Here is a 533,959-nt window from a genome sequence, read left to right on the forward strand (position 1 = left end):
TAATGGATTGTCACCAAGTCACATCTCGCGCCCTCTACGAGGATGACGAGATCAACGACCATGTCAACCAGATCGACCAAGGAAACGAAACCAACGCAAAATCAGGAGCCGATCTAGAGAAGCAACCGACTGCAGCATCGACGGCGTCGTTCCAGGAAACGTATCCCGAGGGCGGCTTGCAGGCGTGGTCCGTGGTCGCTGGTTCGTGGTTCTCTCTATTCGCTTCGCTTGGACTAATGAACACCCTCGGCACTTTTCAGGCCTATGTTCTCGACAACCAACTCACGGAGTATAGCGAGGGTACCGTTGGTTGGATATTTTCCATCTACACCTTTCTCGCCTTCTTCTGCGGTGTGTACATTGGTCCTGTCTTTGACAAGTATGGTCCGAGATGGCTTGTCATTGCCGGCGCTGTGTTCACCGTTGGCGGTATGATCTTTATGAGTTTTGCAACTGGTAAGTTTCTCTTTGAGATTGTGGTTTTGATGTGCTGACTGTCATAGAACTCTGGCACTTTGTCGTCGCCTTTGGCCTCCTCTGTGGTTTTGGATCATCGCTGCTCTTCACCCCATCGATCGCTGCTGTAGGCCACTTCTTCAAGGCTCGCCGTGGACTAGCGACTGGCGTTGCATCTACTGCTGGTGGAATCGGCGGTATCATCTACCCCTTCATGCTGACGAGGCTAATCGAAAAGATTGGTTACGGATGGGCCACTCGAGTCATTGCTCTCATCTGCCTTTGCTGCAGTTTGATCGGTATCTGTCTTCTCAAATCTCGGCTTCCACCCGCCAAGGACGCTACTGCGCACCCCAACTTTCTCATCTTCAAGAGTCTGCCTTTCCTCTTCACCACGATCGGCGTCTTCATGTTGGAGTTCTCCCTCTTCATTCCTCTCGGCTACATCTCGACATATGCGCTACACAAGGGCTTCGGAAAGGACTTTTCCTACAACCTCATCCCCATCCTCAACGCTGGTTCGGTCATCGGTCGACTTTTGCCTGGCTACTATGCCGATGTGATCGGTCCTTTTAACGTCAGCATCCTGGCTGTGATCCTTGCCATTGTGGCCTGCTTCTGCGTATGGCTACCTCTTGGTGGAACCACAGCTGGTGTCATTATCTTCACCGTACTGTTCGGTTTCTCTTCTGGAACATCCATTGCCATTGCGCCTGTCTGTATCGGTCGACTGTGCAAAACGCAAGAGTATGGGCGTTATTATGCTACGGCCTATACAATCGTGTCTTTTGCTTGTCTCATCGGTATCCCCATTGGTGGTAGCATCGTCCAGGCCAATGGTGGTGAATACTGGGGTCTTATCATCTTGACTGGTGCCGTTTACGTGGCATCTATGATCTCATTGTTCCTGGCCAAAGTCACTCTCTTGGGCTGGCACAACTGGAAGGCTGCCCTTTGAACATTCATCGAGCGCATCAGCGTCTAACGGGATCAAACCTCGAGACTGAAGGGCTGTCGTCTTTTATCGAGGACTGAACACAAAATTATGACACCATAAAAAGTATTGCTATTATTATGGGAAAGGAGTTTGGATACTAAAAAAGAGTTGAGATTGTCAATATCATTGTTGCGAGTCTTTGTACATAGATACCATAGTACGTAGGAAAATATAATAGTTATTGTTTTGTATGCTTGTGCTCACCTCGTTGTTATGAGCCTTCTATCTGGGTATTCCTTATTTATCTTGAACCCAAGGACACGGCCTACTTCTGTTTCTGTGCCTTGATATGCTCACCATGAAGCTCTTGTACCGCGGGAATAATGAGCGATTCAATCTCAACATCTGGTTCTTGACTTGGCAGCTCCTCTGCCACAAGCGGCCTGCCCTCAGCTTCTCCCCAACCGCCCTCTCTCGGCACACGCACCCAGTTATCTTCCCTCTTAGGACTCACAAACACGACTTCCCACTTGCGCGTGGATAAAAGGTTTCCAATGACGAGGTGATGCTGATATCGATCAAGACTGTAGCGAGCCTTGCGAACAAGAAGCGCTGGGTCCGTCTCAAGCTTGAAAGACACAATCATACCCTCTGGCGCCCATCCATCCACGAGGTTCTTGAGAAACTTGGGGACAGGGTCGAGATCGATGACGAGGCGCTTTGAGCGTGGGACAGAAGGCGATGAGTCAAAGTTATCAAAAGTCTCTTCATCGTCTGGTCGCTTCTGCTCAACAGCGTTGGTTGACTGGATCTTGTGCTCGGCCATGCGATCAGGAGGAACGAAGAAGTCCGACACGGCTGCGGCGAGGTAGAGAAGACCTGACGGACCAAGAGGGCGCATGAGTCGGGCAATTTCTCGCAGCTCATGGAGATAGTCGACAATAGTGACAAAGGGCAGGGTGAGAAGCATATTGTCATCCCTCGCCTTGCGATACTTTCTCAACACCTCCTGCATCTTATCCTGCACCTCACTCCTCACACCAATTCTTCCACTTCCATCTTCAGTCAGAAAGTCCAAGAAGCAATCGGTAGCATGCGAATAGTGTCGCGAGTACGGCAGCAGACTGAACTGACGATGGAGGAAGATGACGGCATATCCAGCTTCGAGAAAGTACTCGGCGCTCGTAGCACCACGAGTTCCAGCACTGAAGTTGTCAATGTACCGAACAGTCTGCTTCTCAAGAGGGACGGTAGTGCCGCCCGATGTGACGAGGACAACACGACGGCCTGCGGCGGCGTGAGAGGAGATGAAGCCAGCGGCGAGAGCTGTGTGGGCTGATAAATTGCGCGGAGGAGGGTTCTGAGCAAAGTATGTCTGCTCGGAAGCGAGGGCCTCAGCAGCGGTGTTGGCAGGTGTAGCCATTTTGTTTAGCGTTTCTGAAGTGAACGCAATTCAGGCTGTGTGTGACCAATGATTTGGCCAAGGTGAATGATTGAACAAGCTCCGGGGCGGAGATGCGGAGGTCCGGGCGGGCGGCGGCGGGGTTTGGTCTTTGAGACCCGGATCCGGAGACGGAGACTAAGGTAGTGAGACGGAGAAAGCCTGATAGGAATGATAGTGAGATGATGATACAAGAATTGAGAGAGGATGAGGAAGTGGAAATTGAGAGTTATTTATGTTTAGGTAGTCTCTGGTTCTTTAGTAAAATGCCCCATCGACTGTGACGGATACTACTTACGCATTTATCATCCCGGTGGGTTTTGAAGCTGTGAGTCTGCTCTGCCCTGCAGCCTGCAGCTGTCAACGCCTGACCCTTCTGTAGTGTTGACCCTGTACATTAAAGTCACTCGGCTTATCTTTTATAAGAAATGACTGAATTGCTCTTACATGGGACTGAATACCTATGTCATCATTTCAATCGTTCGTCTCCAGAAGGCAACGATTACTGATAAGCTACAGTATACCTCGGTAACTAGTGCACTATCTCGGATCATATCATGTTCATTCCTGAGAACTGCCTATGAAAGCGACACTTGTTCCAAGCAATCCGATGCTGTTGTAATTGCTCTTAAGTTACTACAATTCTCAAGTTTGTTGCAAAGGCTCTATTACTGACACCCTATCAATCCGAGTTCATTTGAGCGAGAGACGTACAGGGCAGTGATGCGTAGAGGCGGAGAATGAGAGAAACCTCAGCAATCTCCAGGTAATGAAGATCACAGTACAGGCTCTTGCAGATCCGCGAGCCTACACAGAAAAGGGTCTCTCAGAGAATACATCCTCATGATGATCTCATTCTTGGAGTCAATACAATTCGTGCGTCTAGAACATGTGCAGGCTTAGCTGCAAAGGTTTTAAATGAAATTATTATGCGATAAATACTACCATTATGTGGGATATCAGACTATTAACCAATGCAAACATAAACAAGCCTCCATCCTATGCCAATAAACAACCGCAATTGCGCCCAACACCATACTGTGCTTTCATCATCCATGAAACATCACTCCTCCTTGTCCTTGTTCTCCTCATCCTCATCATCCTCAGCTCCCCAGTCTCTCCATCCCTGGCCCTGAAGCCAGCTAACTCCCTTTCGCCAGTTGGTCTCGCGGATTGCTTGGGCATCCTTCTCGTAAACAACACCAGTGACCATGAGTGCCAGCATGAAGACCCAAACATCGCCACCCTTCATGCTCTTCCACCAGCGACGCTTCACACCAACCTTCCAGAGGCTGTCGACACTGGCGCGGGCGCTGTACAGGAACAGCCCACGGCCATTTCGTCGCTCAACGAATGCCCAAAGACCAGCGAAGAAACCACCGAGGAAGACACGCTGAGTCGCGAGGACGTGGCGTGGAAGCCATTGCTGGAAGAAGCAGATCGAGGCCCAAGCTGTAGAGAGCGCACCTGTCGCAAAGGTAGACATGCGGAGGGCCTTGGTGATGATGCGCTGGAGGGTAGCCAGAGGGTTGTGGTAAAGGCTGGAGAATCGGGGAATGACGGTGAGCGCAGAAAAGACTGCGACGAAGAAGCGAGCAAATGGTGGGAAAGTCTGAAGCCAGAAAGTGAGATAAGTTCGGGCACAAGATGGGTCTCCCGGGTGCAAGGTGGCGCATGAGAGAGATGTGATAAGAGGATGAGCTCGAGATGTCAGTGGCGCAATTGCACTGAGACTGGGAGGAAGAACCTCCTTGCCAGGGAAGAGAGTGGGGGAAACATAGGCACTATGACAGTCAGTATAAAGTCTTTTTCTCAGGGCTTGTCAACTTACGGCCAGCTCAGTCGCGCCATTTGAGCCAAGCTGTCAACGATCTCAGAAGTCTGAGGCCACTTAACGCTCGACGTCCAATCTTGCGGGCGCGGATGCAAGTAAGCCGATGAACTCTTGAAGATCAAATCTCCAAAAGGCTTGGGGAAGCAATCGCGATCGAAAACAGCAGCGTGAAGAAGCTGTCCAAAGGCAAATGGCTGCAACATCCAGCTTCCGAACCACCAAGGCCTCTCCCTCTTGACGCCGTTCTTTCGGCCCCAGATGAGGCCATCAGCCTCACAGAAGTTGTAGGCAAACTCCAGAGCACGGAAGATCGTGTAAATGGCGATAGTGACACGCATCTTTTGCGCTGGGTAAATGCCAAGAGCCAGACCAGCGAATGAGGCACCGATGGCGGGTGCAGAGGGAGATGTCAGCATCGCTGCAGTTCGGGGATTGCGCGCACGGAAAGGCTCGACTTGAGGGTCGAGCAGATGTACACGCAGTCGAGTGAAGAAACGGAAGAGGATTCTGTAAAGGAGAAGAATGGTAGAAAGCGAAATAGACAGCCTCAGAGCAGGAGATTTGTAAAACGGCTTCTTTTTGCCGCCAGTGCTGGGTCTGTCAAGAATCATTAGCCATTTGCGCACTTATTTCATCAGTGAGCTACTCACTCTTCTTTGCCCATCCTCTTCGCGACAATACCCCATCCTTTCATACCGAGAAAAGTCATCACGAACACCCTGAGCGCATGTCGCACTGTCCTGGCGTTGTAATCATCACCACCTTTTGGTGGCTGCAGCGCCTTTTCAACACGGTTTGGCGTTGGTGTTGCGCGACGCAGCACGCGGGATCGAGAGAGGATGTACTTGTGCAGACTCGCATATTCGTGAGCTGAGATGGTGTAGCGCAATGTGTTTCGAAGAACAGGGTCGTTGACAGCTCTTGATCGCGAGCTCGAGGCATCGCCTGAAGAGACGGAGGATTCCATTGTGATTAAGGAGCGGATGTTGTTGTTGTTGATGATGATAAAAGGATCGTGTTTGGTTCAATTTATGGCGTGTCTGCGGTTCCACGAGCTGAGGTCCAGCGACGCATTCGAGCAGTAGCTCCGAGGAGAGGCATCAAGTAAATGAATAAACCAATTTATGTGAATCAGAAATGACCTGGACTTGGTTACACAGCTTCAGTGCTGAGGGGTCCAGATCGAAGCTCTCACATCAAGTCTGTTTGTTGATGAAGTGAAGTGACGAATGGTGGGAGGCACGGAAGGGATGAAATCACAAGAACTTGGAAATGAGCAAGACGACGTAAAGTGGAGAATTCGACCTCGGCTCTTGGTCTAAGCTGACCTTGCCCACTATCTTTTGATATCGAGACCCTGCTAAGGCTATCCCAGTTAATTAAAGCAATGCTCAATTAGCGAATGAAGACACGCGATGTCGCTGCTTATGGAGTCGTCCAACAGGGGTTCCCCGCCCTCGGTAGCTAAGTTGCTCTTCTCCAGCCGTACATCGCCATCACATGAAATTCATCTACACGTTCAACTTTCTGAACTACCTAAAGAGGCTTGACTCCCGATAACACGCCCACTATGCGCATGAAAAAAGGCATATCGTCATAAGGCACTTCACGTACAACGCATAAGTCAGTCTGGGGTATCAAACCAGTCGTAAAAAGGCTACCTAATGCTATCTCTCAAATGAGAGACATCAACGACGCATACTCCATTTAATGCCGAAACTACCGTCCTTTTTTAACTTCCAAAGTCACTGACTATCATTCATCATAACCCCTTCATATCAGTCCAGCCTGGTCCCGTCTGGTCCCGTCTGGTCCAGTTCCAGGCCATTGATGCCAGCCAGACCCACGACAAGTGAGATTGAACCACCGGCCCTAGCAATATGGAATCATTAAATACTTTTTGTTTTGTTTTTCCTTCCCGTGCCCCCCCACCAAAGTTTCCATTCGTTAAAAACATTCCTCGCTTTAAAGCAACCAATGTTGACATGCCCCCCAACGCCGTTCATCAACCAAAACTCTCCAAGAGCATCATATCCTCTCCCTAGTAAGCAGGATCACGGACGCCACCCTTTCATCCCGAAATCAAAAGTACTAGCTTTTGTCGAAAGACTGAGAAGTCAGCCTCGGCTTCGTTTGCCATGTTTCTGCATATCGCCCTCCCGATTATCCAGCATCAACATAACCCACGATATCATTCATCAAATTGGAAAATCTGTAGCGTGAACCCAGTTGCTTAGGGGTAAGCTGCTTGAGTGCTTGCTTGAAGGCCCACGAAGGGAACCCAGGTCCGACCAAGGGCCGGGCTCTCTGAGGGTCCAAAAGGCAAAATCTCCTCGCGCCAGCCCAGCGCACTCCAGAGACCGACGTATCTCGGCTCAGGACTGGAGAGCTGTTGGGTAATGACGGCCCAGGCTGTGACCTGTTGAGTCTTGACCAGTTCAACGATCTGAAGCCGACGTCGCTCTCTCTCAGCTACTGTGTCTTTGACCACGCGGTAGATCGCCTCGGCATTTGGCCATCCGTTGGCCTTGTTAGTTGCAGCCTCGAGCAGCGCTTTAAGAGTTTCGAATGGAAGGTTAAGGAGAATCCGAGAAAGTACTGCATTGAAAGGAGTTCGTTGCTGTGAACCGCCTGAAGCATCCGAACCTGGCGAGACCTTGCCGTCAGTCAAAGAAAGATCACCGAACTGAATGCCAGAAATCTGTTGAGAGAGACGCCCCTTGCCCTTGCCAAGATGCACAGATGTGCCTCGAGCAATGGGTGGGGGCGAGAGCTTGCGGGTATTGGCATTGCTAGTCAGGGCAGTTTGAGGAAGACGAGCATAGCTCGACGTGTCGGTCACTGAAGTGTCAATCTTGAAAGTAGGGCTGGTGTTGCTTGCGATGAAAGAAACGATCTCGTTGAGAATAGCTCGAGATCCATCGCCGTACTTGAACACGTCATAAGACCCCTCGTCTCGGTGGTCCTCCAGGGCAAACTCCAAAGCCTTCTCAACTGTCTGCCAGGTCAGAAGTTGCACAGCAACCTCGCAACCGCGTCGCATGACCGGATCCCAGCGGAGGAGATGGCCGGCTGCAGCATACGAAAGAGCAAATTCGAACCGGTCAATCAACTGGTTGTAATCAGCCGCAGCTTGCTTCATGCCCTCAGCAGCAGGGTCCAAGAGTGGCCATCCGTAAAGACAATGAACGGCCATGTAGAACGAGTTGGACCGAATCCACTTGCTCTTTGTCTCGAGAAGGATGGTGGGAAGAGATGGATCATTGGGGTTAGATCCGGACTGCTTAGCGATGCCATTTGCGAGCTCGGTACTGCGAGAAAGGATGATTCGGTGGCCCGGAATGCGAACTGGAGGAGCTCTTTCATCTGCGTATCGAAGCTCCAAAACGCAGTCAGCAAATTCGGGAGATGAAAACTGTTGCACCAAATGACCAATCAGACCTTCAGCACCCTCCATTGAAGACATCATGTGCGGGGGAGGTCCGGCATTCGGCATCATTCGCGGATACTCGGGTCCACCAAACATTCTGCCTGGCTGGTTGGGAGACTGAGTGTCATCTGAAGCAGGTACGCCGTTTCGCGCTGGAGCTGAAGAAAACTGGTTGTAGACACTACCATCGTCAGGAGGACCTGATGCCTGCGAATCATGATAGCTGTGTGGGGTTGGGGGGCCAAAACTGTTAGGGAAGGGGGGAAAAGAGTCCATCGGTCCGTAAGCCATAGTAGGTCTTCCGTAGTTATCGAAAGTAGTAACTGGAACCTGTTCTGCGCCATACGGCATCATAGGGGGAAAGCCGTTGGCACCAGGGGCCATGTAGGGTCGACCATCAGGACCTGTCATACCGGGAGGAGGGGCAATACCACCGGATGGAGGAGCAGGAGAGGAGCTCGTCGAACCGTGGAAAGCGCCAAAATGGATGCTGCCATTGCTGTGATGAGGCTGGTGCATGGGCGGACCATTAGGCAGAGGAGCGCGATGGCCACGCATATCGCCGTTCACGTTTGGTCCCATAGGTCGAGCAGCAGGCTGAAAGGAAGGGGGCATCTGGTATCGGCCCGGTGGGACAGCAGAAGGAGGTCGGCCTTTGTTGGTTTTTGAAGGTGGATGGTTGTCTAAATTCGAGTTATGAGAATTTGGAAGGGCTTGAAAAAAGTCTGAGTGTGGTTGCCTACCAGACAGAGATTTGATGTCGCTCTTGTTTGAAACACCATTCGGCTTCTCGTTCACTCCGCTTGAAACCTTGTCGACTGATCGAGCCTCAACATCGACCTGGTTCTTGGGGGTGGGCTGATCAGAATGGCCTGAGACCACGGGGTTTTTGTGGATGTTCTCGCTCTCGTTGATGGTGGGAGGATGTTCAGGACCAGATGCGGCTGTAATGAAAGAATTGTGGGTTAGTAAAGGGTCTCGGGGTGCATTTTGAGAATAAGCATGTCTGAATTACTTACAAGAAGGAGCCTGGGTGTTGGTCGGGTCAGAAGCGCCGTTCTTTGTTTCTTTGTGAGCGTCTGCCTTTGTTTCGGCCACCTCCTCAACTTTGGAGGTCGAGGTCGAGGTCGAAGTCGAAATTCGACTAGCAATTGTGCTTGGGACCGTAGCCACAGAATCATCTTTCTTAGCCTCAGCAGACACGTTACCATTTACATGCTTCACCTCAATGGGAGAGCGCACATCCGGTTCCTGGATCGTGGTGGAGGCAGCAGTCGAGGAAACGGGGACAGCATTGGCACGAGCAGCAGCAGAAGCGGCCTGACGCTTCACATAGGGCAGTGGGATAGCAGGCATGACAGGCTTGGAGGACTGAGAGAGCTTGCTCCCGCCATTTCGGCGAGTCTTCATATTGCCGTTTTGGGGCGCCATTTCATGGACGAGGTCGTTGACGGTTCGGCGGGGAAGGTATCGGCGGGCGATCAGCTAGCCAGCGCCAGGCCTCAACAGAGGATTCGGAGGGAGGAGGGCTCTACGGATCTAGAGGAAGAGGCATGGAGAGCAGACGTCTTCGTTATGACTGAAGTGCCCTTTTGTCGATTCTGGGCTGAAGGGCGAGGTAGTTGGCCGTGGATCGGAGGCGAACTGGCGATGCACTAGAAATGAGGGTCCAGGTGCAGCTATTTGTGCGGAGACGAAGAGCTCAAGTAGGAGCGGATTTCGATGACGGGTGTGTATCGTAAGGAGGGTGAATTAAGGAATGAAACGCAGCAAACCACAGGGCTTAGAGGAGATAAGGGTGCTGTAGGGGTTGATGAATAGGGAGTATTATGCTGTGAGAATTTCACCAACCTGGAAACCCGGATGATGATGATGTCGAGGAGGTGCTTCCAATGGCTTCCAAAGGATGGAGACGAGAGTCGCAAGGTAACAAAAATTGGGGCTTTCGTCACAATTTTTCTTATAGGTACCTAGACCAGACCTCAGACCTCCCCGCCGTGCCGTAGGTGCCCGCGTCAAGACTTGCGCTAAACTTCAGGGGCCTTGAGTGGGCTAGCGCAGCCAACAATACTCCCGCCCGCCGGATAGTAACCAACAAATAAAGGTTGAGCTTCTACGGCGAACAGTCATCAGCCGGCTTCCGACATTTAACTCTGATTGCATGGGGCCTTGTTTGAGGGTTGATAGGCTGGGCTTCTTGTTTGTCTACGGAAACTTATGCCAGTTGCCTCCCAAAAGCACGGCTGCCTGCTTGTTTCCGCCTGACTTTACGTACCTCAACTCATTCTCGCGGACGGGTACACACTTGATACAAGGAGCACTGTTGCATGTTGGTCTACATGTTTGATGAATTAGAGTCTCTACCCGATAAATCACAACAGCTGCAGGCAAATGAGCTGATGACAATCAAATTGAACCCCATCATGTAAACGCTCATTGAATGCCCTGAAACGCCAGATCGAGACGCGAGTCCTGATATCTGGCTTGTTAACCTATTGCGCCCGCCAGTCCGTCCGTAATAAAACAAAAACTAGAATTAGAAGAACAAGAAGCGCTACCCGAATACAACTCTCCCCAATCATTCTTCTCCGCTAACAAGTCTAGCGACAAGGACGTAGAAGAAGAAAGCCGCACCAGCGACCAGAAGTTTGTTGCGATAGATCCATCCTGTGCTGGCGTCTCTTTGTTGGTTGACCACATCAACAACGGCTTGTGTTTGATGACCGCTAGTCCCTGAAATACCAAGCTGAGGTCGACAGGATCCGCTGATATCAGAATCTAATCGTGTGCCACTGACAGGGTCAACCTTGTTCTTGGTCATCCACTCCCAATTCTCAGCATCCACCTCTGGCCACTCTGTTCGAAACTTGGCGCCACCATCACCAGCCTTGATGTTACCCCTCTGGACAGCAAACGTCTTGCTGTGTGTGCCATTACCAGTCGAGTTCCACCAGCGTGATCGAGCGGCGAGGGAGCGTCGTTCGGCGGCGGTGCTGGAAACGGAACCAGTTGTCATCTCTTCACTTGTCATGAATGATAGAAGGCCGATTAGGATAGTTGAGACTTCCCATGCGGGGTTGAATGACTTGGGGTGGAAGTCGGAGATAGACAAACATAGTCGCGACGAAGGCTGGAATCGGCCGGATGGCGTGTGCATGCGAATGGCGGGAGGAGCAAAAGGATAGTTTGGGGGAAACATGAGAGTTCCCCAATACTGGCCGCCATGATAAGGAGTGTCCTCAGGACCGGTAATGATGTAGTGCCATCTGAGTTGTGTTAGCAAAGTCGACTCGCGACCAATTGTTGAGCGTGACGTAACATACTCCAGGATGTTGGACTCGGATGGATGAGCGACAATGTAAGGAGGAGGGTTCTCTGAGATGGTTTTGTATTCGCGTGTCAACTATCCAATGATTAGTATTGCACATTCAAATGGTGGGAGTAGAAGTGCATACACGCTTGGTGGCGCCTTTGCTAGCCATGCTGACTGACGTTGGATTAGAAGTTGACAAAGAGAACGGGACAGATTGCGGGTCGCGTGAGTAGAGTTGAGGGTAAAAGAATTAGGGAATTAAAGGAAGGGAACGAGTATTCACGAAACTCGAGTGAAGTGAAAGAGAAAGTTGTCTCTAAAAACTCAAAAGCAGCGATATCTTATCCTTGAGCGCAAATGAAGAGTGTATAAGTTGGGATGAATGGAGAGGAACACAGGAGGAGGCACCCTTTGCCAGGCACAGTGGTCCCGCTAGGTCCGGATAGTTTGTGGCTGTGTATCACATGCCATCCTATGACGAAGTTGAAGCGCCACAACTTTGAGCCACAGGTCTCGGGCCCACACCCGCGGGAGCTTGGGAAGTACGTACTGGCGATTAATTGGAAGCTGGGCTGTCAGGGTCCAGTTGGTGGTCCGATACTCTTTAAATCGACATCGTGAGGCTATTGCAAGCAAAAACTCGGCTCTTGAGCTACCAAAAATGGCTGCAATTCCTGGGTCAACCGGGGGTCCGGTAATTCCATCCCATTATTGAGACACGAGGAGCGATCATCTAACATGAATCAGTCTATGGACCCCTTTAACAAGCTTCATTCTGACACCGGTTCTTTGTTGCATGAAGCAGAATCGAAGCCCGAATTCCAAAAAGAGCAAGATGAAGCCAAACAGCGGCGTCTGGCTCAGGTGGTATGTTCTCTTACCAATCCGAGCTACTAACCATTTGCTAATGATGTGCAGATTGGTGACCAGCAACTGGCGCCCATGACAATCAACGAGCTTCGAATTCACGGTGCGGTCAACACACGAACAAACTTCCTCGATCCCATTTTCCAACCCCTCATTGCCGATGCCTCGAATGCAAGCTCGACTGTTGGCAATGTCATCAACAGTCTCCGTACCGCAAGCAACAAGCTCGATGGCCTGCGTATGATTTCTAGTAACCCTCACCGCAACACCAAATTAACTGATTTGTAGAAATATTTCAACCTCAACCCGAAGTTTACCTGACCTCTGCCCAACAGACCGATCCCTCTACCTCCCCCACCGATGTGAACGTCGACATCCGAGTCAAGGAGCTGTCTCGATTCAAGCTCCAAACTGGTACCGATGTTGGCAATGGAGAGGGGTCCGCTTATGGTTCGCTATTATGGCGAAACATGTTTGGTGGTGCTGAGATGTTGACGCTTAATGCAAAGGCTGGTACGCGTACACGCTCAGCTTATAGCGCCACCCTTACCGCACCTGTCAAGAGTAACCCCGACATGAGGTTGTCACTCGAGGGTGTGGCTTCTGCCGCCGAAAAGCCATGGGCTTCTCATGAGGAGGTCCTCAAGGGTGGCACACTGCGATTCTCGTGGCTGAATCAACAACGCGATACACAGTCCGTTGAGTATTCAGGCATCTGGAGGCAGATCACTGGTTTGGCCGAAAACGCCAGCCCAACAGTCCGTGCAGATGCTGGTGACTCTATCAAGAGCTCTGTCAAGCACACATTCTACAGGGAAAGGCGTGATAACCCTCAACTTCCTCAAAGCGGATACATGTTCCGATCTGGACTTGAAGTAGCTGGTCTTGGTCCTCTTGCTGGTGATGTTGCCTTTTCCAAGGGTGAGGTTGAAATCGGAGGTGCCGTCCCAATTCCTTTGCCAGGCATTCGTGAGCGAACAGGAATCTCGATTGGTGGTGGATTGAGACTAGGCTTGCTTTGCCCATTGCCTCTTGGTTATGAGTTTGCTGGAAAGCTTCGACCTACTCGAATCAACGATCGCTTTCAACTTGGAGGACCAACAGATGTTCGAGGTTTCAAGCTCGGTGGTCTTGGTCCCCACGATGGTTCTGACTCTGTTGGAGGCGATGTCTTTGCTGCTGGCAGTGTCAACATGCTTCTTCCAGTTCCCTACAAGGGACCCGATTCCGGTCTACGATTCCAGCTCTTTGCTAATGGTGGTCGTCTCGTTGCTCTCAAGGACAGCAAGAAGTCGTCCAGCAGTGGTTCCACGCAGGAGCTGTCCGGGACAGCTGTCCGAAATGGCATGGTAAACGCAGTTGGCGAGCTCTTGAACGGTGTTCCCAGTGTTGCTGCAGGTGTTGGTCTTGTTTATGCTCATCCTGTTGCTCGCTTCGAGCTCAACTTCAGTTTGCCTTTGGCTCTGAGGAAAGGAGAGGCTTCAACGAAGGGGCTGCAGGTCGGCGTGGGAATCAACTTTTTGTAGAAACATAGATATCCTTATGACTGAAATACTACTCTTGCGTTTCAAATGCCAAAATATTGTTATTCCTAAGGACTGGTCGTCTATCTTAGGTGCAATAAGGGCCGCGACTGAACAAGGCGATGAGCATCTCCCGTAGACCCACCCAAATATTCATCCCATAGCTGTGGAAATTCCGTCAGATGTTACGAACAAACACTACAGTTTAGTAATCAACACTGAGGTATTTTGTCAAGCTGAAGGTCTAATAACCTAGGTAGACGTTTTGTGCGAGTTCCTACTTACAGCAGCTTGTCTATGTCGGAACTGAGAAGTGAGATATTGTGAACACTTCTAGGACTTGTGACTTCTCCCTCGACGTATCATCTGAATACACTTATTATATTATAAGCACTGATGTGTCTATCCAATTGAAGAAGGCCTAAAGTAGAGCGTTATAACTTACTGCCGAGGCTGCTAAAACGTAGAATGGATAAACTTCCCAGCCTCCAGGCTAGGGAGCAAGAAAACACCAGACCTTAATATAAGGCGTCAAAATAAACGTAGCAAAAGGCATCCTAAATTTCTATTAAATTTCTACTAAATTTAGGCTCAATTTATGCCAATCTACCTAAATCTTTTGTCATTTAGGGTCAAGGTCCTATGTTTTCTTTCCTCCCCCAGCCAGGGCAACTAGCAAATCGAGAAAGCAAAGATAACCACACGAATTGCCATCTAAACTCCAGAAGCTTCACCGGGGATATAGGGATAGTATCGATCTTGTCTATGATCCAGTTCCGCCGAGTGTCTGATCCTTTTCAAAAGCGTCCCAGATACCACGAACGTAGGCTTCCAAAGCGACCACCCACACTTGGTACTTCTCATCGCCTTCTGCCAGACGTGGACGAGAGTTGTCCATCCATTCGCGAACTTGAGCCTATATCTATTAGCGACAAGGGACACAAATATTAGGTTTCAAACTCATACTGGTTTATTCAAGGGCTGAGGCCCATTCTCGAGTGCCAGGAGTTGTCGACGCTGCAAAACATGCTCTCTGTATTGACTAGCATTCTCTGGAGTAATCTTTGTCGAATTGATGCGTTGTTGCTTGCCATGGGCCTTGAAGATGGCATCGAAAGCTGTCCAGAGATCCAAGACTACTGCGACGAGATGGACGCGGCCCTTGGGATTGATGTAATGATGCCACTGGTCCCTAGGTGCCATGTCGCCTGGGCCAGCAGGATCATCATTCTCAAAGTCCAGGAGCATCCGGACATGCGCAGTGAGCTTATGGACATCAGAGCCATTGCCGGAGAGGAGTTCATAGACCCTAATTATGTTAGATTTCATTACGAAACGGTCAAGAGTAAAGAGCTTACAAGTCGCAATCGCTACCACCATTGACATTGCAAGAGAGACATCAGGAGCTGGAAAAAGCGCCAAATGCACAGTTAATCGGTCGCAATTCGAGAGGCTTTTGAGCGGCTGGCTTTTCCATATCATGCTTGAGCTTGTTCAATGCAGACCTGAAGCGTTTAAGACTCCAGCGATCTCCAGCGAATCGGAGCCGTTCTCTGGTGGCGTTGAGTGCTGGCACCCTCGCGATTCTGGAGTAGTTGCTTGGACTGTAAGGGCAATTTCTGGGCGATACAGTATATGAAGATCGACAGAAGAATGGCGATAAAGAGCTGATATAAAGATAAACAAATGGCCAAGAAGGTACCAAATATTAATAGCTAGATCTGGGAGAAAGAAGTGCAAGAATTGTGGTCAAACACAGAAACCAGGAGATGATCAAGTGCTGCTTGAAAACGCAATGTGTTAATAGAGATGTTCTGGAATGGTCAAAGGGGCAATTGTGAGTTATTTACTTATCACAAGGGACCACAAGAGAAGTTCATTAATGTCTTATTTGAGTGAATCTCAAAGAATCAAGAACGGAACCACAAATACTTCTGAGACGTGTTTGGCGTTGAGCAGCTCTAGGTTAGCTAGATGTTTCAAGATGAGAAACGAAACACCTTCTTATCAAGTTTCACATATATGCCTACCTATATATTTGCTGTTTCTCTATTATATTTGACGCCTTATCAATATGGGATTTTAAGCTTGGTCTTTTCTTTATCGATTGTTCTGATATCTCGTGGAAATACCGAGATGATGAGTTGCGTATGATGCTGCTACCGAAACGTGGTCAACATCAAACATGACCACAGTTCTCTTTGCCCATTCTACACGAACGAGAAAACAAGACAATCGCAGCATGTGCTTGACAAAACTTGTCCACTGCCATGGTTTTGAACGGGATACTACATCATGCCTGACTTCAGGCTCAGCACGAGAAACTCGGCTGGATGTCCTTTTCACTTATTTCCATAAAACATTTGGGTTTGCCCTTATATTTCCGTCGCTCAGCAGTTCGTCTTTCTGCAGACCGCAACAGGTTAGGTCTTTGCTAATTTATCACGGACAACACAAAATGTCCATATAAGTCTCCGAAGGATTCAACCCGGAAACTTTCAATAAACAGCCAAAATAACATGACAGCACACGCATTCACATTGAACACATCCTGCAGTAAGCACACACGCGGTCAATGGCTTACGGACGAACATTATCCGGTCAGCTTCTTACCCCTGCATTGTCCACCTGCATATCAATCACAGCGTAAGACAAAAGACGTATCGCAATGTTTAAAATCTTATGGCTTGACACTAGCATGCGCAGCTTGCGTGTTGAGCACATTGGAGCACATTCACGATGCGGAGCGGACTTTGTAGTGGACCTCACTCATTAATGATCGACCAAGCCCTTGCTCGAGGAACGTTGGGCCTGCAGGGACCGTTGAATGGTGTAAGATTTGAGGGTCTTTTTCATCTTACGGTCGCAAAAGTCGCTTTCGGATTCGTGGCGCGTGGTGTGAGGTGTAATTAGACGTATGGGTCTCAACATTCCGTGGCACCATGGGTTCAGTCAGAGATTGAGGTTGAGATGGCAGATTGGTTATGAAGTTTCAGATGAAAATTTGAGGTTGTATTTGCTTTGTACAGAGTAGAGCCGATTGAGATCGGATATAAACTCTCAGCGTAGCATGCAGAGAGAGTTTGCGGCCAGCAGTTGAGTGCCAAGGTAACAATGGGCTGGAAATGAGACATGATCGTCAAGCGTGATCGGATCTCGATTGTACCGATCTAATAGAATTATCTAGAAATGACTTCTATTACGACTTGAACATGCATCAAGGTCTACCCGGGTCTTTTCATGCCATGTTTGTTCAGGTTAAACACGTCAGCGAGATGAATCTCATATTAAATAGACTTATTTGCGACATGCTGCTTTACACGCTGCATCGTTGAAAGAACTTGCTCGTATGCTCCCCTGTCACTAGCCATAAGAAGCAAAAAACCATCAATTTTTAGCTTTCACTAGGAAGCAAGAAAACCCTGCTTGATATACGCGTAGGTTCGATTGCAACAGAAGACAGAGTCATCACTGCTGCAGTCTCGTCCAGGATCGCAGTCACCCCACAATGGTAACAAAGGGGTCAAAATTGACTCAGCAACTGAAAAAAGCCTTTGACATTTCGAGCTGACTAGCGGGCCGTGTGGACGGGGGTGCGGACGGGCTGTCGGGTCCTTGGAAGACCCCGATAGAAATACGGAGTAAGCTCACGCTACCACTAACAACGAACATTAGCCGTGCGTTGGTGTTTCTCGATAGATCTAAATCAACAACAAGAATCCTGGCGCTGACGGCCAAGCTTTATGAGAATTAACAATCCTGTCAGACCGTTTGGCGAGAAGGAGAAGGGAAAACAAAGGCTCAGATAAAAGGGAGTGCATTTTCCGACACAGAACTCGAATACGTGAGACTGTCACCACCAACATGAAGCGCATTGTCCAATCAGAGGCGTCTTACCGGGGGATCTTCCATCCGCTGTAACGTGAGTAATTGGCTATCGGCCGACGGGTTTTTGCAACGACCCGAATGATGAATACGCGGTTTCGCAACCTGTTTGAAGTTGGGATATGGAAACAAAGTTTTTATCTTTGCGGAGAAGATCGGAGAGATCTGTCCTTGTTGGAAATAACAGTTTCTGATCACTGCTCCTTACAAGGGGAGACTATATTATCATCAGTCAGATCTTGCAGGGCTCTTGGTGGATAAACAAGCGCGACAAATAGGGTTTGATGCGGCGTGGTAGAAGATGAGATTAGCTGTGTTAGTCGAGATAGAGTTCTCCAGCGTTCTGTTTCAAGAGAGGGTCGGATGCGAATATTCAAGAGCCAATACTGACCGTTTGATGATCACCAGAGAATCGAATTCTCATGGTTGTGGCTGAGGTGAGCCTCTAACGCAATGTTAAATCACAATGGCTCACATCTGCGCTACCAGTCAGAATCATTGCTATGCGAGTGCAATACGACGAATAACATGGCATCCAGGGGTACGAGCACCAAGAGCGTGGAGTTAGTAGTGGGGCATGTATGCAATTCGCTCCCATTCCCGGGATCCTCTCTCGCTTAAATGGCCTGGAGTGTCGGAGTTTGAAGGCACCCGTTATCCGCCAAGAATTGTCTCTCTCACCCTCACTCTCAGGCGCTGTATTCATGTTTTGCCAGAACAGCGCACCCCTCTATGATTGCCTAAATTGTCATTGCGTATCGGGTCGGGTTGTTGGTAGTGTGCGAAAGTGCAAATTGTTTCTCAATGCCGGAGAGATGAAGAGGCGCAGTGGATAAGAGCTGCGGACTTTGTGACTTTGTGACAGCGTTGACACATTGACGAGTATGATCAACTGTTGCGGACTGAAGACTGGGAATATCATGGCGATATCTTGAGTCAGTTTGAGTTTGAAAGCGAAGAAAAGAGGTTAAATACAGCAATCACTAGAGAGCGAGGTAGGTACTTGGAGCGGCCGCCAGTACATCGTTGACAGCCCAGCCAGTAACCAACCCAGGTAGCGAGAAACAACCCCTACAGAGGCTTGCAGCCGCACCCGCCTGCACTTCTAAAAGCTGCGCTAGAATTACCTACCTGAGGTAGCTGGGCGTGCACACCCCTTGTCGTCTACCCTTCAGTTTCGGGCTTAGTCGACAGGTGGACCTTTGCTTGGACGATCCACGCGAGTTTATCTCCATCCATCTGCTCGTTCTGTTAGGCTAGCTTACCGACGGACGGACATGACGAAGTGACAGTGAGAGCTCATATATTTTACATATTCTCCTGACCTCCCTCCTGTTTTGGTTTGTCTTGCGTCGTCCAGGGTCCTCTTTCTTACACGCCTCTTCAAAGGGACTGCTTACTCCCTTGTGATCGGCTGTTTATTCATTGTCGATCCTTAATACCAAGCTTTTAATACCTTTTCTTTTCTTGTTGTTTTGTTTGAATTGGTTTGTCTTCCATAATACTCGACTACCAATTCGCATATTAAACAACATTCAACACCCAACTCACAACTCCGATACGAGATACGAAATCCTGCAGTCACTGGGGTATCACTCACCACCACGACACTCAATTGCGAGAATCCCAAGTAGATTCAGCCGTCACATTTCACCATGTCGGCGCTCTACGGGATCAACGCCAACAACGACGCCACTGCTGTAAGGCAGGGTGCTCCAGGCGCAGGCTCAACTGGTGACAATGTGCCTGTTGCTGACAAGCACACCGACGACGAAGCGATTAACGAGAAGCCCTCATCATCACCTGCCGACACTTTAGGTAAAGATGAGGAAGACGAAGATTCAGAGATGGAGCGAAGAACCTCTATTGTTCAGGCCCTCGCTCGATCTTATTCGCATGCCTCCGGCACCCACCCCAACGGACAGAATCCTTTCCAGGCTGGCGAGGATTCACCTCTGAACCCCAACTCTCCCAACTTCAACGCTCGCGAATGGGCAAAGTCTGTTGTGGAATTAGTTCACCAAGACGGCGCTAATTTCCGATCTGCCGGTGTTTGCTACCAGAACCTCAATGTTTACGGTTATGGTGGTGCTAGCGATTACCAGGGAGATGTCGCAAATGTTTGGCTCTCTCTGAGCGACCTCGTTGGAAGAGTGACTGGTCGCAAGCGACAGCGCATTGATATTCTGCGCAACTTTGATGGTGTTGTGCACAAGGGCGAAATGCTTGTCGTTCTTGGACCTCCCGGTGCTGGTTGCTCCACCACGCTCAAGACCATCGCCGGTGAGCTCAACGGTATCTACGTCGATGAGGGATCTTACTTCAACTACCAAGGTAAGTCGAATTGCAAATTTCGTGCAAAAGGGGTGTTTTGGTTTCACGGGACTCGATCTCCTGTTGCGATCGGCAATGGGCTTGTCGCGTGCAACACAACTCGTACCTACATGCGCCCAAGTAACCAATATCTCTAACATGATGTGCCACAGGTATGACCGCCAAGGAGATGCACTCCCACCACCGTGGTGAGGCTATCTACACCGCCGAGATTGATGTCCATTTCCCTATGCTGTCTGTCGGCGATACCCTCACATTCGCTGCCCGAGCTCGACAGCCCCGTCAGCTTCCTCAGGGCTTGAACAGAAACGACTTTGCCGATCACCTCCGAGATGTTGTCATGGCTATGTTTGGTATTTCTCACACCGTGAATACCCGCGTCGGTAACGAGTACATCCGTGGTGTCTCGGGTGGTGAGCGCAAGCGTGTCACCATTTCTGAGGCTGCCTTGTCTGGTGCTCCTCTGCAATGCTGGGATAACTCAACTCGAGGTCTTGACTCCGCCAACGCCATCGAATTCTGCAAGACTCTCCGTCTTCAAACCGAGCTTTTCAACAACACTGCCGTTGTGTCCATCTACCAGTCGCCTCAAAGCGCTTATGACCTGTTTGACAAGGCCACTGTCATCTACGAGGGCCGACAAATCTTCTTTGGCCGCGCTGATGCTGCTAAGCAGTACTTTATCAACCTGGGTTTCGAGTGCCCTGCTCGCCAGACCACCCCTGATTTCCTCACTTCCATGACTGCTCCTAACGAGCGAATTGTTCGTGATGGTTTCAAGGGCAAGGTTCCTCGAACCCCTGATGAGTTTGCTACCGCTTGGAGAAACAGCGCCGAGTACAAGGCTCTGCAGGCTGAGATTGAGGACTACAAGGTCGCTCATCCCATCAACGGCCCCGACGCTGAGGCTTTCCGTGCCTCCAAGCAAGCTCAGCAGGCTAAGCGACAGCGTGCCAAGTCTCCCTACACTCTCTCCTACACCCAGCAAATTCAGCTTTGTTTGTGGCGTGGATGGCTGCGACTCAAGGGTGATCCTGGTATCACTGTTGGTTCTCTTATTGGTAACTTCGTTATGGCTCTTATTATCGGTTCCGTCTTCTTCAACCTGGATGAAACTTCAAGCAGTTTCTTCCAGCGTGGTGCTCTCCTGTTCTTTGCTGTTTTGATGAACGCTTTCGCTAGTGCTCTCGAGGTAAGTCTAATTCTAGTGCCTCTCTTGACCAATACTGACAATTTCAGATTCTGGCCCTCTACGCGCAACGTCCAATTGTTGAAAAACATAGTCGTTATGCATTATATCATCCGTCTGCAGAAGCTATATCTTCGATGCTGTGCGACATGCCATACAAAATCGCCAATACGATCGTATTTAACATTACGCTTTATTTCATGACAAACCTCAAGCGCGAGCCAGGAGCCTTCTTCTTTTTCATCCTCATGTCTTTCGTTGTGGTTTTGGTCATGTCCATGATCTTCCGTACCATTGCGTCGGCTACTCGCAGTTTGTTCCAGGCTCTTGTCCCCGCCGCCATCCTCATTCTGGATCTTGTCATCTTCACCGGCTTCGTTATTCCAAAGCGTTACATGCTCGGATGGTGCAAATGGCTGTACTGGATCGACCCTATCGCCTATGCTTTTGAGGCTGTCGTCGTCAACGAATTTCACAACCGTGACTACACTTGCAACGAGTTCGTTCCTAACCCTTCGGTTCCTGGATACGGAGATGTTGCATCGGAGAACCGTGTGTGCAGTGCCGTTGGAGCTGAACCTGGAAGAGCTGCCGTGAATGGTGACCGATACGCCGAGCTGCAGTTTGGATACAAATGGGAGAACCGATGGCGCAACTTTGGTATCGTCATCGCATGGATCATTCTTTTCACCTTTACCTACATGGTTGCCGCCGAACTCGTATCTGAGAAGAAGTCCAAGGGTGAAGTCCTGGTCTACCGACGCGGTCACAAGCCTGCTGCTGTTGCCAATGCTGAGAAGAAGCATAGCGACCCGGAGGCTGCTATGGCTCACATTGGTCCTGTTGTCACTGCTGAACGCACTCGAAGCCGAACTAACAAGGATGGCGGTATGCTCCAGGAACAGACCTCGGTCTTCCAGTGGCATGATGTCTGCTATGAGGTCAAGATCAAGGACGAAACCCGTAAGATTCTGGATAATGTCGATGGTTGGGTCAAGCCTGGTACCCTGACAGCCCTTATGGGTGTTTCTGGTGCCGGTAAAACCACTCTGCTTGATTGTTTGGCCGACCGTACTTCTATGGGTGTTATCACAGGCGAGATGTTGGTCGATGGTAACCCTCGAGACATGTCTTTCCAGCGCAAGACCGGTTATGTTCAGCAACAGGATCTCCATCTTCAGACCTCGACAGTCCGAGAGGCCCTCAACTTCAGTGCCCTTCTACGCCAGCCCGCTCACGTCCCCAAGCAGGAGAAGCTCGACTATGTGGAACAGGTTATCAAGCTCCTTGATATGGAAGAATATGCCGATGCCGTGGTTGGTGTTCCTGGTGAAGGTCTCAACGTCGAGCAACGTAAGCGTCTTACTATCGGTGTCGAACTTGCTGCTAAGCCTCCTCTGCTGCTTTTCGTTGATGAGCCTACATCTGGTCTCGATTCTCAAACCTCTTGGGCTATCTTGGACCTTCTTGAGAAGTTGACAAACGCCGGCCAAGCTATTCTCTGCACTATTCATCAGCCCTCTGCCATGTTGTTCCAACGCTTTGATCGACTCCTTTTCCTGGCCAAGGGTGGCAAGACTGTCTACTTTGGTGATATCGGCGAGAACTCCAAGACCATGACCAGCTACTTTGAGCGTTACGGTGGACACGCCTGTCCCCCTGAGGCTAACCCTGCTGAATGGATGTTGGAAGTTATTGGTGCTGCTCCCGGATCTCACACTGAACTCGACTGGTTCCAGACTTGGCGCGACAGCCCTGAATATCAGGATGTCCAAGCCGAACTCGAGCGTATCAAGCGAGAGAAGCAGGGCGTTGAGGATACTGATGTCGATGACGGTAGCTACCGTGAGTTCGCGGCTCCCTTCATGGTTCAACTCAAGGAGGTCCTCTTCCGTGTTTTCCAACAGTACTGGCGTACTCCCGTTTATATCTACTCCAAGGCTGCTCTTTGCTCTCTCGTCGCTCTCTTCATCGGTTTCGTCTTCTTCCGAGCCCCCAACAGTATCCAGGGTCTTCAGAACCAGATGTTCGCCATCTTCAACTTGCTCACTATCTTCGGTCAACTAGTACAACAGTCTATGCCTCAATTCGTCATTCAGCGTTCCCTCTACGAGGTTCGTGAGCGTCCTTCCAAGGTCTACTCATGGAAGATCTTCATGTTGGCGCAGATTATTGTCGAATTGCCTTGGAATAGTTTGATGGCTGTCATCATGTTCTTTGGTTGGTACTACCCTGTCGGTCTTTACAACAACGCTGCCGATGCCGGTCAAACTACCGAACGCGGTGCCCTCATGTTCCTGTTACTGTTGGCTTTCCTCATCTTTACCGCTACCTTCTCGACTATGATCATTGCCGGATTCGAAACAGCTGAGGGTGGTGCCAACGTTGCTAACCTGCTGTTCATGCTCTGCCTGATCTTCTGTGGTGTCCTCGCTCCCAAGGGAACTCTACCTGGCTTCTGGAAGTTCATGTACTACGTGTCACCGTTCACATATCTAGTCGGAGGCATGTTAGCAACAGGTGTCGCCAATACGGAAGTCACCTGCGCCAGCAACGAACTCGTACCTATCACACCACCCAATGGTTCAACCTGTAATGAGTACATGGGTGATTATATCAAGGCTGTTGGCGGTTACTTCGTTGACCCCGATGCCACCTCCAACTGCGAGTTCTGCACTGTCCAGTACACCAATACATACCTCGCCGGCGTCAATATTGACTATGCCGACCGATGGCGCAACTTTGGTCTCCTGTGGGTGTACATCATCTTCAACATGGGTGCTGCGCTGTTCATCTACTGGCTTGCGCGTATGCCCAAGAAGAGCTTCAAGAAGAAGACCGTCAAGAAGGAGTAAAAAAAAGAAAGAAATTGGAAAAAATGAAGATCTTGTACTGGGTATGAGATTGGGGGGATTTTGTTATTTACTAGAGCTTGTGAGGGTGATGAGCCTTCGCATATAGACGGCATGGCATTGCCGAACATGTACATATGAGTTTTTACTAGACACTGTAATATGATGGACACAGATGTGGGATGGAGGAAGGATACCCATACCCCTTTCAATGAACTTTTTCTTAAAAAAATATTTGGCCTTTTCATCGAAGTGTGATGTTCTGCTCAAGCACCTCCATATGGAGTTGGATGAAGGTAGGGCTCTTAACGTCCCAGTTGTAGAGGTGTCTTCCACCCGGCGCCTGAAGAATCATCAAGTCTTCATACTCATCATACCCGAGTATTCCTTGAACTAGGTACCTCAAACATTTAAAAGTCACCAATGACAAGTCTGCCGTCTTGCTCCCGCGGCTCAGGCCCCATCGCAGTTGGTTGTCGTGTAATTGTTGGTCTAGACCATAACATATGATTTTCCGGAACACAATGCCGAGAACCACCGAATAAAGTTTATGTTGCAAGATGTCAGTCGCAATCCTGTAGAGTGGTCTCTAAGTTGAAACTCATGTTAGTATGAATTGCGGCATTGTTGCAGGCGCCGAGTATGGTCATGACAGGTGAGAATGAGTTGAGGACTGTGTAGATAGATATTTCCCAAATAGCATCACCAATTCTTCGCCTTGAGCACAGGCACAACTTGATAGGAGCACATAAGCCTAATAGCACCCAAAGTGCTATGGGCCATCATTCATCTTTCATTTCAACACCACAATCAACACCGCGCTATGCAACAGTCTCTCCCAAATCCTCAAGCCTATGTACAACTTTTCTTTTCTTTTCTTTTACAACTTTTGAAAACATCAACTTTTAAGCCTTGCCAGGCCAGATCTCCTTAGCAACGTCGTTGACAAGCTTAAGCTTGGCAAACATCTTCTCCTCAGTCATACCCTCAGCGCCGACAGCGACACTAGCGAAACCGCACTGAGGGCTGATGCCAACCTGTTCAAGGGCCTCCTCGAGACTGCGGCCCTGACCATCAGCGATGATCTTGGCAGCGTCGAGCACGCGGTGCTTGATGACCTGGGCATCCTCGAGCTCGGGCTCCTTGGTGGTGATAACTCCGAGAACGACGTTCTTGTGCTTGGGGAGGAAGCGGAGGGGCTCGAAACCGCCGGAACGAGGGTTGTCGTACTCGAGGAAGAAGGTATCGTAGTTGAGGACGGTGAAGAACTTCTCGGCGATCTTCTCGTATGAACCCTCGCTGAAGTGCATGGACTTAGAGAAGTTTCCTGTGGCGTGTAAGTGAGTGGATACAATGTCATTGAGTGAGAAACAAACCTCTGCAGACGTGAAGTCCGACGTGGAGACCCTCAGGTCGGTCGGCAATAGCATCGTTGTGAGCCTTGAGGTAAGTGTCGAACAGCTTGTCAGGATCAACACCCTCGTCTCTCAGAGACTGAAGCATCTCATCGGAGCAGAAGTAGGCGAGAGTGGGGTCATCGATCTGGATGTTTCGCACGCCCTCGTCGTACAAAGTCTTGAACTCCTGACGGTAAGCCTTGGCCAAATCGGCAAAGAAGTCCTCATCATTAGAGTAGGCCTCAGGGCTGTAGCACTTTCCAGAGGCAAGTCGCAGGTGGAAATAGCAAGGAGGAGGCATGGTGAACTTGCACTCAGCCCACTGCTCACGAGGAACACACTCGCGGAGCATCTTCCAGTTCTCGAGGTAAGGGCTCTTCTTGTACTCGATCTTGGACTCGCAAAGAGCAGCCATGGGATACTGCTTACCAGCCTTCTTCAGAGCAGCGATGGGAGGCGCAGAGAGACGGACAAGATCCCAGGGAACAGGCTCAACCTCGCGGAAACCCCCTAGACGCTCGAAGAAGCCAGAGAAGTAGTACTTGCGATCAAACTCGCCGGAAGAAATAGCGCGAACTCCATGCTCCTGCTGCTTCTTGACGATATCGGCAATAGCAGCCTTTTGCGTCGCAGCAAGCTGCTCAGCAGTGACCTGGCCGGCATCGGCTTGCTCCTGGATGCGGGACAGCGCCTCAGGGCGGATGAGAGAGCCGATGTGGTCGGCGTGGAAGGGGAGCTTTGTGACAGTCATTTTCTGAGCGCGAGGAGAGTCAATTGAGCGGTTTCATGGCTGCGGGAGTAGCCATCATGGCTCTTTTTATCATGGGCATGATGACATGGGGTCTTTCCCCAGGCAAGACCGGGCCAATCAATGGTCCAATGATGACTGCGTTGAGAGTAGCATGTCTCCATATGACCCCTCCCCCTCCGCAGATCTTCGGTTGATGGACACGGCTGTTGAGATGAGGGGAGGGTTAGGGTTACGATGTTTGGAGTTCATGTCATGATCATGAACAGAACTGAAGCGGTAGGACATATGAATTGCCTATCAAATGTTGTATGTACTCGACAGCGCAAGGCAAGAAATGCCCATAGATGAGCATGGACCAGTATAGCAACTCAATAGGTGGCCGATATGGGCATGTCACCAAGGAGTCTCGAGGAATGGTAACGATAGGCAAGGCACAACGGCCTTCGCAATGACTGCTCATGACATCTCGGCCCGTGTGTTTGAAGGTGTACCTGAAGCCTGATGCCTGTCAGTCATGGTAAAAACGAGAGAGAGCAGTTTGTGAGTTCAATTGCTCAAGGGACAAACAAAACCGATGATGCTTCCATTACCACTATCGATGCTGATGTTATTGATAAGAATTGTTTTGATCCAAAGGAAACAGGGGCAACAATCCTTTTCAAAGCCCAGGAACGACAATGTCCAAGCAACTAACCAAGGGGCAAAGTCTCGTGTGTCTCACTTGAAGCATACCACAGAACCAAGACTTGCCTGCAACATTTCACGTGTGTTTCTCGTACATTTCAGTAGTCTCATCGAGATCGGCCTCACAAGTGCTAAATCCTACCGAAGAAAAAGAAAAGAACTTACTAACACTCAATGTGCGACTATGCAAGCAAGGGAGCAAGATTTGACCAACCCAGAACACAAAACATTGTATATCTCCCTTGCTGAGCCTTGGCACAATGGGATGATTTTATTCGTACCTGCACGTCGAATAAGAAAGTTTGATACTAAGTAATTTTCTGCAAGCCATCAAATTAAGCGGCTTGCATAAGGCGACAAATAAAAGCCCTCCCTGGCATCAGAAGCGAGGACAGAGGAGATTAGTGAATCGTGAGGCGTTGTTTTTTTCTTCTCTTTTGCTTACAATAGCGAACTAACATAAGCTCCGATCAGAAGCGGGAATGGCTCCAACGGCACGCGCTGCCAACATTCCTCGCCAGGACATGTTATTGTCGCAGCTTTTACTTGGCTTTCCAATTTTAGCATTGCAGTTGGTGATCAAACATACGAGGCGCGACGTTGCCACACGTTAATTTGATCGTCAGGAACAAAGGAGCTTTGCAGTATACTGATATGCTGTTGTGTAACAGAGGCACAAATTAGGGTGTTTTGTACCTTGCATGAAATCTTGTAGCACATGATTGCAATATCAATGACTTGGCACGGCAACGATTGATCCGGAGAGCGATGATACTGGAAAATGGAGCTCCCTGATATTATCCTCTCAAGGATCAATTGACTTTAGAACGAGTGCAATAGCTAAAGCTTCTCCTCCTCACGTCATAGAAAGGTCATGATCACCATGTTATCAATCAAGAACCGTCAAGTGATTGTATGACTCGACTGGTTAGCATCAGTCTGTAAGCTCCGGAAACAGACAAGGCTATCGTCGTAGGGCTCTGGCGAGGTTCCGAGACTACCGAATGCCGGTTTGTTTAGGCTATCAGAGTGGTCCATGTCAACTCAAGCTTAACATGCTTCCTTGGATGAGTTGCATCCAAGGGATCTACTGTGGAGTTACTGATATTTAGTAGATGTAAGTCAGTTATCGCCAAGCAAGAAGTGGATTAGATGAGAATTACTGGAAAGTGTATTGAGCTATACCCAATCAGTATTTGATGTTTGGCCTCTGATACGAGCCGTGAATTCCAGTGATGTTTTCTTACAAGGTTATACGAGAACTTCAAGCTTCAGCTATAGCTCTTCCCTTAGTAGTAAACTTAGATTAAGCTTGGCAATGCCAAAAACGTCGAAATCAATATCAGCTTTGACAAAAATCCCCATTATTTTGAGGCATTTCCTGATCATTTCCCGTTGTTGAAGTGTCATGAACTTAAGAGTTGTACCGTCAAAAACTACCCTAGACCCCCACCCAGCTCGGCGGCCTCCGCAAAAACCATCGGCCCGCATAACACAATAAGTCAGACTTGATTCATGTCTCATACCAGCTCTCAGCTCTCCCTTGGTAAGACCAACCTTTCTTCCACTTCTCACGAACGCAATCTCCCCCTTGTGGATCATCTATTAGCTTCCGGGATGGATAATCTAATGTCTCGATCTTGTGGACATGAACGAGAAACCCAAAACAAAACAAAACACTCACAGCGAAATGCTTTCGAGATATGGAAGAAGCTGTTTCCCCGGATTGTGCTAAAGAATGCTCGCATCCGGCCGAAGGGAGGGGAGGGAGGGGTCTGATATGTAAACGGTTTCGAAACAGGGTTGATCTTTTGCCTTGTCCGATCTCAAGTTCCAACCGCTGAAAACGCTATGTGAGTGATACTCAAGCGAGTATAGTCGCCTTTGGAGGAGCCACAAAACACACCAGATATTGCTCTGCCTATTTCTGGTGACCAATGACGTACATTCTTGGGTGATGGAGATTAGACGCTCGTCACATATCTGCCAGATCCCACATGAGGGGAACCTTTGTGAGAAAGTGTGCTCTGATAGCAAGTGCTCTTTTTTGACGCATCCAGGAATGGGTCGCGCGCATGCGGAGAAATTATTTCTTGGCTATCAATCTGATGCCGATGGGCCGTCGGTATCCAAGAAGCGGCAGAACATGGAGGAATCCAGAGTACTTCGATTAATGTGAAATCACTCCTTTGAGGGAGGGGTAGGCCACGGCATTGGGATGAGTGTCTCAGCAGAATACCGTGTCAGCAGCCTCACGTATCAACAAGTGAGATAGAGGCTATCAGTATTAGCATCTGGAATTTAGAGTAATCTTACAACCCGAGGTGCTGCAGAGCCAAATTCTCAAGCAGCGGGGATTTTGGGGCCCAAACAAGCTCTTCAGAGTGTGGAGTGGAAGTGAGACACGTCAAGTCAGGGGCACTGCATTCTTTGCTTGTTGGACGGGAACGCCATGTCTCAACAGTCACAGCACAGCACTCTGGACTTGTTTGCTTTGGGGGCTCGATGCATTCGTCGAGGACCAGACAGACTATCGGCGCGAGGCTTAGTCTGTGGTCCTAGGAGGATCCCATACAATCTCAGCCCCAAGGCAAGGGGACCCAGATCATGTATAAAGAGAGGGCTTGATTCCGTCCAAAGCTCAACTTCTTCCTTCTCTCATCATCAAGCAACTCAAACATCCTCGATCCCCTCGCTTCTCTTCCGAGAACTGTTTTCCAGTCGTTACACACCCCAGTCATTCGCTCTAAAGAACCACCATCCAAAATGCGTTACACCGAGCTCCTCGCCCTGGCCATGGGCAACTTGGCCGCTGCCCAGTTCACCACTGGCCGCTTCTCCAACACCACCACCGGAGCCATTGAGACTGGCACTGCTACCACTGGCACCGATGTCACCGGCACTGAGACCTCCGGTGCTGCTACCAGCACATCTGCTGGCGGCATTGGCAACCCTGACGGCTTCAACTTCCTCGGATGCTTCTCTTCTGAGAACGGCTTCCCTGGCTTCACTCAGGCCTACTCCTCTGAGGAGAACGACTCTGAGCGTTGTGCCGATGCCTGCTTGGGCTCCAACTTCTTCGGTCTCTACGACAACAGCTGCTACTGTGGTAACGAGCTTGACCTCTCCACCTCTCCTTCTGTCAACACTGATCAGTGTGACATCACTTGCCCTGGCAACTCTGATGAGAACTGTGGTGGTCTCTCTTCTGGCGACCGCCTCATGCGCCGACAGGTCGCTGTCAACGTCCTCCTCTCCGTCTACGTCGCCGCCGGTGTGAACCCTGGTGAGACTGACACTGTCATCAACACCGACTTCGTCACCGAGACCCTCCCTCCTGTCACCACCACTGCCACTGTCACCTTCACTGAGGACGGCACCACCGTCACCCAGACCGTCACCACTGTTCTCCCCGCCATCCCCACCGATGTCATCATCATCTGCTACGGTAACTACTGTGCTCCTCAGGTCCACTGCCCTACCTGCACCAAGTGGCAGATCGTTTGCGAGGATGGCCTCTGCGCTCCTCGTGAATGCCACGACGACACCTGGAGCCAGCTCAAGATCTGCAACAGCGGAAAGTGCCACTACGCCGACTACACCGGTGATGAATGCAACCAGCGCATCGTCTGCTACGGCAGTGAGTGCCAGCGTGACCAGCACTACTCTGTCGACTACGCTCGCAAGTTCGTCTGCGATGTCGACGAGGACCGATGGTACTTCGATGAGTGCAAGGACGACTGCTACACCTACGAGAAGTGCTCCAAGGGCGAGTGCGAGCCTGTCCACCCTCCCGTCAAGCCTACCACGCCTGTCTCCCCTCCCAAGCCCATCATCCCCGGCAAGCCCCCTGTTGTCGTCGTCCCCGAGCCCGAGACTCCCTCCAAGCCCGGCAAGCCCGAGACTCCTGCTAAGCCCGAGACTCCTGCTAAGCCTGAGACTCCCGCCAAGCCTGAGACTCCCGAGACTCCTGCTAAGCCCGAGACTCCTGAGACTCCTTCCAAGCCCGAGACTCCTGAGACCACCGGCACTGGCTCCAAGCCTGAGGTCCCCGTTGTGACCGCCGGTGCCGCCCAGAAGACCTTCGCCGGTGTGGCCGCTGCCATCGCCGGTCTTGCTTTCGTCCTGTAAAGGAACTAATAAGCAAACCTTCTTCTTCTTCTTCTCCTCCTCCCCGGATTTGGGACCTTTCTCATAGATGCCGGAGTCTCTGCCCGGCAAGCTCAGCATTCATCACGTCTTTTGCTCTTGATAGCAACAAAACACGCAAATGTGTAACGTTTAACGTTCTTGGTTTATTCTTACACCAGTCGGTATAATTTGGGTAGATCTGGCTCTGGGATATCTTGTACGATAGATTAGGGTCTCGGCTGTCCATTTCGATGGTGGTACCTTTTTGGCGATTAGAAATCAGTAGTATTTCGGCTTTAATATGGCTTTATGACTTTATTCTTATAGAGGATTCTAATGTGACAGTGATTCTCTCTACTCTTTCTCCTTTCTGATCATTGTGACTTTTTGACTGTGGCTGAGTTGAATTCAACAGAATCGTCTAATAACTACGCTTATCTTTAGACTTATGTGAAAGTCATCCAAGTCATCTTGCAAGTAAGGGGGACTGTCGATAAAGCCGGTTCCTTGCAGATAAATATGCAAGGGACTGTCGTGTAAGTCAGCCTCGGGAGAAGCTTTCTGACAGGTTACTGCAGACAAACACAATTGGATGGTCATGAAGTGGATTCTGACATGCACTAGTTATAATTTCTTTTTGTGTCTGGAATAATACGCAGTGGAGATTCAGTATATCTCGATCTCGGTGAGAAATGATGACAGTAGACAACTTTTAGTAATTAACCGCGATATCATAACATCAATCACCTCGTGCTCGTAAACAGCTTCTAAATGGTCAGAGGTCAAACCTTGGGTTGCATTGAGTAAAAGTTCCTCTGCTCTGCTTTCGTGAAGTGTTGGCTTGGCGAGGTGATACTGATAACAACGTGACCAACAGCGTTGACAGCGCCCGCAATGGTTTTTACAGTTGATGTTGCAATCATGTCAATTGAAGTGCTTCTTACAAAGCATACCAAGTCTTTTGTTGTTGCGGTCTGGAAAGTCCAGAACGGATAAATGATAAATACCTGGTCTCTAGGCAGCCGGATTTCACGATAGTATCCTGATTGCTGGAAGAATGACGCTCCTAGCAGTGTCCAATAGAAGAAGTAAAATGACGGTAATCGATAAAGCTTAGGGCTATGAGGAAAAAGATGCGAGCCGATGGGTATTGTACCCCTGCTAGGTGATAGCATCTCGCAACTCGCTCGGTTAATATCCATCACATCACCTTGGATCCAGGGTTCAAGGGTACCCGTCCCGCATCGTGCACGGTGAGCATTAATGCAAGACCGTTTATGGCAGTTGCAAGCTCTTATCATCAAGGAAATATGTTATAGTTCTTAACGTCCGGTGACTGACATCTTGATAGAATGGCATATATGTAATGCGAGCCTCGAATAACAAGAATGTCGTGATATTGTACGGGGAGTATCGGGCTTCAAGTGTCGCAAGAGCGGAGTAAAGCCTGTTTCTGGTGAAGATGACCTTATGCTAAATGCCTGCGTGCAGCGAAATGGAACATGATGCTGTACAACAGCGGGCCTTATCCCTTGTGTCGGTACGACAAGGATGGGTACGTATGTAATTGCGGTCTGAGCTTGATTGAAGATGTTTACGAGATGTTCATTTCTTATCGTGCTTTAATTACCGTGCTGGTACTCGTTGCAACTATACCTTTGACCTGGAGCCGATGGAGAGCTATGGAGTTGGCTATATGGATGAGGCGAATGATTTCAAGAGCGGCTGAATATTCTTGTTTGTCTAGTGTCCAGAAACAGCAAGATTCTTCTTCGGAGCAAAGTGACAGGGTCCGAGATCCTTGATTGGCCCGGTTTGTCCTGGTCGGATGGTGCAAGATGCCTGACATGGGCTGGACATGGCCTGGCTACAGTACCCAAGCTTGGAATACCCAGAGCCTTGGCTTTCCGTGTATGCATGGATCTTGATGACAGGTGGTCTTAACAATACCTTGTCATCAATTACTGTATTATTTAATCGTTAACTGACCAAATAAAACAATGTAGAATAGAACATCTTTTCACAACAATTCATGCCCAAGACCCCTCATGTCAGTGCAACCCTTAATGCGCGAATGCGGAGCCGAAAAGGCAGCGGAAAAAGGTGGAGGTGAGTGTGTGTGTGTGTGACTGTGACCGCCAGACGAGACTGCATGGAAACCCTTGCTCCTGATTGACTTGAGGCGTTATGATTTGCCTGGTGGCTTCTGAGCGGTACCAACAGACTGGAACTGGTCCCCTCTTTAGGTCATCTGGGGACAGCCACACTTTTTGTTTGTGCTGTATTTTTGGAGAGCAATGGACTTTTTCCAGATTCTCAGAAGCGATGTCATCACAGTCACAGTCACCGTGATATACAGACAGACATTGCCAGGTGATAGAAGTGATGGTATGATATGATATGATGAGGTTTATATGCTAGTCATGAGCACGCTAGAAAACTGTAAAAAGTGACAATCCCTTTCCAACATCATTAATAGACGTGCATGTTTCTCCTCTTTTTTTCTTGATAGCTTCCCCTTCGCTATCGTTCTCAGTATGGAGTAACTTTTTAGTCTCTTCGGAATGGATTCTCTCTAACCCAACTTGGTCTGGTCTTAACGTTTACCGTCTCTTTTTTAAAAAGCAACTCAACTGACCTTTGCTCTACTCTACTTTACTTGCCCTGAACCCTTGATCAGTCTTTCTCTTCAACTTGACTCTTTATATGTCGATGCCAACTGAGCCTCACAGACATCAACACTAAAGCCAAGATATCACCACGCATTAGCTTAGCTTCGTCTTCCATCGACTTACACGGCCCTAAGCTTGTAGCGCCTTATCCGCTATAAGGTTACTGACGTCAGGTCGATCTACGGAGGAGAGCGCCATCCCGCTCAATCTCACCTTAGCGTCTTCCACTCCCTGACTATCTCCTGTCCTACTTCAACGGCTCAAACTCTCTCTGTTTGATGTTTGTTTTTGACTTCAACACTATAAAATCTCTGTTGTGTCGACCCTCGATCGTCACCCGCGGTATGCGCATACCCCTGTAAATGCGCTCACGATAATGAACTCGCCGCCCAACTCATTCTCTCGTCAATCCGGCGATTCTCCATCCTCCAAAACCCCCAACCCGAAAGACAGCGCCGGAAAAGATCAACATCTTGTGTCCCGCCATATGGTGCCCCCATCGCCGGCGTCTTCGACGACATCTCCATTGGCTGTAGGCTCGGCCCACGAAGCGGCTCTTATACAAAGCATTGAGCGAGGCGATTACGCGACCGACGACGACGAAACACGGAGTCTGACCGACAGTATACGACAACACATTGTAGAGGGTGGTTTGCGGTATCATAGGTACGGATGAATACGGAACGTCCCTGCTCAATGGCTGACAGAAGATCACAGCTACCATGCAGGGAAATACCTCTTCCCTAACGACGAGGCCGAGCAGGATCGGGAGGAGCTCAAGCATAATTTGACTGTGTATCTGTGTGATGATAGACTCTTCTTTGCGCCAATTGAGCAATTATTGGAAGCAGGAGCCGAATGTCTCGACCTCGGGACTGGAATAGGAAAATGGTGCATTGACCGTGAGTCTCACCCCAAGGATTCCATTCCAAACCGGGAGTCTAATTGCTGACCCGAATAGTTGCTGATATGTACCCCAACTCACAATTTCACGGCATGGACCTTTCCCCTATACAGCCGGACTGGGTCCCGGAGAATGCCATCTTTGTTGTCGACGACATAGAGCACGAAGCTGGCTGGACCTATGGAGACGAGACCTTTGATTACATACATATACGCCACACAGTTCATTCCATCAAAGACCGAGAATTGCTCTGGGAGCGAATCTGGAAGTATGGCATTTATTCGCCCTTATCTGATCACAAGCTGACTCTCACACAGACACTTGAAACCAGGGGGTTACGTGGAAGCACAGGAGTTTAACTACATCGCAGCTTGCGACGACGACTCATGCGACGGTCCGTACGCTTGGAGGGACTATTGCAAATATCTCCAAGAAGGGATGCTAGCGCTCGGAACAGATCTCCACGGCATCACTCACGTCGGGCACGAACTACACGAAGCAGGCTTCGAAAACATCACAACCAAAGCCTACAAGTGCCCACTAGGTCCATGGGCAAAGAAGAAACGACTTCAAGAATGTGGCCATGTTTTGAGAGACGTCGTCATGTTGTCGCTCCATGGTATATCTCGAAAACCGCTTCGTGATGGTCTCGGCTGGACAGCGCTCCAGATCGAGATGTTCCTCATCGAAGTTCGAAAGTCATTGACTCAGGAAGTCAATGGCTTACCCAAGTTCCATACTTATTTCCCTTACTTAAACATTCACGCCCGGAAGCCCCTGAATTCGCAAAGGCCGATCAGGGAAGACGCGTGAGAGCTAGGTGTTGCGTGCGGGAGACACCACGACGCGGAGCATATACGACATTGCATATTTCATAACGATTGGACGAGACATAACTTCATCAGCATAACAAAGCATCAACACAAATGGGAGCATGGCCTGGCGTTTGACGGATTGCATAAGAAGGCTAATTAGAGCCCGTGACGAGATATCACTTACAAGGCGTAACTGAGCAATTTCTCTTTTTTCTGTACATGGGAACTCAGCCGACACAATAGATAGCCGGCGAAATACTATCATAAATCATGAGCATTTCAAAATCCGGTAACATAATGCAAACTCAGCATGCGATGGTCTGCAGTAGCCCTAACTCCGAAAACCTTAGATCATGTAATATGACTTGATCCAAGCTTATAATGTGATCTAGTATGTTTCAAGCTGACTAGAATATCTTTTACTCAACTCTTCGTGACATGCCATATGATATTCTCAGATGATCACAAGAATAGATCCTATTCTGACCTGCTGTCATGCTCAACAGCCCAGAGATCACCAAATCGACTTCCCGGCGTCTCGACGAGTTCCCTTGGCCCACCAGACTCTACAACAGTACCCCTGTCCAGAACAATAACTCTGTTAAAAAAGTCCATTACCATCTCAAGCCGATGAGACACCATGACAATTGTATAATTCTCGAATTCTTCACGAATAATCTCTTGCATAGCCCTGTCGGTTACCTTGTCGACACTGCTGCTCACTTCGTCAAGCAATAGCAATCCACCTCGCTTCTCACCCACGGCAAGGCGATCGCGCACCCTACGACGTAGAATCGCTCTACCGAGGCTGAAGAGCTGCTTTTGTCCAGCACTGAGATCATCGGCGCTCATACCAGCGTTGAGGCTGCCTTTGTCTTGGACAAAGCCTGATAACCGCACCGTGTTGAGAACGTTGAAGCATTCCACGTCCGTGGCTGCCTTGTAAGGGTCGATGTTATCTTTGACAGAGCTGCCATCAGGAAGAAACACTGCGTCCTGGGGAATGCAAATGACGCGCTTGCGCAAGGTAGCGCGATCTATTTGATGAAGGTATATGTCGTCGATCGTCATGTTCGAATCGCAAGAGGGGAGAGGATCGATGAGACGTAAGAGGAGAAGGATCAGAGTTGACTTTCCACTTCCTGTACGGCCACAAACTGCTACTTTCTGGCCGGGCAAGATGTCTAGCTCGAGGTCACGTAGTGCCAAGCTAGAAGTAGTTTCGTCTTGCTCGTTGCTTGGAGAATCGTAAGAGGCAGAGACCTTGCGGACTTGTATGCTGCCGCTTTGAGGCCAGGTTTCGGGGGGCTCAATAACTTCGCCCGGTTTATTCTCTGTCTCCACAGTTTCACTGAAAGACCTTAACCGGCTCACAGCGCCTAGCGACGTCTCAAGAGAGGTGTAACTAGTAATGAGGTTTGACAAGGCTTCACTGAAGGTCAAGAGAGAGATCAGACTGGCGCCAGTCAAACCTGCATTGGTTCGAAGCTGAGTTGCAAGAGCGATAAGAAGAACGGCAGTGCCTGTAACAATGAAGTGAAGTAATGTGGCGAGCCATTGTTGAATCATTGCCAGGAGGTATGCTGGGCGCTGGGACGTGTCGAGAAGTTTGTTGCTGTGAGCAATGTCAAATTGTTCCCACCCAAAGGCCCGAATAGTTGCAACACCTTTGATTGTGTCCGTGAAATGTGTACTAAAATGAAGAGTTAGAACTTCGATATCGGCTCGTAGCAAACCAACACTTACTACAATGGGCTTTTAGCCTCAAGGTCGAGGAGTCGAATCTGTCTAGAAGTTCTGAGGTAGAACTTTTGTATAAAGTATAGAATACCCATCAGAAAGGGGTATCCAACTGCGAGATATGGCGACGCTGAAGCTACAACGAATGCTGTGCCAAATGCGTTAGAGATGTCCAGGGAAAAGTTGGTCAGGGCCAGTGGGAGCTCCATATCCAGAAGAGTCATATCTTGCGAGAATAAGTTCGTCACAATACCCGTGTCAGTCTTTGAGAAGAACCTCAGAGGCGCAGAAATAACAGTCAAAATTGCGCGTTCGTGTAGTTCAGTACCTGCCGATGCAGTCATCTTGATCAATGTTGTAACTCCATCGCAGAACAAGAAGACCATATAGCCAGCTCGCAGCATACCATAGATACCTACGTAGAAGGCAAAGGATCTGTTAAAAGCGTCTTCAGCCCAGAATTTGATCCAGACACTGGAAAGACTGTTGCAGACACCGGTTAACATGCCCGCCACAGCGACGATGACAACTGGCCAGAAGCCGACGCTCTTGAAGTAGTGTTTATAAATAGAAAAGTCGCCTTGTTGTCGTGCTTTATTTTCCGCCGCTGATACGTCCTGAGGAAGAATTATAGGGACAGTGGCAGCAGTGGCTCTTGCCATGGGCTTTTCATCGTCTGAAGAAGAATCCGTATCTCTGTGCTTGACGCCGAGGCTGTGAACATACTTTTTGTTCTCTATCAAGTCTGAGAAACTCCCTTCTTCGATGACTGTACCATTACCAAGAGCAATGATATGGTCTGCCAGAGGTAGATTCCTGACTGAATGTGTACAGATGACCACAGTGACGTTGCGTCGACGAGTGATACCCCCTGGTCCAAATACACGTCTAAAGAGCTCTGATTCAGTATCCAGGTCTAGACCACTTAGGATATCGTCGAAAATCATCAGATCTGCTTCAGAGTATAGAGCACGAGCAACCGAAAGACGCTGCTTTTGACCGCCACTCAACATGATACCATTACTGCCAATCTTTGTATCATGACCTTGTGGTAAAAGTACAACGTCCGGTGTGAGCATAGTAGCTTCCACAATTTCGTCGTACTTGGCCTGATCGAAAGCGCAATGGCCAACAATGTTTTCTCGGAAGCTCGCGTTGTAAAGAAAAGGGGTTTGTTCACAGTAGCCGATGCGATGCGATGGTATATACGTTCTGATGATCCCTGAAGCGACAGGCAGCTCCCCAAGTAAAGCCTTACAGAAGGTGGTCTTGCCAGATGCCACTTCGCCCACCACTATGGTGAGCTTGTGAGCCGGAACAGAAGCATGCATTTGACTAAGTGTCAATTTCTCACCTCCCCATCCGAAGCAGCCGTTCTCAACAGAAAATGCTACCTCGTTTGGCGGGTTCGATGGACTTTTCTCGGCAACGGAAGTAGTTTCATGGATTCGGAAGTCATGGCGTGGATCTGCGGCGATAAATCTTTGCACTCGAGCCATGCATGTCAGAGCGGCAAAAATGCCCGGAAGGCTCTGGAAAAGGCCGATGACGGGAGTAGTGAAGAGGAGTATGTATGATAGCGAGGTGAAGAGTGTGTTCACAGTCAACTTTGTGGACGTGAATGCAAAGGTAACGACTGGAGAGATGCAAATTGGGAAGAAGCCCAGCACCGCAGCGCTTATCAACAGCCAGCGATAACTATTCCCAACCTTGATCTCTCCAACGCGGAGCGTCTGTATGAGATCTGCAACAGGCCCAGCAATACCTGAGATTTTGTAGAGTTTCATCTGGGAGATGGCGTTGGCGGTCAATCCCACTCTATTCTGGATCTTCGCCATCCATATGCTCTGCCTCTTGCCAACGAACGTGACCAACCAGGACAGCAAAAGAGCGCAAACACCGATCACGACAAGCGGAGACAGGAACGCTAGACCGATCTTTCCATGCAGAAGCCAGCAACCGATGGCTACTTCTATACTGTTTGCCCAGATATCATGAGCTGTCCCAGCACCCCTGATAATGCGTTCAACATCAGCGCTCATAAGCGTTAAAGCGGCAGAATCATCAGCGGCCGTGATCTTCATCTGGGTTGTCTTTTGGTAAATCGCAGCGACTAGGCAGCCTCGAATCATATAGACGGCCTTTTCCTGATAGTAGCCGTAAAAGGCGGAAGAAAGTCCAATGCCTGCGTAAATGAGGAATGCTGCGCCGATCAAGCCGTAACCCATGTTTTTCGTCGCTGGCGTCTCGGGCATCTGCAGGTACTCAAGAGTAGCATCGATGAAGACGGGCTGGCAGAATTTGAAGGCGATGAGGGCAACGCGAGGCGCAATTGGGAGGAGGAACGGGCTGATGAGTGTTCTGGCCAGGTCCTTCAGAAGTCCAGACTTGAGCTCTTGGCTGTATCTATGCACCCTAATCCTTTTGACAAACTGGCTATACAACTTGCTGGAAACCATGTTCTCATCGAGGGGATAAAGGTCATCTATGGCCAAAACCCCTCGATATCCTCTCATGAAAAGCTGGTTCAGCCAGGCGAAAGCACCAATGCTGAATATGCCGCTCGACTCCTCTGGGCTATGCTCATCAGCATTCCAGTGAATCCATTTTGTTTTAGGAATCGTCTCGAGACATAGAATAATAGCTTTGACGACGACAGATGCAGTGAACAGGCGAGGCTGGATGCCATGTTGAGATGCAAGCCATGCCGTTCTCGTTTGCACAATGTCAAACAGGAGCGTGAGCAATATGTAGACATTGAGCAAAGTCGACGGTCTGCGGGCACAGGAGTGCTCGAATGAGGATAAAACGACCGCTAAGAAGGAGGCGATGGCTACAAAGATTGACCCAGCAATAGAGAGGCCGTGGACAACGCCTGGGGCCCCAGTCGCGATGAGAATTAGAATCGCAACTTGAACAATGGCATAAACGGCCAGAAATGCCTTTTTTTAGTCAGTATCAGCGCGAAATTCGCTTTCCAAGACTCACAATCTTAATCGACTGAAGAACGATACCTCCAACTATCCTTTCGCGCTGTAATAAAATGGTTATGCGGGCAACAGCTGCCGCGACGAACACCGCAGTTGGTATAATTGAAAGGAATATGCGTTCGAATTTCTGGGTGAAGTCGAAATCGCCTCGACATCCCCGTACACCAGGTCCCCAAGAGCCATCATTTAGACAAGTTGAGCTCATTTTGCATGATCTTGGAGGGGGCAGGCAGATAAGAAGCGAAGTAGTTGCCTTTTAATGCATGTCGCTCATGTCAAAAGTTCCTCTTGGGCCTGTCAGACGGCAAAAGATTGGCCGATTGAGTGATAGCCAGCATCATGAAAGGCCAAAATTACGCGTTGCACACGCGGACAAAGACACCGCATTTTGCATCATCGCATTGATGAGAGTTCGTAGGCAGGTAACGCGTGGACTCCAACTTGTTGAGGTTGATGTGATGTCTAAGTTGAAGCATTCGTGGGTTCCATTGAGTAACGTAGAATGACGACAGCGATCAAGCTCCTGCCATTTTAGGAAAGAACGCAGCTTCATACCAATGGCGATGCCTCTTGCTTGACCTGAATTCAAGCAACATCCCCCTACCATCGAATAACTGTCTCCTAAGACAGGTAAAATATGCATCAAGCCTCTTCAAAATTCATCATTGGGATGACTTAAGTTTAGAAGATATTGTGCTAAAGTCCTGTAAACTGAGGTCAGGTTCTGGCCTCATTCTCATCTTGAGCTATTCCCGTGTAACGTTCCCTTGCCGCGCCTGTTTCTCAAACTATCGCTGTCAATTAGAATTGCAGAGGTCAGCAACTGGCATTGATAGAGAAACCCATCGATACCACACACTCTGCAACAGAGGAGAGTATCGAAGTGACCTGTTAGATCCCACCAAATGCAATAGGCTCGCTCTGAATGCAGCAATTCCGAATCACAGGAAAAGAGATATTGGGGTGAGGACAGCCACTTGACTAAAGCCTGAACCCGAGTACGATGATGGAAGCTTCGTGTATCACCAGAATTAAAGATCTTATCATAGGGGACACTAAACTCAAAAATCCATTTCACATCAAGATCCTGACACGATGTATAGACCAGAGCTAAAATTACAGCTACTATTCCACAAAACTCTATGAATCTTCTAAATTATTCGGCAGAACCTCTTTGACAAGGGAGGCGGAGTTTCACTCGGCCGATGGCGGCGGACGAAGAACGGACTAGAAACCGGACAGAGGCGGAGATCGTCGAAAATCGCAGTAAACCGGACGAGACCTCTGGAAGACTGTCCCCTGAAACGCAGCTTATAGGTGGGTCTTGCCGGTCAATCCCTGTTCAGATTGATTAGAGGAATGACAAGGATCCGCTGCCATGTGAAGCTGAGATGTCATATCATGAAAAGAGTGATCGTGAACGTGAATATCCAAACGATCTTGGTAAGATGATCTCATCGCGGGGAGATTCGTCCGATCACTGCAAAGCTCTTCAAATTAAACTGCATTGCATTGCAATATCAACAAAGAATCAATGTGTCACGCCGATGCATGTCTTATAACCTCTTGACTGGCCGACATCCGTACTATTCCATCTTTGGATATGAGTCGAAATGATCGTAAAGTGCTGAATCAAAGCAGCCATTCAAAATCGTATTCTCGGACTTAAGGGACCGCGCCGGGGCGAGAGTCGACGAGATTTCTTAACCGTTGCCCTTTTTTAGCATTTGACGTTTCCACTGTTTCTTCTCCACAGAGCGAGATTGGGTGGATATGATACCCGAGCTTTGGGTTTCAATGTTGCGTTGCAGCGATGAACTCAAAACGTTGACACGGCATTCGAGTCCGAATACGTCTGTGAACGAGAGAAACAATTCATTATCAGATCCAAATTGTGTAGAGAATAGCTCTTTTTCATCAGTTCAGAGACCCCCACAACCCGAGATTTTCGGATATACACGCCTAAAAGTCGTAAGCAGAGTTAAATAGTCCCCCTAGCTTCCCCATCGGAGGGTGTCAATCCTTTACCTTATTTCACTAAACCAATCAGACTCTTTCCCACCTCGGCCTTGGGGGAGGTTCTTAGCCGAGATGAGTCAAATCCTGCACATCTGCCCCACGGCGCTGACTTACTCGTCCACTTGACTCAGGTGGAAGTTCCTTGTCTGAAGCAATTCCCAGCTGGTGGAGCCGACTTAACCCCTGCCCCTACCAGCGGACATTTACAACGGACGGCTTCGTATTGTTGATTGGTAATGCCGGATCAAATTGTTCCAAAGGAGAATATAGACCCATTTTAACTTTTTTGGCTGCACGCACCTTTGTTGACTTATAGTGCGGGATGTCGGCATCTTTTTCCCATGCGCCCTCTTCTCTTTTGCTTGTTAACGGTGAGCCTGTGATCAAACACATTGGCTGCTGTATCATATAACTTTTTATAATAATCATTCTTTATTCCTATAATCATTCTAATCAATACGCCATTTCAACTGAGCTCATCTTAGTGTACTACTCCTTTTCGCGACGGGTGACTTTGGGCTCCCAGTAAAAACGACTTACACGCACGACCCAACCGATATAAGTCACCATGGCGGAAAAAGACCTTGGAAAGGCTGAGGAGGCCATTGCTGCCAACCATCATACTGAGCAGGCTGATCCTGCTTATCGCAACTCTATCGATACCGACTCGACACGCCACGGCCCCGCTGAGCAAAACAACGGTGGTGTATCTATTGAGCAAGCTGAGGCTGAGTTTGCTGAGCTTCAGAGAGAGTTTACTGGTGTCTCGAGAGCTAGCAGAAGGAAGAGCAGAGCTAGTGTCGGCGATCCTGAAAAGAACGCTCATGCTGAAGACAATGAGGTCGAGTCCATCTTTGATCTTGAGGCTGCTCTTCGCGGCGGTCTTGATCGCGAGAGGGAGGTTGGCATCAAGTCCAAGCACATTGGTGTTTACTGGAACGACCTGACCGTCAAGGGCTATGGTGGTATGTCCAATTTTGTGCCTACCTTCCCCGATGCCTTTGTGAACTTCTTCGACGTTATCACCCCTGTTATCCGAATGCTCGGTCTCGGGCCCAAGCCTGAGCAGGTCGCCCTTCTCGACAAGTTCAAGGGCGTCTGCAAGCCCGGCGAGATGGTGCTTGTTCTAGGCAAGCCCGGCTCAGGATGTACCACATTCCTCAAGACCATCGCCAACCAGCGCTGGGGCTACACCGCAGTTGAGGGCGAGGTTCTGTACGGAAAGTGGAAGAACACCGAATTCGACCAGTACCGTGGTGAAGCTGTATACTCCGCCGAAGACGACATTCACCACCCCACCCTTACTGTTGAGCAGACCCTTGGCTTTGCTCTCGATACGAAGATGCCCAAGTTGAGACCCGGAAACATGTCCAAGCAGGAGTTCAAGGAGAGTGTTATCACCACGCTTCTCAAGATGTTCAACATTGAGCATACCCGCCACACCATCGTTGGTGACCATTTCGTCCGCGGAGTCAGTGGTGGTGAGAGAAAGCGAGTCAGTATCGCAGAGGCTATGATCTGCAGTGGTGCAGTCTTCTCGTGGGATAATTCCACTCGAGGCCTTGACGCCAGTACCGCTCTCGATTTTGCCAAGTCCCTGCGAATCCAGACCAACCTGTACAAGACCACCACTTTCGTCTCCCTGTATCAGGCTTCCGAGAACATTTACAACCTCTTCGACAAGGTCATGGTTATCGACGGCGGCAAGGAGGTCTACTTTGGCCCAGCTGCCTCTGCCCGCAGCTATTTCGAGAGCCTTGGCTTCGCCCCTCGTCCCCGCCAGACCAGTGCCGACTACCTGACCGGCTGCACGGATGCCTTCGAGAGGGAGTACGCCCCGGGCCGCTCCGAGGAAAACACACCTCACGACCCTGAGACTCTCGAGCAAGCCTTCAAGAAATCCGATGCTTTCAAGTCCTTGGAAGCCGAGATGGCTGAGTACAAGGCTTCTCTCGCACACGAGGAGGAAACGCATAACAACTTCCAGCTCGCCGTGAAGGAGGGAAAGCGTGGAACATCCAAGCGTTCAGTCTACCAAGTTGGCTTCCATCTGCAGGTTTGGGCCCTTATGAAGCGCCAGTTCACTCTCAAGCTGCAGGATCGATTCAACCTCTTCGTTGGATGGTTCCGCAGCATCGTTATCGCCATTGTCCTCGGAACCCTCTACCTCAACCTCGGAAAAACTTCAGCTAGTGCATTCAGCAAGGGAGGTCTGCTCTTTGTAGCCCTTCTTTTCAACGCTTTCCAGGCCTTTTCGGAACTCGCTAGTACTATGACCGGCAGAACGATTGTGAACAAGCACAAGGCATATGCGTTCCACCGACCCTCAGCTTTATGGATTGCTCAGATCTTCGTCGACCAGGTTTTTGCTGCCTCGCAGATCTTGGTCTTCAGTATTATTGTGTACTTCATGACCAACCTGGTCCGAGACGCTGGTTCTTTCTTTACATTCTATGTTAGTATCTTTCCGCAGTGATATTGGATATTGAGACATAAACTAACTCATTTTGATGCGGTAGCTCATGATTCTGTCGGGAAATATTGCGATGACTCTATTCTTCAGAATCATCGGCTGCATATCGCCAGGCTTTGATCAGGCTATCAAGTTTGCTGTTGTTGTAAGTTGATCTTGAATCTCCCATCTATTGTCCTTACACGAGGCGCAAGTGCGCCGACTTTTGGATCGAACGTGGTTGGTGGATTCAACACCACATCACCAAGATCAAAGATCACGACGAGGCGAAATATACGAAACTAGAGGCCTGGAAATCATTCAATTGCTAATCATACCCAGGTCATCACATTGTTCGTAGTCACGTCAGGCTACATCATCCAATATGAACAAGAGCAAGTTTGGCTCCGCTGGATCTTCTGGATCAATCCCCTTGGACTGAGTTTCTCGGCAATGATGATGAATGAGTTCAAATCCCTGGAAATGACCTGCACGGCAGACAGTCTGATCCCCGCGGGCCCCCAATACACCGATATCAACCACCAAGTTTGCACGCTTGCTGGCTCGAAAGCCGGTACCACCCTCGTCTCTGGTAGCGACTACGTTGCTCAAGGCTTCTCTTATCATGTCGGAGATCTGTGGAGGAACTGGGGCATTGTCATGTCCCTTATCGTCTTCTTCCTTATCCTCAACGTCGTTCTTGGAGAATTCGTCAACTTTGGCATGGGAGGAAATGCTGCCAAGGTCTATGCGAAGCCCAACAAGGAGAGAAAGGTTCTCAATGAGAAACTCGCGGCTAAGAAGGACTCTCGCACCAAGGACAAGTCCAACGAAGAGGGCTCCGAAATCACCATCAAGTCTGAGAGGGTACTCACTTGGGAGAACCTCAACTATGACGTTCCTGTACCAGGAGGCGAACGCCGACTTCTTAACAACGTCTTCGGTTACGTTCGCCCAGGTGAGCTTACCGCTCTGATGGGTGCCTCCGGTGCCGGAAAGACTACTCTTCTGGATGTCCTCGCCGCTCGCAAGAACATTGGTGTTATCTCCGGGGATATCCTCATCGACGCTATGAAGCCAGGCAAGACCTTCCAGCGATCCACTTCATATGCCGAACAGCTCGATGTTCACGAGCCTACTCAGACCGTCCGCGAGGCCTTCCGTTTCTCTGCTGAACTCCGACAGCCATTCCACGTGCCTATGGAGGAGCGCTATGCCTATGTTGAAGAGATCATCTCCCTTCTCGAGATGGAGTCCATCGCCGACGCTATCATTGGAACCCCTGAATTCGGTCTTACCGTCGAACAGCGAAAGCGTGTCACTATCGGTGTCGAGCTTGCTGCCAAGCCTGAGCTGATGCTTTTCCTCGATGAGCCTACTTCCGGTCTTGACAGTCAGAGTGCCTTTAACATCGTCCGCTTCCTCAAGAAGCTCGCTGCTTCAGGCCAGGCTATTCTTTGCACTATCCATCAACCCAACGCCGCTCTGTTCGAGAACTTCGATCGTCTTCTTCTGCTCCAGCGCGGTGGTCGCACCGTTTACTTTGGCGATATTGGCAAGGATGCTCACGTTCTGCGAAGCTATCTCAAGAGCCATGGCGCTGAGGCTGGTCCCACTGATAACGTTGCTGAGTACATGCTTGAAGCCATTGGTGCCGGAAGCGCTCCCCGTGTTGGAGACCGTGACTGGGCCGATATCTGGGAGGATAGTGCAGAGTTTGCTGATGTTAAGGAGACCATCATTCGACTGAAACGCGAGCGTCAGGCTGCTGGTGCCGCGGTCACTGTCAATGATCCTGAGCTAGAGAAGGAATATGCTTCTCCTTTCAAGCACCAGATGATGGTTGTTTGCAAGCGCATGTTCCTGTCTTTCTGGCGATCCCCCGACTACATCTTCACTCGAATCTTCAGCCACGTCGCTGTCGCCCTTAGTAAGTTTTGTCCTAAGTCACTCCAAAATCATACGGCTTTAGCTAACCTTTTCCAAGTCACTGGTCTGATGTACTTGAACCTTGACAACTCTCGTTCGTCACTGCAGAACCGCGTCTTCATCATGTTCCAGGTTACTGTTCTGCCCGCTCTCATCATCACACAAGTCGAAGTCATGTTCCACATCAAGCGAGCTCTCTTCTTCAGGGAGCAGTCCTCGAAGATGTACTCGCCCTTTGTCTTCTCCACATCCGTTGTCCTGGCTGAACTGCCCTACTCGATCATGTGTGCGGTAGCTTTCTGTAAGTTCTCAAAGCCAACAATGCAATTGAACCATTACTCACACGTTTCAGATCTCCCAATTTACTTCATGCCCGGATTCCAGACCGAGCCTTCTCGAGCAGGCTTCCAGTTCTTCATTATCCTGATCACTGAGCTGTTCTCAGTCACGCTTGGACAGGCTCTCGCCAGCATCACCCCCTCGCCCTTCATCTCAGCACAGTTTGATCCTTTCATCATCATCAACTTCGCCTTGTTCTGTGGTGTTACAATCCCCAAGCCTCAAATCCCTGGTTTCTGGCGTGCCTGGATGTACCAACTGGATCCTTTTACCCGTCTGATCAGCTCGATGGTCACAACTGCCCTTCACGGAGTTGAGGTTGTCTGCAAGCAAAGCGAACTCAACCGCTTCACTTCGCCTTCTAACAGCACTTGTGGAGAGTACATGGAGCCCTTCTTCGCCAATGGTGGTCGTGGCTATCTTGTCAATGACGACACAAGGGACTGCGAGTATTGCGCGTACAAGGTGGGCGATGAGTTTTACAGTACCTTTGATCTCTCTTTCAACAACCGTTGGAGAGATTTGGGTATCTTTGCTTGCTTCATCGCAAGTAACTTGATTATCATTATCTTGGCGGTAAGTAATCCTGTTTGAGGATATTTTTGAGACCAACATACTGACTTTTGTTCCAGAGCCGCTTCCTCAACTTCAACCGACGCTAGAGGGTAAAGAAGTTTATTATAGACGATGTGATGGGTTTTGCAGGATGTGTGACGGGTACGATGAAAAGTTCACCATAGACTATACATAGAGAGGAACACTGGTTACCTCATTTAATACATAACTTTACCCACTTGAGGCTTTCTCATCCTAAATCTTTATCTAAGCTTCTACGAGAATTACTAACATTAGGCTACCTAGATGCAAATTTAGACTAGTTTAGGTCTCAAGACTGAAGCAGACGACATTTAAGCCCAATGCCACTCGTGAGACGGCTCGCAATGGGGCATCGCTCAGCTGATAAACTTGCTGTGTTTGTTGGCATAATAACTATCTTCTCACAATCTTGCGCGCCATTTCTGTGTCCTCGTCGCTGAGTAACCTGCTTCTTTCTTGCCTGGACGAGCCATATGCTGATTCAAGCTCATCCCATTCATCGTCTTCCATGTTAGCAACTTCAAGAATCTCTTGCAATCGGGCAAACGGTTCGCGAAGGGCGTAGCCGTCCTTGGCGATGACACTTATGATGCCAGAGAAGTCCGACTCTAACCGCAAACCTCCAAGTGCGGTCACAAGGCCTGAGGAACTCCAAGCACGCTTCTCTAGCACCCTTGCCAATTTGTTAGCTGCTAGGCAGGCCAAGGCTGCGTATGTTCTCGGCGTCATGATGTGCTTCAGGGGTCGTGTCAAGGCCAACCACCCGCCCTCGAATCGCAACGACACTTGCTGTGATGTCTCCACATCGACATCCTCTTCGTCGAATGGCTCCCCTTCCGACACATCGTAAACAGCGTTTTGGAAAGAGGTTGTGAGGATCAGCCTGATCCGGGGCCACAAGACCTCATCAAACAGTGCAAGTATGCCATCGTTCAGAAGCTCTGTAGCTTTAGCACATAGTGCATCTTTCAGCCTCCGAAGTCCATTCGCAACCATTTCGGCATCCCTGCCAAACGTGAAGGAGTCTTTGAGTGTTTGCGTAGATGAGATAGCCATATCAGCACCTTGGGTTTCTGAGACGTAACCCTGGAGGTTAGAATACGGTCTAAGTACTCTTTTGCCATGTCAAGAGTGTTCATCAAAACCATGAAGCTGATGACTTTTTCCTCCCGTGGAAACCCACCCTGGGCGGCTGCTTTGGGATAGCACTCATCTTTCATGCGCCTATGGATGATCCCGATGAAATCCGATTCGAGGACCCTGCTGATAGCCGATGTGGTAGAGACGGTCACCTCTCTGTTTCCCGTAGACAGGATATGCTGTAGAAGATTGTCCACGACGTACATTATGTCGTCTAAGGCTTGCAGGATAAATGGTGGACTGCCATCGCATGGCGTCGATAGTGAGAGGCCACTTGGCGCAGTATCCATCTCAAAAGCCTTCTCTACTGATCTTCGGAAGAGAAATGTTGTCGTAAGTTTATATGGCTCGATGAGCTTCTCTGAAACCTTCTTGTGTAGATCACATTGATGCAGAAATTTCGGAGGCGGTAGCTTTTCTTCTTGGTCGAGGACGCCCTAAAGCCGATGGTCAGTAAGTGATAGCACATATGGATTTGTTTCTCACCTTGCATTTACTTGTAATAAAACGTTTGTAAAGCGACCAACTCTTCAGCATTGATGTCATTTCTCCCAAGAGCCCCTCAACTTTCTTCACGTCCAAGTTGAATTCATCCTTGCTCGGCTCGTTGCCTCGTAGCGCAAAATTGATGCCTCTCTGAAATGGCATCATGCTTTTCGAGAGAAAAGAGAATGGATAACTCTTAATGTCAGCCATCATCCTGGCAACGGACCGCTCTTCGTTCCAGGTATCCAAGATAATTCCGCCCTGTATGTCAGCCTCTTTTTGCGGTCTTTCAATGACCTGCACGACTTTATCAGCGCCGTAGTGCCTCTCTACAAGACCACTATGGCTGTCAATGATTTGCGCAATGTGCTCAAGCAGCCGTGCCAGGTTATTTGCGTAAAATAAATCGTCATGTCTGCCACGTTCCTCATGTGGTCGCGTTAGAGCTGATCGAGCTATTTCCGCCATACCTTAGCAGATATACTGTCCGTAGGCTTCCAGCCCCGTTTCCTCCGCACCACCTCCAATGACTGGGAATAGCTTGAAGAATCTTGCGACCTTTGTACCGTCCCCTTGTGCGGCAGCGGCGTTGAATTCCCTCAAGAACAGAGCACAAAGGCTTTTGCGAGCAGTCTGGATTGTAGCCCATGGGGGTTCCGGAGCCTCAATGCTCGGGACAACGCCTAGAGCGAATTCCCCGCGAACAATATCCTCGGGTATATTTGATACGCGTGAGAGGTAGTTGGCGGCAGCCTCCCAGTCCTGAGGAGCACCCATGCTGCCTATAATACCAGCTATACACGCTTTGAGCTCCATTACTTGCTCAATAATAATCAGCGTAGCCTCAACTCTTTTCTTCTCCATATCTAAAGTGCGCATCATGGTGGATAGTCGCTCAGCGGTGTCGCCTGCGGGACATAGCATTGCGATATGGATGCTACGAGCTGCGATGAGTTGCATATCCAGGTCTCCATGGAGGCTATCAAGGCCGCCTAGATCTCGATAAAAGTTCCTACTGTCCTTCATTGGGGCATCAAGCTTGTAGATGAGAGCGTCCTCCTGCTCATGGAGTTGGTCCAACACATGTCTGAGCTCAGCCTCCGACGAGACAGCCATCAGGTCATTGGTCTTGGCCATTGTATAGGGGCAAATGCTGGGCTCAAGTTACCAGAATGGCAGGAGTACTCGAACAAGTTACAACTTCTGAGATTATGATGGTAAAATTGGCATGCGTAAGGTAGGTAGCTAATTGTCGGTAAGTTAACAAAGCCCAAGCAACAATCCAATGTTGGCTGCAGCTCGAATGAAACGTATGTATCACGTGATTGCTTTTATGTCGTTGGACGGATGGGAAACATTATCACAATGGTGAGATAATTCTTTCGGGTCGTAACACCCTACGCCGTTGGGAACGGCTCGGGTTTGCAATTAAATAGCCTCTTAACTGTTGCGACGCTTGCAGCGACATTGAGCAATGGCTCAAGAAAAGATGAAGAGATATATCCTAAACTATGACGAGAAGCAGAATAGAGAGGTAAATTATATCCTAAACTTATCATAAGAGACCCTAAATTCATCATAACAGGCCCTAAGTTCATAAAATATTATTGTTCGAGAAAGCATGAGTGTTAACAAGGACTTAAGAGCGTTGACCGAGCTTGATCAGGGCTCTGACGATGCCAAGTTTGTGCGCGTCTTGACCATCCCGTCCTTTAGCATTTTGTCGACAGCCTTGAAAATGGAGATAATGTCCATGTAGTTGCCGTTCGACACACAGTGGAAGTTTACAAGATCAGGTACAGGAGGTTGCTCGTCCAGTTTTCCCTCGCCCTCTCAGGCTCGTGTAGGCATACTACACCCAGTTAGTATAAACATCTCTGAGATCGATTCAAGAAAAATACCGGTTACTAAGGTTCTTGTCACAGTTCGTGCACTTCTTGGAGTTGATGCAGGGAAACGTGCAGTCGAATGTGGGCACATCGATGGGCTGTCCCGGAAGAGTTGCGATGGTATTTGACGCCAATGTGAGCGCGGCGTTGAAGCATCGAAGGCAAGGAAGAGCACTCTCAAATTCAACGCCTTGTTGGATGCCCTGATTCTCAAGAGCCTCTGCGCTCAGTCTCTTGGAAGGCGTAGGCGGCTGGCCTCCTTTTCTGTAGGCGCAGAGGAGCCGGGAAGACTTGGACGGATCTGGTCTGGGAACGGTTTGGTGTGATCACCACCGTCAGACATGTTGGGTAGAGTGACCGATGCGATTAGATTTGGAGGGCGTGAAAAGATAAAGTGAGGTGATGAAGGGAAACAAGAGCATTCCGAAGGTATAAGATAGTGTATAGTGTATATAGAAAGCACGTCCTCCTTGGTCACCACTGTCAGATATGGTAGGTGACCGGTGTAAGTAGATTTGGAGAGTGTGAAAAGAGAAAGTAAGATGATGAAGGGAAATAAAAGCTGAAATACCAAAATTCCAGAGATGTGCATGGTCTATAGAAAGCTCAGCAACGTTTGCTAGTACACGCAGCTGTCAACAGCTGCCAGGAGTGACAATAGCTGCAGCATCTGTAACAATAGAACTTTTTGGAACACAATAGAACGTACAACTTTCGCACTCTGAGTAAAATAGATCCTATTGCATAAGGTAATAAATATGGAGGGGAGGGAAAACAAGCTGACACGCAAACATCAGAGCCGCAACTCTCCCACATCAACAACTCCCGCACCTTGATGCCAGCAATCAGCACAATCATAAAAGCCAGCCAGTAGCTCATTCTATACGAGTTATGTGAGTATCCAAATCCCACGAAAATATTCTACTGAATGTTTACTAACAAACCGAAGCAAAGCAACAAGATGGCTGACCCAGAGCCCAAGGCCACACCAGCGACCGCTGCCGAGGTAGCTGACAAAGACGATGCCATGATCCTCAGCGATGACGATGTCAACTTTCTGACCCAACTGGCAACAAAGTTGGATGAACTGGAGAAGACTGTAAATGAACAGCAGAAGACTGTAAATGAACAGCAGAAGACTATAGATGAACAGCAGAAGACTGTAAATGAACAGCAGAAGGCCATACAGAAACTTGTGGAGCAACAACAGCAAGGCCTTACTGGTCACAGCCAAGGTGCCTCGCAGATTGCCGAAGACGACGATGCAATGGAGAACTAGGCCGACGACTACGAAGATCAAGACCAAGACCAAGATGAGAGGGAGGCTCTCTTCCCACTGGAGTAGGGTATCTTCTACATCAGAGGCGGAGCAAGGTCAGAGCTGGTGTTAATGAATCTGCTTAACGTCACCCAGCTGGGGTCAGATTATCTAGCTCGGGAATAAATCACTGATTCTTCTCTGTTAAATTATTAATTGTCAGCTATCCCCTCATGTTTGTCCATGAGTAACAGTCTTGTTGTTTCAAACTCAGTATAAACAGTAAAAGACTGATGCAACTGTCAGTATCCCCATTCTATGCGCTCATAACAACTGTGTTATTCGTTGTTTGCACCAAAATCACCGCCGGAAAAATATCAATTATCGCAAATTTTGATTTGTTTTCTTCTTGTTTTTACTATCTACATCCAAAATGCACCAAAGTTCAAACATACATATGCAATCCCGCTTCCTCGTGTTTTCCCTAGGTACCATGTACAATCATATCAAACCCAAACATCAATCACCTCCTCCTCCATCCGTATACAGAACAGCCGTGAGAGTCACTTGCGCAGCGGAGACTTTGGTTCCGCAGAAGACCTCCTTCGTGTTCCAGGCTTCTTCTTCGTATCACCATTCGCACCTCCGTTGTCCTTTGCCTCCTCAAGCGCCTCAAGAACAGCAGCTTGGTCGGACCTGAGAACCACACCCTCGGCGATGACTTCATCGCGACAGACGAACTGCGGGAACAGAATCGCGAGGACCGTCGGCTTAGGACTTCCCTTTGTCTTGCGAGCATTGCCGACGTCGTAGTCATCATACTGGCGCGCACCTCGAGAATCTTCTTCATCGGGCATCTCTGCAGTGATCATGTCGCGAGAGCGCTGCGTATCGGCCCAAAGTGCAACAGCCTGTCTGAACAGCGTCGGGACAGCATTATAGAAGCCAGTCTGTTTGTAAGCCACGACGAGCGGGTGCAGAGTGCTTCGCACCTCGTTGCTCGCTTTGCGTACAATGTCCTCTTGGACCGTCTCAGTTTGCTCAGAATCAGAGAGGGATCCGAGAATTTGAGAGCGATACACTGTCTCTCGGCGCTCATCCCCTTTAAAGAAGCCAAGCATACTAGATGCAGTGGCCCTCATGTCGCTAGCGACGTAGAAGGGGACAAAGACATAAGAGAGGAGTGTTTCCGCGATGACAGCGTCAGCCACAGCACAGCGCATCTTGGCACTGGTTTTGGTGGTGCGAGTTGAGAGTGGGATCTTGGGGAAGCGCGCATGAAGTTCCTGTATCTCACTCGCAGAGTCCTGGCAGTTGTCAGTATAATTCAGAGAGCGCAAAACGCTGAGTCCTACCTGTGCGCCATCGTGATCGTTGAAATACTCATTGACAAAGTCGTGAACCTTCTTTGACAGCTCCTGGAGGTCAGATCGCCTATCCTCGTCAGTTCAACCCCTTTCTCACATCAGAAAAACTACTCACAGCTTCTTGACCTCCTCAGTTCCAAAGTCTCGCAAAATACCCTCCCCAAGATCACTCTGCGCCTGCGTCAACTTCTCCTTACACCCCTTCAACTCCTCGATATTAGCCTCCATCTGTGATTTCTGCAACTCACACTCCGCATTCATCTCTCTAATCTCAGAAGCATGACTGGTCAAATGCGCCTCTGCAGCCGCCAGATTCTGCTTCAAACTCTCGACCTCTCCCTCCTTCACCTCCGCAGCAGCGAGTTTCTCCCTTGCTTCTTTGACCTCTCTCTCCATGGCTTCAACGGCTGCCTTGTTAGACTCATAAGTTTTGTACTTCTGTTCAAATTCTGCAAAGAGTGTTTCAGTCTTTGCGTTGGCTTGCGCTTTGTGGTCTGAGAACTCTCGCACGATCTTGTCGTTGAATTCGCGGAGACGCTTGTTCTCGCCTTGTTTGGCTTCGAGTTCTTGCTTGAGAGCTTCGCGCTCCTCAGCTGACTTCTCAAAATCTTCAATTGAGCCGACATCTTTGGAGACTTCTTTTGCTAGAGCGAGGAGTTGCCATAGCTTGGTGTTCTTGGTGGTTGTCTTGTCGGTCGTGCCATTGACATTGCCATTAGTATGGCCATTGACCTTGACCTTTGTATCTGCCATGATTGCCTGAAGAATGAAGTATCAATTTTATCGCTAGAAATGGTGGACATTTTAAACTCGTCGCTAAATACACGATCGGGGATTCTCGATTTTGAGGCCATCGCAGAGCCTCATGGTCCGTTCGTGGGCTTGAGGGACAACTCATCAGCACACCACCACACCGGTCAATTAAGCAAGTCATCTTCCACCCCGCCCATTCCTCCTACTGGTTCGTTTCCAATCGCTGTGTCCAATCCTCGAAATATCAGGGCTGGAGGGCGTTACACAACACGCGGGGTAACCCCAATGACATTGAGCCTTTCGGCACCATCATTGTCTGCAGAGTCGAGCCTCAAAGCAAAAGTCGTCGCAGTAGCCTATTGAGGTGTTTTTTGCTGTGTGACGGTGAGCGCATTGTTTGGACAATTGGCTATCGACGTTTGGGTATGCGGTCGCCTTGCGATGAATTGCCTGAGGCCCTTTGCAGCTTCAGCCTAGTCTTGTGCTTCCTCTTCCTTCTCCTTCTCTTTCTTTCCCTTGTGCTTCTTTCCCTTATCTTCCTCTTTCTTGTCCTCCCCCCTCATCTCACCCCTGCCATCGCTGAGTCCAGATTTGTCGAATAGATGAAGCTCGACAGATTGAGGCACACCACCAAGAACAGGCTTCGGCAAGACTTGCTTGTGAACGCTGTACCAGCTTTCCTTGTCCATAAGCTCAAACAGGACGTCTTCTGATTCGTGGCGAGGCTTGGTGGCTAGGAATACTTTTGTAGTAAATGGCTCGCCTTGCGGGAAGTAGGTCAGATTTGCTGCATGGATGGCTGAGAGCGTTTCAACAAGCGCTGGCAGCATGTCGACATTGTAAGTGCAGTCGCTGAGCATCACGAGATCCCAAGGTCCAGATCGAACCTCAGGTCCAAAGCGGCCTTGTCTGCCCTCCTCCCAGTCAAGATTTTCGTAGAGCATTCGAACAGGGTTCTCCTGGAAGCGTAGATGAGAGTTCTCCAACCTCTTCATGTTGGATCTCGCGCGCTCCTCAGCTTCCGGTAGATCAGTCATGAGAATGGTGCAGTCGCCACCTTCAGGCTGCAGTCGGGGGTACACAGCGGCGAGCCCAACACCCAAGATGCCCACACCGCAACCCAATTCCAACACACGGATCGACTTCTGACGGGTGAAGATATTCTTCATTGTTCTCATGCAGGGGTTTTGACTGGACTCGCAATCGGGAGCAGTCTCGATACCTGCGAGTGCGCACGTCGCTATCACGCCGCCATCCCAGATGTGACGCGCAATACTCTCACCGATCTCCTCCTCAATCTCAATTGTTCCCAGCCCCTCAGGTGTGTCGTTCAGTTGGAGTCTTCGAATCGACACAGCATTGTCTGCTGGTGTGAGAGTTAGAGGCACCCAAGCTGGCATGACAGCGCCCTTCTCTGCAGCTTCTTTCCGATACCGCATCTTCTCGGCCGACAAGGCCAGAATGCGTGGGACACTCTCCGCGGTGTGAACAGGCTCTGATGCCCGTACACATACATGGACTCTCATTCCAGATTCAAGAGCTCGTTCAAGAGCGACGGGCATTTCCAATGCTGGCTTTGCAACGCGCATGCCGGGTTCCCAATCGAGATGTCCGGGGTCTGAGAGGAGCCATGTTGAGCTTCCTTCGGGTGAAGCGGCGATGGCGACAACTTGTAGGTCTAGAAACCTCTCTGGGAAGAGAAATGAGTCGCCGAGGTCTGTTGTGATGGTGAAGAGCAGCTGGACCAGGGTGCCGCGGCGGTTCTTAATCACCTTGGGTGGCCCCAGAAATCTGACATAGTGCATTGTGACGTGATGAGACTTTTAACAGCTCAGAAAAGTCCAGGGTATCTCTGTGTTGATTTGATCTTAATTGACTTGCCAGGCGTTGTAACTGCGGCCGTTCTTGTTGTTTATTGAACCTCGGGTTGAGCTGATCCAACCCAACCTCTCGCATGAGATGATGGGGAATTTTGACCAGCTACTGCACGCTTAGTCATCACCGCTGCATTCACATGAATCCGACCTTGAATGACAATAATGACAGGATTCATATAAGATAGGTAAGATGTGTCATAAGGAGTAGGAAATAATATACCAGAAGGAATCCGATAATTCTTTAACAATAAATGAAATGATAGGCACTTTGGAGGTTTGTGGAACTAGAGTGTTGGGTGACAAGACTCTGCGAGGTCAATCAACTTAATCTACAAAATTGAAGGCCCCAGAAATTAGTCAAAAATGTCGTCAAAATACTGGCGCCGGCTTGTAAGTCTATGAGACGACTGTCCATACGGTTGAGGACTGACCTTAAGAGGATGGTGTTGACTGAATGTTGAAAGTCAACTCGGAGTGAGAAGTCACCTACCCGAGACTTCGTGTGCACTCTCAGGTGCTGCCGAGTGGTCAATAGAAAAAGAGGAAGCTTTGAAGTCGTCTGCAACATATGAGGTAGGTTCAAACATGTCGTTAAATTGAGAGCAGATTCTTGCCTTAATCAGGATCAAAGCGGATCAAGCATATGCTCCGTTGATCACGCCTTGACGGACCGTTCATGCGTGCGCTATAAAAACATCCACTCAACTCTCGCAATAACCTATTCGCAACACCTTGAAACGTCACTGCAATGTCTTCCGTCACCGAGAAAGATGGGGGTCAGCTACACGATATCCTACAGACTAGAACCTGGTTCGGGTTTGATCTAGACGATACTCTCCATGAATTCCGCAAAGCAAGCCGTGCAGCCACAACTCGCGTTCTTACACGCATCGCCAACGACAACCCATCAACTACACTCCAAGATCTTCAAACCCAATACGGAATCATTCTGAAGCAAGGAACCGCTGATGCATTCACCGATGGAAAGACCTCAAATGACTACCGTCGGGCTCGCTTCGCTGCCACACTGAGCCATTTTGGATTGAGTCACGATAGTGTCGATGAGCTGCTAGAGGACTACGAGCGTGTTCTTGTGGATAACTTGACACTCAAACCAGGAGCTGTTTCTCTTCTCGAAGCAATCAAGGCGTCCGGAAGAAAGATCGCAGTGATTACAGAAGGACCGCAGGATGCACAGCAGCGAGCAGTGAGAGACCTGGGCATCGACAAGTACATCGACTTTCTCGCGACCACAAACTTCTTCGGCGTGGCCAAGATCGATGGACTCTTCGGCAAGGTACTTGATCATCTTCAGATCACACCGCAAGATATCGCGTACATCGGCGACTCGCAGGAGCGCGATATCGAGCCCGCTACCAGAGAGGGGATACTCGCCATTCACTTACACGAAGCTCAAACAGCGCCACTTGTGCTACAGCCTCCCAGCATCAACTCGCTCGAGGTACTGGCCAAGCTCATCTAACCTCTGCCGCACACAAGTCTGAGACGAGACATGCTCGTGTCCGTCGACAAAAACACAGCGTTGCAAGGCTGAGAAAGAATCTACCCGCATGTATATGTAGCTCAATCGATACACCCGTCAAACGTGTCCGTCTCTTACAGGATACTCCCGACTATCTGACTTACAACAACATGCTGCGTCTAACAAACAAATCAGACAGGTGCAACATTTTGTGCAACGTGAAGCATTTTCAGCTGATGTCGTACATAATAATCATCCCACGGCACTGGGCCGAGACATCCAAGTGTCATAGAGTTCTACAACAGTATCTTGCTGTATAAGAGGTTGAACTTGGCATTCTATAATTAATTATTTACTGCACGCTCAGCCTTGTATGTACTGCTTATGTTACGTTGTGCATATTTTGTCGGGGTTACATTACTTATTAATTCTTTCTGCAGGCTGAGCCTCGCAGCTTAGGTATGAATCCAGCCCGTGGGTGTTACACACCTGTCATCCCCAGGATGTAATCACGGCTACACGCATTGCAATAATCCCAACCTCCCTCACGGGATGACGGGCGTCTTAGACGCCGGCGCACGGGGGGAGGGGGACCTTTGCCGGACACACATCACATCACATCACATCGTGGTGTGGTGTGGTATCAAGGTTACGGTTACAATTGGGGGTTGCTCACAGACCACATACAGTAGAAATGTGCTCTGTAGAACCCCAACATGCAAACATTTCTAGACTGGGATATTTCTCTCACTACGGCCTCAATCGAGACCCCCCCTTCCGCCTTATCACATCACATTGGATCACATGTGCCTCCCAGATGCAAGATCCAGCATATCAATCTGGCCCCCAACCTCCCTTCCCTCTAGCCCCTCCTCTACCCTCCATATGCCACACGTGGTAAAAACCGCGAAAAAAGGGAAAAGCAAGGTAATTCACCTCTTCACTCATTGGCCTTGTAGCCGCTCGCTGCACCCACACCACCACTAACTAAGCCTCTCTCAGTAACAGCCTTCAATCCACGAAAGAAACTTTTACTAAATAGACAATGGCTGATTGTGACAGTTTCATACATGACAAAGTTCGCTGTCTAGCAAAAACTCAAGATACGGCATTCCCGGAATAACGCACGTCTAACGCCTCAGCTTCTAGCTCTCAGCTTTACGAGTCAAGGGAAAGGATTCATTCCACAAAGTCCCCAACACCATTTCTCAACGGCATCTCCACCTTTGTATGATCTGAAACCCACTGATTCCAACGTTTAGCTCCCTCCACTCCAAGCACCTGCAAGTCATTCTTTCAAAGTTTCACACATTCCAATGCCCAAGCCCCTCAGCGCGAGTCGTGCAAACTGGCTGAAACAAAGCCTCTCAAGTCTACGGTAACGATCGCTGGTCAGGTGTTCATCGTCAAATCCTGGAATATCCCAGTAAATTACATCACAGCCATGTTAATCAATCCTACAAAAGTAAATGTCTGTTGCTTCAATTCAAGGGCTCTTGAAACTGCATGACGCATTAGTTGTCCAGGGGTTGCTTGGCCATGACCTCATGCCGGATCGTCCATTCACTAACCCACGTTGTAGAAGTAAAGTGCCTCAAACCAAGCCATTTGCGTTTATACCCCTCTCGCTCATACGCGGGGTTCGTTAAAACGGAAACACGAGGGGATAATCATGTCCAAACAGGATCAGGAAACGCAACAACCAAATGCGGCACTGTGGTGCTTGGAGGTACATTGTATACAGTCACATCAAACCTCATAGACATCACCAAGAACAGAGATAGTTGTGTAGATAGTTTGCGATTTTTTTGCCTAAATATTAAAATAATCGAAATCAAAAGTATCCATCTTGAAAGTGGTATAACCAATCCTTAACGCCCCCAACCCCTCCTCATAGCTCTAATGCATGAGGACATTGCTTCCATCCATCAATGAGGAACGTTAAAGACGTCAAATCCTCCAGATTACCGTGTAGTAAATAGCCTTCCGTTCTAAGTGTCAATCACTTTTGTTATCCTAAAACGCGCTGATCCCAAAAGACAAGATAATATCCAAGCTCCAAAAACAAAAAGAGTAAAAAAAGAAATCGGAGTCTGTCACTCCTTGTCATCACTCAAGATGACTCGCTTGCTTGCTTGCTCCCCCTCGCCAACTGCTCGCGTCATTCCGAACGGAAAAAACACTGGGTATCTCGAATTGGAAGAAAAAGAAGCCCCCTTGATATCGATCCCCTCCTCCGCGCGCGCGTTTGCATTGCTGGTGGTACAGGTCGCCCCATGAGTCTTGGTGTCTTTGTTTCGATTGCCAAGTCAATAAAAAAGAAATCGCTTCCTTGGGACGAGGTAGAGATGTCGTAAAAGAAAAGATAGATGGAAATCCTTGTGATGGGTATGAGTGTGTGTCCAGGAGATCCGGGTAATAGTGGTAGTATACAACGGATATGGGCATCCAGTCCGGCGAGCTTTGGTAAATGTCACTGGCCAGTATCATAGGATCCTCAGGTATAGGTATGGTAGGGTCAACAGAAACAATCCAGGGGTCCAATGGATGATCCGCTTATTTGGTAGGGTTCCGGAGAATTTCTTCACAGTTGGCGTCAAAGCGAAGGTTGAAGAGCCTCACGTTCTGCATAAACTTCTCCGTCTTGTCGAGCTCTCGGTCACGTCCAAAGAGGGTCTCAACAAATTCGACACCAGCATTCTTGCCAAGGCCAGCTTGCTTGCGCTTGGCAGCCTTGAGCATGGGGGCTTCACAGGCCTTGAGAAGGGATCGGAGCTTCTCAGTGAGGCGCTCACCGGCCTCGATGAACTCCTCAACAAGGTCACGGTTGTCAGGAGTGCGGACGCGACCGACTGTCTCCTCAGCTCGCTTGACCTTGCCAGCGAGCTGAATGAGAAGCAGCCACATCTCACCAGCCATATCAGAGATGGGAGTGGCAGGACCTTGATGATAGACGGTCCAGTCATAGATCCACTTTCCAAGACTGTTGGCATCAAAGACACTACCTAGGAGAAGGATGGGCTCTTCGGCAGGGTCCCAGTTCTTGAGTGAGTATCCAGCAGGAATGCGGTGCTTGCGAGCATCGGCATCAGTGGCCTTGGGAGTAGAAGGGGTAGAAGCGGGCTTGCTGCGGTGTGAGCTGGCGGGACGGACAGTCTGTGGCCGGGGAGGGGGAACCGCGGTGGAGGATCGACGGCTGTGGCCGAAGCTGGTAGGAGGTCGAGGTTGAGGCTGAGGCGACTGGAAAGTGGAAGCCTGCTCTCGTGTGTAGTAGTCATCGTAGATAGCGGCGGTGGTAGCACCCTGCAGGTAGTCGTCGTAATTAGTGTACCGTCCCCGGTCATCATCAAAGTCTCGAGGTAGGAAAGCGGATTTGCGGTGATGATTGATCTTGGAGCGGGACTGTGCGGGAAGCACATATGTATGTCCCAGCGCCTCGATGATCTCGTCCTCGTCGGATTCTCCATATGGGGTGGAAGCCCGGACATAGGTAAATGAGAATCGGCGGTCGCGCTTGGAGCGCGGAGATGACTCGGAAGGCCTGCGCGACGAAGAAGTTTTGTGACTCACATCTGCCGTGCTATATTGCCCAATGCTGTTGTAGCGAGGCGAGTCCTTTGGAGGACGAGGGCTGAAGTCGCTAGCCTGAGAGTAGCTGTTGAATCGCGAATGAGCCGCTCGCGTCGCTGGCCGCCTGGGAGTCGAGTCGGCCCAGGTCGGCCTCGGGGAAGGGGTTGGAGTTGCGGACGACATCCTCGAGTAGACGCTGTCGTAGTCGTGGATCGGCGTCGATCCAGGAGTTCGTGGAGATTTGTAACTCATGTTATTGTGTGGCGATGTCCAACTGACATCCGCTGTTTCCAGGGTTCAAACAACTGGTCTCCTCCCGAGCACCCGCAGTTGTTGGGTTGTCGTGTCGCTCGCGGATTTTCGGAGTTGTTATCGTGTCTTTTTTTGTCTTTTTCTAGTGAGTAAGTTGAGTTGGCTTGTCAGGAATGTCAAGACTGCATGCAAGCAGATTCAACGATCAAGATGCGCCGGGGAAGAGACGCCCAAGGGGAGGTGATGGAATAGGCCCGTCACCTCGGTATGTAGTCGGAGGAAAAGAGGTTAGAAGATTCTTTTGCGACGGCGAACATGACCGATGGGTATTATATCTCTCCTCAACTTGGAGGAATAGGCACCAGATCCCGTGGAACCTGGTAGTAGTGCCGAGAAGACGCTGGACGCTTCGAGGGTCCAGAAGCCAGATGAGTAATTGATTGAGAAAAAGAGCGATGACGTCGATGCAACGACGTGCTGAATAAGTTTTGATGAACTTGTTTGGGGATTCAGAGTGATTGGCAATCGCCAAGATACGTGAAGGAGAGGAGGAAAGGAGGGTGAGCGGGAAGCAACAGAGATATATATTCTAAGATTTGTGTGTGTGTCTCTGGGTGTGGACACCTCACGTACCGCACCGACTCCCAAACCTGCCTACACTACCTTAGCGGGTGATGGCAGGGGAAGACGCTAGTGGGAGGAGGGGCCCGACCGGGGGTTGAGTAAAAAAAAGTGAGGACAGGGGTATCAGATAGGGGCAGGGGGTGGAAAAGCCGCAGGCAGGCTTTGTGAGGGTGTGGTAGAATTGAGTGACTCTTCCAACAGCGAGACAGGGGTGCAACCTGGCTTATGTAGGCTTCGCATTTGCACTCTTCCCGCCGCTGAACTTGATTCCAGTGGTTGCAGTGACTGCAGCGCTTTGGTGTGCTGTGCTGCTGCGCAATGCTGAGCGAGTCCTGGGTGATTAATTTAGAATCTTTTGTGCTCTTTTGACTGACAATCAGTCTCAAGTCGTGCTTTTATTCGATGTCGCTGGCGAGCACTAGAATCACCTCGAACTGATATGACTCAGAAAGAGGCAGTGTTGCTTGATTGCTTGATTGATCGCGACCGAGAACAGCACCGCACCGTATCGTATCGTATTGCTAATCAGGGTGTAAGAAGAGACAGAGTTTAACGCTTAGTCAAAAAGCCCGTACTGTACGTGCGCACAGCCAATTTGTCTCCAACCAGTCGAGTCAACGTGCGCCGCGCACTGGCCTCAACTTTGATTTTTTTGGCGAAATGAGCCAAAACGGTGACGCAGTCTTTACCAGGACCACCGCTGCAAGGCCAGACGCTGCAATGCGGCCAAGTTTTGCTGGGTTTCCGATAATTTTGTGGATGGCTGTCCCACTATATGGCGCTTTTTTTCTTTTTAAACGCCCTGCCGCTTCCGCAACCCAATACAGTGTTATCTTTTTTGGTTGGGTACTGGTATTTTCGGGTTTGATCAATTATGATTCAACTCGACTTCTCACGCGCAAACTATGACTCAGTCTTGAACCACTCGTCAGCTAATATGTTCATGAACCAAGAGGCGAAAAAGCACATCCAAGGAATAGGGGGCAGAATATGATAACAGGTAATTGTTGTGATAGGTAGGCAAAGGAGGCAGCCTTTCATGTGAAAAGGAGCAAAAAAGAGCATGAAAAGTTGACAGGCCAATTTGATTGACTGCTTTCCCATCCAATTCAGCTCTGAGTGTCATGTAATTGTCCTAGGGTGTGTATATAGTGGCGCACTGAGTGCACTGGTGCTTCTTTGTCTCTCAACAACAAGACAAGCAGCAACACAAGGGACACTGCACTCGCACACAACGCACACAATTCGACTTCCCCTTTTCTCCAGAGCCTCGTTTCTTTTCTTTTTCTTTTTTTCTTATTCTTTCTGTTTCTGTTGCCTCCTGTATCACATCGAGCCAGCCACCAAATGCAGGGAGAAACAATGCTGGGATGAGTGAAAAGTGTGCGGATCCGACAAAAAGGAAAACGAGACGAGGCCACAGAAAACTTTTCTTCAAAATGGACAAAAAATAAATAATATTTACCTGACGGAGTTTTCGGGAGGCGGGGTTCAGTGCAGTACTGGGCTCCCTGATCGAATATTGCCTGCTTGCTTGCTTCTCTTGACACCAATGTCTCGTCTCGCACGCCTCTTTCTCACTTCTCAAATTCCCCTTGTCCCGAAATTCAGCGAGCAACAGCCAGAACTCGCCAGGCCAGAAATTGGCTTGAATATCTAGACAGAGGGCGTGTGTCTCCACTGAAGAGCCAGTTGAATTTACCGGCGGGGAGTAAGCGAGATTGACGGCCTGGATCCAAATCCCAAAGAATCCCAACGTCTTGCTGCAGGCCCGGATGCCCGCGATTCTCTTCCGGTGAAAATTTTTCCTTCTCCTTGGGCTTCTAGGCGCGCTGGCGGCAACCGAACCAACAGGGGGCCCAGCTCCAAAGCTCGCTCGGTGTGATTCAAGCCTGGCCAGGGCGCTCAGTAGACCGTTACAACCCCTGGACACGCTTTGGAATATTAAAGTAACTTAGATTAATTAGGGTATTGGGCTGGGTAAGGGTATGGGAAAGTTTTCCTGAGGATACGGAAATACGAACAAAATGCTGACGCAACGGAGCGGCCAGCAAGGATGATGATGGACTTGGGGCGCCGTTTTGCCTGGAGCTTGTGAATGTGGTCCTCGTAATCCATGCAAAAGGCTATCAGCCTGGCCCTCAATAGCACTTGCTTGACACAAGTGCGACGCGAGGCTGGCGATGACTGGAAGCTACCGGTAGGCTACCACCTGGAGTCGTTGCGCCGTCAGCCAGTGAGTAACCTGGTTGGTCTTGTCGCAAGGCAGAGCAGCCGAGGACGATATCCACTGGTTGCCAGGGCTCTATGTATGTCAACAAGGCTGGAATGGATGGCGAATCATAAAACATACAGTACAAGACAGTTTCCGAGCCTTGGGGCCTTGGTACGGATACTCGACTCGGTGATATGTTGCCTGGCCTCCGATTATACGGCGTGGCACGTATTTAGGTAACAACAAGGCCTCGTACAAAACTCCGCAAGCTGTGCCGCCGTGAGAATGGAGTTAACGGACAAGGACTCATTGACAGTTGGAAAATCAGGGAAGGATGTCGACCTTTATCAATCAATCCTCAGGTTCTTCACACCATCATGATTTATCATCACACGCTTACCACCAATACTTTCTCATTGGGCAGTTCCAGCGTGCGCGTACATACATCATCAGCAGTAGTAAATGGGTGTCGTGCATTTTCCCCCAAGGGCTCTCATGCATGAGATTCTCTACCTTGTGACAGGTTCGCCTTGGAGGAATCGCTACCACTACTTCTCCGCATCACGCATCACAAATAGCCACCGTGAATTTGAAGAACCGCCAATCGGTAGAAAACAATGTGATGAATGATTCGAGGGTTGCACATCGAGGTTGCTACATGTGCATGTGATGAGTTCCTCCGTCTTACGAATACGGATGATTACGGGGTTTCTTTTCGTTCTTTCTTTTTACAACTTTCCTTTTTGAGCAGTTTTGTAGTTTTACAACCCTGTTCATTTGTGATATTGATTTCGAGTCCTAGATTTTCACGGCAAATACTGCGGTAGAAAATGAAGAGGCTGGGAGAGTCGTCCCCTTGCATTAGTGACAATCACATCAGCTCCCTCACATGAAGTCACTGGCGGTTCGAAACAAAGCTGTGATTGCCACCAATGCAGAGTGAGCTGACGAAAGAAGAATCGAGCGAACAAAAACCAGTGGATCGGATGTCAACAGCTCTTCTCCGCACGCACGGCACGGCGGGCGGGGGCCAAACAAAGATGGAGATGGAGGAGATGGAGAAACGGAAGACGGATATGGAGAGATCGTGCATTCGGTACTGGACGAGTTGGAAGCGCAAGCGCGGCAGCGGAGTCAACACATGTCAAACCCTGCACCGGAGAAGTGGCTCGCGAATGGGGTCGTTTCCTGTCGATATGCGGCCTGCCACTGCAACGGCACTAAGGTAATGCTGACGGAACGAAGTGGTAAACAAACCAGAAGAAGAGGCCTTCTACCCAGAGAGGGATAAGCGTCCCATGCGAGTCTCTCTCTAGCCCGCCTGTCACTCACTCTCCAGGTCTTCCATTCTTCCATTCTCTTCAACTCCATCGGATCCAAATTCCAATTCCACATCGAGACTTTTGTGTCACACTGAAATGCTGCAGTTCTTCGTTTTCGGAAAGACAAGATACTTGGCATTAATCGCCCTTTAACTCGAATACCTTGCTCATAGTACTCCGTAAATTACGCCGCAATGTCAATCATATTTCGCCCTTGATCCGCCTCCCACATCTAGAAACATGTCCCGATCTGCGCCGAACGAAAAAGGGAGGCCGTCGCTTTGATGAATTTTACCCTTTCTTCATGCCGATAGACTCGAGATTGGGCCTCGGCCCTAGTTCCGTGCTTTGCCTGTCACGGCTGGCATTTTATCTGCACCTTTCCGGTCTGTGGTATTGATTGGGCAGAGCCTAACTCTTGACATCTTAGATTTCCATACCTTGATCGTTCATTTCCGTCTCAGATCTGGCAGGTACGGTATCTTTCTGTCAACTCCTTTTAAACATCTTGCGTCCGTGATTCAGATTTTTTTCTCAGCTGGCTTGTAGCCATTTAAACCCCTGCCGTCGATTCTAGACCTTGAGTCAGAACGCTGAACAAGATGACACATACGACACAAAACAATTGAACAGTTTCAACATTTCATGACATTTACATCAGTTTGACTCTGACTGTTGTATGATTCAAAAAGTCCTGGTATTGTCCTCCGCATCCGGACCGATGAAAATCAGAGGTTTGATTGCGAGTGTCAACGCTCTGGCCTCCTTTACTTTCAACAACACCCAGGATCCCAGAAGGCCTTTATCCGATTGTCGTTCTCACCAAAATGGACTCTGGCTGGGATGACCGGACCGAAGATTACCTGTGCCCCGGGGCTAGGGGACAAGGGTATTGATCAAACATCCTTGAAATGACCATGGATAGGGTTTGCAATGGCCGGCGATGGGACGGACGAAGCAGGGGGTGGATAAGAATTCCTGGAGCCGGAGTCAACAGGCCTCGGAGCTTGTGGTCATTGCCAGGGGGGATAGAGTCTGGACGGGCGTGTCTAGGGGGACCCTGACTTCCCGTCCAAGATGACTGACTAGACAGACTACTGACTCCCCCTGGTCATGGTGCAAAACGCGTGCCTGAGTCCCAGAATTCGGTCACTGAGGTCTAGCGGCCACGACATTGCCCTAATGGCCGATGCTAATGGCACCCACAATGACAGCGGCTGAGCGATCCAGACACGAGGATGGAGTCCTCAAATGGGTAATTGGTACGCGGGGAGACGATTCTGGCCTTTCAGAGGCCTGAGAGTTTCTCTAGAAGCTCTCTGCTGGTGGATTCGCGGATGGCGGACAACAGCCGGATGGAGTCTGCGTCAAACATTGCCCAGCTTCAACCCCAGTCTGTCGTCGGCGTTGCTAATATTATTGCAGGATCGATGATATTTTCATGACATTTTCCATTTTGACAAAAATTATTTTGTGTGCGTGTGCCCACAATGTTAAATATTTGGCAAAAATCGGTCAGTGTGCAGCGATGAGACAAGGATTTCCCACCAGATTACACGGGCTGGGCTGTGCACTGGTCCTGGCAATAAGACCAACACATTAAAACACCCACGACAACGCAGCGCAAGCCAGCACAACCCTTCAGGAGAAAGGGTCAAGAATGCGACTGTACAGTGTGTACACAGTCGACATGGCATCTCGCTCAATAACAAGAGAGACCCGGGCGTTCGGTCTGAGCTTCCTTCACCTTGGCCTTGACCTGGGGCCCGAGATTAAGGCCAGAGACAATGGGTCACATATAACTTACACTCCCCCCCGCACGCCCCCCTTTTGGGCCTGGTCATGAATTTTAGAAGGGGGAAAACATCGCGGCCCAACGCTATCCTGTGCTTGGTGCTGGGCACCATGTTTCATACGCTAATAATAAGAGAAGCCTTGCCCTTGTCTTTTGCGAGTTTCCCTGCCGGCATGTGGTACACAGCCGAGTCCAGGTTTAAAATTATCTAGGACTGTCTGTTGTGTTTATCTCAGAATACGGATAAACATGGTGTTGGTGTTGGCTTTGACAGAGCAACAGAGGAGGAAGATTATTGCGATGGACATTTTTGGGCATCAACAGTTTGTCTCTGGTCTGAGAGTCTGGAGTTTGTATGTATGTCTTGGTCGGTGTGTTTTGCTCTTCAGCTATTGTTTCAGAGAGCATCAGAATTGCATCTTTTTCTCAATGGCTTCTGACGGTATGGATATGGACATGTATGTCCAACATCTAATCTAGACGCACACGCCCTCGCGGCGTATAATGTCGTCGGCCTTGTTGTTGGCGGCCATTGAGGTGGGCTTCCAATCCCCATTGCCATCCTTGTTCCATGCAATCCTCGATCACCCTTGTCCAACATGAATATTTTGCCTTTTTCTTACTTCAAGGATAAATTTTCATCGCGAGATGCCTTCCTTTATTGATGGAGTCTACAACAGCCTTGCTCTCTATCTGACAGCTTTGCCGCACTCTGAAATGACTGATCCATCGCATCGCTCGATATTCGGCGCTGTCGGTTGTTATCGCCATCATCTTTCTTGACCGATGTTCTTCTCAATGGCCCTCCGAGTGGATGAGCCGGTGACTCATAGCTATCCCTTCCCTTGATGCTGGCGCTGACAGTGTCTGCAGCTCGATGCATATACCCTCTGGTTTGCTGTATTGATGTCCAAACAAACCCGCGGCCCCGTCATATCGGTCCCGCCATGCACCCCGAGTTAGAAGCCGATTGGCATCCACCACACGCACTGCCTTGTCTAGTAGACGCAGACGCAGACGCAGACATACATACTCAGACACGTTGCTGTGTGCACCACCATCAATCAAGCTTCACGATAGAGGGGAGGCGGGAGAGGGTACTACCCCCGGCGTGTAAGTGATGGAGGGGCACAATAGAACAACAGAACGAGCTCTTCTCTTCTTTTGATCAGGACTTTTGCATGGCGGATATGCGTCTGCAGAACCCTGGTGCCTTTGACTTATCCTTACACAACAGCTCTCCTCTATTCGCTGCATCAAGCGACGATATCCAAACAACAAAGCCAATGCCCCTCCAAAAATAAAGTCGAAAAAATAAATGGTCCTTGGCAACAAGTTTTCCAGGTTTCCCCTCCTCCTCCAACAGCCTAGCCAACCCTACTGCGGACGCTATAATAACAAGGCGGTCTTTTTTCAGCTTTTTTTCTCTCTGCCTCTTCCTCACCGACTCTTGCAAAAGACGGTGCCCGTTGCTCGGGTGCCTACCGTTGATGGGGATGCACCATCGCGGGGCCCTTTTGCAACGACGGGCCGCTATCAGAGGAAGCACAGCGCTTCAAGGACAGGACTCGAGAGAGAAAAAAAGACGGACCCCTCGCCCTGCAGCTCCCCGAGACCTAACTCACGACGTGGACGCGAAACGGCCAAGGCTGAAGGTATACAAGGACCAGAAGCCGGCCGCATAGTGACGTATGCAGGATCCCACAGATCCATCGCGGCTCTCAGTGAAACGTTGTTGATGAAGGCTCAGAGAGAGAAATTGTGTGTGTACTACGGTAGGAAATCTGCACGTTGCCAATATCATGGCGTGCAGTAAAGTTGCTTCTCTAGTGTTTTCTAATGCTCAAGATATACACATACATACATTTACATATACATTACATTACATTTTGACTAGACTTCAAGCCGCTGCAGATGTAACCCTTCCGCTAATACAAGACAAGATCAAGCGCCGACGATCAAAAAGCACACCGCAGCAACACCGCCGTTTTAAAGATCGCGGAACTAGAATGCAGTGCCCGCTATAGCGTCCTCCACTTTGGTTGACAAGGGCGATCACTCTTGAATGAACGTTGCTTTTTCTTCCTTTTTCCCCTTCGCACTGGAAAATTCTCTTCTCCAAATGCATGAGAGCGCTTAAGGTGTGCTGCGAGGCCATTAGGGCAAAGACACGCAGCTGCATGCATTGCATATTTTAAAAGAGGGTCTTTTTTTGACATGTCTTCTGTTGGAGCGCCAACGCCCTGCCGTGCTGCATCACGATGGAGTATTATAACTAAATTTTTCCTCTTGTCGGTGACGAAATAGAAGCCTAGAATAGTCTGATCCCGGTAGTCCCGTGGACAAGCAGAACAGCAGAGAGGGGAGGAGAGAAGAGTCATACGTGAGGTGAGCCCCTCCAGTTCAAGGCTCAGGCGCGTTCATGCCCAGCGGTTCTTTGAAAGGTGGTGTTGTCTGCGTTGTCCATGCCTCGAGGGTACAGGATGGATGCTGTTTTGGTGCTGGGCCTTTCGGGTCCGGCCGTAGAACAAATGAGATCCGACCAATGGATGCATTAGCACAATCTGCAGCTCGGGAACCAGAACGACATGTTCCCGCTCTTTCACACGTCACATCACATCTCAGTTTTGGAAAAGCCATAGGCTATGTACCAATGGCGAGATTAGGGCATGGCAAAGGAGAGCAAGGGGGGTCGACATGAAGCCCTGTGTTGTTATGCGATGCTGCACGGTTGCAGTAGGTAACCAACCCTAGACCACAGAATGAATATTCGCAAATAGAAATAACAGGGCGAGCGGAGGAGTCAGTGAGAAAGTCGTGATAAGCTCTATTAGTTCGTGATATTCATCATGATACCTCAGTATGGCATGTGAAGAGGTGGTCTGCTGCCAAGGTTATTACCACCTCAGCGCTTACACATCATTTGCTCGTGAGAATAGTAACATTGACCAGCAGGCCTCAAAACATAGTGGTGATTTTTTTTTTTTTGGCTCCAACACGCACCCCTCCATTGCATGACCACTAGCCACGTGGGATGTGGCTGTGCTTTTCGAGGGTCCAGCCACAACCACTCGGCCGGGTCCGCCACCGGGGGTCCGATTCGGGTTTGGGCTGGAGTCCGCGCACGGCAACGGCAGCGGCAGCGGCAGCGGGAGGCATGTGATGGGTCATGCAGGAGACCCCGTGGTTCCCGATTTTCTGGGTCCCGCATGCGGCCCCATCGACATGTCCATTATCCATTAATCTCATCGGGCTGACGTGACGTGACAGACTGTGAGCCTAATTAACTCGAGTGACGTAGGACGATATCAACCTCGAAAGTGAATCATTTGAATGACAATTATTGCTCGTCTGTGACTGATAAGAATGACCGTGTCCCCTGCTGCCTAAATCAGGTCCATCCTGTCATTTCATCAACGACTCCCCCGCCACCCGATTTCCATACTTTCTTTGGCGATTGGGCATCTTTTGCCCCCGTTCAACATGGGCTGACAAAATCCCCAACAAATCAACCGTTTAACATTTTCTCAAGGATTGGTCATTACCTACAAGCCTACACAAATGAGTCACACTTTATCGCAAACGCTCATGAACTCGAATAGTTGGCCAGCACATCATGGAAGCCCCTGACACAGCCACACCGATATGCCAAACCGACCATCGAATCAACTGCCTTACCTAAAGCTTGGTGCAAGTCATTTGAGCAGAGTCCTAAAGTGCCAGGATATGTGAGGATATGTGATAGGCAGCAGCGCGCAAGAGGGAGCCCACGATGACGCACACGCGATATCTCAGATTCCCCATACACGAAACGTGTCGCGCCAGGCAATATCTCGCGCGAGGCAAGCACTTCTCATGTCGGGAACCAATACAAAACCGCGGGGTAAGAGGCACAGCCTTGTGAAATGTCATTCACGGTGCTGGTGAATGGTGGCGATGTCAGCAAATGGGACGGAAGACCGGGTTGATATCCGTCATATCGACACGCCTTTGTCTAAGGGAGGTTGGCATATTGGTGACATGTTTCGCAGTCAACGATTGACCAGGTTTGCTGAAGACAATTGGTGATGGCAGATGCTGGATGACCCTCAAGAGGCTGGAACAGTTGTCGGTTCGACCAATGCGAGGGCATTGTAGGACACAACGTGCTGAGGAGAGAGTCACAAGTGAATTGGCAAGGGGCAAATCAGTATTGCTCGAGGTAGGTCTACAAAGACCCAAGAAGCCTTAGAGGAGCGTCCGAGAACGTATACATTACCTTTCGATCAAGGGACACTGCGAAGCTTTGAGTGAGATACCTCAGGCACGGCCGAGTCTCGAAGTCCACCCTTACTGATTTCCTCCATATTGAAGTGACCGTACGTCATCCCTTGGCCGTGAGTAAGAGGACGATGTGGTATTGGTTGTTCCATCCTCCTGTCTCTATTGTGCCAGTCATTGGCCTGACAATTTCAATACTATGGTTCTCAAATTATCTGGCATTTTGAATGGTAGTACTTGTTCTCTACAGAGAGCGATGTCTGGTAGCAAGATAATTGGGGTTTCACACTCAACCGACATGCTTCAAGGACACCTTATATGAAATAAGTCGCAGCTCTCTTCCTTGTGTTATGTCTCCTTCATAAGCATGTACATATATGACGCAGTACCATATAATGATCAAATCCGATAGCAATTTGTACAAGTATGAGAAGCGGAATCACCAAGGCGGTGCACTACCATGCCCCCTTTTCTAGACCCTTCGTACGTTGTGTAAGAGATAACCCAGAATGCCATGTGAGGGCCAAGAGTCTATAGGCGTTGACCTTGTCGGCAGTGATACACCTGTAGACAAGAGAAGACTCACGAGCTGCACCCTTCAGGGATGCAAGCAAGGCTTTACAACCCTGTGATCCACCTCTCAATGAATGTCCCTTAAGATAGCTTTGCATCCCCGGTACCAGTCTGCAAGATCTGTCTATATTTCTTTGAGTGTAAAACTTCAAGAGACAAGCCATGTAACAGAAAAACTGGAGAAGTTCTTATTGGTTGTACAGCCAGCTTATAGAGAGGACGAGGTTCTAAGTTAGACAGCCAGGTGAGTCCCGGGTTATGGATTTATGCAGAAGTCCACCATCTTACATGGCCGAAGTTGAACAGTTTGAGATTTGGGACCTTGTTTCTGTTAAGGCCACTCTGTGAGGCATTAACGTTAATCCCCCCCGGCCTAAACAAAGCTGCAATTATCCTAGAGCATGTCTCAAGATCTGAAGTGTTTATCGTATAGGGAATATGAATGGAAACGTCTTGCTTGTTGCCAAACTCTACAAGTGTGCATATAAAACTTTATCTTACCATGACAACAACACCTGCAGATGTCTTGGTAGCTAGATACCCTGGACACGAGGTTTCCATTCTCACAAAGCTTGGAAGATCGGAGGTTCTGTTTCTAGGTTAGTAGATAACGCAGAGACCACCAAAGTACGAGTTTATTACCATATCGATTTGGCACTGCGACATGCAGCTTTACTACTCTGGTTAACCTGATTATATAGGATACATTAGTAGTGATTCTAAATCTATAGCATAAGCTGTCAGTGGTTACCCCAGTTCTAGACTCCCAAGCATATTGTATGTTTATATGACGGTGTGCTATATCCCAAAGGTCTGGTGAAGGTTGCTACGAGATCAGTGTAGACATAGAAATTGGACCGAATGGTTGGAATGGAAAAATAGGAATGAATTGATGGAGGAAGAAAAAAGTTTAGAACATCTGAATTAAGTCAAGATTTGTACACTGTCCGTAAATCGGACTAATTACTACAATATAAACCAGGGTAGTAAGAAATATCAAGAACATACTTTCCTTGTATCCTCAAAGCGTTTCTCTGTGAACCATTAAACACCCAGACCACCATAGAGCCAACTGCTGAGCCGCAGACACCAAAACTACTAGTTTATTGGGCGCAGCAGAGCAGGATGCACCCCAGGTTTGCATCTCTCATGCTTCTTCGCCTTAACCTTATTGAAGCCGCATGGCTTATGGGACCTGAGGCAACTTATGCAGGCGTACGTCCCGAGACGCTGGGGATAGCGAGCTACTCGACACTTCCCGGGCTCTTTGCAGCTATTGCAAGGAAAACGGGCTGGTACCCCGTTATCTTCCAGGTAGTGGACCTTCTCGTGGTCCTTGAAGTTGCTCATGTTGTACTCCTTGCCATTGCACCTGGTACATGTCTTCCGATTGTTGACCTTGTTGGTGCGGCCGGCCCTTTTGTTGACGACGGGTGGCCTCGCGGCCGCTTGAGGAAGAACCTCAGGGCTTGCCCTCATGGTAGCCTCTGAGTCTGTGTCTGAGACTGTGTCTGCCTCTGAGTCTGCCATGGCGGTAGCCTCTTTCTCTGGCTTAACCCCATCTCCCCCCTCTTTTTCGCGCTGCATCTTGTCGTCACAGCGACTGCACTCCGGATATGCCTTATCAAAGTGCGTACAGGGCTCCCCCAAAGGCACCATGACAACACACATGTAACATCTTCTGGCCTGAGCGCGCTTCTCCTCCTCCACCTGCCGAGCGTTGATTGGTGTCCAAGACGACATGTCTGATGGAAGGTCAGAACCAAGTTTAATATCAGGGTGGATTCTACTTACTTTTTGGTAGAAATGTTTCGATGTGATAAAGTTGAAATGTTCTTATGTGATTGAGTGTGAGAAACTCGAGATGTTTTGATGTGATAAAGAGTAAAGAGAAGAAATAATGAAGACGGGGATTGTCTCTTTTGTAGTAAGAGGATGAGAAGATAAATCAAGCCATGGAAGTTATTTACAAGAGGCAATGGTATACTTTGGTTTGCAAGTGAAGCTGGACGTGAAGTCACCACTGAGAAGGAAGCCGCTACATTGCGCGCATTTCCTGAGTAAAGCATATAATACATCCCCGAATGGTCCCCCAAGAGGATTATAGGCATCCTCTGCGCCACAGGGGTTAAATCTATTTAAGTTTGTTAGAGAAAGTATTTGATCATCAGTATATTCGTCTGTCACTTGAGCTGCAGACACAGGACAATGGATGGGAGCATCTATAGACTTTGGGCAAGCCATTTAACTTCCCCTAGAAAGACATGGCGAGAGTTCTGCTGCCTTACGCAGTTCTATTTGACCAAGCATGCTGTTCTTGTGAGTCAACGAGGCACTGCACTGGCAAAGAGTGGCTTTATGTTCAGCATCTTGGAATCATTACAAGTACTATTCGAGGCATTGTGTGTAATTGGGGACCGATCTTCCCGATGGGGAATATGAAGAGTCCCCTTTGATACGAAAATCATGGCCATAATACGAAATTGATAAGGACCCATATGGTTGAGGCTCGACGGTGCCATGGCTTCATTATAGTTCACTACCCCTGAACTTGCGCGCGATTCGGAAGCAAAACAAGAAATTGACCAACAAGCTGCCAGGCTTCTACCATAAACTTTAGATTCATGCTGTTAGAGACCACATTTGGATAAGTTTATGGGAGTGGCATATTTTCTTGACAGCCTATGAGGGCCCACCTTTCAGAACCTTCGTTGCATGGTCTGTGAATGCCGCAGCTGCCTCACTTAGGTACTTATTGTTGCAGTTGTGAGGAAAACCAGTCGCGTTTCGAAAGAACTCGCTTGAGAAAGAATATCGCATGTGATTTTACGTGGTGTTATACAAAATCTAGCATACCTGCACTCTGGTGTCATGCAGTTGAGTCTCTGTCGAGGTTCAATGATAGGCACTTACACCGGTAACTACCTAAAAATAGCCTTGGTCAATGGTGATGTTTGTAGAGCAAAAAACAACAACTACATGTTTCGCAATCGAATTGTATTCTACTTCACCAAATAGAAAACTCTCCTGCCCATGAATGATCGGTCTCTTGATTGTCAAACATAAAAGTTATACCGTTGTTGAGAGTGGTGTGATCTCAAATGACGATAAATAAGGCGACGGATTGCCAGACACAGAGTCACAAACAGAAAGGATCTGAGACCGGAGACCCCCGGCAATCTGGATCGATCTAAACGAGCAAGGATTTATATAATACTAGTATAAGTATCAGGCGTCTTTCACGTGGAATTGTCATCCCACGCACGTTCTAAGCCTCAGCTGTTCCCATTCCCCGCAGCGCAACTCGCTGGAGCTGAGGGGCGATATCCCGAAGCCGACCGCCGCAGCCCGTGAGCCGCGACATCAGATCATTTCGGCATCTAAGTCAAGTGAGGGACGCTATCTTACCGAGGGACAACTCAGGAACACGACACGTAGTAGGGGAAACTGACGTGTTTGTCATGACGAGGCAAACACGCCAAGGCACTTTTTTTTTATTAGGGGCCTGAGTCTTTAAGCTTAAAGGCGCTGAGGTCCCCCCCACTGTAAGCCATTTAACGGGTTCAACATTTATGAATGCCACTTGCGTCAACCACCTTCAACGTCCACTTCAGGAACAGACAAAATCTCCGAATCACACTCCAACAAAGCAAGACACACATATTTATTAGTGGAAAGCCACCCAAGTCATGTGCATCGTACTTCTCACTACAGCGCATCCCGATTATGCATTGATCGCCATTGATAATCGGGACGAGTTCATTCTTAGGCCGACATCGCGGCCTCACTGGTGGACTCACGGTACATCTGGTCGACCAGTCTTGTCGTCACGGGATCTTCAACGAGCAGAGAAAGGAACATGGATGGGCATTAGCAAGGACGGTCTGATGGCTGTGCTCACCAATTACCGAGAAACAGATGTTCAGGACCAGAACCACCCTATTCATGCTGCCAAAAGCCGCGGCGGTATGGTCACCGCCTGGTTGGGAACACCACCCGAAGAGAGTCTCAAGGACAGCGTCCACAAACTGGTCGAGAACAATGGCGTCAAGGGCGTCGGCGGCTTTTCCATGGTTTGCGGCAAGCTGAGGAAGCAGACTCAAGGCATCGCTATTGTAAGCAACCGGGCGGGTAACGTCGAAGAGGTGCCTATCGTCGCCAAAGAGCGCGGTGAGATTTGGGGTCTGAGCAACACTGCCTTCGATGCGACAGGGAAACAAGAGGAATGGCCCAAGATCGCAATGGGCAAGAAGCTATTCCGCGAAGCTATCGATAAATCTGTTTCCGACAAGAAAACCAAGGATGACTTTGTTTCAGACCTCTTTGATGTTCTCAGCCACGACACACTACCCAGGAACGAGAACGCGAGTCTCGTCGAATACATCCACGAGCTCAAGAAGAGTGTCTTTATCCCATTGATCGGCGACGAGAAGCATCGAAAGGCAATGGAAGCGGCCATGGCGAAAGGACCCGGTGAATGGACAGACGATCAAGCAGCTGCTGAAGAGCTGATGTCCGAAGGTCGACCCGATCCAAGCACAACACCTATTATGGGTTTCGAGACTGGCATGTACGGCACCCAGCGACAGACTGTGGTTCTGGTCGATTGGGAGGGAAATGTAACGATGGTGGAGCGGGCGCTTTGGGATGGAAATGGCAATGCGGTGCCAAAGGGAGAAGGCGATTTCAAGTTTGAGTTTGAGATCAATGGATGGAATGACGAGTTTTGTAATGGAAGCACAAATGGTACGACTGGAGAGACGAATGGGCATTTGTAGACGGTGTTGAGAAGGTTGTCAGGCAGACGATGCATTAGATAAGATGCCTTGGATACTAAAGAATAGACAGGCACTTGATGCTAAGACCACGATGAGCTCCTGCAAAGCTCGTCACCTATTTTAGTGATAACAACAGCAGAAGCTCTTCTACAAGGCAGGGAAGAACTGCCCTGGGGAACGAGTTCCTCTAGCGCAAGCAGCCCGAGGTGACGGGATGCAGCTGTCGACAACTGTTCATCACTGGCAAAGCGCAAAGCTCGACCTGACACTGACACTGGCAAAACTTGACCACAGCACATCAAAACAAACCAAACCGAACCAGACGTCTCCAGGCAAGGCGTCCAAAAAACAACAACAACAATGGAGGCTTTTCGAAACAGCACTGGCTTCCAGAAATCCTCTTCTCGACTTCGTCTACCCACTCCATCTAATGTCTTCTCACGAGGAAAGAAGAAGCGTCCTGTGATCTCTGGCCCGATTGGACCTGTCAAGAACTCTCGAGGTCCTGACTTCACTCGAAGCGAAACCCTCATCATTGTTCCCACCATCAAGGATTGCAGTGGCTCGGACGAGTCCTTGTCAGACAAAGAAAACGTTGAAGCTAGGAAAGCAACTCGACGACTCTCTGCTAGCTTCTCGGCACATGGATCACTTGCTAGTCCCCCTACTGTCGCCAGGTCTGGGCTGACTGCAACTTCGAGTTGCAATCTGAACGCAGCCTCTTGTTTAACTTCAACAAAGACACGCATACCAACAACCAAATTTCATCTGCCCACAACAAAGAGAACCCTGAGCTCCCCGAAGCCTGGCCTCACTACTTCATCTTCGCATCAGTACCTTTCGAGTGCTGCCCCAGTCAAGCCTTTGCCGACAACCAGCTCATTCCACTCCATCTATGAGGACTTGAGCCTCGAGTCCACTGTCCAAGACGAGAACGTCCCCCCCTCCGACCATAAAAAGTCAGCTCCCCCGGAACATGCTTATCAGGGCACCTTTCAGAAGAACAAAAGTCATCTTCCAAAGTCACGAACATTGGCCGTTTTGAGCGATCTTAAAACATCCATCTCCCGATCTTCACTCAACTCTAAATTCTCCTCCTCCCGCGATTCCGATGACCCATCGTCTCGCAAAACATCTGCATCTTCAACAAGTAGCCTATTCGTATCGACTACCTCACGACTTGGATTATCGCGAGCATCTCTAGTTTCTCGATCTAGCAGCAGTTCCGGCACCACGGCGACAGAAGTGCAACCAGATCCCAGCCATATCACCACATCACAACCATCTGCATATTGGTCCGGGCGCTTTGTTTCTCTGCATGATCGTTTCTTAGCCGAAGAATACAGCAATGGGGAGTCCAACGCCTTGGACTCGAGTCCTGGGCATCCCTTTCAGTACCACGCAATGACCACCGATCGCGTGGCTGTCAACTCTCGTCCGACTCACCTCTCCCACTCCACCACCACATCGGCACTTACAAGCCTAACTGGAACAAAGCCTCGCACCCCACCATGCAATAAGGATGCTAGATGCCTGCGAATTTTTCAACACCTTGAAAGCCTTTGTACTACAAGCGAAGCACGCCGGTCACTGGTAGCCTGGCAGCAGTCATATGCCCGTCGTGTGGGAAAGCCACAACTCCTCCCTCAGGGGGGTCGCATGGAGGACAAGAGTCTGATGGGCAAGCTTTTTGGCACAAACCCCAACAAAGGAGGAAGGCGAAGCCTCCCAGTTATGAGCGAATCTCGCGTACCAATCGCCAGAAAGACGAAGCCAGTTCCTGTGGTTAGAGGACGCGGGAAGCGGGTTTCCATCAACTGAACGCTCTTTGTTGAGTGAAAAGCACGGACACACATGATTGTTCTTTGTTCTGAGCTCACTTATCATTGCTTCTATATTTTTGAAGTGTATAATAGTTGAAAGGGACATGTTACAGCCAACAGTTTGCATTGTTGTACACCTCTATGTTAGCGATTTGTTTCCTGATGGAGTCGCAAGGTGTCGAAACCTGAGCTGTTCGTTTTTATTAGGGAGTTTGTATTATGATTCAAGAGAAATGAAGGAAAGTAGGCAATGCTGTAGCTATAATAATTAATTTCTTTTTGATGTCTAATTATTTGTAACCTTGTGATACGAATGGAATGCTTATGATATGTTTCCGTATGCCGCCGAACACAGCTTTTGATGACTTTAGTGCAACAAATCCTTAGCTTAGGCTATTTAGACAATTTCTAGACAATTTCAATGCAGTAATTCGACTATCCTGGGTTTGTTTCGTTTTTATCAGAGGTCCCGAGGCCTCTCATCCCTATGCCGAGATGTTTTTGTGCAGAAGAGTTTAATTATTGTATCATGGTCGGATAAAATTCACAAAGTCTTCGTTCGCTCAAGTCATATTTGAACATTCTGGATACCGAAGTGCATTGGTTCTAGCCTGAAATGCAGTCACATACAACGCCAACCGTATCTTGGCCCCCCTTTCGAGTTGAAATATCGTTTTAGTGAATCCATCTAGATATCCCATCGACGCCAAAAACTCCAATGCTGTAGATCTCTTACCCTCTCCCCTGCGTTTTCCCATCTCGCCAAAGTATTCTCATTCCGTCTTCTTGCGAATCTTCATGTAGTCTCTAATCTGCTCGTGCTTGCTCGCAAAGAACATCTGTCTTGCATCATTCTTCCACACCAAAACACCCACCTCCTCGGCAAATCTTGAAATATCCTTGTATTCCCTATCGTCCTCAAATGACTTGAAAAGGAACCCGCTTGTTGTCTTCATGCGCTCGTTTTCGAGCTGCCATAGACGAATTTGATCGACGACTGTGGGGGGGAGAACGGGTTTGTTGTTTAGGGCTGCGGTGCGGTGCATTTGATCGTGTGCGTGCGCGGAGAGGTAGGATATGATCTGTTCGGCGGTGATGCCAAACTGAATGGCTTGTCGGATGGATTGGCGGGAGATGCGGCCGGCGACCATGTCGGGGAAGCGCATTGCGAGTTTGGTGAAGAGAGCCAGGACCGCGATTTGAAGTGTTGACTGGGTGTAGGCGTAAATACGGTAGTTGGTCTCGATAATCACACTGCCGCGCTGCTCGGTATTGGCGGCTGTAACGCTGCCCCCTGGTGCACTAGATTGGCCTGGCTGAAGAGCAGCTGCCGTCGCGGCTGCAACGCCATCACTAATGCTGCGAAGACTATTGCTGCTCGAAGTGAGGGTCGTAGCCAGACGAGTCGGGAAGAACATGGATCGTTTGTGGTTAGGGATGTATATCAACCCAAAGTCGACAAGCGAGGGCAACATGTTCTTGCGCTGTTCCGTCAGCGCATTCGTGTCGTACGCGCGACCAAGCTCCATGCTGGCAAGGACGAAGAGGAACGAGAGCATATCTGTAGCCTCCAGCCCAGCCATCTTATTCACCTCCATAGCCTCCAGCCAAAGCAACAGCAGCGTCCATACTTGCGCATTGGCCTCTTGCAGCAAAAAGGTAAAACCGGCTTGTGTGATACCAACGCTACCGCTTGCTTTACGATCAACAAGACGGCCCGCGACGAGGAGTTCTTTCACGCTCTTATTCGGTCCAGAAGATTCGCCGGCGCTCTTGTAGCCAACACTAGATACGACAAAGTGCAGGATGTCCTCCCATTTCTTCCGCGCGTAGCGGTCGAGGAAGGCGATGTCGATTTCGGGCGGGATTTGGAGTGTTGACGGTACGCCGAAGGAGTTATGTGTGCCGCCGCCTGATAGCGCGAGTCGAAGGGATAGTTTGAAGTTCGTAGTAAGTTGCATTTCCTGCGGTCGTTCCTTTGAAGGCGCCGTGATCGAAACGATGTGTAGAACGCGCAGGATCGACAACGCCTGGTCCTTTTGGCGCTTGTGGCTTGGTTTCACCCAGTCATCTAGATCGCTGAGGAGTATGGGCTTTGGAGAGTAGAGAATGCGCATGACAAAGGTCTTTGCTAGGGGGGTGTTAGAGATTGGGCGGGTGTAGTGGTTGTGGTGACGAACCAAGGTGCGGTAGCATGCGACGGAAGATGGCGAACGCGGTTGACGGTTGTTGGTAGAGCTTGCGGAAGGTCGTGCCGGGGAGTTTCTCGAGATACTCCGCGAGCTGGAGGGAGGGCGCTGGGCTGACTGACATGTTGGGCGACGGGGGGAGCGCTCTGTCAGTCAGTATTTAAGGGTGCTATCGCATGATCGATGGGTGTTGGAAAGGGACAGGATGCCTGGGTGAGCGTGGTTGACGGAAGAAACGTTGTCTGTTTCAGTACTTGTTGTAAAGTACCTAGTGAATGTTGTAGTCAAATAAGCGCGGGAGTATGTTGAATGTAAAGATACTAAAAGGCCCAAGATTTGAAGTCCTTTGAAAGTTCACGAAGCTATTGAGCACGAGCTCTCCAGGCACGATGAATTATTTTCGGGCTAGCGTTTAGCGACGCGGATTTAGCGGGAAAAGCTCGGTAAACGACGTCATACATGCACCCCAGGGCGATCGATCTACAGCCCCATCATCGACTTACAGCAACTCATTATAGCTGCGATTGTAAGCAGATGTAATAGCTTAGAACCGAAGAGAAAGAGAGAATGTTGTAGTGCAATAAAGTCCAACCAGACTCTAGAAGGATTCTAAGGATTAAGGACATGCTTGGCCGTGAAGATAGGCTGCACTCGGGGAGCAAGAAAAAGATTGGACCTTAATATAGGGCGTCAAAATAAATACAGTAAAAGATACCCTAAATTTAGGCTAAGTTACCCAAGCCTTTTTGTCATTCAGGATCAAGGTCCTGAGTTTTCTTTCCTCCCCTAGGCTGCATCGAGGAGGGTTGCTTCAGACTGACATGAACTTCTATATCATTGATCCTGGTAGATAACCAACTTCTATCCAATAGGGAATCGTTTACCTTCAACTCTGCTTTGAATGTACTTTGAGGCCAACATATCTGTCGTCAATGCCTTGGCGTAGTCAAGACTCTAGCTTCTATATATTCCCGCTGTGAAGCTAAAAGTTAGAGATAGTCGTTCCAACATTTCTCTTCCTAGCAAGATCCAGGATGGCGTTTCCAGCGGCGAGATCTGTGACACTCACGCCAATGCCCTTGTAGACGACGAAGCCTTCACTAATCCACTTCTTCAACTTCTCAACGCCTCCTTCAGGCTTCCTTTCAGACTCGTCATCTAGCCAATCCAAGATCTCTCCAATTTGAAGCAATCTCTCACCCTTGAGACCGCTCTGTATCACTTCTCCCGACTTGACCATTGCTTCTTCTAGGTCGTCGACAAGAATACTGCCTTCCGTACCGTGAGGGCTGTATGAGTCGTCGCGAGAGGCAGCATGGCGAAGCATTTCTGGGTCGAGTTCAATCATATCGGCTTGCCATGAACCTATGGCGCCGACGAAGGGTAATCTGCTTCGTTGGCCGTCACCCAAGATTGTCTTGAGAGGGAACAACGGGCTTATTGAACCAACTGTGCAGAACACTGCGTCAGCTGATGATAAGAGAGATGCCAGAGCCTCATCGTAATCAGCTTGAGCAGGATCCAGAACACCCAGAGTGGCAGAAGACTTCCAGTACTTTTGGTTTTCTTCTGTGACTGTCTTGACCAAATCCTTCGCACGGCCTACAGACCGGTTCACAATGGTGATCCTTTTGATCTCGGAACCTCTCAGAGCTAATGCAAGACGAGTATGCCAAAGCCCTTGCTTCCCCGCTCCAAAGACCACAATGTTCTCGGTATTCTTTCTCCAAGTCCATGGGATCAGAGCAGAAAGTGTCGTTCTGTAGCCGGTGGGCTCAGCTGCATTGAGTATACCAGTCGGCACACCTGCTGAATCACACAAAGACAAAAGCCCCCCAAGCGGACGATTCACCGTGTTGCCATCTGCGTCCTTGATTGGAGCCGGCGTAACCACGATCTTTGTGCCTACATAGTCTGGGGAAGTGAATGTGCGGAAGAGAGTCTTTTGCCCATTCGGTCGATTGACGAAGTCTGGTGTTGGCTGGTATTTCCCTTCGCCTTTGACAGAGAAGTCAATGAGGATGTTTTCTAGAGCATTCTTGAACTGAAGGACTTCATCTTTGGACAGAGATATGAGAAGATCTCGGATTTCGGCGTCGCCAAGAACGATGAGGTTGCTGGTCATTGTGCTGTGTCTGAAACAATGAATGAAGAATCTGATGAAGAATAGAGCTGTGTATATTTACTGAATCCTGATATGGGTATATAGACCTGGTGCTTATCTTAGTAGCTGACTGCGAAGTCGGCGTTGGAGGGGCAGAACGGCCAGCGTCGGTGCCGGTTAATGGTGCCGGTCTTGACCCCACGGCCGGCCGGGCCATCCGACTACGGATCGGCACCCGATATCCACCACAGACATGGTCTTGAGATGATAAGAACTGGCATTAACTTGGCAACATGTTCCTCGTAAAAGTGATATTCAATGGACTTCTAAGGTGCTTCGCTAATAACGAATTGTGGGACTACCTATTACTCAACTGCAGTAGCATTCTTACATCCACCCTGAAAGGACTTGAACGAATACTTTCTCGTGACAATCTCATTGTCATACCCAAACTCCACACCAGTTTGCAACGTATCATACCCTCCAGCCGTTGGTTTCCATCCCTTCTTTGTCAATCCAGCATATGGATCTTGAATGAAGGCCAACCAGTAATCCTGCATGGTATGACTGATCTTATACTCAAACGGGCCAGACTTATTCCGCGCGATATCATGGGTTCCAAAGATCAAAGGAAGCTCAGCAGTGTGAAAAGCGCCCTCATCTCCGGGCATGATGTTGGTGAAGTTTGATGAATACATATATCGCCAGGTCTGGGCGTTGGTTGAGGACCGCAGAGCTGTTTCGAAGTGTGCGGGACAACCAAAGGTACTGTCTGTGTGGACTTGCTCGGGTGGTGGTTTGACTGGAGGCTCGGCTGGCTCTCCACCAAAGTTCCATTCATCTCTGTTTGTGCCGATGATGGATGGCTAAGGGAGGCGTTAGTATGGTCATCTTTTACCTGATGTAAGAGAATGCGATTGAGAGCTTACTAGCTTAGGGATCCTGGATGATATAAGACGCTTCGAGTAGTCGGAGAACCTGGTTCTCTCGTCGACTACAGGGACAAAGCTCACTCCCGCTGTATTCTCGACCTTCTTCTGGATATCCTTGAATGGTGTTTTGCGGAGGCAATCAATTTGATTGTCTTTGTCACACTTGAACGCCTTTGCAATAGAGGTAAAGTTGGAGTGCGAGGAATCAGCATTGTTGATGGGTAAGAAGACACCCCCAGAATCCTGGATGTATGCATGGGCGATTGGGTCTTTAGGATACGCGTACTGATAGTATCCAACAGAAGCACCACCGGCACTCTGCCCCCAGAGAGTGATCCTCTTGGGATCTCCTCCGAATTGTGAGATGTTGTCGCGCACCCACTCAACAGCAAGACGTTGATCTAGAAGTCCCAAGTTTTGTTCCTTGGAGTCAAGACCCGCGGCATTAGGGAACCCAAAGATCCCCAGACGATAGCTATTTTATGGTTAGTGATGCAAGTGAGAAGGGATTGTCTTTACATACTTGAGACTGACGACTATGTGCTTCTGACTTCTTGCGATCCAGCGGGGAGGCACCTGGTAGTCAATATTACCACCGCCCTGCACGAAGAATGTAAGCGACTTCCGTTTCACTTATGGTAAACCAATGGGGGATCATACGGCACCAAAACCACCACCATGGATCCAAACCAAGACCGGGAGCTTTCCCTTGTTGCCTCCCCGAGGCTTGTATGGAGTCCAAACATTAACATACAGACAGTCTTCGCTTGTACTGTTAGGCTTGATCAGAAACTCAGGGCGCCATGGGCCACTGTTGGATGGTTCAGCTTGAGGACAAGCTGCGCCTTGATGCGATGCATCTAATGCTCCGAATCGCCCTTTGGCTACTGCAGGAGCCCATCGCCGTTTCCCAACTGGAGGTTCGGCATAAGGTATACCGAGGAATTGAGCCACATTAGGAAAAGACTCATCTGTAAAGCCTTTAACAACACCGTTATCCGTCTTTACAATTGTCGTATCAAGTGCAGAGACAAATAGAGTACCAATTCCAGCCCCAACGGCCAGCAGACGAGAAACACTCGGTAGAATCATCATGCAAGGAGGTACCAATGACGGCAATCGAACTCGTGGGACATGAAGCTGGTATCGCGAGTCATTTTGTATTCAAGCTTGAAGCATCCGATATTAAGGCCGAATGTCACCTTATACCCACAACCGAGGCACCAAGAAGCGGGGAATGAGGAGTGAAGCTTGCGATCTTCAATAAAATGGCCAGTTTTGGGAGTTGAGATCTTGATTTTTGGCATGACCTGGTGATAATCTGGGGTAGTGACATTGAGCGGTCATCAGAGTTTGACAATGAGTTTACACGATCCAAGCTTCTTTCTGTCCTCAGGTCATAGATTTATTTGACCTTCAATGACAAATATGTCAATCAACTGATAGTATTCAACGTCCTCATTCACTTCCATGTAAAGTATAACATCTTGCGTTCTGTCATTCGGGCTAAATTAATCCGAGCCGAACCGGAACGGGCAGTGTCTCATCCGACTACGGATCGCCAACCGATATCCCTCAACTTTACCCCAAATAAGACCCTTAATAAACCCCACGAATCTTAGTTCATGGCGGCTAAGCTAACCTTCGAATATGCGGAGAAGCTAAGCTTTCTGGAAGGTCGTCCCAGACTTTAGTCTGACAGCCAATGATGGAAGGTTTCGATAAACCTCAGATAGAAACGACGATGTCCTACGGTTGTTGATTCCGAGTTGTGATACTGTATAAGAGCTTGACTGTAAAGTTGATCTTCATCTGTAAATCATTAATTAGCGATTCAGCAATTTTTACTCACAACAAAGTGTCCTCTACCTCCTCAATATGCCCTTCAAGCGCAGCTTCAACACAGTAGGCGTCCACTGCGGCGGCGAAGTCTGCGACGTTGTAGTCGGTGGCGTTCGCGATGTCCCCGGCAAGACAATGTACGAGAAGATGATGCACTTCTGGAAACATGAAGACCACCTTAGGAACCTCCTCCTGAACGAACCCCGAGGCTGTTCCGCTATGTGCCACAACCTCGTATTGCCCCCTACGAACCCAGAAGCTGACTATGGCTTCATCATCATGGAGCATGAAGAGTACCCGCCCATGTCGGGAGCCAATACTGTTGCGACGGTGACATGCCTCCTAGAAACGGGCATGGTGACAATGCAGGAGCCTGAGACGGTTGTTAAGCTTGATGCGCCGGCTGGACTTGTTACTGCGTATGCAAAGTGTGAGAATGGGAAATGCAAGAGTGTCAGGTTTCATAACGTACCTGCTTTTGTGTTTGCCACTGATAAGGAGATCTCGGTACCGGAACTAGGTACGGTGAAAGTCGACATTGCCTATGGAGGGATGATCTACGTGCTGGTAGATGCTGCGTCAGTTGGTCTGAAGATCAAGACTACGGAGGGAGCCAAGCTTGTCAAAGTCGGAGAGCGTATCAAGAGAGCAGTCATGGAACAAACGGACCCAGTACATCCCGAAAACCCTGGTATCCACGGCGTCACAATCATCGAGTTCACGGAGCCTCTGTATGAGTACAAGGACGGAAAGGCAGCAAACAACACTGTTGTTGTGTCTCCCGGGCGCTTAGATCGAAGTCCCTGCGGAACAGGAACATGTGCAAGGCTAGCAGTTCTCCATGCAAAAGGAGAGCTGAAGGAGGGCGAGAACTTTTTCCATCGTGGTATCACTGGGACAGAATTTGTTGGCCGAGTGGAGGGAACAACCAAGGTTGGCGAGTATTCTGCGATTTATCCCTCTGTTGAAGGACAGGCTTGGATAACAAGCTTCAAGCAAGTTGTGTTGGATTCCACAGACCCCTTCCCTGAAGGGTTTCGCGTAGGTGATACATGGCATCTGGACCCTGAAGAGTAGATATGTTTCAACCTAATAAAAAAGACTTAGGTAAACTTAGGCAACTTTGATAAAATTGAGAAACCTCAAGAATAACGATACAGGAGCCGGCCGGTTTATTGCGGGTATCCTTACCCTCTGAATCCGGAATTGTGGCATCCAGTGCCAGCCTGGGACGTTTGGTGTTCTTTCAACTAAAATTTCCATCCCTCTTCTGCATCGCAGAATGAGTGGTATTCATGGCTCTTCTGCGAGGGTCTTGCTGTCAATATCCATCATCACCTGGCCGCGCCATCACAGAGGTAGGTGACCGGGGTTGGTGGTTCGAGAACAGATGGAGACGAGGTAGGCTCGAACTACGCAGTGTCAAGTGCTGCATTGTAGTTCTGTTCAAGTCCTAGTCAGTATTCGTAATTACCTTGTGGAATAGACGACTTGTAACTCACCTGGTGCTCAACGTTTCCCAAATGCACCCTAAGATTATGGGCATTGTGCTGGTTCTTTCTATGACATTTCATGCCAATAGCGCGGCAAACATACTGGCCCCCAAGCGACAAATAAACTTGTACATTAGGTAGATGGGCGTACAAGGTCCATGGAGATGCTCTCGGGCAGTCACAGCTGTTCGCTGGACTCGGACTGCTCGCTTGGCTTCGGCTTCAACTGAAGCCACTAGCTCACTCACTATTATTGGGCTTATCAGCTTCTTGCTCCAGTAAACAAGTAAATATAAGCTATTACAAGCTTATGGAAATGTGGTCGTGAATACTTACTTGGGAGAGGCGGCGGAGAAGGAGGTGGTGGGCTTGGGGTTGGCGGTTGATTCATGTCTGGTTCTTTGTCAGGAAGGACCACACCCAAAGACTCGTCAACAATCCTCCAATCTCTGAGAGCATCTTTCGAAGATTGGTTTGATATCATGGGATAGGTAGTAAAGTAGTTGTGGGAAAAAAAAAGGTTGGCAGTGTGTTCATGGATAAGGAAAAGCTGGCTGCTTATGTGGAAGGAACGATATGGCGGCAGGTACACGGTTCAATTCTTGGGGAGGAAGGAACGGCACACCTCAAATTTACGTCTAGAAACTCAGGTACCGTCCAGCAGCCTGTAAACCAGCGTGTACCTCTTCACGCTTCGCCAGTGGACGACACAAGACTTACTTATTCACTATGCCCGCAAGGACTTATCAACAATCATATTGGGGGTACATATTACCAGCGCAGTATTGGCCGCTTAAAATGTCTACGCTGTACGTCTAGAACTTCTCGAGGTGGTTGATTGCCGCTCAGCAGTATACTTTGTTCCCGGCCTTTGTCTCCGGGCGATACTTACACCAGGGCCTTTCGACGATCTTTCCGCCATATAAGAAGCCCTTTTCTGGACAAGTTAGATCACAACTGAGACAGCCCGAAAAACAGTCAAGCTGTGAATTGGAAGTTTAGATACTCCAGAGCGCCACTACACAATGATATTACATAACTCATGGTTAGTACGAGATTAGATAGAAGTAAACAAGCGTGAGTCAGGATCATATGATGTAACAATGGTGGACTAGCCCAGTAAGCAATTCTCCCTTCCAAATATCTGCTTAGACCCAATTCAGCTATATGGCTACCTGTAAAGTACACTGATACATGTTCCACGAGTACATACGACACTATCAACTAGCCATTGCATTCAGCAGCATAACAGACACCTTGTCACGCAACCTTTCCTGGATCCAACCGGGGAACCCGCGTATCATAGAAGTCCAGGCCGAGGAATTTGGTACGACGATTTGAGCTCCATGCCCAGTATAAAGTTGTTTCACAACACCATCAGCGACACACTCTGCAGATATCGTGGTATCCTTCATTTTCCCCTTGGCGATGAGGTCTGCAATCAACGGTGTCTTTACCCAAGTCGGATGAATGATGCTATGAACTATTAGTCACACTGCAAAGCAAGTACACGCACTCTATCGTAACATACCTAGCTCGCACCACTGGTGCTTTGTAAATATGTCTCAGCTCCTGCAGCAAACCCTCGTGGAACGCGAGGAGTCCAGACTTGGTACATCCGTAATCGACATTAGAAGCCTGAGTAGCAAAAGAAGCCATACTACCAACGTTGACGATGTGGCCATGGTTTCTTCGTATCATAGCAGGCAGGAAGTGTTTGACAAGTAATATCGGTGCTATCATATTCACGTCAAAGACTTTGCGGATCTTGGACTCGGGACAAGCGAGAATAGACATGGCGTTGCCAATTCCAGCATTGTTAATGAGAACGGTTGGGTCGCCATGTTCAGAGACAATCTGCTTGGAGACTTTGGAGATTTCAATGGGGTCGGAGAGGTCTGCTGAGCAGAAAGACACGTTGGGGGCTAGAACCTGTCAGTTTAGTGCTGAGAAGTCGTGATGTTGACTTACGAAGTTGATAGCCTGGAGCATTCAAATCAACAATTATGACCTTTATGTGCTTCTTTGCAAGCTTGAGGACAATCTCTTTGCCAATACCGCTGCTACCGCCAGTGACAACAACGACTTCTTTTGTCCAGTCCCAACTGCTGTCGGTAAGGTAATTATTGACCTTTCTCCTGGTTAACCAGGCGTTGAAACGCGGGATCAAGCCTATCAAGAATACTGCAGCAGCTCCGGTCAGGATATTCCTATTCTTGGCCAATTCTACTACCTGGCCTAGGGTGGCCTTGTCTAGCTTGGGTAATGACATGGTGAGTGGGTGATAGTGTGATTGCGACAACTCCGAAACAGTTGTTCACAGGGCGATATAGATCGAATAGGAACTCAAGAATGGAAAATTTTATTCGGATATAAAATTGTTAATCATTAATGTGTATTGCCCTTCTTGACGCCAAGGGGTGCGCGGCTCAGGCGATATAATTTGCCATGGTGTTGAAATGCCGAGGGATCGTTCCCGAGGGACAGCCTTGGCTAAGAATCATGCCTTCACCTTGGAGCTGAGGGGTTCCTTTGTTGGATACACCTATTTGTATGTTGTTTCGCATTTAAGTAAATTCTTGAATCAACCATTTCTGCTCAATAGACTAACCGCTAATAATTATTCTCAAGTTTATCCTCTCACGCGAAAATGGCTACTCACAAAGACGTTGATATTCCCACTTATGATGGCCTGAAGCTCAAGGGAACTCTGTTCTCTGTCGGTCAGAAAAAGCCATGTATTATCATGTCAAGCGGAGTAAGTCAGAATTGTTACTAGATTCTATCCTTCACTAAATCGCCCTTCTACGCAGTGGTCAGGACTGCGATCCCATTTTCTGCCCGAGTTTGCAGCACGATTTAACAAAGCTGGCTATGGTGTTCTAACCTACGATAACCGGTGTTGGGGAGATAGCGAAGGTCTTCCCCGGGAACAGGTCGATCCAACCTTGCAAACACGCGATTACCTCGACGTCTTCAACTTTGCGGTCACTCAGCCCGAAGTAGACCCTACCAAAGTCATCTACTGGGGGCCTAGTATGTCCGGCGGAAACGCCATCTGCGCAGCAGCAGTGAACCACAATATTGCTGGCGTCATCTTGCAAGTCCCCTTCATCTCAGGCGAGTGGCTCTCTCGTATGCCAGGCGCTTCGACAAGCTTACTCCTCGGCGAACGCGCCAAGGCCACAGCGGAAGGGTCTCCCTCCAAGATCCCCAACTTCCCCAGTTCCCTTGATGAGCTTAACAGCGGCGCCTCACAAGCTGTTCTCAAGGATCCGCAGTCGATTCCATTTATTGGTGAAATGGAACAGCGAGGACTTGACTGGTCTAAGACGTGTACGGTGCAGAGTCTAACATACGCTCTGCTTCACGAGCCACTGGCTTATATCCATCGTATCTCGCCGACGCCTATGTTGATGATCGTTGCTGATCAGGATGTTACGACGCAGCCTCATTTGCAGCTCGAGGCTTATAACAAGGCACTGGAACCAAAGAAGCTTGTTGTTCTCAAGGGCATGGGTCACTTTTCACCTTACTTTGGTACGCCTTTTGAGGAAAACGTGCAGGCCCAGATTTCATATCTCGATGAGCTCTTTGCGTGATATGGGATACGACAAGGACTGGAGAAGGTAGCATAGAGTAAAGTAGATAGATCAATCCCGAAATACGTTATTGTTATAGAACACGACTAATGTGGATTGTATTGAAGGCGATCTGATGCTAGGAGAGCTTGTCGAGCATTGTCAAGTTCCAAGGTTTTCTTCTATTACTCCTAACGTACTCTCCAGTCAGAAGAACTGGTTATTGAGGATGCCCTTTACCTTCTGGAAAGCGCAAGGCATGCCAAGGCACCCTGGCTCAATTAGAGAGGTTGATCTTTCGTAATTGCAAAACATTCTGGTGTGAAGAATATATCCAATGGGTCAAGCTATAGCTATATTTATTCTCTTAGTTATCTGTTTAGAAACAACCGCACTGAAACAGGAGAAACACTCTATTACGAGCCCAACTCATTGAAAGAACTCATTGATCGCCACCTATGACACATCAATCGCCCATGATTGACTCTATAGCTTAGGCGTAGCACCCACTGACTTCCCCTTCTCTCTTTCTTGCAAGACACGTCTAAGGATCTTACCACTAGGGCTCTTGGGAATAGTTTCGATAAACTCCACACCACCCTGAAGCCACTTGTACTTTGCCTTGTGACTCCCAACATATTCGCAAATCGCGGTCTTTACCTCTTCGTCAGACTTAGTACCCGTGCCAACATCCTTCACCACAAAGGCCTTGGGCACTTCCCCGGCGAAATCGTCAGGAACAGGGATGACTGCACAATCTGCAACGAAGGGATGAGAGAGAATATGGGCCTCGAGCTCCGCAGGAGCCACTTGGTTTCCCTGTTGTTTCCATCAGTTGTGCTTATGTTTAATGCGAATTGATGGGCTGTAGATACCTTAACTTTAATCAGCTCTTTAATTCGGTCGACAATAACGATGTGCTCTGCACCAAGAGGTGACAGACGTACGACAACGACGTCACCTGTTCGAAGCCATCGGCCGTCCTCATCCCATACAAAGGTCTCTGCTGTGGCTTTGGCATTGTTCATATAACCGAGGCAGATGTTTGGAGATTGGACGAAGAGTTCGCCTGGCTTCTCAAGCTCAGTTACTTCCTTGCCAGCCTCATCGATAACCTTGCATCGGGTACCCAATATGATTGACCCAGAAGTGCCGTGGAAAATGTCATGCTCGCTTGTGGTGCAAACAGCAGGACTACTTTCCGTCAAACCTGGAAGATCAAGTAGTGTCAGTTATTATCCCAGGAATCCATTCGGTGCACATCGTCTTTCTTACCATAACCCTGCCCAACTTTCCATCTTGGCCATGACTGCTGCATACTCTCGATTGTCTTGGCCCCGAGGGGTGCAGCACCTGAAGTAACCCATTCTATGCTACTCAAGTCGTATGAATCGCATTTCCCTTTGTTCTGAAGTAGCTGGATGGCGATAGGTGGGACCTGAACAGTTTCCAGGTCAGTTGGATACAAGGGCAGTGTGTAAAAGAACAACCTACAAGCGGTAAATGGCGGACTTTGTACTTTTGTATGGCTGCGAGCATGTGGCCTAGATTGTATCGTGGAAGCACGACGACCTCATCGCCATGCCACGGCATTATGTGAGAGATGATGACTAGTCCATAGATGTGGCTGAATGGCAGCAGACCCAGCCCGACCTGTGTCTCAATACCAGCTAATTTCCGCCCATAGCTCTCATACGCGACTTGCAAGGCAATGTTACTGATGATGTTGTAGTGAGATAGCATGACACCTTTCTAAACCCATATTAGCATTTGCCAGAAGGAACTGTCGATTATGCAGCGTCAGAAAACTAACCGGAAGGCCAGAGGTTCCGCTAGAGAAGCAAATATAGGCAACCTGTCGTTTTCCTTGCTCCTTGACCCATCGCAACGGTGGGAGCGGAGGCAATTGTCTTCCTTCATCTATCAACGCAGATAGGGCAACAAACTTGTTGTTATTTGTTTGACCAGGCATATCGAGGATGAAAATATGGTCCTTGGAGATATTTGCCGCTGCCGCTGCCTCCAGAGCCACGGGAAGGAGAGGCATACAGGTGAATAAGGCGTTTGCACTTGTCGAACGGAGTTGATGTGTAAGTTCAGAGACGCTATATGCTGCATTTGCAGGCGAAGCAATGGCGTTAAGACGATGCAATGCGTGGGTCAACGGAACGTAATCGATCTAATGCAAACAAAATCCAGTCAGTCATTACCTCCAGCATTTCCCAGGATTCTGGGCTTAAACTTACCGTGTTCCAAGAAAAAACACAAGCCACCTTATCCCATTCCGAGCCGTTCGAAACGCTCCAATCGAGTCGTTTTGCTATGGCCTTGGCCATAGAGTCCACCCTTTCTCGGACCTCAGCAACATTATACGTCTGGCCTGTCAAACCACAAGTGTATGGGTTGCGGGACAGGTCCAACGATTTGCGGCCATGTTTTTCCGAATACATGAATTCTTCGACTGTGATGCTGTCGGGGAGAGGCACTGAAGGGAGGGCTTGCGCCCATGCTGGTGATTCGAAGACCATGATAGCTTCAGCTGAACCCAAGGAAGAATCGGTAGACAATAGTAGTGAAACTGGAGATTCGTCTGGAGATACGACTATATTCTACGTCCAGACTCTTTGCCTTGGGGCTATTCGAAACGCGACCCTCGGGACTGTTGCCTCGGCATTAAGTCGACACACTCACACTGTACTGATGGATCTCGTGCAACAGCCCCGTTTCCTTTTACCTTGGGAAATTTCTGATTCTGTGATGATCTTATGATCATTATTTTGTACTCCCTCGGTAGTGCCGAGTTAGTAGAATACGATGAATGTTTCATCCAGAGACGCGTATTTATGCTTAATACCCCACACTCTGTAGGTTCAAACGACGACACCACAAATACGAGAGCAAATACCTATCAGAGAAATACGAACTACATATTAAACACAGAAAATATGATTAACGACACTGCTAAAATTAACGGCGACCATCTTGGCCAGAATGGCTATACCGCCACACAGAACGGTTCTGGAGAGAACCGGCCCAAGTTTACCTTGAAAGACACTCCTGTCGAGAATCAACGACCCATGAGGGTCGTGATCATCGGGGCTGGCTTCTCTGGTATCTATTCAACTATTCGGTAAGTCATCTGTGTACTTAAGATCGAATAACTTTGAGTAAATGCCGAGAACTAACGACTTAAATAGAATAACGCAGAGATTGAGGAATATTGATCTTACCGTCTATGAGATGAATGAAGAAACGTCAGGAGTCTGGTAAGGCATCTAGCTTCCAAATACTGGTAACATTGACCTTATTTAACAACAGGTGGTTGAATCGCTACCCTGGCCTGGCCTGTGATATTCCATGTGGGTCTCTGTCTTTGATGAAATAATTATTTTAATAGAGGCTGATGAAAGACAGCGTACTGTTACCAGTTCAGCTTCGCGCCGAACCCCTATTGGTCCTCACTTTATGCCCCAGGCGCAGAAATCCGTGCATATATGCAAGATGTCGCCGAGAGATACGGTGCCAATCGATTCATCAAGACTTCCCATCAAGTCACTTCAGCGACTTGGGACTCGGAGAACAAGGTTTGGTAAGTGATGCGAAAGGGAGGTGACTAGCCCCAAGACGGCTGACAAAAGACTTTAGGAGACTTATTGTGAAGAACTTCAAGACCGGAGAGACATTTGAAGATACCGCCAACATCCTTGTCTCTGCAAAAGGTGGTCTAAATCAGATAGCTTGGCCGGAGATCAAGGGGCTGAAGCAATTCGCGGGTAAGCTCATGCACTCTGGTGCTTGGGATGAGAGGTGAGTACATGTTCAGCTTGCGTCAAGTGAAAACAACTTAACATTGTTCTAGTTGTGACTTGGCAAACAAACGCGTGGGAGTCATTGGCAATGGATCGAGCGCCATTCAAATCGTGCCAGCCATCCAGAAACTTGAGGGCATCTCGATCACTTGTTTCGCTCGATCACCGACGTGGATCATTCCTGCATTTGGCGACACAGCTATGCAGAAATTAGGAATGGATCCTTCAGAGACTAAGTGTGAGTTCCTAGACATATCCGTCATCTGGGAGTGGCAGGCTAACATGGACAAGTCTCGCGCCGTCACCAAGAACAGTTGGCGAGGAAGCCAGAGAAGTACTACCAGATGCGAAAGACACTTGAAGATGAGGCCGCAAAAATCTATCCTCTGACTTTGATGGGCACTGATGTACAGAATGGGGGTAAAGAGTTTTTCAAACATCAAATGGAGGAGAAACTAAAAGGCAGAAAAGACCTCCAGCAGATTATCCCAAAGTTTGCCCCTGGTTGTCGTCGTTTGACTCCCGGCCCTGGATATCTCGATGCGCTCCAACAGGAAAACGTCAGCTTCATCAGCCAAAAGATTGAGGAGATCACGGAACGAGGAATAAAAGTCGCCTCCGGGGAAGAGGTCCAACTTGATGTGTTGGTTTGTGCAACTGGCTACGACGTCGAAGCACCTCCAAGCTTCCAAATCACCGGTCGAAATGGAAAGACGCTCACCGAAAAGTGGAAGCCTCACTTCGAGTCCTATATTTCACTCGCAGTCGACGAATTCCCTAACTTCTTCCTCATTGCCGGTCCCAATTGCGGTCTAGGCTCAGGCAGCTTACTTAGCGTCTTCGAAGCACAGGGCGACTACATCGTCAAGGCGATCCGCAAGCTTCAGAAGGAAGACTACGCTACGATGGAGGCCAAGCCCGAGCGTGTGGCTGACTTCAGTCAGTACATAGACGAGTACTTCAAAGGCACCGTGTACACGGATGAGTGCTCATCGTGGTATCGCTCCGGTAGGCTTGGGTCACGCATTGTAGCGCTGTGGCCTGGGTCCTCTGTGCAGTGCCTTGAGGTGCTGAGATCGCCGCGCTGGGAGGATTATGAGTTTGAGAGTGCGGACCCTACGGGGAATTTACTGCGGTGGATGGGGAATGGTTGGAGTCAGACGTTGACTGAGGGTGATCCATCCTGGTTTTTGGATCCGGATGTTGTGGATGCTCCAGACGAGGGGAAGCCTGAGGAGAGCGAATTTTATCGAAGGCGTCCGTTCTCGTATTAAGATAGGTATCGGTGCAATATGGAATAAATTGTAACGTCGATAAGGCTATCCAACTTGTTCGTCTCAGTCACTGGGAGACTTCCGATCTAAGGCGCAACGACAAGTTCCTGTGGACATCGTGAAGAAGAGAGCCTTGGGCCATCTACCTGCTTACATGGACTCCATTTTGAGGCTTGGTCGGTAGTCATCAACAAAATGGTAGTTATCTGAGTTGCGCAAAACCGAGGATGCAGTATGAAGTGATGGAGTGAAGATTGAGGTCCATACATGATTGATGTAGAGGCTGCCTGTTATGTGAATACTCACTGCGATTGAAACTGACAACGTATCATGATATTGGCTAGATGCAGCCTTTCAACATGGAGGCTTACCATATTGTCTGCATTGGATGTCTCGATAGCCTGTCCCTTTACCCCAGACCAGTCTAGAGGTACCTAAAGTGAGAATATGGGGTAAATGGGTGATATTGGACCCACAGCTATTACCACGGCAGAGCCGAGTTGCTCTACCGAGGGAGTTACAGCGCTAGCCTCAGGGAGTAAGAAAATACAAGATATTGAGATAAGGTGTCAAAATAAATATGACAGACGGCATACTGAATGTGCTCTAAATTATATCAAGTTACCCAAGTCTTTTTGTCATTTAGAATCAAGGCCCTAAGTTTTCTTTCCTCTCCTAGGCCAGCCTGCCGGACCGGTGGCTTCCTGCTAGTCATCTCAGGTCAGCACCCAATGTTACTGCTGGTGTACATCTAGGGTGAAGAACACCCCAGCTCGTTAAATCGTCGGAAATGTTTCCGTTGAATCCATTTCCCCGCAAAGTTAAGGCTTACCCCAGGTGTCCTTGACTCCTTTAACTGGTATAATCATGACAAGCCAGGATTCTGCGGCAATGCCATTCGGTATTCTTTCCCCACGTCTCCACCCAATGGCCCGTTTGCCTGTCTAAGGCACCACGGGGTCTTCATCTGAACCCCAATCCCTTACCTTGGGAGTTATTCACTTCCATCTCAGACTCGACCAACCACGAAAATGGACTCTACAGTCTTGTCGCCGCCGCTTTCCACGCATCAGAAAACAAAGCGCACTCAGCGTCGCAAAAGATCAACTCGAGCTTGTCTGTCATGCAGGTTTAGAAAGGTCCGCTGCGATGTCTCTGTTCGCGGCCAACCATGCACCAATTGCCACCTCGACTGCAAGAATTGCCTGGTAGTTGGACGCGCTTCCAGGCTGTAAGCAATCTCCCTCACTTCTTGATAACGCTGTGCTCATTTCATTCCTTTACTAACTCACCTCGACTCTAGAAATCAGCAGGTACCAAGGAACGAGTCAAACTGGTCGCCTGAGGATGATTATCAAGAGGACGACCGGCAGCTGTCGGAGCATCTGGAAGACGATGATGTTCATGAGATCAATAACTCCAATGGCGCCGAAACTGTTCCCACGGCCACTGAGGCGCTCGATGAACACCCTGGGTTATCTTTTCACACGCCCAGTATCGACCCTGGGATGTTGACATTTGGTGACGCTATCGACGACGCGGCCTTTGAAAATCGCCTCGGAGACAGCGAGACAGAGACCGCAGAGTTCCACTCGACATCATCAAGGTATGATGGCGGTCCGACCATCACAGGTAAACAGCTCATCCTCATTATTCACTCCACGGCATCTAACCAGATTCAAACAGAAACAAGCGCATCGGAACAAGAGTCCATATATAGTCATAAGACCACGGCCCCTAGAATTCCACCGGCTCAGTCGGCGGCACAGAGGACCAACACCAGTACAACGGTGCTCTTTATTCATTACCCGTATCTGAAAATTCACAACATGCACATGATTGCTCAACAAGATCTTAATTACATGGAGGCTCAGGGGTGTTTACACGTTCCAAGTCGGCCGATACTCGACAACTTTGTGGAGCAATACTTCAGACACCAGCATCCTCTCCTTCCACTCCTCAATGAAGGTGATTTCTGGGAGATGTACTCCCAGAAGGAGTCTACGGGTCCGCAGCCCACCATATCACTGCTGGTGTTTCAGGCTATGCTCTTTGCCAGTTGTAACGTGAGTTTGTCCTTCATGCCACATCGCTTGATACAGCAGCGTCGGCTAACAATATCAAAATTTGTAGTTCGTATCTCTTCACATCATCAAGCAACTTGGTTTCTCTAGTCTTAGAACTGCTCGAGCAGAATTCTACAGACGAACGAAGGTTGGTGTTAGGATAACCCAATAATCCACCACCAAACTAACTGAAGACTTGCAGCTGTTGTACGATCTAGGTTCGGAAACATCGTCCCTACCTCTAGCTCAAGCAGCTCTTCTCATGATGGGCTGGGTACCACCTTCAAACACCACCTTAAACCCCTACAAGACTTGGCTGAGCTTGGCTATCCAGCACGCCAGAAGTATCAACGCGGACCGGTACACAGAAGTGCCAGAGCTAATAGAGATGACATCCACGCAACAACGGAAATACCAAAACTCTCTTCATCGCTTATGGTGGTGCTGTGTCATCATGGACCGTATCTCGCCGCTCTGCACGCGCTTTAGCCTCAATATTACCCACGACCGATTTGACTTTAGGAACACGATCCCTTTGGGCGCCGAACACCTTCAGGACGACATATATCGTTCAAGTGTATTCACTCCAGCTACTAAACGGCGACAAATCAGCATTTTCTCAAAATTTCTTGAACTTATGATTCTCTTGACTGATGTACTTACCCTGACGTACCCGTTCGAGGATTCTGTCGAATCAAAGTCGCGATTCGCAGAGGACAAAGACCTCACCTTTGAGAAATGCGAGGCCGCCTTGAAGGCCTGGTATGTGAGGGTCTCGGCTCAGTTCCCTCCCTTTGAGAATACGCACGAAGACTCGTGTGGAAGAGAAAACGACCAGGAAAAGTCTATTGTGCTGCAGACGAATCTCATGTATATCTACTATCAGTGAGTTGTCCTATATCTTGGCGTCAAACCTGGACTAACTAAGGACATAGTACTGCATCTATTGCACTCTGTCATTCCAAGATACTGCGACAGTCTCTCACATCCGAATCCAACATTGAAGATATAGCAAGACCAGGGCGAAGTCTAAAGCTCCAGCAAAGCTCACTTGAGGTACAAGATGCTGCTCAGAAGATTACAGCATGCTATGAAGAGCTAACCCGACGTCGTTTGGCCCGCTGGCTCCCGGTATCAGCGTAAGTCCAACAAGCCGAACGTGGCAATATAATTTGCTCCTTAATTCTGGAACTAATGTTCTATTACAGCCTTGCTTGTCTAGCTACACCATTGACGCTTCATACCATCACCGCGCGATTGTCATCGCTTAGTAACCAACTATCATGCAACGAATCGGTGGAAGCCGGCTCAGCTCCAGCATCAAATCAGGATCGACTGAAAGCACTGGTCGAGACAATGAACGTTTTCTTTCCCCAGTACTATGGTGTAGAGTGGGTGAGGCAAACAGTTCGACACGTTGCCAATTTAGCCCAGATTGACAGCCAGTGTCTATTCAAGGCTAGTGGCAATTCTTTGACAGATTGGAGTCAGATTCTGAGGAGCCAGCCGAATATGTATCTGAGAATGATCTGGACAGTCGATGTTTGCATCAGTAAAGGCAGGCAGCCGGAAGAATTTGATTTCCCATCATGGCTGCGCTGCTTGTTGAAGAGGAGCAAGGGATCAAGAACCAGACCGAATCGACTGTCATACACGGCTGAGCAAGCGACTAACCAGACAAACCTCGTCGATGATGAACTACTAGTGTTTATTACTGATCCCAAGCTGTCTGCTGCCGAGGAGGATATCTTTGGGGAACAATTGCTGGAAATGTTTAACCCGCAGAAGCCTTATGATCAACAGAGTCGGAACGGACTTGTTGATTGTGGAACATCTCAAGGGGCAGTGGGTGGGATGGATTGGGGCCTGGTTGAAGCAATGCATGATGTAACAGAGAACATGCTGGATCGGCTGGGGCCAGACTTCATGGCTTGAGATTATCTTGCGGCAGTATAATCAAATTTCAAATGCTTTAAACTATTTCATGGTGCCATCTAAATTCTCTCCGCTGATTTAGGCTCTCAGCAACAAGTCTCAACTGCAAATAACACATCTAGCCCTAGTACTATCATGGATATGACTGCTCTGAATAGAGTATACCCGACAAAGCAAAGACCTTCATGGCAAATTATGAAATTATTTCTCAAAGTCTATAAGCAAAAGTACAGTCTATAAAACATTTCAGTCATAGCAAGAACCACTACTGGACCCATCCCTCCTTTTTCATAGTCTCTCTCGTCCACTCATCCAACTTCTTCACCAACTCCTCATCTTTCGCCGCCCCATTCTGCCACCAAGGCTCAAACAACCGATGATAGATCTCCATATACTCTCCACTCTGCTCGGGTTTCATGTCTGGACTCGCCGCGCAGAAAAGACTGTTCCAAGACCCCCTATCAGCAGTCCACATCAGTTTCATACATCTCAACAATGACACCATTCGCAAGCTCATAGTCTGGGCTGAATCGATACTAGATGAGAGATTTGTCTCGACGAGGCCGGGATGCACTGATGTTACCCAGATCTCGCCTTCTTTGTTACCTGAGCCGGGACCGTACTTGTTGTGGAGGGCTCTTGTGTGGAGAATGTTGGCGAGTTTGCTTTGGCCGTAACGCTCCCATATACTCGCTTCTTTGAGGGATGTATCTTCAAAGTTGATACCTCCCTTGGGGGCCATTAGATGGCCGGATGAAGAGAGGTTGACGATGCGCACAGTTCCAGGGGGTGATGACTTTGATGTTTTCAGCATCAATGGAATGAGGTGTTCGGTGAAAACCCAGTGCGAAAGATAATTGGTCTCCCACTGGCCCTCATGCCCATCTTTGGTAATCTCATATGGTGAAGCCATGATGCCAGCATTGTTGATAAGGCCATGGAGGGATGTTTCCAAGGAAAGGAAGTGCTTAGCGGCAGCGACAACACTTCCAAGATCCATCAGGTCGATTTGCAATAGATCAATCTTGGCTGAAGGATAATCTTTTTGGATCTCGGTAATAGCCTTTTTCCCCTTGTCGAGAGATCTTGAACACATATAGACGTGGGCGCCATGCCTTGCTAAATGGGAAACCGTGTAGAGTCCCCTGCAAGAAAGGTCAGCGATCTAGAGCTGTTGGTAGAAGGATTAAAGGTAGACTTACATTCCAGAATTACCACCTGTGACAATATACACCCTTCCGGTGAGATCTGGGAGGTTATCGGGGTGAAAGGTCATTGTGACGGCTGTCTTGCGAAATCGAAATAAGTATTAGGTAAACTGAGAGAGCAGTGTTGATGAGCTGTAGTAGTTTTGAAATGATATGCATACAGACTTGGGAAATCCATAATAGAACTGTCTTCTTATAGTTCCTCCTGATGAAGTCCGCAGGAAAAGTCCGACGCTTAACTCCACAGCTAATTCCATCGTCTTTTGCACATCAAGTGTTGTGAGCAGGCTGCATAAAGACAAAATGTACCTGGCCAATCATAATCTATTTCATCGGACACTAGTGCAAAGCCAGAAACGGACGAGTGAGCAGGTTGCATGACGCTAGACTATTTCGATCTAGACGATATGATATCAACCAATCATCCTATCACATTGACTCTCTACCCTTGCTAGTCTGCGCCTCAATATCCAACGTCTTTACCCGTCAGACACGACAATGTGAGCAGGCTGCATTTCCCTTCGGCATCAACACTCCGCAGTTTCATCATGTCGATTCATCAGCAAGGGCCATGCGTCCAGCTCACTTCTATGCCGCAATTGGCTGAGGTATGATCCCACAAGATGGTTCGGCGCAACTTTCTCACCGGGTATAGGCACTGAGCATAGAAGATGACTGGACCGGGACAACAGATGCTGCAGCAAGAAGAAGGGCGCAGACGAGACTGAACATGAGAGCATACCGTCCGTCACTGATCATGTTTCTCGGGCTTTCGAGCTAATTGTGGGACAGGAAAGCGAAAGGCCCAGGAAAAGAAGGCCAAGGCGTCAAAGCCTCAGGCCGAGACAATCAAACCTGAGCCAGTTGTCGAATGTTGGGATATCAACCAAGAATTGATGTCCATCGTCCCAGCATCTCATGCCAAGAGTATATATAACGCCAGACAGCCCCTGCTCGCGTACAGAACCAAGAAGAATCAGTCAAATCTCGCCTTCCCTCTAAGTTCAGATCACCTTATCACACTTCTCCAATACAACGCCCTCCGAGCCTTGGCCGTCAACAGGACTCTCGTCTCCGGCATGCTAACTACACCTCTTGACTGCGGCGATGAAGACATTATCCACGTAGTCCCATACCCAACAAACCCAGCTTCACTCCCTTCAGCACTTCTCCCCACAGTTCTCCAACAAACAGTCATGCACTGTGACTGGATTGATATGTTTCCCTCCCCAGAGGCACGAGACTGTCTGATTCGAGCTTATGGTACCTTTGATGAGGATGATTTATGGGCTGATTGTATTGGGGGTTTATACGAAGGCTTTCCGGACGATGAAATGGAAAGACGTGGTTTGATTGCTTGGTCACCGCCGTGGGATGTATCAGGATGGGAAATGTCAGAGGGGTTCGTCAAGAAATGGGGTTGGTTATTCAAAGACTTGTCTGGGCCGTTGGAGGCGACGAATCGTTGGAGGGTGGAGAGAGGTGAGGAGCCTCTTGACCAGAAAGATTATCCACCAAGTCCTCCTGTGTCTGGTTTTGTTATATCCGAAGTTTAGTGTCAACATGGATCTTGCAATCGAACTAGTCTAGGTAAATAGTGAACGTCAAGACTTGTATCCGAAACAAACGAGAAGTTTATATTGTAGAAAATTCAACATGCTATAGAATAAATACTTTTAGCAACTGAAGCCAAGCTTAAATGGTTTCTTGTTCGCTTGAGCCACCGGATTCACCTCGTCTCCCCGCAAATATAACAGGCTTGGACAGCGACATGGTCAGGCATTTCCGACAATGCCCTTGATGTCCTCAATCAGACTTCGGATTCAGAACTTGAAAATATATCCTTCTCGATCCAGCACGTCATCTCCCAGCGATTTAAGCAAAGATACCATAGTTCACGTTGACCAATCACACCGCCCCCGGCATCTATCCGCTCTTTTCTCTCCTTTAGAGCAGGAGCCCAGTCTTTCCGCAGTTGACGCAACTCATCAAGAGCAATCTTTTGTTTCTGCTGCAGGATCTCTTCCTGTCTTTCATCGATCAAATGCACCGGAGTTATCATTTTTGGCGCCCTCCAGTCGCCAACAGAGTGCTTTTGGCTCTTCCGGCAGATAGCAAGTTCCAACAGCAGATATGCACTCCGATTGCCGAAAGTACCCCAGTCTGTAATATTTGGCGCAGGACCATATCCCAACGGAATTATAATTCTCGGTCCGTCGTATGCTTTCCTAAGGTCGTGGTGGTGCATTGTCCGTAACAGGAAACTATCCTCGACTTTCACGCATTTCCAGAGATTCGTTGTATCGTAACGATGTCGCATCGAAGGAGGGTTGGCAGGATACCCTGTGTTCATTGCTAGTTCCCTGGGGAAGGTATGTCGCTTCCAGTCAACCAGAAGAACCTCCTCCAGGGCTGGAAAATCCTCGATAAGTGGATACAAGCAGCCCTTTTCACAAGGATGTACGGGGGGCGGCTCATCATATTCTATCGGGTTGTAGATACAACCTGTGGAATAATCAAGAGCCAGGCGCCGCACTCTCGTGGCTTCATCAGAATCGAGCTGCACAACGCCGCAATATGTTGGATCTTTAAACAAGACGTCTCGATCATAATTGAACCACGTTCTTGGCTCCTGAGTACTGGTCTTGAAAGCGAGCTGGTATCCCTTCTTCATAAGAAAGGCTCGTGAGTCCATGCATGTATGAAGAAGGACTGGGATTGGAGCATTGCTGTAGAAATATTGTTTCAGGGGGCATCTGTGTTGTAGCCAGTCGTAGAGGCTTCCTCCATAATTCCAGAGCCGCAAACGACAATGAGAATGCTTGCAACCGGATACCACAGTTTTGAGATGGACCACACGAGCTGGTGTGGCGAGGAGGTAGATTTCCTGCCGGATCTCTGGGGGCAGGCTTTGAAAGTTGGCCATTGCTTGTGTGTTTGAGAAATAGATGAAATGGGGGAAAGGAAATAACTGAATAGGGTATCATTTCTGGGGAGTGTAATGTATAAGTACTAAGTAGGTGTAAGAATAGAGTTGTAGATTAGCCAGTGAGTAAACCTAGAACTTGTTTTGTAAAGTTGAAAATTCCTGGCTTTTTTTATAATAACCCTCTCATTGGATCTTTTACCTTGAATTAAACAGTTTGACTGCCGTCATAAGGTTGAGAGGTTGAAAGAGACTTCAGCCACAACACACAAACTTTTACAAGAAGAGCTATTCCTCAGAGCATGTTTATATCAGGGGGTTTACGCAGAATCTACCTGCAACTTAGATGACAAGTGCTCGATTTGACCATCAACCAAACTCAAATTGAGCTAACTTCGAGATCTTGATTCTCAATAAAGCAAAATGATGACATATATCAGTAGAAATGGGGGCGTCAGTCAAACTTTCATTGGGGACACGCAAACTTTGAGTCTCATGTTGTAACAAGAATTCCACAAATTGCGGATTGTTGACATAGATCTTATCCATCTGTTGAACATTTTCTAAGTTATTGGTGAGCTGTGGAATGCCCAGTTCTTTGCTCTCCTAACAAGATCAAAGTATCAGCATTGAATGTTCTAGTATATATTTATATCATGATGCAATGATCTGTCCTTTTCACCTGTACTGACATGCTGAAGTTTGCTAGAACCCCCAAGTAAGGGCGACCTGATTGTCCTTGTTCGATCCGGAAAGCTTGTTTATACGGAACGTTGTTTGAAGCATTTCAGAACCGATACTTCGTTCTCGTCGGATAAATTGGTGTTCAGCGTCGGTGAGGAGATGTACAGGTTTAAACTTAGGCAGCTTCCCGCTTGGCCGCCCCAACTCAGCCCAGAACTGTCCCAACTCTAACTCCAGGTATTCCCGTCCCTGATCAAGAGATCTCCATTTCTCATAAGGCTCACTGAGATACTCGGCGAGATCTGTGTCTCTTGGTATGGACGCTGGAGGGTCTAGGCTCCAGAGAGCACACCAATAGCCGAGCGACAATGCGTGCGGGCTCGGATGATCAGCTTGGACAACAAGACGACCGAGATATCCATCAATTTTCTGGATCTCTGCAAACTTGTAGAGGTTCCTGGTGTCGTAGCTGTGTCTCTGCAGAATAGGGTCAGGGAAATAGCGAGGCGTGTACAAAGTTTTCCCCTCCCTGTGCCACTCAATGAGAAAGATTTCTTGAAGCTCCCCGAAACTTCAAAGAACCAACCTGATACCTAGATGGTAGACGTTGATGAACCACCTCTCGTAGGCTATTTTTCGAATTCTTTGGGCATCCTCGAACGGGAACGGATTGATGCCTTGGTACATCAAGATCAATGCCCCTCTGTCGATAAATAGGGTATCTCTTTTGAAGTTGAACCAGAATTGACTGCCAGTTGATTGGACTTGGAAAGCCAGCTTGTAGCCCGTTCTTGATAAACAAGCCCGGGACTCAGAGCACGTGTGTAGTAGAGAGGGAATGGGGGTGCTGCAAAAGACACGCCCTTTTCTTATGTCGCCTGAGGATGGGTATCGAACGTGAACAACACGGTCTGGTGTGGCCCAAAAATAAATTTCATGGCGAATCTCCAGTGGGAGATCCATCATACGGTGAAAGGACTTCAAAGGCATGATGAGATGTTAGCTTGTGATATGGAAAGGTTTGCTGAGTTCCTCAGCATGAAAGTGGGAGGGGATTCACTTTTTCTATCTTAGTTGATGTGAGTGAGATTCTTGAGTGGCTTTGGTGGCGCTTGGGAGTCGGGCCATGCCCAAATACACTGTGAACATAGCATTTCTTGTCGTCATCATATTTCCGTACATATGCTCGCGTGCTTTGCGTTGTGCCACTGGTACGAGGGCATCACCGATTTAGACTTGATGGCGAATTTAGGAATCGTGGCTCTTCCAAAGAGGGGGCCAAAATGTAAGGCCACTATCTGAAATGAAAAAAAGACGTAGGATAATACAATACAGGCTGGATGCTTTTAGGCTGCCTAATCATTTTATACCTTGATTTAGAGTCAGGAGTTTTCTTGCTTCCTAAGGCCATGACACCAAAGCTTTAAGACTGTGACTACGGATGATACAAGTTTATCTGATACATAAAGAGGTGCATTTGAAACATAGGCTAAGGATAAGAATGAAACCCGTGGCGGAATATTTTGTACGTTCTGCCGACAGGGGAGAGGGGCACAAGATGTGATAATCCGTGACCGACGTTTCACTTGATAGAGATCGGAGGCTTTATTACGAAAAGCACAAGACATAAAACTCGGCAGTAACCCAATTGCACGGCTTTGGGGAGAGAATAATTTGAATGCAATGATGTATCATCACTCAGTTCAATTAAAGTCTATACCCTCAATTCCTAGTCGATGATGATGGGACTCCGCAGATGCTACTCTGTACCTGCAGATAGAGCCAGGTACCTGGTTGCTATGTGGATTCTTTCGTAACCCACCTGAATGACCGTACCTAATGTTAATATTGAACACAACATCAATCCACAACGTACCATGTTCCATAGATGGCAAAGAATGCAGTGTCGTCATTGGTTCTGAGACGCGATTGTAAACAAAGAGCATCAATAACTCCAAGCCTTTGTTTACAAAAAGTAAAAAATGAGGCTTTGTGTACACGCACACGAACACGCACAGTGGACAAAGAAAGTTCAGGGGCATCCCTACAGGGATTAGCCAGGCCAGGTCGCCCGTGCCTTGCTTGGACTGGGGATGAAAGACGGGACGCCGGAAGCTTTAGCCACAAGTTGGTAGGGGAGGGGTTAGGAACAACACATGGCTGATTGTTCCGGAAACAGACCAAAACAACAACGATCAGACTGTTGCACGCAACTTTCCTTGATCAGGACATACTTTTTATCCTGTATCATCACAGAGAATGTAGTTTAGACCAAGCGTGAGGTGTCTGAGGCGGACCGGGCCTAGGAACACCGGGCCTGCAAAAAGCCACTAAACATCATCAACAGGTTAGCGCAATCTAGTGAGTTCGCAGCCTGTTCCCCACTGGAACCCAACCCCGACCCTGGCCCTGAAGAACTGGGCTGTCTGGGTATCATTGACTGGACGGGATCTTCTTCTCCAAACCCAAGGCACGGCACTCGCTTCAACCCCTGGAGATATCATTTCTTCTTTACATTAGCAACAAGCTTAAGCGAACTGTCACTGTCACCTTCTTTCAACTCTTTTTTTCTTGTTCGTGTCTCCAACTTGCATCTTCAATATTTCCTCTCTTGCTCTGCTGTGTTAGGTTGATGCCTTCATCGTTCGCCTCATCGTTAGTTCCCGCAAGCCCTTCCGTCCCGTCGTCCACCCGCCAACGCTAGGCCCCCCGATAAACAAAACCCCTTCTGGACCCCTTACAAACAAGAGCTATCCGTTTGTCTCGGGCAATCTGGTCAACCGCATTCCTCTTAAAGACAACGACTTCTGCTGAACACGATACTATTACCCCACGACACTCTTGCAAACACTTTCATCATGGAGGATTCCTCCCAGAAGCGCATGAGCGCTATTCCGCGACTCTCGAAGCTACCTGTACCAAGACCAACTTCAGGAATTCCAAAGCCAGCATCGGCTCTACCAAGGCCTACATCAGTTGTTCGTCCCTCGCCATCAAGGGAGAGTCTAGGCGGTGGTGAGCTACGGAATCCTCGGCTTCGTCCTTCGATGTCGAGAGATCAATTACGAACTGGTCAACCAGATCTCCAACAGCGAGCGCAAAGACTGCGACCTGCTGTTTCCAGAGAACATCTCAACACTGGAACGAGACGTACATCGCTCATCACAAAACCTACACATCTATCCCCAGCAAAGCCTATGGCTCAACGGATTCCTTCGACGCCGCATCGATCGATGGAGCGACAAGCTGATATTATTGAGGAACAATCTACAACACCCCCATATGATCCTCCGGGAGAAGCCATGGGTGTTCAATTCGACGGAAACATCTTCCCTCGTCAATTGACCCTTACAAGGAGACCATCAGAGACTTTCGCAACTTCACCGTTGTATGATCCTGCCAACAACATCTTCGACCCAAACCAATCAAGACCACGAACCGCTTCGACCGACGAGGATGATAGACCCGATACATTGAGGGCTCGGTCTCGTAAGCCAAGACCCTCTCTGAGCGAGAGGACCATCGAGACTCTTGCTTCCATTCCCTCTTCTCCTGCCATGATGAAGTCGTCAAACTTCTTCGACCAAGGACGATCAAGTTCACGTCCGCGTTCGAGGGCGGATAGCGGTGGTTCTAGACCAGGTTCTAGCTATGCTTCAGATGCTTCAGTTAGGATTTACAGGACAGAGAGTCGGCCTGGCTCTAGTTCAGAACAGTCCGATCTCGGTTACAGCAGCTTTCGAGGTTCCGCAAGTGCCTTCAGAAAGCCCCTGACTCCCATCGATGGCACTCCTCAGAAGCGGTCATCAGTGGTCGGGAGCAAGACTCCCAATGCTCGAGCAGGAGCCTCCAAGCCAGCTCCTTTCTCTGACGCGAGAAGCCCCAGCCCTGGTAAGCCTACTATGATGTCTCCCAAGGGCTCGCAGTCTATGGCTTTGCGACCTGCCAAGTCAAGGGCTCCCGTCCAGGGCTTGTTCAAGAAGCCTTCACTTCCTGCCCTCGGTAAAGCTTCTCTGAATGGAACCTCAAACCGTCGCGTGTCTGTTAACTCTGCCTCTACTGCATCCTGGGATGGCACAATCCCTTCGGCTGGCAGTTCTCACAATACGTCGCTGACAGCCGATTCGGCCGAGCCTGGAACACCACCATCCGCCCGCAAGTCCTCGGCCGCTCTGCGCGAGCAGATTGCCAAGGCCAAGGCTGCGAAAAGGGCACAGATGAAGCAAGCAGCTGAGATCGAAACACACCCAGAAGAAGAAGCACCAATTGTCCCTTCGGATAGTGGCTTCGACTTTGGCGTGAACCATGATGATCCTTTCAATACCCGCAAAGGCGAAGATCCCAAGAAGAAGGTTCTCCAGAATCGCGTCAATGCTGCAAGGACAACTGGAAGACTCAACATTGCGGCTTTGCACCTGAAGGAAATTCCTGTCGAGGTTCTCAAGATGTACGATCTGGAGAGCATTGGTACCTTTGACGGAAGCTGGGCAGAGAGTGTTGACTTGACACGCTTTGTTGCTGCGGACAACGAGTTCGAAGAATTGGACGACTTCATCTTCCCTGACAGTAATCCCTCTTCGTTCGACGAGGCACAGGCTAGTCAAGGAAATATCTTTGCTGGTCTCGAGACCTTGGATATGCATGGCAATCTCCTCGTCAATGTCCCCTTGGGATTTCGACGGTTGACTTGCCTGACCTCTTTGAACTTGGTATGCATTACTCGCATTCCTAATTATCCTCCTTGCTAACATTTTTAGTCAAACAATCGCCTCACGAATAACAGCCTGGACACCCTCTCACAAGTCACCTCTCTACGCGACTTGAAGATTGCAAATAATCTCTTCTATGGCCCCCTCAACCCCGTGCTATCGAGTCTGAATGAGTTAGAAATCCTTGACGTGCATGGTAACAACATCTCTGCACTACCTCCCAAGGTTGAAAACATGTCGCGTCTTCGTATTCTTAACTTGAGCGAAAACAGCTTCGAGTCTCTACCTTTCGATAGCATTGCCACACTTCCCATTACCGAGCTGAACATCAGGAAGAACAAGCTTAAGGGCACTCTGATCGAGGAGCCCATCGGCTGTCTGCCTCAGTTGCACACATTGGACGCTTCTGCAAACCAGCTGCAAAGACTGGTGCCCTTGGGTGCCTCGATCGACCTCCCAGTTCTGCATTCTCTATCTCTCTCGATGAACCGACTTCAAGGACTTCCAGACATGACGACCTGGACAAGTCTTCTGACGCTCTCGGTCGAAGAAAACAACATCTCCGGAATTCCTAACAGTTTCATGGGTCTCGAGAAACTTCGTCATGCTGATTTCTCTAGCAACGACATCAGAGTGATCCCTCCCGAGGTGTCTCGCATGGACAACTTGTCTATGATTCGACTCAGCGGCAACCCTCTTCGTGACAAGAAGTTCCTCTCCATCACCACCGAAGATCTGAAGGAAGTTCTTGCTGGCCGCCTTGAACCGCCACCTCCCTACCAAGAGCCAGCTTCTCAAGTCGGCATCCTAGATGTGCTGGCTGATGTAAAGGGTCCTAACAATACGCAATCGAACCCTGACGCAATGTTTGATGAAAATGACAGGTCAGATGATGATTTCGCTACACCTCCCCAAAGCCCTAATCGTTCCCGATCTCACACTGTATCAAGCCACCGCTCTCGATCGCACACGTTGTCGAACCAGACCTGGCCCGTCAAGCCTGGCGGTATCCTAGATCGATCCCAAACCCAGTCTTCATCTCTCCATCCCGTCGTTTGCTCTAAAGTCGCTGCCGAGCACCGTGTCCGACAAATCTTCCTCCAAAACAACCTTTTTGCTACCCTACCCAACTCGCTTAGCTTTTTTGCCGAAACATTGACTGCCCTGTCTGTGTCTCACAACCAGATGGTTGGCGAGGCGTATCTGACGGAGGAATTGGAACTCCCGGCTTTGAGGGAACTTAACTTGGCATCGAATCACATTACTGGTCTTGGAGCGCTTGTGCAGTTCTTGCATGCACCAAGTCTTGAGAAGATTGACGTGACGATGAACCGCCTCAACGCTCTCCCAACAAATCTGAAGGAGTCTTTTCCCGTTCTGAACGTCTTGCTAGCGAGTAACAACCACATCGTTGATCTCGAACCAGATATGATCAAGGGTCTCAAGATCGTCGACGTCAGCAACAACGACATCGCCCATCTGAATCCCCGTATTGGACTTCTCGGCGGTCCCGGCGGACTCGAGCGTTTTGAGGTCGCAGGCAACCGATTTAGGGTTCCGCGGTGGAACGTGATTGAGCGAGGCACAGATGCCACACTGCGGTGGCTCAGGGGTCGTGTGCCGGTCGCTGATATGGCTTCATGGCAGGGAGATGATGATGAGCCTGAGGTGGATTAATTATGAGCTGTAGACATGGCGCTGATTGATATGCACTTGCTATGGGCTGTTTTTCGCTTCTTGGTACATATTTTGACGTATTCTAATTTTATTACTGGGGACCATATACCATCTTGCTTTCTTGTTAATATAACTCGACCTGATGCCCATCGTGCAAGATTTCCTCGCATCTAGCGGCTCCAAGCCCGAGTGGGAAATTGGTCTTAATTGAAGGGTTCTCGGAGTGGCTCGCAATGTAAAAGCCCCATGATCGTGTGTAATAGTTATCGAGGCCCTCGGGGGGGGGGATTAAACGACCCCAAATGCACCAAAATTCGCTGGCATTCCACCCATTGAGGGGTCGTTTTTTGTTTCCCCCCCTAGCGAGGCAATCCTTTGAGGCAAGTATATTCTTTGGACATGGGCCATCGTAACATAGCGCCGACGGATTTGCTGGAGTCTACTAACTTTGTTGTTAAAAGTTGGCATAAAATCTTGGAAAGTCTTTACTGCAGTAGTTCTCATTTAATAGCCTAAGTTTTAGCTTTTGGGAATTTACCATGGTGTTGCTAGTGATTGGAGAGATGGTCTTCATGTGAAGCAGCCAGGCGAGGATCTCCACAGCGTCTTGTTAACGACGATCAACGCTCGAGGCCATTTTGAGTGGCCGAGCATGCCAAGACACGCCTAACTGCTCTTATATGTATATTTGAGGCTACTTCTCTGATGCTGAAGAGATCTTTGGCGAGCTTCTCAAGAGTAGAGCAATGCATCTGAGGAGAATCCGCAAGCAGCCAACTTACAGGGCTGTGGAACAAGGTAAGGTATGTAGTCTTGACTGTCGGTTCACCTTGACTTTCCTACAATGTTGATGTATGAGAAGACTCTTTCAATTTTGAGTCTATCCAATAGGTACACGTTTAAGGTTAAATAGGAGGGAACGAATCATGAAATCCATCCTCGAGAGCTTATAGGCTCTCAGTTACCGTGAGTCACGCACAGCTAAAAGCATCCGATGCTGAGACCGATAATTCATTTGTTAGTTCGTCTTTTCACCAACACGGGCGTATCAGAGGCCCTCGATTAGAGAGCTTCTTCAACTTTGGAAGGTGCCTGCCTCGTGACCCTCTGTGGCAAGAACCTTGGACGCCGTGAACATGAAGTCTCAATGGACGAGACGTCTCTGTCAGTATCAACACGAACTTTATCACCGAGTATAAAGCACAAAAGTAACCCTCCCTGTGAGGGAGCATTTCATCACTACTCTCAATATCGTGAAACATTCTTCGAGTATCCCTCAATCACGCCGATACACGCGCGCGAGAACTACAAGACCGGACCGAGCACCAGCCCGAGCGACACTTCACGATATCATCACATTACACACCTTACACAACCTGGAACTGCAATCAAGACCTTTCATGTCTTCAAAAATCGGCATTATGCCTCCCATATTACAAACCATCGCCCTCATGGCCCGCGACGTGGCAGATAACAACAACGTTCTGAGGGACAAAGCCCTGGGCCCATCCGCAACCATCAGGCTCGTGGCAGCAATCACAACAAGCGGCTGGATCACCTTCGGCTTGATAATCGGCCTGGTCCTAAACACGCGGGGCAAAGCTAGTAGTTTTGTCCCAGAGTGGTATCTCGACTCCAACGGCTCGGCCTGGGCAAAACTCGCTGTGGTAGCGTGGTGGATCTCTATAATTCTGTTCTGGCCTGTCATCTGCGTGGTGTATATTATCTCGGCTGCTGGAAGAGTTGTTCGGGATTTGTTTTTGAAATGTGGTGGGAAGAGGATGCAAAGGACGGAGACGGAGACTGGTGGAGTTACTGTTGTCTAAGGGTATCACGAACTGTTTGGTGTTTTTGGTGGTAGTAAGGGTTTGGAGTTGGGGAGTGCAGATTGGGATATTCTATATGACAGTCATTTGGATACAAGGTTTGATTCATTCGTTTCAATATCGAGAGATTTCTCCACTCGCTTTCATACTGTACTGTTTCGTTTGCTTCGTTTGTTTCGGCTCGGTTGGTTTGATGTCTCGGGCACTGACAGATAACGCCTGTGGATCGTTTCACAGGCAGCGATCACCAAACTTCACCTGGAACCCCTTCTAGTCTAGTGCCTAAAAACAAGCATCATCCTCCACTGAAAACACACAGGCGCGTGCCCGACGGAAAAACCCTTGTTCCCGGGTCTTTCATCTTCAACCAAGCTAGCTTCTCATTTCTTGGAAGCAACCAAAAACGACGGCGTCACAAGCCGAAGCATTTCTAACTTGTGTCTACCGTTTCCTACTTATATTGTGCTTTTATATCCCCATTGCTCCTGTTCCATTGAAGGTTCTACGATCCATTGTTTTTCCCTCGTCACAATCGCTGTTTACTGTGGATCCATATCGCGGCGCGTTGTGCGTTGCGTTGCGCTGCACGACAACGCATAAAGTTTGATTTGGAAAGGATAATAAACACACGCGCATGCAAAGCACATGTACGCATCGAAGGCACCACTAATATATATCACTCGCTGTCGAAGATCCGGCTTCCTCAGCTGACGGATCGGAACGACGAGAGCTGTTGACGCGACTTGGTTGCCTGGGGAATTATTCAAGAGCAGAACACGATTGCTTCAACATGACTTCTCCTACGGAAGCCACACAGGCTTCGCAGACCTTACAGGGCGATACGATCGTTGTTAGGCATCCTCGCGAGCGACAGAACCCCACGACACCTCAGCCTCAGGAAGCAGGACCTCAAGATCCAGCTGCGGTGACATTACCTTCGACAGAGATTCCAAATTCGCCCATCGATCCAAACGAATCCTTCAGAACCGAGATCAACGAGGATCGGCCGGCCGTCACTGTTATCCCATCGTCACTTACACCGCCCCCTTCGACCCAGGTCAACAGCCATGCCAGTCAAGCTGGTCCCGGTCCCTCCAAACGAAAGTTCTCTGGCTCCCAGCAGTCGTCGACACTCTTCTCCCCGCCAGCCACCGTGCCCAACAACGTACGCGAGCGTCCTGTAACAACGGAATTCCTCCCTCCCGCTCCACACCAGGTCCTGGAAGCGTCCGCCGACGAGCTGCGCGTCATGCTTCAAGCTGCTCTAGCAGAACAGCAAAAGCTCAAGATGGAGACAGCTCATCATAAGTTACAGTATAACTTGTTGTCTATCCAGGCCGACGACGATGCCAAGCGTGCTGCTGTGGAACACGAGATGATGCGTCGCGAGGTGGACGCGCTGCGAAATGCAGAATTCACTCGAATGGCTAGAAAGGAATTTGATCAGCCGTCCGAGGCACTACAAACAAAATACTTACAGATGAAGACGCGGTATGAGGCCATGCTGCAAGAGAATGAGATCCTCCAACGCCGAGTCCAGACGGCGAAGAAAGTCATCAAGCAAAGCGAGGATGAAAGCATTGCTCTTCATGAAGAGCGAGATATGTTGCTGAGACGAATACGCGAGAACAGAGAGCACATGCAGATGCTCTGTAGACCTGGGGGTATATTTCACGCAGTTTTGACACCCAGACAAAAAGTCTCTGCTGTGACACAAGGGCATAGAAACTCTCAACAACAGCAGACATCTAGATCCCAAGGCGAGCATGGTCTCTCGGCTTTGTTGCAGGCTATGAGCCAGGATAACAACAGCGCACCTTCGACACCGATGCATTCTCACCGCCCTGCACCACGCGTCGGGAAACACCACCGCAACTCGCAATCCATGTCGTCTCTGCCCACGACGCCTATGAACCGGCCGGTGGGTACAAACGTTGGGCTTCTTCCATCGGTGGATCTGGTACCTCACTCGGAGCCTCATCGATACTCCCAGAGACAGTTCATTCCTACGACACCTGTGGCCAAGACTGACCGCCGCCGTAGGAGTCGAGAGAGCACTATTTCAGCAGACGATAATGAGGAGCTAGCTAGGCAGGCGCTCGAGTCGGTTGCCGCAGCTCAATCGTTCACATCACAGTCACGGAACCGGAGCGACCAGGACGGAGAGGTGTTTGACAGCCAGGCTAGTCAAGCTGCAGCAGAGATGCTGCGGCGAGATCCGCGGCAGAGCTTTGAGGTGGCTGAAACCCTGAGAAACACACCAGGACCAATGGAGAAGACAGTTCGCATGCAGGAGAGATTCCTTTCCCATCGAAATGGAGACGGCGACAAGCGAAAATTCAGCGGCAACCATTCATCGACCGAGGAGATACGGCTCGATCAAGCAAGTCCAGCGAAGAAGTCCAAGGTGGTCGAACCAGTGGCAGATGGGCAAGACAAGCTAGGACTGGGGATTCAGTATAGACAGTGAAATGTCAGGCCAGAAGCAGATTGCAAATGGAGTTCGGGGTACGATTATACGACGGCATCGGCACAGGGGAAGGCGTTGAAGGCATTGCATTTGGCGAGTTTGTATATATATGTTGGCGTGATCAAAAGAGGGTAGAATGTCACAGCGGGATTTGTGTATCAATGGAAAGATTGTTTAAAGTTTCAACAGTATTGAATCTCAATCAGAATGTGAATGTCTCATGATGAGTGGTGCACAGCCATGGACGCCACACGTAGGGATGTTACCCGACGCTCCGACATTTCAAGCCACACTCGAAACATTACCCGAAGTCTGAAGCCGGTGTCAAGGATCCACTTTCGGCTCATGGCAACGGGACGGGAGTGTTCCGGCTTTCGGCGGGGGTGGAGGGTAATGGGTAATGGGATATTTACTTACCCGGCTCATAAACACTTCTCTCGCTTCTCATCATGAACCTTTGATCTCTTCTTTTCTCTTTCTTCTTATCAATTGGCTCCCCTCTAACCCCATAATCCTCCATATACCCCAAATACCTTCATAATGTCGGCCCGTCTTCACAAAGGCCTTCAAGGCGTCCTCGCCAAATCCCCTTCCGACACCGTAATCCTCTCCGCCGTCCGCACTCCCATCTGCCGCTCCTACAAGGGCCAGCTCAAGGACGCTTACCCCGAGGAGCTCCTCGCCAGCGTCCTCAAGGCCACTCTCAAAGCACACCCCGAGGCCCCCGTCGACGATGTAGCAGTCGGCGTTGTGCTCTCCGAGCTCGGCGGCTCCAAGGCAGCGCGCATGGCTCTCAACCACGTCGGCTTCAAGAACACTACCAGCTTGTACACCGTGAACCGCGCGTGCTCTAGTTCGCTGCAGGCTATCGCTGCTGTGTCGGCGCAGATCCAGACGGGCATGATTGATACAGGTATCGCGGCTGGCATGGAGAGCATGACGAGGAATTACGGAAGCAGAGCTATTCCTGTGGATGCGTGGCCGGAGCTGAAGACCTCGCCTAACCGCCATGCGCAGGATTGTATCATGCCTATGGGTTTGACGTCTGAGAACGTTGCGGAGCGATATGGTGTTTCGAGAGCGGATCAAGATGCTATGGCTGTTGAGTCGCACCGTCGTGCTGCGCGTGCGCGAAAGGAGGGTCGCTTTGCGGAGGAGATTGTGCCTGTTGAGACGAGGTTCCAGGAGGTTGATAAACAGGGTAACAAGGTTGGCGAGGAGAAGCGCATCACTGTCACTGCTGATGATGGTATTCGTGAGGGTGTTAGCATTGAGGCTCTGGCTAAGCTCAAGCCTGCTTTCAAGCCCGACGGTGCTTCAACAGCTGGAAACTCGAGCCAAGTCTCCGACGGTGCTGCCGCCACCCTCCTCATGCGCCGAAGCACAGCCACCGCTCTCGGTCTTCAAGACCGCATCATCGGAAAATTCGTCTCAGCCGTGACAGTCGGTTGCGACCCCGATGAGATGGGTATCGGCCCTGCCCTCGCTATCCCCAAGCTCTTAGACCAAGCCGGTCTTAAGACAGATGATGTGTCACGATGGGAGATCAACGAGGCGTTTGCAAGCCAAGCACTACACTGTGTGAGGGAGCTGGGACTTGAGGATGCGTGGGCGAAAGAGAAGGTTAACCCTGACGGAGGAGCTATTGCGCTGGGACATCCTCTTGGAGCTACCGGAGCGAGAATGACGAGTACGCTTTTGCATGGACTTAAGAGGGATGGTGGCGAGGTTGGTGTTGTGAGTATGTGTGTTGGTACGGGTATGGGTATGGCTGGGCTGTTTGTTCGGGAGTAGATTGATATCCGGGAAGAAAGATAAAAAGTAGATTGGGGAGTAAACAAAATTGAACATTGTGTTATACTACGCTTGATATCCTGCGAACGGGAATGCTGATGACTGTTGAAACATGGAGAGGAAACTAAAGTGGTGATATCCGTCGGCAGCTTGTAGTGTGGGGATGCAAGGGTCCGATACCTCGTTCCCATAAAACAGCCAGGTTCGGTTGGCAATCGTCTCAATTGCTGGTGATTCAATGGTCAAATGTGGGAAAAAAGAATGTGTTGCCGTTAAGCGGGTTCATATAATAGCCATGCTAGCCATGGTATGGTTGAGTCCTGATGTGCCAATGGCGATTCACTCGTGATTGGTTGACGACAAGGGCAATCTGCACATGTATGCATTGTCAGTTCATCGTATGACAATCACAAGTACCAACATTTCTTCACCAGAACCAACACTCGTCATGGCTTCTTCAGCTTCAGGGTAGTGCACATGGCGCTTATTTGGAAAAGGGGGTTTCCGGAACGCCGGTCATTAAGCTAGCCATACCAACGTTATCAATCATTGACTAGACTAACGATGTTTGAATACTAGACCCAACAGTCGGCGTTGTGTAGCTCTGGATATAATCTAAGACACTTGTCCACGCCTGGGCTTGGTTGGTCAATGGTCTGTTGCAGGGTATGAATGTGGCTTGCGTCGAAAGGCTGACTGCAGGCATTTCAGGGAGACACAAAGAATGCTTGCTTTGGCTGTTGGGTTGGGCTGGGTTGGATTATATGTATTCTAATAAAAAATATTTTCGCCCCTTGCTTGTCTTCCCAATTAACCCATCAATCACTCTAGTCATCTAAACGTAGAGACAAGTGAACCAATTAATCATGCCTGCCCCCCCATACGCCAAATAATAATAACAATGATGATACAATTCATGTTTATACGACTTCAATGTCGATAACATTTGACTTGAATGGCCCTGTTAGGGTCTCGTTTGCTGGTGTACCCTCCTCGAAGGATGTGTAGTCAACATTCTTCTTCTCCTTTGTCCACACAGCATTCCACGTCCCCTTGAGCTGCACCGTCGCGCCCTCAAACACCTTGTCCATCGGGACAACAGGTTCCTGGAGGGTGAATTCCCAAATGGCTGATCGGCCAGGGAGAATCTCAATTAGAGCATCATCAGCAGGCGGCCAGAGTCGTGATGCTTCAATCTGCATGATGTCAAGTGGTTTGCTGTCGCCCTTTGGCGTGATGTAGAGAATGCCAAGAGAAATACCCAAGGGGTCCAGGGGTGAGCCGTAGCTGAGGATAGTGACGGGCTCGTCATTGTTGTTCCTGACGGTTGCGCGGATGAGAACAGGATCTTTCTCCTCCTGGGAAATGGAGACGTCGAGCTTTTTTAGTGCAGCTGGCATCCTGAATGATAGTGCGACGTCTGGTACGTAGCCTGTTGGTGTGAAGAAGGCGATGAAGGTGAGTGCGACTGTGAGGCCGATGAGTAGGCGTACAGCTGAAGACGCGAAGATGGCCATGGCATGAGCTCGGTTTTTGAACGGAACCCGCAAGGCAACAATGAGAGAAATGAAATGAGCGAGTTGATGTCAAAGGAACAAGGGATTGTTTCAGTCCCTGTATCACGTAGATAATGGCATAAAGGAGAGTGAGTGTGAGTGTGCGTGTGAGCGTGAGGATGAATGAAGATTTGATCCCCCAAGAGAATGAAATGAGCGTGCAGAGGAGCTGAGTACAGTGCGTCCCATTAAAACAACTTAAGATAATAATTAACCTTACGCATGAGCTAAAAGGTACGCGACTGCTCCCCTAACTAACGCAGAATCCAGGGGCTGCCGGTATCTCACGTGCACTTATTTGCATTGCATTCTTTGTGCTGTGCCGCTTATCCTCCCTTATAAAGGTGGCGCGAAGAATCTGTCATTGCGTGGCTAGGACTTAGTCCAGGGTCTACTCTGAGCTATTGAACGCCGCTATGGAGACTTTTACTCTTTAATGCTATTTAGCAGATTCCATCAGTCGCTAGCTCTTGTTCGCTTGGCGCGGGTTGTGGGCGGCGTACCGAGTTTGATTGAGTGCCGCAATCCTCCGGGTCTAGCGAAAAAGTTTGAGCGCAGAATCCGTAAGCGACGTTTTGGAATCTCAATTCAATAACAAGAAACGGTCGCGTGGCCCAATGGCAAGGCGTCTGACTACGAATCAGAAGATTCTGGGTTCGATCCCCAGCGTGATCATTCTTTTTGCCAATTGAGCTTCTTTCATGATGTCCTTTTGCTGGCAAGCCAAATGGTACCGCTCACTGTCGTTTAGATGCCCGTCTTACCCGCTACGGTGCTCCCTTCAGTACCAGGGATAGGGTGATTGACCTGAGTATTATGCCACGGCAATCATCGCAAAGGTTTTCACACGCACACTAGAACCTGTAATTGTTGTTATAATGTGAGTGCTGTATAACTTGAACAGCCATATATGCGATAGAACTTGGCAATACTTGGGCTGTGGCGTAATTCATTGCGACTATTGTTGTTAACAGACTGGTCTAGGGTACGCGGTGACATTGCAAGATGCTACCAGATCAACATCTGGAAACAAGGGACAGTTTTGATAGCTTTTCCAGTGGATTAATGCTACATCTCTGCAAAAGTCTAATATGAAGCTAGTTCTTGCTTGTCAAATGCCTCGTTCTCGTTAGTCTTACTACCATAAACTGAGGCCCTCAACTAGTCCTGGCATCTGAATATCTCGACAAACGCGGCGAACCAAACAACCAAGACTCACATGCAAGTGTCCACCACCCTCTAGATTATTCAAGAACACATTACCAATGAAAAACTTCACTAATAGTGCGCAAGTCATGTTCTCAAACTGGTCCAAGCAAGCTTGTTTGACTTATATTTGGCACCTGCTCTAAAAGTTATCGAGTCAATGCTCCATGCTGATCTTTGTACGTTATATCGAGCATCATGGGTCTATTAGACCGGAAATGAATCGATCATCCTTGCAAGTCTTGTCATATATGAGAATGGAAATGATCGGAGGCTGCTGTATAAGCTTAAGTGGTAGCGTGGAGGGGCTTGTTCAGACGTTGGAAGACCTGCAGGATAGTGGAAAGCCAAGACGTCTCGAGATTCTTGACCATCGAATCTATCAGTTTACCCAAGATCTTCCGATACCGTATTTTCGGCCGTTGGTGATCATAGCTGTTGACGAAACAATTATTACCATCTCAAAATCACATGCCGTCAGCAATCTGATACACATTTATGCCCAGTTCCTCTACTCAAATCCGTAAACAATACCTCTATCCAATAATCTCAACTCATAACGCTATAGAAACAGCCCGTCAGACAACAAACCACAATCTCCTTCCTCAACGACCCAAAGGCGTCTCAAGTCAAACGGGGAGCGACCTTGTTTTAATATATTCACAAACAACCCTTCCAATCTCGTAACCTTGATTTACGACGATCTCTTATAGCCTTGACCGATCCTATTGTGGGGCATTCTCATCCTAGCTGACGATGCTACATGATGTGTTTCGAAAGGGCATGACGCCCGGACCTGGCCTTGATCCTTTTTTAATCTTGGGAGATCTTCGATTTTGTTACATCGGACAGAGTCAATTGCGGAAGTTAAGGTTAATTGCGTAAATAGGAAGATAAACTCAAAAGGCGAAAATAGCATAAACATACGGCGATGCTAGAGGATGGGTGACGCTGGGGAGTCAGTTTTCGGACAATTAATTCGAGAATCGCCGATTGAAGAGCGGAAATGGCACGTGTCAAACATATTGACATGTCCGAAATGAAACCCTGGATCGGTCCACACCAAGACGGATCAATATCGTCGCAAGTCCCCTGCTCCCGAGTCCAGACGAGTCGCAGGGTATCAACTCGACTTTCGTATAAGTATTCACGATACCTCGAGTCCCTCAGCATGTCTTCATCCTATTCACAACAGTCATTCCTTTCATTCATTCATTCGTTCTTTTTCATTCTCTTCGCTCTTTTTAAACCACATTCGTTCGATCTGGTCTATCGTTCAAAATGAAGCTGCTTGCTGGTCTTGCTCTCGCCTCCATGGCTGTCGCTGCGCCCCTAGTGGATAAGCGCGCCCCTACTCCCTTGAACGTTGAATTGAAGATGCAGGGGAACTCAAAGGTCAAGGCTGTTATCACCAATAATGGGAAGAGCAACTTGAAGCTCCTCAAGGTTGGAACATTCCTTGATACGGCTCCCGTTGAGAGGGCTCAGGTCTTTTCTGCTGGTAAGACTCCCCGAGATGAGGCATGAATGAGATGTTGGATGGAGTGAGCGTGTAGACTGTCTTGGTGTTGAGAGTTGAATGAGCTCATAGAACTCAATCTTCAACAGCACAGCAAGGAGACATTATGACACCTCCTCGACACTACCCTCACCTCAGTCACTACCCCCATAGCCACTTACTTCATAGCCACTTACTTACTAACCGCCAACAGAGAAAAAGACTGTCCCCTTTGACGGTGTTCGCATCGCCCTCGACACCACCCAGCTGGATGAGACCGCCTTCCAGAACATCCCCTCCGGCAACTCCTACGAAGTCGAGTTCGACATCGCCGAGTTCCACGATCTTTCCGCCGGCGGCAAGTTCAGCGTTCTCTCATCCGGCGCCCTCTCCTTCGCCCAGGAGAACTCCACCGAGTTGATCGGTTCAGTCCCCTTCTACTCCAACCGTCTCGACGCCGAAGTCGACGGTCCCCAGGCCTTCTCCGTCCGCACCGCTTTCCACCAGAAGCGCGCTCAAGTCCAGAGTGACTGCTCTGGCAGCAAGCTCCAGGTCACCCAAGCTGCTCTGTCGAACTGTGCTAGACAGGCTTCAGCTGCTCAGGAGGCTGCGTCTAACGGGCCAGGTGCAAAGGTGGAGGAGTACTTTAAGAACTCTGATGCTGCGACTCGCTCGACTGTCGCTGATGTCTTTGCCAAGATCGCTGCTGAGTGTGGATCGACCAACGCTGGAGATACTCGATACTACTGTACCGATGTTTACGGCGCGTGCCAGAACGGTGTTCTTGCGTACACTGTTCCCGGCGGAAACTACATGGCCTATTGCGATCTCTACTTTGAGCGTCTTCCTGCCACTACTTCAACTTGCCATGGTCAGGATCAGGGCAACACCAACTTGCACGAGATGACCCATCTTAACCAGATCAAGGGAACCTCTGACTATGGTGGTTACGGATATAACTTCATCCAGAGCTTGACTGCTGAGCAGAACATCAACCACGCTGATACTTATGCCTTATTCGCCAACGCTGTTAGTCTGGGATGTTAGAAGGTTGATGGGACAAGTAGCACATAAGTCCTACGGAAGAGTTTGTTTGAGGGTCTGGAGGATTTCGGATCATGTAGGGCACATATTAAAGGACGGCGTTCTGAAGGCGGCTTTTGTACAGGCAATCCACTAAAGTAAGCGAGTTAAAGCTGAATGCAAATGCCTGTATGAGAAAGGGCCGTTTGATGATACTCGCTTGGGAGACTAGACACTTATGTCATAACATAGGTTTTAAGACGACACGAAACAGTCTGATGCGATTATAGACTGTCTAAGTGTGCCACTTGACAAGTCACCACTAGGTGATGTGTGCTGAGAAAGAAGTCAAGCATGTCCTCTTTGACACTTGACACCAACTCGGCTGTGAAAGGAAACCTTGCTGAGAGACAAAGATTAAGTACTCAGACAGCCTAAAGACCAGCCATAGAAGTCTGCAAACGTCTGAGCAGGCTGGAAAGTGCCAGAGTCTCGAAGATACGTGGATTCAATTCATTAAGATATAGACAAAACAAACAAAGAACAGGCAGTGACTAATGAGGCCAACATCACTAAGACGATAGCACGCTTATGTCCTTGGACAGAATATCACAACGGGTCCAGAAGCTTGCACCATCCATCATAGAAGCGCTTGAACTTCCAGGGGCTGTACTCCTAAAGTGTACTGTGATCCTTCTCAAGAAAGCCGAAGCCGAAGCCGAACTGGAAAAACTCCGCGGTCATGGCTCCCTTCCAACTTGGACTTGTCACCAGTCGCTTTCTCTCAAGTTTCTGCTCTGCAACTCGGCCTGGCCCAGAATTTGTTTTTCAAGTGGCTTCAAGTCAGCAATCTCAGACAGCACCATCATCAAAGACCAGACGTGGTCGGACCAGAGAGGCTTTCCTGCTTGGGCGAGGTTCGGAAACAGGTACTATGGGGTTCAAGAGCTAGCGATCGCTTGGGTTGCAGTTCGAGCGTGCCGCGTTGCTGCAAAGCCCTTTGAAGTGTTCCATCATTACTGGCGTTTCGTACGAACGCCAACCTCTCCCTTATTAGTTGTGTTGGTCCTGGTATCAACCGAAAATTAACGTCGCGGATCTGGAAGAGCCACTAGATAAGGATCGTGGTACAAGTCAGGCTTGAGAAGCACGACACATTGCCGAAGGCCCTCCAATATTATGGGAAAGCCAAGCTTCTCCTCCCTTATCTCTCCATCCCCGCCTTCGTCTTCATGGTCGTCGTTGACATCGCTATGATCTCGTCTACCGAAGCTGACGAGATACGGTGGGCTCTTGGACTCTTGGACCAATCCAATCCACAGGCATGGACTCTTTGGGTCTCTAGGGTCCTGGCATGTTCGGTTGCTATTTTCAGGATGTCGAATGATGTCTAAAGCGTAGGGGTTCTCCGAGAGGAGATAGAAAACCGTCTGATCAATATCCATGTTCGAAATGCTTGATGGATGAGAAGATGAAGCTGGAACGAGCAGCTCAGGCGGTCAAGATTTATGTAGATTGCAAGCCACAGAGAGGAATACAGAGCCTACGACTGGAGAACAACTTTCTAGAAACATGTTTTGTTCCACATTCTTCACTGTCCCAATTGGACTTATCACCTATTAATAAACTTCCTTTATTCCATATCAGTCACCACTTTGCCTTAGATGATACCTACCAATATCCTTTGTTCCATCTTTCACCGTCTTTGCTCTGCCATTCACCTCCCTCAAATTAATCGCAGCAACATCCTTTGTTCCATTCTTTATTAACCTCCCTAACTTACCGCCTGCTAATATCCTTTGTTCCACCCTTTGCCATTCCCCTTCAGAAGTCGTCTATTAATATTCTTCATCCCTTCCTTCACCATCCCGTCGACCTAACGCCAGCAACACATCCTTCACTATTCTTTAATACTAACCAGCCATTTCCGCGTCTGTTAGCATTTAGATGGCTCCGCATACAAGCCCCAAGCGCAGACTCAACAATATGTCAACACTTTCTCCATCCGTTGAGGCCGCCTCTGACGACGTGTATCCTCTATCCAACAGCAACAACCTCGACGACAATGTCCACCCGGCTGACAATCCGGCAAACGAAGAGAGAGATACATACTCTGTATTAGTACTGGGCACAAGTATGTTGGTGCCACGAACTTATGACCCTGATACATACGATTTTGATGCACGAATGCCGTGGACGCCTGAACCAGAACCCTATGATCCTGAAACCTATTCAGCTTGGGGCAGAAAGCACTTCGGCGAAGAGTGGTACCAATTGCGGAAAGTTATGCTCGAGGAAAGGAATCCCCATGATAGGCGTGATCCAGTGTACGGGGCGCGTCAGCGAGCTCTGAGGGTGATGGAGCATCAGGCTGAAGGGCGACCTTTTAAACCAGCCTCTGGAACCTTACACGTTGATGAAAGCGATGAAGGCTGGAAGCGCTTGTGGGCTCGAATGTCCAACAACGAGTTAGGCCTTCCGCGCAGTCCCTCCCCACCTCCGGCACCTCCGACACCTTCAGCACCTCCAACACCTCCGACACCTTCGTCACCAAGCGACAGCTCTGAGTCTCGCGAACCAACGCCTATCCCGACAAACCAATGGGAATATGTAGAGTACATGCGAACGCATGATGACTTGACTGAGGAGGATTATCACTTCCATAGGTTCTTTGTAAGGGAGGAGATCATAGACAGGGCTAGGTCGCGACGTGAAAATGAGCCGGGTAACAGGCAAGCCCGCGAGAAACGCGAGCTAATGGAAAGCTTTCGCCAGTGGGATCTTGATCGGTTCCATCTTGAAGAAGACAACATCCGGGACCATATCAACCTCCCCAAGAAGGGCTGGACGCAGGAAGAGATTGTTGCTGTGTATGAAGCGGACGTGGCCTTCCTTGAATGGTCACGGGGTAATCATGTACCAAGAGAATTTGGTTATTTCAGCAAGGATGTATCCCCGGAAGAAGAAGCCGCTTCGGCGAGCTATTCCCAGCAGGACGCCTGGAATTGCTTCTACGGATCGCAGCCTCCCAAATTGCCACCTGACACTCATTTGGGTGTATGGAATTTGGGTGTATGGGATCTCTGGCGCAAAGGTACCTACGGTCGCATCTCCCGCCGGCGACGGCGAGAGGCCCTGCTTTCTGATGCTAAGGGCGATGCTGCATCATGTGCAGAAGAGTTGGAAAGAATTGAGGGCGAAGAACAGAGAGACCGTGAGGCTCTAGAAAGGGCCAGTAAAAGGTCAACAGAATTGACACAAAAGGCAGATAGAACTACCCATCTACTGTCACCTCAAGATCGGGCGGAATGGACACGTAGGCGCTGCATGTCGAATCTTACCGGTTTCGGTCTCATTCCCACCTACCTCGCTCACAAGTACGGTTCCTTCCCAAGAGTCAAAGGAGCAGAATTACCGCCGCAGCCGCCAGCAACAGTCCCCAAAGCAGGCGGGACAGGCGATGCTCCAGGTGCTCACACGCGGGAAGCAGTGGCGCAGTCGTCAGCAACGACACCTCAACCAGCGAGAGGCACTCTAGGGGGTGAGGAAATACAGCGGACGGGCTTTGGTGGGAGATCAGCGCTTTTTGGTGTAAGCCCTTGCGCTGCTCTTTCTCACCCCGAGGGCACTCTTCGCAAAACTTGCGGCGGTCGGATCACTAAGAACTCGACGCAAGCGGAAGCCTCGACACGAACAGCATCCCAACGCCACAACAGGCAGCGCAAGACGTATAAGAAGGAGCGGGCAAGCCGAAGGCTCGCGAAGCTGGAGCCTGAGTACGGGATGCTAGACAATGCTAGAAGGAAGTGAAACACGACTTGCGATCAGCAAGGCTGTGGACGAAGATGCGTTGATTAGGTAGGTAGGTACTTTATGCACTTCATCGAGCTCGGTCTCGAGCTTAGTGGCCGCTATTGTTCGCACATAATGTTAGCTTAGATGAAAACACCAACGTGCTTTTGGTACTTCTCTGTTCTTCCTCCAGAACGTGATTGCATGACAATGCTTAGACCCTATGTTCTCCGATCGTCAAGCATCACACCTCAGTCACCAGGTCCCGTGATGTAAGCTCGCGTCAAGATATCGTTCGCAGTGGCCCTCAAAACGCTAGTGTAAGCCGTGGGAAAAATTGACGTTGACGCAGCTCGAGCGGTCGTAGGCCAACGCGTCCAGCCTACCAACATCCCGACAGTCCTACGCCCAAGTCATAACTTCTCGTCTTTCATGTTACTGCCTCTCGTTTGCCCAATAACTCTGAGGATAAAACCCGGGTTGCTTTCGTTACGTCCAGTCCTCGCGCCTTGCAAGTAACCGTAACTGTCTTCTGGAGTACTGTACCCTGGAGACTTCTAGGGTACATACATGCTGATTGCGGAGCGGAGCCAAAGCAACCAGAGAAGCAGGTTGAAGGACCCTCCACCGGCCGTGAAATCTTTAGCTGTTTGCCGCTTCTCATTGTTGGACATGGAGCCATCGATGTTCGCAGCTTCATGAATTGCTGAGACGTCGTCAGATATCCCCTGGCAGTCTGTTACACCAAGCGCACAGGCAGTTCGAGCGTAGACATTGTAGTGAAGTAGAGACCGAGGTAGGAACTCAAGCGGTTGGTTACCCATGACTCTAGAGTGTGTTGGAAAATTACCTAGGTAAGTTAATGGAGCGTTGCCAAACTTAAGGCCTCTGCTTGATTTGTCACGTGAGCCTACCTTACCTGCAATGCTTCCATTGGTAGGTAGTCAGGTACCTTAGTCTGACGGTCCCATCTCATTCAACTACCGCGGGAGCCTAGATCAAAACTGATCTTATGGAGGTCGAGAAGGCTGATCAGGTACCAGGCAGTGATTGCCCAATGCAATCGGATCCTGCCGAGTCTCAGTGATCGCCTGGAGATCTCGAGTTTCAATGCCCAACGTCTCTTGGTTAGAATTTGAAAGACACGATTGGCTCGGAGATTGCGTTGCTCGTGTGGGTCGAGCCAAGGCTTGTGTCTTGGTTTCGCGACGTCATCGTACAGGAGAATCTCCCCGCGACTTGAGGTACTTGGTTGCACGACAGCTTCAGTCCAGGATAAGTCTTGAGTGGACTACCCAAGCTGACACGTCCCCGTAGCAAGTTTGTTATTTCCCAAAAGAAATTCGGTAAGAATTTGCTATTCCGATGGGCAAGTTGCACAGACCCCGATGCTGCAGCTACCCATTGGAAATTCCATCTGCTGGTGAGTGTGAGCTTTTCAGGTCCTGGGCCAAGAGACCCAAATGTAACGCAGCAGAGCCCGAGCGGCGAGCTTTAGGCTACTGTGAAATGATCAAAGAAAACACGGCTTGTGCCGTTGGTCTCGGTAAAGACGAGAATGAGAACGAGAGCCCGCCCTTTGAGGCTCTCCACCCTCCATCGTTTAAGTTCCCCTTCAGGGGAAGACCCTGCAGGTTTGAGAAACTTTGTTCCCTGTAGGCTTCTTGTTCGTCTTTGTTAACGTCAAGATGGAGAAGGGTAGGTTAACCTGATAAAGATGCCATTTTTAGAAGTGCACCCACGGATCGGCCCATGTTGGATGATCATTTAAAACACCAAGACTTGACATACATGCATTGTTTGTGTTTCCTCGTCGTATATGGGAATTCTGTTATGGTTTTACGGATTCGACCAGTTATCGAGGATTATCTGACTGGTAACAATATTCCCACAGCCTCAACTAATCCCAGTCCCTGCATTTCATGTGCCATAATCCGGCTTTTGGCTATGCCGGCCCACTTGGTTTGTGCTTGGGCGTCGAGACCGCTATCAAAGCGAATGGGCTTAAGTTACAGTAGTGGTTCTTTGTGTGAGCTTGTGTTTGTGTACATTTACGCACGTAAAATTTCCCTCCAATCTTGTGTATTGGTTCTTCGAGGTCTTCAAGGACCCTTGATGGTTTGTCTGATGTATATCAGGTGTTGTGCTGTCTCACTGCTCAACTCGGTCTCATCACAAGTCGTCATCAGCTGGACAGTACATGTAAAGGTCCTGGGCTCCCCCTCATGCAATTGTACCGCTCAGCCCCCTGTAACTGTCGCTAGACAGAGTCACAAGCCACTGAGAGTAGAGGGATCCACTTGGACAGTTCGGCCCTGGAATGTCTCGACAAGCGGGGTCTTGGATCAGTCTGTCAACGTCATCGGCCTCTTCTCACCCTCCATCATGCATCCTCTCCATCTTGGTCGTCCAATCCCAGCTGAATACTCTTACCACTAATCCTTGGTCTTCTTCCCTCCCCCTCGACTCATCAAGTATCCCGCCCACCCTCCACCCTCCCGTACATCATCTCTTTCTCTTTCTCTCCTCCATCCTTCTTCCATCATCGTTTTTGCACCTTTAACTTGCACTTGATACCCTTTCACTAAAAGGCGATCAGCTATACCACTAACACCAGAGGACTAGCCTCTATACGTTTCGGTCTGCTTTAGCAGCCATAATCACACAACACCACACTACACACAGTTATAATGGCTGAGCGCTGGGACCGCGATCGCTTTGAGCGAATGCGCGGCGAACAAAACAGAGATCGCTTCGATGACGATCGCTCTTATACACGCAGCACACGAGGCCGCGACCACTCAGATGAGCGATATGACCGCCGACCTGGTCGCGGTTACTACGAAGAAGAAGACATCCGTGACCGTCGCTACTACGGCGATGATTCTCGCTACCAACCTCAGCGAGAAAGAGAGCGAGATATGCCACCTCCCTGGGCTCGTCGTGCGGATGTTCTAGAGAGAGAGCGAGAGCGAGACTTGCCTCGCCGCGAATCTCCACCTCGTCGACCGGGTTTCCTCCGCCGACAATCATCTCTGGACACCTTTGACCGCCGACCGCGCTTCTTCCAGGACCGTGAGGAATATCCCCCTCCGGCTCGCCGTGAGGATATCCGTCCTCGAGATCACCGAGATCCTCGAGATGACTACCGTGCGCCTCCTTATACACCTATTCCCCTTCCCAAGAGCCGAGGACTGCCCCCACCTCGCAGATACGGCGACGAGTTCTATGATGACATCAAGATTGCCGAGCCTGACTATTATGGCGACGATGATTTCAGATCCATGCCTGAGCGTGTTCGTGAGCGAGAATACACTCGATCTCGTAACCGTCGTGGGCGTAGCCGAGAATCTCGGTCAACTCGAACCCGCTCTGTTCGAAGTAGTTCGTATTCTTCTTCTTCAAGCCGCTCCTCCAGCAGCAGCGGTGGCACTACAGTGAAGAGCGAGTATCCTAAAAAGGGCAAGACTCGCATTCCTGCTAAGCTTGTCTCCAAACGAGCTCTCATTGATCTCGGATACCCATTTTTTGAAGAGGTTTGTGGCCAATCTGAGAATGTGAATCATAGTCTCTAACAAGATTTAGGGCAACACAATCATTGTGCAAAAGGCTCTCGGTCAAGATAACATCGACGAGCTCCTCAAAGTTAGCGAGGATTATAAGAAGGGTTAGTTGACAATCTACAAAGTTGATGCGCTACTAACACTCCGTAGTTGAAGCTGAAATTGCCGCCTCTCGAGAACCAAAGGCACCTACTGCTGCTTTGCCTGCACCTCCACCCAAGGAAAAGGTCAGAGAGCCAACTCCGGAACCACCGCCAGCCAAGACTCCCCCGCCTCCCGCTCCCCCAGTTCAAGCTCCTCCTGCCCAGGCACCTCCCGCTGCGGTTCCAGTCGCAACTCCAGGTCCTCCTCCACCCGTTCAAATGATGCCTCCTCCTCAACAAACCCCGATGCCACCTCCGCCTGTCCAGATGATGCCTCCTCCTATGGCTCAGCCTGGACCACCTCCAGGTTTCTACCAGCCTGGCCCTCCTCCCCCGCCACAAGGACCCTTCGAATACGCTGAGGAGACTGTCATCCGCGATGTTTCGCCATCACGATTCACCACAACCACCACATCCTCCAGCTGGGACTCATACCACCATCACCACCACCCCGCCGAGGAACTCGTCGTACGAACTCGCTCTCGATCCCGAAGTGGTCGCGAGATCCGAAAGGAGATCAAAGCTCTGGAACGTGAGCTGGCTCACCGTCCTCGAGGTCGTTCCACCAGCGGCGAAATTGTCCGCGCCGAGCGCTTGCCTGACGGACAGCTTGTTATTCGAGAAGAGAGATTGGAGAAGGTGGTTGAACACCGCAAACCTCCTCGTATTGAGAAGGACAAGAAAGGTAGGATGTCCATTAGCGTACCTAAGTACCGTTAAAGGTGCGCCTTTTATGTTACTCGCATCTTTTGAGAACGTGTGGCTGACTTGGCTGCACAGGACCACCTCCTAAGCTCATGCGGGCCATGTTTGCTACTCTGACTTGAACGACATGTCATTGATTACCAAGGCGGATGAATTGAACGAAAACGATACGGCCTTGATGGCTTATGAGGGCAACCGAATATTTTCACAGGATATATCGCAAGACTGGGATACATATGAAATGAGGTGTATATTCTGGGATATTTATGTTTCAAGGATCTAGACAAGTTTGGGATTGGAGTATTTATTGGAAAACCTATAACATTAACGAATCATGACATTTATTTTAATTCTATACTCTATTCTGGTAATCTTGTTCGGTGTTTTCCATCGCAAAATGCTGCGTTTGTGAAGTGATTCACAAACTCTCTTTCGTCTTGACCACGAGCCCCAACGTCTCTTGAGCATCAGAGGTAGTAAACGGGTTTAGGACGGTAACTGGATAAGGTGATCCAGATTAGCGCAAGGGTTATTGCATGATCTGCAGAGCCAGCAAGGAACGGTTGAGCCGCAGTTTAAAAAGGCGAGCACAAGACCAGCCACAGAAGGTCACAAAGCTTTGAGGGGCATCGCATTAATTTTGACTCATTAAACTAGGACTGAAAAGCGAAAGACAGTTTCCGTTGTATCCCAACACCAACCAGGTCCTCAGCACCATGCATCAGGGTATCGTGTACATCCATCGCCAAGCAAACCTCACAAGAGTGTATCATCTAAGCATTTACTGAGTCTTCTTGTTTGCAACAGCTCGTCCCTGCGCAGTGTACCTCACGTACGCGAAAGCACCAAGGGCGCCGATAGCGAGGATAGCAGCGTTGCCTATGTTATCGTCAGCACGCGAAAGATGATGTGAATATGGAGGAGGAGGAACTCACTGGCTACAAACTTGCCCACGCCACCGGTGACCTCAACGAGGCCGGAGACAACATCGCCGATGAGGTTGAAGAAACCCTGGACGAAGGCCAGGATTGCGGTGAGAATGGAGTGGATGACGGAGTAGATGGTGTTGAAGACGGAGGCGAGAAGCTCGTAGATGGAGCTGAAGAGGTCGCTGATAGCACTTGTGATGGCCATTTTGTGTGCTGATCGCGTTGTTATTGTTAAAGTGTAATTAGCAAGGTGAGTGTTTCGTTGAGAAAAGGCTCTTTGAGAAAGAGAGCTCTTGGCCGCCTTTTTAATGCTTTGCCTCGTTTACTTTCTTGTTCCTGGATTTAAGAGTAAGTCGTGACGTCGTCATGCTCTCGATTTCGCGATGTGCATGTGACGTCACCCAGCCACGAGACGAGGTTAAAGTGTGCTTTGTGAAACATTGCGTCTTAATGAGGTAAGAAGTGTTTTGCATCAGGTCAGCCTTGTGGAAAACAGGGTAATGTGAGCTAATGGCCGTTGAGAACATGTCAATCTTAATTGATCTGTTGCTTGGCCCTTTTGGTGGGCGCTTCTTTGGGAATAGGGAGACGTCAGAGAGTGCTTATTTTGGGAGATCGTCGATCTGGGCTTGGGGGTTGTAGGTTGGGATGGGGAGGGGGATAGGAAGGTTAGCGGACGGATTGAGAATGTTCTAGATTGATGGACTTGGTTGTCTTCTACCAGGAGTACCTAGGGCTTATCGTTGTTTGGTACAGGACATGGTGGTACACCGTCCATCTGCTGTATTGTACGGAGTACTCCCTGATCAATTAAACTTAAACCTCCGATGGTCGATGCCGCATTTGTGGGACCCTGCCGAACTCGTGTGGGTCCAGCACCGGAGACACAAATTGGGTGAGAGACGGCTTCGGTGCCAATATTACATTCACTATTACCCTTCTCACCAGGCACTCAAGAACCCCGTATGAAGCTCATCACATAAAACTCATTGATAGCAAACATGTAACTGTAATGAGACCCTTGCTGACTAGTCACATCACCTCATCTCGGTCCTCACAGACCAGTGTTTGAGGTTCATCACAAGCTGCAGACCGAGTCTCATCTTGTCTTATACCAGGCTTCCCGGCGATTACCACAATCAACATCTAACTGCCGATTGACCGGGTCCGTGTGGGTACCCATCCCATTCCACCTGGTTGAGCATGGGTTATCAGATCCATAAGGTTTTATCGATGTAACCAAAATGATCCTGCAGGATCTGAAATGCCACTTTCATTTCAGATATACACCCATAAGGTGACTCAAAATCTGCAAGCGAGTTCATACATCAAGGGTTTGACGTGACAGCTGCCGGCATGGCATGGCTGTGCGCTCGGTACCGAGCCCGAGCCCGAAGCCTTCTATTTGACAATTGCCTTCTTTTAATAGTTGGCCTTCCTACACAGGTTCAAGTCCCTGACTTGAGACCGTGCCGTGCGGCTCTTTTAACAGAACATCTAGGAACGTTCGTTGGTCTGAAAGGATGTCGGAGTCAAGGTATCACGAAGTCCTCGAAGTTTACTCAGACAGCGCAGCTCATGCACCAGAGGTCAGTCCTCATGGTGTTTATAGCCAAGGCTCGAAGGACCCAATATCGGGCTATGTTCAGGTCGTCGAGGCGCGAAAGGGTCCTTTTGGTTTAAGCATGTTGAGCCTATGTGCGATTGTTGCTATCGTCACTGCAGTGGTTGTCGGGGTTGGTGTTGGAGGAGGCCTTGGATCAGCTCTAGCCAACTGTAAAAAGTACGAGACCCAGACTTACCAACAAATCCACAAATGCTAACAATCACAGTTCACAGTTGTCTGAGGCACCAGCTGCATCTACGATACAAACCTCCGCCTGTCCAACCCTCACAACCAGCGCGAGCGACACCAGCGAAACGACTGAGTCAAAGTTCTACGAGCCCAAACCAGCAGACCAAGTAACGAACCTCACCCTTCCAGACGCATGCTCCCAACCAAACGGCAAAGACGACTATACCACCAACACCGGCTACGTATTCACATACACCTGCGGGTTCGACTACCCAGGGAACGATATAGTGCCTATACTGGCTTACACAGCATTCGACTGTATGCACGCCTGCGCAATGTACACAGAGATCAACAGCGGGAAGGGAAATGCGACGCAGTGTGATGGTATCGTGTTCAATAGGGAGATGGCGAAGAATTATGAAGTCAAGGGCGGAAATTGTTGGTTGAAGACTGGGACGCGGGATCTTTTTCCGGCGGCGGATTTGATGCCGACGTTTTTGTATGCGAAGAGGAATTCATGACGTTGATTTGATGGGGGAGTATGATGATAGATGACTAATTGATCATACTACTTTAATGCTCGTCTTTTGTTCTCTTTTGGGTGTTGTCTTTGTGATTGAGGCTGCGGGTTGGACTCGTGAGAGTGTCAGCGTGGCTGAGTTGAGAGTCATGGCTGGATGGTCTTGGCAGTGAGGCCATCGCTGCGATGAGATTAGGCCCGAATGAAAACAGCAAAGAAATGAGGCTCTAGTCTCTCTTGAATCATAATTATGAGAAATTGTGACTAGAAGATACTTGAAGTATATGTTATTTGCCATTAGTTGACATCTGAATCGTGAGCTTGTTGTTTCAACAAGTTCATCTTCAACTATACGAGAATCTCCTAACTAATCAATCACGGTGCTGACACACTCGGTTAAAGTGCTTATAAAAAACAACAGTTGCTCAGCCCCAGGAGCATCGCTCGTTTACATTCTCCAAACCACGTGCCAAGACAAGTTGTTCAAGGCATTTCGCACGGTCATTACCTGTTCGAGACGGCACTGAGATGCCGATTCACCATACAATCCGCTATTGCGGCTGGGCCAGTGACAGAGTCGTACGTAACACTCCTGCGCCAGCATCACATCGCATCGTATCCTCTGGGCGGTTACGAATATTGTGGACCACCAGAATCATGCTATAAATGGGTTTTTAGAGTTTTTGTTCTTCAACGTCGGCGGTTAACAATCACTCTCCAGCAGCTCAATGATACCAAATTCACTCTATGATTTAATTAAATGTCAAAAGCATTTGCAAAATTACGCCTGACCACAGCGTGAGATACTGACCAGAAAGCCTGGCAAATTACAAAAGATGCAGAGCTCATGTATGCCAAGCCAATAGCGAAGCCCTCTAAAACGCCCGGAGAGGCAGTGCCGGGACCCCTGCAGCGCGGGTGCCCGCCCATTGGCCCTGGGTGCTTAGATGCAGGTTGCTGATCCAATTGCTTCAGCCCTGAAAACTCTTGACTGTGATGAGGAAGCTAAAGAGGTGAAGCAGCTCGGGGAGCTAAATATGAGGGGAGGGGCGCTCATGTTTGTGTTTCTGATTTCTGGTCTTTATATCTTGGCTGTTTTATTTTTATTTGTGGTGTGGTTTGACACTTATCGACACTGTTGTCTCCGAGTTTTGGCGGGGATACGAATCTTGGTGTAACTTATACACATACATCCTTGGACTGGACATTCATCGAGACACTCTAAACTTTTACAACCTCAACATACAAAGATGTATGAGCTCGAGAAATACTGGATCGCCCACGGGGCCATGGTCTTTCTTGGAGCATGGATCCCTTCGGTCGTTCTATTCTTCTGCAGTTTCTGCCTCGTCCGTCGCAAGAGGGATCCCGCGAGAACTGCATTCACATATCTCAAGTTGGCTCTCTTAGTATACGCAGGGTATGCTCCCACCCTCTACTATTTGTCTGTTGAATTATAGTAACTGACACATCTAAGCTACGCCTTCTTCGACTTCGCTTCATATGTCGTCTCAGTCGTGCACACGCGATTATGGAACAGCGGAAGAATCGACAGTGACTTCGACTCGCACTACTCCAAGACTCTACAAGTCACCGTACAAGTCCTCGCTACTCTTGCGCTCATTTACGATTTGGTCACCGACATTCTCGTCATGATAATCCTCCTCCGTCTCGGCACCGGTATCATTATGGTCCAGACAGGCCAACCCGATCCAAAGGGCAAGATTCTTCGCTTCTTGTCGTACATCGCAGCAACGATCCTCTTCGCTCTCTCCTTGGCAGCGTTCGGTCTTCGAATTCGTTATGTGTATGAAGTATTCTTCAACGATGTTAGTGTTGGTGCGGATAGCTACACCAAGTCTCGACAGATCAGCTTCTCTTTCAGTGTTTTGGTCTTTGTCATTTCTCTCGCCATAGTTGCGCGGGCAATCATGATAAAGGTGCAATCCAAGGGCGAGAATGCGCTCACATGGTGCTCAAACATGTTCATCGCCGCATCTGTTGTTTGGCTTCTGCGCACAACGTTCAACATGGCGTCGACAGCTGCTTGGACCGATCTGAGCAGTGCATACGGCGACCGTGAGTACAAGTACGCTTACTACATCCTCGAAGTCGTCTTTGGAATCTGGCCGCAGTTCGTTGTTCTCTGCTTGGTGTTCATTATCGGACGTGCTAGGAACAACGGCATTTGGTCGAAGCAAGAGCATGAGCCTGTGAAGGGTGTTGAGGCTGGAGAGCGCACAGCTTGGGGTTATGGACAGATCCCCCCTCAGGCGCAGAATTCTGTACCTATGCCTGAGCAGCAACACTATCCTCAACCGGAACAGCAGCATCTGGCTCAGGGGTATGGTCCTCAACAGCAAGTGCCCCAAGAGCAAAACGGCTACTATGCGCCCCAACAACCTCAGTACGCGGCGTATGATGCTATTTCTCCGGTGTCTCAGCCCAGATCACCACCTCCTCATGAGGAAACAGTCGGTTTGAACCACCAAGCTGATGGTACTCCTCCCCAAGTGCCGGCTCAGCCTTACCCTGAGAAGCATTAGGCGTGCTGGGATAGATAATGAATCGCTGAATGATTGATAATGGGCGTGAATGAATTTGGACAACTTCTACAGATATGATACCACCCTTCTATACTTTATGATATTTAGTACACCCAATTCTACCTCATCAACAGAATGTCTAAACCTCGCGATGTCCTCTAGTCCACGTCTGAGAATTCAGCTGGAGCAACGAATGGGCCATCTGCACCCATAGTACCCGTAACATATCTTGTTGAGTCAGTAAACAAATTCCACGTGAACGATTGAAGGCTAGACTCACTTTGTATGACTTCCTCGCGCAGCCAATTGACCCTTGCTATTGGTGAACGTCACCTGCGTAAAAGCAAGTGTCTTGCCAATCTTGTCGAGTGTGGCAGTGCCCTTGAGAAGATCTCCCGGGCGGCCTCCAGGGCTCAGATATGTCACTGCCAAGTCAGCAAAGTCGTACGTGATTGAGACAGGTGCGTACCGTTCAGATCGGTTGACACGCCTGTTGCGAAGCGACCTGATGAGGCGACAGCGAGGGATCCACCGAGATCGACGAGACTAGCAAGTGTACCGCCATGAATTGTCTGAAGACGGTTCTGGGTGAGGTCAGTGAGAGCTCAATGTGATGAGGTGAGAGACAGACGGTGTGCTCTTTTTGGATGTCAAGCTCGAAGTCGACTCGGCCTTCTGTGGCACTGGTGACGCGGAACTACAGAGATCAGCACGCGTCCCAAGTATGTTTATTCAGTGTATATACATGTTTTCCTAGAAGACTACGAACAACAGGGTCAGTACCGAAATCTTATCACGGAATGCCGAGTCTTGATCGGTGGCTTGGGGTACATACCGAGGCTCAAGACCAGAGTCTGCCATGAAAGAGCGCACGACCTAGAACACAATCGCGAGTTAATTGCCAAGCTTTGAGAAAGACATGAGTTGTATGAGTTGCAATTGACTGTGCATCGCATGCGCCTCGGGGTGCATTGGGCGTACGCACCGCTTGTGTGAATTTCGTGGGACTGAGCTTCCTTGACATTGTGACGAGCGAGATGAAGCAAGTTCTGACGGTTGTTTCAATGCCTGAGGTATGAGGTCTGAAGATCAGGAGATACTATCACGTCTGTCGTATTGCATGAGCGATGTCGAGAGAAGCTCGAGATATGGGCACGGAGTTCGAGATGGATTAGCCGAGTTCCGGGGTAATGATTGACCCCCGCCAACGGAACGGCCCCACCATCCAGATTGACGCAATCAGGCTTCGGCACGAACTACCCTACTGACGACAGACGGAGATTGATCTGTAGCGGAATGGAAGAATGGAGAAAGGCTCTGAGGTCAGAGATCTATCGAACTTCACATCGGAGGTGATTGTCTTTATCCTGCCTGCACAAGCTTCCTCTGCTTTCAGGATGTTCGACTTCGCTCACTGAACCCCCGCCGATGTCGCTCCCAGGCGTGAGGTTCCAGAGAGGACGCAGACAAATGAACCTGGTTTCATCACCTAGTGGCCATTTCCTTCCAAGTAGAGGACCAACATTGCCAGGTACCTTCACTCTCTGGATTGGTATTAAGCTTCAGGTATCCGCTCAATCAATACACTCTTTTCTCATTCTTGTATCCCCTCGAGTTCGGAGGATTCTTTAAGGAGTATTAGCGCGTTGAGCACAAGTTGCGAGGGGAGACCATGTGTGACAGAGAAATAGTGTTGTTTTCAATTTGGGTATCTGTCGATCTGATCTGTGCTAATTAGGGGGAAGTATTGAGTATCATTAATCTCATATCTCATCTCCGTGCGCCATTTTCGCCATGCAAATTCCAAAGCAAATCTTCCGTACGCCATTTTGTAGATGTTCCAAGCAATCGCCATTCTTAATGAGTCCCATTCTTCGCCCGAGACCCAATATCCCATGCGTGTCTTTCATGCGTCTTGCATCTCATCATCCCGAAACAAATTCTCCATGTCATCCCCGATTGCTTCCAGTGGGGTGTCAACAACCTCCTCCCCCTTGTCGGAGTCACTGTCGTCGTCTTCGATGATGACTTGGGTGTCTCCTGGGCCCTTAAGATTTGAACCCATGATCTTCTCATCTTTAGATCCTTGGGGCTGCCAGCCGAGTTCCCATTCCTCGACACGAACGCGGATGTCCTTTTGTAGCTCGATTTTCTTCTTCTTCAACTCCTCGCTTGCTGGATAGTTCTCCAACAGATTGTGGAGATGGAAGGAAAGTTCGTGTTTGAGCCTGTTGATGGCCTCTTGCGCAATCCTGTGCAGATCTCGTGGCACCAGCGCTTTTCTGGCCTCAAGCCTCTCAGAAAGCTTATTCACAATCGGCCTAGCGATATGCACACTGATTTTGCGAATTTTGTTGGTCACACAGTCACGGCGTCGCTTGTAAGAACCATTGCCCTCTGATATGCCAGGTCAGTAACGGTTTACAAGGTGATTATTGTCATGGTGCTGGCTATACTTACTGATGTTCAGAGCAGCTTCGAACACTGGCTCCAATTCCCGTCCATAAAGCTCGACAACATCATCGGTGACTTCAGAGGCATCTTCGGATAGTTTGTCCAGCATTTTCTGAATGTTGCTGTCGCTGGGCAGCAGACCATCGTCGGCGGTCGCGGCGAAATGGTTGAAGCTCACTTCCAAGGCTGGCAAGTTATCCCTGATGTCCTGTTTGAGTTGGGACACGTATTCGGTCCATGTCTTTTTGAAAGCTTCCATGATTGGGGCTTTTATTTCCATCAACCTTTGATTCATTTGGTCATCCCATTCTTTGCAAATAGATCTCAGTAGTAGACCACCTCTGCAGAACATGTCAGTTATATGGCTGCCCAACCATTACCATCAATGCTTACAGGTCTTCTAGCCAGTTGTACGTAATTCCAGTGCCCTTCGGGGTATACATAGAGCCATTGCGAGAGAGTATGGCTGTGTAAGTGTTGCATCGCATCATCTCGGTGTCGTGATCATCGGCAGGGTACTTGCGGGACCACTTTGCTGCAACTCTCACAGCCTCATCACTGGAAGCTTTGCAGATCCTTTTCACGTCTTCGAGGGGGTTCAGTTCTTGGATCTTGAGGGCTGCTTTGGAGAGGCTCGCTCCCAATTTCTGTTCTAGGTTAGTTGCAGATTCGGCGGTCACCACGCAAGTGCTTACAATAGAAAAGTCTCTATGGGTCTGGGCCAGAGAATCTTCGACAGTCGAACGGCTGATGTCGAAGTTTGCGTCAATGCCTTTCTCCTGTGAGTAGAACCTCATCATGGCCATCAGCCCTTGGTAAGCACCGAGGACATCATCAAGGTGCTTCTCGCGCTTGCTCAAGGTTGCCTCAACAAGCCACTCCCTTACCGCTGGCAAACCTGTCGATGATATCGTGGTATAGCTTTGAATGGGAGGCTCCTTTTGTCTCAGTCTCCAATAAGCCTTGCTAGAGACGGGAAATATGGGCAACGGAGGTGAGCCCTTGTCGGATCGATTGAGCGCTGCTTGTCGGATCGCGTGGCTTTCCTGAAGTCTATCCTTGACATATTGGTTGCGTGTCTGGGTGACTTTATTATGAAGCCAGTCCTCGATCCCTTCCATCTCCTCGCAGACTTTTTCGATGTTGGACTTCAAGGTATTGATCATATCTGAACCTCTTTTGTAAGCCGCTGTCGCATTGTCTGCTTTAGTTTTGAGTTCCTCGATATTCTCTCCGTTGGCGTTTGACTGATCTATGATAATATGTGAGTAGGTAATCTTCGCCTTGTTGATGAACTAACCTTCGCTTTCAGGTAAGAGGCTTTCCTCGGCCATGCGATGATTCTCATGCGCCTCCTTTCTTTCCCGCTCAACCAATTTGAGTTTTGCTTGAGTGTTTCTCAACTTTTTGTGGCCATTTTGCTTCCTCTGTTGGAGTGTTTCGAGGTCCTCAAGTTTCTGTGAGGTTTCAGGGTCATTCTGGAGTTCGTATGACCCTTCAACGTAAGTGGAAACATCGATCTGGTCCATCATTGACAGTATGACGCCAAAACCGCGCCCGTCGTATTTGCCGCGAATCTTCATCTGAGCCTCGTCAAAACCACTTTGCATCAATGCTTGACCTTGCTTCTCATCTGTTGCCCGGGCGATAGGACTGACCACCAGCCTAACATCCAGACGATGGGCAAATTTCTTTGCAATCTCGCCGCGACTGGCAGTCGCATCACCGCATCCTGGTAGATCGACAACAGTCATACCAGGCCTGAGGAAGTTGGATTTGACGTACATATGCACATCTTGGATCAACGGCCAGACAGAAAAAGGAGATCCCGCCCCGTGATTTACAGCCGTTGAGTCCAGGAATGGCTTGATCTTGCGATTGAGCTCTTTTCTCTTTGCGGCGTTGAACTCGATAACTCCATCTTGTAGAAAGCGACAAGCTTGAGGGTTCTTTTTTAGAATCCACTGCACGACTTTGTGGTAGGACTGGTCGCTATTGCAGGTGTCTGCAACAACTTGGAGTTCCTCTCGCTTCATTCCCCAAACAGCTTTGATCCTGGGCAGCTCCCAGTTGATTCTGTTTCCAGTGTTGGTGATTTCATCTTCTCTCTCTTCGGGGTCATCGCAATCCCTGGGAAGAGTGTTCTTGAGTTTTGAAAGGCGTTTCATGTCTTTCAGAAGATTCTTGATTGATTGTTCGATGTCAGCTTTGTCGCATAAGGTGACCTTGGCACGGAATTCGGATCCGGGTTTGTCATCCCAGTTCCAGGAAGCTTTCCCAACGACTGCAGTCGCTGCTCCCTGTTGTCCCGATGGGAACAGTTCGGAAAGCCCTACAAGTGCAGCGAGAAACGACGATTTGCCAGCACCGGTAGGCCCTTCGACACCGACGAGAATCTCGTGTTTGTGGTGTCTGTCGCGAAGATTATCTAAATACGGTGGTTAGTGGACGGAGTTTGAACATAACGGGCATCTTCAATGAACAAAAAAAATACTTACTGAGTTCTTCTATCCACTGTTTGAACATCTTTCGTTCAATCGCCAGGGAGCCTGTAGAGATGGCGTCCTTCTTGGCCTTCCCAAGAGCTGATTCCAAGACATGTTGGATTTTCAGGCAGTTCTCTTCGGCTTGTTCAACAGCCACTTCTTTAATGTTGAGTCGCATAGACTCGTTCATGTCCTGACAAGTTGCCCAAAGGAACTTGGCTGGAGTAGGTTGTACTTTGTGCGATTCATCTGTCTGGCGCTTCGCGGGAGCGATGTCGGATATCGGCGAGACTCCTGGAGGCCGCTCACGCTTGATAGCGCTCGGGGGCAAGTCACTTGCCATGGCTAGAGCAGAATAGAAGAGCTTAGAAATCTGGCAATAGGTAAGTCAGCATACGAAATAAAAGCGACTAACACCAAATCCAACCATAGAAATCGTCAAATGTCTCCACTGAATGATGGGAATGACAATATGCTCACGAGTTAAGAAAGCAACACAGGGAGAATCTGCCACCGAAGACAAGATCGGGATGAAGTGCCAAGGGGGGGAGATGAAGAGAGGTGAGACAAGATGATACGAAAGGAAAGACGCCAAGGATCTCTGGGAGTCGGGGCAGTATAGGATGAGATTTCACTGGAGAAATGAAGTACGAGAGATGAAAACTCGTGATCTACCTACCAGGGACTCTGAATGCGCGACTCTTCTCTTGAGGTTGAGTAATAGTGTTAGTGTTGTGAGGTTGTAATGGCAAAAGGTGAGGACCTTCGGTGGTGGTACTCTGAAGTTAGGAGATGGGTTGATGAAAGGTGAAATGCGGAGGAGAAGTGGGTTGATGTGGAAGAAGCGAGAGAGGTGGCAGGAGGGCATGAATCATAAACGAACGCTGCCTAAATGCGCTACTTAACGCGTCGCATTCACTGCTTTTACTTTTAAAATACATGAACAAAGAATTAAGCATGGCCTGTAAAAGAACCTTCCCATACTGCTGGTATTTGCAAGTTTCAGCCACCACTGATACCACTTGCCCCCCTTTAAACAATAATTCAGCTACTTGACCTTGCATTGAGGTAGAAAGGTCTGAGTATAATGAAATACAAACGACTCTGTTGAAGTTACTGATATAATTGATCGTTAGCACGGGTACCTGCTTCTAAATCTCAGGTTTACCAACGGCATATGCAGCCAGGCGATACGTTAATTGACGGCCACGTCGTAGCCTGAGATTAGGACTGTGGGAAAATGGACACCCGTAGCAAGGCCTATCATTGCTTAAACCACTTCAGGCACATCGCTTGTTCTTGAAGGCCATGGTGATGCACCATAAGAAGGACATGCAAAGCCAGGTCGTTGCTGGCTGTTACCGATCTCAGGCTTGACTCTGAGGTAAACTCTTCTAATATACCGTATAAAGAAAAGATGCTATCCATTCAACACCCCCGTGTAACCATTGTTCCTTTGACAACGACTTCACTCCTACCATGGCTTTATTGTTTAAAGTCGAACAAAAAGGGACGAACACCAAAAGATACACATACAACACCAGGTATTCGCTGGTCGTCACCGACCCAACTACTAATCCGGCGCTTCGCGGCTTGACTCTGGGGGAGCGAACGGGACCCCGTATTTTCCACGAGCTGTGGTCGTATGTGCCTAGCGACTCACGATGTCCAAGCCAAAAATCCATGGTGTTGTGGCTGAGGTGGGCTCGCTTATCTGACCCACCTAATTCCTGGCCCAATCTCCACCCGACAAATGGCAACGTCGGTTACTCGCCCTTCACTTCATGCACCGCCACCTATAACAGTCTGCGCGCACACTGTAATCTGTGCTTCTGCCGATATACTGACCTCAGGCTTCCTGGTGTCACCAGACACTTAAGATTTGCCTTGCGTCGTTAGAAACAACCGTTTCTTGATATGTGTCTTTGAAGTCAGCTTATTAAAAGGCTTCGGGCTGTTGTAAGACGCGAATGTGTTGTTGAAACAAACCATATGCAGTACAGCTCAGTGAGGGGATGGAAATCGACATCCGCTTTCCTTCAAAGAGCAGTTCGGGTCATATTCTCATTGCCTTGTCCAGATTGTCACCCATCAACGACGTCCAAGGCCCGCTCTTTTCCGCTCCAGCATAAAGGACACTTCATGAATGGCTGCCCTTATGCCTCGCGGATATCGCTCCGCCACAGAATATCGTTTCGATGAAGACCAGGTCGATGCCATTATTCGCACTGCCGCCTACCACCGCAAAGACTTTGATCTCTCTGTGATCTGGTTCTCGCCCGCTCAACATGTTAATATTCGTCAGTCAATAGCGACACCCTTCCAGCAGACTTCGAGTGCCGGACTCGGATCCCTCGATCGGCTACCACTGGAGCTCCTCCATGATACGTTGTTGCGCCTTGATGTGTATTCTCTGTTCAAGTTTCGACAAACGAATCGCCGATCGCGAGAGGCAGTAGACTCCCTCAAGCAGTACCAGATGATAGTCTTGCACGGACTGAACCTTTTCTGCGCTTTGTTACGAACACGACTGGCCGTTGGCACTTCTCTGCTCGACTTTTACAATGCCCTATGTCTCAAGTCTTGTAGTCTTTGCGGGGAGTTTGGCGGGTTTATGTCTCTCCTAACATGGAAGCGATGTTGTTTCAAATGCCTCAAGGAGGCTCCCGAGACTCAAGTGCAAACTCTTTCCGCAGCCCGAAAGGAATTCCACTTGACAAAGGTTGAGTTGAGCCAACTGAAGTCATTAAAAACCTTGCCGGGCATATATTCGATGGATGAATCCATACGTAAATCCCGTGTTGCGATCGTGTCCCTTCATCAGGCCAGTTTGATTTCCAGACAACAATCCCAAACAACGGATCAAGTCTACTCAGCGAGCTCAGAACGACGCAGAAAATTCAAGTTAATGGGATCGTGCGCACTTCCTTATTATGATAAAGTAACCGGCAATGTCGAACATGGAATTTCGTGTGCCGGTTGTCAGCTTGCTCTCGAAAAGGACATCATTGGCTCCAGGGGCGAGAGCTGGGCATTCGAGGCTCGAGACAAAGTATATGCACTAGATGGCTTTTTGGAGCATTTTCGATGGTGTGAACAGGCCCAGCTACTGTGGAAATCAAGTTGCGAAGGTAGAAACAGGCCAGTTGAGCTACCGGAGGGTGCTCGGAGGGGCGGCTACTTCAGTGAGAGGGTATAAGGGACATGACACAGTAGTTAGGCAAAACTTGGTTCATTCTTTGATATTCGGGTGTATTTGATATTTTTATGATGGCGTACTGGTGACTAGATCAACTCCATCTCCTACTTGCAGTTATACGTATCACGTATAAACTTGAGCGTGCTCAATTTGTGGCAGTACTGATAGAGATCAAAGCCAAAGGTTCCTTCACCAACTGCTTCTCTGCGCTACAAAGCCCTCCTAAGAATCCAACTTTGGAGCTGATTTATCTTCAGTGTTGTTCTTTACAGGTGAAGATCTCTCCGGGGTTGCTTTTTCATCTGCCCACAAAGGCTGGTCGTCAAAGCTAAACTTGAGGATCTCCGGACGTTGATAGTGACCAGCAGCATCCACCCAAACCTTGACCTGCCCAAGCTGCGACAGATCCACCTCAGCCTTGACAAGTTTCTCTTCAGCACCAGTGTGCGGCCCAGCAAGAAATGAACAAAACGGGTGGATAACAGCGGACCATCCGCCACCCGCCATGACAAATTCCTGCTTGCCTAGATTCTTCTCCATCCACTCAAGACAAGTATCATCAACATAGTTAGACGCTGTGATGACAAAGACTTGGGCCGTGAGGGCATGTGCCTTCATCAAAGCCTCGATTTGGGAATCAGCTACGGCTTCGAAGCCAGCCATGGTCGACAAGGCAGGCCAGGCACCAGCGTGAATATGTTGATGCTGGGTAATGAGCGCTTGGCGTGCCCCATTCATGGTATGCTCCCAACAGCAAAGACCACCGAGGTTGAAAGGCCGTCCCGAAGCTGTCAGCCGGTATGTTCGTAGCGTATGGCCACCACCCTGCGCCCAGACAGAGCGCTCAACATATGTTGGCTGCAGCTTGCGGTGCACACCCAACAAGGTACCATCTGCATCGATATTGACTTGGGAATTGAAGAGCGTGTACCCTTGAGCTATGCGTTCTGAAATGCCGAGGCTGATGGCTACACCAGTGCGACGGCAGGCAGCCGAGATGCGTGCGATTTCGTCGCCGTCTTGGACAACGACACTCTCATCTGCATATTTAGCGAGGGCCTCAACTTGTTGGAGAGGCGGGTAGCATTCAATCCAATACTTTGCCATGTTAGTTATACCATTGCAATACCGAGGGCGAATAGCAGAGGACGTACCGGATATCCAGGAATAAACGTCTCGGGAAAGACTAGAAGCTCGATGTTCTCTTTGCCCGCTTGCTCAATCAAGCTGATAACCTTGTCAGTAGTAGCGGCCTTATTCATAAACACGGGCGCAGCGTGTACCGCTGCGACGACAACTTTGTAATCCATGGAGGGCTAGGGACTTGATAAGCGATCAAATCACCAACGATGCAGAGCAAGGCAGACTGTGAGTAAATTCGTTGGGATAGATAATCAAATCAGGATAAGATTCCAGATTTCAGTATAGTTATGAAATGGCAACGAGGGGTCAAAGGATATTCACGGGATATTTCCGCGTTGCTAGCCAGTGAAATGCTTCTTGGCTGACCCATGAACGTATGATATGCGACAGGGGTAGCAACGACTGGGTTGCAAGCTTTTGAACCCCACGTTCTGGGAATACCTTCTTAACCAAGCCTGTTAATGCCATCGACCTGGAACTGCGATCTATAGCACGGTTTCTGCCGACTTTGGCCGTAAGCATTCCAGCCTCGTGCTGAGCTCGGATACCGCACCCCAGACTAACTAGCAGATTAAAAAGGTCCGACGGCAAGTAAACGGACGTTAAACGGTAGATAAGTCCAAGTGTCTAAGCGGCATATGGACGGTTGTAAATGGAGGTTCAGCTTGCCTCAGCAATCTAGCTGTTGTTCAGGTTCAAGGAAATTACCACGGCGGACTAGCTGTACATAAGAACGGCTCTTCGCTCAGTCTGAAATGGAATTCAATGAATGTAGAGGCTTTGAAATACCACCGCGATCTGTATAGGTATATCCAAAATGCGCATCGATATTCTAGGAACAGCTGCAGCAGCAGCTCTCTTGGGCCTCAGCATAGTACCAGTACAGGCTCTGAGCCCATGTCCCCTCTTTGGACCAGATCTACCCATTCCAACAGCGATGAGTGATGATATTTCCATCAGAGATGCCCTGTCAGAGATTCTGCAGCTTGTACCAAGCCTCAATATCGACCTTCAGAACACCTCTTTCTCCATCGACATCTACCCAGCGGCAGACAAACGACCCCTTTTCAGCTATCATCACTCAGCTCCAATCCTACAAAACCATGGATACGGCGTCAAAGTTGTCAATGACACGACGGCGTATCGCATAGGCAGCATTTCCAAATTGCCCACAGCTTATGTCTACCTACTGGAGGTCGGGGATGTGTCATTCAATCAGCCCATCACGCGTTACGTGCCTGAGCTAGCAAAGTTTTCTGCTACTCTCAGGGACTCTAATAATGAGTCAGCTTCTGCTCTCCAGTATGTGAACTGGGACGCCATAACCGTCGGTGCGCTCGCGTCGCACATGGCTGGCATACCGCGAGACTTTCCGAGCCCTGCTTCGACGGACAACCAACTACAACGATTGGGATTTCCGCCAGTCCGGGCAGTAGACTTTGCCTACTGTGGGAAAGATGTCTTGTACCCGTGCAACCGCACCGGTATGTTTCTCTCACGGCTGAGATTCGTTGTTTTACAAGATGCTAACACAAATGATAGCCTTCTTTGACGCCGTACGGACCCGTCACCCAGTCGATGCGGCCTTTTCAACACCCATATACTCCAACATTGGCTACCAAATCATGGCTTACGCGCTTGAGAACATAACTGGAACAGCGTATCCTGATATTCTATCACGACAGCTCATCCTCCCTCTCGGCTTAAATTCCACGAGCTATGCTAAGCCAGCAAACACCGACTCGTCTATCATACCTGACAGCCCTGGCAGTTCTTGGTATGATGTCGACACGCGCGATGAGGGACCAGCAGGAGGAATTTATTCGTCGACCGCGGACCTTCGCAGGATTGGGCAGTCAATCTTGACGTATGAGATGTTGTCGCCCTCCCAAACCCGACGATGGATGAAGCCCATGAGTTTTACTGCCGATCCGCAGGTTGCAGTCGGCGCGCCATGGGAGATTGCTCGTGTTCCATCCACCACCAACAGAGTCAGCTGGATGTACACCAAGGGTGGTCAGTTGGGGATGTACAACAGTCTGATGGCTTTGCTACCTGATTGGGGCGTCGGAATTACTGTTCTGGCCGCGGGAACCGACGCTTCGGGAGTTGTGAGCAAGATTCCAGCTGCGATTGTTTCAAAGCTAGTTCCTGCTTTGGAGCAAGCTGCTAAGCGACAAGCAAGGCAAAGTTACAGTGGCCACTACGGAGACGCACGAAATGGCATGAATGTAACTGTGCAAGACAGTCTACCAGGACTGGGTGTCACGTCTTGGTTTATCGATGGCCGTGACATGTTTGATTCGATCCGTCTGATGGTCTCTGGATCGTCGACTGGATCAGGGAACGTCAGCATGAGATTGTACCCGACGGGGTTGCAGACGGAAAAGGACGGAAAGGCTAGACTTGAGAGTTGGAGGGCGGTCTATGAGATCATTGACGCCGCCTCACCGTCCAGTTCTTACTGTGCTAGCTGGTTCAGTGTTGATTCAGTCACTTACGGAGGAGTGTCTATCGACGAGTTTGTCATCGATCTTTCGGCGGACGGTACTTCTCAGGGTATCACCATAAGCGCCTTTGACGCCCGGCTTGAAAGGGTACGGCGTTGATTTTGGTGCCCCCGTGATGGTTGATGGTAGTGTGCAGGGGGAACTGGCACGTTAAGCCTTAGTTGCCAAGAGAAGGCAAGACTTGCGGACTCTTTACAATGCGATAAAAAAGACTTAGGTACACTTAACATATATAAGTAGGATATTAGAATAGTTTATTTTAGCACCTTGGTTTAACATTCAAGTTCTCTGTGCTCATTCAGGCTCTAAGCCACAAGACTTGACTGCAAATAACACATCTCTGATTTAACATCCGAAGCCTTCTTACTCCCTGGGGTTGATCGGGTTGATCCTATTGACTTATGTGTTGCTTGTGGTTGTTACTTGTGTCTAAGAGCTTAAATCAGCCCAGAGAACTTGGTTCCTATCGACGCGTTTCTGTAGTCATGTTCATCATCTGTTCATATGCTTCCAGTCTTATTCCGTCACCTCGCTTGGTTTTAGAATGATAAGATTGGATGTTCATATTCTCAGGACTCATGTTGAGATCTATCTCAAGTTGTCTCTAGTCAGGTAGGTTTAGAGGCAATCAAAAGGAACTTTTACGGACGAGAATATCATTCCCCTGGCTGACAAGTCAGCCTGACACGCAGGGTCGAGCAAGTCGAACTTAAGAATACTAGTGGAGCGGCGAGGATACTCAAGAAGTGAGTTTACCGCGTTAGGGGAACCAAACTTGGACGAGGGTAGGAAATTTAACGGGATATATGACATCTTACTTCCATATTTGTTAGTGAACGGGTGTTTAAAGGATATTCAGCGGACAACGCGCAAGCAAATTGGCCCTCTACTTATCCCACCCAATCCACATACAAAAGACTCTCTTGTCACGCTTCAATTCTCAGTCCCAATGCCATACTACATCCAGTTTCTTCTTCTCTTTACTTGACACAGCTTGAAAGGCTTCTTCAATTGCTTTTCCTGCGTGTATAACCATGAACGCAACTACATCACAGCCGAACGGCATCGCAGCTATAGATTTCTCGCCGCTTCTGGCCCCAAATGCATTTTTTCTCTCTTTCTACTCGATTTTCCTTCTTCTGCATGTCCTCATCGCCATTCGCTTCTGGTGTTTCTATGGCTACTCCATTGGGATGATCTGTGGTATTCTATTGGAACTTATCGGATACTGTGGAAAAGTCCAGCTCTCACATAATCGAGACAACAAGGATGGGTACATCATGTAAATTCCACCCTCCTCTTTGCTTTTCTTCTGATAAAAGTGAGTTCTAATGGGTATGAGTAGGTATATCATTGGCCTCACACTTGGCCCGACTTTTCTATCCTCTGCCCTCTATCTCAATATTAGCACACTGCAGCGACGCTACTCATTATCTCAGTTCACGCGTATCAGCCCTCGCCTATTCGCGTCCCTATTTATCCTCGGCGATTTCATATGTCTTTGCTTCATTGGATGCGGTGGCTCTCTTGCGGCTATATTCGCAGAGAATCCAATTGGGGTAAACCTCATGATCACCGGCTTAGCTGTTCAAGTCTTGTTCACCGCCATCTTTTGTCTTGCACTTTGGGCCATCTACCGCCGTGCCTGGTATGACATTCGTCAAGATAGCAAACATCTTTATATGATAGGTGAGAGCATTCTGTTGTTATGCAATTTCAACGACTAATGGGTGTGGTTTGCAGGTCTAGCGATAGCCTCAATCTGCCTCTTTGTACGCTCATGCTGGCGATGTGCAGAGTTGAGCGGAGGCTTCAACGGCCCGCTCGCGTCAATGGAAGGCGTATTTTTCGCACTGGACAGCGTACCGATATTAGTTATGACTGTTACCCTGACCATCTTTCACCCTGAGTTGTGGCTGAGGGCCCAAAAGTCCAACTCAGGAAAGCCTGTTTGTGCCGAGAACTATAGTATGTCATATGTGCAGACAAAGGATTGAGAATTCATTATGCCTGCTACTACAGTATTTGGCTCATATTTTATATGGTTACAAAAACACTGATTAACTATCAGCCCTTGAACTTGCTAAGTAATAGCATCTTTCACGCCCTGAAGAGTAAATATATATAAACTTTCTATTATTACAAACCCCGCGATACACTGTACAGCCATCACATCTCTAGCGCTTCTTGTTTTCCCTTGCCTTTTCCTCTTGCCCCTTTTCAAGATGGCGCAATGCCAAACAACAGGGCCTAGCAGAACCACTTAACATTCATATGATGATACGAAGAAGGAACTTTAAAGAGCCATGAAGTGCATAGAAAGATCAATCATCAACCACTGTTACACTTTTGATCGCCTCGCGCAAAGATGAGAGCTGCTCATCCAACTTCTCGACCAAGCATAATGTATCATTGTGCGATCCTGCAGTTTCCACAGCATCTCTTAGTGATGCCGCCTTTGCCGCAAAGCTTTCGGTCCCTTGCGTCAGGGAAACCTCCCCTTGGCTTGCGGAATTCAAGAGTTTCTTCCCGCGATTGCACAGCCAGTAAGCAGTTCCTGCGCATATATCGCGCAGAATATCTGGGGAAAGGTCAATCAGGGGATATGCAACAGTTCCTTGAGGTGTGTTCTGGCATATTTTCTGCGATTGGAGCCACTTAGCAGCTTCAATTATATCGTTCGTCATTGCCAAGGTTTGGTATTCGATAAGGTGATTCAGCATAACCGCCTCCAGTGATATTGGGTTAGTTATCCCACGTTCTGAAGCACATCTTTCGATCTGCATGCAGCAGTTGTGTTCGAGAAACAGAAGGATAGCCTGTTGCAGCTGGCGCACTTGGGCCAGTTTCCCAGTACTGCGTTCAACAGGTAGGCTGGAGTCTCGCTTAGTGTCCCAAAGCAAGTAAAGGGGCAACGTCTTACGCCACTCTTCCAGTTGACCGTACAGCTTGACCACATCTTGGTGGCTGACATCAACACCCAGAAATTCATGGTTTATCTTTTTGACAATGATGGCCAGGGCGAGTATGGCATCTAGATATGTTCTCTCTTCATGCTCTGGTAGTTGTTCGACAATTTCAGTATGGCCGTCCCTGATACGAGATGGAGACTTTTGGTCGAGGGCGCGGAACGTATCTTTGCCATACACGTACCAGAAAAGCAACCTCTTTCGCCCTTCCGCCCCATGCAGAGGAGCGGAAAGGTCTTCCGACAGGGACGCGTGGCAAAGAATCTGATACTGTAGTATCATGAGGACCAGGCTGTCGTGTGTTAGGAAAAGGCTGCCAAGCTGGGAAGGTAACGCTGCGTTGACATCCTCAGTTGTTTCGTAGGCAAAGTCAACCATGAGAGCCAGAGCTTCGAGGTCGTCCAGTCTGATTGATTGCTTGTTCCCCCCAGCTGATCGTGCCTCGAGCCATACTCGTCTGAACTCGCTCGCCAGCTGTTGCTGTACGGACCATTTTTGCGGTGTCGATATGAAAGGACATCCTCGGCATGCGACAGCATACACCAAGGCAGGGCTGGCTCTGTGGCTAGTGTAGTCAGCCTGGAATGCATCTCTGTCTAGTATCGGAATAGCGATCGAGGTCAGGTCAAAGTAAGCGTCGATAGCTGCTTTGAGAGTGCTCGGATCAAGCTCGAGGATTTCATAGGGGTTTGATAAAGCACCTGCGACCTCCTCGCTGGTGTATATCTGAGGACTGTTGGGCATATTGTCGAAGTTATAGTTGTGCGTAAAGACACTGTCAAGAAACGAGATACTCTCGGCGCCCAGATCCCAACTGATATCTTGCCATGCAGACTCAGATTCAACAGCCTGATATTGTAAACTTGGGTCAATAGGCATTACCTGAGTCTGGGGTAGGGCGGAGACGGTCTCGTTATTGACAAGACTGGTGTCGTTGGTACTGCCAGTAGAGTTACCCCCATCGACCACATGCCCGTCATCGCGACTAGATGAGATCCGGCTAGCAGCAGAGCGGGCATCAAGGCGCTTGCTACGTCTGGCTCGATCGCGGTTGTCGGGATTTGCGGTACAAGCTATATCCCGTAACTCACAATGCGAGCAATGAGCGTGGCCTTCCGATTGACGAGACACCCAATCGCACTTGACCTTGCGCCGAAAGCAAAAGTCACAAGACTGGCGCTTAGTGCCACGCTTCAGATACATGGAGCCTTGGAAATAGAACAAATTAAAAGATGGTCAAGGTGCGGGAAGAACAGTCCTAGGTTGAATGGAAAATGGCTGTCGTTGCGCTCAGTTTTCGGGACTTGAGCGGGAGAACGACGAGTGGATGTAATAGGACACCAGGTAACTAGGTAGCTGAACAAGGTGCTAGATCAAACATGTCGTTGCGCCAGGGTTGACATTTATTCTTTTTTGATGAAGGTTGATAGTCAAAGTGTAGCCGGGTGTCTGTGCGAAGTTGCTTTCAATAACAGCCGAGTTGATCAAGCAAAACGGGAAGGAAGTACGTACGTTAGGTAGTCATGAAAGTAGAAGGAGGCTTGACCTGTTATTCAGTTTCGTGGACCAGACTCGAATTAATATGAGCAGAGCTAATACAGTCTTTAATAAGAATACCAAAGAAGATTGTTGAGCCTTTTTAATTGCCTAACATATAAGAAAATAATAAGTTACTATTGATTCGGCTTGAGGACTGTACCAAGCGTCTCTGGAACCAGGAGCTTCATATGCAGGGTAGGTAGGTTGAATCTTACCAAAACCTACTTCAGTCCCTAAACAACTCCATTAACGCGCTCCCATGACCTGCCGCAATTCATTCTCGCGTCCCAATACTTCAACGGCACCGAGATGCCAAATATTTCCTCTGAGCCCGAGGCACTCATTTCTTGTGCATCCCATCGTCCACGCCATCTCCTCGAAGCTATGATCACAATAACAGATGCAAAAAGGCCTAAAAAACCAACACTGGCTGAACGAGTCTCCTCGCTCGGCGTCCTTGATCGACTCCCACCCGAAATTCTATACATGCTCCTAGGCAGGCTTGACATCCAGTCAATTACAAGTTTCGTTCGCGTTTCTTTCCGAGGGAATTCATACATCCAATCACTGCGAGCATACCGAGATCTGGTCGCGTTTGCTCCGCAGACGCTTATGGCGTTAGGCAAAACCGGCTTGCTCAATCTACATTCTGTCACCGAGCTCCATGCTGCCTTACGACAAGAACGGTGCGCCTCTTGCGTCGAATATGGTGCCTTTCTCTTTCTTCCCACCTGCGAGAGATGCTGCTGGGAGTGTCTTCGTCACAATCCATTATTACGAGTGCTTCCACCAAAAGAAGCAAAAAGATATTTTGGTCTTTCAGAGCGGCATATCCGACAACTACCCACCATTTCCGTTATTCCTGGCAACTATGGCATTTCCCGCACCCCCTCTCCAAGGTCTTGCAGGCTCGTGAGTGTAAAAGCAGCGAAGGAACTTGGACTGATAGTGTATGGATCTGCGGATCAATTATCACAGGTTATGATGACGAAATGTAAGTCTGGAGGACTGCGCGTCGACGGTCGGTTCCTTCAAAGCGACCCAGTAACCTCCCAAAACCAGGACCGCCTCTTACTGCCAAGTCAGGGCAATATTCCCACTGACAAATTCTTCGGCATGGCTTCTATTCCTTTTCCTTCACTCTCGGCTTCGGGCAGGCTCGAGAATGGTCTGTGGTGCCGGGGCTGCGAAATCACCCTCCATCACCATGACTCCCTGCGCTTACCTCGGTGCATACTTGCGGCCCTAGTCCCAAGGCCTCGTGATGCACTGCTCGTGTTGTTGGGCCTAGAAAGGCGAGCCCGGTCAACAGAGTCATTTCTGGAACACATCAAACACTGTTATGGCATTCAGCAATTAGTCCCTCAGCTAACAATGGGAGGCGACTGAACTTAAAGTACATCAAAACAAAACTAGACACTAATTTGATAGATCGCAACAGAATCGACCAAAAAGGTAAGGACTGATGAGGGCCTCATTGGCCAGCGGCATGTCTGGCTCACTGCCAGTCTCGTGTCTGACTTCTTATTAGTTCAACCCCTATTGGGGTTGTGTCGACCCCGATATCCCGTCATGGCCTTGTCCTCCTTTGGCAGATGCTTGGGACAATAGTTTCGTGATATTCTACCCTACCTCTCTGTACGCAAGCACTGCAAATTCGATTCACTGTCGTACCAGAGATAATCCATGACGATAGACACTATCGGTTGCGCACTGGCCTGAGAGTCCGCTACCTGAGGATACCCATCGGCACATTCGACGATGATACCATGTTTCGACCATATCTCCTCATTGCCAGGCTTCCGGAGCTTCCTGACTCGCCGTAGACCGCCATGACCATCTCGAAGGCCGAAAATGGCTCCCTCACGTCTGTCATCTCCAGGGATCTGCTGCCCAAGATCCGCATAGAATGGCATGAATAGCACGTAGACGTCTTGACCCTGAAGACCACGAGGCGTTTTCGCTCTGGACTTCATGAGGTCCGATATGACGATGTACCTGCCATCGCCAAAATCGCTTGTTTTGAATGGGAGATGCGCAGAATCGAACGTGAAACGTGGGCGTATTCACTGCTGGAAAACCATCATATCCAACACCCAAATGAATTACTCATTGTACCCAAGTTCCTCGCTCATCTGACTGAGAATGGCAGGATCGTGGGCCTTCTCCTGGAAAAAGTAGACGGGGAGTCAGCTTGCGCCGACCATTTGGAGCGCTGCGAAACCCTGCTTCGCCGGCTTCATCGTGACCTTGGGATGGTCCATGGGGACGTGAATCGGTACAACTTCCTTGTTGATCGAGTTTCTGGGAGCAGCGCGCGCTTGGTCGATTTTGAGCATACAGAGGACTTTGATGAGTTGCTGGCCAGGGAAGAGTTGCTATCATTACCAGCCGAATTGACTGAGGAAACTGGGCGGGGAGCGATGGTAGAAGTGAAATGAGATCTGCGACCTGTCTGAGGCCAGATTTTACTTAGCAAAAACAATCAATAAATTTCTTAATCTAAGTCTAAAAGAATACTTATTAAATATATAAGTAATTATTTTCCAATGCCGTTAGAAATAACAAGTTATGATCTTGATTCGACCTGAGTGTTATCTATCATGGGCACCTAGCAGCTTACCTAACCCGATCTTAGTCATCCAAACAGCTCCAACAACGCGCACCCCTGACACGTCTCCTCAAGCACCACGATACCATCACAGTTCCTCCCCCGCGCTCATTCTAACACCACGCTCCTTAAAAACGACCGCCAAGATGACTCGCGCTCAGCAGACCATTTCTCTCGCCCTCTTGGTTTCTTCCGTATGTTTACCACAGTAATCTTGGTGGAATTGAACTAACGCTGTGCAGCTCTACCTTGCGCTCTTCCTTGAGCTCATCCCTCTTCCTCCTCTGATCCAGGAGCAGATTGTCCCTGTGGTATGACGCCCCCAAACTCATACTCCAAACTTCAATTATCTAACTGGCGGAATTGTAGCTCCCCTTCTGGGCCCTCGTCTCGTTCGGCGCATACCTCCTCTTCCGTCTCGGCTTCGGCATCCTCACCTTCAACGACGTCCCCAACGCACACAAGGAGCTCACGGCGGAGATTGAGCAGGCCAAGGTTGAGCTCCGACAGCTCGGCGTTACTGTCGACTAAATTGGTGCAAAGCACCCGCATACACGATGATCTAAACGGCTATAGAAGGGTTAGGGGGAATGTGGATGAGGTTACAAAACTTTAATTACAATAATCTGGTATCTTATTCTTGCGACCTGCGCAGAGGAGTTCTACACATCATACGCCTATGCTTGTGAGGTTTACCATCTATACGGACTCTATCATGATTGCTCGCCGGCAATGAGTGCTACAATTGTTCGTACAGCTGTTTCGGGTTCTTCATGTCCGTGTACAAGTTCTTCGAAAAGTTTGGGAATTTTTGCAAGCGATCCTCGTTCGTCTGTTTGGTGCCCTGTGATCGTCAGTAATTGGTAACGTTGTGGGATTCATACATGTACTCACATTTCCCTGGTGCGCCTACCAAGACGGAAAGTCTGGTTTGCGCTTCTCCAGTCCAGTCAAACTCGGTCTTCCATCCCAGTCGTACTGTTGCGCCTGACTCCCCTGCATCGCCGTACGGAACTGATATGTCAAAGTGTTGCTGGCCCAAATAGCGGATGAGTTCTGCTTTCTTGACAGATTCCACTTGTGTCGGCTCGTCCTCATCCGAATCCTCACCGCTGTCCCTCCTCCGTCTGTGTTTCTTTGACCTCATTCGAGATGCAGCCTCTAATACACCATCCTTCGAGCCTAGACTTTGTTCCAACTGGCACCAAAAGCCTGCTCTATCGATTGCGATTCGAAGCCACTCACCCATGGCCCACGACAGGATGCCGATATTGCGTTGCATGGAACGGTTGCAGTCACCTGTGCATATCTTGCGAACGAAAGGACCGAGCTCCGGCTTTGCGGCTGGTTCTAAGGCTGTGACACCGAGATCGAGAACCGTAAGCTCTGTGGCATTGACTGTCATCTCAATCTTGGCTGTAAAGATGCCTGGTATCTCGCGTGATCGAAGTGTAATGGAGTAATGCTGCCTCAATGGTTCTCCATCAGCCTCTGGTAGGATGGACGTATTGGATGTCATCGAGAATGGTGTAAAAAGCTCAAGATAGGGCAACTCCTCTGTCGCTGTCATGGCCACAGGATGATGTGACTTGATGTCAGGCTGTTTCTCCTCAACCGATGGTTGGACCACTGGAGCTGTAGGCTTGCTGAAAGGCAACAGAGCAGCGGGATTCAGTGCCGCTTGTAATAATTGTCGTGATGCTGTTGTACTCTGTCCTGTACCAGTAGACATCAGATGGCGCTCAATGAGGCCGATGACCTCGTCTTGATTTGTCGGTGCAAGTATGCGGCCAGACTGTTGCATCAATCGAATGCGTTCGTTCTCCTTTCGCGCAGTTTCAAGGTCCTTCTTCAAGTCCTGTATCTCCTTCTGAACCCTGTCTCGCTCCTTCTTCTTCTCTGCATCCGGATCAAAGGCCCGGGGTTGTCTAACCTCTGGGTCGCTGGTCTGAGCAGGTGGCGGTTCTCTCAGCGCCGATCCCGCTTGAGCGAAGCTCTTCCGTGGCTTCTCCAGCAGACGCGACGGCGGTTTGCCTAGCGGTGAGTCCCGTTGCTGCGAGAACTCGCGGAATCGAACTGGGCTGTTCTGGAAGCTCTTTCGCGGTCCTGTGTCGCGTGGCGGAAGCCGGGGTACTGGTTGTGAAGCTGATGGAGCGGCGTCTTGCGAGTTCGGTTGCACTAATGGCGGTATTCTTGGAGGCGGCATTGAAGCTGGCGGGGGCGAGGATGAGAAATCTGGCAAAGGTGGTGGTGGGCTCGGGGAGTCTCGTTCTGGTTCGAGATCAGGCTGGGGTTCTGTCTCGAGTTCTAACCCTGATTCTTGTTCTGGCTCCGCTTCTGGTTCTTGTTCTACGCCTTGCTCAGGCTCTCCGTCCGATTCTTCTTTCGCTTCTGGCTCTGGCGCTGCAGGGGCTTGAACTGAGGACGGTGATCTGATTGGAGATGAAGATCGCGCTGGAATCTCGAGATCATATGAAGAAAACGACCGAGCCGGTGACGGACTTCCAGCTGCTGATACGGATTTTGCTGGTGACGTCTCCTCCGCTGGCGCCAGCTCCTCAGATTGAATGTGAGTGCCCTCCTCAGGCTTCTCCATAGGCTCATCCGAAGGCAATCCAAGCTGAGGCTCTGGCATGGAAGCAGGCGGCGCAGGAGGCGAACTCGCCTCGATCGCAGGCGGTAACTCAGGCTGCGGCATCGAAGCAGAAGGCGCATCAACATCCATTCTAATGCCAGCCTGCGGCGATCTTCTCAAAACCTTCCCCCGAAAAGGATTAAAGTCATCATCCTCCACCTTGGCACCCGCTCTCGAAGACGTCCTCCTAGCAGCAGAAGCCATTCCTCCTCCTACACGTCTGATCGAACCTGGCGTCGTATCTTCAGGGCGCGTAGGTGTAGGAGCATCGCTAACAATCCTACTCGTCGCCAAGCGCGCTGCCAGAGCTTCTGAAGGACTATCAAAAGTGAATTGACCCGAAGCTCGAGCGCTCGGTAATTTCTGAGGCGATCTCGATCGTCGGCGCTCAAAAGCCTCGGGGTTATTTCGTGACATGCTTGCTTTCGTCGGTGATGCGTATGATGGCCGTCTTCTTTGCGGTGACGCGGGTTCTTCGGTTGCGCCGACGTTGAGAGAAGTGCGCGGCGAAGTACGCCGTCGCTTTGGCGCAGATTCCTCCATTTTGTGTGATTGATATGCGATTTCAGGGCCCTGATTATAACATTTGGCGATGTTGGATTGCCTTGTCGATAATTGGTGATCGCATTGGTTCGTGTTTACTTTCGATGACCCTGTCGCGTCTGTGAAAGTGGGCCTCACCGCTTACCGAAACGGGCAGATTGTTTTCGCGATGCCAAATGTGGATTGAGGTTACACAAGCGTGTTCCAAAGACCTGAGGGTTGCAAATTGACTGTATAAAGGCCTGAAACGGAGTTGTTAGGTTGCGCTTTTACGCTGATGTCTAAAGGAGCCTTGACTCAATAGCAATTGCATAGCCAGCAACTAGGTGAATCAACAACCCAGAATCTTAAAGAATCACGTGCTTCTTCATTATTGGGTGCGCTTGAAGTCATATGGTACAAATGACATGGCTGAGTGTCGGTTTAAAGTCTTTTAAAGCCTGAGAGGAGGTTCCATGTATTAAACGCCATTTTTGGACAATTATACGGAGTTTGAAGTGTCACGAAACTATATCGCACGCTTGAAGAGGTTGATTCCGCCCCCACGCACCCCAGTTTTCGCTAACTTCACCCCAGCCGATGACGTCCGAGGCGAAAATGACGGACTTCCGACCCTCAACACCAACTTTCTCGGCTCTCGCTATTTGCATTACCAACCCAATTTCCTCACTTTTTGCCCGCCACTCCTCCTCCTTCGACACTCAAAATTCTATTTCACCGTACCCGTATACATATCAATTAACAGCACCGATCCACAATGTCAATACCGTCCAGATTACTACCTCGGCTACGACCCTTAATACCCTCACGAAGTATCGTCAGCGCCGCACCGAGACACATAGAAGATTGGCCGCAGCGCAGTTCTCTCGGCCCATACTACGAAGTAATTCTCAATAACCCGTCCCACATCCCAATCGACAAACCAGAAGTCCTTCCCAAAACAGCAGACCCCTCGGTGCAGTCAGAGTTTCCCACCAAAACCGCTGTGCAAACACCAGAAGAAAAAGCACGTTTAGTTTTTGGCTCACGCCTCTTCGGCTCCGCAGAGAAAGACGAGCGCCTAGCAGCACGGAAAGCAAAAGCGACATACATTGCCGGCGTTCTCGTTCCGCCTAAGCCCGTTGAGCCGGATAACTGCTGCATGAGCGGCTGTGTGAACTGCGTGTATGACCAGTACCGCGATGAACTGGAGGAGTGGCAGCTCAAGAACGCAGAGGCACAAGCTGCGCTGAGGAAACACGAGGGGTCTATGGATTCGGACGGTGGAGGGTCGGAGTCGAATTGGGTTGCGCCAGAGGTTGGCAAGGCCAAGATAGCGAAGGACTTTTGGGACGAGGAGCTGTATGCGGATTTGCCAGTTGGGATTAGAGAGTTTATGAAGACGGAGAAGCTTCTGAAGAAGAGGCACGAGAGTGAGGGCACCAAGGAGAGCTGAGCGAAGTGTGAGTTGGAGAAGGTTATGTGTGTGGGTTGAGACATGATGGAAAAGCTTATACCCCCTTTTGCATTTTCATTAATGGGGCTTTGGATGATAGAGTTGATGATTAGACTATAGACATGAATATCTGTATTATACAAACTTCCATTCGAAATGGCAAAACTTTAGTATCGCAAACTTTAAACCTGGCATATAAGACTCGCGTTGACCCGTTTCTGACCCCAAGCCTTTTGCTCCTTTAAGCTTCGTCCGCGGTTCACATTCACCCCAGGGGCATTTATCCAGAAGCACGAGCAAACTATTTCGCTCCGACACCGCAGAACATGAACAACCTCCTCATCATGGTTGACGGAGCAGACACTCCCGATAACACCATGCTGCGCGCTCAAATGCGCCGCCTTCCTGACGTCGTTACACTACTTACAAAAGAAGACAGCACGACTGAGACGCAGGAAAGAAACAGAAAACATGCTCTCATTACAGAGTATGACTGTGACCCCAGAAAGCTCGCCTCATACGACGGCGACGTCTACTGGTGCCTCTGGACACCCTGGCCTGTAGTGGAATACCAACTCACGAAGCTACCCTCCCACAGCGACTCAAACATCTACACAGTCCAAGTCGGGTGTAGAACATATGCCGCCAGACTTTCTGAAAATCCTGAAGCTATCAAGAGAGAGGTGCAGAACCATATTTTGGTGGTAAAGAAAATGCGTCTGTCATGGGGCAAAGCTACACAGGACTTTTATGAGGTAAACGAAGATGATCCGTCGCAAAGAAGCACAGGATCAAGACGCTGCAACAAGAACAAATTGAATCCTCGTAGCAGTCGACTCGATGGGCCTCCTTCGCCGTATATCCCGGATTTTGTGTCCGAGATTATCCAGAATGGTCATGAAGGAAAAGATATCGCAACAGCAGGATACATTACCGACTTCATTCCGCCTCTCCACCCATCCACCGCCCGTGCTCTTGTCGGCACGTTTGTAGATTCCAGTATTCAAGAGTCGGTAAAAAATAACCCGAACCTGTCAAATGTCAGGCTACAAGTCCAACTCGGCATGGTGGCACCTCCAGACGACCCCCTAAGTACGAGACTCCTTTCTCGCCCCGTGTATCTCGACCAGCTCCGGCGCGAGGCAGAGCAACCCCTGAAACTATGGTGTCAGCAAATGGGCATAGCTTTGGCAATCCTCCACTGGGAGTGCAGGCTCGATGCAGCTGGCGTCAAGTTCTATCTCGCATCTGAGACGAGAGGCCGTACGAGGCTGTGGATGACCAACTTTGGCGACTGCAAGCCGCTGCAACCAGGCCAAGACGAAACAAAGTCGATGGCCGAAGCTGTCTATGACAACCCAGTATGGCCGCGATCTCCTTTGAAGCGAGACAAGGCCGATGGGAAAGAGTATCGCCTGAAGAAGCGTGCTTACAAGAGCTTCGTCCGAGCGTACATTATCGCAAGTCAGAAGATCCTGTCACAGGACTCGCCAGAAGATACCATGTGCTATCCGGCCTATTTCCTCCGCAAGTTGACTTTCATGAGCTCAGGCTCCTGTCCAATTCTGGACGAGATCCTGGACAGACTGAAAAATTTAAAGATGAAGTTCTAGGGGAGGGAGGCGACCTAAGTTTAGGCATCTAGTGTGTGTATCAGATGTTAGCAGGCGCAAGGTTTCTTCGAATTTTAAGCCAAGCAGGCTATGGCTTGTGTTTCGTGTTGTTTGGGTAGCAATATTGTATGGTAACCTTTTGAACCGATAGTTCAGGAATCTCATTCATCATGTATATGATATCTCTTTAAATCTGTGCGCCATTTTCCCAACTCCAAATTCTCATAAAATACTTAGTTGCTCTTGGTCTGCAGGCTGGCGTTCCTGTCATGCTCGTCGATGTCGATGGCCTCCCAGGGGTAGTTGATCCAGACGTCGCCAACAGTCTCGGCAGCGGAGTAACGGGTAGCGAGCATATCGTCGGGGAGCTTTCCCTTCTTGGGCTTGTCCTTGTTCTAAGCTTTGTTAGTTTGGACTTGTAGTTTTGGCATCGTGTTACATACGTGGAGGACAAAGATGCTAAACTCAGTCTTGGGAGCAGGAGCACCCTCGCCCATGCGCTGACGGGCAAGCTCGACATCCTTCTCAAGCTCCTTAACAGCGTACTCGAGGGTTGTTCGGGTATCGTCGACCTCATCAACGATAAGGATTCGCTTTCCGACGAGGTTATGCATCTCGCCGAGAGCGGTCAAGTCGAGCCACTGTGTTCGGGTGACCTTTGTACCGGGGGCCTCGACCTCATCGTTGCCGAGAGACTCGTAGAGAGAGAGACCGATGGCCTGGATGGGGATGTTGGGAGAGCCGGCCTTCTTGAGGAAAGATCGGAGGATTCTGGCGGGAACGTAACCACCGCCACCGATGGCGATCAGAAGCTGGGGCTGGAAGTCGGCGAGAAGCTTCTCAGCGGACTTTTGGCACATCTTGTGCACCTGAGAAGCACGTCAGCAGCTGATCTTTTGTGTATCTTGTGCCATAGCTGGTGATAGAGAGCTATTTACTATAGCTGTCCCGTGTCCAGCAACCAGTGTTCCATCAACCTGGCGATACTGTCGCATAGCTTGACTTTTCATGATGCGCATCACAACCCATCATCAAGGCGGGGTGGCGGGGTAAATTCTCCTTACATCGTTGTATGTGACGTAGAGCTTCTCGACCATTTTTGCGGTATTTATACGTCGCACGGAGCGTAATCTAGTATATAGAAGAATGAAAAGAAAAGAGTTGCGACGGGGACAGACGAAGAGATATTAATGCCCAAGAGGAAGAAGGAAGGAGGAAAAAAAGAAGGAAAAGAAGAAAAAAAGTAGGGCCGAGGCAACCGCGCCTGCAAGAATTTGGGATCTTCAGGCAATTTTTTTGACATCTCCACATCATCACTGGGCGGATCCACTGTAATATTCGGAGTCCGCCGATGCTTAAAAACGACCTTAAATTAATCCGAGAACTCCAAGAATATTCGCAAATTGTATATAAAAGCGACAATGACGAAAGTGGTTCGCAAGTTACCTCTATAGGAGGAAGTACAGGAGATCAGAAAAGGGAGCTTTAGGCCCAAACTTGTGTTGCCTACAAGCCAAGTGTAGATGTTGCTGGCTACAGAGGCAGAAATAACTTGATCGACTTGAGCCAGCTGGTGTTTAGATCACGACTCTTATATACTCGACGAACGCTACATCAAGTGCTCAATTATGATGCATTTTGACGTGCGATCGAGAACATATCTCGTTCTTCTCAATCTGGATGTATCCGATCCTCTCCTCCATATAGAGCTTATGGTAATATAGGGTGATCCCTTGTAAAAAAACAACAACTGTAGTATCACTCTGCCCAACGAGCAGAATTGCAGCCTGGCGCTACTCTTAGTGTGTCTTTATGTGTATGCCTGGGATCGCATCTACGAATAGAACGTCGACTATTTACAGCGACCATGGTTGTGTTCCCATAGGACAAAATAATGTCCTAGACTGACCACTGAGGCAGATATCTACGACGAAACTAAGGTAACCTTGGTGAAAGAATCCACATCACGGGCGCAACAGGACACCATGGCTGCAATTTCCTTTATTAGGTGTAGAATCGAAAATGCCTTTTCAGCTCGTGTCTCTATTCTGTGATAGGGCTGAGGGGTCAAAAAGAGGCTTCAGCCTCAAGGCCACAAAGGTAAAGAACACCAAAAAAACACATACGGGCAAAATACTCGTCGCCCTCACTGTTGCCTAGGATCTTGCTTTTGGCTGGTGTCTCTATTCAAGCTCTGAGTTTGTGACGGTCAGAGCAATCACTGGTCATTATGTGTCAACAATCATGACTTCAAGGAGCATGCTAACAAACAATGCTTCCTTCTGCCTGTCCTGCTTCACAAAACAACAAATTCTAGCAAACATGTAACCCATGAGCCTGCTCCTATTCTTCAAATCCAATTTTAGACAAATCGATAGCTCCAAGAAACAAGTCCAAGCTTCTCTTCCTGACCCTCAGCCTCTTACACGCAATCCCATGTCTACCCCGCAAGATTGGAGATGCCTCGCAGTCCGCCATGTGCCACTACGGCCAACCACAAGCCCCCTCACCGCAAAAGTCTTACCTGTTTCGGGCAAGTATCATGTCTGCCTTGGCCCACCAGCTCAGCCCATGAAACAGTGTTTCGCCCGCAAAAGGGATCCGACAATCTGGTGCCATATCAAGGCAGACATTTATCTCCCCAATCGCTCTCTTTTCTTTGTTAGTGCCAATGCTACTCTCTCCGTATTCGTGCGGCCCAAACAATCTGCCTGGCGAATTACCTTGGCGTGCCATGTGGTCCGTTCGGTATGACGGGCGGATCGTGACATGGGGCTAGCTTACAATCGGTCAGACTCATACAATCCTTCTGTAGGACCATAAGATTGGCATTCACTGGGAAACATGCTACTTATGTATTAGAATGCTAGCTTCCGCTGTCTAGTCAGCTTACACTTAGCATCTCAACTCTTTCTTCTAATCTCTCTGAGACTCTGTGAGATCTCGCATCCGTTTGACACGGTCGTAATAGCCCATCATGGTTGTATGTACCAGAGTCGCCAAAGGATTACTGTAACTGACAATATGCAGAGAGTACCCATCTTTCGCAGTCTCGTCAGTGGCTCTAAGAGCACCAATGACGAGACGCCCAAAGAAGACCCCGAAAAGGGCCAAGTTCAACCCATCGGGACCATCTCTGATAAAGATGCTATTCTTCGTCTAGAGCCTGTATCACACAGAAAAGGTCTCTGGGTCAAGATTGAACCCCCAAAGGAGCCATCCGTTAAGATCCCACATGTCCCTTGCGATATCGTCCTTGTCATTGATGTCTCCGGGTCCATGGTCTCCGCAGCGCCTGTCCCTGGAGAAGGCGACGAGAGCAATGGTCTATCAGTTCTTGACCTCACAAAGCATGCTGCACTCACCATCATTGAGTCGATGAACGAGAATGACCGTCTTGGTATCGTCACCTTTGCATCCAAGGCCAAGGTTCTCCAACCTCTTGTCCCCATGAACAAAGAGAACAAAGCTCGGTCGCTCAAGAATGTCAAGAGCATGAAACCTCTCGATGCTACCAATCTCTGGCAGGGTTTACTTGAGGGTATCAAGTTGTTCAATACTGGAGAGTCATCTACCAACGTCCCTGCCATCATGATCCTCACCGACGGCATGCCAAACCACATGTAAGTCCTCATCACTCCCCACAAACGTAGATGCTCATTCTCGTAGGAACCCTGCAGCAGGCTTCGTCCCCAAGATCCGCGCAATGGGTCCCCTCCCAGCCTCAATCCACACCTTCGGCTTCGGTTACAGTCTCCGCTCCGGGCTCCTCAAGTCCATCGCCGAGATTGGCGGCGGTAACTACGCCTTCATCCCCGACGCCGGCATGATCGGAACAGTATTCGTCCACGCCGTCGCAAACCTCCAAAGCACATTCGCCACGCGCGCGGTTCTTAAACTCTCATACACCAGGCCCTTGGAGTTGTACGAGACAACTGGGCCGTCTGTGGACCAGATCGTCCCTGTGTATGCCGATGATTCGGAAGATAGCCAGGTTGAACTTACGATAAACCTTGGGAACCTGCAGTTTGGACAGTCTCGCGATATCTTCCTCAGCACTAATGGTCTCAAGGAGCTTGAGTTCTTGAATGAAGAAAAGCCCACTCGCGCTCTTGTCGATGCGCATTTGACATACGTCAAGCCTGGGGACTGCCTCAAGAGCCGCAAGGTTCTCGAGGCAATGCTATCAAAAGACGCTGACTTTATTGCTATGGCGAGTAATCAGTGCAACATTCTGGAGTACAGCGATCTGCCTGCCTCCGAGATCGCATACCATGAATCGAGATCTCTAATCTGCAACTTCATCTCGACCATGTTTCCTATTGGGGCGGATGGTGAGCACGGTATAACACGGGGTATGAAGAACAAGCGCGAAGAGCTTCGAACTTGGATCGATACCCTTCCCGCCAAGAACTTCGATGACGAGAAGAACAAATCTCTCATGCAAGACGTATCAGCCGATGAACCCCAAGGCCAAGTCTCCATGGCAATTGAGAGCAAAGAATACTTCAACAGATGGGGATGCCATTTCCTCCCATCTCTCCTCAACGCCCATACGCGTCAAGTCTGCAACTCCTTCAAGGACCCCGGTCCTCTCCAATACGGAACCGAGAGCCCTCTATTCATCTCCTGCCGCGATGCACTTGACCAAATCTTCGATAATCTCCCCGCTCCAAAACCTTCGCGACACGTGCATGCTAGAGGCGGCAGTCGTTCGCATGGTTCAATCACCGGCATCAGCATGAGTTCCTACCGCAACTCTCACGGCGTCTGCTTCGCAGGCTCTACAGTCGTCGCGCTCGCTTCTGGACGAACAGTACAGATCCGAAAACTTCGACGCGGCATGAAAGTTCGTACACCTCGTGGCTCACGCCGTGTCGCCATGGTTCTCAAAACTCCCGTTGAGAGTGAGATCCTGTGTCGCGTGGGCAAGGTTCTCGTCACACCATGGCATCCTGTTTCTTCCAACGGAAAACGCTGGGACTTTCCCGCTAATGAAGCTGATGGCGTTGTGATGTACACGGGATGTATTTACTCGGTTCTCTTGGAGCGCGATGCTAGTTCTTCTGCGCATGCTATTCGTGTTGGAGATGTGTGGGGTGTGACTCTGGGACATGGGTTGACCACTGGTTCTGACGTTCGCGCTCATACGTTCTTTGGGGACTATAATGCTGTCGGTAAGGGTTTGTTGAGTCTTCCGCGCCGTGCACACGGCATCGTCATCGGTGGTGGTGTCGAGAGGGATGAGGAAACTGGTCTGGTCACCAGCTTCAGACAGCCCAACAAGTGAACGATAATCAATCAGCATTAGTAAAACATCAATCAAGACAATCAATTTTCTCACGATCAAACTTCTCATATGTTTTGCCATTTTTATTTCTTATTTGCAATCTATACCCGGCCCTTTTTGATCCCAAACGCCTAAACTCCAAACTCCTAAACTCCAATACTCCTCAGCGCCTCAACGCCTTGACTCCTAAGTCCTTGACTCCTAGACGCTTAACTCCTAGAACTCCTAAAGCCCAACCCATGAACTCTTCAGATAGTACAAACCCTCAACTTCTTTCTCTCGATACCCCAATCCAAATCATCATCACTCTTTCTCTTCAGTGTCTCCACTGCTCTACATACAGACATCTTAAAATACCCCATTGGTGAAGGGGCATGAGAAAGCCTTTGCTTTGCCTGTCTCTCCACCCCCTTCGATCTCTTCCTCTCAATTCCACCATCCAAATCTTCTTCACTCTTCCTTTTTAAGCTCTTCTTCGCTTTAGATACAATGAACTGAGGCTCCTCCACTGGTATAGGGACATGGAGAAACTCCTGCTCTGTCGATTTCTCCGTCCCAGTGAAGCTGTATCCATTCCATGGAGCCTCAAGAGGATCGCCGAAAAGGTTCCCAGGTATAACCTCTTTAGAAGCAGGTTGAGTTCGCCATGGGGCACTGACCCGTTTCGACTCTTCCCTGTCTGGAACAACTGCTGGACTGGCGGACACGTCACTAGGGTTCATGTAGCTGTCCTTCGGGGGCATGACCCTTTGAACCACTCCCTCGCGCGGAAGGCTCCTCGGGCTCATGGGCGGTTCGATAATGGTGGTGCAGTTGTGCCAGTCAGTGTCCTTCCATCCCATATCTGGTTCCTGACCATAAGGAATGACCCACGGAGGAATCTCTGGCCCAGAACTCGACGAAAGCGACGTAGGCTCAGATTCAATCTGAGCCATCCTTCGAGCCCTGTCCTCAAACACTTCGGTCCATTCTCCCGGATACGGCAGCGGCCCAATCTGCTGCTGAACCTCAGGGGCCCGTGGAAAAGTCCTTTCAAAGAAACCTGGATCGACGCCATATGGCGCGGGCGATGTCCACAGCGCATCGTCCTTAATAGACGGTTCAGGACGAGGTGGTATCTGGTACTGAGAGTAATAGGGATGCCATCGCAGAATATCATCCTGCCGTTCGACATTTTCGACCCAAGCAAACGGAAGATAACTAAACTGCGGAAACCCCTTCTGTAGCGTAGGATATTCCTGGAAGCAATCTCGCCAGGGATGAACGCGCAGGAGAGAAGATGGGCAGACTTCCATGCAGCCTACATTCGCCAGAATCTCCCACGCCTCCGTCAGCCCGACGAAGTGGTGATGCGCTTCACTCCACATCTCATAGAGATCTCCATGCTCGAGGAACAGCTCTGCCTCTTCCTCGGGACAGCTAGTCCGGTTGCGCAGGATATACTCAACAATCTTCTCGGCGTCCTGCTCAAGCTCATACATCAACGCACCGGCCTCAAAGAACTGATACCGAATATCCTCCTCGTACGCGAAAACATCCGTGTTCATCTCGAGGGCCTCCCAATCTTCAATGGGCTCCATTTGGTGAAGTACACCGGACTCATACATGTAGTGCGGATGGATGTTTATGTGATAGGCCTGCCTACCACGACATATATCCCTAGGGCCCTTTGCGTTGCAGAAGAAGATCTGCCCGGGTGAGCAGCAGTCGCCATGGTAATGACACGTTGCGCCGCCAAATGGCCGGTGGTGCTCGCAGATCCCAGGTGGTTCGAGTGGATGGTAGACTGTTTTGCCAGTAGTAGTGTTAATTATGGCTGGGCGACGGGTCTCGCAGCGTGTGATGTGGACGACCTGTATGTAGCACATGGTGTTGAAGCGTATCTTGTAATCACAGTGAGTAACGTAGTGTAGAGACAGTGAGTAACGTGCTGTGAAGCTTCAAGATATTAGTTGAAGCTGGTAAAGTAAGAGAAAGGTATGGCGAAGTGCTTTTAACGATTGGTAGTGAGGTATGTGGGTGAAATGATAGATCATGTTCTGCAAGTTTATCATTGTTCAGGTGGTGAAGACAAAGCAATGGTCGGTTTTGCAGGGGTTATCAAAGAGTCATTCATTGAAGAAAGGGCCCTGTCTTTCAGGCCAGTGAACATTGCTCTGTAACAACGCCTGAATGAGGCATGTTCGCTTGTTCACTCACTCACCCACAATGGTCGTTTCTGATTCATGTCAATTGTCTCTTTGACCAACGTCGCTGACTCAAGTACTACCTCCTCGGAATGACGACCAAAGGGTCCTGTCCCTTTCTCAACGCCGTCATGAGCAATTGCATTCTCCCATCAACGCGTCTATCCAAAATCTCACAAGCCTTTTCCGGCGTCAGTCCCTTCTGCTCGCACATTTCCTCCACCTTTCTCACAACCTTTTGTCTCACACCGACGTAATTGCTCGCATATTTGCGCTCCTGCAACGTCCCCATTCGCCATCTCGTGCTGTACTTTTCCTCGAGTGATTGGATCGATAAATTTCCGTTACTGCCGTGCTTCCACTCTTGCCATACTAATGCGACGGACTTGGGCATGCGGTGGTATTTGAACTTGCGACCTGGTGGACCGCTTGCGTACCGATATGCGACGGAGCGAGGGGCGGAGTATCGTGTCTTTGTGGTTTCGAGATCTTCATCTGAGAGGGATGGCGACGGCGTTGCTGGGGCATTTGGTATGTCCTCCATCTCATCGTTGCTATCATCCTCCACCACCTCCTCCTGCTCTTCATCTTCCTCTTCGTCATCGTCGTCAACCTCGAGATCAGGAGTGAAGTCAAGGTCCTTGTCTTCTCCATTGCTCATGTCAGCACCTGCATACGGAGAATTCCTGGTGTTGATGGCAGTCCACGATGAAGTGTTACGAAGTCGAACGCTCCGCAGATTCGCCCTTGTTTGTCGCTTCACCTCACGATGTGGCCTTAAAGGGGGATTCTTGCGCTTTGGTGCTCGTCGTCCAGTGCTTCGTACAGGAGGTGCCTCCAGTGCTGGCGTTGATGGCGATTCATCAAAACTCACATGTCGAACGACCGCCGCTGTTTCGTGAGGCTCGTCTTGATCACCAAAGACCATATTCTCAGTAGATGGCTGCTCCACGCTTTGTTGAACTGGCATGTAACTCTCCGCCACAAGCCCTCTGACCTCATCAAGATGCTCTCCCCCAAAGGACTTTGCAATCTCAAGTTCAGCACCTCCACCAGTTGCGAATTTCCCTTCCTTCACATCCCTCATAAACCCAACAAATCCATCCATGAGGACCACATGCATCTGCAGTCTCCTCTCCATCTCATCCATCTTCCTCATCATTTCCTCATTCTGCCTCGCCAAGTCTTCCGTTCTTTGTCTCTCAGCCTCCAACTCCGCCGTGTAATGCTCTTGCATATTCACTACAATCCTCGCAAGACTCATCGGCACTTTTTCCACCTCCCGGTCAATTCCCTCTTCCCTGGCCGGTGGAGCCACCAATTCCAGGGATTTGCGCCGGATCGGAAGTATCGTCTGACAAGGCTCCGAAGCTGACCTCCGGAGTGGGCCCCCGGAGGCGGAGCGGCTTGTGGCCGGCGTTTCATTCGGCGAGATGAGCATCATGGGCAGTTTCTTGCAGATCGGCTGCGACGTTGTAAATCGGCTGTTAGAATTACAGTATTCAGAAATTGGGCGGTCAATCGAGAGGCCCGGTCATTATATCGTCACCAAGCTTGTGAACAGCGCTCGGTCCAATCTATTGAACACCCGGAGAACAAAGAACAACGGGTCACGGGCCTCATCAGGTTGAACATGTTTGCTTGCCTAAAAGTCAATCATTCTTGTCTTTAAACAATACTAACTATGCTTATGGTGTAAATAGTAATAAATGCCGAAAATATCTGTTAAATAGTAACGCGCAGGTAAAATAAAATAAAATAAATGGAGAATAAATAACTTCCCTCACCAGAATAGAAGCTTCATGCGACATCTCTTCATCTAGATCATACTTTCTTGCTTTCCTTCTTTCTTTCGCTCCAAATGCTATCAAATCATTATCTTCTTGTATCATGCATGTGTTCTTTCTGTAAAATTAACTCGATGTAAAAACCAACGGGTATATAACGCCAACGATGCGATGTGATGCGATGCGATATGCGGGGTGGTAGTGTTTCTTTGTTCGTGGATGAGGGGTGTCTAGATGTAGGCCGAAGGTTGAGCATCGACCTTTCTGCGGCACCAGAATTTCCATCCCTTGCGTCGCCGCACAGACTTGCCTCCCGCCTTCTCAGCATGATCATCCTCAAGTTCAAGTCTATACCTTCTCACGCTGCCCGAGTCATCGTCGAACGAGACATGTTTATTCTCGCACGACACAAAACAATCAGGCACGAGATGTCTCAGCACCCAGCCCTTCACACCGCGCGTCGCAGCGTCGATGGCGGCGTATTCAAGACGGCGGGTGCGGTCGCTGGTCCAGTAGTGTGTTGTCTGAGGCGGTGGTGAGGGGATGGCGTGGGTTGCACGCGGCGGTCGGGAACGGTGTCGGCGAGCTGAATGGGATCTGGCGATGGGAAGTGGAAGAATGCGGCGGACTGCTTGGGGGGAGAAGTAGCTGTTGCGGTGCGTACGAGGTGGAGGGATTGGTTGGATGTGCGTGTTGGTTGAACGGGGTGAGTCTTTGCTGCTCGACGGAGCGAAGGGCGACGATCTCTGAAACGAGATCTAACTCCTGAGCCGTTGCTGCTACCACTGCCGCTGCCATCCTTGGAGGAACCATTTGACGATCGTCGGCCAACGAGAAGGTGAGCGTTGTTAATAGTAGATCCTCCATGGGAGGTATTAGAAGTAGAGGTTCGTCGGGGCGTGTTTGACTCATAGCCTGAATCTTGTCGCTGCATCTTTGCCGTGCCAGGCCGACGTTCTCTCACCCAGTCCCTGCTACTCGGAGCTTCACGCTGCTGGCGCTGAAGCTCATGTTGAAGATGTTCGAGGTGTTGAAGACTGGTTGTATCGTGGGTAACTGGTGGTCGAGGGGGAGACATGGGTTCAAACAACTCCGTGTCTGCAAAGCTATGGTATGTTGTACCTGAAGCTCGCGACTCAGATCTTTCCTCCATGATGGGCGAACATCCGACGACACCAAGCTGACCAGTCCAAGTATAAGGCAAGGTGAATTGAAGGTGAGATTGATTTGTGGCGAGTCGTTCCAGTAAAAGAAGGTAAATGGGCGTATGGTGAGGTAGAGGGTATTCACAACAGCACCCGTTTACTAAGAATCCCCCAAAAACGATAGACACAAATCTCCGACCCAGTCCAGCCAAGGTCCAAGTCACCAACAACAAAAAACGAAAGACAAAGTAATGAATATATAGGAAAGGAGAAAAGGGGATAAGCTTTCCACTTCTATTCCGCGGTGAAGCGAAGCGAAGGCGAAAAAACCTGGTTGCGGGAGAAACAAACAAAGAGAACCAAAAGTTGCGGTCTGCCCTTCTCTTGTTATTTAACTTAACCCAAGTTGAACCAAAGACACCCCAGTCGAGAAAAGTTCAGGGCCCTAGCAGGGGCTCTAAGCGGGATGCTGGGGACCAGGGGTGTTGGATTGGCCTCTGGGCGGTGAAAGGATATGCACGACGGTGGTGGTGTCATGTACCTAAGGAATAGCGTTGATGAAATAGGACGAGTTGGTGTTTTGATGGTGGATAATGGTTTGTAATGGGTACTGAGAAATGTCGGGAGTAAAAGCCGGGTATTTGCGATTTGGTGGGTTGGAGAGAAGTGAGGTTAATTATGAGTAACAATAAGCTTAAGCGGAACAGCGAGAGCAGACAAACAAAGACAAGATGAGTGTCTGTCTACTGGACTCTCAATCTGCTCTGCCTTGCTCTATCACAAGTCGTCAATCCCAAATCGAATGATATTGACGATCTCAAGCGGTGCGTTGCTTTAGTCAACTTCGGTCCTGTTTTTTTCTGCTCTTCAACAAGCCCATCCCGTTAGTCCAAACCGTCAACCGATCACCACGAGAAAAATATCACCTTACCCAAACTTTGGCCAGGCCAGTGGAGCTTCTTTGTTACTCAATTGGTGGAGTTGCGGTATGACCCACGACGGCTTTGCGCGTTGACGATCGGCTGCGGGACCGGAAGAGAAGAGAAAGTTATGGGGCTTTGCAGGAGGTGGACCGAGAGAAAGCGAAAATGCAGAGTGCAGAGAAGAAGGGGAGGATCTTGAGGATGTTTCTATATGAAGTATGGAATGTGAAGCAGGGAATCATATGACGTGGACGGCTTGTAGGACCAGTGTTGGATATTCATCTTCACATGCTCAGGTTTTGCTCTATCAGAGTGAAAATGAGAGACATGGGCTTGTATCACTGTATACCCCGACACAAACGAGAGTCCGAGTGTCTGGGGGTGGCCCGGCATGATGCCCGTCTCTAGTGTCTCTCACTCGTCTAGTCTCTGTGTTTTCATCAGCTCAGGAACAGCACAAGTCGGCGGGTTACGGAACAAACAAACCGAAAGGAATAAGCAGTCTATCGATCTGGCCTGCAGGGACTGACATTGACATTTTCTGCCTCTACACCTCTTTTGACACCAAAGAGTTAGAAGGGGTCTAGCAGGGTTGGTCCCACGTCACGCAGGCGAGCGACAGGGGTTAATTGGGACTTGGCTTTTGGGCGGCCCGCTCTCACGCTGCTGCGCCTTTTTTCTGTCTGTCTGTCGGTCCGTCCGCTGGCGTTTACAACTGTACGCCGAGCTCTGTTTGTCTGTAGGATTGCACAAGACTTGAAGCCTCACCGCAGCAGCTGAATAATGTACTCACAACACCGACTGAGTGATATTCATGATCAGAGTCTCAATTTTATTATGCTTCATGGTATCCACGTGTCAAACATCAAGTGGGACACAAATACCGATGCATCGTACATAACCCATCCATGCGTGCATACGTCGACCCGTCAATAGCTGAACCTGATATGCAAATCATCCAAGGTCTCATTTTTCGTCCGTTCTTTTTCGCACTGATCCAGCAGTCACAGACCAGTTTCACAGAGCGCCTAAAATCACTCACTCACTACAATCGCGGGGGTGATCCCAGCGTCTGAAACACAGACCTCTTTTTTTTGTACGCCGGGTCTTCCCGTGGCTAGGTATTTGACGCCGTCGCTGAAAATGGGGTTCTTTTACGAGAGGAATCGTGAATGGGGTAGAGGGCTTGGCGAGCGCTTGAAGCCTGTTGATAACTAGTCCCCAGAAATAGAAGATGCATGACAACTCACTTTGTATCTTACTTGTGCCTGTGCCTGAATCATCGAGAACCTATCATCAGTGTATTTCGCAGCATGTGAAAGATAAGATGCGCTGCCGAGGGTCTCATCCAGATCAGATTTCTGTGCATCTGATGCAATAAAACGACAACACCCTCTTTTTGCATGACCATTCCTTGTCGTGGTAGAGTGATCTCGTGTTGCACATGATAGCCTTGGGGGGTTCTTGGGGTGCCTCGCCCAGGAACGAACAAAAAGAGAACAGCCTGACAGCCACCTACGAGCTGTGCCTCTACCAAGCTGCAAGTTAATCTCCAGCCACCAACAAATCGCTGCATGTTCCAAAATCCTTTCTTTTTACAAACGCCTATCTCTTCCTTATGCCCATTAAAGAGACACTGTTTAAGACAAGATGATGCGCCCGACATCGGAACCAATAGAGTCGTATCGATTGCGAAAATTGAACTTCACATGTTTTTAACAATGTGACGCTGCTTATGCAGCTTGACGATCGGTGGCTTGGTCATGTGCACAAGTGAAGCCGGTTACGGATGGGTGATCGGCAGAGAGTGCTGAGAATGGCAGTGGGTGAGGAAGAATGTTGATACGGGCTGAGACATTGGACGCCTTGCAGGTGATGAGTTGGACGTTTGAGTTGGCGACGTCGGTCAATGCGCTTACGCTTGGGAGTTGCGTCATGACATTCGGTGAGGGTCTTGGGGAGGATATTACGAATACAATGGGGATGGATTGAGGTCTCGGCTTTCTGGGCATCTTGGCCTTGAGCATGAGGCAGAGCCAGCAGTCAGAGCAGCGGCATCTCGATAATTAGGAACAATTCGAGGGGTCTTGTTCTCTGGTCTCTCGGCTTGGTCAACGTATTCCCTTTCGTAAATGCTGCCACCAATCAATAGAAACTGCGCTGACCGCATCGATGTTGTTTAGCATGCTGCTCAGGGGACGTGAAAGAGCTTGACACCTGGATCCTAAGCGATAAAAATATCTAGGTGAATTGAGTATGAGCTTAGAGGACTCTTTACCGAGTTTATTTTGGCATTCATTTCATGGTCTAAAGTCTGCTTGCTTCCTGACGAGAACTGCATAATGGTCCCAAGCAAGTCAGATACTCGATGTACCCTGTTGGACATCGTATACGAGCTATCCAATCGCCGACAAGACATTATTCGGAAAGCTTCACTCGTAAACCCAACCCTCGGAAACCAGTGGTATAGGGTAATACTCCCAAAATAGCATCGTCCCAAAGCTGAGATTGAGTTCAGCCGTCTCAATGCAGAAGATCATTCTACCAATTGTACACAGCCCATTTGGTGTCGTCGCTCATCATCAATGCCGTCCTTCGAGACTCTTCGTGGCTGAGTCCATTTGAGCAAGATTCCCTCCCTCCACCAATTACGACCCGGCCCATCCGGAGATTTCGCATCACGTAATCTAACCTTACCCTGTTGACCAAGCTAGCTCTCATTCCAATACGAGGCATCTCACTTCCTCCTCTTCTTCATGTTATCGTTATGGATTTGTTAAGAAGACACGGCGGTCATGGACACGGTCACGAAGAGGAGGAGCATGGCCACGGTCATGGGCATCAGAGCGAGGATTCAGTGAGACAGCACTTTCTCGCGTGTCTGTACTGGTATGTCTTGGCGATGGTGGTGATAATTGGTTCTGTCTCACGGTTAATATCTATTTTCATCGCTAAACAACGGTATGTTGACTCAAAAAACGTGGGATTAAGGCTGAGACATGGCAGGATAAAGAGAAGAGATGCTGGGGCCAGTTCGGATACGTCATTCTCGACGGTAGAGAAATTGGCTGATGCGCCAAAGGCTCTTGTATCAAGAGTATTTCGACTTCCAGTCCGGTCAGCAACGTTGCCAGTTCGCAAGACAATTGTCATTGTCGCGTACACGGCGTTCGTGGCGGGTCTTGTAACTTACAAGTCCATTCACCACGATGCCAATTTCCACGAGCGCATTGCGTTTCGCGCAGCTTGGATAACTGCGACACAGACTTCACTACCCTTCCTCCTAGCTGTGCGCGTCAACCCAATTGCTCTGTTACTTGGAACTTCGTACGAGAGGCTCAATTGGTTCCACAGATGGGCGTCAAGGGTCTTCTTCGCAAGCGCAACCATCCACGGCGGCTTCTTCGCATGGGAATGGCTAGCCGCCAGCTTCTTCTGGACCGAGGTCAAGACCGTCAAGATGGTACTACCGGGCATTGGAGCGTGGTTCATCCTAGCTTGGACGGTTGTGTCGACGCTGCCCTTCTTCCGACGTATGAAGTACGAACTCTTCGTGGTACAGCACATCATCTCCGTCGTACTACTTCTCGTCTTTTTGGTCCTCCACGTTCCAGACCATCACCTCTTTAGCATCTGGTGCGCTGTGGGCGTTTTTGCATATGATGTAGTAACACGCTCGGCGAACCCGATCTGGCGGAACCTGCGGCTTCGGGTTTCGGCGAATCCATCTGTGCGATACGCATACGACGCCAGTATCCAAGCAGTCGACGACGAATTAACTACTATGACTATTCGAAATGTTGGGTTCAGCTGGAAGCCGGGACAGCATATTTTGATCTGGTTGCCGACTTTGCGATGGGAGACGCCGCATCCGTTTACGATTGCTAATATTCCGGATTCTGAAGGGAAGAGTCAGAGTCAGGATATCCAACTTACGATCAAGACGAAGACGGGATTGACAAGGGATCTTAATGATTGGGCGAGAAGAACGGGGCTGAGGGGTGATAATGGGAGTGCGAGGGTTATGCTTACAGGGCCTTTTGGCGCGGCGCCCAATTGGAAGCAGTATGAGAATGTTGTTCTTGTCGCTGCGTCAACGGGGGGATCGTTCACCACGCCTGTTCTCGAAGATCTGCTTTCGACGCAATCGCCGGGATGTGTTCGCAAGATCAATGCTTTGTACATTGTTCGTCGGAGGGCGCATGCGGAGCCTTATCTTCAGCATATATCACGTGTGCTGTCGAGGGCGAAGGAGATGGGAATATCTGTGAATGTCCAAGTTGCTGTCACGAAGGGCGCTGGCACTGTCTCCGATGCAGTTCTCCACGACGAGGCGAATGCAAGCCACGAGAGATTGATTGAAGAGCCCTCAAGAGGCCCAAGTGTTGAACTGGAGCGCTTCTCGATAGACTCTAGTGCCTCTTCGGAAAGCGGTAGGGAGGAACAGCTGCTGAAGGAGGAAATGGACATGGACTTCGATGGGGCGCACGCTTCGGCCATTGAGCACACAGAGGGTCGACCCGAGATCGCGACGTTCATAAGAACGGCGGTTGGGAGTGTTCCTGGTAACGTCGTTGTCGCTGTGTGTGGCGGTGATGCGATCGAGAAGGTCGTCAAGACGAGTGTCGCATTGATGAAAAGGGAGAGGAGAAGGGATGGAGCAGGCGTTGGGGACATATACTTGCATGTGGAGCGATCTGATATTTAAGCGCAGGTAGTTGAATGTTAATTTGTATCAACGATTCCATGATACTCGACTCCCAAGCAATAGGAGGCTCCTGGAGATGTCCTAAGGCCTCTTCTAAGTGATGACAACCCTTAGTAAATTTAATACATCTCATCAAGCCTTGAGACTAGCCTATTTGTGATCCTGACTTAACATGAGGCGCTTTCTTGCTCCCTGCCAGGTTGACCTTGGTGGATAGTTCATCGCCAGTTCCATGAGGTAGCCCCAGAGTTCTATCCTCAGGCTCCAGGCATTCCATGACGGCTGAACTCTGAACGAGCCACTGGCACCTTTATGTGCAGCCGCGCGAGCTGCGAGGGCATCGCAGCTGCCACTGCCAGAGCAGCAAGATGAATCATCTCCTCCCTGAACAATATCTCATCACCACAACAAGACGGGAGGATCTCAAACTTTTACTCTTCCCCCCACACAAACTTCTCCTTGGAGTTTTATTCTTCACAAACCACCACAATATCCAACCCTCATCAACACAAGAATACACTACAATCAGCACAAACATCCGTCGCTGCAGCAGCTCGTCATCATGTCTACTCAGCACAACTACCTCGACGACGACGATGACTTCTCGGAGTTCTACAACAACCCCCTCTACAAGCGCGTCTCTGAATTGACCCCCCACGAGCGTAAGAATGCTTGCCCACCTCCCCCCCTTCCTACTCCTCGTCGAGACAATGGCCCCAGAGTCGTCGCCCGAAAGCGCTCCTCTCGTCACCCATCCCCACGTCCGCCATCCCCTCGTCAGCCTTCCCCTCGCCCTCCCTCTTCAAGCAGGGACGCCGCTGCTGTGAGAGCCTCTATCCGAAGACACTCCTTCACAAAGCCTCGACAGACTCCAAACAAGGAGAATGCCCCCGAGCCAGAGGGCACCCATTCGCCAATCCTCCGCCCACGTGCCGACCACGACTTCCAGCAAAATGTCGCCCGCGTCCACGGCCCCGAGCACGTTGACAAGTACGAAAACTGTGCCGACATGTCGGAGAAGGCCAAAGAGGAGCTTGAAGACAAGCCTGAAGGAAGCCTTCGGTTCGGACGTCCCTGGACCCAGGAGGAGTTTGACAAGGCTGTGAGATCTATGTAGTAGGGAGCTGATTCAACGACTGTCAAGACGCTCATTGGGTCTTCCGACGACTCGATCACGGACAAGGTCGAGAAGGAGTTTCAGGAGAATATGGACGACGAAGAGATGACTTTGGAAGGATACGAAGATCTCAAGGAGGGCGAGACACTGGAAGATGACGAAATTCTGGAGGAAATCGAGATCGTGGATTGGAAGAAGCCAAACTCACGGAAACTGATGACCAGGGAACGAAGCAGCGAGGATCATAATGCGGATCTGGCAGGTGAACAGCAGGCTTAGCAGCGTTCAGGAACGCTCAGCCAGGAGTACTTGATGTTAGCTATTACGATAGCTCAAGCCAGACAATTGATCTCGTAGTTGGCCCCAACTGTAGGCGTTATCGAGAGTGATGGTTGCATTGACTAATCTAGCTCAAGCTTTGGACAGTAGAGTTTCGATTGAGCTGTGAATGACACTCAAAGGTTTGGGCTGCTTCGCGAATCACAGCCCTCTTCTTGGTGCACTGAATGAACTCGGGAGAATTAATAGCCGTGAGTTTCGTATCGATTGGTAGTTTCATCACAGTCGAAGTGGAATTTCGGTAGCATGATCACCTTCGAATCCTCCCCGATAAGACACGAAGTGAAATTAGCCGTTGATCAGAATTGGACATGCAGTCCTCTGGTTCCACTGCATCACTCTGAACCCCCATCACAAGGATAGTTATTCATGGGCAGTTAGCTCACAGGAATAGACGATATAAGGAGACTTTGGGTGCCGTAACAATGTGCTGGTCCATCAACACAAGAACCATACTACAAAGACACTATATCATCACAACGAACTCAAGAACCATGTCTAACAAACAATCTCTTGACGAGGAGGCCCGCATGATTGCGAAGATCTACTCGACCGACTACTACAGGAAAGTCAGCGATCTTGCCCGCAACACCGGCGGTACTGTCTATGACCCCGGCATGGGTCCTCCCCCTCCATCCCCAGCCCTCAAAGAATTCGCCCCTATACCCCCAAGCTCTCAAGCTCCACGACCAGACACACCCCACCCAAATGAGACCTACATTGACAATTCGCTCATCCCTGGCAAGACAATCGTCAACGAGAACTGGGACGAAAACCTCAAGCGCGTCTTCCGCGGGACATACAGCAGAAGGGACTGGAAGGACCTAGAAGACATGACGAACAAATGCTGGAAGTACCTCCGCGGGAAGAAAAACCGAAATCGAAGGACTGAGAGGTGGGATATGATCGAGATTGAGTGCTACGGGAGACTCTCGGTCTGGGGTGTTCATAATGATATGATTGCAGCGCTCATCGGCTGGCCGGTCAATGTGCAATGGACCCCTGAGGAGGAGACTCACTCCAGAGCCGCTATTCTTGATGAGTGGAAGTACATTCATGTGACACCGCAGGAGGCTGAGGCCAACGTCAAGGAACGTCAGAAAGAGCTCTCACCGGAAGTGTGAGCGAGTCGCATATGCATTGAAGGGGGATTCAGAAAGGGATTAGACGAACATGGTGGCCTATGGCTTAATACAGTGGGAGAGAAAGACAGAACTCTAGCCTAATGAGATGCCAGAAAGGCGGATAGATAATTAGACTGTTTCTTGACTTCAAATCGCCTGCTTCCAGACATGCTCGTGGCTGTCACTGTCAAGATCTCTTTGCCGAATCAGTTACCGCTTGCTGATTGACTTGCAAAGACCTGGCGCAAAGAGACTCAAGACCTTTGTCTGTGTACCCAGGGAACTGTAGAAATTACGCATGTAAAGAATGGAAGTCTTCCATAGACTCGTGCTTGAATTCTCTACCCTCTATTAATGCCATGTGGCCCCATGTACTGATGACTGCTTCACCAAACCTCAGAACTCTCTCTCTCCAGAGACAAATATCTTGGGACCCACGCTTCAAGGGTCTGAACCATCCCACTCCGACTTGTACGGGTTCTTGGTACTGTTGCCAACACTCCTGGATCCCCCCTCTATTAACTTCTTATTTAGCTTCTTGAGCTGTTTTCGCTCGCTGGATATCTCCTGTATCCAATCCTTCATAGTTTGTTGGAGCTCTTCGAGGTCGGATATCATGTCCAATGTATACGAGGCCGTCTCGTGCGGCCTCTTGGTACAGTTACCAACACTCCTGGACCCCTCCCTTCGGACACGCTTACTTGGCTCCCTATACCCGGAGTTGTCGAACCCTTCCAGCCCATTTATCCCCTCCGATATATTCGCTTCCGTTTCGTATGACCTCTTTCTACTGTTGCCAGCCCGACTGGACTTTTCCTCCCGAGGAAGATTACCCTGAGGTACGGGCCCAAAGTCTTCAAGTCCTCCCGATGCGTGTATCGCTCCCAAGGGCCCCAATGCATTCTCCTGTAGCCTATACGGAGTCTCATAAACCCTATACTGAACCTCGGTATGACTTCCAACACTGTTGGATGCCCCTGCTTGGGATGGATCATCTTGCTGCTCATGCCAAAAGTCTTTCACCTCCCCCAATATCCTCTCTTCATCGTTCTGCCATTTGCTAACCAATTCGGAATCCCATCGACTCTCTTCCGACGGTTTACCCAATAGAGCTAAAGCGACAAACGCTGGTACCCCCCATACTTCCAATCTCGCAGACAACTCCGCATCCGTAGCATTCCAAGGCCTTGGTAACGAAACAGACCTGTCGGTCTCAGCAAGATGTAAGCACCAGCCTATCATCATTGATGTGTTTTGCCACTTGCTGTGAGATTTGGGGCCGAGGACACGTCGCATGTTCTGTTGCTAAATCACATCAACTCGCCAGTCTGGAGAAGCCATATTTGATGACGCTGTTGAATGTGCTTGTGGGGTTTTCTTGTAGAAGATATGGCGGAGTAATGGTGTTGATGATAGTCGTGATGATGATGATTGAACTGAATGCTTGTCTGGCTGAGAGGGGTAAAATGAGGAACCCATCGTGCCTAGATCGTACTTGCTTGGTCGACGTAAATCAACATTCTGAAGTTGAAGCAAGTCAAAGGTCTACTAAATCTGGACTGAAACAGCCCAAATTTATATAACTTTACTGAGATCTTTTTGTCATTGAGGATAGGATAGAGTCAGAGGTTCTTCCAGACCTCTGTGACCTTGGTACAAAGCCTTTGGGCATTCAATTGGGGTGCGAAAGACAATTGCTCCCTCCGTATGCAAGGGTGACAAAGAGCAAGCTCGACATATTAAATGACACTAAACTTGCACAGTTGTTTCTGTTCGCGAGTCAATTCTTGGAATTCCCATACAATACCTACAGTCTAACCATTGAATGCGCACTCTATACTTTTACCCCAGATCTTACCCTTGTCCCGACGAACCTAAGGGTATATTCAAGCACGGTGATTCGAGAATGATTGCCGACCAAATTTTCCGGGGTAAGATAAAAGGGCACCGAGACGCTAGACCCCGGATGAAAAAGAAGCGCCGTCCTCAATAGGGCCTGTTCTAGAATTTCCATGGCTTGCCATCTGTGTGTGTTTGTCTGTTTTTGGAGGCTGATAACCGAGTGATGCCGATGATGGTCTGTGCTCATCTCGGCCGGGCGGAAGATGGGGCGCATGGGGTTTTTGGAGAAGATGGCGGGGATCCACAACACGGACTCGGAGGTTCTCGACGGCGGAAGAGCCGGTGTACAATTACAGTTGCAAAGCTCACCGGAGAAGTATTTTGCATAATGGAGATTGCTAGAAGTAGCATCAGGTCAAGAATGCTAAGGTGAGCAGTTGTGAGGCCACGAGATAGAAAGTCAAGGATGCGTAGGAGAATCAGGCCACACGCATGTATTGCCTAATAGTGTCATGACCGATGCACTCTCCTCTCGGCAACGTCGGTAGATCTGGAGATCAACTGCATCAGAAAGTTACTCTCTCTGCGTAGTTTACACTCTTGCTCCCTATGATATAACGGAATTATAAATCCGGTGCTTGGCAGAACTTCCCTTCTCTCCGCGTTGTACCTCTTTGCTGGACCAAGAGGCACAATGGTACCTGGATGCAAATTTGGAGAAGGGACACGCTGAAGCGTCCACTATAACCGACGGGCCAACCACTGAAAGGGATGCATCCCCGCTCTGAAGACTCAGTGGGTTTCGGTGATCCACCCCTCGTCACCGTCACCCCGACGAACCCAATCCAATTGAGTGGCCTCCACTAACCAAGGTTGGAGCTCTCTTCTCTTTCTTCCCTCTTATTTATCCTTTCCTCCTCCTCCTCTTTTTTTACTCTCCCTCTCTGAACGGAACAATCTCCCCTCTGTCTTCTCCTTTTTGTACATTCCGCTTTCAGATCATCATGGCTTCACCTGTTGCTTCTGCCGCCCTCAAGGCGCGCGTTCGCAATCCCGCTATGCTCAAGAAGCTTGCGCGACCTGAGGATCTGATGCACCACTTTCCCAATGGCTCTTATATCGGCTGGTCTGGCTTTACAGCTGTTGGATACCCCAAGTACGTTAACTCAACTCTCCTGCACAATCGATTGCTCTGTGATTACTCTGAGTGTCGAGTTTCAGACTCCGCACCGGCTATTATCGTCATTACCCGAGCTTGGCGCAAACAGTGCAACTGACAATCGCAACAGGAAGGTTCCCGCTGCTATGGCCGACTACGTCGAGCAGAACAACCTCCAGAGCAAGATGAAGTACTCCCTGTTCGTTGGTGCCTCGGCCGGTTCCGAGACTGAGAACCGATGGGCTGCTCTCGACATGATCAACCGACGAAGCCCTCACCAGGTTGGCAAGGACATCGCCAAGGGAATCAACTCTGGACGAATCAACTTTTTCGACAAGCATTTGTCCATGTTCCCCTCTGATCTTGTCTATGTACGTAACCGCAAAAGCACAGAATGGAAATTTGTTGATTGCGGCCCCACCACTCGGCCTCGCTTTAATCTCCCACCGAGCTATTGCGGCTCCGATGAGACAATCGGCTGACAATTTGACTCTAGGGCTTCTACACCAAGGATCGATCAAACAGCAACCTTGATGTCACCGTCGTTGAAGCGACAGACATTCTCGAGGATGGCAGCTTTGTTCCCGGTGCCTCTGTTGGTGCTACTCCCGAGTTGATCCAGATGGCCGACAAGGTACGTCACCGCCAAGCTTGAACCCGCATCGCCAACTTTTAGTTACTGATAATTGCGCTTGGTAGATCATCATCGAGGTCAACACCGCCATCCCCTCTTTCAAGGGTCTCCACGACATTACCTTCACCGACGTCCCTCCCCACCGCACTCCCTACAACATCACCGCTGTCGAGGACCGCATTGGTTCCCCCTCAGTCAAGGTCGACCCCTCAAAGGTCGTCGCTATCGTCGAGTCCGATTACTGGGATGCCACCGGCCCCAACGCCGATGCCGACGAGTCGTCTCGCCAGATCGCCGGCCACCTGATTGAGTTCTTCGAGCACGAGGTTGCCCAGGGTCGCATGCCCGCCAACCTTCTGCCTCTTCAGTCCGGTATCGGCAACGTCGCCAACGCTATTGTCGGCGGTCTCAACGAGTCCAAGTTCAAGAACCTCAAGGTCTGGACAGAGGTCATCCAGGATACTTTCCTCGATCTTTTCGACTCTGGAAAGCTCGACTACGCTACTGCCACGTCCATCCGCTTCTCCCCCGATGGCTTCAAGCGCTTCTACGATAACTGGGATGCCTACGCCGACAAGATCCTCCTCCGAAGCCAGGCTGTCTCCAACGCTCCCGAGATCATCAAGCGTCTTGGTGTCATTGGCATGAACACCCCCGTCGAGGTCGACATTTTCGCCCACGCCAACTCCACCTGCGTTAGCGGAACACGCATGCTCAACGGTCTCGGCGGCTCAGCCGATTTCCTCCGCAACTCCAAGTACTCCATCATGCACACACCATCCAGCCGACCCTCCAAGACCGATCCTCACGGTGTGTCCTGCATTGTCCCCATGGTGACACACGTCGACCAGACTGAGCACGATCTCGACGTTATCGTCACCGAGCAAGGTCTCGCTGATGTGCGCGGTTTGTCACCACGTGAGCGCGCCCGTGTCATCATCAACAAGTGCGCGCACCCCAAGTACCAGCCCATCCTGAGCCACTACTTCGACAAGGCTGAGTCAGAGGGTCTGAAGAAGGGTATGGGCCACGAGCCTCACCTTCTCTTCAACGCTTTCGACCTGCACAAGGCTCTGGCTGAGGAGGGTAGCATGCTCAAGGTCAAGCCTTGGTAAAGATTGGCTTTATCATAATGAAAGAGAGGGGAAAAGAAATACAGCGGTTGTACTCATATGAATGACATTTTGCGTAGCTATTTTTGGGATATGTTTTTGTTGGTCTACATAGATGATTTGGATGATAATTCCCCAGCAATTGAGCATTGAAATCTTGACCATCTGTATTGATCATTGAAGTGTGACATCATTGCTGGATTCTTTGTGCTTAGCGGAGTCGGGATCAGTTCTGGGTCCGACGCTTTTTGTGGTGGCTTGAGCTTGGAGATGGAGGGTTGTCGGGGGTGCGGACAAATCTCCGCTCACCTGATGGACAGGATGAGATTTCAGTGAACAACAGGGTTGAGAGACGTGTTCTATCTAATTAACGTACCGCTATTGTGCCGAATAAGATTTTGGTGAACAAAAAGGTGACTACAAAGCTGGCAGTGGTGTTTAGCAAGGACGTGAGCCCACAGAGCTAGTTCGGTGAGCTCAGAGAATGTCAATGAAGTCGATGTTATGAAGAATTAACAGTTCTAGAATGAAGGATAAAAATGAAAATCAACACAGATTTATAAGATATATGAATTATCTACGATAAACATCCCTAACTACTTTATTTAATTTTATATCTCTTGTATGGCTTAGACTGCTCATCCTTCCTGCAACCTCATGAGTATAGGGTGCGTCCAACCGGCAATCATCCCATGTCAATGTATAGCATGTCAAAAAGTATTACAAGTTCAAATACTTGTGTATGATTTCAGAGAAGGGCAAGCTCCCATTGCCCATCAGATACGCAGCGCGTATTTGCGAATATCTTTCAGCTTTAGTTATCGTCAATCTCATTGGCTTCTTCAACACTGCCTTGTCCAACTCAGCTTTAGCGCCAAGGCGTTTTCGTCCTCACAAGGCATAATCACCACTTTATAAAGACCACTTCAAACAGCAATCCTTCTCCACAGATCGACCAAAACCCTGTAACAAATGTCAAATACAACAGAAACCCTCAACCGCTGGGCCCTCGTATCCTCACTCTACGGCCCCGGCACCTTCTGGAGCTGGCTCATCATCGTAGCCTCCGTCTTCATAAGCTGGACCATCAACCCAGCCACGAAACGCCTGGACACAATCACAAACGACACAATCGCCGCGCTTACACTACCTGTAGTCGCAGCTGTAGATGCGCTCTACCAACTCGCCAAACATGATCGACCTGATCGTCCGCGGTTGCTTTTGAGCGATTCACCGGAAGATATCCAACTCGTCGCTGCGCTTGAGGCCCCGCTTGCTATTTGCGAAGTCTACGTTGTGCTGGCTATTTTCCTACATAGCGCTGCGTCGAGGCGATATCAGTGGAAGCGGGTGGGCTGTGTTACTTTATCTACTCTTATGTGCTTCTCGCCGCAGTTGGTTATCTTCTTTACATACCCTGATCTTCCTGTTTCAAGAAGCACATTCGCTCGACCGTTTCTATTCAACTTTGTCCTAGCGTTGGGCTTCATTTCGGGGATCATGGCCATAATGACTGGTATCTCGATAATCCGGACCGTGGTTGTCACCATGTATCGAAGAGCCAAGCCTCCTAGCACTGAAGCCCAGGACTTGTCGAAAGAAAGACGCAGTAAGTTCGAGAAATGGTCGAATGTCTTTGCCTCAGTTCTCATCGCAAGTATCATCTCCATCGTCAAATATGGGTTTGCTGGCAACACAATGGCCTTTGCTGCGGGCGTGCTCGGATATCAGACTCGTATGATACGATTTATGCCCAAGAGTAACGTCTCTCTTACGGACTTGGATCAAATTGTTGCGCTGGCTGGTGGAGAATTTACGCTTTTGTTCAGCATTTATGATGCTGCAAAGGGGTGGCGATCATCCGCCTGAACTGGAAATGATAGTTAGGCCAGTGCAGCTCCTCATATTGATACAGTCTTGAAGTGTTTTCGACGTTCTCAGTCTATAAAGATAGCATTGACTAGTGCTCGGGCTTACATGAGATCTAGGGGCCAAAACTCTATTTGACTGGGTGATATATGAAACATCACTGCTGACAGAGGCCCAGCCTTATATCTTATTCTTTCATCCTCCAAATTATTAAATCTGCAATAGGCTTCTGAGATCCAAGCAACAATGAAGCTATATGACGCCCCAGCATCCAACCCAATGGTTGTTCGCCTCTTCGTACTTGAAAGAGGTGGCATAAGCCTTGACGTCGAGACTATCGACGTCATGAACATGGAAAATAGAGGCCTTGAATACCGAAATATCAACCCCCGAGGGGAGGTTCCCGCGCTCGTTCTCGATAATGGTTTTATCTTAACTGAAGTTACCACCATCTGCGAGTATCTCGATGAGATAGCACAAGGCGGAAAGTCACTCTTCGGCGGAACACCCATTGAACGTGCCGAAACGCGCATGTGGCTGAGACAAATGGACCTCAAAATCGCACAACCTATTATCTCGTGGGTTCGCAACGATCCGGGCTCTGCGGACTTTTACATAGGACATCGGATTCCTGTCCCCGAGGAGAGATTGGCACAGAAGGTTACTATTCAGCAGTATCTTAACCTGTTGGATGAACAATTGGAGGGAAAGAAGTATCTCTGTGGTGAGAGGTTCTCGGCGGCGGACATTCACTTCTACAGTCTGATGAAAGGAAAGACCACTGGAATGGCACCATGGATACTTCATCCGGGGGGGAAGAATGTTGTTAGTTATTTTGAGAGAATGGATGCTAGGGAGGCTAGCAAGAAGGCGTTGGAGGTCTTTGGAGCAAGATTTGAAGCTCAATAGATAAGTGTGATAAAATGGTCACGAATGGATATCCATACTGTCCAAAGACAAGTGTATGGTACATATATTCATGACCTCAAAGAAGACCAGTTAGTTGATCGAAATACGAATAAGCAATATGAAGAAGGCCTGAGAGATTCTTGAGATAATACTTAATAATTTGTCAACAGGATACAAGGTGACTTGGAATATCCTTTCATGAATCACAGAAAGTCTGAGGTAAATTAGGATAAATTGAGTAGTTGGGCATCTAGGCTGCCTAGTTCATTGCCAAGAGCTTGTCCTACAGCCCCTGAATCTCGATAAGAACGACAAGTTGAATCTATCGATAACCAGCACAAACGTCCTGGTAGACATTCTTCTCTAGCCCAGCAGCATCAGTAGGAATGTAATTCAGATAAGTCGCATAAGAATACGTCCATCTCGGGTCATTCGTCTCTGTCTTCCAAGTCCAGTAAATCCATCCCGCCATACCAGGCTTCTCATACAGCTGCTGCTGAGCCGTAAAGAACTTGTTAAAGAAAGTCTTGTCGTGCCAATCAGCGTTCGAGGTCATGCTCCATTCACCAGTGAAAGTAAAGTCCTGACCGCTAACGACCCGAGAATCGGTACAAGCGCTGTGCATGAGCTTGTACTGATCGCCGTTGCTGTCACCGAGAGCAAAACCGATGTAGTTATGATCGTCGAAAGCAGTGTAGGGATCGTTAGCCACGGATGATACGGAGCGGGGGTTTCCGGAGTCCCATTTGCTGGACATGAACTGAACGTGAAGCTTCTTGTTGTCGGGGACTTTGAGGGAAGCTTCGGTGTCACGAACGGCCTTGAGGGCGGCAGGGTAGTACTTCTGGATCAAGCCTGGGTCCTCGCCGGGGGCAGGATAGCGGTTGTTCGCATCATGACGAGAAACAGGCTCGTTGAGGACCTCGATCACACCAACGGTAGAGTAGGCAGAGTTGGTGTGAATACGGTTCGTCATCCAAGCAAGCCACTTCTCCGCGCGGCCAAAGTTATAGTCATTGAAGAAACCAGCTGGTTTGTTGTTCTGGCCAGTGAAGACATCTTCTTGCTGACCCCCCGGGGCGCCGTGAAGATCAATGATGACATAGATGCCAAGATCAGCAGCCTTTTGGACGACAGCGTCGAGGTAAGGAAGCATGCGGTTTCCGTCAGCGAAAGGCTCACTGGCCTTGTCAACGATATCAGTGTAGGACCAATATCCGATGGGGATTCTGATGGTGTTGAGTCCCACGTCATGGACTGACTGCACAGTTGCGGGGTTGATCCAGTTCTTCCAATGCTGTTCAAAGCGACTGTTGCCAGTCTCGCGGTTTGATCCCAGGTAGTGATCGCGCATGCAGTCAAACTCGGATGCAGAGTCGCCGCACTTGAGGACGTTTGCCCATTCATCTCGCTGCATCCAGGGCTCACAGACAAGCCAGCCTATACATGTTAGCGGATGCAATGGGAGGGATATTGGGGACTTACCTCCAAAGTTGACTCCGCGGATCTTGGTTACACCACTGGGCAGGTTTGGCTTGAATCGTTTACCCAGCTGTTCGTGGCGAGCAGTCTGGTTAAATGCTGCTAAGTCACGCTCATGGGGAAGCCATGCTGAGGCAGAGCCAGCGAGGACCAAGGGAAGAAGAGTAGAGTAATGCATCTTACTCAGAGGCTGTGGCGACGATGGCAAGATGGGGTTGAGTATCACTAGACTATCGTGAAGGATAGTGAAGATATATAGTGAGAGTAATTTATTTAGCCTATGGCCCATTTACCTCAGCCTCACATGATGCCGATCAGTTGAACTCCGCTTATTTGTCTCAGCCTAGGGAGTACTTTCTTGCCATTTCTTGCCTTCAACCTACTGCATAGGGCCGGCTGATCAGGACATTCAGCTTATTCGGCCCGTTAAGCTGCATTAAATTACCCCGGATCATGCCATTGGGGAAGGTCAAGGCCATTGAGTAAGCGGGCACCTCAACTTCTCGTGAGACCTCATACATTTTTGATAGCCCCAGGATGAACTGACTTCATAACGAATGGATACGAATTGCCTGTTTGCTGTGAGTTGCTGGGTTCAGTGTTTACAGTTCATCCCTTCGAATTTCAATGCACGTTTCGAAACGTGCTTGGGTATGGATATGGGATACTGGATTGGGCTAGCTTCACCCCGGACTATACGAAGGAACAGGAGAATTTCCAGTAGTTTCAGCATTAAAAATGGCCATCGATTGGCTGTTAATCTCCAAAGAATATGCTACGTTACGAATTACCTATTGATGCCGTCGAACGCAACCTTGATGATCAGGCTGGGCGGCCGATCCCAGGGGAACTATTGCGCGGAGAGACAATGGAACTTCCTCTTTGAGCAACGATCATACCACGATGATCATCATCCCGCATATAGATTGCCGAGTGGAGGCCGACGTCGCATTATAGCCGGCCTCTCCGGATTTCTCGAAACTAGTTGCTACCCGCCTTGCTCGTCTAGTCTACCTCTTAGGATTGAACTAGTATAACCATACGTAGTAAGCGAATATTTGATAGCCCGAGGTCCAATGCGGATTACCAAGTAGGGACATGCCGAGGGGATGGTCCGACAGCTGTCTTGACTTGTAATTTCTTTTCAGCCCCAAACAAGCTTTACAGGGGTGTGTTGGAGTGACTAGCTAGAAAAGCCAGCGGGCCGCTCGTAATGCTAAGGGCAAGATCAAGACGGGATGAATTTCTTGGGAGTTCCGGCCCCTACTGATCTCTACCCATATAGCTTTGGCTGCTCTATCAAAACAAAATTCGTTTTGATAGTCACTAGAAGAGCTTGAGTACAGCTTGATGGAAGTAAGAATATTATATCCTTGTCATTTATTTGGCCGCCTAGACTTAGACTTAGGACTTGTCCTTTCTCCGATACCTCATATTGAACTGGCTGCCCTAAAGAGAGAAAAACCGGTGCCAAGGAAGGATAATCGTCCCATCGGCAGTTAATGCCGGCTGAGCTAAGCTAAGAGAAGCACGTGGAACTTTAGTTAAACAACTACCGCAGATTCAAGGCTCGACTTGGAACCTAAGGATCTTTATACTCCAACGACTATCACTAGGGCTTATCGGGCCTTCTATCGATAGATCCTTCAAGAACTTGCTGCGTGTTTCACGATGTCAACGAGTAATATGGGAGGCCTTTGCTGAGGGGTAAATTTCTATGTCTTGTCACTTCGATGAGCTTGAAGGTATGACCTTAACGAGAAGATCTAGTTTTTTAAATATGCTAGAAAATTCCCCCTTACAAAGAGTTTAGTCCCGATTGGAGCAATGTGAATATGTCTGGCAATACCAGTCACATGTAAGCCGAACGAAACAAGCTGAAGACATGGAGTTACATATTAGCGTTCCAGGGTTTACGACAAGTTTATTTCCGTATTCTGACCAAAAGACTCCAGGGGCATCCTTTGACTCTCCTATTAGGGTTAAGCGGTCAGAAAGTCAAAGCACTCCGGGAGTTCGGCAGTTGGATAGACCTGAGATATGTCGATTAGGTAAAATGCCATATGGAGATCTTGAGACTGGGACGGGGTGTACTTGGTCATTATTAAATCATAAAAGGGAGTTGACTGTAGATTAGATATAAAATCTTAAGAAATCCCTTCACATTCTATGCAGAACCAGCTCTCACATCTATCAAGTGAGCAATTTCTTTGAGCCAGGCACCAAGACAATCATGCATTCTTATTCAATTCTTACGGCCGTCACCCTGGGAACAGTAGCTTCTGCCTACCAGTTGCCCCAGAACCTGAAATCAATTTACGATAACCACAAGGTAACTACGCTCCCATATCTCACAGATACAACCCTAACAATACAACAGGCTGGCTCGTGTTCCAACCGCCTTTCCGACAGGTTCCCCGAGGGTGCTAGGTACTGCGGTGATATATCAGGAGCCATCTACCTCAAAGGCTCCAATGGAAACTACGATAACATGGATATCGACTGTGATGGAGCGAATAACCATGCGGGTGCTTGCTCAAATGATCCCTCTGGACAGGGAGAGACTGCCTTCAAGGACACTGTCAAGAAGTACGGTATTTCCGACTTGGATGCCAATGTCCATCCCTACGTGGTCTTTGGCAATGATGGAGCCTCGCCATCCTTTGACCCCCAGCAGCACGGTATTAAGCCACTGAGTGTCATGGCTGTTGTTTGCAATGGCGAAGTGGCAAGTATTCCACAGTCAATTATAGATTTCCTGCTAACATTGAATAGCACTACGGCATCTGGGGAGATACTAACGGTGGCACCTCTACTGGCGAAGCTTCGATTTCTCTCGCTGAGCTTTGCTTTCCTAACCAGGGTCTCAATGGAGACAATGGCCATGGTCAGAAGGATGTTCTATATATCGCCTTTAAAGGTGACGAGGCTGTTCCTGGAAAGAATGGTGCTGATTGGAAGGCTGCGAGCCGTGCCGATTTCTCCAAGAGTATAAGGGCTTTGGGAGATAAGCTGGTTGCCAAGCTGCAAGGATAAGGAATCGACGTACGCTTGTCTATAGTTATCTTCAACGGCGAGACGTAGTTATAGCCGTGCAGCCTATGTGAAACTCAGGCGAACATAGTGTTTTTGCAATACTATCCGCTGCTTGATCCTCTATACAAGCTCACACTCAATAAGATTTTCAACACTAGCAACCCCACACTTCCAAAACTTGACGATCTTGAGATTCAATCCGCTTTGCTCGATCGACTGGTGCCAATTGTCCTCTGTACGCTCCAGAGCCGAAAGCTGCGTCATCATGAGGATATCACCGCTGTAGCCACCCAGTACGCACCCGTTCGTGGAATGACGCAATCGAAAATAAGAAGTTTGCTACAACCAGGCTTCATGGCTTCTGCAAGACGAGCTAAGATCTTGCGACATACATCATCTGGCCAGTCGTGGAGAATCGAGTGCATGAAGTATGCTCTTGCGCCTGTCACGGGTTATTCGGTCAGAAAGTCATGCGGCATTAGTTCTATCGAAGGATCAATGTCCTTCACGTCGTTGATCACGACTGGGAGGTCCTGAAGGATCAATTTCTTGGGTGGTCTGTCAGTAGTGGTTGTTCTTATGGTGAATGTGAAACTCATTCCTGGGTGTTCAGGGTAAAACTTCTTGAACTCGTGGATATCGTGACCGAGACCTCCGGCGACATCGACTAGTAGAGGGGCGTCAGGCGCTTGGTCTGTTCCTGGGAAAAGGGTCTTCTCAACCGCGTAGAGCGAAGGATGCATCCAGAGCAATCGACCTTGTCTGTAGCCTCCCACTGTCTAATATTAGTCTTCATAACCTTTATTCAGCGGAATGATTAGATACTGACTGTGATTATTTGTTTGAGGGCCTAACCCAATAGACCTCAAGTACTCAAATCAGTTTGGTAATTTAGTATCGTAAGATACGTGCATTGCAGTGTGACTCGCATCGGTTGGGTTCTTCCACTGGGTTTGGCGGAGAAACTTGTAGAACTCGATTGGACTGCGACCAATCCCACCAAGCCTTGAGAATATCAGTTATTTGGCTGTGTAGGACGTCTGATAGTACTGGTCTGTCTCTCACAGCCATGGTCACCACCTTGTTGTTGCAATGCAGTCCCCCACGGGCCTTGTGGACCTTGACAATGACAAGACATTGTTTAGCACCATCCAAACTGGTAGGGCTGGCGTTTTGGGCAAGCTGTTAGCACTGTGATCTCATTGCAATATGGAGGCATAAACCAACCATTTCTTAGCAATGTCCGCGTTTCTGGACTTCTATCTCGCCGTGTATCCAGCCATCACTCTTTGAAATATTTTAATGCCTTTGAAGAAGAAGCTGATTCTCAGTCTTGCGCTCGGCATGGGAGTGGTGTAAGTAGAAGGATAGCTTCCTCTTGACTTTGGACTGACATATGAAGGTGCGGCGCTATTGGAATAGTGAAAGCAACAGGAGTTCCAACACTGGCCAGTCAAGACGTTAGCTGTAAGTTTATATCACAAGACTAATATCCCAGATACTGATGACAAGCCGTAGACAATTTATGCGATCCTCTGTATTGGACATCGTAAGCGAATCGAATCGCATACTGGGGCCATCAAATTGCTCACAACCTTTCAAGTGTCGAAGGAAATCCAATAATCATAGCGGCCTGTATACCGGTGCTTCAGCCTGTTCTTGAGATGTTGAGGGGACGCAATATCTGGAGCACCAAGAAAGACTCTGGTCAGCACCATTACGAAGACTACAATAAGCAGAGCGGACAGCAGCGACCTGGAATCGAGCTGCAAGACAAGCCAAGAAAGAAAGTTGATACTTATGGCTTTACGATCCAAGGAAAGGAAGGAAGCGAGGAAAATATGGTTGATGCCGACAAGGTATCCCGCACTACTTCGTCTAGGCCAGAGAGTCCTAAGGATGGCATAGTAAGGGCTGATCAGGTTACTATTGGCTATGATGGAGGAGAGGGGGGACCAACATCGGCGGCCAAGAGATGGGCTGCTGTATAAAGATGTCACTACCTTGATCCTTTTATGTATGTGGAGCTAGCTTTATATTTCACCTTTATCATGATTTAATGACACTCGAGGCTATTCATAACACCGCCTGATAGTGAGGGTTCATCTCTGATAGATGTGCCTTAGTCGTGAATTAGATCAAAGCAATTTTTATCAGTCATATAATCAGCTAACCAGAAGCTAAACTCGATCACTTCTCTCTACAGGCGTCTTCTGGTCATCGTCCCTTGGAATAGTCTCCTCCTCGTCATGAGCCTGGGCACTTTCAGGATCCAGTCCCCAGGTAACGATATCAGGATATTTCCGTACGTAAAACCACATTCCCATGATAGCCACAATGCTCCCAACACTGAATGCCGCCGCTAGCGGGAAACCAACTGGATATCTAGGTGAATCACTAACCCGCCAAGCACGAAGTGGGATAGAAGCGTGCCCAGCATAAACAAGTGTAACAGCAATAGCCACCAAAATAGACCTCACCTCCGGCTCTTTCCTCAAAATCTCCGCTAACCACGCGAGGAGAGCATAGCCCCAAGCAGCCGTAGCAAATGTGAGAAAGTAGAAAGCCATGATGGTCTTCCACGAATCAGGCCACCCGGAGAGAACCGAAGTTGCGATGAGCTGTAAAGTGGCGGCGCCAACGCTGACTTGCCAGCGCCAGGCCTTCCAATCACTGAGGGCGTTGAGACCGATGTTGCAGACTATGCTTATAGCGTAGCCACCAAGTGGGATAAGGTTGACGGTGTAGACTGAATAGCGGGGTGTTCCGTCAGCATTTTGGAGTCCTTTTAGGAAGAGGAGAAAGTAGGCGTTTGCGCGTTGACTCCATGCGAATTGAAGATAACCTGCCAGAAACAGATATGAGAGGGGACTGAGGGCGAGGAGTTTCATCTTTTGAACCAGAGTCTTGAAGGGGATGATTCTGGAAGTTTTGACGCCGCTGTCGCTCATTCGAAGACGACAAAGTTCTCTCTCTGATTCTGACAGCCAGAGAGCTCGAGTGATGGCAGGTGAGTCTGGAATGATGACAAGTCCGACGAGACCCCAGAAAATAGTCATTATGCCGCTGATAATGAAGAGCCATTGCCAACCAGCAAGGCCAGATACGCCGTTGAGGTTTCTGTAAAGGGCGGCTTGAACAATGCCGAGAAACATGTTTCCCGCAACGCCGCTGACGCCAAAGATCGCCAATCGCTTTCCCAACTCCTCGGGACGATACCTAAAGGGTTGTTAACGACATATGGAGCTAGAGGTTTGTGATTAGTGATCATACCAATTGAAGATCAAGTTTACGATGCCGGGCCATGATGTAGACTCAAAAACACCGAGGAAGAATCGTAGCCCAAATACGGTCTTTGCATTTGGAGCTCTGTAGGTGAAAAGTGTGAATAAACCCCAAATAATCTCGCAGAGAGGGAGGAAGAGAGATGGTCGAACGCGAGTTTGGATGAGTTGTGATGGGACGATGAAGAGGGCGTAGCCGATGGAGAAATATGTCGTGAATTCCACCAGTTCATTTCCGTAGAGCTTGAGATCCTCTTTCATCCCTGAGACATACGCAGCTGTCGTCGCAGATTGATCCATATCCTATAGAGTCATCAATATCACAGTTCACAAGAAAGATTGGGTATGTACATACCTTGAAAAGACCTGCGATGAACGCCCATACCAGCAACAAACAATCAAGCTTGAGGACCAAAACATGAGCTGGATTTTTGAAGTATGGGTGAACCTTTGCCAACCACGACGTCGACTCTACATCCGCGACATTCTGCCTCTCCTCCGAGGCAGAGTCATTCACAGGTGTCGACATCTTTGTTGCTCCAAAGACCGCTGAAAAGTAAAAAGAGGAGTTGAGAAATGATCGACACTTGGGGTTCTCTGGAATATTTAAAAAATTCCCGCCCGCCACATTTGACTCCAAGCTAGAGACGTTCTAGAGCCCCGGCAAGTATCGTTTCTCAGCGAAAACTGCAGCCATGACGAGCTTAGACTATAAATATCGCAAGATCACGAGTCAGTGGTACTAAGATCGGAGCCGAGCAGTAAACTACCGTGTTTGTCGTGATCAAGGGTCCGATTTAGCAGAAACACCATCAGATTACCCCACTGCTTATCTCAAAACACAGCAACTACAATTGGCTCGATCTTCAGAGCGGGTACATTCACCCGGCTTGCGTCTTCAGCCCTGCAAATAACGAGTCCCCAAATCTCCTCTTCTAGCTAAAACCATCGGACAAGCCCCGACAGGCTCGGATTACACTATCCGAAGGCGGAGATATCTAAGACGCAGCCTGCACATCCAATCCAGTCGCTAACAAAGGGAAAAAATGTCTTCCGAACCGCTGTATCCCGATTATCTGCCCACCCGCTCGAACGGCTATAATGCGCCGGTAGCTTTGCCCCTCTTTGAAGCGGAAGAGCCAGGGCTTCGGGCTGATCCCGCCAAAGCGAATCTGCTAAAGGGCACTACGACGGTTGATATTACCCCACGTATTGGCACGGAAGTCCGGGGTGTGCAGATTAGTGCATTAGGGAGGGAGGGGCTTGATGAGCTGGCTTTGCTAGCTGCTGAACGAGGTGTTGTGGTTTTTGTGAGTCTGTTTGGTGGCTGTGATGATATTGAGCTGACTTCTGTAGAGGGACCAGGATTTTGCGGATGCAGGGTTTGATAGACAGAGGGAGATTGTCAAGCATTATGGACCGCTTCATCAGCATCCTACGATGGGGTATCCGAAAGGTACTGGGCCAGAATTTCACGTTGTCTATGCCGATGAGAAGACGTGAGTATCTTCACAAAGTCTTTTCATTACCAACAAGTGTATTGATTAAATGCAGCGGCAACTTGAGAAAGCTTCTGGGACCTCGAACGACATATGATCTCTGGCATATTGACCAGACATTTACACCAAATGTGCCCTCGACCACTTTCTTCTGGGTCCTCGAGATCCCCGAATCTGGCGGCGGCGATACTGCTTTTACGTCCCTCACAGCAGCCTACGAAGCTCTCTCGCCTGCCTTTAGAGAAACCCTTCACGGCCTGAATCTTCATCACACATCAGCTTCCGAAGGCGAAGTGCGACGAGTTGGCCAAGAGCGTGCTCTTGCGGAAGCAATCAATGCGACGCATCCCCTTGTCATCAAACATCCTGTCACTGGCAAACCATCGCTGTTTGTCAATCCCACAATCGCTCGGCAGGTTGAGGGCTTTCTGCCAGAGGAGTCAGATCACTTGCTCTCGTTTTTGAAAAATCACATTCGAAGCATGGACTTCAGTTGCAGGGTCAAGTGGGAGAAAGGTACGGTTGTGGTTTGGGATCAACGAGGAACGGCACATTCTGCTGTGCCCGATTTCCGAGATAACGAGAGGAGGCATATGGTTCGGATTATTCCCTACGGCTCCAAACCGGAGCCTGCTTTCGAGTGATCGACTTCAATATGTTCCTGTTTCTGCCATACGTAAGCTAGCTCACTATCACCCACCTAGAGGAGGCAAGAAGACTTAAGATGTTGACCCTAAGCGACGAAAATATTTAGTCAAGTCTTCAGTAAGGTTAGGGGACTCGTTGCTAAGTTTATTTTAGCATCCTCTGGTAAAATCATAAATTTACTTGCTCCCCGAGGCTCACTGCACCCGCGTAGCACTGCATGCAAAGTCCCGTGTTTGTTGATGCCTTACGGATTGACTGAATCACGGCTTTCGCAGGTTAATGTGATTGGTAGATTGCCCCCTGTCATGGTGGAGTAACCTGCCTGGGCAGGATTGGAGCCTACTGCTCCCGTCCTCTCCGTTGTCCATCACTCAAGACTCTTCGAACAAACTTGTTTCCTCAAATTGCTTTGCGCAAAACTCACTTCCTTCATCTCAGATCGTGCGCTGGACTCACTCTTAGACACCTGTTTCTATCTCTGTGGCTTGGCTTCAGTCTTCAAACAAATCTGGTCGTCCTTTTGATCATTCGGTCAAGATGACTCAGACTGGACGAAATCCGCGATCCAAAGCGGATGATACGTCCAATGCAAAACCGAAACTAGAAGAATTTCATCTCTTTCGATTTCTCCCATATGATCTGCGACACACAATTTATACCCTCGCCACCCCTCCACGGGTCGTTCGTGTTGAGGAAGGGCCAGTAAATCCCAAGGAGAAGCGGGCATGGATCGACCAAGACTACGAGAGCTATTTCGACTATGCATTCGAAAAGTTTTACAAAGAGAAGCTAGCCAAAATGCCAGTTCCGAAGCTACACCCCGATCTGGCAGCATTTGCGCATAACTGGCGACACAGAATTCCATGGGATTCATATAACCGCCAATACAAACAGACATGCCTAGAGACGTACGGTTTCACCTCCAATCGACCTGTTTACGAGCCTTGGCAGCCATCAGAGGAAACACCACGTATTCCGACAGACTGGCTCGTCGACTTTCCTGAGCTCGCATTTGAATTGACCCGCAAGGGTGCTCTGTACAGCGACGCGGAGATACCTGTGTTCTTGCATGTGTGCTCAGAATCACGACAAGCACTCGTCAACTGGGGCTACCAGCTCTTCTTCGCAACTAGAACAACAGGTCCAAGAACTTGGTTTCATCCCGAGAGAGATCGTCTCTACATCCCTCATACAGTAGAAACCTTTCCGAGGGCATATGACAGGTATTACGGATCTGGCCTCCCGGGGGAAGCTCACACGCCATACCCATGTCCTGAGTACAGTCTGCTACTCTCGGGTTGTCATTGGGATATAGGCCAATACCGCGTGGATGACTTGAAAAAGGTCAGGAATGTCATCCTTGAAAGCCCATCGACAGGGAAGGACCAGGATGCATTGGTCCGTGAACTTCAGTCTCTTCTTCCTCTCCTTTCGGGCCTAAACGAGCTGCTCCTTGAGAACTGGGGACTGGAAGAATTTGGGGAGTGGTTCTATCCATTCCGTGGTTCGCACGCTGTGGAAGTCAAGACACCTGCCAGCTCCGTCACTTGCATCCCTGTTGAGGACATCGATGCTATAGGATATGCTTTCTGGGAGCGTTCCCTAGTAAACGACGATAACAGGCTCGGACCATTATGTTACACCGGGTATCGCAACAGCGACTTCAACGAATTTCTGGAAAACCCGTCTCGACATGAATCGTACCACGAGGCACACTCCGAAGCAGTAAAGACTGAGCTTCTTGAATGGAAGTCTGACCTTGCAACATCCCAGAAGCCGCGAATCCCTACCATTTGCCACGTCAATATCTGCCCGGACTCTTTTTCAAAGGTCTACTTGGCCAATAGACACAGGTTCTGGAAGGCTCTGGAGTCTCTTGACCATATGCAAGTCCAAGACTTGGACTTTCGAGAAAAGTTCTCACTGCGGATGAGTAATTGCCCACATCCTTTTAGGATTCACTGGCGACAGTTGGACTGGGACCGCGACTGGCCAGACACAGTTGAGATTGCTCGATTGACAGATGCGATGGGGATCGATTGGTACACAGAAGGGACGCTTCAGGCTTGGTACTTGACGCGGTTTGAGGTTCCGGAACCGCAGTGTATTGAGCTGTAACAAGGGAGGTTGATTGTGATGTGAGGAGAGAAAACTAAGGACCTAAATGGCAAAGGCTTATGTAACTTAGTAGAAGTTCAAGATAAGCTACGGGTATCTTTGGTTAAGTTGATTTTGACACCTTAAATTAAGGTCCGGTATTCTCTCACATCCTCGTGGTTTGTAGTTGCGTCATACATGACGCTGAAGTTGCTTTCTGATAAGCCTTTGTCCCTGCATTGAAACGAAAGCCCGCAGCTGTTATACGCTCACGCTGATCAGAGTCTAGTCCAGCCGTTGCTCAGAGCCACTAATGAGCGACAGCTATACTGAAGCCTTCAGACAGTATGGATTGGCGATCTGGTGTCGCTTCTATTGGGCGGCTATATACCTGGCTAAATCTATATCTCATCAGCCGTCAGGCCGCCGCGTCATTTTTGCGGCACGGTTGATCAGGTCGTACCTTGTTAGGAACTCAGGGTCTAAGCTGATGTCACTGTGGCGATGTCGTCGAATCGTTGTGATTTCTGTTGAAGCTCAGAGAGTTTCTGGGGGAAACGATGATCGATATGACATCGCAACGGCGAATTTTCACGGCTGAGGTACGATCGTTGATGATATGGTTGTTTCTTTGATTGGTATCGATCACCACTTCCATTTCCTATATAACAATGGCTTCAGCCTGCTCAAGTCGAACATGAAACCAAGAACATCAACAACAATCTCTGCACCTTTACGACACTGCTTCGAGAAATCTGCACTTAAATCATAACTACTATCTCCTATCACCATTGTAATAACAAAATGGCTCCCAAGTGAGTCTTCTACCATTGACGAAACGTATCTCTGTACTAACACTCGTTCAGCTCCAAGCGTCGCTTCTCCCTTAGCGCCCTCTCTCCCGCATCCAGGAGATACAATAAGGTCATGAGCGAGCGACCCGACAGCCGTCGATCTATCGACACTACAGCCACTACCTCAACAATGGGCGGCATGCCTGTCGTTGAGGTCGAGAACCATCTTGTTGACCCGGCGTATCGCTGGACAACTGCAAATAGAATCGGATAGATCCGGCAAAAAGCAAATGGTTTTCTCTTTGACGCGACAGCACGATGATATCAATGTACATAAGTTTTCAATTTAATTTGAATTTCCCTTTCTATACCATGATACTTTTACTCAATGGCGGCGTGCGATCCATATGCTCTAGTATGTTGAGGAACTCAGACAAGTGTTCTGTAACTTGGGCCCTTGATACCTGATGTACTATTACGATCTCTCGAAACCACCCGTGCACAAGATGACGAAACACTGAACAAGCAAAAAGTATGTTTGTGCACACCAAGGCAAACAGCTCAATACGCTGTTGCCATACATACGAGCGGTAACCACTGACGCCACGAGCCGCAGAAATTTACCGAAAAATCTTTGGACTATAAGCTTTCGTTATTAATACTAATACGCCATCCGGCTCTTCGTTTCCTCCACTTCAGGACTCGCAGTCTCGTTGCAGAATGTTCGAACAGTCTCAACGAGACGCAGCCTTGTCGGTTTGTGATCAAAGGCCTGACCGTGGTCCAAGTCCTCAAACCAGATCACGTCCAGTTTACCGTCGCTTAAAATCTCTCCTGTCTCTTTATTTGGGCCTTGCGCCCAATCTTTTGAACCTACAAGATATGCCCTAATCGATTTCGTATCGATGATACTGTCTCTACTGGCCAAAGCCACGGCAACAGGACGATCCTGTAGGTCTTCCTTCCACAGTAGATTATCGGCCCAGAAGAAGCGCCGAAACAGGGTATGAGCGATACCTATGTCTTTCGAGCCAAAGTAGGAGAGTAGATGCTCCTTAGTCTCACTTGGACGTCGACATATCTGGAGAAAGAAGTTAGTGAGATCAACTGGTAGAGTACATTGTCGATAGACGTACAAAGTTATATGCTACATCAGGTAGATGCAACAGGAAGGATACGGGATCAATGAATATAACGGGGCCGATACTGATGGATGTCTTGGGGTCTCGGAGAAGCTGTGCGGCAACAACGCTTCCGTATCTTCCCATGAGAAATATTAATAACCCGAGTTCAAATCGTATCATGGCACTTACGAGTGAGAGACCAAGACGCATTTTCCCCACCCATATGAAGACAATATTTGATGAACTTCCTCGCATATTTCATCTTTCAACATAGCCGGGTCTGTGATGCGAGAACTCACTGACAAAATCTCCACAGCAATGATCCCAATGTCTCCATCGGCGTCGTAGCGGGTATTGATGCCAGCCAGGAAATTTATGTACGGATAGAGCCCCACGCCGATGCCGTGGATAAAGAGAATCGGTAGTTTTGTTTTGGACGTATGTGGCCGGTGCCAGTAGGTAACCCTCTTAGCAGGAGATTTGTAGGGCGTAATCAAACTTAGAGGCCGAAGCGGAAAAGTGTTAAACCATTGGGAGACTGATGTTCGGTGAAAGCTGAAGGAATGGTATAGCAAATAAGTAGATGCTATCGTGTCGACAACAAAGATGCACTGAATAGTAGAGAGTTAAGGTCAGTGGTCGATAGCAAGTGTAACTGAAATGCAAATACTTTGATAGAGACTCACCAGATACCATGTTAAACTCCGATGAAGCATCTCGACCTTGTCAAGAGTCAGGCGTAGGCATTTAGCATCCCCCCTGCCAGGCTCCAACCTTCTCCCGAGCAGCTCCTCTAGTTGCTTGACGTAGTCCTCTAACTCGTCATCATATGTCGAATCACAATCTTCCATATTTAGAAAACCCCATCGAAAGAATTCTTTGACGTTCTCACGCTTGATTTCATGCTCTGGCGCATCACGGAACCACCTCCTTAGATACTGGCCTGCGTCTGGAATATTGTCGTGACATTGTTGGAATAGTCTTTGGCGATCGGCTCGACAGGGTGCAATGGGGTGATTTGCGGGTTTCTGAAGGTGGCTGTTCAGCGGAAGGTATATGAAGATATAGAAACTTGCTTCAAGAATAAACCATGCCTTGAGGAGCCTCGGAATCTGAAATGGGAGCGTGACTAGTGATAAGGTGAGAGAGACGACAATGCTGAGGGGCGCGATGAGGTGCAACAGAAAGATAGAAGAGCGCATAAAGACGTAATCCCATAGTGATTTTACCGCCATCACATCCGGATGGTGTTTTATTTTGTAATTCTCCAAAGGATCAATTGCTTCTGGATATTGCTTTCGATGGATGAACAATGCTGCTGGCGATAAGTATGTGAGCCATAATCCAGATCCTAGTCTGCTTTGAATATTTGATTTTGTTGAATTCCACTAATCCCGTTTTGTTGGGACAAACTCTGCCAATGATTCAGTTGTTTACGTCTTTACGCCGAGGTAAATTTACCATGTGCTCAGCTCAGCATGTGAATTGGTAGTCATGATAGGATCGACACACCGTGTGAATCCCTAACTTTAATGCCCATGCCGATATGTTGTTGACGCCAAAGACACTCTTTATTTTACTCGGAATTGACATTCCGCGTTCTGACATCACGGGCAGAAATATCACTATACGAACAGAGGCATAGTTTCATTCAAGACTTTCTATTAATTTGGCTATGTAATTACAAGAGCTAAAAGTGCCATCATTTACCCCTTCAAGCGCGTTTCCTCTTCAACCCGACTCTACTTGCGAGGCCGTCCCCAACTGTGGGCTGAAGTTTGAGACCCACAGTGCAAGGCGGGTTCTTGGGAGAGAATTTGAGAAATGGTCCCTTTGGCTCTGTATGACGATCGAACAAAGCTCTTCTCTGTGCTGCTGAGTGGGTGTGTTCGAGGCCAACGTTCCTAGACCACATGCCTGTTCTGGGTCTCGCTCTGCGACGTGAAATGTCGTTGCACGTTCCCCCCCGTGTGTGTTCATCTGCTTTAAGCGTGATACCATTGACAAACCCGGCGTCTGTACTTACTTGACTAACTTTCCCAGCAGTAGCAGAGAAATGCCTTTTGTTTAATCTTTCACTGCCGTCGGGGCCTGACAGGACAGAGTCTTGACTCAAACGCAACGGGTACCAGCGGTGTTCTCGGGGGAGGTATGATGCAAAGTATTGAACGAGCGAGTCGAGGGAGTTGGTACGAAAGAGTTGAACGGCATGCTCCCACTAAGGGGTCTCGATGAGCCTCGGATTGCCAATAATCTCGAAACTTGCAGACTCGAGGGCCTCGTTCAATTCGTTGAGTCGCTGTTGTCTTCGACCGAGGGCTAGACGATGAAACTCGGCAGCAGAATGCGCGGTATGGGCGATTTCGGAGATGTCGTGATAAAAGGCTTCGGGGCTTTGGATCGGCGCAACATAAGTGTTGTACTGGTCGTGAAGCTTGTTGGACAGAACTTCCTTCTTCAGACCGAACTTCCAGGCAGGCCATGCGTATGCTGGATCATCCATAATAAAAGAGTATTTGTAGAGAATACCCGGGAACTTTACTTTCAGAAAATAGATTTGAGAGGCTTGAAAATTGGTAGGATGAAGGGAATACCTACAGAACGCTGATCTGATTTTTGAATGGGGATCCTAAGACCCTGATTTTCATGGCGGGTGAGCCATGCCGTGTCAGTGACGTACGCCTGACACAATACACATGATGGGTGCGCGCTAGTGCTGCAGGCAGGGTCTTCACCGTACACTTCAGGCCTGATGCCGCTACAGCCCCCTGTTAAAACGTGAGTGAATTGTCTAGTGTCTTTCAACACGGCCTGTATATTAGACCGGATCATTCATCGATTTCTTTTAAATACGATGCAGTTTGACCTGCAAATACCACAAAAGATAGATCGCCAAAGCCCTCAAACAGCATAATGACCACAAATACCATTTCTTCTACTCGCGGAGCTCACATCACGGAAGCTCCCCTCAGCTTGCCCTTTGTTAAACAACACCCATCTTCTCCTCCACTTGGAGATGACACAGCGCGAAAGAATTACTCACTGTGGCTATCCCAATACACGATGAACAGAATAGTCGATCTTCTCAATTCTGGTTCTCTTGACCCCTCGCTCCTTCTGCAAGTCTCGATTCCTAGTAGTTGTTCGTGGAATCGACCAAATCCAACAATCAATTGAGAAGCAAGCCCTGATGTGCAGAATGTTGCTCCCGGCTTGCGAGAGACCACGGATGTGGACTGCGAAGTGTTTCTTTGTTCTGCTTGTTTTGGTGCCACTTCTTTCAATTCCTTGCGTTTTCTACTGTCTGTCTTATCTATGCTTGAAGTTTTTTTTTGTATTTGCTTGAATAATTCTACCAGCATTGCAAATATTGAAAAGTTTGGCACCAAGGGGCATTGCCTTTTAGTGTTCTAGGTGTTAGGTAACCTGGTGGATGGTCCATGGAGTGGCTATGACCAGTCAAATTTTGTATGTTACCTCCAAGACATTGGGTATTGATAGAATAATTTACAAAACAATATTTGTTGTTTCTATGACGAGCAAACGTTAAAGTATACCATCTTTCGGCAGTTCAGATGTGTTTGTTCAAGTTGTCGTTCTAGAATTCGCTGGACACTGTAGATCTTGAAAAGAGTCATCAACTGACAAAGCCTTGTCACGCCATGAAACCCTACCCACCTCGCTTACAAGGTTTCGGACCGAGATCCGCTGGTTTTGATAGGCACGGAGCTCAAAGTCACCCGTTCATCCCTGAACGTTATCGGCCACTTGGCCCTGTCAACTGCTAGCGGGACAAATAGTGTGCAGAGGTACTTGGATCAATGCAAGTGGCAGATTTACCGGTAGTTTCGTGGGCCCATCCGCGGGGTGACATATTATTCCCCTGTAGATCTGTGTTCAAGTTGGCAACGCAAGGAGTCTCTAATCATTTGAAGATCCGGTCAGAACATACTGTAATAATTGCGCTCAGAGCTCCCAGCTTTAAATACGATGAGGAATCACAAAAGCTAGCTGGAGTGGAAACAGACCACGCATACAATAGAGACACTGGCGGTTAAAACAGTCTTCGAGTAAATGGGTAGTGTTTATCTACCTCACATTCTATTTGTTCCAGGGCACTCGATCGAAGATCAGATCATCGCCCAGCGCTTGCTGCTTGTTTGAGCACAACAGAAATAACAAGCAGGATATAAACAGGTTCAACCGTAGGCCCTAGTCCAGTCCATGCACATGAGTAAGAAACGTCGATGTCTTTCACTCAATAGACAGGAGAGAATCTGGCAGAAAGATGGAACATGTCTGAGGTTCTAATCGCAGTGAGAAGTCAAGACGAGTGGCATTATTAAGAAGGTTACGTATATGCACAAAGCGGTGTACTTAAAAAATGACACATTGATGTAGAAAGCAGAGGAATATAGTAGAGACAATGTGGTTTGCTATTGTTGAATACATTGATAAGAAATCTATGGCTGATGAATATATCAAGAAGAAAGTTATGCAAAGTCTACATAGATAAACAATCTGATGGATCTTCATGATGGATGCCAGTGCTCGCCAATTTTAAGGAGTTTAATAAGCCGAGTTGCGTAGAGCGCCAGTCACTCACCTCCCTGTTCGGTTAATTGAATATAGGTACAGATGAATACGTCTACAATTCCAATTCATCTTGTACTGGTAAATCTTCTCCCCTGTCATAAAAGAATCACTTCAGTGTCAAAACTGAAAAGATCGCCCTCCAACCCAGCATCTCCCCAGACACTCCGCGCCGCCTCACGATGGCGCCTCAAGGAGAAAAGGGTTTCTTCGCCTCTCTGAAAGAGTAAGGTCAAGCGAAGCTGCCGCTGTGGTTAGGTTCTCTGACAATACCTCTAGGTACTACAATACTGATGCTCTCTCCGACGTCACCGTTACCTGCGGCGTACAAGTGTTCAAGGTTCACAAGATCATCTTGTCAGCCCACTCTAAGTGCTTTGCTAAGGCGCTGAAAGACCACTGGAAGGTAAGTTGAATTCTTTGGCCCGAAGTATCGGCTTCTGACACCACGTAGGAGGGCTCCGAGGGAAACATCGATATCGATGATTTTCACCCAGGAGTTGTTGATGCCCTGCTCCGATTCATGTACTCCTATGAGTACGACAACGATCAAGATACTCCACGCATGCTTTTCGACGTCAGAGTGTATCAGATTGCGGACAAGTACGGCATCACAGCACTGAAGGATGAGGTGAAGAAGCCTTTTGAGGTTGCTGTGAACCGTGAATGGATCACCGACGATTTTCCGATTGCCGCCAATCTTGTCTATGTGACAACTCCTTCCCAAGACAGAGGCCTTCGCGACATTATCGTGGAGGTTATGAGGAAGAACATTGAGCATCTTGCCGGTGCCAACAAATTTGACGAACTTCTCAGAACGACGCCAGATTTGGCCGTAGATCTTGTTACTTGCCTAAGTGGAAGAACAGCATCACCTGAGACGCAGTATCAGTGCCCTGATTGCGGCGCGCAATTCTGGGTAAATGATGACCCTGAGGACTGGAGCTGTCCATGCTGCACTTGGAAGACTTCAGATTGGAGTGGGTATAAAATCGAATGGGTTTGATGATGTTGATGAAAGACTGGAGGATCTGGGCAAAGCATGGCCGGATAGCAGAGACTTTATCACGAAGGATGCAGTAGTTAAGATCTGATAAACAGGCTGGGATTGCGCTACAACTCAATGGTAGCCCTTCTATCAAGTTAAAACTCAGCCCGTCTTTTCCACGACTCCAACGCAATTCCGCCTTTCACATTAAGGTTCCTCTGCTCCCGACGGCCGTTCCTCCTTGACCATTCCGTAGCTTAGCAGACCTTCCACCAACAAACTCATCATAGACTAAACTCAATCGCCGTTTCTCATCTGCTTTGATGCTAGCCCGTGAAACACGCAAGCTCCTCTCTAAATGCTCCCAAGCAAGTTGGACCTCCGGCTTATGTGACACTTTGTCGTCTGATTTCTGATTTCCTTCTCCCTGAAGCCCTCGTCGGCTTGACTTGCCCTTGGAACGTAGCTTCACAACCGTTTCTTCATACTCGGCGAGTTTCCTGAGCTGCGTGCGTCGGTCGCTAGAGTTGGCATCAGAGCGCAGCCGGTCTTGATCTGCACCGTACCAGAACTGTAAGATACTAGGCTTTCGAGAGTCTTGGACTCGGGCTTTGCCATTCGTCTTTGCTGCGCTAACCCCTGTGTCTTTGTCTCCTAGGTACTCGTGAACGGCCTCAAGTTGCGCATTGGAGACAAGGGCCTGTAAGTCGGCTCCTGAATAGTCTTGGGTCCTCGAAGCGACGTCCCTCAGCCTATTGTCAAGCTCTCCTTGGAGGTCCTCGTCAAGCTTTAGCTTCTTCAAAAGACATCGCAGAATATCAATTCTATCGTCCAGGTTTGGCAAATCACATAAGAGCGACTTATCGAGGCGGCCGGGACGGAGCAGCGCAGGATTAATAAGATCGGGTCTGGACGTTGCAGCAAGGACATAAACGCCAGACAAGCCCTCGACACCATCCATCTGAGTTAACAGTTGATTGACGACACGGTCTGTCACCCCAGTTGAGTCACTTCCACGCTTCGGTGCTATCGAATCGATTTCATTAAAGAAAAGAATGCAGGGCTTTAAGGCGGTCGCTCGCTTGAATAGATCCCGAATGGACTTCTCAGACATGCCGATATATTTATTAAGAATCTCTAGGCCTTTAATAGAGATAAAGTTTAATCTATACTTACTAATAATAGTGCTAGCTAGTAAAGTCTTTTTATATCCTAGATATTTATAGAGAAGTATACTAGAATATAATTAAAGCAGGTATTATATAAAGGTAGGTATATAATATATTAGATATTTAATAGTCTTTAAAAGAATTTTATAGGTTTTAGTTATACTGCTAATAGAGTTAAATATTATAGTTAAAATCTTAAGAGATATATTTTATAATATAATTAATATAAATCCCTTTTAGGCTTCCTTAAAATATTCTTTTATAAAAGAGATATTAATCTTACTGCTATCTTTTAGGTTATTTAATATAAAGTAGGCTAAAGTAATATATTTTACTTATTCTATAAGTAAAATAAAATCTTAAGGTATATAACTTTCTATAAAATTTATAAAATCTATAAAGTTAATATTAGGTTTAAATATATATAAAGTATTAATATTAGGTATTAAAACTGCCTTTATAGACTTAAAAATATCTATTCATAATTTACTAGAGGTCTCTAATTAGGTATTATTAGCCATTTCTAGATAATTAATATTAAAGCCTTTTTTTTCTTTTTCTTTTTCTTTTTTATTATTATTATTATTATTCTTTATATCTATACTTTATTATATTATTATATTTAAGATCTTCTTTCTATATATTTTATTTAAGATATCTAAAAGAAGGGTTTTATAAAATATATAGTTTTTAATAATAATATTATATAGAGATTCTTTTATTTATATAGTTATAAGTATTATTACCTTACTATTTAGTATAAAATGCTATTTTATAATTAAAGAAATTATCTTACTTATTTACTTTAAGTATATATTATTGCCTCTAACTATAAGTTTAATTTTAATAAGGTATAGCTTATTAATATTATTAAGTATTATTAAAGTATAACTATTTAATTTAATATTTAAGGCTACTTAAAGGAAGGATTATTTAAAAGTATCTTTAATATTAATAATATACTTTTTATTTACTAATATCTTTTAATAAGAAATATATATAATATAAAATAATTACTTAAATCTTAATTTATATCTAATTAATAAGCTAATAGAGTTTTTATTAGTATTAAGGCCTCTTATAAGTAATACTAAAGACTTATATATTAAGTATAACTTAATATCTATAATAATATCTTTAATGCTAATAAAGATTAAGATTAATTTATTTAAGAGATTTTTATTATAATTTAAAATTAATAAGGAAATTAGCTTTTTAACTTTAATAAAAGATATATAACTTAAAGAGGAATTAATTATAAAAGGATTTTATAGGTTAGGTAAGGTTAATATTAAATTAAAGTATTTTACTATTTTAATTAAGAAGTATAGGTATTATAAAAAGGAGACTTAAAATTATACTATTTATAATAAGGCTATCTAAAAGACCTCTAAAAGTATTAAGTTATTTATATATATTAAAAATAGATCTTTTAGCCTTTTATTGGCCTTATTTTATATTAGGTTTAAGTTTAAAAATATCTATTAATTCTTTTATACTATCTATAAATAGGTAAATATAGACCTTTTAAGTAGCTAGGGTATATTCTATAGAGGCAGCCTTAATCTTAATAGGCACTTTAATTATGCCTTTAGAAACTAATACTATATAGAGTAATAAGGATAAAGTGGCATACTGGTTATCTAGAGTATCTTACTATTCCTCTAGTTTAGCTATAACTTTTAGAGAAACCTAAAGTAAGGTCAATTTATCTATACCATCTTAGCCATATTAGGGATTTACCTTGGCCTAGAATGTTAGTTAATAGAGGATTAATATGGATACCTAACTGATTCCTTCCAAGAGTGCGGTGCATTGCGTATTGCTATCAACCTAGACCTTCAGGCCCTCATTCGCATCTTGTTGGCGATTAAATAAATCTGGACGGCGTGCTCTATTAACTCCTCTGAGAAATAGCTTGATTTGGGGGGCTCCACGAGCTCTGCCATTGCTGCCTGCTCGTGAGTGACTACGAGAAGGCCCCTGTCTTGATTTTGGTGCAATAATGACTTCTGCATTGGGGTCCAGCTCAGCATATGGTGAGTCTGTTTCGGGTTGGAGAGAAACGACCCTGATATTTGCTGTTGTTGTTGGGGTTAGATGGAGAGTGATTGGATGATCTGAATGGCGAACACCATCGGAGCGATGGTAACCTGGATTAGGCAAAGCGCGAACTTGTCTGATCAAATTCAACTCCAAGAAGCTGGCGTGAAGCTCGATAATCTCCCAGTCCTCCGGCGTAAGAGGCTCGATATTGATGGCGCTAACCGAGGGACTTTCCAAATGCAATGTGATTTTGGTCTCTTGTCCTTCAGAAAGCCCCAAGGTCTGAGCGAATGCGGCATCAATGTCCACCCAAAATGGTTCTCTAGCATTCGGGCGGTTTCTTTCACTCCCCAACCTTTGTTGTTCCTCTGATGGGTGAGATCTCTGTCGGCTCTGCAGCCCTGTCCATCCAAGAAAGACGGATCTTGATTTCACATAGTCCGGTGACTCGGATACGCCAGCCGAAGTGGAATCATCATACGAAAGTTCGATCAAGACATTTTGCGACGGCTGGGTTCACATCAGCATGTATCCAAACCCGACACTGTTCACGAACCGTATTCAGACTATCAAGCGAAGCACACAGAAAAGGCGGCAGATTGGCAAAGCAATTCTGAAGATTGGCGAGAGATATCTTGGCTGGTATAGCCTCTGGTAGATTCGAAGGTGCCATGTTTCTGCGTCACGATTGAGGGCGGAAGAAGCGTTCGTTGAAATCAGCAATAAAAGCACATGCTTGAGGTGCTTGCATCCTAAAGTTTCACGCGGGGTCGGACCAACTGCCGAAGCGCCCCGAGTATTTATCCGAGCTTGGAAGAGTCTCACTGTGTTGATTGTTGGTCGTGTTGGTCGTGTTGGTCGTGTTGGTCGTGTTGGTCGTGTTGGTCGTGTTGGTCGTGTTGGTCGTGTTGGTCGTGTTGGTTGTGTCGGGCAGTGTCTGTGGCTTGATCGTCATTGTATAACACGTTGTTGCAAGTATACTTGCTGTGCAATGCATTGTAGAAGCCGTGAAGTAAAAGTTAGCTCAAGTATACAGTAGACTGAAACAATCTACAGGATACTTGCGATAAGTTCAAATAGTAAGTGGTCGAATAAGATGTTTCTGTTCCTTGAAGGTTGAGGTCCTTGTTTGTTGGCGACAATTCTTGTGGCTAGTAAAGACAGGGGTGATTTGTGAGTTACCAGTAAAAGCCACAAGAGGCCAGAACACGATGTTGAGATTATAGGAAAGGTTGTACCACTCGGTCTGTCGTTCATTTCCATCTTTCAATTTAATAATGCCTTGCTCGGTCCCTTCGATCTTATGGACAACGTTCCAGCTCAATTGTTGACTGTGATGCATTCAGATCCCTTGCGGATAAGTTTGTGCGTATTCCGGGCGCTCAACGTGACAAGGTGAGACTATGCCACTTGGTTGGTTCTTTCATGGCTTGAGAAAGATGTTAAGTAATACTTTTGGGTTATAGTAACCCCGCAGTGACTTTCATCGACTTCTTGTTAAGTATGTGTGCTGCTTGAAATTGAACAGGGGTCATTGGCATGGAGTTGCAACCTGCTCAGCTCAAAAAGCCACATTATGCACGTAAGATCTGGAGCCAAATAGCGGTGGAAGTGTATGATTCATTGAACCAGGGTTCTGAGACACTCTTACCCCGCTCTTGATCATAGAAAAAGAGTGAAAGAAGCTTGAACAAGATCCATTAATCGGTCATTTTGTGCTCACATCAAAGCTAACCACCACAACTTCGCCATCTACCTGAACTACTGACTGTCTCGAGGCGGTTGGTTGTCTTACAGAGTAATACTACGGAAACTCTCATCAGTTTTCAATTACAATCTCTTCTTATTTTTGTATCGCTGCCCTCAATCGTCAGACATCATGGTTGAGCAGGCTCCTACACAGCTTACGATTCCCGTTCGGCCTACTACGTCCACTCAAACGACAACCCCAACGCCAGGACCAATATCGAATTTTCCTGTTGCAGATCCACCGACAAATTGGTCGAACTACTCAAAAGAAAAGAAAGTCCAGTGGCTGAATGTTCATGGACTCAAATGTGACAGCACAGTAAATCTTGGGGATTGCTTTCGTTGCGGCGTCAAACTGTACGATACAATCGTCCTGGTAGTCAGAACGATACTTGACATTAAGGCACAGGTCAATGCCAACCATCCAGATTCTCCGCTGCAGGAAGATCTTCAAGTATTTATCGAGGCCTTAACAGAAGGCGTGATGGAGCTATTGTATGCTGTCAACCAAAATGTCTACAGTCTAGTCGCAAATGGCCAATTCGAGAATGAAGCACAAGCAACAACTCCGGTAGTCATTCCCGAGTTCCCGACCCTCAGTGATGATAACTCCCGGAAACCGCCTGAATCCGGCAAGGTCTTTGATACGGTAAGAACCTGTTGATTTGGTAGACTCAATCTCTTGAGTCAGTGTCATCTTTTGACAGTTAAGCTAATCAAATCGTGGCAGTCATTCTGGTGGATCTTCGTCGATACCTTGGACCTTCTCATCGACAAATGGCCATGGCTGCAGGTCAACAGACCAGGCAAGGAAGTTACATGGGCACAACTCATACAAGATACCATACTTACTGGCCAGGAATTCTTCACTGAGTATGAGAGGCTCGGTAGCGGCAGCGAGCCTAGTGATGACGAAGGCAGTAATATCTAAAATATTATCCCACTTCTTTTTTTCCCTCAATAACAACCGATTCCTGCGCTTAATTACAGAGAGACAAATAGACTGAGCTAGGTCTGGTCTGATCAGCGGTTCAGTTTGAAAGGGTATTTCTTGGTTTCGCTATGGGAGCTTGTCGTCACAGCAATTGATACTGAGGGGGAAAACAAATTCAACTGCTTGAGATATTTGATGAGCACTTGCAATTCACTCATTACCGAAAAGACTAGAATCATCAAACAATAGCTAGCGGACATCTGCATTACTTGATCATCTCCTCCTGGCCATCGATGTACCGCTACACTTGACCGAAAACCATAGCTTAGACGACTAGATTAGTCTACATGGAAAGAAGGTTAATGCAGATCGTCAGTCTCAGGATACACAATGTCAAGCTTCCACCCAAACTTGTCCAACAGGTCTCTCACTGCAGGTTTACCGATTTGTACAGAATTTCCATGCTCTCTGATAAGTCTGCAAAACTCAGCATCAGAATCCTAGTCCTCTGCGTCCGTATCCCACTCCCAAGTGTTGAACATTGTATCCTTGAAGAAACATTGGGCAAAGTCGATGATGAAAACCTGGTGCGAGGCTTGTTCGACAACCACATTGCGGGGGGCGCTGTCGTCGAGAATGATGCCTCGTTTGTTGATCTCGTGTACTGAGTCGACTGCATCCTGTACGATATATAACCACTCTCTTTTGGTCTTAGGGGCGCAAGGTTCGAAGATGAATTCATCTAGAGAGTAGCCGTCGATGGACTCAAGTAAGATGCCAAGTATATCAAAGTACGAATGTTCCCCAGTGTTTTCCACGCCGGTGGTGAGACGCACCGCAGCGTAGAACTTGGGGATCAGAACCCCCTGAAGATCCTGCATACGCGTGTATGCCTCTGTCTCAGTTTTGAAATGCTTGAAAGTATATGTCCAAAGCAGAGCTTCGAAGCGGGCGACTCCGTCGGGCTCATCTCGAATCTGACATGCGGTTCGTGGCATCATATTGGTTGTCGAGTCCTCGTCGTCCATCTCTTTGAGGAAAGGTTCCATGGCGCCTCGCTTCAGGAATCCGTGAAAAGCAGCCTTGGCTTGGTCGTCGTAGGGGATGTTTTGGTACCCGCAGTCGCGGAGTCCATTGCCAAATCGACGGTCGTAGAGCTTGAGGACGGCACAACCTTTGTCGAATTTGACACGCACGACGGTAGCCATAGTGCAGGTAATGAACGCAGTAATCTCGACCGAGACTTTCTCGTGTTGGGGCAACAAGTCGTTGTTGCTCTGGAGGATTTGCAACTCCAGGACGTCGCCGACGTCGTATCCTGCTGTTGTGGTCATGCTGGTCAGCGGTCTGGGGCAAGAAGGCGGGAAATAGGGAGAGGGATACTCACGAGGACCTTCGGCAGGGTTGTCCATGATTGAAAAGGAAAGGAAAGAAAAGGAAAGGACGGAGGGAAGACAACGGTTGATGATGCTTGTTGGTTTGTTGTGAAGAGAAGTTGTGAAAAATACAGTCGTGCAGTGCGGCTATGTTCTGGGGGATGGCTCGCGGAACTCCTTCCTGCACTGGAGTTTGTCGTGAAATCCCACTGTACGTAGGAGTTGTTTACTTGTGGCAGGCAGAACTAGCGGGCACAGCTAGCGGGTGAGGATTCGTCCGAACGCAAGTCCCCCTCCCCCTCGTTGACACTGGCCCGTATTTGTCACTCCGTCCCCTCCCCTGCTCCTTCAGCCTACACTGCCTCAGGCTCCCAACTACAGGAAGTGACAGTCGTTCAATTCAGACCCTTCCTTGAAAGAAACAGTGCTGTTGTTCCTGCTGAACATGTCCACATACCATGTGAGTCTGTTCCTCCGCCTGGAACAGGGAACTCGCGCGAACACGCACCTTGCCAGACCCAGCACGAACACGAACTGCTCCTGGCATCTCTCCATCTTCATCTTCAGCAATTCGGAGACCGCAAGACATGCTCTTGCCTCTGATTCCTCTCATCCCGCGAGTATAAACCCCCCCCACCCCCTCGGATCTGCTCAACGCAGACTTTTCAAGCGTCACGAACTCGCCTCCCAACCTCCCAGCCGTCAGCCAATGTTTTGTGATCACCAGGTGCATGTATCCATCTCCAGTTCTCGCTCATGCTCTCCTTGTGAGTTCTCTCGGCATCGTGTTTTGGTCTTACTGCAGCTTGTTGACAGTCGCCCATTGACCGAGAGAATGCAGTCCAGGATCGGAATATTTTGCTAACATGTTATTTGACAGTTTCAGCTGTATCATCCTCCATCACATAAAGTCTCCATCTCGAATACTCCTGGCGCAAGCTATCGAAATGATCGACCAGCCCCTGACCACGGTCCGACCACCCACCCACGTCTTCGCACCATGTCTACAAGTCACGATACCCGCCCTTCACAAATGCAAAGCCAGAGTGTATCGACCACTGTAAGTGAGCCGTCGCCTGGCAGGATGCTCATGGAGAAGAACGTGCCAGCGACCCAAGCAACAAGCTTCTACACTACCTCAACTACCAGCGAACGAGCGATCGCGAACGTCGAACCTTCCTCGCCGTCAAACTTTCCTGCATCCAAAGGCAAGAGTAACATCACTACCGAGAAGTGCCTGGCGAGGAGCAGCCATTGGCAAAGCATGTCTTTGGGGCCTACCGCGTTCAGTGGGGCATCTCAGCGACAAACCTCAGTCCAAGGATGAGACTGAGTAGTTGTTGTGCGAGAAGGGAGCAAGTCCAGACGAACCTCAAATGGTGAGAGGGAGCTGGGTAGACAACCTCTAAGTAGTAGATCTTGCACACTTTGAATGGCCTGTCCCCTTGTACAGCTTTGCAGGCTCCGGCCATCACAGCGTGGATAGTGGCCGTTGACCTCCGAAAAGCTCCATGTTCCGACGTGACAGTGTACTTGGGATGCCTGTGTAGGTGCAATCTGTGCTTGCATTGACACTAGCTGGCGGTGGATGGTAGGGGAATAAACTTGAAGCTGGGAGTGCATTTTTCTAGTCTCCTCTCATTGCGGTACCCGACAGATCACAGCATGTCATCACTTCTTGGGCCAGAAGGTTCAATAACTATAAAGGTAGATGCATTTGCACTTAGTCCCCAACGCTGGAACTCCAGGAATAGAGTGTCTATAGATTTACAGGACGCACAATAACACCAAGCTGACCCATGTAACCGCCATGAAAGAGCCCCTGACTTTACCAGCACTGTTATCGACTGTTTCGGTCGCTGAAGCCGCGGCAGCCGTTGTTGTAGCTATCGGCGTAACTGTGGCAGCGGGCTTGGTAGCCTGAACCTCAATGCCAGAGACTACACTCGTTGCTGCGCGGACGTAGGAGGTTGACGAGAAGGAGCATTGCGACATGACTTTATCAATATCTGTTTCACGAAACATCAGCGAGGAGATCGATACCATGACGCACTTCGACCAGTTACCTTCTGTGTCCTTGCTATTCTGCGCCATGCAGCTCGCGCACAGTCCCATCACGCCCTCGACATCGAAGCTCTTGTTCGTACAGATACAAGCCGCTTCGATGGGCTCGTCGTCGTCTTCGTGGTCAAGGATGACAAGATTCCTTCGTCTGTCGCTGTGCTTCTCGGGGCCCTTGGGGTCAATGTCGCATGCGTTGGTGAGGTTGACGATGGGCTGGCAGATTGTCTTGCAAGCAGTGGGTACATCATCTGCGTTGAGTTCCTCGGCAAAGGAAGCAGGAAGAAAGAGGGCCAGTGTGGTGAAAAAGATTGCTGAGCGCATTGTGCGTCGAGTTTGTTAAGGCTGATGGATTGTTGATGGTCTTGATACTCGTGAGTTGGAATGGATGGAAGCTGGTCTGGGTGAAAAGGGCCCTACTTATAACGGATAGTAAATCTATCTATAGAGACTAAAGATCTGCATGATCCCAAACGCTCTGTAGATATCGGCAAAGATCAGCCTTGTTGGTGGTGTTCCAGTCGTTTCATAAGTTGAGACAAGCATCATGTCCAAAAATAACTGGAGCTTGAGGACATGGGCCACAGAGCTTAGTCAAAACAACAAGAACATTTGGAAAAGACGAAACCCCTGCTATTGCTTGCCGTTGTTTCAGTAAGTCATCGCAAAGCATACCGTCGATTTGAAATGGCTGGTAAAGTGTTGATGTTATTTTTAGTCTTGGCTTTCTCGGCTACGAACAGCAACATGTCACACGATCTCCGAAAAGGGACTGGACGAAACATGCAGGGTCGTGTTCCCATGTTTCCAAACAAAGATTGAGTCTCGGAACATTACACTACTGCCAAGGGTTGGGACTTATTTAGATCCGGAAATTCATGCTTAAATTTAGGACACTTCTCAAGAGCCAAGTAGACGCACGAATGCAGTCTCGTGAGAGGGTTGAAAACAAACTGGGATTCATTGGTCGGAATGATTGATCCCCGACTTACGCGTCTTCCCCGCACAAGCAACGAGGCATCCGCTAACAAGACCATCTGACCTCGAAATACCAACAAAACAGGTTCCCTCTTGATTCTATTCTCGCCATCGCTCAGACTGTTGCGGCGTCGATACTATGATGAAACTCCAGACGGTGCTCCAGGCGCTGTTAATCGCTGGGGTCTTTGGGGAACCCTTGACTAGTGCGTGATGCCCCACGGCACAGAGACGGCAAGGCACTAACAATAGCAACAGATTCGACCCACGATGTTTCGAGCGGAGACGATGACCCGAGCGTAATGAAGAACCGTGCAGGTTGGGTCAACCCGGAGGACTTGTCACCAATGCCGCAGTGTATCGCGCAACAGGAGCAGTCCGCTTGGTTGGATGCCATGACAAAGTGCACTCGCCACCGCTGCACTTCGTACTTCATCTTTTGCACGCACTACCAGTGGCTTACTGAACTGAGCTGTGAGCGCCGAGTTCTCGCCCAGCGTTGTTAAGCGCTACAGCAAATACTGTAGCAGGTCGGTCCTCGCAAAGGCACAGCTTCATCACTGGATTCAGGCGACAACTGGTAGAAACTGGCTTGTTGATGTTGGAGATACGAATAGCTTGCAAAGCCTATCACCCAAAAGTCTGACCGACGGATATGCATCCGTAGACATTGCCAATAAAGCGCCAGCGTGCCTGAGAGACTCGCCCTCCGCCGGGACCCGAGAGACATTCGACCATGTCATCGGCTCCTGCAGCTTCACGGCTACGACACAACATACCGGGAATGCAGCTCGTCCATGGGAGTACAACAGCCGGCGAAACTCCATGACATCTCTCAGTTTCGACACCGCAAGCTACGACCTGACCAGCGATCATGTTCCCACGGGAGAGTATTTCGACAAAGCCTGTTTTTGCAACACCTTTGCTATGCCCCAGCACGAAGAACCATGCTCTTCATCGAGCCCGGAGGATCTCGACACCCAGCGGCGATGGATGAACGAAACTTGCGGTTACACGTGGCGTGAGCCGCCGCGACTTCAACCTCGTGATATGATCCCATGGCGATGGAGGATCTACCCCAGATCCGCGGAAGGCGATGCGCAATGCCCTTCCAATGAATGGAAGCTGATGAGTATCGGCTTGGTCAACTTGGTAACATTCTTTGCTGTACTCCACGCCAACAATTCACGGCAGAGTCACACCACCAATTCCCGTCCGCTATTCTACAACTCAGCGCGATGGATCTTGGGAGGAGTTCTTCTCGGGTGCATCCACCTGCTCGCCAATTTAGCCAACACAACCATCGTCCAGAATACCCCTGGCTACAAGGACGTTCCCGCCATACAGCTCATGTTGCTTTGGTGTTCACTACCTCGCCTCAGCTGGCTTCCCATCTCGTCTCACGGCACCAAGAATCCGGAGTTCCAGGACATGACTTCCTCGATGTCTGCAATGTTTGCGGAAGCGATCCTTCAGGCCTTCTCATTCTACCACATAAGTTTGACAGTGAACTATGGTCGTATCCACAACTTTTACTTCGGAGCTTTGTCAAGGGCGGCAAGATCACCATTTGCTGCACTCATGTTTGGCGGTGCACTTCTATGGCTGTTCGTTGTTGCGATGATGGCTGTACCTGTCATACGTACGATACGAACTCCCGGCAAGCTTACTGAGAAAGAAGATGGTGAATCGGGTGCGGACTCGAAGGAGTGCACGAGACCAAAGGAGGAGGAATGTCTGTTACCAAAGTCGCAAACGGGATCTGGAGGTCACAACTACGGGACCCTTCCTGCTGAAGTCGAGTCTCTTGCTCCGTTCATGAGACGCCATTCACGACTTCACATGACCTTGGCCATGGGAGTACCTGTTCTTTGGCTTGCGCAATGGTTATTCTGGATCGGATTCATCGGACTGAGCTCCCATGATTTCTGCCTTCCATCGGTAGAGACTCTGACGGGCGTTTGGCTAGCCTCCTCTTTGGGAAGCGTCATTATTAGATCTTATCTGTGAGTGGCGAGCCTAGGTGCGCACAAGTTCTATATCAAACAGCAGAGATTTACTTCTCATGAATATTTACCGTCTTGCAACAAGAATCTTAACCTTAAGTTATGCTTATTTGTGTGATCGTTCGGGCTTCAAAGGCGTTCCCAGGACGCTAAGCTCAAAGTAGCCTCAGTTGGTTCTAGTTGGTGATCCTTGGACTCAGCGACCTACGAAACAAAGAGGTTGAAGCACGTGGGCGAAACCACACAAAGAAAAAGCCCAGTGGCGCAACAACAAACGCCCATTCGTATAGGACCATGATCTCAGCCGCACTACTTCGTATATAAAGCCAAGGTCCAGCACTACTTCTCATTCACTTCACAAGCTCATCTCATATCGTCGCCATGGGTCAAGAAGAAGTCGGTCTGGAGGTCCTCCCCCCTCCTCCGGGTTACTCACCCTCAAATCAAGATGTGGAATTTGTTATGCCGACATCTTTCACCATCCATAAACAAGGCGATTCCGAGGTAAAATTCAACATACGCGGCAACTCCGGCAGCACGCCACTTTCAATCGCATGCACATACAAAAACACAGAAGACGATTTCGAAGCAAGAGTGAATCTCCTCTCACGAAAAGCTGAAAACGCATCGCCCTTAGCGACAGTAAAATACTCCCGCCACAGCGCTGAGCTCGAATTCACCAACACATCTCCTCCCTCGAATATCACCATGTACTACCGTCTCCTGGGCGATAGAAACGCAACACACTCTTTCAACGTCAACACTCCGGAGCGAACAAGTTTTGAGTGGAGAAATCTTGGTGATGGCGAAGGATGGAAATTGTACATGGGCTCAAGGCCTGAAGTATTGGCGGTAGGTGCGCTGAATATGGGGTCTGATAAACCTACGCGATTTGAGTTTACGGATTTGGACATGGCGAAAGAATTGGATGAGCAGTGCAAATTGGTGATTGTTGCGTCGTGGTTGAGAATCTGGGACAAGGTTAGGATCCAGTTTAGACGGCCGCCTGATGAGGGCGAGACAGAGATGATATTATGTAGCTGCGGCCTCTGCGTGATTCTGTAGGGCCAGCATATTTTTTATTGATCTTTACTTCTTTGTGTGGGCTCCGCCCGGTAATAATTCCTTTGTCTATCTTTTATTGATGTACTAGCAATCGTTATACCAGGTACTCGAATGCATAATCAACAGTTCAATGGATATCGTTGATCCGGCCCGTTAAGATTGCCTGGCCAAGCGAGATGCCCTAGCAAAATGCAACCAATGAACAGACACGGAGGCTCATCCGTCTTGCATTCCACTCCCGAGCCTGATCGACAACCCAACAAACCCATTTCCCCATGACGCAACAATTCGCAAATCCCCCTTCAACATGAACGAATCCATCGATGGAACCCAGCCAAACACGTCGAGTCCGTGCATGAATTAAGTTACGAGTCGAATCTACCATGAACTACCCTCCACTTTTACCCCGCGCTCCAACCAACCCATCAAATGAAGCAGTCCCTACTCCCGCACCCAAAAGACGCGCTGTCGCTGTCGCTTGCGACTCATGCAGGGGCCGAAAAGTCAGGGTACGTCCCCCTTTCGCCCCCTTTTGTGAACAGGTGCTTACTTATAAATAGTGCACTGGCGAGTTTCCTACATGTGTTGCGTGTCAGCGCCGTGGGGGCGAGTGCCGCTATGCTGATATTGCTAACGACCGTGAAATGCACTCGAATCAGCTCAAAAGGAGGGTCAAAGAGTTGGAGGATGAAAATAGAGGCTTTAGAACTTTGTTCGAGAGTTTGAGGACTCCAGGCGGGAGGACGAACCAGGAGATATTGCAGAGCATACAGGCCGGTGATGATTTTGGTACCGTCGTTGGACACACTCGAGATCTGGACAACGGGAAGCGGAAACGATCCCCGTCGCCGAGTTCAACAGCTAGACAACGGCCATCTGAGTGGACGACTGTGCGGGGAATTTTACCCAGAACACCGATGGCTTCTCCTGCAGCAATCTATCCTATCGTGCTGCCTATTCCCGCCTCACCATCTCCGCCTCCCTTTCCCTCGCCCCCCATTGATACACCAAGCTCACCGAAAGATGCTATCCTTGGCCTATTGACGCTCTCCCAAGACGTGAAGCCGGATCTCGTCTTGCTCAATGAAGCCCGCCCCAAAGAACATTGCGATCTTCGCTTAAACGACCTTTCCGTCTCGTTCTGGACACGTGTACCGATCAGTAACCGATCCGCATCGACGCTCATCTCAGCTTTTCTCGAGACAGACAACTCGGCTGTTGGCTTCATTGACAAGGACTTGTTCGTCACAGATTTGGTACAGCACAACCCGACATTCTGCTCCGCCTTTCTCGTCAACTCAATACTGTACCTCGCTTGCGTAAGCAACCCTCTTGTCTCCTTGTTCCACTCACTAACGCCTCGCCAGTTTGCGCACACCGCATCCGACGGTAGAGCAGCTACACTCGCACACAGCTTTTTTAACGACGCAGAGCGACTGTATCGCGCGGAAAGGTTATCTGACAGTCTCACGACCCTAGCAGCCATCAACATATTCAGCTTAGGGTGCTTCTCTCATGGGAACGACAACTTGGGCCAGGATCTCCTCTTATCGGGACGTCAGATGGGGAAACGTATGAATCTATATGGTCTTGATCCTACAAGCTCAGAGGTGAGGGGGTTCCAGGAGTTATCATCTGATAGTCCAGCGTCGCAAGCCTCCTGGGGGACTTTTAATTGGTTGACGGACGTGAACTCAAACTTTACTGATTGATTTCAGCTCACCTTCCGATGGGAATGTAATCGCTCGATATGCTAGGTTCAGATCAAAAGCCTTGAGCACTTCGAGCTGGAAGTTTACCGTGGTTATTGATTACGTGTTTGAACATTTGACTTTCCCTCCCGAATCCCCACCCAGTGAAGGTTATAAAGCCAGCCACTCGCCCTGCAAAATTCGATTGGGTTCTTTTCTCTCCAGTTTTCCCTCTCATTCCAATTCTCTACCGTTCTCACATCAACAGCATGGCCTCCTCTCCAGAGACAACAGCTTTGTCGGTCTCCACACCACATCATACTCTTCCTTTCGACGTCGAGATCATAATAGTCAATGATTTAATAGAGCTCTACAAGAGCACCGACAAACGCCTGGCACCTTTGGCCACAGTCTCTGAAACCTGGCAACGCCTCGTGGAGAAGCACACTTTTCAGGACTTACGACTAAGTGAACGGGACCTTCTCGCCTTCGAGAGGTATACTCATTCAGAGCGGCTACAACTTGTCAAGTCCATCACCCTCAAAGTCATTAGAGTTGTCCCCTCGCGTAGATCCCGCGACTGGAATTCCCTACCAAGTTTCTTCCATCACGTAGTTTCCACAACTACAGCTATCGAGTCTATACACATAGAGAAATGTTGGAATGAGTTTGGCGTGTGTGGCGGTCGTGGTATGTGATTTCCTCCCCCTCTCCCGACTTTCTGTGATGCTGAGACTTGAAAGCTTTTCCGATCTGTTTCAAGTTGCCAACTTCGGTGAAACAACTTTCCTATTTCCACGGCGTTAGCAGGGACTATCAAATGAATATCGAGCCGACCAATTTGGAGCTACTGGGCCTCATTTCGCGAGCCGCGGATCATCTTGAGCATATAGCCGTGTCTTATGCATTCAGCGCGAACCACTTCTTTGATCACTGCAAAGAAATGGAGTTTAAACGGCTAAAGACACTGGCACTGACCTATCGTTTCAACGGAATTCCTAACATTGGGCTCTTGAAGAATGCTTCAGAAGCAGCCAAGAGAATGCCCGCGCTCGAGATGCTGGAAATATGGGAGTTCGGCCTGCCAGGACCGCCAGTTCATATCTTTAGGTACGAGAAGCTCGGCGAGACCAGGGGTCGTATTAGTTGGCAGAGCTGCGGGAACCATAGGCTCCCTGACTGCATATACAGCGCGTGGAAGAAGAAGTCAACTGGTGGGAAGGTTTACGTACTCGAGGTTGTGGAGGACCGATTTTCCCGCCACGATGTCATAACCTTCTCAGACCTTGTGCCACATTTGAGGCTAAAGGGGCAGATTCTGCGTGAATCTACTATGAAACAAGTTTTGGAACTCACAAAATAAACCAGATATCTTAAATATATGAATCGCAAACTGCCCACTTATATCAAATTGTACGCCATAAATCTCAAGAGCTTCGCCTCATTCTTTCTTCTTCTTTTTTTTTAGCATACAAGTAACCTACGGTTGAGGGCTTACGAGCTTTGATCACTACCTAGGACTTGGCTAGTATCACCTTGATTTCTAACTCATTTATCTTTTTGTGGTTATAAACTCTCAGCCACAGGCCCCAACAGCGAATAGCATATCTCTTCTCTATCAAGACACGTGCTGAGTCATCTGGGGGATTACTCGGAGGCTTTCTATAGGTGTCATGGATGTGTCGAACATCAGAGTTCTCCAATCAACTGCACAGGGCGTAAACCCACAAACTTAGTTTTCAGAGTATCCTACCAATATCGTGGAATTGGTTTCCTCCCCTCTCTCTTAAAAGCTTAATTTCAAGTATAAAATCACTCGATACCCCAGAGTAACAGATCTCTAGATCACTCATCACGTCTCAGGATAACCATCCCTTATGCCGATATTTACGCTGGCAGATGGCAACATGAGTTCTCCCACCACAGCCGTTATGTGCAGTACGGCACCTTACGCCAGGCTCCCTCTCGAGATTGAATTATATGTCGTCCAGGCGCTGATAGAGACTCATAAGAGATCGGAGAAGCCAGGGTTTTGCTTATCGACCTTTGCTAGCGTTTCCAAACCTTGGCAACCTCTCATAGAGAGGGAAACATTCAACCGTATAAAGATAGCGTCACACGAGCTAGACCTATTCAAAGACCGTGTCCGATCCTACCGAACACGACTTGTCAAACATATTCTTCTCGAAATCCCATATAACGTCTCCTCGAGTGGCGATGATGACCAGGTTCAGTTTTCGAAAGCAGTCCACGCTCTTTGGCGTATCCTCTCAACATGGAAGACACACCGTGTAACAGTGGAGCTGGGCATCTTCTCTACTGAAGCAAAGCAACTCATGGAAAAGTGTGATCGAAACGGCGCCCACGACTACCCTTTTAACTTTTGGAAGACCCTCAACCCACACTTCTTCCTTACCATTGACGTTTGGAGACATAAAGGTCAGCAATTCTTGGGCAGCGAGCCTCTTGGATTCGACCGAGCTTCCTTATCGCAACAAAGTGCTACGAGTTTGCCTCAGGTTGACGCCATCACTGAGCTAGTGATCCGTAGAGAATATCACCCAAATATCGCTCCGATGACTCTCCATGAGATCATCTCGTCGGCTCCCTGTATTGAATCTATTCATCTTGAGAGATGGCTATATGCCATTTGGGAACAAGACAGAGATTGGGATAGCGGTATGTATCTCTTCTTTCCTGCAATTTTCCAATGTCCACAATACCAACATCTCATAGCCTTCCAGCAGTCAGGGCTTTTAGTGCCGGAATCGACGAAACGGTTGGCCTATTTTGAAGAATACCTTCCTCCATATTATCACTGGGCTGGGGGAATGGTAATACCACGATTAAACAGAACAGTTCTGGAATCCGTCTTCCACGCCGCAGATCGCCTTGAGCATATTGCTGTCTCTTTTGCTTTCGATGCACAAATATTTTTCGATGAGCTCATACAACCGAAGTTTAAAGTACTGAAGACTCTCGCACTTACATCTTCTTTCAGCGATACTCTCAACGATACATCTGAGAGTCTCTTACTTAATGCTGCAGAGGGAGTAAAGAAGATACCTGCTCTCGGAATTCTGGAGATATGGAATCTCAATAAATATCGTCAAGCCGATGTTTTCCGGTACGAGAGACTGGATCGACGCAATGGCCAACTCACTTGGCAGAGCACCCAGGACCGCCGGATCTCGTCACGCGTACAAAAGGGCTGGAAAGATCTGTTGGGTAGATTTCCGAGTGTTTTGGATGTAAAATGCAGCAAATTTCCGATGGAGATGGAAAGTCTTCAGGATATTCTACCATATTTGAAGTTGAGAGAGCAAATTCTTCGTGACTTCACCGAGAGGTAGAATTAGGTCTTAGGGACTATGATCAGGGCCTTTGGTTAGAAGCTCGGGTCGGTACTGGATGGGGTCTTCATGTTTCTGTTTTCTTTGTTTTCACTGCGGAATAAAATCTTCACTGAGTTCCTCATATCCCGAACGCTGTAAATTATGTATTAATGACTATACTGACATTGAACATCCAAGACATTGCGACCAATAACATGAATCTTTACATCTAAACCATGCTGCTATGTACTAGTGCCAAAGATCTCCATCGCTTAGTTGGGAAGGTTGGCAGGGGTATAAGACTGATCAGGCTTAACAACCTTTCCGCTCTGGACCTGCTTGTCGGTATAAGCGGGCCAGACGATCTGTCGCTTGGAAGAAACAACAGAGAAAGTGGTGAATCCGTTTCCAGGGCCGAACTGGCCGCTCCAGCCAGAGGTGATGGTGAAGTCACCGCACTTGACTGGTCCTCCGTTGCGCTGAGACGCCTTGCTGCCCTTGACGACATACTTGCAGCCGGTGGCAGCACCCTTGTGGGTGTCGATCTTGAAGTTCCAGGTGCAGGAGCTGTCGTCCTTGGCGCAGCTTCGCTGCATGTTCTCAATGGTCCATTGGGGGCTGGCGGCCATCATGTTGACGGCGGGAGCTGGGGCAGCGGAGACGCTGGTGGCCAGAATGGCAGCGAGACAGGCGAGAGAGAACTGCATGATGATGGTTGAGGAAGGTTGTTTGGTGGTTCTGGAAGATGTTAGTGTCTGGGAAGCTAGACTGGCTTGAAGTCGCTTACTATTAAGGTAGTTGAGTGTTGGTAGCGATTGTGATTGAAGCGAGTGAAGAGTGATTGAGTTGAAGCTGATGAGGAAACAATTTACCAGCAGTGCATCACTGTCCTTATATACTTTTTTCTTCTCGCGGAATGTAACATTTCAATCATGAGACGATAATACGACCTTTCGCAGTATACGAGTTTGAGGCTCTGAAGCCCATGGCATGACAGATCAGCCATGAGGATCTCGAAGGGTCCTTTCAAGCCATAGTGCCGCTCCGCCCCAGGCTACGACCCTGAATTACCACGCTAAATCCCCAAGTTAAGCCTTCACGTGGTCAAAGGCGAGAATCTCGTACGGAGCTATAGCATGATCTACCTAGAAGTGGTTAGGGACATCTCGTATTTTCCGTTTGACAACCAGTTAGAACCGTCGCTATTTTTGGCCCAAGCCTAGTCCCCTTACAGGCAAACCACGGGGACCTTGAGTGATTGTTCGTATTGTTCACCGATCATTCCACGCCGTAGATTATTGGAAAGGCTTATCCCAATGCGTAGACAATGTGCTCAGAGTAGGTCTATTTCTGAGTACCACGTTCCAATTAATGACGCCGTGGCTGGGGAAGTAGATCGTCTCTTCGGCTCATCGGCATCAATCGTGCCAGGGGTCAAGGGTCTCGGGCTTACCCGCTCCCCCAGATTTAGCCTTTATTGCTACCCTGTGACGTTACAGCTGCTTGGGCTTCATGTTACGTTGGCTTCTGGATGAGGAAAATGCCGTACATATTTGCGTTGCGCTTTGCAGAGTCACAATTGCCGATGTTTTTTTTTTGTCTTGATTTACAGCTTCTTCGTAAATCCAACAGCTTATGAGCAACAGTAGCTGAACCCAGGGCGTGGAGTGTATGACGGGATCGTTCGATATGTGCTTTTTTGGGGGGCGTCATGCAGGGAGAAACGCAGGGATAAAAATTCTCGTTCATCGACAAATTTATCTAGTGAAATGAATGTCCACGCATTTATTCGGCGATTAAGCCTCACCATTTAGGGTTAAGCATATCACATTGCTGAGACATGTTTGGCGGAGCCGTTGCTCCGCTTGTGTCCAGAGTGGGTGCCGTGAGCATTCCAACGATGGCTCAGCTCACGCCCTGACAAGCCGCCTTCACCGCCAACAACTTCAACCCAACAAACCATCCGAGAAATCTTGCAGCCTAAACTTACTTCTTGGGCGTAAGGGTAGTCCAGACTTTTCATAAGCCATATCGATCATTCTCGCCTGCGCAATGCTATCTTCATGGTCAACCCAAAGTCCAGAGCCATTACTCCCACGAACACGATTGACGAACTGCTCCAGCAGATGACGATATGATGACCAAAATGGCTCACCCGGTTGATCAATCCCGGCATCTTTGAATGCATAGACTTTCTTGGACTGTTTGACTGTCCATTTCTTCAAGTCCTTCGCATTCCTGTCATCCCGAATGGTGTACTCGTCCACGATGTCAATGCGGTGCCAGAAGGATGATATGAGGAAGCTGCTTATACTCAGCTTCCTGACCTTCCATTTAGTCTGTTCTTTCGGGAGTGTCATATCCTCCAACTTCACCTTTCTATGACACACCGATATGTTGAATGTTGGGAAAGTGGTAATTGATGATCGCGTATTCATTGTAGCATTTCCAACTCGTCCACCCGGAAAACGAAAGCTTGCCTCAGAAAACTCATCGCAGAGGTCTCCAGGAGGAGGACCACTTCTGAATTTGCACGCAACACATTCCTCAGGCTCATCACCCATGATCTGACGCAGTGCATACATGGGGTATGTGCCAAGATGAAGCATGGTGCCGCCACCCAAGTTATACTCGAGCTGTGCACTTCCCTTGGGTATAATATACGACGGCAATGCTGCAAGACTATCGACAGTTTGTATGTCCTGACAGTCGACTAGGCTAAGAAAGTATTGCCAACTCGGCTGGAAGCGAAAGTGCATTGCTTCGAGAAGAACAGGTGCATGGGGCTGCCGTAGTAGTGGCGACCGGAATAGCTTCTCTGCCTCGGATGCATTGACCGTGGCTGGCTTTTCAAGTAGCACATGCTTTCCTTTGGCGATTGCTTTGATGGCCCATTCATAGTGTAAGGTAACGATAAGGGGGATGTAGACGGCATCGATGGAGGAGTCATCGAGGATTGCTATATAGAAAAAGTCAGCCAAGTAAACAACAATGGATAACTGGAAATTTGTACCTTGGTAACTGTCGAAAACGTGTGGGATATTATGCTTTTTGGCACATGCCTTGGCCTTTTCTTTCTGACGAGCCGCTACAGCATAGATTTCAACATCCGGATGAGATTTCGCTGGAGTTATCAAAGCGGTTGCACTTGTAAACCATCAGTATTAATGACTGTAATCTTGAAATGCCATAGCTAGTTACGCAATATTTGCTGCGCCAAGAATTCCGAGCTTTACAGGGTTGGCGTTCTTTGGTGGCTCTGGGGGAGAGTAAGCCTGCCAATTACGGCGGAGGAAGCCGACGACTGAGGACATGGTATTATTGAGTCAATCTGTGTGAACTGATGATTATGGCATTATATGGGCTTTTATATATACTCATATTTCCATGCTCGACAAAACATGTCTCTTACTTTGCGTAGTACATCTTACAGGACCTGACCTTTTTACCAATCTAAGCCTAGCTCCAAACTCCTGCTGGTGTCGTGAATCTGACATTTTTGCCTCTTTCGGTATAGCCTCAGATGATCAACGACTGTTCATGACAAACTCCTCAACATGCGAGTTTCCTCCTGTATTCTCCTTTCGCCTTTACAAATCTAACTTGTTAATTTCTGAGAAGACTGACGCGTACATCGGATCAGTCATGCCAACTTCAGCGGTAGAGACCGACTCGCCTGATAGCGCCACGCTATCCAAGATTGGACTCAGTGACGTATCAGATGAAGCGGCCAAGCAAAGAAAGAAAGTCCAGAATCGGCTCTACAAAAGAGCTTCCAGTACGTATCGGACTTGTATTCATTGACAAAAGTCTTGATCACTTCAGTCTTACTGTTTTATGTGCTCCAAACGTCATCAGAGGACTAAAAGCTCATCAAGCTGACCACGTATAACAGGGTTACGTAAAGTGGCAGGCAATAACTCGAAAACAAGAGACGCGCGATATAATTATCAAGTCAATCGCTGGAGGCTTGATGAGCTCGGTGTTACCAAAGCTCAGGGACCCCTAAGAGGGCAAGGCATGTCTATCGAAACCCCAGACATGACAGTGCAATTCAGAACAGAAGAAAGCAGTACTGTGACTATACTGAACCAAGAACTATGGTTCCCTCTCCCAGACGACCATCTATTATATCTTGTCAAGTGTAATGTGTTTCGCGGACTTTGGCGGAACAAATTCATGGTGGATAGCTTGACAGTGCCTTATTACGCGCCAGGTCCCTCAGTCGCCACAAGCTTCGCCTTTCCCAGATATTCCTCTTTGCTCCCTAAGACACCAGAATATCATGGCTCATTGGCACCAACTAAGAGTCAGATGAGACTCAATCACTTCTCATGGATCGATTGTATTCGTTGTCCGATAATGCGGGAGAATCTCATCAGCCATGAGTTCAATTTTAGCCATGTTGATTTTCTGAGAGATCTAGTTGGGACTTTGATCAACTTGGACCTGTTCAAGGCACCGTTTTTACCTGGTACTACCCATGATGGAAATGTTACGTGCGGTTTGGATACAGTGGCTGCAGGCTCAGGACTTATTCTATGGGGAGAACCTTATCTGATAGACAGTTGGGAGATTACACCAGACTTCTTGCTAAAGTGGGGGTGGACGATTATGAATTGTCAGGAATTGGTTAACTCGACGAATTATTGGAGGATGTCGAGAGGGGAAACACCACTCCTGCTACCATGAGCCCGATGTGCTCAAATCAAGATGTTGGCTTTAGCTCATCCTTCAACGTGCCGACAGGATCTTGTGTCTGATGGTCACCCCAACTGGCATCCCATCCATTCTCCTCGAGATAATTTTTCCAGATCTGATCCTCCTTTTCGAGATGCTTCTCACCGTCTTGGACAACGAACCATGCATTAAGTGCGCCCAGAACCGCGAAGGCTGAGCCAATCAAGAAGACAACCTGATTGCCCTTGACGGTATCAGTGTATGAGCTGAGGATGGCAGTGAAAACCTGATCAGATTAGCAACTGTAAGAAGCACAGAGACAACGGGCACGACTTACCTGAGTACCGATGGCAGCACCAGCTTTTGACCATGCAGAGATGAAACCGAGGGCATGTCCTCGAACAGAAGTTGGGAATGGCTCAGTCGCCACGATGACAACAGTGCTGCGATGATATTAGCTTGACAGGTCCTCCTTGGGGCTCATGTTTGCACTAACCTTCCAGGACCGACTTCGCCCAAGGTAAGGAAGATACCGTACAGAACCACGAATAGTGGAAAGACCTTCTGAATCTGCTCATTCGCGCCACCGAGCACAAATCCGAGAACAGCTTGAAGAGTGTAGCCCAAAGCCATAGTCTTTCTTCTTCCAATCTTATCAGACAGGTATCCGCCGATGAAAGGACCTGGGAGGTAGAAACTATTAATCAACGCTCCCCAGCCGAGGTTCTGGACAAGCGAGTTCGAAGCATTGACTCTTGAAATGATAACAGAGCTGAAGATACCAAAGGGAATCGAGATCCAATTGTACAGGAACCAGCTCAGAGCCGCGCCAATGATGCGCCTCCAGTACTTCTTGAAGATTAGGAAATACGGCGTCCTTTGTTTCCGAAGAGCTGAATTTCGGTACGCGGTCGATACCCTCATCCTCAACCGGAACCAAAAGATTGACAATGGCGGGACTGCACCCAGCGCAAGTGCAACTCTCCAAACAGTCTCGTATCGATCCGTTCTCTGATGCACACAGAGAAGCAAGAGCAATGGAACGAGCGCACCGAAAGTATATCCCAGTCCGGCAGAGAGATCGGCTACCATTGCAAACATGAACCCTCTCGATTTGCGAAATTGCCCATCTTCATCAGAAGCTTCCATTGCACCAGCTCCCGAAACGGGATATTCTCCTCCAGCACCGACACCAGCTATTCCACGGGCGATGACGAGCATCCACATCAGCCCGGTGGTGGTCAAACCGCTTGCGCCAGCGCTCAATGCAATGCCGAGGAGGAGAATGAGCGTTGTCATGACGGCGCCGGTTTTGCGACCCAGTTGGTCTACTACCACGCCAAAACCTATCATGCCGACAATCATGCCAATGAGAAAGGCGTTGGAGAGGCGGGATCGCATTGTTGATGTTAGGGCTTCGGGGTAGAGGGTTGCGAAGAGGAGCTCGAGGTTGCCAATCACCGCAGCATTGCTTGTTTCTTGTCAGAGATTGCATGGAGAAGAGCATCGTGGGGTGATTATGCTTACTAGCCATCTGATCCCAGGGCAAGACCCGAGAAGACCATGGTCAGATACACCGAGACCTTGCTGTACAGATCTGGCTTCCTGACATCTCCAATTTCGACATCTTGGATATCCTCTACCTTGGCCTTCTTTGTGTCGTCAAGCTCATGACCCGCCGTTGCGGGTGTAATCTCAAGAGCCGACATACTGTAGACAGAGCGAGTGTGCACTCTTTGGCATAGGATGATGATGAGAGAGAGATTTGTTACATACGATCAGAAGATCGACAAAGCTTAGATACCGTGGTCACCTTTAATCTAATACAAAACATTCAGCGATCTTATCTGAGACCTGGAAATAAGGAACCAAGCTAAATACCGTCTTATCCGACGGCAGCAATTCTATACGCCGGTTATACGTGTTGAGAGATACTGTCTTGCTATATAATAACTCATCGGCGAACTCTGCCCGGGTATTAAAAGTGCAACCGAAGGGCCTGTAACTGACGATAAAGCGATGCTCAGAAGGGTAATTGTATCCTTGCTTCAGTGATAAGCATCACTATCAGTCCGTATGGAGACGTGATCTGCATGAATGGGGGCGGGGTTCGTTTGAAGAGCGGGGAATAACATGATAATCGGTCGCGATGTAACCCGGAACTCGGCCGCTCGGCGTAGCAAATGGTTTTTGTGAGATTGAGATATTTAGGTGGTTGGCCGACGGTGATTAGATTGCCTTCCCAGAGGAGTAAGCTGCTCTGTCAATTGAGGCGGACTTTTCTCAGCTAGCTTACTCTTGAAATCGTTTCTATATCCATTTTCAAGAAAATCGAGCAAGGCAGAACAAAGTGAGGCAATAGCTTCATCCTTGAAGTTGTACCAGTACTCAAGCTTGTTTCACAAGCAGCAACAATGCAGCTTCCAGCAATTGACATCATCTATCATGAGCCCATCACCTTGAGTGATGGGACCGTCTTGTCAGCCATGATATGGCTACCCAAAAACGCCAAATCACAACCTGTCCCAGCGATCCTCGAATACTTACCATATCGAAAGCGAGACATGACTGCCGTGCGTGATGCAATGAATCATCCATACGTTGCAGCCCATGGCTATGCTTGTGTCCGCGTTGACATGCGAGGAACTGGTGATTCTCAAGGTATTCTAAGAGGCGAATACCTACCGCAAGAGCAAGATGATGCTTTAGAGATTCTGAAGTGGATCGCTGCGCAAGACTGGTGTACGGGGTCAATAGGCATGATTGGCATCTCTTGGGGCGGCTTCAATGGATTGCAAGTTGCGGCTCGTCGACCTCCTGAGCTCAAGGCTGTTATTTCTATCTGTTCAACTGATATGCGCTATGACGACGACATTCATTACATGGGCGGTTGTATCTTGACCGAAAATCTCACCTGGGCTGCTTCTATGTTTTCAATCAACTCGTCGCCTCCCGATCCTGCAATAGTTGGTGATCAGTGGCGGGATCTCTGGCTAAAGCGACTTGAATCAGGCGGACTTTTCGCTGAAGAGTGGCACCAGCATCAGAGACGTGACGATTTCTGGAAACATGCGTCCATCGGAGAAGATTACAGCTCCATCCAATGTCCTGTTTATCTCGTAGGCGGATGGATGGACCCTTATACCAACACCATCTTCAGAATGTTGGAGAACCTGAAAGTTCCGAGGAAAGGTCTTGTTGGTCCTTGGGGGCACAAATACCCTAACTTCGGATATCCTGGGCCTCAAATTGGGTTTCTGCAAGAGTCTATTCGGTGGTGGGATAAGTGGTTGAAAGGAAGCGAGACGGGGATTATGCATGAGCCTATGCTTCGATGCTATCTTCAAGATCCGACCCTTCCTGCACCGTATATGGAGCATCGTCCTGGGCGCTGGGTTGCTGAGGATGATTGGTCCGATTCCAAGTCTTCCTTGCTGCGTTTGAGTCTCTCGCCTGGCCAGTTGACAATCGGCAATCCAAGCAGTGATGAAAAGCTTGAGATCTGCTCTCCTCAAACAGTGGGAATTGCAGGTGGCAGATGGTTAGTCTTCGGCGTCGAAGGTGAAGGGCCTGGTGATCAGCGTCTTGAAGCTGGAGGAAGTCTCGTATTTGATTCACCAGTTTTATCCGAGCCTATGAACTTTCTCGGAGCCCCCGTCTTGAAGGTGCGCGTTGCGAGTGATAAAGCAAATGCTCTGGTAGCAGCGACCCTATCGGAGGTACTACCCAGTGGCGCAGTAACCAAGGTCTCTCATGGCGTTCTTAACTTGACGCATCGGCATGGTCATGAAGATGTGCAACCTCTAGAGCATGGGAAGTTCTATGACATTACGCTCAAGTTGAATCACTTTGGGCAGCGCATCGGCGTTGGAAGTCGACTCCGCCTTGCCTTGTCCTCGACATACTTCCCCTTGGTCTGGCCATCACCCGAAGTCACAACCCTCACCATCAACTGTGCCCACAGTACTATAGATCTCCCCAAGCGGGGCGATAACCCTCAAGACTCGTATCTCAAACCTTTCAAACCAGCAGTCAACCGATCCCTCTCACAAACTGAGCTTCGACCAGTTAAGCACAGAAACTACGTCACCAACGATTGGGACTCTGGCGAAACAGCTCTTTGCGTTGACTGGGACGATGGTATGTGGGAAGTCAACGAAACAGGTTGGAAGTATGGATGGTGGACAGGCTTGAAGTCGAGTGTGAAGCCAGACGATCCATTGTCCGCGGAGGTTGAGCAGCGATTTGAGAGGGACTTTGAGAGGGATGATATTGTTATCAAGACGAAAGGTTGGACGAAGATGAAGATGACGAAGACTGATATGATCATTACAGCTCGTCTTGATGCATACGAGAATGGGAAGGCTGTCTTTGGAAAAGACTTTTCTTACACGATTGCTAGGGATAATGTCTAACATTTAGATCTTCTAAGATTAAAAACTTCGCTTTCCAAGATATTAGTACTTACCACCGTCGACTTTGTGACTGCAAGCGTTCCCGAGCTTGTCATTAGGCAGATCACGTGTCGCTAGGCAGCATCGCACATGACTAGCAACTAAGTTATTCATGCACAATGGGTTCTTTGAGGCTCTTGCGTCGGATAATCAAGTCCTTACATGTGATCATGAGCCGCCATCATCCCGAGGAACTGTGCAGCGGAATAGGAGATGGTATTTCGATTTATATCCGCTGGAATGATGCTCGCCTTGTTGTCTACCTAAATCGCTCCCAGACAAGCATGGGTGTTTCCTCAATCGAAAACAGTTTCCTCGATAGTTATAATGAGGCTTGTAACAACGACGACATCGAAGAAGCCGAGTCTCTATCCGATGAAATCCTTGATGCTGTCGTCGAGGCTGGAAGAGACACCTTCGACCGTCTAGCCCCACCGCCTTCCCCTTGCGACAAGTCTTCCCAAGATCTACATACTCTACTTCTTCCCAAGGAATATTCCTTTTCATTCCAAGCCTTGAACGGAATAGCAGAGGTGGTGCAGAAAGACTGTGGTGCCGGACAGGACACTGTTCTCCTTGGTCAATCTGGCCAACCATTCCACCTCAACATCGACAAAGATTGCAAGCTACCAATCTATTCTACTAAAGAACTCCATGTCGTCGAAAACCTTCTTAACGCGGGTTACATCGCCGTGTGCAAGTCGAAGGGAGAGAGATGTGTTCAAAGGCCGGAGACAGCAAGGGCGAGGACGCCACGCAGCGAGAACTTGAAAGCCTCTGGCAGATTACGAAATCCCCTCACGCAGCTGCCATCCGCGTGCCCAAGCTCCTAGGCTTAATCGCGAATCCCCAAAATGGCAAAACTATTGGGTTTCTGGAGGAATATATCCCTGTCTCCGAAACCTGGGAGTTGTCAACACTTGGAAGCATCGATGATGTTTCTGCAATTGACGAGGGCCGTCGGAGGAAGTGGGCATCTCAGGTTCAGGATACTGTTGATCTCCTACATAAGATTGGGATTACATGGGGTGATGGCAAAGCATCTAACGTATTGATTCATCGCGAAACTGACGACGCATGGGTCATTGACTTCGGGGGCGGATGGACGGAAGGCTGGGTAGATGAGGAATTAAGCGGGACGGTGAAGGGAGACGAGGTCGCAGTCAAAAAGATCATGGAATACTTGCAAGTTTCGTAGTTAGCAAGTAATTGTATCGTAGCATCATTGCCTATCGTTTGCTCTGGACTGCCTTAGAAGTTATCTTGCCACTCATGAAATAGAATTGAGCCATGAGGCAGAATTTTCAAAACCTGCAGTGTTGAGAGCGCAGTGTATTTGTCCTGGCAGGGACAGCTCAGCGGAAACTATTTAGTGGTGTGTGAGCTACTATGTTATGGGTAGTTCAGGCGACCGTTTCTCCCTCGTCCGAAGCCACATTGACATGGAATGCTATTATTACCCACCGGCCAGTCGCAGGAAAACATAGTATAGTATGCCTTGGTCGAGCTGCAGCAATGACGACTCGGGGGACTTCACCGACAGGCATCTCAGCTGCTGTCTCACCAAGAGCCTCCCTGTCTTCGCACCTAATTCGAGGTAGCTGCATCTTGACGGGTGTCGTGGTTGGCCGAATCTGAGACACGGGTCATAGCGGGCGGCTGAAGCCGCGGGGCCGAAGATCACCTTCCTGCATGGGACTGATCAGCTCGGAACTATCGAAAGCCACATGTGCTGCTGTCACTCACTAGGTTGGGCTTTAATGCATCGAGATATTTCGTTTCACAGAGCTCCATACCTAGTCGCTAAGAGCTGGGACTTCGGTATACATGACACCAGATACAGTCCATCCATGAGACCGAGCAGGAGTAATTCTCAAATCCCAGTCCCGCGCATATTGTAGCAATGCAACTGGCCAAGCCTTTGTCGCTATTTTGGCATGCATCATGACCTCAATGACTTGACAGGAATACTGCCTTTGCGGATCCCTTGCTGCAATTCTCACCGGCCGGGTTCGTTCCGACCTGCAGGTCTCAGTTTTCGTGAAGACATGCTGCATATCAACCCCACTACCAAGTCTTGCAGCATTCCGCGCTGTCTGATGAGACAATATTTTACGTACGAGTTGTTGATCTTGTTCATCGATCTGCCAAGGGAGAGAAGTCATACGTCAGTCAACCGGTAAAGATGTAAGTCCGAAGGATATATAAAATGGCGGCATGTAGGCTCATTTGATGGGGTCCAAAGCTCTCTTCTTAAGATTACCAGATTAACAACTTTGATAAATCAGTCATCATGCCTAAGGAAAACGACGATATCCGGGACCAGGAGTTCGATGCTGTCCACGCATACTTCATTGGCCCGAAGGGTTCCAACCTCCCGGATTTCCGAGCCAACATCAACACCATTCTCGATGAACTCCTCGCCGCTCGTCAAGCCTACCACCCAGAAGACCAAGTCAGCACCCTTCATCTCCCCTGTTTCCCCCCTCTAACATCCCCAGGCCTTCATCTCCAAAGAATACCGCCGCTCCCCCGTCTTCCTCAAAGCGAGATCCGATCTCCGGCTCGCCACCGAAAAGGTCGCACAGCTTCTTGGCGAGCACTCAGCTCCCTTCTGGTCACCCCGCTATGAAGCGCACATGTGCACTGACCTTACCATGTCATCGCTCCTCGGGTATTTCATGACCATGCTGTATAACCCGAACAATGTCGCGCTAGAAGCTAGTCCCATGACGACGCTTGTTGAACTTCGAGTTGGGCAGCAGTTGTGTAAGCTGTTCGGGTACAATACTGATGTGCAGAAATCTCCGGTTTCTTGGGGTCATATTACCTGTGACGGGACAATTGCTAATCTTGAGTCCATTTGGGTTGGTACGTATTCTCATGCCCGTCGTGGTGAAATGGAAGTTAACAAGGGTAGCACGAAACCTCAAGTTTTATCCACTCAGCCTCTGCCTTGCACTGCGACGTGGAAAGCTCCAGTTCATTGGGGACAAGTTCTACGCCACTCGTTGTTTTCACGCAACCAAGAAGACACTCTTCAAGGATCTCAAAGGATGGGATCTGCTGAACCTCAGCTCCGAAGTTATTCTTGATCTTCCTAATGAGCTGAACAAGCAATTTGGTATTACCAGCAAGTTCCTCGAGAGCGCTCTTAATGAGTTCAACATCCAGACCATTGGGCGCGAGGTACTTGAGAGGGAGTTCAAAGTCAAGAACCCGATCAAATACTTCGTCAGCAAGACGCGCCACTATTCTTGGCCTAAGGGTGTCGGTAAGTTATTTCCCCGCTGCATTCGAACATGAACAGGTACTGACTAGTCCACCTGTAGCGATTGCTGGCCTTGGTTCGGGCAACGTGATCGGCGTCGACGTCAATAACGCTGCACAAATCGACATCAAAGTCCTTGAGAAACATCTCGAAGACTGTGTCAAGACCGAAACAGCCGTCTTCGCAGTCGTGGCCATCATCGGATCCACTGAAGAGGGCGCTGTCGATAGACTCACCGAGATCCTCCGTCTTCGTGACAAGTTCCAAGAGGAGCATGGCCTGTCATTCCTCGTCCACGCTGATGCGGCCTGGGGAGGCTACTTTGCCACCATGGTCAATCCTGATCGACGCTACAGCGTTGAGGACCAGGGTTCATCTAAGCCAGAGCCTGAATGGTACCTGGATCCCAAGACTGTTGAAGACATCAAAGCCATGGCTGAGGCGGATTCGATCACTGTTGATCCGCACAAGGCTGGGTATATCCCATATCCTGCTGGGAGCTTGGTGTACAAAGATGGACGGATGAGGCATCTGGTTACATGGTCCGGCCCGTATCTGTCGCAGGGTTCCGCCGAGAACATCGGTGTCTATGGCGTTGAGGGCAGGTAAGTATCCCGTTACTTCCAGTATCTGACAGTGACTAAGTCTCTTTTAGTAAACCAGGTGCTTCAGCAATGTCAGCATGGTTCTCCAATTCAACCATCGGCCTCAACCATCATGGCTATGGCAAGTTGCTCGGTGAAGCAACCTTTACCAGCGCCAGAGTAAGCCTCCAAACTCCTTCTATCATTCCTCGTGTGCTTAGATCTCTATAGCTCTCGGCTCACTACGCAACCATGATCAACGACGACTTCATCTGCGTCCCCTTCAACATGCTCGCGGCCGAGAACAACGGTAGTCGAGGGTTCCTTTCCAAGCCCGTTGAGAAGCAACGCGACAAGATCCGTGATCTCATCGTCGGAAAGAAGGACCACGAAATCTTCGCCTCCAAGGACGCAATGAAGATCATCCGCGATCTCGGTTCCGATACCAACATCAACTGCTTCGCACTCAATTGGAAGGACAAAAATGGTAATCTGAACACTGATCTTGAAGAAGCAAACTATCTCATGAAGCGAGTGGTGGATAGACTTTCTATCACTTCCGCCAACACTGACCCCACCGAGATCCCAATCTTCCTGACATCAACCCAGTTTCTCCATGAGGACTATGGCTCTTGCGCTCATAAATTCATGGAGAGAATGGGAGTTGGAAAGTCTAACCAGAGTCTTTTCGTGATTCGAAACGTGGTCATGAGTCCATTCCCTACTCGACAGAACTTTATTGATAAGTTGATGCATGAGTTTGAGGAAGTCATCCGCGATGAGGTTGGCAAGGTTCGCAAGAGGAATGATCCTGGTCAGAAGAAAGTCCAGTTCCTTGTGCAGGGTACACCCGGCTCCTCTGAGGTGTTCCTATCGTTCCAGGCTTCGTTTCATAGCGCGACGAAACGGCAGCAGATTATCCTGTCTGCGACTCTTGATAGTACATTGAGGGACTTTCACAAGGAGCTTACTGGGGGTAATCAGGATAGCATTGTGATGCTTGAGTCGACTGAGAAGGTGTTCATTGAGGATGTTGTCGAGGTGCTTGGCGATCTGGATGTCGTCATGTACGAGAAGGGAACCAAGTAAGTACCCAGCCCACCGATCATCGTTAAATGATTACTGACGTCCTGCAGGAAATACCATCAGAGAGACGGAACTATCACCCTCAACTCAGTAGTCAAGAGTCGCCCTCTCAACTCCATCCACCGCGAAATCGACTACCCCTCCGAATTCATGCCCTTCTACCTCTACGGCAACGAGAAGGAAATCCACTGCTCACACATACTCGTCAAGTCTCCCAACATCTCCCTTGCAGCCAACAACATCACCTTCAACCCCAGCCTCTCCTCCGAGATCAACCATCGCCAATCCATCGCTGAGCTTCTCACGGAGGGTATGATCCTCGGCCTTGTCGAGATCCCCGAGGATTCTATGCAGCCTTTCGCTGAGAAGAACCAGGACTTGGCTGAGGAGTTCTTTTTCCGACAGGGTCAAAAGTTCAAGGTCAAGATTTGGAAGGATCCTAAGGATGCTGCTGCTCATGGGCCGGGTTTACTTAAGGATCTTGGAAAGCATTTGTATGAGGGTGAGATGACACTCGGTGAGAATGTGTTTGTGGATGCTGAGGGGCCGAATGAGGATAAGTTGAAGGATAGAAAGGTTGAGTCTGACTCGTGGCAGAGAAAGTTGGATGAGGTTGGTAGCTTATTGGATGGCACTCACGTCAACTGTCAATAATGCTTCACCACGAACAACAGGGATCATCAGACCAGCTTGAGGAATACGGGTATAAATATCACCTCAATCTATTTGCATTTTGTCTCTATTCGGCCGCTTTAGGCTCCGGGATTGATCTCGATAGCATATCCTTCATAGCCACTGTGAACTCTTCAACCCTGACCATCAAACTCATATGGCTTTCCCCCTTCATGACTCTCAGCTCTGCACCAGGCATGAGCTGAACAGCCTTCTCAGACACCCCAATCGGAACATTGACATCTAGATCTCCATGCCACATTATTATCTTGCCCCTCTCAACTTTGACATCTTCCAGCTTGAAACCCCAATCACTTCCAAATAATCGAGCTTCCCACGCAGTTGCATATCCGCCCTGCTTCATTGCCTCTCTCGTAGCTCTCCCTAGGGACTTTCTAAAGTCCGGATGAGTCTCCCAAACCTCCTTATCGCTTGCTGATCTGGCACTTATGTCTTTATCCATCATTTCCTCCAACTTCTCTGGGTGCTTGGTGTCTCGTGCTGTGTTCCCCAGTACTCTATCGGTAATCCAGCCCACGACTCCTGTAGCGTAAGGCGCTACGTTGAACATAAGTCGTGTCATTGTAAGCATTCCTTGTGTCGAGAAAGACATTGGCATGACGCCAGCGACGGTGCCGATGCCTACCAGACGGTCTGGCGGAATGTCCTTGAGGCATGCAATAGCGTAGGGTCCACCACCAGAGACACCCAACACAGCGAACCTCTTGATGTTGAGGGTATCCGCTAGTTCGAGTATCTCTTTAGGATAGTCGAGAATCCTTCTGTTTTTCTGAAATGTCGAGTCGCCATACCCTGGTCGCGTCGGGGCAATGACGCGTACGCCGTGTTGAGCTGCAGCGCTGCTAATCACGTAACCCTCGTGATGAGACCCCGGAAAGCCGTGGAGATAGAAGAAAGTGGGTGCATCATCATCCTGGGCTCCATAAACTGCATATGAAACCTTTCTCCCGTCGGCTAAAGTGACGATCTTGTCTTGGTGGTCATCCATGTCGCGTACATTGACCTCGAGCAAAGGTCTCCAAGTTGTTGGATATTGAGCGCAAACTAATTCAGGGATATTTTGGAACGGGCTGTCGGGTAGACTTTTCGATATTGAGATCGCTCTAGGCTGGTCCTTCAAAGGATCTGGATTTGAGTTTGGTGATTGAACTACCGATAGCTGACAAAAATAGAAGACAAAGAATTGCGAAGGTTGTATTGAGATCACGTGTTGAGTGAAACAGAGTTGCACAACAAGGCCAACCAACAAGCGGAATAGTCAAATTGAGTTTGACTAATCCAACGTCCTCTGCTCGATATTATTGATTTTATATAGGAAAATCATCATAAAAGTCACTTGAAATCTTAAATGTCATCTCTTTCTGATGGTTGTGTTTATTAGCTGGAGCTGCGTTTTCTTTGCTTCGTTCCCAGGGTAATTCTTGGAATAACTGCAGGCTTCGGCTTGGTGTCGTAACAGAACAATCATTTTCTTCAAAAACCGCTACTTACCCTAAGCTTCACCAGATGAAGTATCAAGCTCTCAAATCAATTGTCCCTTTCGGGCCGTTTCCAAGCTGTTCTTAACTTCTTCCTATCTAGTGTTGGTTTAGGTACAGGGTAGTCTGGCCCGACAAGCCGACAGAGATCCCATGAGCCTGGGGAGAACGGGAGCTGAGAGGATGTTCGTTGACGTGTATCTTGTTCCTTGAATGTTGTAACCGATCGGACTCTGGTGTCTCAGCTGATGCCGATGCCGACAACAAGGCAGATGCTGGTGATGAGCCGCATTCCCCCACGCGACGCTGACAGGAAGGGATGGCTCGAGCGTCGTTCCGCCTCGTTCATCCCGTATTTGCAGGATCCCGCTGCTGCAGGAACCGAGTAGCTTATCTACGAGCTTAAATTACTCACATATCAACTTGTCCTTTTTGACAACCCCAACAAGTTCACGTAGAGTATAATTCATGTCAATTCGGACCAGAAATCATCACCAAATCCTCACGTCGAAATGGCACGACAGCTTTTACCCGCAACCGACCATCTTCATCTCCCAAGGTTCGACCATCTGCGCCCAGACTCTTAGGTGAAACCCCTCGACCTTACCGAGAATATGGATTACGGCCCGACAACTCTCTGAGCGGAATGATACCCTCCAAGCGTCCCCATCTCGGCGAGACTCTATTTATCCAGTGGGGAAGTTCAAGTTCCAAGACCAAAATCATTCACATGACTCTCCATTTCAACGGCTCAATACGTCTCTTCCCGACGGTCCGCAGCCAAAGTCGTCCGTTCAAATTAATTGCTACTGGGATGGTAGGTGGGAAAATCTGGAGAAATCCCCACACGATCATGAACCTGACAAGGGTTCTGAAACCCATGAAATTTTAATCAATCACAACGTGGGCTATATCATCGCGGTATTTCGGCCCGCCCTCCTCGGTCGCACTAATCGACAAACATGGGTCAAGCCCGCGAAACTATTTGAAACTCGGCACTTGTTTCTTTATTGGTTGGACTTGGCATTTCGAATTAGGAAAACGGAGGGAGCGGAGATATAGGGATCTTGATTGGTTGGCGTTGTATAACGCTGGAGTCGTGACCTGAGAATTCGGAGCAGTGTCGTTGAGCTTCCGTGAGGACCTTCATGGCATTGATTTTCGGAGTGAAGCCGAAAGTGGAAGACCCCTATCCGTAGAGTGAAGTAGAAACGAAGAATAGATATAAACCGAGTTCCGGCGGCTCTTGACGATGTTTCTCATGCTCTTCATCTCGCCATTCCTTAGACAAGTCACTGCCTGGTCTCTGAAACTCATTCACTATGAAGTCTCTCTCATTCATCCTCTCAGCCCTGGCTGTTCAGGTCGCTGTTGCTCAAACCCCCGACAAGGGCAAGGAGCAACATCCCAAGCTCGAGACCTACCGCTGCACTAAGGCTTCTGGCTGCAAGAAGCAAACCAACTACATCGTCGCCGACGCAGGTATTCACGGCATCCACCAGAAGAACGGCGCCGGCTGCGGTGACTGGGGCCAGAAGCCCAACGCCACGGCCTGTCCTGATGAAGCATCCTGCGCCCAGAACTGTATCCTCAGCGGTATGGACTCGAATGCTTACAAGAACGCTGGTATCACTACCTCTGGGAACAAGCTTCGTCTCCAGCAGCTTATTAACAACCAGCTTGTTTCCCCTCGAGTGTATCTGCTTGAGGAGAACAAGAAGAAGTATGAGATGCTTCATCTCACCGGTACTGAGTTTTCTTTTGATGTTGAGATGGAAAAGCTTCCTTGTGGTATGAATGGTGCTTTGTACCTTTCTGAGATGCCTCAAGATGGTGGTAAGAGCACGAGCAAGAACAGCAAGGCTGGTGCGTACTATGGTGCTGGATACTGTGATGCTCAGTGCTACGTCACTCCTTTCATCAACGGAGTCGTAAGTTCACTTATTCCATCTAAATGATAGCTATACTTACCTTTACAGGGCAACATCAAGGGACAGGGTGTCTGCTGTAACGAGCTTGACATTTGGGAGGCCAACTCCCGGGCAACTCACATCGCTCCTCATCCCTGCAACAAGCCCGGCCTGTACGGCTGCACAGGCGATGAGTGCGGCAGCTCCGGCATCTGCGACAAGGCCGGCTGCGGCTGGAACCACAACCGCATCAACGTGACCGACTTCTACGGCCGCGGCAAGCAGTACAAGGTCGACAGCACCCGCAAGTTCACCGTGACATCACAGTTCGTCGCCAACAAGCAGGGCGACCTCATCGAGCTGCACCGCCACTATATCCAGGACAACAAGGTCATCGAGTCCGCCGTCGTCAATATCTCCGGCCCTCCCAAGATCAACTTCATCAACGACAAGTACTGCGCTGCCACCGGCGCCAACGAGTACATGCGCCTCGGCGGTACTAAGCAGATGGGCGATGCCATGTCCCGTGGCATGGTCCTCGCTATGAGTGTCTGGTGGAGCGAGGGTGATTTCATGGCCTGGTTGGATCAGGGCGTTGCTGGACCCTGTGACGCCACTGAGGGCGATCCCAAGAACATCGTCAAGGTGCAGCCCAACCCTGAAGTGACATTCAGCAACATCCGAATTGGAGAGATTGGATCTACTTCGTCGGTCAAGGCTCCTGCGTATCCCGGTCCTCACCGCTTGTAAGAACATCAAACAACACCGATGTTCAATATGGATCCTGAGTGTCCACTTGCTGGGAAGCTATTGGAGCACATATGCAAAACAGCTGTCCACTAGCTTGACACGTATGTCGGGGCAAAAAAAAAACTCTTTCTAGGATAGAAGAACATATTGGGTATTGATAAATGTATATAAATGATAGTCTTTTTAGAGTATATTATTTTCAACATATTTTATTTCATCAACATCGCCAACACCAGATCTTGATTTCGTACCCCGATATTAACCGTCCCGAGTGGCTTGCATTAGTGGACTCTTGAGCATCATCCATGTACGTCATCTTCACGTGTGGCTGAGATGTCGCTGATCAAGGGCTAATCCAAGTTAAAAAAAAAACGTCATGGGTCTTCTTGCTTCCAACAATCATCATCAACTTCATCTCAGCCACTTAGAGCATCGCGTTCCAATGCCGCGCTCGTTATCAGCCGTCTCGTCGCTCGAGATCCGAGACCTTAACAGAGATCAGATCCGCTTTTATCATCCTGGCTATCTCAAGCCGTTGAACCTTCTTTTTTGCCTCCCGCGTGTGGACTACAACACGACAGAGGGGACTTTTGGCGTGCACTATTTGACGGCTCTTACCGCATGTCAGATCATCGCGAACAATGCTTTTGAGAAAGGGTACCTAGCAAGGGATGAAAGAGGAAAGGATAGGGTGTCTGACGATGAAACGATACTGCTGCAGCGAGACTACTGGTTCTTCGTCGAAGGCGATGGTAATTACTAGACCCTCACTCGTATCCTGAGGATTCTTACTAAACCCTTTCAGATCGATATGCAATTGTTCCAAGCTTCAGAGACTGGCAATTTCCCCATGACAGACTACCTGAATGGTGGAGTGTCCCAACCTCCAGAACATCACTTTATGCAAAGCGATGCGCCGTCACAAACACAAGCTATGCTTTCACATGGGCACATCTGATCCCCAGGGAAGAACAGAGTTGGTTCAGCAAAAATGGCATGGGTCTTTACGGCGGTGGATCACATACCATCGATGACCCGCACAATATCCTACCGCTCAAGGCAGATCTGTACGTTTGCTTTGATCAAAGCGTATTTGCCCTGATTCCAAAGCAAAGCGGCCAAGCAAACGGCGTGGAGGCAAACAGCCAATACGTTCTTCATGTACTGGATGGAAGAGAAGCGGAGTTCACAGCCTTATATCAGAACAGACCCGTTGAGACTCTTGTCGAGGGAAGCCGGGAATATCTCTTCGCACGATTTGCTTGGTCCATCTTCTCATTCCTCAAGCCCTTCCTTTCATCTGGCGTCGGACGAAGAGTTGTCAGATTCCGACTAAGAGCCTCCGACGATGATGCCGAAGAGGAACACTTGATCTCCGAGATGCAGAATATTTTCATGGATTCCAGAAAGCTTGAGTCGTTGTATGGAGGTGGAAACCGACGGAAGACAGTGTCTCTAGAGGATTCTTATGTGGATGTTGAGGATGAATGGGATGATGAACACCCTGGACGGACTGAGATGGAAGGGTAGTGTGACTTTTTATGACTTATGTATTCGGTCAGCGTGAGGCGATTGCTAATGTTTTGTTCTGATTTAGGAGAAGAAGGTGGTAGTCTATCATGGACGGATCTGTTTAAATTGGCTTCAATGAATTTAATGATTTATGAGTTCAGTGCTTCTGTGATATCACTTAGTGTAATCTAAATATTGAACAAGTCTTCTGATAATGGTCCTTCACTCTACTTCGAAGTCATCGGCATCCTCCTCCACCCGCCAATCAACTCTATCAACAACGACCAGTATCTTGACCCTAGTAATCATTATGGTTACCCTAAGGCCAAGTCCCATAATAGATTCTGTTTGTCAGATCCCTTTACTGGTGATGGCGTCTAATATAGGTTCAGTGTGGGGAGTAGCTCATCAAGTTGTCTTTTACTCTTGCAAGCACTACGTTGCTATAACAGAAGCTCCTAACAACTGGCGGCGAACTGAAAATCACCTTATATAGAGCAAGAAAGAGATGTGATTCAGACAAAGAACGACCGTATGGCTAAATTACATGAGAAAGTTGAATTGGCTGCTGTTCGTGCTGATGGTCAAAATGGGTACTCGTGTAGTACAACATGGCTTTGAGCGGATGTTCTGGGACTCGGAGGCTTCCTTGCAAATCACAGACATTAATGCCCAACTCTCCTGCGAATCCTGATGGCACTGCTCTCCCTTGGAATTCTGTATTCCCACATGGTCGTCATTGGAGGCTCCTCATCCCCAAACTCAACATCATAATTCATAACCAAATAAGCCAACACGACCTTCATGACGTGCGAACCAAAGAATCGTCCCGGGCAGGCATTCTTCCCATAACCGAAACCAAGAAAGCTCTCGTCAAGAGTCACAGCTGAACGAGACGCAGAAGTTCCATCCGCAAAACGAAACGGCTTGAAGGAGCCTGCATCTGCGTAAGAGTCCTCGTCCATGTGTATACTATGCATCGGGACTTCGATATGAACACCAAGTGGAACGTGAATGCCATTGTCGAGAGTTATACCGGGAGAATTGACGCGACGTGGGAGGGCAAAGAGGCCAAAATCGGACCAGCGCATTGACTCGCGAATTGCTGAGTCTGCGAGGACGAGCTTGGATATGGTGGTGCGATCCCAGATCTTGGTAGATGCCAGGACTGATGTTGCCTCATCGCGGAGTTGGGAGAAGGCCGAGGCTGCGTGTTCACCGTTGCAGATGTCGCTGAGAACAGTGCTGAAGGGAATCGATCCGCCTTGCACGAGATTGAAGTTGAGGATCATCATGCGATGGCCTATTCGGTAAGGGTCGAGTTGAGCTGGGTCGCCAGTCGCGGCGCTCGCTTCTATGATCCATTGGAGGATGTTGACCTAGATGACCTTTAGAAGCAGTCCGAGTCGGGAAATGAAGAAATTACCGGCTTTTCTTGCAGAGGATTCCGATTCTTGTCCAGATACTCTTGTATGATTGGAGCACAGTATTTGATGCCTGCCTTTGTGTCCCGCCTGGAATTCCATGATATCAAGGGAGCCAAGATTGGTTTGAGGATTTTCGGAACTAGGGTTATGAATAAACCCTGAAATGGCATGTCGATAGCAAACCGGCGCATGGTCTCAAGGAACACTGCGTCTCTGCCTGTAATGTTTAATTTTGATTAGCCATACTGACTGCTTTCTTGTCCGTGACAACAACTCACATAGTGGAAATCCCACAAGCACTCTGTTCAGGCCTCGGGTGAATATTCTCTGCACGGCTGGCCAGAGCCTTACCTCTCTCCATTCTTGGCTCATGCCGAACTGTTCATCCACGGCAAGACATAGTTCCTCCTGCAATTCAGCTGCAAACTCGTCGAACCTCTTGGTGATCCACTTGCGAATCACATCGACTGTATAATTGCTCGGATAAACCTCCTGATCGCGGATGGTCCATTCAAAAGATAGAGCTTCCGAGGCTGGATCATGGGCTTGCAGCTCATTCTCACGTTTGTTGTAGATGGCCTTTAGTTGGGCCGGGGGAAGAATGACGACTTTGCCTTTTCGAAATGAAGGAATGATGAATGGTTGATTGTGTCGTGAGTACTTAGGCACGGGTCAGTGAGCCCATGTCTTTGTTGAATGCGTTACTCACTTTCTCGTATCCCTCCTTCATCCACTCTTCTGTTTTTGAGAAGCTACGGAGTTTTGCTCTGGTCCATGCAAACCATTCACCTTCTCGAACACCAACGCATGGTATTGTGTCGTAAAAACTATTGTTTCCCGTATTTCTTCGCCATCCGAACCATCCTGTGACAAGGAGGATAAGCGCCAGAATCACGGAGATACCCATAGCACAGCTTAGATATTCACAATTTGAGAGGAGCTTATGCAGCCTGGAAAGTCTCCGGAAATAAAGCGAAGATTAAATGTGAAGAAGACAAAGTTGCGAGAAAGATGCGACAAAGGGAAGCATTATAAAAGTGTCTGAAGGATGAAACGAGAGTAAGCGCTAACTCAGTAGTCGCAACCAATCGAATATGGATCGACAGACCTAACTCATAGCCTGTAAGCAGTTGAGGCTGTGTATTATTATCCAACTAGTTTAATTGGCTACGTCGGTCTATGGGCTCGCATTTCATGCATGGATATTCGGATTAAGAAACGCCAAGAAGTGTGCTCAAATATGTTGTTGCGATAGCTACTGATCCACCCAATGTGACAAGCACTCAGCAACTTTCGTCAATGCCCTGTGTTGAGGAGTCTGCTGGTTGTGGTTTCATATAAATCTAGTCGAGGGCTCTCCCAGTTTGTTCTGGTGTTCAAGATTATGGTGCCATAATCGCCTTCATCATTTCTCATCACCAGCGCGACTTGACTGCAACAACAAGTCAGGCATTGTGGTATCATGTCTGAGTTGTGAGGGAGATGTGCTTTTTGCAATTGAGACTTGTGGCACATAGCTTAAATCAGCAGAGAGAACTTAGACTTCAACAAAGGTATCCGCGGCAATTATTGTTAGGTGCATAACCGCTGCTCTCGTTTCTGCTGTGCCTAGAGCACCTGTCAACGATGGTAGAAGGATCAAGATCACTCTTATGGTGGTTATAAAGTCAATTTGATCTTATTATCTATACCATAGTTATGCCAATCTTTATATTCTTTAGGAATGCTCTAACTCTCACTTGCAGGTTTTTCTTCTATTGGCGGTCCGAAACCTGGTACATAACAATTCAGCCCTGGGTTTTACTCGTCGCCAAGTGGACCAACATAGATACTTTTCTTCATGGGCAATCCGTTGGTTGACAGTCCTAGTCCTTCCATCAACCTTGTCGTCTCGGCCAGTGGGTTTTCATCATGTTGTTTCTCAACGGTTTCCATTAATTCTCGGAATCTTCTGAGTTCTTTCATCCTTCCAGAGGACTGATCATACTTGACGTCCCGAAAATTGAGCTCCTCATCTTGATGCCATGTTAGTGTTTATTTCTTCCACTGCGTGCTTTACATACCGGTGAAGAGGGACTGGAAGACGTTCGCAATCGCCGAAATGTCGGACTGTCGGCTTCGCAATCCCAGTAACATCAGTGCAAAGGGTACAAGAAATCGATCTCCGACACAATCCTTCGCCACGAAGATTGCAGATCGAATTTGCTTTTGATCCACGATATGGTTTTCCCTGATACCGACTCGAAGTTCGCAGACTGGTATTGCCCAGTCTGCCCACTTATTGGGTTTGTTCAATGCAGGACATATCACCGTAAAAAGGCCCCCATCAACGAGCTGCTGCATTGTCATTTCCACACACTTGCCTTCGATATCCAAACAGCCTTGAGTAAGGTATTCTCCAAAGTAAAACTGGCCACGTCTCTTTTCGTGAAGCTCTGTAAGGTCTAGTTCTTCACGCAGCCACTCCAACGCATCAAGGTCGCGAAGGAATGTTTTTTTGGGAAATTTTCGGGTATCAATCATTATGATTTTAGTATCTGCGAATTGTGGTTTTGGTTCGAAGTCTCTTGTGTGACGGTACAAGGCATATTGGAGAAGGAAGAGAAGAGAACTAGACCAAGACATGAGATTGCAGGGGCTCTTGTTAAAACGGTTGCAGTGCCAAAGTAGATGGTCTTTGAGTCTTGAAGTAGCCTTTTGGGTTGGCAGCTGCAAAAGATCTTGGCTGCATGGTAACCCATCTTTATGATATGCTGGTGGCCCGAGGAAGGCTGGAGCCATGACACGCACGGCACTCGTATCGCCCTTTGAGCGTGGGACATGGAGTCGAAAAAGATAAGTTGGGGTTTTTTCGGATGTAAATAAATTCTCCTGGCCAGGCTTTGGCTCAAAAGGCTGAGGCATGTTATAAGGACTCCGAAGATTGAGTCAGATTGATCGTTGCAGAGACTCGACCGTGTGAGGCGCGTGATGCAAGCCAACAACACGATAAGGGAGGATGTAAGAAATGAGTAAAAGTTTAATGGTGCTCCATGATTGCATTGGATTGGGCTATATACTCCTGGGCCTTGATATCAGGTCCGTGGCGCGGGTACCTTGGCAGGCAACAAGGCTGACAGCACTAAACTCTTTAATTGCGTAATGGGTTGAAATGAGGTCGCATAACAAGAAATCAAGTTTCCTCATTGGTCTCTGGATTTAGTTCCCATTGAAGCACCAACCAACAAGGTCGAAATATGGCGTGATAAATCAGCTGTGTGTGTATTTCAAGAATGCCTAGCGGACGGCTGACAAGGGGTCAATCACAAGTGTAGGGAGGCCTGTCAGACTATCAAGCACGCCGGTAGAGACGGTCTTTGACCGCTGATGGGTAAGTTGAATTCTGACTCGCCTTGTTGCGCGTTGCGAATCCGGCGAGGTCGATCCAGGTCAAGATCTACGATGCTAAAGACGTAAGGAAGAGCCGCAAGATGACAACAGCGATCGACCTAGCTGCAATTGGCTCTTTGGTTGAGCTCAAAAGACTCATTGGTATTGCCATGAACAGGAAAAGAACCTCCTTTTCTAGGACGTTGGATCCACTGCCTTTCCTCTTTTTGCATCAACTGACACTGGATGCTCCGCTCGCGACATTGAAGCCATCGCCAAGCAATCCATGCCTCTGGTATAACTAAAACTATGTATGAAATAATATCTAGTTGGTATTTTTTCCTCTATTGCTATTCAATAAGTCTATTGATATTAAACCAATATTATCTAGCGTGTGACCCTGTTGTAATAAATGTTAGCATCTCCATAGGAAATGATACCGATTATGCAGCATAATTAAGGCCATACGTACGCAGGTAGCAAACATTCCGACAATTCGGGATCCCTTAGGTTGGACTGTCACCCAACCTTTTTGTATTCCATAAGGATATCGCGGAGTTTGTACATGTCGATTGAAAGTAGTGTTTATCTAGAAGAGTAAGCAACCGATTTTTGACGAGCGAGGTTTCGTTTGGCTTGGGTACCTTCATGCCCACGACAGTCGCTCCTCGTTCTTGAACCTCAAGACTCTTTAGTCGTTCTCCAGCACCTCCATCTATTATTAATGACACATTTGAATCATGTGAGTCCGAGAAGTTTCGTCGTCCAGGGAACTCTTCGTCAAATGGACCAGTGTGACCAAGCTGCCGGTTATGGGAGGGATTAGCAAAGCGGAATTCCATGCCGGAGATATAGCAGACATCAAAGATCCAAGCAACGATCTCAGTAAGGGTTGATGAATACATGTCATCAGCTTCACCAAAGAAGACGCCTGTGAAAGGGAGTCTAAATTCGCTTGGTGGCTTATCGCCCTTGTTCCAATCGTAAAGAAGTCCCATCGGTGGAACTTGAGGATACCAGAGGCAGTTCTTGCGCCAGCTGAGCTCATCAAGTGAGCCTTGTCGGCTAAGTTTGACGAGCTTTATGGCCTGTAAAATATCAGAAATTATATCTCAGTTCATGAAGGCGTAATTGATAAGGAGAAGAGAGTCCAGTCAGATAGAAACTTACATCAAACTCAGCTTTGATTGCTAAAAGGCCGGGGGCTCCAGCTAAGCGCCATCGTGGAGTACCAGCCGGGTCGCCGGCCCAGCTAGATAGTACCCCATCCTCATAGATAAGAGCCATTGCTTTAACGCCAGATGTATGCAAGGCAAGCTCCCAGCCTTGGATATGTTGTGCATTAGGAAGATGAATGTCAACCATATTACCCCCATGTATGTACCCGATAACATAGCGCTCATGGCTGTGATCGATCAGGACCAGGCCAGAAACAAACACCCCCTCTGGTAGATTCACAAATGATACAGACATCCTATGCATCATGAGTGTTGGCGAGAAACTGAGGATGCGAGCTCGTAAAACTCGATTGCCATTGAGGAATGAATCATTCGGTTGAGTACTTGCGCATGCCGCCGTGTGCCAGCAAGCTGAAGTATCATCTAAATCCGCAGAAGTCTCAAACCAAGTTTGTAGAGGCCTCCTTGGCAAGGTATGTCCTCCATCTGAGACACTAGGCCATGCAGTGTTTTCGCAAGGCTCCAAATTCGCTTGCGATTAGCCACATGAGGGTCATTTAGGGCCCAGATTTGGAGTGATAAGTAGAAGGCTCTCCATGATTCAGGCGGATGATCTATGACCTCGGGTATATACTCGAACTCGTGGCCTGGTTGGAACCGTGAGGCCCAGAATCTTTCAAATAATTGAAGGGAGGCAAAGACCGGGGATGCAATCCGAATTACATGAATTTCTGAGGTTGATAGCAATACAGTGATCAACTGTAAGATGTCTGGGGACAAACGAAAGAAGGGGTCTTTAGTAAGGGCCTCAGTGTTGAATATGACATGACTTAGGAATATATCGTTCTGTAGGCGAGCTGTTTGTTGGATTGCATTGGCTAGGGCGGGGATATGAAACGGATCTGATCGAAAGGGATTGGGTATAGTTCGTGGGTCAGGGAAGCGAGTATCTTGTGTCGGCACTTTGAACTCTTTTTCCAGTATGCTTGCTCCTCCATAGTCATGACCCCAGTTCAGGAAGGCTTCTTGACCCGTTGGCATGGACAAACACGCCGCAAATAAGTGGCCCAGGTTCGGGATGGAATACTTTGTGAAGATACTCCAGCAAGATGCGTGAAATCCATAGCCCCAAGCCGAGACATCTTCATCTAGGGAGCGTGTGAAAATGGTCGGTCTGTTCGGTGTCAAAGCCACATCGATAGTGGTACCTGGCCCAGTATCGTCGTCGTAGCGCTTCTTTGGATCATCCGGAGCGGTTCCAAAAATTTCATCGTCGTTGCTGCTCCGTCGGCCGACACCAGAAACATCGACATGGTCCACTAAATCGCTCTCAACCCAGACTTACGTCAAATTAGAATCTGGGTACTGCAGTCGATAGTGACAGGGACTTACTCGCTCGAAACTCCTGGAGCCATGTTTCGCCAAGCTGTACAGTGATATGAATTCCGCAAAGAGAACAGTATATCATGGCTTGTCGAGGATTTCTGTGTGACACCTTGTGTGTTGTATGAAAATGGAATGAGATGAGCGATGAATTGATGTTATGACCAAAGAGCCCCGCCCCCAGCCTGAACCTTAAGGCATGAAACCGCCGCCATGCCAAGCGCCGTTGTTCTAGTTGTCACGCATTCACAGTTGAATGTGCCTTGGTCGCAAGGTCGGAATTGGACTATGGCCGAGAGCTTAATCTGCAGAGAGAACTCAGTACACCAAGACCAAGAAAATAAAGGCGGATAAAGACGGGTGAGCACTCTCCAGAGGCCATGCCGGCAGGCCTCCCTTTCTTTCTTCCTCGTTCCATTTACTGTACCAGACTAACATTACATAAATCAATTTATTGATTTCCCGGTTCTATTGTCAAATAAGCAACTGACGATGGGCGGAGCACAAAAAAAAGTCCCGAGCCTATTAATCTTACCATCCCGCGATACCCGATATTGCCGTTCCTCCACCTTTTAAGCATCTGGGGTATTTACAGTGACTACGCAACTTTCATCACTCATTAGGCGCATGGTGGAGAGTTATTAGAGTTGTTCAACAGTCAATCGATATACTTCGCTGCCACAGGCTACCGATACGGGCAATGACTGTCATCAGAGTTGCCGCATGCCATGTTTCTCCCATCTTCCTCTCCGCGAAGGCTACAAGCTCAAAGGCAATCGGCCTGATAAAGCAGGCGGCAAAGAACAAAGCAAATCTAGTCGTATTCCCGGAAACATATATCTCAGCGTTCCCAATATGGAGTTCGATACGGGCTCCTACCGAGAACCACGATCTGTTCAGGCAAATGGCGCATGAGTCCATCTTTGCCGATGGCGATGAAATCCACGCAATTCGCAACGCTGCAAAACAGGCAAATATCATGGTGAGCTTAGGCTTTTCTGAAAAAGCTCGCTTCAGCAGCGCGACTTTATACAACTCGAACCTCTTTATTGGAGACTCTGGAGACGTTCTGATTCATCATCGGAAATTAATGCCTACGTTCTTTGAGAAGCTTACTTGGGCACCTGGAGATGGACACGGCCTGCGCGTTGCAGATACACCATTCGGAAAGATTGGGAATTTGATTTGCGGAGAGAATACCAACCCTTTGGCTCGGTATAGCCTCATGGCTCAAGGGGAGAACATTCATATCTCGACTTGGCCACCGATCTGGCCAACGCGAGTTGCTCCTCCAGGCAAAACTTTAGAATCTTCTGAGGGGACTTCAGATAAGCCTAACTACGATAACGTTACCGCAAACACAACAAGGGCAGCTGCTCATTGCTTCGAAGCCAAGTGTTTCGGTGTCTTGTGTTCGGGCGTCCTGGGAGAAGACGCCATTAACGCAGTTTCTGGAGGTTCAGCGTACTTAACCGAGGTGCTGCAGCAATCCCAGCGTGGCGCGACTCAATTTCTTGATCCAACTGGGGCTCCATTGAAGGGATTCACCATCGACAGTCAGACCGGGGAGGCTGTAGCCACCGACTTCCTGCAGCATGATGAAGGAATTCTTTATGCTGATCTTGATATCGAGGATTGCATTGAAGGGAAGCAGTATCATGACGTTGTTGGAGGATATCAGCGCTTGGATGTTTTCGATCTCAAGGTGAACCGTACTCGAAGGGAGCCAGTTACTTTCACTGAAGACGTTGGCAAGGTTCCATCTCAAGATTGGCAGCCCATTGACTGAGGACCCTGTTTAAATGTGGGAAGAGCTAATTTTACCTATCTCACTGGATGATCGAAAGGTCAATTGAGTCGATTAACCCTCTCTCCAACATGAAGGATTTTGACTGCTTACGCTCGTGACCTGCCCAATCCGGGCAGCTTATGTCATTCAATTTCTCTCTCAAGTGAGGGGCAGCATCAATACGATTTTAAACATCTAAAACTTGTGGATTTTCATGATAGTCTTCTCACCCGGGGACGTCGAAATGGGCGATCAAAAGATCCCCAGCGCTATTGAGCGCCCGCTTCCCAACGGCGTCATCTATGACATGTCAACGGTCGGTCATGTGCGCATTACACTTCCTAAATCTTCAACCTGGTCAAGCGGACTTCATTGGCATGAGACTCATGATGAATACTTGAAAGTGGTCAAAGGAACAATTCGAGTCCGGCTGGGAGATTCGCGACAAGTCATCAGCGCTACAGATGGCAATCAGCCTGAGATCAAAGTGCCACGCTACGCTCGGCATGAATGGCAGCGAGCCGCACCAGACGGCGAAGAGGTCCTCGTGATTGAGAGGACGGATCCGGATGACAACGATAAAGCCATCTTCTTCTGGAATCTGAATGGTGTCATTCTCAACAGCCCCAAGTTGCTGAATGATAAGGCCTCGGTGGTTTCTCGCTTACCTGCAAGACTGCAAGGGCTGTTTCTCGATATTTGGATCCCTCTCAACTTGTTCATCATCTTTCGAACCTTGGACAATATCCCTGTATTCTTGAATTTGCCTGATATCTCTCGAGCGCCTCATAGTAGACTGAGGTACCTGTTACAAAATATCGATATGGCAGCCTCGCATCTCATTCTACTTGTTGCTTCGTGCGTTGGTTGGGTTCTAGGGTTGCAGCCAGTTCAACGGAGATATACGCCTGAGGATGCATATGCGTCATGGCATTCGCGACAAAAGATTGCCAGAAAGATCAAATAATCCATCCACAGATTCAGGGGATTCGAGGCTGTGATCAAGTTTATCTACTCCATAATAAAATGAGCCACATAGCGACAGATCATAATTTTGAGACAGCTGTATTATTGTAATATACTATCTCAATATCCAAATGGGATATAAAACGAGTCTATATGATCTCATGAAAAGAATAACATTTTATTATGCATCGCCAACTGAAACAAATTTTATGCCGCACCATTGATAAAAGAAAACACCAACCTAGTTCTCAACAATAGGTCCGTTATACTCCTTTCGCGCCCATGCGAAATAGTAAATGACACTGAAGATGACGAGGCCACCAGTGACCACGACACTGTAGTTCATCATATCCACGGTAGGTTCCACCATGGGAGGCCAGAAACTGAAGAAGCCCACTACAACGAGGTAGCACATGGCGAAGATGTTGTTGGCAATGCCAAAAGCACCCTTGAGATGGAACGGGCCCCAAACAAGCTCAGCGCCAGTGGTGTTGGCCAAAGCTGGCAGATCAGATGCGCCGGGCAGCGTGAAGCCTTTGGTGAGGCGACGGTAGAGCAGAAGACCGGCGGCGATAAGGTACGAGGAGTAGAGGCAAGAGATGGATAGAGAAGTGACATTTTGGAACGCGACAGGTGATCCAATGTTGATGAGTGACAAGAGGATCGAGATGACGGCAGTGCAAAGGACCGAGTATACGGGAACGGTGGTTCGGTCGCTGACCTTTGATAGGGTGCGCCAGCCAGGAAGACCACGGTCGCGGGCAAAAGACCAGAAGACACGAGAGGTCGATGCAAGCATACCGACAGTGGCGCAGGCAGCAAGAAGGACAATAATGGCGGACATGACGGTCGCGCCGGCCCTTGAGTTTGTCGCTTGCTTGAAGATGTACATGTAAGGGAAGCCGAGCATTCCGGGGCCTGAGGCCATCGCATCGTCGAGGTTGCCCATACAGAACACCATGGCGATGACCATGGCGAAGCCGCACGCGCCGTTGATGCAGAGACTGAGAAGGATGGAGGTGGGGACGACGACGGAGGGATTGACGGTTTCTTCGGACATCTAGAGACTGTCAGTGAAAGCTCATGGAGGCGAGATGTGAGAGCTTACGTGGAAAGCGGCATCAGTTCCAACGAAGGAAAAGGCATTACCCATCATACCAACCATGAACGAGATGCCGTTAGTCGACCATCCACCGTTGTTAACAAATGTACCAAAGACATCCGACGCAGACGCATGAGGTCCAAGAGTAACAAGAGGGATCAAGATGGCAAAGAAACCAAGAATGTGGAGGATCAAGATCAATCCCTCAAACTTGGGTAGCACAGAACTGACGAGGGTATTGATGAAGACGGCAAACCCAAAGATGGCCCAGAACAGCAATGTTCCCTGCCAAAGCTCAGGCTGGAAGTCGGGATAATTGAGCGTCGCCATTCCCAAGATCATGTTTCCGGTGAGCAGGGCGCTGGACGATACTGAGCCTTGCCATCCGCCGACCGTGAGCATGCCTGTGAGGTGACTGAGGAATTTGGAGCACGATCGCGGCGCCATCATAGCGACCCTAGAGACGATGTTAGTTGGAATCTAGAGGTAGAGATGATGTGACTTGCCAGTGATATTGTCCTCCAGATGTAGGCGCCATCGAGACCAGCTCGCACATGGTAGCAAAGACACTAAAGTTACCGACCCAAACGACAAGGAAGCTGTAGATAACACCGGCTGTACCACCATTATTGAGGCCCTGGGCGAAGAGAACCGTGATGGCTTCCCAGGTGATGAGAATAGTGCAGCTAAATCCCAGAATCGTCATGAACCCAAAGTTGCGCTGAGCTGTCAGTCGATGCACCGCAACGAGGGAGGGTGTAACATACCCGGAGGACCTGCTTCTTCCCCATCCGCTCCAACTGGTCCTTATCATGATAATTGCTCGTCGAGCTCCGTCCAGAATCTGGCTCTGCCTTTGCTGAGACATTGACATCACCTGCCGCCTTGACGGTGGCATTGTTGCCCATCTCAAAGCTGGGTTTGTTAACACTCTCCATGATGTCGCACCGGAAATAACAACGGGAGAGAAATTCGAGAAGAGAAGGATTGAGGAGAGAAGAACAAAAAAGCTAAAAGGAACTGCAGGAGGAGAAGGAAGGGGAAAAGAAAAAGGTACAGGAATGTTGGTTGCACCCCTGGGAAAGGTCGCGACTGCGGTAGAGTAAGCTAAGGTAGCATGCATTGGGGACGGCCGCCACCAACCGAGGCTGGGAATAAGACTGGGTATGATATGTTACAGAATAACTCAATCGTCTTAGTATGAGTGTACTGTACATTTACAGCGACGTTGCGTTGCGTTGTGTTGCTCCGCTATCTGTCCCGTACCGTATCATGCCGGACATCCCCTCGCCCCTCCTGTTGCTGATCCGGCAGAATGCACCGATGCCCCCCGGAGAGTCCACTAACAGGGCCTAACAAGGGTTCCCCCCTCCCACCGGGCTTTTTGTAGGGCCAGGGTCCCCATGTCTCTTCAGTAACTTAGCGGCGTTACAGGGGACAGCAATCAACGAGCCAAATTGACAGGCGTTTGACGGGGAGCCATTTTGCGACATAAACTGTCAGCATAAATTGAACATTTCTTTTTTTCTCCGTGTCTCCCCACAAATAGGATCGCCGCCCCTCCGTTTGACCATTTCAAGGCTAAGACGTTCCGGTGAGGTTTACTGGCTTAGAGTTCTATTGATTCATAGCTCGTTATAAGCGAGCGGCACAGAGCGACCTGAATAAACGCCACAGACGACGATTTGAGAGATAGGTTCTCGCTCGACAGCGGAAAGGGGGGCCCGGGCGTGCTCAAACTCTGGAGCCACCAGATCTGGATAGATCAGGGCCGGCTTATTTTCCTCTTTCCAGGTGCCTGGGTGCAAGGATCCAATCTGTTACGTACCGTGCTGTTGGCTGACCTGCTCTATTCGTTATGGTGATGTATCATAATCATACGCAACCGAGCGAACCACTGAGCCCCTGTATGTCAGAAAAAAAATGTTTTCTCTTCACCCTTTCTTTTTCCAAGTGGTCTTACGTTTGTTATGCTGTTGGTCAGAGGGAATTCATGCGCGCCTGACAAACATTTCATCTTGCTTTTTCTCAGAGTGCTTGCAGCTTTTCTGATACAAAACGTTCTATATTTAACACAGCCAATTGGGTTTTTTTACTCTAAATTCGTACACTTGCATAAAACGTTGCTGCGCTGTAACCAAAATCTCGGAGAGATGAATAACCGAGCAAACAAACATGACTGAGAAAAAAAAAGAAATTACCTTGCCTCATGTTTGTCGGGATGCTGCATCCTGCGTGGTCTCTATGTCTACCTGCCACGTCTGATGGATCAAGATCTTCTGACTTGAGTGGCTGGAGCGACTCTGTCCATCCCAGCTCCTCTCGTGGTCATGTTTCGGCTTGTTAGCAAAGTCCTCCATCTCGTGAATCTCACTGCGCTGCGTCTTGGACGCATGATCCAGGGCTCGCGATCTGCTGCTCTGCCCCGTCTTTGACTTGTACCCCGCGTAGCCGGGCCTGTTTGTCGGGTAACCGTTGCTGCTCGACTTGCCCTGCCGTCGAAGATCGTCGACGCGGATCTGCCCGGACTCCAGGCTGTCGAGGAAGGGCTTGAAGTTGGGCAGGCATACGGTAAGGATGGCGAGGCACTGCACTAGCTGGATGGTGATGGAGGCGGGCCAGATGCTAAACGAGTGATCGGCAGAGTCGAATGCCTTGTTGGAGTAGTGGATTTGCGCTGCGATTGCCGGTGTCACACTATTAAAAGGTTGTTAGCCATGGCGTGGAGAACAAAAGAAAATAAAACCACGCCGTACGTACAATATTCTGCTGCCAAAAACGCTCATTACAAGGATCTTTTTCGACCACGAGGTCTGGATCTTGACCACGTTTTCTGCCATAATGATAACGATGACGATGTCGGTGATGATGTTGGCGGTAGAGTAGTACGTCCAAAATGCTTTGAGATTGATGCATTTATCGTTATCGCCGTAGAGCCATGGCGTCGGTGGTTGGCATTGGAAGAAATTGACGAGGAGCGCCGTGACGCCCCAAACACCGACGACGGCTTCGCAGGCGATGATGATCCATTTTTGGCTCTTGGGCGCCATGATTCGTAGACTCATTGTACCCGATAACTTGCAGCAAAGGAGCGAGGCGATGAGCATCGTGTTTGTCGTATATTGGCTCTGTACGAGGGTGTATTAGTTGTTTGTTCTGTTGTCGCGGGGCTGTCTGTCGGGTGTTACCTTGAAGAAGGTGTCTCGATCGCTGGCGCTGAGAACATCAAAATGTTGACCGAGTCCATGCTCGCACGCATTAAAGACAATCGCTGTCTGACAAGCCGCAAGCACCTGTGCGCATAAATATAAGCATGTTGGAATGCATAAAGTGAGGTGGATGTCTTACAGTTGCGACAATGATGAGCACGTCGTCAACCCTCAATGTCTTGATCATGTAAAGCTTGGTGCCAGTCCTAACTAAACATGATAATATCGCAATGACGAGAAACATCAACGACAAGACCTGAATGAGTGGTGACTTGTTGCTGTCGGTGATGATTCGTTGGTTCGAACTCATATTGGACCGATGAATGCAGCAATTGCTGCGCAAAAAGAGCGAAAAGATATTACGAAAAGAGAGAGAGATCCACGAAAACGATATTAAATTCGAACGACGATGAATTCAGAGACAAAAAGGTATCACAGTTAAAGCTAAGACACAGCTGACAGTGGAGCGTAGATTAAGGGAAGGGAAGCTTCAGCTAAGGTACAGTTACGGTACTTCAAAACCATGGTGTGAAGGAAATCTCACAGGCACAGGCGCAGGTACTGGCGCGGCAGAAAACTGGTATTGGGCATATCCCGGAAACGGTGATTATAACGGTTATTGACACCCAAAAGCAGTTTGGAACCTTTTTCGTGAAACGGGACGTGAGGACCAATAAATGGGAGGAATGAAGCTATATCACAATTACGTAGGAATCTCCCCCCTCTCCTCAGACCAGCCTGTGAGGCCATGTCTGCAAGAGAAGAAAAAGCAAATCTCCAACATGGGTAGCCACCCCCCCTGTATTCTGCGCTATAATTCCATGGTCCTATTGATGTGATGTGAAAAAGGCGCCAATGATGCTTGATATCGCGTAGAGGAGAATTATGCAGCTGAGCGGCTCAGCAACAACGAGCAATCCGAAACAGCCGGCCTCCCAGTGAAATTTCACCGGTTGGAAGTTTATCTGTACATGAAGCTGTGCATTGTTGCAGATCGCAATATTTGAAATACTGTGCAATCGTGGCACAATTATCAATACGGCTGAGGTTCTCTACATCGATTGGTAGGGCTAAGTGAGCCTCAGACTAAGAGTTAGTGTACACCCCGCTGTTAGTGTGAATCTTCATGTGAAGAGGAGCCCTCTCTCGTTATCGTCACCGAACCAGTCCGTGCTTCTACTGTACAACCCCCCTCCCTGAATCTGGGTCCGCGCGTTAAGCCCAATGGGTCTACTATCCGAGCGGAGATCGATCCGCGGGTTACAATTAGCAAAACGACCTTCCAAACTCTGTTTAGACCTTTTTTTTACCGGCGGATCTATTCGGGCGGATCATCCGGTGGAAGAAGAGAAAAAAAAATGGTTCGAATTCTCTTCGCGGAATTATGCACTGCTCATCAGAAATTTCCGCCTGCATGTCCTGGTGAACTTGCTACAGTGGCGTGGCTTGCTGCTAAAGAGGGCAAAGATCGCTGTGGACATGGGTGTCTAAGCTTTTCGACCAACCGTTTCTCGTGGGTGCCTCGGTACTGCAAGCCCTCTCCGTTGAGTGGCTTTATTGTCAACCGAAAAGGGCATCGAGCTTCCGATTGCTCGTTTTTCTCATGGTACGAGTAGAGAGGAAGGATTTGGATTGCGAGTTTTGATGGGCTGATGGGGTTTGCTTATTTCCGCCGTGGGCTCCACTGGGGATAAATTGGCTGGGTTGATGCTCTGATTAGCTCGGGTAGGTTGTTTGCTGTGGCAGGCCTCTCTGCCACTGAATGCGACTTAATTCAGTAGATTTATCCTTTTGTGCTACCATCTCAAACGTGGTGTCACATACCCAATACAACGGCAAGATGACTCTCAAACTCATCGAGGTCGACACTGCTACTGATTTTGAAGAGCTCATCGCTTGTCAATGGGCATCTTATGAGAATCCCCTCCAGCCATTCTTTCGCATGTTCTGTCCTCTCAATGCTCCAACACACGCAGAATCTCTCAAGGAGTCAGTAGCTCTTCAGCTCAAATGGCACAATGAAGACCCAACGAGCTACTGGGCAAAAGTGGTAAACGACGATGGCAAAATCGTGGGCGGTTGTTTATGGAAGATTTGTTCCGATAATCCGTTCGATACAGATGAGGATCATTCCTACGCTTATTGGCAGCCGGAAGGGGAGCGACGAGAGTTTATCACACAAGCTCTGAAACAATTCGATGCGCCTAGAGCGCGGATGGGGGCTAGACCTCAAGTCTGTAAGTTTTCTATTCAGAGGATCTGAGGAATGAGACTAAACTCGATTTAGATGTCAATATCGTCTTTACACATCCAGACCATCGTCGCCAAGGCGTGGCGAATGTTGTTATGAACTGGAGCAAGCAGAAGGCTGATGAGATGGGCGTTGAGCTATGGCTCGATGCGACAGAGCAGGGCGTGCCTGTTTATGAGAAGCATGGCTTCACTGTCGTCAATATCAACACCATACAGCCTACCAAAGAGAATCCCGGTGAAGAATGGCATAAAGTTAAAGAGGAGTTAGGCCCTATGACGTTTAGACAGATGTGGAGACCTGCTGGTGGTGATTATCAAGAAGGGAAAACAGTCAAGCCCTGGGAGACTGTTGAGATCAAGTATGAGCCTAAGCTGGCGTATGTAGAGTCTCATGCAGCTTAGGCGAGATGGGGGCGATGGAGTTGACAGTTGGCATGTTCGATAGAGTTAAGCTTAGCGTCCGTTTCATGTAAATGACCGATGTGATGGGGAGTGGTGTACATGTCAGACATGCATGGAAGAAGGAAATAATTTGGTGATCGTCGTTTGGCTTGTGTCACCGGACCCGTAGCCGTCCCGCTTACCAGCTGAGCTGCGATCTGCAATAGCAAACAGTCAGTTTGGTTATCGTAATCTACAGTTTGCCTACTTCTCAATAGCAGCCAGCGAAAGTGTTATCACCATTGTCTCATCGGGGTTGAGCTAAGATGAATAGATTATTAATAGAAACACTGGCGATGCATGATGTACACAGGCATGCTTTCCACGACGTTCTTAAAGAGCTAGATATGCTAATAAACCTTGCTCAAGCATGATGACACCTTTTATGTCTTTCAAGTGATTGTTCATTGCATTAATCATTGATTGTGTAATGCTGGAAACCTCATATGGTAGTAAACCTTATCTATAGTGTTTACCCTAAAGCTGGTGATTAATCATGATTTTATGCGCAGAATCAACACACTGAGGAGAAATTTCAAGATTTTATCAAACTTGAGAACCGAAAATTGGAAAAGTTCTGGCGTTATCATATTGATCACGTTCTCGTTGCTATTCACTGGTAATCGTTTCCAAGCAAGATAATGTTCATCAGTATCATGTGTTATCTCTATCGACATTTGCTCTGACGCGACAATGCTCATGTACTTCAGATTATTACAAACTGTGAGAATTCTTAGGTCGTTCTTACTAAAATGCTTCACAACAACCATGTTGTGGTTTGGCGTTCTATGTAGTGATGAGGTTAAGCTTCAGGTGGCGAACACGTTCAAACGCGTCAATGACGCGTCGGGATCCAAGGATCGGGGTATTGCGGAGGCCGAAGGCCGAACAGCGGACTTGACCCGACGAATCATTTCGCGACGAGCGTAACCTCACATCTCGAATACCCTGGACATCTGACAATTCACGTATTCAATACAGCCATTTTCGCGTCTCATGAAGGAAAAGAGCTGGAAAGCTGGACATGGTGTTGAATCCTACGGAGAAGCGGAGTTTTCATAATCATGAGGACATGTAGTTGAATTGGAATGATTGGGATATATAAAAGGCCTGAGACGTGCGCAATTATGTGGATAAATAACAAATAAAGTAGCTTACACAAGCCTTCTCAATATGTCTACCAGATACACCGACAAGCTTGATAGCCAGCGCGTTCTCGTAATCGGGGGCTCAACGGGTATTGGCTTCGCCGTTGCCCAAGCGGCCCTCGAACACGGCGCACATGTTATTATCAGCAGCTCCAACCAATCCAAAATTGACGCTGCTATCAAGCGCCTCGAAATTCATATACAGAAAGCTCAACTTCCAATTAGGAAGATCTCTGGCAAAGTCTGCAACCTCGCCAAACCGGAAACAATCGAGGCCAATGTCAAAGACTTACTCGAGTCTGCTTCTCAGGACGGAAAACTCGATCATGTCGTCTTCACGGCTGGAGATTTCAATCCTTCACCAAGCCTCGACTCAGCGACTGTCAGTGTCATCTCCAAAATCGGCATGGTCCGGGTCATGGGCGCTCTCTTTGTCGCAAAGCATCTCTCGAGTTATATCAATCAGACGAACCGCAGCTCATTCACCATCACGGGTACGACCACTGATTCTCGTCCTGCTGGAGCGGGTTGGTCCCTGCTCAAAGCAGCAGCTGGTGGAATTGAGCCGATGACGCGTGCTTTGTGTATTGATCTTAAGCCGGTGCGAGTTAATTGTGTTACGCCGGGTTTTGTGCATACCGCGCTGTTTGATGGGTTTCCGCAAGATGTTAGGGATGTGATTTTTCCTGCTATGGAGAAGGACTCTGTTGTAGGTAGGCTTGGGGCTGCTGAGGAGTTGGCAGAGGCTTATGTTTATTTGATGAAGTGTACTTTTGCTACTGGCTCGATTGTTGTCGTCGATGGAGGCAGGATTGTTGGAGATGCCAGGAGTCAGTGAGTCTAAAGTTTGGTCCTATTGCCAGCAATCAACTACATAATTGCAAGAGTCAAGTTCTCTGTGATGATTCAAGGTATCAGCCTCAAGCCTCAAGTGCAAATAACACGTCTGTTGCAAGAGTTACCAAGGATATTGACAGGAGTAGACACGCCTGATCAAGGGCGATCAAGAAAACATGAGTGATGATACTTGTCTAGATAGCAGCAAGGCTCAAATGTGTTTTACAAGTATCTGAATTTCAGATAGTTTACGTGCAGCTTTTGAAAAATTCAACTTTGAGCAATGTTGACTTGATTATAAACAAAAATAGAAGTGTTCACGTGGAGTCTGGAACTGAGTGGAAGCTAGAGCAGCAGTAACATGCGATGTTGCCGAGCTATTGGCACTAGCGCGTATCAAATCAAGAAGATTCTCCATTATGCTTAACTATTGGGGTCTGGACCCCGAATAGCTTAATAGCTAGAAAAAGAGCTTCATAAATCCTCAGATCTCATTCGTCCTCCAACCTGGACCCCTAACGTTAGTGTCTTCGTAGTGTCGCTATGGCCATTTTCAGTGGAAATTTGCTTCAGCTTCCTTCTGAAAGACGCTGTAAAAAAGGAGACTACATAAACATAACGCTGTACTGCTAAAACCGCTTCAGACGTCATACTTTTCACTGTCACTCGTTTTAACGGCTTCTTTGCGAGCCTGTCACTCTTTCAAAATGATCGCCCAAAACGTTTTCGCTGCCTTTGTTGGTCTTGCAGTTGGTGTCCAGGCCGGCCCTTGCAAGCCTTCGTCAGTGACAACCACGACTGGCACAGCATCCACCGATGTTACTGCGTCCACCGATGTTACTGCGTCCACCGATGTTACTGCNTCCACCGATGTTACTGCGTCCACCGATGTTACTGCGTCCACCGATGTTACTGCATCCACTGATCTTACTGCGTCAACCGATGCCACTTCCATCACCAGCATGGCCACTTCTGGAGAGCCCACCACCACCACCGAAGCTGCTACTACTACCACCAGCCAAGCCGAATATGTCTGCCTTAAGGACCCTGCTCCAGTTGGAAAGAGCTGTAACGCCCAGGGTGGTGGCCAAGGTAACCTGCAAAGACTGGGCAACGCGAATACATTAACGCTGGCTTCCTGCCACAACTCCTGTCAGGACAGGGCCGGGTGTGTTGCATTTGCGCTGCAGCCTGGGTCATGGTGCGCGTTGTGGGGTGGCTCATTCACGGGTACCAGTGGTGGTGAATCGGCTTGGTCTTGGTATGACATGGACTGCTTCTGTGACGAGTCTTCAACCACCACAAGTGGCTTGGCTACCGAGACGACAGCCACCGAAGCTACAACCAACGAACTTACAACCTCATCTGTCGAACCCACTTCGACTACAGAGACCGCTCCTGCTACCACCACTACCACTGGTGCCGAGCTCACATATAGCTGCCCCGGCGGCTTTCCAGCTGGTTTTTCATGCGACGTCAAGTTCAACCATATTGGCGGATCAGTGGGACGTATCGTCGGAGAACTTGCTGGAGAAGACGCCGCGTCACTTGATAATTGCGTCAAAGCCTGCGTTGCAAACAAGGATTGCGATTTCTTTGCCTTCTGGCCTAACACGTTTTGCGAGCTTTGGGAAGGAAACTACGAACGTAATGAGAACGCGGCCGTGCAATGGAGCTGGTACGAGCTGAGCTGCTTTTGTCCACCAGGGAGGGAGACGACAACGACTGAGGTTACAACGATCGCGGCTACGACCACCGAAGCTACAACCACCGAAGCTCCAACTACTACTGAGGCTACAACCACCGAGGCTACAACTACTACTGAAGCTGCAACAACCACTACCACTGCACCAGGCGAGTCCTGCGTTAACAATGAGAAGAGTCCCGTTCCGTCCGATAAGGTCTGCAACAAAGATGGCTACTGGGAGGGTACCGCCATGGAGCTCCTGGACAGTCCAAGCGGTGTCAAAACGATGGAGTCCTGCCGCGCGGCTTGTCATGATACCAGCGGGTGCACTTACTTTGCCTTCACTCCTGGTCAATCTTGCTTTATATATAGCGGCAACATCCAGAGCGTAACTGATCAACAGACAGACTACATTTGGTACGACATGGACTGCTTCTGCGACTTGGATGAGCCAGACTACTGAGGCTGCTACCGCCAAGGCCATTATGGCGTCTGTCGGTTAGGAAAAGACAGCACTGGTGTTAGCCAACCCTCGTTTCAATGGATCAGCGGATCAGTGGAGGCATGAGCTTTTTCTTCTATGCATATATTCATAAAGAGCACGTAATAAACCTTGACATATTATGATCGCCAACTCCGCCCAAACGACCGTACGCTCGAGACTTCACGCATTGGTGCGCCTCTGAAGCTGGAATCCAGAGATGGGCTCCCATTCATCCCTCCAATGAGGCAGATTTACCTCGATCCATCGCTTAAACGTCCCCTCTTCCACCTTTAGAACCACAAGAGCTGAAAGATCCCTTGCATCCCAGCCTTTACTATCCCGATGACGAAGGATGCGAGGATATACTGCCTTGGTACTATTTTCCGGAATTTGACCGAGCCGGAATCGTACATGGTCTCGTAATAGTTCCTTTGCAGACGCAGAACCTGCCTCCAATCTGCAAAATATCTTCCCAGCACATTTTCCTCCCTTCATAGTCCTCTCCAGAGGCCCGACGTAGTAGAACAGGGATGCCAAGAGTCGTCTTGCTACTGTTTGAAGGTGTTCGGGGGCTGTTCTGTATGCTCTGTCGTAATAGAACATCTTCGTACCATCGCAAAGGTATTTCTCACATTCCTCAAGAAGGGAATCCATTTTCTCAACATCATCCATCTCGACGCGCTGTTTCAAGCCTATATTGAGGCGATGGCAGTTATGTCTAAGTCGGCGGTCTGTAACAGACATACTTCTGAACTCTTTCCAAGCCTCGTGGCAGCTAGTTGAGCTTTGAATGATTCCGAGTCCAGCCTCTACCCGCATCAGGTAGCCCTTAGGAATGTACCTCTTGAAAGATTCCAGTTTGGAGTTGTGTTTTGTCTTCATCTTTCCTGACTTGTCCACGACTATTCCTGTGCCAATCGATAAAATAATGTCAGGAGGAAGGGAACCAGGCCAGATTTTCTCAACTTCAGAATAGGCTAAAGATACTGGATTGTTGTGCATAAGAGCTCCATCGATGTATGATCGTTTTGTTTCGGGGTGGACGAAGGGCTGGAAAAATGTCGGTGCTGCAGATGTTGCTCTCGCCCTGTGAAGAGTTAAATACTGGTAGAATACTGTCGAGGGGATAACCAACGCTTCCCAAATTTTGAAATCCTTTGACTGTTCATCTTCACGCGAAAAGTAGTCTTCTGATGTAAGGAGAATACTAAGTTAGTCCGTATCAACTAGCAGAGTCACTATGCTCACCTTCATCAGTGTCTGCTCTTGGGTTTCTGGAATAATTGGCAATCAACTTTGCCTGGTTCCGTCCTTGCAAACAAGAAACAACGCCAACCTTTACCCAATCCCTCCCTCCAGTCCCTAACCTAGAGTTGTTTCTCTGATTCAAAGATGCGCCGAACAGATTTGAGCCCCCAAACGACTCTTGTAGTGACTGTTCTATGCCCTCACTGGTATAGAGAAACTCATAGAATGGCTGCGCAAGGGCTTTGATAAAAGAGTTTCCGAGTCCCAATCGAAGTGTAAAAGCTCTTCTTGCCAGTGCCCGGAACCTATCGATGGCATCGTCCGTTGACCAACGCTGGTGGAATACACCAAGGGCCACGATGCCACCTTGACGAGTGAGACATATCCTTAGGATGGAAATAATGATTTAGACGAACCTGTACTTGTTCCTACTACAAGATCGAACAGCTCATGGATTGCGATACCATAGCCAACGTGTCTTTCGATCTGACGCAAAACACAAAGTTCTACAATACCACGGACTCCTCCACTGTCCACAGTTAGCCTCAGATGAGAATAGAACATTAATAAAAGGCTTACCCATCCAGAGACAACACGCGAGGCGCTGCATGCTTTGGCTTGATTCGAATGCTCCATGTTCCAGTTCTCAGAGCACATCCAAGGGGGCAATGCTCAATCACCAAGATAGATCCACCATTCTCCTGCCGAGCAAAACGTTCAAGACAGGTCTGACAAATTCCATGCTGAAACCTCGCACATGGAAGCATGTTAGTTGGACAGTTGGACAGACAAGAGAAGCACGTCCTCTGGCTCTGCAGTTCTGTCAGCCGTATCGTTCTTGCCAAGTAAGTTAGCCTTTCCATGACTCTGCCATCTTGCTGATTTTGTGCTATCGCTTCCCGCAGACGCTTCACAAACCGATCAGGATGCCAGGAACATCTGTGGTTTGATTCACCTCCCCTTCGATTGAGACCCTTCACGTCCTCTAATTCGTCCTCGGGTCCGGTAAATTGGTGTCCCTTGGAGTGTCCATCGTAATAATTTCGACATCTTCGACCAGTTTTTCGCTCTAGGGCTTCGCATCGCCAGTATCGCCAGCGGAATTTCTGAAGACCACTTTGAGCTTCGGTCACTAGGTCTTCTCTTTTTCTCTTTCTTATTTCTTTCCTTGTTAGCGCTTTGCATATCCTACGTATAGAGGCACGGACTAACCAATGTCTCGAATACGACAGGTTTGGGCTACAATACATGCGCCGACGTAGGGCGCGAATTCGTCTACAACTCTTTCTTCGCCTCCAATCGCATCCATGCGGTCAATTTCACGCAAGATACACATCTGGCGTAGGGTGGATGCCACGTGGTCGCTCAATCTAGTCGGGATTGATGAATCATTCATTATGATATCGTGAAGATCAAGCGCGGCGCGAAGGTCCTGTCCTAGAACACTCAAAGATCTGTTCATGTGGGTGTTGAGAGTAGCCAAGTCTGATTCTCTACCACTGTCAGCCTTGGCGTTGCGGATCTTGGAAACTGATCCTCGAATTGTCTCGTATAGCTGTCTAATGCTCTTGCCAACAGAGGTCGCATCGGCTGGGGAACTCTTGGAACTTATGGCAGGGATGAGGACTACTTTGAAGTCGCTGTAGTAACAAAGGAGTAGATCAGAAGTGTTTCTGATTGGATGTTCTCTCTCTTCCCACAGAGCCTGTAGCGTTCGAAACCGTTCAGTTCTCTGGAAACTCCGAAGGAGGTCCTCAGTCGCATCAGAGGATGAGCCCTCGTCTAAATCAACAACGATATTGAGAATGACAATAAGAGCAGGTTTTGTCCGTTGGTTGAGAATTCGGTCGTGTGAATGTTGAGCCCAGTCAATTAGCTGACCCAAGAAACTATCAGAAGTCCTGCTATTGTTAATGGATAATCGCTCAATATGGTGTCGCCTTGTACAAACCTTCCATTCGTCGTGACAAAACAAACTACGTCCGAAAAGCCATAGAGGACTCTCGGGTACAGATACTTCACGATGAGCTTTCGGGTGTTGTTCTGGACAGTGCACAGTCTTCGCCCATCCGAGTCTTCCATGATAACTGAGGCTCGTGGATCTGGGTAGTCCAATTTGCCCCATTCAACATTGATTCTGCTCTCGGCACCGTTTAAGAATTGGTTCACCTGTCTCAGTAGCTTGTCCTACTTGTCTTGCCAGTATTTAAGTACTTTGTGCTCGGCTGATTCCTCACCAAATTCCCACTGGAATAGCCAATTTGGTTCAGAAAGAGCAGCAATGATCTCTTGTGCAATGGGCTTGTCGGAGCCGACAAAGCCTTCACAGTCTATCAAAGATGTCAGCGGATTGGCAGGCTAATTGAGAATACTTCCAAGCTTACCGGCATAGACTATTGGATACATTGTCGAGAGGGTGAGGGGATCACTGTAGGCGTGGATATCACTACTCGTGGATGCAAAACGATCACTTGGAGACCCAGGCACAGGGACAGACTCTCCCTCGGGGTGGTCGGGTCGAGCCATTTGGATCATCGTTCGTATCAGAGTGCTCTTTCCCGAGCCTGTCTCGCCAATAAACGAGACAAGCTTGGGATACTGGCCCGGCTTGGTGTTTCGCGACATTTGGAGAAGATCTTGAAGACGAGGCCAAACGTGGATCTGTGGTTTTTCAAACCGTTGTAGGGAGGGAACTCCGATCCATGCACACGTGGCATCCTTGGTATGTAATTGTAGTTTTAGATTGGGCGCAGGTGGTTGCAGGAGGTATCGAGTGAAAACGTAGTCGCTGTAATCAACCTCTTTGCACTCTTCGTCGCCGACACTAAGTCTTCGCCGAGGACTCATAACGTGTTGTCGATCCCTCGCTAGACATGCTCTGTGTGCTGGTCGCTTGGAATTGCCACATCCGGTGCAGAAGGCAAGCTCTCCAGCTCGACCTCGGCGGTTGCAGATGCGGCATCGAGATGATATCTGGAGCTTCAGAGCTTGTCCCTCGATACTACGCTATATTAGAGAAGAAAAGACTAAAAGCTAAGCAAGACCGACAACTCATTTGAGGGCATCCGCCAGGATATATATGCCGAAGCAGAAGTCGATTCATCTCCGTCTGAAAAGTTGGCATCGACACACGATTGGGTGATTCCCTCGAAAAACCCTATCAGGCCCTCATCCTCAGGCTCTGAGTCGGAGGTAGAGGAAACAGAGCCTTCTCGCGGTCGAGCCATGACGAGGTTGACAAATCAAAAACACAGAAGATTCAGATTAGGTACCTGAAAAGAAAGGAGGCTAAAGTACAACAAAAAGCAGAAAAGTGAACAGTGAGTGACGAGGTTTCGATTGAGGGGCAGCAGGTGGCTGCTTTAGTTTATGAGCGTCCAAAAGGTCAGCTGAAAAAAAGCGAGGTGCATTTTCAATGGTGTCTCGCTCACCTGCATCCTGTAGTCATCCTTAGCCAAGCGCCACCTTGACACAAGGCAGATTTACCGCTCTGGCGCCATTTGAGGACTATTGTAGCTGGTAGAATTAAAAGCTCAACCAAAACAAAGCTTGGGAGACAGAGATAAGGATATGAGATTGACGACAGCAACCATGCGCTACAGTGGTTTAGATTCATGAATAATATTGTGCCTTTTGTAGTTCTTTACTGCCATCTTCGATCTGATGATTTCAGCCCTTCGGCTGCTCATGCAAGCTGCAGCCTTCTCAACTGAAGGGGGTATAGCGGGCGGGGCCATCATCTGTCTACTGCAGTCTATTTGGCTCTAATTCGTTCAATTCAGTGGCCCCCACAGTACTTTGTTCATGTATTGAATCAGGCTGTCGTTCTCACAATTCGCGCTTGACAACCATCATCAAGTCATCAATGTTACCTGGCCCCCAACAAAAACAGTCATGACTATTCTTTCAACTCATGCTACGTGTTATTATCTTCTCATCACGTCGTGTCCAAGTTACATGACCCCTTGCCAGTGACTTAGTTCATTAACCAAAGGCACAACCACTCGGTCCAGGACTATTTGTCGAAACTTTAGATCCCAAAGATCAGCGTCAATGCTATTTGGAGATGCTATGCAGAACTGAATGACGTTGTAGTGCGCAAAGGATAAGTTCTCCCTCTCCTGAAATACCCACTGATTGAGGAGTTGAGATTCTCGAACTCGGTCAAACGTTGTTGGATTCGATGCTCTTTCTATATTGCTGATGGAACTCGGTCGGCCATGGAACTTGATCTGAAGAAGGATCTTTGCCAGCATGAGTAGATTTGTGCTGTCATCTGCAAGTTCCTTGGCATCGATTGAAGCGGTGCTTCGACATGGAGAACTCCCATAACTCTCCGCGATGAAAGGATGCCGAAGGTCAATCACAAGCTGATCATCAACTGAGCTTGAAGAGAAGAATACTGTGTGTTGGTTCCAGTGTTTATTGAGCCCGGGAGTTGAATGGAGTTGGATGAATGATGAAGTTAGGATAATTGACAGTCGATACCGTTGCTCCTCAGTCAAAGGAGTGAAGGACTTCATGCCAGAATGTGCTAGGAGGAGCTCCTGAAGGCTGATTAGATTCTCCGCGCAACATGCCGGTTTGATCTCGGCTTGGTAGGTCTCGTAAAGCACACCCTGGTCGTCAAGTCCAAAACCAAACCCGTTATAACAACGGAAGACGGTGCAAAGATCTCCGACTACTTTTAAACCATGAATACTTCGGATGTTCATGCTTTGCTGGCCTAGGCAACATCTCGTGGGATGCGCCTCTCTGAATCTGACTGTCTTGTATTCGTCATCGACCGCTTGATCTGGATCAATAATCTCGATTTTGGCTGACTTCCAAAGTGCAGAGCTCATTGGCGGTTTATGGGATATCGTGAAACACGGTGGTTGGCTTGACCGCTTCACCTTTTTAAGCGACCTTGGTTCGTTGTGGCGTACAACTCTGTCTTTTAAGAGCAGGCGAATTTCATGAGAAGCATGGGCTGAACAGGACCAGGCCTTTCCCAGAGTTTGATGCAGCATGGATGCGTAGTTTTGTATCTGTTGTAGTGAGGAACTCAACCCCAACCTGTCAACAGTACTTCCAGTGATACTGTTGTTACTCGGAGCCTCTGACTTGTTGATTGACTCATCCAGGCGGTTGTTGCATGCTTTCATATCTTCAAGGAGTATCCGGACATCGTTTCTCTTCATAGTTAACTTAACGGCACGCTTAAAATCGAACCTTACAGGCCACTAGCGGACGGAAGTCTCTTTTTCGCTTTCATGATCACCTCGAGATCATCTGCAGTTCCCTGTGATGATGATTCCAGTCAGTCTACATAGTAATTAGCTCATGTCAAAATTACTCACAGTATCACGATCTATATCTAAATGGCTGGCCAGCCTTTTCATACAAGCATGAATATCCTTAATAGTCGATATGTAAGGCCGGTATGCAAATTTGAGCATCTCATGCAAGGCCTGGGACAGATCTTGTGACTTGCAGAGTTCATGATGAGGGTCTCCAATCATCTCCTCAATTTCGGACGGACTAGCGACATCTTTGAGGATGTTTCTCAAAGTCAACTCGAACGACGAGTGTTGATACCAGAATTCCCGTAAAGCCGAATTCAGTCCGTCCTTCCATTTGAAGAACGCAGTTGCGCGATCGAGGCTGTCGCTATAGTGTTCTATCGCTGAAATAAGCAGAGGAATGGACCCCAGAACAATGCCAGCGATCTCAAACCTCGACATCTGGCTCGCTGCCTGTAATGTTGTCAAGTTTCAGTTGGATAAAAACAGAGTGAGAAGAGGAAGAGTTATCATACCCCGCCTTTGGATGATCAGATCAAATTCGCGGCCTTTTTGCCTGCTTGCATACCGAGAACGAGGCTACCAATCATGAGCGCGCTCGCAGCACCAGCTGAGCATCCAAGATGGAAATTGATGTCGCTTACGCATATCGAGAGATTTTAAGCAGAGATTATTCGAAGTGGGGTAAAGAATTATGCAATATCGAGAACTTGATTGTGTCTTGAGCTTGTCATCATTTCCTAAGTTCTCTATACTGATTTAAAATCTTAGCCATAAGTCTCAACTACAAATAACACATCCAGCTCACATTACCCATTTTCTTTCTACGCTTGGCGTTTCCATTAGCTGGTCATCACAGTAGTGCGTACAAGTAGACTGCACTGATCACCGCCATGAACACAGTCCAAAGCCTGAGTCAATCATGTATTAACGGCTTCCAGTATGTTTTGTCGAGTCTCAGAGGAACTGCACCTCGATTCCTGCAGCAGATGCCTCCGTTGACAATTGAGATACAGCTTGGAAAATTCAGGATTTGGTGTGGAAATTTGGGGGCTTTGCAGACGGGCTATTCCTCTCTTGATTACAGGTTGAGAGAGTCGCCTCTCATGCACAAAAACATCTCGCAACTTCTCCAACAGCTTTGCATAGCATTGGAAGAGTGTAAGCTTTAACAGCCAAGATTTGAAGAGATGAGAAGATAATGACAGAGTAGCTATCGCTGTCGTATCAGGACAAAGGCTTCCGTTCAATGAGGAGTCTATCCCGTCAGATATCAGCGAAGAATCCGGTGATGACACAAGCAACGAGTACTGTTCATCAACAGAGCTATCTATGAGGGTTGCAAGTATTACGGACATACTCAACAACCTATACCGATTATGCTACAAAATTCGCAACTCTGGTCTGCGCCCTACTACTACTACTAGGGCTAACTTGATCCAAGCGGTGGACAATGACACGGGCGTTGATCTATTCGATACGATTTATGAATTCGACTCAAGGCACCTGGTTGAGCTTTTCACAGCGATGCGTAAGGGAAAGCTTGAAGACGATGGACCTTCTAATGCTCTTCTTGAAAGACTCACAAAAACTAATATCTTACGTCAGAAGCAATTCAGATACTGGGAAAGGCATGCTAGAAAGCTTGGTGTTCAGATTCTACCTGTGCATCAGACACCTATCAGAGAAAGGCCCTCAGTGTCAGAGGCTGCAGAGGACGTGGGACTTCTACAAATACAACTGGTTGAACTCCCTCCCCGGGTTGAGGAACAAAGTCACCTCTCTGAGACTAATGCGACACCGCATGATCCTGCCCTAGATGATCGAACAGAGAGGGAAACTATACTATCGATGGCCTCGACTGCCCTCGATGCCGACGGAAAAGGAATTGAGGTCCCCAAACCTCCTAAGGAGGCACTATATGGAGACTCGTTTACCTGCCCTTACTGTTGGGTGGTTTGCCCCCCGAAAGAAGGGAAAGGGAAGAGCTGGAAGTCACATGTCCTTCATGACTTGAAGCCTTACGTATGCACGTATGAAACATGCAACTCGGCCAACGATCTTTATCAATCAAGAAAAGCGTGGGTGGATCACCAAGAAACTGTGCATCGACCTAGTTAGCGATGCCGCGATCACCCAGATGCCTGGTATGCTTCATATTCCAGTTTTCAAAGTCATCTGTTACTAGATCATGATAGAAGCCTCTCTGGCGAGCAACTCGAGGACTTAACCAACGTCTCTAAATTGGGTCGCGTTGATGACCGCAATGTTTGCCCCATATGCTTCGAAGAACAGCCGTTGCTCAAGGGACTGACCAATCATCTAGCAAACCATCTTGAGCGAATTGCACTATTTGCTCTGCCAAGGACCATCTCCAGTGATGATAAAAACATGGATGAAAGCCAGTTCTCCAAATTATTCAACATTGATTCTGATGATTCCTCCAAATCGGAGCAGTTTGAAGAAGATGATGGATACCTAAAGGATACTCAGCGGAACACCACTCAGTATCCAATTGATCCGAGTACCACGATTCTAAATACGGTAGAGCTGGAGGAGCTGTACGCCATGTTGAGATATCTTGAACAGTTCTTCGAATCACTCAAATCCCACATTGCGAGAATGGGCCAAGATCTGGGTGGCTATGACAAGTTTGCATTCGATCTAGCCTCGACTGATGCTGAAAGATGTTTATTGATGACAGAAAAGCTCTTCGAATGTAACTTGAGAGTTCATCCGACCGCAAAAGACGGAGTTACTTTGACAGAGATACTAAGGGACACACGGACTTTTCTTGATAAAACTAGCTTAGAGCTTGACGAGGCTCATGAGGGCAGCTTGGAAGATCAAGAGAAACATATTGCGATGGTTACTGAAGCAATGGGAGGACTAGGAACCTTGTATGATATTCTCGAGGGAATATTTTAGGTACTTGAAGGGTGAGCTAAATCCCGCACATTCCTTAATGAAGTTCCTGCTGACCCAGTTTAGTTCGATTTCGTTAGGCATCGGTCTGAGCAAACTCGAAGAGTATCAAAGCATTCTAACAACGCTGTGTAAGTCAATGAGAAGATGGTAATGAACAGAAAGGCTTACGCACCAAAAGGGCCTGTCGGAGAGGCATCAAATGCGAGGCATAACCAATATATGACCGGGTCGATTGAGCAAGCACTGGACGTGACCTATGAGACGAGAGAGGCACCGGAATACAATGAGATGCTGGATCCTCGTAAGCATGCAAACAACATTACCAACTTTCAAAAGCTAAGATCTCGAAATGGTACCGAGTTGCTCCATCGCACATGTTTCAGCCTGGTGAGGTATGTACAAAAGTATCACCGTGTGTTCCATCCCTGGTGTAGATTTTGCAGGTTTTTAAAACTGTTTGGCCTGAAACTGCCCCTGGAATTCCGTATATCGGCGAGGAAACACCATACCGTGATCATTATGGTGAGTTCGTATTTGTCAGCTTTCGTCGCTTCATTGTTGTGGCCAACGACAGAGGTCATTGCACATGCGTGTAAGTCAAACAATTGCGAACGAGGTGCAAGCGCTGATGAAGCAGGCCAATCACAACATATGGTGGAAAAGGAATGAAAAAGAAAGCAGTTGATCCTCAAAGTCATGGCATCGTTTGTGAGTTAGGTAAGCGCTCATCACAGCTTCTACAAGGGGAGCCTGAACCGGTATTTCCTCCTATTCGTGTTCATATGCATGAACCCGGCGAGAGGCTAGTCGGGACGACTCGAGTATGCTATGCAAAGCTGATGACCGTTGAGCATACCCTCCAAGTCCTTTTCATAGGGCGCGTTGTGTCCTTAGATTTTGACATAGTCTCTGAAGCAATGAATGTGTGCTGGGCGAAGAAAGACCATAAGATGCGAAGGAGAAGGAGAAGATGAGAGGCGCTTAGGGAGAGGGTAATTAGTTTGTTCACTAGAACTTAATATTTTGGCCGCCCTCGCAAGCTTCACTAACCTCCTTTATAAACTATTAGTTGTTGGATTTACGTGGCAATAGTCGATTTATACTTGAAATTACGATTGAGGATGATGAATTCATACGTTGAGTTTGATCTCAAGACCAAGAATACCGTTTGCATGTCAGTATATATAAGACTTAATACGTAATTATTATATTACAGCGTTGAACAAGATTTAGGGTACTTAAAACTAGAATTTGGCCCTAAGCCGGATTGACGAAAAACGATCCAAAATTAGCCAGGCGTGTAATTCAGCTCTATTTTGAACTCTGACTTGCAACTACCAGTCAGAATCCTTTCCAATATGTAGAGAACAATCTAGACCATGCAAGGTCCCCGCAATCTAACCAAATTTACTTCAAAATGTTCTTTTTCCAGATATGCGTAGTTCCAGCTTTACAATTGTCTAGACCTCCTGTGCCTAGGGCTCGGCGCTTATCAGCGTACGCTGACAGGCTGACGATAACCACTAACCAGCAAGGGCTCAATCCAGTATCCAGCTGCTATGCCTCGGTCTGTACACGTACACCGTGAGGCTTTTTGGTTCAGAAACAATCACTACCTGTTCCTTACGATTTTGTCTATTCATCGCTCTAAGATACGCTATAATGACCGCTTCGTTGGCCACCAAGCCTTTTCGGCATGATGGCTTACCTGATGTAACCATCAAAGGTCTGGGGACAGCGCTTCGGACTCTCCCCCTCTTTGATACAAACAAGGCCTACTTGAGAATCACTGACCAGCCTGATCAGTTCTCTTTTAAAATTCATGGGACGGCCAAAACTTCAGCAACCCTCCGTGATCCGAATACAAGCAACCTGGAAACTCTGACCGGTATTCAAGCTGTAGAGTCTCTGGCTGACTCCACCAGGGCCATCGGAATTGCCGAAATTCGATATGATCCGAATGGTATCAGACAATGTGTTTCTCTGGTTAGTTAAGCGCCAGTTACCAAAGCAGGCCATTATAATTCTTCGTTATGCTAATGTCTTAAAGCGCGAGGCTGAGAAATACCGCCGAGATGCTCTTACACGAGTGACCTTCCTCTTGTACGCCGATCACGTCAGTGAACATCTGGAGGAATGCAAAATGCCACCGCTCCGCAGTCTTGCTCGCTATGACGGTTTCCCCAAAGCTTTTATTGAATCACTTTCTAGTGAAGACTCAATTGAGGATATGACGGAGCACATGGGGCTTGGTGAGGCTACCTGGATAGAAGCATCCTTGTTCCTTGTGCAGTATTTCAGCCAACCGGAACGACCACAAATCCTGTCAAGTGACGATGTATGGAAGAGCCCCGTGGGCGATATTGCATTGAAATGCATTCAGCAAGCCAGTGGATCACCCTTGGCAGGTCGCGTCGCACTTGGCGCTTTGAGAGCTCTCCCAGTGTCATATGGCATTTTCGACAACGCCACCTTTCGGCCACCTGAGCATGAAGAGGTTTTGGGTCTCTTAGAAAACATGCCCTTCCACCCCGAGTCCGGTACCAAAACGGAGGAGATCCTCAAGCAGATCCAGAATCTCGGAGGCGCAGAAGGATGGCAATCCCATACCCACGAGCTCACAGTTCTCTGGGCGAAGCAGCAGCAGATTGTTTCGGAAGAAGCAGAGAATCTGGCTCGTAGTGTTGGCGAAGTCCCCAAGAACATGCTTTCCTTGCGAGATATGGCGGCATACCCCTTGCTGCACTTCGTGCCGTTGAGAGTAGAGGCGATGGGTATCGTATACTATTTGAGGAATTGTGAGTAGTAGTTGTGCCAATCTAGACGCCGCAGGGACTGACATTTCGCTGGCGCATCCGCCGATTTTATTGTGCAGAGGCCGGGACCATGGACCCAATACAGATATCAACCCCCTTCGAACAATGGGCCAGGCACATGTTTTATCGCTGGAACCAAGATCATCACAAAATCTGGAAAGAAGCCTATCGAACGCCTCGAAGAAAATGACTGGGTGTTGACTCACGGAGCAAAAGACGAATGGGGCCTTGTGTCTGACGAAAGAGTTGTCATCCCAGTAGACTCGCCTATCATCTATGGGTTCAGTGAGTCTGCGTTATCCCCTTCTGAAATCATTGACACGATTCTGATGCAGCATAGACAATGAAGCTCCATTCTTCACTGCCGGCCACGTCTTTCACACGACTACTGGTCTCCGAGCTCTCGATGCTGAGTTGGCAATGAAGGAAAACCCTTGGGCAGAAGTCGGTCGACTTTCAGCTGGTCATATTCTATACCGCCTGGGAGAAGATGGGAGAGCATACGACCAAGTTCCCATTTTAGACATAAGCTGGCGTCAAATGCCCGAGGTCACTGAGGTCTATGGTGTCCATCTTCGCGAGGGTCGGCGAAGTTACCACGCCAATGACTACCTTGTCATGGTCAACTACCCAGAGATCACACTCAAACGAATTTGTTCCACGCTTGCGACATTCTCACAGGAGGATCAAGTACGACTTCTGCGGTCACTAAAAGAGCTGAATCCTCTTTTTGAACGATTCGGAATAGCAACCGTTGCCGAAATGGTTCATCGCGAAGTCGAGGCAGCAAAGAATAGCTTGACCGCGCGGATGTACAACGTCACCGAAAACAAGCTGGCTGGTCTTTCACATGCATCGGTATGTTTCTATCCAGAAGAGATACCTGGTCAAGACTACTCCCAGCTTCCGCATTCACTCCCCATTGTAACTCTGTTCGACGGAGTCATTTCAGTAAATGGAGTCGTCTGTGAGTATGGACGTGTGGATAACGCCAACAGTGAAGTAAGATGGTCCCGCTTTATCGGCCAGGACGTGGTCGAGCATGGAGTCTTATCCATAGAAGATCCACGTTATCATTCAGGCATTGCGCGGATTTGCTACAGTCAAGACTACGACGGAGATGATCTTCTGGACCTACCAATGTTTCAGTATATGACTTATGGCTCTGAATGCGAGCTCGAGATGGACCCTCTTAGTGTCGGCGTTCCAAAGCAGGAGTTGCTTTCCAAAGCAGCATCTTTTGAGCCCGTTCAACTCAATACAGACGGGCCCATAGAAGATTCAAATGGTGAGCTGATTTTGAAGTCTATCGATGTGGAAGAGGAAAAGATGGCGGCAGTCGATGGGATTATGACATCACAAGTGCACGCCCAGACGGTCACCGGAGCTTCTGCTCCCACGAGGGATATTCGATTTGAAGTAAAGCCACGGGAATATGACGTTGTCTACGACGAAGCACCCCTGCAAAAGGACCAAGTACAAATTCAGAGACAACTCGACTTCGGTCCTATACAACTGGCGACTCAGCGAGTGATCACAGATGGAACTCCGGGAATTTTGTTCACTGATATCGCTATTCCAGCCCTGGACAACATTTTGGATTTATGGAATCGCAAGCAGAGCGACGATACCTTGAAGATCTCGCGCTTGTATGAGACGGCGACCATGATGCACAATGGGCGACTAAAAGCCACCGTCACCATTCCACCAACAACTTTGGAGAATCTGAAGACTTTGGAAGATAGGAAAGACGCTGAGGATCCTTCCAAAACATCAACGTTTAAAGACGAGCTTGGAGAAGAAGCCAAACTTCCCTTGCTGTTTGCTAGGCTCGAGCTGAATTTCTCAGACGACAAGAGTGAGATTGTTTCTGGAACATTGTGGGAATATAATCAAGATCCTTCAAGAGAGGGCGCTGAAGGAATTCGGTATGCATGGAACAATTGCGTATAAAATACTTGGCACTGACTGATACGACAGACACCTGATCATGTCACGTCCGGGCTCTGCCTCACAAAGAGTTCCGGTTAGAATAGGCCAAGGCCAGATCGTAGGAGATATACCTATGGGAGGGCCGACTAGTGGGCAGACAACGCCACAGAAGGAGCCAGTATTCCAGCCACCAGTCGGCAAAAGCGATTTGGCATTACAGAACCTTCATGCCATATTCGCAAAATACAACGATGATACGGTAAATGATTCTCTAGGGGGCGTGATCCAAAGACTAATATGAGCTCTCTTGGTTTAGGTGAAGTCAACAAGCGATCTGATATTCCAGAACCTCATGTTCTATCATATGGATCAGGGCCATGCCTCATTACTATCTTCAAAGGACAAGGAAACCCGACAACTACCGGACCATCTCGGCGGCAATCTCCCATCGAATCTATCCAAGTGGATAAAGGAGACCTTTGGCCCAGCCTATACCTGCCTTCAAATTGCCCAGAGTCTGCAAACTCGAGAATGGCGGTCCAAATTTACAGACGACGAGAAGAAGAAGATTCTGTATTTTTGGCAGGGCCAAGGTCCAAAATGCCTTGCTAAATGTCCAGAGAATGCGACTTTAAATCGCCTGTGCCTCCTCGAAGCCTTGAAGCAACTTTTCCCTGTCATCCAGAAATTCATCAATGATGGCGGGGAGAAGTGGGCACAAGCATACTTAGATCAGCTACTGAACGTCAAGATGGACGACATCGTGGAGGACATGGACGGCAATCCACGGATCCTAGATAGGTACACCACAATCCTCTGGGCGCTTTATCCAGACGGAAACTATCATGAGCGTTTCCGAGATGCTATATATACGAAGTTCCTCGGTTTCGCCATGACCCAGCGGGTTAACAAGGACGCAGTGATGGACTGGCTGCCGCACATCACCAAAGCCTTCATCGACGCAATCCTGAACGAGAATTACGACGGAATCGACAAAGATTTGAGAGATCTTTTGAGAAAGGAGCTAGATACCTTTATGGCTGCCCATCGAGACATTTTTGAAAAGAATGGGAAAGAATTTGCAGCAAAGCACTATGCTGACATGGTTCATATCCTCGTTTCTGGAGATTTGGCAGCGAAATCACTCATGATTATAGGAGTGGGCTCATGGAAGCGTGGCAAATTTGGAAACTGGGACCACCTGAAGGGGCAGAGTCTCTTGGAGGTAAATTTAAAATCTGGATGGAAAGGCCTCGGAGTAGCGTTCAAGGTATGTGAACTTAAAATATCTCAGAGACCATTGAGTGGGACTAGCGACTAACGAACTTCGCCCTTAGATGAGTCTCATTGGATTCAGTATTTATAATATTGTAATGGGAGGCAAAGATATGAGCGCAGCCCAGATAGGACGAGTCACGACGGACGTAACGAAGGGGGTTTTCGACATCCTTACACCTTTTCTCTTGAGGCCCGAAGTGAAGAATGCAAGGGAACTGGTGGCGCAGTGCCAGGTGATAAACCAGACAAGCGGCAGAAAGCTACCCGCCTATGCCCTTGGAAAGGCGAACGCTACAGAGCTTAAATTCGACGTCTATGACTTTGATGTCGAGCAAATCGCCAAAGTAGGAAACGAGAAAGCAGCGAGAGAGACAACCTGGTTCGGAAGAATGAGAAGAAGACTCTCCCTCTCATCAAGAGTCATACGCTTTCTTAGCGTCGCTATAAGTGTTGTGGTCGTCGCGTTCATGATTTGGGATTTGTGCAATCAATGGGATAAGCTCTCCGGCACTGGCAGAGGATTAGCCATTGCACAGATTGCTATTGAGGCGGCTGCTGTTGTCGTTGGAATTATTGGCTTGTTCTCTACGTGTGCCTTGATCCCTGTCATTGGACAAGTTCTTATGGTGGTTGGTTTGGTCATCTCGATTGTCTATTTGGTGTATGGCAGACCAGAGCCAGAAAAGACCCCCGGAGAGAAGTTCGTTGACAGTATGAGGGGTGACAATGGCTGGCTCAAGAAGATCGATGATCCTCCTTCGACTGCACTCGAGTATACCATCACACCAAACGAGATACCCAAGGATGCAGATTTCTCTTTCAAAGTCACGGGCAAGAACACTAAGAGTTCGAGTATTGAGTTCATCTCTGCACCTAATGCTGAGAAATCTTCATCCGAGACTGAAGTCCTCTCTATCAAGTTTGGTTTCACGACTGGGTCTGACACCGTGTGCCTGTTCAGCAACGAGTCTTTCAGCACCGCCCCGGACGCCAAAGACGGAAAATGTACCTACAGTGGTCCAGATGATATTTTCCAGACGAGGCTACACGAGCCGAATGGAAAGATCGGTGGCGTTATCTCATACGAGTACGAATTGCAACCACTGCCACAGAAAGATCCAACTTCAACTTCCAAGCGTATCTTGCCTAGTGGGGGGTCATTTTCTATCACTGTATCTGGGAAGACGAGGTCGTCGGACAAAGAGTTTACATTGAAACTTGTTGAAGAGCGCCCGGGTCCTGTTTGCGCCATCAAGGTTCAAACATTCTCTAGAAAGAAGTAGGAATTATAATTCTGAGCTTGCGATGATTATCAGAAGGTAATCCTCAGTTAACAGGAGGTGCTCTATGTATATGATCAAAGCGTATGAAGACGTTGAAGGTACGAGCAGAAATTGGATCGGCCCTAGTAATGGCAGAATAATACTTTATTTGTATCTTACGAGGGTTGAGTTGTTTAATCCTGCCACTGGCTTGACTGTTGGCTATGGCAAGAGCCAATGATAAGTAAATTCCACTAGATAATTATCGTCTAATGTATGTCCTTTGAGCTAAAATAGAAATATGATCCTACTTTAAAACAGTCCTGACTCTTTTCTTTCCTCTTAAAGAGCAGTCTTAAGTATCTGGTAAGAGGCAGGGGCTCAGAGTACTCGCCGCATCAGATCCTAGCTTCTCGGATTGCAAGTGCAAATAAACCAGCACCTCCAGGCCAGAGAACGGCTGTAGGTACTACAAGATAGACTAGTTCCTGGACCTCGTGTGGCGATGTAGACTTGTTGACCTTGAGTCCATCCCGAAGATAAAGGAACAAGTGGACAGATACCACTGCCGCCAGACACACAACGATCCAATCCCGTTGGGAAAACAGGTGGAGGTTTTCCAGCAGTGCGGCATACTCTGCCAATCTTCCCTCGGTAATCTTGAGGATCGTGCCCGGATCAGTGAAACCCGAGGCAGGAACAAAGAGTCTCGTGAGGGACGCATCCTTGTCGTGGGTTCGTAGTGCACCGATCGCAGTATATATGTGGACGGCCGAAGCGACGATTCCAGCAAGTATCAGGGACGCAACGATCCACCTTTTGGCTTTTCTGGATGATGTTGGTGTGACAGGCCGTTGAGGAAGTATTGATACAAGGCTGACATAGAAGCCAAGAATAAGGACAGGGGTCACTTGAAACAGGGCAATCAACCCATGATGAGTTTCGCTTCCACCGAAGCCCAGCCATGCCGGTGCAAAAATGAGTAGCGGCTGAAGGAGCATCACCTTAGCTGCCACTGGCATCGCCACCGCATCATGAAGTGGCACACTAGAGTCGCGTATGCGTGCCTTGCTACGGCTGAGCAGAAACATGTACAAAGGTAGAACAATAGCAGCGCCGTTGAAGTTGCAGAGAGCCATTGCCCACACTGGATACCTCAGGAATAAGGAACGCACGCCACGACGACGAGATTCAATAAGCGCCCATAAGTTTGCGCCTGCAACGACGTAATTAATGTCAAAGAACAACAAGCGCGGGCCGGAGCTGAGGGAGTTTGTGAGGACGTCGTAGAATGCAGTGACGAGAGAAAGCTGGGCATCTAGCGGTGCAAGGCCTGTGTATGAGGAGCGCAGTGGTCTGCCGTCTGGGAAACGGAGTGTCTTTGTTAGTGCATCGAGGCGGCGGAACATGCCGTTGAATGATGCATATACCCAGAGACCCCATACGCCCAGAGGACTGAGGTAGAGGAGCTGATTTCTTGAAGTCTGGAACATGGTCTGAAGTTGGTGCTGGAAAGGAAGGCTCGGTGTGTCGAACAAAGTCTTGCCGGAAGGACGATCAGGGTCTAATTAAGTATGCATCACTTTTCTTGTTCAACATTGTGAGATGATAAGTCATTAAGTTGCACTTGGTAGGCATTTCCTTGGACCGATCGGCGCTATTGGGACGGCATCCAACGGCCGCTCCCGCTTTATTGGCTACGGCGCTCCACCCGCGGCGCTCGGGACCGAAGCTCCGGCCTTCCGGTCGGGCCCGTCTTCAACTTACCATCCGAACGGCGTTGGAGGTCTCATACTGGCCATAGGTCCGAGTTTTAAAGGATGCTGGCCATGAGGAAATCCTCAAACTTCCCAGTCTCCAACAATACTTTTCGTCATGCAGGAATCCTCGGCGTTCAAAGTCATCATTGTTGGTGCCGGCGTCACGGGTCTCACGCTTGCCCATTGCCTAGCTAAAGCTGGCATCGACTTTGTCCTCTTGGACAAAGGTGTGGTGGCGCCGAGTTTCGGAACCACCATCACCCTGCAGCCTCATGGTTGCCGAATCTTACACCAATTAGGTTGTCTGGACGGTGTCCTGGCCAAGTGCGATACGATGGGCGGTGCGCATTGTCGCGATCCCACCGGCAAGATCTTTGCCTCCAACGACTTCTTTGGTGTCATAAGAAAGTTGTATGTACCATTACACTCGTTCTGGGGCCCTGTTGCTAAGTATTTGAAGCGCGGGCTACGATACTAGGACACTCGACCGCCAAGTATTCCTGCGTCAGCTATACGAGCTACTGCCCGATAAGTCTCAAGTCTACGAAAAGGCCCGGGTTGAGCAGATTGTAAAGGAGAACTCGGTAGCCCGTGTCATTCTAGCTGATGGTCGTGAGTTCGTTGGTGATGTAGTAGTTGGTTCTGATGGCGTCCATTCCAAGGTCCGTGAGATCATGTGGGACAAAGCCGACGCTCTTTATCCTGGTATGATCACAGTTGATGAGAAGAGAGGTGAGTGTATATGACCTTATTACTTCTCAGTTGCTCACAGTCTTAAGCTATGGTCACTCAATACAATGCCATTGTCATGGCAAGCTCACCAGTCCCCGGTATTGGTGTTCACGACATGGAAATCACCTCTAATGACAAGTACTCCTTTCTCCTCCTCTGCCAGCCAGACTGGATTTCTATCATTGTGCACAGCAAGCTTCCCGAAGACCAGCAGTGTACGTGGCCCACGCGCCGACGTTATACTGAGGCCGATATGCAGGCGCTTGTGAGTAAAATATCTCAGCGTCCTGTCACAGATTCAATCGTATCTGGGGAACCGCGGAAGCGACGTCTGAAAGCACAAATGATATCGCTTGAAGAGGGGATTCTGGAGCATTGGACTTTCGGCCGAATCATTCTGGCTAGGGACGCTGTTCACAAGGTCCGCGATCCCATGAACGATACTGTATCAGCGTCTTGACATGGCTAACTTATCTAGGTCACCCCCAACTCGCCCCTTGGGTGAAACACAGTGATGGAAAATGCCGTTGTAATCACGAACACGCTGCATGCTCTATTGGCGGAGCACCCAAACAAAAAGCCCAGTGACGTAGAGTTACACGATGCCATGCGCCAGGAGTACCAAGACACACGTGTAGAACGTGCTCGGGCCATAGTCAAAGCCGGAGGTGCCTTGACGAGGCACCAAGCTCACGACGGATGGGAAGCATATATCATCCAGCGATGGCTGACGCCAATCATCGGACTTGATACATTAGCACAGAAGATTGCAGGTCTGTGTGTTACACCACCTAAACTAAACTTTGTCGAGTTTGAAGAGAGAAGAGGGATCCTAGGTTGGCGAGACACGATTGAGGCTGAGAAGGGGTATGAAATGAAAGGCAAGGTGGCGAAGAAGAAGAACAAGACAGGAATTTCTTGGAATAATCGTAATTGTGGATTCGAAGCTATTTTCCCGCATATCATTGCTATCTTGGCTGCTATATCGTCGGTTATATGGCTATTTCATCTTAGCGTCTCTGGGGATCATGTGTTTGGCTTTGGAAGGGACAGGTCGGGTTCTGTTGAACTTAACAGCACGAGCTGGAGAAAGGTTTACTGAACTAAGAATAATTGTTTCAAATTTGAGGTGATTATCGAATCAGAGTTGATGCAAGAACCACTCACTACCACTGGTCCTAGTATTACCGACTGATCTGCCATGAACTGGTGGTATCACGAATTTCCATGCACGAGGTTGATGAAACGCGCTTACAGGATCTTGTGACGTTTTAATATTCGCAATCCACAAGAAGCACCTGTCCTACCTAATGGACTCTCTTACTCAGCAGCATGTTTAGCGAACAGTCAAACTTTGGACAAGTAATTGGGGTTCACTCAAGATTTTAAATCACCTCTTAGTGCAACTTATGTTTGTTCTGCTCTGTGACTGTGGTTACAATCTCATAGTCAAGCTACAAGAAATACTAAACATCCACTAATTGATGAAAGTCCTAGACAAGCCAATGCAATAGATGTTCAAGCCAATGTTCTCCATCTATGGTACTCCGAAAGGTCTCACCACCCTTTAGGCTATCGCAGTTGGTTCGATCTTCTCTCCACCAAGATTAGCTTTCTAAGTTTGGTTAGCATTATTTGATTGATATATGAATGAAAGGAGACACCTACGACTAGTGGGCAAGCGCACACGAAACTAAGGGCAGCGGCCGCCATGAAAAAAGCCCAGATGCTCTTCATAGCACTTGCGATTTCTGGAATAACCACGGCCTTCTCGTCTTCAGAAAGGGCTTTGAACACGGCGCTGCTGGTGCCCGCAATCAAGTTTCCAATCTCAGCTTCGGAGGCAGTTGGCAGAGCATTGCCCACTTTGTCAACGGCGACGTTATGGAACAGGCTGCCACTGATAGCAAGAAAAAGTACCATCCCGAGATCCTGGGCTAGATTCAAGGTCAGCTGGAGACAAACCCGAATCGTCTACCAAGGGATACTTGCAAATTGTCATGGCACCAACTGCATTAGCAATTTCGTTAGTGGGAACCAATGACTGCATTATAGCGAACCCAGCGACGATATAACATCCCGCTCCGGCTCCGACAAGTATGTTGTAGCCGTATACCTTGCCGTTAGATGTGGTTTCATCAATGGTATCTGGAGGGCGTTAGAACAGACTACCAGAATAATGAGCAGCTTACACATTAGAGCACTACCGATGAGTGCCAGAGCACTACCTCCAATATACCAAACAGGAATCAGTCCGTATCTTGGCATCAGAAAGCCATTCAACATTGATACAGCAACCATAAACATTATAAGAGGAAGTAGACGAACGCCGGCTTCGAGTGCCCCATCGCCCTGGACATGTTAGTTACAAGTACCTGATGTCGCAATCGGACCTCTTACCTTGATGAACTGAAAATACAAGGGGACAAAGTAGGTCATGGCCTGGAATTTATCAGTCAAAGCGTTCCTTTGGATACTATGTGACTTACTAAGATTATGCCCGAAGATAGAAAGACTTGGAGCTGCATGTTGATAAGAATCCACTTCTTGAAGAAGTGTAAAGGATATAAGCGGTTTTCTTTGGAGACTAGAGGATGTACTTTAAGCAGGACTATGAAAGCCACCAGAAGAACGCCAGTGACAGTCCAGAGTGCAATGATGGTCCCTGAGTGGAATGAATAGACGACACCGCCGAAGGTCAGCGCAACGGTCAGGCAAGCAGATCCCGCCAGGAAGATGGCAGCATTGATCCAATCGACGAGGCGGAGCTTTTCCGCGAGAGTTTTGGTAGGGTTGAGATCGGTACTGGGGAATAGAAGGAAGTACGCCGGGGCAAAGATAGCGCCAATAGGAAGATTGATGTAGAATCCCTACAGTATCTGGTTAGTAAGTGTCGAGTAAGAGAAAGACGAAAAGACCATACCCATCTCCAGGTCGCGTTGCTTGTTGCGAATGCGCCACCAACCTACCGAGAATGATCAGTCAATAGTCAACAGCGAAGTGAGAAGTAGAGCTTACAACAGGGCCAAGAACACTGCCAATGCCCCACACAACAGTGCTTCCAGCAAGGTATGTTGGCTTCTCCTGCTCGTTGGTGAGGACCGAGACATATGTCAAGGTGCCGGAATACATTCCAGAACCACCGATACCAGCAATGACACGGCCTATTATGAGTGCTTGAATGTTAGGTGCAGCACCGCATACAGCACTCCCGGCCTCGAAAAGGAAGATGTTGAAGATGTAGACCCATTTGATGTTGAAGACGCCGTATACTTTTCCCCAGAGAAGAATAAACATGGTGCCGAGAGCGAAACCCGTACCGATCCATGACATCAGCTCGAGATGACCAAAGTCGTTGATGATGCTAGGCTGGATGTTTGCAACGATGGTATTGTCGATGGCGAAGAGGAGCGTTGTGGACAGCATTGCTGCATAGGCGACGGCCCACTAAACGAAGTCATCCAATGTTAGCAAAACAGCTCGAAAGTCCAAGAGTTTCGGAAGCACTCACTCTCCATCCCTGAATACTACGCTGTCCGGTCCCATTGAGCGAGGCGTCGCTCCTACCACGAGTATGCGGGTTTCTGGGTGCTGTATCTGCAGGCTTCTCGAAACTTTGATCATTCATGATTATGTGAACTGAGGTAGGATCTTGATATGCTTGCGATTTCATTATCTGACATGAAAGGGGAGCATTTCCGTGAAGTAGAAGGCTTGCAGTGAGATATACAAGATCGGGGACGGACACGGGGCGGACACGGGGCCGTCCTGCCAAGAGCAGAAGGTCTTCGATTGGCCAGAAGCTATCTCCACCCTTCACGCTAGTCCGTTCAGCACCGAGGACGGCTGCTGATTGGTTCGCCTTGGTTGTTGCTCTCAGCGGACTGAAGGGAAGGACTGGAATAAGGGGATGGCAATATGCTACAATCTACGAAGCAGTGAATACTCCAAGTTCAAAATGCAAATAAATCTGTGGGTTTAGTCCCGAGAGATCAAGAAGCATCACCTACTAAGCTTCCCACTCGATGATGTCGTAGGGTAGCTAACTATCAAGGCCCCTAGAAAGAGTCAAAGAAAAGGAGTGTATTGTGTATCATCGATCTCCCCGAGCTCATTGGCCATTCACTGGGAGGAAAATAAGTCTCCTAGGTTGACAATCAGCTCTCCATTGTTGTAGAAGACATCACGCATCGTCATTAACAGTCAAATCTTTTATTTCCACCATGAACCAGCTTCCCCGAGTGACAATTGCAGTATACAGACAGAGTGAGTCAGGAAAATGTTACTCGCAAACAGCCACACAGTCAAATTGTCAAAAAGCTGCGTCTTCCATTTCACCAAGGCGCTCGGTGCAATATGAGCCTGGCCGATTTCAAGAAACCTGCTTCAATGGTAACGATTTTGAACCAAGAAATCCCTTGCTTCTCATTGTAAAAGTTCCAGAGCTTCGAGTTACAGTTGCCACAGATACTTTTGTACCCTTTAGTAGCTGCTGAGTTGGAAGCTACAAAACAGTATCTATGGAAAGCATTGACGGCAGAATTAACGGCACAGTCCCTTGGGAAGCTCATGCGGTCATTACCGACAGTCATGACTATACATCTCAAATGCAAGGTGACGGCACACGGAATGCAAAGCACCATAAAAAAAGCTTAAATCACAGGATGGTCTTCATTTCCGGCGATAAGAGGTCATGGAAATAAATACAGCGCTAAGTACTCTCCGTAAGCCACCAGATTCCCAGTCCCTGGACTCGGAAGGCCTGGGTCAATCAGAGCGCTGTGGCTTGCGCCAGTTCAATAGAGGTGCTTGGCATCCACAAGCGGCACACTCTGTCTGAATTTGCTTGACTCGTGCGATCGACAAGTATCGTGACTGTGTGGCATTCTTTCGAGCGATCAGTGGACGGCCGGGCTTAAGGAGGTCGCATCACTGTAACTACGGCTCTGCTTTGACTTTACTGGTGCCTGAATTTCGCCCGTTGATTGCATCAAGGTATCATAGAAAGACGCTTCAATATCGGCACTTGATATGGTCCAATACTCCAGTCATCGCTTGAAGTCGCCAACCAACTCATCATTGTTATCTGCAATCAATAGTGCACGAGTTGTAGAGGTGACATGCTGTTCAAACGAAGAAGGCCGTTGTCTACGCTTTGACGCTGGTTGCTTGGCGTAATCTGCGCCCGCGGTTATAGTGGGGAATATTCGCTCGAATGCAGCTTGGGCATTCCATGATTGGGGCCGGGTAACTCTATTACTGCTTACAATGCTGGCGTGGCGTGCGCCATGATGTGCTAGCACCAGATGTCAATCAGGGTCGCTATAATAAGCGGTCGCCGTGTGCCCCTCGTTGGCTTGCCGGAGACCTTTTCCTGTTTTCTTGAGTCTCTGATGCGTGATGTGACCGTATTTTCTGCATAGTTTCCTTCTTAAGAGACCGATTCCCTTATACGGGACATCGCCAGTATGATATCCAGTAGGGCTGTTATGGTACGTATTAATGTCTCGATTTATGGTCGTAGAATACTGATCTTTTCAGGGCTTTGAGTGGTCCTTCATGACTCTCGCCTACATAGCAGTCGCTTGCCGCATTTATGTCCGCGTAGTCATGAGAAAAGCACGGTTGTTCTCCGCTGACTACTGGCTCATTGTTGGCTTGTTGTCCTGTCAGGGCTTACTGATCTGCGACACTATTACCTACTCCATGGATGCGATGAATAATTTCACAATAGACAATGTCACTATTCGAAAGGTGAGTAACTAATGCAAGTATAATCTTGATATCTCTCTGTACGTACCAGCTATCGTGCATTCTAATCCCATTTGATGACTTAGATCCGATTTGCGACAAATCATTTCTTCGACACAGGCATATACTTTCCAAAATTCAGCATCATCGCCTTCTATTTTAACCTTGTGCCGATTTCGCAACCAAAAATGCGCATTGCGCTCTATGGTCTAGCCGGCCTTACAGTCTCTTTCGCGATCATCACTTTCTTCTGTGACTGGTTCTGGTGCGGGCCTGATCCTTCGGTCAACTGGTCAGTAACAATCTGGAAAACTCTAGGGTACCGTTAACGGGATGCTTAGGGCAAAGGGAGAACAGGAATGCACATCCTTCACATCCATGACACTGATGCGGCTTCTGTGGTCTATGAACTTTATATCTGAGGTGCTGAGTAAGTCCCGATTTCCGCAACCCAGCTGAGCTTGTAAACTCCGATATCTGACACTCATTCAGATGTTGCATATCCGATCCCATTACTGGCAACCCTCAAGATGACTTCAACACGTAAAAAGATCGGACTAGCTGTTGTTTTCAGCCTGGGTGTCATTACCATCGCCGTCAGCGTTGGTAGATTCATAACCATGGTCTACGTTGACAATGCCATATCTATATGCCAGTTCTCACAACCTTTCTCAAATCTAGCTCTAACATACTCTTAGACATCTGGGCGACTGCCGAGATCTGCATCTCTGTCATAGTCGTCGCTCTGACAGCAGTTCGGCCCCTCCTGCGAAAGCTCACCAACCTGAAATCTACAACGTTACTCACGAGTCAAGATCAATCAGGTATCCCAGCCGTACCATCGAATGGGCCCCGGAAACCCGGGGCCTTTACCGGAGTATCAGGGATCTACTGGCATGCAACAGGGAAGAGTCAACATAGGTATGGCGAGGCCATGGATCCTGAATTCTCAGCTGGTAGCGAGACGGAACTGAATAACATAAATGGGAACGCACTCACAGGACATGTCATGGTCTCGAGGGAAAGTAACATTAACAACATACCTACCCAGCCAGAGTATGCTATAAAAGATTGAGCTAGCTGTACGATGGACATGGAACTATAGAGATGATAAATATACGAGTTTAGACAACAAGTCATTCCGCTCATTCTTTCCGTAGCACCAGTCTTCATAACATCACATAAAGTTGCACCATGTGCATTAGATACTAATGTTTTGAACACTTTCAAAGGAGGCCACAACCATCTGTTCGAAAGTGCATTCATATTGTTCGTCAACTTTCCGCCCGGACTCTCGCGATCAATGATATTCTGTGATTAAGCGACATGGCCCATCGAACGCTAAGAAGCAATATCTGGTAGTCAGTCGCGCCTTGGTAATAGTGAAACAGAACCAAGGAAGAAGAACAGCGAACAGACTCAAGCAACATCAGTTAAAACCGTTGCAAGTATTCCGATCTTCCTCTCTCCCAAGAGTGGCTACCTCTTTATCAACCGACTTGATCCATTCCATAGTCTCAAAAAAGGATAAGTTCTGTTACAATAAGTCTCAATTCCAGTGTTGCCATCTAAGCCAATCGGGCTATAAATCTTCCGACTGAGGCATATTGCGGCTAAAGGTTATCCCAGGGCCGAGCCTTGCGAACACCTTGTGAAAGAATTATCTCACCAACACTGGCCACCTTACCTTTGGCAAAAGCACTCACTAAAGGCCAACTAATGCATTTTTAATGTACCCAGTGCCTTCTTCCTATTGTCTACGTCTAAGTTACTAAGTTCGGTCTGCTCATTTAAGCTCTCGGCCACTTTTTTAATGCAGTCATTGTTAGCTTCGGCGCTAGATACTAAGTTAGAGACCGCTCGATCTCTTTAGCTCCACCTCCGATCATTACTATGGACCCCTTCAGCGCATTGGCCATCGCGGCTGCCGTCGTCCAATTCGCCGAGTTTGGGGGCAAAATACTGAAGAGGACTTGGGATAAATACCTGATCGTCTACAAAGGCTCAGATTCCGCTTATCACGTTGCCCAGGAAAGTTCCGATTTGACTGCGCTCACAATAGAAATTTCTGAGTTGGCGAAAGCCGTTCAAATTTATTCTGATGGGGTTGTGGCTGGGGGCTCTTTAGCGGAATCCCAGTTACTCAAGCTTTGTACGGAGTGCGAGAGCATTGAGACCGAGTTTAAACCCGTTTTAAACAGGATCGACAACCGTAAAAGGCGAACTATCGACAAAGATGATAAGCGAGCTAGGAATAAGATTCCTCGCCTTGCTCTAGCAGGTCTCTGGGATAGACACAAAATCGATCAGATGGACAATCGCCTACAGGCACTTCAAAAAAGATTATGAATTGCATCGTACTCTGTCTATGGTGAATATGATCACACAGTGGACAAAGATCAAAGCTTTGCTGACTTACGCAGGGCTGACTCAAAGAAAACAGCAAAGTGGGAATTGCATTTCACAGAAACGTTGGATACTATCCTCGGAATCTTGGCAAGAGTTGAAAAATCAACATCAGAACAGGCTGAGAGTACAAGGGACATGAAGGGTAGCAAGCGTTCTGACCCTTTAACTCTAGAGTTGGATGACATTTGTCAGACGTTAACCTCAGAAGATGCTAACTCGAGATTGCTTGCCAGTGGAGTCGACGGGAAGTTAAGAGAAGTAATTTCTTCTCTGATAAAAGCTCGCGAATCTATCTCCCTTCAAAGGGTAGGCCAGGAGATCACCGCAGCTCTAACAAGTAGTGATTCCGCTGACGCAAAGAACGTCCGGGCTGAATTAGTGCGGTTGCTCTGGAATAAGAGATGGACCTTGGATAGCTCAATGGCCATGTTTGCAACGGACCAAGTCCACGGTAAACCAGAACTTACAGATGTCGGTAGGGATATTTCTCATGGCCTCTACTTCGACTCCATGTACGATCGCGAAGATGCAGTTGCCAACAATTTCGAGGCTACGTACGAATGGATCTTCCAGCATGAACCTAAGAAATCAGATGGCAAGGTTCTCTGGTACAGCTTTCCAGAGTGGCTTGCTGAAGAGTCAAATACACCTTATTGGATAACTGGCAAGCCTGGGTCGGGAAAGTCTACCATCATGAAATTGATAGCTCGCCCTGATAGACTCAGGACCTTCCTCCAGCCCTGGGCAAAGTCATTACCAATTGTCATCACCAATTATTACGCCTGGAACTCGGGCTTAAACCTGCAAAAGGCCTGGGAAGGCCTCAAGAAGACGGTTTTGCATCAAGTCCTCAATCAATACCCGAGTGCTGCGCCCAGAATTGCACCGAGACGTTGGGCTTTGTTCCAGGCACTTCGAGGAATGGTAGACTTCCCCGATTGGGAAGAATGGGAGATCGATGAGTCTTTCCAGGCCCTCATGAATGAGTGTGGAGTTTCAATGGCGATGGCTCTTTTTGTCGATGGCCTCGATGAGTTTGAGATACCCCCAGCCACGGTTGTTTCAAATATACGCTCCATGGCCAATGACGCTGCTCAAGGCATCAAGGTCTGTGTTGCAAGCCGGCCGTGGACGGAATTTGAAGATGCTTTCAACGATGGACCCATGCTTCAGATGCACCTTCTGACTGAGGATGACATGATGACATTTGTAACGAACAGTTTTCAACAGAACAGAGGGTATATCGAGCTGAAAAATGTTTACCCTCGTCAAATTGCCAAGCTCACTGACGATGTAGTGCAAAAGGCAGACGGGGTGTTCCTATGGGTATCTTTCGTAGTCATGGAGCTCATCGATCTCTTTACGGCAGGCGACAGTATGGCCCAGCTCCAAGAAACACTGGAGAAGCTTCCAACGAATCTGTCTTCGCTCTTTGATGCTATATGGGCCCGAGTACCCCACCGTCACCTACCTGATGCCTGTGCCATGATTCGACTGGCAAGGAGTGCATATGGACCCTTACCGTGGCTTTTGATGTGGCTCGCTGACGAGTCTCGATCTATAGAAGTCGACCCAAGCGCCATGTCTCCAGAAGTGAAATACCACGCCAAAAGAGGACTCAAGCGTAGACTTGCTACGCGTACTCGAGGCATATTGGAACTCAGTGGGGCCGCCCAAGAAGTCGTCAACTTTGCTCATCGTACGACGAGGGACTGGGTAAAACAAGCGCACATATGGGAGGAGCTATGTGCTTCGTGCGAAAGCAATTTCGAGCCACATCTAGTCTTGCTGCAAGCCGAAACTCTATTGATGTTTGACAGTGAAACCACTTCGGACTATCCACCAAGTCACTTCTGGCTAGCTATCATGAGAGCCTTATGGTACGCTAGCCAGTTCTCGGCTCGTAGCTCGCAAGACAAGTTGGGGGCTCTGATTCAAACACTAGACACATTGGATAGGGCTGCTTCGGAGGCTTTTTGGAGGGCTCAAGGCGCATGGCCGACAGTCTACCAACTCCAAGGTCCAGATATACACTGGTCATCAGTCCAAGACGTGTTTGACCACAGAAGAGGACTTCCCAACACATTCCTGGGCCTGGCGGCTCAATTCTCCATCCTTCCCTACTTGGAATCTAGACTACATACGAGGAGGAGCTTTCTCCAACAATGGAATTCGAAGGACGGGATAGGTCTCTTAGAGAATGCAGTTTTTGGCTACAAGTACTACATGGCGGAGAACTTCGACCCCCCTAATGGATTACCAACCATCAATCGCAATCAAAGGTTGGCTGCAGTTCAGTTCCTGCTGGATCGTGGTCTCCGACAAGCGAAAGGGCATTCTAGGCACCACCAAGTTTCCATTCGCGATGAACTAAGGTGCCTGGCAGGTGAAGAAGGTCAAGATAGCACTTATTACTCGGAGGTGATCAGGTGCCTAGACTCTGCAAGCCTGTTGCAGTCTACTTTTCGGCGTTTTAAATCAGTCCTCCATAAATAAGTGTATGGACTGCTATTATTATAATGAGATCAAATGGCTTGCGTTTGCATCCCTCAGCTGCAAAAAGGTCTAGCTACAGGATCTACCTCAATTTGGCGCTACGTTTGTTCCTAAATGGCGGATATTACATTGACCCAAAGCGTCGGAAGGATTCACTATTTCTTCTTCAAGACCCTTCTGCCCTTGCGTTTTCCCACTCAATGTCTCACATTCATTGTTCGAATTCATTCCCCTTGTCGCCATTGGTTGATGATGAATGATTATGATGTCTCGACGGGATAGATTCAGCCAAGACACTGGAAAGTCCCTATGAACTGAAGCCTTTGCGAGGTAATATGTTTATAGCCTCAACAAAGATAGTTCTACGATTCTAAACATGACAATAAACAACCATTGTACTCATCACGCGCACAACAAATGCTGAAAAGGGAGATTAATCAAGTCTATGATTAATTGGTCTTTCGCTGCGGACAGCGAGTCCGGTGCCTTCCGCACTGCACAAACAAGGGTGTACAAATAATCACGAGGCCTCTGAGAAATGCTCTGCTCATCATAGCGTAAGAGAGTTGAAGGTGTTCTTCTCTTCCCATTCCTGAAGTTTTCTCTCCACCTGTGCAACACTTCGATGCCAATGTCCGCCGGACTCCTCAATATGGTGCAGAGCGGCAAATAGTAATCTTGATGATGCAACAATGCCGTTAATGCTATCGCGATCACCACCGTTCACCAGCTCGCGATGAAACGCTTTCAAGGCCATGGTAAGCGGCCAAGCAATGAAAATGGCTTGCAGCATTATAATGTCGTTTTCTGCCTTCCCAGGCGAGGGGAGGTTTAGACGCACTGCAGTTGATACCTGAAAAGCCGCTGCCGTGGCACGACGTTGACTCTCCGCTGTCATCAATAGCGGCAGACCTTGCTCTTCGCTACGAGTGATAGCCGACTCATGGGAAAAGATCTCCGTTGCTCGCAAGTTCAGATACAGGCTGAAGGCGACGGGGTCTTCTCGGATAGATGCAGCGTTGAGGTGACGTTTCAGCATTCCGAAAAGCACGTCTGTCTTCTTCACAAGATCGCAGTAGCCATCCCAGAAGCTCTCTGAAGTCCGCTTTTGTCCATGTTCAAAACAGCGCAGTGCCAGCTCTACCATTAGGACGCAACCTGTATAGGATGAGATTTCGGTGCTGGGTTTTAAATCTATATCTGAGAGATAGGGCATCTTGAGCGGGACTAGGTCGGATCTTAGCAAGCCTGGTGATGGGAGATTGATGTAAAATTCCTAGATAGTTTAAGTTTCGCGTCGAGGCTCGCCAACAAAGTTGATAGGGTTATCTGACCTTTATGTCGCCAAGCATGCTTTGCCATCCGGTGCGTGTCTTGACGTAACTGAGCAATATGTACAAAGCCCAGAAGGTCCTTCTTCGTTCCTCTAGAAGAACCTGATCAGTCGTTTCAGGCAGGCTCAGGCCAGACTCATCATGAATTTGAGAGTCTGGAAGTCCATCGCTTTTATCTCCTCTATCCATGTAGGGCAGCCCAAGCAGCCTGGATAGCATCACTGCACGTCCCAGTGTCATCCAGCTCCTCTCGAGCTTCCCAGCCATAGCCTCATGTTTCCCAATAAAGAGAAGGGCCTGCAACAAATTGAGGTCGTTCAGCTGGCCATCTCTTTCACACCTCTCTGCATAATTCCTTGCTAATACATAGCAAGCAGACTCTTTGTTCTGGAAAGTGGATGAGTGAGCGCATCCAGCAAGTGCAACTGCGTAAATAAGTGCGCTTATGGCAAGACCGCCTCCCATAGATTCTACCGCAAAGCGATCTTGGTTCAAGAAGGGAAAGGAGAAGTAAATGGATTCAAAGTAGTACTTGTGCAGTGTATTTAGTTCCGCGTGCGATATTTCCTCCTCGGTGCCGCCGTGAGCGAGAGACCGTGGCGATAGGCGAGTGAGTAGTATGTTGTCCAGTGGTTCCAGGGCTGTAAGCGGGTTGCACCAGTCGAAGGTCATGTTGGAGTCAGCTCCTGGATTGAACAGGTCAATATCTAGCATGGGTGACCTGTTAGTCGGTAGATCGATAGCCGTGCCCATGTTTCGGTGGCTGTCTAAGTATATGGGGTTACGGCCAGTCGACGGATCTGCAGATCCGGGGACACTGGAGACACGGGATGATGCTGTAGTCGCGAGATGATACTGGGTGTTGGTATCTGGTGTGATAGAGCCAAGGGCATCAGGCCAACGTGATGGCAAGACGGGCGCAGCAGTGGTCGAGGGGGTTTGTGAATGTGAGGTCATAGAACCTGTCCTTGTTCGCGGGGTCTCAAGAGCGAGCTGAGCTTCGGTCTTGGCCAATCGCTCCTGGAGCTCCTGCAGCTGTTCATCGCGAGTACGACGCTGAGAAATCGGGCTGTACCCGCAAGGTTGATTGAGCCGGTCGCATCGTCTTTGCGGGACATCGGCCAAAGCGTCAGCTCCACATCCCCATTACGTACGTATGTACAGGCACCTTTGTTCCAGTGGACAAGATACATTGATGCAACAGACTGACTGGGCTGGGCTTGCATGGCACGGTATGGGCTGGGATGGGATGGGATGGACAGAACTAACCTGCATTTTGGCAAAGCCCTGTCACACCGGACCTTTCGCTCTCTGCTCGTCGAACCGAGTCGTCAGTTCGACTGTCGAAAAACATGCACAGTGCATATAGACACGAGAACGGGCCTGTCATGACTTGCCTGCAAATATCGCATGCGTGACGCGCCGTAAGAGGAGAACCGCCAGATGAGGATGGCCTGATCATCACATATGATCTATCTGTTTGAGGAACGCGGACAAACTGGGTCAATACGCGCATCTGGGTCAAGCAGCCATATCATCAGTGAGAATGACTGGTGAGGGGAAACGCAAGATAAACCAGATCGCGACATGCAACAAAGAAACAGGGACCAACATGAAGATGAAAAGAGCAATTTGCAGACCTCAACCCTTATCGATACCTACTGCAGGGGCCGTGCGCGCCGTCTGTCTTGGCTTTATGCTTATTTTTCCTCCGTCACAGCAAAACTCCGTTTATAAGCGACATCAATAAAAACAGCTAAAGATAAATGTTGGTATGAAAGCTGAGCTCGGCCCGCTGAACATGCGAAAGTCTCTCCGTTAGGATCAAGATGTTTGGGAAAATAGCGTGGATCTCAAATCAAAGAATTTGTACATCGCAAGACATAAAACTTGTACTGACCACTCCCTCATTTACGCGTACATAGAGGGAAAACTGATAGTCTCGGTGAATTTCACCGGCAATACATAATTCATTCACCTCCAAAAAAATAATTATCAAAATGAAGCCTTGTCTATAGGATTCGTTTATTGAAACAAAACGTATCGCTGGGATATATTCCAAAAGGGATAAATTTCTCCCGTGTCGCGTTTCCCAGAACCGCTTCATGAAGAGATCCAAGCCGGTCACGAGATCTGTTCAAGGCTCGTGCAAATATCTGCTTTCAGTTGAACGAGAAATATCCATTGACCGTGTACAGCTGACCATTGGCCTCCCATGATCCACTTAGCTGCTTAGAGCCACCCTTGGGGCACTGATTGATGATGTCCCTAGAAGAATTAGATAAGTCAGATGTAAATATCGGGTCACATACTCTGTAGCGTCCTGTCACAGCACCAATTAGCATAGTCTACCATGTAAGGTTGGAATACCTACCCAGCAGTCCTTGAAACCCTTCTTACCACCAGTGTTCTTGCGCTTGATCTCAACATTCAGGATAGTGTCAACACCAAGACCCTTGACGGTAAAAGATCCGGAGGTGGTGCAAGCTTCTTGGTAAGTACAGCCGGAGTTACTGCACATTCTCTCACGAGCATCCCAGTAAGCTGTGATGAACCTTCCTACGTCCTTGTTACCGTTGCCGAAACAGTCTGCAGCCAGGGCCGAGGTGGCGAAGACTGTGAGGGCGTAGAGGTTGATGAGCTGCATTGTGTAGGAATCTGTGGGGGCTTTGAAGTTGAGTCTTGAGAGGCTTGAGTTCATGTGAGATGACGGTATATTCAGATGGTTTTATAATAGAGGAAATATGGTAGATCGGGTTGTCGGTGAAGGAACTTCATATCCTTTCCACCAATACGAGTTTTCACTGCATGCTCGAGCATATTCGACGATGCATTTCTTCCGCACCATCCCTTTTGAGAAAGAGGTATTTTCTTTTTCCCCCGTCGACTGCTCTAGAATAGCTTAAGCGATGCCAACTGGGTGGACTCTTTGGCCACTGTTACTGTTTGGTCGGCCGCTTCGTCGATAGTCGCACCCTATTGGCTTCTTTTCACTAATCCCATTCGCTATCAATATAGGTCCACTCTGACAAAGCAGTTATTGTTGCGAATGGAGCCCAATAAAAGGCCATGTAAGCTGTTAGTAATGTTCTGCGTTGTGTTATCTTGCATATGGCCACTGCTGAGCCTCACTCATACTTCAATATTCGTCTGCAATGATATCCAAACTGACTATGCACGTGGACCTCTGTTGCTACCTGCACAAATTTGAGATTAACTCTTTGCTTAAGGTTAAATTAGTAAGTATTTTTCAACAACATAGTACCATTTCGGCTTATTGTAATCTTCTCGGCACTCGATACTGGAACAAGACCAGACTCTTAAGCGGAAGATTGTGAATGGTTACTCTTTGTTGAGCACGCATTCAGAGTAATCTATCGTGTTCCTAGGTGATGCGTCCTAAATGACATATGGCTTATCATCCTTGAAAATCAACCCAGGCTTTCTCTCGGCCAAATCCAGGACCATTTCGGCAAAATAGCTATTGGCCCAAGCAAACCACGGTCGTGTAAAAACAGAGGAGTTGTAAATATTCACACTCTCATGGATCAACCCTAGACCTGCAGTATTCTCCATGATCATATTGAGTCGCTCAGTGATCTCATCGTCATCATCTGTTCCATAGATAGCTGAGACATGTGCCATAGGCCATGGGTTAGTAGCATTCGCGTGCGGTCCACCAATTCCACCGAACTTCTTTCCAACGGCGTAATAAGGGTTAGCTCGCGAGAAAAGAGCAGACTTGGTCTTCTTGTATGTAGGATCGTCGCGCTTGAGGAAGCCTAGATATGGCAGGGATACGAGGCTAGGGACGTTGGCATCATCCATAATGTACTGGCCGCCATATCCATTGGTCTCGTAAGCGAAAATACCATTCGAAGTGAGAGTATGATTCCAAACAGCTTGTCGAATTGTCTCGGCATGACCACGCAGCGTTGTAGAAAGGCTTTTTTGGCCTCCGACTTTATCCAATACGTCGGCAACGTTATCGAGCTCAACTGACATCATGGCGTTGTCGGAAGTGATGTAATTAAAGACTGATAGGTCGTCTGACGGACGATGGCTGCACGCAACGAGACCATTGGCTAGCTTGGGCTCGCCGTTTCCGCTGTTAGGCACTGGTGGTGAGAGTGATCCGGCCTGGCCAGTCCAGTTATAGTAGCTGATGTAAGACCAATCTTCGGCCCATGTGCTCTGAGATTGCTCATCGATGACTCGAAGGATCTGCTTCATAGCAGATTTGACTGTCGGATGTCAGTAAATTAGTGAAAACACAATGAATCCGCTAACTTACAATTGTCGTTGATGAAAGAAGCGTCTTTGGTATTATCATAGTATGATCGTGCGATCTTGAGGAAGCCAGCCAGAGAGTCAAGCTCGTACTGAAAGTAGTTAGCAAATGGTATGGTAGCATGTCAGGGCAGTGACATACCTTGCACTCGAATACTGTCTGATTATCGACTGGTCTGTGGACCGATGGTGTTAGTTTGAGTCCAGGGAAAACATGGGGTCTTGGGCAGAACACACGGATTGACGGTAACAAGTGTAGCATAGTCCTGTTCATCGCGTTAGTACTGCCAGATCAGTTATGATATAACATTTCCTCGGGGTTCATACATTGACTGAAGGGCTCAAGCCACTCTCGAGCGGTGGCTGGAAGGAGCCTTGGCACTCTCAATTAGCTCATAGTCTCTTGTGGTGGAACAGCATGGCACATACCGCAATACGGGTACTCGGAGATGTATCTTGCCTCAGTGTTGATGATAGCCTTGACGAGGGCCTTCAAGTTCTTGTCTTGGGGAAGAAGCTTGTACAGATGGGCAAATTGATTGCCTGTATCGCGTAGCCATTGTGCGCTTCAGTTCTTCATTAGTGGCTATCTCTTTGAAAGGGATCTGTCTGCCTACGTGATATCCTGCATGTCTGATTAGCCAATATTCTCAAGGAAAGGTCAAGAGACCTACGCCAGTCACAATGAAAGCTAGGTTCTTCTTCGCATCGAAATATTTGACCGTCGTGTCGAGCGTCGATGGGAAGGTATTCTCAAAGAGCCGCGCCAGGTCAGGGTTCTTGACGCGCTTCTTGATGTCGCTGATGACTTTCTACCATCAAGTCAGCCATGAGGGATCTCATTTCAAGGCATTTCTGTCCGCACCTCAACAGCTGGGCTCTTGAAAGTCCTGCATTCTTCACTCGGCCTCATGAAAGGCAGCTTCAACTTGCCAGACGAAAGCGGCTTGTGCGGTTTCTGCGAATAGTCGACATAATCAGGACACGAGCTCGGCGTGCGACTCTGCGGCTTATAATCCTTCCAAGTGGCTGCATCAGCGCTCTGTAGAAGAGCTATGGCACCGCTTACAACACTGAGGAATTTCATCGTGGCACTGTTCTTGATCAAATCAACGCAAAAGGAGGAGGAATTTCCCATTTTATTTGCAGAACCAAGGAACCGTTAAAGTTTATGTTCATTTCCGACGGCCCCGGAAGTTTATGCAGATCTTGTTCGGTATTGGTTTAAAATGCGGGCGAAAGTTGCATTCGACCCTGATTCTATGTAACGTTGAGACGTTGTCGGGCCTTTTGTGAACTATGAATATCGTGACGTAGTTCGCTTGATTCTTGGTTGACTTTGTGTGAAGCTATCATGATTGGCGCGCTTAATAGAGTTGAGCTCCTCTTGGTTATGAATTGAACTGCCGAATGCCCAAGCCACATATTTACGACGATAGTCGACTTGTCAAGAATCAATAAATTGAGGTAAAGCTTTTCGCTTCTAGCGAGAAATCATCACGACGTTAAAAATTCATGATTTTATGAGTTCCCGGACTTCTCGCCGATTTATGTGGATGCTTCGGCAGTCACTTATACCGAGTTCGGCGAAGTTGAGGGGTTCGGCGACAACTTTGGACCCGCGGACATCATGCGACGACTTCTTCCTCGGCATTTCCCACGATAGCTTCAAAAGTCCTAAATTACCAATATCTTGCTTGATATCTCAGCACAATTTGTTTTAATGCCCTAACTTGATCGCACCGACCGGATGATATTCATCATGGCTGACTTCACTCAATATGGACATGCAACAGCAGAATGGCTAGCCGTCAAGGATAGCAGGCCGCCTATTCCAGGCCATCTTGACCTGAAGGAGATGCAGCGCCTCACAAACATGTACCGAGAACAACTGGCCCAGAGCGAGATGGAGAAACTCAAAGACTACCCTATTCACATGAAAGATTACACCGTTACTTCAAGAGATGGCTTTCCTCTCGAGGTTCGAACCTACAGACCTGCTTCCGCCGAAGAGGGTTCTCGTCTTCCTGTCTACATCCATCTCCACGGTGGCGGTTATGTCTTTGGAAACATTCCATCTGAAGATGCTATCTGCATTCGCATCGCAGTAATGACCAACGTCACAGTCGTCAATCTCAACTATCGTCATGCCCCGGATTATGCTTATCCCACAGCATGGGAAGACGTCGTCGACGCATTTCACTGGGTTCATGATCACATTGATGAACTTCTCGGAGTTCCGAGCCAGGTCGTTGTCGGTGGAATCTCAGCTGGTGCCCAACTAGCAGCCTCCTTGACGCTTCGTCAGAACATCGCTCCCGATGCTCTTTCACGACCGAAGCTCGCTGGTCAGGTGTTGATGATTCCTGCTCTTGTTCATCCTGATTGCTACGCACCTATCATGGAGCAGATGAGGGAACCTTCTTTGTCTTCATATGTTCAGAATGCGGACGCTCCGATGATCAATAACGCGGCACTCGACAAGTTCACTGGGCTGTTGAAGGTTCAAAATCCGGATCCTAAAGACGTTCGCTTGAATATTGGACTTGCGACTGTGGAGCAGCTCAAGAACATGCCGTCTTCGACGCTGGGTATTTGTGGCTTGGATCCCTTGAGAGATGAAGCTCTTTTCTATGGGCAAAAGCTTGTTGAGGCAGGGTAAGTCGTGAAAAAAGCGATCCCATTATCGATTCTAACCGATTACAGGACACCCACGGACGTACATGTTTTCAATGGTCTACCTCACGGTTTCCGCCGCTTCGGAGACCAATTGGCTGAGAGCAAGAGATGGGACAAGGTCATGGAGGATGGAATCAAGTGGGCGCTCTCGAAGCCCGAGCCTTCTGGAAAGTTTGAGATCAAGCTAGAGTGAATATGCAGAATACGTGCGCGAATAACATATCATATGGCATATACATAGAATTTGACGATTTTGTCTATCTGTATGAAGTATGCGTTTTCGTTTTGGGACTGTACGAGCAAGGTATTAACTAAGTCCGATATCCCGTCCTTCTTCTCGCCTCTATTTCGTGAGCACTATCATCTCTTGTCCATGTTCTATTGAAAGGTTCGGCCATGCTCCGTGACAGCGTTCTGGTTATCCACCATGATATAATCGAAACCAACAATCATCCTCATAGAGGAATGATCAATGAAGTTGTTCTCATCAGGAGTAATCACATCTCTGTAGAACGGATCAGATCCCATAGCCTGGAACGTCTCCATAGTTGGAACCCAGAATTCCGCAGCACCATCGAACTCAAGGACTGGAGCTGCGCCGGGGACGCGAAGAAGGTCTCGAAGTTCAGGAGTAGAGTGGTACTAACGAAGGAATTAGCTTGTGTAAGCAGTTGAAGCTTCAAGTTGCTCACCTGCGAGTATTTGTAAACCCCAAACCTCAAGTGAAAATCTCCAGCAGTCTTGGTATGGTTGTTGGCCCAGTACGCGTTGAACTGCTCAGGCGTGATGCCTTCCTTTCGGTTGTAGAAGAGTTTGATGTGATACACTCGTTCGAGATTCTTGGTACATGTCGGTTTGTAAGTGAAGGGGCAGCATTCGGTGGATGAGGCTGGTTCAAGAGTAGAGACTGTGCGGGTTTGGGGTATGCTTGATGCAGCTGCTGACAGAGGGAGAAGAAGCAACAAAAAATTAAAGACTTTCATCTTGAATAGCGATATTGTCAAGTAAAGTAATTCTATGAGGACTCAGAGTGCGTAGAGTAATGAGCTCAAGATGTCCTCCTATCAAGGCAATATATATCCCTCTTCCCAGTCTTGGCAATCCCAATGACGCGGCCTCAACATCGTCAATCTTGGCTACATCCCTGACTTGCCTTCTTCTTTCGGAAGACCTTTTTTCCAAATACCACAGAATTTTCAAATTCTTCACAATCATCAGCACTAAAGATCATCATCTCGCGAGTTGTCGCGCAGCGAAAAGCGAGACAGCGAGAGCGAATAGGAAGACGCGGCGTAAGCAGACATACCAAATTGGGCATGATCCGCAACGGACTCGTGCATAATATGACCTGTGAGATAAGATTATTAACATTCGGAAGCCGAGTTTCTTCGGGCAGATTTATTCGTATTTGAAATAATATGGAGTGCGTGTTAAGATAAGGTGGCCTTGGCAGGAGATGATACATGAGAGGAGACGTAATAGACGGAATCGAGATTGTGGCAAGATTTGTTCGTCGCACAAGATTTGGAATTTGCTGTTACAAAGGAATAAAGTGTGGCGGGCATGGGCTCGTGTTTGAGGCTGTCAAGAGTGGCCGTCCAGCACGATGACGTTAGACGGGAGAAACGAGATACATCCTGTGCAATGTCATTGGCACAAAATGACTCGATTGACCAGACTTCTTATTTCGTCTGACATCCCCAATCCTTATACAGTTTACCACTATCCGCCTCGAAACACAACAAATCTCAGAAGGGTATCCGAGCAATCATAATCATATCCCCATCACGAACCGCTAGTGTATCACCACCGACGTAATAGCTTCGTAGATACATCAAACTCATCGAGTTCCACTGAAATGACAGTTAGACTGCAGTAAATCCAGGAACTCTTTGTCTCGATTCCTTACTTTCAAAATTGTCCCCAGCATGACCCGAGTTGGCGACTACGTGCGGTGCAACATCTGCCATAGTCTCATCTGTCCCCTCAAGATCCTGCTCCAACCCGACATGATCTCGGATCTTGAGAAATATGACAGGTGATGCAATAATCAACGAGGCAGCTAAGAGCACCCAGTTGCTGATAAATTGTGCCTCAAACGATACTTTTCTTGCGTCTAGATTATTGGAGATGGCTGCGCCGGCTGATTGAATGCCCTTATAGAAGCCGATGTAGTTTGCGCAGCGACGGCCTGAGTTCGAGAGAGCGCCCATGAACCTTGACCATTCAGTCTCCATAAGCCAGATGAGAACGATGGACTTACCAATAAACAGTAGCTTGCCAAGCTGCATCATAAAAGCCGTAGAAGATGTAAAGGAACATGGGCCCAACATATCCGTCGTCCCTCCAATCCGTGTCAAAGCCCTCGGCCTGCGACATCTCTCGCGTATACGTTTTCTGATGGACATAACCTCCTCCCCAGACAACAAAAGTCATGACAAAAAGAACAATCAGTGCAATCTTGGCGCGCACAGATCGACGAAGATATTCCAAGTCCAAAAGGTACCCCCATATAGCCGCAGCTGCGATCTGCGCCAGCCAGTACAGGAGGCTATTCAACGCCTTGGTCCTCGTTGAGAAGTATGCACCATTGACGACATTTTGCTGATATACATAGAACCAGTTAGATGAGAAAAACATAGGAAATAAGAAGATAACGAATGGTTCATAGCGAATGGTTTCGTACAAGCCGTAGAATTCGCTTTGCCATGTTGGATTCTTCATCAAAATCACATATGATCCGTCTTTTCTTATGATATCATTTGCGTTGCAGAGAAGGAGGGCTAAGGCGGCTCCGAAAAACATCAAAACGATGAAGCCGATGTATGTGCCGTCACTAACGTCTTCATTGTTTTCAGTGTTGATGTTGCCACCCAAGGGAATCTGCAAGGTTTGTTAGCTTCGGTTGGAGATGACATGCCACTTCATTAGAGAACGAATAGGCAAAGAGAAATGAGACCGTGAAAGAACTTACAAGACTTCCGATGACAGCTCCCATATTGAAGATGCCCCAGAACCACGCAAAGTAATGACCTTTCTGATGTTCATGGGGGTACGAGATCATAATAGTTCCTTGAGCGGTCCAGAGCATTGCTGCGCATACGCCAAGTAGCACGCCTGCAACGATGTTGAAAGCTCTGACATCATTTTCGTAGTGCGTATAGAGCAGAATGCTAATGGTGTAGATGCCATAGCCAATGCCGCCAAAGGCTAGTGTCAGCTTGACCCCAAGCCTGTTGACAAACGTGCCGCCAAAGAAGCCGACAACAGCAAAGGTACTGTATAGAGCAGTATTCTGAGATTCTTTCTTAGTAAATGATGATGCTAGTCAGTGATGGCTACTCACCATGTCATTCACAAGCTTGGTGTCCTTCAGTCCTCCTCCACCCATCCCATTGAGCGCATTAAACATGCCAGGACACATAAAACATACAAAAGCAACCATACCCAACTGAATCTTCGGTGATGCATACCAAGGCAGTGTGAACCCGAAGATACGATACTGGCGGTACTTGTAGCCTTGTGGAACATCAACAACACCAGTTGAGTAGTTGTATAACGCATCACGCTCTCGATACGCGACAGCCTCCGGGTTGTTCACCGGGGCAGATTGCCCTGCAGCGGGAGTGTTGAGAGACATGGTAATCGCTGTAGAGTAACTGAGACACACGGGGAGCGAGATAAGGGAAGAGCTGGGTCATTTATGAACTCGTAAGCTTCATGGCGAATAGCTGACGTGGCGGAGCACGACGGGAGCTGGTGGTACAGCTCATCGGCAGCCCGTGTTACTTCATACCAAAAGTCCTTGACGGAGTGATGAGGCTTGCGGGATAGCTTGTCAGCTAAGGTAGGCTCTGCGGCTGAGCGAATATTCATGGTTCGGGAGATCAATTATAAAAGAGAATTCGTTGATTTGTGGTGTGCAGATGCCAAACATGGTAGTATTTTTAGAACAATTCAACCCTCCTCAGGTCTAAGGTTGATTTGAGGCCAAAGGGACATTAACATAGCCCCCAAGGAAGCCACGGAAGACACACAAACTGCGGGACAAGGGCTTCGGATAATGAGCTGATGCGGCTGAACGATTGGATCATGGATATGGCTGACTGCATAATGACAGCCAACCACAGAGGATTCTGATGAAAGAGGCTTCTTGGAGCGAATAAAATGGTTCAGTGGTGTTACACCACTTTCTCACGCGAGACATTTCAGCGAGGTCGCATGGCCCCCAACTTCGCAAGGGAGACTTGATGAAATACCGGTAGGGCTGGTTACGCTGGCTCGCGGGGTCGATGGCAGTGCTGTGAGACTGACTGCCAATCCGTAGAAGTCCAATCTGGGTATCGTGTTATGACACTAAATGCTATTGAGTGCCAAAGGGCTTCCAAGGGTGGAAATGAAACTGTTCTTGTGCTCAAGTGTTTTCGCATGACTTGTTGTTGTCACGTGACGTGATTAGCCAGGATCTCCACAATCTGGAGGCGCATGAGAAATATCTGGCCACCGACATCCATCCATTGCCGAGGGTGAAAGGGCGTTCATTACGAAGCGCCTGCCTTTCAGCCAATCCCTCATCTGAATCTCCCATCAAGGCCGAAAATGTTGCCACTTCGGCTGGGTGTGTCTTTTCGAGATGGATGGATTCTTTCTACAGTCAAACCTACCCTTGACTGGGAGGACGAGGCAAGGTGCGCGACGCAAGAATCATTTATAGGGTCTTTCAACTCAAAATAACAATTTCGAGAAGGGACTACAGGCAGATTCGCAGATTCTCACTCGGATGCCAGAGACACTTTAGGGGCACTCAACATCTCGACGAAAGTCTAGCTTTCTGCAACTATCTTAACAAGACGATGAGCGCCGAGTCGGCCGCCCGAGCCATCACTGCCGGTTTCTCGCATCAACGCCGGGAAGATGTGAGGCGCCGTAATGAACTTTGGGAGCTTCTTGCATCTACTCTCCTGCGCTTCGAAGACGATTGCGACATGGTAGTTGATCTTCTCGTCGCGATTCAATCGCTGCCATCAACGAGTAGTACGCCCTGGTGGGTGACGGATCTACAGCCCAGCGACTCCCTGTGTGAACTGCCTTCATTTGCTAGTATCTGGCAGTCCTGCTATGAATCACTTCGCTGTAAATGCCACGACGGGGAAGATGAAAGTTTCTCGACAGACAGGAATTACTACAGAAGAGCAGGGACGGCAGAAGCAAAGATGTACCTTAGCGGGATTCCAGGAATAACGGAGTTTTGGGCGTACAGAACGATCAACCTTGTCTGTGTACAGAACGAAGACTTCGAGTTCATTGTCCATGAGATTCACGGTTGGTTGCAGACTGCAGGACCGAAACTGGCGGAAACATTAGATTCAAATCAGATCAAGTCTTTCGAGAGAGCAGTGAGAGGTCGGCGTGATAAGAGATACGAGATTTCGGTCACCATGTTTGAGCATTGGCAGCATTGGAAGAAGTCTTTTTTGGAGGTCAGTTTTGATGAGAACTTTTTATCTTCTGAGGGAAGGGGGTTGGCAAGAGAGTGTCACGATATCATGAAGGCGCAAAACATCAAGTTACCATTGTTTGTATAGCCAGCTAGCATATAGAATCAAGCCGGGATATGAAGTTAGAAGCACCCCCCTACACACAGTGAAAGCAAGCAAAAGCTGGTCAAATAATCAATATCAATATTCGTCAAAGCACTAGAAATTGAGCCTATCCGATGGTATTAATGGGCAGCAATGTCTAATAATAGCATCTCACTATTGCGCCAAAGGGGTAAGAAAGGTATTCATGCTTGACGTATATGTCAACAATTAAGTAATGTACTTTGGGCTAGCTACCCTAATCCGTCAGAGGTTGGGCACCTCAGCAACGCAAGAGTTCTCAAGACAAGTGCACCCAAAGACCTCGCAGCTGTATCCATCAATGTCGGTCTTCTCGCCACAATCCTCAGTAACATCGCAGTAGTGCGCACCCTCGGGAACAGGGACAGCGACGGCACGTCGACGAGCAGGAGGTTGAGTAGTGGCGACTTCCTCGGGTTGAGTGGTTGTAGCAGGCTCCTCAACCGGGGCGGTGGTTGTGTTCTCCTCGGCGGCAGCAGTTGTAGTGGCCTCAGCAGCCGTGGTTGTTTCCTCGTCGACAGCTGCGGTGGTTGTAGGCTCGGCAGTGGTGGTGCCTGTGAGTTGCTCGCAGTTGCGGTTGATGCAGCCGCAGCGGACGGCATCGCAGAGCTGAACGAAGGCATTGCAGTCTTCGTTGGTGACGCAAGGGAAGAGGTCGGCGGGGACGAAAGCAGAGGTTGTCGCCAACTCAGAGGTGGCTGTGTCGGTAGCGGTGAAGGTGATGAAGGTGGTCACTTCGGTAGTGACATCGATACCAGAGGTGGTGAGGGTAGTAGTAGTGGCTAAGGATGTCTCAGCGGTGGTGGTGTCAGAGACAACCGCAACGGTGGTGGTCTCAGATCCGGCTTCGGTAGTAGTCTCAGATCCAGACTCAACGCTCGTGGTCGTCTCAGCACCAGTCTCAACACTGGTGGTGGTCTCCGAGGTCTCAACACTGGTGGTAGTTGTACCAACAACAGTCTGCGTGGCTGAAGTCTCAGATGCAGTCTTAGCCGTAGTGCTACCAGACGAAACCACCGCGCTGGTCTGCGAGCTAGGACGGCAAAGACCAGCGTTAACACCAGAGATAGAAAGAGCGGCAACGAGGCCGGCAGCGAAATTGGGGAACATCATTGTAGCGAGCGTGGTGATATCTAAGATATCTTGTTAAAAGAGTGACTGGTCTAAAAGATGACTGAAGAAGAAACAGAAATCGTCACAAAAATAGAGCGCGTTTGGGTTTATAACCATTGCGCATCGCAATAATAAAGGATCGGCAGCTATGATGGATATTTCCAAGCGCATAAAGCTAGGAGGAGACTATTGACTTTTGGCTCGTTTCTTTTGCGGGCCAGCCCCAACGCCGCCCTCCGTTAGGCGCCGTTTCCCCTGAGTTAACCTTGGATGAGAAATTAAGTGGCGTTCACAAGCTCAGCTAAGGTTGAAAAATGCCCAATAGCCTCATAAAAATAGTTATCGGATCAGAGACTTCCGCTATCCCGCCGTGTCTTGACGTCAAAGATGTCTTTACACTTGGTGAAGCTTGGGAGCTACGGTCTGTTATGTTCCGGAAATGCGATAAGATTCTCGCACTTGGCGACGCGCTGAGGTTGGGGTTTTCTTTTTTCTCATCGCGAAAATATCGAGACCTTACTGAAGTTGGCTAGTCCATGCCAACAAGGCATTTTCTCACCTGAGATATCCTGCCAACGCAGGGAGCAACCAACAACAAAACACTGTAATAACATGGTATAGAGCTCCATTAGACCCCAGCGATTGCGGCGAGTTACTGAGGTGGAATTTAATTGACAGCAGGAGAGTGAAATCACTACCTAAGCTTACTTGAAGAAGGCCCATCATGTGTTCACCCATCTTTGGTCAGCCGTTAGAAAAGTTCTTCAACCAAAATGTCAATCGGCACTGGGCTTTCCCCCTCAATAAATCAGATAATTTCATATGGGGAATTAATCGCCGCATATCGGTCTCCTTCATATGTCGACTTCTATAGCCGTTTTATAGCCTCAGTTTGTGAAGTATTAAATGGATGTCAAAGGCAAATTCGACGCTTTAGGGTATGGCAAACTCGTGGCGATCAGCGGCCCAATTGTCTCCTGACGCTACTGCAGGGGCACTAAAGCTTAGCGCGTACCCCACTAAAAGTGAAGATGATCGCGATTGATGAACATCTTCATGGGGTCACCATCCACGATCCAAACGCTGAGAACTGATAATCGTGTCTTTTTAAGTATTGTGAAATGAAAAGTAGATTTTAGTGTGATATATGCGTGATGGTACAGGCTTATACATGTAGAACCAGCTATCGATTAAACAATAGAGCGTAACATCAATCAATAGTCTTGTTTCTTACTGAACTCCGTGACAACCAACGTGACAGGAAATCAGGAGAAAAGATCCCCCAACTCCACCACTTCTTCGTCACATGCGTCCTTCTTTATCTTTCTCATCACACGCTTCTCTTCTTTCAACTTCTCGCCCTCTGGTGTATTCGGGTTGGCATGGATGTATCGTTGAGCTGAGAGGGTCTCGCCAGTATCTAGCACCATCCCGTCCACACAGCCAATAAAACGATCAAGATCATCTTGGCTCCGAAAAGCCACTAGCCCCATCTCACTGGACATCAGCGTAGTGCCCATCGGATGAAAATCGAAAAATTGCCGCGCAAGCTTGAATCTTGAAGAAAGTCTGAGCGGGAGTTTTCCTTCGGTTCTGACGGTTGCAGTGAAACATTCGGATGCATCGTAGAAAGATCCAATTTTGCCCGAACGAGATATTCTAAAGCATTCGTGCTCGAATCGGAGCGTTTCGTGGTTCTTCTCATCAAGGAGAGCATGCGCCAGTGCCAAGATTGTGACGACATCGTCGCCAGCATTGTCGGCTGAGGCTCTCCCTGGCTTGACATCTTGCCAAAAGTAACCAAAGAGTTTTATAAGAGTAAACAGACTTGGGGAACAGACACTCGGTGAGGAGGCGGTGTCTACCACGATGTCGCGAAGATCTATCCAGGCTGAGAAAAAGGGTATGGCAGCGGGAAAGTTTGTCGAAAGGTAAGTCCACTCCGCTTCCATCCCGAAGCCGATGAGTACCAGGTGCTTGTCCTTAGGTAGATCCTGGAGGAACTTTACGATGGAAGGCTCCAGATCCTCAATATCGACCGTCTTTTGCTCGCCAAAGCGATGGGAGCGACGAACAGGCATGCCTCTGAAACCACCGACGCGAAGAACGTCATCTCCAAGCTCCTTACTCGTGTTGACATTCAAAGTGAGTCCTTCCATGTTATTATCTTCGAAGAAATAACGAAGTCGTCGCCTTGGTTTCAACAGTCCAGGTTCACGCCCTGGGCATGCAGGATGTCTAGACTTTAGTGTCTTGGTGAACGCCAATCCGACTTGGTGGAGAACGCGGTCTCTTTCACTTGTGATCGCAACATGTTCTGTGTCGAGTGCGAGAAGATATGAGCTTTCGAAAATTTGGCGAAAACCTTCCAGTGTCGTGATTCTTTTCTTGAAGAGATCTCGCGTCGCTGGATCGCGCTCAAGTTGCTGGTAACGCACCATGCTGGCCAAATATCTAAGAAGAAGGAAAACGGATTTAGAAATCTGGGACGGCGCCTGTTATATAATTTTATTTATTAAACTTTATGCTTATGAAGTACATGAGAACAGTCAAAGTCTTAATTGTATATCTAGAGAATTGATCAGAGACTCGCGATGGCTTCAGAGGGACGAGCATTGGTACGCTTGAAGTAACACGTCCAGAATCAAGGGACTTTTGCTGAAGAAGTGTTCGAACTCATGAACGGCAAAAATCGAAGAGCAGCCTAGTGGGTGAAGATTTTTAGGTGCGGAATGAGAGAAGGTTTATAGGTTCTAGGACGGATACCACTAGACCACTCTTCGACACAGGTAACAGAGAGGTATTGATATATAAGGCGTCACTTTTGTGAGATTATTCGATATGAATGAGAGATTGCTGAGAAAGTGTAAAGAACACATGGCCTCAGAGAGAATGTCAAAGTTGTCGCTATTGAGCCTCAACTGAGCATGAGCCAATAGCAAGGCGCGGATTGTAAGCCAGAATTAGCGAGACCCTCTTCCCATCCACAAATCTCACGCCCTTGCGCCTTGTAAACGACATAGTGGGGACCATTCGCCATAAGCTCAGTCCTATATAAGTCGCCAATCACTAAATACACTTTTATTTCATCAAACTCAAACCACCAAGTTTCTCTCTCAATTCTGATATAGGCTCTAAGCCAAAAGTCTCAACTACAAACAACACGTCTCGACCACTCACATCCCCAACTCCCAAACCATGTCTCAAACAACCTCTGTTCCCGAAATCCTCTCCTCATTCACCGAAAAATGGTCCCCGCGTCTCATCGCATCAGTCAACGACCATCACGTCAAAGTCGCCAAGATCGACGGTTCATTCATCTGGCACGCACACCCCGACTCTGAAGAGCTCTTTTATCTACTCTCTGGAAAATTGACGATGGAGATCCAAGGAGAAGAGTCTGTTGTTATGAAGGAGGGGGATATGTATGTCGTGCCAAAGGGAGTCACGCATAAGCCTGTGGCGGAGAATGCTGTGATTATGATGGTGGAGAAGGAGGGGACTGTTAATACGGGAGATCAAACGGATTCGGACAGGACGAAGCAAGCTAAGGATGTGAGGGGGGATACATGAGGAACCTTGAGTGCTGGTGCTGACCGAGAATCCATATCAGACAAGAGGCGATAGAAATTCATTGTATAATGATCAGAAATAAAATTATACCCACTTCAATCTTCCCTCCCGTTCAGGCAACGCATCTGTGCTATGTCCCGGGCAGAGCAAGGTTTTCTTCTTAGCATCGTGTATGCCCTGAAGCGAATCAGGAATCTTTTTGAACATCAAGTTGTGACCCTCACATAGTTTGAAGGAATACTGATACATCTTCTCTGAGGTCAGGTGCCTCACCATATTTTGCATGCGTAGCCAGCAAGTATCGCAGAGGAGAGCTTCTCTGATGGAATCGAAGTGCCCACTGTCCATCGCATCGTCGACAAGAGCTGGCTGATGCTTAGCCAAAGCTGCAGCAATGTCCCAGTTGTTTTGCCACACTGCTTCTCGGAAACAATCCTCATGGGCATGCACTATATGCTCAGGAGCGGGCAGCGAATATACACGGAATAAGGTCTCTACAATGTAAGTCGCCATGTAGGATTTCCATAGAGTAGGCATGACGTAAACGCGAAATATCGTTGTTATGGTTTCTCCATGGAGTTTGATCAGGGCGCCAGATAAAGCATACTGCTCAACTTCCTCCTTCTTTGGAGGTAGTTGATCCAGGAACCCATCCTCCAAGAGGCTCAGAAAGCAGATGGTATATTCTGTGGGAGGTAATATATAAGGTGATCTACGAGCATATGGACCGTCTCGCGCAAAGGTTAGCGTCGGTACATATTCCATAAATCTGGCGATAGGGTCTGAGAGGGCTCTAAACCTCGCTGGGGAGCCCTGGGGAGCCCTGGGGAAGAAGAATATCTATGTTGAGAAGACCGCAACTTGCCACGAGCCATTGTATCAGAACATCAATTAAAAGCATGCCGTGGGTATTTTTGGTTTCAGTCAACGCACGTCCCTTAGCAAGACACCAATGCTCCAAATCACTGATGATGGGTATACTGGCTTTGGCCTTCATCCTTTCCACGATGATAGCGAAAGCCTGTAGATGCGGCTCGAATTCTTGTCGATAACCTGCTTCTAGCACATGGCATATATCGCGCCTGGACTCGAGAGGAGATGAATCTGCGCAATCACAGGAAGATCGTATCACATGTCCTTTCAAGGCTGGGAAGTATGGAATTCCACGGACGATTGCTCTTCTGAGCTCTTCCATGAGCCATTGATGGTCCAGGCCCGAAGGTGCAAAGCTTGCACAGTCATTTCCGCAGGCCATGTAATTTTTGTTAGCCGTGAGAATGCAAAGAAGCCTATTAAGCTCATCTGAAAACGCATATAATTCTATTGCCAATTGAAAGGATCGACATGCGAGCGCCCCGTAGTCGTTCAACTCAGCGTAGATAAAGGAACGGAGGAGGTGGTGTAGTTCTGGCACGTCAAATGAAGCCGTCTTGATGCCATGTATCTCGCCACTCAGTTGGGCACGAAAAATATCGCTAAAGCATTTTGATCTCGAGTCGTCATGATTTGGAAACCCCTGCAAGGCTTCGTTCTTCCATTCCGTACTATGCCAAGGCTCGCCTTGCGAGTGCTGAGCGGGCTTCTGAACCAATTGACCGAAAAGTCTCCAGACCTCCGTCTCCTTTTTGTTGATGTATTTGGTATGCTTGAACCAGTTCGTCGAAGCATATTCGAGAAAGGGATAGTCTGCGGTCCCTTGGGCCATACTGGTAACTGGCATGAGAGAACTCAGGGAAAACTCAGTCCCTGTTGATGCCTTATTTGGTTTTGACGCCTTGACAAATTGGCGAGCGAGGCGACCAACGCGTGTTCCAACACCACCCTGAATGGCGGACTGTATCGTCTGCTCGGCTATTCCACTTGGATCGATCCTCATAGCGGATTGAGTCGGAGGTTGCCTTTTACTCTCTGTGATTGCCGTTTGGAAGTTGTCAAGGTTGACATAAGTAATGCAGACCTCGCCAGCAAGCTTATCACACTGGTCGTGATCGATGTGGAGGGCCTCATGTTCACCTGAATCTGACGCCAAGAGAAACTCCTGAATGGAATGATGGCTGAAGCGAACTGTGTTGTCTGTTTCCTCCACATAAATCAAGTTCTCACACCAAGCAGTTAATCGTTCTATTCCGCTGATAAGATCCTCCTGTCGCAGAGTGTGTTGGCCAGGCTTGATAGATAGTGCTTCGCGGAGTTGTGACAAGGTCAATGGCTGTAATGTTGCGTTTGTCCACATGAAGGCCTTCTTGGCGGTGTCCTGATTGCGCTTTTGAACAATGCGACTAAGCGCACGGTCAAAAGTCGCCGGAAGGTCACCGGGGATATTTTGAAGTGCTTGTCGAATCTCGTTGTCGGTCTTCCCAGAGCATATATCTTCAATGACAAAAAAGGCCCACAAGAACCTAACCGCAAAGTAAAATTGTTAGTTCTGTCAGTTTTGAATTAGCTGAAGGATGCTCACATTCCCTGCTCCTTGGAAGCAATTGTTGTCAGAATCTCTTTCAATAGCCTGGGGTCACTAACAACCAGTTCGCCAGTTGACAATTTGTCAATAATGATGTCGTCAACATATGAATCGATGTCGACGCTAGTACTTTCTAGACCTGTGACCAGTCGTTGCGACTCGGGGAAAATGCTTCTGATTGTGTTGGTGCATGTCTCTCGAGAGGCGAAGACAAGACTTATGTTGCGCGTTGTATCATTCCTCGAAATAATTCCTTGGAAGAACTTTAGCAGCTTGGACTGTTGATCAGTGCTACACTCATCCAAGCCATCAATGACTATAAACCATTGTTTGATGGCTTTAGCCGCAGACAAATAGAGATCTGAAAGGAATTCGAAGGAGAACAGAGCCAGCCTGGCTTGAGAGAGCTGTTCGTCAAGTGCACAAACGACCTTTGGGTCAAGAGTGTCCATGTCGATGGCTGATACTAACTGTTGAATGCAGGAACGTATGATTGTCTCAGCGTTGAGGCTAAGCGGATCATCAAACCGCGCAAAGAAGAACGACACGAATTGTTGAGGTGGCCGAATCTGCGACAGCTTCTCAACGATCGAGGACCTGGGGTCGATAATGGTAAGTTTTGTGGGCTTGGGTACCTGGAGGGTCACTACTCACGACAAGACTGTTTTACCAGACCCAACTTGAGACAGTAGTCAGCTCCAGTCTTTCGCTCTTGTGAGTAGCAGATGACTCACTTTTTCCGGTGATATGAAGAACGGGAGACCCATTGATTTCCACCCATTGTTGGAATTCCGGAGTGTCAAAGACCCATTTGGCCGTGCCTACATGGCGCTTGTTTCGTGTGCTGTTGAAAGCCGAAGTGAAGTTGAATGACGATAAGTCCTCAAGAAGGCGACGACGTTTATGTTCTGCGACCGCGAGTTAGTTTGGCTGTCGGCAAAGATCATTCGTGCCCAACCTAATGCATCTCGTCTTCGCTGCGCTTGAAAGATTTCCATTTCGGCAGCCCAAGCTCTGAAGCGTTTCCGATGGTCAGTAGCCTCTTTGCGCTCTGTCGTCTGTAGTTGCTGTTCCTCGCGGTCACACCGAGCCTTGGCCAATTGAATATCGCCCTGTACCTCCTCTGCTTTCGCTCTGATGTCTTCCACGTAGCTTCGAAGTTCAGACTGAAAGGACTGTGTAATTGCCTTGAGAATCTGATTCTTCACTATGCGATAAATTAGCGCATCCTTCCCTTCGGTCAACTACTTTGCCATACTCACAAGGCCGTCGGACAGCCAAGACGATTTGCTGGCAACAAGTAACGACTGCCGTGTGAAACTGGCAGACCGAACTTTTGAGACGCGAGGATTCCTTGAAGATTACTTGATACTCGGCGAAGCGGGTGCATAGTGAACCGAAGCCGTGGAGAAGCTCAACAAACGATTGGAAGTAAGACGCGAAGTTGGCAAGAAACTATGACGATAATATTGTCAGTCAGCGGTACGTAGAAATCACATCCTTCCTACCATAAATGTGAGTTTGATTGAGCCCCAGATGAGCGCGGTGACATCAGGATTCGATTGGATTTATGTGTCGACGATGGGCGTGAACTGCTCAATCGTCTGCAAAAATGAAGCAAGTCTCGAGGCGACACTCTTCCCTCGCCTGTTTTTGTCGAGAAGATCCAACTCGGCCGTGAAAGTGATAATGCTTTGCGAGTCGTGCGACGTCGTTTTCAGCTGCTGCAGCTTTTTGCGGTCTTCATCGGTCAGGATGGCTTGGAACCCCGCGATAGTTCTCTCAAGCTCCCTGACAGGTGCGGCTGAAACATCGTATCCAGCACGAGGTCGAGAAGCGGCAACGATTTGTGAGTCCGCGGGTCGGGAAAGTTCCATGGCTTCAATGCCGCGTGCGAGCATCCGATTTTCTGTTGATGCAAGGAGAGGATTGAGCAAGTAGGAGGTCTTCCCTCACAGCCTGATCGGAAAGAGGCCTCACGTGCAGTCTGCGGCAGCCACCATCATCGCGCTTGCATCCGGGGTATGATTGGGCACTTCAGCGGGAAGGCGTTATTTCAAGACTCAGCCACCACCAGTTTTGTGCCTCAGCTGAAGCCACTGAATTGCGGCTTGACTCAACGGCTCGTCTTTTCCTCCGAGAAAAAAAGAAAGGAATTTTGTTGCTACTAATGTTTATATTGTACCTGCTGTGTAGGCTACTGCATGCATTACACAGGAAGTAAAATTTGTAACATGAAAGAACAAGAACCTTTCTCACTGGTCGATGCCCTGATCAGCATTGCGGCGCCGATGGAGACAAACTTGTCAAAATCATTGTTTTCCAAGTAAGGCCAAAGTCTATATAGCATGTAAAGCGGACTCTACAAGAATCAGACACAGAATCTGCGAGGCGAATTTCCTCTACCATCCATGTTTATCATCCAGTGGTGAGTCGACCATTTCGTGGATCACCGTACCACCTAAAAGCTCATCGTTCATATCCCCCGCGTAGGCTTGTTGAGCTTCGAGTCGTGCCCGGACATTACACAGCTCTGGGTTCCGCTCGAGACATTTATAAAAGGCATCAGCGGCATCTGAATGCTGGCCATTGCAACTGTCATACTGCAGCTAGTGTTAGAATACATACCGTTTGTTCAAGACAAGAAAAGACGTACCAACACGCCGAGGTTATACCAAGGCTCCCAGATATGAGCATTTAGCTCTACGGCCTTGGTCAGGGCGTCGAGGCAATCTCTACTTTGACCTATATTGAAGTATAGAATCCCAAGTGTGATCCAGAACGAGGGGCAGCGGCTCTCAAGATATATCGCGACTTGTAGGCATTGGTAGGCCCTTTCGTAATCTTCTGCTTTCATACACGCTCGGCTTAGCAGGTACCAGTTCTCGGCGGTCGAGCTATCTAAAAAGTCTTAGAACGTCAGGCTGTAAGAAGTGTATCGAGTCTTATTACCTGATTCAACGGCAACTTCTAGATGATTTCTTGCAATATCAATTTGATCGACAGATATAGTTTCCCCTATTGCAAGAAGTATTTCAAGGCCGACATATGCGTTTGCCATGGCGTGATTAGGGTCTTCGCCCAGTCGCCGATAGGCTTCTTCGATATCTTGTATAGGCTCGGTAGGTTGCAAGAGCTTAACCCTGAGGAAAGTTCCTATTTGCTCATCCATAGCTATGGAAGGTAGATGGGGCCCGAAACTTCCCTTGGTATTGTTTCGACTTGTGAATCGCTACACAGGATGGTGCGAGTAGGGAGCCTCATTGTATAGGCCGATCAATGGCGTCGTTGTGAAAGCTGTCTTTGAAGACCGGGAACAAATATTGCTGTCCAATTCTCTGATCAGTTGACGGCCGATAAATGCGAATTTCATAGATCATGTCGCTCACCAAACTTGACGGTCTTCGAACTCGAGGACTTCATCCTGAAGCATCCCGGCACACTTTGGGTTCAGGCATCTCTTGGAAGAGTGGGAACCCTTCAGTATTACCGCCTGTTCTATATGAAAGCCTGGTTTTATCATTGCTTCCCACGTCTCTTGGTCGACTCCCTTGCCCGTCTTCGCTTGCGTCACCGCGAAGAGATTCTGTGTGATGTAGTTCGCTCCGGGTCTTTTGTTTGCATACACAACGAACAAGAGCATTTCTCTAAAGGACTTTGACTATCAATCACTGGTTCTCAGTTGTTGAGACCAGTTTAACTTACTTCCCAGGTCCTACATGCCTGTAGTGGCAGGGCCCAGCTCTCTCCATGGACATCGTCTAGCCGGACAATGTCGAGTGTGAGATGAAGTGGTATGGCTTCAATGGCGCGTATCATACGTTTCATTTGCCCACGTATATCAAGTAGCATGCGCCTGGATTATTGTTAGTATAGGTTGGTTTCGTATTCCTGTCAGTGGCACCCCACGTGTTACGGCTTATCGCTTGCAGCATTTCTTTCGAGCAGTTTGCAAGACCACGAGTCAGTTAGCCAAGTAGCAAAACTCTGTAAGAGGGATATGTACAAGATGAAAAGCTTCTTTATCTCTTGCATAAGGTAAAACAAGTTTTGAACTTGCCGAGAAATGAAGATGGCCTGACGACGGACAACAGTGGTGCATTGTTCAGATTTCAGCGTCATATGACGCATGTTTTGTTCAATAGAGTTCAAGCTTTGGTTGATCTCATCTGCCTGCTTCGAATGGATTTCCGCCTGCACACTGGCCTGTAAAGCCAGAGTGTCGATTGTGCTTTGGGTTCTGGATGTAATAGCCAGGATATTGGTAGCTTGTCCCGCTATGGCATTTGTATGCTTTTCGATCGCCAACGTCTGGTGATTCTCGCTAACCTTCATTTGTAGTACAAGTCGCTGGATCCGAGCTCTGTCTCTACGTCAGTCGTTCGGGCCATGGTCTGAAATTTCTTGGGAAGCTCACTGTTGCTGAATACTCAACAGTGTGTTGATGGCGGTCATCTGGGACAGAAGAATCTTTCTGAGTCCCTCGATATCGGTTTGATCAATCAAAGACCAGTGAAGTCTTGTCCCGATACTGACAAGACTTCTAGTTGTTCTGAAGTGGCCCAAACTGCTTTCTTTGCTTCTCATTTTGTCAGCCATGGACTGTAAAGGCTGCGCACAACAGATGACGATGGCTCTGATCTGCTCCAAAGTTTCGCGCTCCGCATCACCCTCCGGTTCCAGGGACAAGACACGCTTCAAAGTACCCCGCAGTAGATCTAGTTCGGTACGGAGTTGTTGGAAGTGAGTAGGTGCGTCTTTGTAATTTCGTAGCTCGATGGCAATGCGCTCGAAGAGGCCTAGCACGGCGATGACGTCGCCGACACCGTATCCAAACGACATCTTTTTCACTGGCACTTTGCGAATGGAATTGATAGAGGAAGTTCTCCTCGATGAGAGGGAACCAGACAGGCATTATATGTAGCACTGCTGGTTACATCCTCGTTATTTGAAACTTGCGTAACAAGGGCCATTGCATCAACGGAATGCAGGCGGCGATTGACGGAACGGGACTTGATATTGTCGCGTGCTGAGAATGAAGTCATGACAGAGTCTTGGATGGAGAGAGGTGCTCCATTTCACAGTCAGGAAAGAAATAATGCAAGATGCTGATATCCTCCGCTTAATTTAATATTTAGTTTTTGATCATATATCTGTAACACATTTATCCTGGCTCGCGCTAAGAATCCTAGAGTGGTAGGCGCTAGCGGATTTATTTAAAGCCTTAACACAGGTTTCTAGTCAGATGAGTCAAGCGGCGTGGCTGAGCAGCCGCCATGACCAACAGGCTATTAAAAAGAGAGGGACCATCCGTAACCAGAATGGATCTTGCACAATTAAAAAAACTCATCATAAAAAAGCAAAAGCTGGCCATGGAGGGGTTCGAAGGAATCTCCGACGAGCTTAAGGCTCTATTGTCGCAGCATTTTCAAGTGGTCGCCACTCACTCTCAACGTCAAGACCAATGGTACAAACGCTCTTATCAGTCCTTCGTGGCAGAACATGGCAACAACCGTGAACCCCTCATTATCGTGCCACGCGAATCCCGGGAAGAATGGGCTCCCCACGTCCGCCGTTTCGCCAAAACACTGGCCGCTAAAGTGGTAGCTGCGGGCGAAGCTCAGACTTCTCGGCCGAGAGATATTACCTCAGACTCAAAGCTTTTCTCCGACACAGTTCTCGACGCCATTCATACCGTACCGCTCAGTCGAGCTGTAAAGGGGAGAGAACAGCTGCGACCAGTTGCGATGCAGATCACGCGATGGACATCAACGAACTCATATGTATTCAGCGGCACTGAACGGATCACGGGCATCAAGGGACTCATCGCAATCGGAGAAGTGGATGTACTGTTACGATTGGCAACGCTGCCGCAAACGAATCCACCTAAAGAACGTGAGATAGATCCATCGCGGTGGAGACATCTGAACGGAGAGTGGCAGAATGCCATCGATGCTATCCTTTCCATTCTGTGGTTTCTCGGAGCCATGGAATCCTTTCGTGAAGACTTCGTCTCTGAAGATGGTTATAAGTACTGGGTCCCTATAGCATTCCGCAGCTACCTTTCGCGCTTCCAGTCGTACATCGAAGCCCATGACGGCAAATTACCAAGCACGAATGAGGCAATCCAGAAAGAGATATCTCAATGCATCAAAGCCTTAGTTGCGACACAAGTATTCTCTTCCAAGGCTGCTTTCGACCCCATCCAGTGGGAAGACCGCATCATGGATAGTTTCTTGTACATTCTTGGATTTGAGGCCTGGAATCGAAGCAGAGAGGGGGCTGGCTATCTGAACTGCGATCTCAATGTCACCAAGACTGCTAAGTCGCTTCGCAGTATCAGTCTTGGGGACGGCGATAACAATATTGTGGAGGAGATGGCTAATGTCAAAAAGGGGGCAAGTGCAAAGCCAAGGGACCCCCTCAAGCTGAGAGAACCAAAGAAGGAGATGGCCCCTGAGGTGGATGAGGATGAGGAACAGGAAATAGAGAAGTTGGCCGTCCTAGAGACTAATGAAAAGGACTATGGACGGAAGAGAAGTATGAAGTACTTCACGAAGCATAAGGACAGGTCCATAGGATAAGGATAATGCAGTCAAAAAGCACTTGGTGATGTTCTATATTACATCATTGGCAACTCTCAACAAACTATTGATCTCTTACTCTCTGGTGCACCCACTGCTGTGGTGAATGCTGGCCTCAATCTCCTCCAGCCACACCTGGGTGTATCGCAGGTCGTTATCTACCAGTCTACAGGAAACCTAATTGTCCGAAATACAACTATTCTCACTCAACTCGGAATCTTGAACAAGTTCGTTAGTCTTTCATGATGATCTAAAAGGCAGGATCGATCAAATCTCTGTTCGGGTAAGGGATATCGATCTGCCTTCTGTAGAGGTCGAATTCGCTGGATCAGCAAGCATTGGATCGTAGGACAAGGCTTTGAAAGTCAGCAATAGCTGTGTACTTAGTCAGGACAGCTCTGGGATGCTTTTCGTCCCAGAGAAGATCGAGAATATTGATCAGATTACTGAGCACCTTGCTGGTGACTATAAAAAAGTGCGTTCTTTTGGCATACTGTTGACCTCAAAGGCACAGGACAACAGAAGCAAGACCTTACCACAATGCCTAGCTCCCAAGTTGGATTGACAATCCGGGAAGCATCACGAGCTAGTGGTTTTTACGACCTCTCATCCGTACTCCTCGCAGTTAACCTACAAGATTGGAAAGAGTATCTACCATTCAGTGTTGGGAATATCGAAAGCAAGACCAAAATCATCGTCCTACGACCACCGTAGAAGAATCGAGGTGTACGCCTGGAGACATTCTTTTCCATTCCTATAGACGCTAGCTCGACCAGAATTTCGGGCTCTCTAAACCCCAATGCGAAAGGCAACAAGAAATCCCTAGATGTGCCATTTTTGGCTGAGCCCCTTGGATCCTCAAAAGACTCCGAGTTCCAATTACTCTCAGGACCCAACACATGTACTTACTGCCATTTGCGCAGCCCGAATATTTAGGCTGGAAAGTACACGAGTTGTGTACGTACAGGTACAGCGGATCACCGAACCTTGAAAAAGCCAGTCCAAAGCCCCGAAGATGTAAAGACACCCTCGGGGTCTAACGCCCTCTGTACCTCGATCAATCTCCTATGATTTTCCTCACCGTAGCTCGCAAAAACATCTTGTCCCTGGTTCGCATAATTAATATAGATGAATGGATGGAAGACGCCGAGACTCTTGGCAGCTTTTTGAAAGTCTGCAGTAAAGTCATTTGCCAATGCATACGCGGCATTATCCATTGCGCTATCAGTCCAGCTCAAGGAGAATAGATTGACTAAATCATCGTCAGCTCATTTTCACATCATTGAAAGATGATGGCCTGGAGTAGACCAAGGTTGGGGGGTAATGGCTTACTAATAAGATGTCCCTCGACGTCAAGACCGAGAGCGTTGCCGCCTCTTGCCTTGGACATTGCCATTGTCGCGGCAGGTATGGAATATGTGATCAGCTGTGGATTCAAGCTAGTCAAACCTTTTCCCTCCACAAGGCTCTTGACGATATCAAGGCCCTTCTTGCTCAAGTCTATACATGGATAGTGCGTCATAGTGCTGAACACATTTCTGTTGTTTTGTCTTTAGTCGCCCGAAACAACAGAACAATTGAGCTTTCTTACCTTGTTATCCCTAATCTTTGTTGCGAACTCGTGCTATTGGCAATACTGTTGATGCCCCCGGTAAGATTCCCTAATGCCGGGATGTTGTTCAGGCTATCAAATACTGGGGGGTACAGTATTGGCTCCCCGTATCTTTGGGTAGTTGAGATACTCCAGCCACTCTGTGCAGTGTAGGTATACCGGTACTCGAGACCTACCGCGGTGTCCTCAGAGTCCTGGACTGTAAAGACTCTCTCTGCCTCTTCAAGTACTCGACCCGTCTGGTCATCGCTAAAGGTACGCGAACCGGTATACACAGGACTTTGGGGAAACACGGTGATGTTGAACGATGTTACGAGTCCGTAATTGTTACCGCCGCCTCGAAGAGCATAGTATAAATCCGGATGCAAATCTTGGGATGCCGTCACAATCGTGGCATTTGGTAGAACAACCTTTCTGGGGGTCAGCGCTTCCATATCACGACAAGCAAAGCAACAGATTCTCTCACCTCGTACTCGAGGACATGATCCAGTGCCCATCCATATTTTCCGGCGAGAACTGAGGAACCTCCACCAAGAGTGAAACCCCCAATGCCAACTTGCCCAACTCTTCCACCAATGTATGCCAAACCATACGGATCAAGAGCAGCAAAGACCTGGCGGCTGAGGGACCCGCCGCCCACGCGAGCTGTTGTCGCGTCATCTGAGACGACGGTATTGTTGATCAATCCAAGGTCGATGGTAACACCACCGACGGAGACTGAGTCGTCTGGAAATCGCGAGTGGCCGCCGCATTTGACTGCGAATCTGCACCAGTTGTGCACAAGGACCTGCAAGACTCTGGAGACCTCGGTGGCAGATGCAGGCTGGACGCGACAGGTATAGACGGTCTCTAATTGTTTCTGGTCCCAGATTGTGAAGTCGGTATCATCGTCGTGATAATGGAATCTGCCTGGGAATTCGGTCGCTAAAGTCGCACACTACTCCTGTTAGTTGGAAGATCTGTACACCGCTATGATGCAGTGCGTACGGCTTTTTGGCAGTTTATTCCATCTCGCTGGAGAGGCAATCTGCTATTCTTAGCCCTCGTGTCGACGGCATTCGTCGATGCGAACAATTGGCCGACTAGGTATAGAACTGCAAACTTCATTTTACTTCTGCTGTCAGTGATAAGCTTATGAGAACCACATTCCACAATACGATATTCTAGTTCATGTTTTATATGTATCATGTCTTCATACGGTCAATGGTCAACCTTTGCCGCGCGTTCAGGATCGCCTGCCAAGAGTCCTTACTGAGGAGATTGTCACCGTCGTGGACTATTCCAAGAGTGATTACTACGCTGAGCCTTTGCCGAAACTTTAAACTAGCGAGCCAAGGCGCGTTTAGCGTTGGAACTAATGCAAGCTGGTGACAGGTGCATGGATCTTCGTTATGGATTACTACTTACAGTTAATCGCTTTATCGGCCTGAATTCTCTCAGCCTAGTCACTCTGTCATCCTTCTGCATATAATCGCACACTTGCTTCGACTTTGACGCAACCTTACCCAGTACTACTCCATATCCCTCAGCCATTCCGATCAATTATGTCTGAACCCGCCAGAATTGATCACCAGCTCCTCCTGCAATCCGGTGTCATCGGCGATAAGGATAATTGGTCCGGTGTAGCCGATTCGGTGAAACGGAAAAAGATTCAAAATCGCATCAATCAGCGGTCCCACCGTAAGCTCGTCGTCATCTACAAACGGACCTGTGAGGTATCCAGCTGCGTTAACATTTTCCCCGTAGGCGCTCGTCAACGGCAGAAGCCGTCGCCTTCCGCTCTCGACCCCTCGACAGCCGTGTCCGCGCCCGCCCACCTCAATGCAGCATCCGTCCCGGCCTTGATCAGCGCTGTCCTGAATCACGAAATTGACCTCAAGATGCTCATAGACAAAGTCAGCATACTTCAGTTGCATTCGTGGGACAATCAGGCCATAGTTCGTGTATTCGAGACGATTGTGAGCCACGACAGAAGAACTGGGATGGTCAGGTGCGATATGCTCTCCAGCCTATCTCAGTTCAATTTTTCTCGTGCGTTGATGCTGAATGCAGATGTTTTTGGCCTTTCTGCTGATCACATGCACGATGATGCCTGCTCACTATTCGTCGTTGCTGGGCCTTGGCCCGATAGCATAAATCTCAACACGGAGACTTTGCCTCATGGTCTTCGGCCGACCCGTCTTCAATACCACACAGAGCACCATCCTTGGATCGATCTACTCCCCGTAGCTCAGCTTCGCAACAACATACTTGAGCGAAGCGTTGACTCGTATGACGAGGGGGGTCTATGTCGTGCCTTTACGGGGCGTGGTCACGGTGAAGGCCCTGGGGTGATCGTCTGGCGCGAGCCATGGGACCCTAGCGGATGGGAAGTTACGGCAGAATTTGCTCGATCATGGGGCTGGGTCATTTCAGGCTGCTTCGACCTCTTCCGGTCTACCAATATGTGGCGCTCTCAACGAGGCGAGCCTCCTCTGTTTAGGTCACAATGATGGTAAAGCGTCGTAAGCCCACAGATAAGTTTTGGATTTGGAGTGCGTTTTACTTGCATTCTAATGCCTAAAGTCAAGAAAACTCAACTCAGATCTTGGAAAACCGTCAAGATAACAAAGTGAGGCATGATTATCATGGGCCGCTATGAGTCTAATGACCCACCAAGTGTTGCATATTGGCAGCGAACCTCTCCCCAACCGGCTTAGTACCGTTTACAATCTCGCGCACTGCCTTTTCCTCTTCTTCTGTCAAAACGACGGCCCGAGATGCCCAGTTTTCTTCCAGGCGCGAAACTTTCGTTGTGCCTGGGATGCTGATAAGCCCCTGCGCTGCTACCCATGCCAGTGCAATCTGCGCAACTGTGCAGCCCTTCTGTGTAGCTAGCTTCTTCATCTTATTTACAATTGCTTTATTATGATAGAAATTCTCGCCTTGGAACTTTGGGACTGTTATTATAAACGTTAGCCTCCTATCTGGTGATGCTTCACCTCGCTTGTAAATGAGGTAGCCTACCGGTGCGGCGGAAATCATTGGGGGCGAAGTCGTCGGGAGACTTATAATCAAACTCGTCTACCAGCCAGCCGTGCCCTAAAGGACTGAATGCTATAAAGGCTATCCCCAACTCTTTGGCTGTCTCGATAAGACCGTTTGTTTCGTGTATCGTTTCGAAGGCAGAGTACTCGGCTTGGACGGCATCAATCTTGGCGACTTGAATGTATTAGTACTACTAAACTTTGTTGGCACTGCACCATGTATACGCACTTGAATGAGCTTTGCGTAAGGTCGCCGCAGAACATTCAGATAGGCCAATGTACTTGGTCTTTCCAGCACGGCGCAGTTCATCCAGAGCACCAATGGACTCCTCAAGTGGCGTATCTCGATATTGTTAACGCTGAGGGAAATAGCATAGATACAGTGTTTCAACTTACTGGGGTCAATTCTGTGCAGATAGTACAGATCCGGAGTGAAACCAAGCCTCTCGATTGTCCCTTCAATGTATTCCTTGATATGAGCTGCCGAGTTGGTCACGGTTCGCTGAGGCGAGAACACGTCAAATCCGCATTTCGACGCGACTACACCGCAACTTCTCGTCAGCAACCACGCTTAATACAGTACTAGGACACTATTATAATCACCAAAGAGTTTGTCGCGAACGTTGTGCTTCTTGATGAAGTCACCAAGCAACTTTTCGTTTGCGCCGTTCTTGTAAGCGACCTGCGGCCCATAGCCATCAGCAACAATACCTTGACCAGCCGTCATTCAGTAATACACATACAGCAGTATCCCAGAACGTACAGCCAAGCTCCAACGCTTTCATAAGGACTGGTTCAGCCTGTTCGAGGTCAAGATCGCTGCCCATGGCTGAATTTAAACCCATAGCCCCGAAGCCAGGCACTGGGATTTGCTTGTCGCCGAATGGCAGTGTGTTGACCATCTTGAGTTGCGTGCGGTTAGAGATACTCCGTTTTCTGCAGAGGAATGACAAATTTCAAGTAGGAAATGAAGAAGGGGAATCCTTCCTACCACAACAGCCTTGGTTTTATACCTGTCCAGATCAGCGACATGGTGTATGTGGCTTCACGCTTGTACCAAAGTAAATCGCTAGCGCGTATCGGTTTCATGGGTTCCACTTCCCATGGATACGGGCCGAACAAATCATCGAGCCTGCAGGCAGAAAGGAAGAAAGACTTACCCGAACCGGCTACCGTAGTAGGCTTGAGCCTTCTTTCCAGATCCTACCAAGCCTGATGCGATTGTCAGCCGCGAGCGTTAGCGCAGAGAGTGGGGTCTTGAACGGGTGGGATACAGCAACATGTAACATCGTTCCTCGCGACAAGCAGATGCATGAATCGAATTGTCATATATCTTCTCCATTTTTAGGCCGTCTAGGCTGCTGTAGTAATGGTAAGCGAGTCGTAAATCCCAGTTCGATGCCGTCTTGACGTGGCCATGAGGTGTTTGGTGGTAACTGCATATTCCTTGGTAGAATACCGGCATTTCTGGTCATACGTCTGCGGTAGTCTGATCTAGATTAAGCTTGGCGACTGGAATTTCTTATCTGGGCTGTTTGTATGCGTATTCGAGCGAGCTCCGGAAATTCGGAAGCACATATTCATCATAGTTCCCAAGCCCTTCTGAATATAGCGTCCCTAAATCGATGCCACTCACGGTCTTCACCACCTTCATGCGCTTGTCTGTCTGTGTTACGAAAGTAATATAGCCTCCTAAAGCATAAATGCCGGAACACTAATGCGTTCGGGTTCCGCAATTTCCAGCTTGTAAAGATGCATAAAGTCTCTACGGTCCGCGGAGATATCGCTCCACACACAACTTGCTGTCTTGGAGCCTATTGCCGAGTTGAAAGACTGCTCAGTTTGGACAACCAGTCAGGGTAAGGTGATTGACGATTTCGTCAAAGGTAGCACTTCACAGTCTGTTGAAGATGCAAATACGAATTGAGTTAGATCAAATTTTGCGGAGCGCATACCCTAGATTAGGCTCAGGCAGCTAATAAGACTCCATTCACGTAGAAGATGCAAATACGGCACTTGGTATAGGTTCAAGCTTTGCATGTGTGTCACTATGTGCCAGTAAGCAAGAGATCTACTGGATAACCCCCGATAGTTCCATCGATGCTGCACGCTGGAATCCAAAGACTCCATCCCAACAAACGGTTGATCAGCGATTCCAGTGGGTCAAAATCGAGGAATTTCCATTTACAAGTGGGTTTATCCGAAAGGTCGTCTGATGACGGCAATCTGATGACGGGAAGATATACCTCTGAATCCCCTAAATGAACGGGGTCTATCGATTTGGTCTATGGAGAGATGGGTCCTAGAGCGAAGACACCGAGTAAGCGCAGCAGCAGTGTAGCGGTTAACGACAACATCACCGATCTGTTCTGGCTTACTCAAGCCGGCCGCATCTCAGGGGAGTATGCTGTGGACGGAGACTTGTAGGGGAATATCTCTGGACTCTGGGCCGAAGGCACTGATGCCTTGAGAGCTTCACCGACCCCTCTCCTTACAGATCTAGCCAGCACATCTACTAGCACAAGACTTCAATGCATCACATAGGAAAGGTCAGTTCAGATGGCGGTCCGCTTTGAAGGCAGATTCTTGATCAGTGAAATGGCACATCAGTATTGTTGCTAGGCTAGGTAGTGCCAGTGTAGAATCGGAGATCGCTGCTGTGTTGCTTAATGAAGACGACTTGAGGCTCTGGTGGATTGGAGAAATGGGCGAGCTAAAGCGCGCCAGGACAACGTCAACAAAAGACCCGAACCCGTCTTGGACTTACCAGCTGCTCCTTCGAGCTGGCACCGTAACGAGGAAAGGCAGAAAGGTCATTGCAGTCGCAGCTATGTCCGGAAAAGAAATTCGAGTTTGGTTTATTAACAATCATGGGACTCATCTAATGTGAGGTGGGAACAACAGACTCTAGAAGCTTGAGGTGATATAGGTGTTTCGATATAGAATTTCCGTCTTCTTTAAGATATATGGTAATTCCGTTCTATTGATTTCATGGCTTATGAACTGCGATAATCTCGATTGACCTATCGCCAATCTCCCTCTGCAATCCACTGCTTCTGAAACGCCCTGAAGTGCTTCTGCTTCCCCATCATTGCAATACCCTCAATCTCCTCAGCTGTCAGCTTAAAGCTCCACACGTTTCTCATATAACTTCTCAACCTCTCCTCGCTGGAGCTCGTTGTAATAACCACAATATTCTGATCTATGCACCAGCGCAACGCAATATCCCCTTCAGTGACGCCATACTTCTTAGCTAAGTTCTCATAAAGAGCGTCTACGGGACCTGGCCTTGCGCGTATGATAGCTGTCAATGGCGCATATGCCGATAGGGCTATTGTGTTCTTACGATGGTACTCAATGAGATTACCATGCTGCAGATAGGGATGGTACTCGATTTGGTTGATTGCTGGAGGGATTTTGGCTGTGGCGAGGATGGTCTCAAGATGCTCTTGTATGAAGTTAGAGACGCCGATTGACTTAGTCTTTCAAGACTGTTTAATGACTTCAAGGGTAGCCCAAGCTTCCTGTAAATCTTCAGGCTTCTCCGCGAAGAACGGGGCGTGGATGAGATACAAATCCACATAATCAAGCCCCAGTTTCTTCAACGAGGTATCAAAAGCGTTCTGTACGTCTTGCTTCTTCCAACCGTTGAGCTTGGTGACAACATAAAGCTTTTCCCGCGGAACGCCGGATGCTCTGATAGCTGCACCAAGCTCCTCCTCGTTCCCGTACGCTAGAAACATATGAGAAGAGGTACGAGTGAACAGACTATTGGAAAAACGTACATGAAGAACCGTCGAGGTGATAGAAGCCACTCTTTATTGCATTCAACGTATAGTTGAATGCGTTCTCGTCGTAATCGGTTCGTCCTCCCTTCTTGAAGTTTGCTGTTCCTAGGCCGTACGCTATCTGTTTCACGTTAACTCCAGGTCGAGTACATAACAGTGAGGCATAGCTAACCATTGGGATTTCGTTTCCATCATTAAGCTTGATGGTGGGTAGAGCCGAAGCAGTATTGGTGGAATTCATAGCGTAGTCGTCAAAGCCTGATTAGCGCTGGGTAGCTTCTCGTTGTTTCTGGGAGGTGGTGTGATATCAAGAGTAATATAATACGATGTATATGCCCTCTGTCGATCAATTGTATTCACCCGTTGGTCCGTTCAACTACCGATATCATCATCGTCCGCCTCCCCGCAAGAAGAGACCTCGGTTCGACCGACGATCCACCTCCAGGAGTGACATATCACAATCTGTAGGGCCGAAAGACCGAGAAGGATTGTGTACGCGTCTAGGCGATGCCTTGGATACAACGCATGCTGCATGTCACGTCATTTGGGTCACAATATGATATGTCACTTAAGTTGCTGTCGGTAATTACGAATCACCAAAGATGGATGGCTCGTGTAACCCGAGTTCCGTCTCCGCACTTGAAGTTCTTAAGACTATCTACACTAACTATTGGACCAACTGTCCCGTTACTTTAGCACGTAGTACTCTCCTCTTGACTCCCTCAAGGTCCTTCCACTACCCATGAATCGGAATCTGTTGACTGATTTATACTCAATATCAAAGTCCTCTGTTCTAAAGGTTTCGAGGATTTCTGAACGGACGTCATCTAAGATTAGTAAAAGTGGACCTAAATGTTGACAGGAAACGAGAGAACACTTTACCTCTAAAGTGATGGCGGCTTCCACCATACACTGCGGTAACATGTCCCTCTTTCTTACGATTCTTGTACCAGCTTCGACATGAGCCAGTCCACACCATCCGCTTGAGCAGTTCTTGCAGGTAGACGTTGTAATCATCCAGCGCCTGCTGTTTCACACATACTGACCTATTGTAACGTCAGCCTATTGGATCATATCATGGAGACTCGGTAGGCGGAGCATACTTGATATCTTCGGTTGCAATCTTCCTACACCACTTCAATATCCATTTGGCGACACAAAACACGCTGTCTAGAAGCGAGCCATGGCCCACTGCGGACTATCAGTAATGCAACCCTATTGTTATAAAGTTCACTTACCTGGACTATTCGGTCCAATGAAGATAAAGTAATTCGGCATATTCGCCGCTGCAACCCCAAAGTACGCTTCCGGTGACTCCCCCCACGCTTCATGGAGCTGATAACCATTCCGCCCCTGCACCGTCCACGAGCGGCGGAAACTTGCGTCAAAACCGGTCGCGCAGACGATGATGTCAAAGTCAGTATAGTCTTGTGTAGTTTGAATCCCTGACTCGGTGATCTGAACGATTGGATCGAAAGTGACACGTGTGTTATCCTGACGAAGAGCTTCAAGGTAACTATCGCCTGGTGTTGGGCGTCGACATCCGTATTCGTAGTCTGGAATTAGCTTCTCGCACAGCTCCTTGTCGTTGCCGAGACGTTCTCGCATACGGTTGTATGCATTCTCGAGAGCGGCTCTTTGAGCGGATGTCTCTTTGAAGAAGACGTTCCAAAAGTTGTCTTGGCTGTATATGACTCAGTAGGATTCCTGATGTTAGAGCTGCTACAAACCTGTTTTCAATGTCCTTACGAAACTTCCAGAGCGAGGCAGGATTCTCTCGAAACTTCCTCTTTTCATCTTCTGTAAAGGCAAAGTTTGTGCCGTCTTTTGTGAGTTCCGAGGCATAGTTGGCGAATATCCATGTTGGCGTACGAACATAGGTTGTCAGTTGGGCAGCGGTCTTTTGCAGATGCGGCAGGACTTGGACACCAGATGAACCGTTTCCAATGACTGCTATCGTTTTGTCTGCCACATTGATAGAAGGATTCCTGGCAATTTGTTATTAGAGATACCGCGGTAAAGGGAGTAGAGAGGTGTACCAATCCGCAGTATGGACAATTTGTCCTTTGAAGTCAAGGAGACCAGGAATATCAGGCCAATGCCAGTTACTAACGCCGTCAGTTTTTGATATCTTAATTGAACTCGCTGTGAGCATACTTTAGAAACCCCGAACCGTCGATCAATACATCACACTCGTCCCCTTTTTCCTCGCCATCTTGAAATAACTTCAGATTCCATTTTCCTGTACCCTCATTCCACATGGCATCTGTCACTTTCGATTGAAATCTGACATTCTCAGCTAAGCCATACTTATCTGAAGTTCTCTTGATATAGGCCCAGATTTCTGGCCCTGAAGCATAGAAGCTGGACCAATCTGGATTTGGCTCAAAAGGAAAAATGTATATGTGCGCTGGAACATCGCACTGAGCATGTCAGTCAATTATTGTTTTTGGAGCCTACTCATGGGATAAACGCACTGCCACGCCAGGGTATCGATTAACAAGCCACGTTCCCCCGACATCGTGGTTCTTGTCATAAATAGTCAGGTCGATGAACCCTTGTAGTGATTCGCTGTACTTTGCTTCATAAGCTAGCATAAGGCCTGGAAAGCTGGCCCCAACACAAACAATGCGTATGTTTCGGGGCTTGTACGCAGGCTCATCTAGCAGAGGAACCCAGTTCCTCGTGCTGTGTGCGTTGTTTTCCGCGGTAGCTTGGACTCTCCTTTTGGCGTTATCTCAATTTCAGATAGAATTATGTAAGACAAATACAGTAATGCAACTTTGATTTTAAGACAGCGTGCGCCAAAATAGGCAGGATATTATATAGTTCGTGCCTATGTTACAAGGCATCATATGAATTTGACTATGTAAGAGGCGCAAGATATATGCCGTATACGGCTAGGAAGGCGACGTCCGTGTTTAGTCGAGTCCTTAGTGCATCTGTCCGTCATTTTCTGTCACGGGCGAACGGCGCGGGCCGAAATGCCTCGGCTCCGAACCACACGCCAACACACATCATATCACGCCTAAATCAGGAAATAGATGCAGCCAGAAGGATTTCAACCAGAGAGAATAGAGTTTAGACAACTAACACCTGCATAATCGGCGGAGAACAGGTCCTAGCCAGGAGCAGGTGGGGAACAGATTGCGCGGCCATTTCTAAGCGATACGAGCCTGACAGGGGGCGGGACGGCTCGCTCGGCCCCCCATTATACGCATTAGGGTGAGCCGAAGCTAGCATTGTCCTTTTTACTTGTCAGATTTAACTATCAATATGTTTTATCTCGGGTAGAAAAACCTACATGGGCGTTATTTATGGACAGAAGATACCTAAAATTTAACCTTATATCCAAGAAACGCTTCTTCCGTGTGAAATCTCAGACTTCGCTATAAGCAGTGTGGCCGAGTCGAATGAAAAAGGCCACTTACGCGCTTGACTTGTGTTCCATTTTCTATGTTGGTAATAATCTACATAATGCGCTTCTGAAATATCGACTTCATATGCAAATACATGTCCATCAACCACGCTGCAAACACCAAGATAGTCATAACAGTGGCAACCCATGATATGGCACTGCATTCTAATTCTTCCCCGATATACACCGTAGCAATCGTGAACCCAACATTTGGAAAGACAGTCGCCCACCAAGGAAGCGCAAAACTCATCTGCTGTCGAGACTTATCCCCGCGGAGTTTCGAAACCAGAATGGGCACGTGCGCAACCGCGGCAATTGCGAAAAGCCAAAAGGTAAATAACCAGAGAAAGATTCCTACCCACAGCGCCATGATGTTCAGCGTCTCTGCTGCAGTGGGGTGCTTCGCGAAGTAGCCGTGCCCATCTGGGATTGCTTTTGCGCAGCCGATCAGGGCTATGATGGTATAGCCTGCGGAACCGACGGAGATAAAGAGGCCTGGTCTGAGATTGACTGGACCGAGACCGTTAACGAGAAGGTTGCCGACAAAGTGGGGGAGGAAAAGAAGACACAGGATCCAGCCGAGACCCTCGAACGCAATTCCGGCAACTATGATGGGTATTCGTTCTGATGGAGGTTGATCCGCTGCGATTACTGATGCGACAGTCCCGGTAAGCATGGCATTGTAAATCATCAGAAACATCGGAGAGCTCATGCTACCAGGTGCAAACGGCGCGAGAGAAAACATGACCACAAAGATAACAACGTTATACGTGAGCGTGATAGCACCATAAATCCAAAACAGAACCCGGACGGTATCGACAAGCCAGGATCCAGCGTGAGGAACACCAAAACTCTGTATGCCCATGATAATAGTCGCCATCGATAGCCACAGGGAGCCCGTAAAATACGCTTCAGGCGGTTTCGTCACGGACTTCAGTAAGCTAGCCGGTCTCCGAACAAACCGATATACCATAGCTGAGCAGAAGAGAAAGAAAAGAACAAGGTTGAGAATGAACACCACGACGCCAATGGTATGTAAACCGCGAAATGAATAAGGGCTCTTTGAAAGCATCAGGGCCACACCGCCTGTGGACTGCGTGCAGGTGAAGTTGCCCCATGTGAAGCGATCGACCAGTGAGACAGCGCGTTCATTTTTAGGTTCAGGATTGCTGGGCTGGGTCGCGGATTTGGGGAGCTCGTCTTGCGGCATGGCGAGTCAGCGGTAATTGAAGGTCGATCATGGGGCGATGAGAAAGGAGGGTTTGGAGGCTGGCAGATTAGGAGGGGTAGCTTGGCGCGTGTGTTGAAGTCAAGTCAAGGTCAGTATTTGTATCCGTGCTGGACCAACGCGCGGGAGAGAAGGATTGTGGGTCCAAGACGCCGAGGTATTTCAGATCTTGATGTTGTTGCTCAGCCAATCGGGTTTCTGCAAATGGTATCCGCGGCGCCCACTTAATCTCGCAAGCGATGAAAGAATCTGGGGTTCAACGGGCAACGCGAAAGACCAGCATCGGTCCTGATCACTATAGCTGTCTGCAGATGACCAATGATAAAGTATTGTGATTAAACTTATAATTGGATAACTAAGTCTAAGTAATCTACGTTTCAGATGTCCAGGATATTGTTGGAATATGTTAGAGTAAATTACAGAACGCATTTGTCACATTAGTGCTAGCTCAATCCAGTTATGCGCAATTGCGGAAAACGAAGAGAAGTCTTTCTCAGCCGCAGTGTTCCGGTCTGTCTGACCGTTCATTGGCTAGCAACGTGCTACCGTGCACAGTACCTGATACAGCTATTCATTGGGTTCAAATACAAGCAATGCCCCGCATTGAATGGCAATCAGTTCACCGAGTTCTGCTTTTGTTGTATCTATCTACCTGATTGAAACTGAATCAGCTACAAGCTAGCATGCCGTCCACTCCAAGCTCTGCAGAGCCCGGGGCAGAATCCAAGTTCCTGCCCACGGACCAGTACCCAACACCTTTGGACTCAGCTGGTGACGTAACGAAATGCTCAAAACACGAAGGAACAGATTGCAACCCCATGAGCTCCGTGCCACCAAAAGCAAGTTTTATGCCAACCCCTGAAGACTTATTCTGTGGTTTCCCTTTATCCCCGCCCACAACAATTGGGGGAGAGAGTTCCGTTAGCTCCCCTTCATTCTTGCCACCGGGCCTTCGCCCTGCACTGGGTAAGCAGTTTACATGTATTTGCGGTCACTACACCAGCAACCGGTCATACAGTATTCTAGTAAGTTAAGGTAACCTCGAAATCACTCCAGCGACATCTGCTTAATGCTATGCTATTTATAGAGACACCAAAGTTTAAGAGGCTGTACGAAACGACGTGAGGGAAAAGAAGAAGATCCCAATGTCAGAGGCGACAATGGAGAGCGACTCGACCAACGGCTTAAATCAAGACATACATACGTACACTGACGATTCGCTTTCACGGCCGGGTTCCGTCCAACGCAGTTCGGATAACTTACAAATACCAACCCAATGCGGGGAATACCGACCTCAAATCAGATCACCCAAACATGGAGTTAAAAGCGAAAGTCCCGAGGATATTCCTGGGTATCTTGATGCATTGTGTTCTCCCGAGCCTGGCCCATCGTCTGCGAGTGAAGAAAAACTTGACCAAGATTCCTCTCCAAAGCCTGACAGCGATGAAAGTTCTTCCATCACAGATATTTGTGTCGATAATCAGAAGAGTCTGATGGTTGAAAAGATTGTCTTCGTTGCAGCGCAGTGGCTGCGTCTAAAGTTAGACGCATGGCGTAAGAACGCTGGTGACAATTCAAAAAACGCACCGAGGACATCAGAGGCACTTTCGGGCTCACATCTCCCTAGTGAGCCATCTAACACTATTAACTGTGGAAATAAGAAGAGAAAAGCAACGGAAAGGGACAGTTACGAGACAGACAACGAGGGCGAGGATGGGAACAGGGAAGACCAGGGGGGCAGCGGTATGTTCATTCAACAACACGAGAATCTGAAGTACGCTTGCCCGTACTTCAAATACAATCCGGCAAAGTACAAAGACTGGAGAACATGTCCAGGTCCTGGCTGGAATGACGTCCATCGAGTAAAGTAGGTGTGAGCAAATCACCTCCTAGCATTTAGTTCTAATATTTGGGCAGGGAGCATCTTTATCGACGTCATAAGCAACCTCAATATCGTTGCGCCCGTTGCTGGCAACCCTTCACGGATCAGCAAGGCCTGACGCACCACCAAAGAGCCGATGAACCATGTCCACTGCGAGAAATGGGATATGTAGAGGGTTTTGATGCAACGCAAGAAAGAAACCTGAGATCACGAAAGCGAGCTAACCAAAAGCTCTCGGAGACCGAGAAGTGGAAGCGAGTCTTCAAGATTCTATTCCCGCATGTGCTTGTTGATGATATCCCCTCTCCATGTAAGTTGACCCGGTGCAACAAGAGGGCTTCCTGTATCCTTACATCGCTAACCACTTTTAGTCTATGATTACAGCCAAGTGTCACAGAAGGAGGATGCCTACCGACACCCTGAATCGGGATCTCTGGCGCAGTATGAACAGTATATGTTGAGGGAAGTGCCGCAGCGTCTTCGACAAGTTTTGGGGAGGGAGTTAGATCGAGACCTGACCGTTGTGGAGGAGAACCTGAGGCGAAGAGCTGGTGACTGTGTCAGGACCCTAATCGAGGAGGCTTTCCAAGAATTGAGGCAAATTAGGCGCCTGGGCAGTCCAGGTCAAGGGCCTGAAGCTAGCAACGATATGCCTGCACTGGCTGAAGGACCTCAGCTTCTTGTTTCTGAGCTGCCTAGTGGTGAGGGTGCCAACCCACATTTTGAGGGACAGGGAGAAGCGTGGCCAAATAATTTCGACTTGGACTCTTTTGATCCGTCCTCTCTCCTTGAAGAGCTACAGTTCTCATTTGATAATGGTGATTTGATTGAAGATCTATTAAGGCCTGGGGAGGATGGTGCTGGTGAGGCAACGAAACAGTCTGATTCTGGATATGCATCGAATAGTCCTGGATAGTCTAGTACCGCTGTTGCAGCTTGGTCGTGCCTATTATAGCCACATATTACAGCTTCAGCCCTTCTGTGAATAATTGTTGATAGATGGCTTTACTAGATACTTTTCTCAGGTTTTGTCTGGTGCAGGAAAACCACACAATAGTCATTAGATACAGGTTAGTTCCTAAATAATCTCGAGCGGCAGAATCCATCTATATATATACCACCCATGTTCTTCACCCCTCTGCGTACTCCTCACCACGAGGTTACGTCTCATCCACCTCAAATACAATTTTAATAACCTCAGGGTGCCCATCCAAGGGACTAGTTTTGGCGTAAAATTGCAGAGCCTTTGCATAGAACTCGGGCTCGTTCATCTTCGCTTCTTCGGCATCCTCTCTGATACTGTCCAAAACTGGCATATTATCGCTCGACGATGGGCTAATAATAACACCATTTTCAACGTTTCCTTCTATATGATACCGTGCCCACACAGCATCGCCATATCTTTGCTCTCGAATGGCATCGATATACATAGTAGCCCATGGCTCAACTGCGGGCCATCTCCTTGTCAGGACGTCGTGGATCGAGCGATCGAGGAAGAGCTGTTCGACAGGCGAATTCTCGTCTGTGAGGCTCATGGTGAACTTTTCTAATGTTAGCCAGCTTTTTATCATAGAACGTGGCATCAGAATCACGTACAAAGACCGTGTTGCGCAAGCTGTGTATCAATCCGCAAAGTCTATGGAGGAGATGATAGAATGTAAGAATGACGGGGTGAGGGGTTGAAATGGCTCATATTGAAGGATGGCAACGGGATCAGGCATCGGGCAGGGATTAGCGAACCAGTCGCCTCAAGCCACATCGGGTAGACCAACAGCACCAACCAACAGATGACGCAGAGAAATGGCCCCAAAGTCCGAACTGGCCTAAACTAAGAACAAAGAAATGCTTGAACCAACAAATCAATAAATTACATCTCGACCTTGAAGCATTATTTCAGGTGGCTGCCCCGAATGCCAAACCAAGTCATGCAGAGTGAACATTGACTATACGCCTTGATGACAGTCTTCGCTATCAGGAACGTGCAAGATGTCCCGTGACATCTACATCTCCATTCAACGTCATCTTCATTTTTAGGACAAAATAACCCAACAATTAATTTCTTCTCTAATAAAGATGCAAGAATACTGGATGGAGATCTACTTCATTACCCACAGCATCGATGCCATCAGCGGCCGCTCTACACCCTACAGCAGCCAGAATCAAAACATAAGTATTAAGTATACATGGTGCAACATAAAATGCGGGAATCTCTCTTGTCCAAAGTACTCAGATTGGTTGGCAAGTGTAGACCGCAATCTATGAAGCATCAAGTTCTAAAACACTTGCCCTGGTGGTGCTGGCTGCTGTCCGCTATGTGCGTTCCCATTGGTTGCATTTGAGTATGGACTTTGTCCCTATTCAGGCGCTACGAAAGTTTCCATCGAACGATCAACTTCACGAGCCTGTTACGGAAGGTGGCCTAAATCCTATTTTGTAATTCTGGTAGAACTCTCACTTATTTTGAGGCTTATGCAAGACACTAGCTCCTTCACACCAAATGTGCCTGGTTTAATCCTCCAGCACTGTCTAACAGCACATGATCCAAAAGCCATATAAATAATAGCAGTAATCCTTCATGCTGTTTTTTTTTTCTTCCTTCACTTTCACCTGCCCCCCAAAAACATATCACGATGCGAAGCCTACATTATCTCTTGTCAAGCCTGTCTGTCGCCGCTGTCACATTGGCGAACCCTCTTGTCAGTCCTGAACATGAAGGTAGTCTCGCTATAAGACACAGCACCACTGATGGCTTGCACAATATCCTGCCAGATCTAGATGTAAGAGCTGTCAAGAAGCCGTTCTATGCTATCGCTCATTGATGTAACGACATAAACGCTGTTCAACGCGCTGTAAACGACGGTGCCAACGCCTTAGAGATGGATTTATTCTCAGAAGGCAAAGATGGCCGGTGGGTCTCGCACGATGGACCAAGCAAGAATGGCAACAGAGCAAAAGAAATGTTCGCTGCTGTCGCTGCTCATCACAAAGCTGGCAAGGCCATTACTTTTGTCTGGCTTGATTTGAAGAACCCCGACGCCTGCGATCCCAGCAAACCGGCAGAATGGGGTTGTTCAATCGCAGCTCTTAGGGACCTAGCCAGGTAGATCCTTGCGCCTCAAGGTGTTCGCGTCCTGTATGGATTTTACGGAAACGAGAATGGCAACGCATACCGACTTCTACAATCCGGCCTCACTGCTAACGAGGCTCTGAATGTAGATGGCAGATCAGCCCCCCTGCAGCAATTCTTCAACAACAAGGGGCCTTCCAATATCCAGAAGCGTGTAGCTTCATATGGCTGGATGAACCTCAAAGAAGGATTTGGCGATTGCACAGAGTCAGGAGATGCACATCTCACATGTACTCAGCTGCGCCAGGAGGTCACTAGTGGCAAATTCGGAAAGGTATTCAGTTGGACGGCGGTGGTGGATCAAGTGCAATTGGTTCAGAAGCTCATGGGCGTGGGTATTGACGGTATTATCTATGGATTGGATGGCGCTCCTTATGGCGGGAGTGCTACTCAAGCTCTTGCGCAGATCCGCAGTTCGCTGGCGCAGAATGGAGGATACCGATACGCTGGGGTCAGCGATAACCCATGGTAGTTCTCTTCTCAGTGAGAGTACATGCAAGGAATTTCATTGTCACTGACAAATTATAATACTGTCTGCGTATATGCTATGATGACAGTACATCCCGTTCTATAGTATCCAAATTCCATGTTCTATTCCCCTCTGTCTCAATTCCTATTTTTGTAATCAACACAATAGACAGCTCCCCAATTGCATCCACAATATGCTTCTATCATACACCGTCCTAAAGATCTTTAACTTATTATTATGAAGTGTTATTTGTAGTCAAGACTTGTGGCTGAGAGCTTCAATCAGCACGGAGAACTTAATTATATCAATACATATCTTTCTCATCCCCTAACTAATTGTCCACAAAGTGCAATGGCTTTGGGCTTCCAAACTTGAAAGGAAAGTCATTCAGGCCCTGTTACTTCCTCATGTTGGACATATACCATTGAATCCAATACATTTGCTCATGTTTCCTGAGATAACGACTCGCATGAAAACTCTGCAAGACCCCCTCACGCGAAAGTAATCCTAGTTTACGACGATCGTTTGCCTTGTCGTAAAAACGTCGTGCCAACCATTCGATGTGCTCAGGCAAAACCTCATCCGGCAATACCGGTCGCTTTTCCTGGCTGTCCGCGGTAAACTTGGACCACGGCCCGACCATGCTTAGCATGCTCAGTTGAGCACGTGCGAGTGCCATGGGATCATTAGGTAGTACTACTTCTCCATACTGTTTTTCTGGCTTGTTTGGATCTGTGAGCACTGATGCGGTTGTTCCAACCTCTGTGGCAACTATTGGAACTCCGGTCAAGGCTGCTCCACCAATCGCAAGCGGGAGACCTTCAGACATTGACGAGTTCATGAACAGCCACGCATCTTGCAGTACCATTTTGGGGTCACCGAATCCAGCCAAGATAATCTTTCAGGAAAGGCCAGATTCAGCTATAACCTTTTCCATCTCAATAGCGTAGCTCGGCTGTCGCTCCTTGGCGCCGTACACGACAAGAGAGTAGTCTTTGAACCCCATGCCGCTTGGATGACGATCTTGACACCTTTGATAAACTGCAAGTTGGAAAGCATGATCACTGTAGTCTTATGAGTGCGAACCTTGTCAGCTGGTTTGAAGCGTTCCATGTTGCTAATGCCGTTGACGATAGGGTCGACCTTGCGCTGGAACATATTTCTGCTACCGATTGCGCCGCTATCCGTACCCATTTCAATCTCCCACATACTGCCGACTGATTAATAACTCTTGTGATAATCTTGTGCTGATGAAAGCGACAAATTATGGGTTGAAGACGGGGGCACAGGGCATGATGACATCTGCGTGAAAATAAGCAAGACGAGACGCCATGCTAATGCCAGCAAGTAGCATAGACTGGACCGAAATCGGTGGCTGAGACTGTGCTGGACTGATGTTGAGGCACGTCTCACGCCAATAGATAGCATGGTCCCAGATCCCAAAAGTGACATCTTGTTTGCACTGCAAGATCATGCCATAGAGGCCCGCTTATCCCATGGTGAGTGCTTTGAAAGACACGAGGACACTTTTCAGGAACTTGGACAGTGTAGATAAAGAGATAGGCCATGTAGATATTTAGTGTATCTCGAGAATCCGACGCGCTGGGGCGCTCCATCTCGAAACAGTCTGAGACGCTAGCAATGTTGGGGTTGTTGTAAGAATCAGCCAGGCTCTCATCCAGGCACGATGAACTTGGCTGGACCTCCAAGTAGTTCCATAATTACTTAAAGGGAAATGAGGCGGGGTTAGCGCGAGGCTGTCACGATATTAGAGATAAACTTAACCCAATTGCTTCCGCAGTAACCAATTGAACCTTCTTAAGCATCGTAGCTTAATAGTCTCGGCACACAAAACCGACTTAGTTGGTCCATTGAGGAATAAAAGTTTCTCATACGTCAAAATCAGTCTTTAAAGTCTTCCAGTTTCGCTCCAGGTCACGACAGTCGACCAAGAGATCCATAATATTCTTGCAGTCTGCAACCCTGACAATCCCAAGCACAACCCGAGCAACTTAGGTCATGTTTACACATATCAGCTAATACGATGTATCTATTTCTTACTGTAGATACGGTCTTTGCTTGCGAGTAGGACCCAGCTGTGTCTGAGGCCCTGAGATACATAAGAAAAGTCATGGCTTAGCAGCCTATCAGAGGGGTCGTCTCGGATGAAACGTGCCGTTGAGCGGCCTTGATGTTCCAGCTCCAAGCCACACCGCTGTTAGCGCGGTCGAGAATCCAATTGAAAGAGCAAGTATTTGTTCCCCCCTGCTGTCTCGGATGAGGCATGCCGTTAGTGTGGCTGAGAATCCAATCGTTAGGATCGATCTTTGTCACTCCCTGCGTTATCCTTCTACTATTGACTCCCAAACAGGCTCGTGCTAAGCCTCATGGTAGGGCAGATTCAGCAGAGTAGTACACTCAAGACAGGGGATGTAAAGTCAAACGCCAGTAGTGAGGTCAAGGCCTACCAGGCTTGGCATTATATAAAGGCACCTACATACTGGATCTGCGCTCTGGCGTGCATTTTCCCAACTAGTCCTTCACCCTCCAAACTTTAACATTAACCTACAATGATTGCTTTTTTGCTCTTCTGCGCGGCTCTGGTCGCCGCGGATGTCCCCTTTCCCAACCTAGGACCGGAGCTCAGCGAAGACATCGGCTTTAAAGAAACCCGATACAATGAGTGCAATGCATTTATCCAGACCTGTGCTCCGACTATCTCTTCCTGCGCGTCGGTGATTTGTAAAGAATGCACCGGCCTTGGACAAAAGGCACTCAATGCCTGCTGCGCGACAGAGAGCGAGCCGGCGTCCTGTCTTGGGACTGCCCTGCGTGTACCTAATCAAGCTGATGCCTCCATAACTACATCAGATTCTGGCGCTACGGCATCATCGCAAGCCGTCAGTAGTGCGACCCAAACCCAGGCATCTACGTCGACCGAGACGTCTTCCGGGCAAGCAGCGGAGTCGTCTAAGAACGCGGGGCAGATACTTTCACACGTGAGTTGTACCCTTTGATTGAGGTAGTGTAAAGAGAACTGTAGACTAAGACACAGAGCAGGCGGATTCAAGTCTCGCTGGGTTCATGATGGCGTGGGTATTGTACATCTTCTAACAGGCTGAGAGCTTAAATCAGCCGAGAGAACTTAGTAACTTCTAACGGGGACAAGTATCGTGTGTATTTAAGGCCGGAAAGTAGATGTCTTGGGAGCTCTGGTTGTGAGCCCATATCTACCTAGTCATATCTGCAATGAAGTACGGTGATATCAAGGAGTGATCTTTCGAATTTTACTCTTATCTTAAGCTTGGATCTACCCACTAAGATGAAATAGAAAGACAAGGTCATTTCATGTCAGCTAATCAACCCAGTCAATTGAGAATCTCTTTGCGAATATTTTGTCTTCGCCTAAAATCACATTGCTGCAGTCCATCGTTTGTGAATTTTGCCTAAGGACACGACAACTCGACCCCGATTGTAGCCCACTTTTCAGAACCAGTTTCCGGCGGAGATGGAAAACCGTCATTAATTCGGGTACTTGATTGCTTCCCTTGTTGTGCCAGCACTAAGGTTACGTCTGCCTGGTAAGGCCTTGGTCCCCTACCAATGTCCCGGGAATGTTGACAGAGTCAATCTAAGCGCTCGCCCCTGAACTGTCGTTAGGGATTTACGATCAAAGGTAAATGTTGATTAAAAGGAAGCCAAAAGTGAACGGCTGAAGATCATCGGTAGCTGTGAGAATAATGATAGCATGAAGAGGTGCGCGCTAAGAGAAGACTGGAGTCAATGCCGTCTTGGCCTCTTCAAGAATGTTGGTTGGTCGTCAGTGTTAGGGACATCCCTGTACTTTGGTGGGGAAAATCTGGCCGTCTCGGCCGATTGCGTTAGAGGCTCCAAGGACTGAAGATGAGGTGGAAGTAGGAGCAATGGTGGATGAGATCGCTGCATCTGACGTGGTGGAGGATGTGACGGACATAGTGGCCGCATTAGTCGAGGTAGGTACCGATTCTGCGACAGAGAGGTTCCTCGGCTGAAGAGAGCTTGTGTCGACTGACGAAGTTGCAGACAGGGTGAAAGTCTCCAAATGTTCAAATAAAGTTGACGGGTCAACAGTGGCAGTCTCAGAAGCTTCTAGCGCGTTGACGAGGCGATGGTCGCTAAGTCGATGATGTGAGCACGCAGTTTCTTCATAAGTTAATGGAACTTCCCAGACGCACTGGGCTAGGATAGGCCTGCTGCTGCACCCCGGTCAAAGGCTAGTGAGCCCGAATCGATGTAGCGCGTTGCAAAGAACGGATTGAGTAATGAATGGCAAGATTTACTGGGCAGAGAGTAATTAACAGGGCTGACCAGCCTAACGAGGGACAAGAACAAGTGGGAGGGAAAGAAGTATATTTTCAGGAGGCCGACATTCTCTTTTGACTAAATACCATAATAGGAGGGTGAATTCTATCTCAGTGGGCGGAGGAGCTTTGGGAATAAACTGATGAATATTATATAGTACGTTACTCAAAACGTTATTAATGAGACTCCACTCAGCCCTGATGCTAACTTAAAGAAATGACTCTAAATATTAAATTAGCCTAAATTGGGATGAAATAAATCCTTATTTAACCCAGAAGATAACGGTTAGTTACCAATTCTATGTCAGAAAGGCTGAATGTATGTAGTTACTACTCGCGTTTCTTCAAATACCCCTTGAGAGCAACGTCCAACGTCCTGCTCTCCCTCAATGGAACTGCATTTCCCTTCTTCGTCAACCCAATCTTATTGTGCCAAACAACGTTCATACCAGCATTCGTCGCACCCTCAACATCCCCTGCACTTCCAGCAACAAAAAGAATATCTTCTGTCTCAACCCCCAACTTGGGCAGAATAGCATAATATGCTTCCCTAACAGGCTTGTAAAACCCACTCTCCTCAGCGGTAACAGCAGCATCAAAAGTAAACGGTGTCGCAAACCCAACACTGGCCTGCTCCTCAACACCTCGAATAGCGATATATCCCGAGTGCTTGGAGCAATTGGTAATAACACCGAGTTTATAGCCCTGCGCTTTTAAAGCTTGAAGAACAGCGGGGACTTCATCCCACGTTTCGATGCTAGACCAGTTCTTGAGGAGTGCTTCAGGTGCTGATGGCGGGAGACCGACTTCCGAGGCGGCTTGTCTAACGAGATCTTCGTAGGGCTTGTAGGAGCCAGTGCCAAAGGTGATTTCGAGGTAGCGCTGACGCCAGCGGCCGCCGTCTTGGTGGGTCTTGGATGGGGTTGATGCGTCCCATAGATCCCAGGAGTTTAAGAGACCGGTGAGGAGATCAAAGACTATGGCTTTGGGCTGCCAGTTTTCATCAGTGGGGGCATTCATCTTGGTGAATCTAGTGTGGTGATGTAGTTGTAGTTCGATATGGAGAGGGTATTTACTGAGAGAGGATATATTTATTGCACGGCAAAAGATCATGGACCCCGCCTACTTAAGGGCGCAGTTGACATGCAGTTGATTTTAAGAGCGGTCTGCCAAGTCATTCCCCCAGTTTTTCGTGATAATACTAAAACAACATAATAAGTAGTCGGTCAATTCATGATATTGGCCGAAGCTCGGTAAAGGATCCCGAATTGTTTTTGCCACTGTCCCGAATTATGACCAGGGACTCTTTAGTCATTTCATTAGCTTGACATACCTTTATATTCTACTCCCTCTATTCTGCATTAAAGACAGAAAATGCTCCATAATCTCAAGTGCTTATCTGCACTTACATATCTCTGATTCTGCGACCCTGATTTTGCCAAGGTTTAAGAGTAGAAGGTAAAATCATGGAGCGTCGCAATTTTCAATAAGCGAAATAACCTAACGCGCGACGCTCTACTTTAAGCCTTCTGAGCCAGTGACAGAGTCGCATTGCATAACTCGTATTTATACTTGTCCTTAACAACAATGATAGTCTGCGTTAATGCGCTGCCAAATATCGTGATGGTTGCAAAACTACGTGGATGTATTATGCTTACGAATGAGGTAGAAAGTGAAATGCGACTGTGCTATCACCGCCTCTTTGGATAACTGCCATAGGACTAGTGATCAAACCCTGGAACATCCCCAACAATTACGCAAGCATCCTCCATCTTTTAAACTCTAAACCACTGTAGTAGGGATTATTCGGACAATTGGAAAGTTCTAAAAGTCCGCAAATCCATAATTACCATAGAAAGAAAGACCGCCTACCGGAAATTCGCCGTACGCCATTACAACATTGTCAGTCCTTGTGTTGTCTAGCATAGGGTTTTTGACTGGTTGAAAATGCATAGGTCTTAAATCTAACCAATTATAGAAGAGGTACATAACGGCAATGTGAAAATCCAAGCTTCTTTGGGATCTTGACGGCGGCCCGGCGGCTTACTGCAACTTCACTAGGGTGTTTCTGATGGCGTATGAACTCCCCGGTCGTGTTGCTTCTGCTAAATTGTGCTAATTCCCAAACATATCCTTCAGCTCTATATAAAGGGTTCTGATACCTTCCCTTTATCCATCATGACACAAGTTAGCTTTTAACCTGCCCATACCGATTTCTACTTCATACAACATTTAAACATCCTACAATGCCCGAATCAGCCGCATCCGACTTTCACGGAGAACAGAATGCCGTCCCTGTTGCCCCCAACGTTCCTGTCGACCCGTCTGTCAATACATGGTCACGCTTTATCACTACGTTCGAGGCGTCTGAGTTCACCGACTGGATTGACGAGAGCCTGTCGTGGAAGAAGACTTGTTATATTGGTGACTGGTCCCCCCTCCTCAAGATGAGAGTCCGGGGCCCGGACAGCAAGGCATTCTTTGAGTATCTCTCCACGAACCACTGGCCAAACTTCCAGCCAAACCAAGCCAAGCATGCCATCTTTTGCCGAGACAACGGAACGATCATTGGTGAAGGAGTTCTCATGATGCTCGATCATGATGACTTCATTTTTACTTCTGTTCCCGGAGTCACCTGGGCGGCCTATCAGTTTCATCACGGAAATCGAAAGTTTAATGCCACCGTCGATATCGTCTCCAACGATTGGTATCTTTTCCAGATTCAGGGCCCCAGCAGTGTAGCAGTGATGGAGGCGGCTACCAAATCATCCATTGCCGACCTCAAATTCATGCATTCCAGGAAGATGTCCATCGATGGGCATAGATTTCTATGCCTTCGGGCGGGCGTATCCGGCGAGCGAGGCTTCGAACTCTGGGGTCCAGCTGAAGAAGCGCACGCTGTCTATCGCGCCATCTTGTCGTATGGGTCTGACTTCGGTATTCGTCAACTCGGCTACCGTGCCAAGACAGTGAATCACGTTCGTTGCCCTTATTTGTTATGACTACTAAATTTGCTTGCGATGCTTACTCGATTCCAGGTGGAAGGGGCGTTTCCTACTCCATGGCTCGATTTCCTGCCTTCGTTCCATGGAGATGACCTCGATATGGTTGAATACCGTCAATTTCTTCGAACTTCAGGTTTGGTCTCTCCGGCCGTGCTGCATATCGGAGTTTCTGGTAACTATAGCTCTAATCCCTCCGCGCATCACCGCACACCATTTGACCTTGGATGGGGCTGGCTTGTTAACTTCGACCATGAATTTATCGGCAAAGAAACCCTGAAGAAAATAGCCAGCGACCCCCCAAATGCCCTCGTGACCTTAGAATGGAACAGCAAGGATGTTATAGATGTGTATGCATCTCTCTTCTGCAACGAGACGCTGGACTTCATGGAAATGCCACGAGAGTGGGGAGGCGTGAGAGGAAGTGGTGTCTATGGTGATGACAGACTGATTGGCTGTGCCGTCTCGCGCTGCTATAGCTACTGGTTCAAGAAGATGATCTCTCTTTGTATCATCGAGGTGAAGTACTCAACACCCGGAACAGAAGTTATGGTCAAATGGGGGAACGACGGGAGTCCACAAAAGATGATTCGCGCTGTGAGTACTGGGTGCAACCGAATGCTCATTGCCTGCTCTCAATAAACCTCTAACATTTATTCTCTAGGTAGTCCAGCCTGCGCCATACAAGGAAGATCAGCGAAAGAAGCCGCTTGTGGAATAGGAATAACAAGAGTGAACTTCTTAGTTAATCTCAATTGAAATATTTAGAAACTCTTTGTACTTTTTAGTCTTACTGCCTATAGTATTATAACATATACAGGAGATTAAGTAATAGTTATAATAACAATTTTAATAGTATTTTTCCAGCTTGAGACCAGGCTTACCTGAGTTTGCTACTTTCCTACACTGCTTATAGTTTACCGCCTTCACGACAGATAAGATAAACGTCCAATACCAAATAATAGTTAGTTAATAGATCCCCTTAAGCTGCTGACGCTGTTTGTGGAATTCATCAGGCAACTTGTAATAGCAGAAAGCATCTTAGGTGGTTGAAGGCCATTCAGATCTTAGGACCAACTCTCCGCCCTTCAAAAGGTAATTGCAAGTCAAACTTTCAAAAGCAACAGGATTATAACCACTGTCCTCGCTATATTTTTTGTGGTGAAGTCAGCCAAGCGATGGTCCCATCGAAAGCCATAACGTCTGTGAGACCAGGGGGTTAGGAATCTTCTTGTTAGGTAGGCAATTGAAGCCTTCTAGACAATTTCAAGGTGCTATCTCTTTACCAGATTATACTTTAATAGTCTAAATTTCTTTACTAACTGCATGCTCCAATGGATCTCTTAATCTCAGTTATGTAGTGATTATCAGCAGCTCAAAATTCCAAAACTATACTTTGAAAACATCAAACAATCACTATCTCTTCAAAGCCTAGTGACTCAGTCTCGGTTATTTCATCAACCTTTACTCCTTCGAGGGTCACATCACCTATGAACTCATATCTCATCACGCTTTTACAAGATGAACTTACCTCTCTCAGAATATACAGTACCTTTCCTCCCGGTAGAAAGAAAACGACGTCGCCAACTTGTGCTGTCTCGGGTCCAAAGCCCATATGTCCATCACCTGTGCGGATAAACCTTCTTCCAAGGGTCGTCATCCTCACAGATCCATTGAAACTTCGTGTTATTTCCCTGCCCCTCGTAGAAAGATTTTGCCGCGTTGCATGTGAGAACCACTCAAGCCATTGCGGATAAGCATCTGATATGTTGTATGAGTTCGTATGGCCAACAAAACCTCCACAGATCACGTTCTGAAAAGCTTTCTCTCGCTCTTCTCGATCTACGCCCATGAGCGTCATGTGTGAACTTCCTTCGAGTCCAGCTAGCTGACGCCATGCCGCAATGAGTGGCTTCCCTCGAAGTGTTGCGCCGGGGGCGTCAGCTGGGTAGCCAGGGGCAATCGCCTCGACCATGGCAATTCGCAAGCCACGAGTGATGACAGAACCTAATAAGTCGTCAACTCTCCACTCTAGCTTTGAATTTATCGAAGCATCTAGATGAAGCGTCTTGTGTATTCGCTCAGAGGACATTAGATGATAATTGTCGTCCATTATCGCGTCCCAATCCGGGACCCAACTTGGTAGGCCCTGGGTCCGGGTCTGAACGTCTGGCCTATGTAGCACATAGCTCAGTACATCCAACGTTTGAGAATTTTCGATCAAAGCTTTGGCTAAATTTCGATATAGGCGGCCCACTTGAATGGAATAGTCGACGGTTAAAGCATCTTTGATATCAGAACCGGGAACATGCAGGCCCAGCAGGCCAAACACCCTGTCAAGAGGGTCTGAGCAATTTCGTTTTCGAAAGAGACTCATGGCTAATAGAAAGCTTGTAGATTTGACGGTTCCGAGTCCACTGATATCCATTAAATCTTTCATTCGCGAGGCAGCAGCGAGCATTGTTAAGCCGCCGTTGCTTTCACTAGGAATCTCGATATATTCATAAGAGTCCCCGCCTGGACTCCTTCCGGCAGCAAAGCAACATCCTCTTTCATGACTCATCCAAGTATTTATGCTTTGTTGGACTGCTCTTGCATCGATCCAACGTTCTCCGCAATGGAATCTGACTTCTCGAGCCAATATGAATTCCTGCACGGTCCACACTCTCGTCCACCACGAGACCCCAAAGAAGGCGATAAAAGAATCTCGTACGCCCTTATTGTTAATGTTGAGGCCTCGCACCGTGACATGAGGTGTTTGGGCTGGATCGAAGTGTAATTCGGGATTACTAGCAGATTTCTCAATGAAGTCTAAACCCAAGTGGAAACGCTCTGACTCAGTAGATAAGAATGCAAGTACATATATCGCACGCGAATATATATCTCCCATCAGAGCTACCTGGGCAGCACGCTCGTGCTGATCTTCCTGGTTGATGCACAATGCATCCACCCAAAGTAATTGGTCGAATTTGGACCGGGCAAGACTTTGCAGTACGTGATGCAAGTTCTGGGTTACTGAAATCTTTTTGCCGGAAACGACTATTGGCAGCATGTCGTTTATATCACCCCATGTATACGAGAGAGCGACAAATGGCGGCAAATTGGCATTGTCCAAGCACACCCGCTCGAAGGATATCGTGCAAAGAGGGACTTTCCCCGGCTTTGGTTGTTTGTTAGCACAATCACTTGAACTAAGTCGCTAGAACTAACTAGATGGTGCTCTAGGTGAAGCAACCGAATTTCATTCGCTGATAAGTTCATCGTCTCTTAGTTGTGAATTGTATACTTGCTTGTTGAATGATAAAAAAAAAGTCAACAACGATGTAGTAATGCGTTATTTGCGTCATTTTCATTTATGGCAGATTCTACCTACGTCTGACTGCATGCTATATTAGTCAGCTCTTCAGTCTTACTGTCTAAAATTCACTACTATGTAGTTATGGAAAATAAAGTTGCAGGACAATATAGATATAAGTTATTAAATCTCCCGTCTTGAATGATCTACTTAGGTTGAGAGTTCTTAGCTCGCTTTCTTGTAGTTTCTGATTGTTCCGCTAGCATTTGCTTGATGTCCAGGCTTTGGCCGCATGATTGATAACATGACAAGCCGTCTTTGATGTCGACGGCGCACAGCAAGATGGGTAACGCCAGCGAAGCATTGCAGCTAGCTAATCGGCAATTCTCAGTACATACAGGCACTGATGATACCATACCAAGATATAGAAAATGGGGTTCGACGTGGGCTGTTAAATTATGCTTAATACCAAGATCTGTCGAGCGGGGTAAATGGCATCAGCATGCGACCTGAGGCAGCTTTATATGTAACCGACAAAGCCTTGCTGACCTACTGCCAAGAATGCTATGCGACCGAGATGAATATTACTTATTGGACTATTTAAGTGCGGCTTGAGAAGTGAACAGCCGTTCTTAGAAATCTGCACTGTGTATTTACTAGTACCAACCCCTGGCCCAACATGCAACAAGACCCTTCTTCTTTAATAGTATTCCTCTCAAGAACTTTAAGTTTTCCTCCTTTTTGCCCGTAACTACGGTTTGATACTCATCAATCCACTTGAGGTTTGTCGCAGCGGTTTTTCTGTATCTTTAGTAAGGTTTTGGCTACTTTTACCTAATAGGACATTATAGAATTCAGTAGTGAGTAGTTCTCTGCATCTTCTGCTTTAAATCTTCGACCAAATATGCTGCCAAGACGCGAGCCAGATGTCGCCAACATTATGAAGTATCTTGTGGCCAGATATGCTAATAGCTTGTCCAATGGACCCCTAATCTACAGTCAAGCGTGAGGATGTCAAATTTAGCGCTCCGCTCGTCTAGAAACATGATTCGAACCCCGGCATAGTTAGAGCACAATACGAGACGCGCTGACCCGTAAGTTAGACTCCCCATTCAACATCGGCTTTTAGCTAACCTAACCGACAAATAAAGCGCGACGATCCATCCCACCGGAAGCCTGTTCTTGACGGTTGAATTTACATGCCCAGACGTCACCAAATTCAAGAAACACATTTGGGAGTATTCGACCGCCGTCCATCGGGACGCCCATCAGAAAGGTCCACTGCTGTCTTGATAGCCAAATCTGATAGCAAGTGGCGTACACCTGAGCCGGACTGTCTTTGACCAATGCACGCATAGCTCCCTCACATATGGATTCAGAATTCAAGGTCTCGACTAATGTTTATGTTGGCTTGTATCTAAACACTATGTGACAAAACTGATATCATCATAAACCGAAACGATCACCGCAGTATATCTATCTAAGTAGTTATTGCTATCAGCCAGTGAAAAGCATCTTGTGGTGATTTGAGAATGTATTACAGAAGGGGGCTCCAATCACTACGAGTGAAAACAAAAAAGGCTTACTATGCAAATGGGAATATATAGGTACCTCGTTGTTTGTATCTCGGCTTATGAGCTTGATTGCCCAAAGCAGATGTCCGGTGGGATGATAACTCTCAGGTATTTTTAGACACTCTGAAAGTCTATCAGAAGCACAGCCTCTACTTGGCAGAACGCATAGAAACATGTACTACTATACTGAGAGCCTCTTACTATAATCTTTAAGAAGTTTTAAAGTAGTATAGGGTATTATCTTAGTTTGAGCGATGTTTTACCTCCTCCCAACGCGTCAAGTTAACAGAGATCATGTCAAAATAACTGGGCATGTCATCCCACCGGAGCTCGATTTACCCCTGTCCAACAAGACGCCAACGCCTCAAACTATTCCTTAATGATTGGACGCTTTGACTCTTTTTCTGCTCCCCCTCTCTGAATACGAGATAATTAGATTAACCTGGTGTAGGTGGCTGAGCGGCTGAGGCGATTGTTTATTGAATTAAGCTTAAAATTGTTAGATTGTGGGGTAAGCTCTGGGGGAATGATCGGTATTGTTTATCACTTGTATGCATGAAACTTGCGAAAAATCATACGATGAGTTGCGATAATGTTCCAAAGCTGATCATAAATTAAAACAGATCAGTAGTACAAAACTATCCCACCGGGGAAAAAATTCAAAGCCGCCCACAGGAACTCGCTGTGATGCTGAGCCCCTCGACGCAAGCAAGAGCGATTTCTCCAAGGATGTTTGGGCATAGATGGAAGGCCGTTTAATTTGCCTCAGCGATAAATTATAAAAGTCTGCGCTACCTTTATAACTAAATAAGAATCCTTCCTACAGAACAATATCTGGAGTCCAATAATCAGACTTGTATACTCATCTATTGTCTGTTCTATCCAAGATGAAGTTATCTTCCTTCGCTACCCTAGGATCCGTCCTAGGGATCTATTTCTCAGTTTCGGTACTGGCTGTTGCAAATCCAGTTAAGCGGGATATCGCTGGAACTGCAACTGTATTCCTCGACCAGCCTTCCGGAAAACCTGAGAAACTTGCCTCCGGCTGGATTTATGGGTTTCCCGATAACGCTGACGGCACTGCCAATACCGATGTCCCTCAGAAGTATATCAAAGATGTTGGCTTCAACTACAACCGTGCCGGTGGAGCTCAGACCCCATACAAAGGATGGGCCCGTAATGAGTACGAGGTATGTCACTCCCCTTCACTGCTCTCTTGGCTCCCATTAAAAGCTACGGGGTTCCCACTGACATTCAACAAGGGTCGCTGGAAGTCCAGTCTCTCTAACTATAGAACTACTCGGCGCAATGGAGGAAAATTCATTCTTCTAATCCATGATCTGTGGGGTGCGGATAGCACCCAGGGCAAAGGATTCCCGTACCCTGGAGATGGAGGAAACTGGAAGAATTGGAATGCTTTCCTGGATCAAGTGTTTTCTGACATTTTGAAAAATAAGATGACGACTGGATTGGAAATCGATATTTGGAATGAGCCTGATTTGAACTTGTTTTGGGATGCTCCTCAAACCCAGTATCTCAATATGTGGAAGCGCACCTATGAGAGAATCAGGTGAGTATCTCGCTGGAATCTCAGTACCCTGCATTAACTTGTTTTAGAAAGGAGCTACCTGGTGTGCAAATCACCGGCCCTTCGACAACAACACCTCCTACAGTCGATAGTGAGTGGTATAACAACTACCTCAAGTTTATTGCAAAGACCAATACCATCCCGGACTTCTATTCTTGGCATCTTCTTGCGACAGATCGCAATCTGAGAGAGTCGAAGGCACAATTCGATACTTTACGCAAGAAATACAAACTACCAGAGCGCCCAATTAACATCAATGAGTATGCTTCATGGGATGGCGAACAAAACCCAGCAGGCGCTGTCTTCTACATTTCTCAGTTCGAAAGACACAATGCTCACGGTCTTCGTGCCAATTGGGCATCTCAGGGGCAGCTACACGACTTTCTGGCTAATCTCCTGGTCAAGAACAGCGACGGAGATTATTCTCCAGCAGGCGAATGGCACGTCTACCAATACTATAACCAGGTCATGAAGGGTAACCGAGTCGGGACATCTCCATCTGACGACGAACTCTTTGAGGTTTACGCTACTCGAGGTGGCAGTGCGGGAACCGTCAAGATATTAGCAGCAATCCGACCCGTGGCCGGAAAGAAGACGTACAACCTTGCCATCACCGGTCTCTCTGCGGTCAAGGTTAAGGGTCCTACTGTAAGGGTTAGGACCTACAGGTTTGATGGCCCCAACGTGTCTACTGCCGTTGGAGCTCCTGTTGATCTGGGCACCTTCAAGCACACGATCAAGAACGACCAAGTGAGTTTGGAGAATTTCGATTTGCAGCAACAGCTGTTAGCTTGGAGATTTACTAATATTCTTCAGATCATGTTTTTCGTCGCCGCAGATGATAGAACTCAGGCTTTCGCGTTCGAATTTGAGGTTTAGGAGGATCGAATGTTGGATTGTACTGGTATCGCTTGCATGAGGTGCGGCCACTGTTTGCCTATACAAGCGCTTCGGGCCTAGCAGTTTTGGCTATGGAGATGAGCTTCGTGGCTAAGAACAAATAGAATAGTACTTGTAAATATTCTTACTACTTAGTTAGGCTGCTAATCAAAAATACTGTTCAGTACTGAATAAATTACTTAAGTAACTAGGTGAAGTTGTTATCCAAAACTTGGCAAAGAGCTTTAGTTGACATCAGATAGTTCTTTTATTAGCATGGCAATTATGGGAATTTCTCGTCTCACCCTAGCCGTACCCCGGTGACTCAACATGAGATAAATACTTGCGTATTTAAATTTAAAATTGCCTATGTTGATTGTACCATTTCTAATTGACAGTCACCACACTTATATAAACATATAAATCGAGAATAGCCTTATGATACCCCAATCCTCTGAGAATTCACGGTTTCCTACTACTAAGTCCATTGGACGATATGCGGTGTTGCAAAGAGTCGTACCCCTTAGTGAGAAAGGCCATTTAACGACTGCAGCTGGTTCTCCTGGTCCGAGCCATCGATCCTCTGCATGCTCTGATTGTTAATGACAGCGGAAGGGTGGAATATGTTGAAGATCGCCGTCACGGCAAGCATAAGCGTTCCGTCAAAGATATACAAGTATGCCTCATGAGCCATGAGCTCGCCGTCCTCACCCATGATGTACTCGATGACACGGAACACAGACCGTATCATGATGAGCAAACTGGCGGAATAGAGTACTACTAGAAGCTTCTTCCAGGGTGGCTGTATCTTGAGGCTTGCGTCGATTGGGTTGCGGTGGAAACGCCGATGAAAGACCACAGCGACGACCATAAATCCCCCAAAGAATATGAGCTGTATGAAAAGACCAGCGATAATGATTGCCTGGCCTCTATCGCTGTCGGACTTGGTCTCGGCTCCGGCAAGCATGCCACCCCCTGGATTTGTTAGTTGGTATGGCGCAGCCAGTATGAAACAAACGGCAACTTACCGATCCCTTGAGCCACGATGGAGGCAACATCACCAAAGAGAAAGATCTTTGTCAGCCATTTGAGCCTGATCATCGAATACTTCTCTGCATTCAAGAGCCTGATGAGCCGTCCAAGGACCATATAGATGGAGGCGGCGAAGAAGGGAGGACCCAGCAACAGGAGGAGAGCCTGGATGAGGTACGGACCCTCGGTCCATTGCCCGGCCTCCTCACTTGCATTGATAGCTCGGGCCGCATATCCGATCGCTTCAACTACATCTGGTCAATTCAAGAATCTCTCCCTAAAAGAGTGTTTTACTTACTAGCACAACCGACGACGAATGGGATGAAGTACCATGACCTAAACTTGATGACTTGAAAAACGTGGTAGAGCCCTGACAGTGAGAAAGATACAACGAAGATGACTGCAGCCGCCATGGACGGGTCATACTTGTATCGTTCGTTTTCCTCAGCCATGTTGACGGTTTGGCTAGGCGGTTGATTAATGATGGAGAGTCTCGTGTCGTTATTGAGAAAAGCGTGCTTATTTTGCTATGTTGTGTGAACTGTCTTGGTCTGTTCTTCTCTAATTCAAAAGCAGGACCAGTCATGGCTTATATTCTAGGGAGTCAAACTTCATAAGTAATCGTCTATCAAATGGGATGTAAAAGCGATAACGAGCATAGCTGGTAGACGACTTCGGCAAATGCTTAAAGACCCGTTGCAGGTTGGCACAGACCATGCCCTACCTAAGATCAAAAATGGGCCAATCTCGTTATCGGATTTGAATTCAATTCGCAGATGCAGAGACTGCGCTAACCTATTGCCAGCCAACGCGTAACCATTATTAATTATTGGCTGCAGGAGAGTGGCTCCTCGTTTTCGTAACTCATCATAATTGGCCGCGCCATTAATTAACTATCTGGCTAGATCCCTCTCCCGGCATTCCTTATTAAACTTTTGATCCTGCCGAAACATATTCTGTGGCTTAGACTGATAACGTACGTCGGATCAAATGGCACCAAGTTGCGAGCCCCGGCCGAAAACAAGTATCATTGGTGCATCCGCAAACTTGAGCTCTCGGTGGTCTCTTATGCCTTTAGTTTTGCTTTGACCTCCGTAGAGTCGGACTGCACTAGATCGTTAATCATGAAAAAACTCGGATATAAGAAGTCCCGAAAAGGGTGTGTGAGATGCAAACAAAGGAGAGTAAAGGTAAGAAAGACCCGATAAAAGGTTGCCCTCATAGCTCAGAGAGTCACCTAAGTCGAAGTATGGCTAATGTCGACCTTCATAGTGTGACGAGAAGGTCCCTTGTTCAGCATGCTGTAGACACCGAGTGCAATGCAGCCTCCAGTTAGTCATCGCTGAAGTCACAGCAGGAAACCGAGGAGAGCCAGCTGCAAACAAAATGGTGAGGAACCCTTTAGATGTCCCAAATTATCCCACGTGCTCATTCCCTTCCAGATTCATAGCCACAATTTCTCTAGTAACCTACCACCAGAACGCGCATGCGAGCCCTTCTCCCGTTCTCCCGAGCTCCTTGCCCATCGAAACCCCGACATCCCCGACTGGATATCGAACATTGAGCTTATCCACCACTACACCGTCCACGCCTACCGTACTATCGGCTCACTGTGCTGCCATGCCTTCACAGCGCTACAGAACGACGTGCCATCAGAGGCTATGTCTCAACCATTCCTCATGCACCAGATTCTCGCCTTCTCAGCTTTGCATCTAGCATACCTCCGCTCAGATCTCCGCCACAGGTATCTCATCCAGGTATCCCAACACCAGGATGTCGCCATCAAGACTATTAATGAGATGCTGAAAAAGTCTCTCGAGCCAGACTCGTGCCACGCCCTGTATGCCAGCTCGCTTTTCGTCGCCGTCAGCGGGTTTGGTATGCTCCCCAGCTGCGACAGGTTCAACGATTCATTCCAGCCGATAGAGAGTCTCACAGGCATATTTAGACTAATGCGCGGCATGCACACTATCCTGACGTCGTCGGACGACGCCATACGGAATGGGCCGCTCAAGACGTTGCTGAGTGGGTGCTCTTGTGAGTCGCCTCAACGTCCTAGCATCCTCGGAGAGCTTGCCCTCCGACTTGGCGAGCTCTTGTCGTTTGTAGAAAATCAAACGCCCACCATCGATGACGAGGAGAGGCGGATTTTGGTAGAAGCGGTCGCGGTATTCATCCAGGCCATTGCAACAGTAATGGGCTCTTCAAGGATGATTCCGACGCTTGAGATGAGAGTCATCTTTAGCTGGCCTATGAAGCTACCGGCTTTGTATCTTGATTTCTTGCGGCAGGAGAAGCCTCTGGCACTGGTCATACTATCATATTACTGCGTTCTTCTCCAGTCTCGTGAGCCCAACCACTGGATGTTCATAGGTTGGAGTGATGCATTGATGAAGCTTATTACAAATCGCATCAGGGGTTCCCTGAGGGAGGAGCTCATTCAATGGCCAATAGACGTCATTGGAGAGCAGAAGGCTAAAAGTGTATTGGAGGACACCAAGGACGCAAGCGACTGTGAAAATTTGAACGATTAATTAGGTATTCGAGACAGCGATGGTTGATTATGTCACCAAATTTACTTGGGCAGTGTCTCTATCTTTACATGTATGAAGTCAGCATTGGGATACTTAGTACTGATTCTACTGGCACAGTTATGATAGTTAAGTCTTTATATACATATGCATCTGTTCTGGGGGCAAGGGTATATATATTTTAAGTACTTATAGTTTTATTAAAACCAGTAATTTTATTATAATACTATTATACTATTATTAACTTTTAAAACTTAAAAAGTAAAAGATTTAGTTATTACTTATATTTTAATAATAAAAACATTTTTAAAATCCTTAAATAAGTTATTAAAACTGAAGCAAAATATCTGTAGGCTATACTTAAGGTAAGCTCAAGCTTTTAACTATAAAACAGTAATAATTAAATATTAATATTCTCTTTTTAGAACATTGAACTCTAGAGCTTAGGTCGAGCACTAGGCTTCAATATCAATATCTCCCTTACCAGTTCAACCACGTCACTAGCCACACCCCAAGACATTTCAAATCCTCGTCCGCCAGCGCCATAGACATGAACCACATGCTTAACACCCCATGTAGTATCCCTAGCTTCAGTCTCAACTCTCATGCCACCCTCGCGAGCTGGTCTTCTTCCAACAACATCTTTAATTACCTTTATCGTCTCAAGCGTCTGACTCTTGTCGCATGCTTGTGGTATGATTGACTGAGCAGCATTCAGTAGCTGAGCACGTGTTTCCTCTGATGGTTCGAGCTGCCAGTTTCCGGCTTCTTTGGTACCGCCAATGACTGTTCCTCCATTAAAAGAACGAGGAATTATAAAGCTCCAAGTGCCGTCTTTCTTCTGAGTTGTGATGGTTTTGTCGGCGGCGGTGAGGTTGGTTAGCACTGTCTGGCCTGGTTCTTGTCAGCTGTTATCTATGGTCATGAATGCTTGTCGTACCTCTGATTGGGAAACACTTCTTATCCCCAAAACCCATTCCACTCGCATTCACGACTAGTTTGACACTAGGTGCGAGGATAAAAGCCTCCCATTCACTCTTCAAATCCCTCTGCAGTGTCCTTCCACCTTGAATGATAAACTTGCGCAGCAAGCTAGCGGTGTATAACGGGGCATGAATACAATAAGTTTCATACTCAAACCCCAACTTTACATTCTCAGGTAGTTCATGGGTTTCATATTTCCGATATCCGGGCAGTCCAGTCTCGTTAGCAAAGCTCTGAGCATCTTGCTTCAGGTACTCAGGTGACGGGTCCTCAAGATACTCAATACCTGGAAGACGTCTGATCCCAACCCAAGGTTCACTCTGCCGGTGTTTCTCAAGCTCAGCGACAGTGTGTTTCACCCACTTGGCTTCACGACGTAACTGTGGCGTAGAAGCTGGGATGGGTCGGATGTGAGCGCCAGCCCACATGGAAGCATAGTCTGCTGAGTGAGTTGTTGGTGCGCCGGGGATTGAAGTTGGCCATTCTTTTGCGACGAGGAGGACTGATGTTGATGGTGAGTCGGCGATTAGTTGTTGGATCTTGAGAGCGCTGGTAAGACCGATGATGCCAGCACTGAAACGCTACTGTTAGCAGGATCCTAGGCCGGGATTAATGGTGAGAGCATACCCAATGACCACAATGGTGGATTCGCTTATATCAGATGGGCTGGGAACTGACATTGTGTCTCGAAATGAAATGTGAAGAGACAGGGAACAATGGTAAGTTAATGGACAAGAGGTGGAGGTTGGCTAACATCAAATGTCCCCACAAAAGTAATCCAACCAGGAGACAGTTGACTTAAGCAAGACAAAGACATTTAACAGAGACACAAATGACGGCAACTAGAGTGACACACTTGAACTTGTATGCATTTATATCAATTTTAAAGTGATTCAGACACCGTCATCATTTCCGTGCGACGTCGCAAGAACAGTAGTGATCAGTTAATTGTCCGGCCGACGTCGGCTGCAGGTTATGCGCATTGCATATCTTATTTGCTACACAACAAGTAGCGTAAAGACCAAGTAATCACAGAAACAAAAAAAAAATGCAAAATCCAGCCATTCAATGAGTTGGAAAATAGGGAGTGATGGATGGCATATGCCGGGCAAGACAAAAAGGCGAGGTCCTACCCGGGTTCGAACCGGGGTCTTCGGAAGGCTTTTGAGGGTATCAAAATCCGACGTCATTACCACTAAACTATAGGACCGTTGATCGATGACTAATCGCTCAAAATTGAATTCTATCAGTGGCGCACAAAGACACACTAGCAGAGGTAGAAATAATTACCCTATAGATATTATTTAAGTTAGATATTTATTATATAGAAGTATTTATTTAAACTTAATAATTACTAAATACTAGTAATAAAATATTTAATATTATTTTATTTAAATTTAAAGTTTTATTATTTAGTAAAATGGCTTAGCATTTATCGAGCTTAACTGTAATATTAAGATAGAGATGTAGTTGAAATGCTTATTAAGAAAGCTTCCATCCACGCCAGGGCGCGGTTGACGCCCATGGGAGTGTCGGATGGCTGCAAGCCATCTCAGTTCATGTTACTTTTCTTACAGAGTACCTGCGCTTATTTTCTTTTATCAGTTCTCTGTTTTGGCAACGGTGGCTTGCAGGGACCTCATCAACAACCGACCGGAGACAGCCGACGCGGAGTAAAGCGCATTGACAACGGCAGTGGCGCTGTGTAACGATGAAGGACCTGGTCTTGATCGGTGAGTGATCACAACTGATAGATGATTCAACTATGAGTAGTTATTTACACTGTATACATCAATTGAGCTATGATCAGTAATACTTGGGAGCATATTTATTGCCAAAGAGACTATTATAATAACGGCCTTACATTTATCTAGACACAACAGAGAAATGTTATCCGTTGCTGACAATACAAGACTTGAAGAACCAATGACGGACAAAGCGAAAATGCTGAGGCTCGTTTAGTTGGTCTAGCTCGTTAGCTGACAGACGCATGACATGGTCTGTATCAGCATGGCATGTTCTGGGAGGCGACAATCGAGTAAAAAAAGAATAAGCAATCGCTCATTGGCTGGGAAAGCTGAGTCAGTAGCTCTTGACCAATCACAGCGAATGCGATTACCAGCTCGCAGGTCCGCAGCTGTGAAGCTTTGGATAAAGTGGGCCGAACTCTTTGAAAGCGATCAAGTACAAATAAGACCAAGAGCCGCTTCCAAGATTCGACATCTCAAGCAAGCATCTCACAATTCAATTACTTCTCTTCATACCCTCACCAATTTAATAACTCTTCCCAACAACTCAACAACACCTCCAAACCTTCAAAATGGTCGTCAACACTCCTGCTACCTGCTGCCGCTCCGGCGACAACGTCGAGTGCGCCTGTGGTACGTGACATCATCCCTCCCCCCTACCATTCACAACTCTTCTAACAACCATCACAGCTCAAAAAGCCACATGCTCATGCGGTCAAAAGTCCGCTCTCCAATGCACATGCTCCAAAGCCGCCTCCGAAAACACCGTCAACGGTCCTCGATGCTCATGCCGCGCTCGACCCGCCGGTGAATGCACATGCGACCGCGCCGCTACCGAGAACGTCACACCTACCGGTTCAACCTGCGCTTGCGGATCTCGTCCTGCTGGTATGTGGTGTTTAGTGTTCCTGTGACGACTGCTTGCTAATTGTGGGGTTTTTAGGTGGCTGCACTTGTGAGAAGGCTGCTGATGGTGGCTTTAACCCTGCCAACGAGATCGACTTCACTACCAAGAAATAAATTTACGATATCGGTGACGATGAATACGGTTTAATGGCGTAGAAAATAAAACATTGCATTCGGATGGCGTTGGGGAACGGTTATGGTACTGGTTGGGTGGCGAGGCGATAGATACCTGAGATACGAATACAGAAATGAACAACACTCAAGATATTCAACTTACGAATAGAAATGTGCAATTGTGTGATACAAACAAAAATTGTGAGGGTCTGCACTACAATACGTTCCCAGTCAGACGCATCGGGATGTTTTGGCCGCTAAGCAAACGCGTCGAGGTGATGTTCAATTGTTCATTCCGAGAACGCGCAGTTGAAACCAAATTTTGTCAGATCAGATGTCAGTCCAACATCGGACGACAATAAAGTTGCGACGTATAATTGAAGTACTATTGCAGCGTCTGTGCTCAAAACGATGCAACGTTCATTTCATCAATCACCAACAGTAAATCGCGTATCTGCTGATAAGATGAACAACTGCACAGCTCTCGATTCACCGCCTTTGAAAGCTCTGCTGTTGTGGCTCGTAACTGGGAGATTTGTCCGGCAGAAAAACCACTAGCGCAATTGGAACTGGCTGACAGCTCCCGGGCGGTGACACCCAATCCAGGCATCATCCCCTGTCCAGCCCGCAAATGATCACTGCCACTGCCCCCAGCGCGGTCAGATCAGCTTTTTTTTTCCTGGTTCCCTATTGTTCATCAGAAAAATCCACCCACTTTCTTCATTGTTACGCTCTTCCCAAGCTTAATCTTATCATCAACACACATCACTCCATCAAATTTTGCACTTTTCAATCTCCCCGATCAAGCTACTTCTCTGAGCAAAAAAGCACAACTGTCGCGCGTCACACACAACAAATCATCACGTCACAAATCCTACGCGATGGCGCCACGAGCCAAAGCAGCTGCTGCTCCCAAGACCGCAGCGGCCAAGAAGGCCACAACAGCTGCTGCCGCTGCGAAGAAGGAGACTAAGACTACAAAACCTGCCGCCGCCAAGAAGGCTGAACCTGCTGCCACGAATGGCGCCACCAAGAAGCGCAAGGCGATCGAGGAAGAGTCTGAGCCCCAGGAGGAGGAAGATCGCAAGACAAAGAAGTCCAAGACCACAGAACGCGTCGTGAAGCCCGCTGTCAAGCCCGCACCCAAGACCAAAGCCGCTGCTCCAAAGGCCAAGACAACGACACGAGCGAAGACTGAAGAGGCGGAGGAGAAGCCCGCTGCCAAGAAACCCGGCCGTCCTGTTGGGTCAAAGGCCGAGCCCAAGAAGAAGTCCGACTTCCCTGCGATCGGAAAGAAGCTCAACGACGCGCCCACTCAGATCCTCGATGTGTATGTATTTGGCGAGGGCTCCTCCGGTGAGCTTGGTCTCGGAAGCAAGCGCGTCAACAACAAGAAGCCAATTGATGTCAAGCGTCCCCGACTTAACGATAACCTCTCCGCCGCCAATGTCGGCGTCGTCCAGATTTCTTGCGGTGGCATGCACGCTGTCGCGTTGACCCATGATAACAAGATCTTGACATGGGGCGTCAATGACCAGGGCGCGCTTGGAAGAGATACAAACTGGGATGGCGGTCTTCGTGACATGGACAAGCCAGAGGATTCTGACTCGGAAGATGAGGATGACACTGGTATTAACCCCATGGAGAGCACACCAACAGCTGTTTCCGACGAATTTTTCGCGCCCGGCACCAAGTTCGTCCAGGTTGTCGCCAGCGACAGCGCCAGTTTCGCCCTCACAGAAGATGGTCGAGTCTACGGTTGGGGAACCTTCCGATCCAGCGACGGCATCCTCGGCTTCTCAGAGACCGTCAAGGTCCAGTCTACTCCCCTCTTGCTCCGCGATCTCAAGAACATCAAGTCCCTCTCCGCTGGTTCCAACCATATTCTCGCTCTCGACCACAAGGGCAACGTCGTCGCCTGGGGCTGCGGTCAACAGAACCAGCTCGGCCGCCGTATCATCGAGCGCAACAAGATGTCCTCCCTCATTCCCCAGGGTGTCGGTCTACCCCGCGGCAAGATTGCCAAGATCGCTTGCGGTTCGTATCACAGCTTTGCTATTGACAAGAGCGGACAGGTCTATGGTTGGGGTCTTAACAATTTTGGCGAGATCGGCGTTGAGTCGAATGCTGGCGAGGACGATGCTGTTATCCTTCGACCTGCTAAGCTTACATACCTCGATGACTACAACATTACCGAAATCGATGGCGGTGAGCATCACTCACTTGCTTGCTCCGATAAGGGCGATCTCTTGACCTGGGGTCGTGTCGACGGTTACCAAGTCGGCTTCGAGTTTGACAAGCTGTCCGAGGACAACACCATCTACGACGAGCGAGGCAACGCTCGTATTCTCTTCAAGCCTACCGTCCAGCCTGGTAAGTTACTCATAATCCTGAATATCGATCCATCTGCTAACCAATATTTACAGACGCCAAGGACATCGTCGGTGTCGCCGCCGGTACAGACAACAACTTCGCCATCGCCTCCGACGGCAAGGTCTACTCATGGGGCTTCTCCAGCAACTACCAAACCGGCCAAGGCACAATCGACGACATTCACACTCCCACTCTTATCGACAACACTGCCATCCGCGGCAAGAAGATTATTGGAGCCGGCGCAGGCGGTCAATACTCTGTGCTCTTCGGCGTCGCTGACGATGCTCCCACAAATGGCGTCAAGACCAACGGCGCTTAGATTTTGACACGAGGAATGAATTGACGGAGGAATCTGGGATTTTCCATATCAGCCCTATTTTAATTACGCTGCTGGGGGCAGCTTTCCAACATTTGTACTTTAACGCCGGCGGACGCATGATGAATCGGATGGGCGGATTCTGAGTGCGGTTTAAAAAGAAACAACGTTTTTCATGATCAAGGAGGATGCACAATTTTTCGATGCCTTTGCATGCTGGTTTGTGGTATATAGATGGTCACGATGTCTTTGCATATCTGAAACTTGCTTTTTTAAGAGTCTCAACGCTAACCTGAACTTTCTGTCTCTGCTTCTTTTTAATCGTGACATACAAAAATAATTATTCTAGTACAAGGGAACATATCCCCGTATGTGTAACTTGCGTCTCGCCATCTGAACGCCTACCGCCCCTCCATCGTATCTTCGCCGCGAGGGCGTCATCATGTACAGCGTCGAGTTTCCGCAAGCAGAAAAACTCCCCATCATGTCGGAACCATTTATGCAACGTGTCGTTTACCCATTTTATGCGTTGAGCTTAGCAGCAGCGTTGGAGAACGTTCCACTTCCTCGGCTGCTGAAAATACCCATGATGCCGAATCCAACATAGAACAGCGCAAGGGGATACGCAACGAGTCCTCGCATGCGCTTCATCTGTCCCACGGCGCAGAACATCCCGCTCGCGCTGTAAGTGCACCAGAGAATAGCCGCCGTGGTCGCGACAATGCCAACGGGTGTATCCATCCTCATCACGATGCCGAACAAGCTCGTCGCCACGAGCGGTAGCAGGCAGTATCCGAGAACGCTCGCGCTGCGGGGGTATGTCAGTGTCGCGGAGAAGTGGCCGCCCTGCTGACCGTCGTGTTGTTGCTGAGGCGCGGATGGATCGCTGCTGTATTGGGGATAGCTGTTGACTTGGGGATCGCTGGCGTCGGAGGGCGACATAAGGGAGAGGATCAGGTGGAGGGATATGGAACCTAGGGCGGCGAGGCCGTAGATGTAGCCGAAGTGGACTTGGCCTGAGAAGAGGAGGATGAAGCCGAAGAGGAGGAAGAAGATGAGGGGGCCCGCGAGGTCGGAATCGTCCATGATATGCGAGTCGATACGTCGGAAGGGATTCAACACAGCGAGCGTCTAGAACAAATCAGCACCACCACCCAATCAATTGAGAAGAAAACTTACCTTTGCCTGGATATGTCCAAAGTTAACGCCCAGCTCCTCCAGCAGAGGCGGTTCACCATCATACCCTTCCGACGAGAAAGCCGCAACCCAACCAGTCCTCAACCCGCCCTGCTCGCCCATCCTTCCACTGACGCCCTGCGCACCAAAAGCGGGAGCCGCAAAGTTCTGCGCTGGGGCTCCGACGCCATAGCCGCCCTGGTTGCCGTATCCGTAGCCTGCGGCTGCTGCTTGCTGGGGTGTCGAGGAGCCTGGGTTTGTGTACTGGGAGGGGAAGAACTGCAGGTTCTGCGCGGCGTTGGGGCCGCCGGCGGCGGGGTATTGCGGTTGTTGCGATGAGTAGTAGTTTGACATTATGATGGTGTTGCGCAGGGAAGGGGGGGACTGAGGGTTAGGTAGTTGTAGGGAGGCTTTTGGGAGAGGCGGTCTTGAGGACAGTTTGGAGGTGAGAGCTTGGATGAGGCTGGTGCCTTGACGCGGGAGCCTGATGTGGCGGTGCGGCATTTAGCCACGAGAGAAATCGGTACCCGATGTTTTGGAGAAAACACACCAAAAGTCTAAGTACATGAGTTTTTGCCGCGTTGAAGAAGCCAGAGTTTGGACTCTGATGCTTGTGTTTTGAACCTGACACCTTCTCTAGTATTATAAGTGGGTAGAAAAACAATTATTAGGAAGACTTTCAGGCTTGAGTCATCCTTAAAATGCGTTGCGAGGGTACTGATGCCTTTTACTGATTCCTTGAACTTGGAAAGAGTCAGTTCTAAGGCGGTAAGTGAGAATTGCCTAATCTGGCATCGGGTAAGACTTCATTGCCAAATTTTATTGAGGACACATTATCATGGTCAGTTGTGAGGAAACCATCGTAATGAAGTTCAAATTACATTGAATTTATCATCTCAAATGTATGTTTGGCGGAAACATCGAGTCGATGAGCTACTAAAATATTCACTAATATTTTCGCAACTGCCACGCCTACATCCCAACGAAGTCATTTCTGCCTCACGGTAATGTTTTTGCTGATACAAGTGGACCTCAGAAATGCTATCGCTGGGAAAGAAGAAGAGGCGGCCTTTTTCCGTTACGTGCATCAGCCTCAACAGGTCAATAAAACACGTCACGGTGGATTGCCCATTTAAAGGTTTTGGACAGACGCGGAACAGGCCGTGTTGAAGATTCCAGAAGCAGCGCTGGACGTTGTGAGATCATATTCGTTTATCGATTATCCCAGGTGGATGGTTCAGCCAATGGGGGATTTTCTGTCTGTCGCGTTTTGAAGGGGGAATGGAAACAGTGCAGTGTTTTCAATGGAAGCCTCCAAGCTCCACGTGTCTGTGCGATTTTGGATCGGAGTTGGGATCACGCACGGCACAGTCGCCATCAAGATCTGTCTCCCGTTATGGAGCTTATTCCACGATGCCGGTAGCGGGAGGGGCTGCTGTGTCTGCTGGGGGCGGAACGGCGTGAGACATCCATTGTCAGAAATGCACTAGTGAACCTTATTAAGCGCGCCGTTGCATCGCGGCAGAGCTAGCAGCCTGTGGGGGTTCCTAAACGACCGACTTCGTACTTCGTCAAAAAATCACTGTTCTGCAACCAGATTGAATTACAAAAAATATACTCAAGTAACTCTTCTATACTGCAGGGAGTTGGAATGGCTGACCAAATGAATCGATGAATAAATCTTCAGAAAGCACGATAGACGTGTTTCACGGGCCTGGTTCAATTGAGCTGCCAATCCCCACGCCACAATCCCAAACTCAAGGAGGCATCTCAGTGGGATTGAAAGCGATGTAATTTGTCAACAGAGCTACCTCAATATTAGGGGTTGATCTCACAAAAGGAGAAGTCCTTAATGCCAGTAGTCCAACGACCCGTGGCTTGATTGACCGTGGAAATCGTTGTCGCTCACGGGGAACAGCTTCCAATCAAATTCTCTGTATCTCAGGTACTTCAAGTGCAATACGTCATGCACTTTGTTCACAAGAGCGACACAGTGTTGAAATATCAGTGTTGGGTGACAATATACATTATTGGCACGGTATTGACTGACTTCATTTGGTTCAGGGTCCAGAGGCCCCTATCGGGCGTCGATAACTGCTGTTAGTTTGCTTTCGCTCAGCCAATGAGGCCTGTTTGTTTGGTTCGGTGACTGTGTCGCCCAAACGAAACAACGGCACCAGATGTGTCGTCCGCAAGGGGACAAAAACATGAGCCGCTTTGAGATTAGGTGTTGTAACCAATCCCCTAGCTTCCGTTCCGCCCTGTCGCGTTAGCGTAAAGCTGTGGCTTGCTTGAGCCAAGTTCATTTTCTCATTCATAAGTTACAGATCAAAGAATGAAGAGGTTCACCTGCCCATCGGGCGCACCGGCAACTCCGACATCTGTCACCGCAAGTTTCTTGCGACCGCAGCAGCGGTTGTAACTCAACGTGGCTTACCATAGCTCAAGCTTAGCTGCGTGCCTTTGCTCTGGGATCGGGAACCGTGTTGCAGCTGGGTCCCAACAACCCCCTGTCACCCATGCCGGCAATCAAACGGATGACGCACTGGCAGCGCCCCAGCTCTTCACAACGGAGCTAGGGCTGAATCTGGGACACAACGCAGCCGTTTCTTTGGCTCTCCCCGTGTCTCTTCCAGCTGGGAGGTTGCTGTCGGGGTTTTCCGGTTCAGAAAAGGCCGACACTAATTGACTCCGCCTCCTGCTATTGTACGTTTGAGGTCAAGAAATATGCCAACTCCTTTCGCTGGAGAGCGGAATAGCCCCTGTCAATAGACGCCACATTTCTCCCCAACGTTTTGAGAGAGGTAGTTAAGTGGACGGCTTGAACAGATGTCAGGGTTTGCGGAGCAGAATAGGTACATCGATCCATACTTCTCAGAGCAATGAGGGGAGCTGTAGCTCCCCCACCCCCACCATGGAGATCCCATTCAGCCCAAAGTTAGGGGAGCTCTGACGGCGTGCCTGGCGATCAAACTGATCGCCGCTCAACTGAGCAGCCTTTACAAACAACGTTAGCCTCCTGTGCCAAGGAACCCCCGATTGGCCCAGGATACTGGCTAGCAGAAGAGAGGAGTAAGCCTACCCATCAAGCTCTCCGTCAGCCGATCTGGCTGGTCTTCAGAGTGAGCGGGAATCGCTCTGCATAGAGCTATCATCCCTGCACTTCAGCATCATGGCTTGACTGTCACTCATGGTTTAGTCAAAAGGCCGAAAATTCATGGCCAAACATGCCGCTTCAGTAAACGTGGCTTGCCAGTTAAGCAAGTTATCAGGGTATTGCATCAGCCAAAAAAAGAAGTGTGCGGCTGGCGATACTCAAGCCATGCGCCCCCATCATAGCCAGCAGAGAAACATGGTGGCGGCCAAAGCGGGAATAAGCAATTTGCGACGGGCCATTCGCTCTGGGCAGAAGTTTTGGAGCAATAAACGGCCTGGCCAACATACCGAATGACGACGGCGATGAGCTTATTTCTTTGTACCATATCAAATGTCATGGTACCGATAATTCGCAGGTTTGGCATGCGAGAAGCAAGAGTTCCTCTGCCGTCACTTGCTGCTTTCGCCCGTCGCATACGATACTGTCCTGTCTCTCTGACGCTTGTTTTCTCATATATCATATACAACTAGCTACTACTGAACGACAACTAAGCTCAACTGATTGTACAACTTTGTGGCTTCCACCATGCCCCTCTATAGGCCCAACATGAACACTGTGTTGAATCCCCATGAACGTCCGACTGAAGCTATTGCCCACGAGCGTTGGTCGACACCGCCCATGACGTCTCGTATGTCAGGAGCACACACTGACATGCGCGTAGAATGCCCATGGAAGACGGGTGGAAGCAAGTTTCCCCCCGTCAGCCCTGACAACACCCCTGCCCTCATGTGCCATTTATGCAGACCAAACTTGCGCCTGGCTGCCGAATAAAGAAAGTTTGGATTTCGCATTGCGGTGAAGAACATCGCTAATGATCTAGACCAGAGAACAGACCTACATAAACCCTGCACTGAGAAGTTGTGGAGGGCATGAAATCAACTTAGCTCATGAGAGCTCTTTGTTGGCGTTCGTTTACGAAAATAGCATGCAGCAGTGGTAAATATGACCGAAAAGGCTTGAAATGATCGGGATTGACAGAAAACCCAACCGGGCTTTGTCCTTGATATAAAAGCCCGCTGCTCTCTCTTCGAAAGAGTTCAATAGGACTCTTACCTTTACCTAATTTCACACAGTTTGCAAAGTCTCTCGCCCACCAAGGTCTACATTGATTACTCTACTTAAATTACCCCATTTAAACTCCTCAGCTGCTCGAACAATGGCTTCCCGACCTCCCACTCCCAACACAGAGCCCACCGGCCCTGTGTATGCCTCAGGCAAATGCGACTGCGGATACACCAACATGAACAGCGCAACATCCTGCCAACGTAAGAAGAAGGATGGAAAGCTTTGTGGTTTGTCATTGCCTGGAAGAGACCAGAATCACGGGCAGGGTAATTCATGACATCAACATCCTCAGAATAGTAACGGTCCAACTAACGATGCTACAGGTGGCCTCGCTGCCGGCCCAGTCGCCTCCTCAGGCCCTGTCGTCTCAACAGATGCTTCCACCGCAGATTTCAACAATGGTCTCGACACAGGTTTTGCTACTCTGGTCGTGGTTGTCGTCGTAATTCTAGTTGCTGGCTTCGTCGCCGGTTCCGCTACGGACGAGGCAGCAACTTGAACCATGAGCGTTATGTATGATGCCAAGCTGATTCATATCCGGAGAAACTAGAGGAGAAAGGGTGAGGGGGAGGAAGATAGAGAGGGAAGGAGGGGCAGATACCAAGAATGCCTTTCATTAGCCGATCCGCTGAAGTTCAATCACGACACCGATTTGCACAGACTTTAAATTCATCAATAGAGGGAGTTCACTTTTTCGACCAATAAGCAAGCACACAGTATCATATCTCAATGAATCGGAAGATATATAATCCGGATCGATTTGGCGATGCTCATCCTGGTATGGTTTTTCTTATCTACCTTATCGTAAATCATCTGTTAAATTCATCTCACTTCACCAATCACCTCATCTTAGCTAGTTCAAGATGCTTAGCCTTCGTAGAATATCATTGTATTTGTGGGGAAAACCTTCAGGCAAAAACCCCTCTTAACCAAACTAAAATTTCCTCAATCATAATTATCTCAAGCCTTTCCAATCTTTTCCATGTGTCGTTCGACATTCTTGGAATTCCAGGTGGCGAATTCGTGCCAGAACTCCTTGAAGCCTTTCTCCTTGAGAGCCACCCCTATGTAGTAAGACCAATAAGCCTTATCCTCCTTCGTCCACAGCTTATTACATATATCGGCCGACTCCATCAAATCGTTCGTGCGCACCTTTGTTCCGATCCAGTCCCTGGGGACAAAACCAGCATGACTCCAGGACCTGATACCTACCAGACCCTCGTTGTTGACCGTGAATGCAAGTGGCTGGATGTTGTTGAAGGCAAACGCGAGCTCAGAGCAGTCGAGACCAATTTCTGAACAATTTTCGCGCAGCTTCTCGGGTTTATAGTCCATGTCGCTAGCTAATCCAACCTCTCGCGTCAACATATGGTCATTTAGAATGCCACCGTCGATAGCAGTGATAGCGCTGCCGCGGAATTTGGACAATTCCAGGCAGGCGTCAGCAATCTGTGCCACCCAAAGTGACCTGGTATCGTGATCATCAGTCTCGAGCCAGGCGTACAGCAATTCGCGACCCGACGGGAATGAGCTGCAGACCAGATAATATCTGTCACTGTGGACTCCGTGGTAGTAGACCTTTGGGACCTTGAACGAAAGGTCCATCTCGGCGAGCTTTTCCAGAGTAATGTGCTCGGGGGTTCCTATGTTGGGATTAATCGTCAGATAGGCGTGGCCAACCTGAAAATTGCCTGCGAGTGTATATATGGGTCCACAGGACAGTTCGACGATGGGGCAAGAATCAGAGAGAGGCCGGGTCGAGGGCTTTGGGCTCGGGGCCTCGGAGATGGTAAAGAAGGCGCCTTTGCCATCATCCCAGCATGGGCCATCTGGCTTAGAAGCATGGCGAGAAATGACAACCTGACCGGTCATCCAGGAGTTGTCGTCAATCTCCTCAATAGGGAACTCGTTCTTGTTGGTCTTTTCAGCCATGATGGGAAAAGATGAGGAACTCTGTTGTGAAGTAGGTGATAGCTTGAAACGTTGAATGCAAGTGAATGAGGGCGATGTGAAGCTTGCGGTTGGCTGATGGTAGCAGTTAAGAGATTTTGAAACACGATTAACCTGGGGTATTTATAAGCAAAGCAGCGACACCGGCGATTCCGATGACTTCGCTGTGCGGTCCTCTTGTACTGCTGCCTACGACCTCTATTAATGGTACAAGCCACTCATATTGTCGAGCTCTTAGCGCATCTCGGACTTGCCGGAAGAACACCATCTTCATTTCCCACGAGACGGTATGGTTCGAGCAAACATGATACTCTTTGTTGGCCACAGCCCGTGATGGCGTTGGTAAGACGTCGCCACCTTGCTTGTTAGTGGAAAGACAGAGGGGTCGATGCGCGATGGTGACAAAGGCAAGTTTGTTCCTTCAATCAGCCCCGAAAAGAAGTATTCCCAGAAGGGATGGTCATGAATCACAGTGATTCCTGTTCTCTCTTTGTCCTCGAGACTATTCGGAATTCCGATGGTGAGATTTGAGGTTTCAGTGTTGATCTGGTATGTCCAGGCGTTGTTTGCTACTTGGCTCGACGTCCATGCAGCCAGGACTGGCAAGTGAAAGAATCGAACGCATGCACAAACAACTGGGAACAAACCTCGCTGATCTCCGAGACCTGAAGTTGTGGGTGAAGAGTAAGGGAAGGGAATACGGACCTACTAACATGAATGGGCTTTCAAGTGTCTCAATTCCGCCTGATGTAGCTCAGGTTCCAAGACCCAAAGACCCGGGACGTGCAGGGAGAGCTGGTCCAACACCAGGCGTCATCGGTTAGTCGCATCTGTCCCTGAGTGTCATGAGGACCTATATTTGCATCAGCAAGTGTCACAAGATTGATGTCCGTTCCACAACGTCATTAGCAAGGCAGAGGAAGCTGAGCATTTGGCCTTGGTTAGCTGAGCACGTCGCTGCCTGACTAATATAACTTATTCGGCATGTCGCTCACTGTTGCCCTGGACTGAGGACTGACTCTTGGATCCTATTGTCCTCCTTACCTCAATCTATCTGATTGAAAGCCTGGGTACCGTCAACTACCAGATTCAATCTAGCGCGATGGCCACTCTACCTGGCATTTCTGCCTCTTTGTCTCTGAGAAACGCTTCTCCCGTGTGACTATGTGCTTCGCTCTGCCTTCCCGGTCAACGGAAGCCTAGAGTCTACCGAAACGCGCAACATGCTCACTTGACATTCTCCCGACTCAGCAGCCGTGAGACTCGATAGCAGCGGTCCGCTAACATTGAAAACGGTGTCTTTTAACAACATTAAAAAGCAGAGCGAATTATATTACAAGCTACATCGAAGCGAGTATGAGATCTTAGTTTTGAGAGAGATTCAAATACTAGGCTAAGATGAAACAGCTGAGGCGAGGACCATCATATTAAGAGGCTCGATCTTAAGATGGGACGCGATAAGATAAGATAAGAGATAAGAGATCACGTATCATCCTTAGGTGAACTGAAGAAATACAAGAGGCAGTCTATGGGGAACATTTCCTTAAACACGCATAAGTTAAATCAACGATAGAGTTGAATTTCTATTTTATGCGACTGGCTTTCTTTTCTTTGGAATAGCTATCCTGAACTGCGTTATATGTTGGTAGATAGCTTGTGGAATTAGTGGAGGTGCGCTATAAGTGCCCTGTAATTACAGGAGCCCTTAGCTCTCGAAGGCGAAGAAGCGACTGTTGGTGGGGTTGGAGTTGGTGCTGTGAATTTTACAGGATGCCTATTCTTCTCGGAGATGCAAGGCTTTCTTCCCAGTGGCTCTGTTAGTATTCCAGAGAGATCAAGGAGGGCGCCATAAGAGCTCAGACGAAAGTTTTGTTGTCTGTTGTTGGTAACGTGTTGCACTCCATCACTCATCAAATCAGATATTTAATAACATAATTTCAAGGAAACCCGATAATCATCTTAATTTGGCAACACCAGTAACCCAGCCATATTTCCTACACAAGATCACTGCTGGCGCTTAACACCCATAGCACCTGCAGCCTGTGCACTTTGCACAAATTGTTTAAAGCACCCGGCAAGATTATCATAACTCTTCAACATTTCTTCCATCCTTTGATTAAGCTCTTCTGCCTCCGGTGGCCACGACTCCTTATCTGGATCAAAATTCTCAGGCAAGAGTTTCCCTGCCTCTTTAAGCCCAGCCATGAGAGCTTGAAGCTCAGAGGCACTCATTTCAAGCTGATAATGTGTTAGAATATGCTTTTTGTTCCTGGACGATGATCATGTTACCTGTGCCATCCTTACATAGTTTGCAGTGTATCGCATTGGTTCAAATGCGGGGGTTTCCTGAAGGGCTTGGTTGAACTCGTTTGCTACAGAGGTTCCTCGACTTGATTTCTTTGAGCTAGACATGGTTGTGATTGAATAGAGGGCTGAGTTGAATACAGAGACCTGTATGGCGAGATTGTTGCGAAATTGAGTTGTTTGATGAAAATAGTTTTCACGTTCAAGGTTGCCTAACCCCGCCATTCACCATTGATGTCAGCCCTACGAGGCTGATTTAGTTGGCGCCTCTTGGACAGTTAGTACCTAGGTAACATCTTGATTAAATTAATGGGCTTGGATGAATGATGAATTTATAACTTCAACGTCTCCTCAAATGTTATCCTTAGAAGTATTAACTCAGAAGTAGTGAGGTGTTTTTGCCAGCAATAATTCCAGAGTCTTAGCACGTGACTCTTGAAATTAAACCTTTCAATTGACCGTGGCCTGATGAAACCTTCAGAGGACACAAGCAGGCATTCTAACTTAGATCATAAGGCGTCTTCCAAGAAACACCAACCAATCGATTCGAAAGTTGCTTCAGTCCTTACGAAAAATGCTTTGTTGACTTTGTGCCGGCCTTGATCTGTCGATATCTTGAGTTGTAAAATGGACAAATACTACGGTAGCTTCGAGGGACCTGCTCAGTTAAAAAATATGTTTACCTATATGTCACGTGATTTCTTGAGTCAAATTCCAGGGGCGCATCTTATCCCGTTTCATGAGGGATTACAAGACCTGCAGAGAAGCTCCTCAACATGCGATCTGTGTCGAGGTATTTATCATACAATAACACCTACTTTGAGTAAACTTAATCAGTTCGAACAGACATCCGCTTGCTCATCAGATGTAATGTCGTACGATTTTGCACTATATGGTCAAAAGAATAAGTAAGGGATGCAGGTTGTGGCTTATAAGGAAGATGAGTTCAGCATACATGCTCTCCTGGGAGCGATTGGCTTTGCTGTTGATCAAGGTGAGTATGATGAGTGATATGGCATTTAACCTTTCATTGACTCATGAAAGATTATATAGAACACCGTATCAGATGTGCTTAAGAGACGAAAGATTCCACCATCACTACAATCGGAAGATGGCCATTAGAGTGGACATCTCACCATGGACATCGACATGTGTCTCAACTATTCCCAACAAGATCACTAAAATACGACGAAACGATAAAAAAGGCCACTCTCTGCACCTATGAACCTGCAGATACAAAGTAAGCTGCTCTCAGTCATTGATGGGGGTCGGTCCAGCCTCTTACACTGAACACCAATACATCCCATCAGTTGTTTAGCGCCATTTCAATCGACGGTTTTCCAAGAGGTTTCCGGGATGCGTTTAGGCTGGCACAGAAACTGGAAATGCCATAACTGTAGATTGACAGTCTCTGCATTATTCAGGATTCTAATGATGCTTGGGTTCGTAGGTCAGCTCGAATGTGTGACGTCTATGGAAACGCGTATCTCACGATAGTGGCTAACAGGTCCAAAAATAGTTCCGAGAAATCGTAAGCATAATGAACACGGCATTCGCGAAATTTCAAGTGTAGTCTTGGCTGCATGTTGGCCTTCTGGCGGTTGGAACACTGGGAATTGTTTCTTTGTACACGTCCCCTCCATTAGTATGTGGCGGCTGACCATCCACATCATCGGACAATGTTCTAACAAAGGAATTCCGTGTTTGCCAGATTTGTGGCCCCTTACATGATTTGATTTGGTCCTGTTCTGGTAAATACGTGTTGTGCGATGCATGACAAGAGGAACAGCCTGGTCGTGAACAGATGAACTGGATTGTGGCAGTCGGCAGTGTGGGCCCAAGCATTATTGATGTACAGAGTGTGACTCACGCCGAATGAAATCTGAATACTTCCTGCCTTCCAAATTGCAACTTAATGTTCTAATAACACCCTGTAAACGAAAAAGAACGTCCTTCTAAACTAAGAAAAACAGGAAATCTCAGAAAGATACAATTATTGACAAGGTATGTGGCGAGAAGGCAATATAAAAACACAGAGGTTTAGTTTGGACAGTTGGACAGGTTATTTACACTAGTGGATAAAGAGTTCTACCCCCTCTTTTCACTCTGAAATTAAACCATATTCTTTTTGCTCCAGGTTGTTTATCGAGACCTATCATTAACATGTCAGGTTACTGAAACTGGTTCTACGATCGAATCCAGATATCATCATCCGTCTGGTTCGTGATGTTATTTTGGCATCTTAACTCCGGGCCTCGTTGTTGTACAGCTAGGGCTATACGCTCTGCCTCTTGAATACCAGCAGCATCCTTGATATCTTCCATCGTTGATATAATCCGATACCGTAAAGCGTCATTGGCATTATGTGTTGTTCCGGCGATATAGAGTGGCCATAAAAGATGCACAGCATGAGCAGCCCGCAGGTCGCTCGATTTACCTGTCTCATCAAAGGCATGCAAGATATATGAAATGCTGCAGCATATATCACTAGAGGTGTCTTTTATGACTATAGTTGAAGTCTGGAGTAGGTCTCTGTATGATGTAGAGAAAGATGGCGAATACGGGATGGGGAAGTATTTCGATAAGGTTTCAACGAGTGCTTGACGTACAATAATACGCACACAGCGCTGCAAGTTCCACGTGTTGGCAATCTCCACGCTGGAATATATGTCATGTCGTCCCATGAACACTTCCGCTTCATCGAGATCCATTGACTTGGTTCGGATCTTGTACCCATATTCGGTTAGGAGTGTTTGGGCCCAGTCCTTGAGATTTGCATCGATCGACAATAGTCTTGAAACGTGGGAAGACAAAGTCCCTTCGTCCGTGATGTCTTCCTCGGCTGAGGGTAAAGCGGCGCATACGCTGACAATAATGTCTGCTAGCCGAGCCGCAGGGGCTTCTTGTGCTGTTTCATTGCTGCGAGCCTCGGCCATAAAGTCTATGAGGACTTTTGGTACCGGCAGCCTTCGCTGAAGGCAGTTGATAAGCTATTGAAAAGTCAGAAGATTAACCGAAATGTGTTTTCTGAGGTTCTCTTACGATTTCAGAGCGCAAGCTGTGAAAAATGCTCCGGCCGATCCTGTTGCGCAGCTGGCCTGCTCCTCGGAGCTGTAGCAATGCCAAGGCACCATCTACATGTCTACTCCACGGACTCAAACCTCCATCAGAATTGAACGCGACAGTCTGTTTCAAGTTATTAATTGGCCTGAGTTGTCCTGGAAGGGATAGAAGGCTTACTTCGTATAACGCTAGAAGCATTACAGCGACTAACATTTGGTCGGACGATGCTTCACTGGGGTCCATGAGTGCAGCGCATATATCGCGAAGTGCGTGAGAAAACGACTGTCTGGCTAAATTGATGAGCGTGGGCGCGTTCCTTAGATACGCTAGACCGGCCAGTCCGACAGCGTTGATGAGGTTAGCCAAGTATCCAGGTTCTATCGCTCGTTTGTGAATGATGCCGTGACAGTCGGGATGAGTAGGGGACCGCCCAGACTCAGGCAGAACATAGTGGTGAAAAAAGAAATGTAAGGCTTGGTCTTCCGGCGTAACCTCAAGTCTGAACCACGGATAATGGCTGGAGATATCTTGCGAATGGTGGACTTTGGCCTGTTGGGATAGCCTAGGTCTTACCAAAACATCCTGGTTGCCATTAGGTAATTTTAGGGTTGAAAAGACTGACACCTTGCCCAAAGTTTCGGCAGTTTGATCTCTAAAGATAACAGACTCCTCCACTCGATACCCAGCACATCTGGAACCGGCCCTGCGACATTGACGACATGCAGGTCTCGACAAGTCACACTTCGCCCCCAGATCTGTTAACACGCTAGGATCTCTTGGGATAGGACGACTGGGATACATACCTTTCTCCTCTTGACTCGACATTCCGAGCAGGCTCTGCTGGGCTTACCGCAATAGACCATGTTGCTCACCCCTTCATTTGTGAAACGTCATGATTTCGAGTCGTTGTTCTAGTAGCGTCGTAATTATGTGATGCCCGTAGTCTTGCATGCTTTGTAATCTTCTATACTGAACCAGGACTAGCCTCGAAATTGTGTCGAGCTGGTTACTGAATACGGAATAGCCAAGTCCGCCTTTAACGCATCCGCAAGTCCACACCGCGCCATCTAACGTGATAGTAGAAAAAAGAATCATTTCTAACAAGAATTCAGACCACTGACGAGTAAATGGCTTGTATGTCTACGTAGATGCCCTAGTATTTGTAATCGTTCCAGAGATCTCGTCGGAAATCCACGTCATCGAGGTGTATTCCTCTTTTGTCTAGGTGGACATCATTCACAGTAGAGGTCTGTTGAGTCCAAGTATTTAAACCATGTCAGTTCTCCTTCAATAATACGTTTTCAGAAAATCCTAAAAATTATCACTTGTGATTTAAATCACTCGTTGCTCCATCACTTCATTTGCCCCAAAACTTTACCTTTTGCTTCCCGATCATGTCCCAGACTATTGCATTTGTCACTGGCGCAACTGGCAATCAGGGCGGCGCCACTGCTCGAGAACTCCTAAACGCTGGCGTCAAAGTTCATGCACTTGTTAGAGACCCTTCATTCAAGTCCGCGATCGAGCTCCAGCGTCTCGGAGCGCAGTTGTTCCCCGGCAGCTTCGATGACATATCCTCACTCAAGGCTGCGGTCAAAGGAGCCACTGCCGTATTTCTCAACGTATTGCCGGTGTTGTCTGACACCAACCTGGAGGTAGTTCATGCAAAGAATATCATCGACGCTGCTGCTGAGTCCGGAACAGTCACCAGCATAGTCTATTCCAGCGTCACGATGACTGGAAGACATGAAGAGTTTCCGAACTGGGGACCAGACTACCCCATGGCGTGGTACTGGCTGAGCAAAGCCCAGATCGAGTCTATGGTACGAGAATCTGCCATTAAATACTGGACGATTCTGCGGCCGGCTTTTCTCATGAACAACTATCATCAACCAACGGCATCTTACATGTTTCCCGAATTAGGCCAGAGACGAGCCTTTCTGTCTGCATATAAGCCCGAGACTGCGATGACAGTGGTTGATCCAAGCGACGTTGGCAAATTTGCGGCAGCAGCAATTACTGAACCACTGTCTTACAACAAGCATGAGATAGATTTGGGTGTCGAGTCTCTTACGCCGGCTCAGATTGTGCAGGAGTTGAGCCGAGTCAGCGGGGTAGAAATTGGGCTTGAGTTCTATGATGAGCAGGAAGCGAAAGATGCTGCATTGAGCAACCCGAAGATCCATGCCGAGTTGTGGGCGAATGAAGTTGGATATCAAGTCGACTTTGAGGAGTTGGAGAAATATCCGATCCGCCTGACCAAATTCTCGGACTATCTTGAGAAGCATAGAGACGAGGTCATGCAGACGTTTGCTTGATCGTGGGCTTTACCTGTACTTGTCTTTATACCAAGGGTAGTAGGTAGATGTATTATTTTGAACTTGAGATAGACGGAATTTATGATTTACCAGGCCGAGAGGAGAACAAGAAATTGCCACTCGTAACAATTTAATCATCCTCGAGTAAGAGAATGATAGGAATAACCGAGGAGGAAAAACCGTAGTTTGTGGGGAAGATCTCAGTTTAGCTCGAGGCTACTGAGGGGAATCCTGGGAACTCGGGGATCCTGGCGCCCCGAAAGCCCGTAACCCTTGTCTTTGATGCAACCATAAAGACCAGCTCCGCCCCCACAGACCAATCTTATCAAGGACTTATCACCTCATTTCGTCAACCCAAGTCATGCCTCCAACCAAACGAAAGGCTGCCAACGCCCTTGATCCATCCGAGCGCAAAAGAGCACAGAACCGCATATCGCAACAGTGTCTGCGCGAAAAGAACATCACCTACATCCGTAACCTGGAGGAGACGATTGAGCTGTTGCAGAAGGTAGCGACAGGCTCAGACCCTCAAGATCGGTACTCTGTTCTTCTCGATGCGCATCTTAAGCTGATAGCCGAGAACCGGAAGTTGGAGGATGCCTTGCTGAGGCTGCGTAAGAAGTTACTCAGTTTCGGTCAAGCTGCTACTGCTGCGGCTGGTGGGTGTCCCTTTCGCACCTGTCCCGTAGGGGTGTAGCTGACACTGGTATTAGATGATGAGGTTTTCGATTCTATATTTCGAAGGAGAGATGCTGAAAACCTGGAAGCACAGACATCTGCACCGATGACGGAATTAGTCAATCACGAAACACCATCTACTCTCAATCCGTCGATCAACAATCAGTCTTTCCAAGACATCCAGGAGCAAGTCACTCATACAGACATATTCAAAGACGCGTCGTTTCTTTTAGATCTATCAACAGCGGGCCAGGAACAACACGAAGCATTAACCCCAAGCACAATGCAGCCTGGGGACACCTTCTTAGATCCAGCCATGTCTTCTTTATCCCCAAGATCCCTTTTGTTCGTCCCAAACCAGCTCAGTATCACGTCAATGTCTATCTTTGGCTCTAGGCTCCTTGGTGCTTGTCGTCGACATCTGGATAACCTGCGCGACGCTGGAAATCATAGCGATATGGCCGATAAGATAATCAAGACTGCTGTGCGTTTCTCCATGCGCTGCGCAGGACTGGAATCGTATGCCTATGGAGTGGTAAGACCAGATGAATCACCAACAATGACTCCCAAGCTAATGTGAATAATAGAATGGGGCTAAGTATATCGAAAGAGTCATCAGTTGGCGTCTCGGAATCGAGTCAAGAAATTCGGTTCCGCTTCCATTCCGTCCAACACCACTACAATCCAAAAACCCCACGCACTTTTGGGGTATTGATTTGTTCAACTGGCCTGAAATCAGAGACCAACTCGTCCTCGAGGCGGAAACCACTGATTTCGACGAACTGATTAAAGACCTTGTCTTGCACTCGGTGATAGAACCCGCTAACCACAGCGTCGCGGTGAATGTTCTCGACATCTTCGAAAATCAAGTTCTGCGCCGACGTCAGCACCAAAAGTCCCCTCAGAGGAGTTACTTCACCGATCCATCATGGACACTATTCCAGATCGGCCCTGAGGTTGGGGAATGGTACTCTTCTGAGCATGATATAGTCGAAGAAGCCATCTTTCAAGAACTAGATCGTCAGATAAACGCCGTGGCGCCAAGTCCAGACGATAATCCTGTGGAGGAAAGTCGAGCAAACGACGTAGCCAAGTTTCTGGGTCTCGATGATTTTTGTGAGTGGAAATTGAGTAAAGAGTTTGCGCGGAAATATCCAAAATTGGATTGCTCGACAGGTAAGTGATGATTACGGAGTTTGGAGGTTGTGCACTGACATGTGGCTTGCTTTAGCTGTTACGCAGCGCGATCTTGCGCCCTCGGCGATGGTTTACTGCTGGTGACGTGATGTGGCTTAATCTAGTCAGAAGAATACGTGTCAGAAAAGACGTTGTCAGAAATATCATTGTCAGAAATATCCTTGTCAGCCTAGTGCAAGCAAGAGTTAGTGCATTAGCCAAGCCTAAGCTAAATGGGAATGGGCTCGGAATAGTGTATCATTAGCATATTGCTCTTTATTTTTAGTTGGGCATTCAGGTTCGGGAGAGTATCGCCAGTCAATCTTTCAAAGTCGACAATCATGGCCTGTTGTGCTGTCGGAGCCTACATCGTCTTCCGTTTTCTCAACATACACGAGAAATTATGTACTCTTTATCCTCGTCAAAATCATGTCGAGCATAGCCCCACCCATCGACCAAAATTCATCAAAGGTGCCCAGGTCAGCATCTTGAGTCTAGATGGCCTTACATGCGGATCGTGCGTATCTGGGGTCCAAGATATAATCGGGTCTATCCCTGGAGTCTTGAAGGCCACTGTTTCACTCGGACTACTTCGAGCTCAAGTAGAATTCAACAATGATGTTGTGACAGAGGAGAAGATCATTGAGGCCATCCGCTCTGCTGGCTATGATGCCAATTCACTGCCTTCATCTGAATCTCAGAGCTGGGCTAGTCTGTTATCTATCATTCAAAAGCCCATAAACTCCCAGCAACATCATGTTAATTCATGTCAACGGGACTTTCTTGTGGCGACAGCGGCTTCGGTCCTTTTCTTTGCGTCACGCATCATCAAAGCCCTGTGGGCGACGCAAAACAATTACATATATTTAGTTGCGTATTTTTCTGTTGTAATGAGTCTAGTGTCTGGATTGCAGCTCCATTTTGAGGCTACACGCTCTGCATGGCACGGACGAAGACCAGATATGGCGACCCTTGCATCACTGGGTATTATGCTGGCTCTTATACAAGCTGTGACTGATACTGTACAGACTGATATGAATGGATTTCATTGCATGGATCCAAAGTCCCTGGAGGCCATTCCAATTCTGTCTACGAGTATCCTTGGTGGCCGCTTACTCAAGGCCATCCTCTCCCAGCGAAACCAGGTCTTCGCATCTCCGCTCTCAAATCTTGTGCCTACCATGGCTAGGCTATATAGCACAGCTGCCGAATATTCTAATATTCCTGTCGACTTATTGTCTTCTGGCGATCGCGTTATTGTGAGCCAGGGAGAGCACATACCTTGCGATGGAATAGTCGAGAGCACGGAATCAGCTCTAGTCATAGAGACTTGGATCAACGGCTCCTCGGAGCCTAGACTAGTCGAAAACGGCGATGCTGTGTATGCGGGTGGTCAGGTACAACAAGGATCGCTCGTCTGCAATGCAGCAGCTTGTGGGCGTTCGACTCGCCTAGGTCAATTACTCACGTCCGTCGTGACGGCGGAATTGACCAACTCAGAACCCCAGCTTCATCGTGCTACTTCATGGTTCTCAAGTGCAGTTATGTTGTTTGCAGCAGGCATACTCACATTCTCTCCTACGTTCACCAGGGGCAGCAGCTGGCCAGATGGGCTAGGCCGAGCATCAGCGTTGCTACTAGCCGCTTGCCCGTGTTCACTGAGTTTGAGCATTCCAACTTGTAAACTACTGGCCACAGGTATGTGATCACCCAATAATCGAATGGAACCCAACTGACCCAGGAGTTTGGTTAGTGCGAGCATCAAAGTTTGGAGTTCAGTTGGTGACTAGCTATGTAAGGCTACGGAATGCCGCGTCAGCTAAAACTATTTTCTTTGACAAGACTGGTACTCTCACGCATGGAGATCTGAAAGTGACACATACGAACTTCTCTAAAGAGTGGTATTCATCGCCAAAGCAAGACATGCTGTGGAGGGCTGTACAAGAGGTCGAAACTGGGAACACCCACCCAGTTGCCCGAGCGCTATTACAAGAGAGTCATTTAAGGCTAGGAGAGAAGTATGAATGTTTAGCTAACTTGATGGTGTCTGGAGTCAACCACGAACTTGGTCGTGGCGTCCAAGGGGTCCTGACAGTTAATCAGCCCATATCTAAGTCTGATGGACTGTCCACCATTTGGAAGTTGGCCATGGGAAGCCGTACATATATCGAGAGCCTAGGAATTTCCATCGATCTCAGTCAAATTCCCGTCAAGATGAGAACTGGAATTACAACGGCTGTTGTGCTGGCTGTTGATGGCAAGCAGGCTGCGGTATTTGTACTCCAAGATGCAGTCCGATCTGAAGCTCACCAAGTCGTCCGACAACTCAAGGACCTGGGCTTGACTGTTGGGATGATCACCGGCGATAACGCAAATTCGGCTGCCTCCGTTGCTGGCGAAGTAGGCATTGATTCAGACATGGTATTCGCCAATGCCCTTCCAGAAGACAAGTCTTGCATTCTAGCCCGCTTTCTTCAACGCGGACCGGCTATCTATGTGGGTGACAATTACAACGACATTTTGTGCTTTGCATCTGCGTCGTTTAGTATATGTGTCGCAGGCTCGGATATGAAGTCTGATGATGCTGACTGTGCGGATGCGACGTTGATGTTGTCGGAGACTTCTCCGCTGAGTCGTATTCCGTTGATGGTACTCTTGGCACGGCGCATGAGACGCATTGTGATGCAGAACAATTGCTGGGCTGTTATTTACAATATCCTATCTTTAACCCGCGTACTTGGTGTTGGTGGGATAACGCCGCCTTCTCCGTAAGTTATAACTACATCGATGATGAAAATTGGTACCTGACATATTGTACAGGGTTTGGTCTAGTATAGGAATGGGACTTAGTAGTGTTGTTGTGCTATGGAACAGCTCAAGGGTGGATGAGGGATAAATGGGTTGAGATATGCTAATGGCGTAGGCGAGTTCTTGGTGAATTGCACCGTAGAAGGCATGTCATAATGAAGAGTTTGACAGCGATAAGATTGAACTTGTGTTACTCTCACATTTAGCCTAAGCTGTTTCGATGATTTGCATAGACATAGGACCAAAAGTTATTAGCGATCCGCAAGCCTGTTAGCATTAAGTAGTTGACACAATGGTATATTGTCTCAGTTGAGATCTAGATATAGTACTTGCAGTTGCGAATCATGGCTGAGAGCTCTAGTCAGCGCAGAGGACTGATTTTATTTGGTGAAGGCATTGATTAATAAAAGAAAAATAGCTTTAGGGTGGGCCAAATAGTCAAGAATTTTGGTGTAATTTCAAAATAAGAGCCAGATTTATTATTGCAGTTCAGACTTGTCGTTGAGGGCGTATATCACCGCAGAGAACCCCGTACTGGGTGGGGCAAGCTGTAAACTGCAGAGCAGCTCTTCTCGACCTGAAGAACCTCATATGATAGTGAATCTATTGATGAATGAACTATGTACAGAATGAACTCTCTGTTTACTAAGTTTGTTTGAACGGATCGTGAGGCTTCAAGTCCGTGAAGGCTGGAGCCGCGGCATCTTGCAGAAGAACACGAACCCAGCCCGGAAACACACGAACCCAAGGTGACATTCCAGCTGCAGCCGGAACAATAATGTTCTGACCCCTTCCACTCAAGAGAATGCCACAGATCTTGTCCGCCAGATATTCAGTTGTCATGGTGGACATACCAGGAACAGACTTGACACCAGTAAACATCTGGGTCTGTACATGGCTCGGCGAGACACAAGAAAGGCGAACTGCGGTAGCTTTGTGAACATGCTTGATCTCGGTATGTAGCCCTTCGTAAATAGCAATAGCTGCTGATTTGCTAGCTGCGTAGTCGGTGATGCCGACGGTAGCTAAGTAGCCTGTTTGCGAGGCGACGATGAGAAGATGGCCGTGGTTGCGTGATACCATTGCGGGGAGAAAGGTCTTGATGGTCCAGATGAGACCTAGAGTGTTGACTCCAATTGTACTGGATATCGAGTTAGTTTAACTTACTCGATTAGGTATGGCCGTGTACTAACAGGTCGATGTCTTGTTTAGTGGCCTTCAATAGAGGCTTTCCACGACAGACACCAGCATTCGCTACGACTACTGTAGGTTCGCCGACCTCCCTAGTGGGCAAAGTTAGCAAAAGTCATCATCTGCTCATGTGTTATAACCTACCGCCGAATTCTTCCAGCGACCTCTTGTAGTTGCTCGTAATTCGTAAGGTCGCATTTATAATAGTAAACATTCGATGCTGTCCATAGTAAGTCCCCGCCAAACTTTTCAAAAGGAAAGGTAACTCACGAGCCTTGTAAGTCAAAGCAAGGACATCGATAACAACAACACGAATGCCCTTGCTGGCCAACTGCTGAACAGTCTCGCCTCCAATGCCGCCTGATCCACCAGTAACCAACACAATCTCCTTATTCCAATCGAAATAGGCTTTTGTACCGTGGTTTAAAGCTCTGCTGACTAGAATCTTGTTTGCCAGGTAACCAAGGCCCAGTGCAGACGCCAATGAAACGGGTATAGTGAGTGGAGAGGTTGACAGTCCATCAAGTAATGGCTGTGAGAGCTCATGAGCCTCTGAGAGAAGAGATGAGACATAGTTGGTAGCGTTAGATGGAAGCATTGTGCCCGAACTGGTGCTTTCTTGCGGGTAATGAAACACGGTATAGGCAAGATGAATAAAATGCAAATGGTGCTCGGTGAGGTAGATTGGCGGATCAGAGGCGATCCTTGAGTAGTAACTGTGCTGCCGTGACACCGTTAGTTAATGACACGTGAAGAATTCGGCAGGTGATCCGGTGACCGTTTATGCATAAGCGGCACCAGAAGAAGTAACGTCATGTATACATGACACAGAAAATCAAAAGTACAGTCAGAAAAGAATGAATTGTGAGAGGCATAATTACATCAAGATCCTCGGCTGGGCAAGCTCCTGCATCGGGTGTTAGCGCTGGATCCGGAAAGGCACTAATGTCAAATTAGGCAAGGAATTCGTTAACTCCGACACACGTTGTGTTTGACACGACAGTTACGATGACTAACCCAAATGGTCGACAGCAGGGTCAGGGACTGCAATATTGAGTAGTAGAGAAGATCGTCGCTTAGGCACAGGCGTGTATGTTCAAAAGAAAACAAAGAAATCATGCATGGGTATGCTTCATCTGAACAAGATATCCTTGCAGTGATGAGCTCAGGCAATGGTGATTATGTTCTTACTATGGAACACTGACCATCTATGTTATTTGTTCTAAATTTACAAAAATAATTCTTGAAGACTCTCATGGTTCTTCACAGCAAGGCCAATCGCAGAAGCGACCAAGACCCCAAGTGCTGCCCAAACCCATGTTCGACTACCCCCAACCACCTGATCCTCCATGGTCTCTCCGCGTCGGAAGCCCAAGTTGTTCTTCACCACAAAGTTGCTCATATTCTTCATGTCGAAAGGAGGATATCGAAATGCCATAAGCTTGTCCATCCAAGTTGGCATTTCCAAGATGGTCCTCTGGTGGGTGAAGGCCATGAAGCCGTATTTGCCGTGATAGTAGCCTTGGCCTGAATCACCTACACCACCGAATGGAGCGCCGGGTACGCCATAGTGCATTAGAACATCGTTTATGGTGACGCCGCCAGAGATGGTATTTTGCAGAACTGCGTGTAGTGTTAGCAAGGATTCTGTTCCTCTGTACAGAGAAACCTTACCATAGTTGATCTCTGACCGGTCTGAACTGAAGATATAGATCGCGAGAGGATGAGGACCACTGTTACATGTTAGACATAGGATATTGGCCCTGGTCATGACTGTTTGCTTACCTATTGGTCTGGCGAACTGCATCCTTGTACGTCGCTCTGATAACAGGGCAAATAGGACCGAATAACTCCTCACTAAGAAGCGAATCTTTCGAGAAGGTTAGACAGAAACTTCACTTAGACAGCCAAGAAACTTACCATCTATGGTCACGTCAGTAACGACAGTCGGGCTCAGCATATTGTGCCCTTCTTTTCCAGAAGCTTGAAACACATCCCCCGAAGTGTTCTCCAACAAGCCTGACAATCGCTCAAAGTTGCGCTGATCGACGATCTTGCACATATGACTCTCCTCTCCAACGGAGAATTGCTGAGTCCAATGATGCAGCCTTTCCACAAAAGCGTCATGAACCTCTGGATCGACGAAAACGTGATTAACCGAGAGACAGATCTGCCCTGCGTTGAGAAACTTGGCGTATGCAATGCGCTTAGCCGCAAGGTCGACGTCAGCTTTCGCTGTCACTATCGCTGGTCCTTGACCACCTAGCTCCAAAACCGCCGGGGTGAGATGTTTCGCTGCAGCTGCAGCCACGAATTTCGCAACCTTTGTCGAACCAGTGAAGAAGATGTGATTGAACTTGAGTTGAAGAAGTTTGGTCGTTTCTTGTGGTCCTCCCGTGACGAGCCTAATGGCTTCTGGGTCGAGATACCGCCCTACAAGGTCTTGCATAAGGTTCTGAGAAGCCACTGATAACTCAGACGGCTTCACGACGACACAGCAACCGGCAGTTATAGCAGCAATAACGGGTTGCAAGGTAAGCAGGAAGGGGAAATTCCATGCGCCGATGACTAAAACGACACCGAGAGGCTCTTTTCGAATGCGCGCCTTTCCCAATGTCCCCATAAGGAAACCAGCTGAGGACACTGGCTCATCGGCTGCCCATTCTTCCACGTGGTTGAGATGTTCGAGAATATCTGTTTTCAACCCGTGGAGATCTGACGTCAAGGCCTCGAACTCGTGGCGTCCGAGATCAGCTGCTAGTGCTTCGGTAATGGCTTTCTCATTGTCGACGAGCATCCACCACATTTGCTTGAGCTGCCATTTTCGCCATTTGATGCTTTTGGTCTTTCCAGTGGCGAAGGTTCTGAAAAGTTGAGAATGGTACTCAAGACATTCTGCTTCGGAGGTGTAGGGCCGCGGGGACGTGATTTCTTTGGACATCGTTTGGGGATAGGTCGTGCGAAGGGACCCGTGTAAGCTATGCAGAAGAGAAGAAGAGAAATGTTGAGGAATAGAGAAATTGGATGGAAAAAATGGCCTTGTTTGGCGACGGGAAGTTGAAAACCGGGAGTTGCAAGCTGAATTGTCATATAATTCTGACAAACTCCCCACATATTCCATTTAGTTAGGGGATAGTCAGAAAAGGATGACCAGAGGAGCCACGATCACAACCCCGCAAATTCTGGGGTAATCAGATATTACCCCAGATCAATGGATATGTAAGGTACGTTGAACAGCCAAATTTTGCCAGAGTGCCAGTGACTTAGTCCTGTTTTTGCAGAATCTCCATAAATCATGGCTGCATCAAAGTCGAGTGCCCAACATGGACAAGCCTATGGGACGTCAGGTATGTGCTCATTAATCTGCATGATAGAGACTTTACGTTGCTGACTCGCGCAGGACCATATGTGAAAGATCTTATTCCCCCAAACGTTGGATCTGGCCCTCATCGCAAGAACGTCCAGGCACGCACGCTCGGTGTCTGGATTGCCTTGACTTTTACTTCCCTCGGAATATTCTTTCAAGAATATGTTGACATTGGCCCGAAACACAGAGCCGCAGCTCTTGGGATTATCTTCCCTGGAGCTGGATATCTCGCGAGCGCCAATGTACTTAGTGGAATATTGTTCGTGGTGACTTGGGCTAGCATCCCTCTTGCTCTCTTTGCTGTAAGCCGGCCCCATCTACTTACTCAGCTACTTTTAGACTATGTGTTACTGACTTAGAACAATAGTGGTTTGGTGCTGGAGCAATCTTATTCCCCCTCCTTGTCTGGGGCTTGTCTATCATCGGCGCCTACTTCGCTACAGGCGATACCGTCTGGGAGGACTCTGGGTATTGGGCCCCTGGGATACTCTTTGCATGTTTCCTGTATGCCAATCTCTCATCAAGAGCTGAGAGAAAACGTGGCTATAAGAAGAGGACGGCGAGGAACGAGTTCATTCTGCGCCAGGCTGCAGAGACAGACAGACTCGTCGCTGCAGCTTCCAAAAGAGAAGAAGACGAAGAACTCAGCCTTGAAAGTCTCAGAAAGTTACAATTTCTGTTCGATCAGGCCTTTCAGAGTCTCGATGATTGGTCAGGCTTTACTATTGTCGACCAGTATCAAACTGCGGCTCTTCGGTATCAGATCTACCAAATGATGTTCGTCCTCGGTCTTTACCAATCCACCTACGCCCCAAACGCCCACGGTTACATCAACGAAGCATTCCAGCGAGTGATAGAGCGGTCTTTGACTCAGAAAGTTCTCAATTTCTGGAAGTGGGAGCGTTTGACTGGCAAGTTCTCGCTAGACTGGGATCCAGTCAAGAAAGACAACATCATGGTCACGGGGTTTCTACTGCAGGGAGTTATGCTCTATACTGCCAACACAGGTGACATGAGATACACAAAGCCGGGAAGTCTGGTCTTCAACATTGACGACAAGAATTCCTATAGGTACAGCCTGCATGACCTTCAGGAAACACTCGTGCGGCAATGGTCTGCTAGTCCTTATTGTCTCATCTCATGTGAGCCGAATTGGATCTATGTTATGTGCAATCTGCAGGGCATGACAGGAGCAGTTCTCTACGATCGAGTATTTGGCACAAAGTCGACTGAGGTGCTACTACCAATATTCGAGGAGTCACTGAGCACCAACTTCACGGAGACGAGCGGTAGTGTCTTGACCATAAGGTCCGAGTTGACAGGCTTCACTATTCCTGGTCTATGCGGTGCAGCAGGAGACTTGGCCGCCATAATGATGGGATGCGGCCCGTTGAGAAACTTCTCCCGACGTCTTTGGGCTATCATTCGCAATGAGACTGTTCAGTTCAACAGCAAGACGAAAGAGGTTTCGCTGACTGGACTGGTGGGAGCGGATAAGATTGATGCAGGGAATTATCGGTCAAATGAGTATGCTATGTATACTCAACTTGCTATTGCTGCAGGTGAATATGGGGATGAAGAATTGAAAGAGGCCTGTGTGAGGAAATTTGAGAAAGCGTGGGGTGTTAAGACAGCTCCTACAGGTTCTCAGTATCTTGACCTTGAGAATGCGTCATGTTTGATGAATCAAGCGGCGTTGACAGCCGCGATTATCCGGCCTGGGGCATATCATCGGATGATTCAGAAGGTAAATACCCCATCACCATCAGTTCAAGTAATAACATCTAACAACGCTCACAGGGTCCATCTGAAACGACTTTGAGAGGCCCCATTCTTTCAGAAGTGCCGTATCCTGGAGTCCTTATCGCCAAAGCAAGGTCTCATACATCCGAGGACTTGGAATTAGTTCTCTATCCCTCAGCTGATGCAGGCGTCTTTGAACTTGGGATCTCACGCCTTGCTCCAGGTCAGACGTATTGTTATCTTGACAAGACAGTGAAAGCAGATAAGGATGGGGCTACAAGGATATCCGTCTTGGTCGAGGGGAGGACTCATGTTCATATTTCTCCAATTTGAAGAACAAATAGTAGCCTTGAATTATCATTTTGTTTTGCATACACTTGCCAACATTTTAAGGTGAACTTGCAGCAGGCTGAGCCGGCTGGTGTATTGGTAGAACCGTGCTGTATTGTTGGAATGAACCTTTCTTAAGGGGCTTATAAGTTTTGGCTCAATTACTTATATAATATAATGTATTTATACTATATATACTAAAGCTATATTTTATATCACTATCTAGATTTTAAGGATTCTAATTAATTACATCTTTTTAATTCTAATAGACTTACTTTTTACTTTAAAAAAATATATATAATTTAACTTTTTATTAATAAAAGAAACCTTTAGATAGACTCTTTTTTTATTATGTATTAAATTAAATAGACTGAGAGCTTATATCTGCAGAAAGAATCTAGTTACTCTTTGGTGAAAAGAAAAAGGTTTTAGATTTCCATCATTAGATTGATCATTCACGTGCATGACAACAGTATATGATTATAGCGAATCGAATGCATACGCGATCATAAAAGGCTTGAAATTAGTTTCCTAATTGGCTCCTTTGCATCTAGGCGCCTTGCATGTGGTATCATATACCCCGCACCAAGACAGAAATGTTCCTTATCAACCATCCTGATTCCCTTCACCATCATCCCTAATCAACTTTCTTGAAAATGGACGACCATCAAAATGAGGCCACGGCCAACATTGAAGATCTTTCCAACAGGGTCAATGGTCTGAATATCAGTGGCAAAAAAATGAGAAGACGGCCTCGCAAGTCTCTCGACGAAGCCTTGCGCAGTTTCGACGACACAGCTGTTGCTTTCACAGAGCAGGCAAATACCGTCGTCAAATTGCTTGGCACTGACGGTGAACTAAACAGAGCAGACGTTGAGTCCATTTGCCTCGTACGAACCAGGGGTATTCAGCTTGCTCGACTTGCACAACTGCTTAGCGACTCTGCAATCCCAGCTCTTGTCGGACAAGTCATCTGCTTGGACACCGAGACGTCACTTGCCGTAGGTGACCTCCTAGAATATTTCAAGAAACCGATAGAAAATATCACACAGAGAGTTATCGAGACATCAGGGAGTAAGGGCGTTCTACAGAAGATTGCCGAGGAATGCTATCATGAAGCTACAAGCCCTACGGGTAAGCTTAATCCTGATGATTATCTTGCCACTAGCAAATGGGCAGAGAGCAAAGACAGAAGGGAAAATTGGATCAAATTCTGGACCAGATCGCTCTGCAACTGCCCCGGTGGTCCGACACTGTTTCAGCCCAAGGAGGACTCTGTCACGAAGTCTCCAACTCAAACCGCGCCGTACCTTTTCCGAGCATGGGACAACAACAGCACGGGCGCCAACGGCGAAGATGTCATCGCCTCCATACTTAGCAAGGGCGACAAAGCGAATCGCCACAAGATTGACATTTTTTCAATGGATTATCAAAAGGCTTCGGAAATGCTGCATCATCATTTGAGCAAGGGTGCCTTTAGTAGTCTTGTGACGGACAATCTTGTCTCGTGGAGCAGCTCTCTCATGTTTGTGATACAGTATGCCAACTGGAGATTGTGCAACACGTGGCGCAACCCGCAAGATGATATTCACATATGCGCTGTGGATACAGCAAAGTTTCCGCGAGGTCAGTTCGCAAGAGATATGTGGCTGTTTAAGTCATTCCGGAACGCAAAGTTCAGACGGAGTTGCGGATCCGCCGTCTTCGACTTGATGGAACAGATTATGATAACGGAGAATACCTCTCCCAAGGAATCATTTACCTCCGAAGACGGTCAATCACTTCATCCGTGCTAGCTCTCAAGGATGCTGGGCTTTGGAAACTGTATCCAGCTTTTAGGGTCGACGGTGCGGAACCTACAGACCCGGTAAGGAAAGATTGGACAAATTATGTTAAGTATCTTCGTCTGAACTGGCTGGCGACACGGAAAACAACAAAGACGGAGGTGCGATGTGCCCTCAACATTGCGCAAAAGTGTTTCGAGAATTTCGATCAGGATGATATGGCTTTGTTGTTACTGTCGTTCTGTGAACGTACGCTAAAGCCGGCGAAATCATCATTTCAAGATCCCTTTGCAGACTTATTGCCTTCTGTGGAAGTTGAGGATATTGATTACAAGGAACCCGCAGAGGTGCACCGATACTCAACGCTGAGAAAGCGTATGGCACAGTTGAGCGAGGCGTCAGGGAAACGTGGCGCGGAGCTGTTTGAGCAGTTGTACGAGATGGAGGAGATAAGAGAGGACTAGCTGGGTAGATTAGAGCAGTGAGAATAGGGGACTGAGAGCGTATGGTTTGATGATCTGAGCATAATATGAAGTTACTCTTCCGCAGCCTTGACACTATCAGGCAGATTGGCCTTCGCGCGCCTGAATACCTCTTCCTTAAGCTCCTCATCGCTCCACTTTCTAATGCCCAGAAATTCGTTATCGGTCTGTGGGAAGAAGCCATTTCCCATACCATAACTCGCTCTGATGACAAAGTCCCTCACTGAAACTCGGTCTCGTATTCCCTCGTTATACCGCTTCCACGCAGCTTCGACCAACACCTTCGTATCAACTTGCTCAACAGCAAACTCCGCGCCTGCAGCAGCTTCGCGGGCATATCCCAGAACCTGATTCTGCGTCATGACCACAGTGTGTATATAGTACAACTTATTGACTGTCTCTTCAGGATTCAAGAGCACGGCAGAGATTGCTTTACCAATATCATCGAGAGTTGTAGCAGACATGGGGATGTCTCCACCATCCGCAACGCGAGTCGGTGCCTTGCCAGATAAACCAACAAATATGTCTTCATCAAGCACCCAGTCGAGGAACATGCCGGTGTTGATACCTGTGTATGTGATCTCGCCCTTCTCAGCCTTTGCCAAGACGTCGTTCAGAACCGGTAGCTTGGTTTTCATGAATGGCATGTTGGCTATCTCCGGATTATCGAGCGAGACACCAAAAAATGATGGGATGGCGCGATAAATACCAGCGTTGACGGCTGCTTGCATCGTAACCACCGAGGCATCGTAGGCAAGGCGGTTGAGGATAATGACAATGGCATCGAATCCTCGACCTACTAGGCTTGGCGATAGAGTCTCGGCTGATGAATAATCGGCTCCGATGACATCAACTTCTGTTGAGAGTTTTGCGAGAGATGGACTGCGGGTCAGTACGCTGACTTTGAATCCGTTTTTGAGGAGGTGACTGATGGTCGGTGGGCCGAGACGCCCGGTGCCCTGTAGATGTCAGCACGGGCTTTACAGGTGAGGAGATAAACTTGCGCCAGCAATCACAACGTTAGAAATAGTTTTACGAGACATGTTCTTCAATTTTGAATAATCATAGAAGAACAGAAAGCCGAGAGGCAATCTTCGGGTATGATAAGCCGTGCTGACATTGAAGGACATGTTAATTGCTCGATTCGGCATGTCAGCTGACGCACATTGTAGACAAGGCCGGTAACGGTTGAACCTGCAATCAACCAAATTGGTATATAGGCTACTGATATTGGGTCTTAATTCTTCTCCGTCCGCCTGTGATAGATATTCATTACGCTGCAAACAGCCGTGTCTTGAGTGAATTCTGTTGCCTTATCTTTCATAACCTCCTCGTCTTGCTTCATCTCAGAAGTCCTCTAGTCGATACACAGAGTAGGAAGGTTCTTCATAAGGATGGGCGCTGAGAAGGTATTAGCAACGTTAAGACTTAGCTTAGAAATCCCGTACCTTTTCAGGGCTTTTACGGCATTCCTGGCAACGTCTTCGCCCACACAAATGGTTTCGACCCTTGCCTCTTCAACCTGCTCAAGCTTGCCGACTTCGCCAAGATGCGGCTTGGCTGCATCGCCAGGGCGAAACTGCCCAGTCCCGATAACAGTCCAACAGCACTCCGTATAGTTACCCGGGCCGGGGTAGCGACCTGCTCCAGCAGCGAAAATGGCCTCTTTACATTGAGCCAGCGACGATTTGGGCACGTTGAAGACGAGTCTGAAGCGGGTAGCAGATGCCATAGTGGTAACAGTTTGCTGTTGATTGAACTTGTGCGTCTTATCAAGTCTGGATATTCTTCTCGGAGTGAAGAAGGCGGGGTAAGTCCAATGTCAGTGGCCGGATGATTTCAGGCCAACCAAGAACTTACAGCCCCGCCCATAGCTGAGGGACGCGGGGGATCTTGACCCTATTAAAGGACGTGTTCATCTGGCCTCTTAGTCCGATGCTCGAATTTCCGAGTACAAGGCCATTTCCTATGAATTAGGAGCCCTTGAATTAAAATGGCCAATACATTTGCCATGTTAAAAGGTTCAAGGTCGCTCAAAATCTATACAACGCACTCGTTCACTTCAAACAAGATAAGTCAAGGTATCAGTGGACAGATGCTACTTAATATGTGATTTTAAATATTTTGCCCCCCTTTAGCAGATAAAGAGACAAACTCTATAAACTAAAAGTTTCTTTATTTTAAGGTAATATCGCGATATCGTTACTAACCTACCTAACTACCTAGCATCAGCCAGTCCTATATATCGGATTATAATACTTAAGTAAAGTAAATATAGAATATATAACGTTTTCATTTTTAAGTTATACTTCTTATAGAATAATAAGACTAGCTAATATATTATATAAGTAGAAATACTATAAAGGTAATTATAATACTTAAAGACTTAAGAAAAACTATATATATATACTTAACTAAATTTAATCTTTAATAGAAAATGGTTTATTTAATATATATAAATTAAGTATAATAATTATTAATAATCATATCCAGTATAGTATAGAAAGTAATAAAGTAAATATAAAGCTTAGTAATATATAATAATATATTAAGGATTTAGTTATATAAAGTAAAAGGGCTTATATTAGAGAAAGAAAGTAAAGTATATCTAGCTAGCCTATAGAGCAGTAGTTTTAAACTAGTACAATCGGAGGAGAAAAACATGGTTTTCTATATCGGCTTTTAAACGATTGTTGATACCATGGTGTTATATCTGCCGCCGATTATGTACACCTTGACTGTGATGAAACGCCGTTCGCATAAGCGATTAGGTTATTTTTGAGGGAATCCGAGAGGCAGTTCACGTTCCTGAAGTTGCAGTTGTCACATCGGACATGGTCAACATATGCCACATTTGTAACGCCCTGCAAAACACGGTGGTTGGTGTAAATCTGCGTGTCGGAGTTGGAGCATTCGTGTCCAGTCGGGAACCAGCCATTATAGCCATCGTTGAATATAGAGTTGAATGAAAGATTGTTTGGGTCGTTGCTTGTTACAGCTGCAGGATTGGATTGCCCGTTACTACCCCTTATCGTAATACCTCTCGAGTAGATAGCCCCGCTGTCATCACGCCAGCAGTAATCGATCATGCAGCTTCCTCTTGCTGGCATAGGAAAACTAAAGCAGGAGCCCCGTGGTGCTAGGGAACGTGCCTTGACACCTTTTTCATCATTTAGAAGCATATCGACGTCGGCTTCAACAATGGGAACAGTTATGGCGTCTTTGCCCTCTCCAAAGGTGACCCTCTTATGAATGTAACCTGGAGGATAGATCTGGGCTTCTTTCAAAGCTTGAACCTCGGCGGGCGAGAGGCGGTGATCCGGGAGGTGCGCATCGTCGGGCAGAGAATCCCCGACCGGGTTTGCAGCTACTGAGATGGCCCAGGCTGTAAATAGTGAGATCAGCGCACTTTTGAAGAGCATATTGGTTTAATGATATAGTGTTATTGTAGTGTGAAGAGAATCGTAGAAATTGAGAGAAGAAAGGGGATGATGACAAGATGAAAGGATATAAGACAGACGGGCAGTTAACGATTCTTAAATATAGATCCATGACTTACAATTCCAGACTTGCACTTGGGCTTCCAGGCATGTTCGTGTGGTTATTTTTCAGCTCAGTCCGCCTTCCTGAGCTGATAAATCTCTTCGGATACACCGGCTAGGACTATTGACCAATGGGTTCAACCCTATATCCTCGTAGCGGGCGTCATTCACACTGACTTTAGCTCAGCCACCTGAAGCTTAAGTAGGCACGCTTGATTCCTCTTCTCGGCATTTAAACCTGGCAACTTGTAACTGGTCCGGATCTCACAGCCTTGCTAATTTGTATCCACCGTTACTGAATACGAAGCCTATGTACTGCCTCAAATAAATAGTATACTAAAGGACTTATAGTTCTTGATGCAAGGAGGAATGTTTGAAAGGCTAATAGATAGGTGTCTTGGGCCTTTAACTAAATAGGGCTAGTGATCCGTAAAGTACAAGGATATGTCAGCATGTCTTGTGGTCTGACCGTCTGAGACAACTCCATTCTTAACCCAAATTGTGCCCAACAAGGTCGCGTTTCGGGGAACGGGCTGCTATCCCGCTCGTGAAACTCAATTCGGCTAGCTGTCACAGATGATATGAGCGACTCTTAATAAGATGGTATGGATTCGTATACGGCATCATGCGGGCGAGGGACCTCAGTCTCTGGAGCAGAGGTTCAACATATGTTAACACATTATCCGAGGAACATCTACTGCAGTCTGTTGATTGATTAATCGTCAAAGCTTGTGATTCCTGAGCTAGAACTAACGTCTGATTTTGAGTCTTTCTGACGCTATGGTTTCCTATCATTTACGGCTGGAATATTGGTTGGGTGTAATATCGAGCCATTGCCAGGTCCGTCCAGCACATCGCGCCCCGTACCCGATGGTAGGGCGTGTCGCTATTTGGAACGTTAGCGACGTGAGCCGATGTGGCAGTCCACGATCAATAACACGTCTTCGGCCAGACATGACTTTGGAATGTCCTTAGTACGAAACTCTGGACAACTGTACCTTGACAACGAATTCTCGGTGCAGGGATACTTGCTCGTGGATAGCTTGTGGGGCGGCAATGAGTTTGCGGCTGGACTGTCGAACACTGATGGAGATGGGTGAAAAGATTGCCTCTCTATTGTATATTTCAGGCCTTTGCTTCGTCTAATGTGCGGTCGGGTCTTGGACATAGGACGGCGAAACGCTGTCGATAATAGTGTTCTGATTACTGATGCTGCAGGCTGCCAGAGCACCGCCAAGTGGCGGCTTGAGTGGAAGGGAACGAAGGATGCCGAGCTCTAGCCGATAAATCTCCTGCTTATGTTGCTGTTCTAACCATCGCCAATGTAGCGCCCCATACGTAGTTGGAAGAGTGGAGTGTGACTCGGTTCTTGGTTCTTTGGGCGTCGATCGTGATCAACTGCCTTTCGAGGCCAGTCGAAGTCGGCGCTCGTCCTAACATGAAGCTTCGCAAGCGATGCAGGAAGTACTCCCTTTGTTGGTGAGCGAAACATATTGCGAGATTCGCATCGAGTTGGGGCGTGGTGACGGGCGTTTCGGGCTCGTGTTGGTCGTACTCGGCCGAGACTCGATGTTGGGCGGGCAGAAGCAGCGAGAGTCTCCCAGCATCGTCGTCGAAGATCCGACTCGGCTCTCAGTAAAGGATAGGGAACTCGATGTCGACGGCGGCGTGTAGGAGTAGATCGTCTGTGCTTTGCCCACCGAGCGACAAGACGTCGTAGTGTGTTCCGTAGTTGATGGAAGAGGCTTTCGGATCGGCCCCAGGATGGCGCAACGCGGCGTGTTGACAATAAAGCATGAGGTGTTTGCTACTGCTGAGGGCACTGTAGATGGAAATCCGATGCTGCAGGTGATGAGAGGTCACGCTTGATGGGACTCATCCGTTGTTCGCTACCATCAGCCTCCGACAGATGTCGCCATTTGCCAGCCCACTCTTCTGGTTTGTTCGCCGAGTAGAAGAGGGCATCGTTCGGTGGTCGATGGAAAGTACTTCGAGATCGACCGCAGGATGACTCGGCGCGTCGTAAGGACACTAAAGCGCGCAATGCCCGTTACTGACGAGGATACTGTAGACGGAAATTTGATGCTGCAGGCGGCGCGATGTTGCCATTGAAGAGCTTCTGATAGGACAGTTCGTTGTGTTGTCATGGGATTCTACCTGTCGACAGGTATCGCCAGCTGCCAAGCCCCAGGTCAGCCATCAATCGATCGCGTCAATCCATCAAAGTTCTGCGATGGAATCCTACAGGCCTCAAATGCAAAGTAACGCATCCAGTGTCGACCGATCATTGGAGTTACGCGCAAGCTGACACCTCCACCTGATGCTGGAGTTTCGTCCGCGTCGTGAGCATCCTCTCTGTAACCACTGACGTTGCGCTCTGATCATCAACAGAGTTCTAGGAGCAAAGTATCGTCTTTCAAATAAGTCACCGACAGCCGCAAAGCCAAAGTTTGATCCAGAGGACATTTGCCCTCATCCCGCAAAGCTTGTCTCGATTTTCCCTATAAATACAGCATTTCCCCCATCCCCCGCCTCTTTAATTCCTCATCTGTATTCCTCCTGAAGTTTTCACCTCGCTCGTTTCCTGGTTCTTGTATTTGTTCGAGTTTTCTATCCTACATTCATTCATTTCATTTCATTCCCCATCCAATCTTTGCACACAGTTCCGCCCATCTTCACCACCATCAAATTTTCATCCTCAGCAGACATGATTCGGCACTGACGCATCACATATCATTCACATCGCACTTCACAATTCACACTTCACAGATTGGCACCTTGGAATGTTGGCACAACACACATTACACAATGGCATATCACACATTGGCACACTACACATTGGCACACTACACATTGGCACATCACATGGCAAAGTTTTCTTCTTCACACCACCAGCAAGCCGGTGAATGCAATAAAAAAAAAAGGATTCAAACCGAATCAACTGACACCTCCCTGGTCAGAGAAACAGCGAGAGTAGACAAAACTGCAAGCAGTGAGAGTAAATCAAAAATTGTGCCGTACTTACCTTCTGCGCACTGGGGGGTTAGCGCAAGTTGTCCCAGTGCGCCCAACCCTACCGCTGACTTCTTGATCTCAGCGCCTTGCAGGCCGGCATTGTCAGGCACTAGGTCCATGACAAGGAGGGAATGAAGAGAAGAAAAGAAAAGAAGAAGACGAAGGGGGGGGCGGCCTTTTGTAGCCATCTGGGAGCACTCGCGCTCCTCTCCGACGCCGGAGCGACTTCAGAGGCATGAGGAACAGAGAGGCAAGAGCAAGATCCAAGTTGGAAAGTGTGAAAGTCCCTGAAAACTAACATCGACAGGTGGCACCATCGAAATCGAAACCATCTGCTCATATACCCGCTGCATGAAGGAAAGAGCCTTTCACGGCGAGACACACTCGTCCGCAAGCGCCTTAACATAGGTAGCTCAAGAAGACGGCGTTGTCGAGACTCCGAGAGCCAGGACAAGAAGAGGGATACAGAAAAGCAAGATCAATGTTGTGCTAAAACTTCAAGCAGTGATACGATATTAAAATTCACACCGCGGACTCACCGACGTTTTGCAAAAATTGTTCCAAAGCACAACATTCACGCTGGCACCTTGAGCGATCGGTCAACAAGACGACTTGGCAGCGAGACAGCTAGAGCAAGAGAGACACAGAGGAGAAACGAAGAGAGCGAAAGCAGGCGGCAGGTTCAGGGCCCACGCTCTGGAAACGAGGAATATCAGTGCAAGACCAAGTTTGGGAAGCAACGCCACCTACATCGAACGACTTGCCCATCTACAGCACGAGGAACGAAAGAGCCTCACACAGCAAAACGCAGTCAACCGCGACCACCACGAACATCACTCAAGAAGACCGCGGCCCCAGCGACCTCCAAGGCCTCACTCATACAAGACAATGAGAATAAAAACGAATGTGTTGGGGCTAATGCCTCTTAAACCTTGTAACAGAGCTAATGTATGCTAAGGAGCATCAGAATGAGATCTTCTTCCTCAAGTCTCAAGTCTCAACGCAGAGCCTGCTCCTGACCCATCTGCACTCGCTCGAGACTGCAAACTGGGTAAGGCACAACACCAAGACACCTACGCAACCTCTTGGCAACCAAGTCGCAATGCAACAGCAGGAGACAGATTTTCACGGGGAAGGAAGAAGGCCTACAGACGATCACCTGGACCGACGCCGTGAATGCGGGAGCCCAGCGCCTCATGGCTGGGCCAAGCCTAGGTTTTCACATGAACTGCAATGCAACGATCAACAAAAACAAAATGATAAGGTTCTGGAACAAGAAATCTCTCCGAATCGCAAGAAAAAGATCCCATCTCTCAGCCAAGCACACGTACGAGGTCGAGACGCGAGTACGGTTGGAACAACCCAAGGCATCAACACCTGTCCAGGCAACAATCAGTCTTTTGAACGGCAGATACCTCTCTTCAGCCTCCTCGATCGAACGATATCCGCAGCGGGACGACACGAAGCCCTTGGAGCTTTCGACCCGTGTATCGAAACGAGAAGGCACTCAGCCGACCGGAGGAAAATGCCCAGCGACGGACGAAGAAGGAGCCTCAAATGAAATTTTGCCTGATCTTTGGGGCAAACGCTGGTGGAAGCGTCATCGCATCAGGAACGAAGGATTGAGAAGGAGATAAACGCGAGGACGAAACCAGGCACGGAGATATCGGGATTGAGAATCGGGGATGCTTGGGAAAATACAAACAATTGATCATACAAGTCTCTAACCTACTCACGGCAGTCCAATCATAAGAATTACTGTGAGCCTTGGCACTCTCGCGTGACTTCTATTTGTTTCGTTGAGCCGACCATGGTGATTGAAGTGAAGCTATTCGTTGGACCCACTTTGGTAGAGCACCCGGTATTTTCAAGGTTTTCTCTCCAGCATCGGCGGCTGCATCACACAGTTCTGTTTCCTGCACGTGATCGCTATACGGAGCTTCAACTCCTGCAAGTTCTCTTCACTTCAATCGCGCAATTCGTGTCCTCCAGACTGTTCCAATCTAGCGCTGCAGCTCAGCTGCGCCTCCGAGACCCCAATTGGCATGCATTATCCCTAATCTGTCTTCCCCGCGCACACCAGCCGCAGCGTTCTAGCCCGGCCTGTCTAAGCCCCAGCTCCAAAATGGCAACATTACCGCAAACTATTGCTAGACCTGCATTGTGATCAATTTATTGGTAGATAGTCTGTGTGATTGGCGAGGTCTGGGCCCGACCGTTCTAGCCGCTTATCACGGCCCGTGGCGAGCTGGACCTGCACGTGGCGCGCACTATTGAACCCTTATCATTGGGCTCCCTCTCCAGGGTCTCGTATCAGCTTGGACTAAGCAGCGCCTGTCTCAGCCTTGAGAGAGCGTTTGGGAATTGTTAGCGAGGGCTGAACTTCTAGACTGGTGATTGGGAATCATTGTTTCAAGCCATGCAGCTAGCCACGAGGGCTTTGCGTGGTGCTGGGGATGTGATTTGGCTTGGGCACGGAATGGTCAAGGGAGTTCAGCTTGCCACACAGCTACCTTTATGGTTTCACAAGCGCCATGCGGAATGATACGCGGGAGGGTGGAGGGGATGTGATCAGTATTCGGGCTAGTCGCCATCAATACTTTCTGCAGCCAGAGCTGAGGGGAAACCTACTAGTTCGTCGTGAAGCCAGACTCATGCAGCAATAGTCGAAGGTTATAAAGCTGCGTTGATCTCCTACAGATTTGGTTCATCATCAACATCGACTTCTTCTCTTTACTACAATCTACATCCTTCTCTTCTTTTTATCTCAGATCTCATTCTACTTTTCACAATGTTCATCTATCAAGGAAAGTTTGACTGGCCTGAGTATGCCGACAACGAGACCTTCACAATCATCTTCCCCAACGGTGTCGTTCGTGCCAATGACCCCGTCTACCTCTTCACCCAGTGGACAAAGGACTCCCATCGAGTCCGGAAGTCCAAGTTCTTTCAGACCATCGTCGTCTCAGATGTGAAGCAGCTTTCCAACACCACTGATATCTCCTTCAATCTCTCTGGCTCTTGGTACAGCTATGCTATCACCACTGAGCAGAACTATGCCAAGATCAAGGTCGACATGTCGAGCCCTGGTGGTCAGAAGACCATCGCTCTGGACCGCGTGTGGAAACCTCAGGGCAAGGTTGACCACGATGCTGCTCTCCGTATCTGGGCTGGAAGTATTACTATCCACGACAGTGCTATTGATGAGCAAGCTATCTTTGTCCTTCCTGAGGACTACAAGGATGGCAAGCCTGTCATCTCATCGTGGCAGTGGACTAAGGACAGTGCGGGCAAGGCCAAGACGACTGCTTTCAAAGGAACCCCATTGAAGTTCATCAGTTCTGATGACAAGGTCTCCAAGTTCGCCTTCAACAACGTCTATGACTTCACCTGCTCTTGGAACCGAAAGACCGAGAAGCTTGGTCTTGAGATCAAGAAGGACGGAAAGCAGACCAGGGCTGGCGAACTGAACCTCGTGGCCAAGATTGAACCCAAGGCACAGTAAGTGATACCTCCAATTCCACTGAAGTGCAGTGATGATAACCATCAATTTAGCTCATTTGACTCCGACGACTTGGTCCCCCCCACCAAGAAAGAGGTTGAGTTACGTCTACCCCAGCCTCAGGCCACCCTTCCCCGAGTTCTTGACCCTATGCCTTTCCCCAAGACTCTTCTCGAGACACTCAAGCATGGAGCAGCCTTCATTGAGCAAGCTGGATACCTTACTGTCCAAGCCCAGAACGTATGTACTCCAAGTCCTTCCATTTGATACCCGTATACTGACCTGCCACAGAAATTCTCAGCTCTCGATGCCGATTTCCATAAGCAGACCGTTCTAGTCGAGACTCTGAAGAAGGATAAGAAGAATCTCGAGGCTGAGATTACTTCCCTCACAGGCCAGCGCAACAAGGCCAACGCAACCATCGAACAGCTCAACAAGCGGCTCGCCAAGGTTAGCGAGGAGTACCAAAAGAAGGTTAAGGAACTCAACGACCGAATCGAGCATCTTAAGCAGGACGACAAGCTCGACCACAAGGTCATCAAGAAGCTTCAGCAAGACCTCAACAAGCTTCTCAATGACATAGCTATTCTCAATGATGAGTTGAGCCAGGCTCGGTGTGAGAAGGAGGAACTCAACGAAATCATCGCCACCCTCCAGGGAGAGATCTTTACTCTTGTTGCTCAGGTTCTTGAACTTGAGAATGCACTCAAGGTTCAGAAGAAGGCCAACACCGATCTTATCAACAAGAATGGAGAGCTGGACAAGAAGCTTCAAGAGTCGCTTCTCGCAAACAAGGCTCTCCAGAGCCAGCTCTCCAACGAACAAGATGACCACCAACGCACCAAGAAGGAGCGTGACGACGCACTCACTGCCGGTGCTAACACTAAGAAAGAGCTTGATGATACCAAGACACTACTCGATACCAAGCTTGCTGTGTTGGAAAAGACCTCAGCGGATCTTACGAAGCACAAGGAGGACCTCGCCACGGCGCAAAAGCAGGTTCGAGACAGAGATCGCGAGGCCAAGACCAACCACACTATCATTACGAACTTGGAGGCCAAGTTACACCTCAGGAACGATGGATGGAAGAGTCTGATTGATGAGTATCAAGAGAAGTTCCACTCTGGAAAGGCTACTGAGGCGGAGTTGGACGAGCTGGCCGACCGAGTTGAGGAGTTCCGAGCGCTTGCCTGAAGCCAGGAGCCGGAGCCGACAGTCAAGCCACCAGTTCAGCCTATTCCGAGGAACGATCCCTTGTTGGCGCCGGCATGGGCTATCCGACGGTTCTACGGAACGTTGATTACCGTCCTCACATTTGGATGGTTACGATGGGGAAGATGGTGAGGTGTAATGGGGTGAAGATATGAATATTAGTTTGTCATAATAATTTTTCATTTGTTAGCTTTGTATTGAAAACTTTCTTAACATACTCGCTTTGATTACATTGTTTGTGAAGAGAATCTCATCTAGTGTGTCATAGGAAGGGACCTCTTTTGCAAGGGATCAAAGAGCTTAGGCAACATGAGTTTATGTTGATACTCGTTGAAGTTGGCACCCTGATTAAACGCCAGTGGCCGTATTGCTCTCTCAGCTCGCGTATCAGTTTGCTCAACGTACCATCCAATGAGATTTAAGTGCCCGTTCAGCTTTCACACCTGTAACATGTACCAATGAAGCTTGGCCTTTGGTCGATCTGCTCGTCACTATCTTCACTGCATCGACGACAAGAGGGTCTTGGAAGGCACCAAGGTTAAAGACGCACAGGGTCACAGTTATCTGCTCACGAAGGGCTTCGGCATCCAGTGGGCTCAATCAGCAACTCACTTTATCGACGAAATCGGAGGTCCAGATGCGAGGACTTCAAACCCAAGCACTTCCTGGATTTATCCTTGCAAAGTGAGGAGAGGAGAAGAGGATCACAGTTGTCACTCGTAAGTGGAAAGTATATATACCCAGGTCGAAAGTTTGCGTTTACATGAGGGGTAGAGGGCTAAGGGGATGTTTTTTTGGGTATTCCAAGAGTAAGCGGCTCAAGCATATAGCAAGTTCCCAAATCGATACATCGCTGACCAAATCTCAAATAGTATTTCAATCTTTTTTCTATATAATACACGTTTAATAATATCTTTACTTGGCTGCAATGGGTGCAGAGCCGTACCTAAGCAGAATCATTAGCATTATTCTCACCGATATAAAGGGGAGCACTTACAAAGTAATCGAGGCAAGGCCAAGAACGCCCGCCACGCAGCTAAACACCATAGCGACGTAGCCTTTCGTAGTAAACCCAGCTGGTAGAGGAGGCACCATCAAATTCTGCCCACTCAAGTCCAGATAGTCCTCAGTGTTACCAGCCGCATTACCGACAGTCGAGATCCCCTGATGCGAGCAAATCTGCTTAAATTCCTGTGGAATCGTCAAAGTCTTCTGCATCTCAAGCGGTGATGAAATCATGGTTGCAATCAGGCCAGTGTCCATATGCCATTCGATATGGCAGTGGAAGAGCCAGACACCTATCACAGTTAGACCTACTTTGTTACGTGTTGTTTGAAGTTGACGTACCTGGGTTCGTAGCTGGGAAACGAATGACGAAATTTCCCTGTGGATACACAATAAGTGTATCTCTTCGCATTGGGACAGATGGGTATGTGATATTCGTCCACGATGCGTTGTAGTGGCCTGCGTTTTCTTCGCTGCGATGAACAACCTGGAAGGTTTGACCGTGAAGATGGAAAGGATGTCGTCCGGAGTCGTCGTTGTTGAGAATGATTTCTACAATCTCGCCGTGTTTGAGGACGAAGGAGTTTGTGTCGGTTCCGTAAACGGTTGGGTTAGTTGCGTTTTCACCAGCTGAGAGAACAGTGTATAATGTTGGGACCTTGGGGGACACGTAGGATATGTCGTTGAAGAAAGCACTAAAGGTCGTCAGTATGAACATACTAGCTTTTGTCAGAGATAAAAGTGGGAAGGGCTGCTTACTAGTTTGCGCCGTCGCCAAGGTTATTCATTGTCAGATCCAAGCTGATGGTGTGATCGGCCTTTTCTAACAACTTCTCGCCGTCTGTGGGCACAAGTTTAAAGTCATCGTAAGGCTCAAAGTCGTTCAAGACAGCAGCTGCGGGAAGCTTCTTGTCGGAATCGTACTCGAGCCAGCCTGTGACATTCCAGTTCAGACCGTCGGGAATAGAATCGAACAGACTCTATGAATGATGATTAGTTGGTGTAACAAGGCATCCTCAGAATTATCATACCGTATCCATACTAGCCATCATAGGGTAATTCGCCCCAGCCTCATTCTTCATCGTAACCAAAACAGCATATCGTTGCGCACTAGCGATGTAAATCATGTCCGTCTCCGCAGGCTTCGTCCAGACGCCATCAACTTCAACGATCTTCATAGTATGCCCTTCAATCCAGAAGTACTGAGATGCAAAAGCGCCGACATTCACCAAGCGAAGAAGATAGGTTTTGCCAGGCTCAACGGGAAGAGTCATGTTCTGCGTGTCGTTCATGAGTGCTGAGTTTGGAACGGGCTCAGCGCCAGTGGGATTCTTGTAGGAGACGAATTGTTTCATGAGAACAGGCATTTCGTCGTGATACCAATCTGAGAGGGTGATGACGCGCTCTTCGTGATATTCACCTTCATATGGATTCTTGGGATCTTGGATGATGAGGGCTTGGCGTAGACCATCCGGATATTGAGATCTTGTGTGAGAATGATACCAGTAAGTCCCAACTTGGTTGACCTGTCACATCTCAGCCCCGTCGTTCTTAAAGATAGTGAATTACACTTACCGTGAAGTTGTATGTGATGGAAGCGCCGGTAGGGATGTTACATTGTGTCACCATAGCAGGTCCATCCATGAAATTCGTTCCATTCTGATACATGCCATGCCAGTGGATGGTGGTAGACTGGTTACCCAATTGATTCGTCACCTTGGCGATGATTCTATCGCCTTTTGTGATGTTGATGACTGGGAGAGGCCATTGGTTGTTGATGCCGATTACAGGACGCGCTTGTAATCCATCGGGATTTGCAGTCGTCCACGTAATGTTCCAGTCGAAATGCACATCTTTTGCACTGACCGTTGGTGCAGCAAAGAGGGCGGCCAACGATGAGACGAAGAGTGAGAGAAACATCGCGACAGTCACTATTTCATCAGTCTCGTTACTGCATACACTCGTGATGAGAAAAGATGAACTGAATCAACTGGTGACAGGCTCGAGTTACATTTGACCGCTCAGTGTTTTGCAGGGAACCGATCAGATAAAGACTGCGGCAATTCCTCAGCAAGCCACATACCACCGAAATCCCAGCTCTCAGCAATTGAGTCAAGTAACCTTACTTTTTGGCAGCAAACTCTGGATAACCGGCACGCGCAAGATACGAGGATCAGCCCATCAAACTCGACAATGGCACAGTCTAGATTGATAACTATCGGATAATCGGGAGCGCGATTAATTTATCTTATCGATCTTGTCAAATCAGATGGCGTCAGACACACCAAGTCTCGGCAAGTCGGCACTCAGCTGTGAAGCACAGCGTGCTTAAAGTGATTAGCGCAGTGTCAAAAGTTATCTTATCCATCTTTTTTTACAGGCAGATGACACTGACTCGGGAAAGTCGGCATTGAGGCTGGCGCGCTAAGGGAGAGGGGATCAAAGTCAATTCGGGGGGTCCACTGTCTTGTGAAAGCGAGTTTGGGCGCATCGATATATTGTTTCGTTCCATTGCATGTTCCTTCGTGCCAGAAATCTCATGAATTTTGAACTGTACATCTTTTAACTTGCACTTGATTGTCTGGTCTGGCTGACGATATCATCATGACAGTCAACGTCTTTGCTGTTCCCAGTATGTAACCGCTACACCAAAAGTTATGTCTAGCCATAAATCCAGCTGTCTAACTCTCATCCGAATAGTCTTCTTCATCTGTTTCCGAGAATGTCTCGAAACAAGCATCATCGTCTCCGTCCTTCTCGCATTCTTGAAGCAGAGTGTCGGCGGTGAGGGCGATAAAGAAACCTACAAACGCCTTCTCAAACAGGTACTCCCCCTCTCCAAATTCACTCTCCCTCGATTCTAACAGATAATCAGGTATGGATTGGAGTAGGTCTCGGCCTCGCCATCTGTCTCTGCATCGGCGCCGGCATGATCGGAGCATTCTACTCCCTCGGCAAAGACGTCTTTAGCAAAACTGAAGATATTTGGGAGGGAAGTTTCAGTCTCATTGCAGCCATTATCATCTCGATCATGGGCGCTGCGCTTTTGAGAGTCAACAAGCTTCAGGAGAAGTGGCGGGTCAAGCTTATGCAGGCTCTGGATAAAAAAAATGCGATTGCAACTTCTGGAATCATGAGTCGTTTCAAGCTCTGGTCGGAAAAGCACGTTATGTTTATTCTACCTTTCATCACAGTTCTGAGAGAGGGTCTTGAGGCTGTTGTGTATATTGGAGGAGTCAGTTTGGGACTTCCAGCTTCGTCGTTTCCTCTGGCTGTTATTTGCGGTCTTGCTGCTGGTTGCGTTGTTGGATACATCATTTACAGGTTCGTTGACTTCTCTATTCCACGAAAAAGACCCTACCACTGACATCTTGACCAGAGGAGGCAACACTACATCCCTCCAGATTTTCCTCATCATCTCCACGGGTTTCTTATACCTCGTCGCCGCTGGTCTCTTTAGCAAAGCCGTCTGGGCCTTCGAAATCCATGCCTGGAACAACATCATCGGGGGCGATGCAGCTGAAGTCGGTTCCGGTCCCGGCTCATATGACATCCACAAGAGTGTCTGGCACGTCAACTGCTGCAACGCTGAGCTCAACGGTGGTGGCGGTTGGGGTATCTTCAACGCCATTCTTGGTTGGCAAAACTCTGCCACTATTGGATCCGTTGTCTCGTACAACGTTTATTGGCTTGTTGTCATTATCTGCTTTTGTTCCATGACTTATATGGAGCGATATGGTAACCTTGGCGTTTTTACACCACTTACGACATGCTTTGGTCTGCGCAAGAAGACTGTCCCCGAGAAGCCGAGCAGCATTGACAATGAGCTTATGCCTTCAAATGGAGATGACAAGACTGCTATGCCAGTTGTGAGCAGCATTTGAACGATATATACAGTATAGTGTTATTAAAAAAGTACTTTTAAGAAATATAACAGAAATTAAAGACAGCTTTAATTATCCTTCTTAAATAAAGCTTTATAAAACATTAAGGAAGGTAGCTTGGTCTATTCCCTAATAACTTACCTTAAGTATAAAAGTTAATAAAAATTTATATAAATTTATATAAATTTGCAAAAGTAAAGGTCTGGGGGATCTTGTATCGACCACGCCAGGAGTCGAACCTGGAATCTCTAGAGTGTTCAGAAGGGGACCGAAATCTAGCGCCTTAGCCATTAGGCCACGCGGCCGGTGTGTTTGATATTTGTCAAGACCTCTCATACGATCTAGGACCCTTGCCAAAACAGCACGGTAGCGAGATGCCATAGAGCCTGGTCCAACTTTGTTGAACGAGCAAAGACCACTGCACAGAAAGTCCAAATATTTCATCAATAATTGGTGCATGCCTCCGAACTAGGTGCAAGCATTCGTGTATATTTAAAGCCCAAGTAAAAAACATGTTTTGGCTGTGATAATCGCTGCCAACTTATGTATAATGTTATGCCGCAATGCTGAGCTCAGGGCATGTCAGCGAATCAATGCTGCACCACAAATGGCCATGAGAAAAGTATCAACTTAATTCAGAATCCGCAGCATGATGAATCTGTGCTCCATCTCCTCGTCAACTCCCTATCGTGTCCTTGCACTTTCATTGCCGGGGAGTTCCAGAGTTGTCACCATAACCACTTTAAAAGGGGAGAAAGTCTTTAATTACTGTACACCCCATCTATTCTCTCACTTTTCACCTTCATATCACTGCTACTTAACTGCTCTGCTCAATATACAACGCTTTCACAGCAGGGTTTTAGCACATCACCGAACCGACTTCTTGAACTCATTCTGCTCAGATAAGCAATCCCTCCTCCAACACAATCACCATTTCACCTTTCATCCTCCGACAAGGCAGCAGACAGGATGATTGAAGAACTGACCCCGTGGACTCCGAAAGTTACCGTGTCAGAAGGCGTCACACTCGATGACTTGACTATCACCTTCAGGCGCACAATCCGCGTCCCTGACAACAAAAACACCAGCGGCCTCCCACCGGATCAGGGCGCTTTTCCACTATTCAAAATCCAAGACTATGCTAGAACGTTTCCTCTATCAATGGCACAGAAAGGCGGCATGTTCATCCCCATGTATCGTTCGTACTCCGGGGCTCTTCTCATTGAACAACACTGACATTTCAAGGAACAGAACGCGAGGCTTTATGGATCAAATTTGAGAGTACCAAGACCTACGCCATCAGGATCCACGTGGGAAACGTCAACATCGTCTCTGGTGAGCCCAACGTTCCAAATTATGCGACCGAGCTTCGTCGGCGGCAGCTCTTGAAGAAAGAGAAGAGTATCCAGGACTATATCGTTGTTCCTGATCAGAAGTGGATTGATGGCGTAGCTACCGCGCCCGGCCAAGTCAAACAATTTGTGGCCATGCCGATTGGGACTGGTACTTCTGTCGAGTGCCAGATGAACGGTGAAGAGACGTCCGCAGGTATTCAGCTTGACATCACGCGCCTCGATCCTCTCCTCTCTGGTCCCAAAGACAACATCAATGTCATGGTCAAAGAGCTCGGCGGCAAAATATCCAACTACTTTCTCTCGCGTTTCAGTAGGGTCGAAACACTGAAATCATTCGTCAAAGCAAAGGTTGGCGTCGATGTTGCGTGCCAAACGTTGGTCTGGGCATCACAAAACCTGAAAGGTATGAACTATTCTTTTCATCAATTCCAGGCTCCAGTCAGCTAACTATCTCGCAGACAAGTTGAGATTGTGTGACTACAATCTCGAGAACGTATGTTTGAATCGTCATCTTGGCAAAGGGATCTTCTCAATGCTAATCTGAATATGACCCTTAGGGAGCCGTTCTTCATCTTTTTACCCGACTTCGCGGTGGCAGCTTGATGATTCAAGAGCAAGAGATGAACATCGCCGCTGGCGGTCTCATCCGTCAAAACATCGTTGAACACCCCAAGGGCGAATACAAAAAGACGTCCCAAATCACAATCAATTTGCAGATCCTAAACAGTGTCAGCTTTAAGCGCGTAACGGGCCAGGAACCCCCGAAGAGCCCTATCTCAGCCGCTACTTACGCCAAAGCTGGTCACCCATTCTTTTCGCTTGACGAGGGACCAACTACTATCTCTGGCAACTTTTCTGATCTGCAATCCATTGCTCAGCTCAAAGGTCGACCTGAACGTAATGTCGGAGGCATTCCCATCCTTGATGTTGAAACAAAAGAGATCCTCCGCGTGTGGGTTTGCAAGGCCTGCAAGGCCAAGAACACTGCTGTAATGCGTCACTGCAAGTCATGCGAGATGCGTCGTCCTCCGTTGAAGCAGCGCAACAAAATTGGGATTCTGAATCCTGAAGGACCGAAGACTCCTTTTCCGCTGTCTTGGGAGATTGCTGAAGAACTCGAGAAGAAGCTCACTCTATTTTGAGAAGGATGGATTGTGTAGACAATGTTGTAGTGATGGAAACTTGAGGGGCGGATCATAGGAGGGCAGTTTCGTTTCTTCCTCCATTTTGAGACATGAGCACAAAAGGGCACGGCAGTAGCCCAAGTTGGATGGAGGGAAAACGATGTAGTTTTCATGGGGTCCGAGCTAGGTTGACTCTTTTCCTAGACCATCTCAAAACTCTTTCGAGACAAACACTTTCTTCCGTGAAGTCTCAAACTGCCTTATTTTGATCCATTGTTGAGTAGTTCACCTCCGTCACTACCAGAGACGAGGCGCTTGTATGATCTCCAGCAGGATACTTTTCTGCGGTGTAACGATCGAGCTAGATATCATCAGACCACGCATGATAGTAATGGGGACAAACTTACCCAACGAACAACAAATAGCCAGCCAATCATTACAGCACTCACACACAGCATCCCGATGTACCCACTACGCCAGTAAGGTGCATGATCAGCCGGGAACATGACGATGCCCCAGAATGTCCAAAGTAACCCATCACTTGCCGCCATTGAAGCCAATGTCACACTTCGAGCAGCATCATCCGCTGTGCGAGCCAGGATATTGCTTGACCAGCCATACAATAGAGGATTGATGCCGTATGCTGAGGCTGAGAGGTACAGTGCTGTGAGATTGCCTGCAACTGACATTCCTGGAACCAGCAGTACGATGCTGCAAATTATCTGGATCGAGCAAAGCAGAAAGCCAAGCGACATCCTCCGGTTATAACGATCCATGAAGAATGAGACAGAAAGCTCGGCGACAATACCGACGGCGTGAGTTGGGATGGGGAGCGTGTTGACTTCAGACTGGGTGAAGCCATCAATGTCCTTGCGAAACTTGAGATACAGCAGCATGAGCCCCTGCACGACGTAGGACTGAAGTGCGGAACCGAGGACCGAGAAGACGCAGCAGACATAACTGCCCACCTCATTAGTAAGTGGTCAGATCAAAGAATGAAGATTACTCACAGCAACGGATGCCCCATCACCCTCTTCACAAGACTCCACGCCTGTATATCATGACCATCTTCCTTCTTCGGTGGTAGTCGATCAAGCGCAAGCTGTCGTTCCTTATCGCTCAGATATGAAGCGTCCGTGTACTCAGGTACATCCGGAAAGAAGAAGAATCCAAAGATAGCAACAGGCAAAGTGATGATGCCGTCGATCAAAAACACCCACTGCCAGCCCTCGAGTCCGGCGTGGCCTTCCATTGACTCATGGATGGCAGCCATCATAGCTCCAGCAAACATTTTGCCGACTTGACCAGCGACTGTGAACATGGCAGTTCGCTTGGCGATTTCGTTGGATTTACTGTCAGGTTGTCAGCGTTACCGGTGAACTTGAGACTTGCGAGACTTACTACCATGAGCCCATGATGTAAATCGAGCCAGCATAAGTACTTGCTTCAGCGAGACCCATCAGGAAGCGCACGGCACAGAGCTGAGCATATGTCTTGCAAGCTGCACTGGCCATGGTGAGGCCTGCCCATACGACGACCATAGAAGACATCCATATTCGAGGGCGGATCTTGTGGATGATTATACTGCTGGGTATTTGGCCGACCAGCATGCTGCAAAATCTGTCAGTTGGTCCTGGACTGCGGTTTGGGCGAGTTCGTACCCTGCCGATGCCATCGAGAGGAGGACATTGTACTGGTTTCCGCTCAACTCAAGAGCTTCTTTAAGACCTGCTACCTATTGCACCTTCAGTCAGAGTCATTGCACAGGTTTCTTTGGTAGGGGACTCACATATGCATTGGCAAAGGCTTGTCTGTCTGTAACTCAAGTGTCAGAAGAACGTCATGGATGCTGCGATGAGGAGACGTACCAAGATGATTGAAAAAGAAGCTGAAGCAACAGAAAGTCTCGTCCTGTTAGAACCAAACCTGAGTCCAAGTGATGAGTGACTTACAAGAATAAAGAAATCTGCTCAGTTTTAGTTGTCGTTCCGTCGAAAGGTTGGAGTAACATACCGAGTTTTCGTATCAACCTCTTCTCCTCTTTACTCGTATCACCCCAGAGGTAGTCAAACACTAACGCCACCGATTAGCCACGGTATCCCTGAGTCAACGTTGCTGAGACTCACTTCTCGTGATCTTGGAAATTGTCAACAAATGAGAGAAAAAACAAAATGTGTAGCGGTTCAAAATTAACCTTAATAATGTCGCCAGTTCTATTGGACCGATTCTTTTTCAGTGGAGGATCCATCAAGGTTCACGGCCGATCGGTCGCTTACTGTTTTTAGACAATGCCAAGATCGAGGCATTCTTATCTGATAAGATTCTTTGGAATGAACATAATGTATTATTTACACTCATGAGTCTTGGATGAACCATAGCAAGTCGAAGTCACAGGTAATGTGCGACCATAAGCCAGCCTCATGAAAAATAACCTCCCGAAAAGTCAACAACGCGACCTCAGCAAACCAAAAAAGCACAACCTCTGTAACACCATAAATCCATCACGAAAAACATCTAGCTCCTCCTAATCCTCCCCCTAAACTTCCTTCCTCCTCCCCTTCCTCCCCTCGTATAACACGCAAAACACCTCGAATCATAATAAACAACCTCTCCCCCCCTCGGCCTCTCCACAATCTCAGTATCCGGATACAGCGTACAACTTCCCTGCTCCTCTGGCGAAGCCGGCTCCTCAAAGCTAATAAGCTCACAGTTGAAAAGATCAAACTCTTTACATTTCTGCGCGCAATCTTCCAGATATAAACTCTCCAGAACCTGGTTTTGCCCCTCTTTGGGTTCACCGCGTACGTTGCAGTTGATGTCTTCGGCTGGCTCTGAGATGAGCGTGTAGGCGGGGCATGATGATGTTGTGGTGGGAGCTGAGGTGGTGGTGGTGGGTTTTGATGGTTTGCAGTTGCTTGCGGCGACGCCTGCTGCGAGGGTCGCGACGACAGCGATGGACTTTGTCGAAGGCATTTTGAGATTCGCGGATAATAAAGAAGTGAGGAAGGAAAGAAATGGGGATGGATCAGGAGAGATTCAGATTTAAGAACGCTGATGCCCTGAGCTAGAGTCAATAGTCTGAGGCTAACACGACGCCACTGTCGATAGTTCCCTGCCGGTTAATTAAACATCTGCATGAATCTACACCTGAATCTACAGTGCCCTCGGGGGGCAAGAAAACAGCGAACCTTGCTGTGGGGTGTCAAAATAAACTTTGCAAAAGTCATCCTAAGCTTAGGCTATATTACCTAAGTCTTTTTGTCATCTAGGATCGAGGACCTGTGTTTTCTTTCCTCCCCTAGAGTGCTTTGGGGATAAGAAAACTCAAGGTATCTATCTAAATAATAAAATGAACCATATATCCAAGGTTGGATGTTCCCTTTCCCCCTGCTGTGTATTGGACCGAGTCCTATCTGCCATGTCCTGATATTGCTGTATGATAAGGTTAAGGGGTCAAAAGAGGCTTCAGCCTCCAGGCCACAAAGGTAAAAGAACACGAAAAAAAGCATACGGGCAAAGTACTCGTCGCCCTCGTCCTGATATTACCTCAACCGAGTCGACCCCAGCAACGATGCTGTCCCTCATTTTCTCTCGACACCTTGACGTCCAGATCTCAACCTCAATCCCATCACCATCTTCAATCCTCTCCACAGCCCTGCATATAGCAGAGAAGCAGTGAGAAAAAGTGTTGTCCAAGAAACAACGAGTTTTTCAACAGCTATAAACCGAAGAAAGGACGTCGAATGCATTCCGCACTCTTCCAAGAACAAAGTCTGCAAGTATTGTCAGCGTAGTGGCGTGTCATGTCACTGCGTCAATGTTAGTAGCCAAGTCACTGCATCGGTTAGTAGATCAAGTTCGAGTCGTGGTGAATAAATATCGTCGTCCAATTCTAGGCCACTAGGCCGATGCGTGAGCGCCTCTCAATGGAAATGTAATCTGCGCCAGTCCCCCCAAAGAACATCCCATCCCCTCTTCATCACGGCGTTACTATACACAATGCAATGTGGATAACAGAAAAAATGCGAAGATCATGACGTCTTCCAAGCCACCCGTCTAAATATCCATAACCGGCAAAAAGACACAAAAAACTCCAGCATAAAATAGTATGCACATCCGGTTGGGGGGTATCAATATGGGCTTTTTGATCGTGTTCAGGGAATTTAGGATCAGGAAGAACAAGGTCCGATATGCTTCTCGTGTACGTGGCGGAGGAAATCTCGCTGCATTCTAAAAGAGGAGTAGTCGCCTTTGAGAATCACTTCAAGAATGTTGCCCTTGTTGGGATCACGGGCAATCTCGTCCATTCTCTCACGTAATAGATGGAAGGCGCCACTGAAGCGGTCGAGGATCGCCACGGTGTTGGATGAGCCGCCGGAGATGTCGTTGCTCGAGTTGTTGGGGTCGATGATGGAGAGGCGGTCGTAGTTCTTGTACGTGAGGCTTCGGACCTCGGACTGGGATTGTTAGTAAAGAAAAGAGGAGCCGAGAGGGTGCAAGACGTACCTTTCGGATGTACCCGATTGGTCTGGTCAGGGAGATGGCGTTGGTGTCGTGGCGGAACTCACGCCCGTAGAGGTGGAAGAACTCGAGAAGCATCTCGCCGAGATGATGCTCGGGGATGAGGTTTCGACTCTGTACCTGCGGCATAAGCTGCAACATGCTGACAACCAAGCAAATCACTGTAAAACCACCAATTCCTCCATTTACAGGTTCATTCAGACCACGCATGAGCAGGAAATGTTTGATCACAGTTACCAGGATAGGCATGGCAGGGTATTGGGCCTTCCACTCAAGAAAGGTGTCGACGGCGTTAACGCCACCCAAGTTCTCAAATGACACATCGACCTTGAGACCAGTCTGCTTGTCAACGTATTTGACCAACGGGACTCTAGCGTGGGCAATAACCTCGATGGAGTGTTGGTCAGCTACGTGTTGACTGGTGAGGAACTTCTGGAACTTATACAGCCAGCTCTTTGCCGACAGGTATGTTGGCGGACCTCCTCGCATAAAGCTTGCGGAGCAGACGACCAGATCCATGTCTGCGGTGGGGAGGTAGAGGCCTGACATGAAGGAACCGAAGGGGTGGACCGAGGCGCTGGCAAAGTTCCTTCCGTCGCGTCGCATCGCCTTTCGAAGGTTTTCGACAAGGTTGTCACGGATTCGCTGTTCGAAATCGCGGGGTCGGACGTATTCGTAGAAGTCGATGATCTCTTTGTGTAACCTGTATACGTTAGTCCGAGTACAGGAGCGGGGAGAAGGCCCGGCCGGTAATGCGGATCCATGACAACCGAGACGATAGAAAGGGTGATGCACTTACCGGAATGGCATGTTCATGGTAGCAGAGTGGTCGACAGTATCCCAAGGACATGGGTCCTCTGTTGTCTTCGGCTGCCAACTGGGCAAAAGCGAACCCTTCGAAGGCTTCGTCGTAGCCTTCTTCAGTTGTCCATAATCAGGAGGCTTGATCTCATCATCCGCAGTTCGCTTACGAGATCCCAGCGGATCATTTCTTCGCGACGTATCCAAAGTTCCATTAGCGGGCGCACGCGGTTTCTCGGGCAGACGCGCAGTCTCAGCTTTCGGTCCGGAGGGCGCGTTCGGAGGCGGTGGCGGGGGAGGTTCACGCGGGGGAGGCGGCGGTGCTTCCTCTTCTTCTTCACTACTCTCTTCATCTTCTGTCAGGTCAAACGAGATAAAGTCTTCGGCTTCGGTTGAAGCAGCTAATTTTTCCGACTGGTCTTCCAGGCGCGCTTTTCGGATCAGTTTGACCATATCCCGCTTCTTGCGGGTGCTCTCATCGGGGCATGGGAGGGCAGTGTAGGGATCGGGATTTGACCACTTAGGTGCAGCATCGCCGGATCCATCGTCTCCTGTTTTGGCACGTTTCTTGGAAGGTCCTTCTGTCTCGGAGGATGAAGAGATGTCCATTTCCAGCTCGTCGTCGTCCGATAACTCATCAACATCGCGGAATTTAGCAGCGCCTTCTTCACCAAGTCGTTCCTCGGGCATGTTCGCAGTCGCTCCAGATACCAGAGCGCGTTCGGACGGGTGAGGCGGAGGTTGCCATTTCCTTCCTCCTCTACCCCGACCTCGGCCACCACGACCACCATCGCGACGCGGACCTCTCCTGTCAGACGGCCCACGGTAATCAGCCGGGAAATCAGGCATGCCAGCTGGCTTGTCTACACGAAAGGTAAAGTCGCCCTGCGGCACGCGCGGGCGGTATGAATCGGAGTGGCCATAATTATCGCGGGGCGGTCGAGGAGGCAAGTCGTACCTGTCGCCGGGTCGATAGCTGTCGGCATCGGGACGCAGAGGGCGGTCGTTTCTTGGGCGCGAGTCGGGACGCGAGTTGCGCGGCCTGTTGTTTCGCGGAGGCATTTTGTGTGGTCGGGGATGCAGATGTGCTTTGTGCGGTGGATGAAACGATGATGTCGCGAAGAAAAAAAGATCCTTCTTGCGCGAATGGTTGACCCGCACTAAACCTAAACGAGGCAGTGGCGATCTCGGAGTCGTTAGTCAGCATGCTGCGTCACTGATGTTTGCGTTACCCTAGAGGAGCATGAACAAAGTCCATGGTAGTAAAAGCGTGTCCTATCGCTAGTCATTGGTTTAACTAAATTGACCGAACGGTCCATTGATATTCATAATTCAGTAAATTTGTTTTCTTGTGTAGTCTGTGTAGCCTGTGTAGTCTGAAGTGTGTTTGTCCATCTTTGACGCTTATTCCTTGTCTGCCCCCTCCGGGTTATAAGCTGACACTTCAATCTCACAATACATCGTCGGAACACCAAGCTGCCTCACTCCAATCTGCGTCCAAATGACCTTATGATTCGGCATCCACTTCTTGTAATTCTCTGCCATTCTCTGCCCGACTTCAGGTGTAATTTCTGTGTGGTACGAGTTCACTCTGAAGACCTGCTCCCAGCCCTTTCCACCAGCTGCCTTTAGCGCCTTGTCCACATTCTCGAAAGCCAGGTCGATTTGCTCAAGTTGAGTCTCTGCGAAGACGAGGTCGCCATCTTTGATGAAGCAGCCGCCTGAGATTGTGTGTTAGTTTTTTGGGGATGAGCAATTGGAGCGGCGTGGTGGTTTACCTTGACCACTGAGCTGGAGTTGATCGCCGACACGGACAGCTTGGGCGTAGTTGAGGAAGTTGGTAAGAAACTCGCCGACGCCTTCGTAAGTGTAATTCTTGAGTTGCGACATCTTTGCGGATTATATTGAGACACAGATAGCCGGTTTTTGTTGTACGCTAGAATGGGAGTGGATGATGTGCTTAATTCTTCACGTCTTACTCTGTCATTTATACTTCACGCTCAATCGCATCATGCAGAGTAAGGCGTGCAGAATGATCTGCATCCGTAATATTGTGCATAACGTTGGGATAACGTTTTTCGGCTTAACCTCCTTCCATATCTGAGTAAGATGCACCCAGGCTCGGTTCAATGAGGACGATTATCCTCAGTCCTGCAACCTACGACTGGCCTGTTGGACATGCACGGCTTCTCGCCAAGACGGTGTAACAAAGAGCCCGTAGGCATGACAAATGCAACAGAAACGGAACCATTCAGCGCCCGGTTCGGATAATAACGAACCTTGTAGGATATCCATGATTATGCTTAAATTATCTCGTCAGATCTTAGCTTCTTGGCTTCTGCTCCACCATCTTCGTCAAGCTTCTACTGCCCAACGCTGCAATGTCTTACTACTGAGTCTTCTTGTTCTTATTCCTCGCCTTTGCAGCCGCCAACTCAGCGTTAACCTTCTTAATCGCCTCCCTCGCCCCATCCCACTTCTTCCTCTTGCCCTCCCCATCGAAAACCCTCCACACAAACGGCGTAAAGACTCCATCCATCAACAACCTATACAGCGCGCGATCATTCCACCACAGCTTCCATCCTTTCACTCCCCACCCGAGATGTTCATACACTTGTGACCCAGCTGCCTTGTCAGCCCACGCAAGCCAGTCAGACTGTCGCAGCCAACCAGGCACCACGCTGCCTCTATTGGCAAGCTTACATATTGTCTCGTGGTGCTTGTCTGTGGCGCGGTTCATTTCGTCAATTGAGGGGAGGGGAGAGTTTCCTTTCCAGATTTGAGCGATGGCCATGGTGCAGATATCGCTGATGGGGAATGCGCTTGTTGCGACAAGCAGATTGCCCATAAAGGCCAGTGAATCTGGGTAATCGAGCGAAAACACGTTCTGATAAAGTCGTGGAAGGGGTTTTCCACGAGATCCGATTGCTTCTGCCCATTTTGGCGTTGTGTTGCGCGTGGGATCAATGCTTGGGTCTAGGAGGCTGAAATCTGCCTTGTATCCGGTGCACCAAATGATCGTGTCAACATCCAGACGCGTTCCGTCCGTCAGCTCAATCTCTCTAGGCCCTGTGACGCGTTTGATCTTCGGGACTGATGCGATGTCGCCCGACTCCAGCAGAGGAATGAGATTGTCTGATATGACGGGCAGAGCGTGCAGGACGGAAATTGCAGGAGAAAGACCCCATTCAGGCCTTATCTTGAACGCGTTGTCCTGCATTTTCTTGCAGATTGCGTTGAAGATGATTTCGTACAGATAAGGGAATGTGCTCTCGAACGTTCCCATAAAGGCCATTGTGCGCGCTGTGAGGGTGTGATCGAACGGGATGCCATCGCGCTTTCGTGGGATCTGGGACATTGAGCATCGCGACTTGGTCAATTGATCATGGGCGACTTACCACTATAACGCCGTGACTACGAGAAAGCCATATCTTTTCGGCATGCCCGCAAAGAGCTGCCGCAGTGTCTGCGCCGGTATTGGATACGCCAACAACTACCACGCGTTTGCCCTTGAAGAGCTCTGGTCTATCGCCATCGTTAGTCAACTTGCGTGCCAACGGAGATCATAATGACACACTGCTTGAAGGCGCGCGAATGAAGAACCTCGCCTTCAAATTGCTCCATGCCCTCGACCTTGGGAATATGCGGACGATTGTTTCCGCCCGTCGCCATGATGACCTTGTCGAAATACTCAGGCTCAGAGCCTTGGATGTCTACCGCCCAGCGATTGCCCGCGTCATCGCGTCGCACTTTCTCTACCGATACACCTAAACGAAGCTTATCGCGAAAGTTGAAGTGGTCTACGTAAGACTCGATATACTCTTCCACTTTGGCGGACGGGCAATGACTGGGCGTGGAGTCTGGGTACGGGAAGTCTGTGAAGGCGGCCTACAATAGTCAGCATTTCTACCAGGGCATACAGAGCATGAGATTCGGTGAGTACCCTTTCTTTGGAGATGTTGATGATGGTACCTTGGGGCTTGTCAGCGATGCATTCTGTGCGGCTTTGAGGTGTGTGCTTACTCGGTAAGACTGATGTCTTGTCTTGCTCGGTGTAATGCCAAAGACCTCCGACATACTCACTGCGCTCGAATCCAGTCACGTCGAAACCGACTTCGAGTAAGTTTTTGACCGCGACAAGGCCAGCGATACCTGGGTTGTGTCAGTGCCCCCATCTTCAATTAAGATACCCGGAATACCCACCGAGGCCGACCACAGCCACCTTTTGAGGCTGCTTATCCATGTTTACTTGGGGTTCAAGACTACATCTCCGATGTCGATGAGACGATCGCCTCAGCTTATATACTTGCTCATTTTCATGGACGGCCCGGCATCATCTCAGCTGACAGGCGGTGACAGCACAGACCCATCAAGGTCGGCAGTCAGCAAGACGGAGCATTCCGGACTAGAGCACTAGCCTGGGTAAACTTTGTACCTTGTCACAATCAACCTTAACAGTCGAACATCCGTTGGTGTTTTTGAGAGCGCCCGCTATTTTTCATATGAACAAGGATGTGAATTAACTTAACCATCTTGCCGACTTGCCAGTCTTGTGAAGCATCTCAAATCTCGATTGAATGGAAGCAATACGAGGTACTCTGAGCTTGTAAGGCGGAATTGATCCCGCAAACACGCCACCAAGAGCTTGATGGCTTGAGTCTAATGCGCGATGCTGGAGAGAGATCAGATCGATTAGATAACATGGAACGTTCTTACTGGTGCAGATGCCGAGCTGAACAGTGAACTGTGCGCTATGACCCACGAGCCGGCCTGAAGTCGATCCGACGACCGACTTCGGATCATCAATGGGGAGCAAGAAACATCAGACCTTGACGTAGGGTGTCAAAGCAAACTGAGCAAAGGTATGCTAAACTGAGTGAAGGTATTATAAACTTATACCAAGTTATCAAGTGTTACTATTATTTAGGATCAAGGCCCCAAGTTTTCTTTCCTCCCCTAGATCACATCGCGATGCCGAGTAATATATGTTTATGCATTTCCGCTATGTAATATTATTCAAATACAACCGCTTTCCAATCTCGAATGTACAAGCTATGATCTGTTTGGTGAACATAAGCTCTCAACCACAGATCTCAAGTGTCAAAAACATATCTCGCTGAGAACTCGTAACCAATCGCTCCATATACAAACGCTTTTCTGATGATCCCCCGTGCATTGCATCTTGCCCAATTTAAAAAACCCAAGTCAAGAATAGACCACCTCCTAAATTTTCGTCATCAGAACGAGGAAATTCCCAATAACAAGTCCACGAGCTACCGCAATGGACACCAATGCAGTGAGGGTAACACCAAGATAGAGGAACGCCAGAGGCTTTGCGCCCGCCTTCTCCAACATGAGGGCACTCAAGGGATTGGCGATAAGGAGCGACACTCCTACAAGCAAGTTGGTAGAGCCTGAGAAATTGTTAGTCATGTCCTCAAAAGTGGCTGGCTAGATACATACCATAATATCTCGCATAATCCTTGGCAGCGCATGTTTTGCCGACACAAATTGGAGCCACCGTGTAGAAAGATCCCGAGAGGAGGCCCCAAAGTGCTGCGAATGCGTAGAAAAAGGGGCGGCCCGATGTAGTAAAAGGGAAGAAAATGGTGGACATCAGAACGACCATGAGGACCATTGTGATGACCATTGCATTCATTCCTCCAATGCGATCGCTTGAAAAGCCCATGATCAAGCGGCTGACACATGAGGTTCCGCCTATGACCGAAAGAAGGATGAATCCGTCCTTGGCAGTGAAACCAGCGCTGGTTGATATAGCTGGGAGCAGACCGGCTATGCCACAGTTGACAAACTCCATCAGGAACATGCTGAAAGCCACGAAAAAGAAGCTGGAGCTCTTCCATGCCGAGAGATCAAATACCGAACCGGTATTTGCATACGGGTCATAGTTGTCGGTACCCAAGACCAGACGTTCGAAAGGCAGAAAACAGAGGAATCCCACACTCGTCGAGCTGGCAATGACTATCGCCACGATCCTCATGGACCAGACCCAACCAAGATGCTCAAATGTCGAGTGAAGAACAAGTGGAAAGATGGTAGCACCAAGGGAAGCTCCTGTGACAGCGACGCCCATAGCCAAGCCGCGTCGGCGAACGAATAGCTTTCCAATCACTCCAATAGCAACAGTGCAGTTGATACCAGTGCCGATACTGCCAAAGACACCGAAACAAAACATGAACTGCCAATATGTTTTGCACTGCCCCATTATGAGAAAAGTGGCAGTTGAGAGGATCCCTCCGATTGCGCTTAGGAGTCGAGGACCATAGCGATCGAGAAGAGAGCCGTAGAGGAAACTGGGGACGCAGGCGAGGAATAGGTATACGCCGATGATCCAGCCGATTTGGCTGTTGGTGTTGTGTTTGAGTTGGTTGTCACTGAAGTATGACTGGAGTGTGCCGATGGAGCCGTTGAAACCTGGGGTTTGGTGTTAGTAAAGTCTGCTACGGTGTCTGATGAATGATTTGGGAATATGTAAGACGTACCAGAGGAGCAAACCAGAAAGAGGAATGAGCCGAAGACACACAGCCACGCACGCCGGTCTGACTCATGGTCCATGACGAATGACCCTGATCGGTAAGATAAGGGGCGAATGGATGGGGGCCTATCCATGGCCTGACGATTCGTGTCTTCAATCCCATCTTGTAAAGAAACATCAACATAGGGGAAAGACCTCTCAAAGTCGAGGGAGGGGGTCTTTTCCAGATCGAGCGAATCGGTGTCGTGTTGGCGGACCATTTTTGTGAATGATGTGTTGTGACAAGTATGAAATGAGTTGAAAGTGCAAGTCCAAAAACTGATCTCGCAGCTGGTTTATATATATTTCCCGCTTCATCTTGAGTTTGGGAAATGGAAGTTTGATCAATTCATCTTGAAGGCTTATGATTTCTGAGCCAGGAATATGAAAGCTAATATGTTTTCTCTTCACTCTGAATGGGACCTCTATGTTATTGACTTTTAAAGATCACGCATGATAAGAAATTTCAGTGAGTAAGACATGTGGAAAATAAACGCATTATCACATTTAAGATTTTGTATTCAGTTCGTCTGGAAACCTCTTTATCAGAGCTACTCTAAGTTTAGTTTCGTTTAGCTAAGTTCAGCAGCAATATCCTTACAAGCCGCATCTCTTGTAATTATTCTTGTTAAAATGGCTGTGATTTGACACACTTATTCCGCATGTCTGAGCTTCATCCCGTCGACTTGTTTAGGCCTCGTCTCACTTAAAACCTGCATTTGCAATGAGGGTACCCGTGGAAAGTATCATGCTAAGAAAAGGATTCGGAGATGACCATTATTGGGGAAAAGAAATATCATGTTCTCATTCGTCACCTGTGTTTGCAGCCTAAAGGTTAACCTTATAGGCCACAGTCAAGCCATAGTTCAGAGATGACCATCTGTCGATACTTCTATAATTCTCACGGTGCTGTGACTTCCAGCACGAAGGCTATCAGCAGTAAAGCTTTTGCTTATTTAATTTAGTGAGAGGAAAAAACTGAACGAGAGGTCATATTCGTCGAAATAGAAGAAGTTTGTCGGATATTCAGAGTTGAGCCAGAAAGTTACTCTGTTCTGATAGCATTGTTTATTTTTCTCAATAGTGATAAAGTCAAGTGCCCACCCAAACGCGAGTGAGTGGGTGGATGTCGAAGCTAAAACGAATCTGACGTTTTCAGAACCAACCAACCAACCACCCAAATCTCACCATCTGACCAATCACATGACCCCATCAAACCACTCAGCCCGGAAACTACGGCATCGTACTTTTATCGTCATCAAAACCAACATCAACATCATGACAAACCCATAATCACCGCCTCACGACATGCCACCTCTAAGCGAGGCCATCCGAAATGGCATCTCTGACTCGTTGGCGCGCACTCAGCTCTGGCTCAACACGCCGAATGGCCGTGGCGTGCTAAAGTGCACTGTTGCCTACACCATTGCCAGCCTTGCGACTTTTGTACCGTTTTTAGCCAACTTTCTGGGCAAGCCGGAGGGTAAACATGTTGTTGCTACTATTACGGTGTATTTTCACCCTGCGAGGTCGGTGGGGTCGATGATTGAGGCTATTCTTATTGCTGTTGTTGCCGTTGCTTACGCGGAGGCCGTTTCGCTGTTGTCAATGGTCACTTCGGTCTTTTTCGGATCGACGATGCATTTAGTGACGCTATCGCATGTTTTGGTTGTTGTGGTGTTTATCGGTGGTGGGTTTGGCTTCATGGGTTGGGTGAAACAAAGGATGTTAAATCCACTCGTCAACGTCGGCAGCACCCTTGCAGCTCTCGCGATAATCGGAGTCGTGACCAAAGAAAGTCACGTCATGTCAAACGTGTTCTCTAATGAGAAGGTACTCCAGGTATTCAAGATGCTCGTCATGGGTATCACAACTACGACGGCAGTCAATCTGCTGCTCTGGCGAACGAGCGCCCGCACGTCACTGCGAGAGACGATGAATCGAGTCTCGATACCGCTGGGAGATATGTTATACATGATTACCAACAGCTTCCTCAGTGGGTCTGAAGAAGGTCTGGTGTCGGATGGATTTACAGCAGCATCGACACATTATGCGAAATCTTATTCTCAAATGATGAAGGACATGAGAGAAGCGAAGTTTGAGCATTATTTCCTTGGACATGAAGAGATTTACGAACATGAGAGGACTGTTGCGAGATCTATGGAGACCTTGGCACAGGCTTTGGGTGGTTTGAGAAACGCGACGAATACCCAGCTTGAACAACTCAAGCATCCCAAGCCACTGAGTCCAAGAGCATCAGGGACGGCTTCACCTAATACGGCGCGACAGCTGTTTGAGCAGTTTAACCAATCGATCACCATGTCTATGACAAGTGTGCGACAGAATCTTTGCAGAATTCTTCACGAGCCGCAGTTTGGACAGCCGCCCAGCTACGAAATCAACGTTGACGAAGATCTACGACGCAATTTGATGGACTCATTGAGTACATTCGACACAGCCAGATCAGACGCTTTACAAGGACTATACGACCGAATAGAGCAGATGGCTTCATCTCACGAGTCAACACGCGCTAATCTCGAAGAAGTCGCTGCAGCGTGCGGCCACTTCACCTTCAGTCTTCAGTCCTTCGGCGAGGACGTTCTTCAATACCTCGATGTTCTAGATGATCTGGAGTATGTGATTATACGCAAGAGTCGAAGTTGGAGATGGCTTCTCTGGTGGAAGACTGGTGCTGAAGAAGATCGGAATAAAGCGATCAGATTATTTGAGTCTGCAGAGGCTGCTGATTCACTGATGCGGACGAGGCAGAGGTCTGTTAGTGTACCGGATGATTCAGCTGCTGTGCCTGCGCCAGTGGATTTGAGGACGTGGTATAATGCGCCCGATCTGAATAGGATACTGGCTTGGTTCTGGAGAAACATCTCTGCGCTTTTTAAGAAGATGGCACGAGATGATAGTAAGTTTGTTCCTTTCCCCGATTTGCTGTCTTCGTTCACTAACTTCGACTAGTTCAGTTCGGCCTCAAAGTTGGAATTGGAGCTGCTCTATGGGCTATGCTAGCTTTCCTTGAGGAAACAAGAGAGCTATACACCGAATGGCGTGGTGAATGGGGTCTTTTATCCTTTATAATCGTGTGCAGTTTCACTGTTGGAGCTGCCAACACCGTTAGTTTGGCTCGTTTCATCGGAACGATATTCGGAGCTGTGTTCTCCGTGATCAACTGGAAGATCAGTCATGGTTACGCCTTAGCACTGATTCCTCTTGGCTGGCTGACGAGCTTTATCAACTTTTACCTTGTGATTCAGCATGGGAAAGCTTCTCTTGGGCGAATCAGTCTTCTTGCGTACAATGTGTCTACACTGTACGCGTATAGAGTTAAAAGGAAGGCGGATGGAAATGATGCGACGGAGGATGGACAGTTCAGTCAACCTGATATCATGGAGATCGCCAAACGCCGAGCCATTGCCGTTACAGCAGGTATCATTTGGGGCCTGGTGGTTTGCCGACTCATATGGCCCATATCAGCCCGCCGAAAGTTCAAAGAGAGCCTCTCTGTTCTCCATCTACAGATGGGTCTGATCTGGAAGCGAGGTCCGCTTACAGTCCTTTTTAGGAGCGAAGGGTCTCAAAGCTATCTCAAGTCAGGTGAACAAGCTGCCTTGCAAAGGTATGCTGCAAACTTGGATAGTTTGAGACTTGCCGCCGCTTCAGAGTTTGAGTTACGAGGCCCGTTTCCTATGGAAGTCTACGGCCGTGTCCTGAAAAGCACCATGCGTATCCTCGATGGCTTCTACAACATGAGCCTCGTTGCATGCCGAAAGGGTCATCTCACAGAAGGTGAGAGGGCATTACTTGAGTATACAGCCCGTGAGCGCGCTATTCTGTGCGACCATATCTGCCAGGCCTTTCAGGTGGTTGCCAGCTCAACGATGTTGGAGTACCCTTTTGCAGACGCTACACCAAGCATTGTATCGGCACGCGAGAACTTGTTGAGCAAGATCTTTGAGTTCAGAAAGGAACATCCTCGCAGATTGATCAACGAGGGTGGTGAGAGCAGTGAATCAAGTCAGCTACTTGTAGAGGAGAAAGATTATGCACTGCTATACGCATATGCGCTTGTTACGGGACAAGTTGTAGATGAACTACGGTTGATTGGAAAGGAGATAGGGAGTCTGTTTGGTGTTTTGGACGAGGATACCCGGCTTTTGCAGTAATAGAGATGGAACCATCGCGAAGGTATATCACTTCATAATAATGTACATCGGACTTTCACGAATACTACAATCACAAATTCAATTCATCCAGCAGAGTAGTAATAAACCTAATCACCCGCAAAAAATAGAACGCAAGCAATTCGATAATCAAACCAGACCTTGACCCAGAACTAGAGCGCCAAGCAACCTTCTAAACCACACCCTTTTACCATCCACAAGCAATTCATCCTAGCGCTTCAAACACCTGAAATTTATCATCTCAGCTAACCAATGCTTAAAGAAAAACACTTTTACACAAGTGATTCCTAGGGGTCGTCTAGCCCGAGCAGCTTGACGCTGTAAAAATACTCAGCGAAGCTTATAGCCTGCCGCCCGTCTTCGTCGAGACTTTGCAGCACGAACCGAAGAACCTTATCTTGAAGCGGAGGATCCCTCTTTGGGACTAGAACAATGTCGGTGCGCAAATGATATTCCTCATCCAATCTCCTGGTGAAGATGACATTGCCGGCATTCAGCTTCCCAGCTCGTTTGGCAACGTCAATTTTATGGTCTTGTGGGTCAACAAACACGATACCATCACGAGGGATAAAGGTGCCCTTTAAGAAAATTCTGGTGTTCCTCAACGTCAGAGAGGCCAGGAACTCGTCAAAGTATGCGAGCGTGATAAGACCTCTCCGTTTCGAATTTCGCTGAAGGCGTCTGTAGTCACGAGAAGTGGACTTTTCCCAAGACCATACATGAACGACATAGCCATGAGAAGCAGCATGTTTCACTGCTGGAATCATGTCACTGTCACCAGAAATAACAGCAAACACAGCAGGCGTTTTCTTTTCCGAATACTTGGTAACGGTATCTGTCATGTCCTTGACCAGGCTGGTATCAACCTGCTTCTCTTGATTCTGCTTGTTTCGAGGCAAGTTGAAAACCTCTGACGTGTAAAGTTTAAGGTCTCGATAGAGAGGCCCGAGGTTTTGAAAATTAGATCCGTAGACATTGAAGAAGACTCTTTCGTTAACTGTGATGCCGGAGTTCTTCCGAATGATTCCCTTTAGCATGCGGATATCGTAACGCCAGATTAGGCGCTCGTTGCGAGGGACGCGATGGCGCTTCTTGTTTGCAGTTTCACCACTGATTCTGAAGTTCGATTCATCCATGTAGACGTGTGCGACACGACCGTTTCCGCTAGACGAGGGGCTAGGAAGCCCGGGCGCTTGAGAGTTTGGTATCGGTGACAGGTAGAGAGAGTTGTGTTTATAGAAGGAATTTGAGTCGATATCGCAATGATGAATCACAATGAAGGGATAAGAGGATAAACATCAATACGACTGATAGAAAAGTGCACATCTTATAGTGGTAAATTTATTACTTCAATGACACTGGCGATAACAGTGAAAGAATTCAGAGTCTTTCAAGAGGAGTGACTGATCATTTCTCACAAACCCATAAAAAGCCCTTTGTGACGGAACTCCAGCAGAAATTCCGTCACTATCAGAAGTTGGTGAAGCGATAAAGAATTAGTGCTGGCTAATTGAATGAAGAGGACTAAGAATCATGCTGCGATATGCAGTTCTTGTTGGAGTTAAATATTCTTTGTCGCAGCTGCATATAATGCAGGCTCTGTCACAACTCATAACAAAGACTACTGACCAGTTGAGCAGCAGAGCGATAATTGCTGAATGGTGAAGATGGTGATATGAAATGGATCTTTTCCTTTAAGCCAGTCTCTTTGTTCATGTTTTGCATTCATGAGATGAGGCGCATGAGCTCCTCCACAAGAGCTCTAAAGCTAAAGGGTGCCAGGGTTCATTATCGTTGAGACCTGTATTACCAACCAGGTCTCACAAGGAAACTGAGTACAAGGCTGTCATTGCATGTAGTCCCTCAGTTCCAGGCTCCGCAATGGTGTTATTGACCTTTGGGCCTTGGGGCTGAAGTCTCTTTCAAACTCTCAACCTTATCACACAGGCTCGGCGGCATACATGTCAACAACAATCTGTACCTTCTGGCGAGAGTGCCAAAGTAAAGCTTGGCTTGGCTAGCAGATTTCTATATCAGCCCAAGGCTATGTCTATTGGAACTATGCAGCTGATTACTGAATGTGAGCGTAAACTTGAGGATGTCAACTCATGATAAGGACACAATATTTGTTAATTATTTTTACAATTAAAGCCTAATGTTATACTTCTCCCTAAGGCTTATTTAAAATTAGGACATTTAGCTAGAATCATAGGTCAGCCTAAACCTTCTTTAAATAAGAGTCTGGCGTGATATTTGCCGCTGAGACCTGTAGCTAAGAGTTTAAATCAGCCGAGAGAACTTTGTTATAGATCATCTGTCGCAGAGCAACTGTGGATGTAGCTTTATTTTCTGAGCTGGTGCTCATGCTACTTAGTACAATAGTTTATGGTACTCCATGAATGTTTATTCGGGCTAGGACTATCAGTTCAGCATAATAACTATGATAGAGTCGTTAGTGCACGAGCATATGTCAACGTCAACAATAATGATGGCCAGTCGGGGAAGATGCCAAAGTAAAGCTTGTCTTGGCTAAGGTTTGCCGAATGTGGAGAAATTCCCCAGATTTCTCCGTCATTCATGCATGACCATGTTCTATCGGGCCGTTTATATCACGACGACCACGATAAACCGGGGATCCTTGATTGAGGCATTCAAGTACTCCGTAGCCTCGGAACACATCCCGATGAGGAAATAGTCTCGGCCTGGCGGATAACCCGATAGAAAACACAAAGAACTATGTTTCTATTCCGCTAATCTTCAGCGTCAGTACCGACATGTCAGCATAACACGAGATACTAGGGGGGTCAATCGGTGAATACCTACCAGAATAGGCAGTTTTGAACACCTTCATGTCTTCATCTACCGGTCAACACTTTTCTCCCCCGCATCTTTTCTCAAAATTGCCTCTACATTCCCGAATCAGTGGTTCCTTAACCACTCCATCGAATGTGGAGTCAAACCCTGTTCATGACGTTTAGTCCGGGGTTGGTGCTTAAACTTGAAGAATCAAGCAAGTCCCTAGCGCACAATCTTAACGAAGTTACCCCATTCAGCAACTCTAAGCACCCAAGCTCCAAATGCCATGATTTATCACCAGTTCCTGATCGGCAGTCTATAAAGACAAGAATTTCCTCACAATGGACTTGACCGCTTCAGCAGCGCTGAACTACACCATGCCCAACATGTTTTCTCAACTCGTCGGCGCTTTTGCCCTCTTTACTGCGCTCCCCTTCGCCCAAGCTGCACCAAGTCACGAGAAGCAATGCTCGACTTCGCGCACGGAGCACAGACGTAGATTGTTTGTGCTCACGGATATCAGCAATGAGCCTGATGATCAGATGAGTCTGGTCCGGCTGTTGACTTACGCCAATGAGATTGATATCCAGGGCATTTCTGTGACGACTTCGACGTGGATGCCTGATAAAATCGACTACGAGTCTGTCGTGGGTGTTTTGGACGGCTACAAGAAGGTTGTGAATAACCTCAACGCCAATGTTCCATCTCACGCGCCTTATCCTTCGTACAAGTATCTTCTTGACAGGGTTCACAAAGGTCATCCCGTTTATGGACGAAAATCACTCAATATGAGTCTGAGCGACGGTGCGAAGGCGCTTGTCAAAGCTGCCGACAAGGCGAGTGTGGATGATCCTCTCACAGTCTCTGTTTGGGGCGGATCTGCGATTTTGGCTGAGGCTCTTCAGCACGTGTCTCGGACCAGAAGCCAGGATGCTGTTGATGCTTTCGTGGAAAAGCTTCGGGTTTACGCCATTTCTGATCAAGATGACACTGGCATCTGGATTCGCCTTCGTTATCCTCAACTCTTTTACGTTGTCTCTCTGCACGGGTTCAGTGAATATACTGTTGCAGCATGGAACGGCATATCAGGCGAAGAGTACCGCAACTTTGACCACGGCGGCCCAGATTCCAGCATCGTTTCTAACGACTGGCTGGAGAAGAACATCCGACTTGGTCCTCTGGGATCTCACTACCTCAACTGGTCTTTTATCATGGAGGGAGATACACCCGCTTTTCTACCTCTCGTCCAGAATGGCTTGGGTGACGTGAACCATCCTGAGTGGGGAAGCTGGGGCGGTCGATATACTCTCCTTGACCACACGAATCAGTCGCGCGTTTACGCTGATACGAGTGACTACGTCGTCGGCGCGAACGGAAAGGCATTCACAAGCAAGTTTGCAACTATCTGGCGATGGCGCCAGGATTATCAGTTCGACTTTGCTGCTCGTATGAAGTGGACTGTCAACTCCAAGTACTCCGAGAACAACCATCAACCTGTTGCTATCGTCAACGGCTCTTGCGGTACTGCCCCGTTGAAGCTCAAGTACAAGCCTGGCAGCAGCATTATTCTCGATGCATCAAACAGCTGGGATCCCGATGGTGATGAGCTCAAGTATGATTGGTTCCACTACCGCGAGCCTGGTGGTGCTTACGGACGAGGCTTGGAAGGCTTTGACCCTTCGCTAAAAATGAAGCCCGTCTTGACGCCCAAGAGCCCAAACGTCAACATCACAAGCATCAAGGATGATGGCAGCATCGTCAAGCTGGACACTGCTAAAAGTCTGAACGATGTGAGTAAATCCTCATAATGAACCAAACATATACTGACTTCATTTTAGACAATGCACATTATTCTTGCTCTCCGCGATGCGACCGAAAAGCCTCTTGCTACCTACAGGCGGGTTATTCTTGAAGCCAAATAATCCAGATCACTCTCCTGAGCCATTAGTAGTACAAAATAGTATTTCATTTCGCATTCTATTATTCACGACGAAGTCTATTCTATCAGCTGCCTTCCGACCGTTGTTAAAGTCTATTGCCATTCAAAGTGACGTCCGACCGAATATATTTAAAAGAGCCTGAGAAGAAGGCCATAATGACAGTTATATGGACACTGTCCCTGCACATCAGAACAGCCCCGGACATCCCACCGGGCAGCCCACCGTCATAGAAGCATGAAATACCGCACCCCAGTAAAGAAAAGGCATGAAGGCAATGCGATCCTAGTAAGACACCACCTCGTTCATTCTGATGATGATGAGAGGCCGGGCCTTTACAAACCGTAGTTGGTATCACGGTGCTCTACAGCTTGTCCTCAGGGAGCAAGAAAATATCAGACCTTACTACAAGCTATCAAAATAAACCCAGTAAAAGGTATACTGAGTGCTAGCTAAACATATACCCAGTTATCTAAGCTCTTTTGTCGTTTGAGATGGAAGTCCTGAGTTTTCTTTCATCCCCTAGCTTGTCTAGGGTGTGATCATAACCGTTTAGCCTTTACAATTCCTCTATATGAGACTCTTAGGTATTCGTGCGCTTGAGTTTACGAACAACGTTATTTACCATGTCGATGGAATAGTTCGTGCGCTTTTTGGCCACCAACTCCGCTTCCCTCCTTTTATTCAGACAAAGGTGCATGATGATATGGTGTATACATCCATCGCACGGCAACTTTCAACGAGGTAGACAAATATTGGCTCGGGCATTGACAATTATCACACATTCTGAGATTGCTCATTGATGCGCTTCTTTACCCCACCAACTTTAACCCCAGGTCCAGCATGCCGACCCTGGTCGCCGGCTAATATCTTATATCAGACCATATTGACAACATACCGAGAGTTCAAGTATGAGAAAATGTTTCACGGTGGCTCGTGGTTTTATGTTTTAGGGTTATGGAGTTGGATCCCCACCAACACCAACTCTTCGCTTCCTTTATCTCTTTCTTCCAGATGATGATCCCTTCCCTGCTCATGGGCCGCAGCTGCGGTCTTTTAGCTTCCGGTCGCTGCTGAGACCTTCAATCAGCCTCCTATCCTCCAAGACTTGCCAGACATCGACTTGATCCGGGTTTACAATACATACTACTACTCCGCCTCAACCTTCCACTACTCCCCCGGCGCCCCTATTTTGCGCTCCGATGACCTAGTCAATTGGGAGTACCTCGCTCATTCTCTCCCATCCCTCGATTTCAACGACCCAAAATTCAACTTGACAAAAGGAAGGGCATACAACGGTGGAGTGTACGCTTCTTCGCTTCGATACCACAAGACGCAGAAGAAGTTCTATTGGTTGGGATGTATTCAGAAGAATGGAAAGACCTACGTTTACACGGCGCCGAAGATTGAGGGGCCGTGGACGAAAGCGTCGACTATTTCAGATTATTGCTTGTACGACGCTGGTCTTCTCATCGATGATGACGATGCCATCTACGTCTCATCTGGGCAGTGGACGCCCAATGGTGCTGAGTCTCAGACGTGGATCTCAAAACTCGATGAAAACTTGCAAGTTGAAAAGCAAAAGTCTGTCTTCAAGTCCAACAAAGAGCTTGCCTACATCGAAGGCTCTCGGTTCTATAAGATCAACGGTACTTACTTCCTTTGGCTGACGAACCCTGGAGTTGGCAGAGGTCAAATCATTGTCAAATCCAGCTGTGATGTTTGGGGGCCCTGTGACTCGTGGCATCGCGTACTCAAGAATAACGGAAAACATATTGAGGGTAGCGGATCTCCTCATCAAGGTGCCTTTGTAGAGACACCTGAAGGGGATTACTGGCACGTGGCTTTCGTGGAGCTCGGAACAAGCGGAAAGTTCCCTGTCCTCGCACCCCTGAAGTGGGATGAGGAGGGCTGGCCTAACGTTGAGCTGGACAGTAACGGTGATTGGAAGAGTTCTTACAATTATCCATTACCGAGGCACAATGTTGAGCCTGTTGAAAGGACGTTTTAGTTTAAGGAATCTAAGCTCCTGCCTAGGTTTGAGTGGAACCATGATCCAAATAACGACAAATGGACTACTGGACCTGATGGGCTGGTGTTGCATACAGCTGCTATCACTAATGACTTGTTCTCCGCCCAAAATACACTTATACACCATATCCTTGGCCCGCAGTCCATCGTCATCATTGATCTTGACTACTTCTCCATGGTAGACGGGGACCGCGCTGGATTGGTGTCGCTAAGATATGATGCAGGCTGGATCGGTATCGCTAAAGACGGTGACTCAACAACCATTCAGATGGTTGACAATGCAGCAATGGACCCTGAAAGCAACTTCGTCACTGCCTCGAAAGGAACGATCATCACAAGCAAGCCTATGTCTGGCGGCAAGATCTGGCTGCGCTGTCAAATCTCAACAGCTTCTCCAAATCATTCATCATTATTGTATAGCACAGATGGAAAGACCTTTGTGAAGTTTGGACAGGAACATGTTACGAAGCAGGGAGGGGCTTGGTTCACTGGTACTCGACATGGTATCTTTAACTTTGCGACCAAGAAGAGCGGAGGGCATGTTGTCGTCAAGGCATTTGGCATTCGTCTTAGCTAGATGCTGTACCCCATTTATGATCACCTCTATATTCCTTCCAAGCTGCAACGGGCAGATGCGGTCTTGGTGTAGAGCAGGGGACCTAACACAGCCAGTGACGTTGATCAATTAAATGACTGATTGGTACATCGACTGAACTATCCAGTTGATAGAGCTATAGGTTAAGAGTAGAACTTCTAGTTGACATTAAATGATCTTTAGTTAGAGATGGCAATTTCCCCTCCTGTTCAGAACATCTTCGTCCCAGACTTGACGGTCGTTATATTGCATGCCAAACGTTCTGATTAGCCCCCTATCATGTTAAACAGCAGCGGAAATCTTTTCTTCAATCTCTTCATCTGTGAGGAGACGGATACCAAGAAGCTCGTTGTCAACTTTGTCGTACGCCGCTCGATACTTACCACTCAAAACTGCAGCTTTCAGCCAGGGGAAAGCAGCATGGGGGTTGGTAGGATCACTATTGATCAGTTCTATGCCCCGATCCAGCGCTTCCTGGGCATCAACCTGGGTCACTGTCCATTGCGTCTCTGGCGGGCTATGCTTCTTTGCCAACTCTAAAATCTTGGCCTGAGTGAAAACGGCTTCGTGGATGAGAAGGTTTCGGTTTTTTGTCGCGTCAGGGATCTTCAGGGCGTTGGCAATGGCCTTTCCGATGGTAGAAACAGAGGTTGAGCTGAACCTATGCACTCCCTTGTCGTAAAGCTCCATCGAATGGTTCTTCAGGTCGGCTACCAAAGGAGATTCAAGAACGTATTCCAGGAAGGCACCGGTTGAGAAAATTGTGTGTTCAAGAGCACCGGAATCAGCCTTTTGGCGCAGATAGTCCTGGATCTCTGCCATTACTTGGATCGCCGGCAGGTCTCGTGCCTTGGGGTCTGTGGTGAACGAGCCAAAGTCTGATGGGATGTAGCGCTTGACCCCAGCTTCGATGCTGGCGTCAATGATAAGCTTCTGCCCAGCCAATGCAGCTCCTCCGAGAGTAGCAATTGCGACATCCTGCCCTTTGAGGGCTTGAACGAGGCTCTCCTTGGAGGAGTAATCGACTTGGACTACTTTGACATCGGAGGGAACGCCCTTAATGTTGGAAGGATCACGACTGAGTAGGGTGACGGCGTAGCCGCCCTTGACCAGCTGCTCAAGAATTGCGGTCCCCAGCATGCCTTTCTTTAGAAATCATTAGCACGTGTTCGCAGTTCACAATAAAGGTGAGTTCACTTACGCCGAGAAGAGCGACGTTTTGGAAGGAGGCCATTTTGGTATGGAGCTTGGATGTTCGTATTGGGTGAAGATGCGAGTTGAAATGATGTAGAAGAAGAGTGAAATTCGAGCCGCGGCGCACGAGGTATTATCAGAGTTTGGTGACATGATTGATACACATTTTCATGGCACCATTGCGGTGATTTGAAATGCATTGCTAGATTTGTCTCGACTAATTACTAAGTAAGTCCGCCTCTTATTGTTAAGCGGATGTAAATTGCCCGACATGCATCCGTCGACGGAAGCATTTTGCATCCGGTGGCCATTTGTATTTGTCAGTGATGCACGTCACATCCACTTGCAAACCATGTCGAGATCCATTGCGCACTCCGCCTTTATCTCAGCGCTCGCTACTCTGTTTCCATTTGCGACTGTGATTTACTTTGACTGATGTCCAAGATGGCTAACTCTCAAGCTCTGGCGACTCTCGGCGAACTGTGGTGCCGCGTCCCCGCCTCGTTAATAAATGCCACGAATTCCTAAGGCGCCATCAGTAGGTGCTTAAGCTGATTTCCAATGCAATGTCATTACTTTATAGGACAGGATTTACAATTAATTCAGCTTATATAAATTACAATTATAGAGTATAATATTTATAATATTTAAAGTTTTCTTATTTAGAAATTCAGGTAAAAATACTATTGCGAGTCTTGAGAACGAATAGATGAGGATGAAGTTAGAGGTGCTCGAGCTCAAATATCATGTAGAGGCCTGGACACGAATTGTAGGTGAAGAGTATAACATTGTGTAGAAAGGATAGCTTGTCAACGCGATGCGGTCAGTTCTCAGGAGCGTGGTTCAGAGACACATCTAACGCCTTATCAGATAACGTTAAAACAATTTTAGCTTTGACAAGGAGTTTTCCCATCTCACAAACCTTCCAATTATCACCCTCTTATAATTACGATTGCGAAGTCCGCTCCATAGCCCAATTTCATGCCAAGATTGGACACTTGTAGGGAACTCCGCTCCGTAGCTTAAAACCTCTGAACAGTCGCATGTAGATTATTAAGCGAACGCCGCCTTTATTCATAGAATAATTGCTGATATCATTCCCAGATTGCCCCTTGTATCCGCTTAGTTCATCTAATCCATCTATTCGCATGGCTGACACTATGCAAGCCTGGCAGTACTCAGCTATCCAGGGCAAGGTGGAAGACAGCATCTGAGTCAACGATGTTGCAAAGCTGACCGAATCTTCTCTCGCCAAAGGGCAGCTTATTGTCCAGGTCATCACCACGGCTCTCAATCCCGTTGACTACAAATTACCTGAAGCGGGATTCATTCGGTGCGTGATGATTCCGCGCCCCGCGACTGTAGGCCTGGATTCTTGTGGTCTCTGCTTAAGATGTTTATGAGATAACTGTATTTAAGCTAACGGTATTTGACACGTGGCTTACGCAATGTCGAAATTTGGAGTTCAGCTCAGCTATGTATCAGGCTTTCATTAGGCATCACCCCTCACTGCCCAATTGTTCTAAAACACCTGCCTCAAATCTTGAGCTATTATCGCCGAACACCCAGCAAGTATAAGCCGGGAAACATCATCTCTCTCACCTGAGCTCCCGATAGGCCATGGCCCCGTATTTGTACTCACCATTACCAGAGGGTAGTATCCGCCTTCTTCGGATAACCCCGCACCCGGACAAGAACTCCCCAGTCCAATGCGAGCTATTCAGTTTTGCTCTGTCTGACTCGGAGAGTACCTACCCATACGAGGCCTTGTCATACGTCTGGGGGTCTGCAGAGAAGCCTCATTCTATCGTTGTGAATGACCTTAACTTCCTCGTGGGAACAAATCTTCATGCAGCGCTGGTGCATCTTCGACATGGCTCTCTAGAGCGTATCATATGGATTGATGCAATTTGCATCAATCAAGGAGACACGTTAGAGAAAGGACAGCAGGTCCAGTCAATGGCCGAGATCTATGCTAAAGCCAGCTGCGTTGTTGTTTGGCTCGGGTCGGCGTCAACTACCAGCGATCAGGCATTGGATAACATCCGCGAAGCAGCACTCCGAAATTCGACAGAGGGGAAAGATCAAAAAGGTATTTTCCAGCTTCTCCAAAGACCATGGTTTCAGCGCATTTGGGTAAGCCACCAACTCCAACCCGGCATCAGGAAAGGTATTCATCAAGTCCATCCAGGTCCTACAAGAGGTTGCCGCAGCCCGATATGTACTCATCAAGTGTGGCTCTACTGAGATTGATGGATATGCATTCTGCTCGGGCTTAAATGCAATGGAGCTCTCCTATAAAACTTACCCGAGTTTGCAGCCCCTGGTTCGATCTGTCACCTATCTCATACGGGGAGCCATCTTCCGCCCTCGGCACGTCACAACACAATCCAGTAAATTTTCACTCGACATACGTCCTCTGAGCGAGTTAGCTGAGATGTACCATACCCGAAAGGCTACCGAACGCCACGATAAAGTCTACGCTTTGCTTGGTATGAGCTCCGATGATCCCAGTGGAGCGGGGCTATATGTTGACTACACGATTCCATGGAGTCAAGTATTTCATAGACTGGTTGAATATGTACTTTCACAATCGGTATCTGTGAAGACTTGGAGCGACAGGGAACTGGCTGTTATTCATGGAAAGGGCCTAGTTCTGGGCGAAGTCTCCTCGGTTCAAAGAGATCCGGCTTGGGAGGATAGCCAGGAAGTGACAATTACCTGGAAGAATGCATATGTTGAGGCTGGCAGAATGTCGTCTTGGGCAGTCCAGGCCTCGGCAAAGAGCGTCCAAGCAGGGGACATTGTGTGCCTTCTTCAGGGAGCGTCAAGGCCCACGATCATCAGACTATGTCATCCTTACTGGGCCGTTGTCATGATTTCGGTGCCTCCCACAGACTCTATTTCTCGCAATGGCAAGGGCATCGAGTGGTCGGAAATATTACAGTCGGTCACGAGGTTCTCACACAGCTTTGTCCTTGTCTGGGACTGGGAGATGCAACCAAATGAGTCTCTTGGCGATCAAGAAATAAAGTACGAGGAACTCATGGTCAAAGAAATGCAGAAGGGCTCAATGACAGATAAACTGTACATTATTGCAATACTGGCGAATATTGGATTCGTATTGCATGATCTTGAAAGACATGCCGAAGCTGAAAAGTATGTCCGGAGATCGTTGAGAAACTTTGACAAGGCTTTGAAAAATGTGGACAACTCGAACCCAGCGTCGAACTCCAGAATTGGTACTAACACTGGGGCATACATTGCAGCGATAACCGAAGCTCTTCTTGGAGTTGAGGGCGGTTGGTTGCCACTGAGATGGGCGTCAGAGGATGGATACGACTTAACGATTAAACTTATGCTTGAGAAAGTTAACCCGAACATAAAGAGTGAGGCTGGTCGAACTCCGCTCTCTTGGGCATCAAGTCATGGCTACGAGGCTCTTGTTAATCTGCTTCTTGGAATCGAGGTTGTTGATCCAGACGCGAGAGACGAGAAGGGGTGGACTCCACTGCTATGGGCAGCCAGCAGAGGACACGAAACAATTGTTAAGCTTCTTCTTGACACGAAAAAGGTTGATCCAAATGCCAAGGAAAAGCCCGACGAGACCAGACGAACAAGGCGAACACCACTCTTACTCGCCGCAGAGGGTGGTCACGAGGCAGTAGTAAGGATGCTTCTTGATACTAACGCGGTTGACTTGAGCGCTAGTGCTGAGACTGGAGAAGCGTCTTTGCTGTGGGCCGTGAAGAACGGGCATGTAGGGGTTGTTCAACTGCTACTTCAAACAGGAAAGATTGTTCCGGATGCCGCAGAAGAGAGTGAGATTGAAGACGAAAGCGGACGAACACCGCTTATGTGGGCAGCAAACAACCAGCATCACGATGTTGTTAAGCTTCTTCTCGATACCGGCAAGGTCGATCCGGAGGCTAGAGACAAGTGCAGAAGAACGGCCATATCTCTCGCCGCGGAAAACGGCAATGACAAAATTGTGAAGCTGTTGTTGAGTACTGACAAGGCCGACCCTGACGCAGTTGATAAGGATGGACGAACTCCACTAATACTGGCGGCAGAGGGAGGGTTTGAAAAGGTTGTTCAGCTGCTTCTTGATACAAACAAGGTTAATACAAGTTTGAAAGACAACCGCGGACGAACGCCTCTATCGTCAGCCGCCAAGAATGGCCACGAAGCTATTGTCAGCATGCTAGCTGAGAGAAATGAGCTGAGCTTCCAAGACCTACAGCGCCAGATCCTAGCACCCCCCAAGCATGAGGACTTTCTCAACATCCGAGATGAGGACTACTTTGACCATCGATGTCAAGAACTGTTTTCAAATCTTCGACAGTGAATCCTACGCTTTTCAAAGTTTTCGGATATGCGCGCTGCTCGCTTGACATCAGAAATTCGCGACGAAAAGATCATTGACAGGCTGGACAACGTCATACTCGATGGGTCAGATGTGGATACGTATCTCTGCGATCGAGTACGTCGTCGTGATGTGTTTACATCTGTAGCCATGAGTATGCTCTGGGAGTTCGTCTTTACTCGCTACTTGTTCGGCCTGGATCGAGAAACAAGACAGAAGCTCAAGAGTCTCGAAAAGCAGTTGGTCGGACCCCCCTCGGCAATACGGAGATGGCGCGCCACAACTCTGACACTGTTGTCTAATCGTGACAGTGTCCAGAACCAGCGTGACCATGATGCTAGAGCCGTATCCGAAACTATCTTCGAGACCTTATGCGCCATTCTCCCACCACCTTCAAATCTGGAAAGTCAGCTTGTTTCTAGTCTGTCGCAGGTGACGAAAGAAGCAGTCGAGGTTTCAGTCGAGATGCGCAGTCAAAAGGCAGAATATATGATGCTTCCACCTTTGCAGCCCGAGTATGATACGAATGGTGACCTTGCAAGCTTGGTCTTTTTCAACGCTGCTTTGATGAATGAGCGCGGTGATAGTTCGGACTTGACCAATGAGGAGTATGAAGCTCAAAAGTCAACAGTGAGAATCGTGTTGTTTCCCCTGGTTGTGAAGAAGGGAGGAGATTATGGTGACGGCGATGACGAGATCGTTGTTTATCCAGCTCAAGTGCTGGTAGCGCCAAAAAGATCTGAAAAGAAGAACGTGGAAGTAAGTTCCTGAATTCTCATGAATTTTAGAGGACGGCCTGGAGCCTAGAACAGGGTTAGAATGGTGAAAACAATGATAGAGTTTTTCGGGAACACCAGAAAGAAGGCTTTAATTCTGAGCCTGAGCGTACCGAGAGGAGAACCTTCATCACCCTATCGTAAGTTTGAACAGATCCGCTGATTCCAACTGAATCCTCCGACTACGAACTCAAATATCACGAGATCTTTCATCTGCGTCGAGCTATCAACGCGGCCTGTGTATACCGCGCTTTCATAGACGTGGGGTGATGGGAGAGCCGACCGGAAGATGATGATCTTGGACAAAGGCGAGCTCGCAATCGGAGAAAGTCTTTGGTCCTTTTTACGCCTACTACGCTCGGTTATCACTGAGCCAACCTTGTTGTGGATCGACGCGATCTGCATCGATCAGGCCAATATCCATGAGCGCGACCATGAAGTGGGGCTTATGCGGCAGATCTACACAAGCGCTGCTAAAGTGTATGTGTGGCTCAGACAAGAGGACGAGAGTAGCAATATCGCGATGCGGTTTGTGGCAGCGCTAACTTTCAAGTCCATTCGTCCAAGAGGTCCAGGATACCGCCCCCTGTGGTCAAGGCAGGAAGGCAGAGCCCTTCACCCTCTATGCGATCGACGTTACTGGAGTCGCATGTGGATTATTCAAGGACTCCTCCATGCTAACGATATCACCGTTTGGTGCGGCTTACTCAACTTTTCGTGGGCGATATAGAGAAGCTCTATCTTAGACTCAAGACAATTGAAGAGTCGAACTGGTTGGCGTACCATGAGTATCACCTGATGGTCATGCAGAGCTCCACTCTCGTCATGTTATGGCAGCGGGCACATTGGAGACACCCCGATACCCCTGTTCCAAGCCTCCAGACCCTGATCGAGATATTCCGAGGCTGGCAATGCACGGAACTCAGGGACAAGGTCTTTGCATTACCTGGTATTGCAATGGAAGAATCGGCTGTGAAACCCGACTATGCACTCACAACACGAGAGTTGTATTTTGCCGTTTTGCGGCACATCGAGGGATCGCAGGATCAGTTCCGCGCATTACTTTCGCAAATCTTGAGTCTCGCGGGTCGAGATGCTGACTTGCCCGGACAAAAAATGTATTCCCATCTGACAAATACCCGCTGTGCGAGATAAAGGCTGATGTGATAACAGGGTTGAGTACAGCACGCCGAGCGCCCAAAGGCTAGTGTTGAGAGCGAGGCAGAACGACTGGACCGATGGTGTTGTTTAATTTCTATCCATGTCAAACTTGTAGCGACATATCTTATGTGGAACGACTCCGGGATCTCCTCATCAAGATTCACAGGACTCTTGAGGTTATGTTAACGCCTGATACTTTGTTGCTATTTAAGTTCTCTACGCTCATATAACCTGTGAGGCGCGCAATGTGGACAATCAGCTAGTTATAGGGTCTGTCAACTCAAATAACACCCTCATCAAATCATTTCAGGCGGTATACCTATCAATCCATCGTCAACTTTGACATGCTTCCGACGCCACAACCTCCAAAGGCCATTTCAGTGCCTCATGCCACGAAGGCCCTAGGCGCCGAGCAATAAGTCCAATCAGAAACTCCCCAGCATCACCAAAGACCCAAACGTGACGACACAGGTGAAGTAGGATGCCATAATGTGCCAGGGTCACGAGGGCTTCTAGGCGGCACTTCTGTAGAGCAGCTATGTATTCCTCGGTCAGCAGAGCCGGGTACATCACTGCTGTTAGGGCACGCTGCTCCCCCGTCAAGGTAGCGTGCATGTCAAATGCCCACTGGAGCTTCCGAGCGGCATCTCTGCAGCTGGAAGTTGTCGTGGAGCCAGCGTCGGAGGAGTCAATGAACTCGACAAGCCTTGTGCACTCTGTCCCGGTGGGTTCAGAGACGCCAGCGTCATGGACCATAGCCAAAAGAGGACCGAGGGGAGAATCAACAGCAAGGCTGTAGTTCAGGCCAGCGAGACTTCTAAGTCCTCGGGACAGATGGACGGCCTTAACAAACTTCTGAATGAACAAGTCGTAGGTATCGCGGTCCCTCGTAAACGTGAGGTAAAGAACATGGAGGCTCAAGAGGAAAGAATGGAGGATTCGGGGAATCAGATCCTTCTTGGCTAACTCTTGCGTCATCCCTTGCGCCTCGCGGTTAAGGGTAGTCAAAGCGCGAGTTTGGAACTCCAGGGCTAAGCGTTGGTAATCGAGAGCCTGGTCTGGATTCAAGATGGCTAGATGATCGGCGGATGTTGCCAACAGCTGATCAATCAGGTACGGATAATTGAACGAGTTCCGGACGGCTAAGTCGATGATAACGAACCTCGTGGTGTCGCTACAGATGTTCACGAGGACTGCCCCCGTTTGGGCATGACTGATGATACGGAGACCATGGGCCATAAACGTTAACTGTTCTGGCGAAAAGCAAAGAAAGCTGGGAGCGCTATAGTCGAAACCCTTGCAGAAAAGCCAGTCTGAATTGGCGATGTATTTCAAGCTGTCGATATCCGGGGGTTTAGGCAACGGTATTGCTTTCTCCTCGCGCAAATGTGATTCAGTCACAATGCCCTTCCGAGGAGTGTGCCTTCTCTCTGTTGGTATTCCATCTCGACCAATGTTTTTTCTTCTTGTATTAATCCCTTTGTTGCTTTTATCCATGTGTCGCTTGCCTCGTAGCCGGACAGCATGGCGCTTGGCGTGTGCGGACTCAATGGCTATTGATGGAGTCGGGCTTGGGTGTCTCATGGCGGGTGGTGATGGCTGAGGCATTGAGCTCAGTACCAAGCTCAACATTCTATGAGCGTCGATTAAGTCTTTAACGTGTATTGATGAGAGCTAAGTGGGCGTTGGTTCTTAGAGTGAACTTAAAATCCGGAACTTGGTCTCTTGCGGCCTTTGGCAATTCCAGAGCGGTATCTTTCTAAAACGTCTCCTCTTTTCCATTTCGTATCTTCATAACCGAAAACTCCCTATTAATAGCCACGGGTAATACAGATATCCACCATAGGTGAAACTTCTGCATTCCACCCATCCCCTCTAGGGTTGGCGCTTCATTGATCGCCCTCGCTTTTGCCCGAGATCCACTTGCGTGATCCCTCCGAGGCTAGGCTAACAGTATAAGTGGTGTTGTGACCCACCTGTGCGAAATGCGAGATGCGAAGTGCGATAAGCGGAGTGCGAGGTGCGAGTCAGAGCCTGTCGCGCCGATTCTACCATGAATATAATATCCCCCCGTTGCCCTACTGGCTTGCATACTTAAGGCAGATAGTTCGATTGGTTTTCTTTTAGTTTTCTATTCCATTCTCATCCATCTTTTCTTGGCCTTTCGTCCCTAACTCTCCCTTTGCAGCGCAATCCTCCCTGAACCTCTTCACAATGGCCAACAACCCCTGGACTTACGACCCTAGCCCTGCGGCTGCCATCATTTTTCTCCTTCTCTTCACCGTTGCTACTCTTTGGCATGCGGTTCTTCTTTTTACTCGAAGAACCTGGTACTTTATTCCCCTTGTCATTGGTGGTGCCCGTATGTCCCCTCCCTCTGCACTCGCTTCTTCCGCTAAACATTTCAACAGTCGAGATTGTCGGCTATGTAACACGCTATCTAGGCAGCAGAGACCTCGAAAACCTCACGTTCTTCATCATTCAGACTCTCGCCATCCTCGTCGCACCCGCTCTCTTGGCAGCGTCTATATACATGGTCTTAGGCCGACTGGTGGTCCTCGTCCACGCAGAGACCTACCTTCCGGTGCGGCCAACTTGGCTGACAAAGATCTTTGTCGGCGGAGACATCTTGTCCTTTATTATCCAGATTGCCGGTTCGGGCATGTTGTCGAGCAACTTTAGCTTGGGCAAGGCCATCATCCTGGTCGGCTTGGCCATCCAGCTCATCTTCTTCGGCCTGTTCGTTGTTTCCGCCGCCCTCTTCTATCGACGACTCGACGCGAACCCAACACCGACAACCTTTCGGCTAGATGCGTGCAGCAGCAAAGGAGGATGGAGAGGAGTGATGCACGTCCTGTTCTTGACCAGCGCCTTGATCTTCATCCGGTCCGTTTTCCGCTTCGTCGAGTTCACAGGAGATCACGACTCGCCCATGATGACTAGCGAAGCTTATATCTACATCTGTGACTCTCTGTTGATGGTTGGTGTCATGGCAGCTCTGCTTTATCTTCACCCGTCAGAATACATCCGGGCCCCCAAGGATATGAACTCGCTGGAGGGAGAGGAAATGTAAGAGGCAACTGGAGACAAAACGGTGAAAACGACAGGGTGCGAGACTGCATATGCTCATGATAGACTTTTTAAAGTATCAAGTCAAGGGGGATGCGCTGGGAGGGGAAGCGCCTAAGGCTTTTTCTTTTGTTTTTCTCTTGTCTTTCCTTTTCGTTTATTTCCATAGACTTATTACTCATCAAGCATTAATACAACACGCGAAACATTATAGACAGCTCAGCAACAGCTCGGTCAACGCCTCACGACCTTCAGCATGTAAAACCATCTTTGGCAATACTATGCAATCTTCCCACTCCGGGCCCAGCTTGTCGGCTATAATCTCCATGTCGTGGCTGACAAGTCCATCATACACCCATGTACGAGGCAGCAGGCTGAACTCGGCTAAGTAGTGCGAGAGGATTACCAACGCACACGGTCTCTCTTGCCGGACCAATTCCAAAAACCTGGACTCTACCACATCGAAGGCCCATGCTTTGAGCTGCTTTGCAAGCCATAGCTGATCGCGGGGAGACTCCAATGCTGCGATGAGCCGGCTCACCTCTGTCGCGGCTCTGTGGAGAGTGTCAAGGCACATCTCGTCGCCATGGATGCTTCGATCCCTCTGGATCGAGCGTAAAATTCCGCTGGCAATGCGGTCTGATTCTGGTACATCAGTGAAAGATCCGTATAAGCTGGCACCAGGCAGCTTCCTCGCCTGGCCCTCTGTGACAGTTGGCTGTAGTTGGATATTCCGTCGCCCGTGGGCAAGCGTTAACCAATTAGTTAGCCATAGACCGGATTGCTGAGATACTCGGTCCGTGGCGAAAGATACGGTCGCAAGCAAGACTGACGCGCCTCTCACCGCCGCGATGCTTGAGTCGGTCATGCTGCCAATGGCTTGACGCAGTGTGCGTAATGCTTGGTCTCGGTAAAGGTAGATGGGAAGGGTCTGAAGTAGCTCTGGTTCCGTGCAACCGAGATGGACCATGGCCACGAGGAGGATGGCGTCCATGAGAAACTCATGCTGGTAGGCAAGGCGTGGAAGCTCGACCTTCAATATTGAGGCGACATCCCGTGAGAATTCGGCGGCAAAGCTCTCGGCTGTGGAGACGCAATAATGGTGCATCATGCGGAGATCGAGAAGATGCTTTGCGCCATAGTTAGACCCTGCGGCCGTCTCATCGGCAGACGGTGTGGCTAACAATGGCTCGGCGGCGCCTTGTGTTTCCGAAACGGCGGTGGCAGCATCCGAAGCAGGACTACCTCGCCTCTGGGCCGTCGCTGGGCGGCTCGAAGAGACATATAAGCACTCCTCTCCTCGCCGGGCGCAGCCGGTACATTGAGGCTTGGCCTCATCACACTTGATATGATGCCATGTTAGTCTTAGACTCTCAGTCAGGGCTGGGTCGATGATTCAGCTTGCCTTGACCCGTCGTAGCTTACATCCAGCGCAGCCAGTCCGAGACTTGCGATGGAAGCGTATAGCATGCGCCATCGCAGAAACTTGACTGAGTTGTCTGTTGTGCGGAGAGGTAGGTATATGTGTTTAGGGGTTTAAAAATATTTATTCTAATCCGAGTTAGTCTTGAGGTCAAAATGCACCACGTACCTTACTTTAAAGCTTAGTAAGTAGCTTAAATAGTAAGTCAAGTAATACATAAATAAAGTTTAATTATAAAATAAGAATTCAAAAATTCTTATTAATATTATAGATATAATTAAAGAGATAACTCAGTCAATGATCTCTTAATTATGCAGATTCAACTTAAAAAAGCCTATATTGGCACGTGACTCTAATCGCATAGCTGACTGTGTGGATATGACTACTTGTTGATTGGGCCATCATCCGCTCCTGCCAATAGCACAGCAACAAATGGAGGATGCCTGAATGCTCAGCACATCCTCCACGACTAATCCCTCCGAGTCCCCATCCTGACATTCTTCTTCATTTCAACGCCACAATTTCGTCTTTGACTCTAATGACTGACCATAAACCTGCATCCAATGGCCAATACCCTCCCGCCCGAACTTCTCACCAAAGTGTTTGAGAACATCAGTCCATGCGACAATCAGAGATCTACTGTTCATTCTTGTCTGCTCGTCAACAAAGAATGGTACGATGCTGCACTTCGCTTGCTCTACAAGGACCTCGTGTTCTTCATCGGCCCTGAACTTGATCTTTTCATAGCATGCCACGACCGATGGGCTGTTTCTTCCCTAACGCGGTCTCTGACTCTATACATAAATTGCCCGCCTGAAATAACCGGAGGCTTCGACCGCGATACTCACGCTCCGTTCCTTCAGCTAGCGGCGGCTGTGATTCCTCGCATGAGCAATCTCGGATCCTTCTCTCTCGCGCGGCATTATCGAGACTCGTTCTCTTCCATCCAAACGCAGATTGTTTCAGCCCTTCTGAGAAGTATTCCGCCGAAATGCACAAGCCTGGAGCTGGCGTTGGGTACCTCGGATAACGTCAATTTCGATCTCGACGGACCTAAACCTCACCTTTGCGAGGATTTGCGTCGCCTATTGCCCCGAATGCAGCACGCGCATGTCGATATGAGCTGTTTGTGCGATGCAATGTTTGGCACTTGGGGCTCGGATAACTGCTTTCATCCCATTGCTCTTCCGAATATACAGCGCCTCCACGTTCCTTGCGTGGGTGCGCAGTTGAAGTCAGCGTGTTCAGAAAGACATCAGCAGGATCAGTGGTCAATCTGGAAATCGATTATCAGGGCCCTGCAGCTGGTAGTTGAGCTGCCAGATACCGCTGACGCAGATATCACCGTCTTGGGCTCAGTGGCGCCGTTGAGCTCCTACAAGCTGCACATCTACACGACACTCTTACGCTGTCAAATAAGAAACGGTCGAACTACGACTTGGGCGTTCCCCACTACCCCATACGTAGTTGAGGGGGTCACGCAAGGTCGATATTGGAAGTTGAGGCTCGTCTATACACGTCTGAATGGCGAGGCGTACATGACTGACAAAAAGTGGATCTACGCGTTAGCTGCCGGGCGGCCATGGAGGATATCAAAGACAGACGCGAGGTTACCTGCATTTTGTAATGCAGACTGGGTGGCGGACGAGAAGCTTAAGATCAAAACCTGGAAAGAGTGGGAGAAAGCGAGAATAGGGGAAGGGCCTATGTTGCTGAAGAATGAGGAACTTGCGGGGATGAGGCTCATAGATGCAGAGGAACGTGAGGGCTATGAAGAGGTCTGCCTGGTGGAGAAGACGCCGCCTGGGTTTACCAGGCCAAGTCGCTATCACCGAGGCCAGATTTTCAGGGAAAAAGAAGAGTAATTAGTGTGTACTAAATGCCCTTGATAATAAATGACAAAAAGACTTAGGTAACTTAGACTAAGTTTAGATACCCTTGGCAAATTCTAGGATGCCTTTACTCAGTTTAGGATACTTTTGCTAAGTTTATCTTAATAGTTCTTTTGTCACGATCTGGATTTCTCTGACTTCCTGAGGGATAATTTTATAATGGGGATTTACTCAGTGATGGAACCTTCAGGGCCAAAATAAAGTGGCTAGAATTGGGAGAAAGATCGGTCCATGAAACTAATTATGAAATATACCCAAAGTGAAGAAATAACATCCAATCAATTGCTTCACCTTGGGCTTCCATCTCGAAATGTCCTAGTTGCTAAGAACAGGAGATTGTCCGTCCCACTCGCTGCTTTCAGCTGCATCAACAAGCCACTTCCCAACACTCCCCCTAGTAATCTTGGGCATCCAAGCACAGCCCTTTCCATCATCAGGCCAAACCTTGACAGGCTGGGCTTCACCCTCCCCAAGCATAACAGGTCGAGAAAGAACAAAGTTTAGCCCACTCTCTCTGACCAGACGGTCAACCTCGTTGTGATCCTTCAGACCAATACCCATGCTTCCGTGGCTGAAGATCATTTTCCCAGGGAGATTCATAGAGCGCCAGGATGATCCAGCGCCTTGAGCTGAGTTGACCACGATCTTGGGGGAGATATTGGCTTGAGAAATTGCAGCGAGGAGAGCACGCATGCTCACAGCTAGAAAATCAGGCGTAGTATCAGGGTGAAGAGCTGCGAAAGGCGACTCTGTGGCTCTGACCTGCGCAAGAGCTGAGATGACTACTTGCGGAGGTTGAGGTGTTGTAAGAGCCTTGATAATGTCGGACTCTGAGGTCGGTGTACCCTGAACGAGGGTGAGATTGGAGTGAGAGGGAAGTTTAGCGGAATTTGTGTTGCGGACGAGGGCAGTGACTGTGTGGCCACGAGACAGAGCCTCTTGCACAGCTAGAGAGCCGTTGCGGCCTGTTCCGCCAATGAAGAGGAAGTGCATTTTTAAACGGGTTTTGGTGGAGAAGCGGTAGTTGGTGTTTAGTGGGGTAGATCTGCGTAGATCACAGATGCCAAGCGAGGATGAGGATGATGGAGGGCAAGAGACTAAGTTTTGAAGTTGAATTTTTTTAAGATTCTTGAAGAAGTTGCTGGGGGAGTTGATTGTGTGTGATTGAATGATGAGACAAATCTACAGCGCGTCGCATCCTCAGTCTTTATAGCAAATTCCCCTCTCATTCCTCCCGGCCGAGAGTTTCGGTCCCGATATCTCGGCCGGGTGGTTGATGCGGGCTATGCGAAAACTGCGCCGCAGCTTAGATATCAGCACTAACGAGTCCGAGCATTACAGCGGGCGCATAAGTAAGCGACCTAGCCTATAGAAAATGATTCAGAGAGTGTGCTAGCCTAAGGCAGAGGCAGTGCTGACTGTTCGCCGGCCGAGAAGGAATGGATATCGGCCGGATGGATTGACTCGGCCGATAGAAGCGGGGTTTTGGTCACCGTGATTGGTTGAGACGGATGTGAACGGCACGATTGTATGAGAATGAAGGGATTTTTGGCAAAAGACCGACGGCGCAGGGAAATTACCGCAGGATGAGGATGGCTTGATTAGCGGAAAGTGGGAGGATTGGGAGGAAGGGTGGCTGAGGGGTTGTGTATATATAGAAGGTCATGGACGAGGTGGTGATGCATCAGAAACTCATCAATCATACCAACCTTCACATCCCACTTATACCTGCTCTCAGAACACTGAAGCAACACTATACTATATAGATCTTCAACTTCAAGTCTACGTACTTCCCTTATCCAATATCAACATGTCATCCCCACAAGTCGCCATCATCGGAGCAGGCCTCTCAGGTCTCGCCCTAGCCCTGGCTCTGCACCAACAAGGCATACAAGCCACTGCCTACGAGCAACAAAGCGCACCCCTCGACATCGGCGGCGCAATCATGCTATCTCCCAACTCCCTCCGTGCCCTAGACAAGCTCGGCGTCTTTGAGCGCATGCTCCCCAAGTCCTACAAATTCCAGGATTTGTACTTTTACTCCCAAGACGATAAGCTAGTTGACGTCTTTGAGTTTGGCAATCAGGAGAAATATGGATACTCTGGTATTCGTGTTTACCGATTCGAGCTCATTAATGTTCTTCTTGATCTTGTTCAAGAAGCGGGTATTAAGGTTGAGTATGGGAGAAAGTTTGATAGTATTGTTAGTGAGACTGACGATAGCGTCACGTGGCGCTTTACGGATGGGAGTGAAGAAGCCGCCAGTCTTCTTGTTGGCGCGGATGGTATTCACTCCCGTGTGAGGAAATATCTCCATCCAGACCTCGAACCAAAGTTCACCAACATGATCGGCGTCACAGCTGCGGTTCCAGCGAAGCAACTAAAGTTGGAGAACAACGAGTACAAGCTTCCTGCTACCTTCATGCACGATAAGCGCGGTGCTTTCGTCATTGCACCGCAGTTGGCTGATGGCTCGGAAGTTCTCATCGGAAAGCAAAAGGTCTTTGTTGGTGAAGATCCAGGACGTGATGCTTGGAAGGCTATGAACTCTGATAAGACGTGGTGCGTTGACTTTCTCCGCGAAGGCAACGAGGACTTTCCCGCTATCGTCGCAAACTCAACCTCAGAGATCTCTCCTAAGAGAGTCAACCTGTGGCCGTTTTATCTCCTCCCCAAGCTTGAGACATGGGCTTCCAGCGCCAAGCACGGCCGCGTCGCTATTCTCGGCGACGCAGCACACGCTATTCCCCCCACTGCCGGCCAAGGTGTGAACCAGGCTTTTGAGGATGTATACACATTCGCTGGTGTTCTCGGTCAATTGAAGGAGAAGAACAGTGAGGGCCTTAGCGATGCTCTTGGACGGTGGCAGAAGGGGAGACAGGAGCGTGTTGATAAGATCATTGAGTTGAATGATGAGATTAACAAGAGGAGGATGCCTAAGCAGGGGGATGTTGAGACTAAGCCGTTTGATATTGACTGGCTGTATTCGGTTGATTTGGATCAAATGGTGCGAGACTTTGTTGGTGGTAATCAAAAGGGGGTGATTTAGAGGGAGATGTGCATATCGGGCCAAATTAGTGTTATGGAAAGGCTGTTGCAGTGAAATGAGGCCAAGGCGAGCTTTCAGGCTGGTAATTGAACGGCAAATATGACTACACTTCGATATTATCCCAGAGCTATAACTTTTTTCCCATTCTTCCAAAGACCTATGAGCTAAGTGATGTCTCCTTAATTGCCGTATGAGTCTTTTGATAGTTCATTGGTTCAACTTTTCCTGAAACTCACTTATTCGCTTGCACCAGAGCATCCCTACAATGCCCTGCCTTGCAGCTATCATGCTGCGGTTTACGCTTTGGTTGCCAACTCACTGGCTCCGACCCTCATTAAAGCTCAAAGCTACCAAAAGTAAAACTGCATATCAGATTTACTCAGCAGGTGCTCTCTGTGATAGCCCCATGGCTTCCTGTGGGACATGAGGGCTCACTCAAAGGTCAATATCGACAATATCACCTGTATCCAATTACAGATTACCTAAACAGCCTTATACAGTTTCTTCTAGCATCAATAATTTATCCATCCCTCATGGCACAGGGGTTAATGCGACACCAGCTATCAGACTAAATGGCCCCTTCCCCAATAACCTTCACAATGTACATGAGATGCCCACAGTGGTACAGACATCTCATCAATTGGAGAATCATCTCCTCGATCCCCAACCTTGACCCATTGCTTTCGAGATTCTTACACAGCCCTATGGGGACTTCTGCTGACTGTTTTATCACGCATGTCCCCTTCCAAAAGACCCTCCTTCGAACGTGATCCTAGCTATGTCAAAGCATACCCAATCATTGACACTCCAAAGTATGCCAATCGAAAGTTGAAATTCCGCGATCTGGAAAGTAGTTGACAAGTGGGTAATCTCATCATCAAGATCTACAGTCCGGAGTTCGCTGGTGCCGCACGCCTAAAGGTAGGCTATTAACGATTTTTCCGGCCAAGATTACCACCGGCAAATCCATCAAGGGATTATTCCGCCAATGTGACGGAGAGGAATAATCCTGTAAGGGGATCTTGGGAAGTGTCCTATCGTCCTCTGCTAAATGGAAGCTTGAGCAAGAAGGTAGAGCAAACAGAACGTCCTGTTTGGCCATTAAGCGTTCTACACAAGACGTTGTGGTGGATTTAGTCACCAGTGGGGGAAGGTTTCCCTCATGAATTATCATCTTCAAGCCTTAAGACCCCAATGCTCACACGAGACCTTTTTCTACCCTGCACTAACATAGGGTGCTGGTTGAGCATGATTCAGTCACAACCTCGCGGACAACGTAGAATTCTTCGTTGACATGACCAAGACGCCGATTCTTTGATGTATTTGATGTGAAAACCAAGAAAATATGTTTGCCGGCGTTGGCCTCATGAAGTGGAGAGGCCTGCTGTCGAGGACTGTGGATAATAGTCTTTAAAGAAAAGCTACGGGATGAAAAGTGCTATAGTTGCCCCAGAAGGATAACTAGGAGGACGAGCTATCAGCAGGGTATATAATTTGAGGTCTAGAAGGGAACTTCCATAGCAAAAAGTCATCATGTGGTCTTAATAACTTGACTGAACATATTCGTTCCCACCAGCAATAGACCAGTCATCCTCACTACAATGAGACCTTCTAGCGGCATGGTCCATACAGTATTATGCCCTTGAGCTACTCTGGATTGTCAGCATCCATAGGAAATTCTTCTAGAAAGTTAAAAGCGCTATTATATTCGTCTTGATCGTGCACAAACGAATCAAAGTCAAAGTCTTTCCAATTATCAAGTGAGCGAGGTGGATTAGCGATATTTGTTCTGTCATCAAACAATGGGCTGAACGAGTTGTCCATTCCTATCATCCGGTTAGCATCAATCAACGCGCCAGCTGACTCGTCAACTGTGTCCAATGTTGCATCGTTATCAAGAAGCAGCTTTCAGACCGCCGTTTCGCCGTTTCTTATGGCGAATTCCAATGGTGTCTCAAGGTCTTTATCCGAAGCGTTGATGTCTGCACCTTTTCTGATGAGAAATTCTACTACTGCAACATGATCGCTCATGGAGGCTAAATGCAAAGGTGTATTTCCTGAGACGTATTAAATGTAGGTGGTAGTGGTGACAGCATAGAGACGTTGAACAATTGAAAGTACCCCTGATGCACAAGCCGCATGGAGCGGCAGGCCTCCGTTAACATCGCAGGCCTTTGGGTCAGTTTTCCCTGCCGACAGCAAAGCATCTAAGCAAGTCAAATGCGCTGTCGTGGCGGCAACCTCGAGAGCACTGTCGAAGCAAGACGCGTCAAGGGCTTCTGCGAAGTATGCTACAGCTATGGCGTTTTTTGACTTGAGGTTGGTTGCTCAACTTCACTGCCGCTGACATATCACCACCATCATCCATTACCCGAGCTTTCAGAGCTCTCGAAAACAGCTAAAGGACCCTGCAACATACAACATTCTTTCACAGACTTTCCCAAGGATATTATCATTCCCAATTTAGCTCTTCAACGCTAACGACTAGGGTAATATCGAATTGAGGTCCAATAACATAATCATTTCGCTTTCTCCAGAATTCTTTACAAAGACATCCCAACTCACTACTATACAAAACTTAGTTTAAATCTATCGATAATTATTATTAATGCAGTACTTCAGGATATTTTATTGACGTTTATAACTGGAATTCCGATCTATATCTGGCTTAGGCAGTTCGTTCCCCTAAACCTCATTCTTCCCTTATATCATGTTGTTTCACATACTCATGTTAAAAACGATGCTCCGGACGCGGCAGGTGAAAATACAGAAAATTCTGAAGTGCTTGTGGCTATCAAACGGGTTTCTGTTTTAGCAAAATTAGATCCGGTTTTGGAAGGTCACTTGGACAGGCGGAATTCTTAGCAAGAATAAGGAAACAGCGCAGAGTGTCGCACATATACAGCAGATTTCCATATAACTTGGCTTATGTCAACGAGGTTGAAAAATAAATGACCAACCGCTGTTGGGTTACGTCGAGAAGACAACAAACAAGCAAACACAAATATTTCAAACACTAGATAACGCGGAATTATGGCAACATGATCAATATACGATTCAAAATGGACTCAGCAGGCGATGTTTTCCAGAAGAAAAAGTATTGTTAGAGAAGATTCGTATTATTGAGGTGCCCTATTGTATATTTAAATACAACCAAGAAGCTTGACCATTTATGGAACAAAATAGACTATCCTCGATTAACATATAGCACTCATTTAGAGGTGAACTTCTCAAATACAGAAATTCTTTTTTACTACAAATCAGCTTTCCAAGTAAACTATTATACTTAGGCAGTAGACTTAGACACAGGCATAGTAGTCTTGTTGTGCTCAGCTTCAGCAACAACCGCAGACTTGGCGTCAACTTCAACATTCTCGCCGAATCGAAGGTTGATTTCCTCAAGAGGAAGACCTTAAGTCTCAGGGAAGGTAAACCAGATGGCAACAGTACTGACCACTGTGACAACAACAAAGATCATATAGAACTTCCAGCCAATGTTCTCCAGGCCAAGAGTGACAGGACTGTAAGCAATGGCATTGCTGAAGAAGGATGCAAATGCAAGGGTGGAGCCTTCACTGCGCAAGTAATTAGGCCAGATCTCAGATCCATAGGCATATGCTGTGCACTCGATTGTGGTTATGAAGAATACACCAAACAGGAAATAGATAGCGATGGCGGCGTTCAATCCAGGAGAAAGGTCAGTGCCGAGATAGAACTTCTAAAGTGCGGCCATGACACTGAGAATAGTGGCAGAGCCGAATCCACCAACAACAAGAAGATTGACTCGGCCGACGCGGTCAAGCAGCAAGATATTGAAACCGCATCCGACTATGCCCTAGCCCTAAGGCACGCTTCAAAGGATGGGGAGTTGTGAAGATGTACCAGAAGCCAAAAGGTAGTTGTCTCTCAGTCTCAAGAGCTTTGATCTGAACAGCCTCAGCTTGAGCCAACAGACCCTTAGGATCGGCTTTGGTCTTATGAAGGCAGACAAGAATCTCCTTAGCCTCTTCATCATGACCATGCTCCATCAACCAGCGAGGGGACTCGTGGAGGAAGTAGAGAGAGGCAAGATGGATAACACCAAAGGCCGTCAATACAATGAAGATGAGACGCCACTGGATAGTAGAGTGAACAAAATTGAAACCCAAGTTGAAGATGGCACAGATGATATACACAGAGACGACACCAACGGCCTGCATGCCGACCAGGGCACCACGGGCGTGAGGGGGTGCTACCTCGAACATGTATACAGGTGAGTTGGCGAATGCCATGCCAGCACCGGTACCGCAAATCACTCGGAAGGTAGCAGTATTACAATGTTGACTGAACCAGCTTGGAGAGCTCCCGAGATGATGAGAACGATGGCCGCAGCAGCGTTACCGACGCGACGACCGTAGTGCTTCGAGAGAGGGGCCTGGCCAACAGAGACTACCATGCACCAGCAAGGAATCTAGTAGAGCAACTGGATCAGTACGATGTTGGGTCGTGACGACACATGCAAACTTACCCTCCGAGGAGTCCATCAGTGCGCTGAGTAGCATCAGCAGTGGTCAAGAACTTTGCAATGAAAGATGTCTGAGTTAGCAATAGTATTGGCGCTGAATCCAAACAGAAAACCACCTAGTGCAGGCACCAAAAGAAAAAAAGAAGAAAGACTTAAGAGTGCTAGAGGATCTATATTAAACGTTATTATTACATTAGTATGCTAGGTCGATGTCCACAAAAATATGGCTTAGGTTAGCCGCGAACTCACCAAACTGACATAATTATCAGAATCCATTGTTGAACGCCGTAAGCGGACGAGAATCAAAGTAAATACAAGGTAGGCTTACACTGTCGGCTTTCCAAAGACAAAATTTCGGAAACAGCAAGGCGTATTCCAAGTTGGGATAAGGTTGGCCAGTAGCTCACATAACATACCAAGAGTCGCGTAAATAAGTCACTTTTTACACCCAAGGGAGACTTAGCGATCTATGCCCTAACTCACTAGGTTCTTCATGCAATGGCGGTCAATAGATAGTGTTAAGCACGGAACAGGTTCGAATCATGTTACCCACGAGATGGACGTATACAATAGCTAATGAGTAGACAAGGTCTCAATGCGTACAGTGAAAGATCGACAACTAGAAATAGATGAAAACGATAAAGGAAATTTGCAGTACCTCACTTTGTATAAAAATCACTATACTATGCTTGAGCGCGCTAAGCTTGACCAGAATTAAGACTACCTCCCCTTAGCTACATCTCTTAATTAATGATTAAACTTCAACCAAATATCGACGTATGTGAGGCGCACGATATAAGCTATCAGCTTCAGGGTCTATCAACTTGAACATATATTCTTATAAAAGTTAATTTAGGGAATATACTAATTCCTTAATATAATTACTTTAAGTAAGCTTGATAAATCTAGTTAATAATAATAATAATATTTAATACATAAAGAGAACTTAAAATATATTCCCTAAGGGATAAAATAGCTACTTTAATCCCCTATCTCAGCCCTCCAACTCAACATCATCAGAAACACTCGTCAAGACGCAGGCTCACGCACCCATCAACCAAGCATTGACCTGCAAACATCTTAAAGCATTGTGCCACCGTAATTCCGCCATGTGCTCTCTTGCCGAGGAGTCCCTTAAGCATTTCGGGTCTTGACCCGTCTTCGCCATGTCGAGGTCGAGCTCGCTGCGGGCATCGTTGCCGGAGCCAGGGTTGTGGCCCAAGTGGTGGCCAAAGTGGTAGGTTGAGCGGCAGTCGTCACGGGCACAGAGGTCGCGTTCACAGCATCAGCTGCGACAGCTGCGGCAGCCCCTCCGTTCATCATATCTAAGCTTGTGTAGTAGTCGCTCGTTCCATTATCAGGGTCCTGATCAGTGGGGGTGCAGCCAGAATCGGCCGCAGCAGATCCATGCTTGCCGCTGATAAATTGGCCATCCTCGTAGCCACCACCGCCAGATACAAGCATGTTCTCGGCGGCATCTTCGTACCAGCCGTTGATGAAGTCGCCGTGGAAGCAGTAGCCATTGCCCGAGGCGCTGCCGCACGACAGCTGGAAGGGAGCGTCACCGCTCCAGCCGTCCGGCACAACAGCATTGGTGTTATAGCGGGCAGCATACCGCAGCTGGGGGATCGCCTTCATACCTTCGGGACACTTGTTGGAATCGTCGCTCCAGTCGTACTCAGTGAGGTTGTCCGGGTTGACACAGTTAGGAAAGCGCAGCGAGACCTGCAGATGCTGGCCGCAAGTGCTGGTGGGAAACTTGGCGATGTCAGACTCACGCTCATCCGACCCCTCGCAGAACCACTCCAGTCCGTTGGAAGGGTGGTCAGCCTCGGCTTGGGTCTGCGCAGACGCGTTGCCGGAGATCATGGCGAAATCCTGGGGGATGGCGATTTCGGCAAAGGCATTAGTATAGTAAGTGCTAAAGCTGTATATAGGCACCTCAGTGAAGGTGTCACCGTCGACATAGTACAGCGTAGGGATCCCTTTCGGCAAAGTCAGATGTGAAGGAGGCATGATTAAGACAAACTGCCATCGGACGTACAGTAAACAGACAAGTCATTGGCATTCTGGCCGCTGTAGCAGCCCCCCTGCAGGTCGGCCGAGGTGGGGAGAGCGTTGGTGACCGCGTCGCTGCCGAAGAAAGTGTGCATATGCGAGGTGTAGGTGCCTGGAACGACGATCGGGTCAATGTTTTTGTTCATAAACGGCTCATGGTGAAGTTCGGTCCAAGCTGCTGCCAGGCTGGCGCTGACGACAAGGAGGGGCAGTGAAGAGCGCATCTTGATTAAAAAAGGACAGAAATAGAAGAAATGGTTAAAGAGAGTGTGTAGTGTACGATCGCTGATCACAGATCAGGGCATTGAATGAACGAATGAGTTTGGTGAAGGAAGGGAGCGAAACACACAAAAAAATAGACAGACAAGAAAAGATTGACGAGTAGATATCATTTCCAAGATGCAGCCGCCATCCAACATTTTATATGTTCAGCAGCCAGCGCATCACGATGATGCCTTCGAAAATCCTTGGCATGTCCGAGACACTATAGAATGGGCTAGCCAGAGCCCCATTTGGTGGAGTAGCTACATACGTGTGCGTGCTCCTGAATCCAATCTCACAAGTGGATACTCATCCGACTCAAAGCAGCAGGTTACCGCGAATCGTTCACCTATCACCTTCGCCCTAAGTCTGATGCATCTGCCTGCAGCTTCTGCCAGGATGGGTATCGACGGAGCGCTACGCGCAAGTCTCAGGTGGAGGAGGCCAAGCTGGCCACAGAGGGTGGGGAGGAACCTTTGCTTAGGACTCTATCCAGCTGCCGGTCGAGACAGTCAGGCCAGTGTAGTCTGGTTTCAGATCTAGGGGCCAAGACTTCCAGCAAGCGGCGTCTGAACTGAATATCCGACATGTCGGTCCCACTGAGAGTTTAGACGCGCAACATTGAACATAACGCAGAACAACCCTTGTAGTATTCCAACATTTGTAGCTTGAATGGCTGGAATACAGACCGGCTGTACCACCTGCATTCTTACCAAGTTTCTATGGCAGTGATTCCCCGTACGCGCTCTTTACTGGAACATGCACCAAAGCGCTGTATTTTACCCATCACTAACTGCAAGAAAAAGCTATCTGGATGCGCCATGCACCAACATATGAGTTGGATCGTAAATACGCGGCGGTTCATCCCAGCAACTAAGGCTAAGTTACAAGCGAAAAATTATCCTTACGTTGCAACCGGAAGTGTATGTGGGAATCTGTAGACATCTTACGAAAACCATCTTGTCTCTTTGTGACTTTCTCGCACCTCTATCGAACCATAAACAACTAACATGCTCAACCAGCTCGTTCGTGGATCTTAAAAAGTGTAATTCGCCATCTGGCGTGATAGAGAAAAAGACGCTGGCACTACTAGCAGGCCACACCGGTATCATCAATCGAATTATCATCAAGCAAACCCCCACCACTTCATGTCTTCATTACCCTGGGTCGAAACGGGATGTCCGACACCCTGGGCCCAGATGCCTTCTAGCTTACTGCCCAAGACATATGTAGTCCATCCGCTGACAGGACTATTGGTGAGCACTTGATCAGGGGTAGTGTCGTAACCAAGTACCGGGGCCCAATTGGCAAGCGACTTATTGAAGGTCGATGTACCAATGATGGCGTCCGCAGATCCTAAATAGAGTTGAATACTGGGATAAGTGCCAGTATATCCTGGGTACTGGTTTTTGATGTTCGCTGTGGAAGCAGCAGAATAAACGATGGCACTCTTGAAGACGTCAGGGTAGGCCCCTGCCAGGGTGAACTAAAATTCGCGTTGTCAGAGATCTCACATTGTGAGCTACCAAAGACGATAGACGTACAGCCATTGTTCCGCCGGAAGACACTCCAGAGACGAACACTTTGCTGGTATTAGCCTTGTATGTGCTGACCACGTAGGCAGCCATGCTAGCAATTGATTGACTTGCGCCACCACCGTTATGTAAAAGTGATTTGCTTGAGGTTGCATCCCAGGCACCTTGGGGGGATTCTGGGTAGACGGCAATAAAGCCGTACTGCTCCGCCAGCGTTGCATAAGGTGTAGATGTAAATTGCTGCTGGGCGTTGCCGGAAGCGCCATGGAGTGTAAATACGACGCCAGGAGAGGTGGCAACTTTGGCCGGAACGTAGATATACATGTTGAGACTACCAGGATTACTACCAAAATTGGCGACTTGCGTCAGAGTAGCCCGCTTGGCGAGAGCGCTCGCCATTGAAAGATCACCAAGGAGGGTAAGTGTCAAGAGATTAAGAAGCCTCATCGTGGGTACAACACTTTCGATGTTTGAATGATGGATGATGATAATAGAAAATTGTAAGCTAAAATGTGTTTGGATCGAAGACAAAGAACACACTAGATGATCGGTCTATGATGGATAACCTTACGATGAAGGCTATTATATAACAGGGGAAACGTCAAAGAACTAAAGCCCAATTTGAACTGTCGTCGCTCGGAAGCACAATATCCGAGTATGTTGGGCTTCGTGCGCAAGTTAATCGTTCTTGTCATGGCCCGAGGTCAAGATGATCGTCATCAACACATGTGTGGCCTTTATGCAAACCAATAACAACGATGATGATGGATACTTCATCTCGACAGGAAGTCACTAGATCGTAAAAAAGATTGCGGGGTGAGTCGTATTGTGGGGTGGCGGAAGATAAAGGGCTAGGTCGAATTGAGAATATCCGAACATGACAATGCACGGAACGCAGCAGCACACAGAAAGAAAGACCTTGCTTTCCAGGGGCCAGCTAGCCCAGACTAGGTTTGTGCCGGCTGGTTGACACGGAGTGGAGTCAAATGTCACACAATTCTGAGTACCCACCATTGAAGCAAGCGAGGGGAGTTGTTGAGACAAAATAAATTGATTGAAAACTAGCGAATGTTTACGAAGTCCTAGAGCATATTTCACACTCTTGTAGGTCGCCAAAGGGTATATACTTGTAGGGCCGCGATTCACTGTTTGATTGTTCGGGCATCTAGAGGGTATGAGCGGTATAGTTGTGTAGTTGTGTGGATCATGACGCACGGGCGATTCTCGCCTATGCGTGAGAACTATCGCTCTTCCCCTACCCACGTGTAGACTTAATGAAGGTAACAGCCTGACATGGATTCCAGATCTTAGACGCTGACCACAGTACTTGATGTTGGGCGGGTGACCTCCAGACAATGTCGTTTTGTTTAAACTGACGGTTAAAAGCTGCATGTTTTGAGACAGGGGGGGCGGGAACAATAAATAGACAAACAAAAAGAAGAAGAAAAAAAGATCATACACGGCCATTTTGGATCTTTGTACCCAGTTAGCCATCATGAATAGTACAAAATTATAGATGTCCTCAGTGGCACCACCATTTTGGTGAATGGCAATAATCGTCAATCAAAGGCTGAAATGAGCAATAATTACAGATCTAAGAACCCAATAAAGGTGTCAGTGAAAACGTCCTCCACGGCGTTGCTTGAAAAAAAAAAAACACGCTAGCTGTTGTTAGGAAAAACCTGCCATGGGCTTGACTATGACAAAGATGAGATTTAGACCGAAGCTATCGGCAAAAAGCGGTTTCAGAAATTCCGATGGTGAATTAGTCTGTGAAATATCCGGTCGGCTCGGTTGTTACGGGTTGGTATTCGGGTAGTTTGCGTTACCGATCAAGTGCTGTGCCACCTTGGCGTCCCAGCTCTCACTTCCCAACTAATCGGGATTGATGTAAACTGACACGCTTTCATATAGACAGGTGGCTACGCCAGGGATGACCCAACCCAAGCTGCAAATCCGATCGACCGTGGCGAAGTACGGGGTAGAAAATATGGCGCTATTGGACCACAGATATCCACACCGTTGATTACATCAAACCCACCGTTCCTGCCCACCCTTGCTCGGCTCAGACTTGGCAACTATTCTATTCAAGTCCCTGCTTTGCTTCCTGTTCCCAAAACTCTGTTTTGGTCCACATCTGGCCCATCTAGCCAATCATGTTCAGTGACTACGATCACGACTATGGCAGAGCAGAAAGGCGAGACGACCTCTAATGCTAGTATCGGTGGGAAATCATATGCTGTTGACCTCGAGAGGGTTCCCAGCTCAGTGATTAGAAGCAGCGTTGAGCTCGACGACGAGGAGTTTTGGGTCATGGAGAAACTGACGTGAAGTGAAGTCCCATTTTCTGCACGTTATTCCCGTGTCCAAGATGACAACATAAAGACAGTTTTATCTTCGATAGTTTTGCATTGTTTCAAGAAAATAATTTGTGATGGTGGGAAAAATAGCTTTTCCCGAAGGACTCTGACACATTGCGCTGCAATATTATGTATAAGCTCAATAGGTACAACGCTACAGGACTAATCCCCGTTCTCCGGTACGGGTCCGTCTTATTAGCTCGTTCCATCGCCCCTCTGCGCAACTACCTGCTCTAGTGTAACACAGTCGACCCCTTCCTGGATTCTCCCTCCTGAGATTCCCCATTGTCAGCCAGGTAACATTCTCGGATGCAATTCGCGCTCTCGAGAAAATTTCCAGTCGCATCATCTAGCTGCCTTTATACGTCGGATGGCTTACCTAACAAGAACAAAATCGCGTTTGCCGAGATGACCATCCGCAAGAGCGTGGTAGATATTTCCTGACTTAAGATAAAGAATAATAGCTGTAACTGGATCATGCGAGGCAACAAATTTTAGTGCTTTACCATCAAACACTACAATGTCTGTCGAAACATTTACTTTGAGGACACCACCATCCTTTCGCCTCAGAGCTTGTGCTCCATTTTTGATCACAAGAAGGAAAGCTTAGTTCACGGACATGGGGCTACTCGCTGAAATTTTCCACTCCATGACAGAACGGCATACGACGGTTGTAGCTTCCTGTACCACCATTATTATCGAGGCCCAGCCTATTACCTTTAGGAGGTTTATAAACGTGATGTTACTTCGGGATGATCTCCTTCACGCGACGGTTGTTGATGAATATATTTTGCTGGTTATCCATGTCACATTGCCATACACAATTGAATACCCTGTGACTTATGGATGTGGAGAAGTGTTAGTCATTCAACAAAGCAGGTTTTTCTTTCTTTTCTCCATATTAAAGATCCAATGAACGTAGCACTAGACTGGTTGGAGAGAAGGTAGGAGTCCTATCTCTTGCAGTATTGATACGACTCTTCTTTCTCATCATGGATTTCTTATGAATATCTATTCTCGTTTTTGTTCTTCCGTTAGGAATTTATGGTAGTCATGAAATGGACAGTTCTACCACTTCAAGTTGTCACGTAGGCAATTAATTCCGTTTCGTTTTTCTCAGTTCAGACGATGTAAAGGAGATTGTTTGACTGCGGAAGAGCCCACCTAAATGGAGTCAAGCGCGACGAGATGGGATTATCAATCAGCCGCGCGGCAACTCCACCGGACTCCATCATAATCAAGCCGTCACGACTTACCGCGCGCTGGACCAACTGCACGGAGGCCGTATGACAAATCGGTTTGTGAAAGACGGCATTGAGAAACCATAAGATACGGTAAGATCCGACAAAAGAAATCAACCCCCCATGTACTATTTTCCTGTGCATATCACATAATTCAACCTCCTTTTGTGCAATCTTTACTCATGGCCGGTGGTATTTTGAAGGTTGGCATCATTGCCGGTAGTCAGCGTCAAATCCAAGCTGGTAGCCAAATCACCGACTGGGTACAAAGAATTATCCAGAAACACTTGGGAAACAGCAACAACGTCAAACTGGAAAGGATCAATATCAAAGATCTCGATCTTCCGATCTATGATGAGCCGTACCCACCAGCTCAGATCACCAGCACCGACCAGTATACGAAAGACAGCACCAAAGCATGGTCAAGGATCGTTGCTCCGCTTGACGCATTCGTCATTGTTACGCCCGAATACAACCTCAACGTTCCGGCCGGCTTGAAGAATGCGATTGATCTGCTTTACTTTGAATGGACGAAAAAGCCGTTCTTTATCGTCAGTTACGGGGGCATGGGCGGAACATTTTCTTATGAGAACTTGAAGCGATCGTTAAGCCTTGCTATCAAGGCTCGCGTTGTGGAAAGCGGAGTGAACCTTGCTTTCGGTCCGGCAGAAAATGGGAACGCCCCGAAAGCTGTGACAGGGCAAGATTTGGGTTTATCTGTTACTGAGGACGGAACGTTGTGGGCAGATAAGAGGGGAGATATCACAAAAGGCTGGGATGAGTTAATAAGCTTGCTGAATCTAAACCCCGCGGAATAATTGTGTCTGTCGTGTGTAGATGCACGGGATGTAGCATAAACGTATCAATCAGCTACCTCTTGGTTATACTCACCTCCTACAGCTACCAATTGACTCGGTTCAACCGGATCTTACATGTGCATGTGAGATGTGGCTCGAAAGGTTAGAATAGGGACAGATATCCCGAATATGCCAGCAGCATGAATGATAATTTAATGCTTGAGCAAATTGACGAAGTATACGACCAGCTCAGGACAGGTCTAGTGTGCAGGATTGTAGCTGATCTATCATATACACCTCGGCTCGCGTTTCCTGAGACCCTATATCATGAGGGGATAACGGGATGAGAGCAAGATCAAAGCTATCTATTTCTTGATAAATGAACTCTCCCTTAACCAAGATTCGAATGTCTGGTGGGTAGGATGAACCTTTCTGAAAGTTGACCGATTCGCCTTATAACCCTCATCTCTAAACCAGTCGACCATTACCCCAAGCTCTTTAACTCCTGTCTTCACAGCCTTCCCTAGTAGACTAAATGTTGTAGGTGCTGGGTTCCCAGTGGTTCTGATAAAAGAGTCATCAAGTTGAGATGCTGTCAACTCATCGCTGGCCAGGCCTATTGCCTTTTTGTTCCAGATATCAGGATGTAAAAAAGCCTCTGCACCGAAGAAGCCAATATCCTTTGTCGAGACCCACTGTAGAGGCTTCTCTTTTAATGTATCGCGGAGTATGGTAAGGAGAACCTTACTCTCGAATCCTGGGGCTAGATTGTCCATAAAGATTGTAGGCCGCAAGACCGTCCAGCCCATGGGGGTCCCTTGTGCGGCATCACGCAAATGAAGCTCAATCTCATGCTTGGTCTTGAAATGCGGTACTGGTGTCGGGTTAAGCCAGGACCTCTGATCACCTCCGCGCTCAACACTACTGTAAACAAAATGCTGGACCCCTGCTTTGATTGATTCGTCCACCAAGCTTTTCCCCTGTTGGACCTCGATGCTGAGCGTCATGCTCTTGTCCGTGGAGACTGCAGCTTGTACCGAATATACACCCCACAAAGGGACTTCTCCAGCCACAGCCTTGGCAGATTTGAAAAGATCAGGGATGGCGTTGAGATCTCCTTCGACGAGCTTGATAGAAGAGGACTTCGCAGCGACGCGTTTGGCAGAGGTGGAATTTGCATTACGCGTGACTGCGAGGAGGAGAAAGTTGCTTGGCTGCCTTGTAAGCACCGAGTCAATCAGCGCTCCACCCTGTTTGCCGGTCGCTCCTGTGATCAGAAGAGCACGCGACATAACGGTTGAAGTTTGGACGATGTAGAAGAGAGGAATCGGCCAAGGAGAGAACGTGAGAAATTACCAGAAGCCCAGTCGAAACGAGGCGTGGCATACGATTTATGCTTATCGCACTGGAACTTGGTTTTGATCCAATACACACCCTCAACATTCAATAGGTGGATCCAGAGACTTGAAGAAGCGGGCATCGGCAGATGCCAAGATGCCGCAAGACCGACTAGTGGCAACAATATATCCACGCTTTACTCTACTAGGATATTCGCACCGAGTTTTACAGCCTTGACAATAAGTAGCGCCCTTTACCTATAAGACTGCACGGTTTGTTACAGTTATTCTTGACTAAGATGCAAGGGGCCTGCAGTGCCTGTCGCGCCGTGGACAATATCCAGCTGGGACTCTGCTAGCTTGGTACAGCTTAGCAGTCTTACCAGGCATCAATTTACTTCTAATTCATCTCTATAGGCTTCAGTATCTATGTATAGTTTATCTCTGTTCCTAAATACTAACCAGCCAATTAAGCAATCGCCTATGGTTATAATTATCATAGTTAGTTCAGCATACTATATATACTCCTCTCGATATCCGCCCTACTGTTCAGTCTGTGACGCGTACGATTACCATTGGCCCAGAAGAACCCGGCCATACTCGTTACCATTCCAGTACCGTGCGTCCTTTTTTGGTTATTGTCCCTATTGTGAAGCTAGTTTTGAGGCCGTCCGTTCCAAATATATGCCACCTCAGACCTGCTCCTTCAGGACCGACACCTAGGGACTCCAGCTATCATGATCTTATACTGAAACGATGCACCCCATATATAAATGTACTATTGTCCAAAACTGTCATTCATTCCGATCCATGCTGTGCCGACAGAAGAATTTTGCATAACGGTGCTGGTTGTCTGTGTGAATGACGTGATAAGGGACTTGGCTCCTCGGCACAGGGGAGGGAGGAGAAACTTGCTACAATAGTGTATTACAAAGCAGTCGCTGAAGCGTCTCGGGTAATTTCGGTGGGTGCTCTAGAGACCATAGACAAATAGGCGTCGATAACGCCAGCCCCTTTGCGAGCCGCGCGGTAGTGATGCACTATTCGGCATAGCACAGCCTTCAAAAGAGTCTTTAGTCGGTAATTTTGAGACTTTCACGGATAGACTATGTGTATGACTTGATGCCATAATTTTATAGATGGCAAATACCCGCGCGGCGGCATGCTAGACTCTGTCCTCGGAGCCTGAGCTGTTACATGCTCTCCGCATCAGAAACAAGGTACATCCCAGACCCAACTGATGCGTATATGAGTTCACGACAGTTCACTCAAAAGATTTCACTATCTGTTGTCCAGTTTGAACACATATGAATGAGTCTCATTAGTTGAAGCCACTCGGTATGTCTCTCATCGTCATAACCGGGGCCACAGGTGTGCAGGGTGGTTCTGTCGCCCGCATTTTTGCCCAAGCCCCAGCTTGGAAAGTTCGCGGACTGACCAGGAACCCAAGCAGCGATAAAGCTAAGCAGCTTGAAAGTCTTGGCGTCGAAATCGTCGCCGCAGATCTCAATAATCCTTTGACTCTACTTGGAGCCTTCAAGGGTGCGACAACCATATTTGGCATTACGGATTTCTGAGAAATCGCTCCCAACCATGGCCTTGAGGCTGCTGAAAATGACGAGGGACAGCAATTTATCAACATTGCTGATGCTTGTGCCCAGCTTTCGACTCTCAATCATTTGATTCTCAGTACCATGCCTAAGTGTAAAGAGATATCCAATGGCGAGCTGCCATGCCCTCACTGGGATGCAAAAGCGAGAGGCGGAGAGTACGTCAAGAAGGCTCATCCCGACCTGGCAGTGAAGACTACCTATGTGTGGCTAGGGTGCTATTTAGTAAATATGGTCAACCAGCCCTCAATGTCCCCTCAGCCATATTTAGGTCAATATATATTGGCTCAACCTTCCAAAGCCGATGCTATCGTACCTGTGGCTGGAATTGTCTCTCTCAACACGGGCATTGTCGTCCATGCGATCATTTCTCAGACGGCAAAGGCGTATACGAAATATGTGCCCATTGTTATCAACTTTATACCATGGACAGCTGTGGTCGAGGGATGGAGTAAGACGACCGGCAAATCCGCCGTATGCTGAATTGATGGACACGGACATCTCCAAGCTTCTCGGAACTGTATTTGGCCCAGAAATGGCCAGTCAGTTCAGATTCAGTGAGCAATACCCCGATTGGTACACATACTATCCTCAAGAAACCATATCTGTCGGCGATCTTGGAATTGAAGACGAAGTATATAACTTTGTGCGAGGACTTGACTACCTGAAGGACAAAATCATAGCCACCACTGTCTCCAAAGCTTAGTGGTAGCGATACCAAATGGATCAATGGTACTTCTTCGGATTATGAGAGCCTAACTCATACTCAAGCAGTAATAAGACGACACGAATAAGGATTAGCCGCGGTAGGTAGCATCTATTCAGGCCAGTCATTGTGTTGCAGGAAATATAATATAAGTATTAAGGCAAAGTCCTTCGGCGCTTATGTCACCGCTCTTACGTCGTAGACCTTTTAAAATTGAAGTCCATGGACACTTTTGGTGTGGCTGCTGCACTCTCTTCATACCCACGTCACTCCGCGTGCTCATTCGACATCTTGTCCCAAGATTTATACGAGAGTCCAAGGCAGGTGGCGGAGTGTGCCATAGACAGCAACGATGTAGGGAATAGCCGCCACTGAAGTCACAAAAAGAAAAGCCGAATCCAAGAGCGTTCTTCAGCATATATGTAGTGCGATAAGTCTACTAATGCTATCCAACTATGGCTCTTGGCGCCCAGATTCCACCAAACGTGACGACCTGCCCTTGGGTTATCAACAAAGGATATCCAGAAGTCGCCAGTAACGGCATATAGCTAGGCTCAAGAGAGGTTCGATACTTGCCTTGCTTAATCTCAGAAAGTTCCTAGCAAAAATTTGATGTCTTGCAGTCCGAGCGACTAATATATAATCGAACTAAGAGAGTGAGTACACGAGTAATCCGTTGGCGACAGACTGATAATGGAATCTTTTTGGCATGCGGTAACTCCTGCGCATGACTACATACACATACATTATCCTTTTCATGGTGGGAATATCACCTTTGTAAATCGTAACCTCGACGAGCCGCGTTGCGGTGACAGAGTTTCCACCGGTCGCGAGCTTAGTTGGGCATCAAGTCTAAACATTCTCTGCATATAAGGTACTTCATGAGATAGATAACCACTGTCATCTGATTTTTATATTGTCACCACCTTATCAGTTTATTACTGTGGCTAGGACTATGATGCCAAAATAGTGATCTATGAGGTCTGGTCAAAATGGAATACACATCATTTCATCCATGAAGTTCCATCGGCACTGTTGAGTTTCCGCGCCATCTCGTTGGAGAGGGATGAGTGGGACAGGAGAGGTTGGGCGATGGGCTGGTGGACGATGAGGGGTGCCTTCTACGAGAACGTGACGACGGGCGTCGTAAGGAAGGTTCGTGGGAAGTTGCCGGGTTTCCTCACTGGCATCTTGGATAACTATGAATACCTCTGAGATAAATATTATTTCGTGACAAGCGCATAAGCAGGCAGGAAGACTGGTCGGTGCAGGCTAATGAAGGGGCATGCGAGTGGTGGCATTGTATACTACGATCAAGGCTGCAAGATGATATTCGGCGTTGGAATGCATATGTGTATAAATCATGTAGAAGTATAGGAAGATCCTTTTCGAATCCGAGCTTCAGTCCTTTATGGATTTCTCTATATGTTTACCAGGATACATGCTGATACGGCCCATGGTTCCCTACAAGAGGGCGCGGTGTTGCACATTGACGTTGCCCAGCACCACCGTCTTGATCTGTAGATAATCCTCGATGCCGTACTTACTTCCCTCGCGACCAAGGCCCGAGTGTTTGACTCCGCCGAAGCTGAGCCATAATATTAGCTTCCTGCTCCTCGAAGACGACCAAAGGAAAGGGTAACGTACGGAGCAGCAGCGTCAGATACAACGCCACTATTCACTGCGACCATGCCGAACTGAAGCTGTTCCGTGATTCTCGTCGCGCGGTTCAGATCTTGTGTGAAGATGTAGGAGGCAAGGCCGACATCGCATTTGTTGGCGACCTGGATGATGGCTTCTTCTTCATCGAAGCTGAAGACTGGGGCTACGGGGCCGAAGATCTCCTCGTCTACAACGCGCATGGAGGTTTCCACGTTGCTGAGAATCGTTGGGGCGAAGAAATTGGAGCCTATTGCGATGCAGGTAAGGTCAGTGAACCTGATGTTGAGAGGAACAGCAAAATGGGCGCGATTGTGATGTATCTTACCTTGATCCTTAAGGGCTGAACCGCCGCACTCAACCTTCGCACCTCCCTGCACCGCCTCGTCCACGAGACCTTCAAGTCTTTGAACGGCCGCCGCAGAGATGAGAGGTCCATGCGTTGTCCTGGCATCAAACCCAGACCCAACCTTGAACTTCCCGACTTCCTCCCTCAGCCTCCTCAAAAACTCATCATACACTCCCTTCTGTACAAAGATGCGGTTCGAGCACACGCAAGTCTGACCCGAAGATTTGAACTTGCTCGTCACGGCTGCTTTCACAGCAACGTCAAGATCTGCATCGTCGAACACTATAAAGGGTGCATTGCCACCTAGCTCCAGACTCATCTTCTTTAGGGTACCGCTAGATTGGCTCATGAGAAGCTTGCCTACGCGGGTGGAGCCTGTGAAGGAGATTTTGCGAACAATATCGGAGGAGCAGAGGGTTTGGCCGATCGAGGGGGTGTTAGTATCTGCGGTGATGGAGTTAACGACGCCGGCTGGGAGTGAGGTGCGGGAGAGAAGAGAGAGGAGCGCATTGGCCGTAAAGGGTGTTTCGAAGGCAGGTTTCAGAATCGAGGTGCAGCCGGCGGCGAGGGCTGGAGCGAGTTTCCGAGCAATCATTGCGGCTGGGAAGTTCCATCTAGACGATGGCGTCAGTGACGTGATTGGAGCGAGGATGTGTTGGTGTTCTAAACACCATAATTGAGATTAGGGACCGATGGCAACCTACGGTGTGATGAGGCCGCATACGCCAATGGGCTCTTTCAAGGTAGAGACCCTGAAGCTCGACTGGCTGTGGGAGATGACATCGCCATAAATCCGTGGCGCCTCCTCGGCAAACCACTCGATGAAGCTCGCCGCGAAGAGAACCTCACCAGCTGCATCGGCCTTGGACTTGCCGTTCTCCGACGTAATGAGCACCGCCAGGTCGTCCTTATTCTCCAGAACCAACTCGTACCATTGTCGCAGAATCCTTGAGCGGTCCCGTCCTGTAGCTGATTTCCAGACTGGAAGAGCGGCTGAGGCGGCTTCAATGGCCCTCTCCGCATCTTCAGGGGTTGACTCAGGACATGAGCCGATGGTCGAGCCCGTCGCAGGGTCTGGGGTCAGATGTCAGTCAGTCCGTGGGAAACAGCTTTTCAACTTGGGACAAGGAACACAGTTACGATGGATATAATTGCTTACCATAAACCTTGAAAGTCTTGCCTGAGATGGAGTCTACCCACTCATTGTTGATGAAGTTCTTCTGAATGAAGAGGGAAGGGTCTCTCAGCTGGGGTACTGCGTTGGCCATATTGACAGGACTGTGTTGCGATGAGATTCCCAGAACTTTCGAATTTCCAAGAGCGACTGAAGAAGAAGTGGTGAGATACTGAGACAACTATCATCTTCGTAAAAGGATCTCGTCGTCATGAAATTCGGCCTATACGCACGCGCCTGAGATATCTAGATACATTGGGCTGGCTTCCAATTACCCACCGGCTCTGGGCCTGGGCCCCGCTGCCGAAATGTTGAAGTGGGTCTCCGGTCCCCGGAGCTGAAATAGGAAATCCGCGCCTCGCCTTGCATTGCCTCTCTCCAAACTCTAAATGTGGGGGATGATACGTTATCATCAGGTTCCTGGAAATGCGACTCAGGCCTCCGCCCCCGCCCTTATCGTGCTCGAGAACGGGAAGCTCATGCCGAAGATTGGATTGCTGCAAACAACGGCCCTATTTGTTTCGGGGTTACGTAGGGAGTCTCTCGATCTCCGCCCGTAGGGGATAAAACATTGCGTCGCCAGTGGTTACTCGAAGGAGCAAGGAATTGAGGAGCATCAGGCATCCGGACCCATGCTGTGCATGATACGTACTATACCTCCGACCTCTCCGTAAAAGTCCGTGATGGATTTTGTGGTTGAAAAGCCGCCCAAGCCATATTGATGCGCCGTCTCTGGGAGGCAAATCTTTGTTACTTCCATCAAAATATTGCCCTTTCTGCCGGGGCACTTGGACATTGCACAACCCAACTTTCCTAGACCTGACAGCCAACGTCATGTCTACAAGCACAACACAGACTGAAGAGCGAAAGCTCGATGCTACAGTCTCCTTGTTTCCTACTCAGCAATCGACAACCGTAGCGACATCAGGTAGTATCCCGGCCTCCCTAGCCACTGGCGGATACGAGTTTCCTGGCATTCCCAAGTTCACCGACATGTACAAGAAGCGCCAATGGCAGCTCGAACACATGGCCGGCGCATTCAGGGTGTTTGCCCGAAAGGGGTTCACAGAAGGCACAGCTGGACACATCTCTGTCCGTGACCCTGTCGAACCGGACACCTTTTGGATCAACCCGTAAGTAAAATAGACGCAAACTCTTCTTTTTTCCAGTGGAGTTGTTCAAGCTTGCTGATACGAGCAAATTAGCCTTGGAAAGCACTTCGGCATGCTCAAAGCCAGCGACATGGTTCGGATCAACGAAGAGGGTCAGGTCATTGGCGGTAACAGAGTAGCAGTCAATGCCGCCGGCTTCGTCATACATAGCGCCATCCACAAAGCCCGCCCTGACGTCCATGCCGCCTGTCACATGCACTCTCGCTTCGGAAAGGCGTGGTCTGCATTTGGAAAACCTGTAGATATCATCAACCAGGATGCCTGTCTCTTCCACGGCATTCAAGCAGTATACGACGACTTTGGCGGTGTTGTGCTTGGTAGGGACGAAGGGAAAAAACTGGTCGAGGCGTTGGGAGATAAGTGCAGGGTCATCTTCCTCCAAAACCACGGACTGCTGACAACCGGCGGGACGGTCGATGAGGCTGCTTACTTGTTCACCGCATTGGAGAGGACCTGTGAGGTGCAGCTTATGGTCGAGGCGGCCGGGTTGGAGAAGAAGACTGTGAGCGATGAGGCGGCCGAGTTTACCCACAAGGTGAATGCTGATCCTGTAAGTTTGCTTCCAGTTCTTGAAGAGAAAGTGACTTTGTTGAGTATATTCAAGCTAACGATATGCCATAGGAAACACTGTACACGGAGTTCCAGCCTGACTTTGAGTATGAGATTTGGAAGTCAAAAGGCGAGTTGAGCAAGGGAGAACAATTCTGTGCATAATTGAGGGTGAGATAGGCAGATAATTTAGAACACACATGCAGCCTTGCACGTCAACCTGTAACTTCTCGGATCTGTGACAACAGCTAAGATATACATCTCTATGCTGGCACTGGCAACACTAAGATGTCAGGGAACGCTCAGAGCTCACAAGAAGCTAGATACATGAAGTTTGTATCCATTGTATGATGAACTTATCTATCTATAGGGGTTGTCTTCATCGAACTTGGGCGCCCACATTCGCTTCTCCTCCAAGACCTTCAGCTGCAACCCCTTCATGATCCCATACACAACCCTCAACGTCGGCATCGCAATCCCTAGCCTCTCCCCTTCGCGCAAAGGCTCCCCCACAATACTTTCAATCTCCATCAGGTTCCCCTTCTCGCAATCTTGACACATGCTAGGTTTGAAGCCGGAGTCGATGGGATCTTGGTGGACCACGGCGTCGACAAGATCCGGTTGGAGGATGATGCCTTTGGCTTCTGCGACGGCTCGGATCTCACTTATGATGGGCAGGATCAGATCATCGATGATATGGCGGCTTATGCGCATTCGGGGAGTGTCCATGCTGAGGATGGAAGCAACAGGGTTGAAGGATGAGTTGTAAGCCAACTTTCGCCATCGATTGGCCGCGACATCCGCCTCGTACACCACATCTAGTTTGCATTCTGGGTTATATATACTCAGGTACCGTCTCGCCGCCTCTTCCGCAACCTCGCCAGGAACCTCTGGACTGAAAAAAGCCCCGATCTTCTGCTTATCTGGGTCGTCATTGTAGATCTTGCCGGGTGCTGTTTCTGTCGCACCTGTGTAAGCAACGCTGCTGATGAGCGGATTTGTGGGGAAGCGGGCAATAAGGGGCTTTTCAATGTTGATGCCATTTTGGGAGAGCACGATCGATGTATAGCCGGGAGTCACGGCCGGCGAGATTATGTCTGCGGTGGTGGGAGGGACGTCGGCGATGTTCTTGGTCGTGACGAGGATGCAGTCGAATGGAGGGACATCGCCTTTAGACACATCTGGAACAGCATTGACGACTACAGTATGAGTGAGCACTCAATTTCTTTAGAATGTGTGATGAAGGCGTAAACTAACCATGAGTTGGCCTCCATGACTTGATCTCGCCATACAGGACCGAGTCGATGTCGAAGCCATGACGCACCACAGCTTCATAGTTGGATCGCAAGACGGCAGTGACTTCGGCTTTGCCGCCTGTTTCCAGAGCGTAGGCTGACATTGTGCCGATGCCGCCGGTGCCAACTACCAAGACTCTTGACTTTGCCATGATGATGATAATAGTCGTTTGTTCACACGGTGTCAAGAGGATTCAACGAAGAAACAGGGGTATTTATTTGCAGGATAATCATGAAGAGGACGTATAATCGTATCTTCGGAAGAAAATTGCTCCTTCAGCTACAGGTCGGTATCAGTCCGGACGAAAAGGGACAGAATACGCGCGCTATGTGTTTCCTGTGTAAGTTGTAGAAGATAGTCAGTCCCCACCATGGCTCGAGAGCCGACGCATGCTACGAATACATGGGCTTTCTGATTATGCAATCTTTATCTCATATCTCTTGTTGGTAAGCAAGAAGTCAGCCTAAGGACAGGGCAAGTCTTGTCGTCACACTATCTCAATCTTATTAATCTCGAAGGTTTCTACAGGCGGCAGACAATACCTGCTTTCAGGTCTTTCACAACCTCACCGGCCGCCCGCTCACCACTACGCACCGCGCCCTCCATGTACCCCTTCCACTCGCCAGCCGTCTCTGTGCCAGCAAAATGTAGGTCTCCAGCCGGTTGTCTGAGGCTATCTCCGCCCACTGTGTCAAGAAGACCAGGCGGCAGAGCTGTGCAAGGGCATCCGAAGCCAGACCACTCATCTCCGCTCCATTCGTAGTACGTCAGCGAGACGAACAAGTCCTCGATGTTGTTGACACCGTAAAGAACTTTGAGCTGTTTGAGCAGCGCAGTCTCTTTCTCTGCTTGACTTGGAAGGGCACCCCATGCGCGGCCGTGGTCTGCTGCCATGAAGCAGGTGAGGACATGCTTGTTGCTCTGCGGAGCCGAAGTATCGCGAACAACTGCCGCAGGGCCGGTGAAGGAGTTGATGAGGCCGCACATTCCGGCTTCAACCCAGAACGGCGACTTGAACTCCATCATTGTCTTTGTGTAGTATCCGTAGGACAATGACTCGACCCACAGCTGCTTGACTGGGGGCAGCTTGGGGTAGAAGGAGATGGATCTGAGGGCAGGCCCCGGCACAGTCGTGATGACCTTGCGAGCTGAGATGACTCTTCCTGACGAGGTCTGAACGAGAATAGAGCCAGCTTCGCTGTTTTGGACGATGGACTTGACCGGCGTTGAGAGACGCACTGTATCAGCTGGGAGACTTGAAGCGAGGCCCTTGGCGAACAGCTGTGTTCCCTGTCTTACACGCAAGTACTGCCCGCCATGCTTGCGGTCAGACCGCATCTGCATCAGGCCACCTCCAGATTTGCAGTAGTTGAGAAAGTACAGAGCCGAGATGTCCTTGGGGTCCTGGCCTAACATCGCACGCGTCCAAACCGTTCCCGTAGCCAGTGCCGCTTCGCTGGCTCCTCGGGATCGGAGGTAGGCCTCGAAGGTCATAGAATCGAGGGACGTGTCTCTCGGGTTCCAGGTATCCAGAGCCTGACAGTCCCTCTCGGCCATGTCTCGGATGATCTCGACGTTCTTTTGTGATTCCTCATCGAACTTGAAGAAAAGACACCCTTGTCAGCAGGCTGCTACATTGTACACCTCTAATGAAAGGATGGAGAATACATACCTTGGGAATCTCGCCATAAGGAAATAAGGAGATCTCTCCCTTGTCATTCTGAAGCACGCAGTACCCGTCGGTGTTCTGCTCAATCAGATCGGCACCATATCTCCTGGCCAAGGCAATCATTCTGCTCTGGTTCGTATCATTGATCCAAGCAGCGCCGAGATCAATAACACCGCCAGAGGGCAGCTCCTGGCTCCAGGTCTTGCCTCCGACGCGATCACGAGCTTCCAGAACGACACACGAGAGGCCAGCGCGGATGAGCTCATGAGCGGCCGTCAAGCCCGCAAGACCAGCTCCCACAATGACCACGTCGTGCTTTTCTGAGGCTGTTGCAAGGGTAGGAGCGCGACATGGTGCTTCAACCGGCGGCAGAGCGACAGTCGCATCGATCTCAAACAGCCACTGCGGCATCGCCAGCTTAGCGACTGGCACCAGAGTCATGGCCGGCCTGTGGCCCCTCAGGAACTTCTGGATGTGCCGCGTGTGTTTCCTGTTGGCCGCATCATAGTTGACGACGTAGACGGTAAGCTTGGTGATGTTCTCGACGCGTGCACCTGCTGCGATGAGGATCTTGCGCAGATTGAGGAGCGCAAGATGAATTTGAGACTCGTAGTCGGCTGGGACGGTGCCGTCTTTGGCACTGCCGACCTGGCCGGAGACTTGGAGAGTTCGCGAAGCTGAGGAGAGAGTACCAGGAGCGAAGTAGGCACCCGAGGTGTTCTCGAGGTCGACTGTCTTGACGTTGCCCATGGTTCCGGTGTGAAGCATAGAGTAAGGAACAAACAGTGTGCTGTGCTTGAGTTGAGTTAACTTGAGCATGCCGTGTCGAGCCCTGATATTGGATACTGAGCGTCTTCATCAACAGCCCCGTCCAGAATGTCCTGTCGAATCCACTGCTTAACGAGTCACGGTCCATATCACTAGCTTCGCGTCGCAGAATTTACTGGATCAAGACAAGGGACCCCCTGTCAATTCTCGATAAGGAATCCCCAGGCGACGGTCTTCGCTTGTATATGTCCGAGCCAGCGGCTCAGGTACATGTGGGTGACGTGTAGCCCATCGCCAGGTCCTGCCTTATGGGAGTATTGGGTAGACTTATAGATATCTGCAACTTTAACCTACCGAGTCTAAACTGTGCTTAAAGGGCGCCAACTCTTGCCCCAAGCAGTGCCGGGGCGCTATCAGTACGAAGGAATGGCGCCGGGCTCCCCACTGTGGGTGGATACAACGAAGCAATGACGACACCTTAGTAGATCCAGCGGGTCTCATATCTGCATGCATCAAGAATCCAGCTTTCAATGAAGTGATGATAATGAATCTGGACTCAATTAGTCTTGCCATTGGAAAATCCAGCCCATCAACATAGGGAGATATGCATCGAAGTCGTTGGGTCTAACTTCAGTCCTTGCTGCCGGTTCGGAAGCCGACATCGGACACATGGCCCAGGCGTTTACCGTGTCTCTCCTGTATCTTCTTCGCCTGGTTTCGCCCGGTTTGTATGATGTTCGAGAACCTTGGACTGGAGTAACAAATGAATTGATGATATTTTTTCTGAACGTCGTTCCTCCTGCCTACGGAAGAATTCATCACACGCATCAAGCATTGTACTGTAGTATCCTCGAGCCAGCTTGACGCCATGGCAACGTCCTCATCACCACCTTTGACACTCCGCGAAGTCGAGCTTGCAGCCAAAACCAAGCTACCGCAGCATATATACGAGTTCTATGCCTCTGGCTCGGATGATGAGAAAGCGCTGCGTCGCAATGTTGATGCATTCAATCGGTATGGTAACCCACTAAGCCACCATGACGTAGCTCTCTCACCAAAGAAGTTCCATTCGTATCAAAGTCACATTCAGCTAACAAAAAGTTTTTAAACTCCTTACAGATTGTTGATCAGACCACGCGTTCTCATTGATGTCTCCCGCGTCGATACGTCCACCAAATTGTTCGGCTGGTCATCGCCACTTCCCATCAGCATAGCTCCAAGTGCCATGCAGAAGCTGGCTGGTGGCCAGGGAGAGTTTGATGTGGCCATGGCTGCGGCTTCTATGGGCGTCAATGTGATCTTGTCATCACAATCGACCACTTCTCTCGAGGATGTCCAGGCGGCCAGGCAAAAAGTCATGAGAGATACTGGGCGTCAAGCACCGCCACCATGGATGCAGTTGTACCTGTATGAGGACGCCAAGAAGAGCGTCAATCTGATTAGACGAGCCGAAGGTAATCAAATCTGCCTAAAATCTCCCTAAAATAAGACAATTTTAGACTAACGCCTTGCGAAGCTGCTTCATACGAAGCCTTGGTCCTCACTGTCGACACGCCTGTCCTAGGCAATAGACTCACTGAGCGACGAACCGCCGTCGTCCTACCCCCAGGCATGGGCCTCCCCAACACCGAAACCCCATCCAATTCCAACTCGAAACTCCCCAGCGTCAACCGCCTCCTCATGAACGCCAGGACCGCCACCGAAGCGGCAGACCTCCTTACTAGCGCTGGCTCTAGGATGCATAGCTCCAGCCTCACCTGGGCAAAGACCATGTCATTCCTCCGAGGGGTGACCAAGATGAAGATCATCCTCAAGGGCATCATGACGGGGGAAGACGCAGCGCTGGCAGTCGAACATGGCGCCGACGCCATCATCGTCTCAAACCATGGCGGGCGTCAGCTGAGCAATACCTGCGCAACGATCGAGGCACTTCCTGAAATTGTCGACGCCGTCAAAGGCCGTATACCAGTCATTCTGGATGGAGGGATCAGGACTGGTGCAGACGTCTTCAAGGCGCTAGCGTTAGGGGCGGACTTTGTGTCGATTGGTCGACCGGTGCTCTGGGGGCTCGCCTATGAGGGGCAAAATGGTGTGGAGTCTGTATTACACATCCTAGAGAGGGAATTTAGTCGAACGATGGCTTTGGCTGGGGTAAATAAGGTGGCTGACATCAAGAGGGATAGGCTTGCAGTTGTGACAAGGGACGGATTTGGGATTGCAAAACTGTAATGAAAGATGAGAGTGCTGTGAGGAAATGATGACAAAGTATATGAAACGAATGGGCGACAAATAGATTTCAATACTAAAACCCACTTGCACTATGGAACTTGAGCAAACGTATGATTGGATGCCAGTTACATCTGAAGGAGATCAGACCTGTCCATCTTTCAAAGTCATCTTTATATTCACATTAATATCGGATCATGTCCAGCTTTGTTCAAAGATTCAAGCTAGCACTAGGTGAGGATATGTCAAGACTGTTTTACCAACATAAACATGCTTTGATATTATTTGACAAGCAATGATCTGCTCAATCACAACGTACGCTTTGTTCCAAAGTCCAGCAGCTTTACTGAAAGAAAAGTTCGTGTTACTTAAGGCCAGCAGGAATAACGCCCCAAAGCAGTACGTCTAAGAGGAAGTAACATGCAAACTAATAACCGCTTATCCATATTACTGACAGAGATAGAACAGTCTCAGTGACCCATACCCTTGGCCCTGGCACGCTCAACATCTCGCCAGTACCTCTGCGCCGTCCACTCCCGCATCGCCTTGCCGTACCTCGTCATGATGAACAGACTCGCATTCCACACCAAGCCGATACCAGCCACCGTAAGGTACACTACCATGTAATTGGTCGCCTTCAACCAGGGTGTGACGCCAAAGTTGGTCGCAAACGACATGGTGTTCCGGATCAGCACACACGTCGTCACCATGGAGCCGGACAGCTCCATATAGCTGCCGATAGCGTAGTTCAGCGCTCCAGCTACACAGAGCGCGGCGTTCATGGCCATGAACACTTGTGTGATGACCAACACCATCCAGTGCCATTTGTATGTCACGCCGAGACCGTAGAGGATCATGGCGGTGGGAACAAGGAAGATGGAGGCGATGAATAGGTAGAGGGTGTGCTCAGGCTCGGAGATGCCGCCGTTGCGCCGGGCTAAGCGGACAGTGAGCATAGGACCAATCTTGCCACAATAGTAGCCACTAGAGCAAGGGTCTGTTAGCACTGATGAAGATGGGGAGCGAAGATGAAAGATGGCATAGTATAAGACTTACCCAACAATAGTACCGATGACACCACCAGAGTATGCTGCGGCGACGCCGGCAGTTGAGAAACCGTACTCAAGGGTGTAGATGGTGCCAATGGTGGCATTCTGGAAGCCTTGCCACACAAGACTGTTTGCTCCATACATGAGACTGGAGAGAGAGTTCTTGTTAGTTCACTTTTCATGACATGATAGCTCGTAGTATATGCAGTAACGTACCCAGCGTAGACTACTGCGGGATAAGTGAAGCCCTTGAACGGCGCGATCATGATTTCGACGAGACGATTGGGACGAGGCTTGTCCTTGATGCTGAGCTTTTGGAAGTACGTCTTGCGCGGCCACTGGATCTCAGCAGATTCACCGAGGTCAGAGGAGGTCGTGTCCAGCGTCACCGTCTTCTCCCCGTCACCGCCCTGCGTAGATGCCTGGCTTGCAAGAGCAACCCCCTGTAGTGGCAGCTGATCATGCTTCCGATCGTAATTGGTCTCTTCCATCAAGAAGAAGCAGTATATGAATCCCATAGCGTTCCAGATAGCACACCAATACAGCGTCCACTGCCAGCCCTGACCAACGTTGATGAAACCACTCAGCATGGGCGCGAGCTTGCCGCAGAGAGCAAGCGACCAGCCGTACCAGGCCATGTACTTGCCGCGCTGGTGGGTGAACCAGATATCGGCGATGGAAATCTCACAAAGGGATTCAACAGGGGAGCCAAAGAAGCCGAGGATGATACGGTTGGCGAGGTAGGGACCTGGCTCCTTGCACAAGGGGGCCGTGGCTAGGATGACGATGGTTGCAAGGAGAGAAAAGAGATAGATGGGTCGTTTGCCATATTGAAGGGCCATGGCTTGCCAAAAGATACAACCCCAGCCGTAGAAGAGGAACTGTTCACATCTGTTAGTTTGAATTCATGACGCCAGGGATTTCATCCGGGGATATTCACCATGATACCGGTTCCATTATTGATGTCTTGGAGCGACAGGTCAGTTTCCTTCCTGAGAGGCGTGACGATAGAGTAGACGGCACTCGAAGGGATTGCAATGACGATGGTGTAAAGAACAACGCAGCTAGTCTGGATGACCTTGCGCCTGAAAGTCCAGTTGAGGGGATCTTCAGGATCCAGCGACGGCTGCGGCACCAGGATGATGTCGTCCTCGCCCTCGCCGTCAGCGTGCTGACCTCTCATTTTGCCATCTGTGTCGATGAGCCTGAAGGTGCCGGGAGGAAGTTTATCGCCGGCCGCATCGGCGATTTGTTCAGCTTGGACAGCAGTCATAGTGGCGGACTCGTTGAGCAGACTTGACGGTAGCTGCTAACTCAGAGTACAAGAGCAAAAGAGAGATGAGGCAGTGTGTGTGTGAGAGAGAGAAAGAGTCTGGAGAGGCCAGATGCAAAGACAGTCTCCAAGTGAATATGACAGGAGTGTGGCCTCTCATGGACGTTTATGTAGTTGACTGGCTACGCGGTGGACTTCCATGTGGCTGATAAAGTCATGGAATCTTGAACACGCCAAACACCCGTCAAATGATAGGCATATGCTTTACGAAAGGCTTTATCCAGGTACGCATGCATCCACGTATCTTGAGTGCAATGCAGACTAAGGGCAAGTCATTCCCCGCAAGTTCTGGACGACAGCTAATCGCTCTCTATCTTGTTTTAGTGCCTATCAGCCCGGCAATCGGTATCGCGGGGATAAGGCGACGAGGGGCTTTCGCGCTAGTATATCGCGTCTACAGGATGAAGTAAAAGTTGGCGAAGAGTACTGTCGGAAATGGCAAAAAGGGGCAGAGGTGCTCTGCTTCAATTGGTAAATGCTGACAGGGGCGGAGGAACCACGCATGGCTGTGGATGCGGGGCCAGTATACATAGTTGAGTCCGGGGTGCATTGGGGGATGATGATAATGCGATTGGTTTTATTGGTTCTGGAGAAGGGTTTAGTGGATCAAATTGATACGGAACAGCCCGAGGGCTTTGACTGGTTTCTGGGGGTGGTGGGCCCGAAGATAGCACGCTGCATGGATGGATGCTGATCCCGCGATCGGAGGCATTGCGTCGGCTTACCCTAGGTATTAAGGAATATTTATCGAATTGGGACATAACATAACACCCAAAAATGACTTGTGGAACTTAGCGAGATGGACGGATGAATTCATTCTCTTTGACTGATTCTACTATTGACTATCGATTTTCTTAGACACCGAGTGACCTGGCAAACCGTGGTGTTATTCCCTATGAGGTAAGAGATCTGGCCAAGAGAGACACTATGCACGAATCAGACAGATGCATTGTGAATACAGAGTTCGAGTAGCCATCAGCAGCAATGTTATCGACTCCAATATACCAAAGGACAGATCAAACAATTCCAAGTCTACCAATATCCTTTCCCCTTCGTCCATTGGCATCACTTCCGCCCCATAGCACGCTCAATCTCCTCCAGCGCAGCCAAAACCTTCTCCTCTTCCTGTCTCCTCCCCACAACCTGCAAATTCACCGGGCTTCCCTTCATCTTCTCCCCATCGTACATCTCCCATACAAACCTGTCCATGTCGTTCTTCGGCACGTACCCCTCGTCCCTGACATCAACGGCAGGGTCAACCTTGGTCACGGGGAACACGGCGCCCGGGTAGTCTAGGAGATTCCACTGTGAGGTGTAGCCCCAGTAGCGGGATTGCTCGTGGGGAGGCGCGCTGCCAAAGGATGGAGGGCAGAGGATCACGTCGACCTCGCGGGAGGTAGGCGTGGCGGTGGCGGACCATGCTTTGCAGTACATGGCGCGGTAGGAGTCTCGCTCGCGATTAAGCTGTGTGAAAAAAAAAAAAAAAATGTTAGTCCGAGAGACCAGCTGAGCAACCAACGCTCCGGGGAAACTGCATCACTTACCTCCATCATCTCGGTACATGTCCGGTTCTTTGCTGACGCTTGCTCGTGGAGAATATGCTTGGTGAGTGGCAACGCCGGCTCTCCCGTCTCCTCCAAGATATCGAGCATCTCCTTACCCCCGTCCGGCCAATATAAAGCCGACACAATCTCCCAAGCCTTGCCGTGATCCAACCCCTCGCAGTTCCAATCCACAACCTCCATCCCTGCCTTCCTACACGCAGCCGCCACCTCCCTCAGCGCCCTCGTCATAGGCGGATGCGGCATCACCACGCCATCCCACCACTGCAGGGCGATTTTAGGTGGGGTTATGAACTTGTAGGGTGTCCAGTCTTTGAAGGTAAGGAGGGGATCTACACGCCAGGGTTTCGCGGCCAGGGCGACGCGCATGAGGAGCTCGAGGCCGTCGCGGCTTACTGCCATGGGGCCAGGGCAGCCAGCAATGGTATCACGGCCCAGGTAGGCGGCTCGAAGGCCGGAAGTTGAGATTCTCTTCGTTGAAGGTCTGGGCATGGTCAGCCGTGGGGGTGTCCTAACAAGGCAGATTTGGGAGGTGACTTACTTGAACCCGTAGATACCAGTATTGGAAGCAGGGAGTCGGATGCTGCCACCAATATCACCACCAATACCCTTCCAGAGAGTCAGCCTCACGACAATACAAGGGCAAGGATTCGTCGAAAAGCCAGCTCACTCACCAACAAACTTCCCCTCATACCCAGTAACGCCGACTCTCCTCCCGAACTCCCTCCAGGTGTCAACTCCCTGTTCAACGGGTGCACCGTCCTTCCATACACGTTACTCTCAGTCTCCAGATGCATGATTGCCTGCGGCTGTGTCGTCCTGGCGAAGAAGACGCAGCCCTCGGCCCACAGGCTGTCGAACAGGAGGTTTGAGCCGTGGGGCTTACCGACCCAGGCAGCGAAGGAGGCGTTAGACGTGACATTTTCGCCGATCATACCAAGGTGTTCCTTTGTCGAGATAGGCAGGCCAAAGAGGGCACCCTGGGGGGAGGGTAAAGAGTCTAGGTGTTTAGCACGGGCGATAGCTTGATCCCAGAGGAGCTCAGTAACGCAATTTGTCTGGAGTTCCCCCCGTCGTCAGCTTCCATTACATCATTCTCGTGTAGACTTTCGATATGGCAGAACATACCGTAGCCTGGGCCAGCGCTGCTCTTCTCAAGAAAGCTCGCGTGACTTCTTCAACCGAAATCTTCCTCTCCCGAAGAACCTGAAGCAGCTCGGTGACGGTGTAACTTTCTGTGATGTCAATCTCCCGCGGGGTGAGGACCTGAGGCACCAGCTCCAGAGAGTTCTTTGGCAGCTGTTCGGCAGCCGGTACACCCTTCAACGGCGGCTCGACCTTGGCGAGAGAGGCATCGCGATGGGCTCTTGCCTCAGCGGCCTTTTGCTGCCATAATGGAATCCCCTTGACAGCCATGGTTGGATTGGGTTGTTGTTTGAGCTGTGGTATTGTACGATTGGCTGCGCCTGTATGTAATACGGGTTGGAAACCCTGTCGTCGTTGTCGTTGTTATTCAGGAATAAGGAGAAGAAGCAGGAAGAAAGTCTTCAGCCACGATGCAAGTCAAAATATCAGGAAAGGACACATGATTGTTGTTGATTGAGTTAAGTTGGCTGCATCACCTAAATGGTCCGTTGGCATGCGATGGCGCCCATCACCGCAGATACAGATCCATCTCAGAGCTCTAGTATGCGAGCTAATCGTGACCAACGGCCTCCACTCGTAACGGGAAGTAGATAGCGGATACGGTTCACATAGTTTCCTTGATTTACTACTGAAGGCTAGCAGGCTTAGCGCCTCCGTAGTCAAGCGTGCAGTGGATGGTTGGAGGCAGATCACCCCATTTCGGGCTGCGTTCTCCGCAACTTATCAGCACAAATCTGACTCGCGCCCCAGAATCCCCTCCTTGCAACGATAAGCGTCTGCATTAGCAGCCAATCTGTAGAACATTGGACGATAAGGATGGCCCATCCAAGTCAATCAAGGCGGGGAAGCCTCTGAGTCTTGTCGACTTATCAGCTCGTTTCCGTTTGTGTCAATTCCATCTACATATTGGGTGGGGAGGGCCCCAGTGGTCCTCAATTGCTCCGCAATAACCAACCGCCTTGAACTTCCTCTCTCAAGTTCCCCCCTCTGCTGATCGCCAGCATCCACAGAGACTGTCCGTGTCGTTGTCGGCAGCACTTTCGCCATTTGGTAACAGTCTGAGCCAGAGAGGCTGGAGAGCCATGGATCAAGCATCCCTGCGCAAAAGACGTCCCAAGAGTTTCGCGGGGTGCTGGACATGTCGCGCGCGAAAAGTCAAGTGCGATGAGACCCGGCCGAGGTGTGTGCAGTGCAGCCTCAAGCAGCTTTGCTGTGAGGGCTACGAGGTCAGGCTGCGATGGATGCCTTTGGAAGCTGAATCTCACGGATATCGCCATGATGGGAGTAGGCAATCTGAGGATGACATAGAACTCGGCCAGCAAAGATTTCAGCGAAGTCTTGTCATTTGCGGTAAGTGCTCACACGTGCACGCGACTATGGTAGTCTAAAGAGTACATTTCATCATGAAGGCTGACCATAGTTGATTCACAGATGAGAATGTAGAATCTCCCCTTCAGCTATCAGAACTCGATGATATCTTTAGCCAGATCGACAGCTTCCAGGGCCAAAAGGATCAGTCACACCACAGCCAGCTTTTCTTGTCCAGTTTCGGCGTTTTTGACCCATCCTATACTGAACAAGGCTATCATGATGACGGCACATTGCCGTTCTACGCCACGGCACCGCCTCCGGATGATACTCCGCCGTCTTTATCTAGCAATTCTTTCGCTGACTCTTGGGAGCCGGACTCGAGTCACGAGGAATATCTTCCGCATGCATCCATCCCTGGATTCACCCTGACTGGTTTTGGGGCCCTTCTTCATGCTCATGAGGCCTCCGCGAGTCTCACGTCACATCAAGAGGGCACAGCCATTACTCTTGAAGATAGCATTCAAGATAACACAGCTGTTATCTTTCGAGATCGGCCACCCGAGAGTCCCGCTACTTCAATAACAACAGCGCCTCCTGAGAGATTCAACTACTACACCTCATCCCCCCAGTGCCCTCAGCAACAAGACGACCGCGCACTTTGGTGGAAAGACACCTCCAACACCATCATCCACAACCCCTCGCCCCTCCCCCTGCCCACCCTCGAACGCTTCCTCCTCAACCACTACGTCCACCGCGTCGTCCACCTCTTCTGTGTCATCTCCTACGAGAAATCACCCTGGAAGACCATCCACCTCCCTCGCGTCCTACAGTCCGCCGGCCAGCTGAGTCTGTACGGCTCCACGACAAAGGTCAGGGAGGCATTGCGGAACGCACTGCTGAGCATCAGCGCGTTCTACCTGGCGAATGATAACCGTGAGAGAGGGTGTGAGAAGGAAGGGGATAGGTGGGAGGAGGATGCGGTGACGTTTAGGGGCAGGGCGATCAAGTTGTTGAAGGAAACGGTGGAGGGGTCGACGCCACAGTCGAGGCCCAAGTATAAGGAGCTGCTGGCTACGATGCTGTCACAAATCACCATCAATGTGAGTTGCCTTTGCGCGCTGGATGAACTGGATCATGTTGTCACATATACTAATTTCAAGGGGGGTACAGGTCATGTCTGGAGACACGAGCACCTGTGGCATCCATCTAGACGGCGCCTTCCGCTTCATGAACCACGTCAAAGCCACCAAGTCCACGTATTCCTCCAAAGCTCGCTCCCTTCACCGCATATACTTCTACCTCCGCGTCATCTACGACAGTACAGCCTGCAGGAACTCTTGCGACTACAACGATGGATCTCCACCCTCTCCCGAGGCCGACTTTGGCACTGCCCTATCCGTCAGTCTACTGGACAAAGTCGAAGATGAAGGCGTAGGTCCGGGGAACTCGAAGTCAGTGCTTAACCACGTCACTGCCCCAAAGGCCCAGCAAGTAGGCGAGTATGAATGCGTTTACGGTGTTCCTCAGGCCCTTCTCATCCTCCTTGCGCGAACAACCGAGCTCATCGACCAAGTCACCACGTCCCGCCAACGACAACCAAACAGCCCATCAACTGACTTCTCCGACCAATGTGACCAACTCGAATCCGACATCATCGACTGGGAACCCGCCTCGTCCTCTACCTCCGACTCAGACACAACTCCCAGCGCACTCATTATCCAGAAAACCACCCTCGCCTTCCACTCCGCCCTCATAATCTACTTTGCGCAACACATCCGCCACCTGCACCACAACTACCTCCGTACCCACATCCTCCTCGTCCTATCCTCCATAGAAGCCATTGAGGCCATCAAGTCTGAGAAGAACATCTTCTCTGCCCCTTTGTACTGGCCAGCGTTTATAGCGGGGAGTGAGGCCTTCGAGAAGGGTCTGCAGGATAGATTCAGGGGGTGGTATAGGAAGGTCGAGGGGTATAGGTTAGCAAGCGTAAGGAGTGGGATTGATGTGTTGAGAGAGGTCTGGAAGAGGGGGCCAGGAGGAGGGAAGGGGACGAGTCATTGGAGGAGGGTGGTGCAGGACACTGGCGCGAGGCTGATGCTAAGCTAACCATACACTACCGTTGGCTTTGCGAACAATCAACGGCACTACGGCTGTTTGGTTCAATACAAGAAAACTTTTCCCTACCCGGTGTAACCTCGCTCCACGCCAGTCGTTGAGCCCGCCGCTTTGAGATTTTAGATTTGCACTGCGTCAAAGTTTCTTGGGTCAGCCGAGCTGGAAAAGTGAGACAACGCTTCCGTATCTCCGACTATCTTCCTGACTACTTCGAAATCAGACAGATTGAAATCATAGGTTACTAGTGAGGTGTCAAAGTTTTTCTGTGAAGTGGTGCATATGACCAAAAACGGAAAGCAATTCACTGTGGCTCCAGTTGGGACCATTACGTAGATACCACGAACCAGCTACAACTTTCATTTTCTTTACATTCTAAAAGTTCATCTCGAGAATCTCTAGAGTGTAAAAAGCATTGTCGCCAGTGCTATTTGAACAAGCAGGACATGCTCACAGATAACAGCATCTAGGGTAGCCTTACCTAGTGACAACCTGGTAAGGCCCGAGATTGATCAACAAAGGATTATCCGCAGTCACTGCGTACAACGATCGAGCCGTGACAGAGCGCCATCGTGCCTCAGTTAACTAAACCAAGACTGCAGCTGACATATATGCGAAAGTTAACGGCATCGGCTTGCTTTCGCAACTTGGGCTAAACAGTTACTCTAGATACAGTTCCCATACCACATTTATTACCTTATTATCGACTTTCACCTCCTGAGATGGTGATAGGGCCAGCCGCTTCGACGATACCTGCATATTGAGGCCACCATTTCGTCGTCACCCATATTCCAACACACTCATCACTGAACTCCGAACTCTCGTCCCGACACTCCCGTGAACCTCTCTTACTTTGATTGAATTCGAAGACTTGGTAATCTGATGATGCCTTCTGTCGTGGTTGATAGGACAAACCAGAAGGCGAAAGGGAGTTTACCCTGCCGGTGCTTGTATAGAACTAACGGCTCGTAAGAAACTTCGAGTATCAGACCGAAAATGGTCGTGTCATGCTTACCACTACTTCACTTTTCTCTTCCCAAAGTTGTAAATCCATGCAGGTTATCCATTCATCGCTGCTAAGACTAAAGGAAACCTTGACACCATCTGCGGATCCTGCAGTCCTGGATACCTGGCCAGTACCGTAATCGAAGATGAAACCAGAGAGCTTTCCAGAGCTGGGACAAAAGGCGGCGTGAATTCTCGAGACTGTACATAAGCTGCCTTGTTCGTCCTCAGCCTGCCAAGTCAGTTAGTCTGGTGCGCGACAGTTTGGCCACATGTGCGTCATGATGCTCAAAGTCAGAGAAGTCCGTGGGAAGTGCTCTGAAGGCTCTGTGAGAACATAAGTGTAATCGCATTCGCGATTGAAGGTCCAGGCTAGGCCCATCTTTTAGAATGTCAGAATCGAGTCCGGTAATCTTCTTGACCGTGGTGTCCTTACCAGTCGCTCGTAGGGATTCTCCGTAAACGAGTACAGGAGCATCTTTTGTTTATCTCCAAGGACAATCTCCATGTCTCTTTGTCCAAGTCCTGTTTTAGTGATCTTGATCCCGGTGATCCTCCCTGCATTCTCTCTCGAACTGCTGCTTGCAAAAGATTCTTGCCGCTGCCAGAAGGTGAAGCTACATATCCTTTCACCTTGCTCTAGTGAAAGGTAGCCAACTTCACAATCCCACTGGCCGATGTAAACAGGATACGCTGAACCCCAGAACTCGAAGCAGAGTCCGGCAATGTGATCGAGCCCCCGCGTTCGTCCTGGTAGACCTTTTGACACACCTATGCGCCGTACTCCGGATAGGATGACAGAGGAAAAGCAGCCCTCGGAGCGCTGTAGAGATCTGGGTGCCATTTCCAGTCTGTCTTTATCCATTTTGAAACCATGTGGATTACAGTGTTCCACACCGGTAGCTGTGCAGGGTGATTTCGAGGGATTAGCAGCTGAATCAGTCACGTACTGTACACCTAGTGATTGGAGTACCCCTGAACGCAGCTATAATGGTTGTTGACTGATCAGTCATGTGGATATGAAGACATTCAAACCAAAATTGCTACCTACCTGAACTCTGGCAAGTACTGCGGAAATGGACATCCCGGCAGGCGGGATAATTGTTTGCCATGAATGCTCGGCTTCTTCACCCGAGGAACACGTCCTCCCGAATTCCAAAATCCGGTCATGGGTGGTTCTTAGCTATGAAATGCGTCAGATAGATTATTTTTCGTCTATAGTTAGTTGTTAAAGACTGTTAAAGACTATACCTTAATCGCACTGATGTTCTCAGTCTCTGAGGACGCGTCCGGCGCGAACTCTAGAGAAACAATCCTTTCGCCTCCGGGTCCGTTTATATAAGAGGATTGCCCAATACAAGTAGAACGGTCACTTGTAGTATTTATGATTGTCCTTGTACCGTAACTCTTGGTACGGCCATCTGCATAGGAAAAGACAAACCCTCTGAAGGAGCCGTGCTGGTCATCGTGTAAAGCAGTGATTCGGCTGAGACGTGAAATAAGGGCTCCTCCAGGGCCCCCGAAGTCCATATTCAAAAGATATAGCTGGTTGACTGTCTGCTTATCTTTGGCTGCAGAGGGATGAATGGCTCCATACACGGAGGTGTCTGGCTCGTAGGGATGCCAAAGCCCAGACATAGTACCTGATACTTTCGTTGCAGCAACTTGCGTGTCTGTGCTTTCTATCCCTTCTTCGAGGGCCTGAAATGATACAAATTTGCATACCTGAATGTCTTGTTAGCCAGATACTGAGTTACAGAGAGGCCCCAGCTTACATCGAAACCGATTATTGCGCCGCACAACCGGGATTTAAATTTCGGCTTCAAAGTTCCTAGTCCAACACCGTCAGGAACGTCAGTTACAACACCTATGTTCTTCCAAGCAATGGCATCGGTCCCATCGTCGATACAAAAACCTAGACCAGTTATACCAGTTGCAGAGGCGGCGACCCGCATCTCAGTCAAGCGATGGCTTGCACCGAGATGTAAGTCAACTTCTGAATGAGGTACGATGTAACCAACACGAGAGATCTCTTTGAAGCTGCTCCCGTGGCTCCGTTTAGAGACTCTCATACCGGATACGTAATATGCCCCGTCAAACAGAATGCGTGACACGGATATCCTCGATTCGATTCCCAGGTTTCTCTGACCGAAGACAATGTACTGATATCCAAAGCACCGTGCACCCATCTCGCTTGGAAGAGAATCATGAGCATCTTCTATTGTCGGGGTCCGTACAAATTGCCCGAGCTCGTAGGGTTCCGAAACCACATCATGCTCTACGCTTTGGCGGTCCTGAAGACATAGGTTTTGGTCAAGAAGTGGCATCAACGGTCTAGCCACAACATCGAGGCATAGCCAAATTCGGCGGCGGTTGCGCGTGTGACCAGTTTCTGTCTCGTCGCGTAAATTACGCTTCAAGTCAAAGTAAAGTTTTCGCCAGTTGATCTGGGAGTTTGGTTGTCGGTAAAGCTCGTGATCGAATGGAAAGAACCCCATCTCTTTATCAACCGAAAAGCGGCTTTTCCAGAAGTGCTGCGGGAGATGGTCAGTTCTAGTCAGCTTCGATACAAACTTTGATGAAAGTCGCAAGTTGCAAAGGTCTGTTGATTCCGCCTTGGCGATTACCAATTGAACGATTTCGGGTGAAAGTCTTGCGAATATATCGTCAGAAACCTGAAAGTCAGATGTGGTGTGAAGCGGTACGGAAACATCTTTGGGTGCCTGGACTGCAGAACCAAGAGTGAGTGTGCTAGGGTCGGCCAGAAAGAAGCTCCGAGGCCCAGACAGATTCAAGGGTGACGTCCAGAATTTTAGGGCACCACCAAAATCATGGTTTGGGCAAGGAACTTTGAAGCGGTCATACGGCAGACAGTAGAGAAGCCGGAATAGAAGTTCTGCGATACGTTGCGGCTCAGTCTGGCTATCTCTCGACAAGGAAACCTTTCGGAGTAACAGCTGCCAGCAGGTTTCGTGAAAAACAAATGTCCATGTCCCAGTCGGTGGCGAATAGTTCAAGTAATGCCATGCCAATTCATGTTCTAGGCTCATATAAGATGCATCATGGTCGCTGCTAGCCAAAAGAGCACTGCCATCGAAATAGCCAACACCGGTGAAGGTCACCGTTGACAATGCTCCATGAGACGAGACCGTGACGGAGTGAGCATCTGGATCAATCGGAATAAGACTTGCACTAACCTGCCCGGATTTCTTGCTTCCAATCGAGTCGCTTAGGAGGGTTACCTGGTAGCGAAGATTGGCATGGCACAAGGATGACTCCACAGAGAACACAGAACTGGTGCATGATTAGCTCGAAATCGTATTCTCCACCACCTTGCTCTGCCGACCATCTAGGTTTCAGTTTCTGCCGACACCGGTCACAGTATGAGATGAAGGGATAAGAATGAAAACAAATGCTGCAAGTTGTTGGTACGTAGTCAGTGATTGTCAAGCTGACTGGCTGCCTGCAGAAAGCTTTGGGGCAGAGGTGGTAATGCCTGAGGCAGAAAACGCACTATCTCTGTGTCCCATTCACCCTGCCCGACTGGACGTCGATGGTGATGGGGATCGCCATAAACTCGAGACGATGTTGGACGATGTTGGGACTCAGGGATGGAATCTAGCACAACTTAGTACTTCAGCGTTTTCTTTAGTCATATGATTGAGGAAATCTTATTATCATTTAATATTACATGTATCCTTATCCCAGCTACAAATAGCTGTCTCAAGGATATTTACATACAGCAACCGGAATTGGATAATTTATGCTATGGACATAATGCAATCCTGAGACGTTTTTCTGGGGAAGGAAGAATAAACAAAAAAAGAGAAAGAGTTATAAGTATTATGATACTTCAATAAAATCACACCGATATTATCATTTAAGAAATAGCTTCCTTGAGCCAAGACCTGCTTTATGTGGACTTCTTATTGTCTACTCGCCCTAGGCTACATTAGGTAGGGCAGGGGTCATGGAGATCCACAGCAGTGTTCGCGCTGTAGAAGCACCTCGTCGGCGCTCAATAGTCTGACAGCTGGATTTGTTGCATACCGTACAATGTTATGTACCTACATAACAGCTTGACGTGTAAGTTTCTTTTTCGCATCCGACAGGGAGGTTCAACTGTATATTCTTTTCCGTCTCTCCACTTGGGAATATGTTTAAGCTTGTCTCTCGCTTGAGTTTAAAATTGACACCTCGCTTCTGACAGTTTAAACCCGCTAGTTCCGAACTATTGAACAGACTATCGATTCTCATTTAAAAAAAGAATCATGAGCTGAGAATTACAAGCGAGGCTAAGGAGTATACCACTATGAAGATGCTTCTCGTTCCGTTTTCTGTTTTTTTCCCCTTCTTCATCTGCTTTTAGGCTGCTGCTTTGTACCTCTCCCCGTCGGTCTTTACAGTTTTCGCTCGTTGCAAGTCTCTCGTTAAAAACCATGCATTTCAAAGGGATTTCGTCAGTGGCTCTGAGCTTGCTAGTGGCGCAGTCGGCCGTTGCAAGCCCGTGTAAACCGGCTCCCTCCCGTGCGGGTAAGTTCAAGCCAATATTGCGTTGGCTAAGCTAGTGCCAAGCCACTGGGAATAACTTCATTGACAGATGAAATGTCTTACTAATTGTGATTAGGCTCAACTGTGTTGACTACTGCCCCAGAGTCTATGATATCTATCTCTGCACCGTCTTCTACAGGTTCTGAAACTATTGTCTTAGAGACAACCTCGACCGAGAGTGAGGCTGTTACTACCGTGGAGACGAGTGTCGCAGGTGCTGTTACAACCACTGCGGTTACTATCGATACATCCACTACCAGCCCGAAATCATCTACAGAGATTGAAGCTTCTTCAAATGCGATTGGGACAAGTACCCTCGCCATTGAGGCTACGACTGTAGCCGAAGGCAGCACTTCTATGGTTGATGATACTACGACTATTGCTGTCTCCTCAACTGCCGAAAGCGCCACCACCACCGAAACAACTAAGGGTGAGGCAATCGCTGAAACCTCAGCTGCTATTGACACCACCACAACTATCCCAAAGACAACAACAGGGGCTGAAATTACGACTAGTGCCGTTGGTGCGGCTACTACCTCAGCTGAAACATCATCTGCATTTACATATGGCACGACAGTCGATGTCGATGAGAGCACGGTATTAGCATCTGAGGATGTTACAACAACATCCATGACCAAGGAAACAGCTACGTCCGTCTCTGTGGATAGCACGACGACCGCTGAGGGGGTTTCAGCGACTACCGATGGCACCACCTCCTCTGACCGCAAAACAACAACACAGGATGCTACTACCCTGGTCGAAAGCAGCACTATAACTTCTGATGACAGAACCACTACCATTGCAACTTCATCCGAAGTCATTACTGCTACAAAGTCTGACGACGTCGCGAGCACAAATCAGGACACTACGACTACTTCGGTGGCTCCCTCTGAGAGCGGCACCGTAACTACCACTATCTCATCGGAATACAGCACTAAAACGCCCGATGCTAGCACAACAACAGGAACTGATGGGATTGCGCTCACTACCACGGCTTCATCCGAAGACAGCAGTACGGCGACCAAGGATAGCACAACTGTCATGACTACTTCATCAGAGGGTAGTACAGAAACATCTGGACTGGGACTGGGCACAACAACTTCTGGTGACAGGACTACTACTGTCACACCGTCATCTGATGAGAGCGCTACCGCCATTGTTACTTCATCAAAGGAGAGCAGTGGATCAACTGATGGGACGACTACTACAGCTGCTGCTGCGGAGAGCAGCACTACGAGTTCTACAGAAAGTACTACAACAGCTGAACAGAGCACAACGGCTGAAGAAAGCACAACGCCTAAACAAAGTACAACGGTTGAACAGAGCACTACAACGACTGATGAGATTACCACCACTACTAGCGAGACAACCACCGCAGCCGGCACAACCACCACTGGCTGTCCTCCTCCAACCACCGTCCTCGCAAACCCTACTCCTTTATTCACCTCAGGAGATTTCCACATGGATGAATACGACACCGTTCACCTCCCTTTCCCAGTCGGCATATATGGACACCTCTCAGACACAGTGTATATTAGTACAATCGGGATGTTGACCCTTGAAGCTCCAGAGAACTTCTACATAGGGAACTACGAACTGCCCTTTACTACCTACTACCCATCGGTGGCTATCTTCCCATACTGGATCGAGTATATGTATATCATGTCCTCTGTTTGCAACTCAGGCATCTCATATGAGGTTCACCAAACGTCCAGGGGCCAGACGTTCACTGTTGAGTACACCATGGCTGTGCTACGTGATGATGCTTCGACACCAACGATTCACTTCACTGTTAGCTTGTATAAAGATCATCCCGGGGTGGTGAGATTCGTGTACTATCGCACTTATGCTGCTGACCACCCGACTATTGGTGTTCAAGCTGGCGACGAGTCTTACTCGCAGTACTCTTTTGGCATAGCAATGCCAGAGAACTCGTACGTCGAGATTGATACCAGCAGCGGAGATGCTTTCACGAGTAGTGGCCAGCTGTGATGGGTACGAAGTTTTTGCATTCATGAGAACATCATAATAGAATAATACCGTTATGTCTCGAGATATCAGAGTCGCAGTATTCACTTCGGTATCAGAATCAATTAGCAACAAGTTTCCAAAGATACCCTAAACTTATACTAAGTTAGCTAAGTCTTTTAATCATTTAGGACCAAAGTCTTGAGTTTTCTTTCCTCCCTTGTCCTCAATAGTCGATACTGCGCAATATTTACATCTCATTGACAACATGCCTTCCTGTTTTGTAGAGGCTCAATTCCCATCAACATGTCATAAGAGTCATCTGATCCAAAGACATCAGCATTACTCAGTATAGCAGCGGCCGACTACGAGGTATGACAGATATAAGCCCTGTCTCTCAATCTGCGGGATCCTCAGTATTAGCCCGAGGGCCCGTTCTGTCTCGCCAATCAACCAATCGCCACCGTGAACCCTGTCAGTCAGCGTAAACTGTTGTGCGTTTCCGAATCGACCCTTTTCCGTATTTGGTATGGCAGGTTGTATTACGATGCGGATCGTGCGCGTAGATAGAGATGCGTATCAAGCGTGTTTTTAGGTGTACTAATTGATGGTCAAAGCTTATGGCATTTAAGCATTATTCAACCTCTGAAAGCAGTCTTGTCTACAGATTTATAGGTACTGTTATGCCCATTGCTAATCACCTCTCGAGCATGATCTTATTTGGATTGACTGATGGTTTGTTACTTGACCTGTGAGTATTTAACTTGATGTCCCGAACTTATTTGCCGCTGAGGATCAAATTGCCCCCCGTACTGTCATCCAGACCTGATAAGTGTCAGATGCAGATACTACCTTCTCAATTGATTCAAACAAAAGTCTTGGTCAGCAGAAGAACTTCTGTAGTTTTTCGTTTAGTCCCCATTCCCTTCCCGCCGAAGGATTCCTTGGCAACATAAATCCCATCAGCCTAGAATCCACCCACCACAAAGAACCTTATGAATAACCTCATATTTGGCCCCCAAATTAGTCTCGATCAGTCGATACTTATCGAATACGACGCTGAGCATCTCCAATACCATGGTTACAACAACTGCAGAGCCAATGCTATGGTAACAGTGAATGCAGAGGCGGGTTGACGTTGCTTCACCTGCCATTTTGGGCCTAGACGCTAGGCAAAAGGAGCTCGGGGAGCAAAAGTGCCAGACTTATCACTGGACCGACTTCCGGAAATGTGTGAAGAAGCTTATTTTGGATATATCTTGCTAGGATCTTTTGATCGGGCTATCGCCTGTGGAGGTTGGAATATTGTGGTGTCAATCGTGAAGATTCGAGTATAAAAGAACGAGACTCTGATCTTCAAATATCAGTTCCTCTCAACTCAGAAACATCAATCAAATCAAGAACAAATATCTTCTCTTTGAGAACTAGTCAACTAATCAACCGCCAAAATGAAGTTCCTCCCCCTCGCAGTCGCCCTCTTCGCAACCCTCACCGTCGCCGCCCCCTCTTCACCCAGCGACATCCAAGCCCGCTCATGCATCTGCAAGAAAGTCGGCGACGACTGGATCTGCACTGGCAGCAAGTGCTACGACAAGGTGAAGCGCGACCTCGTCCCTCGCCAATGCTCGTGCCACAAGGTTGGCGACGAGTGGCTCTGCGGCGGCCCCAAGTGTCCCCGCGATCTTCCCGAGGAGAACAAGCTTGAGAAGAGACAGTGTTCGTGCCACAAGGTTGGAGATGAGTGGCTCTGTGGTGGTCCCAAGTGTCCGAGAAGTCTGCCGGCTGAGGAGAGTGGACTGGAGAAGAGGCAGTGTTCTTGTAAGAAGGTTGCTGGGGAATGGATTTGCAGTGGACAAAAGTGTCCTCGGGACTTGTCGCACCTTATGGGTAAGGAGTAAGCTCTTGTGGAATGGAAATATAGCGCCGAGTAGGTATCGTCTTCCCTGGAAAAGCTTTGTTTTGAGTCTGACACATTCCTAGACCCATTTGTTATTGCCAAGCTCGAACCATCCGGTCGATCGTCAGTCAAATCCACTTATGCACTATTGGGGTCTTGGCAAGAACTAGTCAAAGATGAAATCGCAGATAGTGTCGCATGAATATATGACTTTCAAGTTAAAGTTTAATCACTTATGGTTGATATTACAGTCAAGTGAAAGATGTGCCTAGCTCGTGAGATGATCATCCCAACAACCATTCACGAGTGAGCATTTCAATCGTGCATTGTCTATTTTGTTACTATGTATGAATAATATCAAGGTCATGCTCTCTCTCGCCCCGTTTGACCTTCCATGCCGCACTATGACTTAATCGTACAAGCTCCATAACAAACTCACTAATCTCCTGAATATGCTCAATCTCCTCCATCGGAAGCCTGTCAGAAGGAATTTTGCGCGTGATCTTGCTTATCGACGATAAGATATGCAAGTCGTTATCTGCCGAAGAACCAAGCGGGTGAATCAGGATGTTCATGAAGAGTGGCATCGCAGCCATGGGTGCATAGTGCGATACTATCCATAACGCGTCTTCCTCCCAGAGTTCCACTATCTGGTCCAGGATTCGGAAGATGGACCGACTTGCTTCGATGGAAAGATCAGCGCTGGAGTGGACTACGCTGTGGAGATCATCTGGAAGATTCTCCTCCAAATCGCCGCATTTTCGAACCAGTGTATGGATATTGATGATGGTGAAGAGGTAATCGAGCTGCAGATTTATGAAATATGTCCTTTCTTTCATCCGATCTCTCTCATTCAAAGAGGCAGGGAGTCCAAACACCAAATCTGATGAGATGGATAACCGCGGTCGATAGCTTGCACTGATTGATAAGCGCCATTCTTCAAGCTCATCGTCAAGCTGTCGAACATGCGCGAGAAGTTCACCCTCCGTGTACTTGAACGCTCGTGGAGAACATAGAATGTTGCTTGCATTTTCCTTGATTCTCGCGAGGTTTGTATCCCGCGGAAGGCTGTGGTACCATAGCGTCTGATCTTCAGCGTCACTTATATCGCAGTGATCTGAAGTGAGTAGTGGCGGTTTATCTGTTCGTAGAGACATGTCTTTGTCATAGCAATAACATACCCAGAATAATCTCCGGATGTGGAGTCTTGTTTGGTCGTCGAATGTTGGGATGTGCTGAGGAAAGATTGCTGGTCGTGATAGAGGGAAATGGCCGCCGAGATCGCATACCATGCGACAGGCGCTGGCGAAGCTGACAGCTGCTTCACGACATTGCCCTCGTATCTTATAGCTTGCCCACTGGTTTTGTCAGCCTCTGTCGCGATACTTGGTCGTTATCACATCACTTACCAGAAGAAGAGTTCCCTGCAAGCTATCCAAGCTGGTAATACCACTCACGACACTCAACAATCTTGAAGCCTCACTCACACAGTCCCTGGACTCAAAAGAAAATCCCAAACTATGGGCATCAGTCGTCCTAACAACCAGGGCAATCATAGCCCAAAGGCAAGCCTCAGCAGGCGCCCTCCTCCCCAAATCAACAACCCCCTCGTCAAATGCTCTCCCCAGCGTCCCCTCAAAGAGGCCTCTGTCCAAAAACGGAAAGATGACAGCAGTTTTAGACTTGAAAAATAACTCAACGACATGCGCGCAGATAGGCCTAGGGGGCAGAACCCTCGGTGTTTCAGAAAATGAAACAGAGCCAAGCGGCGGCGCAGGATTACCGAAAATGTCAAAGTTCTCGAGAAATACGCGCTCCCCTGCACCGTCTGAGATCCACTGCCAGCCGCGATCTGATAGAATGCCTATGCCTTTGAAATACCAGTTTGTGCCGATGTGGCAGCGACATAGTTTGTAAAGGGCCTTGGGGCGCGTTGAAGGCGAAACGCCAATCGGACTTATCATCGGCTGGCGAGTGATAGGGGAGGAAGCGAAGCGAAGACTTGTTGGTTCAGACCATGGTGAGGGGCCTCCAACGGACACGTTTGTGCTATTCGTCAATGCCGTTTGAAGCGCCTCCTCGAGCGTTTCCACGCGGCGTGATAGTTCCTGGACGACATCGGAAGTAGTTCTGAAGGGGTCAGTCTGAAGCACCCAATGGAACGGTTCAGCCTTGGCTGTCACAGTAAGTAGAGAAAAAACAAGCTTACCTTTTGTTTGGGTCCTTCTGGATCACTCTATCAAAGGTGCATGTGAGCCCCTGGCTGTCGCACCAGTCACATGGATCACCTTGTGTTTTAATCAGGCATTGAATCTATAGCAAAGGTTTATTATAAGTGTTGATGTCATTGTGAGAGAAGGGAGGGAAACAAAACATGTTTTTATTACCTTTCGCTTATAGCATGTGTCGCAAGCTCGTCGGGGAGGCATCGCGAGGGGATGTAAATGTAATCGGAGAGACGGAAGTGAGACGGGGAGAGATTGACGGAGAGGCGGGTTTCCGTGGGGCAGAAAATGTAATGTAATGTGATGTGATGTGCTGTGTTGGTGCTAGACGTGTTCTAGTGCTGGCACGTGGATGTGCTGAATTACAGTGTTAGCGAGACAGGGATCAAAATCAAACCGTTAGTGATTGTCTGGCGCATTTACCGCTGAGGCCTAAGAGGGGAACTTGTCCTCCTCGTCTCTCGATTGAGAATATTGAAGTAGTTGAAAAGGACAGAATAAGCCTGAAGCGTCCAGACGAGTCGACGTTTCATCCCAATCCCTAAATCTCGATCTGTCAAAGCAGGCCTCCCAAGCTACAGGGTAGCATAAAGTGCTGTAACCTAAGGGCAAACCTTGGACCTGGGCTCGATCGGATCAGCGCTTCCAATTCCTTAACGTAATGCTGAACAATAAGCGAAATTTCTGATATTGCGGGGGGGATCTGATAATTACAACACATACCCGTCACTAAATAAGCTTGATTGGGCGGTATCGTCGAGGGAGGCTGTGCAGATGCGGCAGAAACAAGATCAAGCTGTGGTCAGAGCTCCAATCTTTGATTTCCGTCTCCGATTACATAACTCACCACCCTTTAGCCTAGTTAAATTTTATTGGCTGAGAAAAAGAGCTCCCCTGCTCACCGGCGCAGATCTTAGCTCCATTGAGATCTCGGACTTCCGCTGTCCGATGATATAAGCACTTGTTTCGTTTATCAGATCTTTTAGAGTTGATCCATTGGTGGGACTGTACACCTCTTGTTGGTACCGACAACAGCTCCCCTGTAGTTTCTCAAACTAAGCTTTTAAAGTAGACGCGGTAAAATGATGTTAGCTGGGTGATGGACATTAAATATAAAGTGAAAAAACCCCACGGACTCAAGCACCATGACTCACCCATTGCAGCTCACTGGTTTGGAGCTCACTCATTCCTCTACTATCCTCTATTTTGCCAAGGGCCTAGGACTAAGCTACCATGTCTGGCCATCTTGACCCAAAAGCCCTACTGGATCCTCGCCAGCGCTCCATCAGCGAAGTAGGCACCATATCCTCAGCTGGAGACACCACTGTTGTTCCTAGCATCAAGACCGCTGAAATCCCCCAATATCTCGATGCTGGCAACGAGAAGCGCTTCCCCCACGATCCCAACAACCCCTTCAATCACAGCCCTGAGGTCTTGAACCAATTGCTCGACCCCAAATCCCTCGATGTCCTCAAGGGTCTCGGCGGGCTGCCGGGCTTGGCGCGCAGCCTCAACGTCGATCTGAAAGCAGGTCTTAGCGTTGATGAGCTGAACAACCAGAACTGTCCTCGCATCAAAGTCTTTGGTCGCAATCAGCTTCCAGCCAAGAAACCAAAGTCAATCTGGCGATTGGCATGGATTACTTTTCAGGAAGCGGTGCTCATCATGTTGACTGTTGCTGGTACTATTTCTCTTGCGCTTGGGTTGTACGAGACCTTTGGTGTGTCGCATCAACCTGGTGATCCTACACCTGTTGATTGGGTCGAAGGTGTTGCGATTCTCGGCGCTGTTGTTATCGTTGTGGTTGTTGCTTCGCATAACGATTGGCAGAAGGAAAAGGCGTTTGTCAAGCTCAACACCAAGAAGGATGATCGTGAGGTCAAGGTTATCAGATCGGGCAAGTCGATGCTTGTCAACGTCGCTGATGTTGTTGTTGGCGATGTTATGAACCTTGAGCCTGGTGATTTGATCCCCGCTGATGGTATCTTCATCGATGGCCATAACGTCAAGTGCGACGAGTCCACTGTCACTGGTGAATCTGACGCATTGAAGAAGACTCCCGGTGCCAAGTGCTTCGTCGACGATCCTATGCGCACTAAGGAACCTGATCCTTTCATCATCTCTGGATCTCGTGTCCTCGAAGGCATGGGCACTTTTGTCGTTACCTCCGTCGGCGTGAACAGCAGTTTTGGAAAGATCATGATGTCTGTCCGAACAGACATCGAGTCTACACCTCTCCAGAAGAAGCTCGAAGGTCTTGCCGTCGCTATCGCTAAGCTTGGTGGTGGTGCTTCTCTCCTCATGTTCTTCATTCTGCTCTTCCGCTTCTGTGCTTCTCTTCCTGGTGATGATAGACCAGCTGAGGAGAAGGCCTCTACTTTTGTTGATCTTCTTGTCGTGGCTATTGCCATCATTGCTGTCGCTGTGCCCGAGGGTTTACCTCTTGCCGTCACTCTTGCGCTTGCGTTTGCGACGACACGTCTCTTGAAGGAAAACAACCTTGTGCGTGTCCTCAGAGCGTGCGAGACTATGGGTAACGCGACTTGCATCTGTTCCGACAAGACAGGAACTTTGGTACGTTACATCCTCCCAAAAGAACAACTCTTCTAACATCCTAGACCACGAATAAAATGACAGTCACGGCCGGCCGCTTCGGTTCCTCGAGCTTCACCTCCGACATTCCCGCCTGGGCCACCACCGTCTCCCCCGAAACCCGCAAACTCATCACCCAATCCGTCGCCGTAAACTCCACCGCCTTCGAGGGCACCAACGAAGGCGACGCCGCGTTCATTGGCTCCAAGACCGAAACTGCACTGCTCCAGCTCGCCAAAGACCACCTCGGCATGCAATCCCTCTCCGAAGCACGAGCGAACGCACAAATCGTCCTCATCGAGCCCTTCAACTCCGTCAAGAAGTACATGCTGGCCGTGATCAAGGTCCAAGCTGGATACAGGGTTCTCATCAAGGGTGCTTCGGAGATCATGGTTAGCTTCTGCTCTACTGAGGTTAACCCATCTACTGGTGCTATCGAAGCTTTGGACCGCAAGGCTGCTGACGATGCGATCATGGCTTTTGCGAGGAAGTCGCTGCGTACTATTGGCCTGGTGTATAAGGACTTTGAGGAGATGCCTGATCTTGAGAATCTGGGTGACTTGACGCTTCTCGGTATCGTCGGTATCCAAGATCCTGTTCGAGAAGGTGTCCCACAAGCTGTGCAGAATGCCAGACGCGCTGGTGTTGTAACACGTATGGTCACGGGTGATAACCTCGTCACAGCACGAGCCATCGCGACAGAGTGCGGTATCTTCACCGACGGCATCGTCATGGAGGGTCCAGACTTCCGAAAACTGTCCGAGGAGGAGCTTGACAAGGTTATCCCTCGTCTTCAGGTCCTAGCTCGTTCGTCACCCGACGACAAGCGTGTTCTCGTCACGCGCCTAAAGGTCTTGGGCGAAACAGTCGCTGTGACTGGTGATGGTACTAATGATGCGCCTGCTCTCAAGGCAGCGGATATCGGATTCTCGATGGGTATTTCGGGTACCGAGGTTGCGAAGGAGGCGTCTGAGATTATTCTTATGGATGATAACTTTGCTTCCATCATTACTGCGCTGAAGTGGGGACGGGCTGTCAACGATGCGGTGCAGAAGTTCCTACAGGTATGTCTTTTGTGATTGAGGTTGAATGCGTACTAACCTTTCAAGTTCCAAATCACTGTCAATATCACCGCCGTTTTGTTGTCTTTTGTTACATCCATGTACGACGACAAGATGGAGCCTATTCTCAAGGCAGTCCAGCTTCTCTGGGTAATTTACTCCATCTGAGATGTCGTTGGTGGTACTGACCTCTGTAGATAAACCTCATCATGGACACCATGGCTGCTCTCGCCTTAGCCACCGACCCCCCAACTGACTCCATCCTCGATCGACCTCCCCAACCCAAGTCCGCCCCCCTCATCACCATGAACGTAAGTCACCTCTCACCTTCCATTCACCCTCACCTCTAACAACCCCAGATGTGGAAGATGATCATCGGCCAGTCCATCTTCCAAGTCGTCGTCGTCCTGGTTCTCTACTTTGCCGGCGACTCCATCCTCGGCTACAACACCTCCATCGCGTCCGAAAAGCTCCAGCTCGATACCATCATCTTCAACATGTTCGTCTGGATGCAGATCTTCAACGAGCTCAACTGCCGTCGTCTCGACAACAAGTTCAACGTGTTTGTCGGCATCCACCGCAACCTGTTCTTCATCCTCATCAACGCCATCATGATCGGTCTGCAAATCGGAATCATCTTCATCGGAGGCCGTGTGTTCGACATTGACACTGATGGTCTGAATGGTGTGCAGTGGGCTATTTCTATTCTCATCGCCGCGTTTAGTCTCCCGTGGGGTGTGCTGGTTAGGATCTTCCCTGATGAGTGGTTTGCAAAGGTTGTGTACTTCTTTGCGCCGCCTTTTGTGTGGGCTTATAACTGCATGGCAAGGGGTTGGGCAAGATTTATGAGGTTGTTTAGGAAGAGTAAGAAGGCGGAGGATGAGGAGGATGGCAGTTCTTTGGAGGGGAGGGAGAGTAAGGAGAAGTCTTCTGGTGTTGGGCCAATGATTGTTGAGCCTAGGAACTAAGTCAGGAGATAGTTGGCAAAATTGTGTGAACGGTTGGGAAAATTGGATAACTGGGAAGAACAAAAGGAAAGGATAGGCCAGGTACAATATGTTGAATATTTCGTGGCGATGGTCTGGCGTTGATTAGAGGAACAAATAGCGATAGTACTTTCATTGAATAACTTTCAAACTTCTTCATTCAGTCCGCAGACCACCGAGACAGAAACACCCATGAGCTGTCGACAAGAAAACAGATTTTGAAAAGGATGCCGAAATCAACTGAGTAAAGATTTACTTAAGTCCAGGCTAAATTACCTGAGTCTTTTTGTCGATTAGGATCGAGGTCTTGAGTTTTCTTTCGCCTCTGGGGATCAGTTAGGGCCTCATGAATGTTGCGTCAAAAGATACTACGCAAGCATCACAGGTGCCTATATAGTTTTACTGTCTTCCGACTCATACGGAGTGGCTTGAAACAAATAAAAAGCCGAGTCCCTCTGCCCAAGCCCCGCGACATGGTCATAGCGGATTTCGAAATGTTGGATCGACTCTGGCTTCCATCTACGGGATGACTGCGGCCTATAAGGTTAACCTTTAGGCTGCAAACACAGGTAATAAGTAAAAACACGGTATTTTTTTCCTCAATATAGGCTTTTACCCAGAAGCTTTCACGATAACCATTACATCTTGCTGCAAGCCCTAGGGCATTGCAAAGGGAAGAGACCAAGAGGTATATAAAGGGATATAGCCTCGGGTTTGCATCTCTGCACACACACCAGAAGGTTTCCTGTTACATGATTGGCTCCAATGTATACTTGTCTTAACACGGCAGGTCTGTGAACTCGGCGCATGTCATTCACGAAACCAGGCACCAAAGCTGTAGATAATCGCAGAATAATTAAAAGTGTTCCCGTCGACTCAAACAATTGTCTTTTCAGATCACTCGAATCATTCATCTCAAAGCATCGCCAAGATGGAAGACCAACAAGACAGCATCATGAGCCAAGGCCTCTTCATCGGCCTCTTGGAAATGATATTTCCTGGAATGACATATCTCCCCTACTTCGCCGCCTTCGCCTTTTTGATAAAATACGCTCTTGAATCTTGGTCCGAATCCATTACTGCACGCTCTATCTCCACCGTTGAAATTCACGCACAGGATGAAACATACAACTATCTTATGAACTGGGTCCCGCGCAACAACATCTCCCAAGATAATTATCGCCTCCAAGCTTCCGCTGCATTAAACAACTTTCATTCAATTAGCCAGCATTAAGCGCTGCAACAACTTCTGATAGTGACGGAACTTTTGCTGGGGTGGAGGCGGGTACGTTGACGCGAACTACCCAGGGATAGTACCGGGCGCGGGATCTTACTGCGACACAGACAAGGCTTGATCGTAGACAGCTTCATTTTCACAGTGTCGAGCTCACTGATCTTTGCGGTGAGAGGGTCGATGTCGTTTGACTTAGTCAAATTGCACTTGCACTTGTTCTTCTCCAGCTCTTCCAAGCGAGCATTCATGCGTGCATGGTTGTCGTTTAGCCTTTCCATAAATTAGTCAAGTTCTCATATAGAAGACAAAACATATTCTTACCGAAGGAGGGTCTTCTGCCGCCCTCTATCGACGCTTTCAGCATCCTTAGTGACCGTTTCCAGGCCCTTCTGCAGTTTCTTCTCCAGCTCAGCAATTCGTTCCTCAAAAGACACCAGCTTTTCAGCAGTAGACGCGTTATTTCTAGCCTCTGCCTGCTGTTTCTCTCTCTTATCTTCCCTGGCAATCCTCCAGTCTTCAAATTTCGAGTGTATAGTCCAGGCAAGATTGCACATGGCTACCAGCAATGTGACAGTTGCGATACTGGCCTGCCAAGAGGTCAGGCTAAGGTGATTGTCTCAACCATAGTAGGATTAGACGGGAGGTTTATGAACTCGGACGGGAGGTTTTGTGTAGTGTCTTGAACTAATTTAGAAACAAATCGTATAACAGATTGAATTGGCAACGAAGACAAGTAAAAGATAAACATAGAAGGAGAAATTGAAGAACAACGTTGTATGGCAAGAGCCATCGCTGTTACGGCAGGTACAGCTGGCATTAGCGGGACCTGAAATTGTTGATGTACGGTGTATTAGAGCTGCTGCCAGGTAGGAATAAAATATAAGGTAAGTATTGTTTCAAGACCTCCATTTAAACTGGGCAAATTGCTCGATGTGAGGTTAAACTTGAGGTTGTCACCACACATAATAAGGGCACGTTTTGTTAATTGTTGATTGATTGATAGTTAAAGCTTATGATATCTCAACGAGATATATTAAGCCAACACACTAAAAAATACTAATTAACTTTTGGCTTCTAAAGGCAATATGCGTATAGCCTCCATAAAGATAAGTCTCCTAATTAAAATCAGAATAATATGCTTTTATGATGACTCACTCAGTAACCTTATTGGCAGCTGCTGGGGTATCCCTTGCCCTGCAAGTCTATTCTTTTAACTCTTACACCACCACTTTTACAAAAGATGGCAGACTCTCAAAGCTCGGTATTCTCATTTTTGCGTCGACGTACCCCATGGTCCCGTCGCAGCAACGCCAACGCCAGCGCCGTACAAGACGATGAAGAGTTTCTTCTCGCGAGATCAGAAACAAATCATATCCAAGATATCACAAGCAGTACAAACGAGCTCTACTCCGATAAGACATCACTCTCGGGTCAGACACTAGATTCACAAGACGATACCGGTTCTGATGGCGGTGCACTGCCATGCGGCGATGGTTCTGCTTCTATTCGGTATTGCAGATCCTGCCAGATAGCTAGAGCTGCTCCTGGATATTCTGAGCGCGTTGCCAGGTTAATGGATCGCTTATACTGTACGGGGTGTGAATGCGAACATCCCGCAATACTCTTTTCTCAGTCATCCCGCCAAAAGCCGTCGTCGTCCAGAGCCTGTATCGCACACGAAGGATATTTGCGTGTTTGTCCTCATCTGAAACTCTCATTGGAGGACATCCGTTCTCTGCGGGATGGGGGAAAATCAGTAGATCTTAAATGCAAAGAAGAGACATGCCCATGCCCTGGCGCCATAATCCAGTACTTCCTTCTCAACGACTCGCCGATATTCGACTTTGTGGCGGCCAGATGGACCGCAGCACTAGATGGTCCCAACTCTAGCAGCTCTTTCATGGACCAATGCATATCGAAAACCAGACAACGACATGCACTATATTCGTCATCACTTTGCCCAGCATTTCAAACCACTCCAGACCGCCTATTTCAACCAGATCAGTTCAGAGATTATGCATGGCCCAACGAGGCACCACGGCTTGAATGTACCTGCGATTGTGGGTTTAATGTTTACTACGATCAAGAGAGAAACATGGTTGACGCAAGTTACCGCTTTGAATTGCCGTACAGCCGAGACAATATCAGACCATCAAAATGGATTGAGATGTTAGACCCAAGCAGTTACGGCCACTTTGAGGACTCTGAGACTCAGAATATCACCTGGTGTAACGATCGTTACTGTACGACAACACGCGAGTTAGTTAAGCACTATACTAGCATCAAGTCTTTTGAAGCCGGCTTCTCCCACGGGAAGTTAGCGAAAACACTAGAATATTTAGACAAGGAAGTGAAGGAAATGATCGCAAGACAATCGAGAGCTTAAGACTATCTGCCATAATAGAATATTCGCTTATACTTAAACTCCTAATATTCCATCAAAATGGTCTGATATTGATTTACATAGGCATAGAAATCCCCAGACGGTCCGTGAAAGGACTATTCCAGATCTCCGTCGAGTTCAGCTCCTTATAAACAGCCAACCACCTCTCCGACTCAGGATACATCCTCTCCAAGTCCCCTTTCTTAACAGTATCCAAATCCAACCCCCAATGAACCCTAACATCCTTCCCCTCCTCGCCCTCACACAACTCCTGTCTCATAAATTTCAACAGCTCTTCCCCCGTCTTGACCCCAAACAACATATCCATCTCAACCATCATCGTCGTCCTCCCCTGCTGTGGTGCCAAAAACGCACTAGACTCCTTAACAAACCGCAGCGCAAACGGCCCAGCCAGAAACCACTTCTTCTCAGCAGCTGCTTTCTGGAACAGCGCGAGAATACGATCAACGATGGAGACTATGTCCTTGTTGGCGTCGAAGGATAGTTCCATGGCGTAGGCCTTTACGTCGTCGACGGCGCCGATATTAAGGACTTTGAAGCTTTTGTCGATGTAGTGCTTCACGGGGAGGCTTTTCATAGCGGTGGTGATAATGCCTGGGCTGTGGAGCGGCCAGCGGTTGAGGATCCAGACGAGGATGTCTTCGACCCAGTGGTGTTGGGCAAGGAGGCCGGCGAGCCAGTTGTCGAAGCCACGGCCGCCTTCGCGTTTCGTAGCATTTGAGCATGTGCGGATGGTGGTGACGGCGATGTTGCGGCCAACTGTCTCATAAGGGTTGAGATCAATCTCGAAGTAGTGATTCTGCAGAGGAGCAGACGCAAGACCCCCTGCGAGTTGTGACTTGTAATCTTGCCAGGTCGTCAATGCCCGGACTTCGCTAAGGAAGAATGTTGGTACCACTTCGATGATGTAAGAGTAGACAAGACCGAGGCAGCCCATTGCGATGAGAGCTGCTTGGAACCAATCATCATCCTGCTTGAGTTCCTGAGCGTCGCCCGGGACGAACTTGGCAGGATCTGTGATTCCATCCTTTGGCTCGATCTGATAAACCTTTCCAGTCTCAGAGACAAGTATGATAGCTCGAACAAGGCTGGCTAGGTTTCCAGAATCTTTACCACTGCCATGAGTGCCGGTTGTAACAGCTCCGACAAGAGTCTGTCCATCATACGCTCCCATAGTCGCAAGAGCCTTGCCCATCTTGTCAAGCTGCGAGTTCAAATCCTTGATCGTAATGCCACTCTCAACCAAGACATGATCCGAAGCTTCAGAAGGATCTTTCAATGTCTCGGGGCTCAGCTTCAAGAACTTATTCATCCCATGAGGATCAAGAAGAATCCCATCAGTAGGACAAATGTTCGAGAACGAATGTCCCGAGCCCACGGCTCTAACATTGAGTTTCTGATCCCTACCATCCTTGACAGCTTGGACGAGGTCTGATAATCCCTTGGGATAGCGCAAGGACTTGGGAGTGCATTTTTGCTGGCCGATACAATTCTCCCATGATGTTTTAGGGCCGGGCCGAGGTCTTACAAACTCATCGCCAGGAGGCTTGGTGACCCCTTCAATGGAGTCTTTGAGGTTTTTGATTTCTTGGAATAGTTCTCCGTTCAGCGATGGGTCGATTGTGCGACGGTGAATTTCTTCAGCCAGGGTAGTGTTTGTTGGATCATTGTCGAACTTTTGGACGAGCTCTGCTGCGGATAGGTTTTGGAGATCCATAATGTTCTATGGTCAAAGGTAATATTTGATAAAGAGAAGCGATGATATTATTAGGAAAGAAAAACCAATCTTTGGGCTCTTTATAGCAGATTCGTGGCTTTCTCTTGGGCTTTGCCCAATGTATGTGAAGTGGTCGACTGAGACATATTGGCCGAAGTTCCATTCCCCATTGGATGAATATACGGCGACTACGCAAGCCACAGCCGGACTAGCGACGCGGCACTTCTAAAAACGGGGGATTGCATAATCTATAGCTGGCTAGACCATTATATGGGTCAGCTGCGTGCCCGAGAGTTTGAGCAGCTGAAAATCCATGCAAAGTTATCACATTCGAAACTCTTTGATCACAATCCAGTTGCAGGTCTAACTGTTTGAGGGTGTTCAGCTTCCAAAGAGGTGCTTTCTCTCTGCCTATTTGGCCGCTGCTTGCCTGATTTGGAACGGCTGAATAGTTCAGCTCGCCACATCAAGAATCCAGTGCCAGACATGCACACCTCCAAGTCGCTGACTCTAACCGCCCAATATAACAAGGAAAGCAACCTTAGCAAGGCACTGAGTTCTCTGTTCTGATTTACGCCCTCAGCCACAAGTTTCAAATAGTCAAATTTTAGGATGTTCTCTGCTAAAGTTGACCTGAACGCGCCAAGTGTATTTTTGCGAAGATAATATTGGCCCCATTGAGAACTGGAGTGATGTTGATTATTGAGATCACAGTCTCATCATCCAAACAAAGTCATATACAAGAAGTGTTACACCAACCAGGCCCAGCCCAGCCTGGCCCCATTACTGCTGTCCATTAAACCCCGTAAACCCATTAACACCGTTTCCCAGTGTATCAAAACCAGGATATATCTGCCCCCAATTCACAAACTCCGTCTGCGGCGTCATACCCCCCGTGGGAATAAGTTGCTCAGGCATCATCTGCGGATACAGAACCCCATTATTCCAAGCCTGCACGTCCGCCCCATCCATCCCCATCATCAGCCCCTCGAACCCAGTAGCAGGAACTACCTCATTAACGGTCTCGGGAACTTGACTTCCCCTGAGCGCAGTCCTAACAGTCCGCACGCTGTCTCTATGCCCAAGCATCACGCTGCCGCTCTCTTCAGATCCATCGTCCATGACAACGCCGGAGTCGGGGCGAGGCATGATACCGCGGGGTTTGCGAATGCTTTGTGTTGTTTGGGAGCGGATTATGTCGTTCTTTTTGTTGCTGCGGTTTGTGTAGGGCATGCTTTGCGCGTTGGCGATGCATTGGTCTAGAGTCTCGACGAAGCATTGGTAGAACTTTGTGGAGAGGGTTTCGAGGGTGGCGGGGTTGGAGATTTTGTCGAGGAGGGAGTATTTGAGCTGGTCGAATGCTTCGCGGTACTTGGCTTCGACTTCGAAGTGCTCGATTACAGGCGTGTATTCTGCTGAAGTCAGCCGTGTCCTGACAAATAATGAGGAACGGATACTCACCGTATGGTCGAACATCACTATCGTCATCATCGGGAAACACAATGTTCCAGATCTCCTTCCACTGAACTTCAGGCGAAGTACCACTCGCTCTCTTTCTACTCAACAGCTTTGTGGCAGTCTGAGGATCAATACCACTCTCAGCATCGGCATCAGCGATATCACACATGTACTCTTTTGGTAAGCGCTGATGATCACGCAGTTCTTTGCGCGTGGGAAAGTCACGACTACATCGATCGCAGACAAAAGCAGATGGATCGTCGCGCTTGTGCTGCTTGACAATGTGTTGCCTTGGAAGCGTTAGTAACAGTTCAACGTAAGATTATGGTTACTAACCTTAGCTCAGCGAATTTTGGAAAATAGGTCATTGCGCAGCTATGATGATCCCTCACGTTGAAACGATGAGGATTCCTCTTTCGGAACGGACAGCTCAATCGAAGATTCTCATCCTCCTTGGGATTCGGTCGTGAGCGCTTTGTAGGCAAGTATCCCGACCCTTCACCATCGCTAAACTCATCGCCGTCATCTTCACGTCGACCTTGCTTCTTCCTCTTTCCGCCCCGGCGATCGCCATTAGCGTCCTGGGAGGGTGTAGAGGAGGAGCTTGAGGTTGACATTGTGTGCGATAATTGACCATCTGAAGCAGATTGCCAGATATGCTGGCTTATGTCTTGCGTGAAGTTGGATACGAGGCTTTGGACCTTGTCTTGCGGAATGGAGACGTCGTTGAGGTCGACGCCGTAAATGACCTGGAGTGCGTAATTGAGCACTGAGTTTGCGTCCTCTTGCGACACTTCTTCCGAGTCATCTTCATCATCATTAGAAATATTGTCCGTACGATGCGACTCTGTTGTTGGCGTAAGAACCCTCTCCTCCTTCACAAACGACTCTGTACTGGGGCTGTGAACGTAAGCGACACGATCGCACGGAACCATCGGAAGACTCACCTCGCAGGCCTAAGCTCTTGAACAACAGGTCTTCCATGCGCCTCGTTCAAATTTCTAATCTTGATATCGAACTCAGGATATCCCGTGATAATCGCATCATCATCCTCATTAACAAACATCGAGCAAGTTCCGCTCGATGGATTATGTCGATGGCAGATACGGCTCGCAGGTCTCGACCCATCTAGCGTCGCAGCAGCAAACTGCTCCTGGATCGAGCTCGCATACGTGGTGCTTATCGGACTCGCCAGCGTAGAAAGCGAATGCGTCGTCGCAGAATCAGGAACATTTGCTGAAGAAATACTACTCATTGACGACTCCGTCGGCGACCTGAGACGAAAAGCCCCAGGGGTGAAGTGCAAGCTCTCAGGGACCTTTTTGCCATTTCGCTGGTTTAAAGAGGGGAATTTGGAGAGTGGTGCGTCTCTCATGCGCAGAGGAAGATGGTGAAGACCAGCTTCGCCGATGTAGTTATTATCTCCCATTTTCGCGATGCGTTTTAAGAAAAGAAATGGAGAAATTCTGGAGGCGTTTGTTAGTTTGCGTGGTGCATAAAGGCTGACGCCATTGAAGATGTTTCGGAACTCACAGGGTGAGATTAAAGGGATATTTTATGCGAAAGTTGCAATACAGATGAAACAAGGTCAAAGGAGCGTTGACGACGATTGAAGGAGTGAATTAACCCGGCAGGTTTGACAATAATTAATGATTGATCAAGTGAGAAACAGAAGGGCATAAGCAGGCAGTGTTATATTAATGGAAACAAGGGAGACAGACAAGTCGGACATCCGTTTCACCTCATCTCACTCTCCCTCTCGCACAGGTTGCCTCGCCTGAAGCCTGCAGCCAAAAGTCCTAGACTGTCGATCTAATTGGCAAGGCCGTTTTATTCTGGTCCACTGCGCTGGTATGAATGGGGTAAGACTCGAGATGATCCTTGATGACAGGGGCCTTTGATTCGCTCGTGATGGCCGTTGTTGCATGGGCTGTGTTGCTTGTTTTCCAGGCACCAGAAAATGGACTCGATGAACTGATCAGCCCTACAGTTCCAGCGGTTCCCTGTGGTTCGCTCACGGGTAAACGTTGGGGGCTGATGCCATCGTGTTCATTTCACATCCCCAGGCTGAGTCTGACGTGCGGTCGCTTATCGTATGCAGATGATGTGGCATTGTCGCTTAAATCTGTGAGTAACAGTAACGGCGCACAGCATAATGCAAGCAATCTACTCAATTAAATATGCTTTTGAAGGCACCCGTTTGGAACATGAGCCCGCTTCTCCCCCAACGTCATAAGAATAGCTTCAAACCGCAACTTACTCTCCAACCTTCAAAATATCAGCCGCCCTCAAGACAGCCTTCGCACTCCTCTCAACCCACTCCTCAGCCTGCGTCAAATTCCCCTGATCCAAGCTATCCTGCACCGCTGGAAAAACATCCGCGCCATATCCACTATCCAGCCCCGGTGCACTAACAACATTGTAAAACGAAAACCTACCCGGCAGCAATCCCTCGCTCGCGAAGCCTCGACTAAACGCCTTGTACGCCGCATTAACAGCACTCAGCAGAACAGTATCATTTAGAGCGAGTGCTTGCTTAGCTAGCGTAGAAATGCGCTTTCCTGCTTCTTCAAAGGAAGATACTGCTGAGGAGAGGGGCGTGAGATCAAGCTCATAGGAGGGGAAGCGGTCGGTGAGCTTTTCTTCGAGATCCTCGAAGATGTCGCGCAGGGCGGTTCCGGCGTGAGTGAGATCAAAGGGGATGAGGGGATCGTCGGCGATGTGGTATGTTAGGAGAGTTACGAATTGACCCATTGCTACGTGGAGATGGAAGCCTGGGTCTGCGTACTCGGCCATCCAGCGATGCGTGTCGTAGAGACTGGGTTATGTCAGTTGAGTCATGGCAAAGCCAATGGAATACGTACGTATGGTATGCGTAAACGGCATCTTTAGGACCAGGGCCTCCAGCAATATCAAGCTGTAAAAGATCAGTCACATCCCCTGTCAGATCTTCCGTCACACTTACAGAAGTGATACCGTTGTGATAGAAAGCAGCATAGTCACTACCACTTCCCATAGCAGGCAAAACACCTTCAGTAGCATTGTACCATGCATCATACAACGTGGGCCCAGCGCCATAGCCCTCAGGAAAGATGATCTTCTTCATAGTCTCAATAGCAATGGTCTGGATCTCACCTGATCCAACAATCTCCGCTCTCGGACCAGAAACAGCTGTGTCGAGGTTGATATACGCAACTGTCTTTTCAATTAGTTCTGGAAGATGGTCTTCGACCCATTCTGTGCTGCCCATGAGACCAAACTCCTCAGCGTCCCACGAAGCTAGAATACTGCTCTCGTTAGTTTTCATCTTGTGTTGGGTTGGGATGACTCACATTGTTCGACGAGGCTTCCATCCGTTCTCGACGAGCTTTCCAAAAGCCTTGGCCATCTCAATAAGCAACGCACCACCCGACACAGCGTCCGCCGCTCCACCAGCCGTCCACCCGTCTCTATGATTACCAATGATAACATACTCATCTTCATTCGTGCCATTAATCGAAGCAATAACATCCCATGCCGGTTCGAGTCTCGTGTCCATGATATTCACAAGATTAAGCGTAGCTCCTGGTGCAGGGCCACTATGATACGTAACGTTTGAAAAAGCACCCTTGTAGTTAGTTCTGTTTACTGTTTCAGCGGAGAGGCCGTGGTTGTCGAGAGCGTGAAGGAGTTGAAGACCGTCGCGAGGGGAGATGGGGATTGATGGGATGGAGGGCCCATAGGGGGTTATGTCAGCGCGAGGAGAGTCTTTGTGGGAGGCGTAGCCGATTGTTGAGGGGTCACCGAAGGAGAGGGAGCCCCAGCGGGTGCTGCCTCTTTGGATGGAGGACGGGTGGCGAGCAGGGCCGTCTGGAGCTGTTAGTGTGTATTGATGTCTGGGGATCCTTCATGCTGACCTGGGTAGGGGAGATAGCCGTTGGCTTCTGTAATCTCACCGTCCTCGAGAGGGTCTGTGTAGAGGATAGTTCCAATCATGCCGTGAGCCTACTATGAATCAGTACCTGACTCTTCATAATCTGTTGGTAAGAACTTACCTCAGCGTTCTTGATCTTGACTCCACGGTTTGCGCCACCATATTGAGCCAGGGCAATCTTCCCCTTCAGCTCAACACCAAGATCCTTAAGTTTCTGATAATCCTCCCTCGAACCACGACTACACCCCAGAGTTAGCCATGCAAACAGTACGTCGATGTCATAAATATTCTTACCCCACGTAAACATATTCAGCATTGACCCTCCCACTTCCAGAAAGCGCATGGTACGCAACCTGCTCATTAGGATTCCTCGTCTGCTCATCAACATCCAACTTATCCTCCAACCGCTGCACCTCATGCACACTCCCATCAGGCCTCTTCAGACTAAGCGTACTCTCAATTGGCTCCGTATACGTGATCCAATACTCATCAATCCACGATTCCCAACCTGCGTCGATCCACTTCTTCTGCGTCCACTCTGCTTGAGACCTGTTATGGCCTGCGAGACGGTAACCAGAGGTGTAGTAAAGTGACCAGTCTGAGACAGAATTGTTGTCGAAGGAATTCACGAGGAGAGTTTCGACTTCAGTGAGGACGGGAGGAAATTCGACGACATCGCGCTTCAGGTGACGACTTTGAGATGTACGTGCTGAGCGACGGGCCCGAAGAGCGGAGAGTTCATCTTTGTCGGGTAGACAAGCGTATACACACGCCGCAGCAACAAGACAAGTAGCCAGATTCCTCGTCATGATTCCCAAGACTATTTCAACAATCGTGACGAACTACTTCAGAGCACACATCAGAGAACTACATCATATTTATACTACCCCTCCAAAGCATGCTTGGCACATCTCGTGCGGGGGATTTCACTTACACCCAGTCACGATAAGCTAGCGCTTACACCGCATCTCTGAAAGAGGAATGTCCAAGTTCACGAGAACACGGCATTGCTGCGAGGTTCACGATAAGATGTTGCGTCATACGATGAGGATTTGCTTGGCTCTGGTTGACCTTCCATGTTGGGTCTCGATCACCGCGTAGCGTTGTATTATGATGGTGCGGGGTTGAGGAACTTTTTCAATGGTCCGAGGATTCCGTGAGTTTATTGTGTTTAAGCTTGTTTTTTGAGGTGTTTATCGTGTGAGCTAGACCCGGTTTATGTTTGCTAGGCATCTGGATTGTTTATTAGGCTGTTCTTCGTTGTTGGGAAGGGTCTCTATCCTGGCCCCCCGAGGTCCCCAGGGAGGCCATCTATGAAAACCACGCAGGACACTTGCAGACGAGTGTCACTGGAGGCTAGGCTAGGTAAATTAAACAGTGTATTTTAATTAATAGCTTGAGTCTCATTGGCGAATGACAAAAGTCGATATATATATATTGTATTACACTCTTATCCATTCCATGGTAATTACCAACAGTTCTTCAATATTGAGTACCAGACTTGACCTGCAAACTATTAGAACAAGCTCATAAACGTCGCAACAGCCACAAGTGAAAGACCAAGGCCCCCAACTCGCATCTCACCAGCAGCATTTCTATCATCCGCCGCCTTCTTCTCCGCGGGTTGCCGTACCTTTGTCAAAGTCACATTGAAAGCAGGGCTCTTCACTGCCTCACTAACACCCTCCTCGCCCTCAACAAAAACAAACAAATCCAGGGGCAGGTAATCGTATACCATACGATCTTGCTGGAACCAGGTCTGGCATGCTCCATCTTTGAAGAACAGTTCACTGTCATACTCTGCGTCCGCGGTAGAATTCGTGCGGTCGAAAACAGCGCGCCAGGCTGTTTGGCCCTTCTTGTTGAGGTTGCTGGGATACATGCGGGCGTCGACATATGGAGTCTCTGTGGAGGCGTTGGACTCGAGGGCGTTGAAATTGTAGTTTCCGATGTTGTTCAGGACATCGAAACCACGGACCTGCCAGCTCTTGATCTTGAGACCAGGTCCGCTGTCCATTGCGAATGTAATAGTTGAGTTGGTATCCTTGTCCTCGTAATCACCTACAAAAGCCTCCTTTGTATCATCACGACCGACCTTTTCAATAGCGGGAAGGAGATTTTGGAGAACCTTGCTGAGGATGGTGCCGGTGACGAAGGAGTTTGCAGACGCTTCGAGACCGCCGGTCATGATAGAGATGACGATGTCGTAGTCGGGAATGAGGACGGTTTGAGAGTGGTAGAGACCGAGATCACCACTCTTGGTGTAGATGTCGATGAGACGACCGTCAGAGGTGATGTTGTCACCGCGGAGGATCTCCCATGGACCGCCGACTTGGTAGCCCCATGAAGCGGTGTTGGCCTCTGGCTTCATCCACTTGCGGGTTTGAACGGGTGTGAGGAACTTGTTGCTGAGGATACCATCGGCAAGGAGAAGCATGTCAGAGACGGAAGAGAAAATGCCACCAGCACTGAAACAGTCAGTCAAAGTTATTGCATCGAAATATTTGACTTACGAATCGAAAACAGCAAGAGTAGCGTTCCAGGTAGGCTCCTTGACAGGAATGAAGAGATCATCCATGGGAGGAGTCTTGTCGACATAAGTATGCTTCATACCAACAACGTCAAGAATATCACGCTTGATAACATCCTCATAGGGCATGTCCTCAGCAGCCTCAATGACAAGACCAAGAAGAGCATGGCCAACGTTGGAGTAAATAGGGTTGGTGAAAGGTGCATAAACTGGAGGTCGAAGGTTGACCTGCTCAAGAAGATCTTTCCTGGTACAGGGGGTAGTGCCGGGAAGACCAGAGCAGTTGGGGCCTTTGCCCTTGGGAACCTCGGGAAGACCGTATGGCTGCCATGGAGCTGAGCCAACGATCGCAAGATCCTGAGCCACTATTCACGGTTAGTTGAGTAAGTCGAATGTGGAATGGTGGCTTACTATCAACACCAACGCCTGAGAGATGACTAGCGAGTGATCCGACAGTGATGTCCTCCCACTTCAACGAAAAGATATACATCCCCAGCTGTCTTGTTCAACTCAGGCAAATACTTCAACACAGAAGCTTCCAAGTCAATTTTATCACTAATATGCGCCGCCAAAGCAGTGAAAAGCTTGGAACCACTAGCAATTCGAAAGACAGTGTCTTCGTCTACCTTATCAGTGCCCTCGCCGGGATTAGGCGGTGTCCACTGATACGTAAACAAAGGGTCATCCTCGTGAAGGGACTTGACTCCAATAGAGAGAGCTGAAGTATTGAATCGAGCGCCTATTTGAGCGTCGAGACCTGCTTTGAGAAGGGATGTTGCTTTTTTGACGATGGAGCTTTGGGAAGGGGATTGAGGTGCTGGGAAGACGGCGCCAAGGGGCGGACAAGCTTTTGCGTCGATGAGAGTGAAGGACACAGCAGCTACAGCTGCAATTTTAGAAGGAGAGGGCATTATCAAAAGAATGAAAAGCCAGCGAATGATGATTTGTATGTAACCCTCATGATAGATACGTTGGGGGCTTCCCTTATATACACCATCACATCATCATGAAGATCTTGAGCTTCTCGGATTCCAATGCGTAAATCCTCTCAGCCCTCAAGGCTGAGGAATTTAGCTATATTTTGCGTATAGCATCTTGGCTTTAATCTCGGACAGTGAGTGCGAGCTGAATTAGGAAAAAGAAGTGTTTTGGGAGGATTTAGCGTCTGACTGCGCCTACGATCTGAGTCCGAGGTTTGAGTCCGAGCGGACCAATTGGGGAAGAGGGGGAGTTGCGTGGAAGGATTGGAGCTCTGTGGGGTCTGCTGTAAGGCTGAGGCGCCGGGGGTTGGTCTGAGGGGAGTGGTTATCGTGGATTGGCAGCCGTTGGGTCGTTTCTTCTGTTCTTAATTACTAGTTTTAGCGGTTTCCTTCTAAGTTAAAGTGTATTCGTATTGCAGAGTAACTATTTTCAATCCGAGAGCGAATGGTTTGACACATCCAATATCCCTATCATATTAACGCTGGCACCCGTAATAACCACCATCTTGCCATCTGAATCATTAGCCAAGTTAAACCAGAAGCAATACAACAGTTTGCTATCTATCAATAAATGGAAAATAAAGTTCCATGGATCATTGCAGTATCATCATAGTTAACCGGCTATACCCTTAATCAGCTTCGCCTCATCCTCATAGCTGCTGCGCCCCAATCCATTTAGAACACCCGATCCCAGCGCCTGTCCAGCAAATAAGCTCCATACACTGCCGAGGGGCTCTGTAAGCACAGCGTCAAGATCAAGCAAGGATCATCAACACTGCGGGGATGAAGGATTCAGCCTAGGCCCCTACAATTACAGCGGGCACCCAAGCAAATAAAGGCACCACGTTCACCCACGAAGCTCCTTTCATTTCTTGGGCTCGGACTCTTGATCTCGGACTCTTCCTCGACAACTGAAGCTGAACATCAGCCCTAAGATAGAATTACGTTACTGGTGGACCTCATGTATTCAATTCCGTCACAATCACCGCCCAAGGCTTCGGGCCGTAAGGGTAGTAAGAAGGTCCGCACTGGTTGCATCACCTGCAAGTTCGTAACTCATTCGCTCACGTGCATCACTCACTAACAGTTCTCCAGGATTCGCAAAGTCAAATGCGATGGTAAACAAACACTACTCATCTATCAGATCTTCTTCTAACAAACCCACAGAAGGCAAGCCTTATTGTCTACGATGCATCAAAACAGGTCGTCAATGCGACGGCTACCGTACCTCCCCCAACTCCTCCCCAGAACCTACATCACTCTCCCCAGCTCCAGGCTTCGACACACCCCAAGAAGTACGCGCCTTTGACCATTACCGCCTGCGCACTGCAAAAGTCCTTTCCGGTCCCATCGATGCTAGTTTCTGGGGCGGCGTGGTTCTCAAGATGAGTTCCACCGAACCAGCTGTTCGACACGCCATTCTCGCTATCAGCAGTCTACACGAGGCTGTCCAGGTCAAGAGCAGGAGTCTGAGGGAGATTGATACAAGGTTTGCTTTTAAGGAGTATGGAAATGCGATTACGTCGCTGAGGAATTGGGGACAGAGGAGTGAGCCTTCTGTTGTGCCGCTGCTCGTTTGTGTCTTGTTTATTTGTGTTGAGTTCTTGATTGATCGTGATACAGCAGCGCAGATGCATATTTGCCAGGGACGACAAATTCTTTCTACGCTCGGTGATGGGAGATCACCGGCGATGGAGATGATTAAGCATTCTCTTGTGCCTGTCTATGCGCGCCTCAGTCTCTCGAGCTTCCTCTTCGGCAGCCGGCCAGCGCCTATTCCAGCGCACCTACGCAGCTGGAGCGACATGCCCGCTGTCTTTGCCACCATTGAAGAAGCTCGATATGCGCTTTATCTCCTTCTAGATGATGCCCTACAGTTCAGCACAAGCGCCCGAGCTCCGATCTACAACCCGAATGCGGAACCGGAAGAGATCAGAAAGCTTCAGAACGAGCAGCAGCATCTTCTTTCACAATTGAGTCGCTGGCACGCCGCATTCACCGTCACAACATCAATGAGTCCTCAATCTCCTTCTCTCGAAAACTCACTAAACGTCCTCCGCATCTATCACCAGTCAACTCTTATCTGGGTCTCTACTGCTTTGGACACAGGCGAGACAAAGCTCGATCAGTTCATACCCAACTTTGCAAACATCATCACTCTCGCGTCAACCATCATCAGTTCTGTCCCCTCCAACGCAAAACTAGAGCCTTTTAGCTTCGAGACTGAGATTATACCACCTGTGTACTGGACAGCTATAAAATGTCGACATCCGCTCCTTCGTCGGGCAGCGCTTAAACTCTTGACGCGGAACCAAATGCGCAATCGCAGGGAGAATCTCTGGCATGCGCGTGAAACCGCCGTCATCGCCGCGCGAAGCATTGAGATTGAGGAGTCTGAGTTCGACTACCCTCTCGATCTCGACTTTGCAATGGATCCCTTCATCGCTCCAAGTCCCAGCGGTTTGAGCGAAGTATCCGCCGAAGCAAACGCTGCGTTCGACCTCTTTACTTGTGATCCCAAGAAGATCAAAGTCGACATCTCAAAACCTCCCAGTTTACCTCCCCCGCCCCCATCATTCAGCGATCCAACACCTGAGGAAATCCTGTCTGGTTCACCGTGCAGTTTGGCGTCGAGTCGTTCATCTCCTACTCCTACGCCCGAGCCTGTGTCGCCGATATCAGCAGCGCTTGAGGGTATTCAGCATCTCGATTCTGCAGCGCTCAAATCTGCGAAGCTCGAGTCACCGTATGGTGTGTCGGAGAGCAGGAGAATTAAGAATGCGCTTATTGGACCGGCGGATGATGGTGGTATTTGGGTTACGTTCTTTAGAGACCCTGAGCCGGGAGAGAAGTCGTGGAAGGTTACGAGGGAGTTTTTAAGATGTTGAAGTATTTGACGAGTGGCATGATTGAGTTGGATGTTGTTGAAGATGCTGTTATGCATTATATACCCATGTTTTTCCCGTTCATAGACTGCGTTGTTTGATGTTTGATGCGCCAATCATGAATTTCTTTAAGTTCAAATGTTGACTCCTCTATAAATTACATCGTTTCAATATCGCCGTGCATCCTGGTCGTGTTGGATTCAAGCAGCTACCCTAGACGAATAGTCTGTTCTGGAAGTTGATGTGACATTCACTACCGCCCTGGTAAAGAAAGTCCTATTGTACCTTCATGTAATTAATGCTTTTAGAAATCCAGGTCTCACCTTTCTAGGTTTAGTTGACTTCGTGTTGTGAGGTACAGTCCTCACGGCTTTTGGTGCCTCCATTCGGTTAGGTTAGCGAAAGAGGCGACACCGACACGGAACGACGAATCTTGCGTGAAAGCAATCTAAGCGCAAAGCGTCATTGTTGATGGAACGTCATTAATTTGGGTATCATTATATACTTAAATCCTATTCTCAACCTCTAGCAGTCTCTCGCCTCACAGACTCTGCTACCAGCTTTCTTCTCTTATTCCTCTCGTCCTGCTCAGCCAATACCCTTGCCGTTAACGACGCCGCAAATTCATTGTTGATGCCACTGATCCTCGCATCATCTGACTTCTTATCCTTCGCAGCCTTGTCCTCTTTCTCCACATCATCGCCCTTGCGCTTCTTCTTCTTTTCCGACTTGTCCTTCTTCAGGGCATGTGTAAGCCCTTGGCTCTTAAGGTTCTCGATTCTTTTCTCCAATCGCTCGATATCCGCCTCAGAGTTTGTAAGAAGTGGAATGATGTTGTCTTGCTCGAATTCGGCACCGCACTCTGGACACGCCTTTTCTTGGATCTCTTTCATGGCGACATCGGCAAAGACATGCCCGCAGGGTACCAAGTAGACAGACTTGACAGCAGGGCCAAGCTCCTTCATGGAGATGGGGCATACCCACTTGTCGCCGTTCTTGGAGACCTTGAGCTTCGCCACGTCTCGTAGTGACTTGATGCCCAGGCTCGCGGGGGTGACGTCAACTGGTTCATCGGAGGGCATGAGACCTTTGATGATCGCTTCGTAATTGTACAGACGGCCACGCCAATCGGAGACAAGAGTATCAACGTCGAGGAATTCACCGCTGAGAGCGCAGTGCGCCCAGGCGTGAGAGAGTGATTCAAGGGCTGTCGCTTTCAATTCGGATGTGGTGGGAGCGCGTGCCGCATTCTTGACGAGCTCGCGACGCTTGGGGATGGAGCCGCCGTCGTTACCCATGATTGATGAGTAGAGGATGTCGCGTGATCGAGCAAAATGATGGATCCGGGGGGTGATGCCAACGCAGTGATTCGAGATCCGCAGTGACAGGGATGAACAGCAGGAGGAATAGAGATGGGCGTCGGAGGTGTATGTGGATGAATAAGTTGAGAGTTCTGGAACTCTGAGGCGATTCCAAGAATTGAGTCGAGATGTCGCTTATCGATAAGATAAGGAGGTGGAAGCTTGGAATAGCGGGACAGTGTGATATTCGGATTGTACGGTACGGTTTGCGATACAGAGCTCGGTGCCTTAGTTCCTACAATTACTCATAAAGTCTAGTGACAGATGCTAACATCGCTTCATATATCTAATTCATTATGCTTCTTTTTAAATAATCTTTTCTTAGATTGTCCTTGTAAAGAAGCTACTTGAATATCACTGATGGCTATTGGCACTGTGACGACACCGCAGTAGTGCTCCACCGCTGGCCCGCCATTTCCAAACTTGATCCATCTAATGACCTCCACCCAACCCAAGCTCATCAACCTCCAACTTCAACCTCCCCCGGTGCTATGCACCTTTCTTAATACCACCCCGGTCGTTACCCTCGACGGCGCTCAACTAAACTGGGCGTCTCCCCTCAATATTTGTATTTTGGAAACGTCTCGGCCGCATTCACAACGAACAACACGCGCACGCGCTGCCTCGCTCGAAGCTTAATTACGATCTCCCCCCTCCATCTCGGACGCTCCTCTACGAAAACGCCCGACTGCGATCGAGCGCTCGATATTCAAGTACATGCGACGTTGATCGCTCTCACACCAGTGCCGCGACGGCATCATGGCGCAAGCACAGCAGGTCGCCCTGGACCGGCTGGACAACATCTCCCGCGCTCTAAAATCAAGGTCGGTTTCACCATGTGACGGTCGGTAGGGCAAAGGGGTCTAATACTCCCACAGAACGAGCGATGATTTGCGAAAACGATCCGCCGTGCAGCTTCGCGAGCTTGTAGCTGTCTGCCATCGAGACCTTAGCCCCGAGCAATTCCAGGTTTTCTACAACTCAGTCAACAACAGGATCACACAGCTCATTACACATGGCAACGACTCGTCCGAGCGACTCGGAGGCATCTATGCCCTCGATGCGCTCATCGATTTCGATGGCGTCGACGTCGGCGTCAAATACACGCGTTTCACACAGAACCTCAAGACCATTCTTCGAGGCAAAGACATCAACCCTATGCAACCAGCAGCGATCGCGCTGGGAAAATTATGTCGCCCGGGCGGCGCGATGATATCAGAAGTGGTGGACTCAGAGGTTAATACCGCTCTCGAGTGGCTACAGAACGACCGCATCGAGGAACGAAGATATAGCGCTGTCCTCGTTCTCCGCGAACTGGCCCGTAGTGCCCCAACGCTTATGTACCAATATATACCGACAATCTTCGACTGGATCTGGGTAGGACTCCGAGATCCCCGACAGCTTATTCGGGCAACATCAGCGGAAACAGTTAGCGCCTGCTTCCGTATCCTTCGTGAACGAGACCAGGACATGAAGCAACTATGGATGGATAAGATCTATAACGAAGCGAGATCCGGTCTCAAGGTGAACACTGTCGAGTCGATTCACGGCTCGCTACTGGTCTTGAAGGAACTGCTCGAGCAGGGAGCTATGTACATGCAGGAACATTACCAAGAAGCATGCGAAATTGTCTTCAAACACAAGGACCATAGAGATCCGACTATTCGAAAGACCGTGGTTCTTTTGATCCCAGACCTTGCCAGCTACTCGCCAGCGGACTTTGCGCACACTTGGCTGCACAAGTTCATGGTATACTTGTCGGGCATGTTGAAGAAGGACAAGGAGCGCAACGATGCTTTCCTTGCCATTGGTAACATAGCCAATTCTGTGAAAAGCGCTATTGCTCCGTACCTCGATGGCGTCTTGATTTACGTACGCGAAGGTCTTAGCCTTCAGTCCCGCAAGAGAGGCTCAGTCGACCCTGTCTTTGACTGCATTAGTCGTCTTGCCGTCGCTGTTGGTCAGACTCTCAGCAAATACATGGAGGCACTCTTGGATCCTATCTTTGCGTGCGATCTCACCCCCAAGCTCACACAGGCTCTCGTCGACATGGCCTTCTACATCCCTCCCGTCAAGCCGACCATCCAAGAGAGACTACTTGATATGCTCAGCGTAGTTCTTTGCGGCGAACCGTTCAAACCCCTTGGCGCTCCACAACCGAATACTCTCAGCTCAGTGCCGATTATTCCCAAAGACGCGAAAGACCCCCACGCTTACGAGCACCGAAGGGCTGAGGTCAAGTTGGCGCTTAACACTCTCGGTAGCTTCGATTTCTCTGGACATGTTCTGAACGAGTTTGTCCGAGATGTCGCTATCAAGTACGTTGAAGACGAGGATCCAGAAATCCGCGAGGCAGCGGCCTTGACATGCTGCCAATTATACGTTCGCGATCCGATTGTCAACCAGACGAGTTACCATGCGCTTCAGGTTGTGGGTGATGTGATTGAGAAACTTCTCACAGTCGGAGTCTCAGACCCTGAACCGAATATCAGGCGGACAGTTCTGGCGGCTCTCGACGAACGATTTGACAGACACTTGGCCAAGGCCGAAAATATTCGCATTCTATTCTTTGCGCTCAACGACGAGGTTTTCTCGATCAGGGAAGTCGCCATCTCTATCATCGGCCGCTTGGCTAGATACAACCCAGCATACGTCATTCCTTCGCTACGAAAGACTCTCATTCAGATGCTTACTGAGCTCGAGTTTTCCGATGTCGCCAGGAACAAGGAGGAAAGCGCAAAGCTGTTGAGCCTCTTGGTTCAAAATGCGCAATCTCTCATCAAGCCCTATGTTGAACCCATGATTTCAGTACTTCTCCCCAAAGCCAAGGATGGCAACCCCTCTGTTGCTGCTACCATCCTCAAGGCCATTGGTGAGCTTGCGACTGTGGGGGGCGAGGACATGATGCCTTACAAGGACCGACTGATGCCAATCATTCTTGATGCGCTACAGGATCAGAGCTCCAACGCAAAACGGGGTGCCGCTCTACATGCTCTGGGACAGCTTGCGAGCAATTCAGGATACGTCATTCAGCCATATATCGAATACCCACAGCTGCTCGAGATACTGCAGAGCATCATCCGAACCGAAGGGCAACAAGTACCCCTGCGACAGGAAACGATCAAATTGATGGGTATTCTTGGCGCTCTAGATCCTTACAAACACCAGGTAAATCTGGCGAAATGGCGAAAATTGATGCAACTATTGACACCAGATCAGGCCGAGGAACGAACCCCCGATTCTCGACGTGGCGAGGCCAACCAACTAACAGACATTTCTCTCATGATGACCGGATTGACACCCTCTAACAAAGAGTACTTCCCAACTGTTGTGATTAATGCTCTTCTCCAGATCCTGAAGGACTCTTCGTTGGTCCAGCACCACGCCGCTGTGATTGAAGCAATCATGAACATCTTTCGCACCCTTGGCTTGGAGTGTGTGTCCTTCCTTGATAGAATCATACCGGCATTCCTACAGGTGATACGATCTGCGACCTCTACAAGACTCGAGTCTTATTTCAATCAACTGGCCACCCTCGTCAGCATCGTGCGACAACACATAAGGAATTACCTGCCGTCAATTGTCGAGATCCTGCAGGAGTACTGGCATACCTCACCTTCACTACAGACTACGATTTTGTCCCTGGTTGAGGCCATTTCGAGGTCGCTTGAGGGCGAATTCAAGATTTACCTGGCTGGGCTGCTACCACTGATGCTCGGTGTTCTCGACAAGGATACTTCCGCCAAGCGCACACCGTCAGAGAGGGTGATGCACGCCTTCTTGGTGTTTGGCGCCAGCGCTGAGGAGTACATGCATCTCATCATTCCCGTCATCGTCAGGACATTCGAGAAGCAGGGTCAGCCTACGTTCATCAGGAAGCAGGCCATCGACACGATCGGCAAGATCTCTCGCCAAGTGAACCTTAACGACTTCGCTGCGAAGATCATCCACCCACTTACACGCGTCTTGGACATGGGTGAGCCTGTCCTCCGTACCGCTGCCCTAGATACGCTCTGTGCGCTCATCCAACAGCTGGGCAAAGACTATCTACACTTTATGGGCACAGTCAACAAGACCATCAATCAGCACCAGATCCAGCACTCCAATTACGAGCTACTTGTGAGCAAGCTTCAGAAGGGAGAGGTACTGCCACAGGACTTGAGCTCTGGTGTTGGCTTTGCTGATGGCGCAGACGAGACTCCTTTTGCGGACCAGGGTACTAAGAAGCTGGAGATGAATGCCATTCATTTGAAGGCTGCTTGGGACACTAAAGGCAAATCCACAAAGGAAGATTGGCAAGAGTGGCTACGACGCTTCAGTACAACATTGCTTACCGAATCACCGAACCATGCTCTCCGAGCTTGTGCCAGCCTCGCCAGTGTGTATCTACCTCTGGCTCGAGAGCTCTTTAACTCAGCGTTCGTGTCTTGCTGGAGCGAGCTCTATGAACAGTTCCAAGACGAGCTCATCCAGAACATTGAGAGCGCTATAAAATCCGAGAACGTCCCCCCTGATCTGCTTGGCCTCCTACTCAACCTCGCCGAGTTTATGGAGCATGACGACAAGGCTTTGCCGATCGACATTCGAGTTCTCGGTAGGGAGGCAGCTCGCTGTCACGCGTACGCAAAGGCCTTGCACTACAAGGAGCTCGAGTTCCTGCAAGACCAGAGCAGCGGTGCAGTCGAGGCCCTGATCGTTATCAACAATCAGCTCCAACAGTCCGATGCTGCTATCGGTATTCTCCGCAAAGCTCAACTGTATAAGGAAGGCATCCAGCTGCGGGAAACCTGGTTCGAGAAGCTGGAGCGTTGGGAAGAGGCGCTGGCGTTTTATGAAAAGCGTGAGGAGGAGGTGCCTGAGGATCAGGCGATACCTGTTGACATCGTGATGGGTAAGATGCGTTGTTTGCATGCTTTGGGAGAGTGGGAGGCCTTGGCTTCCTTGACTGGCAGCACTTGGGCCAACTCTACGCCTGAGGTTCAGAGAATGATTGCTCCTCTTGCCACGGCTGCTGCATGGGGTCTGAATAAGTGGGATTCCATGGACAACTATCTCTCATCGCTCAAGAGATACTCACCCGATCGATCATTCTTCGGTGCGATTTTGGCGCTCCACCGGAATCAATTCCGCGAGGCGATCGCATGCGTTCAGCAAGCTCGTGAAGGCCTGGATACCGAGTTGAGTGCGTTGGTTAGTGAGTCGTACAACCGGGCATACCAGGTTGTCGTTCGCGTGCAGATGCTTGCTGAGCTTGAGGAGCTCATCGTCTACAAACAATGCGACGAGAAGAAGCAGGCCATAATGCGACGAACTTGGGAGACCCGACTGAAGGGTTGCCAGAGGAACGTCGAGGTTTGGCAGCGCATGCTCAGACTAAGGGCCATAGTGATTGCACCGACGGAGAATATGCACATGTGGATCAAGTTTGCCAACCTTTGCCGCAAGTCTGGACGAATGGGACTGGCCGAGAAGTCGCTCAAGCAACTCATTGGAACCGATGCTCCTCTCATATCAGCAATTCCTTATTGGAACGAGCAGCGACAAGCAGCATCCAACCCCAGGGCGGCACCAGCCGCACAGGTCATTTATGCCGTGCTCAAGTACCAGTGGGAGCTTGGACAGCAGCTGCCCGTCAACAAGAAGGGTAGCATACCGGAGAAGACGCTGTATTGCCTGCGCAAGTTCACCAACGATGCTGCGCACCGTCTCGAGGTTGCCAGGGCCCACCTCGCTGCCCAAGCTGGTAACGATGCCAGCATCACTGGCGACTATGGATTCCAGAACCCGATGGATCCTACTCTCATAAGCCCACATACCTCACGAGCGCTGTACGACCAAACAGTCCTCCTGGCCAAGTGCTATCTGCGCCAGGGAGAGTGGCTGATTGCGCTCAACAAGGATGATTGGCAGTACACTCAGGTTCAAGACATTCTTTTGTCTTACTCTCAGGCAACCAAGTACAATCCTCGATGGTACAAGGCCTGGCATGCTTGGGCGCTGGCCAATTTCGAGATTGTGCAGACACTCACAGCTGGAAATGAAGGACACTTGTCGAGGACAGACCAAAGTATGGTGATCGATCACGTTGTTCCCGCTGTCAAGGGCTTCTTCAAATCCATCGCACTTTCACAGGGAAGCTCTCTTCAGGATACTCTTCGACTGTTGACACTCTGGTTCACTCATGGCGGAAGTGCAGACGTCAACGTGGCCGTTACCGAAGGCTTCGCTAATGTCAGCGTGGACACATGGCTCGAAGTCATTCCTCAACTGATTGCCCGCATCAACCAGCCTAACAAGCGAGTCCAGCAATCGGTGCACAATCTTCTTGCAGATGTCGGACGAGCTCATCCTCAGGCTCTGGTCTACCCTCTCACTGTCGCCATGAAATCTTGGCAGAACACGCGTAGATCTCGTTCTGCAGCTCAAATTATGGATAGCATGAGACAGCACAGCGCAAACCTGGTCGCTCAGGCCGACACGGTCAGTCATGAACTGATTCGTGTCGCCGTCTTGTGGCATGAGCTTTGGCATGAGGGATTGGAGGAAGCTTCGCGATTGTACTTTGGTGATAGCAACATTGAAGGCATGTTCGCAACACTGGCGCCTCTCCACGAACTTCTGGAGCGTGGACCCGAGACTCTGCGCGAGATCTCCTTTGCACAGGCTTTCGGTCGCGATCTTAAGGAAGCGCAAGACTGGTGCCGACAGTATGAGACAAGCCAAGACGTCAACGACCTGAACCAGGCGTGGGATCTGTATTATCAGGTATTCCGCAGAATAAGTAGGCAGTTACCTCAGGTGACCACCCTGGAGTTGACGTACTGCTCGCCCAAGCTTCTTAACGCGAAGAACTTGGACCTGGCAGTTCCGGGAACATACAAGAGCGGACAGCCCATCGTGAGGATAATGTCCTTTGACACAACGTTTAGTGTTATCAACTCTAAGCAACGTCCACGAAAGCTCAACGTCAACGGCAGTGACAGCAAGTCGTACGCGTTCCTGCTCAAGGGCCACGAGGATATCCGCCAGGACGAGCGAGTTATGCAGCTGTTCGGCCTGTGCAACACGCTCCTCGCCCACGACTCGGAGTGCTTCAAGCGCCACCTCAACATCCAGCGCTACCCTGCCATCCCGCTCTCGCAGAATAGCGGTCTGCTCGGGTGGGTTCCCAACAGCGACACCCTGCACGTTCTTATTAGGGAGTATCGTGAGAGTCGCAAGATCCTGCTCAACATTGAACACCGCATTATGCTCCAGATGGCGCCCGACTACGATAACCTCACCTTGATGCAGAAAGTCGAGGTGTTTGGCTATGCGCTCGACAACACCACGGGACAGGACCTGTACCGTGTTCTCTGGCTCAAGTCAAAGTCTTCTGAGGCTTGG

At 48.5% G+C, this 533,959-nt stretch overlaps 218 protein-coding genes and 4 non-coding genes across 222 annotated transcripts in view; 104 read left to right on the forward strand and 118 right to left on the reverse strand.

Annotated features, from left to right (window-relative positions):
• Nucleotides 1-2: 2 nt before the first annotated feature.
• Nucleotides 3-1,414, forward strand: FMAN_09331 (uncharacterized protein; the record flags this gene model as incomplete). The annotated part of the gene is made up of 2 exons (XM_041830159.1): nt 3-456; nt 504-1,414. The coding sequence occupies 2 exons, from the start codon at nt 3-5 to the stop codon at nt 1,412-1,414; spliced, it is 1,365 nt and encodes a 454-aa protein (XP_041680851.1).
• A 304-nt stretch (nt 1,415-1,718) lies between these two features.
• FMAN_09332 (putative phosphopantothenate-cysteine ligase) lies at nt 1,719-2,816 on the reverse strand (the record flags this gene model as incomplete). Its single annotated transcript, XM_041830160.1, has 1 exon — nt 1,719-2,816. The coding sequence occupies one exon, from the start codon at nt 2,814-2,816 to the stop codon at nt 1,719-1,721; it is 1,098 nt and encodes a 365-aa protein (XP_041680852.1).
• Nucleotides 2,817-3,897: 1,081 nt separating this feature from the next.
• Nucleotides 3,898-5,635, reverse strand: FMAN_09333 (uncharacterized protein; the record flags this gene model as incomplete). The annotated part of the gene is made up of 3 exons (XM_041830161.1): nt 3,898-4,618; nt 4,666-5,265; nt 5,319-5,635. 3 exons carry the CDS (start codon nt 5,633-5,635, stop codon nt 3,898-3,900), a joined length of 1,638 nt encoding a protein of 545 aa, XP_041680853.1.
• A 1,266-nt stretch (nt 5,636-6,901) lies between these two features.
• FMAN_09334 (uncharacterized protein) lies at nt 6,902-9,529 on the reverse strand (the record flags this gene model as incomplete). Its single annotated transcript, XM_041830162.1, has 3 exons — nt 6,902-8,781; nt 8,842-9,042; nt 9,118-9,529. The coding sequence occupies 3 exons, from the start codon at nt 9,527-9,529 to the stop codon at nt 6,902-6,904; spliced, it is 2,493 nt and encodes an 830-aa protein (XP_041680854.1).
• A 1,147-nt stretch (nt 9,530-10,676) lies between these two features.
• On the reverse strand, nt 10,677-11,580 carry FMAN_09335 (putative ubiquitin-conjugating enzyme; the record flags this gene model as incomplete). The annotated part of the gene is made up of 3 exons (XM_041830164.1): nt 10,677-11,364; nt 11,422-11,501; nt 11,554-11,580. The coding sequence occupies 3 exons, from the start codon at nt 11,578-11,580 to the stop codon at nt 10,677-10,679; spliced, it is 795 nt and encodes a 264-aa protein (XP_041680855.1).
• Nucleotides 11,581-12,072: 492 nt separating this feature from the next.
• On the forward strand, nt 12,073-13,804 carry FMAN_09336 (related to cell surface protein homologous to bacterial outer membrane proteins; the record flags this gene model as incomplete). The annotated part of the gene is made up of 4 exons (XM_041830165.1): nt 12,073-12,105; nt 12,159-12,278; nt 12,330-12,516; nt 12,567-13,804. 4 exons carry the CDS (start codon nt 12,073-12,075, stop codon nt 13,802-13,804), a joined length of 1,578 nt encoding a protein of 525 aa, XP_041680856.1.
• Nucleotides 13,805-14,564: 760 nt separating this feature from the next.
• FMAN_09337 (uncharacterized protein) lies at nt 14,565-15,130 on the reverse strand (the record flags this gene model as incomplete). Its single annotated transcript, XM_041830166.1, has 2 exons — nt 14,565-14,717; nt 14,768-15,130. The coding sequence occupies 2 exons, from the start codon at nt 15,128-15,130 to the stop codon at nt 14,565-14,567; spliced, it is 516 nt and encodes a 171-aa protein (XP_041680857.1).
• Nucleotides 15,131-19,341: 4,211 nt separating this feature from the next.
• On the forward strand, nt 19,342-24,064 carry FMAN_09338 (putative ABC1 transport protein; the record flags this gene model as incomplete). Its single annotated transcript, XM_041830167.1, has 3 exons — nt 19,342-20,020; nt 20,173-21,212; nt 21,260-24,064. The coding sequence occupies 3 exons, from the start codon at nt 19,342-19,344 to the stop codon at nt 24,062-24,064; spliced, it is 4,524 nt and encodes a 1,507-aa protein (XP_041680858.1).
• A 902-nt stretch (nt 24,065-24,966) lies between these two features.
• Nucleotides 24,967-26,209, reverse strand: FMAN_09339 (uncharacterized protein; the record flags this gene model as incomplete). Its single annotated transcript, XM_041830168.1, has 2 exons — nt 24,967-25,388; nt 25,438-26,209. The coding sequence occupies 2 exons, from the start codon at nt 26,207-26,209 to the stop codon at nt 24,967-24,969; spliced, it is 1,194 nt and encodes a 397-aa protein (XP_041680859.1).
• Nucleotides 26,210-29,617: 3,408 nt separating this feature from the next.
• Nucleotides 29,618-31,123, reverse strand: FMAN_09340 (uncharacterized protein; the record flags this gene model as incomplete). The annotated part of the gene is made up of 1 exon (XM_041830169.1): nt 29,618-31,123. One exon carries the CDS (start codon nt 31,121-31,123, stop codon nt 29,618-29,620), a length of 1,506 nt encoding a protein of 501 aa, XP_041680860.1.
• A 2,949-nt stretch (nt 31,124-34,072) lies between these two features.
• Nucleotides 34,073-35,413, forward strand: FMAN_09341 (uncharacterized protein; the record flags this gene model as incomplete). Its single annotated transcript, XM_041830170.1, has 4 exons — nt 34,073-34,362; nt 34,414-34,598; nt 34,658-34,868; nt 34,918-35,413. The coding sequence occupies 4 exons, from the start codon at nt 34,073-34,075 to the stop codon at nt 35,411-35,413; spliced, it is 1,182 nt and encodes a 393-aa protein (XP_041680861.1).
• A 479-nt stretch (nt 35,414-35,892) lies between these two features.
• On the reverse strand, nt 35,893-40,350 carry FMAN_09342 (uncharacterized protein; the record flags this gene model as incomplete). Its single annotated transcript, XM_041830171.1, has 3 exons — nt 35,893-37,108; nt 37,162-40,097; nt 40,144-40,350. The coding sequence occupies 3 exons, from the start codon at nt 40,348-40,350 to the stop codon at nt 35,893-35,895; spliced, it is 4,359 nt and encodes a 1,452-aa protein (XP_041680862.1).
• A 2,382-nt stretch (nt 40,351-42,732) lies between these two features.
• On the forward strand, nt 42,733-47,546 carry FMAN_09343 (uncharacterized protein; the record flags this gene model as incomplete). The annotated part of the gene is made up of 6 exons (XM_041830172.1): nt 42,733-44,619; nt 44,684-44,782; nt 44,959-46,546; nt 46,604-46,846; nt 46,898-47,460; nt 47,517-47,546. 6 exons carry the CDS (start codon nt 42,733-42,735, stop codon nt 47,544-47,546), a joined length of 4,410 nt encoding a protein of 1,469 aa, XP_041680863.1.
• A 328-nt stretch (nt 47,547-47,874) lies between these two features.
• On the reverse strand, nt 47,875-50,223 carry FMAN_09344 (uncharacterized protein; the record flags this gene model as incomplete). Its single annotated transcript, XM_041830173.1, has 4 exons — nt 47,875-48,567; nt 48,627-49,058; nt 49,108-49,562; nt 49,626-50,223. 4 exons carry the CDS (start codon nt 50,221-50,223, stop codon nt 47,875-47,877), a joined length of 2,178 nt encoding a protein of 725 aa, XP_041680864.1.
• Nucleotides 50,224-50,940: 717 nt separating this feature from the next.
• On the reverse strand, nt 50,941-51,339 carry FMAN_09345 (uncharacterized protein; the record flags this gene model as incomplete). Its single annotated transcript, XM_041830177.1, has 3 exons — nt 50,941-50,959; nt 51,009-51,260; nt 51,311-51,339. The coding sequence occupies 3 exons, from the start codon at nt 51,337-51,339 to the stop codon at nt 50,941-50,943; spliced, it is 300 nt and encodes a 99-aa protein (XP_041680865.1).
• Nucleotides 51,340-52,817: 1,478 nt separating this feature from the next.
• Nucleotides 52,818-54,374, reverse strand: FMAN_09346 (uncharacterized protein; the record flags this gene model as incomplete). The annotated part of the gene is made up of 3 exons (XM_041830178.1): nt 52,818-53,561; nt 53,610-53,688; nt 53,737-54,374. 3 exons carry the CDS (start codon nt 54,372-54,374, stop codon nt 52,818-52,820), a joined length of 1,461 nt encoding a protein of 486 aa, XP_041680866.1.
• Nucleotides 54,375-54,847: 473 nt separating this feature from the next.
• FMAN_09347 (uncharacterized protein) lies at nt 54,848-56,179 on the reverse strand (the record flags this gene model as incomplete). Its single annotated transcript, XM_041830179.1, has 1 exon — nt 54,848-56,179. The coding sequence occupies one exon, from the start codon at nt 56,177-56,179 to the stop codon at nt 54,848-54,850; it is 1,332 nt and encodes a 443-aa protein (XP_041680867.1).
• An 820-nt stretch (nt 56,180-56,999) lies between these two features.
• FMAN_09348 (uncharacterized protein) lies at nt 57,000-57,734 on the forward strand (the record flags this gene model as incomplete). Its single annotated transcript, XM_041830180.1, has 1 exon — nt 57,000-57,734. The coding sequence occupies one exon, from the start codon at nt 57,000-57,002 to the stop codon at nt 57,732-57,734; it is 735 nt and encodes a 244-aa protein (XP_041680868.1).
• A 2,556-nt stretch (nt 57,735-60,290) lies between these two features.
• On the reverse strand, nt 60,291-61,556 carry FMAN_09349 (uncharacterized protein; the record flags this gene model as incomplete). Its single annotated transcript, XM_041830181.1, has 1 exon — nt 60,291-61,556. The coding sequence occupies one exon, from the start codon at nt 61,554-61,556 to the stop codon at nt 60,291-60,293; it is 1,266 nt and encodes a 421-aa protein (XP_041680869.1).
• A 14,478-nt stretch (nt 61,557-76,034) lies between these two features.
• On the forward strand, nt 76,035-77,123 carry FMAN_09350 (uncharacterized protein; the record flags this gene model as incomplete). Its single annotated transcript, XM_041830182.1, has 1 exon — nt 76,035-77,123. One exon carries the CDS (start codon nt 76,035-76,037, stop codon nt 77,121-77,123), a length of 1,089 nt encoding a protein of 362 aa, XP_041680870.1.
• A 360-nt stretch (nt 77,124-77,483) lies between these two features.
• FMAN_09351 (uncharacterized protein) lies at nt 77,484-78,944 on the forward strand (the record flags this gene model as incomplete). Its single annotated transcript, XM_041830183.1, has 1 exon — nt 77,484-78,944. The coding sequence occupies one exon, from the start codon at nt 77,484-77,486 to the stop codon at nt 78,942-78,944; it is 1,461 nt and encodes a 486-aa protein (XP_041680871.1).
• A 775-nt stretch (nt 78,945-79,719) lies between these two features.
• Nucleotides 79,720-81,259, reverse strand: FMAN_09352 (uncharacterized protein; the record flags this gene model as incomplete). Its single annotated transcript, XM_041830184.1, has 2 exons — nt 79,720-81,077; nt 81,127-81,259. 2 exons carry the CDS (start codon nt 81,257-81,259, stop codon nt 79,720-79,722), a joined length of 1,491 nt encoding a protein of 496 aa, XP_041680872.1.
• An 858-nt stretch (nt 81,260-82,117) lies between these two features.
• On the reverse strand, nt 82,118-83,260 carry FMAN_09353 (uncharacterized protein; the record flags this gene model as incomplete). Its single annotated transcript, XM_041830185.1, has 1 exon — nt 82,118-83,260. The coding sequence occupies one exon, from the start codon at nt 83,258-83,260 to the stop codon at nt 82,118-82,120; it is 1,143 nt and encodes a 380-aa protein (XP_041680873.1).
• A 344-nt stretch (nt 83,261-83,604) lies between these two features.
• FMAN_16104 (uncharacterized protein) lies at nt 83,605-85,263 on the reverse strand (the record flags this gene model as incomplete). Its single annotated transcript, XM_041830186.1, has 4 exons — nt 83,605-84,105; nt 84,169-84,646; nt 84,695-84,771; nt 84,832-85,263. 4 exons carry the CDS (start codon nt 85,261-85,263, stop codon nt 83,605-83,607), a joined length of 1,488 nt encoding a protein of 495 aa, XP_041680874.1.
• Nucleotides 85,264-86,049: 786 nt separating this feature from the next.
• On the forward strand, nt 86,050-87,090 carry FMAN_09354 (putative proline racemase; the record flags this gene model as incomplete). Its single annotated transcript, XM_041830188.1, has 1 exon — nt 86,050-87,090. The coding sequence occupies one exon, from the start codon at nt 86,050-86,052 to the stop codon at nt 87,088-87,090; it is 1,041 nt and encodes a 346-aa protein (XP_041680875.1).
• Nucleotides 87,091-87,425: 335 nt separating this feature from the next.
• Nucleotides 87,426-87,990, reverse strand: FMAN_09355 (uncharacterized protein; the record flags this gene model as incomplete). The annotated part of the gene is made up of 3 exons (XM_041830189.1): nt 87,426-87,455; nt 87,516-87,715; nt 87,843-87,990. 3 exons carry the CDS (start codon nt 87,988-87,990, stop codon nt 87,426-87,428), a joined length of 378 nt encoding a protein of 125 aa, XP_041680876.1.
• Nucleotides 87,991-88,726: 736 nt separating this feature from the next.
• On the reverse strand, nt 88,727-89,778 carry FMAN_09356 (uncharacterized protein; the record flags this gene model as incomplete). The annotated part of the gene is made up of 3 exons (XM_041830190.1): nt 88,727-88,982; nt 89,038-89,431; nt 89,478-89,778. 3 exons carry the CDS (start codon nt 89,776-89,778, stop codon nt 88,727-88,729), a joined length of 951 nt encoding a protein of 316 aa, XP_041680877.1.
• Nucleotides 89,779-90,156: 378 nt separating this feature from the next.
• FMAN_09357 (uncharacterized protein) lies at nt 90,157-91,108 on the forward strand (the record flags this gene model as incomplete). Its single annotated transcript, XM_041830191.1, has 2 exons — nt 90,157-90,264; nt 90,320-91,108. 2 exons carry the CDS (start codon nt 90,157-90,159, stop codon nt 91,106-91,108), a joined length of 897 nt encoding a protein of 298 aa, XP_041680878.1.
• Nucleotides 91,109-91,573: 465 nt separating this feature from the next.
• Nucleotides 91,574-93,615, reverse strand: FMAN_09358 (putative phenylacetyl-CoA ligase; the record flags this gene model as incomplete). The annotated part of the gene is made up of 6 exons (XM_041830192.1): nt 91,574-91,906; nt 91,963-92,297; nt 92,363-92,525; nt 92,582-92,839; nt 92,901-93,266; nt 93,334-93,615. 6 exons carry the CDS (start codon nt 93,613-93,615, stop codon nt 91,574-91,576), a joined length of 1,737 nt encoding a protein of 578 aa, XP_041680879.1.
• Nucleotides 93,616-94,032: 417 nt separating this feature from the next.
• Nucleotides 94,033-96,170, forward strand: FMAN_09359 (related to monooxygenase; the record flags this gene model as incomplete). The annotated part of the gene is made up of 7 exons (XM_041830193.1): nt 94,033-94,217; nt 94,285-94,353; nt 94,406-94,446; nt 94,502-94,676; nt 94,733-94,894; nt 94,947-95,134; nt 95,188-96,170. 7 exons carry the CDS (start codon nt 94,033-94,035, stop codon nt 96,168-96,170), a joined length of 1,803 nt encoding a protein of 600 aa, XP_041680880.1.
• A 1,031-nt stretch (nt 96,171-97,201) lies between these two features.
• FMAN_09360 (uncharacterized protein) lies at nt 97,202-100,171 on the forward strand (the record flags this gene model as incomplete). The annotated part of the gene is made up of 7 exons (XM_041830194.1): nt 97,202-97,401; nt 97,474-97,802; nt 97,857-98,236; nt 98,304-98,384; nt 98,439-99,121; nt 99,172-99,375; nt 99,445-100,171. The coding sequence occupies 7 exons, from the start codon at nt 97,202-97,204 to the stop codon at nt 100,169-100,171; spliced, it is 2,604 nt and encodes an 867-aa protein (XP_041680881.1).
• A 265-nt stretch (nt 100,172-100,436) lies between these two features.
• FMAN_09361 (related to reductases) lies at nt 100,437-101,447 on the reverse strand (the record flags this gene model as incomplete). Its single annotated transcript, XM_041830195.1, has 2 exons — nt 100,437-101,316; nt 101,374-101,447. The coding sequence occupies 2 exons, from the start codon at nt 101,445-101,447 to the stop codon at nt 100,437-100,439; spliced, it is 954 nt and encodes a 317-aa protein (XP_041680882.1).
• Nucleotides 101,448-101,927: 480 nt separating this feature from the next.
• FMAN_09362 (uncharacterized protein) lies at nt 101,928-102,935 on the forward strand (the record flags this gene model as incomplete). The annotated part of the gene is made up of 3 exons (XM_041830196.1): nt 101,928-101,987; nt 102,035-102,122; nt 102,172-102,935. The coding sequence occupies 3 exons, from the start codon at nt 101,928-101,930 to the stop codon at nt 102,933-102,935; spliced, it is 912 nt and encodes a 303-aa protein (XP_041680883.1).
• Nucleotides 102,936-103,189: 254 nt separating this feature from the next.
• FMAN_09363 (uncharacterized protein) lies at nt 103,190-104,305 on the reverse strand (the record flags this gene model as incomplete). The annotated part of the gene is made up of 1 exon (XM_041830197.1): nt 103,190-104,305. The coding sequence occupies one exon, from the start codon at nt 104,303-104,305 to the stop codon at nt 103,190-103,192; it is 1,116 nt and encodes a 371-aa protein (XP_041680884.1).
• Nucleotides 104,306-105,010: 705 nt separating this feature from the next.
• Nucleotides 105,011-105,979, reverse strand: FMAN_09364 (uncharacterized protein; the record flags this gene model as incomplete). The annotated part of the gene is made up of 2 exons (XM_041830199.1): nt 105,011-105,518; nt 105,576-105,979. 2 exons carry the CDS (start codon nt 105,977-105,979, stop codon nt 105,011-105,013), a joined length of 912 nt encoding a protein of 303 aa, XP_041680885.1.
• Nucleotides 105,980-107,847: 1,868 nt separating this feature from the next.
• On the forward strand, nt 107,848-111,375 carry FMAN_09365 (uncharacterized protein; the record flags this gene model as incomplete). The annotated part of the gene is made up of 3 exons (XM_041830200.1): nt 107,848-109,698; nt 109,747-110,582; nt 110,649-111,375. 3 exons carry the CDS (start codon nt 107,848-107,850, stop codon nt 111,373-111,375), a joined length of 3,414 nt encoding a protein of 1,137 aa, XP_041680886.1.
• A 1,421-nt stretch (nt 111,376-112,796) lies between these two features.
• FMAN_09366 (uncharacterized protein) lies at nt 112,797-113,201 on the forward strand (the record flags this gene model as incomplete). The annotated part of the gene is made up of 1 exon (XM_041830201.1): nt 112,797-113,201. The coding sequence occupies one exon, from the start codon at nt 112,797-112,799 to the stop codon at nt 113,199-113,201; it is 405 nt and encodes a 134-aa protein (XP_041680887.1).
• A 790-nt stretch (nt 113,202-113,991) lies between these two features.
• On the forward strand, nt 113,992-115,671 carry FMAN_09367 (uncharacterized protein; the record flags this gene model as incomplete). The annotated part of the gene is made up of 1 exon (XM_041830202.1): nt 113,992-115,671. The coding sequence occupies one exon, from the start codon at nt 113,992-113,994 to the stop codon at nt 115,669-115,671; it is 1,680 nt and encodes a 559-aa protein (XP_041680888.1).
• A 540-nt stretch (nt 115,672-116,211) lies between these two features.
• Nucleotides 116,212-117,465, forward strand: FMAN_09368 (putative acetyl-CoA C-acyltransferase precursor; the record flags this gene model as incomplete). The annotated part of the gene is made up of 1 exon (XM_041830203.1): nt 116,212-117,465. The coding sequence occupies one exon, from the start codon at nt 116,212-116,214 to the stop codon at nt 117,463-117,465; it is 1,254 nt and encodes a 417-aa protein (XP_041680889.1).
• Nucleotides 117,466-118,385: 920 nt separating this feature from the next.
• FMAN_09369 (uncharacterized protein) lies at nt 118,386-118,982 on the reverse strand (the record flags this gene model as incomplete). Its single annotated transcript, XM_041830204.1, has 1 exon — nt 118,386-118,982. The coding sequence occupies one exon, from the start codon at nt 118,980-118,982 to the stop codon at nt 118,386-118,388; it is 597 nt and encodes a 198-aa protein (XP_041680890.1).
• A 642-nt stretch (nt 118,983-119,624) lies between these two features.
• On the forward strand, nt 119,625-119,696 carry tRNA. The gene has a single exon. It is a non-coding gene; the product is annotated as a tRNA-Arg (tRNA).
• A 1,812-nt stretch (nt 119,697-121,508) lies between these two features.
• On the forward strand, nt 121,509-122,772 carry FMAN_09370 (uncharacterized protein; the record flags this gene model as incomplete). Its single annotated transcript, XM_041830205.1, has 2 exons — nt 121,509-121,728; nt 121,940-122,772. The coding sequence occupies 2 exons, from the start codon at nt 121,509-121,511 to the stop codon at nt 122,770-122,772; spliced, it is 1,053 nt and encodes a 350-aa protein (XP_041680891.1).
• A 1,061-nt stretch (nt 122,773-123,833) lies between these two features.
• On the reverse strand, nt 123,834-124,193 carry FMAN_09371 (uncharacterized protein; the record flags this gene model as incomplete). Its single annotated transcript, XM_041830206.1, has 1 exon — nt 123,834-124,193. One exon carries the CDS (start codon nt 124,191-124,193, stop codon nt 123,834-123,836), a length of 360 nt encoding a protein of 119 aa, XP_041680892.1.
• Nucleotides 124,194-124,695: 502 nt separating this feature from the next.
• FMAN_09372 (uncharacterized protein) lies at nt 124,696-126,558 on the forward strand (the record flags this gene model as incomplete). Its single annotated transcript, XM_041830207.1, has 1 exon — nt 124,696-126,558. The coding sequence occupies one exon, from the start codon at nt 124,696-124,698 to the stop codon at nt 126,556-126,558; it is 1,863 nt and encodes a 620-aa protein (XP_041680893.1).
• Nucleotides 126,559-129,230: 2,672 nt separating this feature from the next.
• Nucleotides 129,231-131,073, forward strand: FMAN_09373 (uncharacterized protein; the record flags this gene model as incomplete). Its single annotated transcript, XM_041830208.1, has 4 exons — nt 129,231-130,076; nt 130,126-130,207; nt 130,254-130,931; nt 131,027-131,073. 4 exons carry the CDS (start codon nt 129,231-129,233, stop codon nt 131,071-131,073), a joined length of 1,653 nt encoding a protein of 550 aa, XP_041680894.1.
• Nucleotides 131,074-131,732: 659 nt separating this feature from the next.
• On the reverse strand, nt 131,733-132,085 carry FMAN_09374 (uncharacterized protein; the record flags this gene model as incomplete). Its single annotated transcript, XM_041830210.1, has 2 exons — nt 131,733-131,830; nt 131,887-132,085. The coding sequence occupies 2 exons, from the start codon at nt 132,083-132,085 to the stop codon at nt 131,733-131,735; spliced, it is 297 nt and encodes a 98-aa protein (XP_041680895.1).
• A 1,318-nt stretch (nt 132,086-133,403) lies between these two features.
• On the forward strand, nt 133,404-134,196 carry FMAN_09375 (uncharacterized protein; the record flags this gene model as incomplete). Its single annotated transcript, XM_041830211.1, has 2 exons — nt 133,404-133,663; nt 133,713-134,196. The coding sequence occupies 2 exons, from the start codon at nt 133,404-133,406 to the stop codon at nt 134,194-134,196; spliced, it is 744 nt and encodes a 247-aa protein (XP_041680896.1).
• Nucleotides 134,197-135,445: 1,249 nt separating this feature from the next.
• On the forward strand, nt 135,446-136,741 carry FMAN_09376 (uncharacterized protein; the record flags this gene model as incomplete). The annotated part of the gene is made up of 2 exons (XM_041830212.1): nt 135,446-135,615; nt 135,673-136,741. 2 exons carry the CDS (start codon nt 135,446-135,448, stop codon nt 136,739-136,741), a joined length of 1,239 nt encoding a protein of 412 aa, XP_041680897.1.
• A 158-nt stretch (nt 136,742-136,899) lies between these two features.
• FMAN_09377 (uncharacterized protein) lies at nt 136,900-137,765 on the reverse strand (the record flags this gene model as incomplete). Its single annotated transcript, XM_041830213.1, has 7 exons — nt 136,900-136,969; nt 137,022-137,166; nt 137,211-137,325; nt 137,373-137,438; nt 137,487-137,502; nt 137,577-137,617; nt 137,727-137,765. The coding sequence occupies 7 exons, from the start codon at nt 137,763-137,765 to the stop codon at nt 136,900-136,902; spliced, it is 492 nt and encodes a 163-aa protein (XP_041680898.1).
• An 882-nt stretch (nt 137,766-138,647) lies between these two features.
• FMAN_09378 (uncharacterized protein) lies at nt 138,648-142,024 on the reverse strand (the record flags this gene model as incomplete). Its single annotated transcript, XM_041830214.1, has 6 exons — nt 138,648-139,138; nt 139,202-139,536; nt 139,589-139,842; nt 139,891-140,447; nt 140,496-141,623; nt 141,694-142,024. 6 exons carry the CDS (start codon nt 142,022-142,024, stop codon nt 138,648-138,650), a joined length of 3,096 nt encoding a protein of 1,031 aa, XP_041680899.1.
• A 1,186-nt stretch (nt 142,025-143,210) lies between these two features.
• On the reverse strand, nt 143,211-143,326 carry rrna10. Its single transcript, XR_005993999.1, has one exon. It is a non-coding gene; the product is annotated as a ribosomal RNA (ribosomal RNA).
• Nucleotides 143,327-143,827: 501 nt separating this feature from the next.
• FMAN_16105 (uncharacterized protein) lies at nt 143,828-144,880 on the forward strand (the record flags this gene model as incomplete). The annotated part of the gene is made up of 1 exon (XM_041830215.1): nt 143,828-144,880. One exon carries the CDS (start codon nt 143,828-143,830, stop codon nt 144,878-144,880), a length of 1,053 nt encoding a protein of 350 aa, XP_041680900.1.
• Nucleotides 144,881-145,102: 222 nt separating this feature from the next.
• On the reverse strand, nt 145,103-146,190 carry FMAN_09379 (uncharacterized protein; the record flags this gene model as incomplete). Its single annotated transcript, XM_041830216.1, has 2 exons — nt 145,103-145,978; nt 146,035-146,190. The coding sequence occupies 2 exons, from the start codon at nt 146,188-146,190 to the stop codon at nt 145,103-145,105; spliced, it is 1,032 nt and encodes a 343-aa protein (XP_041680901.1).
• Nucleotides 146,191-146,840: 650 nt separating this feature from the next.
• Nucleotides 146,841-148,632, forward strand: FMAN_09380 (uncharacterized protein; the record flags this gene model as incomplete). Its single annotated transcript, XM_041830217.1, has 2 exons — nt 146,841-147,507; nt 147,566-148,632. 2 exons carry the CDS (start codon nt 146,841-146,843, stop codon nt 148,630-148,632), a joined length of 1,734 nt encoding a protein of 577 aa, XP_041680902.1.
• A 935-nt stretch (nt 148,633-149,567) lies between these two features.
• FMAN_09381 (uncharacterized protein) lies at nt 149,568-150,530 on the forward strand (the record flags this gene model as incomplete). The annotated part of the gene is made up of 3 exons (XM_041830218.1): nt 149,568-149,815; nt 149,879-150,222; nt 150,277-150,530. The coding sequence occupies 3 exons, from the start codon at nt 149,568-149,570 to the stop codon at nt 150,528-150,530; spliced, it is 846 nt and encodes a 281-aa protein (XP_041680903.1).
• A 327-nt stretch (nt 150,531-150,857) lies between these two features.
• FMAN_09382 (uncharacterized protein) lies at nt 150,858-152,705 on the reverse strand (the record flags this gene model as incomplete). Its single annotated transcript, XM_041830219.1, has 1 exon — nt 150,858-152,705. The coding sequence occupies one exon, from the start codon at nt 152,703-152,705 to the stop codon at nt 150,858-150,860; it is 1,848 nt and encodes a 615-aa protein (XP_041680904.1).
• Nucleotides 152,706-155,798: 3,093 nt separating this feature from the next.
• FMAN_09383 (uncharacterized protein) lies at nt 155,799-156,183 on the forward strand (the record flags this gene model as incomplete). Its single annotated transcript, XM_041830221.1, has 3 exons — nt 155,799-155,846; nt 155,895-155,963; nt 156,022-156,183. The coding sequence occupies 3 exons, from the start codon at nt 155,799-155,801 to the stop codon at nt 156,181-156,183; spliced, it is 279 nt and encodes a 92-aa protein (XP_041680905.1).
• A 182-nt stretch (nt 156,184-156,365) lies between these two features.
• FMAN_09384 (uncharacterized protein) lies at nt 156,366-158,830 on the reverse strand (the record flags this gene model as incomplete). The annotated part of the gene is made up of 2 exons (XM_041830222.1): nt 156,366-156,496; nt 156,547-158,830. 2 exons carry the CDS (start codon nt 158,828-158,830, stop codon nt 156,366-156,368), a joined length of 2,415 nt encoding a protein of 804 aa, XP_041680906.1.
• A 757-nt stretch (nt 158,831-159,587) lies between these two features.
• FMAN_09385 (uncharacterized protein) lies at nt 159,588-160,265 on the forward strand (the record flags this gene model as incomplete). Its single annotated transcript, XM_041830223.1, has 1 exon — nt 159,588-160,265. The coding sequence occupies one exon, from the start codon at nt 159,588-159,590 to the stop codon at nt 160,263-160,265; it is 678 nt and encodes a 225-aa protein (XP_041680907.1).
• A 377-nt stretch (nt 160,266-160,642) lies between these two features.
• Nucleotides 160,643-161,878, forward strand: FMAN_09386 (uncharacterized protein; the record flags this gene model as incomplete). Its single annotated transcript, XM_041830224.1, has 1 exon — nt 160,643-161,878. One exon carries the CDS (start codon nt 160,643-160,645, stop codon nt 161,876-161,878), a length of 1,236 nt encoding a protein of 411 aa, XP_041680908.1.
• Nucleotides 161,879-162,111: 233 nt separating this feature from the next.
• FMAN_09387 (putative xanthine phosphoribosyl transferase) lies at nt 162,112-162,975 on the reverse strand (the record flags this gene model as incomplete). The annotated part of the gene is made up of 3 exons (XM_041830225.1): nt 162,112-162,273; nt 162,322-162,747; nt 162,943-162,975. 3 exons carry the CDS (start codon nt 162,973-162,975, stop codon nt 162,112-162,114), a joined length of 621 nt encoding a protein of 206 aa, XP_041680909.1.
• A 1,927-nt stretch (nt 162,976-164,902) lies between these two features.
• Nucleotides 164,903-167,168, forward strand: FMAN_09388 (uncharacterized protein; the record flags this gene model as incomplete). Its single annotated transcript, XM_041830226.1, has 2 exons — nt 164,903-165,501; nt 165,548-167,168. 2 exons carry the CDS (start codon nt 164,903-164,905, stop codon nt 167,166-167,168), a joined length of 2,220 nt encoding a protein of 739 aa, XP_041680910.1.
• Nucleotides 167,169-167,416: 248 nt separating this feature from the next.
• Nucleotides 167,417-169,036, reverse strand: FMAN_09389 (uncharacterized protein; the record flags this gene model as incomplete). The annotated part of the gene is made up of 1 exon (XM_041830227.1): nt 167,417-169,036. One exon carries the CDS (start codon nt 169,034-169,036, stop codon nt 167,417-167,419), a length of 1,620 nt encoding a protein of 539 aa, XP_041680911.1.
• A 2,553-nt stretch (nt 169,037-171,589) lies between these two features.
• FMAN_09390 (uncharacterized protein) lies at nt 171,590-172,294 on the reverse strand (the record flags this gene model as incomplete). The annotated part of the gene is made up of 1 exon (XM_041830228.1): nt 171,590-172,294. The coding sequence occupies one exon, from the start codon at nt 172,292-172,294 to the stop codon at nt 171,590-171,592; it is 705 nt and encodes a 234-aa protein (XP_041680912.1).
• Nucleotides 172,295-175,976: 3,682 nt separating this feature from the next.
• Nucleotides 175,977-177,917, forward strand: FMAN_09391 (uncharacterized protein; the record flags this gene model as incomplete). The annotated part of the gene is made up of 2 exons (XM_041830229.1): nt 175,977-176,170; nt 176,216-177,917. The coding sequence occupies 2 exons, from the start codon at nt 175,977-175,979 to the stop codon at nt 177,915-177,917; spliced, it is 1,896 nt and encodes a 631-aa protein (XP_041680913.1).
• Nucleotides 177,918-178,479: 562 nt separating this feature from the next.
• On the forward strand, nt 178,480-179,313 carry FMAN_09392 (uncharacterized protein; the record flags this gene model as incomplete). The annotated part of the gene is made up of 2 exons (XM_041830230.1): nt 178,480-179,019; nt 179,062-179,313. The coding sequence occupies 2 exons, from the start codon at nt 178,480-178,482 to the stop codon at nt 179,311-179,313; spliced, it is 792 nt and encodes a 263-aa protein (XP_041680914.1).
• Nucleotides 179,314-179,867: 554 nt separating this feature from the next.
• On the forward strand, nt 179,868-180,497 carry FMAN_09393 (uncharacterized protein; the record flags this gene model as incomplete). Its single annotated transcript, XM_041830232.1, has 1 exon — nt 179,868-180,497. One exon carries the CDS (start codon nt 179,868-179,870, stop codon nt 180,495-180,497), a length of 630 nt encoding a protein of 209 aa, XP_041680915.1.
• A 441-nt stretch (nt 180,498-180,938) lies between these two features.
• FMAN_09394 (uncharacterized protein) lies at nt 180,939-181,793 on the reverse strand (the record flags this gene model as incomplete). Its single annotated transcript, XM_041830233.1, has 1 exon — nt 180,939-181,793. The coding sequence occupies one exon, from the start codon at nt 181,791-181,793 to the stop codon at nt 180,939-180,941; it is 855 nt and encodes a 284-aa protein (XP_041680916.1).
• A 1,550-nt stretch (nt 181,794-183,343) lies between these two features.
• On the forward strand, nt 183,344-185,247 carry FMAN_09395 (putative acetyl-CoA hydrolase; the record flags this gene model as incomplete). Its single annotated transcript, XM_041830234.1, has 4 exons — nt 183,344-183,495; nt 183,629-183,869; nt 183,995-184,132; nt 184,198-185,247. 4 exons carry the CDS (start codon nt 183,344-183,346, stop codon nt 185,245-185,247), a joined length of 1,581 nt encoding a protein of 526 aa, XP_041680917.1.
• Nucleotides 185,248-186,216: 969 nt separating this feature from the next.
• On the forward strand, nt 186,217-187,113 carry FMAN_09396 (uncharacterized protein; the record flags this gene model as incomplete). The annotated part of the gene is made up of 1 exon (XM_041830235.1): nt 186,217-187,113. The coding sequence occupies one exon, from the start codon at nt 186,217-186,219 to the stop codon at nt 187,111-187,113; it is 897 nt and encodes a 298-aa protein (XP_041680918.1).
• A 246-nt stretch (nt 187,114-187,359) lies between these two features.
• Nucleotides 187,360-188,022, forward strand: FMAN_16106 (uncharacterized protein; the record flags this gene model as incomplete). Its single annotated transcript, XM_041830236.1, has 1 exon — nt 187,360-188,022. One exon carries the CDS (start codon nt 187,360-187,362, stop codon nt 188,020-188,022), a length of 663 nt encoding a protein of 220 aa, XP_041680919.1.
• A 322-nt stretch (nt 188,023-188,344) lies between these two features.
• On the reverse strand, nt 188,345-189,682 carry FMAN_09397 (uncharacterized protein; the record flags this gene model as incomplete). Its single annotated transcript, XM_041830237.1, has 2 exons — nt 188,345-189,462; nt 189,508-189,682. The coding sequence occupies 2 exons, from the start codon at nt 189,680-189,682 to the stop codon at nt 188,345-188,347; spliced, it is 1,293 nt and encodes a 430-aa protein (XP_041680920.1).
• Nucleotides 189,683-191,737: 2,055 nt separating this feature from the next.
• FMAN_09398 (putative chitosanase precursor) lies at nt 191,738-192,540 on the forward strand (the record flags this gene model as incomplete). Its single annotated transcript, XM_041830238.1, has 3 exons — nt 191,738-191,836; nt 191,885-192,232; nt 192,280-192,540. The coding sequence occupies 3 exons, from the start codon at nt 191,738-191,740 to the stop codon at nt 192,538-192,540; spliced, it is 708 nt and encodes a 235-aa protein (XP_041680921.1).
• Nucleotides 192,541-193,842: 1,302 nt separating this feature from the next.
• On the forward strand, nt 193,843-194,531 carry FMAN_09399 (uncharacterized protein; the record flags this gene model as incomplete). The annotated part of the gene is made up of 3 exons (XM_041830239.1): nt 193,843-193,895; nt 193,943-194,007; nt 194,095-194,531. 3 exons carry the CDS (start codon nt 193,843-193,845, stop codon nt 194,529-194,531), a joined length of 555 nt encoding a protein of 184 aa, XP_041680922.1.
• A 189-nt stretch (nt 194,532-194,720) lies between these two features.
• On the reverse strand, nt 194,721-196,353 carry FMAN_09400 (uncharacterized protein; the record flags this gene model as incomplete). Its single annotated transcript, XM_041830240.1, has 3 exons — nt 194,721-195,759; nt 195,814-196,127; nt 196,180-196,353. The coding sequence occupies 3 exons, from the start codon at nt 196,351-196,353 to the stop codon at nt 194,721-194,723; spliced, it is 1,527 nt and encodes a 508-aa protein (XP_041680923.1).
• A 517-nt stretch (nt 196,354-196,870) lies between these two features.
• On the forward strand, nt 196,871-197,967 carry FMAN_09401 (uncharacterized protein; the record flags this gene model as incomplete). The annotated part of the gene is made up of 3 exons (XM_041830241.1): nt 196,871-197,134; nt 197,181-197,323; nt 197,379-197,967. 3 exons carry the CDS (start codon nt 196,871-196,873, stop codon nt 197,965-197,967), a joined length of 996 nt encoding a protein of 331 aa, XP_041680924.1.
• A 541-nt stretch (nt 197,968-198,508) lies between these two features.
• FMAN_09402 (uncharacterized protein) lies at nt 198,509-200,089 on the forward strand (the record flags this gene model as incomplete). Its single annotated transcript, XM_041830243.1, has 1 exon — nt 198,509-200,089. One exon carries the CDS (start codon nt 198,509-198,511, stop codon nt 200,087-200,089), a length of 1,581 nt encoding a protein of 526 aa, XP_041680925.1.
• A 783-nt stretch (nt 200,090-200,872) lies between these two features.
• On the forward strand, nt 200,873-201,136 carry FMAN_09403 (uncharacterized protein; the record flags this gene model as incomplete). Its single annotated transcript, XM_041830244.1, has 2 exons — nt 200,873-200,883; nt 200,935-201,136. 2 exons carry the CDS (start codon nt 200,873-200,875, stop codon nt 201,134-201,136), a joined length of 213 nt encoding a protein of 70 aa, XP_041680926.1.
• Nucleotides 201,137-201,523: 387 nt separating this feature from the next.
• FMAN_09404 (uncharacterized protein) lies at nt 201,524-203,221 on the reverse strand (the record flags this gene model as incomplete). The annotated part of the gene is made up of 4 exons (XM_041830245.1): nt 201,524-201,943; nt 201,999-202,122; nt 202,176-202,597; nt 202,673-203,221. 4 exons carry the CDS (start codon nt 203,219-203,221, stop codon nt 201,524-201,526), a joined length of 1,515 nt encoding a protein of 504 aa, XP_041680927.1.
• Nucleotides 203,222-204,098: 877 nt separating this feature from the next.
• On the reverse strand, nt 204,099-204,489 carry FMAN_09405 (uncharacterized protein; the record flags this gene model as incomplete). The annotated part of the gene is made up of 2 exons (XM_041830246.1): nt 204,099-204,204; nt 204,257-204,489. The coding sequence occupies 2 exons, from the start codon at nt 204,487-204,489 to the stop codon at nt 204,099-204,101; spliced, it is 339 nt and encodes a 112-aa protein (XP_041680928.1).
• A 2,272-nt stretch (nt 204,490-206,761) lies between these two features.
• Nucleotides 206,762-207,585, forward strand: FMAN_09406 (uncharacterized protein; the record flags this gene model as incomplete). The annotated part of the gene is made up of 3 exons (XM_041830247.1): nt 206,762-206,805; nt 206,859-206,985; nt 207,034-207,585. The coding sequence occupies 3 exons, from the start codon at nt 206,762-206,764 to the stop codon at nt 207,583-207,585; spliced, it is 723 nt and encodes a 240-aa protein (XP_041680929.1).
• A 184-nt stretch (nt 207,586-207,769) lies between these two features.
• On the reverse strand, nt 207,770-208,681 carry FMAN_09407 (uncharacterized protein; the record flags this gene model as incomplete). The annotated part of the gene is made up of 1 exon (XM_041830248.1): nt 207,770-208,681. The coding sequence occupies one exon, from the start codon at nt 208,679-208,681 to the stop codon at nt 207,770-207,772; it is 912 nt and encodes a 303-aa protein (XP_041680930.1).
• Nucleotides 208,682-210,569: 1,888 nt separating this feature from the next.
• On the reverse strand, nt 210,570-211,455 carry FMAN_09408 (uncharacterized protein; the record flags this gene model as incomplete). Its single annotated transcript, XM_041830249.1, has 2 exons — nt 210,570-211,292; nt 211,339-211,455. The coding sequence occupies 2 exons, from the start codon at nt 211,453-211,455 to the stop codon at nt 210,570-210,572; spliced, it is 840 nt and encodes a 279-aa protein (XP_041680931.1).
• A 1,206-nt stretch (nt 211,456-212,661) lies between these two features.
• Nucleotides 212,662-213,462, forward strand: FMAN_09409 (uncharacterized protein; the record flags this gene model as incomplete). Its single annotated transcript, XM_041830250.1, has 2 exons — nt 212,662-213,180; nt 213,262-213,462. 2 exons carry the CDS (start codon nt 212,662-212,664, stop codon nt 213,460-213,462), a joined length of 720 nt encoding a protein of 239 aa, XP_041680932.1.
• Nucleotides 213,463-213,965: 503 nt separating this feature from the next.
• Nucleotides 213,966-214,877, reverse strand: FMAN_09410 (uncharacterized protein; the record flags this gene model as incomplete). The annotated part of the gene is made up of 1 exon (XM_041830251.1): nt 213,966-214,877. One exon carries the CDS (start codon nt 214,875-214,877, stop codon nt 213,966-213,968), a length of 912 nt encoding a protein of 303 aa, XP_041680933.1.
• A 964-nt stretch (nt 214,878-215,841) lies between these two features.
• On the forward strand, nt 215,842-216,168 carry FMAN_09411 (uncharacterized protein; the record flags this gene model as incomplete). Its single annotated transcript, XM_041830252.1, has 1 exon — nt 215,842-216,168. The coding sequence occupies one exon, from the start codon at nt 215,842-215,844 to the stop codon at nt 216,166-216,168; it is 327 nt and encodes a 108-aa protein (XP_041680934.1).
• A 440-nt stretch (nt 216,169-216,608) lies between these two features.
• On the reverse strand, nt 216,609-217,226 carry FMAN_09412 (uncharacterized protein; the record flags this gene model as incomplete). Its single annotated transcript, XM_041830254.1, has 2 exons — nt 216,609-216,850; nt 216,908-217,226. 2 exons carry the CDS (start codon nt 217,224-217,226, stop codon nt 216,609-216,611), a joined length of 561 nt encoding a protein of 186 aa, XP_041680935.1.
• A 796-nt stretch (nt 217,227-218,022) lies between these two features.
• On the forward strand, nt 218,023-219,890 carry FMAN_09413 (uncharacterized protein; the record flags this gene model as incomplete). The annotated part of the gene is made up of 3 exons (XM_041830255.1): nt 218,023-218,086; nt 218,139-218,307; nt 218,360-219,890. The coding sequence occupies 3 exons, from the start codon at nt 218,023-218,025 to the stop codon at nt 219,888-219,890; spliced, it is 1,764 nt and encodes a 587-aa protein (XP_041680936.1).
• Nucleotides 219,891-220,267: 377 nt separating this feature from the next.
• FMAN_09414 (uncharacterized protein) lies at nt 220,268-220,951 on the forward strand (the record flags this gene model as incomplete). The annotated part of the gene is made up of 1 exon (XM_041830256.1): nt 220,268-220,951. The coding sequence occupies one exon, from the start codon at nt 220,268-220,270 to the stop codon at nt 220,949-220,951; it is 684 nt and encodes a 227-aa protein (XP_041680937.1).
• Nucleotides 220,952-221,334: 383 nt separating this feature from the next.
• FMAN_09415 (uncharacterized protein) lies at nt 221,335-222,663 on the forward strand (the record flags this gene model as incomplete). Its single annotated transcript, XM_041830257.1, has 3 exons — nt 221,335-221,460; nt 221,512-222,270; nt 222,319-222,663. The coding sequence occupies 3 exons, from the start codon at nt 221,335-221,337 to the stop codon at nt 222,661-222,663; spliced, it is 1,230 nt and encodes a 409-aa protein (XP_041680938.1).
• A 248-nt stretch (nt 222,664-222,911) lies between these two features.
• FMAN_09416 (uncharacterized protein) lies at nt 222,912-224,005 on the forward strand (the record flags this gene model as incomplete). Its single annotated transcript, XM_041830258.1, has 2 exons — nt 222,912-223,332; nt 223,386-224,005. The coding sequence occupies 2 exons, from the start codon at nt 222,912-222,914 to the stop codon at nt 224,003-224,005; spliced, it is 1,041 nt and encodes a 346-aa protein (XP_041680939.1).
• Nucleotides 224,006-224,549: 544 nt separating this feature from the next.
• On the forward strand, nt 224,550-225,995 carry FMAN_09417 (uncharacterized protein; the record flags this gene model as incomplete). The annotated part of the gene is made up of 2 exons (XM_041830259.1): nt 224,550-225,321; nt 225,379-225,995. 2 exons carry the CDS (start codon nt 224,550-224,552, stop codon nt 225,993-225,995), a joined length of 1,389 nt encoding a protein of 462 aa, XP_041680940.1.
• Nucleotides 225,996-226,249: 254 nt separating this feature from the next.
• Nucleotides 226,250-226,684, reverse strand: FMAN_09418 (uncharacterized protein; the record flags this gene model as incomplete). The annotated part of the gene is made up of 1 exon (XM_041830260.1): nt 226,250-226,684. The coding sequence occupies one exon, from the start codon at nt 226,682-226,684 to the stop codon at nt 226,250-226,252; it is 435 nt and encodes a 144-aa protein (XP_041680941.1).
• A 1,239-nt stretch (nt 226,685-227,923) lies between these two features.
• Nucleotides 227,924-229,291, reverse strand: FMAN_09419 (uncharacterized protein; the record flags this gene model as incomplete). The annotated part of the gene is made up of 3 exons (XM_041830261.1): nt 227,924-228,936; nt 228,991-229,124; nt 229,179-229,291. 3 exons carry the CDS (start codon nt 229,289-229,291, stop codon nt 227,924-227,926), a joined length of 1,260 nt encoding a protein of 419 aa, XP_041680942.1.
• A 1,394-nt stretch (nt 229,292-230,685) lies between these two features.
• Nucleotides 230,686-232,366, reverse strand: FMAN_09420 (uncharacterized protein; the record flags this gene model as incomplete). The annotated part of the gene is made up of 4 exons (XM_041830262.1): nt 230,686-230,943; nt 230,995-231,100; nt 231,154-232,128; nt 232,185-232,366. The coding sequence occupies 4 exons, from the start codon at nt 232,364-232,366 to the stop codon at nt 230,686-230,688; spliced, it is 1,521 nt and encodes a 506-aa protein (XP_041680943.1).
• Nucleotides 232,367-233,071: 705 nt separating this feature from the next.
• On the forward strand, nt 233,072-235,072 carry FMAN_09421 (uncharacterized protein; the record flags this gene model as incomplete). The annotated part of the gene is made up of 1 exon (XM_041830263.1): nt 233,072-235,072. The coding sequence occupies one exon, from the start codon at nt 233,072-233,074 to the stop codon at nt 235,070-235,072; it is 2,001 nt and encodes a 666-aa protein (XP_041680944.1).
• Nucleotides 235,073-235,281: 209 nt separating this feature from the next.
• On the forward strand, nt 235,282-236,309 carry FMAN_09422 (uncharacterized protein; the record flags this gene model as incomplete). The annotated part of the gene is made up of 2 exons (XM_041830265.1): nt 235,282-235,803; nt 235,839-236,309. 2 exons carry the CDS (start codon nt 235,282-235,284, stop codon nt 236,307-236,309), a joined length of 993 nt encoding a protein of 330 aa, XP_041680945.1.
• Nucleotides 236,310-237,404: 1,095 nt separating this feature from the next.
• FMAN_09423 (uncharacterized protein) lies at nt 237,405-240,706 on the forward strand (the record flags this gene model as incomplete). The annotated part of the gene is made up of 7 exons (XM_041830266.1): nt 237,405-237,566; nt 237,613-237,982; nt 238,032-238,385; nt 238,444-238,987; nt 239,038-239,146; nt 239,198-240,051; nt 240,103-240,706. 7 exons carry the CDS (start codon nt 237,405-237,407, stop codon nt 240,704-240,706), a joined length of 2,997 nt encoding a protein of 998 aa, XP_041680946.1.
• Nucleotides 240,707-240,791: 85 nt separating this feature from the next.
• FMAN_09424 (uncharacterized protein) lies at nt 240,792-241,733 on the reverse strand (the record flags this gene model as incomplete). The annotated part of the gene is made up of 1 exon (XM_041830267.1): nt 240,792-241,733. The coding sequence occupies one exon, from the start codon at nt 241,731-241,733 to the stop codon at nt 240,792-240,794; it is 942 nt and encodes a 313-aa protein (XP_041680947.1).
• Nucleotides 241,734-243,545: 1,812 nt separating this feature from the next.
• FMAN_09425 (uncharacterized protein) lies at nt 243,546-244,883 on the forward strand (the record flags this gene model as incomplete). The annotated part of the gene is made up of 2 exons (XM_041830268.1): nt 243,546-244,154; nt 244,203-244,883. 2 exons carry the CDS (start codon nt 243,546-243,548, stop codon nt 244,881-244,883), a joined length of 1,290 nt encoding a protein of 429 aa, XP_041680948.1.
• A 376-nt stretch (nt 244,884-245,259) lies between these two features.
• FMAN_09426 (uncharacterized protein) lies at nt 245,260-246,413 on the forward strand (the record flags this gene model as incomplete). The annotated part of the gene is made up of 2 exons (XM_041830269.1): nt 245,260-245,635; nt 245,689-246,413. The coding sequence occupies 2 exons, from the start codon at nt 245,260-245,262 to the stop codon at nt 246,411-246,413; spliced, it is 1,101 nt and encodes a 366-aa protein (XP_041680949.1).
• A 647-nt stretch (nt 246,414-247,060) lies between these two features.
• Nucleotides 247,061-248,729, reverse strand: FMAN_09427 (uncharacterized protein; the record flags this gene model as incomplete). Its single annotated transcript, XM_041830270.1, has 4 exons — nt 247,061-247,774; nt 247,822-248,039; nt 248,101-248,482; nt 248,532-248,729. 4 exons carry the CDS (start codon nt 248,727-248,729, stop codon nt 247,061-247,063), a joined length of 1,512 nt encoding a protein of 503 aa, XP_041680950.1.
• Nucleotides 248,730-249,622: 893 nt separating this feature from the next.
• Nucleotides 249,623-250,345, reverse strand: FMAN_09428 (uncharacterized protein; the record flags this gene model as incomplete). Its single annotated transcript, XM_041830271.1, has 2 exons — nt 249,623-249,837; nt 249,886-250,345. The coding sequence occupies 2 exons, from the start codon at nt 250,343-250,345 to the stop codon at nt 249,623-249,625; spliced, it is 675 nt and encodes a 224-aa protein (XP_041680951.1).
• A 1,352-nt stretch (nt 250,346-251,697) lies between these two features.
• Nucleotides 251,698-252,664, reverse strand: FMAN_09429 (uncharacterized protein; the record flags this gene model as incomplete). Its single annotated transcript, XM_041830272.1, has 2 exons — nt 251,698-252,279; nt 252,362-252,664. The coding sequence occupies 2 exons, from the start codon at nt 252,662-252,664 to the stop codon at nt 251,698-251,700; spliced, it is 885 nt and encodes a 294-aa protein (XP_041680952.1).
• Nucleotides 252,665-252,792: 128 nt separating this feature from the next.
• FMAN_09430 (uncharacterized protein) lies at nt 252,793-253,837 on the reverse strand (the record flags this gene model as incomplete). The annotated part of the gene is made up of 2 exons (XM_041830273.1): nt 252,793-253,709; nt 253,762-253,837. The coding sequence occupies 2 exons, from the start codon at nt 253,835-253,837 to the stop codon at nt 252,793-252,795; spliced, it is 993 nt and encodes a 330-aa protein (XP_041680953.1).
• A 615-nt stretch (nt 253,838-254,452) lies between these two features.
• Nucleotides 254,453-255,541, forward strand: FMAN_09431 (uncharacterized protein; the record flags this gene model as incomplete). The annotated part of the gene is made up of 1 exon (XM_041830274.1): nt 254,453-255,541. The coding sequence occupies one exon, from the start codon at nt 254,453-254,455 to the stop codon at nt 255,539-255,541; it is 1,089 nt and encodes a 362-aa protein (XP_041680954.1).
• Nucleotides 255,542-255,785: 244 nt separating this feature from the next.
• Nucleotides 255,786-256,508, forward strand: FMAN_09432 (uncharacterized protein; the record flags this gene model as incomplete). Its single annotated transcript, XM_041830276.1, has 1 exon — nt 255,786-256,508. The coding sequence occupies one exon, from the start codon at nt 255,786-255,788 to the stop codon at nt 256,506-256,508; it is 723 nt and encodes a 240-aa protein (XP_041680955.1).
• A 240-nt stretch (nt 256,509-256,748) lies between these two features.
• Nucleotides 256,749-258,547, reverse strand: FMAN_09433 (uncharacterized protein; the record flags this gene model as incomplete). The annotated part of the gene is made up of 4 exons (XM_041830277.1): nt 256,749-257,567; nt 257,616-258,066; nt 258,116-258,330; nt 258,377-258,547. 4 exons carry the CDS (start codon nt 258,545-258,547, stop codon nt 256,749-256,751), a joined length of 1,656 nt encoding a protein of 551 aa, XP_041680956.1.
• A 1,269-nt stretch (nt 258,548-259,816) lies between these two features.
• FMAN_09434 (uncharacterized protein) lies at nt 259,817-261,128 on the reverse strand (the record flags this gene model as incomplete). The annotated part of the gene is made up of 4 exons (XM_041830278.1): nt 259,817-260,306; nt 260,370-260,737; nt 260,798-260,902; nt 260,958-261,128. 4 exons carry the CDS (start codon nt 261,126-261,128, stop codon nt 259,817-259,819), a joined length of 1,134 nt encoding a protein of 377 aa, XP_041680957.1.
• A 1,530-nt stretch (nt 261,129-262,658) lies between these two features.
• On the forward strand, nt 262,659-263,473 carry FMAN_09435 (uncharacterized protein; the record flags this gene model as incomplete). Its single annotated transcript, XM_041830279.1, has 2 exons — nt 262,659-263,055; nt 263,106-263,473. The coding sequence occupies 2 exons, from the start codon at nt 262,659-262,661 to the stop codon at nt 263,471-263,473; spliced, it is 765 nt and encodes a 254-aa protein (XP_041680958.1).
• A 1,212-nt stretch (nt 263,474-264,685) lies between these two features.
• FMAN_09436 (uncharacterized protein) lies at nt 264,686-265,498 on the forward strand (the record flags this gene model as incomplete). The annotated part of the gene is made up of 1 exon (XM_041830280.1): nt 264,686-265,498. One exon carries the CDS (start codon nt 264,686-264,688, stop codon nt 265,496-265,498), a length of 813 nt encoding a protein of 270 aa, XP_041680959.1.
• Nucleotides 265,499-266,459: 961 nt separating this feature from the next.
• On the forward strand, nt 266,460-267,647 carry FMAN_09437 (uncharacterized protein; the record flags this gene model as incomplete). Its single annotated transcript, XM_041830281.1, has 1 exon — nt 266,460-267,647. The coding sequence occupies one exon, from the start codon at nt 266,460-266,462 to the stop codon at nt 267,645-267,647; it is 1,188 nt and encodes a 395-aa protein (XP_041680960.1).
• A 201-nt stretch (nt 267,648-267,848) lies between these two features.
• Nucleotides 267,849-272,143, reverse strand: FMAN_09438 (uncharacterized protein; the record flags this gene model as incomplete). Its single annotated transcript, XM_041830282.1, has 10 exons — nt 267,849-268,755; nt 268,804-268,858; nt 268,917-269,282; nt 269,333-269,445; nt 269,496-270,078; nt 270,129-270,817; nt 270,868-271,085; nt 271,131-271,246; nt 271,301-271,917; nt 271,965-272,143. 10 exons carry the CDS (start codon nt 272,141-272,143, stop codon nt 267,849-267,851), a joined length of 3,843 nt encoding a protein of 1,280 aa, XP_041680961.1.
• Nucleotides 272,144-272,869: 726 nt separating this feature from the next.
• FMAN_09439 (uncharacterized protein) lies at nt 272,870-273,928 on the reverse strand (the record flags this gene model as incomplete). Its single annotated transcript, XM_041830283.1, has 1 exon — nt 272,870-273,928. The coding sequence occupies one exon, from the start codon at nt 273,926-273,928 to the stop codon at nt 272,870-272,872; it is 1,059 nt and encodes a 352-aa protein (XP_041680962.1).
• Nucleotides 273,929-275,094: 1,166 nt separating this feature from the next.
• FMAN_09440 (uncharacterized protein) lies at nt 275,095-278,103 on the forward strand (the record flags this gene model as incomplete). Its single annotated transcript, XM_041830284.1, has 6 exons — nt 275,095-275,362; nt 275,415-276,306; nt 276,400-277,101; nt 277,193-277,257; nt 277,308-277,719; nt 277,767-278,103. The coding sequence occupies 6 exons, from the start codon at nt 275,095-275,097 to the stop codon at nt 278,101-278,103; spliced, it is 2,676 nt and encodes an 891-aa protein (XP_041680963.1).
• A 688-nt stretch (nt 278,104-278,791) lies between these two features.
• FMAN_09441 (uncharacterized protein) lies at nt 278,792-284,438 on the forward strand (the record flags this gene model as incomplete). Its single annotated transcript, XM_041830285.1, has 8 exons — nt 278,792-279,115; nt 279,180-279,927; nt 280,060-280,230; nt 280,286-280,803; nt 280,849-281,873; nt 281,926-282,136; nt 282,224-283,147; nt 283,215-284,438. The coding sequence occupies 8 exons, from the start codon at nt 278,792-278,794 to the stop codon at nt 284,436-284,438; spliced, it is 5,145 nt and encodes a 1,714-aa protein (XP_041680964.1).
• Nucleotides 284,439-284,815: 377 nt separating this feature from the next.
• FMAN_09442 (uncharacterized protein) lies at nt 284,816-285,910 on the reverse strand (the record flags this gene model as incomplete). The annotated part of the gene is made up of 1 exon (XM_041830288.1): nt 284,816-285,910. The coding sequence occupies one exon, from the start codon at nt 285,908-285,910 to the stop codon at nt 284,816-284,818; it is 1,095 nt and encodes a 364-aa protein (XP_041680965.1).
• A 382-nt stretch (nt 285,911-286,292) lies between these two features.
• On the forward strand, nt 286,293-287,414 carry FMAN_09443 (uncharacterized protein; the record flags this gene model as incomplete). Its single annotated transcript, XM_041830289.1, has 4 exons — nt 286,293-286,588; nt 286,638-286,909; nt 286,957-287,330; nt 287,388-287,414. The coding sequence occupies 4 exons, from the start codon at nt 286,293-286,295 to the stop codon at nt 287,412-287,414; spliced, it is 969 nt and encodes a 322-aa protein (XP_041680966.1).
• Nucleotides 287,415-288,476: 1,062 nt separating this feature from the next.
• On the reverse strand, nt 288,477-290,537 carry FMAN_09444 (putative DHA14-like major facilitator; ABC transporter; the record flags this gene model as incomplete). The annotated part of the gene is made up of 9 exons (XM_041830290.1): nt 288,477-288,524; nt 288,578-288,846; nt 288,902-289,057; nt 289,102-289,261; nt 289,310-289,351; nt 289,399-289,779; nt 289,833-289,874; nt 289,928-290,356; nt 290,421-290,537. The coding sequence occupies 9 exons, from the start codon at nt 290,535-290,537 to the stop codon at nt 288,477-288,479; spliced, it is 1,644 nt and encodes a 547-aa protein (XP_041680967.1).
• A 1,840-nt stretch (nt 290,538-292,377) lies between these two features.
• On the forward strand, nt 292,378-293,735 carry FMAN_09445 (uncharacterized protein; the record flags this gene model as incomplete). Its single annotated transcript, XM_041830291.1, has 6 exons — nt 292,378-292,401; nt 292,451-292,663; nt 292,747-292,952; nt 293,002-293,090; nt 293,153-293,311; nt 293,359-293,735. 6 exons carry the CDS (start codon nt 292,378-292,380, stop codon nt 293,733-293,735), a joined length of 1,068 nt encoding a protein of 355 aa, XP_041680968.1.
• An 818-nt stretch (nt 293,736-294,553) lies between these two features.
• FMAN_09446 (uncharacterized protein) lies at nt 294,554-297,565 on the forward strand (the record flags this gene model as incomplete). The annotated part of the gene is made up of 2 exons (XM_041830292.1): nt 294,554-294,980; nt 295,050-297,565. The coding sequence occupies 2 exons, from the start codon at nt 294,554-294,556 to the stop codon at nt 297,563-297,565; spliced, it is 2,943 nt and encodes a 980-aa protein (XP_041680969.1).
• A 550-nt stretch (nt 297,566-298,115) lies between these two features.
• On the reverse strand, nt 298,116-299,652 carry FMAN_09447 (uncharacterized protein; the record flags this gene model as incomplete). Its single annotated transcript, XM_041830293.1, has 2 exons — nt 298,116-298,841; nt 298,900-299,652. 2 exons carry the CDS (start codon nt 299,650-299,652, stop codon nt 298,116-298,118), a joined length of 1,479 nt encoding a protein of 492 aa, XP_041680970.1.
• Nucleotides 299,653-301,061: 1,409 nt separating this feature from the next.
• FMAN_09448 (uncharacterized protein) lies at nt 301,062-301,546 on the reverse strand (the record flags this gene model as incomplete). Its single annotated transcript, XM_041830294.1, has 3 exons — nt 301,062-301,167; nt 301,212-301,222; nt 301,274-301,546. The coding sequence occupies 3 exons, from the start codon at nt 301,544-301,546 to the stop codon at nt 301,062-301,064; spliced, it is 390 nt and encodes a 129-aa protein (XP_041680971.1).
• A 752-nt stretch (nt 301,547-302,298) lies between these two features.
• FMAN_09449 (uncharacterized protein) lies at nt 302,299-304,276 on the reverse strand (the record flags this gene model as incomplete). The annotated part of the gene is made up of 9 exons (XM_041830295.1): nt 302,299-303,143; nt 303,194-303,281; nt 303,332-303,365; nt 303,427-303,455; nt 303,517-303,563; nt 303,619-303,755; nt 303,807-303,814; nt 303,864-304,001; nt 304,055-304,276. The coding sequence occupies 9 exons, from the start codon at nt 304,274-304,276 to the stop codon at nt 302,299-302,301; spliced, it is 1,548 nt and encodes a 515-aa protein (XP_041680972.1).
• A 675-nt stretch (nt 304,277-304,951) lies between these two features.
• On the forward strand, nt 304,952-306,061 carry FMAN_09450 (uncharacterized protein; the record flags this gene model as incomplete). The annotated part of the gene is made up of 2 exons (XM_041830296.1): nt 304,952-305,847; nt 305,896-306,061. 2 exons carry the CDS (start codon nt 304,952-304,954, stop codon nt 306,059-306,061), a joined length of 1,062 nt encoding a protein of 353 aa, XP_041680973.1.
• A 185-nt stretch (nt 306,062-306,246) lies between these two features.
• Nucleotides 306,247-306,851, reverse strand: FMAN_09451 (uncharacterized protein; the record flags this gene model as incomplete). Its single annotated transcript, XM_041830297.1, has 2 exons — nt 306,247-306,510; nt 306,561-306,851. 2 exons carry the CDS (start codon nt 306,849-306,851, stop codon nt 306,247-306,249), a joined length of 555 nt encoding a protein of 184 aa, XP_041680974.1.
• Nucleotides 306,852-307,671: 820 nt separating this feature from the next.
• On the reverse strand, nt 307,672-309,508 carry FMAN_09452 (putative DUF895 domain membrane protein; the record flags this gene model as incomplete). The annotated part of the gene is made up of 5 exons (XM_041830299.1): nt 307,672-307,721; nt 307,778-308,085; nt 308,132-308,751; nt 308,843-309,163; nt 309,215-309,508. The coding sequence occupies 5 exons, from the start codon at nt 309,506-309,508 to the stop codon at nt 307,672-307,674; spliced, it is 1,593 nt and encodes a 530-aa protein (XP_041680975.1).
• A 1,213-nt stretch (nt 309,509-310,721) lies between these two features.
• On the forward strand, nt 310,722-311,453 carry FMAN_09453 (uncharacterized protein; the record flags this gene model as incomplete). Its single annotated transcript, XM_041830300.1, has 1 exon — nt 310,722-311,453. The coding sequence occupies one exon, from the start codon at nt 310,722-310,724 to the stop codon at nt 311,451-311,453; it is 732 nt and encodes a 243-aa protein (XP_041680976.1).
• A 261-nt stretch (nt 311,454-311,714) lies between these two features.
• On the reverse strand, nt 311,715-312,599 carry FMAN_09454 (uncharacterized protein; the record flags this gene model as incomplete). Its single annotated transcript, XM_041830301.1, has 1 exon — nt 311,715-312,599. The coding sequence occupies one exon, from the start codon at nt 312,597-312,599 to the stop codon at nt 311,715-311,717; it is 885 nt and encodes a 294-aa protein (XP_041680977.1).
• Nucleotides 312,600-313,867: 1,268 nt separating this feature from the next.
• Nucleotides 313,868-315,043, reverse strand: FMAN_09455 (uncharacterized protein; the record flags this gene model as incomplete). Its single annotated transcript, XM_041830302.1, has 1 exon — nt 313,868-315,043. The coding sequence occupies one exon, from the start codon at nt 315,041-315,043 to the stop codon at nt 313,868-313,870; it is 1,176 nt and encodes a 391-aa protein (XP_041680978.1).
• A 1,216-nt stretch (nt 315,044-316,259) lies between these two features.
• Nucleotides 316,260-320,147, reverse strand: FMAN_09456 (uncharacterized protein; the record flags this gene model as incomplete). Its single annotated transcript, XM_041830303.1, has 8 exons — nt 316,260-316,861; nt 317,109-318,574; nt 318,634-319,233; nt 319,291-319,315; nt 319,371-319,544; nt 319,595-319,843; nt 319,899-320,091; nt 320,145-320,147. 8 exons carry the CDS (start codon nt 320,145-320,147, stop codon nt 316,260-316,262), a joined length of 3,312 nt encoding a protein of 1,103 aa, XP_041680979.1.
• Nucleotides 320,148-321,038: 891 nt separating this feature from the next.
• On the reverse strand, nt 321,039-323,478 carry FMAN_09457 (uncharacterized protein; the record flags this gene model as incomplete). The annotated part of the gene is made up of 7 exons (XM_041830304.1): nt 321,039-321,239; nt 321,293-321,537; nt 321,589-321,857; nt 322,026-322,291; nt 322,342-322,492; nt 322,643-322,999; nt 323,054-323,478. The coding sequence occupies 7 exons, from the start codon at nt 323,476-323,478 to the stop codon at nt 321,039-321,041; spliced, it is 1,914 nt and encodes a 637-aa protein (XP_041680980.1).
• Nucleotides 323,479-324,008: 530 nt separating this feature from the next.
• On the forward strand, nt 324,009-325,220 carry FMAN_09458 (uncharacterized protein; the record flags this gene model as incomplete). The annotated part of the gene is made up of 1 exon (XM_041830305.1): nt 324,009-325,220. The coding sequence occupies one exon, from the start codon at nt 324,009-324,011 to the stop codon at nt 325,218-325,220; it is 1,212 nt and encodes a 403-aa protein (XP_041680981.1).
• Nucleotides 325,221-326,197: 977 nt separating this feature from the next.
• FMAN_09459 (uncharacterized protein) lies at nt 326,198-327,939 on the reverse strand (the record flags this gene model as incomplete). The annotated part of the gene is made up of 5 exons (XM_041830306.1): nt 326,198-326,472; nt 326,553-326,758; nt 326,812-327,242; nt 327,299-327,769; nt 327,820-327,939. 5 exons carry the CDS (start codon nt 327,937-327,939, stop codon nt 326,198-326,200), a joined length of 1,503 nt encoding a protein of 500 aa, XP_041680982.1.
• A 437-nt stretch (nt 327,940-328,376) lies between these two features.
• FMAN_09460 (uncharacterized protein) lies at nt 328,377-329,324 on the forward strand (the record flags this gene model as incomplete). The annotated part of the gene is made up of 1 exon (XM_041830307.1): nt 328,377-329,324. The coding sequence occupies one exon, from the start codon at nt 328,377-328,379 to the stop codon at nt 329,322-329,324; it is 948 nt and encodes a 315-aa protein (XP_041680983.1).
• A 151-nt stretch (nt 329,325-329,475) lies between these two features.
• On the reverse strand, nt 329,476-330,760 carry FMAN_09461 (uncharacterized protein; the record flags this gene model as incomplete). Its single annotated transcript, XM_041830308.1, has 6 exons — nt 329,476-329,771; nt 329,839-330,033; nt 330,088-330,201; nt 330,255-330,398; nt 330,462-330,540; nt 330,602-330,760. 6 exons carry the CDS (start codon nt 330,758-330,760, stop codon nt 329,476-329,478), a joined length of 987 nt encoding a protein of 328 aa, XP_041680984.1.
• A 2,121-nt stretch (nt 330,761-332,881) lies between these two features.
• On the reverse strand, nt 332,882-333,887 carry FMAN_09462 (uncharacterized protein; the record flags this gene model as incomplete). The annotated part of the gene is made up of 4 exons (XM_041830310.1): nt 332,882-333,304; nt 333,362-333,591; nt 333,644-333,767; nt 333,819-333,887. 4 exons carry the CDS (start codon nt 333,885-333,887, stop codon nt 332,882-332,884), a joined length of 846 nt encoding a protein of 281 aa, XP_041680985.1.
• Nucleotides 333,888-334,469: 582 nt separating this feature from the next.
• On the reverse strand, nt 334,470-336,243 carry FMAN_09463 (related to monooxygenase; the record flags this gene model as incomplete). Its single annotated transcript, XM_041830311.1, has 7 exons — nt 334,470-334,692; nt 334,750-334,837; nt 334,885-335,330; nt 335,377-335,634; nt 335,686-335,754; nt 335,804-336,069; nt 336,124-336,243. 7 exons carry the CDS (start codon nt 336,241-336,243, stop codon nt 334,470-334,472), a joined length of 1,470 nt encoding a protein of 489 aa, XP_041680986.1.
• An 873-nt stretch (nt 336,244-337,116) lies between these two features.
• FMAN_09464 (uncharacterized protein) lies at nt 337,117-338,274 on the reverse strand (the record flags this gene model as incomplete). The annotated part of the gene is made up of 1 exon (XM_041830312.1): nt 337,117-338,274. The coding sequence occupies one exon, from the start codon at nt 338,272-338,274 to the stop codon at nt 337,117-337,119; it is 1,158 nt and encodes a 385-aa protein (XP_041680987.1).
• A 1,178-nt stretch (nt 338,275-339,452) lies between these two features.
• Nucleotides 339,453-341,090, forward strand: FMAN_09465 (uncharacterized protein; the record flags this gene model as incomplete). The annotated part of the gene is made up of 3 exons (XM_041830313.1): nt 339,453-340,159; nt 340,210-340,484; nt 340,546-341,090. 3 exons carry the CDS (start codon nt 339,453-339,455, stop codon nt 341,088-341,090), a joined length of 1,527 nt encoding a protein of 508 aa, XP_041680988.1.
• Nucleotides 341,091-341,334: 244 nt separating this feature from the next.
• FMAN_09466 (uncharacterized protein) lies at nt 341,335-341,709 on the reverse strand (the record flags this gene model as incomplete). The annotated part of the gene is made up of 1 exon (XM_041830314.1): nt 341,335-341,709. One exon carries the CDS (start codon nt 341,707-341,709, stop codon nt 341,335-341,337), a length of 375 nt encoding a protein of 124 aa, XP_041680989.1.
• A 1,341-nt stretch (nt 341,710-343,050) lies between these two features.
• Nucleotides 343,051-343,773, forward strand: FMAN_09467 (uncharacterized protein; the record flags this gene model as incomplete). Its single annotated transcript, XM_041830315.1, has 2 exons — nt 343,051-343,240; nt 343,295-343,773. 2 exons carry the CDS (start codon nt 343,051-343,053, stop codon nt 343,771-343,773), a joined length of 669 nt encoding a protein of 222 aa, XP_041680990.1.
• Nucleotides 343,774-344,167: 394 nt separating this feature from the next.
• On the reverse strand, nt 344,168-344,638 carry FMAN_09468 (uncharacterized protein; the record flags this gene model as incomplete). Its single annotated transcript, XM_041830316.1, has 1 exon — nt 344,168-344,638. One exon carries the CDS (start codon nt 344,636-344,638, stop codon nt 344,168-344,170), a length of 471 nt encoding a protein of 156 aa, XP_041680991.1.
• Nucleotides 344,639-346,340: 1,702 nt separating this feature from the next.
• Nucleotides 346,341-346,858, forward strand: FMAN_09469 (uncharacterized protein; the record flags this gene model as incomplete). Its single annotated transcript, XM_041830317.1, has 2 exons — nt 346,341-346,769; nt 346,814-346,858. The coding sequence occupies 2 exons, from the start codon at nt 346,341-346,343 to the stop codon at nt 346,856-346,858; spliced, it is 474 nt and encodes a 157-aa protein (XP_041680992.1).
• Nucleotides 346,859-348,440: 1,582 nt separating this feature from the next.
• Nucleotides 348,441-349,130, reverse strand: FMAN_09470 (uncharacterized protein; the record flags this gene model as incomplete). The annotated part of the gene is made up of 1 exon (XM_041830318.1): nt 348,441-349,130. One exon carries the CDS (start codon nt 349,128-349,130, stop codon nt 348,441-348,443), a length of 690 nt encoding a protein of 229 aa, XP_041680993.1.
• A 1,226-nt stretch (nt 349,131-350,356) lies between these two features.
• Nucleotides 350,357-351,833, forward strand: FMAN_09471 (uncharacterized protein; the record flags this gene model as incomplete). Its single annotated transcript, XM_041830319.1, has 3 exons — nt 350,357-351,088; nt 351,149-351,709; nt 351,777-351,833. The coding sequence occupies 3 exons, from the start codon at nt 350,357-350,359 to the stop codon at nt 351,831-351,833; spliced, it is 1,350 nt and encodes a 449-aa protein (XP_041680994.1).
• A 684-nt stretch (nt 351,834-352,517) lies between these two features.
• FMAN_09472 (uncharacterized protein) lies at nt 352,518-354,373 on the reverse strand (the record flags this gene model as incomplete). The annotated part of the gene is made up of 2 exons (XM_041830321.1): nt 352,518-354,272; nt 354,323-354,373. The coding sequence occupies 2 exons, from the start codon at nt 354,371-354,373 to the stop codon at nt 352,518-352,520; spliced, it is 1,806 nt and encodes a 601-aa protein (XP_041680995.1).
• A 2,495-nt stretch (nt 354,374-356,868) lies between these two features.
• FMAN_09473 (uncharacterized protein) lies at nt 356,869-358,448 on the forward strand (the record flags this gene model as incomplete). The annotated part of the gene is made up of 4 exons (XM_041830322.1): nt 356,869-357,171; nt 357,244-357,551; nt 357,599-358,319; nt 358,386-358,448. The coding sequence occupies 4 exons, from the start codon at nt 356,869-356,871 to the stop codon at nt 358,446-358,448; spliced, it is 1,395 nt and encodes a 464-aa protein (XP_041680996.1).
• A 523-nt stretch (nt 358,449-358,971) lies between these two features.
• FMAN_09474 (uncharacterized protein) lies at nt 358,972-359,932 on the reverse strand (the record flags this gene model as incomplete). Its single annotated transcript, XM_041830323.1, has 3 exons — nt 358,972-359,423; nt 359,477-359,728; nt 359,779-359,932. 3 exons carry the CDS (start codon nt 359,930-359,932, stop codon nt 358,972-358,974), a joined length of 858 nt encoding a protein of 285 aa, XP_041680997.1.
• An 846-nt stretch (nt 359,933-360,778) lies between these two features.
• On the forward strand, nt 360,779-362,014 carry FMAN_09475 (uncharacterized protein; the record flags this gene model as incomplete). The annotated part of the gene is made up of 2 exons (XM_041830324.1): nt 360,779-360,783; nt 360,838-362,014. The coding sequence occupies 2 exons, from the start codon at nt 360,779-360,781 to the stop codon at nt 362,012-362,014; spliced, it is 1,182 nt and encodes a 393-aa protein (XP_041680998.1).
• A 433-nt stretch (nt 362,015-362,447) lies between these two features.
• Nucleotides 362,448-363,675, reverse strand: FMAN_09476 (uncharacterized protein; the record flags this gene model as incomplete). Its single annotated transcript, XM_041830325.1, has 3 exons — nt 362,448-362,905; nt 362,952-363,568; nt 363,623-363,675. The coding sequence occupies 3 exons, from the start codon at nt 363,673-363,675 to the stop codon at nt 362,448-362,450; spliced, it is 1,128 nt and encodes a 375-aa protein (XP_041680999.1).
• A 444-nt stretch (nt 363,676-364,119) lies between these two features.
• tRNA lies at nt 364,120-364,205 on the reverse strand. Its single transcript is given in 2 exon segments — nt 364,120-364,154; nt 364,169-364,205. It is a non-coding gene; the product is annotated as a tRNA-Gln (tRNA).
• A 1,110-nt stretch (nt 364,206-365,315) lies between these two features.
• Nucleotides 365,316-365,763, forward strand: FMAN_09477 (uncharacterized protein; the record flags this gene model as incomplete). Its single annotated transcript, XM_041830326.1, has 3 exons — nt 365,316-365,376; nt 365,434-365,631; nt 365,687-365,763. 3 exons carry the CDS (start codon nt 365,316-365,318, stop codon nt 365,761-365,763), a joined length of 336 nt encoding a protein of 111 aa, XP_041681000.1.
• An 881-nt stretch (nt 365,764-366,644) lies between these two features.
• FMAN_09478 (uncharacterized protein) lies at nt 366,645-368,455 on the forward strand (the record flags this gene model as incomplete). The annotated part of the gene is made up of 2 exons (XM_041830327.1): nt 366,645-368,136; nt 368,190-368,455. 2 exons carry the CDS (start codon nt 366,645-366,647, stop codon nt 368,453-368,455), a joined length of 1,758 nt encoding a protein of 585 aa, XP_041681001.1.
• Nucleotides 368,456-368,974: 519 nt separating this feature from the next.
• FMAN_09479 (uncharacterized protein) lies at nt 368,975-369,982 on the reverse strand (the record flags this gene model as incomplete). Its single annotated transcript, XM_041830328.1, has 2 exons — nt 368,975-369,583; nt 369,632-369,982. The coding sequence occupies 2 exons, from the start codon at nt 369,980-369,982 to the stop codon at nt 368,975-368,977; spliced, it is 960 nt and encodes a 319-aa protein (XP_041681002.1).
• Nucleotides 369,983-373,941: 3,959 nt separating this feature from the next.
• On the forward strand, nt 373,942-374,349 carry FMAN_09480 (uncharacterized protein; the record flags this gene model as incomplete). The annotated part of the gene is made up of 2 exons (XM_041830329.1): nt 373,942-374,116; nt 374,174-374,349. 2 exons carry the CDS (start codon nt 373,942-373,944, stop codon nt 374,347-374,349), a joined length of 351 nt encoding a protein of 116 aa, XP_041681003.1.
• Nucleotides 374,350-374,810: 461 nt separating this feature from the next.
• On the reverse strand, nt 374,811-375,782 carry FMAN_09481 (uncharacterized protein; the record flags this gene model as incomplete). Its single annotated transcript, XM_041830330.1, has 1 exon — nt 374,811-375,782. One exon carries the CDS (start codon nt 375,780-375,782, stop codon nt 374,811-374,813), a length of 972 nt encoding a protein of 323 aa, XP_041681004.1.
• A 2,022-nt stretch (nt 375,783-377,804) lies between these two features.
• FMAN_09482 (uncharacterized protein) lies at nt 377,805-378,212 on the reverse strand (the record flags this gene model as incomplete). The annotated part of the gene is made up of 2 exons (XM_041830332.1): nt 377,805-378,038; nt 378,090-378,212. 2 exons carry the CDS (start codon nt 378,210-378,212, stop codon nt 377,805-377,807), a joined length of 357 nt encoding a protein of 118 aa, XP_041681005.1.
• A 2,078-nt stretch (nt 378,213-380,290) lies between these two features.
• On the reverse strand, nt 380,291-381,992 carry FMAN_09483 (uncharacterized protein; the record flags this gene model as incomplete). The annotated part of the gene is made up of 4 exons (XM_041830333.1): nt 380,291-381,094; nt 381,147-381,290; nt 381,345-381,922; nt 381,971-381,992. 4 exons carry the CDS (start codon nt 381,990-381,992, stop codon nt 380,291-380,293), a joined length of 1,548 nt encoding a protein of 515 aa, XP_041681006.1.
• A 569-nt stretch (nt 381,993-382,561) lies between these two features.
• FMAN_09484 (uncharacterized protein) lies at nt 382,562-383,485 on the forward strand (the record flags this gene model as incomplete). Its single annotated transcript, XM_041830334.1, has 1 exon — nt 382,562-383,485. One exon carries the CDS (start codon nt 382,562-382,564, stop codon nt 383,483-383,485), a length of 924 nt encoding a protein of 307 aa, XP_041681007.1.
• A 361-nt stretch (nt 383,486-383,846) lies between these two features.
• Nucleotides 383,847-385,444, forward strand: FMAN_09485 (uncharacterized protein; the record flags this gene model as incomplete). Its single annotated transcript, XM_041830335.1, has 4 exons — nt 383,847-384,144; nt 384,199-384,698; nt 384,751-385,339; nt 385,395-385,444. The coding sequence occupies 4 exons, from the start codon at nt 383,847-383,849 to the stop codon at nt 385,442-385,444; spliced, it is 1,437 nt and encodes a 478-aa protein (XP_041681008.1).
• A 236-nt stretch (nt 385,445-385,680) lies between these two features.
• FMAN_09486 (uncharacterized protein) lies at nt 385,681-388,235 on the forward strand (the record flags this gene model as incomplete). The annotated part of the gene is made up of 3 exons (XM_041830336.1): nt 385,681-387,037; nt 387,084-388,107; nt 388,160-388,235. 3 exons carry the CDS (start codon nt 385,681-385,683, stop codon nt 388,233-388,235), a joined length of 2,457 nt encoding a protein of 818 aa, XP_041681009.1.
• A 557-nt stretch (nt 388,236-388,792) lies between these two features.
• FMAN_09487 (uncharacterized protein) lies at nt 388,793-389,936 on the reverse strand (the record flags this gene model as incomplete). The annotated part of the gene is made up of 4 exons (XM_041830337.1): nt 388,793-389,288; nt 389,341-389,430; nt 389,483-389,558; nt 389,609-389,936. The coding sequence occupies 4 exons, from the start codon at nt 389,934-389,936 to the stop codon at nt 388,793-388,795; spliced, it is 990 nt and encodes a 329-aa protein (XP_041681010.1).
• A 630-nt stretch (nt 389,937-390,566) lies between these two features.
• On the reverse strand, nt 390,567-392,279 carry FMAN_09488 (uncharacterized protein; the record flags this gene model as incomplete). The annotated part of the gene is made up of 4 exons (XM_041830338.1): nt 390,567-390,961; nt 391,013-391,071; nt 391,124-391,208; nt 391,259-392,279. The coding sequence occupies 4 exons, from the start codon at nt 392,277-392,279 to the stop codon at nt 390,567-390,569; spliced, it is 1,560 nt and encodes a 519-aa protein (XP_041681011.1).
• A 354-nt stretch (nt 392,280-392,633) lies between these two features.
• FMAN_09489 (uncharacterized protein) lies at nt 392,634-394,781 on the forward strand (the record flags this gene model as incomplete). Its single annotated transcript, XM_041830339.1, has 4 exons — nt 392,634-392,685; nt 392,739-393,007; nt 393,073-394,452; nt 394,506-394,781. The coding sequence occupies 4 exons, from the start codon at nt 392,634-392,636 to the stop codon at nt 394,779-394,781; spliced, it is 1,977 nt and encodes a 658-aa protein (XP_041681012.1).
• A 653-nt stretch (nt 394,782-395,434) lies between these two features.
• On the forward strand, nt 395,435-396,574 carry FMAN_09490 (uncharacterized protein; the record flags this gene model as incomplete). The annotated part of the gene is made up of 1 exon (XM_041830340.1): nt 395,435-396,574. The coding sequence occupies one exon, from the start codon at nt 395,435-395,437 to the stop codon at nt 396,572-396,574; it is 1,140 nt and encodes a 379-aa protein (XP_041681013.1).
• A 523-nt stretch (nt 396,575-397,097) lies between these two features.
• FMAN_09491 (uncharacterized protein) lies at nt 397,098-398,174 on the reverse strand (the record flags this gene model as incomplete). The annotated part of the gene is made up of 2 exons (XM_041830341.1): nt 397,098-398,003; nt 398,061-398,174. The coding sequence occupies 2 exons, from the start codon at nt 398,172-398,174 to the stop codon at nt 397,098-397,100; spliced, it is 1,020 nt and encodes a 339-aa protein (XP_041681014.1).
• A 216-nt stretch (nt 398,175-398,390) lies between these two features.
• On the reverse strand, nt 398,391-398,776 carry FMAN_09492 (uncharacterized protein; the record flags this gene model as incomplete). Its single annotated transcript, XM_041830343.1, has 2 exons — nt 398,391-398,445; nt 398,493-398,776. 2 exons carry the CDS (start codon nt 398,774-398,776, stop codon nt 398,391-398,393), a joined length of 339 nt encoding a protein of 112 aa, XP_041681015.1.
• Nucleotides 398,777-399,767: 991 nt separating this feature from the next.
• On the reverse strand, nt 399,768-400,466 carry FMAN_09493 (uncharacterized protein; the record flags this gene model as incomplete). The annotated part of the gene is made up of 1 exon (XM_041830344.1): nt 399,768-400,466. The coding sequence occupies one exon, from the start codon at nt 400,464-400,466 to the stop codon at nt 399,768-399,770; it is 699 nt and encodes a 232-aa protein (XP_041681016.1).
• A 2,928-nt stretch (nt 400,467-403,394) lies between these two features.
• Nucleotides 403,395-405,162, forward strand: FMAN_09494 (uncharacterized protein; the record flags this gene model as incomplete). Its single annotated transcript, XM_041830345.1, has 3 exons — nt 403,395-403,714; nt 403,909-404,509; nt 404,560-405,162. 3 exons carry the CDS (start codon nt 403,395-403,397, stop codon nt 405,160-405,162), a joined length of 1,524 nt encoding a protein of 507 aa, XP_041681017.1.
• A 1,230-nt stretch (nt 405,163-406,392) lies between these two features.
• On the forward strand, nt 406,393-408,297 carry FMAN_09495 (uncharacterized protein; the record flags this gene model as incomplete). Its single annotated transcript, XM_041830346.1, has 3 exons — nt 406,393-407,102; nt 407,157-407,343; nt 407,395-408,297. The coding sequence occupies 3 exons, from the start codon at nt 406,393-406,395 to the stop codon at nt 408,295-408,297; spliced, it is 1,800 nt and encodes a 599-aa protein (XP_041681018.1).
• Nucleotides 408,298-409,230: 933 nt separating this feature from the next.
• FMAN_09496 (uncharacterized protein) lies at nt 409,231-411,240 on the reverse strand (the record flags this gene model as incomplete). Its single annotated transcript, XM_041830347.1, has 6 exons — nt 409,231-409,261; nt 409,313-409,613; nt 409,663-410,015; nt 410,080-410,300; nt 410,352-410,846; nt 410,896-411,240. 6 exons carry the CDS (start codon nt 411,238-411,240, stop codon nt 409,231-409,233), a joined length of 1,746 nt encoding a protein of 581 aa, XP_041681019.1.
• Nucleotides 411,241-411,924: 684 nt separating this feature from the next.
• On the forward strand, nt 411,925-413,204 carry FMAN_09497 (uncharacterized protein; the record flags this gene model as incomplete). Its single annotated transcript, XM_041830348.1, has 4 exons — nt 411,925-411,952; nt 412,021-412,145; nt 412,196-412,644; nt 412,700-413,204. 4 exons carry the CDS (start codon nt 411,925-411,927, stop codon nt 413,202-413,204), a joined length of 1,107 nt encoding a protein of 368 aa, XP_041681020.1.
• Nucleotides 413,205-413,422: 218 nt separating this feature from the next.
• Nucleotides 413,423-413,509, reverse strand: tRNA. Its single transcript is given in 2 exon segments — nt 413,423-413,458; nt 413,473-413,509. It is a non-coding gene; the product is annotated as a tRNA-Arg (tRNA).
• Nucleotides 413,510-414,173: 664 nt separating this feature from the next.
• Nucleotides 414,174-415,701, forward strand: FMAN_09498 (uncharacterized protein; the record flags this gene model as incomplete). The annotated part of the gene is made up of 4 exons (XM_041830349.1): nt 414,174-414,402; nt 414,456-414,962; nt 415,018-415,052; nt 415,117-415,701. 4 exons carry the CDS (start codon nt 414,174-414,176, stop codon nt 415,699-415,701), a joined length of 1,356 nt encoding a protein of 451 aa, XP_041681021.1.
• A 232-nt stretch (nt 415,702-415,933) lies between these two features.
• Nucleotides 415,934-417,694, reverse strand: FMAN_09499 (uncharacterized protein; the record flags this gene model as incomplete). The annotated part of the gene is made up of 8 exons (XM_041830350.1): nt 415,934-416,044; nt 416,091-416,643; nt 416,694-417,035; nt 417,085-417,294; nt 417,345-417,418; nt 417,473-417,498; nt 417,552-417,571; nt 417,636-417,694. The coding sequence occupies 8 exons, from the start codon at nt 417,692-417,694 to the stop codon at nt 415,934-415,936; spliced, it is 1,395 nt and encodes a 464-aa protein (XP_041681022.1).
• Nucleotides 417,695-418,197: 503 nt separating this feature from the next.
• FMAN_09500 (uncharacterized protein) lies at nt 418,198-418,656 on the reverse strand (the record flags this gene model as incomplete). Its single annotated transcript, XM_041830351.1, has 1 exon — nt 418,198-418,656. The coding sequence occupies one exon, from the start codon at nt 418,654-418,656 to the stop codon at nt 418,198-418,200; it is 459 nt and encodes a 152-aa protein (XP_041681023.1).
• Nucleotides 418,657-419,852: 1,196 nt separating this feature from the next.
• FMAN_09501 (uncharacterized protein) lies at nt 419,853-422,067 on the reverse strand (the record flags this gene model as incomplete). The annotated part of the gene is made up of 3 exons (XM_041830352.1): nt 419,853-420,140; nt 420,190-420,907; nt 421,004-422,067. The coding sequence occupies 3 exons, from the start codon at nt 422,065-422,067 to the stop codon at nt 419,853-419,855; spliced, it is 2,070 nt and encodes a 689-aa protein (XP_041681024.1).
• A 342-nt stretch (nt 422,068-422,409) lies between these two features.
• On the reverse strand, nt 422,410-422,895 carry FMAN_09502 (uncharacterized protein; the record flags this gene model as incomplete). Its single annotated transcript, XM_041830354.1, has 2 exons — nt 422,410-422,726; nt 422,784-422,895. 2 exons carry the CDS (start codon nt 422,893-422,895, stop codon nt 422,410-422,412), a joined length of 429 nt encoding a protein of 142 aa, XP_041681025.1.
• A 499-nt stretch (nt 422,896-423,394) lies between these two features.
• FMAN_09503 (flavin depend monooxygenase that catalyses the oxidation of rubrofusarin to 9-hydroxyrubrofusarin) lies at nt 423,395-425,248 on the reverse strand (the record flags this gene model as incomplete). The annotated part of the gene is made up of 6 exons (XM_041830355.1): nt 423,395-424,354; nt 424,404-424,530; nt 424,583-424,893; nt 424,949-424,977; nt 425,029-425,157; nt 425,209-425,248. The coding sequence occupies 6 exons, from the start codon at nt 425,246-425,248 to the stop codon at nt 423,395-423,397; spliced, it is 1,596 nt and encodes a 531-aa protein (XP_041681026.1).
• Nucleotides 425,249-426,228: 980 nt separating this feature from the next.
• Nucleotides 426,229-427,761, reverse strand: FMAN_09504 (uncharacterized protein; the record flags this gene model as incomplete). Its single annotated transcript, XM_041830356.1, has 3 exons — nt 426,229-426,419; nt 426,469-427,440; nt 427,509-427,761. The coding sequence occupies 3 exons, from the start codon at nt 427,759-427,761 to the stop codon at nt 426,229-426,231; spliced, it is 1,416 nt and encodes a 471-aa protein (XP_041681027.1).
• A 1,087-nt stretch (nt 427,762-428,848) lies between these two features.
• On the forward strand, nt 428,849-431,715 carry FMAN_09505 (uncharacterized protein; the record flags this gene model as incomplete). Its single annotated transcript, XM_041830357.1, has 2 exons — nt 428,849-430,457; nt 430,511-431,715. The coding sequence occupies 2 exons, from the start codon at nt 428,849-428,851 to the stop codon at nt 431,713-431,715; spliced, it is 2,814 nt and encodes a 937-aa protein (XP_041681028.1).
• A 305-nt stretch (nt 431,716-432,020) lies between these two features.
• FMAN_09506 (uncharacterized protein) lies at nt 432,021-432,869 on the reverse strand (the record flags this gene model as incomplete). Its single annotated transcript, XM_041830358.1, has 1 exon — nt 432,021-432,869. One exon carries the CDS (start codon nt 432,867-432,869, stop codon nt 432,021-432,023), a length of 849 nt encoding a protein of 282 aa, XP_041681029.1.
• A 2,037-nt stretch (nt 432,870-434,906) lies between these two features.
• FMAN_09507 (uncharacterized protein) lies at nt 434,907-436,451 on the forward strand (the record flags this gene model as incomplete). The annotated part of the gene is made up of 2 exons (XM_041830359.1): nt 434,907-436,319; nt 436,368-436,451. The coding sequence occupies 2 exons, from the start codon at nt 434,907-434,909 to the stop codon at nt 436,449-436,451; spliced, it is 1,497 nt and encodes a 498-aa protein (XP_041681030.1).
• An 858-nt stretch (nt 436,452-437,309) lies between these two features.
• On the forward strand, nt 437,310-439,074 carry FMAN_09508 (uncharacterized protein; the record flags this gene model as incomplete). Its single annotated transcript, XM_041830360.1, has 3 exons — nt 437,310-437,321; nt 437,527-438,400; nt 438,575-439,074. The coding sequence occupies 3 exons, from the start codon at nt 437,310-437,312 to the stop codon at nt 439,072-439,074; spliced, it is 1,386 nt and encodes a 461-aa protein (XP_041681031.1).
• A 300-nt stretch (nt 439,075-439,374) lies between these two features.
• Nucleotides 439,375-440,326, reverse strand: FMAN_09509 (related to 2`-hydroxyisoflavone reductase; the record flags this gene model as incomplete). Its single annotated transcript, XM_041830361.1, has 2 exons — nt 439,375-440,238; nt 440,294-440,326. The coding sequence occupies 2 exons, from the start codon at nt 440,324-440,326 to the stop codon at nt 439,375-439,377; spliced, it is 897 nt and encodes a 298-aa protein (XP_041681032.1).
• Nucleotides 440,327-442,723: 2,397 nt separating this feature from the next.
• Nucleotides 442,724-444,634, forward strand: FMAN_09510 (uncharacterized protein; the record flags this gene model as incomplete). Its single annotated transcript, XM_041830362.1, has 1 exon — nt 442,724-444,634. The coding sequence occupies one exon, from the start codon at nt 442,724-442,726 to the stop codon at nt 444,632-444,634; it is 1,911 nt and encodes a 636-aa protein (XP_041681033.1).
• A 27-nt stretch (nt 444,635-444,661) lies between these two features.
• On the forward strand, nt 444,662-445,423 carry FMAN_09511 (uncharacterized protein; the record flags this gene model as incomplete). Its single annotated transcript, XM_041830363.1, has 1 exon — nt 444,662-445,423. One exon carries the CDS (start codon nt 444,662-444,664, stop codon nt 445,421-445,423), a length of 762 nt encoding a protein of 253 aa, XP_041681034.1.
• A 1,499-nt stretch (nt 445,424-446,922) lies between these two features.
• FMAN_09512 (uncharacterized protein) lies at nt 446,923-448,173 on the reverse strand (the record flags this gene model as incomplete). The annotated part of the gene is made up of 1 exon (XM_041830365.1): nt 446,923-448,173. One exon carries the CDS (start codon nt 448,171-448,173, stop codon nt 446,923-446,925), a length of 1,251 nt encoding a protein of 416 aa, XP_041681035.1.
• Nucleotides 448,174-448,803: 630 nt separating this feature from the next.
• On the forward strand, nt 448,804-449,662 carry FMAN_09513 (uncharacterized protein; the record flags this gene model as incomplete). Its single annotated transcript, XM_041830366.1, has 2 exons — nt 448,804-448,951; nt 449,001-449,662. The coding sequence occupies 2 exons, from the start codon at nt 448,804-448,806 to the stop codon at nt 449,660-449,662; spliced, it is 810 nt and encodes a 269-aa protein (XP_041681036.1).
• A 204-nt stretch (nt 449,663-449,866) lies between these two features.
• FMAN_09514 (uncharacterized protein) lies at nt 449,867-451,135 on the reverse strand (the record flags this gene model as incomplete). The annotated part of the gene is made up of 2 exons (XM_041830367.1): nt 449,867-451,000; nt 451,064-451,135. The coding sequence occupies 2 exons, from the start codon at nt 451,133-451,135 to the stop codon at nt 449,867-449,869; spliced, it is 1,206 nt and encodes a 401-aa protein (XP_041681037.1).
• A 509-nt stretch (nt 451,136-451,644) lies between these two features.
• Nucleotides 451,645-452,946, forward strand: FMAN_09515 (uncharacterized protein; the record flags this gene model as incomplete). Its single annotated transcript, XM_041830368.1, has 1 exon — nt 451,645-452,946. The coding sequence occupies one exon, from the start codon at nt 451,645-451,647 to the stop codon at nt 452,944-452,946; it is 1,302 nt and encodes a 433-aa protein (XP_041681038.1).
• Nucleotides 452,947-453,288: 342 nt separating this feature from the next.
• FMAN_09516 (uncharacterized protein) lies at nt 453,289-453,966 on the reverse strand (the record flags this gene model as incomplete). Its single annotated transcript, XM_041830369.1, has 1 exon — nt 453,289-453,966. The coding sequence occupies one exon, from the start codon at nt 453,964-453,966 to the stop codon at nt 453,289-453,291; it is 678 nt and encodes a 225-aa protein (XP_041681039.1).
• Nucleotides 453,967-454,783: 817 nt separating this feature from the next.
• FMAN_09517 (uncharacterized protein) lies at nt 454,784-456,022 on the forward strand (the record flags this gene model as incomplete). The annotated part of the gene is made up of 1 exon (XM_041830370.1): nt 454,784-456,022. The coding sequence occupies one exon, from the start codon at nt 454,784-454,786 to the stop codon at nt 456,020-456,022; it is 1,239 nt and encodes a 412-aa protein (XP_041681040.1).
• A 3,797-nt stretch (nt 456,023-459,819) lies between these two features.
• FMAN_09518 (uncharacterized protein) lies at nt 459,820-460,293 on the reverse strand (the record flags this gene model as incomplete). Its single annotated transcript, XM_041830371.1, has 1 exon — nt 459,820-460,293. The coding sequence occupies one exon, from the start codon at nt 460,291-460,293 to the stop codon at nt 459,820-459,822; it is 474 nt and encodes a 157-aa protein (XP_041681041.1).
• A 1,367-nt stretch (nt 460,294-461,660) lies between these two features.
• On the reverse strand, nt 461,661-462,808 carry FMAN_09519 (uncharacterized protein; the record flags this gene model as incomplete). Its single annotated transcript, XM_041830372.1, has 2 exons — nt 461,661-462,511; nt 462,571-462,808. 2 exons carry the CDS (start codon nt 462,806-462,808, stop codon nt 461,661-461,663), a joined length of 1,089 nt encoding a protein of 362 aa, XP_041681042.1.
• A 1,163-nt stretch (nt 462,809-463,971) lies between these two features.
• On the reverse strand, nt 463,972-464,779 carry FMAN_09520 (uncharacterized protein; the record flags this gene model as incomplete). Its single annotated transcript, XM_041830373.1, has 2 exons — nt 463,972-464,331; nt 464,390-464,779. The coding sequence occupies 2 exons, from the start codon at nt 464,777-464,779 to the stop codon at nt 463,972-463,974; spliced, it is 750 nt and encodes a 249-aa protein (XP_041681043.1).
• A 393-nt stretch (nt 464,780-465,172) lies between these two features.
• Nucleotides 465,173-465,874, reverse strand: FMAN_09521 (uncharacterized protein; the record flags this gene model as incomplete). Its single annotated transcript, XM_041830374.1, has 1 exon — nt 465,173-465,874. The coding sequence occupies one exon, from the start codon at nt 465,872-465,874 to the stop codon at nt 465,173-465,175; it is 702 nt and encodes a 233-aa protein (XP_041681044.1).
• Nucleotides 465,875-468,163: 2,289 nt separating this feature from the next.
• On the forward strand, nt 468,164-468,799 carry FMAN_09522 (uncharacterized protein; the record flags this gene model as incomplete). The annotated part of the gene is made up of 1 exon (XM_041830376.1): nt 468,164-468,799. The coding sequence occupies one exon, from the start codon at nt 468,164-468,166 to the stop codon at nt 468,797-468,799; it is 636 nt and encodes a 211-aa protein (XP_041681045.1).
• A 344-nt stretch (nt 468,800-469,143) lies between these two features.
• On the reverse strand, nt 469,144-470,070 carry FMAN_09523 (related to nucleoside-diphosphate-sugar epimerases; the record flags this gene model as incomplete). The annotated part of the gene is made up of 1 exon (XM_041830377.1): nt 469,144-470,070. The coding sequence occupies one exon, from the start codon at nt 470,068-470,070 to the stop codon at nt 469,144-469,146; it is 927 nt and encodes a 308-aa protein (XP_041681046.1).
• A 1,385-nt stretch (nt 470,071-471,455) lies between these two features.
• FMAN_09524 (uncharacterized protein) lies at nt 471,456-472,431 on the forward strand (the record flags this gene model as incomplete). Its single annotated transcript, XM_041830378.1, has 3 exons — nt 471,456-471,657; nt 471,694-472,176; nt 472,259-472,431. 3 exons carry the CDS (start codon nt 471,456-471,458, stop codon nt 472,429-472,431), a joined length of 858 nt encoding a protein of 285 aa, XP_041681047.1.
• A 1,464-nt stretch (nt 472,432-473,895) lies between these two features.
• Nucleotides 473,896-475,707, reverse strand: FMAN_09525 (putative UGA2-succinate semialdehyde dehydrogenase; the record flags this gene model as incomplete). Its single annotated transcript, XM_041830379.1, has 5 exons — nt 473,896-474,019; nt 474,079-474,340; nt 474,419-475,053; nt 475,144-475,513; nt 475,599-475,707. 5 exons carry the CDS (start codon nt 475,705-475,707, stop codon nt 473,896-473,898), a joined length of 1,500 nt encoding a protein of 499 aa, XP_041681048.1.
• A 740-nt stretch (nt 475,708-476,447) lies between these two features.
• Nucleotides 476,448-477,499, forward strand: FMAN_09526 (uncharacterized protein; the record flags this gene model as incomplete). The annotated part of the gene is made up of 3 exons (XM_041830380.1): nt 476,448-476,746; nt 476,819-477,335; nt 477,407-477,499. The coding sequence occupies 3 exons, from the start codon at nt 476,448-476,450 to the stop codon at nt 477,497-477,499; spliced, it is 909 nt and encodes a 302-aa protein (XP_041681049.1).
• A 195-nt stretch (nt 477,500-477,694) lies between these two features.
• On the reverse strand, nt 477,695-478,733 carry FMAN_09527 (uncharacterized protein; the record flags this gene model as incomplete). The annotated part of the gene is made up of 2 exons (XM_041830381.1): nt 477,695-478,533; nt 478,592-478,733. The coding sequence occupies 2 exons, from the start codon at nt 478,731-478,733 to the stop codon at nt 477,695-477,697; spliced, it is 981 nt and encodes a 326-aa protein (XP_041681050.1).
• Nucleotides 478,734-479,152: 419 nt separating this feature from the next.
• On the reverse strand, nt 479,153-481,049 carry FMAN_09528 (uncharacterized protein; the record flags this gene model as incomplete). Its single annotated transcript, XM_041830382.1, has 2 exons — nt 479,153-480,229; nt 480,303-481,049. The coding sequence occupies 2 exons, from the start codon at nt 481,047-481,049 to the stop codon at nt 479,153-479,155; spliced, it is 1,824 nt and encodes a 607-aa protein (XP_041681051.1).
• Nucleotides 481,050-481,935: 886 nt separating this feature from the next.
• FMAN_09529 (putative L-lactate dehydrogenase (cytochrome)) lies at nt 481,936-483,296 on the forward strand (the record flags this gene model as incomplete). The annotated part of the gene is made up of 3 exons (XM_041830383.1): nt 481,936-482,081; nt 482,187-482,521; nt 482,584-483,296. 3 exons carry the CDS (start codon nt 481,936-481,938, stop codon nt 483,294-483,296), a joined length of 1,194 nt encoding a protein of 397 aa, XP_041681052.1.
• A 467-nt stretch (nt 483,297-483,763) lies between these two features.
• On the reverse strand, nt 483,764-485,615 carry FMAN_09530 (uncharacterized protein; the record flags this gene model as incomplete). Its single annotated transcript, XM_041830384.1, has 4 exons — nt 483,764-484,277; nt 484,350-484,490; nt 484,559-485,223; nt 485,283-485,615. The coding sequence occupies 4 exons, from the start codon at nt 485,613-485,615 to the stop codon at nt 483,764-483,766; spliced, it is 1,653 nt and encodes a 550-aa protein (XP_041681053.1).
• A 1,125-nt stretch (nt 485,616-486,740) lies between these two features.
• FMAN_09531 (uncharacterized protein) lies at nt 486,741-488,653 on the reverse strand (the record flags this gene model as incomplete). The annotated part of the gene is made up of 5 exons (XM_041830385.1): nt 486,741-487,139; nt 487,220-487,721; nt 487,779-487,846; nt 487,912-488,295; nt 488,366-488,653. The coding sequence occupies 5 exons, from the start codon at nt 488,651-488,653 to the stop codon at nt 486,741-486,743; spliced, it is 1,641 nt and encodes a 546-aa protein (XP_041681054.1).
• Nucleotides 488,654-489,465: 812 nt separating this feature from the next.
• FMAN_09532 (ARG81-Transcription factor involved in arginine metabolism) lies at nt 489,466-491,800 on the forward strand (the record flags this gene model as incomplete). The annotated part of the gene is made up of 3 exons (XM_041830387.1): nt 489,466-489,733; nt 489,815-490,794; nt 490,865-491,800. The coding sequence occupies 3 exons, from the start codon at nt 489,466-489,468 to the stop codon at nt 491,798-491,800; spliced, it is 2,184 nt and encodes a 727-aa protein (XP_041681055.1).
• Nucleotides 491,801-492,865: 1,065 nt separating this feature from the next.
• FMAN_09533 (uncharacterized protein) lies at nt 492,866-495,861 on the reverse strand (the record flags this gene model as incomplete). Its single annotated transcript, XM_041830388.1, has 6 exons — nt 492,866-493,043; nt 493,090-493,193; nt 493,248-493,796; nt 493,863-493,994; nt 494,063-494,536; nt 494,587-495,861. 6 exons carry the CDS (start codon nt 495,859-495,861, stop codon nt 492,866-492,868), a joined length of 2,712 nt encoding a protein of 903 aa, XP_041681056.1.
• Nucleotides 495,862-497,250: 1,389 nt separating this feature from the next.
• Nucleotides 497,251-499,354, forward strand: FMAN_09534 (uncharacterized protein; the record flags this gene model as incomplete). The annotated part of the gene is made up of 2 exons (XM_041830389.1): nt 497,251-497,344; nt 497,439-499,354. 2 exons carry the CDS (start codon nt 497,251-497,253, stop codon nt 499,352-499,354), a joined length of 2,010 nt encoding a protein of 669 aa, XP_041681057.1.
• Nucleotides 499,355-500,778: 1,424 nt separating this feature from the next.
• Nucleotides 500,779-501,228, forward strand: FMAN_09535 (uncharacterized protein; the record flags this gene model as incomplete). Its single annotated transcript, XM_041830390.1, has 1 exon — nt 500,779-501,228. One exon carries the CDS (start codon nt 500,779-500,781, stop codon nt 501,226-501,228), a length of 450 nt encoding a protein of 149 aa, XP_041681058.1.
• Nucleotides 501,229-501,568: 340 nt separating this feature from the next.
• Nucleotides 501,569-503,656, reverse strand: FMAN_09536 (uncharacterized protein; the record flags this gene model as incomplete). Its single annotated transcript, XM_041830391.1, has 4 exons — nt 501,569-502,585; nt 502,637-503,357; nt 503,437-503,540; nt 503,615-503,656. The coding sequence occupies 4 exons, from the start codon at nt 503,654-503,656 to the stop codon at nt 501,569-501,571; spliced, it is 1,884 nt and encodes a 627-aa protein (XP_041681059.1).
• Nucleotides 503,657-504,685: 1,029 nt separating this feature from the next.
• Nucleotides 504,686-508,073, forward strand: FMAN_09537 (putative calcium P-type ATPase NCA-3 (Ca2+-transporting ATPase); the record flags this gene model as incomplete). The annotated part of the gene is made up of 5 exons (XM_041830392.1): nt 504,686-506,026; nt 506,071-507,108; nt 507,154-507,255; nt 507,303-507,416; nt 507,465-508,073. 5 exons carry the CDS (start codon nt 504,686-504,688, stop codon nt 508,071-508,073), a joined length of 3,204 nt encoding a protein of 1,067 aa, XP_041681060.1.
• Nucleotides 508,074-509,311: 1,238 nt separating this feature from the next.
• On the reverse strand, nt 509,312-509,879 carry FMAN_09538 (uncharacterized protein; the record flags this gene model as incomplete). Its single annotated transcript, XM_041830393.1, has 3 exons — nt 509,312-509,391; nt 509,438-509,595; nt 509,647-509,879. 3 exons carry the CDS (start codon nt 509,877-509,879, stop codon nt 509,312-509,314), a joined length of 471 nt encoding a protein of 156 aa, XP_041681061.1.
• A 1,905-nt stretch (nt 509,880-511,784) lies between these two features.
• FMAN_09539 (uncharacterized protein) lies at nt 511,785-513,446 on the reverse strand (the record flags this gene model as incomplete). Its single annotated transcript, XM_041830394.1, has 1 exon — nt 511,785-513,446. The coding sequence occupies one exon, from the start codon at nt 513,444-513,446 to the stop codon at nt 511,785-511,787; it is 1,662 nt and encodes a 553-aa protein (XP_041681062.1).
• A 783-nt stretch (nt 513,447-514,229) lies between these two features.
• On the reverse strand, nt 514,230-516,333 carry FMAN_09540 (uncharacterized protein; the record flags this gene model as incomplete). Its single annotated transcript, XM_041830395.1, has 4 exons — nt 514,230-514,858; nt 514,908-515,194; nt 515,241-515,804; nt 515,852-516,333. The coding sequence occupies 4 exons, from the start codon at nt 516,331-516,333 to the stop codon at nt 514,230-514,232; spliced, it is 1,962 nt and encodes a 653-aa protein (XP_041681063.1).
• Nucleotides 516,334-517,160: 827 nt separating this feature from the next.
• FMAN_09541 (uncharacterized protein) lies at nt 517,161-519,626 on the reverse strand (the record flags this gene model as incomplete). Its single annotated transcript, XM_041830396.1, has 7 exons — nt 517,161-517,722; nt 517,769-517,821; nt 517,870-518,191; nt 518,237-518,753; nt 518,801-518,888; nt 518,939-519,056; nt 519,112-519,626. The coding sequence occupies 7 exons, from the start codon at nt 519,624-519,626 to the stop codon at nt 517,161-517,163; spliced, it is 2,175 nt and encodes a 724-aa protein (XP_041681064.1).
• A 707-nt stretch (nt 519,627-520,333) lies between these two features.
• On the reverse strand, nt 520,334-522,258 carry FMAN_09542 (uncharacterized protein; the record flags this gene model as incomplete). Its single annotated transcript, XM_041830399.1, has 3 exons — nt 520,334-521,285; nt 521,331-521,712; nt 521,790-522,258. 3 exons carry the CDS (start codon nt 522,256-522,258, stop codon nt 520,334-520,336), a joined length of 1,803 nt encoding a protein of 600 aa, XP_041681065.1.
• Nucleotides 522,259-523,288: 1,030 nt separating this feature from the next.
• Nucleotides 523,289-525,215, forward strand: FMAN_09543 (uncharacterized protein; the record flags this gene model as incomplete). The annotated part of the gene is made up of 3 exons (XM_041830400.1): nt 523,289-523,374; nt 523,423-523,445; nt 523,495-525,215. The coding sequence occupies 3 exons, from the start codon at nt 523,289-523,291 to the stop codon at nt 525,213-525,215; spliced, it is 1,830 nt and encodes a 609-aa protein (XP_041681066.1).
• Nucleotides 525,216-525,730: 515 nt separating this feature from the next.
• On the reverse strand, nt 525,731-526,510 carry FMAN_09544 (uncharacterized protein; the record flags this gene model as incomplete). Its single annotated transcript, XM_041830401.1, has 1 exon — nt 525,731-526,510. One exon carries the CDS (start codon nt 526,508-526,510, stop codon nt 525,731-525,733), a length of 780 nt encoding a protein of 259 aa, XP_041681067.1.
• An 822-nt stretch (nt 526,511-527,332) lies between these two features.
• The window catches only part of FMAN_09545 (uncharacterized protein), a gene marked incomplete at both ends in the record, with an annotated part of 7,434 nt that continues 807 nt past the window's right edge, over nt 527,333-533,959 (forward strand). The window contains 3 exons of the mRNA XM_041830402.1: nt 527,333-527,397; nt 527,452-529,741; nt 529,793-533,959. The exon at nt 529,793-533,959 is cut by the window's right edge and continues 321 nt beyond it. Coding sequence (XP_041681068.1) covers nt 527,333-527,397; nt 527,452-529,741; nt 529,793-533,959 — 6,522 coding nt within the window. The remainder of the gene's footprint in view (nt 527,398-527,451; nt 529,742-529,792) is intronic.

Source organism: Fusarium mangiferae (assembly GCF_900044065.1).
Source record: "Fusarium mangiferae strain MRC7560 genome assembly, contig: FMAN_scaffold004, whole genome shotgun sequence".
In the NCBI taxonomy this organism is placed as follows: Eukaryota; Fungi; Ascomycota; class Sordariomycetes; order Hypocreales; family Nectriaceae; genus Fusarium; species Fusarium mangiferae.